Genomic DNA, 410,972 nt, shown 5'->3' with positions numbered 1-410,972 from the left:
AGAACATAAAAATCTAACTCAGCACAGATGCAAGTTTCTTGTTAGTTACTGCAGCATCGCTTATTTCCTAATAGCAGCACTTACAAAGCAGATGCCGGCTGCCTTACAGCGGTGCAGGCTGTCCTACTCTACAGTAACGCTTATAGGCTTGGAGTAGGCAAACATTTTTTTTTAAACAGGGCCCAATTACTGATGCTTATGGGGAGGGGTTCGCCCCTTAGGAGTCCGTGTGAGCAGAGCAGGGGACAGTGCCCCTCTGTCATACAGCGAGAGACCTAAAGCAGCACTATATCCCTAACAAGAATAATTCAAGACAGTTAATGAACAGATCATCATATAATAGGTAAACTTATAATAAATAAATATAGAACTGTTCCAAACACCCATAAAATATTTCAAAACAGACTGAGTAAATAATACCCTCTAATTAAAACAAGGATTCTTAAAAATTTCCCACTCTCCATCCTTGCCAAGTTTTGATTTGCAGAGGCGCTGGAGTGCTCATGGCTTAGCAGACACAGAGGAAGGGGGTGGGTGGTGGTGGTGGCCCCCCATACATGCTCTCCTTTATCTACCCATACTCAGACATGCTTTCTCTCTAACATACATGGTGATCTAGTGATGTTCAGATAGAATGACAGTATATAAAACCTCTCAATAAATAAATACTCTCCTCTCACTCACTTTTCTCCCCTATTGAAGCAGCAGTCTCAATCTTTAGCCCCCACATGGATCCAGCAAAAGCCTTTAAAAGCCTCTCCTACTAACCTACAGCCCTGCCAGCGTGGTAGCGCAGTGCTTCTCCCCCCCCTCCTCTCCTCTCTTATACTATGCTACAGCTTAGAGGGAGATGTCATGGTCAGCCACTAACAACTAGGTCGATGGCATCAGCAAAGCCTGCAATGACAGGCCATTGTTAATGGCATCATTGCAAGGCATCAACAGGCCAGAGATAATGGGGCAAGTTTATTAGGTAGGAGGGCTAGAAAAAGCCTGTTATCCGACCAGGTATTGCGCACCCCTGTCTTAGAGTGTAATTTACAAATCCACTTTCCCTCTTAAAGCAATGCTTTACTCTCAGACGTGGGTTTTTAAAAAATGACCTGCCTTTTACAATATGCTGGTACAACTACATACAGAGGGTCTGACAGCATGTACTTATTTATTTATTTATTTATTTTAAGGTCTCTTTTATACCGACATCCGTTGACACATCGCATCGGTTTACAAAAAACAAAAACATTTGGGCAGAGCCCTTACATATAACAGTGGAACAAGATTAACTTTTGGGCGGGGCCCTTACATATAACCAATAGAGTACATTAAACAGGGGGGTGAAAACTAGCTATAAATATAACTCAATATGAGTAAACCAACTATATACACAGATAGGATACTTCCAGTTGCATAATGAATTGTGGGTAGAGCTTGGAATAACATACTTTGCATTTACAAACTAACATAAGAACATACCACGGTGGGTCAAATCAAGGTCCATCAAGCTCAGCCCAGGTTGCAAGTACTCAGAGTATCCCATAAAGGAGATCTATTTCCTGTTACTCAGTCCCAGCGATAGTGATGGCTTTCCCTAATTTATCTGGCTAATAGAGTCCTTCATTTTTGGTTTAAACCAATTTTCGCCTGTAGATTCCTATATTTTTCCAAAGGTGAAAATTGGTTTAAACATATTTTCACCCCAATTTTATGGGACTTGAAGAGCTTTAATGCAATGTTTCAACAGGTTCTGGAAGCCAGTGCAGGCAGAAGAACTTACTGTATTCAAGCCCCTCTCCCCCCAATGCACTCAAAATATGCATCAACCTTTTCCTGACCACAGCCGCATTCACTTAGAACTGCGCAGATTCAGTTCTTGTGTGACCTCACTTCTGTGTGCCAGCTTCCCCAGTGCACCAAGATTAGGTCACACAAATGAGCCTGCATGGCTCCTCTCATCTCCTATAGGAGAGCCAGCTGCCATCAGCAGAAGGGTCTGGCCTTTGGTTTACCACCGGCAGAGGTGGAGCTGCAACACCAACCAGAGCACAGTTCTGCAGTCACCCACCCACATTTTTATTTATTTATTTAAAGTCAAGTTATTGTCCACATACATCCAAATAGTTCATAGTGGATCACAACATACATAATTAAAATCCTATAACAAAACAGTACAAAAGCAATTAAAAGAAAAAAACCCATCATTTACATAGTAGTCTCCATCAAATTAAATACTTTTTGTGTGTTTTTAGATTTCCTCAAAAGCTAACTTAAACAACCATGTCTTTAAAGCCTTCTGGAAAGTTCTACAGGAAATTGGGCACAGTAATTCCCAATTGTGCTACGTTAAGGGAAGATACCTCCAGAAGATTCTTCTTTCTGGATCTCAGGACATGTATCGGTCTGTAAATTTGTAAGTCAGAATTGAACCAAGGGATGGAGTCATTCTGAAGTAATTTATTTGTAATCATTATTATTTTGTATTGTATTCTAAAATGGATAGAGAGCCAGTGCAAAGATGAAAGTAAGGGCGTTGTATGTTCACGCAATCTAGTTCCTATTAGGAGATGCACAGGTAAGAACAATGCAGATTGTCCAGAACTCATTACATTAGCTGGAAGGCCCATAAATATGGCAATACATTAATCCATACCAGTCAGAATCAATGCCTAGAGCACAGTATAGAAATCATGAGGTTGCAAATGCAGACAAAGAGCTGCATCCAACTGGAAGAACTTCCTGACAGGCTCCACCCATCTCTGGCTCCGCTCAGGGTGCAATGCAAGGTTGCACCTCAGAGCATGGGAACATGAGCATGCTGCCAAAAATGGAGGGAGGAGGAGCCTGGAGACTCCACAGCCTGTAAAGATGTGAAGGGGAGAGCAAGGGGGATTCTTAGCGGAAGGGAGATAAAGGAGGGAGACAAAGAGCAGGAGGAGGGTAGAAGCAAAAGGAAAATGCTGGGGAGAGAGATAAAAGGATCAGGATCACCTGAAGAATCTTTTAAGGGGTGATTATATAGGCGGGGTGGGAGGTAATGGGACAGCGACTTCTGTCCACCAAAAGAAATTCCAATATTCTCCCAGAAAAATGATGAATAATTTTTTCCACTGATTTTCTCCTGTTTGTGTTTTTGTCAAAATAAACCCTAATACATTCCAAGTAAAATAAAAACAAAAACAAAACAAAAATGAAGGACATGTCTCAGTGTGTTATGGACTGTTCCTTCAGGTACTTGTACAAATCTCTTTTAAACCCCGCTATGCTCATCATCTTGATCTCATCCTGTGGCAACAGATGCCACAGCTGGATGGTCGCTAATTGAAAAAGTCCTTTCTACAAGCTGTTTTGAATTTGCTGATGGTTAGTTTCATGGAGTGTCTCCTTGTTTTAGTATTATGTCCTTTATTTACCTATTCCACCCACGATTTTATAAACTTCTACTATGTCCCCTCTCAGCCGTCTCTTTTTCATGCTGAAGAGCCTTAGCCTTTGTAGCCTCTCATACTAGGAGAGAAGTTCCAGCCCCTTTACCATTTTTGTCACCCTCCGTTGCACTGCTATGTCTTTCTTGAGATGGGACGACCAGAACTGCACACAATACTCAAAGTGCAGTCACACCATTGATACAGGAGCAATATGATATTTTCCGTTTTTCAGAATGTGTGTGTATTCCCCCCTACCACCTACAAAAAGTGCACACAGTTGTGCACAGGTAATTTTAGTGCAGTAAATTTTCAAAGGAAAGTACATGTGTAAAGTCTGTGGATTTAAAGTACCGCAGATTTAATACCAGTGTGGCCAGTTACAAAACTCCACCCTTGAATCCTAAACAGGCACTTCCATTCTTTTTTTCAGCACAAAGGTCGATTGAGACGGGCTTTTAAATTAAGCAGGGGCTAAATTCTTGTATTCCACATGGCCACGGAAAGGTTATTGAATAAGTGTTTACAGGTTTTTAAATTAAGCAGGATTTACTATTTATATTCCACACAGGTATGGAAATGTTATCACTGAATTGAGCTGGACAGGTCACACTGGAAGAATTATTTAGTTTCAACCTGAAATGCATACATTTTGTCAATTTCCACCCATAGTTGTGCCCATTGTGATAATTCAGAGGAAGGATTTTCCTGACATTCATTTTTTATTCCTATCCATTTTTCTGTAACACATTTACTTGGACAGTGTGCTATTGGGGGTATTTGCACATATTTTCACTGCCTTCATAGGGATTAATTTACACATACTGAATATTAATCTACCTACAATTCAAACTCAGGTTTCCAAACTAATTTATTGAAAGTTTTCCCATCTCTGGAAAGACACTTTAATACACTATTTCCTAGCGTGGACTCAGGACTAGTGGGTTATGTGGACTCAGGACTAGTGGGTTATGTGCTCTTCTGCTAGCAGATGGGAGACAGAGTCAGATTTCAAAGCTGACGTCACCCTAGATACACCCCTGCAGTGACCTCAGCTCTTCAGTATCTCTCCATCTCCTAGCAGATGCGGACACTATCCCACACACTAGCACAGTGTTAGGAAACTACAGCAAGAAGATAAAATTACCTTAAGAAGAGGAGCCCCACTCTCCTGCGGTGATACCTAAGGGTCCCTCCCCCAGTCGAGAATTCTGGAGGTGATCCCCAGTATCCCTCAGAGGTGAGCCTTGGTCCGGTAGCCAGTAACCCCAGCGTGGACTTAGCCCCTAGGGCGGCTAAAGGCAGCGGGTGCACATCCGAGCATGGCGAAGGTAAAGCCCTCTCCCTCTACAGCTGGAGACCGTCCCAGCACGTGATCAGTAAGCACCGAGACCAGGTAAGAGGAAAACTTTAAATTAAGGTCTCCGGGGCTCAGAGTGCCGTCCTGATTATGAATTTCACCCAGCGAGGTAAAAGGGAGCACCGATCGGGTTGAGCAGCCTTGGTTGGGCTAGGCCCTGGTCCGGGGCAGGGGGTCCGAACATGTGGAGACCCTCGGAGGGCACCATCTTACACATGGGGGCATCTGCACCATCTTCCCTTCTCGTCCGGCGGTACGCGTGGGGCAGGCCGGTCGGTCAATGAGCCCAACTTGTGCGCCTTCAACGTAGACGCGCGCATAACTACACGCACAGCCACACTTACAGCTACATGCACGCATTGTGCTCACGTGCATAACTACATGCACATTGAAGCACATTACCTGTGCGCCTAGACATAGAGGCAATGGCACCGGCATCCAAGCAGCCCAGAAGACACTCTCTTTACACAGCCTGCCACCTCAGAGGCGCACAGCCTGGAGTCCTGCCTGTGTCATCACTGCGAAGAAGCAGAGGGGGGACCAAAGCCTTGTCCCTCACTGTCTGAGGATGGGTCCGGAGCCACTACGTAAGATAACACATCTATGCAACTCCAAAATGGCTTCACCACAAGAGGGCACCTCAGGGACCCCTACTCCAACTCCCCCCTGGGATTAACATGGACCCAGGGACATTCTCCTGGCTAGAATTTTTCCAAGGGCTGCAAGCCTTCGTTCAGGAGCAATCAGCCCCAACTGCAACCCGGGTTCAACCCCTACCGGAAGCACAAGATCCTCCCCCGGCCCTGCTCGGATGCGTCACCTAACCAAGAATTTCCCCGACAGGACCTGGACATCTCAGATGATGATGGTGGCTCCCTGGAAGAAGGAGAAACCCCTCCAGGCCTGGAACTATACAGAACCATGCTTTGCTTCTTCCACAAGGATGAATACCCAGTCCCCGAAGACTCTGGGTATTCCAGGCACGGATCCTATGGTGGAACCAAAGAAGAACCTCATCTTGGTGTCCCTTCGTAAGGCCTCATGCTATTTCCCAATGATGGAAGCCATTCAGGAACTGATTGACCTGGAGTGGGATGCCCCGGAGGCCAGCTTTAAAGGAGGTCGGGCCTTGGAAGCCTTGTACCCTCTGGAACCATCGACCAAGGAACGCCTGCGTTTTCCGAAAGTGGAAGTCATGGTCTGTGATGCCTCAGAGCGAACAACCATTCCCATTGAGGGAGGGGCTGCATTGAAGGATACTCAGGATAGACGATTAGAATCCATCCTTAAGCAGACCTTCGATGCAAAAGCAATGACACTACAGATTGCTTCCTGCTGCACACTGGTGGCACGTTCCTGTTTGCTCTTCGAGAGAGAGGCAAACAACTCAGGAACATATACCGGTGAAACGACTGAAACTGCAGCAGTCTTTCTGACGGACGCAAGCTCAGATCTGGTGTGTACCTCAGCCAGAGGAGTAGCCTCAGTAGTGGCAGCCAGAAGGCAATTATGGTTGCGAAATTGGTCTGCTGACGCGACCTCTAAAGCGAATCTCACAAGGATGCCCTTTAAAGGATCTTCCTTATTCGGAAGCGAATTGGAGAAGTTAACCAGCAAGTGGGATGAATCTCCAGTGCCTCAGGTACCATAGGACAGGGGTAAAAGATCCCAGCGCTCCTCCCCCAGAACTACTAGGGGCAGAGGCTCTCAGCGCTTTCACCCCTACAGGAACTCGCAGTTCCAGGCACCTCGTCCCTCAGGAAGGTCTCAGCCCTTTCTGAACCGACAAACCAAGAGAGGAACAGGCCCGGGGCAGGCTCCAGCCGTACTCCCCAATGAGAATGGGACGACCCATCCACAGGAAGAGGAAATAGGGATCGACTTTCCCTCTTCTATCAATGATGGGTCGAGATTACGTTGGCAAGTGGGTACTAAACATCATTCGAGAAGGTTACTCTCTGGAGTTCCACAGCATCCCTCAGGACAAATTTATGTCATCACCCTGCCACTCCCACACCAAGAGACTGGCAGTGGAAGCCACTCTGACAAGACTACTCAGTCTGAAGGCAATAAATCTGGTTCCTATGCCCCAACAAAATACAGAGCGCTATTCCATCTATTTTATCATCCGCAAGAAAGAAGGATCATTCCGACCCATCTTGGATCTCAAGAACATCAACCGTCATCTGCAGATAATACACTTCCGCATGGAGACTCTTCACTCCGTAATAATGGCAGTACAACCAGGAGAGTTCCTAACCTCCCTGGACCTCTTCAAAGCCTCCCTTCACATTCCAGTCCATCAAGATCACCAGCATTTTCTATGCTTTGCGATACTGGGTCACCATTACCAGTTCCGTGCACTACCCTTCGGCCTAGCAACCGCCCCCAGAACATTTTCCAAAATTATGGTGGTCGTGGTGGCAACACTCAGGAAGGAAGGTATCTTGGTACACCCTTACTTGGACAACTGGCTGATCAGGGCAAAGTCTTCTGAAGAGAGCCGGCAGGTGACCAGCAGAGTCAAGAACCTACCGCAGGATCTCAGTTGGGTCATGAACATGGTCAAGAGCAGTCTGCAGCCCTCTCAGTCTCTAGAGTACCTGGGAGCCTTTTTTGACACTAGGCAGAACAAAGTCTTCCTTCCTCCCCCGAGGAGAAGGAAGCTGATGGAACAATTACGACGATTGATGACAAATGCACACCCCAAGGTATGGGACTGTCTTCAAATCCTCGGGCTCATGGGATCAACCCTGGAAGTCGTTCCGTGGGCAAGGGCTCACATGCGACCAGTCCAGTGCTCCTTACTGTCACGCTGGAACCCACTGTCCCAGGACTACTCAATTCGCCTCCAACTACCAGCAGAGGTACGTTCTCAGCTTCAGTGGTGGCTACAGGAAGACAACATAAGCAGAGGAGTAAGCCTATCCCCACCGAACTGGATCGTACTCACCACGGATGCGAGCCTACGAGGGTGGGGAGCCCACTGTCAGAAACTGACGGCCCAGGGACAATGGAGCAAGGAAGATGCGGGATGGAACATAAACCGCCTGGAAGCTTGAGCAGTCAGACTAGCGTGCCTGCGATTCAGCCACAGACTCAGAGGCAAAGCGATTCGAGTAATGTCAGACAACGCTACAACGGTTGCCTACGTCAACCGCCAGGGAGGAACCAGGAGCCAGCAGGTGTCTCTGGAGATAGACCCTCTCATAGCATGGGCAGAGATAAACCTAACAAGGGATCTCGGCCTCCCACATCGCAGGAAAAGACAACGTCTCAGCAGACTTCCTCAGCAGAGAGAGCCTGGACCTGGGGGAATGGACGCTGTCGACAACAGCCTTCCAACTGATAGTAAATCGCTGGGGCCTCCCAGCCATGGACCTACTGGCCACCTCGGTGCCCAAGTACCCAGGTTCTTCAGCCGCAGATGAGAGCCACAATCCCAAGGGATTGACGCTCTCATCCAGACCTGGCCAGAGGAAAACTTATGCCTTCCCCCCATGGCCACTACTGGGCAAGGTCATCCGCAAGATAGAACACCACAGGAGACTAGTTCTACCAGTGGCCCTGGATTGGCCAAGATGCCCATAGTATGCAGACATGCAAAGGCTCCTTGCAGGGAGCCCTCTGTGCCTACCTCCACACAGGGACCTTCTCCAGCAGGGCCCGATTCTTCATGAAGATCCATCTCTATTCTCTCTTACGGTCTGACCCTTGAGGGACTTGCCTGAAGAAGCACTCGAAGGTTACTCGAAGGCCGTGATTGACACTCTGCTCCACACGCGCAAGTTCTCAACATCTCTGGCATACATACGGATCTGGAGAATGTTCAAAGCTGGTGCGAGGACCGCAGGATACTCCCGCGGACAGCCAAGATCCTCATGATTCTGGAGTTCCTTCAGGACGGTATGAAGAAGGGGTTGTCACAACTCCCTCAAGGTCCAAGTAGCAGCCCTCTCCTGCTTCAGAGCCGAAGTGAACGGAAAACATCTATCAGCTCATCCGGATTTGATCCATTTCCTAAAAGGGATTAAGCAACTTCGGCCACCCCTAAAGTGGCCGGTGCCCCTATGGAACCTCAGTCTGGTATTAGACTTCCTAGTGGGGGCTTCCTTCAGACCAACGTGCGGTCTGTCACTACGCTTCTTAACATTGAAGAAGGTATTCCTGGTGACAATATGTTCAGCTCATCGTATCTCCAAAATACAGGCACTATCCTGTCGGGAACTGTTCCTTAGGTTCACTCCTGGAACCATACAGCTGCGCACCATCCCCTCCTTCCTACCGAAAGTGGTTTCCGAGTTTCATTTGAACCAAGCCATCTCCCTACCATCTCCAGATGAACATAAGGACTCGGAAGACTCGTGCCTTCTTCGCCATCTAAATATTGGCAGACTCCTGGTGCAATACCTAGAAAGATTGGAACTGTTGTGCAAAATGGATTGCTTGTTTGTTCTCCACAGTGGGAAGAATCAAGGAGAAGCAGCCTCGCAGGCGACCATAGCTTGCTGGATCAAGGAGGTAATCAAGGCGGCCTACATAGAGGCAGGAAAGCCCTTACTCCTACAGGTTAAGGCTCATTCTACTAGGGCCCAGGCAGCATCTTGGGCAGAAACCAAGCTGCTGTCTCCCGTCAAGATCTGTTGGGCAGCGATGTGGTCCTCCCTACACACCTTTGTTCAAGCCTGAGAAGACGCAGCCTTCGCAAGGGCAGTACTAAGTGGGCCACGGGCAGCCTCCCGCCCTGTCCGGGAGTAGCTTTTGTACATCCCACTGGGCCTGAGTCCATCTGGCTACACTCTAGGAAATGGAGAAATTATTTATCTGATAATTTCGTTTTCCTTAGTGTAGACAGATGGACTCAGCATCCTGCTCACAGCTGCCCCAGAGAAAGAGAACCTCGGGAAGTGAACCTCGAGATTAAGCAAATGCGGGTAAGCTGTTGCCTACCCCTAGTTCAAGACACCCACAGTTTGTCCGGTGTCGGCGTTAATTGGTTGAGTGCACTGGCGGTCTCCAGTTTTTTTAAATCAGTTGAATCAGTTCAATCAAGTTTAATCAGTTTTAATCAAGTTATTTAAGCAAATATATATCCACAATGGCTTTTCAAAGAGAATACTGAAGAGCTGAGGTCACTGCAGGGGTGTATCTAGAGTGACGTCAGCTTTGAAAGCTGACTCTGTCTCCCATCTGCTAGCAGAAGAGCACATAACCCACTGGTCCTGAGTCCATCTGTTTACACTAAGGAAAACGAAATTATCAGGTAAGTAATTTCTCCATTTAAATGCAAATCACTACTAAAATAACCTTCCTCACTGCTAGCAAAAGAGGGAGCAGACAAAGATCAGCTGGTGAGGGTTGCCTATGTTACCTTTAAAAAGATGCATGGACATGATTTGCAGTCTCTCATCATTCCCAGCAGCAGTGAGCTAGGTGCATCCAATGTGGTTGGATCCTAGAAATTAAGCAGAGTCAGGCCTGACTCGTATCTGGACAGGGGGCTAGCAGGGAAGACAGGGACAAGAGACAGCAATGGAAAAACTACTATAGTATTCTGCCAAGAAAAGGTCATAGGCACCATGATAACCTAACCCTCAACCAAGGTTGCCAACTAATAAAAGTATTCTTTTTTTTTTATAGACACATTTTACCATTGTTATTTTGTACACATTTGTACTGCACCAATTGTACACCTCTTTAGTACAGGAGCTTGAGCCCTCAATAGTGGCTCCCATTACTCATGTTTTTACCAACATGACATTTTACAGATCTGTCATTTTTTTGCTTGTTTGCTTTTTTTGTAAATATAAATACGGATAGTTGGAAACCCTGCCCTCTATACCCCAAAATGTGTAGTAAGAGGACAGGAAAAACCACCAAATGCATGAACTAGTTTTCTCTATGGGCAGTACATACATTTTGTACTGTAAAGCTGCTGCAGAAGTCTATGCAGCCTTTCACCATAGTAAAAGGGTGATGGGGTGGCAGGAGAAGAGATTCACAATGGTAAAAAATTTGATTAAAGATGTTTCAGGTATACCTAATGAAAACATTGAAGCTTCAGTAGATAGATGAAACAATTCTGCAAAGTTCTTTAACCAAAAGATCCACAATTTAACAAAAAGTTTCCCTCAATCTACAGATCAAGCTATAACTTTACAGTGTGTGTCCTGACACCTGAAGAATGCAATGAATGAATTTAAATACCACCATGGTCAGTATTTGAATATACATCAGGACTAGAAGTTCAACAAATATTAAAGAGCTTAAATCCAGCCAACCATCCATTAGATGTGTTACCCATTAATTCATTAAAGTCAATATCTAAATGGTGATACCCTGTATTGCCAAGTTGGTGAACTTATCCTTATCAGAAGGTGAAATTCCTAGCTTATTGAAATGCACATCAATTAAACCAATTTTGAAAGGAAACAATATTGACAGCTTGGCACTAAACAATTATAGGCCAATATCAACTCTACCAGCCATTGCCAAAATAATAGAGAAAGTAATGCACCCACAATTAACAGATCATCTTCATACAAATAACATTATTTCTACCCCAATTTGGCATCTGAAAAAATTAAAGTACTACATCTCTATTATTGGCTTTGACCGACACAGTACTTCGGGGATTTGATGCTGGACAATCATATATACTGGCCTTATTAGATATATCAGCAGCCTTTGATACTCTGGATCATAACATCATGATTCAAAGATGGATAGAAATTGGCTTAACCAGAAAAACCTTAAAATGGTTTAAGTCTTTTCTATCAAATCGGACATATCAAGTGAGAACAGGATGTGCCTCTTCTAGTTCAATAAATATGAATACAGGAGTACCTCAAGGATCATCACTATTGGTAACCCTTTTTAATGTAGCCATGCTTCCACTGTGCCGTTTCCAGGCAGGAATGGGACTATGCTGATGACGTTCAGTCTATAGTCCCAAAAGAAACATCAACTCAACATTTCCTGACGATCTTAGAAGTTTATCTTTCTGCAATACAGCAATACAGCAATTGCTAACACGAAGTTATTTTCTATAAACAAAAGACAGAAATTGTACTAATAAACAAAAATTCCCCCCCCCATATTTTCTGAGGAAGAGGCACATAACCTTGGAATTATAATAGATATCGATTTAACACCGAAGAAACATTTCAAACAAAATAAAAAATGCTTATAATAAACTAAATATATTATAATGACCAAAACCACTACTGAAATATGATGATTTCAGGACTGTCTTACAAACCCTTATATTCACTGAATTTGACTGGGGTAATTCATTACTTGGATTGCCAGCAAATACAACCAGAGGCCTGCAGTTGCTGCAAAATGCCACTGCTAGAGTTCTGTCAGATAATAAATATGCACCAAGAAAACCCAAATGACTGAGCGTTAGCGCTGAAAGTTGTGTGCTGTGGGGAAGGAACCGGTGATGGTCAGTAAAAGGAGAAGAATCCCCTGAAGCAGGCGAGCTGTGCCGCCGAAACATTGCAATGTCGGGAGGGTAGAAGTTTAGCAGTCACACACACATATTGGTTGATAGCACTGCCTGTCAGGCAGTTGATTTGGATATTCACGGGACAAGTTCACACAACGGTGCGGAGAGGTTGTCATGAATTTGGCAAGATAAGTAAAAAATTTTTAAAACGATTAAAAAGTTAAAAATTGGCATATATAATAAAAAGAGTATATTAGTGAAATTGGTAAATGAAGTTACTATTCTAGTGCCATTGCCATCATGAAAGAGGTTGTAGCCCTGTATAGGGCAAGAGCCTAAGCGATTGAGCACGCAGTCTGATACCAATTTCTGAAGGTGAAAAACAAACGGATGAAATGTTAAGACATAATTAATCCTCACATATTGTGTATGTTAGATAATAAATATGACCATATTACACCAGTTCTGAAAGGATTACATTGGTATATTCAGGGTATATTACGAAATATTATGTATATTCCACAATATGATCAACAAAAATAATAGATTTGTTAAGGGCAATGCTGCATTTACATACAACACAATGAAACCTAAGATTGGCCAATAAGGGATTATTACAAATACCTTCACTAAAATCTGCACATTTAAGTGTGGTGAGGGAAAGAGCGATCTCAATTGCTAGGCCGAAACTATGGAAATGGATGCCAGTCAAATTACGTGTCCAGAAGGATATAAAGCTGTTTAAGAGATTTAAAAACATGGCTATTTGGTCTTGCATATGTCGGCTATAATGAAATTTTAATAGCAGTTTTTGATACCTATACATTTTGTAATTATTGCTATTGTAATTAGTTTTTTATTGATGTACTTTTAGTTGTGAACCTCCGTGATTATTTATATTTATATACCGACGTTCTGTAGACAAAGTAAAATGTAACCAAGGCCAGGAAACAGAGCAATGTTTTAAGGGGCAGATTTTCAATGCTTTATGCACGTAGGGGGGGTTACGCGTGCCGGGCCTATTTTAAAAAGGCCCGGCGAAGCACATAAAGCCCCGGGACGCGTGTAAGTCCTGGGGCTTGCAAAATGTGCGGGGCGTGGGCGGTCTGGGGGCGGGGCCATTGCCGCTGTGTTGAAGGATTGCGTGCCGGCAGGCTGCCAGCGAGCACAAAAGGTAGGATAAAACTTTTGGGGCTGTTTAGAGTAGGGCTGGGAGGGGAAGGTTAGGGGAAGGGGTGGGAAGGTCAGGCTCTGGGGAAGGGAACGGGGGAAAGCAACATGGCTCGGCGCGCACAAGGTGCACAATTGTGCACCCCCTTGCGCGCGCCGACCCGATTTTATAACTTGCGCGTGCAAGTTATAAAATCGGGTGTACATGTATGCGCGCTGGGTAGTGCGCGCACTTGTATGCCCGCACGCATGTTATAAAATCTACCCCTAAGTGTTTTCAAAAATGCATGGCCCCTACATCTCCAGAACTGTGTTGAATTTTGCAAAAGTAGATCCCCGGATAGTGGTTCCTGCCTGTAAGCCTATGTATAGCAACATTGTGTGCAACACTTATGTTATTAAACTTCTTTCTCAAATCCTAGAGAATCAGGAACCTGACACTATACCTGTTGCCCACGAATGAGGGAAATAGAAAGGAACACAAGACCTTCCAAATTAGATGTAAAACACTAATAAACCAGGCCAAGAGAGAATTTGAGGAGAGACTTACCAAAGAGGCAAAAGCAAATAATACAAGCTTTTATATATATATATATATATATATATCAAAAAAACCCCCCTTACATTAACAAATGTATGGGAAACAACTAGCACTTATGTAAATTCAAAAAATATTTCAAAATTATTGCACTTTAGCAGTTTCCATCCGCAGAACCTTCGCACCAACATTCCAGCGGGACAATTTCTTAGATTGCGTCGATTATGTGGTAATATCGAAGAATACAAAAAACAGGCGATAAAGATGCGGGATAAGTTCCTAACAAGAGGATACCCCAAAAAAATCATCAGGAAAGCATATAAGAGAGGGCTATATGTAGATCGAACATCTTTACTTCAAACACGACATCGAGGTGATGAGGAAAGATTAGTATGTGTACTACCATACTCCCAACGGACCCATAAGATTCAAGATATTATTTTACAACACTGGCACGTCCTAACGTTACATGAATGTTTACAGGATAAACCTTTGTTTGCTAAAACCAGAGGACGTAATTTACGAGATCTGTTAGTACATTCAGATTTAAGGCAATTAGAAATGGAACAAACCTCGGGTCAGTATAAATGCCAGGGTTGTTCAGTTTGCAAACATGTTATAGTAACACGGATTTTTCAGCATCCGACTTTGCCATACAAGCAAGTTTTGACTAAACGTTTTGATTGTAGCACAGACAGGGTGATATATGTTATTATATGCCCCTGCCAAAAATTATATATTGGTCAAACCAAATTATCAATTCGTACTCGCATTATACAACATAGGAGTTGTATACATACGGGCAAAGTTGATTCACCACTGGTTAAACATTGGCAGGATCAAGGCCACACAGAGGACCAACTAAAATTTTGCATTTTACAACAGCGCCTAAACAGGAGAGGTGGCCATGTTTCCCAGGATCTTAGACAAACGGAACAGAGGTTCATTTATTATTGGCAAACAACAGCTCCAAGGGGACTGAACGTAACAATTGAATGGGAAGCGTTTTTGTAAGATAGGAATAGGGGCAAATCGAAGTTCATTGGTTGATAATGTTGGCTTGAGTAATATATTTGTTGTTTGAAAAGGCAAAAAAATTTTTTACACTTGTGAATAGGCTATGCATTGAGTTTGACTCGGTATTTAAATGGAAGGTTTTACATGGTGGTCATAGTTTATTGACAGGGTGTAGGTATAATTTTTTATATAATCAGGCTGGATGTTAATACCGTGGGTAAGCTTAAGAAGAAGAGCAATAGGAGCTAGCCATAAAGGGTCTGACTGAGGGAGGGGGTTGGGCAGGGGTTGAAATATATGAACGTTCTGCAGAAATGTGGTAGGAGTGTTTTGATTGGATGGGTGTTAGAGTGTAGGAGTGGTTTGGTCACTTTAATGCGGAGAGGAGGAGCATAATAGGATAGTTTGGAGGTATAAGCCCCTTTATAAGACTTTGAGGCGATACGTATGGTGGTTTTAGGTGGGAGTGTTTTGCTCGGATGGATGTTAACGTGTGGGAGTGGTTTGGTTGTTTTAATGTGGAGAGGAGGAGTATAACAGGTTAGTTTGGAGGTATGAGCCGTTTTATGAGACTCGGAGGTGATACGTATGGTGGTTTAAGGTGTGTGCGGATTGGTCGCTTTAAGATTAAGAGGAGGAGTATAAAAGGGCAGGTTAGGTGGTACAAGCCGCAGTGGGAGACGTTGAGGAGATACGCATGGTGGAAAAACTGGAAAAGGTGAGCGTAGTCGCTTTTGTTGTATCATGGTGAGGCTCATTGTAACACAGTGGTTGAGGGTGTTCATTTGGTTCTTGTTTTACATCTAGACTAGAAAATAGCGTGCGAGAAAGTTTGGGCAAGCGTTTGAACATATTCGAGAGGATATATATTGCTCATCGTGCAATTTAAGGAGTAAGATTGAAGTTTTACGGTATGGCGACTCCATTTTTGAAAGCACTGATTATGTGAAAAAGGTATAATCTTATATAAAGTTTCGTATATTGAGGGCAGTGACCCCTCAAAAAGCATGGTTATAAATTTTATGGTCTTTATAGGTGTGGTGAAGGAGGAGGAGATCCAGGAAGTGAAACTCCTGGCTCATACGAAGGGAGTCGGGAGCCAGGCAGTGAAACTCCTGGTTTATACCAAGGGAGTCGGGTTTCTAACAGAGTGAAGAGGTAAAACTACATTGGTTTCAGTATGGGAGTATCTCAAGACTACACCTGACGTAAAATATATTTAATCAATTTTTGTGAGTTTTTGTTAAAACATTGTTCATAGTGAAGGTTTAATACTAAAGATTTTTTTGTTTGAACCAATTTTTAGGATTACACTCATATTCGGGAGTTTTTCATGATAAACAACGGGAGCCATTGAGCTGGAGTGAATTGAGTGTGTTGTGTCTGAGTCCGCTCCTTCAATTTTAGGTAGGAGTGGGACTTAGGATAAGTTTTTATAAATCATAGAGTTGATTTATTACTATTCAGGCACTTTATATTAATATATGCAATGTTTTACATAAGTTAAATTCAATTGGACAACTTTGATAAATTGGGCATAAATATATTTTAGTATGAGTTATGTTTGTTATGTAAAAAAAATTTTTTTTGTTTTCTGTAATACTGTTTTATGTATTGTAGACACGAGGTGGGAGCCATGGGTAACTGTTGATGTTGGGTCTTTAGAAAAAGAGTATTCCCCTGAAGAAGCCAGCAGTGGCGAAACGAGGCCCTTGTCGGGATGGATTAAAGAACTGGATGAATGCAATACACCTAGGATTTATGATTTTTGGAAACATATATGGTTATTATTTAAGATTTATACATGAGGTTCTTGATGTAAGAGGTGTATTCATCAACAAAGACCTAAGTTAACATCAATGGGATTAGGCTGTACAAGGTCCGTTTAGGGTAAGATCGAGGTAAGAAGTAGGTGAGCACTGAGGGATATACTTTAGAGGACTCTATGCTAATTTTAATGTGTATGTACTTTTTGTGACATGTGAAAATTCAATGTGTGTAATGATGATAGGTGATTAACTTATTAAATAAAGTAATGATTCTTTATCAGTAATAAATCATTTTGAAATATTTTTTGAATTTACATAAGTGCTAGTTGTTTCCCATACATTTGTTAATGTAAGGGGGTTTTTTTTTATATATGTTTCTCATAGCACTGGTAGAGACGATATTGCCAATAGTTTTTTGATTGCTCTATATATATATATATATATATATATATATATATATATTAGAAACAAAACACCTGCAGCGGAGTCAGCTGGGCCACAAGATGACAAGGTGATAAGAGGAGCACTCATGGAGGATAAGGCCACAGCAGAAAAGCAAAATTAATTTACTTCAGTCTTTACAGAGGACGACTATGGGGAGATACTCACACTTGAACCCCTTTTTCTAGGTGATGACTCAGGAATCAGATATGAATCTGGAAGAAGTACTTGGGCAAGTTGACAAACTAAATAGTTGAAAATCTCTAGAATCTGATGGCATTCATCCAAGTTCTAAAGAAACATGAAATTGCAGACCAAGTACTGGTAATCTGTAACCTATTTTTCAAATGTGCCTCTACCCAAGGACCGGAGGGTAACATATGTAACCGACATTTTCAAAAAGGGCTTCAGGGGATATCAAGTAATTACAAACCAAATTTTCAAGCAAATACAGGACTTCTCTGAAACCGTGCCTGACCAATTTCAAAAACATCTTCAAACCCTTGTCAACAAGGGGTTTGAGGCAGGAAAGCATGAGATAAGAACAGCTTACAATATCTTCGACACCTCCACTAGAGTGTCTGCAACTGCCATTTCGGCAAGACGCTGGGCCTGGCTCAAGTCTTCTGACCTTCGCCCAGAAGTACAAGACAGGCTCTCTGACCTGCCCTGTATAGGACATAATCTGTTCGGTGAACAGATTCAGCAAATAGTGGCTGAATTAAAGGACCATCATGAGACCCTCAAACAGCTCTCATTGATACCTTCTGACTTTCCTTCTAGACAGCCTTTCAAGAAGGACTCTAAGAAGTCATTCTTCCACCCAAGGAAGTACTATCCTCCACCAACAAGGTCCCGAGTTATGAGGCCTTATCAGAAATCTCAGCCCCGCCAGCCCCGGAAGCAAGAGCCACAAGCAGCTTCCCAGCCGGGGCCTGCTTCAGGTTTTTGATGTTCCCTTGGAGAGCAGCAGCCTGATCCCTCTGCCAGCCATACCAGTGGGAGGTCGATTGTGCCACTTTCACGGCATGTGGCAATAATTCACAACCGACCAATGGGTGCTAGCAATCATTGCTCAGGGTTACCACCTGAACTTTCTTGCTCCCACCGGAATCACCACCTCTACAAGCGTGGAGAGTAACCGACCACTCTGTCCTCCTGGAGCAGGAGGTTTCCCTTCTTCTCCAGTTAAGAGCAATAGAACCCATCCCTCTTTCACAAGGCCTAGGGTTCTATTCCCGGTACTTTCTGATTCCCAAAACATCCGGGGGGCTTCATCCAATTCTGGACCTACGTGCCCTCAACAAGTACCACCAGCGGGAAAAGTTCAAGATGGTAACCCTGGACTTGCTTCTACCTCTTCTACAAAGAGGAGACTGGCTCTGCTCTCTGGATCTCCAGGACGCGTACACCCACATTGCAATAGCTCCAGCTCATCGCAAGTATCTCAGGTTTTTAGTAGGCCCATAGCACTATCAATAGCGAGTGCTTCCATTCGGCCTAGCATCGGCACCACGAGTCTTTACCAAATGTCTTGTGGTTGTCGCAGCCTTTCTCAGGAAAGAAGGTGTTCACGTCTACCCCTATCTAGACGACTGGTTAATCAGGGCCCCAACCCAGCAAGCCGCTCGATCGTCCCTGGATTTGACCCTACACACTCTAATTTCTCTAGGATTTCTCGTCTTGGACACCTTACAGGCAAAAGCCTTTCTACCTCAATAACGAGTGCAAACCCTCGTGTCCCTCGCTCATCAGTTGCAGTCTCAGTATACAGCAACAGCTCGACAATTCCTTGTCCTTCTCGGACACATGGCGTCCTCAGTCCACCTCACACCAATGGCCATGAGAGTCATGCATTGGACTCTGAGGTCACAATGGATTCAAGCGACTCAGCCTCTGTCAACCATTGTCCACATCACCGACGCACTCCGTCTCTCTCACCTTGTGGAAAGATCAGAAGAATCTCCTCCAGGGACTGCCTTTTCACCTGCCAGATCCTCAACTCATTCTCACCACCAACGCTTCCAACCTTGGCTGGGGAGCTCATGTAAACGATCTGCAGTCACAAGGATTTTGGTCTCCAGAGGAAGACCAACACCAGATAAATTTCCTGGAGCTTCGAGCGATGCTATATGCTCTCAGAGCTTTTCAGGATTGCCTATCAAATCACGTCATCCTGATTCAGACGGACAACCAGGTGGCCATGTGGTACATCAACAAGCAGGGAGGCACAGGCTCCTTCCTTCTGTGTCAGGAAGCTGCACAGATTTGAGCTCAAGCGCTCTCCCACTCGATGTACCTCAGGGCCACCTATTTGCCGGGAATGCACAATGTCTTGGTAGACAAACTGAGTCGTCTCTACCAATCGCACGAGTGGTCTCTCAATCCCTCCGTAGTGACCTCTCTTCCAGCAATGGGGTCTCTACCAATCGCACGAGTGGTCTCTCAATCCCTCCGTAGTGACCTCTCTTCCAGCAATGGGGTCATCCCCAAATAGACCTCTTTGCGTCCCCTCAGAACCGCAAGGTGGACAATTACTGCTCCCTCATTCGCAGCGAGCGCTCTCAGCCCAGATATGCATTTTCCCACTCGTGGGCAGCCGGTCTGCTTTATGCATTCCCTCCACTTCCTCTTCTCTCGAAGACTCTCGAGAAGCTCCATTAGGACAAGGGAACCAAGATCCTGATAGCACCTCACTGGCCACGCCAAGTGTGGTTTCCCATACTCCAGGATCTCTCCATCCACAGGCACATTCCCTTGGGAACACACCCGCTTCTGATCACTTAGAACGACGGAGGTCTATGCCATCCCCATCTTCAGGCCTTGTCCCTGACAGCATGGATGTTGAAAGGTTAATTCTTCAACCACTTCACCTTTCAGATTCGGTTTCTCGTGTCCTCATTGCTTCACGGAAGCCTTCCACGAGAAAATCTTATTCCTATAAATGGAAAAGGTATACATCATGGTGTTCTTCGTAATCCCTTGATCCCTTTTCCTGTCCAATCCCAAGATTTTTGGACTATCTCTGGCATTTATCGGAATCAGGTCTAAAGACCTCTTCCATCAGAATGCATATCAGTGCGGTAGCCGCCTTCCATAAAGGTGTCAGGGATGTCCCTATATCAGTACAACCCCTCGTAACACGTTTTCTTAAAGGCTTGTTCCATCTCAAGCCACCTTTACGTCCTCCGTCCCCTTCTTGGGACCTTAATCTGGTTCTCGGGTGGCTCATGAAACCACCATTCGAACCTCTTCACTCCTGTGACCTAAAATATCTCACATGGAAAGTGATTTTCCTTTTGGCTATCACTTCAGCTCGCAGGGTTAGTGAGTTACAGGCCCTAGTTACCTATCCGCCTTACACTAAACTCCTGCAGGACCGGGCGGTACTCCGCACTCACCTTAAGTTTTTACCCAAGGTAGTTTCGGAGTTTCACATTAATCAATCCATCATACTACCTATCTTCTTTCCCAGGCCCCACTCCAACCCAGGGGAACAGGCTCTGCATACCCTTGACTGTAAACAGGCTCTAGCGTTCTACCTAGACCGTACAGTTGCCCACAGGAAGAGCACTCAGTTATTCGTCTCTTTCCATCCTAACAAATTAGGGCAACCTGTGGGTAAGCAGACTCTCTCCTCCTGGTTGGCAGACTGCATATCTTTTTGCTATCAGCAAGCAGGCATTCCTTTCCAAGACCGTGTTAAAGCACACTCTGTAAGGGCCATGGCGACTTCAGTAGCACACCTAAGATCGGTGCCACTTCCTGATATTTGCAGGGCTGCCATCTGGAGTTCTCTCCACACTTTCGCAGCCCACTATTGCCTAGACAAAGCCGGAAGACAAGATTCCATCTTCGGCCAATCTGTCCTGCGTAACCTATTTCCAACATGACGTAGCAACACCCTTCCGCCTGCCCGGTGGGGTTCAGGATGCCCTCTACCAAATTCCACCCCAGTTGTGCCTGTTGCACGCCGTTGGGTACATTTGGTGCATGTTCGGACATCCTCAGCTCGGTACTCACCCATATGTGAGGACTACCATCCTGCTTGTCCTGTGAGAAAGCAAATGTTGCTTACCTGTAACAGGTGTTCTCACAGGACAGCAGGATGTTAGTCCTCACGAAACCCGCCCGCCGCCCCGCGGTGTTGGGTTCGTAACGTTTTATTGTATTTTTTCGGCACTGCCTGTAGCTATCAAATAAGACTGAAGGGGGACCCCTGCTGGCTGCAGGGTTAGTGCCATGCTGGGCATGCCCAGTAGGGACCAGTCAAAGTTCTGGAAACTTTGACAGAAGTTTTCCGTGATTGGGCTCCATCCTGATGATGACACCCATATGTGAGGACTAACATCCTGCTGTCCTGTGAGAACACCTGTTACAGGTAAGCAACATTTGCTGTTTGGTGCATGTTCGGACATCCTCAGCTCGGCACTCACCCATATGTGAGGACTACCATCCTGCTTGTCCTGTGAGAAAGCAAATGTTGTTTACCTGTAACATGTGTTCTCACAGGACAGCAGGATGTTAGTCCTCACGAAACCCGCCCGCCACCCAGTGGTGTTGGGTTCGTAACGTTTTATTTTATTTTATTTTTCGGCACTGCCTGTAGCTTTCAAATAAGACTGAAGGGGGACTGCTGCTGGCTGCAGGGTTAGTGCCGTACTGGGCATGCCCAGAAGAGGCCAGTCAAAGTTCTGGAAACTTTGACAGCAGTTTTCCGTGATTGGGCTCCATCCTGATGATGTCACCCATATGTGAGGACTAACATCCTGCTGTCCTGTGAGAACACCTGTTACAGGTAAGCAACATTTGCTTTACCCTTTGAATTAATATAAGAACATGGGGACATTCCTTGACAATAACAGGTGGTAGATTTAAAACAAACTGGAGGAAATTTTTTTTTCACTCTTTGTACAATTAAGCTGTGGAATTTGCTTCAGGAGGGATGTCACAGCGACAAACGTAGCGGATTTAAAAATGTGTTTGGACAAATTCCTAGAGGAAAAGTCCATAACGCGTTATGAACAGATGACTCTGGGAAATGCAAGAAGAAGCTGGATCTACTTTTTGTGATGGGCCACTGTGGGAGACAGGACACTGAGCTCAGTGGGCTTTGATCTGACCCAACAGGGCACTTATGGTTGTGTGTGTTCCACTTTAGGACTGCAGAGTTACACAACTTTGAAATTTTAGCCCTATATTTCAAATGTGCAGAAAATAGCTTGCACCTGTAAACTGAGTAGATATGGTAATGGGATTCATAGCCCAAGCAAATAAGAGTAATCTGATTTTCTTATGAGTATAATGATTTTTAGCATTAAAGAAGCACTTTGATGAATATTCATGAAAGACATTTTGATTACTTTAATTATTGGAAATAAGAGAGAGGGAAGACTTGATTCACAGAGAAAAGATTCTTATGTGGTTGATTTATTTCAAGTTTTAGGCCTTTCTGAGGGCTCCTTCAGCTTAGAACTGTTAAGCTGTTACACCCAAGGGTCTGACTCTATATTGCCTTTCATATGATATACCTGCCTTGAGTGAATTTCCTAGTCAAGAGCTGGATAAAAAAATCAAAACAAATAAAGTACAGTTAGACTACAGTCTATTACTGAAGTGAGCTAGACACAGCTGCCACTGTTCCTGGGCAGCATTGGGTTTGCGATATGCGAGTGATTTATTGCATACAGTATACTGTAATCTGCCTAGTATGGGTAGACCAACAGAAGAATTTTTAAACAAACAAACATGACTGTGCTTTAGATCAAGAGTTTTCAATTGGGGGTACACATACCCTAGGAGTACTTATAAAGGTCATAGAGGGCATACATAGGTCTTCTCATACTGTCTCCCTTTTCCCTCCATCATTGTGGGAACTGAGTCAATCCTGGGCCTTACTGTAGTGAGGAAGAATGGGCCAGGAACTGAAGCAGTTTACCGTATTTGCTTCCAGGCCCCACTCTTCCTATTTTCCACATGGGAAATAGGGCATAGGCTCCCTTCCTACTCTACTCTTCCACATAGGAAAAGGAACCGATGGTGAGGGAACTTCTGCTGCTCTGTCTTTGCTCAAGAGCTATGGAGCTCATGTACAGTTTTATAGGGTCATTTTCAAATAGCCCACATAAGAAAGTCAGAAAAATGTTCCTAAGTTACATGCATAAGTGCACTTTGAAAATTATCCCACCAATTGTACCCTGCAGAAGTTGCACCTGCTATTTGGTGTGCACTAAGGATGTGAATCGAGCTTCGGACGATTGAAAATATCGTTGATATTTTCAAAATCGTCAGAAATCGGGGGCTCCCCCGAAACGATAGGAAAACCCCACGATATTGATCGTGGGGGTTCTCTTATCGTTTTGGGGGAGGGGAAAAAGGCACACAAAAATAACCCCTAAACCCACCCCGACCCTTTAAAACTAATCCCTTTGCTTCCCCCACCCTCCCGACCCCCCAAAAACATTTTACAGGTACCTGGTGGTCCAGTGGGGGTCCCGGGAGCGATCTCCCGGGACCCCCAGTCTAGGATTGTTCATTGAACAATCCTAGACTGAGTGTGGTATGCTACCCAGGACACTGGTCAAACAATTGTTGCACACTGGATGAAACTAATTTTGCTGAGTTTCATCTTGGAATTTAAAGTGTTCAAGCCCCTGAGGCAGCGGCTGTCAAGCTGCGAAACTTGGCCTGAGTCGGGCATTTCATGAACACATCTCTGTTTTAATAAATATTGAAAAAAGACTGAGGCATCTATTCTGTTTTGTTTTCCAGGGGAGACAAGAATTACCAGCCCCTTCGAGTGTGGGAGGAAGTCACCGTTCACAGTGCGCTTTCAGTAGCTCCTGCTTTGACGTTTGAGCTGTTCCCATCATTGTCACATGGACATTGTGTTAAGAACAAAACTAAAAAGAGCACAAGAGCTATGACAAAAGGGGGTACCACTTTTTTTTTTAAAGGTTGAAAGCCCCTGTGTTTAAATGAATTCCGTGCAATTCCTTGCTGCTTGGAAACAGATGTGGGCTCTGCTGCTGTCGGCAGAATTATAAAGTTAAATGACTGACTTATCAGCAAATGCAGTGAGACAAACAAGTTTTCTATACCATTCCACGTGATGTTACATGGCTGAAGGATTACAACGTTACTTCATCATTAAAAATACTAAAGCTTGGGGGATCATGTGATGTGAGCTGAACGGACGGGTGCCAGTCCTACTCTAATTCGCTTTTCTCAATCCTTTTTTACCATCCAGTTTCCTTTTTTCTGTGAATACTCTGCGTGACCTGTGAGCTAGCCAGCAGTGAATTCTCCCCAGCTAAGACCAAACGCAAAGAGAAGGAGAAGTGTAGGCCAGCAAGTGAGAAAATGGTGGCGAATGCGGGCCGACCACTGCAGGAACAGATGATGTAATTACAGCACTGGAAAATCGTCTCATGGCAGGCAGTGATAATATTGGAGAACGCAAGTCTACAATGATAGAGGTGGGAAACCGTATATCTGTTGCAGAGGGCAGAATATCATTGCTGGAAGAATACACACTTGCATTGCAGAGAAAAGTAGTTGCCTTAGAGAAACAAACAAAAGATTTTAGTGACAAGATGGGTGACCTGGAAAACAGGTTGTGTCGGAACAACTTAAGATTTGTGGGCATCAGCGAAATGGTACAGGATAGAGAATTACTGGACTTGTTAGAACAATGGCTCCCCAGAGAACCTGACCTCCCTGAACTCTTGTGATTGAGAGAGTACACAGAGTGGGAGTGAAACAAAATGATGCAACCAGACCTCGAGTGATTGTAGCAAAATTCTTAAACCTTGCACATAAGCTTCAGAGCTTTCAGGCTTACCGTAAGCATCAAAATCCCTCATCAAGGTAAAAATCTACTTATTTTTCAAGATTTCTCAGCAAACGTAGTGGCTAAACGCAAAGAGTTTCATGCAGTGTGTTCCGACTTGGTTAAAAAAGAAATCCGATCCACGCTTCAATATCCAACTGGTTTGAGGATTTGGAATGCTGGCAAGATGAAGCTATTCGAGTCTGCAGCCGATGCCAAATGACATGAGGAAGCCCTGTCTGGCTCGGCTTCAGACTCTGGAAGAAGCGGCCAGGTTCATTCTTCTTGGTTTTCTCTTAAGAATAGGCCTTAGGGGACAGACAATTAGCTGTGGTGCAGATGATTCTTCTTTTCCCTTCACGGAGGCACCAGGAGAATGCTTTTTGTCCTTTTACTAACTGTACCAGATGATGCTCTATAGTGTATTCCTGGGACACTGATTGGATCAGCTATGTCTGTTTTATGGATGCACACATTTTTCAAAATTTTTGACCCAGATAACAAAATAAAGTGGAGTAACCGGTTTTTCTCTCTTTTAAACATAACTATCATGGATTTGTATTATTTTTGTCTAGCACACTGTGAAGATTCCCAATGTGTTCTTACAGGTATAGTTCCAGGAAGTTATTTGCCCTCATTTTTCAGTTCTTTCTGATCCGGCATGGGGGCATGAAGATTTTGTTCAAAGCTGAGATACCTTTTACTATTTTTGCAGCTCTGGAAGCTTTGGTGATTTCCTAAGGATTGCCATATTGTGTTTGTTTTCACTAGCAGGGACGGGACCTGTACATGTCATTATGAGTCTCTACTCAGAAGTTTCTAAGCCACTTAAGCTTTTGTTGGTGGAAGTTGGAGATGGGGAATTGAAGGGGGCAGAGGTGATTGGGTGATTTACCACAGGGAAAATACGACAGAGATGGGGATTTATTTTTCTTTTATATTATGCCGATGGTCTTTATGTGTGCACTAATAGTGGGGCAAATTGCATTTACCTATGCATTTATCTTTTTTTCATATCATTGCTTGATATGGGACGAATGGTTCTCTTAGGAAATACCAGTTTACTTATCAATTTTATTTCTGTTTTATTATTTAGATGTTACATACCACCACATGGAATGTGATCAGGCCTAGGCATCCCCATAAAACGTGAGAAGGTTCTTAGTCGTTTGAAACATCTGCCTATATGTCTACAAAAGAATATCAGTAGCTGAGGAGACACTGGGTTGCTCAGGCCTTTTCCACAATGAGTACCACAAAAAGTACGGGGGTAGCAATTTTAATTCATAGAAATACTCATTTAAATTGCTTCAATCTAGTATAGACCCAGAGGGCCAGTTTATAATTGTTTTTGAGGAACTTCAAGGTTATAAAGTAACATTAGTCTTCACCTATGCATCCAACTCTTATACTCATTCCTTCTTTGTTACTTTACTGTCTATAATGTAATCTTTAGGGAAGTATCTGATTATTTTTGGAGGAGATCTAAACTGTATTGTTAACCCATTGCTAGATAGAACTCCTGGCTGTAAACATAGGGGGGTGGAGTTCTTATGTTCCAATCTAAAACTTGTAGATGCTTGGTGGGCTCTTAATCTGTCAACTATTGATTTTACTCACCTGGCTAGAGCTCATACTATTAGGACCCATATTGACTATCTGCTGATTTCAGAGGAGGGCTTTTTTTTTTTTTTTTAAGTGAATCGAGTGGAAATAGAAGCCCTACTGATTTCAGATCATTGTCCTATAGTTGGAGAATTGGATCTGAGTTCATCAGATAGTCGGGCAAATGTCTGGGGGATGCCCTTATTTCTGTATCAAGCTTTTGGAGGAAAAATGGAACATTTATGCAGAATGCAAGGCTGAACACAGATCCAGTCCCCTATTATTTTGGGAGACAGTGAAAGCAGTTCATTGCCAGAGGATGTGGTTATGGCAGTTAGTGTAACTGGGTTTAAAAAAGGTTTGAATAAGTTCCTAGAGGAGAAGTCCATAAACGTCTATTAATCAATAAGGAATAGTAGCTTGGGATCTATTTAATGTTTGAGTACTTGCTAAGTACTTGTGAATTGGATTGGCCATTGTTGGAAAGAAGGTTGGGCTTGATAGACCCTTGGTCTGAACCAGTATGTAATTTCTTAGGTTCGTATAAGGCAAGCCAAAGCCTCAATCAGACAGTTAAGGTGACCATGCTGAAAAACTCAGCCTCACTTGCCGGATGGGTCCTGGACTGGTATAGCAGGACTAATGGAAAGGAAACTAACAGGTGAGGAATTTTATTTTTGAAAATCATTTTTATTGAAAATTTTCAGATATTACAGCAATAAACAGCAAACCACACTGAAAGGTTTCACCACTAACTACTCCTCCACTGCCTGAATCTCTTTCCTCTCTCCGTAACATTGTAAATCTAAAGGAACAAAAAGAGTCAAGCCTCAGTAATCTGCGTCTTGGAATCCAATTTGAGATATGTCATCAACTCTTTTGGCAATGAACACACAAAAAGGTTTCCAGATGTTTCGGCTGGCCATCCATTTCTTCTGCAACATCTCCAATAGGGATCTAGATTCCAGCATATATAATTCCAAAATAGCATTAGCCCACATATCAGTAGGGCCCAAAGTGGTTAACCAATGCTTGAGAAGTAATCGCAGCGCAACCAAACACCCCTTTAGGAGAAGAATCGTAGCAAACAAGCTAACTATACTCCTGGGGGAATTTGCGCAAAAAAATTTAAAATTCTGCTCACAAAAACTTAAAATTCTGCAAACTTTATATTGGTCAAAATAACACAATTTACATGACAATCTTTAAGTAATTACATTTTAAATTATTACAGAAAAAAGTTATTACTTAGAGATGCAGAATTTTAAAGATTTTGAGCAGAATTTCCCTAAAAATTCACTAAGTGTCCCTTCCACTTGCTCTCCCTACTCCCCTGGACACTTTGCCCTCTCAGGCCCTAACTCCTCCACCTGCCAGTATCTCTCCCCTCCACCTCTAGGCTCAACCCCTTCCACGCTATTGCCAGTCCCAGAGTTTGACCCCGTTCTCAGTACTGCCCCTCACACAGGCTCCCTCTGTCCCTCCCTCCCTCACACACATGCTCCCCCCCCCTCTCTAGTGCACATACACACAACTTCATACAAGGTCCCTCTCTCTTGCATACACCCCCACACAAGCTCCCCTCCCCCTCCCCCACACCCTTCCCCTCTCCCCTCCCCCTCCTCTCACACATTCACTCTCACCCGAGCCTTCATCTTCGCTGCAAGCGGAGCACACTCCGCGGCACACAGGGGCCTTCATCTTCACGTGCTCTGTTCTTGGCATGCCGGGGTCTCCTCTGCCATTTTCTACACAGAATTTGGCAATTCTGCACAGGGGGGGAATTCTGCGCAAATTTGGGTCCATTTTAAAAAACAGCACGTGCGCAAACATAAGTACACTGGATTTTATAAGATATGGGCATAGCCACGCGTATCTTGTAAAATCCGGGGTCGGCGCACGCAAAGGGGTGCACCTGCCCGTTCCCTCCGAGGCCGCTACGAAATGAAGTGGCCTCGGAGGGAACTTTCCTTCCACCCCCCGCACCTTCCCCTCCCTTACCCACCCCCGGCCCTATCCAAACCCCCTCCTTACCGTTATTGTAAAAGTTACGCCTGCCTCTGGCAGGCTGCTGGCGCACCATTTCCCAACCCGGGGGCTGTTCCGGAGGTCTCGGCTGCGCCCCCGGAACGTTCCCGGGCCAGCACCACGCCCCCCAGAACGCCCCGAACATCACGCCGCCCACCCGACACGCCCCTCTAGCGAAACCCCGGGACTTATGCGGCCTCATAGAATATAAAAATATAAGAAATGCCATACTGGGTCAGACCAAGGGTCCATCAAGCCCAGCATCCTGTTTCCAATAGTGACCAATCCAGGCCATAAGAACCTGGCAAGTACCCAAAAACTAAGTCTATTCCATGTTACCATTGCTAATGGCAGTGGCTATTCTCTAAGGAACTTAATTAATAGCAGGTAATGGACTTCTCCTCCAAGAACTTATCCAATCCTTTTTTAAACACAGCTATACTAACTGCACTAACCACATCCTCTGGCAACAAATTCCAGAGTTTAATTGTGCGTTGAGTAAAAAAGAACTTTCTCCGATTAGTTTTAAATGTGCCCCATGCTAACTTCATGGAGTGCCCCCTAGTCTTTCTACTATCTGAAAGAGTAAATAACCGATTCACATCTACCAGTTCTAGACCTCTCATGAGTTTAAACATCTCTATCATATCCCCCCTCAGCTGTCTCTTCTCCAAGCTGAAAAGTCCTAACCTCTTTAGTCTTTCCTCATAGGGAAGCTGTTCCATTCCCCTTATCATTTTGGTAGCCCTTCTCTGTACCTTCTCCATTGCGATTATATCTTTTTTGAGATGTGGCGAGCAGAATTGTACACAGTATTCAAGGTGTGGTCTCACCATGGAGCGATACAGAGGCATTATGACATTTTCCGTTTTATTCACCATTCCCTTTCTAATAATTCCCAACATTCTGTTTGCTTTTTTGACTGACGCAGCACACTGAACCGACAATTTCAATGTGTTATCCACTATGACGCCTAGATCTCTTTCTTGGGTTGTAGCACCTAATATGGAACCCAACATTGTGTAACTATAGCATGGGTTATTTTTCCCTATATGCATCACCTTGCACTTATCCACATTAAATTTCATCTGCCATTTGGATGCCCAATTTTCCAGTCTTACAAGGTCTTCCTGCAATTTATCACAATCTGCTTGTGATTTAACTACTCTGAACAATTTTGTGTCATCTGCAAATTTGATTATCTCACTTGTCGTATTTCTTTCCAGGAACGACCTCGCCACTTACACAGTGTTATGTAATAAATTAGTATCCAAGGGAACCAAAGGTTTACTCACTGTGAGACTAAATATTCATATTTTGTTCTCCAAAGCTAATTTACTGACTTTTACTCTGCCTTATTTGGTCTATATACTAACCTTTTTTAAACCTACACGCTGAGTGGAAATCACCTTTTTGTGTGTTGTTGAAAAGTTTTTTGAAAAAAATATATTATTTTTAAGTGGTGTTGGTAAGGTTTCATATAACCGTGTAGGCAACCCTGCCTTATTCAAGCATATTATAATCATGAACCAACCAACACCACCTTTGTTTGTGTGTATGCTGTTTAAATTTTTTTTTGTATGATATTGCCTTTAAATTTTCAAAAATTTATTTTTGAGACATCCAGAAAAAGTGTGTATGGACCCACAAGAAGTCTTCTATTTGTTCCTTGGTTTTTTGTAATAACGTGACACCATCACATGTGCACTGTTCGTTGTAAACTACATCCGAATTTATAAACTCACGCTTTGTTTGTGTGAGCGGTGCTCTTTAATAATACTGTAGACTCTTCACATGTTAACATAGTCCCATATCAAAGTCCCAACATGTATATGTTACAGACGGTGCACGTCCTTCCTCAGGGGATGTGCCCACAGATGGTATCTACCCCGCTGTTTATGGTGGAGATGATTTTAAACTGACAGTTAAAATTACTTCCCTTGATAGATGCCAGCGGCATTCCTCCATTGGTCCATCTTCCCAGTGTAATGGAACTTCAAATATTGTAGATGTGTCATGCCAGGTAATGTCTTCTTTGTTGTCCGATCTGGATGTCGACTGAACCTGGGTTCTGAAGACGCTCATTTATACTAGGTACGTTATGCTTCGGTGAGAGCTGTCCATGCCTTTCTTTTTGCATTGTGGGGTACATCAGGGGTGCCCTCTTTTCCCCTTACTTTTTGTCCTAGCTATAGAATCCCTTGCTGAAATACTTAGACGTGACAAAGAGTTCTGGGGCCTTCGCATTGGCAACCATCTGTTAAAAGTGGCAATGTTTGCTGATGACATCCTTTTGTTTGTGGGTCGCCCCCGAGTGAGCATTCTAGCCATAGTTTCAATTTTCTCGCAATTCTACAATGTTGCTGGTTTGCATATTAACTTTTCTAAGTCTGAGGCATTAACCTTAGATCCTCAGCTGCAGGCAACTTGGCCCGGAGATTTTCCCTTTCTGTGGGCCCCTGGAAAACTCAAGTATTTGGAGGTGTGGATACCCAGGGACCTCACTGCCCTTTACACCCTGAATATAGGGGAAATGATCACAAATATAGGAGCCCAGTTGATGGCTTGGCATTCACTTCCTCTGACATTTTTTGGGCGTTGTGCCCTTCTGAAAATGCTTTTGTACAAATTACATATGCTTCCTACTTGGCTAATGTAGACTTACGACGACTACAATCAGCTTTTCAAAAGGTTTTATGGGCCGGAAAGCGGGCACAAATAAAGTACCAGATCCTTAATGTGCTCCAAGGAGGGGGCGGCCTTGGACTGCCAGACTTCCGGCAGTACAGTGTTGCCTTTGTGGGGGTATGGCTTCTCGATTCTTATTCTTACTGCCAGCAGGGCTTGGTTACTAGTATATCTCCTTTATATCGCTTGCAAGCGCGCCCGAAGACACTACAGACCCTAGACATTCCCAAAGTGTTACTCCGTCCCTGCTGGTGTTCTTGGAGGTGGCTCCGACACCAGAGTAATATGGAGGGAGCTTACTCCTTGTTGTTACTGCTAGTAGGCAACAAAGACTTCCTGCCTGGACTCAGCTGTAGTGCCATATTCCATGCCTGGGCTCGTAATAGACTGCCCTTTATTTTTCATCTCTATGAAGAGGACAGCCTAGTGGGACAGGAGTTTGCCTCCATAGCCCAAACATATCGAATACCGACGAAACAATTCTATGTGTACCTGCAAGTATGACATTATCTTAACTCATTTCACTGAACCCAGGAGGTGTTTCAACGAGAATCCTCCTTTGATAAGGGTATATTCGACACCGCTTACTCTCGCAACTCTATCAAGGGCTGGAGTGTCTTGAGCAAGCAATCTGCTACAGCAGACCCCCTGGAAGCACTCACTGCTTACTGGTCGGTGGTATGGACAGAGCCGCTTTTAAAGTCCTATTTACAACTCTGTTTTAAGATTCTGCACTGTCACATCCCAGATCTGGGGCTGCGGGAATTACAATTTCGGATCCTGCACCACACCATCTGCGATGACACTCGTCGATTCAAAATGGGCCATTTTCCATCGCCGCTATGTATCAAATGTGTACGAGAGACCGGCACTATGATTCATCGACTCTTTACTTGCTCCCACCTTGAATCCTTTTGGGCTACAGTACTAGAGTTTATTGCAAGATGCATCAATCGACAGCTCCCGAAGTCAGGTAGACTTCTTATGTCAGGTCTGAGAGGGGTCTTGCACCTTGTCCCGCTTCCCACGACTGTTTTGGAAGACTCGCCATTCTATTAGCTTGCTGGGAGATTTTGACTGAGTGGATTGACCCCCTTGAGTTACCTCAAGTAGCGGCTTGGCATAGACAGATGGCAAACTGCCATGCAGATGGAGTGGTTGGACCATATAAAGAGCTACAGGAAGCCAGATAAGAGATACTGCGAAAGCTGGTCCAAATGTTTTTATCTTTTGCCTGCAGATATACAAACCAGCCTGCTGGCGGTTGGTTATCAGGTGAATTGACTATATTTATTTATTTGTTTGTTTTTCTATACCGACGTTCGATAAAGAATATCACATTGGTTTATATAGTAACTCGAGGGATAATTTGACAACAGTAAGAACAGGGTCCAATTATCTTTACATCGCAACAATTATAAAGTCTTATTAATTTAATGGTGTAATATTAACAATAACGAAGTCTTGTTATCTTAAACAGTATAAAGGAGAAGATTCTGTTCCTGAACTCTGCCTACTCACTATCTCAGTTTCTCTACAGCTCAGCCATCATGGGATCGCTGTTCCAGTGCCTGAGGGACTACAGCCCAGCCGGGCTCTTCCAGCTCACTACTGTCACCTCTGGTGGTTCTCTAAAATAGTTTAATAAAATAACTAGTGTGTGTCTGTCTCCCAACTCTGAGCCTGACCGGTGGTCCCTCTCGGGATCTTCCCCCATGGGCGTGGTCATCTGCCACCAGCCCAAGGATCCTCCCACAATTATCACAAATAATAACACATAGCTTCCTAGATTCTATGCCCAAAACCACAGGAGACTCCAAAATGGCTGCCATCTCTGAAGGCCATGCAGCAGGCTGTGTGTCAGGACCTTCAGAGCACAACATGCCAAAAAAGGAAGCAAGCGGGGAGAGAGTGTTGGAGACTGTCCGTGAGGCGTTCTGTCACCTGGAGCTTCTTCTCATTTGATTACCATCACGTTGCCAGGAGAGGGAGCCTCCCCCTTGTGACAAAGCGAGGTGTGCAGAAGCCGTGTACTAAAGGGGCGTGCCCCTTATCACATTTTTGCAGTTTGATCTCCGATGCTAATTTCTATGGATTTCTTCCTCGATGGTTAAGAAGAGGAAAGGCTCTATTAGGATCTTCCCCTCGGGCTCTTCTCAGCCTTCCTCAACATCTCAGTCCACATTGTAAGTTTTCCAATTTACAAGCCAGGGAGTTTCAGGTAATGAACTTGTACCGGAAGGTTCCTTTTCTTCAGAGGTGTTGACCTCTCTTAGTCCCGATGGACCTAACCCACCAATGATCAGGGGTCCCACCCAGATGGGATTGCTGGACAATGTTTCAGTCCAAGGGGATTCTACTTCATTTGTTCAGAGAGGGGTATCCCCTCAAGGATCTTTAGGCTCCTCTACTCCCTCTAGCCATCCAGTTAAGCCAACTTCAATAATGCTGGATTCCTTGTGGGTTGCCATTACCAAGCTGGACTATGCTGAACTTTGTTGGGAACATGTCTGTGACTATTAGCAATCATTCTCAGAAGCTGCAAGATCAAGCTAAGAAATTGAATATCTTGGAAAAAAGATTTTGTCTGTTTCAGAACATAATATCAATATAATGCGTAACAATTTGGGTTTACTTAGAAAATTAGAAAATTTAGGGAATTTTATTAGAAGATGCAATTTGCGATTGTTGAATTTTCCTAGATGTTCTATTATACCTCCTATGGAAATGCTAGGAAGATTTTTTTTAGGAAATTCTTGGTCTTTCTAAAGAATCCTTTCCTCCTATTATTAAGGCTGTTTACTTACCCTCTCTTTCTTAAAGTCAATGGTGGAGGTCCAGAATGATGAATCATTTAACAGGGTTTTTAAAAAAATTTTTTTAGAAAACGCTGATTTTGTTATTAATGATATCCACATTATTAGTGGAATTTCTTTTCTGATAAACAACTTATTTTGAAACTTTTTTCAATTTAAAAGAGTGCTCTTTCTTTGGTCATAAAGTTTCAATTTTTTGTGATGTTATTAAGAGATACTCAAATGTGTCGTAAAGCTTTTCTTGATAGGAAGCAGAAGATATTAGAACTAGGTGGATCATTCAATTAAAACTTCCTTGTAAATGTAATCTTAAGTATCAAGGCAACAGATATGTTTTTCATGAAATAGCACAGCTGGATAATTTCCTGAGCAATAAGGCAGCCTCCAATATTGGTAGTGGTAATACTTAACCTAATACTCTAGGTCCTTGAAGAAAAAAAAAAGGCATGTCAATGTGATATTTCGTTTTCTTTTTTTAATCCTCTCTCCCCATTTGTGGTCTGATATAATCTTTAGTTTTGTGCTGTTTAATGTAAACTTTTCTTGTAATTTGATTGTGACTAAAGATTCTTTTTTCTGTAACCAAGGTTAATTACTTGGAAGATTTGATTCAAAATTCAATAAAGAAATCATTTAAAAAAAAAAGAAAGCAAGGAGTGAGGCGGGCGCCAGGCCCACCACTGAGCAGTCGCTGATTCCTTTATTCGCACACATGCCAAGCAGACTGGCCCCTTTTTTGATGTGGTCCAGAGGACCCCACAGGCCTTGAAGCACTGAGGACCTCGAGCAGGGCTATACATGTGCCCCTTTCTCTAGCTCTGCAGCTGGGAAGTCTCCCACTGCCCGCACCCCCAGAGGGCTTGACGCACTCATCTCTGGCAGTTCTGCCAATGCAGGCACCCACTTCCTGCTACAGCCCCAGAAGAAAAAACCTGTCAGACTTTTATTTTTTTTTAAGAAACTATAAAGCTGGAATGTGGAAAGAAGGAGGGGGAGTGGTAGAGAGAGAAAGAGAGCGCACTAAGACAGGAAGAGTAGAAAGGAGGAAAGCAGGAAAACTTCCTTGCAGCAGGAATAGAGATTACTTATCTGAATTTTGTCTTTTGCCTGTCTACATTCTCCCCCCCCCCCCAAAATTGCTCCACAGACAGCCTTAACCAACCACTCCCTCAGGAGCTGGGAGCAAAGCCACTGCTGGCTTAGCCAGCAGCCTGGCCCAAGAGGTCTTATCAGCGATCCAACGCAGAGCTGCTGCACCTAGCTCAAGGTCACCATCTGCTGGAGGCAGAAACTACTGAATTCCTGCTGCTAGCAACAGCACCTTAAGTAGTGGCTGTGATGTGTTGTCTGTCTCCATCTGCTGGTAGGGGGAAATATCCCACCTGTAGCAGGACAAGATGGACTTGCCATTTTTGAGCTTTTTCCCCCATTTGTATTATATCCATGTTATGGTAATGTGTTTTTGAGAGTTGATTTCGTAGATAGTCTTTCACTTTGTTTTTGAAAAGTCATTTTCAGTGAACATGCACGCTGCGGTAAATAGGGGTCGGCAGGGGTTCCCCCTCTGCATCAGTAATTGAATGGTTGGGTTTGTTTTAGCCCAATTCTATAGAAAGATTATTAAGAGCAAGATAGTGTAGCTTGTTGATCAGAATGAATGAATTGAAAAATCCTGTCTTCAATATCCTCTAGAACCTTAGTCTTCTGTTGTCTTCATATACTGCATGTACTCTAATACATATTGGTAAATAAATCACCTGCTACAGCTGATTGATGTCCTATGTCTCACTCCAGGTTTGTACCCTGTTATATTCTAACATAGGACAGCAGCATGAAGCAAATCTTCCAAAATATTTAAGAAAATGTGTTTAAAATGTTTAAACGAGCTGTTTGCTTTATTTTATTTATTTATTGGTTTTATATACCATTCAGTATTCTATCACAATGATTCACAAAATATAAAGCATAAGACGAAAGACATTTATAATTTTTTCATTTGTTTCATATCAAACAAGATCAAGTAAAGCAAAATTGCTTACCTTGTAATAGGTGTTATCCCAGGACAGCAGGATGTAGTCCTCACATATGGGTGACGTCACTGACGGAGCCCTACTGCGGGAAAAATTTCTGTCAAAGTTTCTAGAAACTTTTGACTGGCAGCCTGAGGCTACTGAGCATGCCCAGCATGCCATGATATTCTCAGCCACAGGGGTCTCACTCCAGTCTCGTATGTAGCAATAAGCTTTAGCTAAAAATAAAATAATAAAAGATATGAGACCCAACTCCGCGGGGTGGCAGGAGGGTTTCGTGAGGACTACATCCTGCTGTCCTGGGATAACACCTATTACAAAGGTAAGCAATTTTGCTTAATCCCAGGACAAGCAGGATGCTAGTCCTCACATATGGGTGATTAGCAAGTTGGAGGCTGAGTCATTTGGTATTGAGGCAACAATGAAGTATTGTTGTTGAAATGAGTCAGCCGAAGATCACAGCAGGTTGGTTGCAGAAGGAGCTGGGTTTAAACTGGAAACAAGTTCTTTAAGACAGATTGTCCATAGGCTGAATCTTGTCGTCCTTCTTTGTCCAAACAGTAATGAGCTGCAAAGGTGTGGAGAGAACTCCATGTTGCTGCTTTACATATGTCAATGATTGGCACGGAACTATAGTGTGCTACTGAAGTTGACATTGCTCTTACTGAGTGTGCCTTAACTCGCCCTTGGAGAGGAAGGCCTACCTTTTCATAACAAAACTGTATGCAATCTGCTAGCCAATTGGATAGAGTATGTTTACCCACTGCTTTCCCTGGTTTGTTTGGATCATAAGAAACCAAAAGTTGATTGGATTTCCTGTGGACTGAAGTGCAGTTTAAATAAAAGGATAGAGCACGTTTACAGTCCAAGGTATGTAAAAAGCCTGTTCTCCTCGGTGAGAATGGGGCCTTGGGAAGAATGTGGGTAAAACTATGGATTGGTTCAAGTGGAATTCCGTAACTACCTTGGGAAGGAATTTTGGATGTGTGCGGAGAACCACCCTATCATGTAGGAATTTTGTGTAGGGTGCGTACGTGACAAGTGCTTGCAACTCACTAACCCTTCTAGCTGATGTAATGGCTATGAGGAAGATAGTCTTCCACGTGAGAAATTTAAGATTACATGAATCTATGGGTTCGAAAGGAGAACGCATGTGTCTTGTTAATACCAAGTTCAGGTCCCATTCTGTGACTGGTGGCTGAATTGGTGGTTTAAGTTGAGTTAAACCTCTCATAAACCTACTGATAAGAGGTTGTGTGGAGACTGGTGCATCTCTTATTTTGTTATGGTAAGCTGAGATTGCACTTAGATGTACTCTTATAGATGAAGTCTGGAGACCAGATTCTGAAAGATGGTATAAATAGTCCAGTAGAGAAGTAATGGGGCAAGTAAAAGGATCAATATTCTTTTGCCTGCACCAGAAATTGAACCTTCTCCATTTTGGAGAATAGTTCTTTCGTGTGGAAGGTTTACGTGAAGCTATAAGCACTTGAGATACATTGGTTGAAAGACTGAGTGGTTGTAAGATCAAGCTTTCAACATCCATGCTGTCAGTGATAGGGATTGAAGGTTGGGATGGCGCAACCGACCCTGATCCTGAATTATGAGAGTGGGAGCTACTCCCAGGCGAATGGGATCCCTGACTGAAAGGTCTAGAAGTGTGGGAAACCATACTTGTCGAGGCCAATACGGGGCTATGAGTATCATGGTCCCCTTGTCCTGTTGTAGCTTCACCAGGGTTTTGGTTATGAGCGGTATTGGAGGATACGCGTATAGTAGGCCTGAGTTCCAAGGGCGAGCAAAGGCGTCCTTGGCTGGCCGGTTCTTCTGTTTGTGTAGAGAACAAAATTTGTCTACTTTGTGACTCAGATGTGACGCAAAGAGGTCTATTGTCAGTTGTCCCCAACGTTGAAATATCCTGGTCGCTACTGAGGGGTCCAGAGACCACTTGTGTGGTTGGAACTGACGACTGAGTCGGTCTGCTACTACATTGTGACTGCCTGCCAGATAAGTGGCCCAGAGGACAATTGAGTGATTCAGGGCCCAGCTCCAAATCTGTGCAGCTTCCTGACAGAGAAGATACGAGCCCGTACCTCCTTGTTTGTTGATGTACCACATGGCTACTGTGTTGTCTGTTTGGATGAGAACAGTCTTGTTTGAAAGGCAGTCCCTGAACACATGCAGCGCATAACGTATAGCTTGAAGTTCCAGAAAATTGATTTGAAATGTTGCTTCGAGCTTTGTCCAAGTCCCTTGAGTTTGGAGATTGTCTATGTGAGCTCCCCATCCCAAGGTGGATGCATCTGTAGTTAATGTTATCTGTGGGACTGGTTGTTGGAAGGGTAGGCCCTTGCGCAAATTGTCCTTGTTCACCCACCAAAGGAGAGAGGAGCGTTGTTGGTGGGTTACTTGAATTGGATAATGTAGTGGTTGAATGGCTTGAATCCATTGTGATTGCAATGTCCATTGGGTTACTCTCATGGCGAGCCTTGCCATAGGAGTGACATGCACTGTGGAGGCCATGTGGCCTAGTAAGGTTAGAAACTGATGAGCTGTTGCCTGTTTCTTTGAGCGAAGCGAGCTTGCCAACAGGGATAATGTCTCTGCTCGATCCTTGGGTAGAAAGGCTCTTGATAGGATAGTGTCCAAATCTGCACCTATGAATTGAAGTAGGTGTGATGGAGTAAGGTGGGATTTTTGATAATTGATGAGAAAACCCATGGAGTGAAGTAGGGAAATGGTTCAACTGAGAGAGGGGAGAGCTCCCTCTTGAGAGTGACTTCTGATGAGCCAGTCATCTAGATATGGAAAGACATGTACACTTTGCTTGCGTAAGTGTGCTATTACTGCCAGACATTTGGTAAATACTCTGGGGGCAGAGGCAAGTCCGAATGGCAGTACTCTGTACTGGAAATGTTGATGACCCACCATGAAGCGCAGATACTTGCGGTGAGGAGGAAATATGGGAATATGAGCATAAGCGTCTTGAAGATCCAGAGAACAAAGCCAATCCCCTGTTTAAAGAAGTGGAAGCATGGTACCTAGAGATACCATCCTGAACTTTTCTTTTTTCAGAAATTTGTTGAGATTTCTGAGGTCTAAGATTGGACGAAGGCCTCCGGTTTTCTTTGGAATGAGGAAGTAACGTGAATAGAATCCTCTTCCTTTCTGAGACCTGGGCACCAGCTCTACAGCCCTGGTTCTCAGAAGGGTGGATAATTCCATTTGAAGTTGAAGGATGTGATTTTCGCTGAGATGAGAATGATTCGGTGGAAAATCTGTGGGAATCTAGAGGAAATTGAGTTGGTATCCTCGGTGTATTATTGAGAGGTCATCCAGTTGTTGTAAAAGGTGGACAGTCTTCCTCCCAATGGTAGTGCTGGTCGAGGATTGGAGTAAAGGCCTTGTTCTCTGGATATGATCTCAAAATCCAGTGGCAGGTCCGGTTTGCGGAGCTAGTTGGGGCCTAGTTGTTCTTTGTTGCCTCTGCTGTGGTCTTTGCTGGGACCTGGGAGGCCTTGGTCTGGATGTAGGAGGATAATATCTCCTTTGCCTGTAGAATGGACGCCTAGCGTCCCTTCGTGGGGGCCTGCGGCCAGTATGTGTTGGAGGGTCATGTGGAAGGGAGGATAATTGACGCAGAGTTTCTGTGTGTTCATGTAATTGTGAAACTGCGTCTTGTACTCTGGTGCCAAATAAATTATCCCCAAGGCAAGGAAGGTCGACGAGCTTATCCTGTACCTCTGGCCTTAGATCAGAGGCTTTGAGCCAGGCCCATCTTCTGGCACTGATGCCGATGCAGCAACTCTTGAAGCCGTCTCATAGGCATCATAGGCGGCTCGGACCTCATGTTTTCCTGTGTCTAACCCCTTGTTGATGTTGGCTTGTGCCGCCTCTTGATATTGTGTAGGCAGGGATGGCACAAACTCTTCCATTTGTTTCCAGAGGTTACTCTGGTACTGGGTCATGTATAGGTGGTATGCTGAAATTCTGGAGTTCAGCATTGCTCCTTGAAAGATTTTGCAACCCATTTGATCCAGGAATCTGTTATCTTTACCTGGAGGGATTGATGAATGGGTCCTTGTTCTTCTGGACCTCTTCTGTGCAGATTCCACAACCACAGAGTGGTGGGGAAGTTGAGTTTTTTGATATCCTGGTGCGGAATGCACAATATAAGTGGAATTTACTCTTTTGTTCACTGCAGCAACCATGCAGGGATGCTCCCAGATGCGTTGTTGTAGTTGCAAGAGCACCTCATGGATGGGAATTGCGAGATTGTGTTGGGGGGGGGGGGGGGGGGAATCTACAAACTGGAGTATTTCCAGAGTTTGTTGTCCATCATCCTTTTCCGCCTGTAGTTTGAAAGGGATGGAATCTGCCATTTCTTGAACAAAACTTGGAAAAGAAAAATCCTCTGGAGGTGATTGTTTTCTAGCCTGAGGTGGTGAGGGATCAGACACATTCCTCTGATGAGGCATCTGAGGTAGTGTCAGACCAAGTGACATAGCCAGAAGGTTGTGGCTGAGGAGGCGTAGTTGTATGAAGCGGAGGTACACCTGAGGGTCCTGGTAGAGGGTCATCAGGTAAAATATCCTGTACATCCTCCTCCACAGGATTCGATGGCAAGGAAGCTAGTAGTTCCTGGTATCTTTTAGTCAGGATACCATGCAGTGCTGCTTCTGCACTGGGAGCTTCAGAAACTGCTGGTGGATGTTTAGTCATCAAGTGTTTTAATTTGGTCGATGACTTATGTCTCGATGTCGATGCCTTGTGAAGAGAAGGTAAGGTAGGTGCCATCGTATAAACAGACCTCGGCTGTATGTTAGATGGAATGGTCAATGTCGATGTCGAAAGAAAAGAAAACATCGAGACTGGAGTTGTAACCGAAGGTATCAGTGGTATCGAAGATCCTGGCATCGATGGCATCGTCGGAACTTGTGACATCGAGAGAGGTAATGATATTGATGGTTCCGATGACGTCGTCGTCTGAGGAGGCTCCGGCATCGAGGTGTTCACCGGTAGCATTGTTGGCATCAGCGTGACGCCGGCATCGGTGTGGTCACTGGAATCGGCATGCCCGCCGGGACTTGTGCTTGCAAGGCTTCCATCACAATCTGCTTTATTAGAATGGTTAAGTCTTGCGTCAACGGTGGCAACTGGGAATTCGATGTAGATGTCGATATCGACGGTGCAGGCGAGGGAACCGAGGACACGGAGGTTATCGGAGCGTCACTTGATTTGTGGCACTTTATAGTTGGTTCCCCGGGGGGGGGAAGGAAAGGAGACACCAAGGATTGATGATGTCAGTGTTTATGCTTAGGCCTCGATTCCGACACTGACCTAGTCGATGATGTCGATGGAACTGGTGAGGAGGCATCCCCGGATCCCTCGAGGCGCTGTTTTTTCAGAAGGAGTTTCTTCGTGACCCCTGCTGAAGATGATTTCGTTGAAGTAGACTGTGAAGGGACTAATTGGAGGTGGAAAAGCTGTGTCATTTTTTCCTGCTGGAGTTTTCTCCCCTTTAGGGTCATCTCTTGGCATTGGGAGCATGATGAAATTTCATGCTTTTCTCCTAAACAGATCACACATTCAAGATGTGGATCTGTTATTGACATGGTCCGGTTACAGACCGGGCATTTTTTGAAGCCCGAAGCCATGTCTCTATCGTCAGCCGTCGACGAAAAATCTTGAGAAGAAAATGTGAAGTGAAAAAGAAATTTTTTGTCACCGTCCGGTGACAAATGAGAAGTGAGACCCCAAATGGGGAAAATATGAGAAAAAACCAGTGACTTTTTCAGTCAAAACAGTGAGTGAACTCACAGGGCTCCTGTCACCGCGATGCTGAGGGCAGCGCGTAAAAACGAAGACTGGCGTGAGACCCCTGTGGCAGAGAATATCATGGTATGCTGGGCATGCTCAGTAGCCTCAGGCTGCCAGTCAAAAGTTTCTAGAAACTTTGACAGAAGTTTTTCCCGCGATAGGGCTCCGTCAGTGACGTCACCCATATGTGAGGACTAGCATCCCACTTGTCCTGGGATAATACATTTTAAATAGTGCAATAATTTAGTACAATAATTCAGTAAACAATGTAATAGAATAAGATAATTAAAATAAGACTAAAAATATAAAATTAAAATAAAATTAAAAATAAGAGAATAAAATAAGAATACGAGAATTAGACAGGTAAAAGCCTCACTAATATTAATGCTTTCCTCATCAAAGTTTGCTTCCAGTAGTTGTTGAATCTTCTCAATGCCAATAGTTTTGAATCTTCTCAATGTTATGTTATTCTTACTCCTTATTCTGGTTCGCTTTCGTAAACAGCCATGTTTTTAAATCTTTCTTAAAAATGTTTACATTGCTTTGTAATCTGAGTTCAACAGGTAGTGTATTCCATACTTTAGGGCCTGCTATTGATATTGCCCTGGCCCTAACCTCACTTAAAATATGCGGTGCATATTGACAGAATCATTAATAACCCCTTATTTGTTGATCTAAGGTTACGTTGAGGTGTATGTAAGTGGATTGCCGCATTTAACCATTCCGTTTGTTCTCCATATAGGGGTTGATTTTAAAAAGGAGCGCGTGGGCGTACATGTGTGCACGCTACCTGGCGCGCACACATGTACGCCCGATTTTATAACATGCGTGTGCAGGGATAGGTGCAAGGGGGTGCACAATTATGCACCTTGCATGCGTCGAGCCCACTACGAGCCGCACTGCCTTCTCCCGTTCCCTACCCCCCACCCCACCTTCCCTTCCCCTACTTCCCCCACCCTTTCCCCCCCTTTTTTCTTCTTTTTGTTTCTAAACAGCGCGCGCCAGCCAACGGCATGCGATCCCAAGCACAGCAGCAAATGGCCGCTGTGCCTGGAGCCTCTGGCCCCGCCCGCCCCTCCCCCGCCCCTTTTTGCAAGCCCCGGGACTTACACGCGTCCGAGGCTTTATGCTCGTCGCCGGGCCTTTTTAAAATAGGCCCGGCGCGTGTAACCTTTTTAAAATCCGGCCCATATTGTTGTGTGTAAGAGACAAAGTACTTTGTTTTCTCCCTTTACCTAAAATTTCAACTTTTATATGCTTAAATTTCCTCTTAATTTTGACCTACATCAAGTGGCATGAAGTAAAACCTTTAAAAGTCTAACTTCCATTTCATCCTGCTATACCAGTCCAGTCCAAACAGCTGGGTTATGCCCCCCCTACCCCCTACCAGCAGATGGAGGCAGAGAATACTTTGCCTGCATCACTGATAAGGGGACATAACCCACCAGAACTCATGGAAAGAAAATTAATAGGAAACGTTCTCCTTTTTATAGTTGTCAAAGATTTGTACTGTCATTTATTACAGACACGCATGGATTTTTAGACAACCCTTAAAAACTTGGCTATTTTAATCTGGCTGCTTTTAGTGAGGATTTGAAGAGCATATTTACTGACTGTGTTGAAAATGATCTGGAAAATTAACTAAATGCTAATGTGGGCAGTCATTTAGCAACGTGAACATCACTAACTCAAACGTTTCTTTCATTTTTGTTTTAATGTGTGTGTCAAGTTTCTTGCCAGCATTACTTGACAAGTTTATGGGATTGTTATTGATATCACCGTTTTTAGAAATTTCAGAAAGACAGAATAAGTACCAGTAAATGAAATGAAGTTTGAGTTGCAGTCATTTAGGAGTGCATTTCTTGCAGAATAAAAAACGATTTGCTATAAACTGGCTTCATTTTGTGTGTAGTAGTGGCAGCAGTGGATCAGTGCGGAGGACAAGCTGGCTGCTGGGCACAAGGAGAATGCATCGCCTCATCTCCAAGTGCAATCAGTGTGTTATAATTCAACTTTAGCTCATAGATATGCTAAAAAGAGTCCAAGTTGTTCTTTTAGAGAAAGTACAAGGTGCAGATCAGGTAGCAAGCCTCTGGTTTCTTAAATAAATAGCATCAATGCACGTTTTTTTGTTTTTTTTTTAAATCTGAGGTAACAATGACATGATCCTCATGAAGGCAATTAACTCTGCCCACAGAGGTCCAATAAATATTGAATCCAACCAAATTTTACATTATTTCCACTATTATTTCAGTGTTCAGTGAGGTTTGATGACAGAGAATTACTTACCTGATATCAGCTTTCTGCTAACCAGATGGCTACAGTGCCACCAGCAGCTCTTTACCATCTCTCCCCTCCATGTGTATCACTTCCTTCCCAGCATCCAGTCTGAGTGAGGCACCTGACTTCTCCTATTTCTGTAGTGGTACTAGATGCACATTGAGTGATATCCTTTTTCCAGTGGGGGCTTCAGTAAATCAGATATGGACAAGCTGCAGCACTGCACATGTTTAGTAGTGCTGCTTGGACTCCTGGGAAGCAGCATGGAATGTGGATGGCTTTTAAGGCTCCAGAGTATTCCCTTGATCATTTTGACCGTGGGTGGAGAAGAACATAAGGGGGAGGGGAGAGTTCTACCTCAGAGTAAGCGTATCTGTAGCCACTGCCCATGCATCCTTAAATTTATTGAACTACCATGGCACCTGCCTGTTGAATATCAATGCTTCGAGGTTCTTGGCTGGACATCCCAACCTGCCACAGCTAAGGTTAAAGAGTCATTGTTTCAACTTACACTCTCCTGGACATTCTTGCTTAGGCTGCTTGGCCAATATTCGTGAACTGTAGATAGACTGTGAAGATGCTTCACTGCCCATGAGAGGACATTGGCAGTCTCTAGCATGAAACTGGCTCTGCATGCCTCTCCTGGCTTGTTCAGGTGCACCAGGGTCACATAACTGCTCAACTTCACTTGGATATCTTTGAGAAGAGCTGTGGGCATAAGGCCAACAAGACTCTTTAAATAACCCACAAGTTCAGAATGCTCATGTCTAGGGCCATTCTTGCTGGCCGTCATCCATGGAAGTAAGGATCAACTGGCAGACCCTTGTCCAGTGTCACCAGGAATAGGGGTGCCTTGTGCTCTAGAGACAACCTGCATATGATCCAAAGAAGCACAAGGAGGGAGATGTGCTTTTCTAAACCAGCTCTAGACTGGTGCTGGGGAGCAAGTGCCAACTAAACAAAGGGAGGAGAGTGAGAGGAGTTAAGCTCCCAAGACCAGGTCTCACCCCAGAAAGTGGTCCTTGTATTCATCTGGTGCAGTCTGGAGTGAGATGCAGAATGCAGTTTGTTTTCTAAACCCATCTACATTTGTAGAGCTTTTTGAATGAAAGCAATTCCTACTGGTTTGTGGTCTCTGTAATATAGCATTTTCATACATCTTTGATGAGGGATGACAGAGAACCACTGCTGAAATGGAACAGCACCACAACAGAATGAAAGGCACAGCAATATTTCTGAGGTTATACAAGTGGAGCAAATCACTTTCCTAATCCAGACTCCAGGAACTTCATGAAACAGACTCAAACTAAAAAGTGGACTTGGGGAACCCTCAGCTCACAGAACTGTGAAACGTAGGCCTCTCAGGACTGAATGTGAGCTCTCTAAGATCACATTCCAGCTCTGCATTATTTCATCTTTCTTCACTTATAACGTTCCTTCACAGCATTATACAGAATCATGGTGTCTTCAGGGTGTATTTATAAGAAATATCAAGTCAGTTTAAGAACATCAACATTTATTTAACATTATAAAAGAAATGAGATCTGAACATTTGCATTTGAACTATAGTAAGTAGATTTCTTTATACTTACATCAAAAGTGCTCAAGTGTATATTTTATATACACAACGAACACAATTACATTTGTACACTATGTACGGGAATAAAATGCCTGCTTATTGCTGTACACATCTATTCCATGGAATTTTAAGCTCAGTTTTTCAAAATACCTACACCACCTGCCTTTTTTTTTTTTTTTTTTTTTAATTCTTCCAGAAAAAAATCCCATTAACATTTGTGTGTCTGCTGGCAAGTCTGCTGACACCACAACCTGACTGAGAAATAATTAGAGCAGAAATGGGAGAGTTTACTAAGCGGTAATAAAATGGCACATTTTAAATATAAATATATATGTGTTTATATATGTACATATATATTTAGTTTTTACAAATCAAGTGAGAAATAAATTGTAGTGTTTCAAAAAATGTAAAATGTTTTTAGTGAAGATGTGCAAAGGAGGCAGTTCTGAGTGCTTCCATCCTCCTGTCCCCAATACAGAGAACAAACTGCAGACTGATGCGAGTGATCTTGTAGTAAGAAAACATTAAAAATGCAGCGTGAGTAGCTCAGTTCTGACTCTAGGCAGCACCTTAATCTGTGTGTATCGGGATCATGGCAGCAAACAGTTCTCAGAAAAACCAGCTTCCACATTAGTGTGTACCTACAGGTCATTAAAACCATCTCCAAATAAACCTCTTCCAGGAAGCAACAGAATGATGCTCCAGTGCTATGAATTTCATAGATTATAATAGAATGTACAATATCTTCTGACAATTCCATTCATCCAATATTGTTACCCAGTGACCTAAAATGAAACAGAAAAACTGTAAATGCTCAAACACATATTTTATACATCAATTCTTTGCAAAATCTTAAATTAAATATATTCCCATCACAAGGTACTGTAGAAACACTTGCTCCAATTGACCTTTTTGTCTACATAAGAACATGCCTTTTTGTCTACATAAGAACATGCTGGGCTTGATGGACCAAGGGTCCATCAAGCCCAGCATCCTGTTTCCAACAGTGGCCAATCCAGGCCATAAGAACCTGGCAAGTACCCAAACACTAAGACTATTCCATGCTACTGCTAGTAATAGCGGTGGTTATTATCTAAGTTAACTTAATTAATAGCAGGTAATGGACTTCTCCTCCAAGAACTTATCCAATCCTTTTTTAAACACTGCTATACTAACTGCACTAACCACATCCTCTGGCAACAAATTCCAGAGTTTAATTGTGCATTGAGTGAAAAAGAACTTTCTCCGATTAGTTTTAAATGTGCCACATCCTAACTTCATGGAGTGCCCCCTAGTCTATTATCCGAAAGAGTAAAAAAACGATTCACATCTACCCGTTCTAGACCTCTCATGATTTTAAACACCTCTATCATATCCCCCTCAGCTATCTCTTCTCCAAACTGAAAAGTCTAACCTCTTTAGTCTTTCCTCATAGGGGAGCTGTTCCATTCCCTTTATCATTTTGGTAGCCCTTCTCTGTACTTTCTCCATCGCAATTATATCTTTTTTTGAAATGCAGTGACCAGAATTGTACACAATATTCAAGGTGCCATGGAGCGATACAGAGGGATTATGACATTTTCCGTTTTGTTTACCATTCCCTTTCTAATAATTCCTAACGTTTTGTTTGCTTTTTTGACTCCGCAGCACACTGAACCGATGATTTCAATGTGTTATCCACGGTGACGCCTAGATCTCTTTCTTGGGTGGTAGCACCTAATACGGAACCCAACATTGTGTAATTATAGCATGGGTTATTTTTCCCTATATGCATCACCTTGCACTTGTCCACATTAAATTTCATCTGCCATTTAGATGCCCAATTTTCCAGCCTCACAAGGTCTTCCTGCAATTTATCACAATCTGCTTGTGATTTAACTACTCTGAACAATTTTGTATCATCTGCAAATTTGATTACCTCACTCGTCATATTTCTTTCCAGATCATTTATAAATATATTGAAAAGTAAGGGTCCCAATACAGATCGCTGAGGCACTCCACTGCCCACTCCCTTCCACTGAGAAAATTGTCCATTTAATCCTACTCTCTGTTTCCTGTCTTTTAGCCAGTTTGTAATCCACGAAAGGACATCGCCACCTATCCCATGACTTTTTACTTTTCCTAGAAGTCTCTCATGAAGAACTTTGTCAAACGCCTTCTGAAAATCCAAGTACACTACATCTACCGGTTCACCTTTATCCACATGTTTATTAACTCCTTCAAAAAAGTGAAGCGGATTTGTGAGGCAAGACCTGCCTTGGGTAAAACCATGCTGACTTTGTTCCATTAAACCATATCTTTCTATATGTTCTGTGATTTTGATGTTTAGAACACTTTCCACTATTTTTCCTGGCACTGAAGTCAGGCTAACTGGTCTGTAGTTTCCCAGATCTCCCCTGGAGCCCTTTTTAAATATGGGGGTTACATTAGCTGTCCTCCAATCTTCAGGTACAATGGATGATTTTAATGATAGGTTACAAATTTTTACTAATAGGTCTGAAATTTAATTTTTTAGTTCCTTCAGAACTCTGGGGTATATACCATCTGGTCCAGGTGATTTACTACTCTTCAGTTTATCAATCAGGTCTACCACATCTTCTAGGTTCACCGTGATTTGGTTCAGTCCATCTGAATCATTACCCATGAAAACCTTCTTCAGTACGGGTACCTCCCCAACATCCTCTTCAGTAAACACCGAAGAAAAGAAATCATTTAATCTTTCCACGATGGCCTTATCTTCTCTAAGTGCCCCTTTAACCCCTCGATCATCTAACGGTCCAACTGACTCCCTCACAGGCTTTCTGCTTCGGATATATTTTAAAAAGTTTTTACTGTGAGTTTTTGCCTCTATGGCCAACTTCTTTTCAAATTCTCTCTTAGCTTGTTATATCTTCTCCCCTGGATTTTCATTTAGTGACCCCCTAGTTTGCAAAGGTGTAGCTTGTTCACAAGTTCACACCTTTATGTCCCATTCTGTCCGAACAGCCAGTCCATACTCTCAAGGACTGGCTGTAACCTCAAACAAGCTGTTTATGCGTAATCTGTTACTATTGGATGAACAGTCTACATAAAGCAAGTTTGCTTACCGTAAACGGTGTCCTCCATAGACAGCCGGATGAATTATACATGATCTGTAGGTGATGTCATTCAGTGGCACCAAACGAACATCTCTCCAAGATAGTAGAGCTTTGAGCTCCATTGAGCATGTGCAGGAGAGCCTGCATGGCCTTTGCCTCAAGTTCCTCTTCAATCTGTCATAGCTAGTCGACTCTCTAGGGAGGAGGCAGGCATCTTATGTCTTATTCATCCTGCTATATACAGAAAACACCGTTATGGCAAGCAAACCTGCTTTTTCCATTGATAAGCATGGCTGAATTAGCCAGGATATGTGGGGATTCCCAAGCTGAAGGTTGCCGTGGTCTGAAGTTACTCCCGGTCCATGACAGATTGTTCAGGCAGCAATGGGACACAAAGGTGTGACCAAACTGCACCTTTGCAAATGTACTGGAAGGGTAGTGCACTAAGATGAGCAACAGGAGAAGCCAGAGCTCTGAGCCCAGGAAGTTCAACCTAATATGTTATCTGCAAGCCTGCTAAGAGGTAGCAGTGCTGAACATATTCCGGTAACCTGATGAACAATATATGGTAGGCGACTTTGTCAAGTTGGTTAGTGTTGTATATGACCAATAAATGAGAAGTCTGATGACATGACTGAGTTCTTTTCTTACACCAGAAGAACACGCTTTTATAATCTAAGGTATAATTGGGAGTACTGGTCTGCTTTTGGCCCTCTTTTCGCTTTCAGGGATACTTTGCTACAGGTTCTTGCTTTCTCAGCCTTCAGGAGGTCCTTCGCTTCCAAGGTTGCCCTTAGAGTTTTGCTGGTTTCAGGGTCGCTTCTCAGATTTTGCTCCCATCTTATATTTTCCAGCTGATAAATATGCATAAGCTCATGCATAATCATGTGGTGGGTGAAGGGTCTTTGCAGCATTGCAGGTCTTTCCCCCTCTCCCCATTACTTTGGGGGGGGGGGGGGTGGGGAATCCTGCCACATTGCAGGTCTATTTCCCTCTCCCCTACTTCCACACCTGACCAGCATTCACAACCGGAAGGCGTGGACACCTGGTAGAGTGTACGCTCTTATGGAAACAGATGACATGGCTTACCTTGAATCAGTGAAACCCATGTACACAGGCAGCTGGGCGGGATGCTGAGTCCATCTGTCTACACTAAGGATAAGGAGATTATCAGGTAAGTAATCTCAACATTTCCTGGCGTGTAGCCAGATGGACTCAGAACGAATGGGATGTACAAAAGCTTTACTCCCAGCCTGGGCGGGAGGCTGCCTGAGGACCATGTAGTACCGCCCTTGCAAATGCTGTGTCCTCCCTGGCCTGGATATCCAGACGGTAGAACCTGGAGAAGGTATGGAGGGAGGACCATGTCGCCGCTTTACATATTTCTGCAGGCAACAGCATCCTGGATTCTGCCCAGGATGCCACTTGTGCTCTGGTAGAATGAGCCTTGAGCTGTAGAGGTGGAGATTTCCCAGCCTCTACGTAAGCTGCTCGGATAACTTCTTTAATCCAGCGGGCGATGGTGGGCCGCGAGGCCGCTTCACCTTGTTTCTGTCCGCTATGCAGGACGAACAGATGGTCCGTCTTTCGTACTTCTTGTGTCACTTCCAGATATCTGGGCAGTAATCTGCCAATGTCGAGATGGCATAATAAACGCCCTTCTTCAGATTTCTTCAAACCCGCCGTGGTAGGCAAGGATATGGTTTGGTTAAGATGAAACTGTGAAACCACTTTAGGTAGAAAGGAAGGAACCGTCCGAAGATGGATAGCCTCAGGAGTGATTCTGAGAAAGGGATCACGGCAGGACAGTGCTTGTAGCTGTGAGATGCGGCGTGCTGAGCACACCGCCAGCAAGAACACCATCTTCAAGGGTAGAGAACAGAGAGACAGGCCCCGAAGGAAATCCAAAACAAGGTTGAGGTTCCATAAGGGCACAGGCCACTTCAGTGGCAGACGAATATGCTTGACTCCTTTCAGGAAGCGAGAAACATCTGGGTGCTTGGCAATGGTCTTGCCATCCCTCCTGGGACCGTAGCAAGAAAGTGCAGCCACCTGAACCTTGATGGAGCTGAGGGAGAGACCCTTCTGAAGTCTATCTTGCAGGAAATCCAACACAATAGGGATTGTGGTCGCATGTGGATTGGTGCCATGAGTGTCGCACCATGCTTCAAATACTCTCCAGATCCTTACGTAGGTGAGGGATGTGGAAAACTTGCGAGCTTGGAGGAGTGTATCTATCACGGGCTCCGAGTAACCTCTTTTCTTCAGTCTAGCCCTCTCAATGGCCAGACCATAAGAGAGAATTGAGCTGGATCCTCGTGGAGGATGGGACCTTGACGTAGAAGGTCCCTGAGAGGAGGCAGGGGAAGAGGCTCCCCCGCCAGTAGTCTTCTCATGTCCGCGTACCAGGGTCTTCTTGGCCAGTCTGGTGCCACTAGAAGAACTAGGCCCCGGTGTTTCTGAATCTTGTGGATGATGGTGCCCAGCAGAGGCCACGGAGGAAAGGCGTATAGCAGAATCCCTGGAGGCCATGGCTGAACCAGGGCATCGATTCCGTGTGAGAACGGGTCGCACTTGCGGCTGAAGTATCTGGGTACTTGAGCATTGGACTTGTCCGCCAGTAAATCCATGTCCGGAATCCCCCAGTGATCCACAATCATCTGGAAGGCTGTGGGTGACATTAAATTTCATCTGCCATTTCGATGCCCAATTTTCCAGTCTTACAAGGTCTTCCTGCAATTTATCACAATCTGCTTATGATTTAACTACTCTGAACAATTTTGTATCATCTGCAAATTTGATTACCTCACTCGGCATATTTCTTTCCAGATCATTCATAAATATATTGAAAAGTAAGGGTCCCAATACAGATCCCTAAGGCACTCCACTGCCCACTCCCTTCCACAGAGAAAATTGTCCATTTAATCCTACTCTCTGTTTCCTGTCTTTTAGCCAGTTTGCAATCCACAAAAGGACGACACCACCTATCCTATGACTTTTTAGTTTTCCTCGAAGCCTCTCATGAGGAACTTTGTCAAACGCCTTCTGAAAATCTACATCTACCAGTTCACCTTTATCCACATGTTTATTAACTCCTTCAAAAAAGTGAAGCAGATTTGTGAGGCAAGACTTGCCTTGGGTTAAGCCATGCTGACTTTGTTCCATTAAACCATGTCTTTCTATATGTTCTGTGATTTTGATGTTTAGAACACTTTCCACTATTTTTCCCGGCACTGAAGTCAGGTTAACCGGTCTGTAGTTTCCCGGATCGCCCCTGGAGCCTTTTTAAATATTGGGGTTACATTAGCTATCCTCCAGTCTTCAGGTACAATGGATGATTTTAATGATAGGTTACAAATTTTTACTAATGGGTCTGAAATTTCGTTTTTGAGTTCCTTCAGAACTCTGGGGTGTATACCATCTGGTCCAGGTGATTTACTACTCTTCAGTTTGTCAATCAGGTCTACCACATCTCCTAGGTTCACCGTGATTTGATTCAGTCCATCTGAATCGTTACCCATGAAAACCTTCTCCAGTACGGGTACCTCCCCAACATCCTCTTCAGTAAACACTGAAGCAAAGAAATCATTTAATCTTTCCACGATGGCCTTATCTTCTCTAAGTGCCCCTTTAACCCCTTGATCATCTAACGGTCCAACTGACTCCCTCACAGGCTTTCTGCTTCAGATATATTTAAAAAAGTTTTTACTGTGAGTTTTTGCCTCTACAGCCAACTTCTTTTCAAATTCTCTCTTCGCCTGTCTTATCAATGTCTTCCATTTAACTTGCCAACGTTTATGCATTATCCTATTTTCTTCTGTTGGATCCTTCTTCCAATTTTTGCTATGTTATAAAGTTTTGCTATGTTTTGCTATGTATAAAGTTTTTTGACTATTTGTATTTTAGTGGAATAATTTATTTTAGCTATTATTTTATGTTTAACGTTTAAAATTTGTAACTGCTTAGCAATGTTCTTCATAATATGCAGAATATACATTTTAAATAAAGAAAGAAACAGGTAGGCAAGTTATCAAGACAAAGTAAATGAAAGCAAACACCAGTTAATCAATCTATCTAGTTATTTCAATCTACATTGCTAGGATATATGTGTCCTGAGCACCTGCAGGATATTAATTCAATTTCATTTTTGTGGTATTTCTCAATGATCCTGGGTAGGTGAGCATAGAAATTCCCATACTTAATCCAGCTGTTCTCCCCACCAATATTTTACCACTACACTTGTAATAGAAGCAGATACCAACGCTAGTGATGCTATTGATGGGACATTTGCTACCTGGATTGCATAACGTTGGACAGTGCCAAGCCACCACCAACCTGCTAGCATTGACCTGGGTTGGTTTCTATCCAGCTACCCTTTGGCCTCTGGTGTTGCTAGGTGATGTTTCCTTTATCTGCCTCTTGTTTTCTCCTTACATCCTTGCTGATGAAACCTAGTGCCCATCATTCTGCCAGCACTAACCCAGCTGATTTATGAACAATTTTAGAAAGTGTCGAACAGATGTGCCTCTAACTTGCCACTTAGCCACCTGATCTCCAGTTATAAGTAATAAACATCTTACTATACCTATATTTTAGATATTGCAGTGTGATGTATAGAACCTGGAACAGATTGATCATCCTTGACCTCTAATATGTTGCCATCCATGTATGTACTGCCAGGGAGCATCTGAGGAAGTGGACTCTGTCCTTGAAACCTCATGCTTCAAAAACTGGTTAGTCTATAAGGTGCCACCCGACTCCTGTCATGTATGTACTGAGACATCTGTGAGGTGCCACCCGACTCCTGTCATGTATGTACTGAGACATCTGTGAGGTGCCACCCGACTCCTGTCATGTATGTACTGAGACATCTGTGAGGTGCCACCCGACTCCTGTCATGTATGTACTGAGACATCTGTGAGGGTCATTCGTTTCCAATAATTGGGTGTAAAGTACACAAAAACTTTACCTTCATCCACTCTACAATAGGAATTACAAGACTTCCCCATTTAAATGGTGCTGCCCTCTCATGAGGAATCAGCCTTAGCAGTAGCTTCCAATAAATAAGATGAGATCCCAGCTCAGTCATTTCCCAATCAATAACCAGCAAAGGATTATAAAACAGGCAGTGTCTCTCGTTCTCAGACTCCTCACTTACAGGCCGATACAGTACAGTGCGCTCCAGTGGAGCGCACTGTTAACCCGCATTTGGACACGCGCTTTCGATGCGCTAGCTTTACCCCTTACTGAATAAGGGGTAAAGCTAGCGCGTCGAAAGCGCGTGTCCAACCCCTCCCCCCCCGAGACTAACAGCGCCCGCAACATGCAAATGCATGGTGATGGCCCTATTAGTCATTCCCGCGCGATACAGTAAGTAAAATGTGCAGCCAAGTCACACATTTTACTTTAAGAAATTAGTGCCTACCCAAAGGTCGGCGTTAATTTCTGCCAGCGCCGAGGAAGTGCACACAAAAGCAGTAAACACTGCTTTTCTGCGCAGCCTCTGTCTTAATATCATGGCGATATTAAATCGGAGGCCCCAAAAGTTAAAAGTTAAAAAAAAAAAAAAAATGTTAAAATGGGCCCACAGCTCGCGGGTTGAAAACCGGACGCTCAATTTTTTCTGGCATCCGTTTCTGAACCTGTGGCTGTCAGCGGATTTGAGAACTGACGCGGCAAAATTGAGCGTCTGCTGTCAAACTCGCTGACAGCCGCCGCTTCCATCAAAAAAGAGGCGCTAGGGACACGCTAGTGTCTCTAGCGCCTCTTTTTACCGCGGGCCCTAATTTAAATAAATTAAGTTACTGAATCGCGCGCACAGCAGAGTGGCCTGGGCGCTCGTCCACTCAGTTTACTGTATCGGCCCGATATTAAGCTGAGACTAAACCTTTTCAGTCACAGCTTTTTATCTACTTCTCATGCTTGCATTTCCCTGTTTCTTCCTCTGTTCAGACTTTCTTGTGAGATTTGTGGAGAGACTTGTCTCTGGCACCCCTCTCTCAGCCATCTACTTCAATGCTAGCATCATGGGTGAAAGAACAGAATCAAACAAATATAAACTGAGAATACATGGTCTATATGGAGCAGCAGTCTGGGTGAGCCATAGGGGCTCTATCATTGTTTCTATGTAACCAAGATATGGGATTATATAATCAATTAAAAAATACCAATTCAAATTAAATTCTCTGACATTTAATAATTTAATTAAGAAATCACATGGAAGGCCTCCACATATATTTTAGTTTGCTCATTACAGTTTTTATCCAACAAAGGATTTGACAAAATATAATTTAAGAATGTATCAATACCTACATGGGCAATCCTCCGGTGTTTCTCTGCCACTATACACACATGAAATGTGATCCTTCTGTGAGCTGCGGCTGAGTGGCGGGCACTGCAGCTGCCGTCGGACATTCGGGAGGAAACGGAAGACTTTCAACTGCAAATGGCATTTTGAGAAAAATGTGTTAACATTTCAACCATGAGAATAATGCGAGAACATTTAAACAGAATGTAGTGCTAGTGCATCTGAGAGAGTATATCTGCAGCAGTTTATCCAGTAAGCCAATGTCAAGAGGGACCTCAGCTTAAACGGGATGCAGTTTGTCAGGTTTGTGATTCATTACCACTAATTATGTTCAACATGAAAATAAGCTTTTACAGTTTATGAAGGTTAAGTAATTAGAAATATGTTCAGGGCCAAAAATACATGTTTTAAGAAAAATAACATCCAGGCGCTTTAAATCATAATTCCATCAAACTTGTCTACCAGTCTCATGCTTGTTTCCAGCAATACACATTACTAAAGATTGTGTGCACAGATTTACTATTCAATTATTCACTGCCTTTTCTTGTGCAAGATGGTACAAATAAAGAGGGCAATTCGCAAACTGTTCGCATGAGGACAGTCTGCAGCTACTTCACACCCACCGACTTTACACAAACGTTTGCAAACTCTTACTTTGAAACTTGCCACAGGCACAAGGTACCTGCTAACATCTGTTTTGGAAAATATATGTAGATTTAAAAATAAAATCTATACGCACTCTCTCAATCTTGCCCAAAAACAAGTGTCCAGGAATACATTTTTAAATGCAGCTCAAATACAAGTAAAAATGGAAGATGCGCACTTTTAGCCGTATTGAGAGCCATTTTTAGACTGACGTTGAAAATTGCCCTATAAATGTCTGTGAAATGAGGAATGCTTCAGCCACTCAGCAACTCTACCTTAATAATGGTTAACGGACCTTTCCTCCAGGAGCCTGTTCCAAACTGTTTTTAAACGTAGCTACATTAATAGTTTTCACCACATCCTCCAGCAACGAATTCCACATCTTAATTATGCATTGAATAAAAAAATATTTTCTCTTATTAGTTTTAAATGTATCACCTAGTATCTTCATTGTGTGTCCCCTGGTCTTTAACTCTTTGGAACAATAAACAATCAATTTGTTTACTTGTTACATTCCACTGATTTTATAATCCTCTATGATATCCCCCCTCAGCCCTCTCTTCTCCAGGCTGAAGAGTCCTAACCTCTTTAGCCTTTCTTCATAGGGGAATCTTTCCATCTCTTTTTATCATTTTGGTTGTCCTCTGTAAGTTTTCTAATTTTATGTGTGTTTTCTTGTATCCCGCCCTGAATGTAGGAAGGGCAGGTAATAAATATTTTAAAATAAATAAATTCTGCTATATCTTTTTTGAGATTACAATGAGCATTGCTCTATTTGTAATAACATCCTGAGTGTTTTGTAAAAATGCTGACAAATCAGTACACTCAAAGGGAGCTAGCATATCCAAAGCGCCTTCCTCTTCACTCAAGATCTACATATCTGGTATAACAACATTTTAACTCCTTATCTTGAGAAAACTGCAAAACCTCAACCATATATTCCTTAAACAATTCATGAGCTGAAAGCAATCTGGACTTAGGAAAGTTCAACAATCGCAAATTCTTAGATCCTTTACATTTTCCAAGGATTCAAGCTTATTATGTAAAATCAAACTACCTTAAACACTAGACACTGCAGTACTTTGCAGTATGGTAAAGTCCCTCCCCTGTGTTTGAATAGATTCCACTCTGCTCAAGATCAGCTAATTTGGACAAGGCTACAGAAGAAAAACTAAACAACTGAGAATTATTTTGCGCTAGGGAGGATTCAGAGAGTGTGTTACCATTCTCCAGATATCCCCGAGAGTGATGCTAGCCGGTGCAGACAAAGTCTCTCCTACTTCCATCCTCTCCAGATCCCGAGGTGGCGAGACAGCACACGGCACCGCGATTCTGTTCCTAGCAGGATCTGCAAGCAACAAATATTCAGCTTCTTGCACCACAGTCAACTGAGTCAGGGGAGTGGGTCCCCCGCTGTCGTGGTACTTCCTGAGAACTACCCGAAAGTGACTCATGTCAGTCTACTGCATCAGTTCTCAGGCTAACACTACACCCTGAGTCTTTCAACAGGGGCACGGACATGTCAGCAGCTACAGCCATGCTAGAGGGCTCCTTCAGCCCCCAGAGAGCCCCGTGGAGGAGAACACAAACCAGGACTGAGGGAGACTTCTGCCTCATATCCACAGAAACACTTGGGTGCTTCCTCTTCCATCCCATATCCACTGCTTGCAATCAGTTTCTTCTTCAATGCCTCAGTGAACAGGATTTTGAAAACCGATATCTTCTTGAAGTCATCAGCAACCCCTCTCCCTCCACTCGTGGCAGCAGTGGGGAAATCCAGGAGCATCGGGACAAGCACGGTGCTGTCTCTCTACAGCAGCCCCCCCCCTTTTTTTTTTTTTTTTTAACTTTTCCATGGCTTTCACAATGTAGGGGAAGAAACCCTTCAAGCCTTGCACTAAATGCTGGCATCAGATGTCAACCCTTGACTTACATGAGCTCTGCCTCCATTACTTGGGTCTCTCCCGTGACATAAATGCACTGCGTCTCCACAAACACTATCGTATAGAGATTTTAAGCACAAATTCCAGACTTCCTCCCCATTTAAGGGAAGGAGGAGCTCAGAGAACCGTGCCTTTCAGTTTCAGGTTCTTGGCAAAAAAAAAAAGAAAACAAATCTCTGTTGGCACCAAAGATGTCAAGGCATTACCTTTGAAGCCATGAACATCAGATGTCATGGCGCTGAAATGATATCTTCTCGATGCCAAGACTCTACGAATCTTTCACGCCTCCAGTCTTGGTGCCAGAATCAGACACCTGTCATCCTCTACCTTCTGATTACCACCCATTCATTCAAAAGCTATGGTTGGAGTTTGTGCATAAATACTGGCTTGACTGAAGGCCTCAGGCCTACAAGAATATGGACAAGGCAGGTTGGCAGATTTATTTCTTTATTTTGATTTGGATTCTGTCTTTCAGCCACTTCAAAGTGGATTATATTCAGGTACTACAGGTATTTCCCTGTCTCCAGGGGACTCACAATCTAAGTAACATGTGGGCTTACGCCTTATAATGAATTTCCATCCTATTCTTAAAGGCACACTTTCCTGAATTTGAGCTGGTAATTTACCAGTTTCTGCATGAAGCACATAATGTAAATGTAGGCATGATATTAGGGCCTTCTCAATATTCAAACCAACATAACATGAGGTTTCATAGAGCCAATGTCTTATTATCCTTGCTATACTAGCTTTATATTGTATATCCTTAAATCTGGCAAGTCCATGGAGGTGCATGACCGGGCAACTCTCCTGGTAACATGCTCAACGGAAGAAGATCTCAGTGAAGTAATGCAGAGATATCTTAAAAATATCTCAGCTTGCTTCTATGCACAAGAAATCCGGGTCTACCCAGATTTCACACGGGTAACTCAGGAGAGGAGGCAAGAGTTCCTCCTATTGAAATCTCAGATTGCATCCCTTGGGTTTTCTTTTAGTTTAAGGTATCCATGCAAATGTTTGATTTGTTTACAAAATGAGTCTTATATTTTCTTTTTCCAGAACAGTTAAAATCAATCATTAATGCCAGGAATATAGCTACCCTATCTCTTGTAAACATCCAGGTCGAAGATCCTTAAGTTTAAGTTCAAGGAAAAAGCAGAGATCATGTTAATTGCCTGTTTCTAAAAAATAATTTCTTAATATCTCCCTATAATTCTTTTCCCCCTACTCCTGTATTACCTAAAATTGGTGAAAATGTGCATTATAAGTTTATGAGATCAAGATTAATTTGGATTATATGATGTATGCTGTATGTACATTTTCCATTTCTTTCTGGAAGTGATTTTTCTTGCTTATATATTTGTTGAAAATAGAAAAAAAAAAAAATCAAAAAAAAAATCTGGCAAGTCCATTTCTTCTTTACTGCAATGCTTCTCTAGCCACTGAAAAGGGATGTTAATTTTAGCACCATTCTCTACAAATTTAGAAAATCACCTAAAGCTTTTCTTTAAAAGTTATATGGGAAGTAATTGAAGGACAAATAACCAACTAGGAAACAGAACCATATTACATAGATGAATTCTCCTAGCAAGTAAAATGTGATAGAGATTAGTTGGGACCCCTGACTAGGCAGATTTCTTTTACTGCAGAAACACTGGCCATGTTGGCCAAGATGTAAGCAGGAGCACTTTCAATATTTTGAATGTATCTAATATGAATTTGAGTCTACATGTTTTGGATGAGTAATATATATATATATATATATATATATATATATATATATATATATCTATCTATACACATTTTAATCAATTTTTGTGCTATGGGCTGGTTTCAACAATGAAGGTTTTGAATATTTAGTTTCAATACAAGGTTAAGTTTCCGAGATGCTAAATAACATGGATAAGAACATAAGACTTGCCAAGGATCCATCAAGCCCAATATCCCGTTTCCAACAGTAGCCAATCCGAATCACAAGTACCTGGCAGGATCCCAAGGGGAAGACAGATTCTAAGCTGCTTATCCCAGGAATAAGCAGGGGATTTCTGCAACTCCACCTTAATAATTGTTAATGGACTTTTCCTCCAGGAACTTGTCCGAACCTTTCTTAAACACAGCTTTGACCACATCCTCTGGCAATGAATTCCAAAGCTTAATTATGCTTTGAGTAAAAAAAATTCTCTTATTAGTTTTAAATGAATTACCTTCTAACTTCATTGCCCCCCCCCCCCCGGTCTTTGTACTTTTAGAAAGAGTAAACTGTTTACTTGATCCATTCCAATCATTTTATAAGCCTCTATCCTATCTCCCCTCAGCCGTCTCTTCTCCAAGATGAAGAATTCTAACCCCTTTAGTCTTTCCTCATAGGAGAACTGTTCCAGCCCTTTATTATTTTGGTTGTCCTTCTCTGTACCTTTTCTAATTCTGCTATATCTCTTTTGAGATGTGGCGACCAGAACTGCACACGATACTTAAGATAAGGTCGCACCATGGAGCGATACAGAGACATTATGATATTCTCTGTTTTATTCTCCTTTCCTAATAATTCCTAGCTTTCTATTTGCTTTCTTGGCTGCTGCTGCACACTGAGCAGAAGATTTCAACGTCTTAACAACGAAGCCTTGATCCTTTTCCTGAGTGGTGACATTTAAATGTGGAACCTTGCATTGCGTAGCCATAATTTGGGTTACTCTTCCCTAAGGCCTGGATTTTAAAAGGCCCGACCACATGAATAAGTCCCGGGACTTGGAAAAGGGGCGGGGTCTGAGGCTCCCAGCACAGCGGGCATTTGCCGCTGTGCCGGGGGATTGTGTGCCAGCAGGCTGCCGGCACGCGCAGCCTGCGCCTGCCCGGAGACAGGAACAAAAGGTAGGACAAAGGTGGTAGTGGGGGGGGGGGGGGTGTCTAATTTAGGGCTAGGGGGCAGGATGGTTAGGGGAAGGGAGGTTAGTTTAGGGGGTTGGGAAGTTCCCTCTCAGGCTGCTCCGAATTCAGAGCGGCCTGAGAGGGAACAGGGGAAGGCTGTGGGCGTCAGCGTGTGCAAGTCGCACTAATGTGCATCCCCTTGTGTGCGCTGACCCCCGATTTTATAACATGCGCAAGTCAGCATGCGCATGTTATAAAATCGTGCGTCCATGTGTGCACGCTGGGTAGCGGGAATACATGGACACCCGCGCGTACCTTTTTAAAATTTACCCCTATGTGCATCACTTTGCACTTATCCACATTAAGTTTCATTGGAGAAATTACTAACCTGATAATTTTGTTTTCCTTAGTGTAGCCAGGTGGACTCAGGACCAATGGGTATTGTGCTCTTCTTCTAGCAGATGGGAGACTGAGTCAGATTTCAAAGCTGACGTCATCCTGGGTACATATACCCCTGCACTGACCTCACTTCCTCAGTATTGTCTTCGAAAAGCCAATGTGGATATATCTTTGCTTAAATAACTTGCTTAAATTTGATTAAAACTAGACTGGTTCAACTGATTTCCAAACTGGAGACCGGAAGTGCACTCAACCGATTAACGCCAACACCAGATAACTGTGGGTGTCCTGAACTAAGGGTAGGCCGTGGCTTACCCATATTTGTTTAGTCTCGAGGTTTTCCATCCGAGATTCTCCCTTTTCTGGGGCAGTGGGTGGGATCCTGAGTCCATCTGTCTACACTAAGGAAAACAAAATTATCAGGTAAGTAATTTCTCCATTTCCTAGCGTGTAGCCAGATGGACAAGACCAATGGGATGTAGAAACGTTACTCCCGGACGGAGCGGGAAGCTGCCCGTGGCCCACTTAGTACTGCCCTTGCGAAGGCTGTGTCCTCCCGGGCCTGAACATCCAGGCGGTAGAACCTGGAAAAGGTGTGTATGGAGGACCACGTCGCCGCCCGACAGATCTCGGCTGGCGTCAGCAGCCTGGTTTCTGCCCAGGAGGTTGCCTGGGCTCTCGTAGAAGAGCCTTAACCTGTAGGGTTAAGGGTTTGCCTGCCTCTATTTAGGCCGCCTTGATTACTTCTTTGATCCAGTGGGCTATAGTCGCCCGCGAGGCCACTTCCCCTTGTTTCTTCCCGCTGTGAAGAACGAACAGGTGGTCAATGTAGCGCACAGGTTCCGATCTTTCCAGGTATCAGACTAGGAGTCTGCTGAAGTTTAGATGGCGAAGGCGGCGTGAATGTTCTGAGTCCTTATGTTCATCTGGAGATGGTAGTGAGATGGTTTGGTTCACGTGAAACTGGGAAACCGCTTTTGGTAAGAAGGAGGGGATGGTGTGCAGTTGTATAGTTCCAGACATGAACTTGAGGAACGGTTCCCAGGATAGTGCCTGTAGTTCGAAGATGTGACGAGCTGAACATATTGACACCAAGAATGCCGTCTTCAATGTTAAGAGGCATAGTGACAGACCGCAGGTTGGTCTGAAGGAAGCCCCAGCTAGGAAGTCTAATACTAGATTGAGATTCCATAGGGGCACCGGCCATTTTAGGGGTGGTTGGAGCTGTTTAACCCCTTCCAGGAAGCGGGACATGTCTGGATGGGTTGATAGTCTGATGCCATCCAATTCGGCTCTGAAACAGGTCAGAGCGGCAACTTGGACCTTGAGGGAGCTGAGTGAAAACCCTTTCTTCTTCATCCCATCCTGTAGGAACTCCAAAATTATGGGGATTTTGGCTGTCTGCGGGAGAATCCTGCGGTCCTCACACCAGGCTTTGAACACTCTCCAGATTCGTATGTAAGACAGGGATGTGGAGAACTTGTGCGCTCGGAGCAGGGTGTCAATCACGGCCTTTGAGTAACCGCGCTTCTTCAGGCAAGTCCTCTCAAGGGCCAGACCATAAAGAATCGAGACGGATCTTCGTGGAGGATTGGGCCCTGCCGGAGAAGGTCCCTGTGTGGAGGTAGACACAGAGGGGCAGATTTTCAGAGCCCTGCTCGCGTAAATCCGCCCGGTTTTGGGCGGATTTACGCGAGCAGGGCCCTGCGCGCCGGTGAGCCCATTTTACATAGGCTCACCGGCGCGCGCAGAACCCCGGGACTCGCGTAAGTCCCGGGGTTTTCGGAGTGGGCGTGTCGGGGGGCGCCGCCGGAGCGCGCGGCGTTGCGGGGGCGTGTCGGCAGCGTTTTGGGGGCGGGTACGGGGGCGTGGCTACGGCCCGGGGCGGTCCGGGGGCGTGGCCGCGCCCTCCGTACCCGCCCCCAGGTCGCGGCCCGGCGCGCAGGAGGCCTGCTGGCGCGCGGGGATTTACGCCTCCCTCCGGGAGGCGTAAATCCCCCGACAAAGGTAGGATGGGGGTTTAGACAGGGCCGGGCGGGTGGGTTAGGTAGGGGAAGGGAGGGGAAGGTGAGGGGAGGGCAAAGGAAAGTTCCCTTCTAGGCCGCTCCGATTTCGGAGCGGCCTAGGAGGGAATGGGGGTAGGCTGCGCGGCTCGGCGCGCGCAGGCTATACGAAATCGATAGCCTTGCGCGCGCCGATCCAGGATTTTAGCCGATACGCGCGACTACGCGCGTATCTACTAAAATCCAGCGTACTTTTGTTTGCGCCTGGAGCGCAAACAAAAGTAGGCTGTTCGCGCTCGTCTGAAAATCTACCCCAGAGGGTTCCCTGCAAGGAGTCTTCGCATGTCTGTGTACCATGGTTGTCTTGGCCAGTCCGGGGCCCAAGCAGAACTAGTCCCCTGTGATGCGCTATCTTGTGGATGACTCTGCTCAATAGTGGCCACAGAGGGAAGGCGTACAGGTGGTCTTCCTCTGGCCAGGTATGGATGAGGGCATAGATTCCTAGGGATTTTGGCTCTCGTCTGCGGCTGAAGAACCTGGGAACTTGGGCACTGAGACAGATGGACAGTAGATCCGTGGTTGACAGCATCCATTCCCCTGGGTCTAGGCTCTCTCTGCTGAGAGAGTCTGCTGAGACGTTATCTTTTCCCGCGATGTGGGAGGCCGAGATCCCTTGTAGGTTTATTTCCACCCATGCCATGAGGGGGTCTATTTCCAAAGACACCTGCTGAATCTTGGTTCCTCCCTGGCGGTTGATATAAGCAACTGTTGTTGCGTTGTCCGCATTATCCTGATTGATTCTCCACGGAGTCTGTGGCTGAATCGCAGGGCAGGCACGCTAATCTGACTGCTTGTGCTTCCAGGCGATTTATGTTCCATTCCGCCTCTTTCTTGTTCCACTGTCCCTGGGCCGTCAGTTCCTGACAGTGGGCTCCCCACCCTCTCAGGCTCGCATCCGTAGTAAGCAATATCCAGTTCGGTGGGGATAGGCTTACTCCTCTGCTTAGGTGGTCTTCCTGTAGCCACCACTGGAGCTGGGTCCAAACTTCTGCTGGTAGTTGGAGGTGAATTGAGTAGTTCTGTGACAGTGGGTTCCATTGTGACAATAGGGAGCGCTGGAGCGGTCGCATATGGGCCCTTGCCCACGGAACGACCTCCAGGGTTGATGCCATGAGGCAGAGGTCTTGAAGGTAGTCCCATACCTTGGGGCGTGCATTGGTCATCGATTGTGCCATCAGTTTCCTCCTCGGAGGGGGGAGGAAGATTCTGTTCTGTTCGGTGTTGAACCGGGCCCCCAGGTACTCTAGTGACAGAGGGCTATAGACTGCTCTTGCTTGTATTCACGACCCACCTGAGCTTCTGCAGTAGACTCTTGACTCTGCTGGTCACCTGTCGGCTCTCCTCTGGAGATTTCGCCCTGATCAGCCAGTCGTCCAGGGAAGGATGTACCAGGATTCCTTTCTTTCTCAGCGCTGCTGCCACGACCACCATAATTTTGGTGAAGGTCCTGGGGCGGTTGCTAGGCCAAAGGGAAGTGCCTGGAACTGGTAATGGTGGCTCAGTATCGCAAAGCGCAGGAAGCGCTGGTGATCCTGATGGACTGGGATGTGAAGATAGGCTTCGGAGAGGTCCAGGGAGGTTAGGAACTCTCCTGGTTGTACTGCCATTATAACGGAGCGTAGAGTTTCCAGGTGGAAGTGTAGTACTCACAGACAATGGTTGACGTTCTTGAGATCCAGGATGGGCTGGAATGACCCTTGCTTCTTGGGAACGATAAAATAGATGGAATAGCACCCAGTATTTTGCTGGAGCGTGGGTACCGGAGTTATTGACTTCAGACTGAGTAGTCTTGTTAGTATGGTTTCTACTGCCAGTCTCGGAGTGGGAGTGGCAGGGTGATCTCAAATCTGTCTGGAGGGATTCTGCGGAATTCCAGAGAGTTCTTCTCGAATGATGTTTAGGACTCATTTGTCCACGTTATCTCGACCCATCTTTGGTAGAAGAGGGCTAGTCGACCCCCTATGTTTTCTTCCTGTGGATTGATCAGCCTCTTCTCATTGTGGGGCACAGCTGGAGCCTGCCCCTGGTGCTGCTCCTTTCTTGGTCTGTCTGTTCCGAAAGGACTGGGACCTTCCGGATGGGTGAGGTGTCTGGAACTGTGTGTTCCTGTAGGATCTAAAGCACTGCGATCCTTTGCCCTTGGCTCTTCTGGGGGAGGAATGCAGAGATCTTTTATTCCTATCTTCAGGTAGTCTAGGCACTGGAGATTCGCCCCATTTGTTGGCTAACTTCTCCAATTCACTTCCGAATAAGAGAGATCCTTTAAAAGGCATTCTCGTGAGATTTGCTTTAGATGCCACATCCGCAGACCAATTTCATAGCCTTAGTTGTCTTCTGGCTGCCACTACCGAGGCAACGGTAGTGGCAGCCAGAGGAAGGATGCTGCAGGTTCCATCAACTCTCCGATATGAGTTCCGGAGGTGTCAGTCTCTCTCAAGAGGAGCAAATAGGAACGTGCCACCAGTGTGCAGCAGGAAGCAATCTGCAGTGTCATTGCCGTTGCATGAAAGGCCTGCTTAAGGATGGATTCCAATCGTCTGTCCTGCGTGTCCTTCAGTGCCGCTCCTCCCTCAACGGGAATCGTTGTTCGCTTTGAGACGGCACAGACCATAGCGTCCACTTTCAGGAAACACAGGTGTTCCTTGGCCACAGGTTCCAGAGGGTATAGGGCTTCCAATGCCCGCCCCCCTTTGAAGCTGGCCTCCGGGGCACATTCCATTCCAGTTCAATCAGTTCCTGGATGGCTTCCATCGTTGGAAAGTAGCATGAGGGCCTTACGAAGGGACACCAAGATGGGGTTCTTCTTTGGTTCTGCCATAGGGTCTGTGCCCGGAATACCCAGCGTCTTTAGGGGCTGGGAAACAAGGGCAGGTAATTCGTCCTTGTGGGAAAAAAAATGAAGCATGGTTCGGTATGGTTCCATCCCTGGAGGGATTTCTCCTTCCTCCAGGGAGTCACTCATCATCTGAGGTGTCTGGATCTCTGTTAGGGAAGTTCTTGGTTAGGCGAGGCATATCTCGAATGATCCGAGCCGGACCGGGAGGATCTAGAGATCCCGGTAGGGGTTGAGCCTGGTGCGCAGCTGGGGCTGGTTGTGCCTGAACGAAGGCTTTCAGCCCTTTGAAAAATTCCACCCAGGAGAAGGTCCCTGGGTCCATGTTGATCCCAGGGAAAGGTGGAGTAGAGGCCCCAGAGGTGCCCTCCTGAGGGGCGGATGTGCCGGAGATACATAGGTCCGGGGAGCAATTGTCAGTAGTTCCAGACTCTTCTCCCGACAGTAGGGGTCTGGGTTTTGGTTCTCCCTGGGCTTCGCAGTGCTGGCATAGGCAGGACTCTAATTCAGGCTGCGTGGCTCTTATGTGGCAGGTTGTACAAAGGGAGTGACCCTTGGCCTTCTTGGGTGGCGGTACCATCGTTTTCCACGAGTTTGTGCGCTTGGCTGCCCTCAAAAACCAGTTTGTGTGCGTGGTTATGCACCCAGGTGTGCTTAGCTGTGTATGCACGGGGTGTGCTCAGTTGCGCGCACGTCTCAGTTTGTGCACAGCCCTATATTGGGCGTGCGCAAGTTAGGCGCATCGGCCGCCCGGTCTGCCCCGCGCATACCACCGGTCGAGGAGGGAATATGGCGCCGACGACACTGCTCGCAGATTGGCGCCCCCTGATGGTCTCCACTTGTGTGGACCCTTGCACCGGATCGGGGCCTAGCCCAAGCTGGGCTGCTCAACCCGATCGGTGTCCCTTTAAACCTCACTGGAAGAAACGCTCGGTACGGCTATCCGAGCTCTGGAGACTGGAGACCTCAATTAAAAGATTTTTACCTTACCTGGTCTCGGCGTTTACCGGTCGCGTGCCGGGCAGTCTCCATCTGCGGGGGGGAGAGGGGAATACCTTCACCGTCGTGCTCGATTGTGCACCCGCTGCCTTTCATCCATCCTGGGGGTTAAGTCCACGCCGGGAACCAGCTACTGGACCAAGGCTTACCTCTGAGGGATCTCGGAAATCATCTCAGGAATTCTCAACTGGGGGAGGGACCCTTAGGTTTCACCGCAGGAGAGCGGGGCTCGATCTTCTTAAAGGTAAATTTCTTTCTTCTTTGCTGTAAATGTTAACACTATTCTAGTATGTGGTATAGTGTCCGCATCTGCTAGGAGACGGAGAGATACTGAGGAAGTGAGGACAGTGCAGGGATATATGTACCCAGGATAACGTCAGCTTTGAAATCTGACTCTGTCTCCCATCTGCTAGCAGAAGAGCACAATACCCATTGGTCCCGAGTCCATCTGGCTACACGCTAGGAAATTGCCATTTGTATGCTCAGTCTTCCAGTTTTGCAAGGTCTTCCTGCAATTTCTCACAATCCTCTTGTGATTTAACAATTCTGAATAATGTTGTCTCATCAGCAATTTTCATCATTTCCAGGTGATTTATAAATATATTAAAAAGCATTGGTCCCAGAACAGATCCCTGGGCCACTCCACTATTCACTTTCTCCATTTGGAAAATTTACCATTTTATCCTACTCTGTTTTCTATCTTTTAACCAGCTGGCAATCCACAAGAGCACACTGCCACCTATCCCATTACTTTTTAATTTCTTAAGAAGTCTCTCATGAGGGACTTTGTCAAATACTTTCTGGAAATCCAGATATACTATATCAACTCGCTCACCTTTATCCATGTTTATTTATGCCCTCAAAAAAAATGTAGCAAATTTGTGAGGCAAGAATTCCCTTGGCTAAATCCAGGTTGGCATTTTCCCATTAAACTATGCCTATCTATATGTTCACCAATTTTGTTCTTTGATAATTTCTACCATTTTCCCTGGCACAGATGTCAGACTCACTGGTCTGTAGTTTCCTGGATCACCCCTTAATCCCTTTTTAAAAACTGGTGTTACATTGGCAACCCTCCAGTCTTTCAGGCACCATAGACTATGTTAATGATAGTTTACAAATGTCCAATAGCAGGACTGCAATCTCATTTCTCAGTTGTTTCAGTACTATGAAATCTATACCATCTGGTCCAGGTGATTAACTACTCTTTAGTTTGTCAATTTGTCCTTGTACATCTTTGAGGTTCACGGAGATTTGTTTTATATCTTCTGCATCATCACCTTTAAATATCATTTCTGGCATGGGTATATCTCTCTTACATCTTCCTCAATGAACACTGAAGCAAAGAATTCATTTAAGGGTAGATTTTTACAAAATACGAGCATGAGTAGGAACTTTACTTTTCTAGCAAGCCCTGATTTTACATTCACCTAGTCAATACTGGGGTAATTGAAATCACCTATTATTATTGTGCTGCTGATTGCTTCCCTAATTTATTTTAGCATTTCATTATCTGTCTGTTCATTCTGGCCAGGTGGACGGTAATACATCCCACTTTTTATTCTCCTTACCACACTTTTATAAGCCCCTTGTACATAAGTTACTACCTTTTGTATATAAGTTACTACCAATCCTCTTGCTACACCATAGCAAGAGATGTTAGTTGCTTTCTCCACTTTATCTTTCCACTCTGCAAGTTTCCTGTTGCAATTACCTGTTCCCCCCGTTCATTGTATTTTTCCATCTTTTAGTTACAATGTAAACTGGTATGATGTTTGCACATTAATGTTGGTATATAAAAAATTTCAAATAAAATAAAATACTCATCTTTCCAAAAAAAAAAAAAAAAGACTACTGTTAATTCCATCTTACTTACGTCCTTTACAAATTTAGCAAAACGCTGCAGCATGCGTGCTAACAGGTAAAACAAATTGATCACATAATGCCCATTTTCATTTCACTCCACTGGCTACCAATGAAACAATGAATTGAATATAAGGTACTATATGTTTATTACATAAAATCATCCATGGCGAGCAAACTGACTGGTTAAATACAGCGATACGTTTACATGTCCCACAGAGAAACCTTAGATCTGCAGGAAAAGGTCTTCTAACTCTTCCTTCAGTAAGACCTGCTCATCTTAGTGATGTTACAGCAAAAGCCATATCCCCTCGCTGATCCCAAAATCTGGAATCTTCTACCATCATCACTACAAACACAAGTTGATTTAAAATTATTTCAGTCAGCCCTTAAGACCTGGCTATTTATGAGGAAATAGTTCTTTCTGCTCTCTTTGATGTGCCACTATGTATTTTTAATGTTCATTTTTATTCTTTTATTATCTTGCTTTTTTCCCTTGCCACTATGACTTGTTTTCAATTTTAATTTTTGCTATTATGTATCTCTAATTGATTGTAACTTATTTTCATCATGTTTCCTTGCTTGATTTTGATTTTATTTGTAAACTGTTGTGATGGTTCACCCCGAATGACAGCATATAAAACTAATAAATAAAATACATGTTTTTTTGTTTGTATTAACAACCTGCTTAACAAATGATTGGGATAATTTTGAATCTTTATCCTTTTTAGACACCTGATCCACTTTGACATTTATTGCACTCTCTCCACTGGATGCCCTAATTTCCCTGTTCTCTTAGTATCTCTTCAAAGATGCATCATTCTGAACCATACGCTTCTGACAGACTGTCAGTTTTCCCCCATCAAGTTTAAAAGCTATGCCTTCTCATTTTTAAATGATAGTGCCAGCAGTCTTGTTCCCTTCTGGTTAAGGTGGAACTCATCCTTTTGGAAAAGGTCCCCCCTTCCCCAAATCAATGTCCAGTTCCTAACAAACCTAAAACTCTCTTCCCTGTACCACATATTCTCATCCATGCATTGAGAGACTATGGAGCTTCACCTGCCTCCGAGGTTTGTGTATGAGAGAGACAGCATGTGTGTATGAGAGATGCTACCCTGGAGGTTCTGGATTTCTACTTTCTACCTAAAACCCTAAATTTAACTTCCAGAACCTTTCCCTCCTGCCTTTTCCGTGTCATTGGAAGCCACATGAACCAAGGCAGCCAGCTCCTACCCAGTACTATCTAAAATACAATGTATGTGATGCGTGCGGTCCGCCACCTTCGCACCAGGCAGGCAAGTTATCAAGCGATCTTCACGTCCACCAGCCACCCAGCTATCAATCTTCCTAATAACTGGATCAGCAACTCTAATGAAAGTCCCAACCCTTTCCTCCTGGGCAGGTGCTCCTGGAGTTCTATCCTCGGTGTAAGAGGATACTACATCACCTTGAGTGCACTTCCTAGCTACAGGATTGCTTCCTGCCTCATCAAGGTGATGCTCTTCTTCCAGATGACCTTTCTCTTCCAAGGCAGCACAGGGGCTGACAGATTGGAGGTGGGACTTCTCTATTATGTCCTTGAAGGTCTCTTCCATATATCTCCCTGTCTCTTAGTTCCTCCAGAGATCGAACTTGTTCTCTGAAGGCTAGGAGCTCTTTACATCTCGTGCACACATGCAACCTCTTACCAGCTGGGAGATAATCATATATGTGGCACTCAGTGAAAAAGACTGGAAAACCTTCCTCTCATTGCTGGACTACTTTCTGCCCTTAATTTTGTTGATTTGTTATCAAGTTAAAATTTATAAGAGAGAAGGTATATAAAGCTAATCTAAATACTTTTAGTCTATTGCTTTAATATTTGTCTGACATTGACCCTTAAAACACTACAATTGATCATTAATTACCTACCTTAACTCTTGTTTTGAATTAAATGCTTTCTGTTTAAAATCTGTAGTAAATTTATAATAAGGAAGTTTGAGATGCGTGCTTCCGGTCCTCTTATGCTGCAAGGGGTGTGGGGCCTCTGGAAGCTGGGGCTGTGGAACATGAAACTTGGAATCACTCATGGTGACTTCTGGAGTCCTCTCCCGGGGACTGCTGGGATGTCTTAGTATACGTTTTAGGAACTGGTAGATGATTTGATCCATTGTGCACTGAAATAATTCTGTCTGAAGCCCACTGTGGGCAAGAGAAAGTGATTATCTTAAGTACGTTGTTATTGTTCGGTGTGGTTGTGGATCCCTGGGTCATAGTGAGAGCTGACTCAACCCACAGGGAGGAGCCCTGTGGGGACTCACTATGACAGGCTCTAGCCTTAATAGATAGACAACAGTAATAGATTGTATTAATCAAGAACGTAGGTATCTCACTAGATGGGTATGTACTCAGTCTGGAGTGAAGTGGTGCGAAGCTGGTCCTCCTGGTAGTGGTCCGCAGAGTGGGGTATGCCAGGGCAGTCCCTCTGGAGTGGAGACGCTTCTAGATGTGATCCGGTAATGGCCCGCAGCGCGTGTTACACCATGAATCAGTTGGAGGAGAGAGAGAAGCACTCGTAACAGAGGAGCAGAGAAGACTAAGGCACTCACTTGTTAGACATGAGGCAGGCAACAGAGAGCGCTCGGTAGTGGCCCAAGGAACGGGATACACTGGAGGTCTTGACACCAAGGTGGTAGATGATGGTACTCACAGACCGAAGTAGTTGATACCTGTAGAATAGATGGCCCTCCGAGGAGCGGATAGCCAGAGCACACTAGGCCCCCAAGGAGCGGATACCTTACATCCAAACTCAGTAGTCAGCACGAGTACTGCGAAGCGCAGAGAAGATCTCCATAGGAGTGTAATCAGGCAAGACGGAAGTCCTTGCTAACTCGCTGGATGGTAGGAAGCGTAGGGTTTAAATACCTCTTGGTGGGTGACATCAAAGGTGGGAACGCCCCAGAGATTCCCCACTTGATGGGAACAAGAAGGAGGCAGATGCGAGCGCACCCTAGGTAACTCAGTCATCAAGATAGCATCCGGGATCACCCACGCCATCCCAGGGATGCTGGGAAGAGCGGTGTTTGCAGGCTAAGGCTGAAATGTGACTTGAAATCACTGGAGCAGGCAAAAGAGAGGTGAGAAACAGAGGGCACAGCCGTCAGCGACCGATGGCACAACATACGTTTTGATTCCGATTCCAAGTTCCAGGTAACTTCAAATGAATGCACCTTTTCACAAAGTAAAATTGATTTGATTTGAATTGAAGGGATTTGCTTTATTCAATTGTGGCAAGGTAAAGGCATACCAAGTACAAGCAACTTAGACTTCCCTGGCACATCTTCACTCAGCTTCCATTCAGAAAATCAGTAAAGTATCTAAGTGGTCCCCTATCCACTCCTTTGTTAAACATTACTGTCTCAAAGACAACTCTCATAAAGAGGGTTTCTTTGGCCAGGCAGTAATTAAACGCTGTTTAACTAGATGCTTTGATTCTCCCTCCATCCTCATTACTGGGTTGCCATGCTTCTGTTACTTCTCAAACAAGTCAAATATTCCTTACAACCCTTAGCTTTGGAATCCCCACTTGTGTGGTTGAATTAAGTCCTACTTGTCCACAGAGAAAGCAAATTACTTACCTGTAAGAGATGTTCTCTGTGAACAGCAAGACAATTCATCTATACAATCTTACCCTCCTCTCTGAGTGTTGAAGTTTAGTTTGTGGAATGACTGAGGAGACTTGCATGTGTATCATGTTACCGACCTCAACGGCTTGCACTGTGGCCAGATCTCAGTACCTCTTTGTCCCGGCCCCAGTGTGGCAACCTGTGCTCCCCCCTGCGGCTTACCAGCATGGCTCCCAGCATCCTGGCTCTGCTCTGCATCCTACAACTGACTAAGGACATGTCCAGTAATTATCGAGCTTTATAGGGCCTGTAGGAAGGCCTGTGGTGCAGTTTGATGATATAAGCACTTTCTAAGTATCTGAGGAAGTCAGTTCACTTCACACTTGCATAAGCAACATGTCCTGTTATCCGTGAACGCATTTTTGCTTTGACCTGGACTGTTCTGACCTCACTCTGCTTGCCATCTGCCCCGATCTTGGCTTGGTACTCTCCTCACCTGACCTAACCCTTCCCTACCTATCTGCTTTGCTTCATTGGTTCTGTGCACTACCATATTCTGCAAGCTGCCAACTGTGGGAGCCAGATGTGCTTGCAGATCAGGCAGCACCTAATGGTCAAAAGAGTTCACACACCTCAGCCTGTGATAGGCCTGAAGAGCCTGGAGGAGAAGCTGGAGGACTAACCCCATTACAGGGTTATGGCAGCAGCATGGAAAAATCCAAGCATGCTCAGAAAGCTTCTAGGTCTTTCTGAGGTCTGAAAATGCACATCCGCGTAGGCGTCATCAGATGAGGTTATCTACTTATATGGATGAATTGTCTTGCTGTCTATGGAGAACACATGTTACAAGTGAACAGAAGAACATAAGAACTTGCCATACTGGGTCAGACCAAGGGTCCATCAAGCCCAGCATCCTGTTTCCAACAGAGGCCATTCCAGGCCATAAGAACCTGGCAAGTATCCAAAAACAACTTTGCTTTCCCTAGTCTGCTTTATGGGGCTTTTTCAGATCTCTCTTAAATCCCGGTATGCTAGTCGCCTTGACCACCTCCTCTGCAACAGATTCTGCAGCTTGATAGTGCACCTAGTGAAAAAGTGGTTTCTATGATTTGTTTTAAATCTGCTAGCTCTTAGGGGCGGATTTTAAGAGCCCTGCTCGCGTAAATCCGCCCGGATTTACGCAAGCAGGGCCTTGCGAGCCAGCGCGCCTATTTTCCATAGGCCTGCTGGCGCGCGCAGAGCCCCGGGACTCGCGTAAGTCCCGGGGTTTTGAGTCAGGGGCGTGTCGGGGGCGGGGCCGATCGACGCGACGTTTTGGGGGCGGGACGCGGCGTGGCCGCGCCCTCCGGAACTGCCCCCGGGTCGCGTCTCGGCGCACCAGTGGCCCGCTGGCGCGCATGGATTTACGTCTCCCTCCGGGAGGCGTAAATCCATAGACAAAGGTGGGGGGGGGGGTTAGATAGGGCCGGGAGGGTGGGTTAGGTAGAGGAAGGGAGGGGAAGGTGAAGGGAGGGCGAGAGAGAGTTCCCTCCGAGGCCGCTCCGATTTCGGAGCGGCCTCGGAGGGAACAGAGGCAGGCTGCGCGGCTCGGCGCGCGCCGGCTGCCCAAAATCGGCAGCCTTGCGCGCGCCGATCCTGGATTTTAGCGGCTAAGCGCGTATCTACTAAAATCCAGCGCACTTTTGTTTGCGACTGGTGCGCCAACAAAAATACGCGAACGCGCAGTTTTTTAAAATCTACCCCTTAGTTTTCATTGTGCGTGCCCTTGTATTGAGTATTATTTGAAAGGGTAAATAACTGTCCTTTACCAGTTCCACCCAACTCATGATTTTATAAATTTCTATCATGTCTTCTCTCAGCAGTCTCTTTCCCAAATTGAAGAGTCCTAAACTGTGTGGCCTCTCTTCATAGTAGAGCTGTTCCATCCCCTTTATCATTTTTGTTGCCTCTCTCTGCACTTTTTCTAATTCCACTGTCTTTTTTGTTATGTGGCAACCAGAAAAGAAATAATTTGCAAGGTACAATTACCATGGATCGATAGAAGTAATATATTTTCCATTCCTTTTTGGATGATTCCAAACTGTCTATTTGCTTTTTTTTAACCACTGATGCATCCTGAGCCGAGGATTTCAATGTATTGTCCACAAAGACTCCAAGGTTCTTTTCCTAGATGGTGACTCCTAATATGGATTCCAGCATTGTACACCCGTCATTGGGATTATTTTTCCCAATGTGCATCAATTTGTACATTCAATTTCATCTGCCATTCAGATGCCCAGTTTCCTAGTCCTGCAAGGTTCTTCTGAGGCACCGTACAATTTTAACAATTTGGAATTATTGTTTGACATCTGCAAACTTGATCAACTCACACGTTCTTTTTCCACTTAATATGTTAAACAGCATAGGTCCCTGAATAGATCCCTGTGGCACTCCACTAGTGACCTTTTGTCATTTGGGAAACTGACCATTTAGTTCTAACCACTGCTCTTGCCTTTTAACCAGTTACCAATCCACAATAGGAGACAGTCTCCTATCCATGACTTTGTAATTTCCCAAGTTGCCTCTAACAGGGGACTTTGTCAAATGCCTTCTGATAATCCAGGTATATTATGTTGACCGGTTCACCCTTATACCTTTAAAGAATTCTAACAGATTGATAAGGCATGACTTCCCTTTGCTAAAAAATCATGTTGGCTTTTCCCCATTAAGCCATGCCTATCCATTTGCCAGTAATTTTGTTCTTATTATAGTTTCTAACATTTGTCCAGCACAGACATCAGATTTATTGGTCTTCAGTTTTCTGGATCACCTCTTAGACCCTTATTAATATTGTATTGGCTGCCCTCCAGTCTTCACATAGAATGGCAGATTTTATGAATGCTAGGCCATGGGATAATGAAGCCTATAAATATTTCAAATTTAATTAATTAATAATATGGTTCCAGATTACCAGTTACCAATCTGCAGTAGGATACTGCCTTCTATCCCATGACTTTTTAAATCTGCAGTGTCATCTCTCATGGGGACTTTGTCAGACACCTTCTGAAAATCCAAAAATCTCTCTGAAAATTCTTCTTCCCAAGTATCTTTATAGCAGTGCATCCCAGGAGGGAAGAGACCTGTGTTTCACTGCATGATGTTAAAGGCTCCAGTTATTTATTTTAACATGGGGGCGGTAGGTTAATCTATTAATTGATGTGAAGTTTTGCATAAACCATTTAATTGTTGTAAATCATTTGGGACATAATTTTTGGTAAAGTGATTGTGTGGTTTTCTTATCGTTTTCGGAGGGGGGGAGGGAAGGGCACAAAGAAAAAAAACCCCAAACCCACCCCAACCCTTCAATTCTAATTATTTACAATCCCCCACCCTCCCGACCCCCCACAAACTTGCCTAAAGTCCCTGGAGGTCCAGCGGGGGTCCCGGGAACGATGTTCCCCTCTCAGGCCATCAGCTGCCACTAATCAAAATGGCGCCAATGGCCCTTTGCCTTTACCATGTGACAGGGGCTATTGGTGCCTTTGGCTGGCCCCTTTCACATGGTAGGAGCAATGGATGGCCCGTGCCATTTTTTAAGATGGCGCCGGCTGTCCATTGCCCCTACCATGTGACAGGGGCCAGCCAATGGCACCGATAGCCCCTGTCACATGGTAAGGGCAAAGAGCCACCGGAACCATTTTGTTTACTGGCAGCCAACGGCCTGAGAGTGGGATATCGCTCCCGGGACCCCGCTGGACCTCCAGGGACTTTAGGCAAGTTTTTTGGGGGGGGGGGGGCAGGAGGGTGGGGGATTGTAAATAATTAAATCTGAAGGATCGGGGTGTTTTGTTTTATTTTGGATCGGGACAGCCGAAAAAATGGTCAGAACCATGGGAAACAAAATTTCCCGCGGATCTATGAAATGAAACCGGAAATGATTGCCAGTATGATATACATCTCTATCCAGGATGTGAGTGCACTGAACTCAGCTCACTCGAGCTCCAGTAACTCAGAGGGTGTTTCTCACCCTTGATTCCCAATTCTTTCTGCATAACATGTTCATTTATGAGTTTCAATGTAGCATGAATTCCACACTGGAAACTACACGGCACTTCAGGCCTCCACACGCGTGGCACCTTGTTTCCATACCTGTTACTGTTGCGTTCTTTCCTGTGGTCTCTGCAGTTAGCTCATAAGAAAAAAGCAGCTCTTGAGCACCAACTTCTTCACCCTCCAAGCTGTCGTCACATTTGTGGTTCACAATGGTGGGCTCGTCCTGCAAGCTGGTAGAAAAAGATTTACTGCGTTCAGATAATGCATGCTTAATTTTATGTCATTCTGTACTAAAAGTACTGATCTCCATTCTCATGTCTAATGCTGGTTCCAGAGACAGTAATAAAAGGAGACAGCAGATTAAACAGCACATAAAAAGGTCAGATTTAATTTGGTTATTACATAGGAATATCTGCACCTTTCCCATTTATTAAAAATGTCTAAGTCTGCAGTCAGTTGACCTGAACCCCGGGGGCACGAGGGGGGGCTCAAATCCGGAGGAGAAACTAAAAAAAAAAAAAATTTCGCTCTCACCTTTCTCCTGCACATCCGATTCTGCATTTGAGCCTGCTTCCAAGATGGCCAGGCCGTTCCCACGGTTTTCCGGGCTGGGAACGGCCTGGCCACGCGGCGGGGAACTCGCCCCCAGGTCGCTATGGGTGAGGGGACCGATGAGGGACCCTCCCCACCCGGTAGGCACCCTGAAAAGAGGCCTCCGCGGGAAAAACATGTGGCAGGCTCTCCACATGCTTTACAGGCACTGGAGCAGGGCATCAGCGCTGAAGAAAAAAAAAATTGCTAAAAAAGTAAAAACAGCTGAGCTGTGCAGGGCTGAAGTTGGTCAGTGGAGGCAGCGACTGAACTCTGCACGCTGCCGGAGCTGTCCACAGTTCTTAAAAAGTAACAAATACAGCCCTGCTTGTACCCTTTTTATTTTTATACTGCTCAGCTAAGCCAGGGGAAAAACACTCCCTGAGAGGGTCCTGTTTTACAGTGGAGAGCTAGATAATGGGGGAGGGACTGGACCACCAGTATCACACCCCAGATGGACCCCGGGAAAAAGCCCCCCTCCTAGGCTCCCAGCAGAGCAGAGAGACCGAACTGTCTCTGTGAGGAAAAAAAGGGAGAAGACTTTCAAAGTCCTCTTTTTTTTTTTTTTTTTAAAACAAGAATTTAATACTTGCTTGATCCAGACCAAAAGTAAAGAAAATCCCCTCAGGGAAACTAAGGGAAGAAGAAGAAGGGGAACCATAGGTTCAGCTGCCTGCACCTGCTGGAGACAGACAAATACTGAGGGGATGTAGAGTAGGCTCTGTCCTGATATAGGATACCCTCACAGTTTTGGTCTGTCTCCACCTGCTGGACAGGAGGCTCAACCCACGGTCTGGACTGATCCGGGTACGAACAGGGAACTCCATATTACTTAAAAATAAAATGATTCTACATTTGGCTTTCAGCTTTGAAAACTTATTTCATGGGCAAGCTGTAAACTCCCTTGTCAGCTCTTGGATATATGTACGGTATTTCTGTTTCAAATAAGTCGGAGGTGTACATAGATCCCAGGTTATCACTAAAAGCTCAGGTAGACTCAGTTCTCCGGAGCTCGTTCTTTAAAATAAACCTATATCACCTTAAGTACTTTCTCGAACCAGCTAATTTTCATACTGTTCTTCAAGCCTTAGTTTTCTGGCTCATGGCAGATCTTTCCATTAGAACTGTCTCCAAGCCAGTTTTTAACTGAACCCTTGTACATAGTTTTGTTTTACTTATACATACATATTTATATATATACATATATATTTTTGCTTCACAATTCTGTGATTTAGGGCTCGTATTGGTCTTGATCTCTCTCTTTTCCTTGCTAGTTCTTTGTTCCTATGTAATCCCTCCCATCTTCCTGTTCATTGTATTTTCCATACTTTCAGTTCTGCTGTAAACCGATATGATGTCCCCCACTAATATCGGCATAGAAAAGTTAACAAATAAATAAATAAAATTGATTACTAAACTCACTCTATTCTGGTTTTCCCTTATCAGTTCTATGTCCCCTCCAAATAATTCAGAACTCTGCAGCTTGTTTACTGATCGGAGCACACAGAGATCGTTTCATACTTGTCCTTTCGTTGCTACACTGGTTGCCAGCTCATCATCGCATGCAATATAAAACTGCTGTTATTCTTCACACGCCCTCCCCTTGGATTGGATCCACAGCCCTTCACATCTGCTGTGCTCTGCTGGCCAGCGTTTATTAGCCATTCCTCCTCTCTGTAACCAGAATACGCTCTTTTTCCATCTATGGCCTCACATTATGGAATTCTTTACTCAGTCCCCATTTGCCTGACCCAAGCTGGCAAAGAATTTAACACATCCTTAGAAACATCCTTGCTCCCCAAAGCTTTTTCCTCCTCCAGGTGACAACTTTAAATGACAACCCTCAATGTGTCACCCGGCCTTAATCACCAACTGCAATACATTATTATTTTCTCACTGTCTTAGCTATGATCCCTGACCCTGCTCCTTTGGGGTATTTCTATAGCATGTTGGTTCTGATACCTTGTCTGGTCTGGTTTTATATAAATTGTACATGTTTTCTTGTAGGCCGCCCCAAACGTTTTGGAGGGGCAGGTAATAAATATTTTTAAATAAATGAATATTCGCTTAAATACATTTGATGCTATCACCTAACATAACTCCTACTAACAGTGATACAGTCACAAAATGGAAAAATAGACACTGCCACAGGGTGGCAATATAACAGACTAATATAAATTACATTTAATCCATAATAAGGCCAAGATTCTTAACTACTGTAGCTCTCCAAGAATAAAAACAGGTCTGCTTTTTAGAGTAACCAAAAAGTAATATACAAATATATCTACTGAATAGTCATTGTGGACATCCTGAAAACAAGAGCATAAGAACATGCCATACTGGGTCAGACTGAGGGTCCATCAAGCCCAGCATCCTGTTTCCAACAGAGGCAAATCCAGGCCACAAGAACCTGGCAAGAACCCAAACATTAAAAACATCCCATGCTACTATAGCCAGTAACAGCAGTGGCTATTCCTTAAGTCAACCTGGCTAATAGCAATTTATGGACTTCTCCTCCAGGAACTTATCCAAACCTTTTTTAAACCCAGCTACACTAACTGCACTAACCACATCCTCTGGCAACAAATTTCAGAGTTTAATTGTGCGTTGAGTGAAAAAGAATTTTCTCTGCTTTGTTGACAATGTTGACATCAAGAGTCTGAATTGTATCTTCAATGCTACTAAACCAGGTCAGTGTCATGTATATGCTGGTTGCTGACCTTTTGTGGTTGAGCAGCACAGAAAGGATCCTGGTTATGGATGGATCAGGCTGGAATACTGCTTCATTTATTTATTTATTTAAAGTTTTTTCTATACCGGCATTCATGATACAATCACATCATGCCGGTTTACAGATAACAGGGGGTGTGAAAAAAGAAACAGAACATGGAACATGTGCATAGAACCGTAAAAATTACATTACAACAAGGTATATCTAACTTGGGTAATATTACTTTCTTCTCAAAAAATTTTTTGGCAACTTAGCTTTTTTTTTTTTTTTTAACCATCATGCATATTGTACTTGAATCTGGATGTAGTATTTTGTTCCCCTACCCATCCCATATCAGAGAGACTGCAATTCTTTATTTGCATGTATGCGAGTTATAAAGAAAGCCACTCTCGCATGTAAACCAACTCAGTTCTATCAAGAAAGCCTGGTTTATTAACAGATAACGGGATTTATTATGAGTTTTTGGACCCTAAAGAATTTACAGTAAACTGGACTAAACCAACAGCATTAATCAGCAGTTGGCTGCAAGCAAATAAAGCCCCATATCCAAGCTCTGCATGACGGCTTGCTTTATACAGAAATACAAGGGGTTTCAGGTGGTCATTCTTTATAACTAGTGTGTCATTCAGAAATATCACACAAGTCACTGCAGACACTGGTTAGAAATCAGCAAGGCTTTCTAGACAGTGATCTGCTGCCAATTTCTTAGCAAGGGGCTCTCACTGAAAACGGAGCATACAGAATGTAGAGATGGACAAGGAGTAGGATTATATTTCAGTGCTCAGCAAGATTTCTATGCACAAGAGAGGGTCAGAATTTGCTTTGTACAGAAAGATTCCACCTCCAAGGAATCGGTATCTACAGTGACCTCTGATACCACTGTATGTACCAAACCCTACTTCCTCACTACTCTCCTAGACGTCTGCTTCTTCTTCCCACATCATATACATCACCAGTCTGCCATCTCACTGCAGCTTCTCTACTCTACTCAACTCCACACTCCTCCTCAGCCTCTTCTATTCATTGATCTCTTTTCCCCCCTACTTTACTTCCTCTTCGTCGCTTCCTACCCTCACCACCCTCCTTTCCTCTCTTCCTCATGCCAGATAAAAAATTAGCAGGGTACAACAACCAAAGGAGCAGCCTCAGGAAAGGAGCGCAAGATGCAATTCTGTACTGCACTATTCCTCTTCCTACCTCCTCCTCAACCATAGTGGCTCTCACCGTAGTCACCCGCTGATTGCCAATGGGCTGTAAGGGGAAGCAGAAAAGCATTTCTACCTGCCCCCCTCCCCCCAGGGCTGCTCGGAATAAGGGTTTTGCGCAAGTTCCCTATAGCACAGTGGCTCCTAACCTCTAACTTACTCTTATTGACTATTTGGGCAAAGGAAAAGCGTAAACCTAACAGATTGACCTGTGTATCCTTGCGCAGGAAGGATAGACTATATACACAGGCCACGATTGTGGTGTCCCATTAACCCTTTATTCCCACCTTGCTAAATTGCATGCCACATCTGGCACTAGCAATAGGGAGACACGCAGAAGGTTTGGTCTTGTCTGCAGCCGGTGAGTGAATGAAATGTTGCTCCTCACGCATCACTCTCAGCATAGGAACAAAAGCTCTTGGACATTTTACCTGTTGGCAATGGCTGCTTGCATCTTTTCTACCACAAATGGTCGACACTCCGCCTTGTCTTCTGGGCTCTCTTCCTGTGAGATTAATAGCACACATATAATTGATTTCAACAGTTTCTCTGGGTTTGATAGCTATGGAAAACACCAAAATTTATTCTCATAAACATGAGTAGAGGAATCGTAGGTGGTGTTGAAAATAGGCTACATTTTGGTTATGGTACGGGTTGGGGGAAGGTTGAGTTTGAAAAAATATACAAGCGTCAGGTGTTAGCAGGTAAATTGCTAGAATACTTTGATATAAGGTTAATGCAGCATCATCATCATGGTGTCCTAGGTTTGATATAAGGTTAATGCAGCATCATCATCATGATGTCCTAGGTTTGATATAAGGTTAATGCAGCATCATCATCATGGTGTCCTACGTGAAATCTATTCCTGGTTGCCATATCCTGTGTCAGCTGTCAGTTAACCACATGTGTGCTGTGTCTGCTTACTCCAGTCTGGTTTTCTCATTCTGCTACTTTCTCTGGAATATGGAAGTGAGATGCAGCTTGGTGTTGGGGGAGGGGTGAAGTAGGGGAAAGAGGCATACACAGTGCCATAAAATCTACATAAATAGGAAATGTAGGCTACTGCAGTAACTCTTACAAAAATATGAGGGGAATGATCATGAATACATTTACAGAGCAAGGGAATGCCAATATAATTTTGTTCAAGCTGTTTTCTAATCCCAAAGTAGTGACAGATATGCATATTGATGTCATATTACATTGTAAACAAAATCCTAATGAACACATGTATATATATATATATATATATATATATATATACACACACACACACACAAACTCTCTCTCTATATATATATATATTTTTTTTAATGTATCTATATATATATATATATATATAGATATATTTTGTGTGTGTGTGTGTGTATCTATATCTATATATAAACTGTAATAGTATCATGGTGACACACTTCAAAACTAAGAAGCTAGTGATACAGAGCCACTGGACAGTACTGATAGCTTCCAACTGAGGCTGCTCAAAACTTGTGCTCCCAACTGGCTCCATTTTTTCAGGATAGGTTGTTCCTGTCCTGGGGTTTTACCCCCATTAAATACATGGAATTAGTCCTGCTGTTCTTGAGGAAATCAGAACTATTGATCCATGCATGTAAACTGGATCATTCTGCCTTGAAAAAAGAGAGTCAGCTAGCAACCTTATTTAGAAAGCTGCTGAACATTAATGCATGAACAGGAAAGACCTGTGTCTGATGCAGAATTTGGGTTAGTTCACTGGACTGGCTTAGACTGTGCCACACAGAAGTGCATGAGCTGGTTTCACAGAAGACACTGTTTGGTGGAACATGTGTAAGTGGGTGCTTTCTGAGGATGCTTAGGGTAAAAATGCAGAAGTGGGGATTCTCTCGGCATTCTAAGCTACTGCAATAAGCTCGGCGTTGTAGATGATCAGTAAGCTAGAATTAACCAAGCGTTCGTGGCTGGGTTGTCTATAGAAGCCTCTGCTTACAGATAAAGAAATGCTAGGTGCCATGTCTTGCTGCTACTTTTTGATTTTAAAAAGTCTTTTCCCCTTACATTTGCTTTCTAATGGATTGTTTAGATTACAGAGAAGTGTATTAAGCTAGCTTGAAATACAAACAAGCTGCGCATCAGCTTAACATTTTTAGGGAAAGACATTGTGCCTTTTTTCGTGTATCACACGCCTAAGAGGCCTCAATGCATGCAGCTTTCCTCAGTTCAAGCTGCGCCTGCTTCGTTTAGTTTTCCCAGTTATGGTCTCACTGGTTTTGTCTGTCTTGACTAGACTTTAAGCTCTAAGGAGAGCAGAGACCATCTTCTTATGTATCTGTAAATCACTAACAATAAGAATTACATTTTAACTTTCAAACTCTGGAAGTCAAAATAAAAAAATCCCCATTTTTGGAAAGAACTATACTTACTGTACCTGAATGTAACTTGCCTTGAGGTAGCAATGAAAAGCGCAAAGCTGAACACACAAACAAATACAATCCTGGAGGCCTTTATGCATTTTTGAAAGTATTCTTACTTCTCAGCTGAGGTAACTGATGTTCTGGTCACTGCACTATACCAGGGGTGGCCAACTCTGGTCCTCCAGCGCCACAAACAGTTCAAGATACTGTATCCTTAATGACTATAAATGGAGGCAGTGCCAGCTCATCTCTGTCATGCATATTTATTGTGGATTCCCAGTTTGTGGCTCTCAAGGCCTGGAGTTGGCCACCTCTGAGTCAGAATCACCGAGCGCTAAACACATCCTACTGAACACTTCTATCCAGGTTAAGAAAGCTTGTCGGAATTAACAACAAAGTTAAACCAACCTGGGTGGCATCAGCATTGCATTTCTCTGCTGCTGCTGCAGCCTCTCTTAATCGTGTTATTTCTTCTGCAGGAGTTTCGCGATAGTTTTGGTGCAAACTGTTCCTTTGTACAGCATTCTCCAGATCCTTTATATTACTAAACACCTTTTCTTCTCTTTTACGAACCTGTGGAAAAGCCAACTCACTTTTTAACTGAATTTGATTGCTATAAAGATTAGAATACTATGCAAAAATTCAACCAACCATGGCCTATTACACCCGTGGTGTAGCAGGTGTGGATTAACAATTCAGTAAGGCCACAGCCCCAGATCTCCTGTGACAACTCAGGGGTAGACCAGTGGCAAGGCTTAGAAAATTCAATAGTTGTCCTGCAGCACATATATATATATATACATTATGATGGGTATTATATTCCCCTGGTCATTAAAAAGCAGCAAGGGATGGAGAAAGCCCAGGTGTGGTGGGAGAAGGTTGAAAGCTTGTCAGAAGGAGGAAATAGTTCTATTAGAACCAGAAGAAGAGACAGAGGAAGTGGAGGTGGAGGTACTGAGCAGCCCAGAGGTCGAGCTTGAGCCAATGGACCTTGGAGACGAATGGTGGAGACCCCCTCCAGAAGAGGATACACTCAGGGGGTCTGCAGGTCAGGAGCTTTGCTGGATGTGGTTGCAGCCATAGTGAAAGGGGATGTATAAATGCCAGCTGCAGATTACAGTGGGAGTGGCAGAAGGGCCTGGTTCTCCTAAAACTAGGTCCTTAGAGCACAAACCAGTCCTAGGCTGTGGAGGAAGCATCTGCAAGCAGTAGGTATGAGGATTAAGGAAAGAGTTGCTTTATTAATGCACGATTTTGGGACTGTTGTTGTTTGATAAAGTAACCCTATAGAGACCTTAAACTACTGGGACAACTGGGGACTATGTTTGCTTATGCCCAGCTCACCCACTGGGGTGAGGGGGCCCAAATCCATAGCTGTATCACCCTGGAAGGAACAGGGTAAAAGTAAGGCTATTATCCACAATGAGGCCTAGATCCTTTTCCTGGGTGGTGACTCCGAATGTGAAACCTCGTATTGTGTAGCTATCATTTGGGTTGCTCTTCCCTATGTGTATCACTTTGAACTTGTCCACATCAAATGTCATCTGCCATTTGGATGCCCAGTTTTCCAGTCTCGCAAAGTCCTCTTGCAAGTTTTCATAATCTTATGATTTAATAAATTTAAATAATTTTGTATCAGCAGCAAATGTGATCACCTCATTTGTCCTTCCCATTTTTAGATTATTTATGAATATGTTAAAAAGCAGTGGTCCTTGTACAGATCCCTGAGACAATCCACTATTCACCTTTCTTCATGAAGAAAATGGAGCGTTTAGCCCTACTCTGTTTTCTATCTTTTAACCAGTTCTCATTTCACAATAAAACATTGTCTCTTATCTCATGACTTTTTAATTTCCTCAGGAGTCTCTCATGAGAGACTTTGTCAAATGCTTTCTGAAAATCCAGATACACTACATCAATTGGCTTACCTTTATCCAATTTATCCACACCTTCAAATAAATGTGGCAAATTGGTGAGGCTAGACTTCCCCCTTAGCTAAATCCATGTTGACTTTGTCCTATTAATTTTGTTCTTTAGAACAGTTTCAACCAGTTTTCCTGGCACTGATGTCAGACTCACCGGTCAGTAGTTTCCCAGATCACTCTTTTTAAAAACTGACGTTACACTGGCTACCCTACAAACTTCCATAGCTGATTTTATTGAGTTTACAGATTATGAACAAGTGGTCTACAATTTCATTTCTCAGTTCTTTCAGCACTCTGGGATGTATGCCATCTGGTCCACGTGACTTGCTACTCTTTATTTATTTAAAACAATTTCTATTCCGCCTATAACAGATTTTATTTATTTATTTATTTATTTATTAACTTTTATTTACCGACATTCGTGAAACACATCATGCCGGTTTACAAAAAACTCAAAGGAGGAAAGTTACAGTATAACAATAACACAGTAAAACTGATAAATAGGTAAAACAATAGCGTAGTAGAGCAATAGTAGAGGGGAGGGGAGTGGGAAAGGGAGGATACCGGGGAGTGGGAGAGGGGAGGCTAAGGGAAGGGCAAAGGCTGGACAGAAAGGAGTGAAAGAACACAAATAGATTCCCATGCTAAGCAGATTACAACAAATAAAATACATAAAAACATGTTGACAATTTGACCTAGTACATCTTCCAGGTTCACCGAGATTTGTTTTAGGTCCTTTGAATCATTGCCTTTAAATATCACTTCTGGCATGGGTATCTGCTTTACATCTTCACCAGTCAAGACCAAAACAAAGAATTCATTTAATCTCTCTACTATGGCCTTGTCTTCCCTTAGTCGCCTTTTGCCCCTCGATTATCTAATTGGCCAACTTATTCCCTCACAGGCCTTACGTTTCAAATGTACCTGAAAGTTTTTATTATGAGTTTTTGCTTCCACAGCAAGCTTTCTTCAAATTCTTTCAATGCCTTCCTTATCAATGCTTTGCATCTAACTTGCCAGTGGCTTTTTGCTGTTTCCTTCATTTGGATCCTGTTTTCTTCATTTTTGAAAGATGTTCTTTTGGCTACTACAGCCTCTCTTACCTTACCTTTTAACCATGCTAGCATCCATCCACCTTTTTGTAATGCGTGCAATACATCTGGGTCTGGGCTTCCAAGATGGTACTTTTAAACTTCTATGACTGATGTAAACTATTGACCTTTGCAACTGCTCGTTTTGGTTTTTTCCTAACTATTTTTCTCAATCTCATTTTTGAAAGTTAGATGTTATCATAGTAGATTTCCTTAGTATCCTCCCTCCAATTATCAAGTCAACAAATCATTTATTCCACTAAGGATTAGGTCAAAATAGCTGCTCCTCCTTGTCAGTTTTTGTACCAGCTGCTCCATGAAGTAGTCATTTATTTCATCTACAAAACTCTACCTTCTTAGCATGTCCTGATGAGACATTTATCCAGTCAAAATTAGGGTAACTGAAATCACCTATTATTACTGGGTTGCTGATTTTGTTAGCTTCCCTAATTTGTTAGCTTTTCATCTGTCTGTTCATTCTGGCCAGGTGGACTGTAGTACACGCCACTGTTCTTCTCTTATCTGCTCTCCCCAGTTTGTCTTTCTCCATCCCTAACTCCTCTGTAGGCTCTTCTCTCCCTTCATCTCTTCTGTTTGCTCTCTCCTGGGTTTTTTCCTCCTACTTGCCATCAATGATACTCTTACTCTTCCCCAGACTCTTCACCTATACCTCAATCATTTCTCCTTCCCTTCCCTCCCTCTCACCAACCAGCCAGCAGGAGGAAGAGAAATGGCTCTTCAGTCCATGTTCAGCTTTTCTGCTGGCTGGAGTCAGACTCGTGGTTTGGACTGCACAGAACACCATAGTCATGTACAGAGCTCCTGCTTTCCTGCAGAGTTTTCAAGATTCTGCAGCAAGAGTTGTCAAAATTATACAGCAGATTTGTCAAAATCCTGCATATATTTGCAATTTAAATACTCGTTTTTTTTTTTACTTTATACAAATAAAGTCATTTTCTGACTTTTTAAAACTTTTATATTTATTAAATTTTACAATTTTCAAAGTATTCACTTTGTGAAGAAGCATGGCATTGAATATAAAGAGAAAATTACAAAAGGAAATTCACTTAGCAGAAAACAGCCAACACCTTTTAGACTACCATAAGTGTGTGTGTCAAAACAGACTGGGAGGCAGGAGGAGAGCCCAGATCTTCAATGGAACCGAGGTGGATTGACGACTGACATCAGGACTGGTGGAGTCCATTGTGGACCCCTGGCATTGATAAAGGATGGGAACTCCTCGCCGCAGAGTCGCTTTGGGGGCATCATGGCATACACCGTCCCGAGCCCAGCACCAATAGACGATGACTGGTGCCTATGCTTCCTCGGCTTCCCTCGGTGCTCAGCTAGTTTTTCCTTGGTGCAGAGGTTGACGACGAGGAACCTGCAAGAGACTGACATGGGCCGATCCCCAGTGCCCCTATCTGACGATGGCATCAACAGGACCAGCAGCCCCATTGACATCAAAGGCTCGGTATCCACTGGTGTGGCTCCAAAGTCCTTCAGTGCCGATGCCGTCGATGGCTCAGACTCTCTCAACCCGAACAGCTTCTCCATCTTGCCAAGTCGATTGCGACACCCCTTTGGGGACATCTGGTCGCATAAGTGACAACCCCAGATGTCATGCAATGCCCCCAGGCAGAGAATACACACTGTGTGGGTCCGTAACGGACACAGTCCTTGGGCACTGGGGGAAACTTGACGAGGCCATGCTGATACGAAAAAATGGCAGGGAAAAAATGATAGGCAATGACGGCGGGCAACAGACGCCAGCGAGCACCGAGGCACCATCTCCATGGGGGGAATGGAAATGAAAATAAACTTACTGAACTGCTGAAAAACCTGATAAAGGCTAAGGAGAACCGAAGAGGGATCTGAAGAAAACACATGAAAAACCCTCAAATTATCGGTGGATAAGTTTTTGAAGGCAATTTATGTATTTATTTATTTATAACTTTTATATACCGACATTCAAATGAATATCACATCGGTTCACATATAACTGGGGAGCCAAAAACTAGTTGGGAGAAAGGAAGGATAAAGATACAATTAACAGGGATTCGTAAGGAACGGGGAGAGAAAGAGGAACGGTCTAAGGGACCAAGTGAGTGTAATAGGAGGATACAGCAAAACTTAAACAACTTTATATAGATAGCAACTATGTTACATATTATATTTACATAACTGTATGACAGTCAAAGCAGTAGTTTCTGCGGCAACTTGTATTGACAATGGGTAATAGTTATGGATTACCAGAGATGGTTATAGGAAGTTAAGGTGGTAAGAGTTACATAGATAGGGTTAAGGTACCTGGGGGGTGAGGACAGAGACTAGGATGGGGTTAAGTGAATGCTTGTTTGAACAACCAGGTTTTTAACTTTTTTTTAAAGGTATTTGAACAGTGCTCCGAGCGTAGGTCTGGAGGCATCGAGTTCCATAATGAAGGACCTGCGATGGAGAGAGCAATTTCTCGTGTGGAAGTGAGCTGGGTAGATTTGTATGAGGGGGCGGTTAAAGTCCCTAGGTAGGCGGATCTAGTAGGTCTGTTGGGGATATGAAACTGGAGAGAGTCATTAAGCCAGTGGATCTCTTTGTTGTGTAGGGTTTTGTGGATAATAGTTAGGCTTTTATGAAGGATTCTAGCTGGGATAGGAAGCCAGTGGAGGTCTCTGAGGATTGGAGTAATATGGTCTGATCTCCGGGAATTGGTAAGAATTCTAGCTGCTGCATTTTGCAGCATCTGCAGAGGTCTGGTGGTGGACGCAGGCAATCCTAGAAGTAGGGTATTGCAATAGTCGATTTTTGAAAACAATGTGGATTGGAGTACAGTTCGGAAATCGTTATGGTGTAAAAGGGGTCTTAATTTCTTCAAAATGTGTAATTTATAAAAGCAGTCTCTTGTAATATTGGATATGTGTTTTTGGAGATTAAGGTGTTCATCCAAGGTGACAACTAGGTCTCTAACATGTTGTGAGAAAGGGTGAGTCGGGAGAGGAGAAGAGGGAGGGTGGCGGGCAGGAGAGATGAAGAGTAATTCAGTTTTCGAGGAATTAAGGGCGAGGTTAAGGTTGGTGAGAAGGTTATTGATTGAGGATAGGCATTCATCCCATAATTTAAGGGCATTTGTTACAGAGTCAGTAATCGGTAGGAGTATCTGGACATCGTCCGCGTATACATAGTGTGTAAGTCCAAGATCTGCAAGAAGTTGGCATAGAGGTAATACGTAAATATTAAAAAGCGTTGGGGAGAGGGAAGAGCCTTGAGGAACACCATGTGATAACTTGACTGCGTTAGATTCGTGATTGCCTATTTTGACTTTGTAGAAGCGGTTGCCTAAGAAGGAGGATAACCAGTTCAGGGCAGAGCCCGCGATACCGATATCTGAGAGGCGGTTGATAAGGAGATTATGGTTGACAGTATCAAAGGCCGCAGAGATGTCAAGCAGGGCTAGGATGTAAGATTGGCCTTTATCTAACCCTTTGAGGATTGTATCGGTAAGAGATATTAGCAAGGTTTCAGTATTGAAGAATTTTCGGAAGCCGAATTGGGAAGGCAAAAGCAAATTGTGACTATCTAGGTGTTCTATGAGCTGAGCGTTAACTACCCTTTCCATGAGTTTTGCTATGAATGAAAGGTTGGATATCGGTCGGTAGTTGGCTGGGACTGCAGGGTCCAAATTAGGTTTCTTTAAGATGGGTTTGAGAGTGGCTTGTTTCAGTTCATCGGGGACCTTACCTAGGGTGAGGGATCGGTTAATTTCAAAAGAAAAGCCACGAGCTCACTTCACCGCAAGGCGAAAGCTCCACGGAAAAAAAGAGACTGAAGAGGGACCCCACATGGACGCGTGGTATAGGGCATGCTGGGTATGTTCAGTATGCACAGTCAAAATTCCAGAAACTTTGATATAAGTTTCCCATGCTGGGCTCCATCTGATGATGTTACCCATGTGTGAGGACTACCATCCTGCTTGTCCTCGGAGAAAGTACTAAAAAGCTGCTGGGGAAGGAAAGAGTCCTACCCTAGCCGGCTCACTCCATCAGCTCATTTCCCACAGTTCTGCGGGGACTGCAGCCCTTGTCATAGCATCATGACATGCCACATGGTATCATAAGTAGGGACCTTCATTTTTAGTTTTATTTTATTTTGTCCGGGAATTTCAATGTGGAAAAATTACTTCTCCTACTGATTTTTCTCCTGTGTGTTATATCAGTCATTTTTCCACTGACATCTTTTGTTATAACATTGAAATTCCCAAGCAAAACTGAAAACTAAGGTCCCTACACATTGAACTGCAGTACTGGAAGTTACGTATTATTACAAGGAATAGAATAGTGCACTCAAGCTTACAATCCATAGGAGTCATTGCCATAGTACTGGGCAAGAATACATTTTATTTTATAGTAACGAAGGTTGTAGAAAAGCATTTCCAGCATTCCTGTGAGCACTGTGCTAGGAAAACTGTTGCCAGCTGCTAGAAGACTAGAAAGAGATTAAAGTCACCAGTGCTTACCCCTTGTAGCTTCTCTCCAGCCTGATGGAAAGAATAAATACTAGTTTTTGATTTTATACGACCTTCATACCTCTTTATGGACCGGGGTGTTCCACTTTTCTGCTTCCAAAGCCTCTTTCAGTCGCATTATTTCTTGTGCAGGTGTTTCATGATCTTGACTCAAATCATTTTCTCGGACTGCATTCTCCAGTTCTCTAATATTAGTGAACACTTTGTCCTCCTTTCTCCGAATCTGTAGAAAGATATTATATAGCACTTTTTTTGTGTGTTTTATGTTTTTTTTTTATTTTGGCTGTTTGAATTTGTAAACCACATAGAACTTTGGATTTTGCAGTATATAAATACTGTAAATACATAAATATCGCATGGTTTTCTTTCCTGAGGACAAAAAGAAAATCAGCTTATAGGCCATAAGAAAATATTTAGATATTTCTGAAAATGCCATTCAAAAAGCAGTGGCAGTGTGAGCTTTCATATACTGTGTCACGAGTATGCTTTTAACCCTGGCTGGAGATATCTCCTCATTGCTGGAGGGGCTAATTTAACATCCAAGCCTGTGTAACCCTTCTTCTCTCCACTACGGTTGCTAGCAAGAGTGCAGGAATACAGTTAGTAATGTGGACAGCTAGCCAACAAAGTGGTTTGTTCCCACTGGCACACACAGCTGAAATAAAAGGCCATTTCATGTTATAGTTAAGCTAATTTCTCCTATAATAGCTAGCAGGCACACTCTTTATTACATGTTTAATAGCTTTGAAACACTTAACTGCTGTAAAAATCATGTAACTCTTGAAATTTCAGTGAATTTTCAAAAAGTTTTACGTGCATAAATGAACTTTACGTTTGTAAACAGGTTTTTGAAAATTAAGATTTATAATTTTACTCATGTAACTTTTTTGAAAATTCATAAGTGTCTTTAGTTAACCAATTCAAAACAAAAAGGGCCAACCGAAATCCTCTAGAGTCACACAAAACAAAATCAGTGGTATGCCAACAATAAGTGATTTCAGACACTCATAAATGTTATGGCTCTGGTCCAGGTGAAGAATTGGGAAACACCACGCCGGGAGTGATGCAAGGCAACTGAGCAAGGCTGAAACAAGGCTTGGGCAGTTTGGTAAGGCTGGAGCAAGGTTTGGATAGACTAGTGAAGCTAGAGCAAGGCTTGGACATGTTGGTAAGGCTGGTGAAAGGTTTGGATAGACTAGTGAAGCTAGAGAAAGGCTTGGACATGTTGGTAAGGCTGGTGAAAGGCTTGGACTGGAACAGAGTGCAAGCAAGGCTGGAAAAGCATACAGGTAAGACTGAACTGAGGCTTAGACAGGAACAGAGTGCAAGTAAGACTGGGATTAGCTAAGACAAGATAGGACAGGCAAGACAAGGACAATACAAAACATGGAACATAAAACCTGAAGGCAGCAAGACAGGCAGGTCCCAAGGGGCAGGACAAGGAGAGGCCTAGATAGGCCACAGAGCAAGGCTAGGGTCAGAAGGCTCAAGTGCCAGAAAGCAAGGCAAGGCAAGGAAAAGGTCAGAAGGCCTAAAGGCCACAAGACAAGACAAGGTTGAGGTCAGAAGGTCCGGAGGCCATGAGGCAAGATGAGGATAGGCCTGGGTAGGCCGCAAGGCAACGGTGGCTAAGGCAGGGAGCCAAGGGAGACTCGATGCAGAAGGACCTTGGGACTGACAAGACAAAGTTAAGTAGTGCTGAAGTCTGAGTGTGGTGAAGGCAGGAGGGAGGAGCTTGGCCAGCCTGGATGGTATGCCCTCTGAGGTCCCCTGGTGGAGGGGAGGCTGCATAGCAGCTGAAACCATAACAAAAGTTTACTGCAACATTTTTTATTCATTGGTCCCCATTCAAAAAAATCGATTTCTAAATTTTTCTGCAAGTAAAATTTTTTTTTAAAAGCCAGTCACAGAAAAATTCAATTCAGGGGGAACGCTATATCGCAGCCGGACAAGATGGCCACCTGAACGAAGTGCTCCACTCCCACGACCCTCAATTTTGCTATTTTAAGCCTGTAACAGTGAACTATCTCAGCTTACTTAACTTTCTTAGCTATCACAAGCTTCAAAGATGACATCAAAACGGAAAACTAGCGACTTGAAACAGTTTGCATTTAGCAAACATGCTGAAGAGTTACTACCTGACAACGATGAACAGGCCGCTGAAGACAGCGACGTAATACCGGCAGCTAGCACATTTACTGCTTCATCTTCGGCGCTAGAGATGTCGGATCTACCCTCCTGAGCTGAGAGGCTGGTTTCAAGAACTAAGAGCTGATATGTGCCAGCATAAACAAGATCTGCTGGCCTCCATATCTGAAGTGTGAGAGGATATGGCAACATAAATAACCGCGTAGACGAGATCGACAACAGAATGGACAGTCATGATGAGGCTCTACCTGCGCTCCTGTTTCAACATCAACTCACAGTAATATAAAGCAGCTGGCGGATAAACTAGAATACTTCGAGAACTGTACCAGATGCTGCAACTTGCGGATTAGAAGAGTTCCAGAGGACCCAGAATTTGCTGATACAAGTGTGGCTGCTGAAAAGATTTGTCTCTTCCTTCTGGCGCAAAGCTCCATAGATGATTCATCTACAGATGAGCAAGGGCCTGCATCAGTAAAGATAGACAAAGCTCACAGAGCTCTTGGCCCCAGACAGAGCAACATGGCTAGGGATATCGTGATCTGCCTACATAACTTCTCGCTGAAGACACAAATATATGAAGCAGCCAGAAAAAAACAATCTTGGCTCTGGAAGGGGAATTCTGTCTCCATATATCAGTATTTATTAGCACCAAGCACCCTGCAAAAAAGATTTAATTTGAAGGAAGTGACCCGTTCTCTCCATGGGGGACAAATTCACTACAGATAGACTTACCCATTCAGCCTGCAATTTTCCTTAAAGGGCAACACCTATTGGATAAAAACAGTTTAGGAAGTAATAGAAGCTTTTAAGCAAGCTGATCTTCCGGTTCCTTTTGAGGCCCCTAAGATGGCGCCGAACGTGCCCAAGATTATGGTGCCCCCGAGATGGTGCAGAGTTGAGAAAGGAGGCAGATGCCTGCAACGCCAGTCTGGAGAACAACATTCTGTGACATTGGACCAGGGCCGAGGACTCAGATGAACCTTCTATTTTTCATTCTGGTCATAGCTATAGCGAGTCTACTGGTTAAGTTACTTATTTCTACCTAACTGCGAATTCCAATGTCCTTTTCAACAGTTCATGACTACTGTTCATGATATATTGTTAGCTCTGTGTTTTTTCTCTATCTCTTGCAAAACAATGTTAGTGGGTCGGGGGGGGGGGGGGGGAGATGGTGACTCAGCTTTGACTGTCTGTCAATGCCCCATGGGATAGGAGCGACCTGCCTAGGGGATTTGGTAGGTCAGTCTTTACAATTTGGGAATCCCTGGGGAGGGGAACCTTCCACCATAAAGCGATATCTATACGAATATATCTTCATGTTTTTATTGGCAACTCGGCCCCTCTATCATGACTGGAGTGGGTGCATAAAGGCAGGTATAACTCTGGGTCTACTTTACCACCATGGCCACTAGAATTCTATCTTTAAATGTAAAAGGCCTCAACACTTTCCAGAAGCGTCTGCTATTAGCTGTGGAGGCATCTATTCACAAAGCTAGCATTGTGTTCATCCAGGAAACACATTTAAGGAAACGGCATGAATATCTTTAGTCTCTTAAAGGTTTTTCTCATGCTTACCTGGCAGCAAGTTCCAAGGGCTTGAGGTACACAGGGGTGGGCATCCTTATCTCAACACTCTTTGCACATGAAGATCTTTGTCAAGTATTGGATCCTGGTGGCCGCTATATTTTATTAAAACTGAGGGTGGGTAGAGAAATTTTTACATTCCTCAATTTATATACTAACACCGAACAGTCCTCTTTTCTAATGGCTATAGATAAAATATTATTAATGCACGCGGAGGGACTATTAATCATTGGAAGCGATTTTAATGTTACGCGTAACCCCTCTTTGGATAACTCCCACCAACCCAAAGTCAATATTTCAAGTGCTAAATGTTTACTACTCTTCTTGGTGTCACATGGGGATTAGTGGACAGTTGGCGATAGCTTTTTCCTCATTCCCATTCCTTTACTTTCTTCTCTCAAACACATGGGCCATATTCCCATATAGACTATTTCCTTCTAAACAAAATGTTACAAAATAGAGTGTGTAGAACTGATATTGGAATTATTACATGGTTGTACCATGCACCTATTTGGCTGGACGTTATGTTTTATTACCTTGATCCAGGCCTGAAGGTCTGGCGCTTGAATGAAAGCTTGCTGAGAGATGCCACTTTTACAAAATCTTTGGCCGATAGCTTACGGGAATATTTCTAGTTTAACACAACCATCACCAGGAAGTCACATGGGCATGCTCTAAGGGGTTAACGAGGGGTATCTTAATCTCCTTCACCACCTTTAAGAAAAGGGAAACAGAGCTTAAACGCTCGCAATTGCTCTCTAAAATTGGTTTTCTAACTCTCATATGACATCTCAGTCCCCAATGTGCTGCAACACTTATCTATGGCCAGAACAGAATTGAAAGCTTTCGACGACAGCCTGGTTTTACACCAGCTGGATTCCATTAGACAAGAACATTTCGAACATGGAAACCAGGCTAGTCGATATTTAGCTTGGCGCTTAAAGATGAAAAGCTCCCAAAGTTTCATAGCTAAGATCAAAGATACTCATGGGGATGTAGTTACAAAGTCTTCTGAAATCAGACTGTTTTTCCTGATTTTATGAATTCCTTTACACCCAAGACAAAACCATCTTGAATGATACCACAGAGGCTTATCTGGATGAGGTCGCGCTACCTAGATTTAACCTGGAGCAGAGACAATATTTAGATAGCCCAATTAGCCCTTTGGAAGTACTGGATGTCATTAAAAATTTTAAATCAGGAAATGCCCCAGGTTCCAGCGGTTATTATAAGCACCTTTCCCATTTGTTGGTCACTCCTTTAACTGCTATTTTTAACTCCTTAAAGGAGTCTATCGTACATTCCACCAAAAGTATTACAAGGCAATTTATCTCCATTTTTTGAACAACTATTGCTTGCCAAAATTGATTTAAATATGATTTTCCTTGGTGATTTCAACTTTCCTTTCAATGTTAATTCTCATCTTAACAATGGCAACCTGTTTCTTGAAATTCTTGCTTCATTAGGCTGGACTCAACTTATTAATACTCCCACTCACCGTCTTGGAAACACACTTGATCTAATATTTGTGAATAATTCACACTGTGAACTCCCTCTAAATTATCTATTACCAAAGTACCTTGGTCTGATCATTTTTTGATACGTTTTTCTATACTACTTTCCAAGAATTCCTGTGATTCCAAGATTCCCTCTGCTAAAACTTGCCATGGATTTATCAATAGTTCGAAATTCTCTGAAAACCTTCAATCTGTAATATTTATTTATTTATTTTTATTTATTTAAGTTTTTTATATACCAACATTCAAGACGGTAGTCCCATCATGCTGGTTCACAAGAAACAGGGGTGCAATAAACTTTACAATTTGAACAATGGTGCAGAAAAGCAGTTACATGTAACAGGGAATCAATAACTTGGAGTAAGAAGGAAAATGAAGATCAGATAATTATATATATATATATAATAACATTATAAGAGGTGGCTAATAGATCTTTTATGTTCTAATGAGGTTAATGATTTGGATCATTTAGTCTCTAGTTGGCAAAATGCAATTACTGCGATTCTAGAGGATATTGCTCCGCTCAAATCTTTTGTCCCGCACAAAAAGTGTTCTCACCCTTGGATGAATCCGTCTTTATTGTCTCCTCATGCATCTCTTAGAAAGACAAGAGTGTATGTGGTGTAATTCACCCTCAGCTAATTCAGTTTTCATTTTTAGATTAACATTAGCTAAATACCAAGTTGAGACTCTCGAAGCAAAGAAGAATTTTTACTCCAAAAAAATTAAAAAAGTTTAGGCAATAACACTCATGCCTTATTTCAGTTTGCTAAAAATCTTATAAATGCACCTAATTCTACGATTTCACTGACTGACATTCTTTCAGCTAAATCATTTCTCAAATTTTTATCTCTTAAGATTGAACATCTTAGTCTATCATTCTCCAATATCAAGTCTTGGTATTGTGACTCGTCCTCTTTTACACCTGAATCTTGGTCCACATTTGAGGACTCTTCTGCTTGTGAAATATTGGGTATTATTTCAGCGTTGAACAACATAGTCTGTCTGATGGCTAATGTCTCTATAGCACTTTTTAAAGGATGAAAAGACATTATTGCTCCACCAATATCCAAAATTGTTAATATATCAATGCAATTTGGTCATGTTCCTGACTGCCTCAAGAGGGCAGTCATTAAATCTCTTCTTAAGAAATCCAATCTTGATCCATCTGATCCTTCACACTATCGTCCAATTTCATCTTTGACGTTTCTATCTAAATCTAATCTATTGTACACCACCAACTAACCATCTTCATAGAAGAGAATGACATTCTAGACCCTCATCAGTTCAGTTTCAGACATTCAATGAACAGTGAATTACTGTTAGTCTCCCTTGTTGATTCTATTAGAAGAGGTCTTGATTCTGGGCAAAGATTTCTCTTGGTGTCAGACATGTCATCAGCATTTGACACAGTAGATCATGAAATTCTTTCTTTTCGATTATGTGAATGCGGTATTTCTGGAAACGTACTAAAATTGTTTCAGTCTTATTCACACAATCGAATGCAACAAGTTAAGTACAATAATCAACTATCAACACTACATCAACTAAAATCCGGTGTACCACAAGGATCAGCCTTGTCAGCACTTTTATTTAATGTCTATCTTGCTCCAATTACCAAATTACTTGCAACAGTCACTGATGGATATAAAATATATGCAAATGATATTCAGTTTTAAATTAGACTACAATCAACATGAGATAAAACTCTTGAACACCTTCACCTCTGTTTATCTTTAATTAAACAATGGCTTCATCAAAATAAACTCTCCCTCAACAGAGTGAAAACTGAATTTCTTCTTATTCATCGACCGCATTCAAACTTCCCTAGTCAAACTATTGCTTTTGAAAATGCTTTTTTCAACCGACACCCCAAATGTTTAGGTGTTTAGTTGGATCCTGTCTTTTCTTTTTGTCCACATATCAAAATCATTGTAAAGAATGGTTTCCATAAACTTCGTCTTTTGACAGGTTTACACCATCTGCTTCATTTTCATGATTTTCTTACTATCGTATGTGCAATCATTTTTCCCCTCACATCGATTACTGCAATAGTCTTCTTTTAGGTCTTCCATCCAATTCATTATATGCATTGCAGCTTCTACTTAATTCTGCTGCCAGGCTAATTACAGGTACCAAATGCCATGAACATATTTCTCCTACTCTTCAAAAACTAAATTGGCTCCCAATCAGTCAAAGAATTCAGTACAAAACCTGTAAGACAATTTTCAAATTGCTGAGTTCACACTCCTGCCCATGGTCTAATGCACTTCTAAAAATCTATAAACCATCAAGAGAGCTGAGATCTTCCCAACGAGGTTTGCTCGATACTCCATCTGTTTGTCATGCCCGCCTTGCCACTTCACGTGAGTTGGCTTTCTCTATAGCTGCTCCAATTTTCTGGAATACGCTTCCCTTTGATCTTCGGCTAGAAGACTCCTTAAAAAAATTCAGAATGCATTAAAAAAATTATTTGCTGAAATTAGCCTTCCCTTAATGCATTAGACTTCCTGCAATTGTTTGCTGTGATAAAATACAAAAATTAAGTCAACAAAAACGTGTTCTATTTGTATTGTATGTTTTTACTTTGTGAATGGAACACTTGTAAATCGTTTAGAGCAATTTGCGTTAAGCAATTAATAAATTTTAATAAATGAAATGAAAACGAGGGAGGATCTCTTCCGGCACAGTCCAACACGGCGGGCATAACTGTCTTGGCGAATCCAGGTAGAGACCCAGCTTTGTGCGGGTCTTACACGCCAATTTGATTAATCTCAATTTAAAAATATTAGTTCAAATCCTGGCAGTGCGATTAAATAACTTAATGCCCTTACTAGTTCACAATGATCAGGTGAGCCTTATCCCTAAGGAACAAGCGGCTGAAAATGTTCGCAAAATTATAGACCTTATTTGGTGGGTTCATAAAGAGAATTACCAGCTATGTTACTATCGGTCGATGTGGAGAAAGCCTTCGATCTTATTCATTGGCCATTCCTGTTTAAGACCTTAGAGAGAATGCAATTTGGTACTGGCTTTCTCCATTGGCTGGGGAAACTGTATGATAAACAGAGGGCCCGAGTCAAGGTTAATGGTGGCTGTGGTGAAAGCTTCGCCAATGAGCGTGGAACAAGGCAGGGCTGTCCCCTGTCTCCATTGCTATTCACCCTATTCCTAGAACCATTTCCAACTAAGGTCGCCACTCTGCACAAATTAGCGGGGTTCAGATAGGAGATGTCTGCTCCAAGTTGTTCATTATTCGCAGATGACATACTGTTTACTCTTATTAACTCGGCTATATCACTCTCTGGGGTGGTGGACGAACTGTGGTTGTTTGGCTAAGTCTCGGGCTTATGGTAAATTACGATAAATCTGAAATCCTGAACATTAACTTGTCACACTCCACCTTAGCAGACCTACGCCAATGATTTCCCTTTAAATCAGTGAAGCGCACACTTAAGTATCTGGGCATACAGGCACCCTTGGTTAAAGCAATACAGATGGACTTAGTAGATGGTCCAGAGAACATTTTTTGTGATTGGGTCGCGTAGCCCTAATTAAAATGAATGTGCTCCCTCGTTTCCTCTATTTGTTTCTTACCCACTCTATTCATTTCATGACCACTATTTTATGCAAATGGCAAAAGAAAATCTTTGATTTCATATGTAAACGTAGACCCCCTCGAATATCACACTCAGTCTTATTTCAACCAAGAAATCGGGGTGGATTGGGTGTCCCAAACCTGTTGGGGTATTATGCAGCTTCTCAGCTTAAAGCCATTCTGAACATTCACAGTAAACTGAACATTAAACAATGGTCCAAATAGAACAAGCCATGGTGGGGTCGATGCCGTTCCAAGCCCTACCCTGGCAACCTCGAAACATGGAGGGTATTAGGATGCTACCCAAACACACTGTGTGTTACTGTTAAGGCTCCATAGTTGGCAGACTTGCCTCTCGGGGTGGCTTGGTTAGGTCGGGTGGGCTGTCCGGTGTTCCGACGTTGCTGGCGGCTTGCCATGCGCCGGTCGAGTTGCGTTGCGTGAGTGGTGGTGCGCATGCGTGACGTCATCAAGCGCGCGCACACAGGCCAGTTAGTTAGAATTCTGTTACTAGAGTCGCGTGCGCGTATTTGTGGTGCTGATTGGAGAGGGACTCCGGCGGGAGACTAGGGGATTCCTTCGGGCTGCACGTTACATTCTGAGAGCTATTTAAGTGCTCCAATGAAGCCTCCACATTGCCTTGGCAACAGTAACAGTAAATGACTAGCACGGTCTTTTCATGCTCTGCCTGATGGTTTTTTCCTATTTATATTATAGTCTCAGTTGGTTATTTAATTATTTCAATGTTTTAACAATATATTACTGGATTTCTCATATTGACTGTCAGACTTTTAAAGTATATATTCAGTCCAGTAATCAGCTGTTATATGTTCTCTTATGACACTGCTACTTGGATTTCAACTTGTCACGTTATTTGAACTGTGTCTGGCAATCCTGTTCTCAGCTTTGTTCAAGTTTATTGAATACAAGTTTCACAATTTGAACTGTTTCCTGTTATGAACCGCCTTTACAACCTATGCACTTTCCAAATTATCAGATTAAAACGACATAATTTCTTTGTTGGATGGTAGAGCTATGGTATGGGCATCTCCAATTTGGGAACGAGGTGATCCATTACTTGGAGATTTACAGCAGTTTATTAAAAATTTTAAACAAGTGTTTGATGAACCTGCACGGTAATCTACAGCAGCCACTGAAATTCTAAATTTACGACAAGGTCCATGTTCATTAGTTGATTATGTGGTAGAATTTCGTACCTTAGCTTCTGAATTAGGTTGGCGGGAAGACAGTCTGCATAGCATTTATTTAGAAGGGTTGTCTTCTTGAGTCAAAGATGAGCTTTGCAGCTTGAGATCTTCCAGATAATCTTGAAGAATTAATTGACCTTACTGGACGTATAGATCGATGTATTCAACAAAGAGTTCGAGAGACTAAAATAATACGTAGACCAGTGACATTAGCTCCATCTTTCTCTCGTCCTCTGGTTCCATCTTCTGATGTTAATACTAATCGAGCAGAGGAACCTATGCAAATCGGCCATAGTCCACTTTCAACTGAGGAAAGAAGACTTCACCGTACATTAGGATTATGTTTGTATTGTGGAGGTACAGGTCATATGCTAGCTCAGTGCAAGGAGCGACCGGGAAACTTTCAAGTCTAGGAAACTCCGGGGAGCTGATCCTAGGCTGTATGACTCCTGGTCCCCTATTTACAATACCAGTAACTTTAGAATACACTGGTGTTTCTTTTTCAACTTCGGCTTTTGTGGATTCAGGTTCTGGAGGGAATTTTATCTTGGCAAATGTAGTCCGACAATTACAACTACCTATTCAGCTTCATACACTTCCATTGCGGATATCATCTATTCATGGAACTCCTCTACCTGGTCTTATTGAAAATAAAACTGTTCCTTAAATTTTACGCACTGGAGTGTTGCATGAAGAAAAGATTTCTTTCTATGTTTTGAATACATCTATACATCCTATAGTTTTGGGACTACCTTGATTACAGAAACATTCTCCAATCATTTCGTGGGATAAATTACAAATTGCTGCATGGAGTAAAAATTGTTTTAATACTTGTTTGCATAAACAACCCAGACCTTCTACTAATTTACCGGACTGCTTCATACCGAGTATTCCAATATCTACTACTTCCTTGACACTACCTTCACAATATAATGAATATTCAGATGTTTTCTCTAAGGAAAAGGTGGTTTTAGTCCCAGAGCATAGGATTTTTGATTGTGCCATTGATCTTCTTCCTGGTTCTATTCCTCCTCGTGGTAGAGTGTATCCTTACCTGAAACACAAGCTATGTCAAAATATATTAAAGAAAACTTAGATAAAGGATTTATTCATTCTTCGACTTCTCCAGCAGGAGCTGGTTTTTTTCTTTGTCACAAAGAAGGATGGATCTCTTAGACCTTGTATAGACTATTGTGGACTTAATTCTATTACAAGAAGGGATAGATATCCTCTACCATTAATTCCTGAATTGTTGGATCATTTACAAGGAGCTAAAGTCTTTACTAAACTCGATTTAAGAAGAGCTTACAATCTGGTAATTAAACTGGGAGATGAATGGAAAACTGCTTTTAATACTCGTGGACATTATGAATATCTTGTTATGCCATTCGGATTATGTAATGCTCCAGCTGTTTTCCAGAATCTTATGAATGAAGTATTTAGAGACATGTTAAACTTTTCAGTCATAGTTTATTTGGATGATGTTCTAATATATTCTAAGGATCTTTATACTCATCGTCGACAAGTACGACAAGTATTGCAAAGACTTAGAGAAAATCATTTGTATGTAAAGTTAGAAATTATATATCCCAAAAATGACAATGACTCCGTTCAAAAAGACATTTTTCTGTTACAGGGTTTCATATGGACCCTGAGAAAGTCTCGGCCATTTGAGACTGGCCTCAACTCCTTGGAATTAAGGCATTACTACGATTCCTGGGATTTGCCAATTTTTACCAGAATTTTATTCCTCACTACTCTCAAAGAGTAGCACCACTTACAGCTTTGGCTAAAAAAGAGGCCAATGCAAAAGAATGGTCTTCGGAGGCTATTAAAGCTTTTCAAGATTTAAAACAAGCTTTCCTAGTTGATAACTGTTTGCATCATCCAGATCCCACTTGACCATTTGTGGTGGAGATTGATGCCTCTGATTTAGCAGTGGGAGCAGTTCTCAGTCAAGTCTCCAAGTTGGCGGACTTGCCTCTCGGGGTGGCTCGGTTCGGTCGGGCGGGCTGTCCGGTGTTCCGACGTCGCTGGGAGCTTGCCGTGTGCCGGTCGAGTTACGTTGCATGAGTGGTGGTGCGCGCGCATGCGCGACATCATCATGCATGCGCACACAGGCCGGTTAGTTAGAATTCTGTTACTAGAGTCGCGTGCGTGTATTTGTGGTGCTGATTGGAGAGGGACTCCGGCGGGAGACCAGGGGATTCCTTCGGGCTGCACGTCACCATCTGAGAGCTATTTAAGTGCTCCAACAAAGCATCTACATTGCCTTGGCAATAGTAACAGTACACAACTAGTATGGACTTTTCATGCTCTGCCTGACTTGCTTTTTTATTGTTTTTTCCTATTTATATTATAGTTTCAGTTGGTTATTTAGTTATTTCAATGTTTTAGCAATATATTATTGGATTTCTCATATTGACTGTCAGACTTTTAAAGTATATATTCAGTCCAGTAATCAGCTGTTACATGTTCTCTTATGACATTGCTGTTTGGATTTCAACTTGTCATGTTATTTGAACTGTGTCTGGCAATCCTGTTCTCAGCTTTGTTCTTGAAGTTTATCAAATACAAGTTTCACAATTTGAACTGTTTCCTGTTTTGAAACGCCTCTCGGCTATTCAATTTTAAGTTGATCAGCCGATCCAAGGAACCACATTTATAACAGAATTACAGTAAATAACAGTTACCTTTCGACTCTGGGGGCAATGGAAGACCAAACCAGTTGGTACCCATTCTTATTTTTATCTTACCCATTTATTTCATAATACTTCCTTTCTATCCTGTCTGCCACTACAAGCCTTCAGGAACTGGAAATCCCATGGGATATATAAATATGATCATGTGCTCCTCCAAGGGTCTTTTAAATCACTTGCATCTCTTACAGAAACATATGACAGACACAAATTTTTTAGAATATGCCCAGCTCAAGCACTTTGTGACTTCTCAACACAGAGCCTGCTCTATACACCAGGGCAAGTTGCTATTTGAAGTATATTTTAATGAAATGGATACGTTGAAGGGTAAAGTTACCAAACTTTATATTCTATTAACTGAGGGTTGCCCTGTTACTCCCCCACATTGCTTCGCTTGGGAGTCTGATTTGGGCTCAGACTTGACTCAAGAAGATTGGAATACAATATTTGCAAGTTCAAGCAAATGCTCTATTTCTGCATCCTTACAAGAAAATTGCTATAAATTATTGTATAGATGGCATCTTTTACCTGCAAAACTGCATTGCATGTACCCCTTTATCAGTGACTTTGTGCTGGCGTGACTGTGGTGAGACTGGTTCTTTCTTCCACAGCGTGTCAAGATTCTGCCATATTGGAGAGAGGTAGCTGAATGGCTATCCAATTTATTGGGAATGACAGATGTTATTAAAAACAATCAAGAAATAGTACTAACTGAGAAGGCTCGGAACTTAGGAGTAATAATTGACATGGAACTCAGCATGAAGCAACACATATCACAAAAAACTAGAGAAGGATACGCCAAACTAATGGTCCTCAGGAGGCTTAAACCCCTATTAACCCAAGCGCACTTCCGAACAGTCTTACAAGCACTTATATTCTGCAGCACAGACTACTGCAACACTCTATTTCTGGGTCTACCATACTCAACAATAAGACCTCTTCAGATATTACAAAACTTGGCTGCCAGAATACTGACTGGTAAAAACAAAAGGGAACATATCACTCAAACACTGGCCGAATTATACTGGCTGCCAATAGAACAAAGAGCGCAATATAAAACACTATGCACAATTCACAAACTGATTAACGAAGAAAAAGCAGACTGGTTAAACACAGCACTACGCTTACACGTCCCACAAAGAAATCTTAGATCAGCCAACAGAGCTCTACTAACCATCCCCTCAGTCAAGACAGCAAAACGTACCCAAGTTAGAGATAGAGCCCTTTCCTTAGCCGGACCAGCATTATGGAACTCATTGCCACTCGAAACAAGATTACAAAGTGATTTAAAAAGCTTTAAAAAAAAGTTTAAAAACATGGCTTTTCAAAAAAAGCATTCTACAATATGAATGGGGAACAAGAAGTTTAAAGGAATAAGCGAATGTACATCTACACAAAGCTAAAGTCACCCTATTAGCATAATTGTCTATCCATCATTATAGAATAATTTAAGAAACATGCAGTTTAAAGTTCAATTATTGTATGATTTCCTATTAATCATATAAAAGACAAGATCCAGATCTCACATTATATACCTTAGATTATGAAATTGTTACCGTAAATGTTTTGGCACTTTGGTAGTAAGAATTTAACCAAATACATATATGCGTGCCTCCCTGTAAACCGTTGTGATGGTGCAATACTAAACGACGGTATAGAAAAGATTTTAAATAAAATAAATAAATGTTAATAAAGCCCACTGTACTCTTCTCTCTATGCCTCTAAAGGGTGCTTCCAAACATCAGCAACACGTTTGTCAGCAGGTATTTCTTGCTGAACATTATGAATTGGCAATATATTGGAAACAAGCCAAGATACCATCTTTTCAGGGCGTTTTATTACGGTTGACCACCTATTATAGATCGGCTCATTTAACTGCCTTAAGACAAAATCGTATACCCTTGTTCACAAAAGTATGGGAACCTTTTTGCCAGTGGCAACAGAAATGTTAAATTTTCTGTTGAACTTAGTAATGTCATTTCTGTAAATGTCATGGAGATATGTCTTTGTTGAGGGAATGCTAGACTTAGCATGTTACTGCCTCATTATACACATCTGAATAGCCTGCTAGAATTAGCCGCAGCTATATGTCTTGCTCTCCTTTAATATACACCCTGTCTTTTTGTACTCTTGCATTTTTGCTTTTGGATTTTTGTCTTACCAATATACTATATTGCGATTTGGTGGAAACAGGAGAAGGTTGGGAAGGGGGAACAGGGGTGGGAGGTTAGAAGCTCTGTATAACAAAAACTTAAACATTTTGGATGTATTACAATCAAGCTTTGTTTTTCTTTTCAACTTGTTTGTAATCTTGTTTACATTCAATCAAATCTTTGAATATAAAGAAAAAATTCAATTACAAACTAACAGGCCATGCAGGACCTTCATGTGAAAGATATACTATATTCTACAATGAGAGTCATAACAGGATGCTTCCAGAGAATGGTGAATCAAAAACACAGCCAAACTCAACAAGGGCCATGTTTTGATAAATCTGCGTTAGGAGTCAGATTTGAATGCTGCTCATAATGCGGAAATCATTTTAAACTAAGTAACAGCCAGTGGATAAACAGAACTCATCAACTGTTTATAACTGCTGTTCAATCCTATGATCCATCATGATGATGATTCATTATCCTGTGTATCATCACAGAACCTCTCTTGAAGATAAGGTCATCTCCAGTCCTTACATTGTAGACACACCCACAGAGATGATGTCAGGCAAAAATTGAATGAATGTGCTTTGGCACTGATGACATGTCCAACACAATCTTTTATGAGTAGCCCTTAATCACTTACTGTGCTTTTTATTTAACATGTCTGCAATTCACAGACATTTTTGGGCAGATTAACTTTCATAAATGCATATAAAATGATGGCAAAGTCCTCTTAAAAAAAAAAAAGTATCTAAAGAAAAATTAAACAGGAGGGCAGGATTAGCTTTAGAAGTGCTCAATCTGCAGTCTTACGTCCGCAATGGGCTTTAGACAGAATAATTCATGTGCACCAATATATAATCATTTACTGCTCTCCTCAAATTTTCCCTCAGTTCTTTTAGAATTTCTTACTGCATCTCTCCAATAACTACAAGCATCACAAATAATTTTTGAGTGGAAAATACATTTATCTTCTAGTCAAGTATCTGCATAGATGCTCATTCAAGAAAGAAACTCTCGTAGATATCACATTTTGGGACTCCCTGCCTGCCTCAGCGATATGTCAAAACAATCCTCTAAACAAGGTGATCTGCCCAAAAGTTCTCTGTGATTGTTTTGACATATCCCCTGAGGCAGGCAGGGAGTGCCGAAACGCTGCCAGCATCAGTGTGCTATCCATGAGCTTTTCTCTTCTTGCATGAGCTTCTATGCAGTCACTGGACTAGAAGGTAAGTGCATTTTTCCACTCAAAAATTCTTCATGACTTTTGGAGTTACTGGAGTGAGACAACAACATTTTAAAAGAATAGAGGCAATGAATTAGCAGTCAGCGAACAGGAAAGGGACCTGAGAGTCATTAGCTTTGATGACCTTTAAGATGCCAGTTAATGTGACAGGGCAGTTGGGAGAGGTAGCAGCATACATGGCTAAACTAATAAGATCTAGGGTATTAATCTCCATTATATACTGGATTAGCACACATTTTTTTAAACTATGCTAAAATGTAACTCACTTTTGATATAAGTTAATACGCACACTATATGATAGCTTAAAAAAGTCTGCACAGAAAAGTGAGCTAAAAACGGTAGTAAAGTTAAATAGTGTGCTAAACCCTGCAGTACTCTTAACTTCAGTAGGTACAGACTTAGGAGATGTGATAGAAAACACAGTGGCAGAACTGAAATATGCATGGGATGCACCCCAAAAGACCTTTGTGGATGAGGGAGAGAGACGAGCACAGATCACATAAGAGCTGTGACAGCACAACTGAGCAGGCCAAGTGGTCCTTTTCCATGAATATCTTCTGTGTTTCTCTAACACCGCCAATATGAGCCAAGGAGATCTGTGACAGTGCACAAACACGGCAGCTCCTAAAGTGGATATTTATTTATTTACCAAACATTTTACCAGCCTCCCTGCTCATGGATGCAGAGTGATTGCTGCTGCTTAGAGAATGTTCCTGATGCGTACAGCGTTCTTTCAGAACACAGCAGCAGCTCCCTGATTTTAAGGTCTCACCCACTTTATTTCAGTAGACAACTGAAACATGGGAGAAACAAGACAATGTAATATGCAAACATTTGATGGGGTACTTTCTTCAAATGGGTTTGTTTTGTGCATGCCTTGACAGGAATGAATCTCATTTGTAAGGCATGGCATGTTAGGGATGATTCAGTCTCTCAAATTTACTAATGCCCTTCTTATTACTTGCATTGTACCAAAGAGAGCCTCATTCTGGAGGTCAGAGAGTGTAATCTTAACAGGCAACATATCAAGATATGCTTAGAAATTCTTCAAAATCAGACCAGTGGCACTCAATATAATTGGGAGTATTTTTGAATCTTTCTGTCATATTTTCTTCTATCTATCTTCCTGTCGGTGGGAATAGGAATGTCCCAGATTATCAGAAGTTCGTCGTTCTCTTCTATTCTGTTAGGGTTGTGTTCCCAATGTTTGTTTGGTAAGTCAATATTATGTTTACACAGCTTCCAATGAACAAGCTGTGCTATCTTGTTGTGTACAGGCCTTCTGACATCAGCACATCACATCCAGTGACAAGATGTATAACCATTTCCAGTTCTGTTCTGTAGAATCCGCAACCATCTTGTCCTTAGTGCACTATCCTGCGTTGCAATTACCAATCTCTTATATATAGGTTTGAATTCACCTCTATTCAACCACTGCTGTGTCAAATATATAGAAACATAGAAATGACGGCAGAAGACGACCAAATGGCCCATCCAGTCTGCCCAGCAAGTTTCGCACTTTTTTTTTCTCATACTTATGTTACTCTTGGCTCTTAGTAACCTTTTGGTTCTATTTCCCTTCCACCCCCACCATTAATGTAGAGAGCAGTGTTGGAGCTGCATTTAAGTGAAATATCTAGCTTAATTAGTTAGGGGTAGTAACCGCCGCAATGAGAAAGCTACACCCATGCTTATTTGTTTACCCAGATATTGTAATTCAGTCCTTGTTGGTTGTTGTCTGTATATAGATCCACTTTTCTTCATTCCCCCTGCTGTTGAAGCAGAGAGTTATGCTGGATATGCATTGAAAGTGAAGTATCAGACTTTCTCCCCTGCCGTTGAAGCAGAGAGCTATGCTGAATATGCATTGAAAATGTTGATTATGTGGTGGATCAAGATTTGCCACTGTTTAAAACAAGGCAAGTTATGGCATCGAGGCTACAGTACCTGGGACTGTTCCAGTTCTCTGCATAGCTAAAGCCTGGGATTATTTTGCATATGCAATTCCTTCCATTTCCACCCGTGTGTATCTTTAGACATGGAAAATACTGCAAACTAAAAAATGACCTAAGAGATACAGATCAACTGTAATTTGGAGTTGTTGCTGGGAGTTCTTTGCATTTCTCAATTGAGAGAAATTTTTTTGATGCTACAAAACAAGTATTGGATTTATCCAGTGGAAAATGTTAGAAAGGTCAGAGAGACAGAAAGAATTAAATATGACAGAATCAGACTTCCTTAGGGTGCTTTCCATTGAATATTTCTGCCTACATTGGACCTATTTCAAAAATCCAAAAACCTTATCCAGTAGTGAACATTGGTTCGCACACTGTGCCATGCACATATGCGCTGGCAGTATGCTGTAGGATCCTACTCTCCACAACTCTGGTCTGCTAATTAGTGCTGGATCAGGCTCCTAGTGCAAAGGGCTGGTAATTGAAGCATTATGCACTACAGGTGACCTGCTTTAAAGGGACAAAGGTCCATCCTTTTATCAGAGAGAAGCAAGCATTTAGATCTTTTGACGTAACAACCACCCACCCCTCAAGATTACTAGTTGGCTAATACAGAAACCCACACCAAATAGGCTTCTTCTCTCTCCACAGAGCTGTATAAGTGTTTTACTTCTAAAAAGCATGAAGACAGCAAGTAAAGCACATGCAAATGCTATTTTCTGTACAGCTTAAGCTGTGACAATGTGAATGGTTTACCTGTGCCAGCTTAAAAGGGTTGTCCCTGGGAAACAAAGGGCTTTGTGAGGGAGACGGCTCTGAAATACCAAGGAAGTTTAAGTCCTTTTTCTTCTCCTTTAGACAAGCTTGCTGGTGTCTTTTTATTCTTTCCATCTGCTCCTCCACAGTCATGCGAGGTCGGGGACTGTCTGCCAAACACAGCTGTTCCACTGCACTTCTCGGCCTCTCCTACAGTGCATGAGAGAGGAAGGGCAGGAAATCAATGCATAGCAGCAGTCGACCAGTTCCAATACAATGAGCAAACCTGTAGGCACACTGAGGGCCGATTTATGGGGTAGAACATGTGGGTAAACCTGCAGGCTGCATTTATTGTTATACTGCTGGCAGGACTCCACGTCTGTTCTTTTATTACATATGAGACCCAGCAGAGATTACTTACTAGAACTCCAGTGCATGCTTTCAACATGTCATGCTTCAGAGTCTCCATAGCGGGACAGCAGGAGAAAGCTACTTGCTTTCGTCAGTCAGGACAAAGACGATTTTAGTTTAAAATACCTTTGTTAGGTTTATCTTGCTCTTTCTCAAGGTGACATACGATGCTATGGTGGATGATTCGGGTATGGGCGATTTCATCCTAGGAGGTATGCCAACAGGAAAATAAGTACCTAGAGATTTCAAAACATTGATAAAATATTAATTTCACTGAGACAAACTTGTTCTAACTTTTTCAGATGTTGAGGCAAACCTGCAGAACAGCCTCTGTAAGCTTCGTTCACATAGCAAACAAGAAGTGCAGAATACAGCAGACTCCAGCACGTTTACACTCCATGCATTCTTCATTCTACAATGCAGAAACCCTCTAATGCATTCAAGACTCTGCTAAACAAGGTCTCCAGCAAAAGTCCTGAAACTCTCCAGCGCTGTCCTTGGAGAAAATGCACCAGATAATTATTTTATTTGGATTTCACTCACACCTTTTCATTAGTAGCTTAAGCTAAGTTACATTCAGGTACAGTAGGTATTTTTGTGTCCCCAGAGGGTTTGCAATCTAAGGTTGTATCTGAGGCAACAGACAGTGAAGTGACTTGCCCAACGTCACAAGGAGCATCCACAGAATTTGAACCCTAGCGTCCCTGGTTCTCAGCTGTGGCACTAACCACTAGGCTACAGCAACAGGGTTTTCATCAGATTTGTACTAACGGAGCATTGCATATGAAAACATTGACATTAGACTGTGCTGATTTTCTAGTCGATTTTAAAAGTCCTATGCGCACCAGAGCCGGGAGATATGTGTGTGTGACTCAACCCAGCATGCACCGCGCAGATTTTAAAACGTGCGAGTAGGCGCACAAATAAAGTTCAAAAAAAGGGGTGAGCTGAGGCTGTTACCTGAAGTCTGCGTGTATTTACGTGCACAAGCGGCACCAGGGTCTCCTACTGTGTAACTATTTCTGCTATGGACAGCATGCAAGTATTAAAATAAAACAAACTAGTCAGCAGGGTTTTAAGGGTTGGGGCTAATAAGGTGAAAGGGAAGCAAGTTAGCTAGCGGGTTTAGGAAGTCTTTCCTTTACTGGGGCAAATTGGGAATGAACTGGGGAAACAGGTAATTGCATCGGTGCACATATCTACTAAAATCGCCCCCACTTACGTGACTAAGGCAGCATTTTCGCACACATGCACGCGTCAATATAAAATCATGTGCACATGTACACGCGTATAGCCAGTTTTATAACAGGCGCACATATACGCGTATATACGTGTGTATGTTATAAAATCACTGCGTCCATGTGCGCGAGCCAGCAAACATTCGTACGTGTGCGCCCACGCGCGGGTCTTAAAATTCACCTCACAGAGTGCACATAATATGTGTGTTCTACAGCAGCATTTCTCATCTTCTTCTGATGCTAGGGACCTGTTGGCTGACAACCTAAGAGGACTGGTAGAGTTAGGGAGAATGAATTCCCTTCGATGGCTGAAGCATGGGGGTCTTCTCAATGCCTAAAGTGCTGTGGGGGGGAAGCGTAGTTGCTTACCTGTAACAGGTGTTCTCCTAGGACAATTAGGATGTTAGTCCTCACATGTGGGTGACATCATTATTTATTTTATTTATTTATTTTTAATTTTTATATACCGGAATTCCTGTATGCAATACAAATCAATCCGGTTTACAAGTAACGAAAGGTTGCCCTGGTCTGGGAGGTTAGACTGGGGTTTTTTACATAGAACATTGAACAATAACAATCAACCATTGAACATAATTACAAGGAACAGTGAAAGTAACAATAGTATTTAACAAATAAATAATATTATTATAAAATTAACATTATTCGTCTGTGCCAGGCTCCTATGGAGCCTGGCACAGACAACCTTTGTCAAAGTTTCTACAAGATTTGATCAGCAGACTAAGCACGCCCAGCCCGCTACTATCCACTTGTCCACGCGAGGTCCTCCTTCAGTCTCGTAACATAGAAAAATACAAGTGAAAAAAATAGAACAAACCGGAGAAGAACCCTACTTCTTGGGGAGGTGGATGGGATTCCTGAGGACTAACATCCTGTTGTCCTAGGAGAACACCTGTTACAGGTAAGCAACTGCACTTTCTCCTAGGACAAGCAGGATAGTAGTCTTCACATGTGGGCGTATACCAAGCTCCAGACTGCCCCATTCAACTGGAGAGACCAACAGCGGCCGAACAATGTGCCAACAGGCACAACACAACTGTGGCGCTGTACGTAAACAGGGGACGGTATGGGTCCCACAAAAAGCACGAAGCAGGAAGAGTTGGGTTCAGGTCTGGAACAGATTGCGCAGGACAGACTGACCAAAAGCACTGTCCTGATGTCCATCCCTGTCTAGGCAGTAATGAGCCGCAAATGGCCTCTGTTGGAAACAGGATGCTGGGCTTGATGGACCCTTGGTCTGACCCAGGATGGCAATTTCTTATGTTCTTATGTTCTAATGTGTGAAGAGAACTCCAGGTTGCAGTCCAGCAAATTTCGACGATGGGGATTGCACGCAAATGAGCCACCGACGTTGCCATAGCCTGCATAGAGTGAGCCTTTACTCTGCCGAATAGCTGAAGGCCCGCCTGCGCATAGCAGAAGGTGATGCAATCTGCCAGTCAGTTCAACAAGGTCTGTTTACCTATTGCCACTCCCAGCCTGTTGGAGTCAAAAGACATGAAGAGCTGGGTGGACTGTCTGTGGCCCACTGTGCGATCTAAGTAGAAATCTAAGGCTCTTTTACAGTCCAAGGTTTGAAGCGCCCTTTCACTTGGGTGGGAATGAGACCTTGGAAAAAAGGTGGGCAAAACGATAGACTGGTTAAGGTGAAAATCAGTCATGACCTTGGGCAGAAACCTAGGACGTATATGCAAGACCACACAATCGTGGAAGAACTTCATGTACGGTGTGTACGTGACCAGCGCCTGAAGCTTGCTGATCCTATGAGCCGAAGTGATTTTCACCAGGAAGATGATCTTCCAGGTGAGGAACTTCAGTTCGCAGGACTGCAGCGGTTCAAAAGGAAAGCCGTGCTAGGACTACGCTGAAGTCCCAAGACACAAACAGAGGCCACACAGGGGATTTCAGCTGGAGAAGGCCCTGCATGAAACGGCCCACCAAGGGTTGGATCGAAATGGGCGTGTCAGCGACACATCGATGGTACGCGCTGACAGCACTGAGGTGTACCCTGACTGAGCTGGTCTGAAGCCCAGAGTCGGACATATGCCACAGGTAGTCCAACAGCCAGGGAAGGAGGCTTGAGAAAGGATCTAAGTCCTGCCCCGTGCACCAGGTGGAAAACTGTTTCCACTTCAAGCTGTAGGACTTCCTGGTGGAAGGCTTTTGAGACTAGACCAGGACCTGGGAAACAGTCCGAGAACTGCAAAGGCTGGAGGATTACGCGCTCAACATCTAAGCCGTGAGGCTCAGCGCCCCGAGGTTCGGATGGCGCAGAGTGCCCTGATTCTGTGAGATGAGATCGGGCGCCATCCCCCAGCCGGATGGGTGCCCACACTGACAGGTTCTGCAGAAGCGGGAACCAGACCTGTCGAGGCCAAAAAGGCGCCACAAGTATCATGGTTCCTCTGTCCTGCTGGAGCTTTAGCAGCATTCACTAGAGGAGAGGTAGAGGGGGGTATGCATACAGCAGGCCATTCTCTTAGTGAAGGGAGAAGGCATCACAGGCCGGATGGCCATTCTCCGTCACCAGGGAGCAGAACCTGCCCACCTTGTGGTTGTGAGGGGAGGCGAAGAGATCCACATCCGGCATACCCCACTGGTGGAAAAGCTCGGCCACTACCTCCAAGTTGAGGGACCACTTGTGTGGCTGGAAGGACCAGCTTAGGCGGTCCGCCAGCACGTTGAGGTAATCTGGCAGGTAGGTTGCCCGTAGAGACATCCCCTGAGACAGGGCCCAGGTCCACACTTGTTGATGTACCACATCGCAACCTGGTTGTCCGTCTGAATAAGAATTTCTTTGGACAGCTGGTCCCTGAACGCCCACAAGGTGTAACGGATTACCTGAAGCTCCAGAAAGTTAATATGACAGCATGCTGCCAGGTTCTTATGGCCTGGATTGGCCACTGTTGGAAACAGGATGCTGGGCTTGATGGACCCTTGGTCTGACCCAGTATGGCATTTTCTTATGTTCTTATGCTTCGGAGGCAGTCCAGAGGCCCTGCATGTGGAGACTGTTCACATGGGCTCCCCAGCCCCGGGGAGAAGCATCGATGGTAAGGGTCACTTGGGGTGGATTGGGCTGGAAGGGAAGTCCTTTTTCCAGGTTGGAAATATCTTCCCACCAGGACAGAGATGCTCTTAGGGGGTCCGTAATTGTGAATGGAATCTTGAGATCCTGAGATGCCTGCCACTACTGGGACCACAAGGTCCACTGCGCGCTTCTCATGCAGAAGCGAGCCAGAGGAGTCACGTGGACAGAAGTTGCCATGTGGCCCAATAGGCGGAGCAGAAGGTGAGCTGGTACCCTATGACTGTTGTGGACTAGGGTAGCCAGCGAGGCAAGGGCGAGTGCCCAGTCCCTGGGCAGAAAAGCTTTCGCTTGCGCTGTGTTCAGCCTGGTGCCTATGAAGTCCAACTGGAGGGACGGACAGAGATGCGACTTGGGGAAGTTTATAGCAAACCCCACGGCCTGCAGGGTCTGCACTGTCAAGGCTAGAGCATCTAAGGTCCCAGAGCGAGAATCGCTTCTCACTAGCCAGTCAACTAGGTAGGGGAAACACATGGACTGAGCAATGCCTGAGGTAGGCAGCCACCAGCGCCAAGCATTTGGAGAAAACACGGGGGACCGATGCCAGCCCGAAGTGCAGCACTTTGTACTGATAATGTGCTTTCCCCACCATGAAGCAGAGGTACTTCTGGTGGCTGGGGATAATCGCAGTGTGTGCATAAGCCTCCTTGAGCTTGAGGGAGCAGAGCCAGTCTCCTCTTCTGAGGAGCAGGATCAGCGTGCCCAGAGAGACCATCTTCAACTTTGTCTCTTACGACAAACTTGTCTGACGCCCGGAGGTTGAGAATGGAGCATAAGCCGCCATTCCGCTTCGGAATGAGGAAATACCTCGAATAGAACCCTTGGCCCCGCTGAGAGGGAGAGACCAGTTCTACCGTGCCCACTGTAAGAAGGGCGGGGAGTTCTGCTTGAAGAAGGACCAGGTGGGCAGACGAACCCCATGATGGACACAGGTGAAAGATCTCTGGGACATGGCTGAAATGTAGACGGTAACCTTGTCGAACGATAGAGAGGATCCAGCGGTCCGATGTTATCTTTTCCCAGTGACGGGTGAAGCTCACGAGTCTGCCTCCAACTGGGGGATCTGCCACCAGGGCTACAGCCGCATGACTGCTGCTCCCTCGTCACCAGTCAAAAGCCTGTGGCCGGGGCTTGCTGGGGGGCCAGTTGGGGTCTGGGCGAGGACGGACCCAGGAACCGGTGCATGATAGTTGAGCCCGGGCGGCCGGACGATAATACTTCCTCTGCCTGCCTGGAGGATATTTTGGCTGAGAACGGGCCTTCCAAGGCACTAGTGGACAGCTGCTAAAGGGTATCATGATGGTCCTTCAATTGCGCCACTGCATCCCGAACCTTATCCCCGAATAGGTTTTCACTTGTCAGCTAGCCTGTCTTCGACCTCCGGCCGGAGATCAGATGCCCGGAGCAATGCCATCCTTCTGGCGCCGATGCCCACTACGGCTAAGCGGGCTGCTGTCTCAAAAACATCTGAGGTGGAACGCACCTCATGTTTACCCGCATCAAGACCCAATGAGGCAATGGCGGAGAGGGCCTCCTGCTGTTGGTGGGGAAGGCCCTCCGCAAAATCCTGGACTTGTTTCCAGAGATTACAGTTGTACTGTGTTATGTAAAGTTGATAAGCAGCAATGCAGGTCACCAGTATGGTGCCTTGGAAGAAGTTTCTTCCCAGGGTATCCAGCTCCCTATGCTCACGTCCCAGAGGAGCTGAGGCATGGGTACAAGTGCACCGGGCCTTTTTTTTTTTTTTTTTTTTTTTTTTAGAGCGGACTCCACGACCACCGACTGGTGGGGGAGTTGCCTCTTATCAAACCCCACGGCCTCAACACCAAGTAGGTGGCATCGGCCTTCTTTTTAATGGGGGAGAGAGAAATGGAGTGCTCCCACATGTGGAGGAGGAGGTCCTTAAAAATATTGTGGATAGGAACTGCCACAATTTCCTTAGGAGCGTCGATGAACTGGAGCACTTCCCGCATCTTATGACACACGTCCTCCTTGGTAAGGAGCTGAAAGGGGATGGCCTCAGCGATAGCCCTGACAAACCCCGCGAAGGACAGGTCCTCGGTCAACGACTGGCACCGTTCCTCCTTTGGGGAAGGCTCTGAAAGAGGGTCGTCTAAGTACGAGTCCATGGAGTCATCACCCCAGGGGTCATAAGGCCCTTTTCCCCTCGCTGGGACCAACATGCTGTGGGCGAGGTCCATGAGGGGTATAGACCCTGAGTTCCAATCGCTTTAGAGGTCTCAAGGGCATCGTTGGCATCGATGGAACCAGAGGCCGCAGGGATCTGGCAAAGGCTCGGGGAACAGTGGGTGAGGAAACATGGTGCTGGCTGTATCTTCCTTCTCCTCGGACCCAAGAATCCAGATCACTCTGTTGAAGGGCATCGGTGGTCGATGGTGAACCGAAGGCCCCTCAGACACCAGCTTCATTGGAAGGGCGCCCAGAAGGATGTCCAGACACTCCAACAGTGGTGCTAGCATCGATGACAGAGGCTCGGGCTCCGGCATGGGGGCCAGTGGCACTGGCAGCTCAATGCTTTGGAGCGCTTTGAGCACCTCGGACTGCACCCTGCGGTCCAGCTCCTCCTGAAAGTCCGGAAAGACCAGGACTGATGGAGGGGTGATGAGGCATCACTGGCTCTTCCTCAGGCCTCAGAGGTGGCACGGTGCCCTGCACCGATCTCGGTGGGGAACGCCTGGGGATACCGGGAGCATCGGAGGATGGGGCCTCCAATGGCCAGTGCCGCTTCGATGATGGCTCATCAGCCGCTGATGCTGTTCCAGAACCGGAACCATGCGTCGACTGTGACCAGTGTCTATGCTTGCGGGATTCTCCTTAGATAGTGGGGAGACCATGGAGGATCTATCCCCATCCCCCCCGATCCTTCGAAGTACTGGCGAGAGGGACCGCTAGGGGAAGCGAGTTGGACGGTTCCCCGCGATCTCTTGGCGTTGACGAAACCGACGCAGGTGAGAGGGAGTAGACTTCGGGGCCTCGAAAAGTTTCTCCATCTTGCCGAGGCCCGCTCGACACCCTTTGGGATTCATCTGGTCGCACAGATGGCACCCACGGACGTTGTGCAAGGCCCCCAGACAGAGGATGCAAACCTCATGCGGATCTGTGAAGGACATGGTCTGTGGGCACTGGGGGGCACTGACGAAAATCAGTCAACACCATAAAAAACACCCGGCGTGCAGTTGATGACCGGCGGTCACCACAGGGCAAGGAGTCAGTTAGAAAAAAGGGCAAAAATGACCTACTGCATGGAGGAAGCACCAACTGCGAAGGGGGACCAGACAGAAAAACCACTCGAAAATCTCAAGAAAAAACACCACCAACCGTGAGCAACTGCTGCGCGGAAAAGAAGAGACTAAAGGGGGACCTCGCATGGACGCGTGGATAGCGGCAGGCTGGGCATGCTCAGTCTGCTGGTCAAAGCTTCTAGAAACTTTGACAAAAGTTTTCCGTGCCGGGCTCCATCAGATGATGTCACCTACAAGTGAGGGCTACCATCCTGCTTGTCCTAGAAAATAAATGCACTCCCACTTGCTTCAGGAGTCTCCCCAGTCTCCAGCCACCCACTAATGCAAGACTTCCCACACTGTGGGTTGAGACCCCAAACCTTCACCTGGGGTCACAATTGCCTCAAATGGTAGCACTCTTCAGGTAGCAGCATTAGTAATGTAAATCAGCATGGGGCCTGTGAGCCAGCACACACTTACAAGCCTTGCAGTGGCACTGCTATTTATTTTATTTGTTTATTTGTAGGTTTTTTATATACCGACATTCGTGGGAACATCATGCCAGTTTACACTGCAACTGAATAACAAAAGAGTGAAATACAAATAACAGGAGGGGGGAGCGGGAGCGGGAGCAGCGGAGAAAGGAGGAAAAGGAGCAGCAGGAGGAAAGGATAGGGAAGGAGAGAAAATGATAGGAACAATGTAAAATATCTACAAGATTAAAAACAATATTTCATAAGTTTGCGTGGTAAGAGGAAGCCCTGCACAAGGAGGGACAAAGGTCACTGCACTATTCTACAGGCCCCGTGCTGACTTTCATTAATAATGCTGCTGTCCCTTGCAGATCACCATTGGGATTGGGAACAGCCACGAGAAACGGAAGAGAAGTAATTAGCTTGCATGAGCTGGTGGAGATTGCCACTGCTCCACTTCTCACCTACCAGTGAAGCTACTCAAGAGAAAAATGTGCCTGTCATTAGCCTAAAGGAAAGCAGAGTTACTTACCTGCAACAGGTGTTCTCCCAGGACAGTATGATGTTAATCCTCACAGATGGGTGGACATCATCAGATGGAGCCCTGCATGGAATACTTTTGTCAAAGTTTCTAGAAACCTTGACTGGCACACTAAGCATGCCCAGCATGCCACTATCCCTGCAGCCACACGGGGTCCCCCTTCAGTTTCGTTTCAAAGAATAAAGAAACGAGCGAAAAATAAAACAGCAGCAGACAAACCCAACTCCACGGGGTGGCGGGTGGGTCTTGTTGAGGACTAACATCCTGCTGTCCTGGGAGAACATCTGTTGCAGGTAAGCATCTCTGCTTTCTCCCAGGACAAGCAGGATGGTAGTCCTCACAGATAGGTGAATACCAAGCTGCAGGCTGCCCCCGGAGTATACAAGGCCAACAGACACCCAATAATGTGCAACAGGCACAACAACAGGGGTGCTGTTGGCAAGAGTGGGAGGCAGTCTGAACTACATACATGGCCCTAGGTAGGGAGAGTTGGGTTCTCACACTTGGAACAGGTTACAGAGGACTGACTGGCCAAAGAGGCTGTCCTGTCGACCATCCTTGTCTAGACAACAATGGTCCACGAAGGTGTGGTGGGAACTCCATGTCACGGCCTGCAGATTTCAGCAACAGGGACTGCATGGAAGTGGAACACTGACGCTGCCATGGCTCGCACTGAGCGCGCTGTCACTCGGCCTCCGAGCGGAAGGCCCGCTTGCTCATTAGCAGAAAGCGATATAGTCCAACCACCAACTGGACAGAGTCTGCTTGACCACTGCAAACCTAAGTCTATTTTTGTCAAAGGAGATGAAGAGTTGGATGGACCGCCTGTGGGCTGCAGTGCGCTCCTGGTAAAACGCCAGACCTCGTTTGCAGTCCAAGGTGTGCAGAGCCCGCTCACCCTGGTGGGAATGTGGCCTCGGAAAGAAGGTGGGCAGCACAATAAATGATTTAGGTGGAACTCAGTCACCACCTTAGGCAGGAACTTTGAATGCACACCACCACCCTGACATGAAGGAACCTTGTATAAAGTGCCACCAGGGCCTGCAGCTCACTGACTCTGTGAGTGGAAGTAATTGCCACCAGGAAGATAACCTTCCAGGTGAGATGTTTTAACTTGCAGGAGCGCAGAGGCTCAAATTGAGAGCGCATGAGCTGCGCCAAAAGTGGAGTGGAGTGGAGTGGAGGAGTAGCCTAGTGGTTAGAGCAGTGGGCTACGAACCAGGAGACCAGGGTTTAAGTCCTGCTGTCGCTCCTTATGACCTTTACCCTCCATTGCCTCAGGTACAAACTTAGATTGTAAGCCCTCTGGGGATAGGGAAATACCTACAGCACCTGAATGTAATCCACTTTGAAGCACTGAAAAAAAAGTGTGAAAAGCAGAATATAAATATAAATAAATAAATAAAACTATGTTGAGGTCCAAGGCCACAACAGGGGGCTGCAACGGAGACTTCAGTTGGAGTAAGCCTCTCATGAAGCTCCCCACTAAGGGTTGCACCGAGACTGGAGTGTCGCCCACTCCACGGTGGTAGGCACTGATGGCACTCAGGTGGACTCGAATCGAAGCAGTCTGTAATCCCAACTCTGAGAGACATCACTGATAGTCCAGGAGCCAAGGCGTGGGGCAGGTGAAAGGGTCGAGACCCGCAAACCAAACCAAGAACCTCTCCCATTTTAACTGGTAGGACTTCCGGGTGGCAGCCTTAAGAGAAACTACTAGGACTTTTGGAGACATTGTCGGAAAGGTCGAGGGACCGTAACACTAGCCTTTCAACCTCCAGGCCGTGAGGGCCAATGACTGGAGGTTCTGGTGGCGCAGCCCGCCCTGATCTTGAGTGATGAAGTCAGGAGAGGTGCCTAGATATATGGGTTCCTGGACAGACAGGTGGCACAGGATCGGAAAACCAAACCTCTCGTGGCCAATGCAGGGCAATCAGGATTCATGGATCCCCCGTCCTGCTGGAGTTCATGAGAGTCTTGCCTATGAGTGGAATCAGAGGATATGCGTGCAGGACACCCACATTTCAGGATTGGGGCGAAGGTGTCCATGGCTCATTCCCTGTCCTCCCTGTACAGGGAATAGAAGCAACTCACTTTGTGGCTCTGGGGGGACGCAAAGAGATCCACGTCTGGTAGACCCCACTTGCGGAAGATCTTGTCCGCCAAGGAGGAGTTGAGGGACCACTCGTGGGGGTGGAATGTCTGACTGAGGCAGTCTGCCACCACATTCTCCGTCCCTGCCAGGTATACTGCTCTCAGGAGCATGGCTCGTGACAGGGCCCAGGCCCAAATCTGTGCTGCTTCCTGGCAGAGGAGATAGGAACCTGTGTCCCCATTTGTTCACGTACCACATGGCCACTTGGTTGTCTCTCTGTATCAAGACGACCTTGTGGGACAGACGATCCTGGAACGCATAGAGGGCATATTGCATTCCCGAAGTTCTAGGAAATTTATCTGGCATCTCACCTCGGGCTTCGACCACACCCCGTGTGCAGAGGCCGTCGACATGGGCACCCCAGCTGACAGTGGAGGCATCTGTGGTAAGGATCACCTGAGCTGGAGGTGGCTGAAATGGTAGTCCCTTGCTCAGGTTGGCTTCCTATGCCCACTAGGCGAAGAGCTGGAGCGGCTCAGTTATCTGGCCCACTGCAGAGAGTTCCTGAGAGGCTTGGTGCCACTGGGAATGCAGGGTCCACTGTGTCACTCTCATGGCAAGTTGGGCCATTCGGGTGACATGCACTGACGCCGCCATGTGGCCCAGCAGTTGCAACAACAGGTGGGCCAAGGCCGTCTGTCGGCGACGCATGGATCTGGCCAAGCCTGCCAGGGTGGTTATCCGATCGGTGGGGAGGAATGCTCTGGCCACTATGGTGTCCAGGTCTGCTCCGATGAAGCTGAGCCGCTGGAACGGCGTCAGCTGGGATTTTGGGTAATTGATAAGGAACCCCAGCGACTGGAGGACTTTGACCGTCACATGCAGGGACTGGAGGGCTCCCTCCCTCGAGGAACTCCTGATGAGCCAGTCTCCAGATACGGGAACATGTGCACTCCCTTGCGGCGCAGGTGTGCCCCCACTACTGACAACACTTGGTGAAAACTCGAGGTGCGGAGGCAAGGCCGAAGGGCAGAACTCTGTACTGAAAATGCCTCTGGCCCACCACAAAGTGCAGGAATTTCCGATGAGGCACAAATATGGCGATGTGCGCGTAGGCATCCTGCAGATCGAGAGAGCAGAGCCAATCTTCCTGGTGAAGAAGTGGGATTAAGGTGCCCAATGAGACCATTTTGAACCGCACCTGCCTCAGGAACCTGTTCAAGGCTCGAAGGTCAAGGATGGGACAGAGGCCACCTGTTCTTTTTGGAATTAGAAAGTACCTGGAATAGAACCCCTGGCCCTGTTGAGCGCGGTGAACTGGTTCGATGGCTCTGGATCGCAACAGGGACTAGAGTTCTAACTCAAGAGTCGCCGCATGCTCCACGAGGCTCCACCCCAGTGAGGGAGGGGAGTCTGGCGGGATCTGAAGAAGATTTAGGCGGTAGCCCCGTTTTACAATGGTTAAGCCCCATCGGTCGGTGGTGATGGGGGGGGGGTCAGTGGTGATGGGGGTCCAGTGGTCTGCAAACAAGGTTAGCCGGCCCCCAACCGGCGGGCCTGGACTCGAGGACACTTGGGGTTAGGCTGCTGCTCTCTCTGTGCCAGTCAAAAGCCTGCCGCAGGGCAAGGTTGAGGCGCGGGCTGGGCGCGAGGTGCCCGTTGTTGGCTTGGATGGCCTTTCGGGGCAGTTCGAGTTGCACAAGCTCGCGAGGCCAGAGGCTCCGCTGCCTGTAGAAAGGTTTCCTGGGGTCCCTATGCGACGCCCTGCGGGTCACTGAGGAAGGGTCCAAGGTGCTTGTGGGACAATTGACGCAGGGTCTCGTGGTGATCCTTCAGCTGGCCCACTGCATCGCGGACCTTATCCCCGAATAGGTTTCCCCCCCTAATCAGGGGAGGTCAGCCAGCTTCTCCTGGACCTCAGGGCAGAGGTCGGAGGCCTTAAGCCAGGTCCAGCGCTGGGCACTAATGCCAGTTGCCGATACCCTAGCCACCATCTCGAATACATCGTAGGCCTCTCACACTTCATGCTTGCCAGCCTCGTATCCCTTTTGCACAAAAGACTCCAAGCCTTCTTGGAACTGCTGCGGGAGACTTTCAGCGACCTCCTGAACTTGATTCCAGAGGTTGCAGTTGTACTGATTCATGAACAACTGATATGCCGCTATTCAGGCAATGAGCATAGCCCCCTAGAAGAACCTGCGGCCCAGAGCGTCCAAGGCTCTTTGATCTTTTCCTGGAGGGGCAGAGAAGTGGGTACGAGATCTCTTGGCCTTCTTCTGAGCCGACTCTACCACCACGGACTGGTGGGGGAACTGGCTCTTCTGGAAGCCTAGAACATGTTGCACCAAATAAATGGCGTCCATCTATCATGTCACCGGAGCCACGGAGCCTGGGTGTTCCCACAACCAGTGGAGGAGTTTTAGGATGGCAGGTGGGACGTAACCGGGGCCTCCAAGGGGGACTGTGAAGGTTCGGTACCAGACACAGAGTTTGGTGGGGAACACCCTGGGCTCCTGGGTCTGGAGGAGGAGGATGGGGCCTCCTTGCCCCAGGGCCACTTTGGAGGGGGCTCAGCTGGGGCTGGTGCCTCTCCGGTATTGGTGCCAGCACCGTGAGGCGATGACCTTCGGTGCTGGAGTCTGTGTTTTCCTCGGTGCTCAGCCCGGTCTCCTCCGGCACTGAGGAAGATGATCCTGAGGCTTTGGAATGGCCCGACGCCAGTGAGGGGCGATGCCCCCCGCCTTTTTCAGCACGGCGGGGAACCGAGGTTGAGCGTCTGGAGTCAGATTGATCCCCTTAATTCGATGTCCCTGGGACTAGAGTTGGAGCCAATTGTTGGGAACCGAAGTGCTCCATCCTGTTTAGGTGGGTTTGCCTGCTTTTGGGGGTCATCTGAGCACAACTGGGGCACCGACGAACATCCTGGGAAGGCCCCAGGCAGAGGACACAGACATTGTGTGAATCCGTAACGGACATGGTCCTCAGACACTGGGGGCACTTCCGAAAGCCTGTCGCCATTGAAAAATGATGTTGTGCGGTCGGTGGCCAGCGGCCACCGGAGGGCAGATGCTCAGGAACTGACCGCAACAACGCGAAGAAATGTACTTACCGAACGCTGGCGGAACCAATTCGAAGAAGGGGGACCCCAGAGAAGGAAGTACTGTGAAAACATCGAAAATTTTTTCTGTGAACCGCGGGGTAACAGCACCAAGGAAAAAAGGATTCTGAAGGGGGACCCTATGTGGCTGCGGGGATAGTGGCATGCTGGGCATGGCCACTTGGTTGTCCGTCTGTATTCTGTGCTGGGCTCCATCTGATGATGTCACCCATCTGTGAGGACTACCATCCTGCTTGTCCTGGGAAAAAATGGTGTGCTAGTCCTGTCCAGAGGATGATTACAAGATGAGCTTTTTGAAGGGAAGGATGAGGGGCAGGACGAGTTTGAGTGCTGGATAAGGTGAAGAGGGATTGGCTGTGGAGGATGAGAGAAGGGAGAATGACAGAAGATCAACTGGGGGATGTAAGAGGAGGAGGGAGGAATCAGCTGGAGAGGGGAAATGTGAGAGAAGGGTTGGAGAGAAGGGTTGGAGAGGAGGCTGGGAGATGAGAAAGAGGATGAGCGTGAGAAGGATGAGAAGATAGGGTAGGAGGATGAGATGGGGTATGCAGAAAGGGCTGGAGGGGGCAAGGGGGGGAATGGGTTGGGGAGATAAGAGGAGCAGAGGTTGAGAGGGTAGCAACTGGAGTACAGGGAAGACGAGTGATTGTTGGAGGGGGAATGCATCCTTGCTAATTTGTTTTAGTCATCTGCTGGGGTCATGTGACTTTTCAAAAGCTAAAATAGCGTCAACTCGGCAAAATGATTGGGAAGCCATGCCCAGTTTTAATTACAAGACTTATGACAAAGGAGGGGGAAAAACAGGCCTCCTCATTGCAGAGAATAATATAGTTAGGAGCTAAAAATACTTACCCTGATGGTAGTGGGGGGTCCTCAGGGCTGCACAGCCAGCAAACCCTTTATTTTATTTACAAAGCTGCAAGGGAGGAAGTCTGGGGCTCAGCTGAGCCCGACGTTTGGTGCTGGCACTGTGGGACCTGGCTCCCAGGACATTTAGGGCAGAAGAGAAGCAGAGGGGGGCTGTAGCACGGGCCTGCTTCCTCCACACACCAGTGGCTGAGAAACAAAGCTGGTTTTCTCCTTAGTTTTCATCTCAGCCAATCTGTTTCATGCAGTTACAGCTGCCGTTAATGGACTTCCCCATCCTAACCTTCTCTCAAAGAGGATGGCTGCATCCTCTCCCTAATACAGGTCGTGCTGTAACCAAGTTGTTAGAAGAGCTGGCCAGAAATGCACAAATAATGAACTGTACTTTAGCAGATTCAAAATTGATTCTATTATATATACACGGAGCTTTATCTCTGTATCCCCTGCATAATTAAATACTAAATCAGCCGAGACGGGTAACTTGAAATGAATAGGTCTGACAAGGGTTATAAAAAGATATAAAAGGCCAAGCAAGCAGTGATGCAGCGCCATTCTCCCCAGCAGGAGGAGCACAGGCCGGGGCTCTGTCGGGCAGACCCTTTCCGCTAGCACAAATTCTTTCACAGTAGGTGACGACGAGCAGCGCTCAACACTTCAGCTGCAGTAAAAAGCTGTTAAAACAATCTTCTGATTCTTCTTCTAGGCAGAATTAAAAACCGAGCAATCAAAAAGGAGCAGCCGTGGGACTGGTTACTAGCGTTACCTGCAGAAAAACCAGGATAAGGAAATTATTCTGAGTGCTCAATGCTTTTGTCTCAAAGGGCAAAGAACTGCTTGTCAGTACTACACAATTTTTTTTGCAAAACCAAATCCAGCAAACACAGCTGCTACTGTACAGTCTTACACAGGACCACCACCAGAAGGTGGGATACGTCATCGATGCATTTAAAAGCTAAGCCGGTTATAGCTGCCCCCTCCCATATCCTGAGCAGCTTCATCCCTCTGGCTCCCCCAGAAACAGAGCAAATGACACCAATGGGCTCAGTGCTCATATGGAGGGACTGAGCTGAGGTCCACTATGAATCTCATGCAAAATATTCTGCTGAAAGTAGCTGCAAGGTCTTTTCCCTTCAATTGTAACCTCAGCATTCCAGTCTGTAAAAGGCAAGCAGTATCCTCTCAGCCATATAATCCCAGACAACATGCGCCGTTTCATGGCCGATGACTTTCCTACATGCCTTGCACACACACAGCCCAGCAGGTTTCATCTCATGGAAAAGGTTTCTATCTTGTGCATTGTAATTCCTTGCAGGTAATTAGAGTCTGATATCCCGCTTTCGGTCTTCAAGTCTCATCTCCTGTATCTCTTGCTGCAGACCCTACAATGTTTCTCTCTCCTCTTCTCTGCACAACAGGGACATGCAGCCAAACAATTTTCTTTTTCATTTGTTTCCTTTAAGTGTACACTAATCAGAACAAAAAAAACCAGACACAAATGCACATCCCTACTTCAAAATAGTCCTCTAGAGGTTCATAAGACAGCACAGGCTGAGCAGGGTTTGAAACCTGATATTATGTAGTCTAATCACAAAGGTAAGAAGTCTACAAGATATTAATGAGAACAATGAACCTTGGGGGGACTCGGAAAAACACAGGAAAATTCACTGGGTGGGAACGAAACCCTCGCCCAGAAAGGAAACCAACCAGCTCTAAATTAACTCGTAGATTCCTAGCATTAACTAGGGCTACCTACTTCTCCCCCTGAACTCTGCTACTCTAACTGATGTGATATTATTAATAACCATTGTTCCACTGTTATTTATTGTGACATGTTCAGTTCGCCCCTATTGTTTTTGCCCCATTATTTTATTTGTTCTCCCCCCTATTGTTCTACCTTATACGCATTCTCTGTAAAGCTTGTTTAGCTGCACTTTTTGTTCACTGTGAACCAATGAGATGTTCCCAACGTTCATCGGTATATAAAAGCCAATAAATAAATAAATAAGGTCAAATCTAAAACAGGCACCAGAAATGTACTGAGAAAAATCTATTTGGGTAAAGAGATAAGAGTCCAAGAGCCCTTCCCTCGGGCCAGCAAGGACTGATTCCTAGACCTCGGCCTTTCTGAGAGCAAATTCAGCTGAGCCTTATTTTTATTAGGCTTGATATACTACCAAGAGGTTTACACTAAAATGATATCACAGATACATGGAAAACAGCAGCATCCAAAAGCATCAAATCGGATAAAAACCTCCTGCATAGTACCACAGGATCTACAATAATACAAAACAGCACATCCGATAAACAAAGCACCACCAAAATTCACCGTCATCCACCTTTTGAGTGCCTTCCTCAACTTCATATAATGTCCCATCTGGAGCCTTCTGGACATATTTCACATCCACCTTCCTGTTCGTTGGAGATACAAGAGAGGAGGGTCTCACGTTCTCATCTGTGCATCCCTCAAGACTTGCTGGATGGGCACTGCCACTGGGTCCTTAGGAACAGTAACAGGTACATTTTAAAAGCAGCGCCCATGCATACACGTATTGGGCGAGAGAGAGAGAGAGACTGACACTCTTTATAATCTCCCACTGTCAGAGGGGCTCTTTCAGCTCAGGGTGGGCAGTGTTACAAGACCCTTGTGCCCTACGTAGACCAATGTAACACCCTCCCCCCAAGTTGAAAGTGCCCCTCTGACAGTGGGAGATAGAGTGTCAGATTGGCTCTTTAAAAGACCCTCGCTCTCTCTCTCTTTCCCCCGCCCCCGGTGCTCAGGATCCCTCTTCAGGACCAGTAGTAAAGTTACACAGGTAACATGACACGCGTGGCCATGGCCAGCCTTACGCGTGTAAGTCTTGGCCTCACCCCTTTTCTGCCTCCTTATTCTTGATGTGTGCACAGGTGTGTAAGCACGTACGTCCCGGCTTCTTAAAATTTGCGTTGCTTGTGCGCAGCCCACATATGCGTTTTTGGGGCCGTTTTTGCGCAAGCAACTACCTGTAAGGTATCTAAGGAGTCCAGATATAGGTTCCATAGGCTCTCCTCCTACCTTCAATTCAAAGGGAATGACTTTTGCCATTTACTGCACAAAATGTAAAAAGAATATATGCTCTGGAGGAAGTGAGGGATCAGAGGGAAAGCCTGCAGACTGCCCTGATCAGAGAAGTCCCAATAACTACCAGTGGAGGAATCGGAGGTTATGCATCTCTAGTTCCATACAGTGCAGCCCACATCATAAACTGATGATGCTCTGTGCTCTAAAGGCCGCTTCCATTGGCATCATTGATGATGCACCCAAAGCCAATGCATCAGAGCAAAGCTTTCGCCTTGTGGATCCTCTCATCCAATTCCTCCTCAAAGACTACAGATGCCAAAACTGCATGGGTCTCAGGAGGAGGGGGGGGGGGGGGGGGGAGGCCACATCTTTGGTCCCCTGAGATGCGTTGGTAGCAATGGAGAGTGAGCAGCCCTACTGCTGCTGCTGCTTAGGAGAACATAAGAACTTGCCATACTGGGTCAGACCAAGGGTCCATCAAGCCCAGCATCCTGTTTCCAACAGAGGCCAATCCAAGCCATAAGAACCTGGCAAGTACCCAAACACTAAGAAGATCCCATGCTACTGATGCCAATAGTAGCAGAAGCCATTCCCTAAGTCAACTTAATTAATAGCAGGTAATGGACTTCTCCTCCAAGAACTTATCCAAACCTTTTTTAAACCCAGCTACACTAACTGCACTAACCACATCCTCTGGCAACAAATTCCAGAGCTTTATTGTGCGTTGAGTGAAAAAGAATTTTCTCTGATTTGTTTTAAATGAGCTACATGCTAACTTCATGGAATGCTCTCTAGTCCTTCTATTATCTGAAAAAGTAAATAACTGATTCACATCTACCCATTCTAGACCTCTCATGATCTTAAAGACCTCTATCATATCCCCCTCAGCCGTCTCCTTCTCCAAGCTGAACAGCCATTTCCTCATAGGGGAGCTGTTCCATATGACAGATGCCTGTATCTCCCTGCTCCTGGCAACGTACATCGATTAACAATGCTGATACTTCTCGGCCTTCATCTGATACCCAACTTTGTTAGCCTCCAGTGCTGGAACCCAATGCAGCAGAATCCTTTATGCACATCGTGTGAGTGAAGCAAGAACAGTCTCCACTACCATGCCGCCTACTGGTGCAGGATCCAGAGGACAAGCTGATGCTCCGCCAATGTCAAGATGCGCTGTCAGTCTATGATGCAACTCCTGGGCCCGCCAATACCAACGCACATGGGTCGGACTTTTGAGGCAACACTAAAAACACAATTCAGTTGCTCTCTTTGGAGCCTCAGTATTCTGGGAGAGGTGACAAGTGCCACATCCCAGGCAACACATACAAAGGGTAATTTGCAAAGCCATTCCCGTAGGTAAAACAGTGCTATATGTGGGCAAACGTGCGCACATAGGGCCTCCATGCATGGGGTAGATTTACCCTCAGTAAGCAAAGGCACTCCCAAGGGCAGGGTTGGATAGGCTTTGCACTTATTTTCTTCAAAAAAAACTCTACGCACTCAGCTAGAAATGTGCGCAGGTAGTTTTAGTGGGCTAATTCCCTCTGAAAACTGATGCAAGATCTGCAGGTAAAAACTAGTCCCAGATGTAACTTCAGTGGGGGTAATTACAAAAGGATCTGCGATGGACAGCCTGCGAGCGCACTGGGTAAACGTCTTGAAGCCACTGACATTTTTTCTGACAATCCTGAAAAACATACAAAGTGAAATCAAACAATGAGGTTCTCAAAAATGCCCGACCAATGCACACCAAGGCTTAAAGCACCACCTGGACTTGCAGCCACGGAAAACAAAGAAAACTTTTTAAAAGCCATAAGCCTGACTAGGCTTCTTACCATGGTCAGGAATAGCCAAACTACAATGACTGAAAAGCTGAGAACCATCTATTGGGAACCGCAGAGAAGAGAACTGAAGGGGGCCCACGCAATGGTGACCCCGTGGGACATCCTGTGTGTAACCCACTGGTCCATGGAGAACATAGTGCTACATTACAGTGCTGCAACAGCCATGGGGTCAGGAATCTCCTCTATGCTGACCCTCCCAGGTGAGCAGGCCGTAGGTACTAACCTTTAGCTGCGGAGCTCTCTGGGTCTGCAAGAGCCTCCACCTTTTCATCGCCATTAGACTCATCCACCTCTGCCACAGTGGTTAATTCTGGTTCACTCTTGTACAGTCTGTAGTCAGGACCCTGTAAGGGACAAAGGCACAAGTCTGAGAACGGTGCAAGCACCCCAGCAGCACATACAGAACATGAGACAATGTTTTACTCTCCTAAGACTCAAACACCGGAGCCTCTGTAAAGACATTTCTTTGTGTGCCCTCTCACAAAACACAAAGCATCCCCACCCCAAAGGGTGCACTTAAATCCAGGCTGAACCATTTCCCAGGATATTGCTTGCTGGCAAATCCAATTAACAGCTAACATTTGAATGGGCCCTTCCTGCAATACAGACCAGGGTTCCCAGGATCTCCCACAAATTTACAACCCATATTCTGCGGCAGATCTACCCCTGTCTTTTTTTTTCATTGACTATGATAGAATTATGTCATGAACCATCCTTATTTATCTTTCTCAACTTTAATGGTTTTTGTCAATTTATAATGGACAATAGTCAATATATAGTAAATTAAATGACTGCTTTTTAAATTGTGGATTCAAACTCTCAAAGATCCTGGGTGGCTAAAAGTCACTGTAAAAATCATGCTTTGGGGTTAACTTATGTGTGACTGCTCTGTGACTTTCTGGTCATTGGTGCTTTTTAAAAAACAAAATGTACTCCATTCTTGCATAATGAAAGTAAAACGCAAGATGCAGAGGGCTGACAGCACTGAATAAGGAGTAACCTGCCGTCAGCCCCTTCTGTCTTCTGTCATGCTGCTTAAACGCGGCAGTTTTGATCCTATACACATGACATTAGGTTCATCGTCAGCTCTGAAAGGGACCCACTGCTTTTCTCTTTACATGTGGGCACTGCCTCTCTCCTCTTCAGCTCTTAATAGCTTTAGAGGGCTGTGGTGCCCGCTTTGGGTCAGATACTAGGAAGTGTAGGGCAGAAAGAGAACTGACGGCGTCTCCACACTTAATGATATGTTTGAGTCTTTGGAGCACTTTCCTTTATTCACACAGTCTGGATGAAAAAGCAAGCAACTTGAACAAAAATAAATTAAAAAGCTGTACATACAGAGCCAGGAAGAACAAAGCCCAAACTGACCATATAAAACAAAAAGCTGACATGGCATAAAAACAGCCAGATGCATTGTGTGGCACAGTTAGCCACTTACACAGTAAGAGCCATTTCTTGGGTACACATGGCCTATGTGGATCCTCTTCTCTTCAGGCGGATGTACCAGACCTCTGCTATAACATAGCAAGGAGGAGCTGCTATCACTGGACAAAGAGGAGACTGTGGGAGGAGGTCGAGCTGGCACTACTTCCTCTTCCTAAAGATTGCAGAACAGTCATCTTATTTACATAAGATGTATACCCGTCAAGTTCACCCACAGTTTTCCTGCTTTAACAAGCCATCATGCCAAGTGATAGCTACGGTAACTGCTTTTGAATTTTAAATTAACTAGAACTCCCTCCATATTTAAACTACAACTGAATTGTTGTTTTGAGTTTCTGAAAGTGAATTTTGCACAAGTTCCCAGGTAAGAAAATCCCAGCACTCATGGGGCTCAGCCTATCCTGCCATTAGTGGAGGAGCGGGTTCTTGCCATCCCTCAGATGTCCAAGGACTATGCAGCTCTCAATCAGTCTCTCTATTTTCTGATTTCCTCCCCAGCAGGGTCTCTTATCAGAGATCCATCAAGTGCAGCTTATACCATATTTATTTACAAGTGATTATATCCCGCATATCCAGAATGGAGAAATTCTAAATGGCTTACGTCACCTATCCTATTGTCTCTCCCATATTTTATCCCATTTTCAGGTAGTGACCAGCAGTAGGCCAGTCAGTAGACTACAATTCCCTCAAAACTAAAACAACAACAAATACTAAAACAAGAGGACCCTCCATAAAACTAGCCACCAGCAAATTTAAAACAGATCGTAGAAAGCGCATTTTCACTCAGAGCACTATCAGGCTGTGGAATCTGTTGCAGAGGATAGAGTCAAGGTGACGAGCATAGCGGGGTTTCAAAAAGGTTTAAATTTAAGATTTATTAAAATTGTATAAATCGCCATAAATCTATGGAGGAAGCGTCCATAGAACAGCCTTAGCCAGGGAGACTAAACAAAGCTATTGCTCTCCCCGAAGTTGCAGGAATTAGATCTTCATTATGGGATCTGCCAGGTACTTGTGATTCGGATTGGCCACTGTCAGATGGATGTTGGGCTTGATGGACCCTTGGTCTGACCCAGCAGGGCACTTATATTCTTATCTGGTTCACAGTGTTGCCCTGCATCTAGCCACTGCCAATAACAGACAGCTCAGACCTAATCTCCATGGAGATGGTCTTTACAGTGGACAATTGGTTCTTACCTGCTAATTTTCGTTCCTGAAGTACCACGGATCAGTTCAGACGAGTGGGTTTATGCATCCCTACCAGCAGATGGAGGCAGAGAGCAAAACTGAGGCACTGCTACATAACCGAGAGTACCACCTGCAGTCCCTCAGTATTGACCTGTACCCAAGTCAAGATGTCTACCTTAAACCCCAATAAACCTTGGGCAAACAGACTTAAGTTAGAGCCCCCTGCAAACTAGGCCCCTTGATATAACAAAACCTATAACAAACTAAGTACACCTCTCAATAGACTGAGAATATCAGATGCTAGCAAGATCTGCTCAGTTATCACCAGAAGCGAGAAAGTCTTTCAACAGATAGGTATGAGTCCCTAGACTGATCTGTGGTACTTCAGGAATGAAAATTAGCAGGTAAGAACCAATTTTCCTTTCCTGTTCGTACCCCAAATCAGTCCAGATGAGTGGGATGTACCAAAGCCCCTCTATTCTGGGCGGGAACTTGAAAGACCTGTGTGCAATACACTCTCCCCAAACGTCGCCTCTTCTGGAGCCCGCACATCTAAGCAGTAATGTTTGGTAAAAGTGTTAAGAGAAGACCATGTCGCCGCACGACAGATCTCCTGCGGAGAAAGCAGCTGACTCTCTGCCCACGAGGTCACCTGCACCCTTGTGGAATGGCTCTCAACCCCTCCTGCACTGACCTGTCCTTACAGATGTAAGCCAAAACTATCATCTCCTTTAACCATCATGCAATAGTGCCTTGGAAGCCTTATTTCTCTTCTTTGCTCCACTAAATAGAACAGATGATCAGATCTCCGAAAAGCATTAGTCACCTTGAGATACCTCAATAGAATTCTACACACATCCAATAAGTGCAGCTCCCTAGCTATTGGAGCATCGGCTGTCAAGTTTGGAAAGGCCAGAAGCTTGACCACCTGATTAAGATGAAAGGACACCACCTTTGGCAAAAAGGAAGGAACCATACGTAAAGACACCCCATCCTCCGAAAAATGCAGGAAAGGGTCCTTACACAACGTTTGCAGTTCAGATATTTGCCTAGCTGGACAGATGGCCACCAGGAAAACAGACTTCAGGGTCAAATCCTTCAACGATGACCTCTGTATTGGCTCAAAGAGAAGGCCATACAGTGCCCGAAGAACCAAATTCAAATTCCATGCTGGGCAGATCTTCTGCACTAGAGGCCACAGATCTTTCGCCCTTTTAAGAAAACAAGCCATATCTGGATGAGACGCCAGCAGTCTACTCTAAATCCTACCATGCAGAGAGCCCAAGGCTGCTACCTGGACCCGAAGGGAATTATAGGGCAAGCCCTTAGCCAAACCGCTCTGCAAAAAGGCCAGGATCTGTGGGATGTCCACCTTTAAAGGCTGCACCCTGTTCTGCAAACACCAAGATTCGAAAACTCTCCACACTCAGACATAAGCTATTGAAGTGGAAGGCCTCCTGACCTGAAGCAAAGTTGCAATCACAGGCTCCAAATATCCTTTCAAATGGAGTCACCGCCTCTCAAAAGACAAGCCGCAAGACAGATGTGATCTGCCCAGTCTGAAAATACGGGCCCCTGCCATAGCAATCCTGAGATGAGCCAAGCGAATGGGACCATCTACCGCCAGACACAGCAGGCCCACAAACCATAGCTGATGCGGCCACTCGGAAGCCACCAGAATCACCCTGCCTGGATAGAGCTCAATGCGCTGCAGCACTCAACCTATAAGAGGCCATGGAGGAAACACGTACAGCAAAAAATGTGTCGGCCATGACTGAACAAGAGCGCCAATGCCCTACGATCAGATCTCCCGTCTGCAACTGAAAAACCGATCTGCTTTTTCATTTGCTGGAGTCGCCATGAGGTCCATCACCGGTCTGCCCCACCTTGCCTGCAGCAAGGCGAAGGCTTCCGCTGACAACTCCCACTCCTCTGGGTCCAGATGCTGTTTGCTGAGGAAATCCGCCTGTACGTTTTCCACTCCAGCCACATGAGAAGCAGCTATTCTCACCAGATGTTTCTCCGCCCACACGAACAGTTCTTGTGCCTCCAGCACCACCAGACAACTATTCGTACCAGCCTGACAATTGATATACGCCACTATCGTCACCTTGTCTGAGAACTCTCGCATCAACCTGTCCCGGACGAATGGAAGAAACATCAAAAAGGCCTTGCGCACTGCCCTGGTCTCCAGATGGTTGACAGACCAAGTCGCTTCCTCCGGCGACTACAGACCGTGGACTGCTTTTCCCTGGCAAATCGTCCCCCAACCAGAGAGGGTGGCATCAGTGGTCAACTGTACTCAGTCGGGTATTTCCATCAACTTCTTCACCATCTTCGGCAATAGGAAAGCCTTAAGGGGGATCCTAGGACTGGGTTCACTCCCTCACTGTCTGACTCCTACTGAGTGACCTTAATCCCCAGCTCCTCCAGAACCTGGGGGATCAGCAGGCCCAAATCCTCCCTGCAGAACAAGCGAACACCCGAGTATCATTCCCGTCCACCATCAGAATCTCGTCCGGGTCCTGTATAGGATCCCTTCCAGCACTAATAGGATCCTGACCTGGATCCTGTAATGGATCCAGCAATGCACCAGATCCTCCTGTACCTGGTCTGGATCATCCGTCTCAGACATGTCCTCCACCGTGGACCTCTTGAGACCCACAAGCCTCAAGAAACCTTCTGATTCTGCCTTAGGCTTCTTCATCGCCCGGGACTTCCTAGGCAAAAGCCGCTTGATCCCAGCTCCCTTCCTGGCCAAATAGGCCTTATGCATCAAAAGGACAAAATCCGGAAAAAAAGATTCCAGATCCGCGTCCCCCTGCGCCCGTTCCCCTGCACTGCCACCAGCAGGATCTTGTTCTGCAGGAAAAAGCGTGGGAGAGGAGTCCCGAGGCCCTGAAACAGCAGCCTGGCTCCCAGCAGGTGTGCACAAAATGGCTGCCAGTTCCTCAGACTCCTCCTGTGGCCTCCAAAACCTGCCCCACCGAAAACGGGCTCCTACTGCCACTTGCAGCACCTGCGGAGGTCACCACCCCACCAGAGACACATTCCCCACAAAGCGAGGTCGAATTGAGGCGACAGCGCCTTGAGTCACAGCTGCGGCAAGCTTTCCCATGCAGCGCGGGAGGCACCATGCCAGCAAAAAATAGGCCTAAAAATAAACCCTGCCTGCAAGCACTGCAGATGGTGCTGTCCGGGTGCTGAACAAGCCCTGATGCACACGGCAATTCGGCCCCGCTCACCTCGAGCTGCCTCCCGGCAGCAAAAATGAACTCAGCACTTGGAGCACAAGCTAAAGCTGCTCCATCACCTTCTCTCTCTCTCTTTTTTTGTTTTTACAAAAGCAGTTAAAGGGACACACACACAGAAGGGAAAGAAAACCTGAAATACTTCCCTGCTTCAGTGAAGAAGGCTGAGCCCAGGCCGAAGACAGAGACCCAGAGGGGATGAGGGTGCTGAAACCACCAGCTATCACCCCCCCCCCTCCCCGAAAGATAAGGGCCCAGCTATCCCAGGGATCACCAACCCCCCTGCATGCCCTGCAGGTTTACACCTCTACCATCTGGTGAGATAGAGAAATACTGAGGGACTGCTGGTGGCACTCTCCGTTATGTAGCAGTGCCTGAAAGTTTTGTTCTCTGCCTCCATCTGCTGGTAGGGATGCGAAACCCACTTGTCTGGACTGATCCAGGGTGCGAACAGGAACAGCGCCATGCCTAGCCCTTATGTGCAGGAGCCCAGGCTAAGATTTGAGCCCAAGTTTCCTCCTTAGTTATGCAAAGCCAAGTCATTGAACTGTTGGCTGTGGGAAGTCCAAGGCATTCATGTGTACCTGTTGGTAAGTTTATGAAATGAATGCCAAAATGTAATGTTATAATGCTAAGAGTGTCCAAACAAGAACTAAGGTCAGACATGCAATACTGCATTCCACCAGCTGCTGGTGAGACTTGAGGAGAGAAAGATACAAAGCAATTTAAAGATTGTAACTCCACCATCAGGGTGTGAAAATCAGCAATGAACTCAATTAGTATGAAGCACTGGGATTGAAAAGCAGGAGCTTAGAATGCAGAGTTCCAGTGCTGATACTGCTCCTGATCAGGACTGGCTCAAGGGGAACTGGCACCCTGGGTGAAAACTGTTCCCTACCCGTGTCCGTAGCACAGATGAGCAGGCAAGAGCATGCAGAGGGGGCGGGCGGGGCAGGGCAGTTACATGCAGTGAGGCCTTCCTTCCCCAGCATCCACTCCTTGCCTCTTGTCCTCCCCCTCTTAATCCCTGCCACTGCTGCCACAGTGTCTGACCACCCTCATGTCCTCCTGCCCACACACACCACAGGGATCAGTATTACTGCAGCCATTACCACCTCCCCTCCCCTCAAGCTGTGCAGACCCGGCCCTGGCACAAGATTGGTGGTGCTGCTCCTGCCTGGGAGTACCAGCCCTCTAAGTATATTCAAAACTGATCTCATCGTGCACAAGATCAGCCCATGTGGCTAGCATGCATGGGTTGCTGCTGCTGCATAACCTAAGGTATGACGTGCGCAGCCACACACACCACAGGGATCAGTATTACTGCAGCCCCCCTCGTAATATGAAACATGGAGTCAAGCACCCTGCTCACGCTATCCCAAAGCCAGTACTGGTTCTGAGCCCTTTTATTGGACCAAAAATAAGAAGAATGCACAGATCCAAGTGAGCCTGAAAGCTGATAGACATCAACTTCAGGAAACTAGGGAAGCCAGGGTTCAGGTCCTGCTGACAATGTCACCCTCCATCACCTCAGGCCAATGCAGAAAGCTGCTTTCCAACCAGCGCACAGCATTGCCTGAAATCCAGTGCTCATTTTGTGAGCGTGAACTTTACTGCCAATGCAGGAAGAAGTTTTACACTCACAAAATGGGAGTAATACTTAGCGCCCTTGCATGGAAATCCCATGCAAATGAGGACATTAAGCATAACTCCCTGATACAGAGCAGTGTGTTGTGCTAACTCCATTTTCTTAGCACTGGAAACTTAAACTCATCTCTGTCCCGGAGTTAAGTTTCCAGGGCTACTGTGCTGGAACTTAAAAAAAACAAAATCACAACAATTTAAAAAAACTGACCAATACACTTTGCAGATAAGTAAAGACTTATTTGGGTAGGAGGCAGCAGATAATTACTGACTTATCTGGCTATCTGTTGAGGTTTGCTGCTGGCCCTTAGCCAGATAAATCAGTACTTATCTGGCTATCCAGTGCTGGGACTTAGTTGGACACCTACTGCACAATCTGCCTGACAGAGATGCTCCCCCTCCCTTCCCGAGCTAAAACGTGCGTTTGCTGCATGGGACTGAAATCCAGCAAACTCCGTTTTAATGCCCAGATTGCAAGCCCTCTAGGGAAAAGGAAATACCTGAATGTAATCCACTTTGAAGTGTCACAAAAGACAGAATATAATAAATTAAATCAACTCTCTCCTAATAAAGGGTATTGCAATGAGCACGAAATGATGAATTTTCAAAATTCAAGCAATAGTTCTTGCAAGCTGCAATTTGTTTTCCGACACTAAACTGATACATTCTTAAGGTTAAAGCAACTTGATAAAGCACGCACTTTGATTTTCATCAAATCTCTTTGCAAACCTTTCCTGGTACCAAGAGCTGGGCGAGTAATCGGAGGCTGCAGTAAGTCCCATGTAAGCTCTGAACAGGGTGAAATCTAGACAAACCTCTGCACTGTGCTCCAGTCACACCCAGGTTTGTAACGTAGCTTTCCTAACAAGGGGGCCGATGCAATACAGTGCACTCAGCCGAGCCACCGTGTAACCCGCACTGCGACGTGGCACTAATCCGCCCCCTAATACAATAGGGGGATTGGCGCCTATTTAACCCGCGTTGGACGCGGAGCGAATGTAATAGCGCTCATCAATGCAAATGCATGCGAATGAGCCTATTACTCATTCACTCCGCATGCAAAAAAATAAATGTGCGTCTCAGACGCACATTTATCGCTCAGATATTAACTCCTGCCTGGAGCAGTCGTTTATAGCTGAGCACTGGTAAAAGAGGTACAGAAAAGCAGAAAAAACTGCTTTTCTGTACTTTTGTTTAAAGTAAAAAAATAAAAATAAAATTAACTCGGCAGACTGCCAAGTAATGAAGACTGACGCTGAGTTTTGGATATTGCATGGCGCCCCCCTTGCTGACTTTTCAGCGCCCACTTTCCGTGATTTATATTGCATGGGCCCCAATGAGCTTCCAGACTGCTCTTCAGCCATCCTGGGAAGTGTCTGGGACGCTGCACAAGGTCTATTCTTTTCTTCACACTGTAAGCTCCTTGGCGGAGGGATTCTCTCACCCGCTTTTCTCACACATAATGCAGTGACTGAGGTCCAGTTCCAGCTGCTATATGAACAGTGTATACTCTCCTTCTGTAGATACTAATGTAAAATACGATTAAGGATGGCAGAATACAAGTCCTTCACTGCCATCGGGTACGCGTCAGCTTTAGTAAAAAAACAATCACTGAACACAATATTAGCTTGTTTATATTACATTTTTCCCCTTTTGTTCTTATGCCTATTTCTTTTTTTGTCATTACATTTTCAATCAAATTTATCAAGTTTGAGAATAAAAGGTCTGCACAATGGGTTTTTTTTATGCCCGCTATTCAGCTGTCCGTGCTGTATTCATACTTTGCAGGTATTGGCGTGATGCCCGCTATTCAGCTGTGCTGTATTCATGGTTTATAGCTATCGGCGTGATGCCCGCTAGTCAGCTGTCCGTGCTGTATTCATACTTTGCAGGTATTGGCGTGATGCCCGCTATTCAGCTGTGCTGTATTCATGGTTTATAGCTATCGGTGTGATGCCCGCTATTCAGCTGTCCATGCTGTATTCATACTTTGCAGGTATTGGCGTGATGCCCACTATTCAGCTGTCCGTGCTGTATTCATACTTTGCAGATATCTGCGTGATGCCCGCTATTCAGCTGTCCGTGCTGTATTCATACTTTGCAGATATCTGCGTGATGCCCACTATTCAGCTGTCCGTGCTGTATTCATACTTTGCAGATATCGGCGTGATGCCCACTATTCAGCTTGTCTGTGCTGTATTCATACTTTGCAGGTATCGGCGTGAAGCCTGCAGCGGGCTCAAGCTGACCAGCATCAAAACATTGCCTCTCCACCCCCCCCCCCCCCCCCCCCAGTTACATTACATTAATGATAATGGGAGACCTTTAGGAGGAGATTTTTAAAACTAAAAAAATACCTTCAGAAATTACTTGGCAATCAAAGCGAAAGGTAAAGTGAATGATGCATTTTCTTAGTGCTGCTCTGAGGCTGTAACCTGCGAACATCACCAAGTCATGTTCAGGCCGATGCAATACCGCGTGCTGGCCATAGCGCCCAGCTCAACATGCGACTGGATGCAAAACAGGGGATTAGTGCGTCCAAAACGCGGGTCCAATTGCGTACGTAGGTAATAGTGCTCATCACATGTATGAGGCTATTAGTTATTCCCCCCGGTGCCAAAAAAACCGTGTGCCCGACGTGCACATTCTCACTCACCGAGCAGGCAGTAACTTTGGAGGAGCCCAAAAAGGGTTACGAAAAGCAGGAAATACTGCTTTCCTGTATTTCCTCCGACTAAAAAATTAGAAATGCCCCCCACCCCAAAAAGAAGGAAGCCGGCTCAATTAAGAAGCTTCCGTTTTCCTAACCAGCTGACACAGTCACCTCTCCCGGGCGCCCGCTGCTGAGGACGCGCAATTTCCCCTAGAGCAGCGGTTCTCAACCTTTATAGTTCTGCAACCCTTTTAATACAATTCCCCACTATGTGGCGACCCCAACCGTAAAATTATTTTCGTTCATAGGCCTAAGCAACTGTACTGTATATACACCGTATTTTCCGGCGTATAAGACGACCCCCAACTTTTACAGTTAAAATATAGGGTTTGGGATATACTCGCCGTATAAGACGACCCCCAACTTTTACAGTTAAAATATAGAGTTTGGGATATACTCGCCGTATAAGACGACCCCCAACTTTTACAGTTAAAATATAGGGTTTGGGATATACTCGGCGTATAAGACGACCCCCAACTTTTACAGTTAAAATATAGGGTTTGGGATATACTCGGCGTATAAGACGACCCCCAACTTTTACAGTTAAAATATAGGGTTTGGGATATACTCGCCATATAAGACGACCCCCAACTTTTACAGTTAAAATATAGGGTTTGGGATATACTCGCCGTATAAGACGACCCCCAACTTTTACAGTTAAAATATAGAGTTTGGGATATACTCGCCGTATAAGACTACCCCCTCTTCCAACGCATTCCAACATTTACAGCAGGAGGGAGTGACTCCAGGAGTGAGGGCGCACTGCCCGATTGGCCGGTGCTGGGCAAGCCCCTTTTGCCCAGCACCGGCCAATCAGGGAGCGAGGGAGCGCAGAATGAACTTTTTTACTGCATCCGGTGAGGGGAGGGAGTGACTCGAGGAGCGACAAAAAACCCGTATTTCCGATGGTCTCTTAGGCAACCCCTAGCAAATCATCATTCGACCCCCAAAGGGGTCGTGACCCACAGGTTGAGAACCACTGCCTTAGAGCCTCCTTTTTACCAGGGCACCCGGGAGAGGAGGATCGACACGCATTAAGGGAGCAGGCGCTCAATCATGAGCGCCCGTTTAGCCGCGCGCGCTGATAATGCATCGGCCCTGCTCGTCTGCAAGCGAATGCATCACTTGTCTCCTCAGCACGTGTCACCTCACTGGTGCACTGTTCATCCAGTTTCAGTGGCCTTAGTGCCAGATCGGCAAACAAAGGTAGAGTAGTAGAAAAGGTGGGAAGAGGAGAATCTGTGTTTTGTTGTGCTAGGACTGACAGCTGGGAAAGAAGAGCAAACAGTGAGTGCAATGCAGTTAGTGAAGAAAACCTCTTCCGCACTTAAAATCTTACCTCTGGTTTTTGTTTAGCTGAAGAAACAGACATTGATCCTGCGAGACATATTTCAGGGGGAAACAAGAAGAAACGGGTTATTTGATCCTGCCAAGCTGTGCACAACTTGAAATGTCTGCAATGACCAGGGAGGTAGATGACAAGAGGCCATGAGGGTTAAGGTCTGCAAGATTTACAACTGCAACTTCCATTAACATTTCATTCTTGAAAACAGAATCAAAGGTTTCTAATCAAGCAAAAAACCCAAACTACCTTGCAAAAATCAATCACGTTACAAGGTTCATTTTCATCAAATACAAAACACCTTTTACAAGAGGCAGGGCCACCTGGTTGTTCAGATCCCACTGCCACTCCTTGTGACCTTGGGCAAGTCCCTTTACCCTCCAGTGCCTCAGGTGCAAAGCTAGGGCCTGGCTTACTCCCATTCTGTGTCCCTCTGGGGCAGGGAAATACCTGTGGTACCTGAATGTAATCCAGTCATACATTACAAATGTAATCAGTCCCTGATTGCAGAAACCCCCCACTGATGTACCTGTATCCGCTGAACTTCTCTGCTGCTTATGTTTACTCAAACCTTCCATGACATCCTGAATTCTCCAGAGCTCCTTCTGCATCTGGGCTCGCTGGATGCCGGCAGATTCAGACTGCAGAGAGAAAAGCGTTTGAATATCAGCACGACACACAGTAAGAGAGCCATCTACATCACACCAGCTTCAACTGTGCTCCCAGGCATCTACAGGACTGGGGGCAAATACCAGTCAGAAAAAACAACATCAGCACTACGATTTTGTTAAGAGGATGGGAGCTAATTTCTTCCAGACCTATAGAGACTTGCTGTAAAATGACACTTTCACTGGCACATGGAACCACTACAGCTTCTTCTCTTGTCCTTCACACAGTATATCTAGCTGGATTGGGCCTGTATCAATGCTACCATATTTTATTTATTTAAGATAACCTCTCACTGGAAGAACTCTGCATTGTGACACAGAGAAGTCCCCTGGAGGTCCACATTCATACATTATTTGGCTAAGAAAGTTAGCTGGATAAATATATCTGGTTAATTTAGCAGGAACAGGTAATGGCATCGCCATGCTGCTAGATGTCCCCAGGAAACTTAGTGCTAGCAAGGCTAACTTTACACCTGCTGAATAGCAGCGCTAACTTATCTGCCTAACTAAGCTGGATGTGCCCGATTATCCACAGGAGTTGGCCGGATAAGTAACCATGACCCACTCACTACTTCAACGGGTTAACTGCTTAGCAGGTTATCAGCTCATTATCAGCCGAATTGTTCCCCCTGACACAGGACTTGGCGAAACACTAGCTCATGTGGGGTCTTCTGTTGAGAATTGCATGCTGGAGCAAACAGTGTACTTGTCCATTATTTTTACTGTTTTGTTTTTTGATTGCAAAAGAAAAAAAGAAAAAAAATGTTTGTATAATTTGGAGCTGTTTAGGTACATTCTCTTATCTTTGAGAGGACTGGGTCATCTGTGTTAAGACTATTTTAATCTTACTTGGACAATAATTAGTCTCCTGGCTTGCTGACAACCCTTAATTTGATATACATTTATCATTTCCTTCCAATACAGTGCTTTTAAAGTATTTTATTTAAAAGATTTGTATCCTGCACCTATCCAGGCTTCAAGGCAGGAAGCAATAGTTAAATATATCTAAAAATCAAACAATTAAACAAAACTATAACATTTGGAGAGACTGTGTCACTTAGGGATATTTCATAACTGCTTACCAGACTGGTGAAAAAGCCTGCTGGAAGAAAAACGTTTTTAGAGCTTTCTTAAAGCAACAACCCTAGAGGATGAATTAGCCATGGTAAATACCCATCCATTTACCTGGAGAGTCAATAACTGTAGTTTTAAAAATGACCGAGGCGGCTCACGTGGCAACGCCCATGTGGAAATTCCCCGCACATACTCAGTAGAATGGGAGGAGCTAGGAAAGTGGAGTCCATTCTGTGCTGCTGGATGATGTCACCTCACATTACGACTAATTTATTCTGCTCTCTACATATAAACAAATTTGCCTTTTCTTTTTGCAAGAATATTTATTCAACTCAATATCTCATTTTCTGTACGGTAAATCATGGGTGAAACCACTTGCCACACTATTTTTTCACTCAAATTTCACTCACATCTCCCATCATTCATACATCATGAATGATGGGAGGCCCCTCAAAGGTGACTGCACCTCCGGCGCCGCGTGCAGTCACCTTTGATGGGAGGCCCCTCAAAGGTGACTGCACCTCCGGCGCCGCGTGCCGAAGGAGCGCGAAAAAGGGGCCCGCCCCTTTGTGCGCCCCTTCGTGCAGACCCGAAGGAAGACCACCGCAGACAGACCGCACACCCAACGAACCTACATCCTGCATATTTCAGCAAAACTTCCGCTGTCCTATGGGTACACAGGCTTAAGGAAAAGGCATCCCCTACCCGCCATAAAAGGTAACATTGCCACAAACAGGAAAATCTGTTACAATCAGAACGAAGAACCACACTGCTAGGGAAATCAGTACAGCAGAATCTATTTGAAGTATAATATCACTTGAACTCCTGTGTCGCTGTTTCACCCACCCCGATACAACCTCTACTACTTTCTATTATGCTAATGCCCCCTGTTGATATCGCAAATTCAAAAATGAAGAATCTATGCTGTATCTGATAACTCAAATGTGGATGGATAGTCTATGTTATAACTGATTTCTCAAATATAGATAGATAGTCTATGTGATACCTGACATTTCAATTGTAAGAGTGAATAGTCTATGTTAATGTTTTTCATCTCTTCCACCCTCCCTGCAGCAAACAACCCTACCTCCCACATCTATCAACCACCTACTATACTGCAACCCACACACGAATCGGCAACATGGGTTATCAACACATACAACATATTCCCACCATTACACACTACTACACTTCCTATAAAGTGATCCGAGACACCTACCAAAACACACTACACAGATCACTTACACCCGTAATGACCACTCCCTTTACACAACTGTTAGGCTTAATGACCTTCTCTCTCCTACTTCTAAATGCTCAATCTATTGTAAAGAAAACTACCCTACTATATGACATACTTACTGACGAATCCCCTGACATATGTGCCATTACAGAATCCTGGTTAAAGGATACCGACACTGCATTAAACAACCAACTCCCTACAGACCTATATAGCATCTTCTCCATTCCTAGACCCAAAAAGAAAGGGGGTGGACTTCTCCTTGCCGCCAAAAAGAGATTCAACTTCTCTCTCCAATCTACCCTCCCCCCACCCAAATTAGAGATAAGCATCTTTAAATCTAGCTCACTCCAACTCTGCTTAATTTACGCCCCTCCTGGCATCCTAGAAAAGAACCCCTCCCCCCTCATAGAATACATCTCTAAACACATAAACATTGCCAACCCAGCCATCATCCTCGGAGACTTCAATCTCCATGTCGACTGTGACCCCCTATCCCCAGCATGCGAAACCATACTAACAGCTATAAACGCCCTTGGATTCAAACAGATTGTGACTGACCCTACACACAAAGCGGGTCATACCCTTGACCTTATATTCACCAATACCTTAATCCAAGCTGAACACCCCCTCTGTACGCCTATCCCCTGGTCAGATCACTACCGTATCGATACTTGTTGCACTATACAAAACTCCCCCCAATCCTCACAACCCACAAAAACTATCACATTCCGTAAACAGGCTAAAACTGAAGATATCATAGAGGCCCTATCAGAGGAACTACCTAACCTTGACCTCACAGATGCTCACTCCGCCACCTCTTCATGGTTCCAAATCACCACCAACATAGCAGATAGACTTTGCCCCTCTCAAACCAAAACAATCAACCTAGAAAAGAATAACAAAAAACCATGGTATGTAAATGAACTTAAAACCATGAAACATAACCTTCGTAAACTAGAGAAAACCTGGCGAAGGAACCGTCTCCCTACTACACTATCTCAGTTTCGCTCCCAATTAAATGTCTACCGAAAAGCCACAGAAAAAGCAAAGAAAGATTTCTATGCCACAAGAATCCATCAGATCCAGTTCAACCCACAAGCCCTATTCCAATATGTAAACAGCCTCATTACATCACAAGACAGATGCATCCCCAACAATGACGATGAAACAAAATGTGAGAATCTAGCTTCTTATTTCCTTTCTAAAGTGGAAACCATTATGGCACGCTTTACAGCTCATTCTGGTTCCCCGAACTCACCTGCACCAAAAAACAACGCAATAAAATACACTAATCATAGCACACAATCACACCCACACACAAAAAACCCAAGCTACTCTCTATCGAACTTCGAAAACACATCTGCACTTGAAATTGAAACCACACTCAAAAAAATCAAACCTGCCTATCACCCCTCAGATAACCTGCCCACCAAAATACTGCTCTCAAGCCCTGCTACCACAGCCAAACACATCGCAAACATCCTGAACAAATCAATTTCTCTAGGCCAAGTTCCAAAACAACTCAAGCATGCCATTATCAATCCCATTCTCAAAAAACCTAATCTAGATCCTAATGAACTAGCCAATTATCGCCCAGTATCTAACCTCCCTCTCCTCTCCAAAATACTGGAAAGGATAATTAACAAACAACTTACTGAATACATTGAGGAACACAACATACTCTCCACATCCCAATATGGCTTTCGCAAACACCATAGTACAGAAACGTTACTCATCACCCTCTCAGAAGCCATACTTAAAGCCATGGACAACGGACAATCCCACATACTTGCACTATTAGATATCTCTGCGGCGTTTGACACCGTCAACCACCTCACACTCATCAAACGTCTCATGGAAATTGGCATTGCTGGCACAGCCTTACTATGGTTCCAATCATACCTCTGTGACAGAAGCTACAGTGTAAAAATTGGTTGTAACAAATCCAACCCTGTCAAGCTATCTCAAGGAGTACCTCAGGGTTCATCCCTCTCTTCTACACTCTTTAATATATACCTCCTCCCCCTCTGCCATCTCCTCTCTAAACTAGGTATCCAGCACTTCATATATGCCGATGACGTGCAGGTACTAATCCCTATCACTGATTCCATTGAAAATGCAATGATGATCTGGAAATCTGCACTATCTGAGATAAATAAGTTACTCTCCGATAACTTCCTAGCACTCAACACCAACAAAACAGAGATACTTATTCTTTCCCCCCCTAACAACCCCGCAGGCAGTCTCTCCCCTACACTACCCAACTACCCTCCCCCCCCACTCCCTACCACTGCACTACACAGTTACCCTACCACCCCACAAGCCCGCAACCTTGGTATTATGATAGACAACCAATTCAACCTCAAAAAATTCATTTCAGGGACCATAAAAAGCGGATTCTTCAAACTCCACACCTTGAAGAGAATCAAACCTCTCCTTCACACCTCTGACTTCCGCACAGTTCTGCAAGCTATGATCCTATCCAAACTTGATTACTGTAACGCCATCCTCCTAGGATTACCAAAAAGCACTCTACAACCCCTACAGCTATTACAAAATGCTGCCGCACGTATCCTTACAAACACTCACCGTCATGACCACATCACACCCGTCCTTCAATCATTACACTGGCTCCCCGTAGCCTCAAGGATTATATATAAAGTACTCACGCTCATACACAAAGCCATTCATAACCAAGACATGCAATGGTTCCCAGAACATCTCCTGCGCCATACTCCAACAAGACCCACAAGAACACATCACCAGGCCAAACTCCAAATACCCTCTCCTAAACTCATGAAGCATTCCACCTTTAGAGATCGATCCTTCATCATCACAGGAATCGCCCACTGGAACAAAATGCCTTCCCAACTACGCCAGGAACCCTGCCACAAAAACTTTAAACACAACCTTAAAACATGGCTTTTCAAACTAGCATTCCCTGACTAACGAACTATCTCTCACCAAAGATACTTCTTGACCGCCTGACCGATCCCCGACCTCTCCCCTCCTTCCCTACCCCCCACCCCTGTAGGTATACTCCTCCTCCTCCCCTCCCTCCATTACTTTCCCCCCATATACCGTCACTGCCTTATTTAACTCATTTGTTAAAATTAACATGTACATTTGTATATTATTCCTGTATATAATTTATGTTTTGTCCCCTGTTAACCCTCTCCCTGTTAATGTTAATATTGTAAAGCTGGTTGCTAAGTTATGTTATATTGTGAACCGAGGTGATGTTTTGTTTTAAAACGTGCCTCGGTATATAAGAAACCTCAAATAAATAAATAAAAATAAATCATTCTGTAACTCCTCTTTCTTGGCCTACCCTACTCCTCCTTAAAGCCCCTCCAAATGCTACAGAACACTGTAGCCAGAACCCTCTCCAACGCTCATAAATACGACCATATTTCCCCTATACTGAAGGACCTACACTGGCTCCCTATTCCCTCCCGCATCCTCTTTAAATCCCTGACCATTATCCATAAAGCCTTATATTCCCATCACTCCAACTGGCTGGTAGATCTCCTCCAATTTGCCTGCTCGAATCGACCGACAAGGACCACTAACAAAGGGTCCCTCCATGTGCCATCCCTAAAGAAAGCACACCTCACAGCTACAAGGGATCGGGCGCTCTCCATTGCTGGACTTATGCACTGGAACTCACTCCCAACCCACCTCAGACTTGAATCTTGCATCACCAAATTCAGAGCCCAGCTCAAAACCTGGCTATTCAAACAAGCCTTTCCCCAACACCCTTGATGAATATTGAATTGTGATGGATCATGACCTGAATTTGACTATGACCTTGTTCTTATGACATTATAGTTCACTTGTTGTTTGTTCCTATGCTTCTCTGCTCTCCTATTGGTTTTTTGTACCCCCTACCCTTCCCCTGTTACTTGTAATTTCCGTTGCTTTTGTTCCATGTAAATCGAGGTGATGTTTCGACTAACATCGGTATAGAAGACTCTTTAAATAAATAAATAAATAAACAAATCATTCTCACATCCATACACAACTGAGATGATGCCAAGCTCCACTCCTGGCTCCAAGGGACAAGCTCCAAAGAGGGTACCACCCACCTAGTCTCTGGTGCAGACGAGAGCCCATCCCAGCTTAGACGTTTCAATATGTGATGGAGATCCTAAACTCAGCAAATTTAAACGCAACCCAGGTTCTGCAATTCTTAGCAAAGAATATAAATGATATGCTTGTTTGTGGCTTCAGAATGAGCAGTGTATACAAGAAGTGTATACAAGAAGTCCTCAGATTTAAGACACAATTAGTTCCAGAAAACTCTATCTTAAATTGAAACATTTTAAGTCAAAATAAACTGTCCCATAAGCCGATATGTACCAAAAATTTGAAACAAAATACCACTAACTTTGCAGCTGGAGCCATGTTACCTTGAGTTAAGGAAAAACGATAGGGCATGGCTTTTCAGCCAGGCACTCCCTTAAGACCCCATCTTTGGCCCCACTTCCTGAACTGCATTATACACGATAGGGACACAACTGCTTCTTGAAAGTATCCACAAATGGGTTTCCTGTGCTATGTTAATTGCAAATTGTGATTGAGTTGTTCATTTGAAATTCACTGTAATTCGCCTTGAGACCAGCTTTGGGAAAAGGCAGAATATCAAATGTTCAGAAACGAACAACGTCGTAGTCACACTGGGGGATCGGTTCTGGCACCAGGGCCCAAAAAGAAGAGAATTGAAACTAGTACTTTTTTTTTGGCTGAAGAGGAAAATACTGTCAGCTCTTCCTACTGCTGAAACCTCGCACGGCGTCGAGGTCATCCAGATGTGAGATGTTTGGGTTTCACTCTGATCCTGTACTGTACCTGAAGCTCCCCAAGCCGCTCCAGCTGCTCCTGCATGTGGTTTCTCGCCGCCGTGACGTCATATTCCAGCCGATCATACTCCCTCCATGCTCGTTCCACTTCCTAGGTTTTTCCAAGAAAGGTTTCCAGAATTAAATTACAAGGCCAAAGCAAGAATCTCTACAGTCGGCCAACTTGGAGGCTCAGAAGAGTGTTTGCCAAATGCTTTCTTAAAATTTAGAGGCCAGTTTTCCACTAACTGCAAGAGATGTGGGTCCAAATAATCTGTGCTAATTTTCCAAAAGGAAATAGTTGGCTCGTTTATTTTGGGAAAACCAGCATAAAATATGCACACTAAAAGTTCACAGATACTTTGCACCTCCTATTTTATGCAGATTACCAAGGAGGGAAATCTAGTGCCCCCAGTTTTCAACATGTAGTGTTTTCTACCCCCAACCTAAGACCCTAGTAACAGCTCTGATCTCCATACACTTACATTTCTACTCAGACTTCAGCTGCATGCAGTATCCTACACAAATGCACTTTTTTTTTAATCATAAAGCAGATCCAATATGAAAGGTAAGTCAATTTCATAGTCATGAATTCCAAACTCAAAGATACAAGGACAAAGTACCTGTCCATGTTCAAAGTGTGTTAGTAAAATACAGAACAAAAGTATACTGGTATTTTTTATATAACACCCTACTACCGACAAAATTTGTTGGACCTTTCATTCTCGAGTCAGAATTTATAAGCAGACTCGTTTATGATAAAGGGTCACTTTACTTTTTATTTTAGTAACATTTCTATTTAACGCATCTTTTTATGTTTTTCAATTTTTCAACATCAACATATACATCCGCATATACATCAACATTTTCCAAACACGAAAATGCTGATGTATATGCGGATAAATATAAAGCACCTCCCAATTAATATGTTCAAGCAGAAAAGCTGAGGCAACTCACTCAATCACAAATATTTAGTATATTTTATAATACTTATCAGCGAAAGAGAGTCCCGAAAGTCCTGACATGGCCATGTTTCGGACCGAAGTCTGCTTCAGGGGAACTGCTCCGGCCATGTCGGGACTTTCGGGACTCTCTTTCGCTGATAAGTATTATAAAATATACTAAATATTTGTGATCGAGTGAGTTGCCTCAGCTTTTCTGCTTGAACATATTAATTGAGAGGTGCTTTATATTTATCCGCATATACATCAGCATTTTCGTGTTTGGAGTTTTTATGAAAAATTGAAAAACATTAAAAGATGCGTTAAATAGAAATGTTACTAAAATAAAAAGTAAAGTGACCCTTTATCATAAACGAGTCTGCTTATAAATTCCCCGGACCGCCCCCTGACCCCAGGACATGCCCCCGGACACACCCCCTCCCACCCTTTTTATGAAGTCCCGGGACTCACATGCGTCCTGGGGCTTTGCGCGCGCGCGCCGGCAGCCTATGCAAAATAGGCCGCCAGCGCGCGCAGGGCTTTTAAAATCCGGCCCAAAGTGTGTTAGTGCCAGAAAGGCGTCTTGGCCTCCTGTTTTAGGACTTTCTCCTGCTCCATGCACTTTGTGCAAAGCACTGTTTGGTTGGGTTCAGGTGAAATAATGAACGCTCGGATCGTCAAGATTCATTTACCAACTGCCTCAACAAAACCTGTGCTCCTGGCCAAGACTCCCTTCAGGACTTCCCTGTTCAGCACACATTATGCAACTGGCTTTGCTCTAATGAGAAAAGATCCTGTAGAAAGCCCAATTAAGTGATCACAGAAAGAAAAATCCTGAATGAGAATTTAAAAACACAAGCCAAGAGCAAATAACTTACGGCCGTAGCTCGTGACACCTCCCGACATGTGCTGAGTAGCCCGTTCTGTAAATCGTCTCTTTGGAGGACCACATTTTGTATGGCATCTGGATCATCTCCCTTCATTTCTATCTCTTGGCTGGCAGATAGCAAAGCCTGCTCAAGCGTGTACTGGGAGAATAAAAAAGGGACTAATGTTAGAATAATAAGCACAGAAAACAGCAGTTTCATGTAAGAAATGTTCCTTTTCCTACCTTCTCTTTGTGGAGCTGCTGAAGTTTCTCTTCCAAGGCCTGGAGCACTTTGTCCTGTTCACATAACCTGCTGAGCTTTGCCTGTATCAGAAAGGGAAGATGCAGGTGATAAGTATTTGGTATTACAAAGGAACCAAATTCAAACAAGGGCTCTCATGTAATTACACTCATGTTGTACCAAATATACTGGAACCCATATACTAAACTGGATAGAAACGGACTTTCAAGGTATTTATGGGGACCATTAACAGATGGCACTGTTCATCAGGAACACAGCGTAGGCAGCTAAAGAGCGGATCTTCAGCAGAGCCCCTGCTGCAAGTGGCATCTTAACGCAAAAAATGCAAAGCCAGAAGAAAAGCAGTTTTCTGTGACATGGATGTCTAGAAGAAACCTCTCTTACACAACAGGAAGAGAGGTCATAGTACGTGGACTTTTCTCAGATGGCTCTCATTCTAAAATGGACAAAAGCCTTCAAGCTTCATCTATGATCATTTATTTCATCTGTCAAAACCATCCACTTAATCACCATCTTCCCACACCAAAAAAAAAAACCCAGTTAAAAACTGAACACTTACAGTGCGACAAATTCCCTTCCCTCCAGCCAGTCCAGCCGGGGTGGTTGTGTGTGTGGCATGGAGGGGGAAAGGGGTTGGTAAGGGGACTGAGTGTGTGGTGGTCACAGGCCTACACAGGAAAATATTAAAGAAACTGTGTGCTTTATGAAGGGGGCTCCGTGGGGTTAAACTGGAAAGAGGGACTGGAACACAATACACAGAGCTCTTTCCCATGCCCAAGAAATGGAGAGAGATTTTATTAAAGACGTTCACAAAACTGCTCTGAAACTCTAGGTATTATCATTTATTTCATACTCTTCCAGCAGCAGAGCTCAAAGTATACGATAGCAGACTAACACTGCAACACAATGCTATGAACATACGACGACTAGCTAATGCTACTGTTCAAGGTTCGATTTACAATATCAGGAAGTGGGCTGGCAGGTTTTCCCTAGGAGGGCCATTTTACATTATACATTTGCAGACAGATTCAGATTCAAATAACTTTATTCACAAGACAATTATACATGTTAGCAAAGTAATTTAGATATAAAAAGAGAGAGACTAATGACAAAATGAAACATGAAAGGCAAAATGATGCATGTGCATAATGTAAATATATACAGATCTAAATATTAAAAAGAAAATATGCTAAAATTATACAAAAGATACAAATAAGGCTCATAAAAAAAATCAATAAAAATACATTTTAATAATAAAACAGCTAAAAACATACAAATAAAAACCCAACACAGAATAAATTCAATGACCTTTCCTCTTCGTTTTTACAACATATAACACACATGGAACATATACAAAATTATGTGAACTACAATTCAAATTATCCAAAAAATATTTTTAGCAATGACTGGATGAATGAAAAAACTGGTCTACATCATTTGAGGGCAAAGAGAGCATGTCTAGCACTTAAACTGATTCAACAGGATGTTTGATGTATCTTTATCTGCTTCTAGGGCTGACATAATTAATCTGTCCCTAAGGTTACATTCTCTCTGAAATGAAACTATGAAGTCCATTTTTTCAAAACACTTAATGCCCCGAATATGCAAATGTTTTTTATGATTTTTTAACTGTTGCCCTGAACAGAAGGCATGGGGATGACCTGCACAGAGCGGCAGTTACTGCCCTTAACAGAAACATGGGGGTAACCTGCACGGAGTGGCAGTTACTACCCTTAACAGAAGCATGGGGACAACCTGCACGGAGCGGCAGTCACTGCCCTTAACAGAAACATGGGGTAACCTGCACAGAGCGGCAGTTACTACCCTTAACAGAAACATGGGGGTAACCTGCACCGAGCGGCAGTTACTACCCTTAACAGAAACATGGGGATAACCTGCATGGAGCAGCAGTTACTTCCCTTAACAGAAACATGGGGGTAACCTGCACCGAGCGGCAGTTACTACCCTTAACAGAAACATGGGGGTAACCTGCATGGAGCGGCAGTTACTGCCCTTAACAGAAACATGGGGGTAACTTGCACAGAGCGGCAGTTACTTCCCTTAACAGAAACTTGGGGGTAACCTGCACCGAGCGGCAGTTACTACTCTTAACAGAAACATGGGGGTAACCTGCATGGAGCGGCAGTTACTGCCCTTAACAGAAACATGGGGGTAACCTGCACGGAGCGGCAGTTACTACCCTTAACAGAAGCATGGGGACAACCTGCACGGAGCGGCAGTCACTACCCTTAACAGAAACATGGGGATAACCTGCATGGAGTGGCAGTTACTACCCTTAACAGAAACATGGGGGTAACCTGCACGGAGCGGCAGTTACTGCCCTTAACAGAGACATGGGGGTAACCTGCACGGAGCGGCAGTTACTACCCTTAACAGAAACATGGGGGTAACATGCACGGAGCGGCAGTTACTAACCTTAACAGAAACATGGGGGTAACCTGCATGGAGTGGCAGTTACTACCCTTAACAGAAACATGGGGGTAACCTGCACGGAGCGGCAGTTACTGCCCTTAACAGAGACATGGGGGTAACCTGCACGGAGCGGCAGTTACTACCATAAGTAAATTGCCGGGCAAATTGGATGGTCCATTTGGTCTTTACCTGCCATCATTACTACGTTACTGTGTAAAAGTGTAATAAGCACTTCTCACACCCTTGACAACAAAAAAATCATGAAAAAACATTACCATTCATCCAGTCACTGCTAAAAAATATTTTTTGGATAATTATGCTAATTGAAATTAAAATAATGTTGTATATGTTGTTCATTGTCCATGTGACCTGTTATATGTTGGAAAAACGAAGAAGAGTCATTGAATTTATTCTGTGTGTTTTGGTTTATGTTCTGTATGTTTTTACCTGTTATTAAAATGTATTTTTATTTTGTGCCTTACTGTTATTTATAATTTATATTTAGATTTGCATATATTTTGTGTTTTGCATTAGGTTGAACATGTAATGCGCTTAGGATGTTTTTATTATTATAAACTTACTATAAATATTTTAAGTAAAATAAATATTTAAACTTCATGCATGTGTACCACTTTGCCAAAGTAATATACAGAATAATTAAAATAAAAGCACAGGAAAAGAAGTGAAAACTTACAAAATGGTAATAAAGCCAGCAAAGGTAGAAGTTAGAGAAAGTACGGCATGAAGGACTTCTCAGATTTTGGTGCTGGTTGTATTGTTCCTGATCAGATCACATTTCTGTTCTGGGGGTGGGATACCTCATATTTTGCTGCTATAGAGTTTTTTTTCTTGCTCATTCTCCTGTGGGAAGTGTCAGCTCTGGGAAATGAGTGTCTCTGATCTCTGCATTTTGCACAGCTCAGGAGGAAATGCATTTCTTGTTCTCCAGTGTTGCACTGCATACAGAGTTTCCAGTTTAATGTGTGTCTATATCTTTCTATTTATAACCTGTGATCACTTCTCCTGTATTCGGCGAGAGCTTGCCTGTTTTCTGTATATTTATTTATTTATTTAAAGTCTCTTCTATACCGATGTCCGTTCGCACATCGCATCGGTTCACAATAAACATATATATATTTATTTATTTATTTAAAAACTTTTATATACCGGTATTAGTATGCATACATCATACCGGTTTACAATGTAACTTTAAAGGTAGAAATTACAATGAACAGGGAGGGCGAACAAGGAGGAGTATACAAAGAGCAGGAGGTGGAGGAATTAAAGCAATAAATAAAAACTGCAATGGACTATTTACAGGAATATACAAGGCGTAGGCAAGATACTTGCAGAAGTCGGTGTACTTAATCAGGGTAGGCTTGTCGGAAGAGCCATGGAGATGCATATGGCTGAGGTGAAGTTTTCAGCTAATGTGCATTTTCTGTGTAGGGATCTGTAGCAGTCCAGCTTGTTCTTTTCTCCAGTTTGCTCCTTCCAATAGGAGATATATTAGTATTCTAGGGCATATTGCAATATTTGCCTTGCCGTCTCTTCATATGCTGGGTTATAGAAGCCTGAGTTCCAGGTGTTAGTGCTGGAATGATACGGCAGCTTTGCAACAGACGTTGAGTGTTTTTTTTCCAAGGTTCTGTGTTACTTCACAGAGAGTTTGGTAGTTGAGGGAGTTTGTGTCACTGTTATTGAGATTATGGCAGAATTTGAATAATCTTTTTTGCAAGGTGAGTAGTAAGGGGAAGTGTCCTAATTCTGCTCTGCACTCATTACCAGGGACACAGAATGTCGATTTGCAGAACTGGAGGTGTAGCATTTCTTTTGGGGGTTCTGTATAATTTGGGGTTAATGATAGCCCCAGACGTCACCCCATATAAGAGGACTGGTTGAATTATGCTATTAAATAATTTTAATAGTTTTATTGGGGGCTTGTATTTCTCCAGAGGTTTCTTTGTTGCACATAGGGCTCTAAGAGCTTTTTCTTGCAGTGTCTTTACAATTTAAAACTCCCAGATGCGCTTAATCTCAAGCCATGGTATGTATAGTCTAGAGCAGTGATTCTTAACCGGTGTGTCGCGGCTCCCGGTGTCCCACTGCCCCGGTTGTGCTTCCCCATTCCCTGCCCCCACGGGCCAATGGCAAGCTTCCTCCATTCTTCCTGCCCGTGGGCAGGCCAATCTGAAGCCTCCTCCCTTCTACCTGCCAGTGGGAGAAGAAAAAAGGGAGGAAGCTTCTGATTGGCTGGTGAGGCAGGAAAAGGGACAAAGCATAGGTCGGAGGTGGGGGGTTGGGAGGAGTGGCAGTGTGGAAGAGAGGCCACCACAGGAGCTCATCTCTGTGGCGGTGAAGAGGAAACCCGACCCCGAGGAAGCAAGGCCGCCACGGGAGCCCATCCCCGTGGCGGTGAAAAAGAAGTCCCACTGGAGTAAAGCTGCGGCGGAACTGGAGCCCATCCCTGCAGTGAAGGAAGAAGAGGTTTAGCGGTGAGGCCCAGTGCATGCATGTGAGCATGGGATTCTGGGTGTGGGTGTGAATGGGAGCCTGGGTGAGGGCCGGGGTGTGTGGGGGGGTGAGTGAGTGCGAGAGCATGTGTCTGATTGAGAGAGAGACTGGTCAGGGAGGTGATGTGTTTCTGGGTGAGAGAGAGAGACTGGTCAGGAAGATGACTGATGTGTGCGTGAGAGACAAAGACTGGTCATAGAGTCTAATTTGGGGTATTTGTGTGTGAGTGAGTGAGTGACTGGTTGTGGGCCCTAAGAAGAGGATCATGAGGACAGAGCTTCAGCAGCCCTTGCTGATTCTGGTGAGTGCTTTTGGCCTGCAAGACAAAGGAGTAGGAGAGTTGCTGGAGATGGTAAGTAAAACTGGCTTTTTAAGTTTATTTTTCTTGATTAACTGCCATTTTAATTATTGGGTATTATGTAATCTGTTTTGAAATATGTAATTGATATTTGGACAATTTTAAAATAATTATGAGGTTTTAAATTGTTGGATGTTCTGTTCAGCAGCTGTTTTGTAACATTTTTAGTATAGCTTTACAATTATTTCTGTGTGGGGCTCTGTAGCACCTTGGCTTATTCTGTTTGCCCAATAGGAAATGTATTAGTGTTTAGGGCCTGGTTTAATAGTTGTATTTCTTAGGTAGGGTTGTTACTGTTTGAGTGTGTTCCATAATACAGGTGTATCTTTGTGCGGATTAGTTTGTGTGTTTTATTGCAGATCCTGGGACTATGTTAGGTGCTATATTTCACTTTCCATTTCTCCAGGTTCGCACTGCATGCAGAGTGGCTTTTTTGGTTTTCCATTCCAGTTTCTGTCTCCATATTTATAATTTGTGGTCTTTCTGTCCTTGGTGAAGGTCGGCTTTGTGTGTGACTGAGGTGAGGTATTTTACTAGCATGTAAGCATTTGTATCAATCTTATTTGTTGTGTTTTCTCAATAGGACATGCATTAGTGGGAAATTACTGTACTTAGTAGTAAAGGGAGTTTGTTTTGCTTTTACTAAGATGTCACCAGAACATCTTTTTTGTATGGTGAGTTGCATGGGTAATGACCTAGTTCTGTTCTGACCCACTTTCGGGGGGGCGGGGGGGGGGGTTCCCTTGGATGCAGAGTGTATGTTTACATATAGCCCCGTGACAGTCACATGTTCAGGGTGTCACGCATGTGAGAACCATCTGTCAGGTGTGTCCTGGCCGAAAAAAGGTTGAGAACCACTGGTCTAGGGTATGCTCAACTTCTTGTTTATCTCGGAGATTTTTTGGCCTTTTCTGGAAAATCATAATTTTTGTTTTCTGTAGATTTACTTGTATGGCCTATGATTTGCAGTAGGTCTCTAGCAGGCTTAGATTTTCTTGTAGACCTTTCTGTGGTGGGGGAACAGAATGACAAAATCATCTGCATAAGAACACATTTGACATCCGGAGTCATTTTATTTTAGCTCTGGGGCTGGGGAGCTCTCAAGTACTATGCCATCTCCTGGCAGGTCTAGGCATAGATTTTAAAATCTACGCCGATGACATCCATTTCTTTGTTCGTTATAGTACCTCCTGGTCACACACTCTCTCCATTGTAAAACTTTGCATTAACTCTGTTAATATTTGGCTAGCTCACAACCGTCTGAAACTCAACACCTCAAAAATAGATACTGCATTTGTCCACAATCTCACAATCCTCATGTCGACCTCCAACTCATTATACAGTTCTCATTACTACAAAAGCCCAAAACCTTGGAGTCACTCTTGACTCTGCCTTATCCATGACTCACAACATTTCTGCATTGGTAGAAACGTCATTCTTTAAGATTCATTTATTAAAGTACATCAAACCACTATTATACCCTCATGGCTTCTGTTCTGTATTACAAGCCCTTACTCTTACATAGCTTGATTACTGTAATGCCCTATAACTCGGTCTCCCATCTACTGCTATTCATCCCCTACAACTGATACAAAATGCAGCTGCACGTATTTTGGTTGACGCAAAACACCTCGATCAAATAACCCCAGTTCTTTACTCTCTATGCTGGCTTCCCATTTCCTACCGCATTCAATATAAAATCCTTACCATTAGTCACAACCTCCTCTATAAGAATTCCTCGATTTGGTTATGCTCAAGCTTACGTAAATCAGTCAACCTGCCATCGTCGTTCACTAAACAAAAGTATCCTTGAAATACCCTCCGTAAAACTAGCCAGATTAGACAGTGTGCCTTCTTGGTCGCAGGTCCCATACTATGGAACTCCCTCCCTGAGTCTCTAAGGCTTCAATCCAGCTCCAAAGAATTTAAGAAAAAAATAAAGACCTATTAGTGCAGTTTAGCCTTCAATCCATTAGTCCCTGTTCGAGCTTTTTTCTATCCCCCGCTTTGATGTAAGTTCATGTATTTTCTACTTTTATTCGCATGATTTATCTTTGTTTTATGCTGCATTAATTTGCAATGTTTATTTTATTATGAATGCTTTACTGGAACCCACTTCAATATTCTTTTATGAAGCGGTATACACATTTTTAAATACTGGTAAAATAATAAATGTAGATGAAAGTGAGACTCAGACTACAACCCTGTATCAACAGGATCTTCCCATCCATTAATGCCTCAAATAAGTTGCCAGATGTCATGGATGGGCAGAGGATGAATGGTCTTGAAGGGTACCTGGTAAACGGGCCGATACCTGCCATTGGATGTGCGTTTTCCCTTACCCCTTATTCAGTAAGGGGTGGAAAACGCGCGTCCAATCCGCCGAATCTAATAGGGCCATCAACATGCAAATGCATGTTGATGGCCCTATTAGGTATTTGCACGTGATTCAGTAAGTAAAATGTGCAGCCAAGCCGCACATTTTACTTTCAGAAATTAGCGCCTACCCAAAGGTAGACGCTAATTTCGTCGGGCACCGGGAAAGTGCACAGAAAAGCAATAAAAACTGCTTTTCTGTGCACCCTCCGACTTAATATCATGGGGATATTAAGTCGGAGGTCCTGAAGGGTAAAAAAAATAAAATTAAATTAAAAAAATTTTTTGAAGTCGGCCGGAGGCTGTCTGGTCGAAAACCGGACGCTCAATTTTGCCGGCTTCCAGTTTCCGAGCCTGTGGCTGTCAGCGGGCTCGAGAACCAATGCCGGCAAAATTGAGCGTCGGCTGTCAAACCCGCTGACAGCCGCCGCTCCGGGCCAAAAGGAGGCGCTAGGGACGCGTTAGTGTCCCTAGCGCCTCCTTTTGCCCGTTTCTACCGCCGGATCTAATTTAAATATTGAATCGTGTGCACAGGTGAGTGGCCTGTGCGCGCGACGGGAGAGCGGGCGTTTGCCCGTTCTCCCGCGGACTTTACTGAATCGGCCTGAAAGTGAGGTAGTCATCAGCAGGGACTTTGCCCGCTCACCCCCAACCCCCAGAGTACCTGGTAAGATGCAGTGGTCATTTGCAGAACATTTGGGCTATACCCCAAGTTACTACTTTGGGTCAAATGCTGTTGGAAGAATAGATATTGTAGTTGGTGAGGTTTGAAGAAAATTGCTTTGGTCACTTTTAGGACTTGGACTCTGGCATTGAGATTGGAGTCCAGTGAAAACTCTAAGCTCCCAAACTGGTGGCTGAAGGGAAGAGCTAGACCAGAGAGGGTTATCTTTCAGTTTGCCAGTTGTTGATTGTGAAATCCTAGCTGCAGTGCATTCAAGAAGCAGGGAGGGCCCTGCAGTCTACAGGGAAAATGATAAAAGAACCAAAACCTGAGGGAATGAAACTGGAGCTAGCGCTTATAAGTGAGGAGAGTATTTCTGGTAACCACAGGACAGCAGGTTCAGTATTAGAGCACAGCCAATGGTGGTTCATTCAAAGCCAAAGGAGCTGGACAGAAAAACTAACTTTGTTAAGATGGGACCGTATCTCAAGAAGGCATTAACTGGATGGGATAAGATAGGGAAGTAGAAGAGCAGAGATCAAAACGGAAAAAAAGATATTGTAAGAGCAACAAACATTTTTGCTAGAATAAATACAAGTAAGAGGCAAAAAAGGCCACTGTGGTTTTCTATTGAAGTGGTTGGAAAGGTAAGAGGGAAAAAAGACCAGCATTTATGACCTACAAGAGACTGTGGAAAGAGGAAGATAGCCTTTCCAGATATTGCTGCCTAAGAGAAGGTGGGTAAGAAATCAGGAGAGCAAGTCTGCAAAAGGAAGAAAAATAGCTAATACTGTAAAGCAGGGGTAAAGAAATATTAGTAACAAAAGGAAGTACAAACATGGGATTGTAAGACTCAAAGGTGAAGGGGGAATATGTGTGAGGCTGACAAGAATATGTGAAATATTTCTACAGGACCACAGAAAACTGCCACCATAGGAATGGAAGTGAAATAGAGCTCACATCATTTTCAGAAGATAAAACAATGGGGTCAACGGAGGGAGGTTCTGGCAGCTCTGCTTCTTCTGACTCCGGAAGATGTGGCTCTGCTTCACAAAGGGCAAGTAAGGAGTCTGAAAACTACAAACCAATTAGTCTGCTGACCTCACCTAAATGAATGGAGTCACTATTAAAGCAGGCTACTGCGATACCCGGAATCCAGGATCAGGGGCAGCATTTCCATTTATTTATTTATTTACCAGAGATAGGCCTTGTCAGATTAATCTAAGCAATTTCTTTAACTGCGGGATGGGGAGAGTGCTAGATGTAGTGTACTTACATTTCAGCAAGGCTGACTTTTAAATAAAATAAATGCCTTAGGTATGGACCCCAGAGGGAATGCTTGGGTTAAACACAACCAAGGGCAGTAACAGATGGAGCTCACTTTGTGTTACCAGTGTGTGCTGCAGGGATTGATCATTGGTTTGCTTCTGTTCAGTTTTGAAGGCATTGTTGCAGAGGTTTACATTTTTTCAAATACCAAAATCTGCAATAGGGTAGGCACTTTGGAAGGTGTGGAAAATATGAGTAAAGATCTAGTGAAACTTGAAGAATGGTCTAGAGCAAGGATGGAGAGCTCCAGTCCTCGAGAGCCACAAACAGGCCAGGTTTTCAGGATATCCACAATGAACATGCATGAGATATATTTGCATAAAACGGAGGCACTGCATATTCATTGTGGATATCCTGAAAACCTGGCCTGTTTGTGGCACTGAAGGACTGGAGTTCGCCACCCTACTCTAGAGTCTGGCAGCTAACATTTAATGCTAAAAAAAAAAAAGAGCAAGGTCGTGCATTTCAGTTGCAAAACCCCAACCTTCATTACAAGTTGGGATACACTCTTCAAAAGGTTAGATAAGAGGTCATGTGAATAACTGAGCTGGAAAAGCCATTGGGAATAAGTACAAATTCAAAAACCCAATAAATCCACCAAGAGAAAAATCCAACATAACCCACTGTGGATGGCTCAAAGTAGAAAATGACAAGAAATCACTTATTTAACCTTTTAAAGAGCATGTCCCTTTTTGATAATGAAGATGACCATCATTTTCCTATTAAATGATCTTGGATATGGCCTATGATTAAAATCTTGTGCGGCGTCTCTATGAAAGGCATTTTACAGCCTTTAATGTTGTGCCACATTTTATGAATGCCCTTTTATTCCTATATTTAAAGTGCTTTTATATCATTTTCTATTCTGAGTCAACCACAGTGGGTTGTTTTGGATTCTTCTTTTGCTTGATTTATTGGATTTTGTCGATTAATTGTTTAAAAATACCATTTTGAAAGCCCACATAAAATGTATTGCATGCATTAAAAAAAAGATAAAAGGGAGACCAAATGAAAGTGAACATGATTTAATGATGAGATGAAAGAGGCAGTTAAAGCCAAAAGACCTTCACTCGAAAAATGGAAAGCAGACTCAAATGAATAAAACAAATAAGAACATAAGCACTGGCAAGTTAGATGTAATAAAACAGTAAGACAGGCCAAGAGAGAATTTGAGAAGCTTGCCAGAAAGGCAAAAAATAAAAAACTATCAAGTACATTCGAAGCAAAAAGCTTATAAAGGAGTCAACTGCATTGTAATTATTATTATGCATTGTAATTATTTTTCTCTCTGTTCAGTTAAATTTTAAATTTTATCTATGTTTGCCATGTACCATTTGTTCTTAGTTCTATGTATCGCCGTTCAGGCAGTTTCCTGTTCCTTGTAAACCGGTTTGATTTGTATTTAATGCAGGAAGATCGGTATATAAAAACCAAAAATAAATAAATAAATAAATAACTGGATTGCTACATGACGACCGAGTAAAAGGGATGCACAGGGAGTACAAGGAAATAGCAGAAGAGCTGACTGAAATCTTTGCTTTGGCCTTTGAGGAGGATACTGGGAACGCAGCCGCACCTGAAACATTCTTTAATAGGGATAAAACTAATCTCTGTGATCATGGAAAATGTAACAGATCAGATTAACAAACTAAAGATCAATAATTCATCAAGACTGGGTGGCATCCACCCTAGAATCATAAGAACTCAATATGAAACTGCAAACTTGTTACTGGTAACCTGTAACACTTAAAATAACCACAATACCTGAAGGGTGGCCAATGTAACACCAAATTAAAAAAAAAAAAAAAGATTATGGGACGATCCAGGAAACTAGACCAGTGAGCCTGATGGTGATGCCAGACAAAAATGTTGACGTTATTCTTAAAAACAAAATCACTGGTCATATAAACAGAAATGGCTTAATGGGGGAAGAGTCAACGTGGTTTTAGCAAAGGGAAGTCTTGCCTTACACCTTCAAAAAAATCTAAAAGATTGGTAAATAAAAGCAAGCTAGTTGATAGTATGTATTTGGATTTTCAGAAAGCATTTGAAAATGTCACCCAAGGGAGACTCCTCAGGAAATGTAAAAGTCATGGGATAGGAAGCAATGTCGTGTTGTGGATTGGTAACTGGTTAAAAGACAGGACAGAGAGAGTAGGACTAAATGGTCAGTTTCCCAAATGAAGAAAAGTCATTAATGGAGTACCATATGGCTCTGTTTTGGGACCTGTGCTGTTGAACACATTTCTAAATAATCTACAAAAAGGAACAATGAGTGAGATAATAAAATTTGCAGAGGACACTAAATTATTCAAAGTTGTTAAAACAGCAGCGGATTGCAAGGAACTACAGAAGGAGCTTGTGAGACCGGACATCTGAATGGCAGGTGAAATTTAATGCAATGCACATGGGGAAACAATCCAACTACAGGTACACAATGTTGGATTCTGTACTGGGAGTCGGCACCCAGGAAAAGGACCTTGAGTCCTTGTGGACAAGACATTGAAATCCTCAGCTCGGAATGTTAGGAATGGAGAATAAAACAGAATAATATATCGCCTCTATCGATCCATAGTACGACCGTACCTTAAATAGTGTGTGCAGCTGTGGTCACCTCATCTCAAGAGACGCAGTGGAACTAAAAAACTGCAGGGGAGGGGGCAAAGATTATAAAGGGAATGAAATGGCTCCCTATGATGAGAGGCTATGTAGGTTAGGGCTCTTCAGCTTGGAAAAGAGTCGACAGAGGGGACATGATAGAAGTTCATAAAATCACGATTGGGGTGGAACAGCTGAATAAATTATTTATCTGTTCAAATACTAAAACAGGGGACACTCCATGAAACTAATAACCAACAGATTTAAAGCAAATCACAGAAAATACTTTTTCATCATCAGTGCATAAACTGTGCAATCTGTTGCCAGAGGACGTGGTCAAGGTGACGAGCATAGCGGGGTTGAATAGAAGTTCCAACAAGTTCCTGGAGGAAAAGTCCATATAACACATTATTAGCCAGATAGACTAAAGAAAGTTATTGCTATCCTTGGGTGTGAGTAACAGGAAATAGATCTATTTTATGGGATCTGCTGGGTGCTTGTGACCCAGACTGGCCACTGTTGAGAGACAGGATCCTGGGCTCAAATGGTCCTTGGTCTGATCCAGCATGACATTTTTTTATGTTTTTATGTTCTCAGTATACTGCAGGCCCTAATGCAAGAGGTAATGCTGGAGAACCATTTGGCTAGTGATCATAATGAAGTCAAATTTAATATAAACATAAAAAGGAGAATATTAAGTAAAACTACTGCAGCAGCATTCACTTCAAAAAGGGAGACTTTGATAAAGTGAGAAAATTAGTCAGGAAGAAACTAAAAGCAGCAGTTGCAAGGGTTAAAAGTGTGCATGAATCATGGAAATTGTTTAAAAATTACTAATCAAGAGAGGCATATATCATCTCTTACGGGTATATATTAGATTCAAAAGAAAATTTTAACAACCATTAATGTATATAAAAAAAAAAAGACAATTATTTATACAAAATAAAACAGGAAATTTATTAAATACACATTATAAAAATACCATCTTTAAAACTCAGATAAAGCAAAGTTGTCAACCTGCAACAGGTGTTCTCTGTGGATAGGAGGCCAAACCAGCCATACAAGTGGGTGACGACATTGTACGGCGCCAACATGGACCATGGTCTTTCTGAGCATACGCAAGTGTTCTCGTATAGCCCGTTGCACCAGTCTCCTTAGTCTCTTCACTAGCTAAGCTTCAATTATAGGGGATGACAGTGGGATTGCGTAGCTGATTTGTCCTGCTATCCATGGAGAACAATTTACAGGTAAGCAATTTTGCTTTGTTCATGGACAAGCAGGACAAATCCAGCCACCAATATGGGGACTCCCAAGCTGAGGGTTCCAATGAAATATTTTAATTTTTGCTAGAGAGGAATTGCAACCCAATAAAAAGAGGAAGGAGGGCAGATTGAAGCTTTTAATTGAATAGGTTTCTTAAAGCTGTTTGGCCAAAACTATTATCCTTTCAGGAGTCTTCTTCGAGACAGAAGTGTTTGGTAAAAGTATGTATAGAGCATCAAGAAGTTGCTTTGCAGATATCGAACTTAAGCTAAGAGATGAGCAATTGAAGCTGATACTGCTCTGACTTGATAGGGCTTTTTGGCAGGGATTCCAGGATTAGTGTAGCAAGAGGAAATACATTTGAAAGCTATAATGCTTGCTTTTTCACTGGTAAGTCTTGAAATAACTATGGATAATTTGTAAAGGTCTTGGACAGTCCCAAATAAAACAAAGCTCTTCTACAATCTAAAGTGTGAAGAGTCAGTTCAGCTTTATTGGAATGAGGCTTCAGAAAAAAAGGAGGAAATACAATAGATTGTTTGAAATGGAATTGAGAAACAACCTTCAGTAAAAACTTAGGGTAAGTTCTCAAGATTACTCTAATTTTAAAAATGTGTGTGTAGGGAGCATCCTGAAGTTCATTTATTCTGCATGCCGAGGTCACTGCTATTAAAAAATACTACTTTCCAAGATAGAAACTTGAGATGATCTGGTACCAAAAGTCCAAATGGTGAACTCAATTTAGAGAGAACTATGTTGAGGTAGCATTGTGAAGGAGGAACTCTTAAACTGGAGAACAAAGATGGTAGAGACCTCTGATGAATTTAGCTACCATAGGATAGTGAGAAATTAAATAACCTTCCAAGTGATGATGATAGGCAGCAATAGTACTTAGAAGTACCTCGACAGAGTTAGTTTCAATCCTGACAGTAAGAGATTGAAAAGATACTGATGTAGAATGAAAGTAGAGCAGCTTCATGGATCTGCCTGTTCTGGCTAGTGCACCAACTGGAAATTCTTTTCAATTTAAAGTTATAAGCATCTGTTAGAGGGCTTTCTTGCCACTAAAACTACTTCTATCTTCGTGGGACATGACATTGATTACACTACTTGGTTTTCAATATCCATACAGTTAGTGCTAGCAACTGAAAGTTGGGATGAAGAAGTAACTTTTGTATTAGCAACATTGGAAATATTTGAAGATGTATTGATAGTGAAATAGCTTGCCTTTGTAGCCATGAAACCATACCTGATGCCACCACATTGGTGTGATGAGAATCATCTTCCCGTTGCCCTACTTGAAGATGGTCATTGATATGAGAGAGAGGTGGAAATGTATAAAAGTGGTGCCTGTTCCATGGAATGACAAACTTGTCCAATGCTAGAGAATTCAGAGCCGGTCTTTTCAAGCAATACAGTGGAAGCTTGTGGCTCAATGGCTTTGTAAAGAGTCCACCTGTAGCATTACCCAGCACTGGAAAAGAGACAGTGCACCATGCTGGGAAAAAGAGACCACTTGTAATGCTACAGTCAACGTTTTAGGAGTTTGCCAGAGTATTGAACTTTCCCAATTCCATATCCTGCACAGGATTGCAAATATACCTCCTTGTTTGTTTATATAATACATGGCTACTTGACTGACTGTTTGGATTTGAACTTTTGCTCCCTTTGCCCACTTTTCAAAGACAAGGAAAGCTTTGAATATGGCCTTCAGCTCTGAAAGATTTTTCTCTTGGACAGTGCAAGTGCCTTATGAGCACATTGTAATGAGATGGGCACTCCAGCCTTGTGTTGTGGCATCTGTCATTAATATTTATTGTGCTTACAGAGAGTGAAAGTTTTGACCACAAAGATTTGAAGATTAGGCCCACTAATGCAGGGTATGAATGAACAGTTTGGCTATATTTATTCCGAAAGACATTGATTGAGTATGCTGATTCCAATGAGTCTCACATACCACAGGGCTTGCCTCCTGCATAAATGTCCAAGGGGGAATGACACAGACAGTGGCTGCCATTTGTCTAACATTCCTGTGAAGGTCCTGGCTGAGAGCGATGATTGGACAGACAACTTGTGAGCTATATGATTCAGATTTTTCATCCTCTGTAAAGGAAGAAAAGCTTTTTCTTCTGTGGTGTTCAAGAAAGCGCCTAGGAATTCCAACTGACATATTGGCGTTAGAGTTGGAACTTTTGGAAGTTTACTAAGAAACCCACATAGGATGTGGTTTGTTCCACTTCCATAAACGATCTGCTCAATATTTGCCAATTTTCTTGATATAGAAAGACTATTTCCTGACATGTACAACTACTACTGCCAGATATTTGGTAAAATACCCTTGGAGCTGCCAATAGGCCAAACTACAGGACTTAGTACTGATAGTGATCTTTGTTTATTACAAAAGCACAAGTATCTCTGGTGATTCATGTGAATGGCTGTATGTATGTAAATCTAGGGTTGTCAACCAATCCCCAGTTTCTAAATGAAGGATGGTGCCAAGGGAGCTCATCTTGAATTTCTCTCTTTTGAGGAATTTATTAAGACTCCTTAAATCCAGAATGGAACACAGAAAGTATCTGGAAAAGAATCCTTTTCCTCTTTCTGCAAATGGGACTGGCTCTACTGAATGTGACACCAACACTAAGGCAAGTGATTCTCTTAGTATCTGGCTCTGATGTGGAGGACTGACTGGTGGTAGTTCTTGAAAATTTAGGCAAGAACCTTTGAGAACTATTTTTATAACCCAACTGTCCGAAGTGATGAGTGACTACTGACTGTGAAAATGTTGTAGTCTTCGCCCCACTGACAGAGTCTAACAAAGAAAAAGGTAGGCCACTAGTCTGTCAAAACTAAGAACAGACTTTGCTGAGTTATGTCTCTAGGATGGGCTCATTTGTTGTTGCTATTGCGATTGTTGCTATAACTGGGGACATTGACTAATATAAAGGTAATGCGGATATCTTCTGTGGAAGTAGTAACATTGTTTCTGAGAATATTGATGTTAGAATTTCTTATGTGAAGATTGTTCCATAGCTACTGTTAATATTTGCAATGTGGAGAAATTTAACTTCATCTTGAATATCCAATAACAGAGTTCCTGATGTGCCTACTTTTTGGCAAAATACTGAACCATTTGAAACTGATGTGCCGAAATTCTTGATTGTAGCATTGCTGATTGCAAATTCAACTTGCCTACAATATCTAGTAATTTTGCTTTCATTCCCAGAGTTGGCTAGAACAAGTTTGACTTTTTTGCTTTCTTCAGGGTTGTTTCTACTACCACAGAGTCATCAGGAAGCTGGATCTTAAATTTTAAGTCTATTCTCCTAGCCACTGGTGGCGCAGTAAGAGGCAATTGCCAAATTTTTAATTGTAGGTCTTGAAGTGCCTTATATACAGGAATGGCCATAGATTCTTTAGGAGCTTAAACAAACTTCAATGTTCCAGGAAATTTTGTTCACCAGCTTTCTTTCTCCACATTGAACAGCACTGAATCTGCCATCCTCTGAATGAAACTGAGTATGACATCTTCTGGCGGAGTAGTAGTTTTAACAAGCTTGGGAGATGGATCAGACGGTAATTCCAAAGAACCTCTAGAAAACTGAAGTGAATATTTTTCAAAGGATAATGCTAATACCTCATCTGAATCAGAAATTAACACTAGATCTTCTTTTGAAGTTGTTTAATTCCCTCATGATAATGAACATTGAGCTCGGTCCTCCTGAGCTGTTTGAGGTTTCTCATAAGGAGGAATAGGTGACAGACTAATTCAGTGGCAGTTTTCCCAGAATGGGTTACACTGCATGCAACAGAGGAGTTGATAGGATTCATTACAAATAATTATGAACAAATTCTAACCACAACATTTGTACAAAGGGCAGGTTGAGTGTCATAGTTGTAGTAGTAAGATCAGTGGTGTAGAAATAGAAAAAGAATCTGTGGTGATATGTTGTATGTGCACCAAAGCCTTTTGGGTCTGTAATTTTCTGTGCATTTGGATAGCATCAAGGTGAATGGCACAGATGGTTCCCAAGTCATTGGAGCCAATTTGCCAACATCAGACACTGTATTCTTTGGGACCAAAGGAACTCAAGGCAATGTCTTTTGATGCTGATGGTGCAAGAGATCTTTTCCTTTCTTTCCTACGCTTGGCATGAGAAGAGGATGATCTACGATTTCGGTGCTTAGAAGACTAAGACCTTTTTCTTTTATGTACTATCCAAACTTTTTCTCTGTTCGAAGGATAAGAAATATTTTAACTTAAGTTCTCTGCATGAGCGCTCGGGGAGATATTCTTCCAAATGCAGCACAATTAGACATGTCATGTCCAGGCTCCAGACAACACAAACTATGAAGAATCAGGCTGGAAATGTTGTGCCTACATTTGGCACAAAGTTTGAAAGCTTTTTATCTGATCTCGAACTCTTCAACATGATGAAGAAAGTAGACGAGAATAATCTAAACTTTTTTTTTTTTTGAGAAGATGAGAGTAACCAAGAAATATAACTGAAGAAAGTGGAAAAGAAAACCTTAAAAAAAATCATGAAAAAAATATGGTGGCAGGCGAACAGAGAGAACAAGATATTCTTTTGCTTCAGTGGAAGAAAAGGAACTAAGACACCTCTCAAGGCAATTGCATAGAACATCCTCACATGCTCAGAAAGACTTCTAGATCTTTCTGAGCTCTGAAAGAGCATGTTCCATGTTGGTGCCATACGATGTCACCTACTTGTGTGGCTGGATTCCTCATTTGTTTGCAGAAAAACATATTTCACACACTAAAAAAGATCAAAGGAAGATCAAACAACTGCCAGAGGTTATATAATGCTAGGAAATAGGTTAAGGTCAAAAATGGAAAGCAAGATGAAATGAGGAGAATAGGAAATAGTATAATCACTGGCAAGGGAGAGGTAAAACAATAAGGAAGGCCAAAAAAAGAATTTGAGAAGAAGTTTGCTACAGAGGCAAAAAACTATTAAGTATTTTCAAGTAAATCAAAAGCAAAGAGACTGCAATCGAATCAGTTGAACCACTAGAAGACTAGGGGGTGATAAAAGGCACTCAAAAACGACAGTCATCACAGAAAAACTACATTGTTTGCTTCAGTCTTTACTGAAGAACATGACGAGGAGATACCCAATCCGGAATCATTCTTTGAAGGTGACAAGTCAGAGAAATTGAAGCAAATCACTGTTATATTGGAAGATCTAAAGCAAATTGACAGGCTAAATAGCAACAAATCACCAGTAACAGAGGCATTCACCCCCAGAATTCTGAAAGAACTCAAATATGAAACTGCCAGTCTGTTCCTGTAAATCTGGAACCCTATCATTAAAATCTGCCGCTGTACCTGAAGACTGGAGGGCAGCCAATATAACAATCCAGGAAACTGAAGACCAGTATATGCCTGATGTCAGTGTGGGGCAAAATGGTAGAAACTATAGTTAAGAACAAAATTATCGGCAAATGGAGAGGCATGGCTTAATGGGAAAAAGCCAACATGTTTTTTTAGCAAAGGGAAGTCATGCCTTATCAATTTATTAGAATTATTTGAAGATATAAGGGTAACAGGTCGATATAATGTACCTGGATTTTCAGAAGGTATTTAACAAAGTCCCTCATGAGAGACTCCTCAGGAAATTATAAAGTCATGGGATAGGAGGCAGTGTCCTGTTATGGACTGGTAACTGGTTAAAAGACAGGAAACAGAGAGTAGGTTTAAATGGTCCATTTTCCCAATGACGAACAGTGAAGTGCCCTAGAGCAGTGGTTCTCAACCTTTTGTCTGTCAGGACACACCTGACAGATGGCTCTCACATGCGTGACACAATGAACACATGACTAACGGGGCTAAATGTAAACATACACTCTGCATCCACAGGAACCCCAACATTGGGTGCAGAGCAGAACAAGGGCATTCCCTGTACAAGTCACCATACAAAAAAAAGAGATATTCTGATGTCATCTCAGTAACAGCAACACAAACTTCCTCCACCATCAGGTGCAATAGCCCTACTTATGAAAAGACAGCAGTTCACTACCAATGCATATCCCTATTAAGAAAACACAATAAATAAGACTGATACAAATGCCTACATGCTTTTAGTAAAATACCTCACCTTGGTGAGACCATCAAAACCAACCTTCACCAAATACAGAAAGACTGATATTACAAACATGGAGAAAGAAACTGGAATGGAAACCTAAAACGCCACTCTGCATGCAGTGCAAACCTGGAGAAATGAAAACAGAAATATAGCACCTAACATAGTCCCAGGATCTGCAATATAAATGGGCTCTGACCGACGGCCCGCAAATGCGCAGTAGAGTGCGGCTCTGCCCGACGTGCCGCGCATGCGTGGGCGAGAGAGCACGTCGGGCATAGCACGTCAGTCAGAGCAGAGCGGCGCCGGGAGGAAATTGAGCCGTGTGAGGGCTGCAGTGAGGCGCGCGCGAGACAGAGACCCGCAGAGCACGTAGGTCAGAGCTCAATGTGCAGTACAAAGCGGCTCTGACGGACGTGCCGCGCATGCGCCGGCGATAGAGCACGTCGGCCTCATAGTAAAGGAACTAGAAGAAGGAGGATAGTAAGAGAAAGGGGAGGGCCACAGTAGGTGGAGGAGTGGGAGAATAAGGAAGAGAAAGGTGCTGGGCAGGTGAGGCGCAGTGAGTGCAAGGGGAGTGTAATGGAAGAATGAGGGGAGAGACCAGCGGGTGATAGAATGGGAAGGGGCTGCAGGAGAGGACCTGGGGAAGAAAGGAGGAACATTGGGAGAATGAGAGATGAGGAGCAGTGGGAAAGTGAGAGGGGGTTGGGGAGATGGGGCAGCAGGACAGTAAGAGGGGAGGGGAGCTGGAGGCTTGTCTTTAATAATGCAGACAAACTAATCAGCACAAAGTTACACCTGCATCATGGAACACACGCCAACAGTAACAACCCAACCTATGAAATGGCAACACTACAAATATTAAACCAGGCCCTAAACACCAATACACCTCCTTTTAGGAAAACAGAACAAGACAAGGTGCTATAGATCCCTACCAAGAAACTACAAGCTCGCAGAACACCCTTACCTGGTTCTCACATGCAGAACACAGACAGACCCTCACCAAATACAGAATATAGTGACCATAAAGCTAATGTTTTTGGTTTTCCATTGTTGCACTGCATACAGTTTGGCTTCTTGTTATTTCCAGTTCAGTTTTTCTCTGCACATTTCTATTTATACATTCCTCAAAAAATATAAAATAATTGTAAAACTATATTAATAAAGAGAATGTTTCAAAACGATTGAGAGTAACATCCAATAATTAAAAATTCCTAAAAAATCTCCAAACACCAATAAAATATTTCAAACAGCAGACATCACCCATAATACCCAATAATTAATATGATAATCAAGAAAAATGAACTAAAAAAGCCACCTTAACTTACCCTCTCCAGCAACTCTCTTACTCCTTTCCCTTGCAGGTCCAGTAGCACACACCAGAAGTAGTAGTGGCTGCTGAAGCTCTGACCTCACGCTCCTCATCCTTAGGGCCCAGGACCAGTCTCTCAGTCTTTTACACAAACATACACACACACCAGTCACACCCCCACAACCAGTTTCTCTCTCACATACCAGTCATCTCCCCGACCAGTCTCTCACTCTTGCACACATACATCAGTCTCCTCCCTGACCAGTCTCTCACACACACACTCACCTCCCTGACCAGTCTCTCTTTCAATCAAATACACGTGTTCTCTCTCACTTACATATAAGCTCTCAATCACACACATGCTCTCTCTCACACACACACACACAATCTCTCACACGTAAGCTCTCAGCCACACATTCTCTCATTTATGCATATGCTGGCTCGCTCTCAATCTTTCTTCCCCCCACCCTCTCAGAGCACAAATGGGAGCTGCACCACTCTCCTTCTCCAGCCCCTGCGGTCCAAAAAAGAATCCCATCGGCAGTGGGGACTAAAGCTGCTCTCTTCCTCTTGTGGACCATCAGCTGATGTTCTGGTTTTCTCTAGGCCCGCGCTACCACTACTTTTGAATGCAACATGGCCCTTTTTTCTTCCCACGCCCTCACTACACATCACTTCCTCTTCAGAGTCGTGGGGGCAGGAAGAAGAAAAGGCCATGATATACTTGCCAGCTGTTACTGACACTGGTTCCCGTCCTGGCTTGAGGGTGCTGATAGCCCAGGTGGCAACGGCAGCAATAGAAGGATGTCTGCCTCTCTCACTGGGGTGAAAGGAGAGAGAGAAAAGAGCAGGCGGGCCAGCAGGAGTGCACGATACACCTGCCAGTGCTTGGGGACACTGCCCTAGGGATCTGCACTGGGACCACTGTTTAACACATTCATTAGTGTATAGAAAAAGGAGCAATACTTGAGGTAATCCAATTTCCAGATGCCACAGTTGTTCAAAGTAGTTCAAACTGCAGAAAGGGATTGTGAAACTGGAAGGCTGGGCATCTAAATGGCAGATGAAATTTAAAATGAACAAATGCAAAGTGATGCAGATAGGGAAATCTTAAGTATACACAATGCTATATTCCATATCAGGAATTTCCACCCTTGATGTCATTGTGGACAATACGTTAAAATTTTTAGCTCAATGTGCAGTGGCAGCCAAAGGAATAAGAAAACCAAAAAAGGAATATCATAATGCCTCTGTTTCAATGGATGTTGAGGTCACACCTTAAGAAACCACGCCTCAAGAAAAGATGTAGCAGAACTAGAAAAAGTACAGAGAAGGGTAACAAAAATGATCATAGAGCTGCATCAGCCCACTCATGAAGAAAGGCTACACAGCCTGGAGAAGAGATGAGTTAGAGAGGATATGAAATTAATTATAAAATTGTGTGTGTAGGGAACATTTCAAATAGTCGAGATTAGGGAAGACTCCCTACGATGAACAGGGAGCAGATGTAAAACGAATGTAAGGAAGCATTTTTTTCAGTCAATGCATAATTAAGCTATGGAACTTGTTGCCAGAAACTGTGGTGTAAGAGTTGTAAAAAGGTTTGGACAAGTTTCTGGAGGACAGGGCCATGAATAATTATTAGCCAGACTGACTTTGGTTTCTCCATCTCTTAATTTTTGGGAAGAACCTGAAACTGATGTATTAGGATCTGTTAGGTGCTTCCAGGCGACCTGGCTTGGCCACTGTTGGAGACAGGATGCTGGGCTCGATGGACCCTTGGCCTGACCCAGGAGGGCACTTCTTTCGCTTTTCTAGGTCCTGCTGTACCTGAGCTCTCTGATTTGCTATAGTAAAGGAAAAGGAGAATGGAGGACAAAAACCAGCCCAATTCCTAGCCTTGAGAAATCAGCCAAATGTACAGAGCAGCATGACAATTACATGCCAGTGTGCAGTTTCACAGCCAATACAATTTTACCATAGGGTGACTTACCATGCACACTGTTCTACTGAGGCCAGCATCCTCTCTCCAACAGTGGCCAATCCAGACCACCAGGAATTACTCATTCCCAAGGATAAGCGGTAGTTTTCCCCGAGTCTACCTGGCTAATAATTGTTTATGGCCTTTTCATCCAGGAACTTGTCCAAAACCTTTTTAAGGTTACCTAGGCTAGATGCCTTGACCACATTGTCCAGCAGCAAACTCCAAAGTTTGATTGGGTGCTGAGTGACTTGTTTTGAATCTGCTAGCAGTTTGTTTCATGGAGCGTTCCCTAGTCCTATTTGAAAGGGTCAATAGCTGTTCCTTATTTGTCTCTTCCACTCCACTCGTTATATTACAGACCTCTACCATATCCCCTCTCAGTCATCTGAAGAGTCCTAGGCTCTTTTGCCTTTCCTTAAGAGTCGTTCCATCCCCTTTACATTTTTTTTGCCCTTCTCTGCACCTTTTCTAGTTCCACTATATCTTTCTTGAGATGGGACAACCAGGACTGCACACAGTACTCAAAGCATGGTCACTCAATGGATCTATACAAAAGTATTATGATATTCTCAGTATTCTTCTCCATCCCCTTCCAAATAATCCATAACAGTTATAGATTCACAACACAGGTTTCAATCAAAAGTAGTTTTACTGTACAGAGTGCAAAGGAGAATTTCTGGAAACTGCCAGAAACAGCATTCAAATCTCACAGGAGGCCACCATTCATGCATATCATGCCTACTGAAAACCAAGTCATGCCTGATGATAAAGAACGTGTGTCATACTTACATCAATATCTAACTCTTCAGATCTGTATTTGTACAGTGTTCGACACTCCCCTTGTGTCATCTATAGGACAAAAGAAGCACAGTAAGAGAGCCATGAAAATTAAAGCGCAGTTTAGTTTGTTACTCTGAAATCCAATCCCAATTTCATGTTCTGGAACCACAGTTATAACTGGCAATGTCTTGCAAATATACAAATGGGCAATTTCAGGAAACCAGGAAGAAAAAGTGTAACTGCAAATTATGGTAGCATGGGTACAGCCAATAACAGTAATTCTGACCTCAACCAATGGCAGTAGAAAGAATAAACGTCTAGACAGCCTCAGATCTACACCCCCATTCAGTTCACACACCACAATTACCAACTTTACTCCTCTCCCCCTGCATCTCCTCAAATCACTCATCAACTTTCCAGTGTGGAGAAGTTTCATGTCCCCTACCTCCATGCAAAGTTTGATCGAACTAGGTCTTATCCTTGGGGGAAGACACTCCAAAAATTGCCAACTTTGCACTTTTCTTCCAAAAAGTACTCACCAGCTTTCAAAACTGTAAAGGTCTGATGTTTCCCCAATTCAAGATTTTAATTGGGGGGGGGGGGGGGGGGGGAGGACAGTCCCACAAACCACCACACAGGTATTCAGTGCAATTTCTTAAGCCTTTTCCCTGGAGAATCAAAGCTAGTTACAGAAACCGTGGTGGTATGCACACGGGTAAATCTGAATGTAGCTTTACTCAATAAAAGGATCTGAATGGCACATTGCCCACAACCTGCCAGGTGAACATTATACAACTGTAAGAGCCACTGCTACACAGGTCAAGACGTATTTTACAGCTCTCACTACTGCCAAGTTAGTCATCTTTTTAGACACAGAACTGCCTAAATGTTAGCAACAGCGCCAGGAAGCCCATTTGGTCACTTGGCCACACATCAAGCTCATTTTCCTCCTGTCTGGGACCTGTTTTCTTGAATGTATCTATAAGTGTGTTTAGAAACATGTGTGTTTATTTCACGTTTACTTTTTCTTCTGCTTCTTTCCTTTTACAAGCTTCTCAGCATCCAAAGCAATGGCTGTGAAGACGCACCTGTGAGACCTGCCAAGAATATGCAAACTTGCAACCTTCCTGCATCATCCAAGTTCTCTGATGACAGGGAAGGTGCAATATAACATCTCTGGCCAGCTCTAGTTGCTATGCTGACCTCATTTAAAAGGAGTAGAAACTGGGACAAAGGAGGGGCATATTTTCCTCTTCCCAGTGTAGCACATTCTATTGTACTATAAGCCTTCAAATTATATAAGTAGTGTATATTTATTCACACATAAGGTTGACATATGTACAATGCTAAAGCTACATGCAATACATGGAAATACCTGCATAAAAGCACATGATTAGGCCTAGTGTTACTCAGCCTGAAACTCAAAGGCCCATTCAGTTTTTCAGCTCCCTTTGTGTCAATCATACATTAAAACAGGAGGAGACAAAAGGCACCCAGTGGACCTTCAGAAGTGAGGAAATAAGGGGCAGCAGTATTGCAAGAGATAGAGATACCTGGCAGTCTTTATCTGCGGAAAAGTCCTCAGGGAAAGATGAAGACTGGTGTTCAAAGGATAACCCCTCTAATTAAAGTTATGGTGACCCGTCAAAGCAGAGATGCTTACCTGTAACAAGTGTTCTCCGAGGACAGCAGGATGTCAGTCCTCACACATGGATCATCGGATGGAGACCGGCATGGAAAATTTATGTCAACATTTCTAGAACTTTGACTGAGCCTCATTGAGCATACTCAGTGTGCTATTTTACATACATATATACATATATAAAAAGAGAGAGAGAGAGAGAAATATATATATATATATAAATATAGAAATGATGGCAGAAAGGAACCAAATGGTCCATCCAGTCTGCCCAGCAAGCACTCACGCAGGGTCCCCTTCAGTCAAGAGAATAAAATAATAAAGGAGAAGAAATTCCCATAGTGGAAACAATACTCCACGGGTTTCAGGAGTATTGACATCCTGCTGTCCTCAAACAGCTGGTAGATTTAAGCAACTACGCCTTCTCTATGGTCAAGCAGGATGGCATTCCTCACACAAGTGAATCCCTAGCTACAGGTTGCCCTCCAACACAAAAGGGGACCAACAAAACACCAACAAGGTGCCAATGGGCACAACAACCAGTTTTGTTAGTAACGAGGGGGGGGGGAGGGGGGGCAGCCTGAACAAAACCAGGCTCTAGGTGGGGAGAGAGTTGGGTTCAACATCTCAAACAAGTTCCAAAGGACAGATTGGCCAGACCTGCTGTCACGTCGGCCATCCCTATCCAAACAATAATACGATGTGAATGTGTGGTGAGAACTCCACGTTACAGCTCTCTTCTATGGGAACTGCTTGCAAGTGGTTCACCGACGCTACAATGGCTCTAAGAGTGAGCCTTGATATGGCCCCCAAGATGCAATCCCACCTGGGCATAACACAAGGAGATGTAGTCTGCTAGCCAATTAGAAAGTGTCTGTTTGGCAACAGCAATGCCCAACTTATTCCTATCAAAAGGAATAAAACGTTGGGTGGACTGTTTGGGCTTCTGTCTGCTCCAGATAGAAGCCTAAGGCTTTTTTGCAGTCTAAACTGTGCTCATTCACCTTGGTGCAAATGGGGCCTGGGAAACAATATTGGCAGGATGATGGATTGGTTAACATGGAAATCCAACACCACCTTAGGCAGGAACTTAGGATGCGTATATGTAAGACCACCTGTCATGAAAAAACTTAGTGTAAAGTGGATAAGTCTCTAAGACCTGGAGCTCACTGACCCTGCATGCTGAAGTGACTGCCACTAAAAATATGGCCTTCCAGTTCAGGTACTTCGGGTCACAGGAGTGCAGTGGTTCAAAGGGAGCTTTCATCAGCTAAGCTACCATCACGTTGAGGTCCCAAGGCACAGCGGGAGGCCTTAGGGAAGGCTTCAACTTAAGCAGGCTCCATATGAAACGTATATCTATAGGCTGTACAGAGAAGGGTGTACCATCTACTCTAACAAAGTTGGTTTTCAAGACAACTTTCGATAGGTGTAGAAGGTAGTCAAGCAGGTTTTTTGGGGAGCAGGAAAATGGGCCTAGGGCCTTCTGCTCACATCACATGGAACTCCTCCTCCACTTCAGACTGTAGGATTTTCTAGTGGAAGGCTTTCTGGAAGCCACAAGGACCTGAGACACATCTTCCAAGAGATTCAGTGGTTTCAATATTTACCTCTCAACATCCAAGCTGTGAGCAACAGGACCTGGAGGTTGGGAAGCCGCAATCTGACTCAATTCTGTGAGATGAGATCTAGGGAAGTCCCCAGTCTGATCAGTTTCCAAATGGACATCTCCCTGAGGAGTGGAAACTAGACCTGTCTTGGCCAATGAAGGGCTTTGAGAATCATTTGTCCTTGCAAAGCTTCAAGAGAGTCTTCGCTACCAGTGCAGCTGGAGGATACACATACAGGAGACCCTCACCCCAATGTCGGGCAAAGGCATCTAGGCTGGTTTGCTGCATGACCTGTACAGGTTCCAAGGCATCATGAAGAGATCCACATCCGGGCTTCCCCAGAGGCAGAAGATACGATTTGCGACCCTTGGTCCACAGACTATTTGTGGGGTCTGAAGGTGTGACTCAGTCGGTCTGCTATTACATTCTCCATTCCAGCCAGGTACATGGCCCGGAGCACCATCCCATGAGAAAGGGCCCATGACCAGATCTGGACTGCTTCCTGGCACAAGAGGTACCATTTTGGACCTCCCTGCTTAACATACCACATTGCTACTTGTTTGGATCAGGATAATTCTTTGGACAGACTATCTCTGAAAGCCCATAGCACGCACCGGATTGCCTGGAGCTCCAGTAAATTGATTTGATAAAGACATTCCTGGGCAGACCATAGATCCTGAGTGCTGAGCCCATCTACATGACCTCCCCAACCCAGAGTGGATGTTTCCGTGGTTAGGACAATTTGGGTAGGAGAACTTTGGAAGGAGATCCTCTCTTCCAGATTTGAAATTACTCGCCACCAGGACAAAGAGTCCAGGAGAGACGAGATTACTCAGATGCAATCCTAAAGGTTCTGCATGGCCTGCTGCCATTGTGACCTCAGGGTCTATTGGGCCTTTCACATGTGTACATGTGCCAAGGGATTGACATGAACTGTCGCAGCTATATAGCCCAACATTCTCAACATGTGCCAAGCTGACACCTGCTAGCTCTGTTAAATCCATGCTGCAGTGGTTTGTAAGGTTTATCGCCCTTTGTGGAGGAAGAAAGGTCTTGGCCTGAGCCGCATCTAGCAGGGCTCCAATAAAGTCCAATTGAGATGACATGCTGAGATGGGACTTGGGGTAGTTGATGAACACTAGGGACTCCAAACCCAGGATGATCAAGCACATGGATTATCAGCCACTGTCCGAGAAATGCTCTTGACCAGCCAATCGTTCAGATACAGGAAAATGAACTCCCAGTCTGCAAAGGTGCGCCACCGCCATGGCCAGGCATTTTGCAAAGACACCTGAGGCTCATGCAAGCCCAAATGGCTGCATGCGCTTCTGGAAGTGCTGTTTTTCCCCCATGAATTGGAGATACGTCTGGTGACTTGGGAAGATTTGGATATCTGTATACGCATCTTTCAGATCCAGGGAGCACAGCCAGTCACGTTTTTGCAAGATGCCCAGGGAAATCATCTTGAACTTTTCTTTTTTGATGAATTTGTTCTAGGCCCTTAGGTCTAGGATGGGACAGTCCTGATTTCTTTGGTATGAGGAAGCACTGGAAGTAAAATCCCCTGCCCTCTTTGCCCTGGTGGAACAGGTTCAACTGCTCTGGCCATTAAGAAGGAGAAGAGATCCGCTGCTAGTATCTCCTGATGCACTATCGGGCTCTCAAATGGGCTCAGGGGCAATTTGCCGTGACATCCAATAAGTTCAATCAATACCCTTGGCAGAAAATGTACAGAACCTACTGGTCTGAGGTTACACTGGGGATTCTTAAACAAAGGGAGGCCAATGAACCTGACATCCTCAACCTGGAGGAGTCCAAAGATGGTTGGTCTCTGGTGATTCTCTCAGCCGAAGACCTCAATGAAACAGACGGCATTGCTGATGTTGATGGCTCCAAGGTCTCTAGATGCCAATACCTCTGATGCAGATGTATCAGTCTTCTCCAGCCCGAAGAATTGCTCCATCTTGTTGAGCCGGACCTTATGTCTCTTTGGGGCCATTCTGGTGCACCTGTTGGAACCCTGGACGTCATGCGATGCCCTAAGGCAGAGAACATATCTATCATAGAGGTCCATGACAGACATGATCCTCATACACCTGGGGCACTGTTTAAAACTTGAAGTGGACATTTTGTCATGAAATAAAAGGGACGCAAGATCAAAATCGATGGTGGTGGCCGTCAATTGCCAGAGGGCACTGAGCACATTGCTGCCCCAGGGGTATCAACAATAAAAATAAACTTACCTATAAACATCAAAAAACCTATCTAGGATGTAAACTGGTGAACTGGGGGGACACCACATCAAAAAAGAAAGACAGAAAAACAAAGTTAGAAAAAGTAGGCCAAAAAGTTTGGCAAAAGTGAGGCTGCCACCTGACCATGAGACAACACGCTCCGCAGAAAAGAAGACACTGAAGGGGACGCTGCGTGGATGCATAATATAATGCATGCATGAGCATGCTTAATGAGGCTCAGTCAAAGTTCTAGAAACTTTGACATAAGTTTTCCATGCCAGGCTCCATCCAATGTCAACCGTGTGTGAGGACCACTATCATTCTTGTCTTTGGAGAATAGATACTACTGGCATAAATGTAATCACACCTTCCTTGCCTTCTGATCATCGGTCACCACATTTTGCTAGGTCTCTATTGTTTCAAAAGATTTTTCTTATGCATATAAAATCCACTTATCTGAATTAAAGTCTTAATGTCATCTAAGATGTCCTCTCAAACCCCAGCATGGGTCTGTGTTTCATTTGCCAACATTGGGGGTAATAACATCTTATATAATCCAAATATTGTATCTTCTCAGTACTTTACATTCCTAAAATAATTTAAAATAGTTATGAATCATTTGTATAAGAAAGTACAGCAACACATTAGATCTGCAGTGGTTACTCTGTCAGCATCTTGATTATTGTTCGCACCAAAATCTTACAAATGTATTACTAAAGGGCCACCTTATATAATATGAACTTATGAGTATATTTGAAATAAAAATTCAAATAATCATGAACCATTCAATCTCCATGTTCAAACCGTATAGTACTAAGGTGTTCAGATAAAAAAAATCTAGAACTGCTCTCTTAGATTTAAGATATTCTCGATCACCTACTCATGGTGACGGAGCTATATGTTTTCACAATACCCCACCAGATGTCTTGAATTGTAAATAAGGGTTCAATGAATTGAGCTATGAATAAATATATGTCAAGTTGTTGTACACTGGACATCCATAAGAACAGTATAGCAATATACCATAATCACATTGGTAAAAATTGAAAAAAATTAGACCTTTATAAAAAAAAAATTGTCCTCAAAATGGCCAACATTTTCAATTTGTACCAACCTGGTTACGGTATATTGATAACTGTTCTTATGGACATCCAGTGTACAACTTCATATCTTTATTCAATGGCTCAATTCACTGAACCCTCATTTACAGTTCACTACTCCACATGGATCAATACCAAGTTTCTTAACTCGATGTTACACCAGAAATCTACAGAGAAATACCTTATTACACTTTTTCATCCCTGGCACCTACAGTGTAATCTTCCTATTGGAAGATTCCTCAGAGTATGTAGGATCTATTTGGAAAAAAATGTCCTATGAGCCCAAGTTCTTAGTACCAGATTAGCAAAAGGATATCCTTTTTACAGAATGAAGTATGTATATAAGCGATCATTAAATGCAGATAAGAATAAGATAAGCTATGACCCCACAATACTGTGTGCCCTTCACTTCAGTCAGATAGCAACTCAAACTGCAGCTATTATATGGAGGCACTGGGAAATTTTAGGTCTTCATCCAATTTCTTCATACACGAGGAAAGAATTTGTGTGACTACTTAGTGAACTCACACACTCCAGCCAGAACCTCTCGAACAGTCATGTTTCCACTGTTCCCTCTAAGCTGCCCATGTGCATGGCCGTGCACAACATTTTTTTGCAGCCACACACAGCTTTTACTCCCCCCTCCGTGCAGGGATAAACCAAATCCCTGCCTGATCCCAATCAGTGGCATCACACCTCCATACACCTTCTCCCAGGCAGGAGTTGCGTTTATCCAAATGTCATCTCCTGCTGCTGCAGGAGGCCGAAGAGGTTAGGACTCTTCAGCTGACAGAGGTCTATAAAATAATGAGTGGAACGGAACGAGTAAACGTTAATCAGTTGTTTACTCTTTTGAAAGGTACAAAGACTAGGGGACACACAATGGAGTTACTAGTTATACATTTAAAACTAATAAGAGAAAATATTTTTTTTTTACTCACTGCAAAATCAAGCTCTGGAATTGTTGCTAGAGGATATGGTAAAAGCTGTTAGTATAGCTGCGTTTAAAAAAGGTTTGGACAAGGTCCTGGAAAAGTCCATTAACCATTATTAAGGGAGAATTTCAGAAATCCCCGGCTTATTCTTGGGATAAGCAGCTTGGACTCTCTCTACCCCTTGGGATCCTGCCAGCTACTTGTGACCTGGCTTGGCCACTGTTGGAAACAAGATACTGGACTTGATGGACACTTGGTCTGACCCAATATGGCATGTTCTTATGTACCATGAACCAAACCCACAGCAGAAGGAGATGACATTTGAATAAACAGGACTTCTGCTGTCACCCACCCCACCAGGCTGCTGTGGAGTCTGTCCTGATGGCCAAAGAAAGGAAGAGGAAGCAGAGGCTGCCAGCGGACCCCATCCTGCTAGCGGCCAAAGACAGGAGGAGGATATGATGGCTACTAGAGGATCCCATCCTACTGGTGGCTGAAGAGGCCCAGGGTGTGTGTGTGTGTGTATGTGGGTGTGAGTGTGTGTGGGTGGCTGAGACCTGTGTATGTGTCTGCATGTTCTTTCTAATTTGCAGTCCCTTATTCTATATTAGGTAAGGCTCTGTGTGTTCTGCATGTAGTTTTTCTGTAGGGCTTGGTTCTGTTAGCCTTAATAGGTGGTGTATTAGTGTTCTAGGGTGTGGTATAAATTTGCTTTGTTGCTATGGCTGCCATTTGAGCCCTGAAGGGTTTGTGTTACTTCTCAATGTGTTTGGCAGTGAAGAGTTTGCAGTTACTGAGATGAGTGTATGTGTGGAAGAGGAGGAGTGAGTGTGCATGTGCGTGAGAGAGCTGGGAGTGAATGAGAAAAATGAGTGTGTGTGAGAATGAGCATACATGCGTATGAAAGTTTACGAGCGTGAATATGGAAGTGCGTTTGTGTGAACGCTGCTTCAATGTTCCCTCTAAGGAATTAGTTGCTGTGAGCTTAAATTGATAGGCTTTTTACAGCAAAGAAAGTAGTGCTCACAGGGTAATGAAACCAAAAATGTTTGCTCGCACAGGAACACTGCATTTTTCATGTAACAACTGTCAATACTGTATGCAAATTATCACAGGCCAAACTTGGCAAGTACCTGGCGCTAATAAAGTAATTCATTGGAAAGAGAAAACAGATTACCATTCAACTTTTCCAGTGTATTTCATACAATGTCCATGCTCTAAATATGGTCAGAAATAAAAGACAAATTAAAACACATCTGACTGAGCATAAAGGTTGTATTTTGCCAAAAAAAGATCTGCAAGCCCCAACAGCAATTCATTACATCAAATTCAATCATTCTTTTCAAGACCTCTGGTGGGGTATTGTGAAACACACAGCTCCATCACCATGAGGTGATTGAGCTCTTAAATATAACAGTTCTAGATTTTCTTTTATCTGAACACCTTAGAACCATACGGTTTGAACATGGAGATTGAAAGATACATAATTATTTGATTTTTATTTCAAAAATACTCATAAGTTCATATAATATAAAGTGGCACTTTAGTAATAATCTGGTAAGATTTTGCTGCAAACAATAATCAAGATGCTGACAGAGTAATCACTGCAGATCTAATGTGTTGCTTACTTTCTCATTCAAATGAGTCACGACAGTTTTACATTATTTTAGAAATGTAAAGTACCGAGAAGATACAATATTTGGATTATATAAGATATGTTACTACCCCCAATGCTGCAAACAAAACACAGACCTGTGTCGGGGTTTAAGTGGACAACTTGGATGACATCAAGACTTTAATTCAGACAAGTGGATTTCATATACATAAATTCTTTTTGAAGAAGTAGAGCGTGAGCAAAACCTGGTGACCAATGATTACGCAGGTGGCAGGGAAGGCGATTACAAAGAATAAACTCTGTAATTAAAGTTATGGTGATCAGTCATAATTGTAAAGAGCAGACAGACTGGTGAGTTTCCATATTTTTACAGAGCTGGTGATTAAAACTTGAAGTTAAAGCAACAATACAGCCACTAGCTCTCAGTCAGCTTAGCACTGACATGGCTGCCTGTGGGAGAAAGTGTACAAAATGTCAGATCCCCATCAGCATTCACAACGCACCAGGTGTAAGTGCAGAAGTATTTCATGCAAACACGACCATCAACATGGAAAAAAAACAAAACCAAAAAGAGGGAGAGGGCATCAAACCACACAGCTTTGCAATGAAGGCTCAATGAGAAATGAGGCTGAGGGAGGTGAAGCCACATCATGTTTACAGCTCATGTCAATCACAGGTGAGCACACAGCTTGAGGACAGATGATGCTTGCAAATATCAGTTCATCCCCAATGAACGCGGCATAGCCAGAGGTTCAAGGATTATTTTTAAAAAATGTTCGCAACCTACTCAGGGAAAAAGCCCAAAAGGACTGAAGAAAGGAGACGGGTTCTGATGGAATCAGGGAAGTGTGGCCAATGTAAATCGGAAAAAGCTGAGCAATGATCCAAGCTCTACCGCTGCATGATATCTCCCTGCTATGTAAGCGCGCCAGCTCCTCAGCCTTCACTCTCACTTTCTTTTGTTTAACCCAAGCTCATAGGACCTTATTTACCACAAGTCTCCAGTGTTTAATCTATATTCATACTTTATGGCAGGGAAAGGATGACAGATGCCTGACGACAGCAACCCAATTACAGATTCACAATACCGAAAAAGCTTTTGATTTTTATGAAAGAAATGCAATTCTTCAAATCAGATTAACTATCTTTCAATAACTTCAAACCCCAAACGTAAAGGGAAGATGCATGTGCTGGAATTTAACAAATCCAGAAGGACTTATTAAAAACTGGACCGTGCAGCTGGTTTCCATGTACCCTTCCCCATGCTAAAGAGATGCTGCAAACTTTACAGCATGATAACGCACAAGATTGCAACTAAACCCTCTGAAAATGTTCCCACACATGTACGACCGGATGCTCTGACAAATAAAACACCAATCCCGGGGTAAAATATGACTTTATTGCTCAGAAGCTTGGAACCATGCAAGTCATTGCTTCGCACCACAGGGAGTGAGCTGTTTACTCTATCCTAGAAAGCATTTCGGATTCTAGTTAGTCTAATTTGTCTCTCCTGATAACGGACATTAACTGGCTGTAAGCTGTAGGTGGTGGCTAGGCCGAGGTCATGAATTCATTCCATTTGTTGTGGATCTGGGTTTCACTTCTCTAAAGGTGAAATCACACCAAACGCCACTATTGTTAATGCCGAGCTCTCTTCTGACCTGGCTGGTCACTGTCCTTGGCAGTTACTCCTCCCCTCCAAACGTTTCTAATGTGTAAGCAATGCTTTACTATCCGCTTCTGCCTCCAAAATACATCCAGCTACTTGCTGAAGAGAATTTAAAGAGAGACTTACATTCCACACAGATCTCTGCAGAAGTCAGGCTTCAAATGCAGAGATCTATCATTTACTTTTGTACCCAACTTCATTATTTCTTGCACACATCAGTCTGATTTTGTTTCGTGCCATAACAATTTTCTTCATTTCTGACGCACAAGGATAAAAAAATGTGCTCCCTTCCACTCAGGTGCTGCATTCTGAACTCAAAACTAAGGAAAAACGCTCCACAAGATTCTTGTTTGATTACTTTGGAGTTTCTTCATTTGAGGCCATAGATTGCTATGGAATGTATTGTATTTAAGTGTCAAATCCTTAAAAATACTTCATGAAAACAGATACAGGCAGAATTAATTTACTATGCCAATGAATGCATTTGTAAATAAAAGAAATGTACTGAGATTATCAATGCATAAAGAAATGGAAACCAAAAGAGCTTCAACACATGTTTCTCAAATAGGTATGCTTTACATTTTGTCTTGAAAAGAAGTCAACCTCTAGAGGAGTCTTCCAGTTGGCATTATCGGAAAAGAGAGCCAGCCTGCAGGCTAAGGTCAGGAAAGGGCTGGTGACGTCGGACTTGGGCTCTCAAGCTAAATGAATCTGATGTGGTTCAGGATTCCTACGTAGAAAGAGGTTTCAGAAAAAGAGCAGCAATAAAGTAATGTACAGCAATGTCTACAGTTATTTTTCACATCCCGTTCATTACTGGACACCTGCAACAAGCACTCATCATACATTCCCAAAAAATACACTGTTTCATAGTAACATGGTAAAGAGCAAAATACTCCATCCTGTCTACCCAGAAAGCTGTTTAGGGTTGTAACTGCCGCTCCATATAGGTTACCGCATTACTTCATTTCCATCCTCTGACCACTATGGATCCTCTGTGTTTATCCTACTCCCCTGTGAATTCCACTACCCTTCTGGCATTCACCATCTCTTCCAGTTGGGCATTCCAGGCATCTACCATCCATTTTGTTAAGAAATATTTATGGACCTTATTTCTGATTCTACTCTAGTCTTGGATCTACTCCCATTAGTCAGAATTGAATTACTTACTTTCATTTCTGATGGGGGAGCACATCCACTTGGGGTTGATTTGCACAAGAAAGCCTCACTCGTAAATCCAGTTATTCTGGGTATGATCTCAGTCTCTGAAAGTTACTGTCAAGCTCTTCTTAATACCTGTATTGTGCTAAAGGCAGACTCTTTCTGGAGTTCACAGGGTGTAAAATATATACAGGTAGCATATCGAGCTGGGCTTGGAAGTTCTTTTTAATCAAGCCACTGGCACCTAATATAATTGGGACTATTTCTGTATTTTTCCACTACATTTTCTTGCTCTCTGCATCTTTAAAAAAAAAAAAAATCTTGAAGGGAAACTGTTTATCACTAAAAAGAAAGAAAAAAATAACATTTACAATAAAAAATGAAAATATCATATCACCAGAAAGCTATAAGTCCACTAAATAATTAAAGAAGAGCTAAAAGAGCTAAAAGAGAAGTTATGATATTGAGGGATATCCAGCTCTGTATCAGAGATTCCCCGGTCCATTCCGCTACTAAATCATTTTCTCTCTAATTAATAAGGACAATTGGCCAGAACTGAAAAACACATAAGACACATTGGCATAGTCAACATTTGCGCAGAGCCTTCTTTCAAGATAATTCCTTTTGATAAAATAGTTTATCTCCGTTTTTTCTGTGTGGCCTTTGCAACATCCAGAAATATTATGATTTTCAGGTCAAGAAAGGAATTTTTGCAATGCTTGAAAAACAGTCTGAAGAGCCAGTCCCTAACAGCTCCAAAACCAGAGGAACTATCAAGGTGGCAGGTGTAAATGGGGCTTTCCATAAATCCCATATTAGCCAGGATGGTGTCAAACCGGCTCCATTCTACTGAGCATGTGCAGGAGTTCTCCTGTGACTACTGCCTCAGCCTCTCAGCCCAATGTAGAGCTTAGCTTTAGAAAGGTGGTCCACTCTCCAGGGAGGCAGGTGGGCATTAAGCAGGCTAATTCATACTGCTGTCTATGAAGAACTCCCATTTAAAGGTAAGCAGACTTGCTTTCTCCATTGGCATGCAGGACTGAATTAGCCATGAACATAGGGAGTCTCAAGCTGAAGATTGCATATACAGCCTACATTAAAAAAGCAACCCAGCTCTACCAAAGGAGAGTGGAATAAACTGCACAAAACTGCTTGTTCAAAGCTACTGTCACTTCTTGATATACTGTCCAGAAAGTAGTGGAACTTGAAGGTGTACATGGACGACCATGTCATAGCTTTTCGGATGTGTTCAATAGAGATGGCTCCGATATGAGCAATGGAAGCAGTCGTGGTTTTCACTTGATGAGCCTGCATATAGCAATGCAGTCCGCTAGCCAAATCAACAAAGTATATTTAGCACTCCCATTCTTTTGGGATCATAGGAAACAAACAGTTGAGATGCTTGTTGAAGTGGTTGTTTCTTTAGTAGAAAGTTATGGCTCTTTTATAGACCAGTGTATGAAGCTCACTGTGTGCATGTGATTTTGGGAAAAGAAACACTAGCAAGACATTGGGCTGATTGGCATGGTAAACAGAGATGACTAAGTAGAAACTATGGGTAAGTACACAGCATCACTCAACCTATTATGAAAAAAAATGCAAATAAGACAAGTACGAGACTACAACATGTAATTCGCTGAAATTATTGCTACTAATACCACTACTTTCCATAGGGCCGATGCAATACCATGCGTTAGCCACTGCGCACGGTTTAACATGTAATTGGATGTGTGTTTTGGATGCACGTCTATAACCCCTGATCCGATACAGGGAGTAGCGTGTCCAAAATGCATGTCCAAATCACTGTGTAGCTAATACCACTCATCACATGTAAATTCCATGTAGATAAGGCTATTAGCTAAACCCGGCGATTCAAAACATTTTCCGCATGGCCAATGCACCCTTGCAACATGGCAAATTTTACGCCAGCCCAGGGATGATGTAAAGATATGCCACGTTCAAGGGAACATTGAAAAAAAAAAGAAAAATCCCGCTTTTCTATGATTCATCCTAATAGTATCACTGTGATACTAAGTAGGAGGAAACAAATAAAACAGTATTTAATTAAAAAAAATGTTTTTGAAAAATAAATTATGGATGCCCAATACGCACACAAGATACATGGTCCAGGCTATGTATCTTTTGCGTGTCTATGCTGGTAGCGGGAGAAAACAGATGCTCATTGATTGAGCGCACATTTTTCCCTAGAGCCTCCTTTTTAGCGAGACCCCTCAATTAAATATCGAATTGTGCACCTAGGAGAGGTGGCTGGGTGCACATTAGGAAATGGGCGCTCAACATTGAGTGCCCATTTTCTGCACACAGTTATTGCATCAGCCCCCATGTGAGGAACTTCAAGGGAAGAGAGTTCAAAATGGGGGTTCATCAACTGTTCAAGGACAGTGCTGAGATCCCATGGCACTACGGGCTTTGAGATTGGAGGATTCATATACCATAATCCCTTCAGAAACTTAGAAACCAGAGAATGAATGGGTATTGGCTTTTTGTCCATGTGCAGGTAAGTAAGCCACAAACGTACTTAAGCGTACCTTCACAGAAGTCCAAAGTCCTGATGCTGGCAGGGAGAAAAGGTATCAAATAATCTCCTTAGGGTGGCAAGCAGATGGATCTAGAGATGCTGATTGATACCAAGTGAAGAAGTTTTTCAATTTAAAAACATACTTTTTAGTTGATGGTTTTCTTATGGCGATCACAGTATCTTCCACCTCCTTGGGAAGGACCAAGGAGAAATTAACAAATACTTAATCTCCATGCAGTCAGGTTGAGGTGAGATAGATTGGGATGATATAGCCAGCCTCCTTCCTGGGTGAGGCATGATGGCGAGTTTCCTAGCTGAATTGGAGGCTGCACAGATTGCTGGATGAGGTTGGAGAACCACACTTACATGGGCCATGCTGGAGCAATAAGGATCATTTCTACTCAGTCCTGTATCACCTTTTAAACTGTTTTTGCTACCAGTGGTAGTGGTGGGCATGCATACAGTAGATTGGTATCCCATTTTGAGTAGATGGAAGGAAGTGTAAAAGTGGCATTGTGAGACTCAAAGGTGAAGGGGAGGAATATGTAGAGGCTGATAACAAAGAAGCAAAATTGCTTAAATATTTCTGTTTGGGGAGGAAGTGACGTCACCGGAGCGAATGGTCGCAGGAGCTGAGAGCTCCCCATTTAGCCTTTAAAATATTGCTATTTAGCAGGGATCACCGCAACCCATCCTGCCACAAACAAGATTTACCTGCGTCTAGAGAGAAAAGAGAATATGGCCGCGAAGCGAAAAATGGTAGATTTTCGCAACTTTTCTTACCACCGGGGTGGAGAGCAGGAGATGGCCAGAGAAACACAGGCTGAGGAGGCCGCACCCCATGCGGACAGAGCAGACCGCGAATCTGGCGATGAATTTAATATTCAGTCGACCGAAGCACCCACCCGATCCGACTTTAGAGACTGATTTGGGGGTCTGCGCCAAGACCTCAAAAATTATAAGAAAGAAATTTGCGCCATGTTGGAGGATTTCCAAGAGGAACTATCTGGGCTGAATAACCGCGTGGACGAGCTGAAGACTCGGGCGGAGGCGCACGCTGATACCTCCAAACAAATGCAGGATGAGCTGGCAGATCTCCAAGACGAAATCATGGCAATAAAAGCAAAGTTAGCAGATTTGGCGAACCGGGCACAGAGAGGAAATCTGTGTTTCCGTGGCTTTAAAGAAATAGAGGCAAATAATGACTGTGCTGACACTATCAAGAGATTTTGCCTATTTCTGCTGGGGGAGAGCACAAATAATACAGGATCTACCACAATTGATATCAAATTGGATCGTGTACACCGGACCCAAAGGGCAGCGGGTTCCAATTTACCCCGCGATATTCTCGCTTGCTTTCATGACTTTGCCATAAAGGAGAAGACAGCAAATCTGGCTTGGAAGCAGATGCGGTGGTCCTGGGAGGAACAGGAGATTTCTGTGTATGCAGATCTTTCACAGGCAACCTTACAACGCAGGCAAGAGCTCAAAGAGGTGACTGCCTTTCTCAGGAAAGAAAACATTAAATATCGGTGGCTCCATCCGTTTGGTCTGGTATATACATGGGACGGGATTTCATTGCAGATCCATCATGTGGGAGATGCTGTTCTCCTGTTAAAAGATCGAGGTTTCAACCCTACAAGTGCTCCCAAAACACAATCTCAGATCCGTAGAGCACCACAACCACGTTGGCAAAGGGTTGGAGCCCGCAATAGTAGGCTAAAACGCAACTCCGATGCGCAGAAGCAACCTGGGGTGGCTACTTGAATGGAATTTTGGACACCCAGATTTTCTGGTTTTCAGCATTTCGGTGATTCCCTAATAGACATTCATAAGGCACAGGGTCTCTAAGTAATGATGACTATTTTTCTCTTCCTCTAGAAGGGGTGATCTGCAAGGAGGTTGGAGCAGATCCACGGTTTACGTGGGGGAGGGGAAGGGTCAGTTGGGTATACAAGGGTTCACACATCGGTTCTGATACAAGCTGAGTTCCAGATTTATGCAGTTCTGCTTTATGTAGCTAGGGGAGAGTCCGAGGTGATGTTTGACGGGCTGGGAGATCTGCGGGCCCCCTAGTGGGTACATGGTGATGGCATGCTTATTGATACCAGGCAAGTATCCGTTCACAGGGCAGTTGACACTACAGGTACTATTGGAATGCCCTTCTTTTAATATAATGAATGGCCTCATTTAAATTAATTTCCCTTAATGTCAAGGGACTTAACTATCCGTATAAGCGACATATGATTTTTAAGGAAGCGAAGGCTTTACAAGCGGATATCCTTTTCATTCAGGAATCTCACTTGAAGGCTCGCTTCGAGAGTTTATTGAAATCTCATCAGTATCCATTTCAGTATTGGACTCCCAGGGCCAACACAGCGAATTTTACTGGAGTTGGCATTTTAGTCTTCCAAAACCTGGTATTCACATGCCAATCCTGTATGTGCGATCCCCAGGGGTGCTATATAATATTAATTATCTCGGTTGATGGTCTCTTATACACACTGGTGAATATATATGCCCCGAATCAAGAACAGGGCCATTTTCTAGATAGATTAGAACAGATACTTACATTACATGGTCAGGGCACTATTATCATAGGTGGGGACTTCAATCTAGTTAGAAGTCCCAGCCTTGATTCCTCTAAGGACACTGTGTCAACCGCCCCCTCTCACAGGAAAAGATTACAGAAGTTTATGGACCACTGGCACCTTACAGACGTATGGAGAGTGCATAACCCTGCTTCTAGATCTTATACTTTTTACTCGCCGCCCCATGATGCCCACTCGAGAATAGATTATTTCCTAATTGATACCCTATTATCACATGCCATCACTGACCCGGATATTTCCCCAGTGGCGTGGTCAGATCATGCAGCCATCACCATAGACCTCAAGTTTAATTCCTTTGATAGAGGTATGCGGTTCTGGAGGTTAAATAATTCTATGTTGAATGACGAGGGCTATGTCCAAACTGTTAATGATTGTATTCAGGAATTCTTTCATTGTAATGCTACTGGGGAAGTATTGCCATCCACGGTATGGGAAGCCTTTAAAGCTTATATACGGGGAGTATTCATTTCCTGAGCATCTTTTTTAAAAAAGGAGAGGGAGCGGGAAGCTCAGAGATAGGATAGCTACTCTCACGAAAGCTCACCAAGACAATGGTGCTCCCTGTACCCTAATACAACTCACACAAGCAAGGGAAGATCTTATGCGCCTTGAATCTGCCCAGATGGTTCATTCCTTGTCACTAACTAAACAAGACTACTTTGAGGGGGGTAACAAGGCAGGCAGGCAGGCAGGCATTTAGCATGAAAGCTAAAGAAAATTACCTATCAGCACTTAATACCAAAAATTAAAGATACAAAGGGTAATATGCTGACTAATAATACAGATATACGCAATAGATTCCTACAGTTTTATTCTAACCTCTATGCCTCACAACCACACATCACCCAGGGTAAGGTCGAGGAGTTTCTGAGTTCCATCACTTTACCACCGTTGCCAACAGAGGCACAAGCAGTCTTGGAGGCAGAGGTCACGTCTCCTGAAATATTACAGGTGATAAAAACTCTGAAGTCAGGGAAATCGCCTGGTCTCGACGGACTGACCGCCCGATTCTACAAACAGTTTGCCCCATATATAGTAGCACCTCTACAAAAGTTTTATAATTATTTACGGGAAGGAGGTGACCTTGCCCCACACTCCAACTTGGCTGGCATAACCATATTACTGAAGCTGGGTAGAGACCCTACGCTCTGCGGGTCATACAGACCAATTTCCCTTCTCAATTTAGATATTAAAATCCTCGCCAAACTTTTGGCCAATCGCATGAATTCCTTTATCACCTCCCTTGTTCATCAAGATCAAGCAGGTTTTATGCCAGGCCGACTGGCGGGGGATAATGTTCGCAAGTTAATTGACATCATGTGGTTGGCCCATAGAAACAAAACGGAGGCTATACTTCTTTCAATCGATGCTGAGAAGGCTTTCGATATGGTCCATTGGCCTTTCTTGTTTAGTGTCTTAAGAAAAATGGGCTTTGGACCTTTTTTCTGTACATGGTTGGAACGTTTATATTGCGATCCAAAAACACGCCTCAAAATCAATGGGAGATCTTCAGACCATTTTGTAGTGGGCCGGGGAACCAGGCAAGGATGCCCATTATCCCAGCTTCTATTTGCTTTATTTGTCGAGCCCTTGGCCATTGCCATTCGGGATAATAGCCAGGTGTCAGGATTTAGGTTCTCGGATCATCAGCTCAAATTAACATTATTTGCAGATGATATTATGTTTTCTATTACAAGGCCACATACTTCATTGCTTACCATAGAACAAGACATCCAGTGGTTTAGTGCAACCTCTGGGTTTCAAGTCAATTGGGAAAAATCAGAGCTGCTTAATCTTTCCTGTAATGCCACAACTGTTTTGGACTTAAAAGCACATCACCCTTTTCGCTGGGCAACTCACTCTTTGAAATATCTGGGTATCCAGTTGCCAACACACCCAAAAGAACTATTTCAACTCAACCTTCACTAGTTTGCTAGCTCTTTGAGTTAGCAAGGTCTCAAATTCGTTCTTGCCTACGCTACTCTGCCGCTTCCGAGCTGCCGCTGGAAGCTCTCTCTCTGCCCTTCGGGGTAACTGCTAACCTGGGTACCCGCTCCTCGGGGGCCCTCTGCTTTATTTCAGGTGCCTTACAGGGAACAGGTACTCGTTCCTTGAGGGCCTGCTCTCCCTGCCTTAGTGCCTGTACCTTCAACATACCTGGTGGAATCGAATACCAAGAGCAAACACCTAGTGAGTAACTCTCGGTCTATTTCATCCACAGTATCTCCTAGCAGGGAAACCTGCTGTGGAACCTCCTTTCATCATCAAGGAGAGAAGGGCTCCCTCTGCCGAGGTCCCTGAGACTGCAACTACCAGACTGCCTCACTACTGCCACCTCTGGTGGCTCTCCAAGCTGTTTAATAAAGAACTAACTGTTTTGTGCATTACGAGTCTAGCCCAGTGCTGTGACTCCTCACGGGGCTCCTCCCCGTGGGCGTGATCATCTCCCACAACACCCAAGGATCCACCAAAACACACTTAACCATAACAGCAGGGAGTGGCACAGCTGGAGCTGCCATGGTCAACTCCATTGATGCATCAAGGGCTTCAGTGCCATCAAGGTATCCAGTTACAGCTATGCCGTCGATGCTTAAGCATTGGCGCCAGAGAAGGGTTCCCTTTGGTGCAGTCAGCACAGGGATCATCAGAGCTAGTGCAGAGATGAGTCCTTGATGATTCTCAAAATTGTCAACATCGCCAGGACCAGGACGGCTAAGACGACCTTCAGTTTAGAAATGGCAGGCTTCTGCTTATTTAGTGCATTGGAATTTTGCACCAATGGCAACAAGGCCTGCTTTCTGAGTTCTGAAAGAGCTAAAGGGTCAAGACCTGATGCTTTTTTGAGCCACTTAACCCCAATGCTGCAGCCGCAGTTGGGGGAGTAAATGACCTGAAGCCCTGCTTGATTCGCCATACAAAGGATTCATTGATGAACATGAGCTCCAATGTCCCCTTGAACTTGGTCTCTTGTAGGACTGAGTCTTGTGTGTCCTGGAGGACATCCAGCCACAATTTTAACAGTTGGAGGAATTACAATAGGACTCCAAGCATTTATAGCACAGATAGTGTCCATCAGTGATAAGACATTTTCTGCACAAAGATGCAGTCCTTGAAGCCACTGATAGTAGACTTCTTGGGTCTGGGCATCTTTTCTTTTTATTACTTCTTTTGTGTAGCACTGAAAAATACTGTTGAGGGGCTACTGAGAGAGAAAAAGAAGGGAAATACCCCAAATGATTAAGAAAATAAAACTTTGCCAATGACAGAGTGCGAATGTCCGGATAGTAGTGCGGACAAAAAATGACAGAGGGGATCAAGAGGCAGCATTCGTGCAGGCACTCCCACACATGTTTAGTAGACCAAAAGCTCTACTGAGCTGAGAAAGGTGTGTTCATTTGGCACTGATGACATCCCCCACATGTCATGGCTAATTCAGCTTTACTTGTTGACAGAGATTCATACTTTCCCTGGGCAATTCCTAAAAGGCAGTCAAATTTAGGCTATCTAAGATGAGAGTGCCATCTGATTTCCCATCATCTTCTTGAAGGGTGGTAGGTGATAGCCCTTAAACAGGGGAAGCTGTTGGGACAGAATATTTAGAACTTCTTCTAGGTACCTTATGAACATATCCAGAGGATAAGTAATTTTCATACAGGAAAAATTAGTCAGGTGCAGATTCCTGCCCCTAATCTGGTTCTCTAAATTCTCCATCTTGTTCCTAGTATATATACTGTCCTTCATAGCAACGTATGTCCTCCTCTTTCAATTTTGGTTTTCATAGTTTCCCCACAATTACTAAAGTCCATTAGCTGAAGCTCCAGTCAAAAATTGTATCTGTTCTGTCAGGGATTTACTCAGACCTAGAATAACCTTCCAGATTTCTCTAATACAAAGCCTCAGACTTGTTCCTGCTGTTCCACAGGAGGGCATGGATATAACAGGTCCTTTTGTGCTTTAATAAGCACTTATGTTCATTCCCTTCCTAGTTCTCCCAGCATCCCCTGGGATTATCTCCTCTCACTGATCAATGGACTGACTTCCTGGATATTCTCCTGCATGCTCCTCCACCCCCGTGCAGAAACTAGACCTTTTACTTAGTGCTGAAACTTCAAATTTACACAATAGTCCCACAGGATTTGCCGGAAGATCCCTCTGGTCTGGGTTCGAGATGCTCCGTACAAAAGAGGAGGAAGTCTCTTCTCCCCCACACCAACTTCCCACAAAACTCCAATGAAAATAAGAACATAAGATATTCCATACTGGGTCAGACCAAGGGTCTATCAAGCCCAGGATCCTGTTTCCAATAGTGGCCAATCCAGGCTACAAGAACCTGCAGGATCCCAAACATTAAATAAATCTCAAGCTACTATTGCTTATTAATTACCGTCATAGCAGTTATGGGATTTATCCTCTAGGAGCTTATCCAAAACTTTTTTAAACCCAGTTACACAAACTGCTGTAACCACATCCTCTGGCAATGAATTCCAGAGCTTAACTATGCGCTGAGTGAAAAAGAATTTTCTTCAATTTGTTTCAAATTAACTAATTGCTAACTTCATAGAGTGCCTCCTGATCCTTCCATTATCTGAGAGATTTACATTAACTTGTTCAAGTCCTTTCATGATTTTGTAGACTTCAATCATATCCCCTCTCAATTGTCTCTTCTCCAAACTGAACAGCCCTAACCTCTTCAGCCTTTCCTCATAGAGGAGCTGTTCCATTCCCCTTATCATTTTGGTTGCCCTTCTCTGTACCTTCTCCATCGCAACTATATCTTTTTTGAGATGCGGCAACCAGAAATGTACACGCTGGGGTAGATTTTATAATTTTGCGTGAGTGCGTACTTTTGTCCGCACACCAGGCGCGAACAAAAATACGCTGGATTTTATAAGATACGCGCGTAGCCGCGCGTATCTTATAAAATCCAGGGTCGGCGCGCGCAAGGGGGTGCATATTTGTGCAACCTGCGCGCGCCGAGCCTGGTGCGCGCTGCCTGTTCCCTCCAAGGCCGCTCCGAAATCGGAGCGGCCTCGGAGGGAACTTTCTTTCCACCCCCCCCCCCCCGCACCTTCCCCTCCCTTCCCCTACCTAACCCACCCCCCCGACCCTATCTAAACCCCCCCCTACCTTTTGTTGGCAGATCTACGCCTGCTGAAAGCAGACGTAAATCTGCGCATGCCAGCGGGCTGCTGGCGCGCCATCACCCGACCCGGGGGCTGGTCCGGAGGCCTCGACCATGCCCCCGGGCCGGCGCCACACCCCCGGTCCCGCCCCTGACCCCGGACACGCCCCCTCCCCCGCCCCTTTTACGAAGCCCTGGGACTTACGCGCGTCCTGGGGCTGTGCGCGCGCCAGCGGCCTATGCAAAATAGGCGCGCCGGCGCGCAGGGCATTTAAAATCCGGCCCAGTATTCAAGGTGCGGTCTCACCATGGAGCGATACAGAGGCATTATGACATTTTCTGTTTTATTTTCCATTCTCTTCCTAATAATTCCTAATTCTGTTTGCTTTTTTGATCTACACAGCACACTGGAGCTAGTCAAATGCATGAGCATCTGTCAGACCCATTACCTAAGAGACATCAGGGAATGGGGGTAAATCTGCAGTTGCCCTTTCCATTTCTCCATCAAAAATACATTTTAAATACTCAACAGCAATAAGAAATTAAGAGGGTGAGGAGCTGTATTGGGCACATCCTCCTTGATGCCAATATTTTGCCCTGGTCCTGATTGCAGTTTTTGATACCTGAGGATACTCTGTCTTTCCATATAGAATATAAAATAGTCGCTTGGTACGGACACTGCTGCGTGACCTGCTGACCTGCCCTCCAAGCTTTGATTTAAAGAGCGTTACCAATACAATACCCTCTAGTTTGGGGTTTGTTTTTTTTAAACTTTTGCACTTCCTGTAAACTAAAAATGGATCTCAGAACCTCTAATTCTAAGAGCAACAGCAGAACGCAGACTTTGCAAAGGGCCAATGTTAAGACACAGCTGAAAGCACCAATAAGCATTTTAAGGAGAAATGGGGGATGCCCCTTACCCCCTCAGTGAAATGTCTGGAAGTGAAGGTATCATCTGTGCGAAAGCTGGATGCTCTGCCCAGAGTCTGCAGGACAGAAGGAAGTATTTCCCAAGTCATGACCCCATGAACATTGAAGAAAATACCTTCTGGTTTTCTTCAACGTGATTAATACCATTTTTTCAATTTTGAAATTTATGGTTCTAAATGAAATATAACTTCATTCTCAGACTAAATTATAGCCGTACCATCCAATCTTGGGGAAGCTCTGAACCATACTTCATTTCCCTCAAGCTATGAAACAACAACAACAAAAAATCAGCCAAATGTTTCTTCCTGCTACTTCTCACCTCAAAGATATAAATCATTTCAGGTGATAAAAACCCTTGAACCATAAACATTCGCCCCCAAAGCACTTTTAAAATATTTAATATTTTTAAGATTTCTAAACTGCGCTTTCCCCAGTTCTTGAAGATTAACAACACAATCATGATAAAAAAGTAAGGAAGACTAAATAAATAAGCTAACTTCTGAATTACGAAGGGCATAGCGCTACGCATTGGTCAGTACATGTGCCGCACTATTCATTCAGACTGCAATGGCACTGCCAGGGCTCCTGCAGGGATTCAGTAATGACAGGTTAGAAAGGGCGACATTAAGCACATGTTCAGCTTCTCAAACCTTCTGCAGTCGGCCTTGAAGGAAGCCAAATTTTATTTAAGACCAACATATTTGCTCTACTTGCAGAAGGGTCTAGATTAGAACATTTACAGAAAATCTTTTTCAAAACGCATGTCAACCCGTTAAATATTTCCTATGTCATTTTTAATTTTAAATGCCCAGAATGGTTGTTCTGAAAGCTGCAATGTTACATTATCAAGGCACAGCTGACGGCATCTGCACCAGTTCCCAAATACAAAGTAGGACATCAGAGCACCAGGGATTTCCTATTTTGAGCCCAAGATTCAGAGGCATAGTTTTATTGTTTAGGAGATCCTGTGTGAAAACAGACACTAATTCAGGCCATAAGAAATTGCCATGCTGGGTCAGACCAAGGGTCCATCAAGCCCAGCATCCTGTTCCCAACAGAGGCCAAACCAGGCCACAAGAACCTGGCAAGTACCCAAAAACTAAGAAGATCCCTTGCTACTGATGCAATTAATAGCAGTGGCTATTCCCTAAGTAAACTTGATTAATAGCCGTTAATGGACTTCTCCTCCAAGAACTTATCCAATCCTTTTTTTTAACCCAGCTACACTAACTGCACTAACCACATCCTCTGGCAACAAATTCCAGAGCTTTATTGTGCGTTGAGTGAAAAATAATTTTCTCCGATTAGTCTTAAATGTGCTACTTGCCAACTTCATGGAGTGCCCCCTGGTCCTTCTATTATCTGAAAGAGTAAATAACCGAGTCACATCTACTTGCTCAAGATCACATCTCATGATCTTAAAGACCTCTATCATATCCCCCCTCAGCCGTCTCTTATCCAAGCTGAACACCTCAAAGAGGCAATTTATTTATTAGATAATTATGTAGAAATTCAGGAATGGAGTCAGAATTATATATTCTGTAAGTGTGTGTGCTGGGGTTCTTGTCCCCAACCATACACATCTGCAAGATTTGATCAAGGCAAAGCCTCATATGCTTACACAGTATGAGGTTTTAATTTCAGCACTTTTAATATAATGAACCCAGGAATTCTGCACTCATGTGTTTTATATTAGACTTTTTATTTAGCTAATTAGCAGTATTAAGCAGTGTTGCGGAAAAATTCCCCTCGCAGTGCAATGATCCAACCACCATTCCTACTGCATGGGTAGAAAGTGTATACGAATTAAAGGGAAAGCAAGTTTGCTTATCTGTAAACAGGATGAATAAGCCGTAACGTTTGGGTGATGCATCCAGTGGTGCAGACGTGGACCCAGCTACTGGACACGTGGAGCAATTCCCTCGCTCGCACTGCTTCATGAGCCCCTCAATCTCTTCCAGAGTTTTAGTGAGGCAGCTAACAGTCCAAGAAGGCAGACAGGAGTTAAATATGACTAATAGATCCTGCTGTCTATGGAGAACCCTGCTTACACATAAGCAAACTTGCTTTTCTCTGTCGACAAGCAGGAGTGAATTAACCATTATGCGTGGCGAGCCCTAACCTGAGGGTTATATAGTGGAGTTAATACTTAAAGACAATCCAGCCTCCACCAAGTGGACCGTCAACTACTGGACAAACAGGCTATATTAAACTGCTTGTCCAAAGTTATCTTCTCCTTGGTCATGCTATCCAGTGGGCATGAAGACATGAACAGACAATCAAGTAGCAGCTTTGCAAGTGTCTTAAGAATATAAGAAATGCCATGATGGGTTAGGCTAAGGACCTCTAGGAAGAACCCAGCAAATCACAGAGTAGATCCACTTCTTGTTGCCCACTCCTATTAACCAAGTAAGGCTTTCCTCAGCCTTACTTGGTTAATAATTGTTTATGGACTTCTCTTCCAGTAACTTGTCAAAATCTTTTTTTTAAGCTCAGCTATGCTAGAAGCTTTGATTGCATCCTCCAGCAACAATTTCCATAACTTAATTGTATTTTGCATGAAAAAAATACTCAAATGTTTTTAATGATTGATACCTATTAGTTTCATGGAGTGTCCCTTGGTCCTTATACCACTGGCAGACATGGGGAAAAAGCATGCTAAAAAATCATTACTGGCCATTTGGGCAGATGAAGCGGTAAAATCATGCAAAGAGAAACAAGATCAGAGAGAATAGACAAAAGGCTGCATTTTTAGAAAGAAAATATGCTGAAACATGGAAAATTGTGGCCACTGTACAAATACACAAATGTATCGAAGTTATCGTGGCTCTCACCTGATAAGCTTTGACAATGTCTAACTTGTAAGCCAGCCAGCGTATAGCAGTGCACTATACAATCCATTAGCCAACTGGACAGAGTTGGACAACTGTCCTTCTTAATCTATTGGGATCAAGGATATGAACAGTTGAGAAGCTGGATGGCTAGGTTGAATCTTCTTTAGGTACTGTACCAGGGCTCTCTTACTGTCGTCCATTCTCCTTCGTGTGCATGTGATCTTGGAAAGAATGTAGGCTGCTCAATAGGTTGATTAATGTGAAATGCCAAAACTGAAGTCCTGGCCGCGATATCAAAAGCTTCTTACATTTCCTACTATGTGACACAAGTCCACCTGCTCTGGTTCTGATGATTCAGTAAAAAGCTTTAACTTTTGCATATATTTATGTAAATACTACACCATGTAGAGCTGGGTAGGCTGAAATCCAGGCACTCAGCATGGATTCCTGGAAGACCTTTTTTGGATCCTTTACAGAAGGCATGCTAGAGTGATCACAAGTGTGCTCATGTTTCAACGCAGATTCCATCATCACAGGGTGGTGGTGTAGTTGAAGCACCCCAAAATCTGAGTAGGCCTGGACCCTGTACTTTGAGATCTAGCTTCTGGACCACCAAAATGCTTGAAGTCAGTGTCTCTCACATCATTTGCAGATCTTTGAGGAGTCTGCTAGAATTTTAAGGAACTGACGAAGCCCAAAATGTTCTCAGGTTCTTTTCCTTCCTGACACTGATGGACAGCATCTTTGCCAGATTATCCAAAATCCTGGCATAGAAGAAATTCCTCTAGAATGGATGTATGCTTAGGCAAGTCTGGTAGGGGATCCAATGGAATCCATATGAAATCTTCCTCCTCCCCCAACTCCAAAGGTAAGGGAGAAAGAATGGTAAATCTCTGCCTGTCCAAGGGAGAACATTCGGTAAGAACTCAGAATTAACTGATCCCACTTCCTCCCCTTCCAATTTACAAAGGGACTCCTCTACAGGAGAAGAATCCAATACTTTATAGCAAGGACTCACTCCCAAAGCAGAAAACAATCCAGGAGTATCAGCCACGCTTGGAAAAGTCAAAATTAAAAAAGCAAGAAAGCAAGGTAACTAGTGAGACAAATCCTTTTTCAAAGTATTAATGCAAATAACTTTATTGTCAAAAGGCTCCTATTGTTAATTCTTAGACAGTTCAATGATTCGCACATCCTCCGACATGGTTCCGTGTTTCGCCCGTAAGCTGCATCGGGAGGAACGAAGAGCAATACTATAATAAGATAAAAGAGCAAAAGGTGTATGAGATAATGGGGACCCAATAGGGGAGTATAGCCAGAAGAATATCTAAAAGAAGCCAAAGGTACATACTGGAGGAATATCGAGGTAACAGTTACAGGAGCCTTTATAGGGCATCTAAACACAGAGTCTTACAAACACAACTAAAACTGGCTTTCTAGATGAAAAAATTACTGTATCAATCAAACACTAGTCATATGGTCAAAGTGAGCCAGGGGGCTTAGTTGTTGAGCCAGCTGAAGGACATTTGACGAATAGTCTAGAGGACTGAAACTGTCTTAGCTGAAACAGTCACCCAATTGTGTACATTCTCTATTGGAATTTCTTCTAAATTATCTGGCTTGGATAATAAGATGGTCGAGTTAGATAGCCATGATACAGCATTATCTTCTGTGTCTACTTTGCAAACTATGGCATCTGGTGATATTAAAGATAAATTGTTATTGTTGCACAAATGTGATCAAATGGAAAATATGTTAAGAGCTAAAAACGAAGTTTTTGAATTTTCCAAAAACTAAATGGCTATCGCCTATAGAACTTCTGAACAAATATTAGAGGTAGATCCTCCAAGCCCCCCTGGTTCTTTAGCCTGTACTCCCCCCAGCTAACCCAGACCCCTGATATAATTCATAACTCTGGTTCAGAACTTTGGTTCATTCAGCCAGTCCCAAAATCCTCAGCAGGCTGATTCACACTGACACTGTTGAAATATAGTGACTTTCTGACCCTCTCAGACTCAAGAATGTGGAAGATCTGGGAAACTTGTAGGCTCTGCAAAGCCTATAATTAAAGGCCAGGTGGACATCAATGGCAATATTTACAGCATAATACAAGAAAGCTGGGTTCTCTTGACAAGCTTGTGGTTCACAGATGCCTATCTCAACTGCAGGAGCCAGGTGAATGAAAATTACCTGAGGTTACAGCTTTAATTAAAGTCCTGGCACCAGCAACAGAATTCAGGCCTACTGTCTATTCAGAACACAGACCTACTACCTGTTTACACAACACAGAAGATCAAAAGGAGATCAGAAGAAACAAAGTGCATCAAAGCCATGTTGATAAAGGAACTTTTATGGTGGGAAGGTGGTTTCAGGACAGACAGGTTTAGATGGAGAAAAACTCTCAATGGGTGAATGATCCTTTGACAAGCATTTGACAAGCATGTTCTATGTATGTGTTTAACTATAAAAGAAGGATCACTTCCTGCATTCAATGAGATGCTGGTCATTTTGAAAGACAAAGGGCACCCAGTATACAGCATCTCCCAAGAACACTTTTTAATGCCAAATAAAATTTACTTTATACCGTTTACTGAGTCTAAGTGTTCTTGTGTGCCTGGCCCTGTGTACAGAAATTATGTACACCCCTCAAACACTTCACAGATGCATGGAAATCTAACACTTCCTCCACAGCAGAAGTAAATTTGCGCTCAAGTTGCATAGCTACTTGCATGCATATCTCTTGGCCCTGCCCACATTCCGCCTCTATCTTCCCCCAGATGCAAGCTATTCGCCCATCGGTACATGTAGATGGCTTATAAAATCGGGTGAACACACGCATGTAATAGATGTGCATACATCTCCTGATTTTGGCGCATACTTGGCTTTTTAAATTCATCTTTGAGGGTTGCCAGTAAAACAAAGAAAGAACACCATGTCATGGCAGCTGCCTGCTCTGAGGTGTTCCATGCTGGTTATGTTAGCTCCTCTCAAATGGCACTTTGGTCCATGGATGGCACTAGCAGTACCTCCTTCCATGTCACAGCACCAGCAATGGGACTTTTGGGTTTATGCACAAAAGTGCTTCGCTCTGACAATTGATGGTGCCTCAGTATGCAAAGTGTGTTGACTGCATCCTTGACTGTGACGGCATTCTGGTCTGTCCCAGGGTCTGGGGAAAAAAAAATGATGACTTGGTGCCATGAGGCTTTTCTGAGCACAAATGATAATGGGAACTGTGCCAATGAGGCTATCTCCCACCTTGGTATCAGGGAAGGGCCCACTCTGGTGGAGCCCTGCATCGATTTTGCTGATCTTTTCTTCTACTCAGAGGGATGGAGATCTCGCACTTTGAAAGCCGACAGTCGCTCAGCAGCGCATGGTTCGGAGAGATGTATCTTTAAAGGATACTAATGATGCATTAGAATTAGGGCATCCCGACAGTGAGGTTCCAATAATTAGAAAAGTAGTCCAAGTGCCTGTAACTAAAAACTCACCTGAGCTAAAAAATTCTAACTTATCCCTATCAATTAAAAAGCAGAATAAAAATACAATCAAAAAACAAACTTTGAAATGTTTGTATGCTAATGCCAGAAGTCTAAGAAGTAAGATGGGAGAATTAGAATGTATAGCAGTAAATGATGACATAGACTTAATTGGCATCTCAGAGACATGGTGGAAAGAGGATAACCAATGGGACAGTGCTATACCGGGGTACAAATTATATCGCAATGACAGAGAGGAGCAGTCGGGAGGAGGTGTGGCGCTTTATGTCCGGGATGGCATAGAGTCCAACAGGATAAACATCCTGCATGAGACTAAATACAAAATTGAATCTTTATGGGTAGAAATCCCTTGTGTATCAGGGAAGACTACAGTGATAGGGGTATACTACCGTCCACCTGGTCAAGATGGTGAGATGGACAGTGAAATGCTAAGAGAAATTAGGGAAGCTAACCAAATTGGTAGTGCAGTAATAATGGGAGACTTCAATTACCCCAATATAGACTGGGTAAATGTATCATCGGGTCACGCTAGAGAGATAACGTTCCTGGATGGAATAAATGATAGCTTTATGGAGCAATTGGTTCAGGAACCGACGAGAGAGGGAGCAATTTTAGATCTAATTCTCAGTGGAGCACAGGACTTGGTGAGAGAGGTAACGGTGGTGGGGCCGCTTGGCAATAGTGATCATAATATGATCAAATTTGATTTAATGACTGGAAAAGGAACAGTGTGCAAATCCAAGGCTCTCATGCTAAACTTTCAAAAGGGAAACTTTGATAAAATGAGAAAAATTGTTAGAAAAAAACTGAAAGGAGCAGCTACAAAAGTAAAAAATGTCCAAGAGGCATGGTCATTGTTAAAAAATACCATTCTAGAAGCACAGTCCAGATGTATTCCACACATTAAGAAAGGTGGAAAGAAGGCAAAACAATTACCGGCATGGTTAAAAGGGGAGGTGAAAGAAGCTATTTTAGCCAAAAGATCTTCATTCAAAAATTGGAAGAAGGATCCAACAGAAGAAAATAGGATAAAGCATAAACATTGGCAAGTTAAATGTAAGACATTGATAAGAAAGGCTAAGAGAGAATTTGAAAAGAAGTTGGCTGTAGAGGCAAAAACTCACAGTAAAAACTTTTTTAAATATATCCGAAGCAGAAAGCCTGTGAGGGAGTCAGTTGGACCGTTAGATGATCGAGGGGTTAAAGGGGCACTTAGAGAAGATAAGGCCATCGCGGAAAGATTAAATGATTTCTTTGCTTCGGTGTTTACTGAAGAGGATGTTGGGGAGGTACCCGTAATGGAGAAGGTTTTCATGGGTAATGATTCAGATGGACTGAATCAAATCATTGTGAACCTAGAAGATGTGGTAGGCCTGATTGACAAACTGAAGAGTAGTAAATTACCTGGACCGGATGGTATACACCCCAGAGTTCTGAAGGAACTAAAAAATGAAATTTCAGACCTATTAGTAAAAATTTGTAACTTATCATTAAAATCATCCATTGTACCTGAAGACTGGAGGATAGCAAATGTAACCCCAATATTTAAAAAGGGCTCCAGGGGCGATCCGGGAAACTACAGACCGGTTAGCCTGACTTCAGTGCCAGGAAAAATAGTGGAAAGTGTTCTAAACGTCAAAATCACAGAACATATAGAAAGACATGGTTTAATGGAACAAAGTCAGCATGGCTTTACCCAGGGCAAGTCTTGCCTCACAAATCTGCTTCACTTTTTTGAAGGAGTTAATAAACATGTGGATAAAGGTGAACCGGTAGATATAGTATACTTGGATTTTCAGAAGGCGTTTGACAAAGTTCCTCATGAGAGGCTTCTAGGAAAAGTAAAAAGTCATGGGATAGGTGGCGATGTCCTTTCGTGGATTGCAAACTGGCTAAAAGACAGGAAACAGAGAGTAGGATTAAATGGGCAATTTTCTCAGTGGAAGGGAGTGGACAGTGGAGTGCCTCAGGGATCTGTATTGGGACCCTTACTGTTCAATATATTTATAAATGATCTGGAAAGAAATACGACGAGTGAGATAATCAAATTTGCAGATGACACAAAATTGTGCAGAGTAGTTAAATCACAAGCAGATTGTGATAAATTGCAGGAAGACCTTGTGAGACTGGAAAATTGGGCATCCAAATGGCAGATGAAATTTAATGTGGATAAGTGCAAGGTGATGCATATAGGGAAAAATAACCCATGCTATAATTACACGATGTTGGGTTCCATATTAGGTGCTACAACCCAAGAAAGAGATCTAGGTGTCATAGTGGATAACACATTGAAATCGTCGGTTCAGTGTGCTGCGGCAGTCAAAAAAGCAAACAGAATGTTGGGAATTATTAGAAAAGGAATGATGAATAAAACGGAAAATATCAAATTGCCTCTGTATCGCTCCATGGTGAGACCGCACCTTGAATACTGTGTACAATTCTGGTCGCCGCATCTCAAAAAAGATATAATTGCGATGGAGAAGGTACAGAGAAGGGCTACCAAAATGATAAGGGGAATGGAACAACTCCCCTATGAGGAAAGACTAAAGAGGTTAGGACTTTTCAGCTTGGAGAAGAGACGACTGAGGGGGGATATGATAGAGGTGTTTAAAATCATGAGAGGTCTAGAACGGGTAGATGTGAATCGGTTATTTACTCTTTCGAATAGTAGAAGGACTAGGGTACACTCCATGAAGTTAGCATGGGGCACATTTAAAACTGATCGGAGAAAGTTCTTTTTTACTCAACGCACAATTAAACTCTGGAATTTGTTGCCAGAGAATGTGGTTCGTGCAGTTAGTATAGCTGGGTTTAAAAAAGGATTGGATAAGTTCTTGGAGGAGAAGTCCATTACCTGCTATTAAGTTCACTTAGAGAATAGCCACTGCCATTAGCAATGGTTACATGGAATAGACTTAGTTTTTGGGTACTTGCCAGGTTCTTATGGCCTGGATTGGCCACTGTTGGAAACAGGATGCTGGGCTTGATGGACCCTTGGTCTGACCCAGTATGGCATTTTCTTATGTTCTTAGGTGCTCTTCTTAGCATGTCACCCGGCGCCACAGATTCTTGCACTATACTCGACCCCTGACCTGAGATGGAGGAGCTTGACCAAGATTATGGAAATGAGAGAGGAAAGATTTACGTCTTGATTTCCTGTGACGTTTATTCTTGGATGAGGAGCTGCTCCGCTGATCAGGTGTTGCTACATCCAAGGAGATATCTAACCACAGCTGTAGCTGGAGGAATCATGGCCCAGGCTTAGATGGCAAAAGCAGACTAAGTGGACATCTAGTGCCCAGAGAGGCAGTGCTTGAAGCCAAGTGACTGTGGGGCTTTTTGACGGTGGGCTTATCCATACTCAATTTTTTTTTTTTTAAATAAAAGTTCTGTTTGTAGGGCTGCTGAGGAGTGGCAGAAAGCTAGACGCAGAAACAAGGCAGTAAATGTACACTAAGACCAAACCACAAATTTCAACAGAGACTGGGACATATCTATGTGGTAGCTGGGATGAAGACAGACTGAAAGGCTCATGAGGCAGAAGGGCTCATGGGAACTCTTGCACTGAGTTCTGAGAACTGGGTTTGGGTTTGTGTTGGTGCCGTCGGATGATGTCACTCACGTGTGTTTTGGCTATTCATGCCTGTCGATGGAGAAGCAATTTGATTGGCTAGACACCATTTCCTTAGTACTTTTATGAGTAACTTGTGCTCAAGTCCAATGACATGCACAGCACAATGCACATAACAGTTGTCACCTTCCCATCTCTAGGTTTTCTGAATTTCCTTTATAGTTTGGTATATCATTTTCCTATGTTTATCAAACAGATTTAAATGAGCAGGGAACAGGGGAAGTGATGAAACTGCACAAATTTAGAAAAACAAGAGCGTTTCCAAAGAGAAGATGAGAGTTCACAAGGACTTCTTGGCAAAACGTGTCATCTGGGAGATCCTGAGAACAGGACAGAAAAACATACGAGTTACCCTGCTAAATGTCCACTCTGGCCTATATGGATAGGACTGCAAGGGCAGGCACATAATCTCTTTTTCTTGCTTTTAAAAGAACAACAATTTAGATTGAAAAGGTCAACGATGCAGTGAAAAAGCTGGAAAACATGCAATTTGAATTACATATTATAGTTGAGAGGAAGCAGCTGAAAGAGACCTACACTGCTCTGTATAAAAAGATTTTCATTGGCCACACTCATAAAAGTTGTAAATTGTTTCCTAAATCCCATCCTGTTGTGTTTATCGGAATCAAAAGTCTAAAACTAGACATTTCAGAAATATGTTTGCATATTGCATATGAAAGGAACTTCTCCAGCATAAAACATCACTTAAAGTCTATAAAGTAAGTTAAAGTATGAACCCAGGATGAACTCTAAGCTCTTCTTGCATCAAATTCTGTGTGTTATGTTCTAAATGTTGGTACAGATCTTGCAAATATTCATATCCACTGGCATTTTAATAATCTATACCAAAGAACAAGGGTAAATAAAATCACATCATATACATTGCATCATCATTATCATAAAAAATTTTGTTATATCACAATTCCTTTCCACAAATATATTTCTAAGGTGCGCAATACCAGCTATTACTTGTTCCAAATACTTCTAAAATAATCACACAACACTCACATACATCATAAAATGCTCACATTAAAATCCCACTCAACAATATACCTCCCCAAGCTTTTTCAAATACAATGTTTTTTTTCCTTAAACTAAACACCTCATCCACTCAACAATAATCCCAACAAGGACCCTTGTGAGACCCACTTGGGCCTCTTCAGGGGATGTTGTTCAAATGAAGTCAATTCACTTTCAAAGGTCTGGAACAATTAAAAAACTTATCTACAATGTAATCCCAAGAAGGACCCTTGTTTCACTCACTTGGGCTTCTTCAGGGAATGTTGTTCTAAAATTCACAATTTTAAATGCACGCCAACCCTCACGTTTTCACAATGACTTAATCACTCATACTGTGAGACAGATGTTCTCAGCTGCCTTCACCTGACAATTGTTTATTTCAGAAATCCTTCCGCCTGACTCAAGCAAGTCGACTTTCTCAAAACCGCTGCCACTCGATTCCTTTTGAATCACTAACCCAACACACAATCCTCAGCATACTGTTATAATAGATGGCTCCCACGTCCAAATGAAGTCAATTCACCTTCAAAGGTTTGGAACGATTTAAAACACACACCGTTTCCTGCATAACCGGTTCCCAACAATAATATGTCATGCACCTTATTCCTCAGTGTGGTCTCTTAGAAAACAATTCTTCAGCATACAGACTCAATCCTTAACGGAGCCAGACGCCGCTGAAGAGTTGTTTTCTAAGAGACCACACTGAGGAATAAGGTGCATGACATATTATTGTTGGGAACCGGTTATGCATGAAACGGTGTGTGTTTTTAAATCGTTCCAAACCTTTGAAGGTGAATCGACTTCATTTGAACAACATCCCCTGAAGAGGCCCAAGTGGGTGAAACAAGGGTTCTTCTTGGGATTACATTGTAGATAGGTTTGATGGCATTTTGTAGAAAAGTCTGAAGAGGTTCTTTGTTTTAGAAAAAATATAGTGTGTGTTCTTGAAAAAGCTTTTTGGGGGGTATATTGTTGAGTGGATGAGGTTTTTTGTTTAAGAAACAAAAACGTGTGTTTTTGAAAAAGCTTGGGGAGGTAATATTGTTGAGTGGGATTTTAATGTGAGCATGTTATGTGAGTGAATGGGCATGAGTGTTGTGTGTGATTATTTTAGAGGTATTTGGAACAAGTAATAGCTGGTATTGCGCACCTTAGAAATATATTTATGTGGAAAGGAATTGTGCTGTAACAAACATTTTTTTTGATAATAATGATGTAATGTATATGATGTGATTTTATTTACTCCTGTTCTTTGGTATAGATTTTAATAGTATGTTCAGTGGGTTAGGTATACGTTCCTGTCATTTTAATAATCTATGCCATGAAGGTGATGTCTTTTGTAGCCCATCTGGAATACAACAGTGTATGTTATTACTTGTAACAACCTTAGCAATATGGATGCTCTCATGGAACCTGCTTAAAGAACTGGAAACACTAATGAACATTTATTCTTCGACAATGTGCACAGAGGGTGAATACAACTAGATCTGAACGTATGTACTCCTCTGTGTAGGTTAAGAGGTGCTTTATTATGTTTAACTGAGGCTTGCCTAACACAAGGGCTAATAGTTACGTCTCTACATTATAATTCCACTGGCCCTTTTTTTCTTGAGATAAAGTTGATAATAGGCAATACAAAATCTGTTAAAAACAGAAGAGTAAATGAATTTCCTGAAATGAAAATGTTGCCAGAAATAACTACAAAACACTTGACAGCTGGCATGTGCGCCTCCTTTTACAAATCATCCCTACAGCAGACCTTTCAAAATGATCATTCAGAACATTAAACAGTTTAGCTTGCCAACCATGGACGCTGGAGAAGCCATCAAATACTGTGGACCAGAAAATTAAAAAAAAATCTGCAAGGATATGCTAAATACTTCACAACAGAACAATGTCCAGCAAAGCCATGCTGACAGGTGTGCAGCCTAGAGTAAAGCATGAGTGAGCCGTGGATTGGAAAATAAAGAAGTCAATGTCATGAACAGGTCCCAGGAAAAAACCAAAATAAATTAACAAAACAAAACAAAGCTGTCACTGAGGGAACTGCCATGGATGAGACAGACAAATTCATTCACTATCCAAGACCTTACTTGCTGGTACAGTTGGGGCCTGAGCGCGGAGTTCTCAATCATAGTGTGAACCATGGAGATTAAAGGGTCATTCTCTCTCATCTATGTCAAATCAGGAGGAGCATACAGCAAACATCAGTTTACAGCACGGCTAGATTTGAAAGATGACATTCTGTAAATATAATCTCAACTACTGACATTTTCCTTAGCATGCACCAAGTTGTATTCCCCTCCTCCCAACCTCCCCAAGCTCTAAGCTTTTCTGTCTACGCCCCCCCCGTTAAACAGGTAAACACACAAAATGCATGAATATTTCAAACAAAACTGTCATTTCATATCCCAAACATTATTGGAGCCACAAACAAGTGTTTTCCCAGTAAAAGGATTAGAAAGTAACTGCATTGCTTGTATCTGATGCCCTCTGATGTTTCAGCCATATTGTTTGCACCAGAAGTATTCCGTTTCGGGTGCTATGTCCAGAGGTCCGAGTTCTAAGAGCAGACTGCCCACTGGACAATAATTTATCCCATCCTACATTGTATTCTGAGAGCTTCAGGAATGGGCGACAATCCTCTCTCATGCAACAATATGTTACAGGAAAATCCTCCGTCAAGTGAATTCTTAATGGGAAATGCTTTAGTTTTACAAATTTTCACTACCTAAAGGATTATGGGTAAAGGTGATTGGTAGCCATAAGAGCTTCGTATTAATGAAAAAAATGTCTGATATGTCACGGTGAATATTGAGTTTTCAGAATTTGATTGCAGAAGCAGCCACACAATTTCACCATTGGGCTGGCAAATAGTTTGGCGGTAAAAGATGCCTTGAAGTTAAAAAGCACTCAAACATTTCCAACTGGTTCCAGGACCTGCAATTTAATGGGAAGCACCCCCCTCCAACGAATCCATTTAAGGATCTGGATTTGGTTAATGGGTGGAACATCAGAATCCACAGGACAAAGCCAGAGACAAGCAAGCAAATCTCGGACTTCTTAATGCTACCCTAGTCCTACCATTAGCAAATCTGTAAGGAACATTATTATTAGTCTAAGACATTACAGGCCAAACATACTAAGCATTTGCCTATGGAAAAATAGAGAAATTCTTTAGTACATCAACCCTATTAAGAAAAGGGGTCTTATCAAATGCAAAGAAGCAACCCTTTCAACAAGAGTCCACATTTCTAATACAGGCTAATTTTGCTATTCAAAGTATCCCACCTGGGTTTTTTAGCATTCTCTCTACAATAAACAATCCATTATCTCAACATTTTTATACAGCTCTGTGTAATATATTCAAACCATGTCTTACATACATTTCTAGCATAAATCACACAATTACATGTTAGCATAGTTATCAGGTGAAAATCACTTCTATTCTCACCAAGGAGAACAATTTAAATTTTTTTTTTTTTTAACCTTGAGAGAAACTTCACAATCCCTGCTGCAAATGGTATTGCTACCTCACTTTCAGAAAGCAAGATAAGTCTTGGCTGTTCCATATGCTTTTACCCAAGGGATTTGGACAGTTGTCAAAGCTAGCATGGTGAAAATGTCTGTGACTATGGCTGGCCCCTACAGTCCTGGGTGTCACCGTGTAATTGCTAGTATGAACTGGGTCTTTGCTTCCATAAATTAGGCCTGTCCTATTTTCTTTTGTGCTTGTTTGCTCTGTTTTGTAGGCTTTAATGTTCCATGTATGGATTTAGTAATTTTACAGATAGAAATGAGGAATATCAAGCACCATAAATCCATATTCTAGCATTCTAGTGAGCCTTGCTATATCTTTGTGCGGAGTTTCTCAATATATTCTTAATACTTCTTTCAAACACATTCCTTATCTATCAATATGCTTATATGTTCTACATAGAACTTGCATATAGGTTCTGAGGTCTTTTTCCTCCGGGACTAACTATTCAACAAATGCTGGTATATTTAAATTTGGCTTTAATATTTATATGGAAGCTTTTTGTGTTTTTTCACTTTCAGTCTTGAGCCTTACACTTACCTGTCATTTTGATGGAAGCAGTCGGACACGCGCTGGGGGCCTACCGCTGACTCCGCGATTCTTTTGGTAAGCGCGCCGGATGGCGCATCCTGCGGGGGGAGAAGATTTGGTTTTGCCGGCGCGACTGAGCGAGGAAGGTGGGAGTTCCCCTGGCATATCGGGAGGATGTTGAGCGCGTTCTTGCGCTCGTAGCCATGGTCCTGGCTTGGGGAGAGTGTGGGCTGTGTCAGGGCCTGCTCTTTTTCTGCTTCGCGAGGGGTGGGCTGTTGAGAAGGGATTGGGTGGTGTGGCAGAAGAGTCTCAGCAACCCGGGGCTGCCACCTCTGCTGGTCAAACCCAATCACAAAACCACAAATGCAGGTAATACCTAAATGGTGCAATATCAAACCCACATGTACAAAAAGCTTGGGTTCAAGCGCTCCTGGTTACTAAAGCTAAGTGCTCTTTCATGTGGTCATATTTCTACAGCTTACACCATCAAGCGTTGCCTTTCAAGTTGCGTTTAGGATGAAAAATAATTTTGTGCCACTGGCCATAGAACTATATGTTTGACGTTAAGTGGCAGTGAGCTGTTTGGTTCAAATATTTTCAAAGGATGATGTTTTGAAACTTAAAAAAAAAAAAAATTTTTTTGAACATTTTTGATTAAAGAGATAAAAAAATGGATGGACGGGGGCGTTCGTCATTAAAATTAAGAGTTGGGTTAACCTGTATGGGACCTGTGCTCAGGGCCGCCATCAGGGCAGTATTCTTGGGCCTGCAGTATGGGGCCCCAGGATCTACTGCCACATATGGGGGCCCGCAGCCGCCAGGCGGCAGGTGCGCTTGGGGGATGTATTAGTTCATGGCAAAGAGGCCCACTGAGGCTCTCTCCGACAGTCTGTCGCCCAGGGGCCTACTGAAACCTGGAGCCGGCCCTGGGTGCGGGCCCCAGAGAAGGGAGAGAATCAATGCTATGCGTGTCTTTTAGACACACATAGCATTGATTTACAGAGCACCGCAGACAGAGACTCGTCCGCGCGCTCTGTCCTGCCAACGTTCACTGTCTGACGCGGCTGTGACGTCACCGCCGCGTCAGACAGTATGCGCCGGCAAAGCGCGCGGGCCGTCGCTGTCTGCTTGCTAGCTGGAGGCCGAGGAGCCGCGGAGTCCCCGGAGCGCAAAGGGTAAGTAACAAGTTTGTTTTGCCGGTGCATTATCTATTTATTACTGGGGGGACGTCTGGTGCATTATCTATTTATTACTGGGGGGAGCTGGTGTATTATCTATTTATTACTGGGGGGCTGGTGCATTATCTATTTATTAGTGTGAACTAGGCCTAACAAGTCAACCGCTGAATGAATGGCCACATGAGGGAGGGTTTACATTGAATTTTCAGCTTCCGTAATCAAGCACATAATGTGTATGATTGGGAAGGCCCAAAGCATAGTAAGACAGTTTTTTATGTGCGAGAAGCACTTTTTTTCTCTTTTCTTGATTAAATGCATTTTTTTTATTATAAGCAGCAGCTACTAAAATGATTTTGCAACAGACTTTCTTTGTTATATAGAACACAGTTGGAACACGGCCTTATACATAGTAAGCAGTTTATCATAGACCTTGATTACTAGCAAATGTTCATTATTTGTCTCTAGTAAATTCTGATAACCCCAAAGAATGTACCATCACAAATCTGGCTCTCAAAAACGGAAGCAGAAAAGAGAGCGTAAAGAAGAAGAAGACATTTTGGCTGTATGGGGCCTCAAAATTCCTGATGGCGGCCCTGCCTGTGCTCATTTATGAAACGACCACCGCACATCTAAAAAAAGTTTTTCTTGTGCTGAATTTTTAAAAAAATTGTAAAAAGTGATTATAGTTCACATCACTGAATTTGAAAAAAAGAAAATACATAATAAATGTGTTGAACATATGGGTTTGATATTGCACGACCTCTGCCTGTCAGGCAGGGGACCTAGTGTCTCTTTGCAGACTCCTGCGAGGGTTGGGCTTCAGGGGTTTGTGTGGACAGTGCTGCTGATGCGGGACCAGAAGGGTTGAGCAGTTTATGGCCAGAATGGGTGACTTTGCACCACAATGTTGAGGCAATGATGTGGGATTTGGGGGGGGGGGGGGGCTGTCTTTCCTGGTGCTGGATCAACTGCCACGATTGGGGAATGGGGGTTGTGGGTCACAGTGCAAATAGAAGAGGTTTTTGGAACACTTTGGGTCATTATCAGTCTGGTCAGGGGCTTGTTTCTAAGGGAGGCTGCCTTCTCCGGTTGGGGGTAGCTGGGGCAGCCCGGCTGGTTACTGTCCAACTGGTTTTGATATGGGTGTCTTATTTGGCCCCTCCAGTCAGGGTGTGTGGCGGCCTTTGCCTGGTTATCCTTTGGGATGGGGATCCTTTCCTGATGCCTCAAGGGCAACTTGTGGGGGCCTTGGGTTGTCGGGGTTGCTTGGTCTGGCTGCTTCTTTTTCTTCACAGGCTTAGACTGCATGAGAAGCTGCTGATGGCCCATGCAGAAGGCTGGCGGAATGATTCTGTGGTCAGTGACGGCCAATGTTACCTGTCCTTCAATCAGGTCCACGAGGGAGGCTGAACTGTGTGCTGTGTGACAGGGTGAGGTGAGTGGTATCTCAAATGGAGTGGATGAGGGTTTGATGAGGCCTGTCTCGGCTTCTATTGCTGCTGGTTAGTCAGGGGGGCGATAGTCACGGGTGAATTACCTTCCGTTGTTGATAAGTTTGGTGATTCTTCTCTGAGTAAGAGGCATGATAAGTCTAAGCATAGGAAGAAGCATGATAGGTCAAGTTCTTGCTCTTTGTCTTCAAGTTCTTTGCAGGATTCGTCAGCTGGTGGTACAGGGCCTAGCGAAAAAGGGGTTGAAAGAGGGGATCTGGCTTTGGTAACTTTCTCGGAACTATGGGAGGAGGAGGTACCTAGGTCCTTCAGGAAGAAAATCAGGCAGAGGAAGTATATTGATATCTTTCAATTGTTGGAAGGCCAGAGAGGAAGGCAAAAAGAGAAGGGGGGGGGGGGTGTTTTCCTGGGACCCAGAAGAAGGTGGCATGTAGCATTCAAATCACTCAGAATGCTAGTCTAGAGGCATTCGAACCCACATCCGCCATGGAGATCGAAAACATACTAAAAAAAATCAAACCAGCTGCACATCCCTCAGACCCTCTACCAACCAACTTGCTCACCTCCATCCCAAACACCATAGCAAAACCCATTGCTGAAATCATTAATACCTCCTTAGCCCAAGGTACGGTACCCAATCAGTTAAAACTAGCAATTCTTAAACCACTACTGAAAAAACCAAACGCATCACCCACTGACCCAGCAAACTTCAGACCCATTGCGAACTTACCATTGATTTCCAAACTGATGGAAAAAGCTGTCAATAAACAACTTTCCGAATATCTCGAGGAACACAACATTCTCTCTCCTGCACAATATGGTTTTCGGAAATCATTAAGCACAGAGTCCCTACTGCTTTCGCTCACGGATACCTTACTTCTGAATCTGGAGAAAAAACAATCATACCTACTGGTTCTTCTAGATTTATCCTCAGCTTTCGACATGGTAAACCACTCACAACTCTTAGACCAACTATCAAACATAGGAATTAAAGGCACTGCTCTCAGTTGGTTTAAATCATTCCTATCAAACAGGTTCTACAAGGTCAGAATAAACAATAAGGAATCTGAACCCATCCTATCAGACCAAGGCGTACCACAAGGTTCATCTCTCTCACCCACCCTGTTCAACATTTACCTCCTCCCCCTCTGCCATCTGCTATCAAATCTCAAGCTTACGCACTACCTCTATGCAGACGATATCCAGATCCTCATACCCATCACAGAATCTATTCAAAAATCCTGCTCCTTCTGGGAGGATTGTTTACAACCAATTAAACAACTCCTCTCCAACCTTAACTTGATTTTAAACTCCAGCAAAACAGAGATGCTACTTATCTCACAAGACCCACGTATCTACTCACCCAGCCTTTCGCAACCCTCCTCATTAAACATTTATCTCTCCTCAAACGTCAGGGATCTAGGAGCATGGCTTGACAATCAACTTAACTTAAAAAAATTTAAAATACCACCACCAAGGACTGTTTCTATAAACTACAAGTCCTCAAAAAGTTAAAACCACTCCTTCACTTCAATGACTTTCGCCTCGTCCTACAATCCATTATTTTCTCAAAACTCGACTACTGCAACGCAATTCTACTTGGCCTCCCCGCCAACAGTATCAAGCCTCTACAGATGGTACAAAACGCCGCTGCCAGAATCCTAACAAACACCAATAAAAGAGAACATATTTCCCCCATTCTGAGCAACCTCCACTGGCTACCCATCAAACAGAGAATCCATTTTAAAACCCTCACCATTATTCATAAATCAATACACAACATCGCACCTATATCACTCCAAACTCAACTTCGTCCACACCTATCCTCCAGACCCATCAGAAGCGCTTACAAAGGCACACTGTTCGCCCCTCCAGCAACATCATTACTAAGAAAAAGAGCACTCTCAACTGCAGGACCACACCATTGGAACGCTCTCCCCCCAGACCTACGCCTCGAACCCAGTCTACCAGAGTTCAAAAAAAAGTTAAAAACCTGGCTCTTCAGGCAAGCGTTCCAATCTCCAGAATGTAACTAAGCACCTTATCCTGATTGAACTTGGGAATACTCTGTATTATAGTTAATAATATGCAATTCTATGCAAAATTAAATTTCAATTTAATCTTACGTTTAATTTAAGTTCAACATGCTAATTGGCCTAATTTTAAGTTAATTTATGAAAATATTTAAGGATTTATTGTTATTGTTCAATGTTCTTTGTAAAAAAAATGTTCATGTTATGAATGTATTATATGTTATTGTTCAATGTTCTTTGTAAAAAAAACCCGGTCTGACCACCCAGACCAGGGCAATCTTTTCGTTCCATGTAAACCGGACCGATTTGTATTGTATACAGGAATTCCGGTATATAAAAATTAAAAATAAATAAATAAATTCTTAAATGGATTTGGTCCTTCTTCCAGCTAGCTAGCTTAGTGGGTCATCATGATAGTACTCTGTACAGGCCTTTGTTGGCTTATGCTGATGCTATTTTGGTTGCTAGTAAGGAATATAAGGGTTGGTCTTGGCTCAATTATGATGAGTATTTTCATGAACATATGGAAGAGAACAAGTTCATGTCTTGGGGTACACGTAATATCTGCTTATGACTGACACAGATGAACAGTAAGGTCCCTGCTGCTTAGACAGGTAGCATAGGTGGGCGTCCCTTTCGAGGGAGTCCTGCGCCAGCTGGTGTGGTTCGAACTGGAACCGGTCCACTCAACATTTGCTGGCACTTCAATTGATCCACTTGTAACTTCCCGGATTGTAAATTCCAGCATGTGCACTCTAGTTGTAGGGCCGCTCACCCAGTCTCTAAATGTGTCAAGTGATCAGGTGATAGAGCCATTGGGGGAGCTGCAGCGAAGGGTGCTTCCAAGTGTGGGGGGCTGCACTGTTGTCTTGGTTAAAGGTTTATCCAAAGGTGGATGTTGTGCTTATTTAGCTCTGTGGGTTTAAGTTTGGTTTTCAGATTTCTTTTATGGGACTGGTTGGAGTGGGAGGGGAAAGGAATTGTCCTTCTGTATAGAAAATGGCAAATGTGGTTCTGGATAAATCGCGTGGTGAAATTGGGTTGGGACGAATTGCGGGCCCTTTTGTGGAACCGCCTTTTCAAGATAAGGTTTTGTCACTTCTGTCGGTGATCCCAAAAAGGAAGCCTGGAAAATTCCAATTGATACGTAATTTGTCATTTCCTGAGGTAGTTCCATAAATTATTTTATCCATGGGGAGCTTTGTGCAGTGCGATATGCTTCTTTTGGTTTGATGCTTCGCTTGGTTCAGAGCAGTGGTCATGGTGCTCTGATGGCTAAGGTGGATATTGAGTCTGCCTTTCGGCTACTGCCCGTTCATCCAGAGAGTTTACCGCTTTAGAGTTTTTTCTTCACTGATTTGTATTACTTTGACAAATGTATGCCTATTGGGTGTTCATTTCTTGTGTATACTTTGAAGCTTTTAGTACCTTTGTTCATTGGGTTGTGGAAAAGCAGTCTGGGTCATCAAATATTGTTCATTTAGATGATTTTTTTGTTCATGGGCTGGGCTGATTCGACCGCTAGTGCTGATGTGCTGCAATTTTTATATCTATTTATTTATTTATTTTTAGAGATTGCTGCCAGTTTTGTTGTATCTATTGCTGGGGGGGGGGGGGGGGGGGGAGATGGAGGGACCTTGCACACATTTAGTTTTTCTAGGGATTGAGCTTGATTCGATTGATATGATTTTGCGTTTGCCATTTCAGAAGGTTGAAAGTTTGAAGGGAATGGCTGGAAGAGCCCTACACTGTAAAACGTTGATCTTGCAACAGGTACAATCGTTAGTGGGTAGTTTGAATTTTGAGGGTTTTTCTGCGCAGGTTGTCATCTGCGAAGTCTGGTGTGAAGAAGAGGAATCATCGCATTCGGGTTATGCAAAGGATTCGTGACGATTTGATTTGGGATCGATTCTTTGAAAAATTCAATGGTCTTTCGCTTTGGCAATTTAGCGGTGCATTGAACCATGACTTGGAGCTTTATACGTATGCTGCTGGTTCAATTGACTTTGATGCTTATTGTCAGGGATCCTGGTGCACCGCTTCATGCCCGGAAGAATGGAAGTCAGCTGGTACAACAAAAAATATTACTTTTCTGGAGTTAATCCCAATAGTGGTTGCTTTATTTTTGTTGGGTTTGCGTCTCCGTAACAAAAAGGTGGTTTTTTGGTGTCATAACCTAGGTTTGGTTGAGGTTATTAATAAGAGAGCCGCAAAATGCTTACTGGTCTCCGATTTGTTACATGAGTTTGTACTCTGTTGCATGGAGTTGAACGTGACTGCTTGGGCGCGTCATGTTCTGGGGGTAGCTAACGTTTTGGCTGATTCTCTTTCTCATTGCAAGTGGGACCTATTCCAGAAGCTTGCCACGGAGGCGGATCTGTTCTGAGCATTGGCACCTCCTTTCCTATGGAAATTTGGTTCCTGGAAGCACGGAAGCTGATCCGAGCATCTTTAGCCCGTTCTACGTGGACGGGTTATGTGAAAGGAGCTGACAAGGTGGTGTCTTTTCTTGTAACTTTGGGTTGGAGGTGGGGCCCTGTCCCTGATATCTTCTTGTTGCAGTTCATTGAGAAACCGAAGGCTGAGGGAGCTTTGAAGGCTGTGGTTCCTAGACAGCTTTTGGGCTTTTTCTTTATGTGGGTTCATGGATGGGGATTCCCGATGGGACTTTTTTGAAACATCATTTGTTGCTGGGTTGGTCCAGAGAGGCGGTGCGTGAGCCGGATGGGTGATTGCCCATTACTCATAACATTTTGCTGCGGTTATGGGATGTGTTATTAGGTATTTGCGTGTCACAGTATGAATGTTGTCTATTCTGCTTAGCTTTTGTGCTTGCGTTTTTTGGAGCATTTAGGATTAGCGAGCTTGTGGCTAGGGCTACTAATTAGGCGGAGTCTTCGGGTTTATTAACCCAGCATGCGGCTTTGAGTGGCAATTCTCTTATCATTCATATCCCTAAGTCTAAAACTGACCAAGGGGATAAGGGCATGCTGGTTTTGCGTGCGTTTCCAGGGTTATGTACTTGTCCAGTTGTCAATAACATTTCTTTAAGTAGGAATTGGCTGGCGGGTGGCTTGAGATTTCTAGTTCACTCTGATCTTCGGCCTTTGACCAAATATTAATTTGAGATGATGATGTGGTCAGAGTAATCTGCTCTCTGTTTGCATGTGAGTCGATTTGGGACTCATTCATTCAGAACTGGAGCCACTATGTCGACGGCCCTCTCGGGTTTGTCCGGTGGCATGATCCAGAAGACTGAGCAGTGGAAGTCTGATGCCTTTGAAGGGCATGGACTTCCACGCACCTTTTGAAGTGTTTGTTATCACTAATTGTGTTCTCTTTACAGGTTTTGCATGCTGGGGGTGGAGTGCATGGACCGTTGGATATTCATATGTTGTCTGAGCATATATGCAAGCTTGAAAATGTCCTTATGGGGCCCAAATGAATTTGTCTCAGCATGATGAGATTGTCCATTGGTTGGGGTGTAGAGGGATGCATTGGGACTAATTGATTCCTTGCTTGCGTCATGGGTTTGGTCCTGGGGGAATTCTGCACTACAGCAGAGTGCAGAATTTGCTCAGAATTCCCCCCCCCCCACGCAAAATTGCTATTTTCTGTGCAGAATTGCCAAATTCTGTGCAGAAAATGGCAGAGACCCCGGCATACCACGAACAGCACACGCGAAGATGAAGGCCCTGGCGCGCCATTCACGGTGGAGATGGAAAGCCCCCATGTGCCGCGAATGATGTGTGCTCTGCTCACAGAGAAGATGAAGGCCCCGGTGAGAGTGAATGTATGTGTGAGTGAGAGGAGAGGGTGAGAGCAGGGAGAGGGGTATGAGAGTGGGGGGGGGGGGGGGAGGGTGTGAGACCAGGGGTTATGAGAGAGAGCATGGGAAGTGAAAGGTAGGGAGGGGAGGATGCTTGAGTGTGGGTGCCAGAGAGGGAGCCTATATAAGGTGATTGTGAAGGAGTGTGTATGCATGTATGAGAGAGATTGGGAGCTCGTGTGTATGAAAAAGGGATCGTTTGTATGTGAGGGTGCTAGCCTGTGTGAAGGGATTGTGTATGTGTGAGATAGAGCCCGTGTGAAGGGCTGCGAGAGAGAGAGACATAGGTAGCCTGTGTGAGGGTGTATGTGTGAAAGAGAAAGGGAGCTTGTGTGGGTGGGTATGCAAGAGAGAGGGCCCTGTATGAGGGTGTGTGTATGTGCACCAGAGAGAGGGAGCCTGGGTGAGGGGCAGTACTGAGAATGGGGTCAAACTCTGGGACTGGTGATAGATTGGAAGGGGTTGAGCCTAGAGGTGGAAGTGAGAGATACTGGCAGGTGGAGGAATTGGGGCCTGAGAGGGTAAAGTGGCCAGGGGAGTAGAGAGAGAGAGAGAGAGAGAGAGAGAGTGGAAGGGACACTCAGTGAATTTCTAGGGAAATTCTGCTCAAAATATTTAAAATTCTGCATCTTTAAGTAATAACTTTTCTGTATTAATTTAAAATGTAATTACTTAAAGACTGTCATGTAAATTGTGTTATTTTGACCAATATAAAGTTTGCAGAATTTTAAGTTTTTGTGCGCAGAATTTTAAATTTTTTTGCGCAGAATTCCCCCAGGAGTGTGGTTTGAAGCATTTTGGTCAACCGCATGTGTTGATAATACATTTGGGTGGGAATTATTGGGGAAAAATGCTAGGGCCCAAATTCATCAGCATGGTTAGGAAGGATTTAATGTCCATTTCTGTGTTGTCACCTGCTGCTGTAATTTGCTGGTCTGACATAATTCCAAGGCCTAGTGAGATGGACAAGAGAATTTGGCAGCATAGTCGAGCTAAGGCCAATCAGCAGATTGGTTCTTGGTTGGCTATATTGGGGGGGGGGGGGGGGGGGTTGGATCGGGGTTTGTTCCGGGATGATAGGGTTCACTTGTCTTTCATTGGTTTGGATTTGCTCTTGGCTGCATTTCAGGAGGCCTTGAAAGATTTACTCTGTTCGGGATCTTGGCCGTATCTTTGGAGGTCACAGGATAGTTCCTATCTGTGCCTGTGGCAGGTTGCCCGAGCCGGTCGGGGTTCAGCCTTGTGCTGATTGGTTGCTTGACTTGACAGGGGTCAGGTCTGGATCCTCGGTGGGCACAACCGGGTGCACTTGTCCCACGTGTAGCTCCTTGCTGGGCTGTGGCGGGGGTTTGCATGCATGGCTCCTCGCTGGGAGGGTGGCGGGGGTCGTGGGAGTGGTTTGTGCAGTGCTGATAAATTGTCAGGTCGGGTGGCCTGGCAGTGTTCATCTTGCTGGTTGGTGGCGGATGCTCAATGTGTGGGATATTGATTTCCTGCTTCTGTTAGGCTCAGGCACCTGTTTGTTATGTAAATAAGGCTGCGGCCTATTTGATCCCATTTTGGAGTCTGTGTATTTATTACATTTGTTATTGTAAAAGGGCGGATGCTGGGAGAAGTGTTTGTCCTGGCTCCCGACATTATTCCAAGGGCACATGAATGTGAACTGGATTAGGAGTATTAAAAAAACCTAACAGTGCTACTGTTTAGTGCAGTACAACTAGGGACCTTCATTCTCAGTTTTTATTTTATATATCCTGGGAATTTAGCTGTGTTTATTACAACAGTAACGCAAAGGATCAGTAGAAAAACAGCGACATGTCATTTTTCCAGGTGAAAGCATTTTTTGTTATGGTTGTAATAAACAGCTAAATTCCCAGAAAAAACCCAAAATAAAAACTAAAAATGAAGGTCCCTAACTACAACAGCAGGGCAGCTTCCCTGGACGTTTGGGTCAGCAAGGTTGGGCTGCATTTTTAAATTCAAAAAAGAATTTGACAAAAGTTGTTCAGAAATTTATTTTACTAAAAATGCATCAATTTAGAAAAGGAAGAAGAGATTCCATAGGGACGGTGCCGTATGGCTGGGGATGTAGTATTCATGTACTGTACACAAGAATTGCTGGTGTAATTGCTATATTTTAAGAGATGTATAGTAGTCCCACAGACAAAGTTTATATTGTATTTTAGTCCAATGCATAGAAGCGATAGATAAATGTAAATACATAAGTGTTGCGAAAATGAATGCTGAATGAACCATAGAGGGTCAAATCCCTGCTCCCTCACTTCCATGCATATTTCTTTCAGTGTTTTGCCTCTTTCGTGTTTTTCGGGTGAGTTAAGAGATAGACAGGCAGATATTTGATATTGCATGATAGTTACTTATTTCGCTAACATTTTCCTAAATGTGATGATCTGAATCATCAGGTCCCAAACTACTGATCATATATGCCAAAGGATCTGAAGAAAGACAGCCTTTATATCCTGGTATCCTGTCTTAACACAAGCTCATGTGTGACCCGAGTGCAGGAAGCACACGGACTGCTAGGCTGGACTCCTGCAAATTGCCAACTGCTTTTTAACAAGCAAGGTTAAGTGCCGTCTTGCACCTACCACTGCACTTTGTGAACCTGAGCAGGGAAGCCGCCAGCAAACTGAGCTGCATCTCTCATTCAGCAGGGAAATGTAATTTGTTTGCATACTCTATAAATCAGTCTGGTGACACACTGCTCTTTGAATAATAAACATTGGGTCGTACAAATTTTGTAAACCACACTTTCTCTAAATGCCATTCTTCAATTTGAATTGATGGATCGCTGTACGAAGAGGAACACAAATTTGGTAGTTATCTAGCTTGGTATTTGTTACAGGCAGTTAGCTCTGGAAACAGCCAGAGTATGTAACAGGGTAGGAGTCGGGAACTCCATCAGCCTCCCCAGCTCTAACTGGATATTAATTCTTTTTTACAGAGCCATAACATAGAGCTTAAAGGTATTTTAATGTATTGTTTAGTGCACCTCATCGGCCTCCAGACAAGATCCTCTGAAACCATCTGAGAGAAATGTATTAGTAATCTTTGGAAGGGTGGCAAATACTTACAATTAAAAAGGTTGCCCTAACTTCAACGTCCCTTGCTGCCATTCCTCTCCCTCCTTTGGTAACTATCATCAGCAAGGTCATTCACCCCAAAACATGATGGTAGCATATTGCAGGAGGACCTAGGGGTGAACTAAGCCCCTGGGGCATTTCTGTCTTAGACTATTGGTTATAGTGCATCTGATCATCTACCACGAATCACCAAGCTGCAGCCTCATGAGCCTCTCTCTCGTCAGCTCTCCAGCCCCGATTAGCCAGGGCCTTGCTGGCTCAACCGTTTGCAGCTCTGTTCTTGTGTTTCCTGGCTTCTTACTGCCCCAGCTTTTCTTCTTCAGAGCAACTAACACAACATACTGAGCACGCTGCTCACACTGCTTTAAGCTCGGCACTTCTGTGGAAGTGCTGGTCCTGAACGTAACCTATTTCAAGAGCACATTAGTATCATTTAAAAAAAAAAAACGGTCACTTCTGCCATATAATTACAACTACTAAAGACAGGATAGAAAACCATTTCTGGAGTTATACTGCATTTCCACCTTACTCTCTCTCCACTTCCAGGACCTTATTTCAGGTGTTGATATTCAGTGCTACAAGCACTTAAAGCACACAATCATATTTCTCCTTCTCATAACCAATTCTCATTGCGCCTGAAGACGGCAGCTGCCAAATTCATATCACTGGCAGCTGAATGGAATACAAAGGTGACCATGACAATAAGATCTACAATCCAGTCATGTCCACAGGGCATGTGAATGCAGCAGGAGCAGCTTAAGCCCGGAATAACTCATTCAACACCACAAACTTTTCTTTCCTCAACAGGTGGCCTTCACCAAGAACGAAAGCCGCCAGTGCTGGGCACTTTTTATAGTTTACACCATTATGAAAACTACAGTTTGAATTTAGTTTTAGTTAAAAAGAACCACAGGAAACAAGAAAAAAAAGTCACCAGCATGCAAAGACTTTCCATTACAAATACCTTCTTCCAGACACAGTCTAATGCTTAGCTGGGTCCATGCAAACCTGTTTCTATGTTCTTATATTCCACTCCCGCAGGGTGATTCTGGTCCGTGCAGTTTACAACATTAAAAATTCAGAACAATCAAATATAAAAACTTCAATACTTCCAATAAAAACAAATAAATACAACTTAAATACTGCACACCTAAAAAGATTTATATTGCCACTTTCTCAGCCCAACGTATAGCTAAATTATTAAAGTGAAAAAAGATGGAAAACCCTAGCAGAGAAACCTACAGTGAAAAAAGTGCAACACACTTTTACATTCTTCTTGAACTGCAAAATGCCTGCAGACAGCCTGAAAGAGGTTTTTGAAATGGGACGCATCTTTCATGCATAAAACACATCCTGGTCAACAGCACACACAATGCAATTTTACAGTCTTACAAAAAACAAAAGCAGAAAAATCTTCAAATCCCACCTGATGGTCCAGATAAATGAGGTTCCTCTGAAGATGGCGTGAAAGAATCTCATTCTACAAGGCAGCATTAGAGGGCAGAGAGGAAGGAAAGTGCAGAATTCAGGCAGATAACTAAGCAAAGGTCATCAATTGGTTTCTTTGTTTTAACTGTAACACTTTGTTCTCATGCATTCCCCTGTGAACTGAGCTGATCTTTTTTCATATTCTATGCAAGCAAATTCAAAAGGATCCAGTGACCGTATGTACTGGATAAAATATGAAGACAGCAATTTAAGTCATCAGCTTTAAGGTGAAAACCTAATGACAGTTACACAATCTTATAACAGACATGGAACAAAACCAAAATGCACACACACACACACACACACACACAACTAGAAACCCTTTGAAAATAGTTTTAATAAATAAGATTCAGTGTAAGCACGCTGGAAACAGAAACAGAGCAGACTTTATTAAGGATCAACATAATCAGGTTTTATTGTCAAAATTTGGAGATATTCACGGGGATTCATTGTATATAACGAAAAGAACCAGGTCGGTGTATTTCTCAATTTTTCAGATTGCAAGCACCTAGCTGTTCAATTTCAAGACATCAATCTTTATCATCTCAATGTCAACAATTAATCAATCAGGCCATCTACATTCAGTTCAGCTTCTTCTAGTACTGCTGCATGTGACATGACTTGCAATGCATCATGGGAACTAAAAATTCTTGGAAACTCAGCTGCCCTCTTGTCTCCAATTCATTAAGCTTTATTTTCTACTTCATTTTTGTCCAAGGCATCAGAAAATAGTTAAAGCACCCAAGACCTAAAGCAGAAGGCATGGATCATTATAACTATAATTTTTAAATAGCTTTAAAAATACACATGTACATTTTTTAATCTTAAATAAAAGTTTTAAAGATTCCTTAAGGACAGGACATTAGTAGCCTAATAAATCATAGACTTTTTTAAATTAAAAAAGTGTTTATTATTTCAAAGACGTTTCCTGGGTGAACCACTCCCTAACAAATACTGACTTTGATGATCCCTAATTATTATTAAAGCTGGTTTGTGAGAGTTTCCTGCAGTGTGATCTTGCTTTTGCTAATTAATCTACAAACTCATAACATTCAGTTTCTATACATATTTTGTAAAGGATTTGTTTCCTTGGGTAATACCAAATATAATGCAAGATCTATTTCAGTTGACATTTCAAAGGGTTAATAGCAGTGAATCACAAATGATCTACTCGCTGCGCATGCATAATATTTAATGGCTGGAAGTCAATGAAGATGCACTGTCTGGCTGACCTGTGGGCTGCAGGCCTCACGCTTTAGCTGCATGAGCTGGGCCAACGTGTGCTCCCGAATACTGCTCAGCTCAGCTTGCTGCCGTCTCAGCTTGATGAGCAGCAGAGTTAGCTCCTCTGGCTGAAGCCAAAGAGTGCAAAACAAGTCCATTAATTTCTAAACATCCATTTCTTACCAAGGGCACTTGGCACACATTTTCAAGAGAAGTGGGACTTTGGACTACCTTAATTCATGATTTTCCCCCGATTGTAGCCTAATGCAGGGCTCCTTATTCACAGAGAAACCCCATAGTGATATTCTGAAAACCCGACTGCCCAGGGTGGGGATGGGAGATGATGGCATGCAGGACTGGTTGCAGAATTAGCATAAATCACTAGCACCGTTTAATGCTTCTGCCATCGGGCCCTTAGTGAATATTCTAACAGTCAAATCTGCGTGGGGGGGGGGGGGGGGGGAGGTTAAATAATTTTGTGTTCAAGGAAATTGTTTAGTAAATCTATATCTTAATTTACATTCCTCATTACTGGAGAATATGGTAATCTTTCTGCAGGTCCCTGATACCTTTTATTGAACCAACAAGAAAAAGCAAGTTTGCTTACTGTAAACTGTGCTTTCCTCAGATAGCAGAATAAATTAGCTATGATATGTGGGTGACATCCTCTGGCAACACCAGACAGACTCATCTTTCCAAGCTAGTAGAGCTTTGAGCTCTACTGAGCATGTGCAGGAGTTCCCGCATGGGTGTTGTCTTGAGAGAATTCTCAGTCTGTTTCAGAGCTAAACTCTCCAGGGAGGAGGGCAGAATCCTCATGGCTAATTCATACTGTTATCTACAGAAAACACCATTTACAGCAAGCAATTTTGCTTTTTTCATCGATAAGCAGGATGAATTAGCCATGATCTGTGGGGAGTCTCAAGCTGAGGGTTGCAGTGGGACATTACTGAAAGAGGAACCCAGACTTCACTGTGGTGAGTAGATGACTATGAATACATTATGCGTAACTGCTCGTCCAAAGGTACTGTCAGTACTTGATAAACCGTCCAGAGAACAGTGAGACAAAGGTGCACACTGTCTTCTAGAGGAACTTCATGCAAATGGGCCGTGGAGGAGGCCATAGCTCTAACTTTGACTGGATTAGTAAGATCAAGTCCTGTTGAAACATAACAGTGCTGAATGCATTCAGCTATCCAGGTAGACAAAGTACATTTGGAAATGGCTATCCCTAGTCTGTTAGGGTCATATGAGACAAAGTTGAAAAGCCTGTTGATGTGTCTGAATTCTTCTCTTATAACAGGCCAGAGCTCTTTTACAATCCAAGTTGCAAAGATTTTTCTCTTATGAATGTGTGATTGTGAAAAGCAGAGACCACCTTCGGAAGGAACTTCAGATGTGTTTGAAGAACTACTTTAATACGAGAAACTGCATATAAAAGCACGAGCTTGCAGCTCGCCAACTCTGCACACAGAGGTTACAGCAACTAGGAAGACCACTTTCTATATTAGATACTTAGCAACACTGTGTCCAATGGTACAAAGGGTAGCTTCATCAAATGGGCAAAGACTACATTCAAATCACAAAACACAGGAGTCTTCAAATGCCACAGCCCCTTCATGAATTTTGTTATGAAAGGATGTGTTGAAATGGACTTATCCTATGATTACATGATAGGCCACTATGGCATTCAGAGTTGAGTAGCAGCCTAGCGGTTAGAGCAGCAGGCTGCGAACCATGGAAGCAAGGCTTCAAAATCCCAGACACTCCTTGTAACCTTGTGCAAGTCACTTCACACTCCATTGCATGAGGTACAAAAAATAGATTGTGAGCCCTGTGGAGACAGGAAAATACTTACAGAACCTGAAAATCTAAATAAAAGACAAACTAAGGTGCACTCTTACTGAAGATGTAGCCAGTCCTGAGGCTGACAAGAGATACAAATATGATAAGAGGTGCTTTAGGTCGTAAAGAATGTGAAGAAAGGTGCAAAACTGGTCGAGCTTCTGGTTTTGTTCTGTCACAAACCCAAGCCCAAAACTCGAATAGTATGCTGGCTGTGGATTGACAGACACCATTCATGAAGAAGAAACATGCTACTGAGGTGGTCCACTAATGTATTAAATATTCTAGCTAGGTAAGTGGCTTGAATTGTTACTTGATGGTCAATTGCCCAGTGCTGGATTTCCAGTGTCTCTTGACATAGCAGCCAGGACTCCATGCAACCCTGTTTATATAAAACATGGCGACTTGGTTGTCAATTTGAAGTAAGATGCCCTTTCCTCACAGTAGGTGTATGAATGCCCACAGCATATTCTTGATCACCCTCAGTTCAAGAAGGCTGAGCTGAAGAAGATGCTTTATGACAGACTAAGTGCCATGTGTCCAATAGGACTGAGTATGCACCCCCTAGCCCCTGGTGGAGGCATCTGTCACCAAAGTGACTTGGTAAGGAAGAGGTCAAAGGGAGACTCTATCCTGAAGAATGTGACGAAGCAGCCACCAACAGATTGCCTGTATCCTCTTCCAAGAGATGTGAATTACCTTGCTCAGCAATTGGGTGAACTGATTTCATTGGTTGTGTAACCCTACTGCAGCCAACAGCTGTGCAGCCAGATCAGTGGAACAATGTGTATCACTACTATCATGTGGCTGTGGAAAACCAGGACTTGACGGGTCATGGAAGAGTGAGTCAATAGAAGTTTTTGAAATAGAGCTCACTCAAACGGCAGGAACACTCTCTCTTGCAAAGAATCTATCCATGCCCCAATGAATTGGAGTCTTTTTTCCAGAACCAGTTGGATTTTTGGACGTTTATTAGAAATCAGAGGCTCTGTAGAAGTTGGATTGCTGCATGCAGAGCATGTAACACCCTCTCTCAAGAAGATGTCAAAATTAACCAGTTATCCAGATATGGGAACACCTGGATTCCATGTTGTCTCAGGTGGGTTGCCACCACTGCAAGGCACTAGGTGAAGAACCTAAGAGCAACTAACAAGCCAAATGGGAATACCTTATATTGGTAGTGAGCAGAATCCACCTTGAAGTGAAGGTAACACTAGAATGAAAGGTGGCTAGGGATGAGTATGTGCATGCCCTTGAGGTCCAGCGAACACTTCCACTCTTTCTGCTTGATAAAGGGAAGAATGGTGCTGATGGAATTCATTTTGAACTTCTTCCAATGCAGGCAGCCATTCAAGTGTCTCAAATCCAGCATGGGTCCCAATCCTCTTGACCTTCTGGGGATTAGGAAGTAGCAGGAACAGGAGCCATGTTCCATTTATGAGGCCAGGACCTGCTCTATTGCGTGTTTATTTATTTATTTATTTTTAATTTTTATATACCGATGTTCCTGTAAAGAATACATATCTCACCGGTTTACAAGGAACTGAACAGTCGCCTCCAGGGCGGAAATACATTAAAACAGTGTTGTTAAATAAAAGCTTGTATCTCCACTAGAAGTTGAGGCATTTGCGACTAATCTGGAAGGAGAGTTATAAGATACGGGAGAGAAGAATTAAGAAAAATGTAAATTGTATCCATACTGTACAATCTTTAGGACTCGCTTGTACTTTGTGATTTGATGCCACATTCCTCGGAAAGACTGAATTCTACCCCCACTGGGTCGGAGCTCCCCATGAAAGCTAGGATAAAAAACCCTGCATAGATTTGGGTTGACAGCGTTTGGAAGTCTTTGGCTGCTGGCGTTCTCTCTGGCAAAATCTAGCCAGAAATTGTTGGGGATGCGGATTTTGCACTAATAAGGTAGGCAATAATGATGGAAAGAATGGTAAGGACATCTCAGATAGTAAGGTCTCTTGTATGAGCAGAAGGACTGTCTGGATATAGCTAGAGGTTCTGGGGCCTTGGATAAAGACTGAACCTCCACATTCTCTTCTTTAATCTGGGAAACTGTCTTAAGTTTCTCTCTGAAAAAGTTCTCTCTTAAGAAAGGAATGTCTGAAAACTTCCCAGATGCTGCTGACCCAAAGCAAAGTCATGTGTCTGGCTCCACTGAAGGGTACTGATGTTCTTGCAACAATCTAATGACTCAGAATGAAACAGCTCATGGACATCTAGCATAGGTTGCGGGATAAGGGCTCGCTGGTGTCAGAGCAAATGAATGGTTTCAACTTTTGCATGAAGTCATGAATATATTGGACCATGTAAAACTCATGGAACCATGAAACACCTTCTTCCCTAAATTATCAATTATTCTGTGGTTCTTCCCTGGAAGAGAGTTAAAATGAAGTCAAATTTTCTTTGCTTTCATAAGCGCCGATGCCACTATCACTGACTGGAACAGAAGATGAACAATTCCAAATCAGAAGACTTCTGCATCCTATATTTGAGGTCTAGCTTTCTGGCTGCTGTAATTCCAGAAACAGGCATTTCCCACATTTCCATTTGTAGGTATCCAAGATGGCATGCATTCGAAGAGCTACTGGCTCCAATGGGATGTCCAAAGTTTTCAGCAGCCCTATGACCTCAGAGTGAGGATCTTTTTTCTTGTGCACATTAATATTCAGCACGTTACCCAATTTTTCTATAAACTTGGAGTAGGAAAGATCTTGCGGAAGAGAAGTATGATCTAGGGAATCTGGAAGCAGATCAGATCATCCACAAATCTGATCATGTCACTCGTACCCCTTTTCAGATCATTTATAAATATATTAAAAAGCACCAGTCCAAGTACAGATCCCTGAGGCACTCCACTGTTTACCTTTTTCCCCACTGTGAAAACTGAACATTTAATCCTATCCTTTTTGTAAATCTATGTGGAAGAGCTTTTGAAAGAAAGCACCATTAAAGTTAGAGCAGTGATGGAATGCTTCCTGGGTTTTGATTGCATCGTGTCATAAATCGCATGTTTGGAGCTGCAATGAGGAGGAGAATCCAGAGTGCATCAATGATGGACAAAGCAGGTGGATGGGGATTTGGACCCTTCCTCTACTGGGTGCCTCAGTTGAAGAAGGCTAAAATGCATCAGTTGACACCGCTGAAGTATCAATGCATCGGGCACGGAATGCGTCGATGGGCCACACGTCGGAAGCGTTGGTGCTGCCTGCATGATGCACCGTGTGTCAAGGAGCCAGATTTGTTTTGCGCCAATGGGGCAGACATTCCAAGCTTTGACAATGACAATGCATTTCGATGCTTATGCTTCTTCGATGCATGGGGAGGCTCCACTAAATAGTGCCGCTTTGACACATTGCGGTCATTTTCGCTCCAGCCTGCGACTTCCATCTGTGCTGATAGGAGAGGCTTGAAGGAGCTTCGGCTCAACTTCCTACCCAGTAAGGCAAAGGAACTTGCACTCTGGGACAAAGAATTGCTGCAGCTTATCAACTGGCACAGCCCCTCTATTTTTGCTGCTCTGGAGCTCTGAAACAGGAGCACACCCAACCACAGGTCTGGCAATTTGCTTGATCGTGGTCGGGCTCCAAGCAGTGGTAAATTAGTTCGTGTCTGTTGGTTACGGACAGAACTGTACCAGAAAAACAATTTTTGAAGCCACTGACCATGGCTGCCTTCTTTCCCATCATGACTGAGAAGGCAGGAGGAAGGGAAGTTGTTCCAGAAGTGTCTATCCCTTACCTTTGAGGACCCTCTGGTTTTTGTTTTTGTTTTTTTTGTTTTTAGTAGCACTGAAGAAAAAAATGTTAACTAGAGAAGAAAAAATTCTGAGGAGAGACCAAGTACATGTCCATGCTTAGCTTAGACCAAAAAAAAAAAAAAAAAAGACTAAGGAGTTTTTTTGAGGCAACACCTGCACAGGAACTCCCACATATGCTCAGCAGAGCTCAAAAACTTACTAGCTTGGAGAGACAAGTCTGTCTGGTGCCACCAGATGATGTCAGCCACATATAGCTAATTCAGCATGCTTATCAACATAAAATTATTTAAAGACTATTCTGTACATGAGAGTCCCATTTGCAGAAGCATTACTATCCTTTCCAAAAGGTTGTTTGTTGAAAGCTTATGTGAAATACCTTAGGATAATTCTTTGTTCAATAGAAAGGATCATTACATGAAATGGACTCTTTTGTATTAATTTCTTTAAAGAACATTTTAGAAGAGAATTGACTTGACATCTAGATAAAAAGGAAATACTGTATATTGCTGATGAGCTCTTCAGCATCCTTGGTCCATAAATACATTGCAACACACATACCCTATAGACATTATACAAGCAAAGACATGAAAATATATACTGATGTGTGCATGCATCACAGACCCTTTGATCAGTTATTTAAGCACCAAATTATATATTCTACTGCACAAAATCTGAGACTACGTCAATATCTTGATGCAATGTTTTGACCAGTGGATCAAAATCTACTAAGCCTTAATTCCTAAAGTTGTTTGGACTGCAAAGGTGAAGAAAATGAGCTGCAAGAATGTGTCTTTGGGATGAATGGAAGATATCTGCTCACACAGCAGGTGCCAACCTGATAATCATTAACGCAAAGCTTGAGGAGTCTCCGAGTATGAAGAGAAGATGCTCTAGGACCTCTGGGGTCCAGTGTGCTTATTAGATTTCTTTGGTCATTTCTTTGGGCTTGGGTTCAGTAGTTCATTTGCCAGCCCACTGGGAAAGCAATTCTGAGTACAGTACTGGGCAGATGCAGAGACGAGACAGAGGCACACGCACAACCCCAGCTTTCAATCTTCTCAAAGGCAATTTAATTAATACAAGTAAAAACATGTTTACGTGACTGTGCCACTTTCTTCTTTAACATTTCCCTCTGCTTACCTTTCCCCAAATACGGTTGGGCAGTCAATTTCAAATGAAAATGATTTAGTACTGAATACTAAATAAAACTTGTTCCCTGCCTGATAAACTCATACATTGAAATATTCTCCACAATGCAACACACACAAAAGATTTTGGCTACAAGGCCCCCATCTACTGCAGTCCTGTATTCTCCACCAATCTCTGGTGCTCTCTCCACTGCCTTACTAATCCTCTGCCATTACCCCATGCCTGCATGAATTCTGCCCCCATCCTCCTCCCATACATCCACTGCCCTCTCTAGGGGGAAATCTTCTCTTACTAATCCTCTGCCATTACCCCATGCCTGCATGAATTCTGCCCCCATCCTCCTCCCATACATCCACTGCCCTCTCTAGGGGGAAATCTTCTCTTACTAATCCTCTGCCATTACCCCATGCCTGCATGAATTCTGCCCCCATCCTCCTCCCATACATCCACTGCCCTCTCTAGGGGGAAATCTTCTCTTACTAATCCTCTGCCATTACCCCATGCCTGCATGAATTCTGCCCCCAACCTCCTCCCATACATCCACTGCCCTCTCTAGGGTGAAATCTGTTCTTACTAATCCTCTGCCATTACCCCATGCCTGCATGAATTCTGCCCCCATCCTCCTCCCAATCATCCACTGCCCTCTCTAGGGGGAAATCTTCTCTTACTAATCCTCTGCCATTACCCCATGCCTGCATGAATTCTGCCCCCATCCTCCTCCCATACATCCACTGCCCTCTCTAGGGTGAAATCTTCTCTTACTAATCCTCTGCCATTACCCCCATGCCTGCATGAATTCTGCCCCCATCCTCCTCCCATACATCCACTGCCCTCTCTAGGGTGAAATCTGTTCTTACTAATCCTCTGCCATTACCCCATGCCTGCATGAATTCTGCCCCCATCCTCCTCCCATACATCCACTGCCCTCTCTAGGGTGAAATCTGTTCTTACTAACCCTCTGCCATTACCCCATGCCTGCATGAATTCTGCCTTCATCCTCCTCCCATACATCCACTGCCCTCTCTAGGGGGAAATCTTCTCTTACTAATCCTCTGCCATTACCCCATGCCTGCATGAATTCTGCCCCCATCCTCCTCCCATACATCCACTGCCCTCTCTAGGGGGAAATCTGTTCTTACTAATCCTCTGCCATTACCCCATGCCTGCATGAATTCTGCCCCCATCCTCCTCCCATACATCCACTGCCCTCTCTAGGGTGAAATCTTCTCTTACTAATCCTCTGCCATTACCCCATGCCTGCATGAATTCTGCCTTCATCCTCCTCCCATACATCCACTGCCCTCTCTAGGGGGAAATCTTCTCTTACTAATCCTCTGCCATTACCCCATGCCTGCATGAATTCTGCCCCCATCATCCTCCCATACATCCACTGCCCTCTCTAGGGGGAAATCTTCTCTTACTAATCCTCTGCCATTACCCCATGCCTGCATGAATTCTGCCCCCATCATCCTCCCATACATCCACTGCCCTCTCTAGGGGGAAATCTTCTCTTACTAATCCTCTGCCATTACCCCATGCCTGCATGAATTCTGCCCCCATCCTCCTCCCATACATCCACTGCCCTCTCTAGGGTGAAATCTTCTCTTACTAATCCTCTGCCATTACCCCATGCCTGCATGAATTCTGCCTTCATCCTCCTCCCATACATCCACTGCCCTCTCTAGGGGGAAATCTTCTCTTACTAATCCTCTGCCATTACCCCATGCCTGCATGAATTCTGCCCCCATCATCCTCCCATACATCCACTGCCCTTTCTAGCATTTTCTTTTCTCGGGACTGGTGCATGGCAATGCAATTCTATTACTTCCAATATTAAAAGATGACAAGACGGTCATGTGAGGTGTAGGAAAACAAATAGAATATAAAACACACAAACAATTCAACTCCTTTAGGAAAAGCTATTTTTAGTGATACTGCCCAATAACTACATTAGCCGGTCACTGTGAAGCGAGAGCTAATAAGCACGTTTTTATTAATCATTAAAGCACCAAAACCCTCTAACTAGGGGGATTTGTTGCTTTTACAAAATGGATTTTGCTAATTAAAAAATGTAATTTTAAAACTGTAGACATCTGCTACATTAGTTCTGAACAGAACAGGTGTCTGCCCTGGGGAAATGCAATCTAAGAAGGCCAACTTACAGAGTGCTGAAGAAAGCAAAGCACAACACTGCTATCTTACAGGACTCGCATCAAGAACCGCAGTATTGTTCTTAACAATGAAACGCAAAAGTCAGCTGTGGCAGTACTGAAGTACAATGAACCAAAGAAAACTCACTCAGAGATGCAGAGAAACCTAAACTCTTGAAATAAGTAAATAGAAATACCATGTGGGGGCATATAATTTACTGAAAAGATATGCGGTCCTCAAAAGTCAGGAAGTCATGAAAATTAGATTCAGTGACCGCACTGGGAAAAAGCATGGGAAACTAGCGATGGAGCACACATGAGCCAGGAGAGAGAGAAACCTCAAGAAGTCATTCACAATCTTCCTCTGCTGAAAGCAAACAAGGATGAGAAACACCCACAGTTCAGGGGACTGTGCCCTACCTGTGCAAGTTACCTCAAAGCTGAACTACAACAAGGATTAGTTTTACATGAGACAGATCTTCAATTAATCTGCAGTCTAACTACTTAGTGTTTAAATAAATGCAGGCAAAAGAGGCAAACTGTCTGCTTTTATGTCTGATCAAGTTCCACCTTTTGCTGGTGCTAGGACTTCTGCTTTTGTGCTTTTTATATTTGTGCATTTTGATGTCCATTTTATATTTTTATTGCAGCTAGTTCAGAGGTTTATGGGAGAATAAGGTCAGTGTTTTGGGAGATTTTCCCTTCCATCAGTCCATCCCCCTGCACAACCAGCGGGTGGGGAAGGAAGATGAGGCCATGGACCATGGAGTGACAAGGGCCACACTGAAGGCTGTGAGGCAGCAACGTGGGGCGTTACAGGAGCACTGCAAGCAATGTTTTCTGATGCACAGCACTGGAGATGTTTTATCAGTGCTTATAGGTTAAACCTAAACCCATGGAGTGACAAGGGCCAAACTGAAGGCTGTGAGGCAGCAACGTGGGCAGTTACAGGAGCACTGCAAGCAATGTTTTCTGATGCACAGCACTGGAGATGTTTTATCAGTGCTTATAGGTTAAAACCTAAACCCAGGAAGTGACAAGGGCCAAACTGAAGGCTGTGAGGCAGCAACGTGGGGCGTTAAAGGAGCACTGCAAGCAATGTTTTCTGATGCACAGCACTGGAGATGTTTTATCAGTGCTTATAGGTTAAACCTAAACCCATGGAGTGACAAGGACCAAACTGAAGGCTGTGAGGCAGCAACGTGGGGCGTTAAAGGAGCACTGCAAGCAATGTTTTCTGATGCACAGCACTGGAGATGTTTTATCAGTGCTTATAGGTTAAACCTAAACCCATGGAGTGACAAGGACCAAACTGAAGGCTGTGAGGCAGCAACGTGGGGCGTTAAAGGAGCACTGCAAGCAATGTTTTCTGATACACAGCACTGGAGATGTTTTATCAGTGCTTATAGGTTAAACCTAAACCCAGGAAGTGACAAGGACCAAACTGAAGGCTGTGAGGCAGCAACGTGGGCAGTTACAGGAGCACTGCAAGCAATGTTTTCTGATGCACAGCACTGGAGATGTTTAAAACCTAAAACCAGAAGTCCTAATTATAGCACACACTGAGTACCAAACGATTTCTGAGATGAGCACTGGACCACGTGCATTTCTAGAGAGCGGTCCGGCCGTCCCCATAAGAAGAGAAGATTCTGGTGTCGCCCTGTCTTTCCCAAAGCGCCAGTCATTTTCAGCACAGGGAAGCAGCTTCTTGTACACAATAAAACCAGTGTCAAATACAAGCAGCACTCACGGTTTTGCCTTGCAGACTCTGAGGAGAAATGGGCTGTAACGTCAGTCCTGCTGGCATTGACCTTCTGTCAGGCACAAAGGCATGCTAAAGGGAAACAAGATGTTACAGCATCAGCGACAGGCATTCACAAACCAAACAAACACTTTATAAATCACTGAGAGGACAAAACAAGCAAAAGGGCTACGCGGAGCTTCACTGTATCGAAGACGGACTGGACTGAACCAGCGGTGGGGAGAGGACTTGTCAGTGCTGGATTTTTTTTTTCTTTTAATAAACTGCCTCAAAACAATTTCAAGGAAGAGAAATATCATGCAGAAGACAAATACAAAAAATGTTTTTTGTACAGAGACAGTTCTTCTAGTACCATCTATTTAAGAACATAAGACATGCCATACTGGGTCAGAGCAAGGGTCCATCAAGCCCAGCATCCTGTTTCCAACAGTGGCCAATCCAGGCCATAAGAACCTGGCAAGTACCCAAAAACTAAGTCTATTCCATGTAACCATTGCTAATGGCAGTGGCTATTCTCTAAGTGAACTTAATAGCAGGTAATGGACTTCTCCTCCAAGAACTTATCCAATCCTTTTTTAAACACAGCTATACTAACTGCACTAACCACATCCTCTGGCAACAAATTCCAGAGTTTAATTGTGCGTTGAGTAAAAAAGAACTTTCTCCGATTAGTTTTAAATGTGCCCCACGCTAACTTCATGGAGTGCCCCCTAGTCTTTCTATTATCCGAAAGAGTAAATAACCGATTCACATCTACCCGTTCTAGACCTCTCATGATTTTAAACATCTCTATCATATCCCCCCTCAGTTGTCTCTTCTCCAAGCTGAAAAGCCCTAACCTCTTCAGCCTTTCCTCATAGTGGAGCTGTTCCATTCCCCTTATCATTTTGGTAGCCCTTCTCTGTACCTTCTCCATCGCAACTATATCTTTTTTGAGATGCGGCGAGCAGAATTGTACACAGTATTCAAGGTGCGGTCTCACCATGGAGCGATACAGAGGCATTATGACATTTTCCGTTTTATTCACCATTTCCTTTCTAATAATTCCCAACATTCTGTTTGCTTTTTTGACTGCTGCAGCACACTGAACCGACGATTTCAATGTATTATCCACTATGATGCCTAGATCTCTTTCTTGGGTTGTAGCACCTAATATGGAACCTAACATTGTGTAACTATAGCATGGGTTATTTTTCCCTATATGCATCACCTTGCATTTATCCACATTAAATTTTATCTGCCAATTTGGATGCCCAATTTTCCAGTCTCACAAGGTCTTCCTGCAATTTATCACAATCCGCTTGTGATTTAACTACTCTGAATAATTTTGTATCATCTGCAAATTTGATTACCTCACTCATCGTATTCCTTTTCAGATCATTTATAAATATATTGAAAAGTACAGGTCCAAATACAGATCCCTGAGGCACTCCACTACCCACTCCCTTCCTCTGAGAAAATTGTCCATTTAATCCTACTCTCTGTTTCCTGTCTTTTAGCCAGTTTGTAATCCACGAAAGGACATCACCTCCTATCCCATGCCTTTTTAGTTTTCATAGAAGCCTCTCATGATCTCCATTGGATTATTGTATTTATTTTATTTTGTTGTTATTTTGATATATATCATGTCCACTTTATTTCAATTTGTCTGTAAAGCCTGTTGCTGAATTATTGTTTATTGTAAACCGAGGTGATGGTTTTAACGTGCCGCGGTATATATAAAAAAAAATCACTAAATAAATAAATAAGTGAGGAACTTTGTCAAATGCCTTCTGAAAATCCAAGTATACTACATCTACCGGTTCACCTTTATCCACATGTTTATTAACTCCTTCAAAAAAGTGAAGCAGATTTGTGAGGCAAGACTTGCCCTGGGTAAAGCCATGCTGACTTTGTTCCATTAAACCATGTCTTTCTATATGTTCTGTGATTTTGATGTTTAGAACACTTTCCACTATTTTTCCTGGCAATGAAGTCAGAGGGGGAAGCCATGTTTGGCCCGGCATGGAAAACTTGTCAATGTTTCTAAAACTTTGACTGACACACTCAGCATGCCCAGCTTGCCCTATACCATGCATCCACGCGGGATCCCTTCTTCAGTCTTGTAACATAAAATTCCGAAAAATACCCATAACATAGGAGAAGCCCAACTTGGGGGCGGCTGGCAAGTTTTGTGAGAACTAACATTCTGCTATCCTAGGGGAACACCTACTACAGGGAAGCAACTTTGCTTTCTCCTAGGACAAGCAGGATGGTAGTCCTCACACATGGGTGAATCCCTAGCTACATGCTGTCCCCAAAACAAAAGTCCAACAGACACTTAATCACTTTCCAACGGGCACTCAGTGGTGCTGATGGTGAGGGGGAACAACCTAAACCCAAAAAAGGGCCGTAGGCAGGAAGAGTTGGGTTTAAAACAAAGATTCCTGAGGACAGACTGGCCGAATCGACTCATGTCGGCCATCCCTATCCAGGCAATAGTGAGAGGCAAACATGTGGAGGGAGCTCCACGTCAAAGCCTTGCAAGTCTCCTCTATAGGGTCTGCTCTCAAGTGGGCTACTGAAGTAGCCTTGGCTCTGACGGAATGAGCCTTGTCATGACCCCCAAACTATAGTCCTGCTTGCGCATAGCAGAAGGAGATACAATCTGCTATCTAGTTGGACAGGGATTGCTTCCCAACGGCAACTCCTAATCTTTTCTTGTCAAAAGAGATGAAGAGTTGCGTGGATTGTCTATGACCTTCTGTCCGCTCAAGACAGAAGGCTAAAACCCTCTTACAATCCAGACTGTGCAAGGCCCGCTCACCTTTGTGCGAGTGAGGCTTGGGAAAAAAAGGTAGGCATGACAACAGACTGGTTAAGATGGAACTCAGTCATCACCTTGGGCAGGAACTTGGGATGTGTCTAGAGAACCACCCAGTCATGAAAGAACTTCCTGTATGGAGGGTAAGTCATCAATGCCTGAAGCTCACCGACTCTGCACGCTGAAGTGACTGACGCCAAAAAGATGACCTTCCAAGTCAGCAATCTCAGCTCACAGGAGCTCAGCGGCTCGAAGGGATCCTTCATCAGCTGAGCCAACACCACGTTGAGGTCCCACAACACTGCAGGAGGCTTCAGGGGAGGTTTCAACTGAAACAGACCTTGCATGAAGGGTCCCACCAAACGATGTACTGAGATGGGTGAACCATCCACCCCCTGGTGGTAAGCCCCGATCGTGCTCAAATACACCTGGACAGAGTTGGTTTGCAAACCAGCTTCCGAGAGGCAGAAGAGGTAATCAAGAAGTTTGCGAGTGGAGCAGGAAAAAGGATCCAAGCCACGCTGCTCATACCAGAGAGGGTTTCCCATCAGGACAAGGAGTCCCAAAGAGATGAAGAAACCTGGATGTTCTGAGTGGCCTCACGCCACTGAGATCTGAGTAAATGAAGGCCTGCGCATATATAAAAGGGAGTAACATGGACGGTAGTGGCTATGTGCCCCAACAACCTCAACATTTGTTTTGCAGAGACCCGCTGGCACCGCTGCACTGCCCCTGCAAGCAATGCCAAGGTTAATGCCCTGCTGTGGGGTAGAAAGGCCTTCACCTGCATCATATCCAGCAGGGCTCCAATGAAGTCCAGCTGGGTCGACGGGTGCAGATGACACTTCGGGTATTTGATGACAAACCTTAATGACTCCAGCACTTGGACTGTTAGGCACAGGGAGCACATCACTCCTGACTGGATGGTGCTTTTTACCAGCCAATTGTCAGGTAGGGGATAACTTGCACCTCTAAGCTGTGCAGGTGTGCCCTCTCCACTGCCAGGCACTTGGTAAAGACCTGTGGTGCAGAGGCCAGACTGAACAGCAACACACGCTATTGGAAGTGGCGTCCGCCCACCACAAAGTAGAGATACTTTCTGTGACCCCAAAAGATCTCGATGGGGGTACAGGTGTCTTTCAAATCATATATATATGTAATTACATATATGTAATTACATATATATATGTAAATATATATATATATATACATATATATGTAAATATATATATATGTAAATATATATGTAATTAAAAAAATATATATGTAATTACATATATATATGTAATTATCTGGTTTTCCTTTTCCTTTTTTCCTTCTTACTCCAAGTTCAATTTCCCCTGTTACATGTAACTGCTTTTTCCGCACAATTGTTCAAGTTTAAGCTTATTTTACACTCCTGTTTCATGTGAACCAGCATGATGGGACTATTGTCTTGAATGTTGGTATATTAAAAACTTAAATAAATAAATAAATAAATAAATAAATAAATAAAATCAATCAAATCAAATCAAGGGAGTAGAGCCAGTCCCCTGTTTGTAAAAGGGGAATCAAGGGGCCCACAGCAAGACTATCTTGAACTTTTCCTTCTTTAGAAACCTGTTCAAGGCCCTTAGGTCCAGGATGGGGCAGAGACCCCTGTTTTTCTTTTGAATCAGAAAACACCAGGAGTAGAAACCCCATCCCCATTGCCCTGGTGAGTTAGGCTCGACCGCTCTGGACATTACTAGGATGGAAAGCTCGGTCAAGAGGATCTCCTGGTATGCCAATGGCCCCCAAAAGGGATTCGAAGGATAATCTGGTGGAAAACCCAACAGATTCAACCTGTATCCCCGCCATACGATGGACAGAACCCACTGGTCCGATGTGATTGCTGGCCAATGACCCGCAAAGAATCGAAGCTGACCTCTGACCAGGGGATCCCCCTGCACGGGGATGGGCGGTGGCTCTTGCTGCCCCCTTTCCAGTCAAAATCCCATAGCGGGGCCTGCCTGGGGTACTGACTGAGGTTTGGGGTCTTGCTGTTGCCTGGAGCGGCCCCAAGAGCTCACCCTCTGCTGACTGGAGCGAGACGCCTGCAGGTAATACTTCCGCTGATGACAGAAGAAACAGTGAGGCCCTTGCCGTGTCGACTTCCTGGCCGAAGATGGAAGATCCGAGGTACTAGCGGACAGATGCTGGAGGATCTCATAATGGTCACACAACTGAGCCACCACATCCCTCACCTTATCGCCAAGAAGATTATCGCCTGTACATGGCAAGTCAGCTAGCCTCTCCTGCGCCTCTGGCCAAAGGTCTGAGGCCCAGAGCCAAGACATGGACGGGCGCCAATCCCGGCTCCCTCAACTCTAGCTGCCATCTCGAATACATCATAGGTGGAATGCACCTCATGCTTATTGCACTCAAGGCCCTGATGCACGACCGGCAGTAACGCCTCCTGCTGTTGATGGGGCATACGGTCGGCCACCTCTTGAACCTGCTTCCAGAGGGTACGGGAGTACTGGGTCATGTAAAGCTGGTAGGAGGCGATCTGGTCAATCAGCATGGTGCCATGAAAAACCTTCCTACCTAGTGCATCCATTGCCCTGTGGTATCTTCCAGAAGGAGTCGAGGCGGGGGTCCAGGAGAGCTTAGCATTTTTGAGCGTGGAATCAACCACCTCCAACTGGTGGGGGAGCTTCTGCTTTTCAAACCCAGTGACTGTCAGGCGGCACCGTGAGGGGGGTGCTCCCTAAAGCACAGGAGCAGTTCTTTAAAAATATCATGGATAGGAACAGCCACCACCTCTTTCAGAGCACCCACAAACTGGAGGACCTCCAGCATCTTGTGCAGAGCATCCGCAGTCAATTAGCTGGAACGGTATGATTTCTGCCATGGCCCGGACAAACCCTGCAAAGTTAAGTCTTCAGGTGGGGTCCGTTGACGCTCCTCCAGGAAAGATGGGTCAGAGGGAAGGCCCTCGGAAATCTCCGATGAAGAATCAGAGGTGTCATCCCCCAGGGGTCATAAGGAGCATCCTCCTCACCAAAAGGAATTGGAAAGGAAACCCTGGGGAAGCCTTGAGGCTTGGGCACAGACAGCCCTGATGGCTCCGTAGGCAGCGCTAATAGGGCTGGCCAGACAGCAGGAGACACCAACCCCAAAGGGTTTTCCTCAACCAAGGAGCCAAGGACGAGGACGGCATCAAGTTGAGGAAGCACCAGTGTCCTGTGAGGCATCAATGGTCCCTGGGGCACCGGAGCTAGCTGGGCCAGGAGGATGCAGTGAAGAATGTCGAGGAACTCCAACAATGACTCCCAGCAGGGAGGTTATGGCCACCTGAGCTTGTGCACGCATCAGTTCAATGCCCCGCAGGGCATAATCCACCACCAATTGCACCCTGTGCTCCAGCTCCTCCTCAAAGACCACCAATGTCAGGACTGGCAGAGCGAGATGAGGGGTGCCCCCGATACTCCTCGGAACCTTGAAGGAAATCATCACCCGACACTGGAATCGGTGGGGACCAACTCAGAGCCCCGGCATCAATGGAGGTCAAAGCGTCCTTGGTTCGGGGGAGCTTCAAGGGCATCGCAGTAAGAACCGGTGCCAACCCAAGCCCAGCTTCATGCTCCGATGGGGACTGATGTCGATGCTTTTTTCGGTTTTACGCGGTGCTTGGCCCAGTCTTTCCCCAGTGCCGAGGTGAAAGGTGAGGATCTGAAGGTACTTGACCGAGAAGAGACTGAAGAGGACTGATCCCCCGCGCCTCTTGAGGCACTGGTGGAAGGCCGGATGGTAAGGGATTGACACCCATCGGTTCCCTATGATCCTTCGTAGTCAAAGAAACCAATGATGACATTGAAGGCTCAAACCACTTTGGCCCAAAAATCTTCTCCATCTTGTCCAGGCGGGCTTGCCAGCCCATGGGAGTCATCTGATCGCACAGACTACACCCACGAATGACGTAGGATGCCCCCAGGCAGATGATGCACACCTCGTGTAGATCTGTAATGGACTTAGTCCGATGGCACCAGGGGCACTAAACAAAAACCTGACGACGCCATGGAAAAAAGAATTCAGCAAACGTCGATGGCCTGCGGGCACCAAAAGACACTGCTACCGGGAACCAACTGCAAAAAGGAACCTACTGTGCCACTGACCTGACTAAAGGCAGGGGAACTGAAAGGGACCTGGCACAGGACCAGGCAAAAACTAGCCCAAAATGGAGTTTTCGAGATAAACAGAGCACAAGCTCCAAGACTGCGAGACAACAGCTCCATGGAAAAAAAAAAGAGACTGAAGAGTGACTCCGCGTGGATGTGGGGTACAGGGCACACTGGGCATGCTCAGTGTGCCAGTCAAAGTTCTAGAATCTTTGACAGACGTCTTCCATGTCGGGCTCCATCTGATGACGTCCATGTGTGAGGACTACCATTCTGCTTGTCCTAGGAGAATGATGATGCCTGCTGCACTCCAAAGCCTGCATCCTTAGGGAACAATGTCCATGTCTCCCACAGCTCCGAAGAAATGGTGCTGCAACTAGGAGCTCCTTACATGGCTTTACTAGGCATTCCCACAGTCCACATAGCTTGGTACTGCCAGTGCCTTTCTCCTGGGGCATGCCCCATCCTCCAAAGCAGCCCAAAACATATGGCTGTACTGCAGCCTTTTTCTGCGTCTTTGATCCAAGCAGCACTAAAACCAGTAAGGCATAATGCAGCCAAACAATGGTGGCCTTGCACTGGGATGCCCCACTCACACTGCTCTGACATGCTGCCACTTGCACTTCCAACTTCAAGTATCCAAGCTAGTGGTAGCAGTGGAATGTGCTCCCGTCACTGCAGGCCAGATCAAACTCATAAGAACATAAGACATGCCATACTGGATCAGACCATGGGTCCATCAAGCCCAGGTTCTTGTCTCCAACAGTGGCCAATCCAAATCATAAGTTACCTGGCAAGTACCCAAACATTAAATAGATCCCATGATACTATTGCCAGCAACAAGCAGTGGCTATTCCCTAGTAATAGAGTTTACAGACTTCTCCTCCAGGAGCTTAACTAAACCTTTTTTAAATCCTGTTATGCTAGCTGCTTTAATGACTTCCTCTGACAATGAATTCCAGAGCTTAACTATGCATTGAGTGAAAAAGGAATTTCTCTGATTTGTTTTAAATGTGCTACTTGCCAACTTCAAGGAGTTCCCTTTAGTCCTTGTATTATCCAAAAAAGAGTAAATAACAGATTCACATTTATCAGTTCCAGTCTTTTCATGATTTTGTAGACCTCTATCATATCCCCCCTCAGCCATCTCTTCTCCAAGCTGAACAGCCCTAACCTCTTTAGCCTTTCCTCATGGGGAGCAGTTCATGTCTTTATCAGTTTGGTCGCCCTTCTCTATACTTTCACCAATGCAACTATATGTTTTTTAAGATGTGGCGACCAAAAATGTACACAGTATTCAAGGTGTGGTCTCACCATGGAGTGATACAGAGGCATTATGACATTTTCCGTTTTATTCACCATTCCCTTCCTAATAATTCCCAACATTCTGTTTGCTTTTTTGACTGCTGCAACACATTGACGATTTCAATGTGTTATCCACTATGATGCCTAGATCTTTTTCCTGGGTGGTAGCTCCTAATAAGGAACCTAATATCGTGTAACTACAGCAAGGATTATTTTTCCTTATATGCATCACTTTGCACTTGTCCACATTAAATTTCATCTGCCATTTGGATGCCCAATCTTCCAGTCTCACAAGGTCCTCCTGTAATTTATCACAATCCGCATGCGATTTAACTACTCTGAACAATTTTATGTCATCTGCAAATTTGATCACCTCACTCATTGTACCTCTTTCCAGATCATTTATAAATATATTAAAAAGCGCCAGCCAAGTACAGATCCCTGAGGCACTCCACTGTTTACCTTTTTCCACTGAGAAAATTGACCATTTAATCCTACTCTCTGTTTCCTGTCCTATAACCAGTTTGTAATCCACGAAAGGACATCTCCTCCTATCCCATGACTTTTTAATTTTCTTAGAAGCCTCTCATGAGGGACTGTCAAATGCCTTCTGAAAATCCAAATACATTAAATCATGTTTTTAATCTATATGCTCTGTGATTTTAATCTTATAATAGTTTCCACAATTTTTCCTGGCACTGAAGTCGGGCTCACTGGTCTATAGTTACCCGGATCGCCCCTGGAGCCATTTTTAATTATCGGAGTTACATTGGCTACCTTCCAGTCTTCAGGTACAACGGATGATTTTAATGATAAGTTACAAATTACTTGTAATAGGTCCAAAATTTCATTTTTGGTTTCTTTCAGAGCCCTGGGGTGTATACCATTTGGTCCAGGTGATTTGCTACTCTTCAATATGTCAGTCTGGCCTACTCCATCTTCCAGGTTTCTGTGATTTGGGTTAGTTCATCTGAACCATCACCCTTGAAAAGTGCCCCCAAAATGGGTACTTCCCCAACATCTTCATCATTAAACACGGAAGCAAAGAATTAATTTAGTCTTTCCGCAATGGCCTTATCTTACCTAAGTGCCCCTTTAACCCCTCCATCACCTAATGATCCAACAGACTCCCTCGCAGGCTTCCTGCTTTGGATATATTTTTAAAATGTTTTATTATGAGTTTTTGCCTCTATGGCCAATTTCTTTTCAAATTCTCTCTTAGTCTGTCTTATCAACATTTTACATTTAATTTGTCAATGCTTTTACTTTTTCCTGTTTTCTTCAGATGGATCCTTCTTTCAATTTTGAAGGAAGATCTTTTGGCTAAAATAGCCTTTTACCTCACCGTTTAACCATACCAGCAATCATTTGGCCTCCTGCCGTCACTGCTATGGGCCAGATCAAACTTCTCCTGCCATTGCTGTCAGGGGTCAGATGAAATTCAGGCATCAGGGGCTTGGGCTTAGTTTTGGGACCCCTGTCATAAGGCTGGAAGAGAAGTCTCCCCTTGAGATGGAGCCAGGCAGGGTCACTCCCACCTCCCATGGCATCTCCAGGACCTTTGTTCACTCTGTAAAACAGCATGGGGGAGTGTGTGTCTTACATGCACCCTGTGCTCACAGCAACAATAGAGCCACTGTACCTTTCTATAAGAGACTTTAAAGAATAACGTGGGGAACGGGGCTTCACGAGTATCATACCTTGGTAAGGTGAGGTCTGTGTCTTCGATCAATGGTGACGTCTCGCAGCACCGGCGACGACACTTCTGACCTGTAAGCCCGATGAGGAGAGTAACCTTGGAAGGCAGCTATGGAGCCATGGGATGGGGAGGAGGGAATGGGGTGCAGCACCTGATCGGAGATGTTAATCATAGTTTTAGGGCTGTTCAAGGAACTGTGCCTGCTAAGCGTGGTCTGCTTGTGATAGAACTGCCGCTGTTGCCACTCGTAGAGCTGCCACATGGTGTCATCACGGACCGACCTCCGCTTTTCATCCACTGTGACGCCCAGAGGAGCCATGGAGCCCGTGGTACTGCACAGGCTGTCCGGCCTGGGCTTCAGATTCCGGGGCAGGGTTCGGTAGCCTTCTGGGTAGCGGGGAACCACCTGCGCTCGGTGGCTGGGCATGTTTCTGGGGAGTGTCTGGTACGCTGTGACACTACAAACAAGAAAAGAGAAGGGGATTTCATTTCCACATTATATATGCATGCTGCTACATGTTTCTTACTATAGTTTCTAATTTTATAAATATACAATTCCTAACCAGGGTTTTCAATACTACTTCAACGTTAACTGCATGGCACATCCCATGGGAACAGCTGGGCTCTTCGCTAGTACAAAGCAAAAGTGAAACTTACTAATTACCTGGGCAGCAAGGCGGCTTTTCCTATACCATTAACAGGCGGCAGATCTAATGCCTATTGTCCTGAGCTGCTGACATTCACCCTTATACTGAGAATGCAGACTCGCCAGCTGAACACCTGTGAAATTAGCCCCTTGGATCCTGCATGTCCTCAGCTGCGATTACCCGAGTCAAAAAATCCCAGCTCTAGAAGAGAGAGCGATAAAAAGCACCAAGCTGGAGAGGTAATCAAATCATCATCAGCTCAATGCTTCGGAGCCAGTGAAAAAAGCAAGATACCAGCCAAGGCACCGGGGGATTAGGGAGGAGCCAGGGAGGTCTATTTTAAATGGAGTTGCTTTAAAAAGAAAAAAAATAAAGACAAATGTTAATGTTAATTATGTAGGTGCTTTATAGTCACTCCAATCATTGCTATTTTTGTGTGAAATGCCCCAAAATATAAGAACATAGGAATCGACGGTATATAAAGACCAAAATGGTCCATCGAGTCTGCCCAGCAAGCTTTCAGTTAAGGGAAGTAGCAACTGTGTTGTTAGAGCAAGGGTTATTCAGACTAACCTACGTGCGCCAGAGCTGCACAACCTGACACCTCTCACGTTAGCAGCAAATGTATTCTGCTTACATTCAGGTACTGGAGGGGTTTCCCTGCCCTCAGAGGACTCGCAATTGAAGTTTGTACCTGAGGAAACGGAGGGTGAGGTGATTTGTCCAAGGTTACAAGGAGCAGCGGTGGGATTTGAAGCCTGGTTCGTAGCCCGCTGCTCTAACCACTAGGGTAAGTCCTCCACTGCTCACAGCTCACCTGGCTCCCCCATCCCCTCAGCACCCAAAATCACCCCAATAGACTACACCAATCAAAACAGACAATCTCACCCACACAATAAAAACACAAACTCCTCCCTATTGAACTTCGAAAATACATCAGCACTAGAAATTGAAACCACTCTCAAAAAAATCAAACCAGCCTATCATCCATCAGACAACCTGCCCACCAAAATACTACTCACATGCCCTGCTACTACAGCCAAACACATCGCTAACATTCTGAACAAATCCATTACCCTAGGCCAAGTCCCAAAGCAACTCAAGCATGCCATTATCAAACCCACTCTCAAAAAACCTAATTTGGATCCCAATAACTAGCCAACTATCGCCCTGTATCAAACCTCCCCTTCCTCTCCAAAATACTGGAAAAGATTATCAACAAACAACTCACGAATACATTGATGAACACAACATACTCTCCACATCCCAATATGGTTTTCGCAAACACCATAGCACAGAAACGCTACTCATCACCCTCTCAGAATCTATACTTAAAGCCATGGACAACGGACAATCCCACATACTTGCACTGTTAGATATCTCTGCGGCTTTCGACACTGTCAACCACCTCACACTCATCAAACGCCTCATGGAAATTGGCATTGCTGGCACAGCCCTACTATGGTTCCAATCATACCTTAGTGACAGAAGCTACAGTGTAAAAATTGGTTGTAACAAATCCAACCCTGTCAAACTTCTCAAGGAGTACCACAGGTTCATCCCTCTCTTCAACCCTCTTTAATATATACCTCCTCCCCCTCTGCCATCTCCTCTCCAAACTGGGCATCCAGCACTTTATATATGCTGACGACGTGCAGATACTCATCCCTATCAATGATTCCATTGAAATGCAATGAAGATCTGGAACTCTGCTCTATCTGAGATAATAAATTACTCTCCGATAATTTCCTAGCACTCAATACTAACAAAACAGAGCTACTCATTCTTCTCCCCTAACAACCCTTCACGCAGTCTCTCCCCCACCCCCACTACCCAGTTGCCCTCCTACCCTACTAGTCCGCAACCTTGGCATGATAGATACCAATTTAACCTCAAAAAATTCATTTCAGCCACTATAAAAAGCGGATTCTTCAAACTCCACACCTGAAGAGAATCAAACCTCTGCTCCCACCTCTGACTTCCGCACAGTACTGCAAGCGATGATCCTGTCCAAAATTGATTATTGCAACGCTATCCTCCTAGGCTTACCAAAAAGTACGCTACAACCCCTACAGTTATTACAAAATGCTGCTGCACGCATCCTCACCAATACTCACCGTCATGACCACATTACTCCCGTCCTTCAATCATTACATTGGCTCCCCGTAACTTTCAGGATAGTATATAAAGTACTCACGCTCATACACAAAGCCATTCATAACCATGACATGCAATGGTTCCCTGAACATCTCCTGCTTCACACTCCGACTAGGCCCACAAGAACGCCTCACCAGGCCAAACTCCAGACCCCTCTCCTAAGCTCATGAAGCACCTACTTTCAGAGAGCGATCATTCATTATTGCAGGAACCACCCACTGGAATAAAATGCCTTCCCAACTACGCCTTGAACCCTGCCACAAAAAATTCAAGCACAATCTTAAAACATGGCTGTTCAAACTAGCGTACCCTGACTAACGAACTGACTCTCACCATAGATGCGACAAAATCCTCCATTCCGACCCTCGCCCTTTCTACTTTCTCCCTCCACCCCTGTGGATATACCCATCTTCCTCCCCTTCCCTTATTACTATCCCCTGCCAATCTACTCTAATTGCTCTGATTTAATTCAATTATTTGAACTAATATGTACATATGTATATAATTCGCGTATCATATTCTCCTACCATTGTTAACCCTCTCCCTGTTAAAAAATGATAATATTGTAAAGCTTGTTGCTAAGTTATGTTACAATGTGAACCGAGGTGATGTTTTGCAAACGTGCCTCGTATATAAAAAACCCTTAAATAAATAAATAAATAAATAAATAATAAAGGATGAATCTGTAAACTACTCTTCAGAACACAATACCAATCACAAGGATAACTGCTGTACACGCAATACATTAATTTATTTACACTCAAGAATTCTCTCTCTAACACAATGTTCCCCACTGGGTGCAGCTCTTGGACAATGCCCATTCACCCTCTCTTCATGTTTCTTTTTTTTCTTTTTTTTAAATTTATGCTCCACCTTTCGTGACATTACAAAGCAGATCACCTTCAGGTACTCTATTTTCCCTATCCCCAGAGGGCTCACAATCTAGCAGGCTGATGCAATAGATTACATTTGGCAGAGTGCGCAGTTTAAACCACACTTATGCACAAACTTTACTGCCGATGCACAAAAACGTGCATTTAACACCCTCATATGGAATCCCATGTTAATGAAAGCATTAGCTATTACTCCGCAGTGCAGAGAGCTGCCTTGGCTTACCTCTTGCTCTCTTATGGGTGGAGCGCACTGTTAGTCCGTGTTTGGATACGTGTTTTCGATGCGCTAGCTTTACCCCTTATACAGTAAGGGGTAATAGCGCATCGAAAACGTGCGTCCAACCCCCCCCCCCCCCCCCCCCCGAAAGTAATAGGGCCATCAACATGCAGATGCATGTTGATGGCCCTATTAGTTATTTCCACGCGATACAGAAAGTAACGCCTGCCGGGGAAGTGTACAGAAAAGCAGAAAAAACAGCTTTTCTGTACACCTTCCGACTTAATATCATAGCGATATTAAGTCAGAGGCCTCAAAATTTAAAAAAAAATCAAAAATTAAAAAAAAAAAAAAAAATTGAAATCGGCCGGTGGCCTGCGGGTCGGAAGACGGATGCTCAATTATGACAGCGTCCATTTTCCGAACCCGTAGCTGTCAGCGGGCTCGAGAACTGACGCCGGCAAAATTGAGCGTCGGCTGTCAAACCCGCTGACAGCCACCGCTGTCAAAAAGGAGGCTAGTGTGCCTAGCGCCTCTTTTACCGTGGTCCCTCATTTGCATGCGGGCAGATACTAAATCGCGCGCACAGGAAAGTGGCCTGTGCGCGTGTCGGGAGAGCGGGAGCTCGCCCGCTCTCCCGCACCTTTTCCTGTATCGGCCCGTTAGTGCTGAACATTTTATTCCTAGGTCGAGGTGGAATAAAGTTTCCTGGGATAAGGTTTGTCTATGGATGGAAGTTGGAGTTCAATGGCGGGATCTGTACTTGGTATTTGAAAAGCAGGAAACATGCTTAATGCACAAAAAGCATGCTTTCCATGCATAAAACGATGTGCAGAAAAAATGCTTCGTACATGCATGAATCATACTTTATATGTGGAAAACATACTCCGTGCACATAAATCATGTTTTCCTGTGCACACATTTTTTTTTTAACTCCTGATACATTAGCATGTTATGAGCTGGTGTGTTAGGAAAGTGTGTTGCTGAATTTCAGTGCATAGTTTTAATGCTCAGCTTTTTGCATTGCACCAGAGGAAATGGTGGCTGACGTGGGATTTGAAGCCTGGCTTCCCTAGTTCGCAGCCTGCTGATGTAATCCACTAGGCTACTGCTCTCCTCTTTCTTTCTTGATTTCCACAGATCTGTTTTTATTGTCTTATGTGCTATGTAAACTCTGGTGTAGATTGGTTGGGGCAAATTGATCCAGCTTTCAACGGTGCCACTTGGTCCTAAGGCCATCGTAGAACTTAAACTATGGACTGATTCTTCAGAGAACTTTTCTAGTTTCCTCTGGTCTTCCAGGCTTGCTTCTGTGCTGGTGAGCACCCCGACAGGTTAGGCAGCTTGGCGCATTGGCTGGAAAGGAGCCTGACACCTTAGGCCCCAAAAGTTCTTCTAGTGCCTTACTGTAGCACTTTTTCACCATCAAGGAGCAATTTGGCAGACTTTTTTGAATCCGCTAATTTGAAATGCACCTTATGCTCAAATCTTACATGAAAAACTTCTCTAAATTCAAAAAAAGGTCATAACTTTTAATATGCTTGGAAATGACATTTTTTCTTTAACATCCTAATATATCAGGATAGCTCAGCAACGTCACAGATGAACCTGTCCCTCAGCACCAACATGTCCCGTGTATCTTGCATCAGTTCTGATACTAAAAACAGTAAGAAGCAATGATTTAAAAAAATAAAAAAAAATAGTCCATGGGTTTTTAAATCCGCTCCCAATTAAAAACAATTATTGTAGCTTTATTGGCTGAATGTAAATTGCACACATTTGTAGTTCAAGTTTTAAGAACCTAATTATCCGGCACAATGGCGCAATTCCTTACTACTGAGCAAACATGATGCTATTTAGCTGTCAAGTGAGGCGGTTCCCGAAGCAATGATTAAAATTTAAGTTGATGAAGCTGCCAGAACATGCTGAGAGCACAAGTGCGCCAGAAAGAGTACTTGACCTTGAGCTTCTCTGATTACCAATTACTGTGCAGAGAGCGACAGCAGGAAGAAAAGCATCGCATGTGAACCACAAAGGCTTGTCACCGGCAAGCCAGGCTGAGAGAGGAACCCGGAGAAAAGGGACACGTTCCCATCACCATCCTGCTACTTCACTGGAAATCACAATCTTACTCAACAGTAAATGTCTGCAATATCACCCACTAAGCATCTTGCACAAAGGGCACCATCGCTGGAGAGAAAGGTCCTTGGATAACAATGTGGTAAGGCAGTGGGGGCTGATGTAGCAAGCTGCGGCACACACCTGCCGCAGGTTTTCGCGTGTGGTATTACGCACGTTTTTCTGCGCTAATCTTGCGTGTGTATGTAATAATGCGGTCAGCACAGGAACAACGCGCGCACAAATCCGCTCAAACAGCCACAGCTGGTTTAGCGCGAGTCCATACTGACGCCTTGAAAGGAGGCAATGAACTATTCACAGGTAGTGCAGAAAGCTGTATCAGGGCAGGAGTTAAGTGTGAGCGCCTGTCTGGAGGTTGCAGAGGGGAACAGACATGCCAGGCACACTAAAGACGTTTTGCAGCCCCTTACACATCTCTGCTGTAGCACCCGCCATTGTAGGTCCCACTCCCGGACCCCTAACTCACCACAGTCTTAAAGGCTTTCAACCGAGAATCGGTCGCGGGTCACCACATTAGTGTGGGTTTACAGGCGGTTTATTGCTCTTCAGCGTACATTTTAACTTATACAACTGTGTGCCTTTTCTGCACGTCTCATTTGCATGCCGTCCCCTTATCACCTCCTGCAGAGCTGCCTGCTAAGAAAAATACACGCGGACAACGGGCCTCATTACATTGGCCCCAGTGTGTCTATAGTCTTCCAACTCCAACTAACTGAGGGCACTTGGATCCTTTTTCACACAATTCTACTGCTAAAACAAATTTAGTAATGTGATGATGGCTGCAAGGTGAGTGACGAGACAGAATATGATAAAGACGTTTGAATCCTTCCAAGGTATCAACAATGCACAGGAGGAAGGCTCTCAACAGAAAGGAGGCTCTGGAGCAAGGGGGTCCCGGGATGAAGGTGGCGGATGCACGGAACACGTCCCCGTGGAGGTGGTGGAGACAGGGACGGTATCTGAATTGAAGAAAGCACGGGGGATCTCGGAGGGACTGCAGTGCTGAGACGCTGGTGTCGATGGGCAGACTAGGAGAGCCATCTCGCCGTATTCTGCCCTCATGTTTCTGTTTCTAGGATTTGAACCTCATTCTCAAATATCACAGCTGGCTCAGGAGCATGGCGCCAGCCCCAGCCATGTTACATTTGTTCTCTTAATGAGGGCATTTCCTGAACCCGGAATAATTACCTCTACCTGCATTTTACCCTCTGCCCATCAGCATACGACAACTGCAAAATGGAAGTCCACAGTTGCAAAATAAAGCAATGTTCGCTATGCTCAGCTGCTTTTCTCTTTTAATTCCCATAATCCATCTATATTAATGCAGCTCTCGAGGACTTTATCATCCTGGTGCTCAGCGCTGATCTGCAGGTCCCTCATTCACGGAGCTCCAGAGCTAGAGAGGATATTGTAACCCACACTACAACAGGCTTAGCCAAGCTATGTCCCGGGGGCCAGAGAGGGCCCTGCCAGCTGTCTCTCGCTCTGCTAATCTCACGGTGCTCAGAGGCAGGAGGAAGAGCAGCCACCAGGGCTCACCTCCTCCTCTCCCGAAAGAAAGAGCAGGCCAAATGCAGGAGAGAGAAACGGCACTTCCCGGGAAGCAGGAGGAGAGATTCTCTGGCGAGCAGCCGGGGACCCTGGGTAAATGCAGGAGAGAGCAACGGCACTTCCCGGGAAGCAGGAGGAGAGATTCTCTGGCGAGCAGCTGGGGACCCTGGGTAAATGCAGGAGGGAGCAACGGCACTTCCCGGGAAGCAGGAGGAGAGATTCTCTGGCGAAGCAGCTGGGACCCTGGGTAAATGCAGGAGGCAGCAATGGCACTTCCCGGGAAGCAGGAGGAGAGATTCTCTGGCGAGCAGCCGGGGACCCTGGGTAAATGCAGGAGGGAGCAACGGCACTTCCCGGGAAGCAGGAGGAGAGATTCTCTGGCGAGCAGCCGGGGACCCTGGGTAAATGCAGGAGGGTGCTACGGCACTTCCCGGGAAGCAGGAGGAGAGATTCTCTGGCGAGCAGCTGGGACCCTGGGTAAATGCAGGAGGGTGCAACGGCACTTCCCGGGAAGCAGGAGGAGAGATTCTCTGGCGAGCAGCCGGGGACCCTGGGTAAATGCAGGAGGGAGCAACGGCACTTCCCGGGAAGCAGGAGGAGAGATTCTCTGACGAGCAGCTGGGACCCTGGGTAAATGCAGGAGGGAGCAACGGCACTTCCCGGGAAGCAGGAGGAGAGATTCTCTGGCGAGCAGCTGAGGACCCTGGGTAAATGCAGGAGGGAGCAATGGCACTTCCCGGGAAGCAGGAGGAGAGATTCTCTGGCGAGCAGCCGGGGACCCTGGGTAAATGCAGGAGGGAGCAACGGCACTTCCCAGGAAGCAGGAGGAGAGATTCTCTGGCGAGCAGCTGGGACCCTGGGTAAATGCAGGAGGGAGCAACGGCACTTCCCGGGAAGCAGGAGGAGAGATTCTCTGGCGAGCAGCTGGGACCCTGGGTAAATGCAGGAGGGTGCAACGGCACTTCCCGGGAAGCAGGAGGAGAGATTCTCTGGCGAGCAGCTGGGGACCCTGGGTAAATGCAGGAGGAGAGCAACGGCACTTCCCGGGAAGCAGGAGGAGAGATTCTCTGGCGAGCAGCTGGGACCCTGGGTAAATGCAGGAGGGTGCAACGGCACTTCCCGGGAAGCAGGAGGAGAGATTTCTCCTGCGAGCAGCCGGAGACCCTGGGTAAATGCAGGAGGGTGCAACAGCACTTCCCGGGAAGCAGGAGGAGAGATTCTCCTGCGAGCAGCTGGAGACCCTGGGTAAATGCAGGAGGGAGCAACGGCATTTCCCGGGAAGCAGGAGGAGAGATTCTCTGGCGAGCAGCTGGAGACCCTGGGTAAATGCAGGAGGGAGCAACGGCATTTCCCGGGAAGCAGGAGGAGAGATTCTCTGGCGAGCAGCCGGGGACCCTGGGTAAATGCAGGAGGGAGCAACGGCACTTCCCGGGAAGCAGGAGGAAAGATTCTCTGGCGAGCAGCTGGGACCCTGGGTAAATGCAGGAGGGAGCAACGGCACTTCCCGGGAAGCAGGACGAGAGAAGCCGAGAGTAAGCTGCTGGGGACCCTGGGTAAACTAGGGCATGAGGGCATATTGGGGATCCTGAGCATTTGGAGAATTGTGTGTATTAGGGCCTGAAAGCCTTTAAGGAATGGGTGGAGGTGTGCACTCTCCCTCCAATACTTCCCCTATCCCTCTCCTCTCACACCCTTCCCCCAACCTCTCATCATCTTTCCTCCCCTTCTACCACCCCTCTCTGTCTCCCTCCTCTCCCCTCCTGGGCTGGAAGAATCCTGGAAGCCAGGGCACCTTGGGGCCTAAAATTCAGAAAAGCGAAAAATAGAGAGAAATAACCCGACTGATGCTTAGGTTCTGGTCCGATCTGGCCCTGGCCTGGTGGCAGGATCCCACAGATTTGGCTGCTCTAGCTGCTAGTTCCTCTTTTCCCCAGCATTACGCCAATTTGTTCCTGCTATCTCTTTTGTGAGGTCTGATTTTCTCGGTCACTTTTGGGGAATGCGTACCTCTCATTCTGCACAGTGCAAGAGGACGTGCCGTTCTCTATTTCCCCCCAAGCCCACCTCCCCGCTTCCTCCTCTCTCTGTTTCTGTGGATAACACAATCATCCCGGTCCCATCAGCCCGTAATCTTGCAGTCCTCTGACTCCTCTCTCCTGCTAATCTGTGCCATTTCTTTCTTTATAGCATAGCCAAAATCCATCCCTTCCCTTCTGAGCACACAGAACCCTTTCCTCTCTCATCAACTCCTGCTTACACTATTACACCCTGCTCCTCACAGGTCTCCCAGTGATCCATCTCTCTCCCTACAATCTGTCCTAAATTCAGCTGCATGACTTATCTTTCACCAAAGTCACTGCACCCCATACCAGAACCCTTTCCTCTCTCTCATCTCCTCCTGCTTACACTATTACATCCTGCTCCTCACAGGTCTCCCAGTGATCCATCTCTCTCCCTACAATCTGTCCTAAATTCAGCTGCATGACTTATTTTTCACCAAAGTCACTGCACCCATACCAGAACCCTTTCCTCTCTCTCATCTCCTCCTCTTACACTATTACATCCTGCTCCTCACAGGTCTCCCAGTGATCCATCTCTCTCCCTACAATCTGTCCTAAATTCAGCTGCACGACTTATCTTTCCCCAAAGTCACTGCACCCATACCAGAACCCTTTCCTCTCTCTCATCTCCTCCCTCTTACACTATTACATCCTGCTCCTCACAGGTCTCCCAGTGATCCATCTCTCTCCCTACAATCTGTCCTAAATTCAGCTGCACGACTTATCTTTCACCAAAGTCACTGCACCCATACCAGAACCCTTTCCTCTCTCTCATCTCCTCCTCTTACACTATTACACCCTGCTCCTCACAGGTCTCCCAGTGATCCATCTCTCTCCCTGCAATCTGTCCTAAATTCAGCTGCATGACTTATCTTTCACCAAGTCACTGCACCCATACCAGAACCCTTTCCTCTCTCTCATCTCCCCTCTTACACTATTACACCCTGCTCCTCACAGGTCTCCCAGTGATCCATCTCTCTCCCTGCAATCTGTCCTAAATTCAGCTGCATGACTTATCTTTCACCAAAGTCACTACACCCATACCAGAGCCCTTTCCTCTCTCTCATCTCCTCCTGCTTACACTATTACATCCTGCTCCTCACAGGTCTCCCAGTGACCCATCTCTCTCCCTGCAATCTGTCCTAAATTCAGCTGCATGACTTATCTTTCACCAAAGTCACTGCACCCATACCAGAACCCTTTCCCCTCTCTCATCTCCTCCTCTTACACTATTACACCCTGCTCCTCACAGGTCTCCCAGTGATCCATCTCTCTCCCTGCAATCTGTCCCTAAATTCAGCTGCACGACTTATCTTTCACCCAAAGTCACTGCACCCATACCAGAACCCTTTCCTCTCTCTCATCTCCTCCCTCTTACACTATTACACCCTGCTCCTCACAGGTCTCCCAGTGATCCATCTCTCTCCCTGCAATCTGTCCTAAATTCAGCTGCATGACTTATCTTTCACCAAAGTCACTGCATCCATACCAGAACCCTTTCCTCTCTCTCATCTCCTCCTCTTACACTATTACATCCTGCTCCTCACAGGTCTCCCAGTGATCCATCTCTCTCCCTGCAATCTGTCCTAAATTCAGCTGCACGACTTATCTTTCACCAAAGTCACTGCACCCATACCAGAACCCTTTCCTCTCTCTCATCTCCTCCTCTTACACTATTACATCCCTGCTCCTCACAGGTCTCCCAGTGATCCATCTCTCTCCCCTACAATCTGTCCTAAATTCAGCTGCATGACTTATCTTTCACCAAAGTCACTGCATCCATACCAGAACCCTTTCCTCTCTCTCATCTCCTCCTCTTACACTATTACACCCTGCTCCTCACAGGTCTCCCAGTGATCCATCTCTCTCCCCTACAATCTGTCCTAAATTCAGCTGCATGACTTATCTTTCACCAAAGTCACTGCACCCATACCAGAACCCTTTCCTCTCTCTCATCTCCTCCCTCTTACACTATTACATCCTGCTCCTCACTGGTCTCCCAGTGATCCATCTCTCTCCACTACAATCTGTGCTAAATTCAGCTGCGTGAGTTATCTTTCACCAAAGTCACTGCACCCATAGCAGAACCCTTTCCACTCTCTCATCTCCTCCTGCTTACACTATTACAACCTGCTCCTCACAGGTCTCCCAGTGATCCATCTCTCTCCCTACAATCTGTCCTAAATTCAGCTGCATGACTTATCTTTCACCAAAGTCACTGCACCCATACCAGAACCCTTTCCTCTCTCTCATCTCCTCCTCTTACACTATTACATCCTGCTCCTCACAGGTCTCCCAGTGATCCATCTCTCTCCCTGCAATCTGTCCTAAATTCAGCTGCATGACTTATCTTTCACCAAAGTCACTGCACCCATACCAGAACCCTTTCCTCTCTCTCATCTCCTCCTCTTACACTATTACATCCTGCTCCTCACAGGTCTCCCAGTGATCCATCTCTCTCCCTGCAATCTCTCCTAAATTCAGCTGCATGACTTATCTTTCACCAAAGTCACTGCACCCATACCAGAACCCTTTCCTCTCTCTCATCTCCTCCTCTTACACTATTACATCCTGCTCCTCACAGGTCTCCCAGTGATCCATCTCTCTCCCTGCAATCTCTCCTAAATTCAGCTGCATGACTTATCTATCACCAAAGTCACTACACCCATACCAGAACCCTTTCCTCTCTCTCATCTCCTCCCGCTTACAGTATTACACCCTGTTCCTCACAGGTCTCCCAGTGATCCATCTCTCTCCCTGCAATCTGTCCTAAATTCAGCTGCACGACTTATCTTTCACCAAAGTCACTGCACCCATACCAGAACCCTTTCCACTCTCTCATCTCCTCCTGCTTACACTATTACATCCTGCTCCTCACAGGTCTCCCAGTGATCCATTTCTCTCCCTGCAATCTGTCCTAAATTCAGCTGCACGACTTATCTTTCACCAAAGTCACTGCACCCATACCAGAACCCTTTCCTCTCTCTCATCTCCTCCTGCTTACACTATTACACCCTGCTCCTCACAGGTCTCCCAGTGATCCATCTCTCTCCCTGCAATCTGTCCTAAATTCAGCTGCATGACTTATCTTTCACCAAAGTCACTGCACCCATACCAGAACCCTTTCCCTCTCTCTCATCTCCTCCTGCTTACACTATTACACCCTGCTCCTCACAGGTCTCCCAGTGATCCATCTCTCTCCCTGCAATCTGTCCTAAATTCAGCTGCGTGACTTATCTTTCACCAAAGTCACTGCACCCATACCAGAACCCTTTCCTCTCTCTCATCTCTTCCTGCTTACACTATTACACCCTGCTCCTCACAGGTCTCCCAGTGATCCATCTCTCTCCCTGCAATCTGCCCTAAATTCAGCTGCACGACTTATCTTTCACCAAAGTCACTGCACCCATACCAGAACCCTTTCCTCTCTCTCATCTCCTCCCGCTTACAGTATTACACCCTGTTCCTCACAGGTCTCCCAGTGATCCATCTCTCTCCCTGCAATCTGTCCTAAATTCAGCTGCATGACTTATCTTTCACCAAAGTCACTGCACCCATACCAGAACCCTTTCCTCTCTCTCATCTCCTCCTGCTTACACTATTACACCCTGCTCCTCACTGGTCTCCCAGTGATCCATCTCTCTCCCTGCAATCTGTCCTAAATTCAGCTGCATGACTTATCTTTCACCAAAGTCACTGCACCCATACCAGAACCCTTTCCTCTCTCTCATCTCCTCCTCTTACACTATTACACCCTGCTCCTCACAGGTCTCCCAGTGATCCATCTCTCTCCCTGCAATCTGTCCTAAATTCAGCTGCATGACTTATCTTTCACCAAAGTCACTGCACCCATACCAGAACCCTTTCCTCTCTCTCATGTCCTCCTGCTTACACTATTACATCCTGCTCCTCACAGGTCTCCCAGTGATCCACCTCTCTCCCTGCAATCTGTCCTAAATTCAGCTGCACGACTTATCTTTCCCCAAAGTCACTGCACCCATACCAGAACCCTTTCCTCTCTCTCATCTCCTCCCTCTTACACTATTACATCCTGCTCCTCAAAGGTCTCCCAGTGATCCATCTCTCTCCCTGCAATCTGTCCTAAATTCAGCTGCATGACTTATCTTTCACCAAAGTCACTGCACCCATACCAGAACCCTTTCCTCTCTCTCATCTCCTCCTGCTTACACTATTACATCCTGCTCCTCACAGGTCTCCCAGTGATCCATCTCTCTCCCTGCAATCTGTCCTAAATTCAGCTGCGTGACTTATCTTTCCCCAAAGTCACTGCACCCATACCAGAACCCTTTCCTCTCTCTCATCTCCTCCTGCTTACACTATTACACCCTGCTCCTCACAGGTCTCCCATGATCCATCTCTCTCCCTGCAATCTGTCCTAAATTCAGCTGCATGACTTATCTTTCACCAAAGTCACTGCACCCATACCAGAACCCTTTCCTCTCTCTCATCTCCTCCTCTTACACTATTACATCCTGCTCCTCACAGGTCTCCCATGATCCATCTCTCTCCCTGCAATCTGTCCTAAATTCAGCTGCATGACTTATCTTTCACCAAAGTCACTGCACCCATACCAGAACCCTTTCCTCTCTCTCATCTCCTCCTGCTTACACTATTACATCCTGCTCCTCACAGGTCTCCCAGTGATCCATCTCTCTCCCTGCAATCTGTCCTAAATTCAGCTGCATGACTTATCTTTCACCAAAGTCACTGCACCCATACCAGAACCCTTTCCTCTCTCTCATCTCCTCCTGCTTACACTATTACATCCTGCTCCTCACAGGTCTCCCAGTGATCCATCTCTCTCCCTGCAATCTCTCCTAAATTCAGCTGCACGACTTATCTTTCACCAAAGTCACTGCACCCATACCAGAACCCTTTCCTCTCTCTCATCTCCTCCTCTTACACTATTACACCCTGCTCCTCACAGGTCTCCCAGTGATCCATCTCTCTCCCTGCAATCTGTCCTAAATTCAGCTGCACGACTTATCTTTCACCAAAGTCACTGCACCCATACCAGAACCCTTTCCTCTCTCTCATCTCCCCCTGCTTACACTATTACATCCTGCTCCTCACAGGTCTCCCAGTGATCCATCTCTCTCCCTGCAATCTGTCCTAAATTCAGCTGCACGACTTATCTTTCCCCAAAGTCACTGCACCCATACCAGAACCCTTTCCTCTCTCTCATCTCCCCCTCTTACACTATTACATCCTGCTCCTCACAGGTCTCCCAGTGATCCATCTCTCTCCCTGCAATCTGTCCTAAATTCAGCTGCATGACTTATCTTTCACCAAAGTCACTGCACCCATACCAGAACCCTTTCCTCTCTCTCATCTCCTCCTCTTACACTATTACATCCTGCTCCTCACAGGTCTCCCAGTGATCCATCTCTCTCCACGCAATCTGTCCTAAATTCAGCTGCACGACTTATCTTTCACCAAAGTCACTGCACCCATACCAGAACCCTTTCCTCTCTCTCATCTCCTCCTCTTACACTATTACATCCTGCTCCTCACAGGTCTCCCAGTGATCCATCTCTCTCCCTGCAATCTGTCCTAAATTCAGCTGCACGACTTATCTTTCACCAAAGTCACTGCACCCATACCAGAACCCTTTCCACTCTCTCATCTCCTCCTCTTACACTATTACATCCTGCTCCTCACAGGTCTCCCAGTGATCCATCTCTCTCCCTGCAATCTGTCCTAAATTCAGCTGCAGGACTTATCTTTCACCAAAGTCACTACACCCATACCAGAACCCTTTCCTCTCTCTCATCTCCTCCCTCTTACACTATTACATCCTGCTCCTCACAGGTCTCCCAGTGATCCATCTCTCTCCCTGCAATCTGTCCTAAATTCAGCTGCATGACTTATCTTTCACCAAAGTCACTGCACCCATACCAGAACCCTTTCCTCTCTCTCATCTCCTCCTGCTTACACTATTACATCCTGCTCCTCACAGCTCTCCCAGTGATCCATCTCTCTCCCTGCAATCTGTCCTAAATTCAGCTGCATGACTTATCTTTCACCAAAGTCACTGCACCCATACCAGAACCCTTTCCTCTCTCTCATCTCCTCCCTCTTACACTATTACACCCTGCTCCTCACAGGTCTCCCAGTGATCCATCTCTCTCCCTGCAATCTGTCCTAAATTCAGCTGCATGACTTATCTTTCACCAAAGTCACTGCACCCATACCAGAACCCTTTCCTCTCTCTCATCTCCTCCTGCTTACACTATTACATCCTGCTCCTCACAGGTCTCCCAGTGATCCATCTCTCTCCCTACAATCTGTCCTAAATTCAGCTGCACGACTTATCTTTCACCAAAGTCACTGCACCCATACCAGAACCCTTTCCTCTCTCTCATCTCCCCCTCTTACACTATTACATCCTGCTCCTCACAGGTCTCCCAGTGATCCATCTCTCTCCCTGCAATCTGTCCTAAATTCAGCTGCATGACTTATCTTTCACCAAAGTCACTGCACCCATACCAGAACCCTTTCCTCTCTCTCATCTCCTCCTCTTACACTATTACACCCTGCTCCTCACAGGTCTCCCAGTGATCCATCTCTCTCCCCTACAATCTGTCCTAAATTCAGCTGCATGACTTATCTTTCACCAAAGTCACTGCACCCATACCAGAACCCTTTCCTCTCTCTCATCTCCTCCCTCTTACACTATTACATCCTGCTCCTCACAGGTCTCCCAGTGATCCATCTCTCTCCCTGCAATCTGTCCTAAATTCAGCTGCATGACTTATCTTTCACCAAAGTCACTGCACCCATACCAGAACCCTTTCCTCTCTCTCATCTCCTCCTCTTACACTATTACATCCTGCTCCTCACAGGTCTCCCAGTGATCCATCTCTCTCCCTGCAATCTGTCCTAAATTCAGCTGCATGACTTATCTTTCACCAAAGTCACTGCACCCATACCAGAACCCTTTCCTCTCTCTCATCTCCTCCTCTTACACTATTACACCCTGCTCCTCACAGGTCTCCCAGTGATCCATCTCTCTCCCTGCAATCTGTCCTAAATTCAGCTGCATGACTTATCTTTCACCAAAGTCACTGCACCCATACCAGAACCCTTTCCACTCTCTCATCTCCTCCTCTTACACTATTACATCCTGCTCCTCACAGGTCTCCCATGATCCATCTCTCTCCCCTACAATCTGTCCTAAATTCAGCTGCATGACTTATCTTTCACCAAAGTCACTGCACCCATACCAGAACCCTTTCCTCTCTCTCATCTCCTCCTCTTACACTATTACATCCTGCTCCTCACAGGTCTCCCAGTGATCCATCTCTCTCCCTGCAATCTGTCCTAAATTCAGCTGCATGACTTATCTTTCACCAAAGTCACTGCACCCATACCAGAAACCCTTTCCTCTCTCTCATCTCCTCCTCTTACACTATTACATCCTGCTCCTCACAGGTCTCCCAGTGATCCATCTCTCTCCCTGCAATCTGTCCTAAATTCAGCTGCACGACTTATCTTTCACCAAAGTCACTGCACCCATACCAGAACCCTTTCCTCTCTCTCATCTCCTCCTCTTACACTATTACACCCTGCTCCTCACAGGTCTCCCAGTGATCCATCTCTCTCCCTGCAATCTGTCCTAAATTCAGCTGCACGACTTATCTTTCACCAAAGTCACTGCACCCATACCAGAACCCTTTCCTCTCTCTGATCTCCTCCCTCTTACACTATTACATCCTGCTCCTCACAGGTCTCCCATGATCCATCTCTCTCCCTGCAATCTGTCCTAAATTCAGCTGCACGACTTATCTTTCACCAAAGTCACTGCACCCATACCAGAACCCTTTCCTCTCTCTCATCTCCTCCTCTTACACTATTACATCCTGCTCCTCACAGGTCTCTCAGTGATCCATCTCTCTCCCTGCAATCTGTCCTAAATTCAGCTGCATGACTTATCTTTCACCAAAGTCACTGCACCCATACCAGAACCCTTTCCTCTCTCTCATCTCCCCCTCTTACACTATTACATCCTGCTCCCCACAGGTCTCCCAGTGATCCATCTCTCTCCCCTACAATCTGTCCTAAATTCAGCTGCACGACTTATCTTTCACCAAATTCACTGCACCCATACCAGAACCCTTTCCTCTCTCTCATCTCCTCCTGCTTACACTATTACATCCTGCTCCTCCCAGGTCTCCCAGTGATCCATCTCTCTCCCTACAATCTGTCCTAAATTCAGCTGCATGACTTATCTTCCACCAAAGTCTCTACGCTCACATAACCCCTCTTCTGTCACTGCATTGGCTCCCCCTCCACATACAGTTCAAGATCTTCTCTCACCTACAAATGCCTTCACCCTGTAGCACCTCACTACCTTACCTCTCTCTACACCCCTCCTCGTGCACTCCGCTCATCACATAAGTCACTCCTATCTGTGTTGTTCTTCTCTACTGCCAATTCCAGACTCCGTGCTTTCCACCCGGCTGCACTGTGTACATGGCATAGTCTTCCTGAACTGGTGCGTCATGCTCCCTCTCTTGCTGTGTTTAAATCACATCTAAACACCCACCTCTTTGAAACTTCTTTTAAATCTTTTGCCTGATTATCTGCTTTTAGTCTTGACTAACTTTCTTTTCTTTTAACAAAGTCTCTTGTCCTGTATGTTTATCTTATTAGACTATAAACTCTATTGAGCTTGGACTGTCTTTTTGTAAGTTTGTATAGATCCATGTATGTCGTGTATCGCTATAGAAATGTTAAGGAGCAGTAACAGTAGCAATAGCAGCAGTAATAGTAGCAGCAGTAGTAATAGCAGTAGTAGCAGCAGCAGCAGTAGTAGTAGTAGTAGCAGTAGTAGTAGCAGCAGCAGTAGTAGTAGCAGTAGTAGTACATACAGAATCAGGCTTCTTTGGATTTCCAGGTCAGTTTGTGTCAGCATTTTTCTAGTACCTGGTAAGTTTTTGGTGCGAGAGGTTCTGGGATCTGAGGCATTCCGGCTTGTTCTGTTTTCCCAAACCTTTATCTGCTGTTATGTTCTACATTGCTCCCAGTAGATGGTGTGTTGTGTTGCTGGGCCTGGTGCAATATTTGCGGTGCTGCCGTTTCATCAGTAGGGTCACTGCTGTTTGAGTTTGGGGTGTCAGTGCAGTGACATCAGAAGGAGGCTCTAGGGGTGCGCAGTTGTCTCTAGCGCCTCCTTTTTAGCGCAACTCCTCATTTAAATACGGTATCGCGCGCCCAGGAGAGGTGGCTCAGCGCGCGTTTTCCGACCTGAAAGAGTTTGGTCACTACTCTCCAGCCAAGACTGGAAGAAGGGCGTCTTCGAATCCGTGCACTACGCTGGCCAGCAAGTAGAAGAGGATTTCCTTCCGTACGGCTTCCATGACCCCAGAGATGACCACCTGCAAGGCACTGCCAGCAGGAGGAAGCACTTGCTTGCTCACAGGGTCCTGGACCTCTTGCCCCGCTCTGCCTCACCACGTTCCTTTCTTGAGCTCTGGTCATCCCAGCTTTCTGCCTCTCAGCACATTACTGCAGAGCGCCCTCGGGATCTCGTCCTGGCATTTCTTTGGTCGGCTATTTCAGGGATCCACCTTCCCATCTGAGCCTTGTTTTGTTTGTCAAGGCCACCATGGCATTTGCAGCATATGCCCTCAGGTCTGTGACATTTTTCCTCTTTTTCATGTAATAATGAGGCCGGGCATTCATGGGAAAACCTGGCAAGCACTCAAACCTGTTGTCAATGGATGCTGCAAACACAAAAACCTCAACCAAGTTCTCATTTTAATAGAAAGATTATTCCAAACTCTAAATGATGAAGCAGAATATTGGAAATCATAAGTTACTTTAACAGGAGAAGCAGTAGTGACACACTGCGGGCTTTAAATAATGAATATAAATAGCCCTACTGATTAAAAATTCAAACATTTAGATCTTTATATAGAGAAAATGCACATTGGAGTTTGTGCTTCATCCGTCCCCATCTCCTCTTCTTTCCAGTGCTCAGATGAATAAAACCCCACATCCAGCATCTGCGGGCTCCAACCTGACTTTTATTTTTCCTCAAAATCTTTCTTAGAAAAAGATTTAAATCAAAACAGCTACACAATTGTACAGTCATCGCTCTGAAGTTTCAGCCCGAGCTGATTCCATCCCTCTGTGTCGATCGCTAGATATACAGGGCTTGGGTTTTGCTAGTTTATTTAACGTTATTTATTAAGTGATGATGTTTAAGTATTGTTAGCAGTGTTAAGTGATGCTCAGACCCAGCCCAGCTCCTGGGCCCTGCTCTCAGCACCTCACAGGAACAGGAGGTGCAGTCTGAGAACGCGTGCAGTCATGCATGTCTCGCCTTCCTAGTTACAGCATGAAACCTGGCGTGCAGGGCATGGATAGGAGCAGACATTACCCACAGCGCCGGCTCGCTCTGGGTACCGGGAGCAGCAGACTTCTCCCTTCTCCTGCACTCCTGGAGGCACAGCTAGCCAGTCGCTTTGCAGGACTGCTGCAATTAGTGTGCATGCGATAGATTTGCCTATTCATTATGGATATCCTGACTGGTTAGCTGAGCTTCCAGGAGAGGGTGGGGAGCCAGTCCTGCATTTCTCCCTTCATGTTCAAGACTTTGCTGGCTCTTCTTCTGGCCATGAGGCCTCTCCTTCTCCACACTGCCTGCTGCATGCATGTGGGTGTGCCGCACATTTTGGCTGATGTAGGTATGTGAAACCCTTCATATACAGACACACACGAGGACATATATATACATACTACATACCTATGAGGACGCACAGGTTTATTTCCCAATGCAAAAATTAAAAAACCCCTCCCTAATTAAAAAAAAAAAGAATCTATATTAAGAAAAAAGATAGGAGAGTTAGAAATAAAACTGAAAGAGCAGGTAAGAAATGGATTTTGTGAAGAATGCCAGGAACTCACCAGGCTCGTGTCTCCTCCTCCTGTTCCTTTTCTCTCTGACCTCTAATCCACTGCTCCAGCTGCAGCATGGAGTCCGTCCTCTGCACGCCCCGGCTGAAGTCTGCCTGTTGAGAGAGGCTTCTCTTGGGATCTGCCAGCTGCCCGTCAGGGCTTTTGCTCTCAGGCCCATTGATGTGAGCGAGCCTGTACTGTCCTGCTGGTGCTGTGCTGGCTGCTAAGCCCTCCTGCTCAGAGCTAGAAAGATGCAGTTTTACACTGTTAATTTTGGTTAAGGGCCTGTCCTGTCCATCCTTCTGAAAGCCGTATTTTTCAGCTTCCAGCGCTTTCTTCTCTTCGTCTTTGCTCACGTCCTTGTTTTTTTGGTTATTCTGTATATCTGGTTTAATGAGTACCTTGTGGTTCGAGACATTATTAACTTCCTGGAGTGGCACGTTTTCACACGTCATCTTCTCCAGTCTACAAACAGAAAACAGCAGATTACAGAATACTCTGGCCCATAACTAAATTAAACTTATTCTATTCTGATAGTTTCCAGGCATCTGAAGAAGCAGTTTGCACAGGCTCATAATTTACCCCTAAACTGTTGGATATACATTTACTTAAACAGGATCACCACTTCCATTTCACCCCACAAGCAGCAGAAACAGTTTCCAGCCTTGCCCTCTCGGACAACAAAGAGTGACTGATGAGGGAGCCGAGTAGTCCCCGCTGTGTACTGGGCCAGTCCTTCAGAGGAGGACAAGGATCAGCCAAAGAGCCTCGTCCTGCCTAAGAAAGGAGCGCGACTTTACAACGCACATGCACACAGGCCAAGCTGTCCTACGCCACTACTTCTCCACCTGCTATTCCTAAGTCCTCTTTAGCGGTGCTGCATGTTCCTATGTAGACATGGCCAGCAGCACCAGGACCCGTGTCTCCCACACCAGAGCAGTGACCATCAGAAGGGCCGGGGGAGGCCACAAACGCTTAATGGACCGAATTACAGGAACAGGGACTTTGGTAAAATGGGGGAGTCTCGCAGGGCTGGGAGGAACTGGGAGAACAGAGGGCTAAGCTAAAAAAAAAGATAGAAAGAGCACCAGATCTTTGTGTTAGGAAAATAAATGAAGTAAGAAAAGAAAAAGCAACCAGCAAGAAGGTGGCTGGGGAAAAAGGGCAAAAGGATGAGCAGAGAAAACGTGGAAGCATCAGAGAAGAGAGGCGGGAACTGAGTCAGGGAAGAGGAAGGCGTTAACAAGTAAAGCCAGGGACAGGCAGCCAAAGAAAGGAAGAGGAAAAATGAGGAGAGAGAAGAAAAAAAAGCAGAAATGCTAAAGAAATGCGTCTGGGAAAGAACCATTTACCCAGAACCGTGAGAGCAGAAAGACCATCCTGCCCGTCCAGCCAATTACCCCAGCTCTACAGCGCCTAAAACGCATTCAGAGATATTCAGACCCTGTCCTCCCCTCCCCCACCAAAGATGAGTCCATCCTCGGGCCGTGACCTCCTTTCCATTTAAAAAGACTCACTTCCTCTGTCATATCTCGCCTTTCCTCTAGAGCAGTGGTTCCCGACCTTTCTTCTATCAGGAAACACCTGCGAGATGACGCTCACATGCATGACACACTGAACACGCGACCATCATGGGACTGGATATAAGCATATGGTCTGCATCCACTGGTGCACAGCAGAACGAACCATACAACTCACCATACAAAATAGATATTCTGATTCTGCTGTCATCTTAACAGTATTACAAACGTCCTCCGTTACCAGGCGTATTGTAAAATAATACAAACGAACTCTATCAAGCCTGCCACACTGCGGCAGCAGCAGTAACTCCAGGAAATGAAACAGCAATAGTCCTACCCAGGAAAAGGCAGCAGTTCACCAGCAGTGCAATATAATATTGAGAAAATACAACAAATAAGGCGGATACAAATCCCCACATGTTAGCAAAGAACCTCATCTCAGTCACATACACACAGACAGACCTGCCTTCACCCAATATAGAATAAAAGACCCCAAATTACAAATGTGCAAACAAAACCTGGACTGGAAACAACCCCAAGACCACCTTCAGCATGCAGTGCAAAACTGGAGACCAGAAACAAAAATATATCCTCCTCCACTAAGCAAAGTTCACAGAGAGAAGAAATGCATATTCTCAAAACTGACATAGTATGGCCCTTGTACCCAGTCACTCCCCTCCATGCCCCCATCACTTCTCAAAACTACTCAATCATCCCTTCACATGCTCATGTAGCAGATTAATGGCCCAATCTACCATCAGCCCTTCTACATCAAATTTAGTACCCAAAGATACCCAATCTTGTACAAATTGAAGTAAACAAGAGATATTATAAAGCTGCAAACCAGATACTGCTAAACCATCCATTTTCTCGTCACCCCCTCAAAATGACAAAGCTCAACCGTGCTCTTCTATTTTGCCAGATGAATGCTGATATCATTGACTTACAACTTTGAACATCAAATCTTTTAATCCACAAAGGCACCATCTGCAAACCATAAAAGAGCTCGGGCAAAACCGCCATTTTAACTAACACATCAGAACCAGAAGCAGCAGAAACACCCAACGGCTCAGTAGAGCTTTAATGTTATCCAAAATAGGAAAAAGTTCAGAGACTTAGTTCCACTGTATGCACCAGTTGAATACCCAAATAAAGCATAGGATGTGTCACCCAAAGGAAAGAAAATGGTCTATTATTCCATTGATCCTTAAAAGACTTATCCAAGAGAAATGTCTCATTTACCGTACATAATTTTCAGTCCTGGATTACTCACAAACAGTAACCTGTCATCTGCAAATCAACTCAATCCGACTATTTTCCTTCCAATCGAAAAACAGGCAAATCATGGAGCTAACAACTAAGGGTTCCAAGGAAGGAACAAATAGTAAGGGGGACCTCTACCCAAAACAAACTCTTAGGTAACTTTCCATTAACCAATAATTGTGCCATAGAAACATAGAAATGACGGCAGAAGAAGACCAAACGGCCCATCCAGTCTGCCCAGCAAGCTACGCACATTTCTTTTCTCATACTGATCTGTTTCTCTTGGCTCTTAGTAACCTTTCGATTCTATTTCCCTTCCACCCCCACCATTAATGCAGAGAGCAGTGTTGGAACTGCATCTAGGTGAAAGATTTAGCTGTTACAGGGAGGCGTGGTTATATGGGTCCTCCCCTGGGAATTTTGTGTTCTGACTCCATCTGCTGGACATGGACCATAACCCACCTTCTGGAATGATCCTGGTACGTACAGGGAATGGAAACATTATGTCTTTACATTACTATGTAAGACTCCCTCCTTATAAAACAACAAGAACGTTATTTACCTCGGCTTCCTTCAGCCCAGGATGAATCGGGGCCCCTTATGCTGAAAGTTGGAAAAAGCAAATCCCTTTAAAAATGCAAAGAGCAACCAAAAATGATGCCCTCCCCACCTTACTTCCTGGGTCACCTCTTCCCTGCTCCCTGCCAGGCTCAGACCTGAATGTCGGGGCGCAGTCCCTGCCTGCCCTCGTGCCGCTGCTTTCAGTGATGCCCTCCCCACCTTACTTCCTGGGTCACCTCTTCCCTGCTCCCTGCCAGGCTCAGACCTGAATGTCGGGGCGCAGTCCCTGCCTGCCCTCGTGCCGCTGCTTTCAGTGATGCCCTCCCCACCTTACTTCCTGGGTCACCTCTTCCCTGCTCCCTGCCAGGCTCAGACCTGAATGTCGGGGCGCAGTCCCTGCCTGCCCTCGTGCCGCTGCTTTCCACGATGCCCTCCCCACCTTACTTCCTGGGTCACCTCTTCCCTGCTCCCTGCCAGGCTCAGACCTGAATGTCGGGGCGCAGTCCCTGCCTGCCCTCGTGCCGCTGCTTTCAGTGATGCCCTCCCCACCTCACTTCCTGGGTCACCTCTTCCCTGCTCCCTGCCAGGCTCAGACCTGAATGTCGGGGCGCAGTCCCTGCCTGCCCTCGTGCCACTGCTTTCCACGATGCCCTCCCCACCTTACTTCCTGGGTCACCTCTTCCCTGCTCCCTGCCAGGCTCAGACCTGAATGTCGGGGCGCAGTCCCTGCCTGCCCTCGTGCCGCTGCTTTCAGTGATGCCCTCCCCACCTCACTTCCTGGGTCACCTCTTCCCTGCTCCCTGCCAGGCTCAGACCTGAATGTCGGGGCGCAGTCCCTGCCTGCCCTCGTGCCGCTGCTTTCAGTGATGCCCTCCCCACCTTACTTCCTGGGTCACCTCTTCCCTGCTCCCTGCCAGGCTCAGACCTGAATGTCGGGGCGCAGTCCCAGCCTGCCCTCGTGCCGCTGCTTTCAGTGATGCCCTCCCCACCTTACTTCCTGGGTCACCTCTTCCCTGCTCCCTGCCAGGCTCAGACCTGAATGTCGGGGCGCAGTCCCTGCCTGCCCTCGTGCCGCTGCTTTCCACGATGCCCTCCCCACCTTACTTCCTGGGTCACCTCTTCCCTGCTCCCTGCCAGGCTCAGACCTGAATGTCGGGGCGCAGTCCCTGCCTGCCCTCGTGCCGCTGCTTTCAGTGATGCCCTCCCCACCTCACTTCCTGGGTCACCTCTTCCCTGCTCCCTGCCAGGCTCAGACCTGAATGTCGGGGCGCAGTCCCTGCCTGCCCTCGTGCCGCTGCTTTCAGTGATGCCCTCCCCACCTTACTTCCTGGGTCACCTCTTCCCTGCTCCCTGCCAGGCTCAGACCTGAATGTCGGGGCGCAGTCCCTGCCTGCCCTCGTGCCACTGCTTTCAGTGATGCCCTCCCCACCTCACTTCCTGGGTCACCTCTTCCCTGCTCCCTGCCAGGCTCAGACCTGAATGTCGGGGCGCAGTCCCTGCCTGCCCTCGTGCCACTGCTTTCAGTGATGCCCTCCCCACCTTACTTCCTGGGTCACCTCTTCCCTGCTCCCTGCCAGGCTCAGACCTGAATGTCGGGGCGCAGTCCCTGCCTGCCCTCGTGCCACTGCTTTCAGTGATGCCCTCCCCACCTTACTTCCTGGGTCACCTCTTCCCTGCTCCCTGCCAGGCTCAGACCTGAATGTCGGGGCGCAGTCCCTGCCTGCCCTCGTGCCGCTGCTTTCAGCGATGCCCTCCCCACCTAACTTCCTGGGTCACCTCTTCCCTGCTCCCTGCCAGGCTCAGACCTGAATGTCGGGGCGCAGTCCCAGCCTGCCCTCGTGCCGCTGCTTTCAGTGATGCCCTCCCCACCTTACTTCCTGGGTCACCTCTTCCCTGCTCCCTGCCAGGCTCAGACCTGAATGTCGGGGCGCAGTCCCTGCCTGCCCTCGTGCCGCTGCTTTCAGTGATGCCCTCCCCACCTTACTTCCTGGGTCACCTCTTCCCTGCTCCCTGCCAGGCTCAGACCTGAATGTCGGGGCGCAGTCCCTGCCTGCCCTCGTGCCGCTGCTTTCAGTGATGCCCTCCCCACCTTACTTCCTGGGTCACCTCTTCCCTGCTCCCTGCCAGGCTCAGACCTGAATGTCGGGGCGCAGTCCCTGCCTGCCCTCGTGCCGCTGCTTTCCGCGATGCCCTCCCCACCTTACTTCCTGGGTCACCTCTTCCCTGCTCCCTGCCAGGCTCAGACCTGAATGTCGGGGCGCAGTCCCTGCCTGCCCTCGTGCCACTGCTTTCAGTGATGCCCTCCCCACCTTACTTCCTGGGTCACCTCTTCCCTGCTCCCTGCCAGGCTCAGACCTGAATGTCGGGGCGCAGTCCCTGCCTGCCCTCGTGCCACTGCTTTCAGCGATGCCCTCCCCACCTTACTTCCTGGGTCACCTCTTCCCTGCTCCCTGCCAGGCTCAGACCTGAATGTCGGGGCGCAGTCCCTGCCTGCCCTCGTGCCGCTGCTTTCAGCGATGCCCTCCCCACCTTACTTCCTGGGTCACCTCTTCCCTGCTCCCTGCCAGGCTCAGACCTGAATGTCGGGGCGCAGTCCCTGCCTGCCCTCGTGCCGCTGCTTTCAGTGATGCCCTCCCCACCTTACTTCCTGGGTCACCTCTTCCCTGCTCCCTGCCAGGCTCAGACCTGAATGTCGGGACGCAGTCCCTGCCTGCCCTCGTGCCGCTGCTTTCAGCGATGCCCTCCCCACCTTACTTCCTGGGTCACCTCTTCCCTGCTCCCTGCCAGGCTCAGACCTGAATGTCGGGGCGCAGTCCCTGCCTGCCCTCGTGCCGCTGCTTTCCACGATGCCCTCCCCACCTTACTTCCTGGGTCACCTCTTCCCTGCTCCCTGCCAGGCTCAGACCTGAATGTCGGGGCGCAGTCCCTGCCTGCCCTCGTGCCGCTGCTTTCAGTGATGCCCTCCCCACCTTACTTCCTGGGTCACCTCTTCCCTGCTCCCTGCCAGGCTCAGACCTGAATGTCGGGGCGCAGTCCCTGCCTGCCCTCGTGCCGCTGCTTTCCACGATGCCCTCCCCACCTTACTTCCGGGTCACCTCTTCCCTGCTCCCTGCCAGGCTCAGACCTGAATGTCGGGGCGCAGTCCCTGCCTGCCCTCGTGCCGCTGCTTTCAGTGATGCCCTCCCCACCTCACTTCCTGGGTCACCTCTTCCCTGCTCCCTGCCAGGCTCAGACCTGAATGTCGGGGCGCAGTCCCTGCCTGCCCTCGTGCCGCTGCTTTCAGTGATGCCCTCCCCACCTTACTTCCTGGGTCACCTCTTCCCTGCTCCCTGCCAGGCTCAGACCTGAATGTCGGGGCGCAGTCCCTGCCTGCCCTCGTGCCGCTGCTTTCAGTGATGCCCTCCCCACCTTACTTCCTGGGTCACCTCTTCCCTGCTCCCTGCCAGGCTCAGACCTGAATGTCGGGGCGCAGTCCCTGCCTGCCCTCGTGCCGCTGCTTTCCACGATGCCCTCCCCACCTTACTTCCTGGGTCACCTCTTCCCTGCTCCCTGCCAGGCTCAGACCTGAATGTCGGGGCGCAGTCCCTGCCTGCCCTCGTGCCGCTGCTTTCCACGATGCCCTCCCCACCTTACTTCCTGGGTCACCTCTTCCCTGCTCCCTGCCAGGCTCAGACCTGAATGTCGGGGCGCAGTCCCTGCCTGCCCTCGTGCCGCTGCTTTCAGCGATGCCCTCCCCACCTTACTTCCTGGGTCACCTCTTCCCTGCTCCCTGCCAGGCTCAGACCTGAATGTCGGGGCGCAGTCCCTGCCTGCCCTCGTGCCGCTGCTTTCAGTGATGCCCTCCCCACCTTACTTCCTGGGTCACCTCTTCCCTGCTCCCTGCCAGGCTCAGACCTGAATGTCGGGGCGCAGTCCCAGCCTGCCCTCGTGCCGCTGCTTTCAATGATACCTTCCTTCCTTACAAAGAACCTTTACAGTTCACCTTCTGCTCTCGGCTTTCAGGCCGTGTCCGAATCACCATGGTTAACTGACATCCAAGCAAATTTTGCAGCTAGAAAAACATCGGTAACCTTTTTTTGTTTTTGCAGTGCTTGAAAAATGTAAATGTTATGGAAAATACTTGTGGCTTCCCTAAGGTTGGAGAAAATAGAATATCTGCAAACACAGCAGTATTACCACACAATGATCCCTCTCCAAACCAAGCAGTGAGTGCTGTGTTCACATCGATCAAACTAAGAGGGGAATTTATTCCAATTATTTCTAATAATACATCTGAGTCCCAAGAACCTGAGGGCTGAGTACAAACAGATGTACTACGATATTTCATACACTTAAAGCAAAAGTACTATCCAAAACTCTTTTTTCAGGCAATTCCGTTGGCTCTTAAAACAAGTATTTATATTTATTAAAATTTGTTGAGCAGCTTGTGCCTAGGCCCTAAGCAATATATATATATAACATACATAATTGATTAAAAAAATTCAAACTTAAAGACATCTTTTCCATTTCCATTTATATTTTATTTTATGGCCAATATTAGTGCTCAAAGATTTTTAAAGCTCCTGCCTTAGCAGCCTTTCACCATTATGAATCTAAGTATAAATTGACAACGATTCTCACCAGAGCCCCACAAAGACATGACAGTGAGAACTCAACACAAACAGAGGGCATGTCTGTATCAAATAGCACAAGACAAAACAATACAGAGACAAAGGGACTAGTAGAACAAAGAAAGAGAACAAGTTGATATTTGGTGGAGTCCAGTCTGCACTGCTGCTTTCAACACACAGCCTGGTTCATCCGGGCATTTCATAAAAACTGTGCAAAAGGGAATGTGGGGTAAGGGGCACTCATGCAATATAAAATGGCATGGAAAAAATGTGTGCCAAAATGCAGACTGTTCTATTTTGTTGCTAACTTGCACGTTTATTTAAAGCAAGGAAGAGGGAGGCAGTCCACAGTTGGAAGACAACTGTTTAACACAAAACACCAATATACTGAAAACCTCATCGTCAATACAAGAGCCAATGGCAGTGAAGCGAGCAATAAGTAATGAGTGATGTAAAGTGTATAGGTTGTTGAATTATTCTCTGAATTTGCTGTAATGCTGACTTTAAAAATGTAGGAATATGAAGTCTATAAATCCACTGTCAAGTTGACCAAGAATATGTACGAACATGAATAAGAACAGATATCTGCTGTGGTTTTCACCCAGATTATGAACGCTGGCTCTGAATGTGATTGTTAAAGAAGAATATGAACGATGATTTTGTAAACCATTGTGATCTTATTATTGGAACAAAGATATTTAAAATGCCTAAATAAATAAGACAACATGTGAATTCCTCATGACTTCCAACTATGGACTGCCTCCATCTTCACTGCTTTAAATAAACGTGCAAGTTAGCAACAAAATAGAACAGTCTGCATTTTGCCACACATTTTTTCCATGCAATTTTATATTGCATGTGTGTGTCCCTTACTCCACATTCCCTTTTGCGCAATTTTTATGAAATTTCCTTGCCATTTCATAAGAATTGCCATGTTGGGTCAAACCAGGGCTGGACAGACATGTGGGCTGTCAGGCAGACTAGTAGAGCAGAGGTTGCTTACATGTAACAGGTGTTCTCCAACAGGTAAGCAACTGCTTTCTTCAAGGACAAGCAGGATGTAGTCCTCACACATGGGTGAATACCTAGTTACAGGCTGCTCCCCAAACAAAGAAAAGTACCAAAGGGCACAACAACAATGTTATGTTGGTAACAAGAGGTGGGCAGCCTGAACAGAAAGAACAGGTCCTAGGCAGGAACAGAGTTGGGTTCTAAACCTCAAACAAGTTCCAAAGGACAGATTGGGCAAATCTGCTGTGTCCACCATCTCTATCCAAACAGTAATACCTTGACGTGACCCCCAAGATGCATAACAGGAGATGCAGTCTGCTAGCCAACTGGAAAACATCTGCTTTACAATGGCAATCCACAACCTGCTCTGACCAAAAGAAATAAAAAGTTGGGTGGACTGTCTATGGGCTTCTGTCTGGCTCTCGTTAGAAGGCTAAAGTCCTTTTGCAGTCCAAAGTGTGTAGAGCTCGTTTGCCATGGTGCAAGTGGGGACTGGAAAAAAATGTTGGCAGGACAATGGACTAGTTAAAATGGAAATTAGACAACATCATAGGCAAGAATTTAGGGTGCAGGCACAAGATCACCCTATTGTGAAAACATTTAGTGTAAGGTGGATAAGTCACTAAGACCTGGAGTTCAATGACCCTGTCTGAAGTGACTGCCACCAAAAACAAGACCTTCCAGGTTAGATACTTCAGGTCACAGGAGCGCAGCAGCTCAAAAGGAGCTTTCATCAGTTGAGTCAACAGCATGTTGAGGTCCCAGGACACAGCAAGAGACCTTGTAGAGGCTTCAACTGAAGCAGCCCCCACATGAAACGTTCAACTATAGGCTGTATAGAGATGGGCTTACCCTCTGCACCATGATGATTTGCGCCAATTGCACTTAGATGAATCCAGAGTTTGTCTTGAGATCAGATTTAGAGAAGTGTAGAAGGAATTCAGGTAGTAGTTGTATAGAGCAGGAGAAAGGATCTAGAACCTTTTGCTCACACAACATGGAAAACCTCCTCTTCAGTCCATAAGACTTTCTGGTGGAAGGCTTTCTAGAAGCCTCTAGGATACAAGACACATCGCCCGAGAGATTGAGAGGTTGCAGGATCAACCTCAACATCCAAGCAGTGAGCGACAGGGCCTGAAGGTTGGGATGGCATAAACTGCCCTGATCCTGGGAGATGAGATCTGGGGACGTCCCAGTGGAAACTAGACCTGCCTCGGCTAATGGGGGGCTATGAAAATCATCGTCCCTTTGTCCTCTTTGAGCCTCAAAGTCTTCACTGCCAGTGGAATTGGAGGATATGCGTACAGGAGAACCTGGCCCCAGTAAAGGGCAAATGAGACTGAGACTGGCTTACTGTGTCCTGTACATGGAGCAGAAATGAGGAACCTTCCTGTTCCAAGGAGCTGTGAACAGATCCAACTACCGGCTTCCCCAGAGACAGAAGATTTGATTCGCTACCCTTTGGTCCAGAGACTATTCATGGGATCTGAAGAAGCGACTCAGTCTGTTCTCCAATCCGGCCAGATAAGTGGCTCTGAGAACCATCCCATGAGAGAGGGTCCAGGCCCATATCTGGACTGCCTCTTGACACAGGAGATAAGAAATCGTACCTTCCTGCTTGTTGACACATAATATAATCACCACCTGGTTGTCCATCTGGATCAATACATTTTTGTTGGACAGCCAATCTCTGAAAAACCACAGAGCATATTGGATCATCTGGAGCTCCAGAAAGTTCACTTGGCACAGACATTCCTGGGCAGACCAGAGCCCCTGGGTGCTGAGCCCATCTACATGTGCTCTCCAGCCCTGGGTGGATGCATCCATGGTTAGGACAATTTGAACCTAAGGACCAGGACAAGGCCTCACAGAGGGACGGATACAGTTTTGCAGATCCTGTGAGGAATGAAGCCACTGAGATCATAAGATCTTTTGGGTGCTTTGCTTATGCATGCTTGCCCAGGGAGTAATGTGTACTGTGCTGGACACATGGCCCAACAGCCTCAACATGTATCAAGCTTATACCTGCTGGCTCCATTGAGTCTCCACCGCGATGGACATCAAGGTGATGGCCCATTGCTGCGGCAAGAAGATCTTTGCCTGAACAGTGTCTAGTAGGACTCCTATGAAGTCCAATTGAAGTGATAGGCTGAGATGGAACTTGGGGTAGTTGATTTATTTATTTATTATTTATTTTTGGTTTTTTATATACCGATCTTCTTGCATCGGATGCAAATCAAACCGGTTTACAGTGAAACAATTCAACTTGCCTAAGAGCATTACAAGGAACAAAGAACATGGAACAAATAAGAGTGCTTGAGAGCAATACATAAAAAAATGAGGAACAATTTAAAACAATTACATAAAATTTAAACAATTTAAATAATGCATAGAAACGAGGAACATTTAAACATTTAGAAACCATTGATAACAGTTCTTATACTGAATTTGAGTAAATGTGCCATTAATGTTAAAATGAAATCAGACGAAAGATTGTCTGGATTGAGAAGGAATACTGAGACGGTAGAATGAGGGCAGACACGTGGGATGGAGGATAGGAAGGAGGGGTGAAATAGAAAAGTAAGGTGTAAGATGGGAGGAATTAGGGGTGAATTAATAACATATAGAACCAATCATAGTTGTGGTGGGTAGTACATAGTTGATGACTCCAACACCCGAATGGTCAAGTGCTATGGTGCTCTTGACCAACCAATCATCCAAATAGGGGAAAACATGGACTCCCAGCATGCAAAGGTGCGCTGCCACCATAGCCAGACATTTGGTAAAGAGCTGCAGGGCTGACGCTAGCCCAAACAGCAGAGTGTGGTACTGGAAGTGCTGTTTCCCCACAAATTTAGAATTTGTGAATTCTAAAATAACCTTTACCACCCCCCCTGTAGTCACTCCGGTACCGTGGTCCGACCATTTCCTCATTAATGCTACCCTTGAAACCAAAATCCCCACTTCTACCGCACAAAAACACCGTAAAACTATCTCCTTCCGTAAACACTGTAGTACGGAAGAGCTCACCATAGCTTTCGACAAAATATCTAATAACATCGATCTCTCCAACCCAGACAGTGCACTCCACTCCTGGAACAATCTTACAACGACCATAGCCAACGAACTATGCCCCATCATCCACAAAGAAATACCCCTAGTACAATTTGAGAAAAGAAAACCATGGTTCTCCACCAATTTAAAAACAATTAAACAAGACCTAAGGGCTAAAGAACGCGCCTGGCGCAAACAACCATCCACTACACTCAAAGCCACTTACAACAACACCTTGCACGCATACAGTCATGCGATTACCCAGGCCAAACGTGATTTCCACGCAGCAAAAATCCATGACTACCAATTCAATGCAAACGCTTTATTCACATACGTCTCGGAGCTCACCAACTCTAATACACCTACTCTCAACGAAACTATCTCCAACAAAAGATGCGAAGAACTAGCTCGCTACTTCAAGAACAAAATAGACAAAATCCTACTTCGCTTCCCTGACAACACCACCCTCCTCGCCCCCCTTCCCAATGACAAAAATGACAAAAAGATTACCCTTAGAACATTTGACCTCACTACCAACATGGAAGTAGAAGCCATCCTAAAAAAGATGAAACCTGCCACACACTCCTCAGACACCATTCCCTCAAAAACCCTCCTCTCCATTACCCCCGCCATCACCAAACCTATTAAGGACCTAATCAACTGCTCCATCACCGCAGGCAGCGTCCCAGACCCATTCAAACTGGCCATAGTCAAGCCCCTCCTTAAGAAACCCACCCTCGACCCCACAGACCCTGCCAACTACCGCCCGATTTCCAATCTTCCTTTCTTATCCAAGGTCCTAGAGAGGGTAATCAACAAACAACTGACTGACTTTTTAGAAGACCACAACATCCTCCACCCGCTACAGTTCGGTTTCCGTAAAGCCCGAAGTACCGAAACCTTACTACTGGCCATGACAGACACCATACTCAAAGGTATGGACCATGGAAACTCGTACCTACTCGCCCTACTAGACATCTCAGCTGCCTATGATACAGTCAACCATCAAATACTAATGACCCGCCTAGCAGAAATAGGTATCGCCGGCACAGCCCTCTCATGGCTTTCCTCCTACCTAACACACAGGGAATACCTAGTAAAAATCGACAAGTACGAATCCTCACACATACCCATCACGCAAGGTGTCCCCCAAGGCTCATCACTATCCTCCACCCTCTTTAATATTTATCTCCTACCCCTATGCCACCTCCTCTCCGACCTAGGCCTGAAATTCTTCCTATATGCAGACGACGTGCAGATCCTCATCCCGTTTCAAGGGTCCATAAGCGAACCTTTGCAACGCTGGGAATCCTGCCTCGCCTCCATAAGCGACTTGCTATCTGAACTCCACCTAGCCCTAAATACTTCAAAAACAGAACTACTCGTTATCTCTAATCAGCCTGAACGTTTCTCTCTCCCCACTCGACAAAACACTCCCCAGAAGACAACCACAGCCCCCTCTCAGCCCCAGTCTGTAAGAGACCTAGGCGTCTTCATAGATCAGCACCTAAGTTTTAAACCCCACATCAAAGCTCTCCTAAAGGGAGGCTTCTATAAGCTAAACATCCTAAAAAAACTCAAACCCCTCCTCCACACACACGATTTCCGCACAGTCATACAGACCACTATGCTCACGAAACTAGATTATTGTAACTCCCTGCTACTTGGACTCCCTGCCACCTCCATCAAACCCCTTCAGATCCTACAAAATTCCATGGCGAGAATCATAACCAGTACGCGTAAAAGGGACCACATCACCCCTATCCTAAAGGACCTACATTGGCTGCCCATTTCCTTCCGCTCACAATACAAAACCCTCACCATCCTTCACAACTCCCTACATAAACATAATCACACCTGGCTCGATGAAATGCCCTGTTTCCGCGCCTCTGACCGCCCCACAAGAACAACCCAGACAGGTACTCTCCACACCCCGTCCCTCAAATCAGCACATTCAACTCACACCAGAGGAAGAGCTTTCTCCATCGCTGGCCCCACCCTCTGGAACGCCCTCCCCACCTTCCTACGCCAAGAGTCATCCCTCCACACTTTCAAGAAAGGAGTCAAGACATGGCTCTTCCGACAGGCCTACCCCGACACTAACCAAACTTAACTTCTCCTCCCAACTCCACCCGCCCGACTTTTCACTCCTGCCACCACTCCTCTCAGTTTCCCCCTGCCCTTTCATCCACCCTTTACTCCCTTCGCCCAACCCATCCCCTTCTTCTCTAGCCACCCTCGATCCCTGGGCCACCCGGCCTCCACCCTCTCCCCTGTACTCCTCCCTCCCCCTACACCCATAGTTTCCCATTAATTAAGTTATATCCTAGTGAATACCGCCGCCCAATCAATACGGCCGGATGTCCAATACTTCCTTAGTACTACTTAAGTTAATAGTACCTGTACATTTTCCCACTGTACATAGTCTCCCTCTATTCTATTTTATCTTTGTTTATATATTCATCTAGATATGCTCTTTCCCCTCCCGCTCCCCAGCCCCTCTTTCCCATTCCCCCCTATCCTCCTTCCCTCCCTACGGCCTTCCTCCCCCTTTTGTTATTGCTCCATTTTGGTTCATTTTGTATTTCTGACTCCTGTTTCTGCTATCAATGTTATTTTGTTATCTTGTTATATTATATTATTATATTGTTTATATTGTTTTATTGTATTTCCCGCCTGAGTTCTTTGTAAACCGGCATGATGTGTTTCACGAATGTCGGTAAATAAAAGTTAATAAATAAATAAATAAATAAATAAATAAACAAATTGGAGATATTCCTGGTGGCTGGGGAAGATCTCAGTGTGAGTGTATTTGTCCTTCAGATTGAGAGAGCATAGCCAGACCCTTTTTGCAGAAAGGGGATCAAGGTGCCCTTGGAAACCATCTTGAATTTCTCTTTTTAGAAACTTGCTCAAGGCCCTTAGGTCTAAGATAGGATGAAGTCTCCCTGTTTCCTTTGGACTCAGGAAGTACCGGGAGTCGAATCCCCACCCTCACTGCTTTGGTGGAACCAGCTCAACCTCTCTGGCCATTAAGAGGGAGGAAAGTTCTGCTAAGAATACTTCTTAATGTGCTATAGGTCCCCAAAATGGACTTGGAGGGCAATTTGATGGGGTACTCAATAGGTTTAATTTGTACCCTTCTGTGGACAATGGTGATGACCCGCTGGTCCGAGGTTATACTGGAACTACGGTTTGTGTAGAAATGTAGCCTGCCCCCAAATGGAAGGTTCATTGCCATGGTTATAGTAGACCTGGCTACGCTCTCTTTGAACCAGTCAAAACCCCATCCCAGGAGTTGACTGAGGCTATGGCTGGGGCTTCGGGGCCCTCTGTTGCCTTGGACGGCTATGAAGGGCCTATTGTTGCTGACGGGGCCAAGGTGGCAGAGGATAGTATCTCCTTAGATGGAAGAAAGTCTTCCTGTGGCCAGACCTTGAAGGCCTCCTGGATGACAATGAGTCCTGAGTACCAACGGAGTGGCCCGAATTTGGGCCACTGCATCCTTCACTTTATCACCGAAGAGATTCTCTCCTGTGCACAGCACATCAGCGAATCACTCCTGTACCTCCTGATGGAGATCAGAGGCCCACAGCATGTGAGTCTGCAGGCACCGATCCCTGCTGCAGAGGCCCTCAATGCCATCTCAAAAATACCATAGGTCGTGAGGACCTGGTGTTTCCCACACTCCAAACCCTTGTGCACCAGCAACTGGAGAGTATCCTGCTGAGGCAGCTGCTCAGCCACCTCCTACACCTGCTTCAGGATGTCCACATATACTGTCTCATGTAGAGTTGGTAGGCCATTATGTAGACAATAAGCATAGCACCCTGAAGCGTCTTCCTCCCAACAGCATCCATGGCCCTCTGATCCTTCCCAGAGGATGCCAAGGAATGAGTCCGAGTGCACTTTCCTTTTTGAGAGCAGATTAGACCATAATTGATTGGTGCAGCAGCTGTTGCTTGTCAAATACTAGAGCTTTCTGGACAAGATATATTGTGTCTGTCTTCCTATTAACAGGATGCACTGAGAAGGGGAGTTCCCACATCATCAGTAACTCCAAAAGGATTTTATGCACTGGGATCACCATTATCTTCTTAGAAGACTCCACGTACTGGAGAATATCCAGCATCTTGTGCCAGGTATCCTCCTCAGTCTGCAATTGAAATGGGATGACTTCAGCCATCAAACTGACAAACCTGCAAAGGAGAGATATTCTGGAAGAGACTTCCTTCTGTCATCAGAAGACGTGTCTGAAGGAGGCCATCCGATGCATTGGAATCCACACCATCTAAGAGTTATTCCCCCCAGGGATCATAAGGGCCCTCGTCCTCACTGTCATAGGCAGGGGACAGGTCCCAGGGGCTCAGTCTCTGGCCCTCGGTATGAGAATAGACTTGACTGACTGTGGTGACCCAGACCCAGAGGCCACTGCTGTTACCAGGGGAGCTTCCTGGTCTGAGGAACCAGGGATGACTACCAGATCAGCCAGTGGCTGCCCTGATGCCCCGTCAGGTGTCGATGCCACATCAGGTACCAACACCCACAAAGGTGTCAGTAGCACTCCAATGAGTGCATGCAAGGATTTGAGCAACGGCTCAAGGAGGGATGGTGCTGGCCCGGTGCCATTGGTGCTCAGATGCCAATACCCTGCAACATCATCTTCACTGTTAGCAGCACATGCTTCTCCAGTTCCTCCTCAAAGATTGCCGATGCCAAGACTGATTGGGATTCAGAAGGCATAACCAAATCCTATTTGGAACCAAGGGGAGGATCAGTGCAGACATCGGGACCAGTAGGACCATGACGAACCCTTGGGATCCACTTCAGAGGCATCACAGCCTGGCACCGTGCATCAACGGGGACCGATGCAGATGCATCTTCTGCGTCCCTTGATGCTCAGATCGGTCCTTTTCCTGGTGCTGAGGCTGATGACGAACCCAATGTCTTCGACCTGATGAGGTGGCTGATGGCCTGTCTCCAGCGTCCTTAGAAGCCTTCGGCGTCGACAGAACCAACGGTCCCAATGATGTGAATAGCTCGGTGGCCAATGGTGCGGCTCTAAGGTCCCTCGATGTTGATAACTCTGATGCTAATAGATCAGTCTTGCCCAGCCCAAAGAGCCATTACATCTGGTCAAGGTGAGCTCAGCATCCCTTTGGGGTATTTGGGCACACCTGCTACAACCCCAGATATCATGCAACACCCTCAGGGATGCAATATCGATATCAATGGCGGCGGCTGATAACCAGCAAGTACCGAGTGCATTGCCACCCTGGGGGATCAACCAAGAAAGGAAACTTACTGAAGCAATAAGGGAAGAAACATGGGGTTCCAAGTGTCTCTTTTGCAGAGTTTTATGGTTGGCATCTCAGAAGTGCATGTAAATATAATATAATGTAAGTGATATATTCAGACAAACAGAGAAAAACGGCAGAATAAGCTTCCGAAGAAGCCTTAAACAAAAAGAGGCTAAACATTTGCCGCGAGACACTGGGCTCCACGGACAAGAGACTGAGAGGACCCTGCGTGGATGCACGGTATATTGCATGCCAGAGCATGTCAGTCAAAGTCCTAGAAACTTTGACATAGGTTTTCCGTGCCGGGCTCCATCCAATGTCACCCATGTGTGAGGACTGCCATCCTGCTTGTCCTCGGAGAATTCAGCAACTCCCCATGTAATTTGGTGCTCCCACATGACCAGTGCAACAGTATTAAGTGCCCTAGGTGAACCTTATAGCCTTGGACACACATTTGGCCTTCTCCATTCAAACAGTTAATTATGCATTTATAACAGATTTTACATGAAAAAATGAACAAAGTACAGTCTTCTGAGGTAAAAGTATCACTTGCATTATATTATTGTTGCATGCACTTCGGTGGTGCCAACCAGAAAACCCCGCAAAAGAGACACTTGGAACTTATATGGTAGGAGGCCTATTGTAACACGTGGTGGTTGTGTGCTTGACTTTCAGAAACCCATAAGCAAACAATTACAATTATAATATAATAAACATCCTATAACAAAACAGTATTAACTGCAAGCACTCAAACAGTATCAACTTTACCTATGAAAAGACAACACTGAAAAAATATTAGCCCCTAAAACACCAATATACATCCTTTTATTTATTTATTTATTTATTTATTTTTATATACCGATGTTCCTGTATAATATACATATCACACCGGTTTACAAGGAACTAAAACTGTCGCCTCGGGGGCAGAGTACACTGAAACGTAATAACAGTAAATAACTTAAAGATACATAGATTTTAGGAGAATTCCTCACCTCACTCACACATGTAGAACATAAACAGACCCTCACCAGATACAGAACTGAGCAACCATAAAGTATAAATAGAAACATACAAGCAAAAACTGAACTGGAAACCACAACAAGGGATTCTCTATGTAGCGCAATAATGGAAAAACAACCATCATTCCACAAATAAAAAAATAAAACAAAGAAATAAATATAAAAAAATACATAACCCTAATAGTAAAAAGATACTAATAAAAAGAAGATTTCAAAAAGAACTGATGAACAGAAGATCCAATAATTAAAATATACAATTTCTAAATTTTCTAAACACCAATAAAATATTTTGAAATAGCAGACACCAAACACCACCCAAAAAATAAAACTAATAAGGATAAAAAAAAGTCATGCTCTCCATACCTGGGAACTTTTGATTTCCAGTTACTCTAAATGCAAAGGCCAAACTGAAAGGTCAATCTGGAGATCTATACCTAACTGAATGCCCAGACAGTCCAACATGTGATTTCTTGAAATAAGGATGGATCCTCCTAGCAATACTATTCCACCCGCATCAAGGTTTACCCACTGAGATGTTTCAAGGTCCCAGATGCTCTCAAACCAGAGTCCTGTTTATGCTCTGCCTGTCAGACAGCCACTAAGTAGAAGGATCAAGAGCCCAACCTATAATCACAATGAGGCCTAGAATATTAGAAGACTCTTGGGTTTGACCAAGAAAATGTGTTCTGTTAAATCTACCCAGTTTCTGTAGATCTTGATCATCAATACAACAAAGACTAAATCAGCTGAAATTAACACTAAACACAAAAAAAAAAAAAAAAGAAATTGTATGGTTGAGGAGTAATTCCACAATAATCACACCGCCAATCCTAAACCTAGAAAATGTGAACATTACTCCCTCAGATCAGGTACAAGACCTAGGAATGCAGACTGATGAAAATTTGTCAATGAAAAAACAAACAAGCAAACTAATTAAAACAGGATACGCCAAAGCTTGGAATATTACATCGACTGAAACATCTACTAATACACGACTTCCGCACTGTTCTACAATCGCTAATATTTTCTAACAGATTACTGCAGCTCCCTGATATTAGGCCTATCCTCTGGACTCAGAAAACCTTTACAACTGCTACAAAACGCCTCAGCCAGGCTGCTACTAGGGAGAAGGAAATTTGACTATATCACCCCCTCGCTGATAGCACTGCACTGGCTTCCTGTACAATCCAGAATCCACTATAAAGTACTGACTAATTTTTAATATCATCAACATTAACCCATGCCTGTTAGGAGTGCCTGTGCAACCCTACACACCGCAGAGCCCAAAGATTGCTAAAAATGCACCACCACGGAGCACCCGCTCAATACAAATAAGAAACAGCGTGTTTTCCATAGTGGCCCCCAAGTTATGGAACTCGCTCCCAGAGCCGCTACGACTGATAGAAAGAAAGAGTTTCAAACGGGAACTGAAAAGATGGATCTTTCGAAAAGCCTATAATCTAACATGAAGGCCAATAAACTGATAACATCACTATCAGACCCCTAAACAATATTAGTGAATTGAGCAAAAAGAACTGAATGATGTAAAGTGTAAACGTCTACCTCACGAGCATGGCACCCAGGACAATGAAATGAAATAGCACCTTAAGTAACGCATACCTGATTATGTTGTGTTGACCTGGAATTAGTATTTACAATTGTAAGAAACTAGATAATGCATGAATATGACCGACTATGTATAAACTGTATTAAACCCAGAACATGAATGCTGACCCTGAAACCGAACGATAACTTTGTAAACCATTGTGATCTTATTTTGGGACGACGGTATATAAACCACCTAAATAAAATAAATAAATAAATGTAAGGGGTGGAGGGCGTTTAACTTGAGGATGAGACCTGAAGCGAAACTCCCAGGCTCTAGGAGGGACCAGGTATCACTTGGCCTGCTCCTTGAAGGAACTCATACCCCTAATCCTTTCCCCCCAACTAAATCATCAATTGAGAAGTCCTTTCTATATTTACAGTTACACTGACCCAGAAATATGCTTTGAAGAAGGAGCTCCCAAGATAGTCCCCAGACATGCACAGCCCATCTGCTCAACATGATGCAAAGCTCTTGCATCATAAATGACAGAGGCCAGTGGTACCTTTTAGACTAACCAGTTTATTGAGGCATGACCTTTTGAGGACTAGCGTCCTTGAAAGCAGGCATCTGATGAAGTGGACTCTGGTCCTCGAAAGCTGGTTAATTTATATAAAGTGCCATCTGCCTCTGTCATCTTTGAAAAGCTCTGCATGGGCCACTGACCTGAGAGATATTCTAGGCCAGCAGTTGCCCTGCCCAGGCTCACTCAGAAAGTTTGCAGCAGAACTCCAACATCCGCTTAACCTCTTCATCCCAGGCCTCCCCCTCTGCACCAGTACGGCAACGCGTGTCACATTCCTTCCCCAATGGAAATGAGCAGAATGCGCAGAAGCAGAGCCTCAGAGGACGTAACCCTGAGAGTCCTGACAAGCACACAGATGTACTTTGTACTAGCTCTTTTTTTCTTTAGTTAAACCGGTCTATCCTACCCCCTTCCACGAAAATAAACAGGGAATTCCTGTATTTCAGAGTCCTGTACTGGTGACGCCACAAAAGTAAAGTCAGAGATCCAAGATACCCAGAGGTAAAGGAGGATGTCTGGTACCAGGAAAGAGCCCAGGGCCAGGTGTCCTTCCGTGGCACTGACTGTAAAGGAAATGAGCAGTCTCCATCGGTTTTACCTTTTAGCAGGTTCTGTCTGCACAAGAGCTGCGTCCGTCATGACTTTTATCCACAATTCCATTTCCTTGGCTGTATCTGTGCAGAAATAATAGGTCCGCATGTTGGGATGGGTTGCCTGATTGGAAATGACAGGGTCATTGTAACAAAATTACAAGATTCTGCAAGAGAGAAAAAAACGGATGGAGGAGGATAAGAGTTCATTTTTAGAGAGTCACTTTTGTGTTTGCAGTGCTAAGACCAGAAGAGGTGAGGACAAAGCCTCCATTGAAGCCGGTGACAGTGAGGGGCTTTACTCTCCCAATAAAGACCAGTAAGGGAGCGATTGCTGCTCACCAGTTCCCTGTGACAGTCTGTTAGCTAAAGATTAGAAGCACCATGCTCCCAGATTTCGGAGCCCAGGAAAACCCAAGAGCATGCAAAGTTGCACAGCACAGCACGTGCTGTCAATGCAATCATTTGGTCAGCTCAGCGCTAGCTGTCTTGCAATGCAGTTTGCATCTTATAAGGGGGGCCTGTCCTGAACGCACTGGGCTTCCTATGCTTTATTTCTATTGCTGGAACAAGATCCATGACTGCACTGAAACGACTGCAAGGTTTGGCATTCGCCTTTTCTTAGTTTAAAAAAAAAAAAAGTAAACTTAAGATGAACTTGATTTCCTGCTGAGACAGCACTTCTCATAGCCAAAACGACGAGCAAAACCAGGAAAGAGGTTACAGGAGGACAGGGCCCTCCTGCACAGAGAGAATGTGAAACAAGGAAAGCATCGTTTGCCGTCTGAATCGGGGCAACTTGGCCAACCTTTAAGAATAGAAATGTAGGAAATGTGATGGCAGATACTGAGCTCCAGGCACATTTAGTGCAGACCCTACCTGACAGCCACTTTTACAGGATTCTCTGGGCTTCTCCATCACCAATACTTTCTTCTCTTTCAGTATTTCTAGTTCGTGCCAGACTCCTTTCTGCTGTGCACGCCCTTCCTCTTCTCTTCCTGTCACATACTACAGGCCCTCGCTTCCCCCTTGGTCTCAATTCTCCTTTTAGCAGCTAATTTTCTCTTAGGTTTGTGCCTTTTCTCCACCTTTCCTGCTTGCCTCACCTCCTGCAGACATTTTCCCTGTCCTCTGGGATCCCTGGTAAGCTTTTTGCTTTTACATTTTGCGGCTTTCAAAACCATACAAAGCTGATCTTCCTCCTCCTTTTACTTAACAATAACATGCGAAAAGAAAGAGCATCACTGACCCGAAATGAAACAAAGCCACACAAAAAGGGACACCAAAGTCTTATCCAAAGACACGATTAAATGAGTTGGAGTAAGACTTCCAGATCAGTGATTTCAGTTACTGCCCCGAGGAAGTCTTACCACCATGTTGGGCTTCATGGATTGTTAGGACGACTACAATGTGACCGGGTCGGGCGTAGCGATTAAATGAGTGTGGCGTAAGACTTCCAGATCAGTGATTTCAGTTACTACCCCGAGGAAGTCTTACCACCATGTTGGGCTTCATGGATTGTTAGGACGACTATGTTGTGACCGGGTCGGGCGTAGCGATTAAATGAGTGTGGAGTAAGACTTCCAGATCAGTGATTTCAGTTACTGCCCAGAGGAAATCTTACCACCATGTTGGGCTTAGGCTTCATGGATTGTTAGCATGACTACAATGTGACCGGGTCGGGCGTAGCGATTAAATGAGTGTGGAGTAAGACTTCCAGATAAGTGATTTCAGTTACTGCCCAGAGGAAGTCTTACCACCATGTTGGGCTTAGGCTTCATGGATTGTTAGGACGACTACGATGTGACTGGGTCGGGCGTAGCGATTAAATGGGTGTGGAGTAAGACTTCCAGATAAGTGATTTCAGTTACTGCCCCGAGGAAGTCTTACCACCATGTTGAGCTTGGGCTTCATGGATTGTTAGCATGACTACAATGTGACCGGGTCGGGCGTAGCGATTAAATGAGTGTGGAGTAAGACTTCCAGATCAGTGATTTCAGTTACTGCCCAGAGGAAGTCTTACCACCATGTTGGGCTTAGGCTTCATGGATTGTTAGCATGACTACAATGTGACCGGGTCGGGCGTAGCGATTAAATGAGTGTGGAGTAAGACTTCCAGATAAGTGATTTCAGTTACTACCTCGAGGAAGTCTTACCACCATGTTAGGCTTCATGGATTGTTAGGACGACTACGATGTGACTGGGTCGGGTGTAGCGATTAAATGAGTGTGGAGTAAGACTTCCAGATCAGTGATTTCAGTTACTACCCAGAGGAAGTCTTACCACCATGTTGGGCTTCATGGATTGTTAGGACGACTACAAAGTGACTGGGTCGGGCATAGAGATTAAATGAGTGTGGAGTAAGACTTCCAGATAAGTGATTGCCCCATCTAAGTCTTACCACCATGTTGGGCTTAGGCTTTATGGATTGTTAGGATGACTACGATGTGACTGGGTCGGGTGTAGCGATTAAATGAGTGTGGAGTAAGACTTCCAGATCAGTGATTTCAGTTACTGCCCAGAGGAAGTCTTACCCCCATGTTGGGCTTAGGCTTCATGGATTGTTAGCATGACTACAATGTGACCGGGTCGGGCGTAGCGATTAAATGAGTGTGGAGTAAGACTTCCAGATCAGTGATTTCAGTTACTGCCCCGAGGAAGTCTTACCACCATGTTGGGCTTCGTGATTCTTAGCATGACTACGATGTGACTGGGTCGGGCATTGTGATTAACATCACACGAGTATCCTTCAGCATTTGCAGATGTGAATTTGAAGTGTTCATGTTTTCTATTTTGGATTTTAACTGCAGGCACACTGAAAAAATATAAATACAAGGAAAATGACAGAGTGGAGCGGGTGACCCTTTGCAAGAAAAAAGGGCGCATTGACAGCTTGCTGATACCTCATCCACACTCATTTAATGCGTCCGTGGATTAGACTTTGGTGTTATTGTCCCTTTTTTGTGTGGATCCCTTTTTAAGGTCACCCATTGTTCTTCCAAGCCATCTGGATTCTCCTCATTCCAGGGCCCGAGAATCTATCAACTTTTGTGATCCTGCCAAGTAATTGTGACCTGAATTGGCCACTGTTGGAAATAGGGTACTGGGCTTGGAGGACCTTTGGTCTGATGCAGTAAGGCAATTACGTTCTTCTGAAATACTTCTGTTACTGTTCTTATACTGAACTACACCATCCAAAGATCACCCATTATAAGAAAAACTAACTATTTGCAAGTGATAAATGCAGTATCACCCGCTAAAGTTTGGTTTCTATCACTAACTACTTCCTTACCCTCTAACTGTAGTTACAGCTGAGATGCGCCAAATGACATTTGGAAGACACAAGTCTTGCACCAGCCCCTTAGCTAGTGTGGTTTGTATGACTATCATAGCAATGGCAATGGCAAGGGCTAACAGGCCACACAAACAACCTAACAATGAATAGGCTAGCAACTATGCTTTCTGTACAAAGAGTCATACAGCAGGCAGCCACAAAGGGCTCTGAACCTGCATATCTGCTGAGCACACATTTCTGTGATCTCCCAGGACACTATAACTGAATTTATACTTACCAGTCTACCGCAACTGTGATGTAAGTCAACAGACAGCCATACGCAGCTCAGAAAACCAGAAAAAGAAACAATATTTTAGAATGATAAAATGTCTACCATTATTCTCCTAATAAAAACTATTCCATACAATTACTGGTGATCAGCAAGCACATTTCTGTTCCTAAAAAACATGTTTAGTAAACACAGTTTAAACTGCATCATTTAAATACAAAGAAATTGAATTACAAGACTCAGTTACATGTAGCAGGGATGCCGACATGTTTTTATTTGAAATTTACAATTCTTCCGGAACACGACAGCTTCCAAAGCAAAGCAGCATCCTTATTTATTCATGTACAAACCCTGAACCGTTCCCATCCCCTCCCCGAGTCCAAACTAACCTCGCAAAATCAGAACCCACCATCAGGAACATTTTTAATAATCATTTATTACATTTTTGCTCTAATGTTGTGCGTCACTTAATGGAAAACCTAACTACCTAACCAAAATCAGAATTTTGTATTTTGATTTATGAACAAAGTTTGGGTTCAGTCCCGTAGACTCTAGCTCTGAGCAGGAGTCGTGTCTCTGCGCCTTTCTGCTAATCCCTTCATTAATAAGGGTTGGAAGTGCTTGTGCACATGGATTTTACACACTAAATTTCTTGCTGCATTGAGCATAAAGCCCAGTGAATCTCATTACATCTGGGCCTTAGGGACATCTCCGAATCCCAATAAAAGTAACCCACTTTGCAAAGAAGTAACTATTTTTCATCACAATCATAATTAAAGGAATATTATCAAAGCTGTCAGACAAAGGGCCCTGGGAAATCCCAGCTTTGAATTTTACCTTCAGTCTGCAAAGAATTTAGCCTGCACGTTATTGATTTAATTACTTGTTTTTCGGTTATCACTAAAGCTGCACAAAGCAACCTGGTAAACCCAGAAAGCCAAAAGGACGCCTTGGGGTGATGTCAATGTGCATTATAAGAAGTACCAGGAGCGGTAGTAAGTGACCTGCACTAGCGTGCAGCGCACCACAGGAAGTAGAAGCTTTAATAGCCATCCTGGGGCTCTGCACTGCACACATCTGGAATACGTTTTCAAAGGCTTTGCACGGGAGTGGACTCTCTGCATCCGTACAGCTGGAATGTGTGTGCGCGCATTCAAGAGAGGCTCTGGGGGCCGTGGCTGGAAGCTCCACACCTACATTTGATTATTAATATCGCAGGTCCATAGTAGGAGGCATTGCTGCTAACTCATGCACCTTACACCGTCGCGCAACACTGCTTCAGTGTAGGCACATTAAAGTTACCTGCCCAACTGAGAATGTACCTTGGGCCAGAAAGTCAAGCTGACCCAATATGCTATGGTTCCACATCTCTAGCATGCAAACAGATCTCTCTCTACTAATGAATATTCAACAGGCTGCAGTCCTCCTGCAAGGGTAAAGTATAAACTACTACAGTGCGCACACATACCAACGTCAGCAAACACTGAAGCATCAGGGCTAGCTAAGTTGCTCAAATTATCTACTTCCCTGTTTCATGGCTCTGTCCTACTGATCTGATTCTTATATATATTTTAAATAAAAGTGCTTGCTTTTGCCCCATTTTTTTTTTTTTGTCTTCTCTCTGTGGTCTCTTCCTGCCTTTTCTCTTCTTTTCACACTGCTGATACAATCAGTGAGGCGGGACTTTGATATACAGACAGCCCCAAGGTGCACGTGGTTAGGTTGGAGGAGCCAACAAACTCTAAACAGATTTTGCCTGAGAGATGGAATAAAACCAACCAAGGATGCTGTGATAAAACTGGAGGGGGCCAGACTCAAGAGTAACGTAATGAAGCATTTGTTCACAGAAAGGAAGATGAATGCATGGAGCAACTGCCCAGGGAAGTGGTAGAGTCAAGAACATTAAAACAAAAAAACCCCCCTCAAAAGCATGAGGTAGGGCGCAGGATCCTAGAGGCGAACAAGCACGAATGAAGCCAGAGAGCCAGTAACCTGCACAGAACGATCAGGAGAGGAGCGTGGACAGATGAAATGGGCCTCCTCGTTATAGGCAGTCATCGTCTGTTCCTACAGAGAGAAGAATGGGTCTTCTCTTCCTGTGATTTGAAGTGCTTGAAAGGCAGAATAGAAAGCAAACAGAAATGCAGTCATGGTCTCTGTTTCCTAAGAAGAGCGCTGGTGAAGGATAGAGGGAGGCAAGGCTGTGACCCCCGCACACCCGAGAGCACCTCTGACCACCATTCTGAGAGCTCGCAGAGCTGCCTTACACAAACAGCCATACGCCCTACCTTAAATGCATATTTGCGGTTAATGTGGTCCTCTTGGTTGGCAGGGATATGTGGAAACTAGGGAGAAGAATGCTTCCCAGTATGCCCTCTTCTTTTTTTCATCTAAAAAAATAGAGAAAATGTGGTTAGACTAAAGCATTTTTGCACCCAAGATACTGCAGATTTCATCAAAGGTGCAAGGCACAGGGTCTGATTGTGTGTACCAGCACTAGAGAAGAGGCGTTTGCTTTAGAGTACCTACTGATTGTTAACTTATTGAGAGAGCTCTGGCAGATTGAGAAATTCACCAACATCAAGCAACACCATGCCTGATGTGAACTGCTCAGCCTCCTAGTTAAAAGAAGACACACGAGGAAGAGGGGAAGATAGCCAGTGCTGTGCAACGCTTGGTGAGAGGGCCTCCATTTGTTATGCTCGATACTTACATGCTAATTTTGTTCCTGCTTTCGGCTCGATGCTTTAGGAAAATGCTGAGGAATAAAGTGAAACTATATCTGCAGTCTTCGGAGGACCCCCATCACTGGTCCAGTGGACAATTTTGTATCTCTGGAACAGGCAAGCAGGGGTGTGCACATTAACTCCTGAAGACTGGTGCAAGTGGGTGCTCTCCCTCCTTTGCTGGTCTGACCTAATTCCATCATTTCATCTCTAGGAAAAGCTCTCTGTCCTGAGAGGCAGATACAAGAGAGAGCGAGCTAGGCTTTGGAGATCTTCACTTTCTCATCTCAGTAATTGCTGGTAAACTTGGTGCCTTGGCTGGGGATGGAGCAGCTGTAACCTAGCTCCCTGGAGGAAGTGCTATCTTCATCTTACGTTTTGCTCGCTGCTGGTCAGACTCACGATTCCAGAGTCTTGGGTTGCAGGAAATCCAAGCACATGTTCTCCTGATCCAAAGGTCAGTACTAGTCCCACTCAGACCATGAAAAGCCATTTTGGACCTAAAGTTTCTCCCTCAGATGCTGGGGTTCTTAGAGATTGAAGTGAACTTGCATCAACAAGTAGCGATTGAGACAGCATATGCAAGAACTGTGAGAATGTTAGAGTGTTTCACCATTCAAAGCATTGTGCTACATCTAGAAAGCTGGACGTGTTTGAAAGGCAGAAAATACTGTAAATAGATTAGATTTAGTTTTGGACTGTGTCTGGCAATATAAATAATTTAACCTGACCTCAAATTGCAGATGACAACTTATACCTTGTAAAAACATTGTCAGACAAATTAAAATATCACAAGAAACAAGAAAAGAAAGCTCTTGAGGACTGGAGTTGGCCACCCGTATTCCAGGGCATCCTTCCATACAGGGACTGCATGTATAAGACAGTTCACTAGTTTCCTCTTATTAACATGAAGAGCATTTTCTCAATATCCCAGTACTGCAGATGGAGATATCTAAAGCAACAGCATTAATCTTAGTCGCCATCTCCAACCAAAGTTATTAACTTCAGGGCAAACCCCACCATAAATGTAGATGGAGTGAGAGAAAACTTGGTAAAGAAATTAGGGAATCCCTATGTCTGGTGTAATTAATTCAAATGCAACAAAGAGAAAAAACACCGAATGCCAGAGTAACCTACATTCATTCTCACCAAATTCTATCTATAGGTCTACATTCCATTTATTAAAGACCGAGGACTTCCGAACGTGAATTCCCATCCACTATGCTCTTTAGCATATATCACTGAAATAATTTTACCATATACTGAATTAGCAAAGCAATATTTTCATCTCACTGGGTCCAGAAAAAAAGACAAATTCTGACTCAGTTTTGACTAATGCCCTACTCAACTTAAGTAATGCAAAGGAGGGCATCAGCTTGAGGAGGCAGGAAGAATCCTGCAGCTAGGACCTACCCTCAAGGTGATGTGGTATCCCCTCGCACAGAGGATAGGTCTCCAGGGGCACGAGCCCAGGTAGGAAGGGTTAGGACGGTCGTTAGAGTTCCTGATTCAGTTATTAGGAATATTGATAGCTGGTGGATGAGAGGATTGCTTGGTAACTTGCCTGCCTGGTACGAAGGTGGTGGACCTCACACATCACAGAGATAGGATTTTAGACAGTGCTGGTGAGGAGCCGGCTGCCTTGGTACATGTGGGGACCGATAACTGAGAAAAGTGCAGGAGGGAGGTTCTGGAAGCTAAATTTAGGTAGAAAGCTGAAGTCCAGAACCTCCAGGGTAGCATTCTCTGAAATGCTTCCCATTCCACATGCAGGACCCCAGAGGCAGGCAGAGCTCCGGAGTCTCAATGCGTGGATGAGACGATGGTGCAGGGAAGAGGGTTTTACATCTGTTAGAAACTGGGCATCATTTTGGGGAAGGGATGGGCGCCACCTAACCAGAGTAGCACCAGACTGCTGGCACTAACATTTAAGAAGGAGATGGAGCAGCTTTTAAAACTAGATGATGGGGAAAAGCCGATAGTCGCTCAGAAGCGCATGGTTCAGAATGATATCTCTTTGAAGGACACTACGAGAACAGAGAAATGCCAAAGGGGATCAGGTGTCTATTTATTTATTTAAAAACTTTTCTATACCGTCGTTAAGTTAAATAACCATCACAACGGTTTACAGAAGGGCACGATAATGAAAAATGGGTGGTATATCTAACAAATTAATCATGTGCCATCGTAGTACGGTAACAATTTAACATAATAAACTAATTGTGTAAGTTAAGCCTGTGTGTTAGGAACATATTAGGCGGTTTGTTTGAACGTTAATTTGCTTTGTAGGTTACAAGTAATAACTTTTAGCTGGGTGCGTCCTTATACATCAACTATTTTTCTCTCCTTCTCCATATCTTTATAAAAAGCTTGTTTAAAAAGCCAGGTTTTCAGATTAGTTTTGAATATTTTCAAATTTCTCTGCAGAAAGATTCCAAATTACCCCTGTCAACTGATGAGCAGGTTGTTAATACAAACAAGAAACATCCTTTAAAATGTCTAAATACAATGCTAGAAGTCTAAAAAAATCACATGGGAGAGTTAAAGTGCATAGCACTGGATGAAGAGGTAGATATAATTGGCATCTCAGAGACCTGGTGGAAGGAAGATAACCAATGGGACACTGATACCAGGGTACAAATTATATATGAAAGAGGGCATTGAGTCAAACAGGATAAAAGTTTTGCAGGAAACAAAATGCAATGTTGAAATTTTATGGATAGAAATTCCATGTGAAAAAGGGAACAAAACAGTAGTGGGTGTGTATTACCGTTCACCTGGCCAGAATAAGCTAACAGACAATGAAACGCTAAAAGAAATTAGGGAAGGTAACAATATCAGCAGCACAGTAATAACGGGAGATTCAATTACCTGAGTGTTGACTGAATGAATGTTACATCAGGACATGCTAGAGAAGTAAAGTTCCTAGATTTATTTATTTATTTATTTATTTTTGGTTTTTATATACCGATCTTCCTACATTAGATGCAAATCAAACCGGTTTACATAGAACAAGAAGAAACTTGCTAAAGGCATTACATAAAACAATGAACAATATGCAACATTAATAACATTGTCAAGAGAGTCAACTAATTATACAAAATTGAATTAAATGGTAATCAAAGTGAACATTTGATGTCCTTGTGTTGAACTTAGATAGGTTGAGAGTAACTGAAGATTCTTCCAGGGAACCTGAAAAAAGAAGGAGACTAAAAACAAAGCAAACCAAAAAAAAAAAAAAGAGAAATAAGCAGAGAGGTGTAGCTAAAGAAGGAGGTTATGCTATGAGCTAACAAGAAGGTTCTGGAAAAGCAAGCTTGAATAACCACGTTTTAAGTTTCTTCTTAAACGAGATAGGGCAAGTCTCTTGTCGGAGTTCTGGAGGGAGAGAGTTCCAGTTAGAAGGACCTGCAATAGAAAAGGCCCTTTTTCTTAGAGTTGTTTTAGCTTGAGGGATGAAGAGGGTCCCTAGGTATGCTTTTCTCAAGGGTCTAGTGGAATGATTATGACGAATTTGGAAAGTAAGATCTAGAGGGGAAAGATTGAGTAGGTTTTTATGTGTGATGGTAAGTACTTTATAGATGATTCTATATTTATATAGATGAGATCTATGACTGCTTCATGGAGCAGCTGGTACAAGAACCAATAAGAGGGTAAAGTATTTTAGACCCAGTCCTTAGTGGAACACAGGATTTGGTGTGAGAGGTAACAGTTTGGAGTCACTTGGCAAAGTGATCACAATTTTATCAAATTTGACTTAACTGGAGGGAGCGCAAATAAGAAATCTAATACGACCGCATTTAAATTTCAAAAAGGTGACTGATAAAATGAGGAAAATGGTTAGGAAAAACCTGAAAGGAGCAACTGCAAAGTTTAAGAGTTTAGTGTAGGCATGGATGTTGTTTAAAAATATCATCTTAGAAGCCCAGAACAGATGTATTCCACACATTAGAAAAGGTGGAAAAGAAGCCTAAACGACTACCCAGCATGGTTGAAAAGTGAGGTCAGAGAGGTTATAATAACTAAAAGAACAGCTTTCAAGAAATGGAAAAAGGATCCAAATGAAGAAAACAGCATAACAACTGGCAACTCAGATGCAAAGCACTGATAAGGAAGGCAAAAAAAGAATTTGAAAAGAAGCTTGCCATGAAAGCAAAAACTCATAATAAAAATGTTTTCAGGTATATTAGAAGTAAAAAGCCTAAGAGGAGTCAGTTGGACCATTAGATGATCAAGGGGTAAAAGGAGCACTTAGGTTTGACAAAGCCATAGCAGAGAGACTAAATGAATAATTTGCTTCGGTATTCACCAAGGAAGATTTGGGAAATAAACTCATGCCAGAAATGATATTCAAAGGTGATGATTCCAAATCTCAGTGAACCTCGAAGATGTACTAGGGGGAATTGGCAAAATAAAGAGCAGAAAATGACCTGGACCAGATGGTATACATTCCAGAGTGGTGAAAGAACTGAGAAATTACAAATTTCCAATAGCAGGTCTGAAATTTCAAACTATCAATAACATCATCTATGGTACCTGAAGACTGGTGGGTTGCCAATTGTAATGCCAATTTTTAAAAGCTATCAATGGTAGAAACTATCAAAGAACAAAATTGCTGAACATATACACCATTGTTTTAGTTTATGTTTACGATGCACCCTTGTTTTATGTGAACCAGCATGATGGGACTGCGTTCTCGAATGCCGGTATATAAAAACCCGAAATAAATAAATAAATAAATAAATATAGATAGGCATAGTTTACTGGGACAAAGCCAACATGGATTTAGCCAAGGGAAGTCTTGCCTCACAAATTTGCTACACTTTTTTGAGAGCGCAAACATGTGGATAAAAGTGAGCCAGTTACTATAGTGTATCTGGATTTCCAGAAAGCATTTGACAAAGTCCCTCATGAGAGACTTCTTAGGAAATTAAAAAGTCAAAGGTTAGGGGGCAGTGTCCTATTGTGGATTGGAAACTGGTTAAAAGATAGAAAACAAAGCAGGGCTAAATTAAATTTTCCCAATAGAAAAAGGTGAGTAGTGGAGTGGCCCAGGGATCTGTTCTGGGACCGATGCTTTAATATATTTATAAGTGACCTGAAAATGGGAACAACAACAAGTGAGGTGATCAAAAATGCCAATGACACAAAATTACTCAAAGCTGTCAAATCACAAGAGGATTGTGAGAAATTGCAAGAGGATCTTATAAAACTGGGAGACTGGGCATGCAAATGGCAAATGAAATTTAATGTGGAAAAGGGAAGAGAAACCCAAATTATAGCTATACAATGCAAGGTTCCACATCAGAAGTCACCATTCAGGAAAAAGATCTAGGTGTCATCATTGAAAATACGTTGAAATCCTCTGCTCAGAGAGCAGCAGCAGCCAAGAAAGCAAATAGATTGCTAGGGATTATTAGGAAGGGAATGGAGAATACAACAGAGAATATCATAATGCATCTGTATGACCTTATCTTGGGTTTTGTGTGCAGTTCTGGTCACCACATCTCAAGAAAGATAGAGCAGAATTAAAAGTAAAAAGACCAGGGGACACACAATGGAGTTAATGGTAAATACATTTAAAACTAATAAGAGAATATTTTTTTACTCAACGCATAATTAAGCTCTGGAATTTGTTGCCAGAGGCCTTTTTCTGCCGTCATTTCTATGTTTAAGTCCAAACTCCTAATTATGCGCTATCATGGGATTTCTTCTCATATGCAAATGAAGATAAAGATGTAAACACGTACACCCTAGAAGAAAAGGCAAGCTAGGGGAGATATGAGAGAGGCATTTAAATACCTCAGAGGTATCAATGCACAGGAGAAGGGTCTCTCAACAGAACGGAGAGACTGTAAGGTGAAAGGGGACAGACACAGGAGTATGTCTTTACAGAGGTTTTTATACCACCTATAGCTTCCTACAGCAGAAAAAACGTGCTGACCGGTGAACAATCAAACACACTAAGTAACCTAAGAAAGAATTTCTTTTCAGAGAGAGTGGTGGATACATGGAACAAGGACAGTATCTGAATTCAAGCAACCATGGGATTTATTTATTTATTTTTTATTTATTTAAATTTCTATACCGATATTAGTGGGAACATCATATCGGTTTACAGCAAAACAATGAACATAAGGAAAGATTGTTACATGAAACAGGGAGTTGGGGAGGGAATGATAGGAACTGAGAAAGAAGATTGAAAGTATAGGAATCAGGCTACTCTGTAACAGATTATAGCCAAACAAATTAACATTGAGTATACAATTTGAAGTAACATGAAGAACTATGTACAACGGGTGTAAGGAGGGTTTGCGTGGAAGGTTCGGGTATGTTTGTTAGGGGGCACTCCATGAAGTTAGCAAGTAACACATTTAAGACTAATCGGAGAAAATTCTTTTTCACTCAACGCACAATAAAGCTCTGGAATTTGTTGCCAGAGGATGTGGTTAGTGCAGTTAGTGTAGCTGGGTTCAAAAAAGGTTTGGATAAGTTCTTGGAGGAGAAGTCCATTAACGGCTATTAATCAATTATACTTAGGGAATGGCCACTGCTATTAATTGCATCAGTAGCATGGGTTCTTCTTAGTGTTTGGGTAATTGCCAGGTTCTTGTGGCCTGGTTTGGCCTCTGTTGGAAACAGGATGCTGGGCTTGATGGACCCTTGGTCTGACCCAGCATGGCAATTTCTTATGTTCTTATTGTTGATAGGCTTGTTTGAAGAGCCAGGTTTTCAAGTTGGCTCTGAATTTTGAGGTGCAGGTCTCAAGCCTGAGGTTAGGGGGTAGAGAATTCCAGAGCGTGGGTCCAGCAATGGATAGGGCTCGCTCCCTTGTGGAAGTAAGGTGTGCTCTTTTTAGTGAGGGTACGTGGAGGGTTCCATTACTGGAGGCTCTGGTGGATTTTTTGGATTGTACCGGGCAGAATGGATCAACGAGCCAGTTTGAGTTGTGTGAGAGTATAGCTTTGTGTGTCAGTGTTAGGGTTTTGTATACACAGAGGAGCTCAGAGTAGAGCTGAGCACTTGTGTAGATGGACAGACTCAACAGGTTGTATGGTCTTTTTTCTCTGTTTCTAGGAAATGTACTGCTAAATAAACCCCTTCTTCCAGTAACATGCAGATTGCCTCATTCTCTCAGACATGCCAACTATGCTGCTCAATAAAAAGCTTTCACATTAGGTCTGGATGAACAAAGTCCGTCTATTCTAACAGAAGGGCACTTATTACCCCACACAAAACTAGATATTTCACAACTAAGATAGGAACACGTTTTAAGTGATATTACACAAGACCTACTGAAAATATTTATAACTTAAAGGAAATTTTATTTAAACATTTATATACCGTCATTCCATGTATAGAGCACACGGTTTACAAAGTGGACATTCATAGTTATAAATTCAGCAAATAGCAGAAACAAAAACGATTAAAAAAGTGTTTGTAGTCATCTGTAGTTATTAATTCCCATCTAAGGCGGTTTCTTGGATCTATGGAATTAGGATAGTACAAAAGGCCTGGGAGTATGTGTAATGGTAGTTTTTCACATCTAAGTCCTGTGGGTTGTTTTGAGAGTCTTGGGTTCTCTCAGTTGATTTATTCTTTGTGATGCAATTATCTTTTGTCCTTCATGTCTTTGTGGCTTTGTATATTCTGTGTTTTTAAGTTAAATTATAAGTATTTATGAACAGCCTAGTTCATTTTTAAATTTCTTTTTATCTGGGAGGTTAAGTAATGTCTCAAGAAGAGGATCCATAGAGCTTTGGACCCTCTATGGAGCATAACTCTCTCTCTTATGTGTGTCAGGTGTGCTCTCCGTATTGTTGGATTCTTATTTATCAATTGCCCCGCTTCCCCCTCCCCGGTTTCATTGTATTTTCCTTCTTTTTGTTATAATGTAAACCGATATGATGTGTATTTTAAATGTCGGTATAGAAAAGCTGTTAAATACATAAATAAATAAATTATGTAGTAGTCCCTTTATTTTGGGATCTTAGTGTTCATTGAGGGGTTGTATGGCTGTAGTCTCACTCCTAACAGTCCGGTGGTATTGGAATAAAAGATGGTAAATATCACTTTATAGGAGATTCTGGATTGTACTGGTAACCAATGCAATGGCCATCAGGAAGGGGTGTAATGAGATCATATTTCTTAGATCCTATTAATAGTCTTGCTGCAGCGTTCTGAAGTAGTTTGTAATGGTTTTAGGTGACTTGCTGGGAGACCTAGAAGTAAGGAGTTACAGTAAGTCTAGGTTTGTAACACTGTATGAAAGCTCACAGCAGTTAATAGTGGTTTCAGTCTTTGTAGTATATGTAGTTTTTTTAATTTTATTTTATTAGTTAAGATTTTTATACCGGTATTCAGCCAAGCCGTCTTAATCAGTTTCCTAACATGCATTTTATTGTTAGGTTCTCATCTAGCTGTACACTTAGATCCCGTACTTGATTTGAGAGATTAATTTGAAAGTTGCTAAGGCAGCTGGGTTTAACTATTGATGAGCTTCTACTTAGCCAGATTTATTCCAGTCTTTAAGGTTTAGTGTCAGTTTAAGTTGAGAAAGTTATTGCATTGCTTTCATGAATTTGGATATTATCGCTGCTGTATTTTCAAATCATCCTGCAGAATGGAATGTACAATTGTAGGTAGTCTGCATACAAGAAGAATTGAATTTCTAAATGTGTCAGTAATTTACACAGTAGGAGCATGTATATATTGCATAGTGTTGCTGAGAGGGCTAGGCCTTGAGGGACACATGTATCATATGGGAAGATGTCAGATATCTGGTTGCCCAGTGTTTTACTTGAAATGTTTCTGTTAGAGAGAAATAATGAGAACCATTTGCTAACTGTACCGCTGATCCAGATGTTTCTCAGCTGATACATAATAGATTATGATCAACCATGTCAAAGGCTGCTAAGTCAATTAGCACTAGGCAATAATATTCGTCTGAATTGAGCCCTCGTAAAAACAGAGTCTGTTAATCAGAGGAGTAATGTCCTCCATTGAGTGATGTTTCCTAAATCTGAATTGATTTGGGTTATAGGATATTGTGATCTTACAAATGATATTCAAGTTGGGATAACACTGCTTTCTCAAGAACATTTCCTAGGACGGTAAGATAGATATAGGATGCTAATTATCCTATTGTCTGTTCAACCAGACATTTTTTTAGGATCAGTTTTATCATGCTTGTTTTAAACCTTGAGGTATGATTCCTTCTGATAGAGAATGGTTAATCAGGATGTGACTGCTGGAGTAATGAGGAACAGAATAGAGAGAACAGAAAATACTTTATTGATTGCAATCATAAAGTATTTTCGAAGGATCTTCGGCTACTCTCTATTCTGTTCCTCACGGCTTTCCTAGACCGCCTTCCTCTCTGTTTTTTGGGCCCACTGCTGGAGTAATAACTTGGTGTACGTGTTTTAATGACCTGGCCAGTATAGGGTCACATGGGTAAGTACCAGGTTTATTTTATTAAATGTTTGACTAATTTTATTTTTTATATTCTGTCAAAATGTGGACCATTTAACTGTATTCTTTGAGGCCTTCAGGTGCTTTTGTTGGGGAATAGATCGTGAATTGTTTTTTCAGCTTATCGATTTTGTCTAAGAGTGCGGTGGCATATTCATTGCAAGAGGCCTTTGTGAAGTTGTACTTTCTTGATATGTAAGATGTTGGGTCTTTAATTAGATGTTTAACTGACTCGAAGAGAAGCTCAGAATTAAAAATCGCCCCATGAATCTGTTTAGCATAGTAATCTTTTTTAGCTTTATTGGTTAGTGTTCAGTATTTTGTGAGGCAAGATTTGCATTTTCCCTAGGGATTCAGTAGAATGACATTTCCGCCATTTGTTTCTCTAGTTTCCTAAGGTTCGGTTTTTGTGATTCTTAGTTCATCATTCTACAAAAGGGGAAAACAGACAGTCACTCACTAGTGCATGGTTCAGAGAAATGTATCCTTGAAGGATACTAATGAAACAGGAGAGTTAGGGCATCCCAACAGAGAGGTTCCAATAAAAGAAAACGTAGCCCATGTGCCTATATGTAAAAAATCACCAAAGCTAATGATTTCCAAATTATCCCTAATAACTGAAAAGCAGGTTATTAATACAAACAAAAACCACACTTTGAAATGTCTGTATGCCAATGCCAGAAGTCTAAGAAGTAAGATGGGAGAGTTAGAGTGTATAGCAGTAAATTATGAGATTGACGTAATTGGGATCACAGAGACTTGGTGGAAGGAGGATAACCAATGGGACAATGCTATATCAGGGTACAAATTATATCGCAATGATAGGGAGGATCAACTTGGTGGGGGTGTGGCACTTTATGTCCGGGAGGGGTATAGAATCCAACAGGAAAGAGATCATACAAGAGACTAAATGCTCAGTAGAATCTATATGGATAGAAATCCCAGTGTGTGTTGGGTAAGAGTATAGTGATAGGAGTATACTACCATCCACCTGGACAAAATGGTCAGGCAGACGATGAAATGCTTAGAGAAATCAGGGAAGCTAAACCAATTTGGCAGTGCAATAATAATGGGAGATTCAATTACCCCAATATTGACTGGGTAAATGTAACATCAGGACTTGCTAGAGACATAAAGTTCCTGGATGTAATAAATGACTGCTTCATGGAGCAATTGGTTCAGGAACCAAGAGAGGGAGATATTTTAGATTTAATTCTTAGTGGAACACAGGATTTTGTGAGAAAGGTAACAGTGGTGGGGCACTTAGCAATAGTAACCATAACATGATCAAATATAAACGAATAACTGGAAGGGGGACAATAAGTAAATTTGCAGCTCTAACACTAAACTTTCAAAAGGGAAACTTTGATAAAATGAGGAAAATAGTTAGAAAAAAAAAACCTGAAAGGTGCAGCTACAAAGGTTAAGTGTTCAACAAGCATGGACATTGTTTAAAAATACAATCCTAGAGGCGCAGTCCAGATGTTCATGCAGGCTTTTCCTAACTCCAATATTATTTAACTCCTAACAATCAACACACATCACCATCAATATCACTATTAGCTACCTCTTACAATGTAATTATAGTAATTAGCTGGTTTTCCTTTCCTTTTTCCCTTCTCACTCCAAGTTCTATTTTTCCTTGTTACATGTAACTGCTTTTCCGCCACTATTGTTCAAGTTTAAGTTTATTTTGCACTCCTGTTTCATGTGAACCAGCATGATGGGACTTTTGTCTTGAATGTTGGTATATAAAAAACTTAAATAAATAAATAAATAAATGTATTCCACACATTAAGAAAGGGGAAGAAATACAAACGATTACCATCATGTTTAAAAGGTGAGGTGAAAGAGGCTATTTTAGCAAAAAAAAATCCTTCAAAAATTGGAAGAAGGATCCATCTGAAGAAAATAAGATAAAAAAAAAAAGCATTGTCAAGTTAAGTGTAAAACATTGATAAGACAGGCGAAGAGAGAATTTGAAATGAAGTATGGCCATAGAGGCAAAAACTCATAATAAAAACTTTTTAAAATATATCCAAAGCAAGAAACCTGTGAGGGAGTCGGTTGGACCATTAGATGACTGAGGGGTTAAAGGGGCTCTTAGGGAAGATAAGGCCATTGCAGAAGACTAAATGAATTATTTGCTTTCGTGTTTTACTAATGAGGATGTTGGGGGAGATACCAGTTCCGGAGATGGTTTTCAAGGGTGATGAGTCAGACGAACTAAACCAAATCACTGTGAACTGGGAAGATATAGTAGGCCAGATTGACAAACTAAAGAGTGGCAAATCTCCTGGACCGGATGGTATGCATCCTAGGGTACTGAAGGAACTCAAAAATGAAATTTCTGATATATTAATTAAAATGTGTAACCTATCATTAAAATCATCCATTGTACCTGAAGACTGAAGGGTGGCCAATGTAACCCCAATATTTAAAAAGGGCTCCAGGGGTGATCCGGGTAACTATAGACCAGTGAGCCTTACTTCAGTGCCGGGAAAAATAGTGGAAATTATTCTAAAGATCAAAATCATAGAGCATATAGAAAGACATGTTTTAATGGAACACAGTCAACATGGATTTACCCAAGGGAAGTCTTGCCTAACAATCTGCTTCATTTTTTGAAGGGGTTAATAAACATGTGGATAAAGGTGAACTGTAGATGTAGTGTATTTGGATTTTCAGAAGGCATTTGACAAAGTCCCTCATGAGAGGCTTCTAAGAAAACTAAAATGTCATGGGGATAGGAGGCGATGTCCTTTCGTGGATTAAAAACTGGTTAAAAGACAGGAAACAAGAGTAGGATTAAATGGTCAATTTTCTCAGTGGAAAAGGGTAAACAGTGGAGTGCCTCAGGGATCTGTACTTGGACTGGTGCTTTTCAATATAAATGATCTGGAAAGGAATACGAGTGAGATTATCAAATTTGCGGATGATACACAATTATTCAGAGTAGTTAAATCACAAGCGGATTGTGATACATTACAGGAGGACCTTGCAAGACTGGAAGATTGGGCATCCAAATGGCAGATGAAATTTAATGTGGACAAATGCAAGGTTTTGCACATTCGGAAAAATAACCCTTGCTGTAGTTACACAATGTTAGGTTCCATATTAGGAGCTACCACCCAGGAAAAAGATCTAGGCATCATAGTGGATAATACTTTAAAATAGTCGGCTCAGTGTGCTGCAGCAGTCAAAAAACCAACAGAATGTTAGGAATATTAGGAAGGGAATGGTTAAATAAACGGAAAGTGTCATAATGCTTCTGTATCGCTCCATGTGAGACCGCACCTTGAATACTGTGTACAATTCTGGTTTGCCGCATCTCAAAAAAGATATAATTGCGATGGAGAAGGTACAGAGAAGGCAACCAAAATGATAAAGGGTGGATGGAACAGCTCCCCTATGAGGAAGGCTGAAGAGGTTAGGGCTGTTCAGCTTGGAGAAGAGACGGCTAAGGGGGGATATGATAGAGGTCTTTAAGATCATGAGAGGTCCTGAACGAGTAGATGTGAATTGGTTATTTACACTTTCGGATAATAGAAGGACTAGAGGGCACTCCATGAAGTTAGCAAGTAACACATTTAAAACTAATCGGAGAAAATTCTTTTTCACTCAATGCACAATTAAACTCTGGAATTTGTTGCCAGAGGATGTGGTTAGTGCAGTTAGTATAGCTGTGTTTAAAAAAGGATTGGATAAGTTCTTGGAGGAGAAGTCCATTACCTGCTATTAATTAAGTTGACTTAGAGAATAGCCACTGCTATTACTAGCAACGGTAACATGGAATAGACGTAGTGTTTGGGTACTTGTCAGGTTCTTATGACCTGGATTGGCCTCTGTTGGAAACAGGATGCTGGGCTTGATGGACCCTTGGTCTGACCCAGTATGGCATTTTCTTATGTTCTAATAAGCAGAAATCTCAGGTTGGTCAGCATGTACATTCTATCAGGCCGCGGCTTTAATTCATGTCCAGCTTATGGGGCTTAAGGGCAGAAGCTCAGAGATCAGAACCCAATCCAGGATTTCCCTTGGCAGGAGATAGAACATTCTTGGACCTGCGAGAGGGAAGTAGCTAAGGAGAAACACAATAAATACACTTCCCACACACACTTGGTTTTGGCACGTGTAAGCTCCATGGAGCAGGGACTGTCTGTAGTAGCGCTTTAAAGAATAGTAGGGAAATCTCAGTTTCAGGGCAGCACTGGCAGCTTATTCAGATCCATTCTTTCAGCTATGCCACAAAGTGCATTACCCACAAAAGGGACTTCTCAGTTGCAGGATCCATTATCTGGAATGCAGTCCCAGAAAATAAATATGCTTACTAGCATGCAACAAGTATTAACAACTTACGTATTTAAAATTGCATTTCAAGATAGATAAAATACTGTAATGATCTTATTTTTATATAATTTTTACATTTTGTTTAACTTTGTTTTATTGTTTTTATTTCCTTTTGTCTAATGTAAATGTTTTAAATATGTCTTCTGATTTGTATGTCAATTTGTACTCCACTATGAACTATGAGGAATATGAGTCTCTAAATAAATAAATAAAATTAATTTGCATATCCTGACCATTCTAATTATTGATTTCTAACAAATCTATCAGCTAAAATCTTCACCTGAACGTACAGCCACTAGTCACTTCTGCAGTATCTTGCCCCACCTATGCGAGTACAATTCACTGCTTTTCTGCAGATCACACAAATGTACTCACAGCCGCTAATCTCTTCAGGAAGTTTTAGGATGATGGCAATTTCCATTTTCCCATTTCTGATATTGTGGATTTGCCCTGTGCAACATGGATTGCAATCATTTTTGTGGACATGCTCTTCAAGCTTTGCAATGTTTTATGCAAACCACTGCAATAGGAATAACTATTTCCATCTACTCGTATGGGGCAAGCTTGAGAAGGTTTTCTATGGGTAAATGGCCTCCCCACAGCAGTGTAAGGTGGAGCCCCTAAAACAGGACAAGAGATTTCATCCACATGGTATCGGCCCAGCACCAGATCTTCCCAGGGAGTTTGCCTTTGGAAATGAGCTGGCAGGGCCTGCAGGTACCAATGTACCCCCTGCGACTGAACGTAGCACGCAACTGGGGCCAAAAGAGCAGAAAGCTATTCTGAGCTTCTTCCAGTGATGCTCATTTGTCTTCCTCGGATCACTCTTCCCCCGCCAGCTGGAACTGAGACCTAATACTAAACCATCAACTGATCATCTCAGAAACGGTCATAAAATATACAAGCAGGAAGCAGAGGAATGCTTTTTCTATTAGAAATGATGTGTTCGTCATAGTAAAAGTGACAAGAGTCATGACAGCAGGATGAAAACTCAGAAAGAATATTGAGGATAAACTGCCTTCACTTTGAGCAGCTCCACTCATATTGTCAGCACCTTGAAAAAACAATAGGGCTATGTACTCAAAGAAATGCTCTTCAGGTCAATGGACAGCTGAGAACTCCTAGCACCACGTGTGTTAAAAATATATCAAAGGCATGTAAATCGAAGCACCTCAGAAAGAGCACACATTACAAAAAGAAAGGTAGGGGAAAAAACCATGCAAGCAGCTCACAGTGGCGGATAACCACAGAAAAAGAGCATAAACCATGGCTTTCCGTGACAACGGCAGCAAAATTACAGCCCTGTGAAGACTAGTAATGAATCTTCCGAGAAAAGTCAAACACAAGCAAAGCACATCAGCTACCCACAAGCACTGCGTCCAATGGCTCCACCACTCAAATTACAGCCTCCATGAAGAGAGAAATTCGGCCAGGGCTGCTTTTCCAGCACTATGTCATCTTTCGGTTGGAGAATAAAATCCATCAGTAATTCAAACCTTTCCAAACTAATCAAAGTTTGAAAACTAGAGTGCCAGCACCTCTTCATTGGGAAAAACTCTAAATTCCATTACTGGCTTTTAACTTCACCACTCAGAAAGTTATTGCAATAACACAAAGCAATGAGGGTTTGCAGAGATTTCCTGTCCACGCTGGCAAATGGGAACTCTAGAGAATGGACATGAGCTCTTCCACAATGGCTATTTTAGCTCCATTTCTTCAAGGACAGAATTCATGAGCCGCCAGGTTGCAGTAATAAATAGATGTCCTAGCGGAAACGCAGGCACTTACAAAGCAGACTGTCTGGCAGGCTATGCAAGGGACCTAGGCGGCCACATGCTCAGACAACGGTCAGGCTAGTATTGGGGTTCAAGGTATATATTTATGTGCATAATATCCAAATTTTGCTTCCTCGAGATTGGAATAATCCCAATTTCCTGAAGCCATCTGACTTAAGTAAGGAAAAAGGAGGGACAGGAATAGCTTAAAACTGAACAAAGTTATAATAGATCATGTGGGTGGGTGCTCAGTCTCCAGCAGAAAAGTTTACTCCTTCCTATTATTTTTCTTTCTAAAGAGATGCTCTTATACTTTACACTCAGAAGTAAAAAGAGTCTGAGGGTGATATAAGACTCATCTCTTTTACTGGCATCTCCCAAGGGGGGGATGGGCTTTTTTTTTTTGAGACCCAATAATCTACATCTTTTAATGCCAGCAGTTATCTAAGTAAACCTAGATTATTTTAATTCAATCTCTGTCAGCCTCCCGAAAAATACAGCTGGAGGTAGGATGGTGGTGTCTCGCCTCTTTCGCTCTCCGAATTAGCTGTTCCCCACTGGGGTATCCACACGCAGGAGTGAAGGAGCACCGGGCTACAAACTAGGGAAGCCAGGGGTCAAGTCCCACGGCCGCTCGTCATTTTGGGCAATACATTTCAGCTTCCATTTTGTTTTTAATGTCAAACTGTGAATGTCATTCTGTAAATTGCTTAGAAATGTTGAAAGGCGATACATAAATGCTAAATAAATTTCACCCTCCGTTGCCTCAGGTGCCCTCTGGGAACACGGAAATACCTCCAGTACCTGAAGGTAATGTGCTTTGAAGTGTCAGAAAGTGGAATATTTAAAAAAAAATACAATTTAGATTACTAGGTCTATTCTTTCATGTCTTCATAGTTGAGGGCCTGTCTACCTTATAGAAAAATACTGTCAGATGTCAGCCTTCCAGCCACTGCAGTCAAATAATGAATCTTGCTGTCCCCTCTATTAAAGCACTGCAGAGAGTTAAAATCAGGATAAGGGCATTTCTGGAGCAGTTACCACTTTTGCAATCTGCAGGCAAGTCAGAATTCTATTCCTTTTCTTCACAATTTAAAAGCCTGGAGGGTTCATATTCAGAAGCATTTAGCCAGATAACTCAGATGTTATCCTGCTAAATGAACATTTAGGGAATTATCCGGCTAAGTTCTAACTGGGTAACTTTTTATCCAGCTAAATCTGCTTGGCCTGTACACCTGTCCTAAAGTTAGCTGGATAGATTCAGCGGTGCAGCTAAGTTAGCTGAGTCGCACAGTGGCTGAATATAAGTTATCCAGCTAACTCTGCTTGGCCTGTACACCTGTCCTAAAGTTAGCTGGATAGATTCAGCGGTTGCAGCTAAGTTAGCTGAGTCGCACAGTGGCTGAATATTCGTTATCCAGCTAACTCTGCTTGGCCTGTACACCTGTCCTAAAGTTAGCTGGATAGATTCAGCGGTGCAGCTAAGTTAGCTGAGTCGCACAGAGGCTGAATATAAGTTATCCAGCTAAATCTGCTTGGCCTGTACATCTGTCCTAAAGTTAGCTGGATAGATTCAGCGGTGCAGCTAAGTTAGCTGAGTCGCACAGTGGCTGAATATACGTTATCCAGCTAACTCTGGTTGGCCTGTACACCTGTCCTAAAGTTAGCTGGATAGATTCAGCGGTGCAGCTAAGTTAGCTGAGTCGCACAGTGGCTGAATATAAGTTATCCAGCTAACTCTGATTGGCCTGTACACCTGTCCTAAAGTTAGCTGGATAAATTCAGCGGTGCAGCTAAGTTAGCTGAGTCGCACAGTGGCTGAATATAAGTTATCCAGCTAACTCTGGTTGGCCTGTACACCTGTCCTAAAGTTAGCTGGATAGATTCAGCGGTGCAGCTAAGTTAGCTGAGTCGCACAGTGGCTGAATATATGTTATCCAGCTAACTCTGCTTGGCCTGTACACCTGTCCTAAAGTTAGCTGGATAGATTCAGCGGTGCAGCTAAGTTAGCTGAGTCGCACAAGGGCTGAATATAAGTTATCCAGCTAAATCTGCTTGGCCTGTACACCTGTCCTAAAGTTAGCTGGATAGATTCAGCGGTGCAGCTAAGTTAGCTGAGTCGCACAAGGGCTGAATATACGTTATCCAGCTAACTCTGGTTGGCCTGTACACCTGTCCTAAAGTTAGCTGGATAGATTCAGTATTGCAGCTAAGTTAGCTGAGTCGCACAAGGGCTGAATATACGTTATCCAGCTAACTCTGGTTGGCCTGTACACCTGTCCTAAAGTTAGCTGGATATATTCAGTGGTGCAGCTAAGTTAGCTGAGTCGCACAAGGGCTGAATATACGTTATCCAGCTAACTCTGCTTGGCCTGTACACCTGTCCTAAAGTTAGCTGGATATATTCAGTGGTGCAGCTAAGTTAGCTGAGTCGCACAGTGGCTGAATATAAGTTATCCAGCTAACTCTGGTTGGCCTGTACACCTGTCCTAAAGTTAGCTGGATAGATTCAGCTGTGCAGCTAAGTTAGCTGAGTCGCACAGTGGCTGAATATAAGTTATCCAGCTAACTCTGCTTGGCCTGTACACCTGTCCTAAAGTTAGCTGGATAGATTCAGCGGTGCAGCTAAGTTAGCTGAGTCGCACAGTGGCTGAATATAAGTTATCCAGCTAACTCTGCTTGGCCTGTACACCTGTCCTAAAGTTAGCTGGATAGATTCAGCGGTGCAGCTAAGTTAGCTGAGTCGCACAAGGGCTGAATATACGTTATCCAGCTAACTCTGGTTGGCCTGTACACCTGTCCTAAAGTTAGCTGGATAGATTCAGTATTGCAGCTAAGTTAGCTGAGTCGCACAGTGGCTGAATATAAGTTATCCAGCTAACTCTGGTTGGCCTGTACACCTGTCCTAAAGTTAGCTGGAGAGATTCAGCGGTGCAGCTAAGTTAGCTGAGTCGCACAGTGGCTGAATATACGTTATCCAGCTAACTCTGGTTGGCCTGTACACCTGTCCTAAAGTTAGCTGGATATATTCAGCGGTGCAGCTAAGTTAGCTGAGTCGCACAGTGGCTGAATATACGTTATCCAGCTAACTCTGGTTGGCCTGTTCACCTGTCCTAAAGTTAGCTGGATAGATTCAGCGGTGCAGCTAAGTTAGCTGAGTCGCACAGTGGCTGAATATACGTTATCCAGCTAACTCTGCTTGGCCTGTACACCTGTCCTAAAGTTAGCTGGATAGATTCAGCGGTGCAGCTAAGTTAGCTGAGTCGCACAGTGGCTGAATATACGTTATCCAGCTAACTCTGCTTGGCCTGTACACCTGTCCTAAAGTTAGCTGGATAGATTCAGCGGTGCAGCTAAGTTAGCTGAGTCGCACAGTGGCTGAATATACGTTATCCAGCTAACTCTGCTTGGCCTGTACACCTGTCCTAAAGTTAGCTGGATAGATTCAGCGGTGCAGCTAAGTTAGCTGAGTCGCACAGTGGCTGAATATAAGTTATCCAGCTAACTCTGGTTGGCCTGTACACCTGTCCTAAAGTTAGCTGGATAGATTCAGCGGTGCAGCTAAGTTAGCTGAGTCGCACAAGGGCTGAATATACGTTATCCAGCTAACTCTGCTTGGCCTGTACACCTGTCCTAAAGTTAGCTGGATAGATTCAGTGGTGCAGCTAAGTTAGCTGAGTCGCACAGTGGCTGAAGATAAGTTATCCAGCTAACTCTGGTTGGCCTGTACACCTGTCCTAAAGTTAGCTGGATAGATTCAGCGGTGCAGCTAAGTTAGCTGAGTCGCACAGTGGCTGAATATAAGTTATCCAGCTAACTCTGGTTGGCCTGTACACCTGTCCTAAAGTTAGTTGGATAGATTCAGCGGTGCAGCTAAGTTAGCTGAGTCGCACAGTGGCTGAATATAAGTTATCCAGCTAACTCTGGTTGGCCTGTACACCTGTCCTAAAGTTAGCTGGATAGATTCAGCGGTGCAGCTAAGTTAGCTGAGTCGCACAGTGGCTGAATATACGTTATCCAGCTAACTCTGGTTGGCCTGTACACCTGTCCTAAAGTTAGCTGGATAGATTCAGCGGTGCAGCTAAGTTAGCTGAGTCGCACAGTGGCTGAATATACGTTATCCAGCTAACTCTGGTTGGCCTGTTCACCTGTCCTAAAGTTAGCTGGATAGATTCAGCGGTGCAGCTAAGTTAGCTGAGTCGCACAGTGGCTGAATATACGTTATCCAGCTAACTCTGCTTGGCCTGTACACCTGTCCTAAAGTTAGCTGGATAGATTCAGCGGTGCAGCTAAGTTAGCTGAGTTGCACAGTGGCTGAATATACGTTATCCAGCTAACTCTGCTTGGCCTGTACACCTGTCCTAAAGTTAGCTGGATAGATTCAGCGGTGCAGCTAAGTTAGCTGAGTCGCACAGTGGCTGAATATACGTTATCCAGCTAACTCTGCTTGGCCTGTACACCTGTCCTAAAGTTAGCTGGATAGATTCAGCGGTGCAGCTAAGTTAGCTGAGTCGCACAGTGGCTGAATATAAGTTATCCAGCTAACTCTGGTTGGCCTGTACACCTGTCCTAAGTTAGCTGGATAGATTCAGCGGTGCAGCTAAGTTAGCTGAGTCGCACAAGGGCTGAATATACGTTATCCAGCTAACTCTGCTTGGCCTGTACACCTGTCCTAAAGTTAGCTGGATAGATTCAGTGGTGCAGCTAAGTTAGCTGAGTCGCACAGTGGCTGAAGATAAGTTATCCAGCTAACTCTGGTTGGCCTGTACACCTGTCCTAAAGTTAGCTGGATAGATTCAGCGGTGCAGCTAAGTTAGCTGAGTCGCACAGTGGCTGAATATAAGTTATCCAGCTAACTCTGGTTGGCCTGTACACCTGTCCTAAAGTTAGTTGGATAGATTCAGCGGTGCAGCTAAGTTAGCTGAGTCGCACAGTGGCTGAATATAAGTTATCCAGCTAACTCTGGTTGGCCTGTACACCTGTCCTAAAGTTAGCTGGATAGATTCAGCGGTGCAGCTAAGTTAGCTGAGTCGCACAGTGGCTGAATATAAGTTATCCAGCTAACTCTGGTTGGCCTCTACACCTGTCCTAAAGTTAGCTGGATAGATTCAGCGGTGCAGCTAAGTTAGCTGAGTCGCACAGTGGCTGAATATACGTTATCCAGCTAACTCTGGTTGGCCTGTACACCTGTCCTAAAGTTAGCTGGATAGATTCAGCGGTGCAGCTAAGTTAGCTGAGTCGCACAGTGGCTGAATATACGTTATCCAGCTAACTCTGATTGGCCTGTACACCTGTCCTAAAGTTAGCTGGATAGATTCAGCGGTGCAGCTAAGTTAGCTGAGTCGCACAGTGGCTGAATATAAGTTATCCAGCTAACTCTGTTTGGCCTGTACACCTGTCCTAAAGTTAGCTGGATAGATTCAGCGGTGCAGCTAAGTTAGCTGAGTCGCACAGTGGCTGAATATACGTTATCCAGCTAACTCTGGTTGGCCTGTACACCTGTCCTAAAGTTAGCTGGATATATTCAGTGGTGCAGCTAAGTTAGCTGAGTCGCACAGAGGCAGAATATACGTTATCCAGCTAACTCTGCTTGGCCTGTACACCTGTCCTAAAGTTAGCTGGATAGATTCAGCGGTGCAGCTAAGTTAGCTGAGTCGCACAGTGGCTGAATATAAGTTATCCAGCTAACTCTGGTTGGCCTGTACACCTGTCCTAAAGTTAGCTGGATAGATTCAGCGGTGCAGCTAAGTTAGCTGAGTCGCACAGTGGCTGAATATAAGTTATCCAGCTAACTCTGGTTGGCCTGTACACCTGTCCTAAAGTTAGCTGGATAAATTCAGCGGTGCAGCTAAGTTAGCTGAGTCGCACAAGGGCTGAATATAAGTTATTCAGCTAACTCTGGTTGGCCTGTACACCTGTCCTAAAGTTAGCTGGATAGATTCAGCGCTGCAGCTAAGTTAGCTGAGTCGCACAGTGGCTGAATATAAGTTATCCAGCTAACTCTGGTTGGCCTGTACACCTGTCCTAAAGTTAGCTGGATATATTCAGCGGTGCAGCTAAGTTAGCTGAGTCGCACAGTGGCTGAATATATGTTATCCAGCTAACTCTGGTTGGCCTGTACACCTGTACCAGAGTTAGCTGGATAGATTCAGCGGTGCAGCTAAGTTAGCTGAGTCACACAGTGGCTGAATATATGTTATCCAGCTAACTCTGGTTGGCCTGTACACCTGTACCAGAGTTAGCTGGATAGATTCAGCGGTGCAGCTAAGTTAGCTGAGTCGCACAGTGGCTGAATATATGTTATCCAGCTAACTCTGGTTGGCCTGTACACCTGTCCTAAAGTTAGCTGGATAGATTCAGCGGTGCAGCTAAGTTAGCTGAGTCGCACAGTGGCTGAATATACGTTATCCAGCTAACTCTGGTTGGCCTGTACACCTGTACCAGAGTTAGCTGGATATATTCAGTGGTGCAGCTAAGTTAGCTGAGTCGCACAAGGGCTGAATATGGACCTCTAGGTTCTTTGATCAGTCTTCGCATTTTTAGGCTGTTCGTACTAACCAGGTCAGCTTTTGGGAATGTTAATGGCTAGGCAAAAGAGCTAGGTTTAGTGTCACTGCAATTTAATAACCTGGTTATTTGATCAGTTTAGCTTTCTTTTAGGATCATCATAACAACCAGGTGCAATTTGGAAATATTAGTACCCAGACAAGGGGGCAGGGTGTTTTGATATGGATATGGAGTCACAGTCATAACAGATTTTGCCTGTTCTTCCTTGGTATTTTATTGCTAACATTTTAATGTTACTGTGACTTGGCTCACAATATTGATTGTTTATACATTGTTATATTGGTGGTGGGGGGGGGTTAAAGATATTTGTGATGCGTTGAAAATATGTAAATTTATGTACACAAAATCTTTTTATCACACATATTGGAATCCATCTTGAATTAATGATTGTAGGAAATATTAGAATATATTCATTTTGAAATTTAATTATGTGATTAACCAATTATTTTTCCATCTCCAATCTCTCCCCAGTGCATGCATCAGTTACTAATGAGGATGTTGGGGAGATACCAGTTCCGGAGATGGTTTTCAGGGGTGATGTGTGACGAACTGAACGAAATCACTGTGAACCTGGAAGATGTAGTAGGCCAGATTGACAAACTAAAGAGTAGCAAATCAACTGGACCGGATGGTATGCATCCTAGGGTACTGAAGGAACTCAAAAATGAAATTCCTGATCTATTAGTTAAAATTTGTAACCTATCATTAAAATCATCCATTGTACCTGAAGACTGGAGGGTGGCCAATGTAACTCCAATATTTAAAAAAGGCTCCAGGGGCGATCCGGGAAACTATAGATCAGTGAGCCTGACTTCAGTGCCGGGAAAAATAGTGGAAACTATTCTCAAGATCAAAATCGTAGAGCATATAGAAAGAAATCGTTTAATGGAACACAGTCAACATGGATTTATCCAAGGGAAGTCTTGCCTAACAAATCTGCTTCATTTTTTTGAAGGGGTTAATAAACATGTGGATAAAGGTGAACCAGTAGATGTAGTGTATTTGGATTTTCAGAAAGCGTTTGACAAAGTCCCTCATGAGAGGCTTCTAAGAAAACTAAAAAGTCATGGGATAGGAGGCGATTCCTTTCGTGGATTACAAACTGGTTAAAAGACAGGAGACAGAGAGTAGGATTAAATGGTCAATTTTCTCAGTGGAAAAGGGTAAAAGTGGAGTACCTCAGGGATCTGTATTGGGACCCTTACTGTTCAATATATTTATAAATGATCTGGAAAGGAATACAACGAGTGAGGTCATCAAATTTGCGGATGATACAAAATTATTCAGAGTAGTTAAATCACAAGCGGATTGTGATACATTACAGGAGGACCTTGTGAGACTGGAAGATTGGGCATCCAAATGGCAGATGAAATTTAATGTGGATAAGTGCAAGGTGATGCATATAGGGAAAAATAATCTTTGCTGTAGTTACACGATGTTAGGTTCCATATTAGGAGCTACCACCCAGGAAAAAGATCTAGGTGTCATAGTGGATAACACATTGAAATCGTCGGCTCAGTGTGCTGCAGCAGTCAAAAAAGCAAATAGAATGTTAGGAATTATTAGGAAGGGAATGGTTAATAAAACGGAAAATGTCATAATGCCTCTGTATCGCTCCATGGTGAGACCGCACCTTGAATACTGTGTACAATTCTGGTTGCTGCATCTCAGAAAAGATATAGTTGTGATGGAGAAGGTACAGAGAAGGGCTACCAAAATGATAAAGGGGATGGAACAGCTCCCCTATGAGGAAAGGCTGAGGAGGTTAGGGCTGTTCAGCTTGGAGAAGAGATGGCTGAGGGGGGATATGATAGAGGTCTTTAAGATCATGAGAGGTCTTGAATGAGTAGATGTGAACTGGTTATTTACACTTTCGAATAATTGAAGGACTAGGGGGCAATTCCATGAAATTAGCAAGTAGCACATTTAAGACTAATCGGAGAAAATTCTTTTTCACTCAACGCACAATAAAGCTCTGGAATTTGTTGCCAGAGGATGTGGTTAGTGCAGTTAGTGTAGCTGGGTTCAAAAAAGGTTTGGATAAGTTCTTGGAAGAGAAGTCCATTAATGGCTATTAATCAAGTTTACTTAGGGAATAGCCACAGCTATTAATTGCATCAGTAGCATGGGATCTTCTTGGTGTTTGGGTAATTGCCAGGTTCTTGTGGCTTGGTTTTGGCCACTGTTGGAAACAGGATGCTGGGCTTGATGGACCCTTGGTCTGACCCAGCATGGCAAGTTCTTATGTTCTTATATAACCCTACTCTGCGGATGAACTAAGGGCAGTGAGTTCTACACTTTTTTTCACAGATTCATGTGCTCCACGTGTGAAACCCAGGAAATTTCGTTACAAACCCCAAGGTGCCCCAACATGAAGCATTTGGATGGCAGCATTTTCCATTTCCCTTCTTGCTGTGGTAAAGATCGATAGGAACCTTAACCTCTAATTCTGTAGGAAGGGCACAGAGGTGAGATTCTCCCTCACTTCTGCGGAAAGCAGCAGCCCATGTAATTAAAATACCCCACTGGTTTATGCAACAATTAGTCAAAGAAACCACTTCAATCAAGCCTCTGCCTGCAGGGAGGTTCACATCAGTAAAATACAAGGAGAGAGTAACTACCCGAGTCTTATCTGTGGCAAGCAGCAGACCTTACTAGTCAAAGATACAGCATTTTGCCTCTTCAAGAAGAGAGTTTAACCTTTTGAAAGGCAGCGGTTTTCCTGCCTCAAGTGCTGCTGAAACTGCATGGAAAGAGGGGAAATCAGGCCACACACCGATGAAGAACCCAAGATACCGGCTGAGGAAGAGGCCCTCAGCCACTTTATCTAGTTTGCTTTCAATTCATTTATTTTTGGAGAGCTTAACACAATATTCCTTTTACATCGTCAGCAAGAAAAAAACAGCCCACATTATTGGTGGTTGGTAGCATAGGTGTAAAACAATAAAACATTCATGCTTATATACAGAAGAGGAATGGCAGGCTGCGTAAGAGGATGTAAAGCGCACATGCTCAGACCCACGCTAATCTGAGTGCTGCAAGATAGGAGTAGCAGCGCGGCACACTCACCTCGATAGTAAAGAGACACAGGTCAGAGAGCAAAACCAGCGCTTCTTCCAGAGCTTCATACCGGAGCTATCCTGCAGGGGAAACAGAAAGGGATAAAGCAGGATCCTCCTGGCATAACAGAGACTAAGAGCAAAACGTGCATGACAGTGAGGGGCTCCTGCATTATACAGTGAGGGGCTGGATTCTCTCCTTTCCGGCAAGTCGAGTGAGCGCACAGACTTCACTGCCGCTTCAGCTTACAGATGGATTTCCAACACAACAGCCTTCAACGCATTGGAATTCATGCAACACTTGAAATCCAGCAGGACCCAAATGGGTTTCAGAATTATTGTAGCCCACCTCTGGGGCGGCCGCACTGGCCACACATTGCAGGACCCTGCACGTGATGGGAGGGAGGAAACGGTCACAGGGCAGCACACCAAGGGACTTACTGTGTGAGAGGAGGTGAGAAAAAAAAACTGCCTGAACCTGGAGACAGCGCACAAGGCAACGGCATTTACAGGGAAGCGTGAAGGAATAAGGCCTCTGGAGCAGGAAGCCTTCCTGAACTGCCAGGCAGCAGAGCAAGCGGGGAATCTGCGCTCGCCGCATTATCCAAACCCAGGTTCTGCTTAGAGCTAAGAAACTAAACCCCAAGAAGGTCTAATCCCCCAAAGCACTGAGGACCAATTAAGTTCAATATTGAAAGCAAGTTCTCAGCAGACCGCCATGGTCTTTAATTTAGCCACCGGCCTGCACAGTCTTCCTTTGGGCTCCAGTTTCTCAGCAGGAAGTGCCACCGCTTCCTCTCTGCTTTTTCTTGATGAAATGTACGTTTCTTCCTTGCATGCTCATTAGCTCAGCGTAGCTGAAGAGGTTTAAGACTGCATCAGACTTGCATAGCGCCAGCATCTGCACCACTACAGGTCGCTGGCTAGCGGGATGCAGCGCCGCCTCATCAAATACTACTACACTACCTTTCCAGAAGTTTTGAAAACCACAGAAAAGCCCTGATCAGATCGTGAGGGTATCTGCCAGTTTCCATCGGTCTCTCAAGAGCTCACAGATCCTTCTTTAACTTCTTCTCGCCAAGCAGCTGCCTGAATGACTCCAGAGGTGTCAAAAAGGCAATGGGAAGAAAGGAACAGAAAAGTAACGTATTCCACCATCTTTCCATTCTTTCCCCACAGTAGCACGCTTTACTGCGCAGCACCACACGTTAATGAGCCGGCGAAAGCTCTGAAGTGTACGCAACTGCTTTCATGAGGTCACGCAAACAACTTAAGGATGTTTTCTGTCTCTTACATGCAACAGCCCACCAATAACCATGAATCATCCTGCACAGATTAGAGTACCTGTTTGTACAGCCAGCTCCGTCTCATCACAGGGGCATTGGGATTCCTCTTTATTGAGTTGGATCGCTTGCCAAAATTATGAATTTTCTTCGAAGTCCGCGACGTCTACATAATGTGAAAGATATACAGCATTAACGCCTCATGCATGCCAGCAAAAACGTGATCAGAGCTGCTCCATCTAAAACAAATCTAATTGTAGCATATCAGTTTGCAGACTGGAGAGAAGGCAGGGCCATGTTCACTACACTTTTCTCCTCAGACAGAAGGGGAGAAAAACCTTAGTAAAATCCGGCCTTAAGTCTATTGAATTAAGCTCAATTATTTTTATCATCTCTCCTTCTTACTAATGCAGCAATGCTAGCAACAGTTTTTTAAGATACTTCAGTCTACAAATACCTCACGATTTTAATTGCTGACAAGTCATTAGTACTCAAAGTGCCTAAGTCAACAGAACGTATTCAACACACTGCACGTGACGCAGTCCAAGCCGAGTCTAATGCTGGAACAGTAACTGTATATAAAGCTAGAGTGATTTTCTATCCAGCAGTAAGGCATAAAGCGTCCTCTGTAGGTTGCTTATTGTGCTATCAATTCAGGGATCAATAAAACATTTGATACCATATGCTGTGTCTGTATTGATCAAAACTAACTTACATGAGAAAAGAGTACAGCTTTGTGTGATGCTCATCAGCAAAATGCTGTTAGATGGGAACATATCAGTTCTTTACAAATTTCTTATAAACCCTCTACATCCTATGCAGGACGTCAGCGGTAGAAATGACAAGCAACAATACAAATCCAGTATCAATTATAATTAGTAGTAAGTCACATGTATATTTACTGAGCAGCCATATTTGGAAGAAAGTCAGAAATTACATCACACACACTGGCATCCGATTGGTTCATATGTGATATGATAATCAATACGGAGCAATCAGAATCAATGTGAAACTCTTAATACAGGTCTTCCCAAACCGGACCTCATGACACTATAGCCAGTTAAGGCTTTCCGGCTCTTCACAACGAACCTGCATGAGATCAGTTTGCGTATGTTGGAGACCTAGTGCCTACAAATTTATCTCCTGCATATTCACTCTGGATATCCAGAAACCAGAATGGTTGTGGGGTCAATAGGGAAAGTCTTAGGAAGCCCTGCACTAACATCAATGATCTCAGGGACTCCAGGAAATTGCTGGCAAGAAGGTTTAGAGAATTTCAAAAATGACAACTCAATAGTAACATTTCTAATTGATATTGGGGGCAAGTATTAATGCTTGCTGTGTACACTTGTGCATCATTGTTTACTTAAAAATTGTATTTAAAAAGTATTTCTATAGCACTACTCAAACCATCATAGCGGTTTACAAGAATAGCATACATATTAAAAATTAGTGTAACAATAAAAGAAACACAAAAATCATATCTTTCGGGGGGTACAGAAAACGCACATCTGCTACAGAGTAATTCAATATGCTTTCTCTATAGGACAAACTATTCTCTGAATAAGCAGGTCTGTTGTCCTGGCTCTGTGCTCCGAGGTGTTCTGGTAAGCTATGCCAAAGGGCTGGACCAGCTTTCCCTCACTTCACCCATGTGCGCATGGGGTGTGTCAACATGAGGTCTAGAACCTACCCATGGGGTATTTCTAGTGTTTCATGTGCCCTAACCAGGAGCCAGTGCAGATCAGCAAGTACCGAGTGACCTGTACCTGAGAGCAGTCTGGCCGCAGACTTCTGCAAGATTGGGAAGGGAACGCCCAACAGTAATGAATTACAGTAATCTGTCCCCGCGAAAATTAAAGATTGCAAAACTGGTCTGAAATCTGCCATGCACAGGAGAGGTTTTAAATGTTTTAACATGCAAAGTTTCATATATCCAGTACGTATTAATGCTTTTGATATGAGTTTTCATGGAAAGATGTGTTTGTAGAACAACCCCAGATCACAAGCTGTGCATTTTAGGGGTATAATATGCTTCCCAAATTCAAATCTGGTATCATCTGGTATATTCTTAGTCCGGGACAATATAATGATCTCAGACGTTGGAATGTTTAATGATAGATGTTATGAAACATCCATTTGTCAATGGCAGCTAAAAATATTTTAAGAAAGTTCAATATATTAGTTATGCAATCCTATTGGTATACAGAACTGAATGGCATCAGCAATAATGAAAAAGCTGAGGCCTAGTCCATGCAAGAGGCATGCACTTTTGTAAACTATAATCCAGCCCTGTCTTCCCAGTGTCTACTTCAGTTCCTGCTGGACTTCTTCTTATTGAAAACTCTTAGACTTCCTTCAGCTTCACAGAGCAGTGGACCATGAACCAGGACAGCCAGGGTTCAAATCCCACTGCAATTCTTGTGACTATGAGCAAGTCACTTCACCCTCCATTGCCTCAGGTACAAACTAGCAATTGGCTGCGCGTCTATTTCCCCTTATACAGTAAGGGGTTTAGCGCATCGAAAACGCACGGCCAACCCTCCCGAAAACTAACCACATGCAAATGCAAGGTGATAAGGCTATTAGTTAGTCCCTGGGTTACTGAAAGTAAAATGTGTGGCCAAGCTGCACATTTTACGCTCAGAAATTAACGCCTACCCAAGGGCATACATTAATTTCTGAGCAAACCAGTAAAGTGTACAGAAAAGCAGAAAATACTGCTTTTCTGTAGACCGTCCAACTTAATATCATAGCGATATTAAGTCAGAGGAACCAAAACTTAAAAAAGAAAGTAAAAAAAAAAAATCTGCCCACCGGTCAGCGGTTAGGAAAACGGACGCTTAATTTTACCGGCGTCCATTTTCCTAACCCGTGGCTGGTTGGGTTGGTAAAATAGAGCGTCAGTTGTCAGATCCACTGACAGCCACTTCTACCACTAATAAGGAGGCACTAGGGACGCATTATTGTCCCTAGTGCCTCCTCATTATTGCACCGCCTCATTTAAATACAGAATCGCGTGCCTGGGCGTGCATCGGGAGAGCGGGCGCTCAACACGGAACGCCCACTCTCCTGCGATTCGGCCTGTTAAATTGTAAGCCTCTTGGGTTAGGGAATTATCTGCCATACCTGAATGTAATGTGCTCTGAAAAGCCAAAAAGCAGAATAAAAAAAATCAAATCACCAAGAAACAGAAGACAGCAAGTTACCAACTCCTTAAGTGTCACAGGTTAAAGCTGATGGGCAATGTGTGGCCAAACAATCATATCAAGTGTAATTAATCTTCCCTTTCCCTACTTTCCAGCAGATGAGCATGGGGCCACCACAATCGACTTAAGGTAAAGTGCAAAAGGGAAGCTTTTAATGTGACAAAGCTCCTGGCCACCCTCTGAATGCTCCTTCCCCTCACAGAGCTCATGAAAGTCCAAAGTGACCCAACCAGGCTGTCCAGTTGAGATTCATCCACCCCTCTCCTCCATGTTCTGATTCCCTATCCACTGCCCAATGCATGGCCTCTGCCACCTCTGCTAGAAGGCCATTTCAGGCCTTGCCATTTTCAACTTTTCTCCTTCAGCCAATCTCCCAGGCCCCCTATGTCTTACCACCAAGTCTGTAATAATCCTAAGACACCAAGGTTACTGAGAAAGATGTAAAAAAATGTAGCCTTTCCCTCCTCCCTAGTCACTCCATGCCTATTTGGGAACGATGCATTCGTACCACTGCTCTGTGCAGGTTACCTCAGTCCATGCATGTTACCTTAGTACTTCATTACCATCCTTTGGTTACTAAGGATCTTCTGGGTTTATCCCACAAGTGTTTGTTTCTACTACCTTTCTCCGGGAGGGTATTCCAGCTCCAAGGGAGTAGACGCAGATTCATCATCAGGAAATATTTTTTATGGGAAGGGTGGAAAGTACCCGAGAAGCACTGTATCGTAGATGTTCCAGAAGCTCAATACCTTGAAATAGGAAGACTAAAAGGAGAGTCCTTACACAACCTGACCTCACACTAATTTGTGCGGCAGGGAGGGGTCTACAGCAATCCTATTATCAGAAGCTGGTCTTACAGTAAATACAGTCATAGCTTTCAGGTTCTAAATTATCTAATAACTTCCAGCATGGCAGACCAAAAAAAAAAACAAAACCACCCCAAGGTTGTTGAAGAATATGTCGTGTCAATAAATGAGACGTGCTCTCAAAACGTCTCCAGAGTAGGTGAGAGCTTTGACGTGCTGTCACATCTTGCCGGCAGCGAGGACAAACCCCATCTATCTTCTGCACAGCGTAACTCCAAACAGCTTGATGCACATAATGCAGGAATTCTTAATGTTCAGAAGGACTTCTTGGTTCCACTTTATCCTAAACAATTGCCAGAATAAGCAATTTTTAACATAATCACAACAGCTTCTTAGTTAATTTGCTAAGGTGATCAAAGCTGGCCAAGAATCTTTGTGTGAAAGCTAAAATCTGGGTCTAGCAATGAAAGCAAAAACCTGCAAATCCCCACATACTAAAAGGTACAGCCATAAGCAGAGCAGAAATGATCTCTTCTAATCAAAAGCTTTAAATTATGGACTGCGACAGGCCTGCATGGTCAGAGGAACCTCTCTAGTCTCCACTTAATCCGTGTACAGATTTATATTTTGCTGCCAGACACGTTCAGATTTCTGATTGCATAAAACTATCGCTCGTGTACAGTAGGGCAAAGACTCTTTCAAATCCGGCCTCTTATTGGCGTATGACTGCCTCGGGGGTCACGCAAAGAAAGGCTCCCCCCTCAGGCACTCCTAGGTCAAGTTCAGAGGTGAGGGAAAGAAAAGGAGAAATTCATTCTTACATACACAAACAGGAAACCTCAAATATATCGCACACAGAAACAAGGGGGAATCCTTCCAATGTGTTTCCCTGTTAAGCTTCCTCAGCGGAGAAAAGCCCAACCAATCCACTCACTGCAAAATATCAAATTCTGGGCGAAAGAAGTCATTTAATGCTAGAAAAAGTGCAACCAGCAAATCCTTCTCGCTGCAACGAAATATTCTCCTCATCCTGCAACCATGGGACTGACATCCAAGACTGGGGAAAGCATCCTTCAATACATCTGCCTTTACAAAAAAATCTCACACAATGCCAAACATCTTTTAAAGAGGAATCAGCCACGGTTGTGTCAAGTATTCTGAGCAGCTTGATCAGACAACTATATAGAAACATAGAAACACAGAAATGACAGCAGAAGACGACCAAACGGCCCAACCAGTCTGCCCAGCAAGCTTTTGCACTTTTTTTTTCTCTCACATACTTATCTGTTTCTCTTGGCTCTTAGTAACCTTTTTTATTCTATTTCCCTTCCACCCCCGCCATTAATGTAGAGAGCAGTGTTGGAACTGCATCTAAGTGAAATAGCTTAATTTAGTTAGGGGTATTAACCACCGCAATAAGCAAGCTACACCCATGCTTATCTGTTTATCCAGACTATGTAATTCAGTCCTTGTTGGTTGTTGCCTGAATATAGATCCACGTTTCTTCATTCCCCACTGCCGTTGAAGCAGAGAGCTATGCTGGATATGCGTGAAGTATCAGTTTTTCTTCTCCCCTGCCGTTGAAGCAGAGAGCTATGCTGGATATGCATTGAAAGTGAAGTATCGGGCTTATTTGGTTTGGGGTAGTAGCCGCCGTAACAAGCAAGCTACTCCCTGCTTTTTTGTGAATGCAAATCCTTTTTCCCACATTTCCTCATTGAAGTTGAAGTTTAGAGCAGTGTTGGAGTCACATTAACCGTGTCTATGTTTATTGAATAAGGGTATTATCTCCAGGTAGTAGCTGTCGTTCCCGTGAGCCACCCACTCTTCATTCACATCCTCTATGAAGCCTGACACAATAGACTCATTCCACATTACTCGATCTAAAATAAAAACGTTTATCCAAAATCATCATACTAATCTATCATTTATTATCTATCATGTATTATCTTAGTCATGTTCTCCAAGCACACATTGTTCTTTTATCCTAGTTATGTTCTCCAAGTTACTCTCACCCTTGTTCTTTGTAAGACATATTCTGTCATTTTGCTATTTGTTGTAATGTAAACCGGAATGATAAGTAACTCTGTTTGAACTTCGGTATAAAAAAAGTTATAAATAAATAAAATAAATCATTAAATAAAACAAATGTACACAAAAACACACATTTACCCTCCAAAAGAATATGCCATGCTGGGTCAGATCGAGGGTCCATCAAGCCCAGTATCCTGTTTCCAACAGAGGCCAAACCAGGCCACAAGAACCTGGCAGAATCCAAAGTGGTAGAGAGATCCCATGCTACTAATACCATTAACAGTGGCTATTCCCTAAGTCAACTTGATTAATAGTAGTTAATGGCCTTCTCCTCCAGGAACGTATCCAATCCTTTTTTAAACCCAGCTACACTAACTGCACTAACCACATCTTCTGGCAACAAATTCCAGAGTTTAATTGTGCATTGAGTAAAAAAGAACTTTCTCCAATTAGTTTTAAATGTGCCCCATGCTAACTTCATGGAGTGCCCCCTAGTCCTTCTATTATTCGAAAGAGTAAATAACCGATTCACATCTACCCGTTCTAGACCTCTCATGATTTTAAACACCTCTATCATATCCCCCCCCTCAGCCGTCTCTTCTCCAAGCTGAACAGCCCTAACCTCTTCAGCCTTTCCTCATAGGGGAGCTGTTCCATTCCCCTTATTTTGGTAGCCCTTCTCTGTACCTTCTCCATCGCAATTATATCTTTTTTGAGATGCGACGACCAGAATTGTACACAGTATTCAGGGTGCGGTCTCACCATGGAGCGATACAGAGGCAATTGTGAACTGAATTTCTCTGTTTACTTTTAAATGTGCTACTTGCTAATTTCATGGAGTGTCCCCTCGTCCTTCTATTATCCGAAAGAGTAAATAACCGATTCACATCTACCCGTTCTAGACCTCTCATGATTTTAAACATCTCTATCATATCCCCCCCTCAGCCGTCTCTTCTCCAAGCTGAACAGCCCTAACCTCTTCAGCCTTTCCTCATAGAGGAGCTGTTCCATCCCCTTTATCATTTTGGTCGCCCTTCTCTGTACCTTCTCCATCACAACTATATCTTTTTTGAGATGCGACGACCAGAATTGTACAAAGTATTCAAGGTATGACATCCTCAGTTTTATTAACTATTCCCTTCCTAATAATTCCCAACATTCTGTTTGCTTTTTTGACTGCCGCAGCACACTGAGCCGACGATTTCAATGTGTTATCCACTATGACACCTAGATCTCTTTCTTGGGTGGGGGCTCCTAACATAAAACCTAACATCTCCATATTAATTCAAATGTGTGAGCAACTCATGGGAAGATGCCATTATTCTAAAAAGATGAGATGATTCCTACCTCCAATCAAAACCACTTACATATAGAAAAATAAAAAGGTACCATTCACATGATACCCACTCCCAATAAAAAGTTCCGTAACGTTCTCTTTATCTAATATTTATTTATTTATTTATAATTTTTATATACCGATGTTCCTGTAAAGAATACATATCGCACCGGTTTACAAGGAACTGAACAGTCGCCTCCAGGGCGGAAATACATAAAAATACATTAATAGGGGGAATGCCATAAAAAATCATTAAAAAAAAATCACAAAAAGCCTGAGCAAAGCACCTTCTTGTTTAAACCCCCCATTCCAAAACCACCAAAACATCCTCAACTGAAGTGAGCAACATAAACCCTCTCGGGCTTCTGAATACTCGTCAAAACGGGCTCTTCTGAGGTCTCAGCATCTTCCTCTATTGCTCCCTCAGAAATTGTTTGCATCTACAAGGACTGGAAAATAAAGAAAAGCTTTTCTTCATGAGCTGCCTCCCCCTTCATGAAAACTCGCCACGTCCCCCAACTCTCCCCCCCCCCCCCGCACTGGAGCAATCACTGACTTACAGGATCGAGAACCCGCCGCGCCCCCATCTCTCCCCCCCCCACTGGTGACATCACTGACTTACAGGATCGAGAACCCACCACGCCCCCATCTCTCCCCCCCCCCACTGGTGACATAACTGACTTACAGGATCGAGAACCCGCCACGCCCCCCATCTCTCCCCCCCCCCACTGGTGACATCACTGACTTACAGGATCGAGAACCCGCCACGCCCCCATCTCTCCCCCCCCCCCCCCCCCACTGGTGACATCACTGACTTACAGGATCGAGAACCCGCCACGCCCCCATCTCTCCCCCCCCCCCGCACTGGAGCAATCACTGACTTACAGGATCGAGAACCCGCCACGCCCCCCTCTCTCCCCCCCCCCCCACTGGCGCAATCACTGACTTACAGGATCGAGAATCCGCCACGCCCCCATCTCTCCCCCCCCCCCACTGGCGCAATCACTGACTTACAGGATCGAGAACCCGCCACGCCCCCCTCTCTCCCCCCCCCCCACTGGTGACATCACTGACTTACAGGATCGAGAACCCGCCACGCCCCCATCTCTCCCCCCCCACTGGTGACATCACTGACTTACAGGATCGAGAACCCGCCACGCCCCCATCTCTCCCCCCCCCCACTGGTGACATCACTGATTACAGGATCGAGAACCCGCCACGCCCCCCTCTCTCCCCCCCCCCCCCCCCCGCACTGGAGCAATCACTGACTTACAGGATCGAGAACCCGCCATGCCCCCATCTCTCCCCCCCCCCCCACTGGCGCAATCACTGACTTACAGGATCGAGAACCCGCCACGCCCCCATCTCTCCCCCCCCACTGGCGCAATCACTGACTTACAGGATCGAGAACCCGCCACGCCCCCATCTCTCCCCCCCCCCACTGGCGCAATCACTGACTTACAGGATCGAGAAACCCGCCACGCCCCCATCTCTCCCCCCCCCCACTGGTGACATCACTGACTTACAGGATCGAGAACCCGCCACGCACCCCATCTCTCCCCCCCCCCGCACTGGAGCAATCACTGACTTACAGGATCGAGAACCCGCCACGCCCCCATCTCTCCCCCCCCCCACTGGCGCAATCACTGACTTACAGGATCGAGAACCCGCCACGCCCCCATCTCTCCCCCCCCCACTGGCGCAATCACTGACTTACAGGATCGAGAACCCGCCACGCCCCCATCTCTCCCCCCCCCCCCACTGGCGCAATCACTGACTTACAGGATCGAGAACCCGCCACGCCCCCATCTCTCCCCCCCCCACTGGTGACATCACTGACTTACAGGATTACTTTCCTATCAGGGCTGCTGCCCCGGGAAAGCAGAATCCCAGGATAGGACTAAGGCCTACGCCGCCTGTTGCAGAACATCCTACAAGGTGCGAGGAAACGATAACAGGCTGCAGTGAGAGGAGAACATCAATATAAAACCCAGCAGCTAATGCGAGCGCGGAGGAACGGGACCCTAGGGTGGAGGGCCAGGCCCCAACTGCACTAACCCTTCCTTCCCAGGGTGTGTGAGAGACGTTTCCCCCTCTCCGCTGCCTGAAGCACTGCTGAGCACCACTGAGCCTCCCGAAAGGAACCGCCGTTCTGTGCAGAAATCAATTAGCAAGGCAGATACCAACCCAGGCTCCTCTCCTGTCTTGTTTTTCTTTTTGAGGAGGTCCAGCCAGAGAAGGAAAGGGGAACGGAATGAAAAAGGACAATACCGAAAGAAATGTGGAAGCTTTGGGAGGCCCCCCCTGGTGTAAGGCCACGAGGCTTTCCCCGCAAACCTGCCTGACCAGATAACAAAACATTGCTGACAGCAAGATCCCGGCCTGAAATATCCCAGCATGGGTCACCTGTGCAAGGTGCAACAACTGCACTGCTCCACTGCAGGGAAATAAAATATTCAGGACAAAGCCCCTACTAATATAACAGATGCAGTCACCTGTCTTTTACTACATTAACGTGCCAAGCGTTTCACCATGCGCACCTTTCCATGGACCACATGTATTATCTTATAATAAAATCCCATGCACCCACCACCAATGAAATCTTAGCGCTAGTTCTGCCAGGATGAGAATCTTATTATATAATAAGAAATGAGAGAAGACGATGTGTTTACAACGCTGGCTGCCGTTTGCATCTTTATTCTGACAGTTGTGATGACAGCTGAAATCCTGGGAGGCCGCGCTGAGCTCACTGTGGGAAAGCACTAACACATGCACAATGGCAGTGTTTGACAGAGAGAGGCATACGATGTCCTGAGATCACTGTAAGAAAGCACAGCAGCGCTGCACACAGTCAGGCAGTGTGTGTACAGCCTCGACTGCATATCTCACACCCCACAGCACTGCTGCACACAGCGAAGTACAGGGTGTGCGTTCAGAGAGCACTGCAGGAAGACACTTCCATGTGTCACATACATGCACACACACAGCACTCATAAGAACATAAGAAATTGCCATGCTAGGTTAGACCAAGGGTCCATTGAGCCCAGCATCCTGTTTCCAACAGAGGCCAATCCAGGCCACAAGAACCTGGCAATTAATCAAATACTAAGAAGAACCCATGCTACTGATGCAATTAATAGCAGTGGCTATTCCCTAAGGGGTAGATTTTAAAAGAAGCGCGATCAGCCTACTTTTGCTTGCGCATCAGACTCAAGCAAAAGTACGCTGGATTTTAGTAGATACGCGCGGAGCCGCGCGTATCCACTAAAATCCTGGATTGGCGCGCGCAAGGCTATCGATTTTGTATAGCGGCAGCGCGCCGAGCCGCGCTGCCTCCCCCCGTTCCCTCCAAGGCCGCTCCGAAATCGGAGCGGCCTCGGAGGGAACTTTCCTTTGCCCTCCCCTCACCTTACCCTCCCTTCCCCTACCTAACCCACCCACCCGGCCCTGTCTACACCCCCCCCTTACCTTTGTCGGGGGATTTACGCCTCCCGGAGGGAGACGTAAATCCCCGCGCGCCAGCGGGCCTGCTGCGCGCCGGGCCGCAACCTGGGGGCGGGTACGGAGGGCGCGGCCACGCCCCCGGGCCGTAGCCACGCCCCGTACCCGCCCCCAAAACGCTGCCGACACGCCCCCGCAACGCCGCGTGCTCCGGCCCCGCCCCCGACACGCCCCCCTCCGAGAACCCCGGGACGTACGCGAGTCCCGGGGCTCTGCGCGCGCCGGGAGGCCTATGTAAAATAGGCTTCCCGGCGCACAGGGCCCTGCTCGCGTAAATCCGCCCGGTTTTGGGCGGATTTACGCGAGCAGGGCTCTGAAAATCCGCCCCTAAGTATAATTGATTAATAGCCGTTAATGGACTTCTCCTCCAAGAACTTATCCAAACCTTTTTTGAACCCAGCAACACTAATTACACTAACCACATCCTCTGGCAACAAATTCCAGAGCTTTATTGTGCGTTGAGTGAAAAAGAATTTTCTCCAATTAGTCTTAAATGTGCTACTTGCTAACTTCATGGATGCCCCCTAGTCCTTCTATTATTCGAAAGTGTAAATAACCGAGTCACATCTACTCGTTCAAGACCTCTCATGATCTTAAAGACCTCTATCATATCCCCCCTCAACCGTCTCTTCTCCAAGCTGAACAGCCCTAACCTCTTCAGCCTTTCCTCATAGGGGAGCTGTTCCATCCCCTTTATCATTTTGGTTGCCCTTCTCTGTACATTCTCCACTGCAACTATATCTTTTTTGAGATGCGGCGACCAGAACTGTACACAGTATTCAAGGTGCGGTCTCACCATGGAGCGATACAGAGGCATTATGACATTTTCCGTTCTATTAACCATTCCCTTCCTAATAATTCCTAACATTCTATTTGCTTTTTTGACTGCTGCAGCACACTGAGCCAACGATTTTAAAGTATTATCCACTATGATACCTAGATCTTTTTCCTGGGTGGTAGCTCCTAATATGGAACCTAACATCGTGTAACTACAGCAAGGGTTATTTTTTCCTATATGCAACACCTTGCACTTGTCCACATTTAATTTCATCTGCCATTTGGATGCCCAATCTTCCAGTCTTGCAAGGTCCTCCTGTAATGTATCACAGTCTGCTTGTGATTTAACTACTCTGAATAATTTTGTATCATCCGCAAATTTGATAGCCTCCCTGACCGTATTCCTTTCCAGATCATTTATATATATATTGAAAAGCACCGGTCCAAGTACAGATCCCTGAGGCACTCCACTGTTTACCCTTTTCCACTGAGAAAATTGCCCATTTAATCCTACTCTCTGTTTCCTGTCTTTTAACCAGTTTGTAATCCACAAAAGGACATCACATCCTATCCTATGACATTTTACTTTTCTTAGAAGCTTCTCATGAGGGTCTTTGTCAAACAAACGCCTTCTGAAAATCCAAATACACTACATCTACCGGTTCACCTTTATCCACATGTTTTAACCCCTTCAAAAAAATGAAGCAGATTTGTGAGGCAAGACTTTCCTTGGGTAAATCCATGCTCTGTTCCATTAAATCATGTCTTTCTATAAGCTCTACGATTTTGATCTTGAGAATAGTTTCCACTATTTTTCCTGGCACTGAAGTCAGGCTCACTGGTCTTTAGTTACCCGGATCGCCCCTGGAGTCCTTTTTAAATATTGGGGTTACACATTGGCCACCCTCCAGGCTTCAGGTACAATGGATGATTTTAATGATAGGTTACAAATTTTAACTAATAGATCATAAATTTCATTTTTTAGTTCCTTCAGAACCCTAGGATGCATACCATCCAGTCCAGGTTATATGCTACTCTTTAGTTTGTTAATCTGGCCTACTACATCTTCCAGGTTGACAGTGATTTCGTTCAGTTCGTCTGACTCATCACCCCTGAAAACTATCTCCGGAACTGGTATCTCCCCAACATCCTCATTAGTAAACACGCAAGCAAAGAATTCATTTAGTCTTTCTGCAATGGCCTTATCTTCCCTAAGAGCCCCTTTAACCCCTCGGTCATCTAATGGTCCAACCGACTCCCTCACAGGTTTCTTGCTTCGGATATATTTTAAAAGGTTTTTATGTGAGTTTTTGCTTCTATGGCCAATTTCATTTCAAATTCTCTCTTCTCCTGTCTTATCAATGTTTTACACTTACCTTGACAATGCTTATGTTTTATCCTATTTTCTTCAGATGGATCCTTCTTCCAATTTTTGAAGGATTTTTTTTTTAGCTAAAATAGCCTCTTTCACCTCACCTTTTAACCATGAAGGTAATCGTTTTGCCTTCCTTCCACCTTTCTTAATGTATGGAATACATTTGGACAGCGCGTCTAAGATTGTATTTTTAAACAATGTCCATGCCCGTTCGACACTTAACCTTTGCAGCTGCACCTTTCAGTTTTTATCAAAGTTTCCCTTTTGAAACTTTAGTGTTAGAGCTGCAGATTTACTTATTGTCCCCTTTCCAGTTATTAGTTTAAATTTGATCATGTTATGATCACTGTTGCCAAGTGGCCCCACCACCGTTACCTCTCTCACCAAATCCTGCGTTCCACTAAGAATTAAATCTAAAATAGCTCCCTCTCTTGTAGGTTCCTGAACCAATTGCTCCATGAAGCAGTCATTTATTACATCCAGGAACTTTATGTCTCTAGCAAGTCCTGATGTTACATTTACCCAGTCAATATTGGGGTAATTGAAATCTCCCATTATTATTGCACTGCCAAATTGGTTTGCTTCCCTGATTTCTCCTAGCATTTCATCATCTATCTGACCATTTTGTCCAGGTGGACGGTAGTATACTCCTATCACTATACTCTTACCCAACACACATGGGATTTCTATCCATATAGATTCTACTGAGCATTTACTCTCTTGTATGATCTTTATCCTGTTGGACTCTATACTCTCCCGGACATAAAGTGCCACACCCCCACCAATTTGATCCTCCCTATCATTGCGATATAATTTGTACCCTGATATAGCACTGTCCCATTGGTTATCCTCCTTCCACCAGGTCTCTGTGATGCCAATTACGTCAATCTCATAATTTACTGCTATACACTCTAACTCTCCCATCTTACTTCTTACACTTCTGGCATTGGCATACAGACATTTCAAAGTGTGTTTTTTGTTTGTATTAACAACCTGCTTTTCAGTTATTAGGGATAATTTGGAAATCTTTAGCTCAGGTGATTTTTTACATATAGGCAAATGGACTACGTTTGCTTTTATTGGAACCTCTCTATTGGGATGCCCAGTCTGTGGGAGGCACAGTGTGTACAGAGATCACTACAGGAACACACTCCCATATGTCGCATACATGTACATACAGCACTCCTGCACAGAGCAAAGCACAGTATGTACAGAGATCACAGTAGGAAAACACTACCATGTTTCACATACATGTACATACAGCACTCCTGCACAGAGCAAGGCACAGTGTGTACAGAGATCACAGCAGGAACACACTACCATGTTTCACATACAAGACCCACTCAGGAGTTCTGCACGGAGCAAGGCACAGTGTGTACAGAGATCACAGCAGGAACACACTACCATGTTTCACATACAAGACCCACTCAGGAATTCTGCACGGAGCAAGGCACAGTGTGTACAGAGATCACAGCAGGAACACACTCCCATGTTTCACATACATGTACATACAGCACTCCTGCACAGAGCAAGGCACAGTATGTACAGAGATCACAGCAGGAAAACACTACCATGTTTCAGATACATGACCCACTCAGGAGTTCTGCACAGAGCAAAGCACAGTGTGTACAGAGATCACAGCAGGAACACACTACCATGTTTCACATACATGACCCACTCTGCAGTTCTGCACAGAGCAAAGCACAGTATGTACAGAGATCACAGCAGGAACACACTACCATGTTTCACATACCTGACCCACTCTGCAGTTCTGCACAGAGCAAGGCACAGTGTGTACAGAGATCACAGCAGGAACACACTACCATGTTTCACATACATGACCCACTCAGGAGTTCTGCACAGAGCAAAGCACAGTGTGTACAGAGATCACAGCAGGAACACACTACCATGTTTCACATACATGACCCACTCAGGAGTTCTGCACGGAGCAAGGCACAGTGTGTACAGAGATCACAGCAGGAACACACTACCATGTTTCACATACATGACCCACTCAGGAGTTCTGCACAGGGCAAAGCACAGTGTGTACAGAGATCACAGCAGGAACACACTACCATGTTTCACATACATGACCCACTCAGGAGTTCTGCACGGAGCAAGGCACAGTGCGTACAGAGATCACAGCAGGAACACACTACCATGCTTCACATACATGACCCACTCAGGAGTTCTGCACGGAGCAAAGCACAGTGTGTACAGAGATCACAGCAGGAACACATTATCATGTTTCACATACATGACCCACTCAGCAGTTCTGCATGGAGCAAGGCACAGTGTGTACAGAGATCACAGCAGGAACACACTACCATGTTTCACATACATGACCCACTCAGCAGTTCTGCACGGAGCAAGGCACAGTGTGTACAGAGATCACAGCAGGAACACACTACCATGTTTCACATACATGACCCACTCAGCAGTTCTGCACGGAGCAAGATAGTCCGTGTACAGAGATCACAGCAGGAACACACTACCATGTTTCACATACATGACCCACTCAGCAGTTCTACACGGAGCAAGATAGTCCGTGTACAGAGATCACAGCAGGAAAATGCTCCACATCTCACACACATTAGTGCTGCTGGAATATGGTTAGAGTTTATATTTTATAAGTGGAGTCCTGTGGGCTCCAGAATTGTGATTTTGATTCAAGTTTTGATAATCTAGATAAATGAGCATTTCTAGATCAAGTATACAAAACCTAGATTTGTTTACTTCCTGCCATTAGCTCCCCTCCCTGAAGTATTTATTATGAATACAGAAAGCAACAGACACAGTCATTTCATCCCTTGCCCACCCCCCTCTCCTCCCTCCTGCCCCCGCCCTGGTCCCCTTATATACCGCTAGTGCTTTTGCTCCCCTAAGATCTCCTTACATTACTTGTTCATACAGTTTCTTGTTCCTTGTAAAGCCCGTTGCTAGTTTTATTCTTTGTAAACCGACGAGATGTTCCCAACATACGTCGCTATATAAATGCTATTAAATAAAATAAATCTAAACACACATTAGCTGAGACAAAGTACAGTGGTGTTAACCTATGTTCACTTTAATCTTCTACGACTGTTTCAGAAATGCATCTCATAGTATGGAAACCCGTGCCAGGATCATGAGTGAGAACAAGAGGCGTCTTCCCTGGGGTGAAAGCAGCTGCACTGACGCTGCCAGCTTCATTCCCTAAGTACAAGCAGCCCAGCAAGGACCCACGACAAAGTGACAATGTATTCTGGTATGGATAAACCTGATCAGCAGTGCCACGCTTTTTTAAACTTACCGCTGTACTATCTAGAACAGCGCCGGCTTTTGGAAAAAAAAAAAATATATATATATGTCTGCCCTCTTTTCTGTATGAGACTTACCCTGCCCACGGGACTGGGTGGATGCATGGCATACTCCGATGCTGGGGCTTCATTTATCAGGCTCCTGGCTCGCTCGCTCTTTTCCTGAGATGCCATGGTTGCGGCAGTCCTGAAAACAAAATATATCGTAGTACTAGATCCTGCCACGCATGCAGGACAGGCAGTAACGAGAAAAAAATCAAGCGTGCAGTGGCATTAGCTGCCAAAAAGCAAGCAACTTAATATATTACAAAGAGGAAATGCCCTCAGCATTGCTCTCCCAGCACGAAGTCACCTGCTCCCTGCCCCAATACTAACTCAGTCGTACATGTCTTCCATCAAAATCCACACCACATAAAGAAACCCCTCTTTTCAGCTCACTACATTGGGTCCCTATCCTTTCCTGTTTTTCTTACTCATCTTACTCAGCCTAAAATCCCACCTTTCTGAGATTGCATTTAAACTTCCCTGATAAATGAAGCTGCTGTTTGTCTGTCTTGAACAGGCTTAAGCTCCATGGAGTAAGTAAGGACTCTGACTTGTGCAATTCTGGAGCACTGCGTACATCTAGCAGCACCACAGCAATCCTGCAGTGGTAGCAAGCAGTCATCAACCAGCTCTGTAACATGGTACCAACGCATGCAGAAAGGAGCCCGAGCAGCACAACACGTCTGATGAGAAGATTAAGTCTTACTGTTCATTCACAACGAATATGCAGTTATCTTGAGAGGGTTGTCCGGTGACAGGGTGCTTGCACGTCACTTTCCGCTCATTATGACTGCAAAGAGAAAGAAAAATGCTCTCATGAACAATCCGTTCTCACATTTTAAAATACAGCAACATACATGTTGCACGCACAAAGTGCAGACAGATGCCAACGTGGCACACACAAAATGAGGAGTCATAAATGCCAAGCCCCCCCCCCCCCCCCCCAGGGAGAAAGTGCAAGTGCATTTCCACATCATTGTGGCGCGATATCAAGTAAAGCCAGCTAGCGATTCGTTTCAGCGCTGACTGTTAACCTGGAGCCCGATTCTCAGTACTGTGCACGCACTGCGGCTCCTCCCTTCTCGGGGAGATCTGAGGTCTGACTCAGAGTTGTGTCAAGGAGAGCCCTGCATCTCAGGGATAATCTGGAACCTCAGTTCTTTTTCGGAGAGTGGAGGGACGGGAACTCTTCCTCCTCATTTTCTTCCCCTCTCCTTTGGGCAACTGGCTGGGTAACCGATTCCCCTGGATAACCAAGAGCTGAAAGCTAAAGTCACTTTGCCACTGTAAATGGAAAACCATCTTCAAATCTTACACATGTCCACGGTCAGATTACAAAATGTAATACGTGCCAGAATAAGGAGAGGCAGGGGGAAGGTGGCATCAAACATTTACACTGCCTAATGTCCAAAATAAAGTAACTACAAGAGTTAAAGAGCCCATGCCACTTCTATTTAAGGAATCCTTGGTCGACTATCTGACATCATTGTACTCTTGGACAAAGTAAGTTCTTTGCACGAGAACTTGAGAATTTCCCTGCTGGATCAGACCAAGGTCCATCGAGCCCAGCATCCTGCCTCCATCAGTGGCCAAGGAGCCAACACCTTGGCGTGCAAGGAAGTGATTCTGCAGCTAGGACTTGCACTCCAAATGATGCTTTGTCCTCTTGCACCGAGGATGTATCTCCAGGGGTCTGGGACCAGGAGGGAAGAGTTATGACGGCCATTTTAGTAGGTGATTCAATCATTAGAAAGCAGAGGATCACTGATAACGTGCCTGCCTAGTGCACAGGCAGCCACCTAGATAAGATTTTAGAAAGTGCTGGGGAGGAGCCAGCTGTTGAGGTAGATATGGATACCAATGATAAAGAAAGATGCAGGGAGGAGATTCTGGTAGGAAACTGAAATCCAGAACTTCCAGGGTTGCATCCTCAGAAATGCTCCCTGTTCCACGTGCAGGGCCCAAGAGGCAGGCAAAGATCCAGGGTATCAATGTGTGAATAAGATAACGACAGTGGGAATAAGGTTTTAAGTTTGATAGAAATTGGGGAACATTCTGGGGAAGGTATAGAGGAGGGCGACCAAAATGAAAGGGGATGGAATGGCTCCCCTATGAGGAAAGACGAAAGAGGTTAGGACTGTTCAGCTTGGAGAAGAGACAGCTAAGGGGGGATATGACAGAGGTCTATAAAATCATGAGTGAAGTGAAATGGTAAATGTGAACAGGTTGTTTTTCCGGAAGTACAAAGACTAGGGAACATTCATTGAAGATATTAACAGGCTGATGCAATATCGGCATGGGAAAAACAGGAGCTCCCAACACACCCAGATCGACCTCTCCAGGGCGCTCGACTTAATATTTAAATCAGCTGCAGCGGTAAAAAGGAGGAGCAAGGGGAAATTGTGTGCCTTGTTAATTGAGCGTCCCTTTTCCTAACCGCCAAACTTTTTTTTAAAATTACTTTTTTTTTTTTTTTAAAAGGTTGTCCTTTTTGTTCCTTTGACTTAATATCACCACAATATTAAGTCAGAAGTACAGAAAAGCAGTATTTTCTGCTTTTCTGTACACTTCTTTTGGGCTGCTCAAAAATTAACGCCTGCTATGGGCAGGCGTTAATTTCTGAGGATAAAAATATGCACATTGGGTGCACTTTTTTTTTCTGTATCTGGGGTGAATAGCTAATGTATTTGCATGTGATGAACCCGATTAGCTTCACGGGGGTTGCATGTGCGTTTTGGACACTCTAATCCCCTTATAGCATAAGGGGTTGTGGACACACATCCAAAAATTGCATCCAACCACGGGCTAACCAGTGCACATGGCTAAGTGAACTGTATTGCATTGGCCTGTAAGTTGTATATTTGAAACTAGCAAGAGAAAATATTTTGCTCAATGCATAATTAAACCCTGGAATTTGTTGCTGGATGAGATTAAAGCTATTAGTATAGCTGGGTTTAAAAAAGATTTGGACAAGTTTCTGAAGGATGATTTATATTCAGACAACAACCAAGGACTGAATTACATAGCCTGGGTAAACAAATAAGCATGGGGGTATCTTTCTTGTTACGGCGGTTACTATCCCGAATCAATTAAGCCTGATACTTCACCTTGAATACATATCCAGCATAGCTCTCTGCTTCAATGGCGGGGGGGGGGGGGGGGATGAAGAAAAGCGGATTTATATTCAAACAACAACCAACAAGGACTGAATTGCACAGGCTGGGTAAACAAATAAGCGTGGGAGTAGCTTGCTTATTGCGGCGGTTACTACCCCTAACCAATTAAGCTAGATACTTCACTTAGATGCAGCTCCAGCACTGCTCTCTACATTAATGGTGGGGGTGGAAGGGAAATAGAACCACAAGGTTACTAAGGGCCAAGAGTAACAGATAAATATGAGAAAAAAAACAAGTGTGAAAGCTTGCTGGGCAGACTGGATGGGCCGTTTGGTCTTCTTCTGCCGTGGTTTCTATGGAAGCTGAGAAGTTCTGCAAGGTCTGAGTTCTATCGCATCTCTGTCCTGAAAGACTGTCAGAGCTGGGACAGCTTCTTCCCAACTTCTAGCATCTGGTGAGTTTAATTTTCCTTCTCCACTGTTACGTGCCAGACAGAACTGGAGGCACACGCCATTTGATCCTCAGCACTAGCTGTCCCTCTGCTCACTTAAGCACATTCTAGCTTTACAGTCTCTGCAGTAATTGATACAGCAAAGCCAATCACTGCTGCAATTAAACTCCTAGATAGGGCCATCACCAACCCTGAGCCAAGTCTGAAATGGCAACACGCTGTAATGTCAAAAGGCTTAGCAGCCTCCTATCAAATCTACCAGGCAGCTCCAAAACCTTGAGCAGTATCTCCACATCCAACTGGGAAGAGGCACTCCCCCAGGAAGAAAGATCCAGCTGCCGTCCCAACTACCAGGGACAGGTTTCACGGATTCTCTCTCCAGGGATGTACTGAATGAAGATTTGTTTCAATCGAGTCAGCAAATAAAAGCAGAAGAACCCTAACAAGTAAATGCTGTACAAAATTCCTTCCCTTCTATCTCCACCATGGCCTAAACCTTACAGACTGAAGAACTTTCCTCTGAAAATAAAACCAACCGTTACTAAATAAAAAAAACATGGATGAATTTGATGTTGCCTTTCTATGTCTTGATTTGCCCAGATGTGGTCTGTGGTAGTAGACATTCCTCCAGATCTAACATTGGATTACATAGATAACACTGGATTACATAGATAACATTTTTGGAAGTACTATCTGAATCCCTCCTCCTCTTGATACAGTATCCTGTTATCGGATCCTGCCATTCCATACCCTCCATCGTTGTGGCACACATGTCACAATGTGTGCCACAATTCAGATTGTACTTCCAAAAATGTTATCTATGTAATCCAATGTTCATGTCCAAAAAACTACGTTGGTAGGACTTCAAGACCTAGTAGGACTAGGTTGATTGAACACAGATCTAAACTGAAGACCAAAACTCTGGAAGCTCCAATAGTTGATCATTGTGTTAAATATGAACATCGGTTCGAACAACTGAAATGGACAATCATAGACATGGTAGAAATTAATCCACGAGGGGGAGACCAGAAAAGAAGTTTAAATTACAGTGAACAACATTGGATTTTTAAGTTGAACACGGTAGTCCCGAGCGGACTGAATGAGGAGATAGAGTGGGCAACTCTGCTGTAAACCTTTTGTGAATTGGGGCAAATGTTCAAGCCAATAGTGAAAGAAAAGAAAAAAATGACGCAAGACGTACCATCTCCCATTGGTTGATAGACGATCTGCTGACCAATTTAAAAAGAAAGACTCGGAAGCGAGCCGGTAGAAGAACGCCATTATCCAGAGCTTGGTAGCCTGAGAGTGAGGAAGGATGCGAATCAACAGAAGAACGCCATTACTCAGAGTTTGGGAACCTGAGAGCGAGGAATGGAGAACAAATGCGCACTCCCCTGATGAAGAAAAGGAGGACTTTTCGAAGCACGGCTGTGTTGGGAGCATACGGGAGATAAGTTTTTGTGACTCATATATATTCAATTGGCATTTGGGAGCATATAAGATATAAGTTTTAGCGATTTGCAATATTTAACTGGCGTTTGAGGAGAATATTCTGTCAAGTTTAAGTGATATTAGATCCTCATATATATATCTAATCCTTCAAGTCACAGTAAAAGTTCATTTGAGAATCATATAAGATCCAAGCTTTTCAGATTAAGAGAATATCTAATTGTATCCAATGAATTAGTGAAGAAAAAGTTTCAACGAATAAAGAAGCACTTGGGTTAAACAAAGTAACCATAGATAAAAGAAAAAAAAGATCACCAGATAATAGTGAACAACATCAACAGACAATTGGAACAAGAGCGAAGAATACCTTAGCTTGAATTTTATAAAAAAGTAAGGATTAATAGAGTTAAAAATTTCTAAAAACTTTTGGAGACATTTTTTGGTGAACTTGGGGATATGGATAAGAGGACAGATTGATTTGCACATAATCACATTTTTAAAATTTCAAAAAAAAGTTGAATAAAAAAAAGCGAGTGGGAGGGTGGTAAGTTGAGGATTATAATACAACAATTGAAGCAAGGCCATGGAGGCATGCGTCAAAATATATGAAACTTACCCCATTCCGCAACAAATTATTTTTACAAAAAATCATTCTTTAATAAATTGTTGTTTTATAAAACACACAATAGGGTGAGATTAAGTTTGGGGCACAAGAGATTAGATTTTCTGGTCTCATCTGGGCGGAGATTAAGACGTGCCAGAAGTTACTGTCATTCTAGACAGCAGTGGCACATAAAAGGTGGGAACTGACGAGCAAATTGCAGCTGTGCAAATGTCTTCGATAGAGATGGCTCTTAGGTGAGCTACTGAGGCAGTACTGGCTCTCCCCTGAAAAGCCTAGACAGTCTGATCTGAAGATCAGCCAGAGCACAGAAATGCACAATACAGTCTGCTAGCAATTAGACAACCTTCATTTGGCAATCTGTTTGGATCCTAGGAGATGAAAAGTTGATGAGCCCTGCTTGACTCAGCACAGAGGGGGACAAGAAGCCCCAATCTGAGAAAAAAGTTCAGTTTTCTTAGATCCTAAAGGGGTGGAATCCACACTTTTATTTTTTAGTAGCACAGAGCGTTGTTTCAGGGGTTACCAGGGCAATCGAAAAAGATAGCAAGTAAAAACATCAAAAGGCAGAAAGGAGAGAGAGAGAGAATACTTCTGTGCCAAAAGGAGTGAGAAACTCAAGAGGCAGCAAGCACGTGCAGGAACTCATAAGAACATAAGAACATGCCATACTGGGTCAGACCAAGGGTCCATCAAGCCCAGCATCCTGTTTCCAACAGTGGCCAATCCAGGCCATAAGAACCTGGCAAGTACCCAAAAACTAAGTCTATTCCATGTTACCGTTGCTAGTAATAGTGGTGGTTATTATCTAAGTCAACTTAATTAATAGCAGGTAATGGACTTCTCCTCCAAGAACTTATCCAATCCTTTTTTAAACACAGCTATACTAACTGCACTAATCACATCCTCTGGCAACAAATTCCAGAGTTTAATTGTGCGTTGAGTAAAAAAGAACTTTCTCCGATTAGTTTTAAATGTGCCACATCCTAACTTCATGGAGTGCCCCCTAGTCTTTCTACTATCCGAAAGAGTAAATAACCGATTCACATCTACCCGTTCTAGACCTCTCATGATTTTAAACACCTCTATCATATCCCTCCTCAGCCAAGCTGAAAAGTCCTAACCTCTTTAGTCTTTCCTCATAGGGGAGCTGTTCCATTCCCTTTATCATTTTGGTTGCCCTTCTCTGTACCTTCTCCATCGCAATTATATCTTTTTTGTGATGCGGCGACCAGAATTGTACACAGTATTCAAGGTGTGGTCTCACCATGGAGCGATACAGAGGCATTATGACATTTTCCGTTTTCTTCACCATTCCCTTTCTAATAATTCCCAACATTGTTTGCTTTTTTGACTGCTGCAGCACACTGAACCAACGATTTCAATGTGTTATCCACTATGACGCCTAGATCTCTTTCTTGGGTTGTAGCACCTAATATGGAACCCAACATCGTGTAATTATAGCATGGGTTATTTTTCCCTATATGCAGCACCTTGCACTTGTCCACATTAAATTTCATCTGTCATTTTGATGCCCAATTTTCCAGCCTCACAAAGTCTTCCTGCAATTTATCACAATCTGCTTGTGATTTAACTACTCTGAATAATTTTGTATCATCTGCAAATTTGATTACCTCACTTGTCGTATTTCTTTCCAGATCATTTATAAATATATGCTCAGTGTAGTAAACTCTTTAATGAATTCGCAGATCTGGTGACAACACCCATGTGGCGTGGCGTGGCGTGGCATGGCTAATTCAGCCCTGTGGACCATGCAGAAATATGGGTGAATATGTAAGTTGTAGGTAAACGTTTTCACTGGACCAGCACTTTGAAGAAGTAAGCTCCCTTCATCATATCAGTGAAGAAACAGTGCAGACATGCTGGGTTTAAATAGTCAAGGTTTGCTAAGTATAAAGTTGTATATGTCAGAAAGCTGCAGGTTTCATTAAGGTTACAGCTCAGTAAATAAAGAGGGGATATTTGACACTAAAACGTTATACTTTTGAGGGGCCAATGTCTGAAAATAGACCTTCACAGAGAAGCACAAATGGGAACGTTTTATACCAATGTGGTTCCTAGTTGGCTATCTGTGGTCTCCTGTGAAATGCGCTGACAACGCTCTAAATAGGTACATATATTGGGTTAGTCCCATTAAAAAGTCTCACCAACAGCTTGCTTGTTTGTTGATCTTGTTCCTACAAACCCAGCAGCCTCAATATTTTGCTCTCAAGTACATAGAATGGAATTTTTCCCCCAATGCCCAAAGAATGTAGAGGGCCGGGTGCTGAAGCGCCAGGCGCTGCAGTGACTGTGGGATGTTTCCCACTGGTGTACATATTGCACTGACCAAAAGTCCAAAGAATTAGCTGACACAAACTGGCAAGGGCTTGTGTATGTAGAGAAATTACTTCATCAGGACTGAATGTCCTAAACTGCAGAATGAACAGGCAGAGAATTAAAAACTGAAGTTAGAAACAATGATCACATTCACAAATTCAAAGATAAAAGGAAGCAGAACATCACAATATCAGCAACACTCAAAAAGCAGGAAAAAAAAAAAAGCCACACTGCAATGACTGCCGCTTACAGACTCACATTTTCTTGCTCTTTTTGTGCATTATTATTTTGTCTAGATTGGGCTAGACCCAGATTATGTATTTAGATTTGGTGAGAAGGCTGATTCTGTAGGTTAATCTATAAAGAAGGAATAGAACCACCATCTATATTGGTGTAATACACAGACCTCCATTGCAGGCGGAAGAAACGGAGAGAGATTTAAGGAAGGATATTCACAAAGTTGCTATGAAAGGGAAGGTGCTATTGCTAGAGGATTTCAATCTCCCGGATCTTGATTGGGACTGCGGTGACTTCTAGAAGCAGGGAGCTCCTGGATTCTCTGCAGGGAGAACTGTTCTGTCAACTGGAACAGATCGCACATGTTTTAGTTAATTTTATTTTTTATTATTTTTAATCACATCAGTGTGATATGTTTTATGTTTAATAAGGGAGGAGGAATAGCCTAGTGACCTTGGGCAAGTCACTTTACCCTCCATTGCCTCAGATTGTAAGCCCTCTGGGGATAGGGAAATACTTAAGGTACCCGAATGTAAACCGATGTGGTATCTCAGATCGAATGTCGGGATATAAAAAATAATAAATAAAATAAATATAAACCCATTGTGTCTCTCAAAGACCATAACCATGAGGAAACCCTTTTTAATATATATAAAAAAAAAAAGATTTTTTTTAAATTAGTATCAGTCTCCAGGCTCTTGCCCGCAATGGGCTTCAACCAGTATCGTGTAGAAGCCCTCAGATGTTGCGTCATTTACTCTTTCCCACATAATATTTTTTTATATAAACTTATTTTTCACATTTTTACCCAACTGTACTTTTGTGATTCCACTTCACCAATGATAAAAATAAAGTGATCTTAATTTCTCTTCATTCCAACATTTCGAATAAATCATGAAACTCGATTTTTCTTTGAAATCTTTCTCGCTGCGGTGCTCCCACTACTTTGTGCCCGACATTGCCAATGTTTCGGCGTGGCGCCCAGCCTTCTTCAGGGGACTCGATTTATTATTTTTCTTATCCGGCCTCCCTCGGCTCTTCGACGAACGCCTAAACAAATCGAATGCATCTTCATTACGGCTGTCCTGAAAACCTGGCCTGTTTGCAGCTTCTGAGGACAGAGCTGGCCACCCCTGGGGTCTATACCTTCCTTAAGTGCCACACATTCCAATGCTTCAGTCAGGCATTCACATATAGAGACATTTTAAAGTAGGTTTATTTGCATTTCTATTTTTATATGTAACCACAACCTGCTTATTATCAGAGGATACAGTCTGGAGTCATTTTTATCTGCGTGCTCGCTATTTAAATACATTTGGGCATTTTCAGCTTAACACTTCTCTATTAGGACATTCTAACTTGCTTGGCTTGCTAGTATCCTTTGAAGATACCTCTCCCCTCTGAGGTAGGTTCTAGTTTAAAAGCTGCCTTATCTCCTCTTTGAAAGTTTATGCCAGCAGCCAGGTCCACTCTGCTGAAGTTGGATGCATGGAATAGCTCCCCAGTGAAGACAAGGATGGTATCAATTAAAAAAAGAATGGGACAAGCACAGGGATCTCAGGTGGTGGTAAGGGTGCAGAGCCAAACAGTTGTGTGGATAGGAAGACTAGACAAGCAAGTGTTTCTCTATCCTGTTTCTATGAGAGATGCCCTTCCTTCTCCCTCCATGGGAGAGAGTCCGAGCTCCAATATTAAGGAATCCGAGATGGTTTGCAAAGAAGAGACCTAAAATAATCCCTGAAATCTTTTCCTAGTAGCAGATATTTGGTACCTCTTGGCGTTAACGTTTTAACGTCTAGAACACTGGCAGGAACTGATTGCCAGCTGATCCATCGCCTCTATCCACAGACGTGTACTGAAATTATCAGCCTTGTTTGAATTCAAGACACAAATTTGACTCTGAAAAACTTAAGAAAAAACACTGTCTCCTCTTTGCCTAGTCTTAACTTTGTTTCTAAGAAATGAAAAGTATGTTTATAATTTAATTTTGCAGAAGAGTATACACATATATTGGACATATGGTAACCGTAACAACTGGTAATACTGTTCAACAATTTCAAAGGCATGCTAACTCAGCCAGTTTTCTGTGGTAACCCTCACGTCCTGGCACAACCGTGTGACCAGCAGTCCCCACTGCAGCGGCCAGCTGTATGCCACCATCAATAACCTTACTTCCTGTTGTGCAGAGAGCTCTCTAAAAAGAACAGCAACACTGGGAGGCCTGTTATTAGCCATGACAAAGGCTGGTTTCTAGCGGAAGAAAATTGCTTGGGTCAGAAGCAATGCAGCTTTTAACTTCTATTTTGCCTCCAAGCTCTTAAAGCAGATCCAAGAAACCTAAGCTTGGATACATTTGGGAATGGTGCAGTTTTAAGTCTGAGGACTTCCCCCTGCACAGGACTGTGTGCAACCTTGAGCAAGTTACTCTCTCGGAAACAGCTACATTTCTCTTCACTGTCCTGAGCAAGCAATTTTTCATAGCTTGGTCTAGGATTTAAGCAACAGATATGAAACCAGCACAGTTTTCTCCAACTGTTATTCACAACTCTCTGTGCCCTTGCAATTACAACCAGACATGCAAAAACCCTGGGCCCCAGCGTCATCTCGTAACATTCACTTACGTACTCTGTGCATTTTTATTTTTACTTTTACGATACTAGGACACTGGCAAGCAGTAGAACCTGTAGTGCGGGAATGCTGAACGTCACCCAGAAAGTTAGGTCAGGCCGAGATGGCAGAAGGGAGGCTCCTCAGTCACAACCAGCTTAAAGGAAAGGAAGAGTCCATCTCAGCCCATGACTCGCCAACCAGCACGGGGAGCTTCAGAACAAGAGAGGGGCTCAAGTGCATATACCCAAACGCAGCTTTTCTTAATGGGGTTTTTTTTTATTAAACCAAACATTCCCCAACTAAGATCACAAACAACTCACTGATAAAAAGGCTGGAGACGGACTTCAGGTTATGCTGTCTTCGAGGAGGTTGCTGCTCATTTGTGCTCCTGCTCAGATTCATACAATAATTCTATCCTTGGAGGGTTTTTACCGGTAAAGCTCCCAGATGTCACATTCTAAAGGTTCTTGTAAGATGGCCGACCCATAAGACGCCACGGAGAAGTTCTCTCTGCGATTTGAATTACCTGGAGAATTTGGCTACTTGCAGGATGCCACATACAAAGCGTAAGGTGAGATTCAAGAATAATTTGCCTGGAAAAGAGAAAGGCATCCAGCAAACCAAAATAGAGAGCTTCTTTGAATCCACCCCGAAGACGCCAGAAGCGAGGGTCGCTGCGGGAAAGAACTAGGAGCTCGGTTTTCTCTCAATGAACAGAGATGATATCGCTAAGCCCGGGGGCCCCAGAGATGCCATCACCGCCTTGAGGTCAGACTGGGGTTGAATTGGACGACAACACACTCCCCGAAGATGAAGAGGAGGGAGATGGCATCCCCAGGTCTAGACGGAGAAAGAGCGATCGAGGTAGGTGAGAGAACTCCGGTAGGAGGAATTACATCCACACCTCGGCCCCCTACAGCTGTGCCGGCAGGAAACTTGATTAAAAACATGAACTGTACTTAACCAACCATAAACACTGAACTCACATAAGATTCTAGGTACCCCAAGTTAGGGACTGGATGAACCCTTACCAGTAATCCCTTGGGACCCAGAGCCCCACAGGAGGACTATTGACACACTCATGTGGCAGCCGAGGGCAGGAAGCTGAGACCATCTGTCTACACTAAGGAAAATGAAGTTATCAGGCAAGTAATTTCTCCATTTCCTAGCGTGTAGACAGATGGACTCAGGACCAGTGGGATGTACCAAAGGTATTCCCCAACAGGGTGGGAGGCTGCCCGCAGTCCAGTCAACACTGCACATGCAAAGGCTGCATCCTCCCGGACCTCCACAACCAGATGATAAAACCTGGAAAAAGTGTGTAAAGAGAACCATGTCATAGCTCAGCAGATATCGACAGGACACAACAAAATTTCATCCGCCCATGACACTGCCTGAGCCCTAATGGAATGAGCCCTAACTTGAGTAGGCAACAGCTTTCCAGCATCTACATAAGTGGCTGTGACCATCTCCTTAATCCAATGAGCTGTGGTAGTCCGCGAAGCTGCAGCGCCCTGCTTACACCACCCCCCTCCCCACCCCACAATGGAGAACAGAAAGTTCTGTCTTTCAAAAAGACTCAGAGACCTCCAGATACCGCACGACAAGACACTTAACATTCAAGGAGCACAAAAGGCAAAACTCCTCCGCATCCCTGACCTTATCCAGGGATGGCAAGGAGATTCAAATGGAAATCTGAGACTACCTTGGGCAAGAAGGATGGAACAGTATGCAACTGTAATGCCCCTGGAGTCACCAGAAGGAACGGCTCCCAGCTCAGAAATACAACGCGCAGAACATATAGCCACCAGGAACACAGTCTTCAAAGTCAACAACCATAAGGAAAGGCTATGTAGTGTTCGGAACGTAGGGCCCGCCAAAACGTCCAGCAGCAAATTAAGACTCCATAATGGAACCAGTAACCTCAAGGGAGGTCTAAGGTGCTTCACTCCCTTCAAAAAACAGGCCACATCAGTATGAGACAAGGAAACACCATTCACCAGGCCTCTGAAACAGACAAGATCTGCAATCTGCACCTTCAAGGAATTAAAGGCCAAGCCTTTATTCAATCCATCCTGCACAAATCCAGAATGAGAGGGATCTTAATTGAATGAGGAAGAACACCCCGCTCCTCACACTAGGCCTCAAAAGCTCTCCAAACCTGCACATAAGCCAAGGAAGTGGGGAATTTGCGAGCGCGGAATAAGGTGGCAATCACAGTAGAGGAATAACCACGCTTTTTAACAGGTGAGCCCTCTCAAGGGCCAAACCGTTAAGACAGAATTGAGTCAGATCCTTATGAAGAACTGGTCCCTGCTGAAGCAGATCCAGCAGATCCATGTGCGGCAGAAGACGAAGGGTAGCCTCCACCAGGAGTCATCGCAAATTGCATTCCACAGACGCCTGGGCCAGTCCAGTGCCACCAGGAGTACTAGCCCCCTGTGGCCTTTGATCTTGCGAATTATCTTGCCCAGCAAGGGCCATGGAGGAAAGGCATAAAGCAATCTGTCTTCCAGCCAGACTGGTACGAGAGCATCTATTCCTAGGGACCATGGATCTCTCCTGCAACTGTAGAAGTGAGGAACCTTCGCATTTCAAGAAGTCGCCAGCAGGTCTAGGAATGGAAGGCCCCAGTGTTCGACAATCAGCTGAAATGCCTCAGCTGACAACACCCACTCTCCTGGGTCCAGACTATTTCTGCTGAGACAGCCTGCTCTTACATTGTCTTTTCCTGCAATGTGTGAGGGCGAGATAATCTGCAGATGACCTTCCACCCATTCCATCAGCTGCTCTATTTCCTGTGACACTTGCTGGCTCTTGGTTCCACCCTTGCGATTGTTATAGGCCACCGTCGTCGCAATGTCCAACATCATGCGAACCACTTGATTTAGCAGCCTGTGACTGAACTGCAAGCATGCCAGCCATACTGCCCGGGCCTCCAGGCGATTGATGTTCCAGCGGGACTCTTCGGCATTCCAGCACCCCTGGGCCATTAACTCCAGATGCCTTGTGATGGCAAGGGTCCCAGAATTGTCTGGGGATGTCACCGCAGGGAGAGGAAGGAAAGCTAGATGTTAGCCTCCCCTGTCCCTTTAGAATTTCAAGGCACTGAAGTTTTGGAAAATGATTTTCCTGATGGCCAGTTAATCATTAACCTAGTATTTGGATCATAAATTAGATTTTATGTTTAACCAGTAAGCTGGTATCTGATACATATTCACCTTCATGGTTAAAATAAATTACATGTGAAATTTGTGTGTAAATTCTTTTCCACTGTGACTCTTCTCTCTTTGCTCTATTAAAAGGGTCCCCACACGGGACATTTTAACTCACCAAGATGGCCGGGGTTGGAGTGTGGGGGGGAGATATTCTTTATGAAACAATTAACTGTACAGTGAATCAGATGGGATCACTGTTTCAGAGACTTGGCGTACAATTATTTTCAATAACAAAACTCAAAAATGTATAAAGCCAGAAACATATATTTAAAACCTATTACAGTAGCTCTCCGGCCCCTTGAAATTGGACTACATTCTCATTATTATGGAGGCTTTACGTTACTGAGACAGCAGCTTTCTGAGGTAAACTGCCACCCACTGACAGCACCAAACATTAGTCACCCACTGCAGCTCCTTTTTATGCATACAGAGCAGAATTATTAATGTGTTTTGCTAATTTTGAACTATTAAAAAAGCCTTCTTTAAACCTTTTCCTTATGCAGGAATTTAGGCACCCACACCAGGATCTGGCTCCAGATGAGTGTTTAATTTAGAAGATTCACAACGGCTCACCTTACATCAGAACAAATGCCCGCTGCAGTACTAACTAGCACCCCGATACTGTTCAGGTACACAATATTAAGTCACCTTACATCAGAACGAATGCCCGCTGCTGTACTAACTAGCAGCCCGATACTGCTCAGGTACACAATATTAAGTCACCTTACATCAAAACAAATGCCCGCTGCTGTACTAACTAGCACCCCGATACTGCTCAGGTACACAATATTAAGTCACCTTACATCAGAATGAATGCCCGCTGCTGTACTAACTAGCACCCCGATACTGCTCAGGTACACAATATTAAGTCACCTTACATCAGAATGAATGCCCGCTGCTGTACTAACTAGCACCCCGATACTGCTCAGGTACACAATATTAAGTCGCATTACATCAGAATGAATGCCCGCTGCTGTACTAACTAGCACCCCGATACTGCTCAGGTACACAATATTAAGTCACCTTACATCAGAACGAATGCCCGCTGCTGTACTAACTAGCACCCCGATACTGCTCAGGTACACAATATTAAGTCACCTTACATCAGAACGAATGCCCGCTGCTGTACTAACTTAGCACCCCGATACTGCTCAGGTACACAATATTAAGTCACCTTACATCAGAACGAATGCCCGCTGCTGTACTAACTAGCACCCCGATACTGCTCAGGTACACAATATTAAGTCACCTTACATCAGAATGAATGCCCGCTGCTGTACTAACTAGCACCCCGATACTGCACACGTACACAATATTAAGTCACGTTACATCAGAAGGAAGACCTGCTGCAGTACTAACTAGCACCCTGAAATTGCACAGGGATATTACATTAAGTCATGTTACATCAGAAGGAATACCTGATTCAGGACTAACCAGCACCCCGATACTTCACAGGGATATTACATTACGTCACGTTACATCAGAAGGAATACCTGATTCAGGACTAACCAGCACCCCGATACTTCTCAGGGATATTACATTAAGTCACGTTACATCAGAAGGAATACCTGATTCAGGACTAACCAGCACCCCGATACTTCTCAGGGATATTACATTAAGTCACGTTACAGTTACATCAGAAGGAATACCTGATTCAGGACTAACCAGCACCCCGATACTTCTCAGGGATATTACATTAAGTCACGTTACATCAGAAGGAATACCTGATTCAGGACTAACCAGCACCCCGATACTTCTCAGGGATATTACATTAAGTCACGTTACATCAGAAGGAATACCTGATTCAGGACTAACCAGCACCCCGATACTTCTCAGGGATATTACATTAAGTCACGTTACATCAGAAGGAATACCTGATTCAGGACTAACCAGCACCCCGATACTTCTCAGGGATATTACATTAAGTCACGTTACATCAGAAGGAATACCTGATTCAGGACTAACCAGCACCCCGATACTTCTCAGGGATATTACATTAAGTCACGTTACATCAGAAGGAATACCTGATTCAGGACTAACCAGCACCCCGATACTTCTCAGGGATATTACATTAAGTCACGTTACATCAGAAGGAATACCTGATTCAGGACTAACCAGCAGCCCGATACTTCTCAGGGAATACTACAGTAAGTCACATTCATTCCAGGACAAAGGAGCAAAAAGCCAGTCCGAGGGATTTGCGTCCGTCTGACAGACTGCGTTTGGTGCTTTTTGTGTTATTTTCAAAACAAAATGAAAGGAAAAGAAACCTGGTTTCATTTTAGAGTACACTGAATAGTTTAAACATACACTAAAACAAAATGAAAAGAAGAGATCAAGTGAACCATAAAACAAAAGCCAATCCCCCTCCGTGCCACGCAGGGTGCATCATCAATCAGTCTTCTCCACTCATTTTCTCAGCATCAACGCAGGGCTTGTTCTGTTTTTAGATGGAGGAAGCCTGGAGAGTGGCGAGATCTTTTTATTTTCACCCATGAAAAGGGATTTCAGGGAGGAATATGTATTTCGACTGTAAGCGCTCCCAGGTGCTTTTGTACAGTGCCGCGTGCACTATAAAACTGATAAGAAGTAGATTCAGACACTTTTACAATCGGGGTGGAAAACTCCCAGGTGCCAGGGTGCCCAGGGAGCCTAAAATGTCACCTGCCACAAGCCTGGGCAACCTGGCACCAGCTGCAGGCAGCCAAGGAAAAAGCCAGAGCTTGAAAGAGCACAAAACAGAAGAGAGAAAAAACTGCTCTTCTTTTCTGTTTCCTAAATAAAATGCCCATCTCCCAGCTCACAACTTACAGCACTGACTCCCGATGCAGCAAGGCACGGTCAGCAGGGCGCTCCCATCGCGCGTGCACGTCCGACTCCCGAAGCAACAAGGCACGGTCAGCAGGGCGCTCACATCGCGCGTGCACGTCCGACTCCCGAAGCAACAAGGCACGGTCAGCAGGGCGCTCACATCGCGCGTGCACGTCCGAATCCCGATGCAACAAGGCACGGTCAGCAGGGCGCTCCCATCGCGCGTGCACGTCCGACTCCCGATGCAACAAGGCACGGTCAGCAGGGCGCTCCCATCGCGCGTGCACGTCCGACTCCCGGTGCAACAAGGCACGGTCAGCAGGGCGCTCCCATCGCGCGTGCACGTCCGACTCCCGGTGCAACAAGGCACGGTCAGCAGGGCGCTCCCATCGCGCGTGCACGTCCGACTCCCGATGCAACAAGGCACGGTCAGCAGGGCGCTCCCATCGCGCGTGCACGTCCGACTCCCGATGCAACAAGGCACGGTCAGCAGGGCGCTCCCATCGCGCGTGCACGGTCAGCAGGGCGCTCACATCGCGCGTGCACGTCCGACTCCCGAAGCAACAAGGCACGGTCAGCAGGGCGCTCCCATCGCGCGTGCACGTCCGACTCCCGATGCAACAAGGCACGGTCAGCAGGGCGCTCACATCGCGTGTGCACGTCTGACTCCCGATGCAACAAGGCACGGTCAGCAGGGTGCTCCCATCGCGCGTGCACGGTCAGCAGAGCGCTCACATCGCGCGGGCACGTCCGACTCCCGATGCAACAAGGCACGGTCAGCAGGGCGCTCACATCGCGCGTGCACTGTCAGCAGAGCGCTCACATCGCGCGTGCACGTCCGACTCCCGATGCAACAAGGCACGGTCAGCAGGGCGCTCCCATCGCGCGTGCACGTCCGACTCCCGATGCAACAAGGCACGGTCAGCAGGGCGCTCCCATCGCGCGTGCACGTCCGACTCCCGATGCAACAAGGCACGGTCAGCAGGGCGCTCACATCGCGCGTGCACGTCCGACTCCCGATGCAACAAGGCACGGTCAGCAGGGCGCTCCCATCGCGCGTGCACGTCCGACTCCCGAAGCAACAAGGCACGGTCAGCAGGGCGCTCACATCGCGCGTGCACGGTCAGCAGGGCGCTCCCATCGCGCGTGCACGTCCGACTCCCGATGCAACAAGGCACGGTCAGCAGGGCGCTCCCATCGCGCGTGCACGTCCGACTCCCGGTGCAAAAAGGCACGGTCAGCAGGGCGCTCCCATCGCGCGTGCACGTCCGACTCCCGGTGCAACAAGGCACGGTCAGCAGGGCGCTCCCATCGCGCGTGCACGTCCGACTCCCGATGCAACAAGGCACGGTCAGCAGGGCGCTCCCATCGCGCGTGCACGTCCGACTCCCGATGCAACAAGGCACGGTCAGTAGGGCGCTCCCATCGCGCGTGCACGGTCAGCAGGGCGCTCCCATCGCGCGTGCACGGTCAGCAGGGCGCTCCCATCGCGCGTGCACGGTCAGCAGGGCGCTCCCATCGCGCGTGCACGTCCGACTCCCGAAGCAACAAGGCACGGTCAGCAGGGCGCTCACATCGCGCGTGCACGTCCGACTCCCGATGCAACAAGGCACGGTCAGCAGGGTGCTCCCATCGCGCGTGCACGGTCAGCAGAGCGCTCACATCGCGCGGGCACGTCCGACTCCCGATGCAACAAGGCACGGTCAGCAGGGCGCTCACATCGCGCGTGCACGTCCGACTCCCGATGCAACAAGGCACGGTCAGCAGGGCGCTCACATCGCGCGTGCACGGTCAGCAGAGCGCTCACATCACGCATGCACGTCCAACTCCCGATGCAACAAGGCACGGTCAGCAGGGCGCTCCCATCGCGCGTGCACGTCCGACTCCCGATGCAACAAGGCACGGTCAGCAGGGCGCTCCCATCGCGCGTGCACGTCCGACTCCCGATGCAACAAGGCACGGTCAGCAGGGCGCTCCCATCGCGCGTGCACGTCCGACTCCCGATGCAACAAGGCACGGTCAGCAGGGCGCTCCCATCGCGCGTGCACGTCCGACTCCCGATGCAACAAGGCACGGTCAGCAGGGCGCTCCCATCGCGCGTGCACGTCCGACTCCCGATGCAACAAGGCACGGTCAGCAGGGCGCTCCCATCGCGCGTGCACGTCCGACTCCCGATGCAACAAGGCACGGTCAGCAGGGCGCTCACATCGCGCGTGCACGTCCGACTCCCGATGCAACAAGGCACGGTCAGCAGGGCGCTCACATCGCGCGTGCACGGTCAGCAGAGCGCTCACATCGCACGTGCACGTCCGACTCCCGATGCAACAAGGCACGGTCAGCAGGGTGCTCCCATCGCGCGTGCACGGTCAGCAGAGCGCTCACATCGCGCGTGCACGACTCCCCACGCAGTAAGGAACTGCACTCGAAAAATGTGCGTGAAAAAAACCCGTGCATCCTGCTTAGCGCCCTCGCGTGGAAATCCCGTGCTAACCAGGGCATTAACTACTACCCCCGCCACACCAATGCAGAGCGGTGCGCGCTGGCTTAGCTCAGGTTCTCTTAGCGCTGGAAATTTTAGTCCTGGTCAGAGGAGGAGTAAAGTTTCTAGGGCTAAAATCTGAAGCTTAAATTCCAACCCTGGGACCTGTAACTGGGATTTTTGTGCTGAAAACACAAAGCACATTTTCCACGCATACGCACAAAAAAATGCTGTCTGCGCTAAAAGTCTTTTTGTGAATATATAAAGGTTACGCACACAAATCATCAGGCCGATGCAATAAAGTGCGTTCAGCTGAGCGTACGGTGTTCACATTTTGCTCCCGATGCAGGAAGGAGTTTACCTGCACAGCTCAGCGCTCTCACATGGAAATGGCATGCTAATGAGGGCATTAAACCTTCTCTTCCAGCGCAGAGAGCTGAGCGCACATCTCAACGCTAGAAACCTTACGCCTGTTCAGAGGTGGAGAAAAGCTTCGAACACTGGGGCTCCCCCACTTCCCGCGAGCACAGGCAGTGGCAGCGCGACGGTCCGTTTATTTTTGAAGGCAAGCTCCGGCTAGACGTCTGGATAAATTAGGGGCACAACAAAACGCACCTTTTATACTTTTCCTCCTCCCACCCAAAGTTAAAATGTGAGTTTAGCCTGAGCTGAATGCACATTTTAACCCCCGATGCACGAGCACAGCATCCATCGGGGGTTAAAAAGGTAACCTGTGTGTTAAAAGTGTGCTCCGACATTCAGCCCAGAGGCTCTTAATGCACAGGTTACTGCATCAGCTCACCTGTGTTTCAGCCATTAAATTCTTTTATGTGCACAAAAGATGAGTTCTGTGCACATAAATCACAGCTAAGAGACTCCCCCCGCTCCCTGACGGCATATTTTATCCCGGGTTTGTGTGCACGTTTTATATACACACTCCCAAGACATCAGCCTTACTGCATCGGGAGTTTAAACTTTTTTTTTTTTTTTTTTACCTGTGCACAGTTGTAACCCAGGTTATTGAACCCGGTCTCCCAGTGAGGCAGGAAAAGCAGAAGCTTCCTAATGCCCTGGGGGGTGGGAGGGACGGACGGACTTATGAGCTGAATCCTCCCCGCCCCCCCCCCCCCCCAGCAATACAGTGCACGGCTGCCGCCAGCCACGATTCCTGCGCTCACCTGACATGCCCTACAGAGAGGGTGCAGAGCACGAACTGGTACGTGGGAAATATACAACTACTGGCCAAGAAGAAACTGTAACCCTCATATATTCTACAAACTGAGGGGCTGTAAGAAGATTTTATACTTCCATGTTATTACACGCTCATTTTCAACAGTGTGGTGCATCCCATGACGGCGCAGGGATGAACATCAGGATGCTCATACTATGCAAAATTAACTTGATTATTTATTTATTGAAGGGGTTTTTTTATACCGGCATTCATGAAGCGCTCACATCATGTCGGTTTACATAAAAAACAGGGGTGCAATGAATACAACAAAGAACATAGATAAACGTGATGAAGAGATGCAGTTACAATTAACAAGGGTTATTGAACTGGGGTGGAGGAAATAAAGAGAGATAGAAGAAGTTAATTATATACAGGTATACAATAAATACATTATACAATATATATAGCTGCTTTGTAGGATATTTTGCTCAAATGCATGCAAAGGTCCAAGCTATTCATTGCGCAAATCCTAAAAAGCAGATGTTTGTGGCACTTGAGGCCCGGAGTTTGCCATCCCTGACGCAGTCTCTCTCAATGCGAAGGCGGGAATATCAACGCGCAGTTATTACTGGGCCAAAATCTCTTTCTGTTCCGTTCAGAAGGCTCAATGTGAGGTCCAGACTGGTTTCACACACACTTGCAACCTCTTCTTCCCTAAACGGTTGAAGCTCCTCATGACCACTCAAGGTGGACTCCAAAACCCCAGGCTCAAAATTAAGTTTTGTCAGGCAAGCGTCTGCTAAAAGCCAGGGACTACGGATGAGCTCCCGAAAGACTGGCAGGCCCAAAGCCAGACCACTGGCACTCAGCCACCGCTGGCTGCTCCTCCCTCAACCACACTGTCTTTCCTGGGTTTGAGCCTGGGGTCCTCCCCAAACCCTTCCACACAATATGCACTCGTCCTGTTTTCCTTTAGCTTGGAAACTGCTGAAAGCCAAACTCTGGTCTCGCATGCGGCGAATCAGTCTGTAGTCAGCAAGTAACAGATACATCTGGCTGCACTGCACAAGTACAACACACCACAATGCCTTTCTATTAAAAGCTTAAAAACAGTTAAAATATGATACAAAATTAAAGAGCTACAGAAAAAAAAATACAAGCGAAGAGAGCCAAGAAAATTCAGCCAGAAGCAAATTCCTGAACATAGCGCTTCCAGTCAAAGCTCACAGAATACATTGCTGCTTAAATAGCTGTGATTTAATGCTGCGGTTATTCAAATAAACCAACATTTTAATAAAGCCTGTATACTTTGTCCCACAGCCTCCCAGCACTCTTAAAAAACATTTTGGCTTGAATTAATGTGAAATGAGCTGTCTCAGCTGTTTTAGGACCCTGAGCATGGAGGAGAGGGGGGAGGCACTGCTGGCAGATCTGTCTCTCTCCATTTCCAGGCCTGCCACGGGGACGGGGGCTAATGAACCTCCTGGCTGGTGACTTCCATGTCACATCTCTCATCTTTGCACCGGGTAGATGGCAAGGTAATGGCCTTGTGTTGCTACACAGGAGACAGTTTGCCTCCTTCCATTACTTGTGCTGGTTTGGGTCACAGCATTTTGCAGAAATTACGGAGGCTGGAGGGGAGGCAGCAGATACTTGGTTCACTCTGCAGGTGATCTCTTATGGTAATAAGAGGGCGCTGATGGTTTCCACCCACTTCCTCTGCGCCCCTGGCCTTGAGTGCATCCCCTTCTCTGCTTGTAGCTTCTGCTCCCGCTGGACAGGAGACAAAACGTGAGTCCATGCTGCAGCACCGGTTTGTTACATGATTTTTTATTAAATTCATTTTACAGCACGTCTGGCCTAATGGGCGCATATGGCTGCCAAAAGATCTTCTCATCAGAGCAGTTTCTTCCTGGGACAGTATAATTTAACATTTATCAATACTTTAAAATAAGTCCTGGGAGCCCAAGCAATGGCATATTGTGACCTGTGACAATTAGCATCATATTTCCTTGTCATGCTGCTGGTCAGAGTTACAGAAACATTAAGCATATACCAAAGGTACAGCAGCAAGAAAAGCAGTGCTTAGACGCAACGCAATCAATTTCCATCAGTTTTACTTCTAATTCACCCCCAGGCTACAGAGCCAGTCATTTCAGTGCCCTGCTCCTCCCTGCCACTCACCAGCACAGGCGCAGCATAAATCATATTTTATGCAACTAAACCAATTGCTGTGAAAATGTTTTGAAGAACAGTAAACGGCCACAGCAGCAGGACATGGGCACAGACACGGAGATTTATCACCTTCTTGGGCTAAACCATAAAGCAACAAATCTTTATGTTAAGAAAGAAAGGAAAAGTAAGAAGAGAGAGAGTGGCATTAAGCACAGATGTGACCAGCACAGGAGACAGAGTGAGAAAGGGAAGCGTGGAAGACGAGGTCGCTGGAGAGGCAGGAGCGTCAGACAGAGGTGAGAGGAGCAGGACTGCCAATTCAGTGTTCCCCAAAGACAGGAGAGGTGAAAGGGAGCGCATGGTACTGGGGTAGATACAACACCGGGGAGCTGGCAAACTTGAGCATGGACAAAATCGTGGGCCGGTGGGCTATATCCTAAGACATCAGGCTCTGGCCTCTGTTTCCGCAGCAGTGAAGCCTCTTGAATGCACGGGCTTGCAGGACGTGAGGCAGCAGGGTTTTACCAGAGGGAGATCCACTCACAGGAAGCAGAGATGAGGGAAAAGGGAGAACATGGTGAGTGGAGGCCCTCGGGGGCCTACCCTAGGGTCAGGAAGCACTTGAAGGCTCTTCTCAGGCTGTTTTTGTAAATTCGTAACGAAACAGTGGAGGCTTTTTTTTTTTTTTTGCAGTTGCTCTGTTCCTGAGTTTAAGTCCAATCTGTTCTGTGCAGATGTTCTGTAACTGACCGTATGATTTGTCATTGCTGTAGTTTATAATGTTTTAGCTTTTCTGTTTTATTATGTATGTATTTTATTTTTACTATTATATATGCATATTTGTGAGCCGCTTAGGACCTTGGATTCAGATGGACAAATATTTTAAATAAAAATATCTTGAGGGTTAGGAGGAAAAGTTTGCCTTTTTGTCGGTGATGCTAAGATGTTTTGCTTATTCTGACTGAAAGCTAGTCAAGAAATGTATTCATTTAGTCCCATAGAAAGGTATCACCTTAAATATCTGGGGGGGGGGGGGGGGTTCAATTTATCAATCGCATTACTTTAAAAAAATCCCAATGCAATTAACATAAATAAACAAAATAAAGAGATTTTACAAGCAATAATAAAGCTAGCTAAGATAAAATACTCAGCAGTGAATCGTGCACCTCTGTATCCAGCACCGGCACTAGTGTCTTGTTAACCTTTCTTCCGGTGCTGAGATCTACAATAGACTGGGCTCACCCGAGGGGGCAAACAGTGAGAATCAATCTATGAAAGCCTGGGAAGTGCTTGCTTACTTAGCAGCTCAGTTTCAATATAAAAAGAATACAAATTTCAGTATCTGGGATGCAGAAATTCGGGTGACAAACCGATGCTCACAGAGCAGGCAACAGATTTCAGAGTAAAGGTGGCGCGGGAGCATAGAGAGCCCTACCAGTAGGATAAAAACCAGAAGTGATTATAGTGGTGAGCCTATTCCTGGAGGCTGTACCTCCAGAAGGATAGACAGGTGGACCCAGTCCAGAGAACGGCTACAACATGAGATTAGACTTAAGAACCTAAATGTGCATATCCCTCAAGCAGAAAAGAGGAGATGTGTGCGACAGAAATTCAAACACCTGAAGGGGATCAATACTGCACAAAAAGTAAACCGTTTTGAATGGAAAGGGAGGTCCAGCTCATGACAACAACATGGTCCAAGTGAACCGACTCAGGAACAATGGCAGAAAATGCTCACAGAAAGGCTGGAGGATGCAGGGAATGCTCTCCTAGAGCAGGTGGTGGAGGCTGAAGCAGAAACGGAGGTACAGAGATCATTTATTGCCAAGTGAAGAGATCAGCACCACCAGACTGGAGGAGCAGCAGCAGGATACAAAGCAGAGAAGCCAGGGTTCTAATCCCGCTTCTCCCACTGATGCTCCTTGTGATTGTAGGCAAGATACTTCATCCCCCATCGCTTGCGATAATAGAATCAGCTAGCCCTGGGCCTGTCTGGCAGGATGGAAATACGTTGCAGTGCTAACGCAGGTTACTGTGAGACTCTTCTGTCCAGCAGGCTGAGAGAGATAGGGTTCCAGCCAGAAAGCTCACCGGGACCTAGAAGGCTGGATGTTTAGTTACCACAAATCTTTGTGGTTTAACATCGGAAAGACGTATTAACTAAAGGACCTTGTATGCTCATCTGTTCAAGAGAGTACAGAAAAGAGGAGGATGATGACAAAAGCTGTTCTGGACAAGGAAGGATATCCTACAGGTGGCCACATTGTGGCTGCAACTAGATTAGATCCTCACAGTGTGGACAGGAATAATGTCGCAGACTGGATGGGCCAATTAGTAGACAACAGCAAGAAAAGACCATGATACTATGGGCTCTTAAATAAATTATGATTTTAATAAAAGATAGGTTCTGCATCCCTGAGGGATCACATTTTTTTTTTTAATTACTTTGAGTCAAATTTCCTGAGAACAAATCATTTCATTGTACCTTTAGCAAAACTGGAGGGTGGCCAATGTAACCCCAATATTTAAAAAGGGCTCCAGGGGTAATCCAGGAAACTATAGACCAGTGAGCCTGACTTCAGTGCTGGGAAAAATAGTGGAAACTATTCCCAAGATCAAAATCACAGAGCATATAGAAAGACATGATTTAATGGGACACAGTCAACATGGATTTACCCAAGGGAAGTCTTGCCTCACAAATCTGCTTCATTTTTTGGAAGGGGTTAATAAACATGTGGATAAAGGTGAACCGGTAGATGTAGTGTATTTGGATTTTCAGAAGGCGTTTAACAAAGTCCCTCATGAGAGGCTTCTAAGAAAACTAAAAAGTCATGGGATAGGAGGCGATGTCCTTTCGTGGATTACAAACTGTTTAAAAGACAGGAAACAGAGAGTAGGATTAAATGGTCAATTTTCTCAGTGGAAAAATGTAAACAGTGGAGTGCCTCAGGGATCTGTGCTTGGACCGGTGCTTTTCAATATATTTATAAATGATCTGGAAAGGAATACGACGAATGAGGTTATCAAATTTGTGGACGATACAAAATTATTCAGTGTAGTTAAATCACAAGCGGATTGTGATACATTACAGGAGGACCTTGCGAGACTGGAAGATTGGGCATCCAAAAGGCAGATGAAATTTAATGTGGACAAGTGCAAGGTGATGCATATAGGGAAAAATAACCCTTGCTGTAGTTACACAATGTTGGGTTCCATATTAGGTGCTACCACCCAGGAAAAAGATCTAGGCATCATAGTGGATAATACTTTAAAATCGCCACCTCAGTGTGCTGCGGCAGTCAAAAAAGCAAACAGAATGTTAGCAATTAAGAACATAAGAACATAAGAAAATGCCATACTGGGTCAGACCAAGGGTCCATCAAGCCCAGCATCCTGTTTCCAACAGTGGCCAATCCAGGCCATAAGAACCTGGCAAGTACCCAAAAACTAAGTCTATTCCATGTAACCATTGCTAATGGCAGTGGCTATTCTCTAAGTGAACTTAATAGCTGGTAATGGACTTCTCTTCCAAGAACTTATCCAATCCTTTTTTAAACACAGCTATACTAACTGCACGAACCACATTCTCTGGCAACAAATTCCAGAGTTTAATTGTGCGTTGAGTAAAAAAGAACTTTCTCCGATTAGTTTTAAATGTGCCCCATGCTAACTTCATGGAGTGCCCCCTAGTCTTTCTACTATCCGAAAGAGTAAATAACCGATTCACATCTACCCGTTCTAGACCTCTCATGATTTTAAACACCTCTATCATATCCCCCCTCAGTCGTCTCTTCTCCAAGCTGAAAAGTCCTAACCTCTTTAGTCTTTCCTCATAGGGGAGCTGTTCCATTCCCCTTATCATTTTGGTTGCCCTTCTCTGTACCTTCTCCATCACAATTATATCTTTTTTGAGATGCGGTGACCAGAATTGTACACAGTATTCAAGGTGCGGTCTCACCATGGAGCGATACAGAGGCATTATGACATTTTCCGTTTTATTCACCATTCCTTTTCTAATAATTCCCAACATTCTGTTTGCTTTTTTGACTGCCGCAGCACACTGCACAGACGATTTCAGTGTGTTATCCACTATGACACCTAGATCTCTTTCTTGGGTTGTAGCACCTAATATGGAACCCAACATTGTGTAATTATAGCACGGGTTATTTTTCCCTATATGCATGGTGAATAAAACGGAAAATGTCATAATGCCTCTGTATCGCTCCATGGTGAGACCGCACCTTGAATACTGTGTACAATTCAGGTCGCCGCATCTCAAAAAAGATATTGTTGCGATGGAGAAGGTACAGAGAAGGGCAACCAAAATGATAAAGGGGATGGAACAGCTCTCCTATGAGGAAAGGCTGAAGAGGTTAGGACTGTTCAGCTTGGAGAAGAGACGGCTGAGGGGGGATATGATAGAGGTCTTTAAGATCATGAGAGGTCTTGAATGAGTAGATGTGAATCTGTTATTTACACTTTCGGATAATAGAAGAGCTAGGGGGCACCCCATGAAGTTAGCAAGTAGCACATTTAAAACTAATCAGAGAAATTATTTTTCACTCAACGCACAATTAAGCACTGGAATTTGTTGGTTAGTGCAGTTAGTGTAACTGGGTTTAAAAAAGATTTGGATACGTTCCTGGAGGAGAAGTCCATTACCTGCTATTAATCAAGCTGACTTAGGGAATAGCCATTGCTATTAATGGAATCAGTAGCATGGGATCTACTTTGGGTACTTGTCAGGTACTTGTAGCTTGGATTGGCCACTGTTGGAAACAGGATGCTGGGCTTGATGGATACTTGGTCTGACCTAGTATGGCAACTTCTTGTGTTCTTAGAATTTCTGTTCTCTAAGGAACCTTTGTAGCTCAGCCAGATTTTATTTAAGATGTCTTAATAGGACTCCCATAGCACTGGTGCTATCTGGGTAGGTTTGGTTTTCATGTTAAACTGACCCTAGGGGAGAGAAGACAGTGAAGGTTGCAGGATTGGAAGCAATGTCCTATTGTGGATTGGTATCTGGATAAAAGAAAGTAAACAGAGGGGAGGACTAAATGGAGAAAGGCTAATGGAGTGTCCTGGGGGTCTATACTGGGACCTGTGCTATTTAGCATATTCATAAATTATCTGGATAAAGGAACAATGCGTGATCAAATTTGCAGATGTCACAAAATTGTTTAGAGTTGTTAAAAGAGCAGCAGATTGTAAAGAACTGCAGAAGGACCTTGTGAGACTAGGAGAATGGGCATCTAAATGGCAGATGCAATTTAATGTGCACAAGTACAAAGTAATGTGAGCTGAAAACAAGGCTCTTCAAAAATGCATAACCTACCTTAAACCCATCAGAATGTAGAGAGCTCCAATAGCAAGGACAGGAGATTCTGACTGAAGCATGAGGAATACATTCAGCGAGAGAATGGAAGAATCTCAACACAACATACTAATATGTGAAATGTCTTATATTTTCCTTGATGTCCTAGTTCTTTAGTTAATGTGCATGTTAATATATCTTAATGCCTGTTTATGAATACTAACGCTGGAACCTGTCACTATTTGCTGATTTATAGCCATGAATGTTATTTTTGTAAAGAGATGTGATCTTTACATGGGGCGACAGTATATAAAATGTCTAAATAAAATAATGCATGTATGTAAAAATAATCCCAACCACAGGTTCACCATGCTGGGTTTCATGTTAGGAGTCACCACCCAGGAAAAGGACCTCAGAGTCCTTGTGGATAATACAAGGCTCAGTGTGCTAGGAATTATTAGGAACGGAAGAGAGACAAAAAACTGAGCACTTTGGCTCTAGTGGGGTATAAATGTTTAAACAATAAGTAAATAAATATAATGCCCTTGTATCGATCCATGATGTAACCGCATCTTGAGTATTGCCTGCAGGTCTGGTCGCCTCATCTCGAAAAAGACACAGCAGCCATGGAAAAGATACAGAGACGGGCGACAAAAATGATAGAGAGGATGGGAAAAAGCAAGTTTGCTTACCGTAAACTATGTTTTCCATAGACAGCAGATGAATTAGCCATGCTGTCTGGGTACGTCCTCCGTGCCACTAAGTGGCGGAGCTCTCTAAGTCTAGTAAAGTCTTTCAGCTAGGTGCTCCCTCTTGTATCTTCCTGGGTTTGCCTGAGGCTCCTCAGTCAGTATCAAAGCAAGTAGTATGCAATGCTAGAACTGTCCGGGTAGGCGGGTGGGTCAGCATGGCTAATTCATCTGCTATCTACAGAAAACACCGTTTACGGTAAGCAAACTTGCTCTTTTCACGTAGATAAGCAGCTGAATTAGCCATGCTGTCTGGGAGTCCCCAGCTGATGTATTGAGCATTTGATGTGAGCGTAGTATGATTATTTTGCTCAATACAGGATGTATTGGCGGACAGTTCCTATGAAGGCATTTTATGTGAGGAACATGTGCTCTTCTATAGGATACTCCATCCCATGAGTGCATCATCCGCAATTTGTTTGTCCAAATAGTAATGGGATGTGAACGTATGTAGCGATGACTATGTTGCCACTTTATAGATGTCAATGAGAGGTACCTCATGGAGGTGGGCAACTGAAGTAGCCATTGCACGCACTTCATGTGCCTTTGGTGTTGCAGATAGCTTTTGTGAACGCTTTTGATAGCAGAACTGTATACAGTTTGATATCCAAGTAGCTAAAGTTCCTTTTGTCACTGGACATCCTTGTGCGTTCGGGTTGAAAAATAGTTGTGAGGGTCTGTTGGGTGAATGGGTACGTTGTTTGTAATAGGCAAGCGCACACTTACAGTTTAGAGAGTAGAGTTTTCTCTCGTTGTTTGCATGAGGTTTTGGATGGAAGGTGGGTAAGGTTAATATGAAAACTGGAAATTACCTTTGGCAGAAAATTGGGGTGAATGTGTAAGGTCATTTTGTCATGATGAAATTGGAGATAAGGCGGGTAGTGAACTAAGGCTTGAAGCTCACTAATCCGGTCTTGCTGATGTTAGAGCAGTGAGGAAAAGCACCTTCCATGAAAGGTATTGTAGGTGACACGTATTTAATGGTTTAAATGGTGGTAGCATCAATTGTTCAAGGACTATATTAATATCCAAGGCACCGGGGGTTTCTTTATTGGTGGACGTAGGTGTAACACTCCTTTCATGAACCTGGATACAAGAGAATGACATGAAATGGGTTCTCCGTTCAGGGGTCTATGGTAAGCTGCTATAGCACTTAGGTGTACTCTGAGTGAGGACATAGCGAGGCCTTCACTGTAGAGAAGATGGAGGTAGGAGAGAAGGCTTTCTGGTGGACAGGTAAGTGGGTCCATACCAGTTGTTGAGCACCAGGAAGTGTAGTGTGACCACTTTCTTTGGTAGTTGAGTCTGGTAGAAGGTTTTCTCGAGGACAGTAGTATGTCTTGAAGAGAAGGAGACATGTTTAAGTTCCGGTACACAAGCCTTTCAATCTCCATGCCATGAGGTGGAGGGAGGAGTGAAGAGGATGCAGTAGTGATCCGTTGTCCTGGGTAAGAAGTTGAGGGCTATTGCCCAGGGGAATTGGGTTGTGTATTGACAGTTGTATGAGGTAGCTGTACCATGGGCATCGTGGCCATGCTGGCATGATTAGGATCAGATCTGCGACATCTTTGATGCATCTCTGGATCGTGCGAGAGATGAGTGGTATCAGAGGGAATGTATACAGTAAATTGTGAGACCAACTTATGAGGAAAGCGTCTGGAGCTAGTCTGAGTAAGCTCTGGTAAACCGAGCAAAAGTTGTCCACTTTCCTGTTGCTTTCTGTCGCAAAATGGTTGATGGAAGGAACGCCCCAAATGGAGAATATGTGCTGTGCGACCTCTTGATGTAGTTCCCATTCATGGGGAGGAAATATTCTGCTGAGTTTGTCTGCTCTGGAATTGCTGATTCCGGGCAGATAAGTTGCTTGGAAAGACATGGATCTGTGGTGAGCCCACTCCAGTATCTGAACTGCTTCCTTGCAGAGGTTCCAAGAACCAGACCCTCCTTCTTTGTTTATGTAGAACATTGTAACCTGTTTGTCTGTGTGAATCACTCTTTTTTCCCCGAAGGGAGTTTTCGAAGGCTCGAAGGGCATTTCTGACCGCTCTGAGTTCCAGAAAATGTATGTGTAGTTTGCGTTCATATGTGGTCCATAGACCCTGTGTTTGTAGCTGGTCTAGGTGAGCTCCCCATCCCTTGGGAGATGCATCGGTGGTATTATTTGATGTCGAAGGGGTCATAGAGGTGAACCTGCTAGTAGCGTCGAAGGGAGTAGCCACCACTGCAAGTCTTTCTTTATGCTGTTGGTTAAGGAGATGGGAGTGGACAATGGATGGAGAAATTGGATCCATTGGTTTTTTAGACCCCATTGTAGGTGACACATTTATTTATTTAAAGACTTTTTTATACCAGTATTAGTGGGGACATCATGGGCCTGGGGAGGATCTGATAGAAGCCTCCGAAGGAGCATAAGAGCCAGATGGTCTTGACTTTAATTCTTGAAGTTTGGCACACGTTGACACTGCACTCGTGGGGACATGCGTCCACAGCCCGCACAATTTGCCTGGTCATGAAGTGGACCCAAGCATATATAGCAAGAAATGTGGCCATCGGTGGCCGACATCTTACCGCAGGCACAAAATTTGAATCCTGGACGAGGCATGTCAGTGGATGTTGTCCTAACTATTTTAAAACTTTTTTTTCCTCACAGAAACTGTTTCTCTCAGGAGAGAAAAGCTCTGCATGCTAACAGTCATGCAGAAAAAAACTGACTGAGGAGCCTCAGGCAAACCCAGGAAGATACAAGAGGGAGAGCCTAGCTGAAAGACTTTACTAGAGTTAGGGCCGGATTTTAAGAGGTATGCGCGAGTGTAGATTTGTGTGCGCAACCCGGCGTGCACAAATCTACGCCCGATTTTATAACATGCGCGCGCAGCCGCGCGCATGTTATAAAATCCAGGGTCAGTGCGCACAAGGGGTAGTGTGCCGAGCTCTAGAGGAGCCCCGATGGCTTTCCCTGTTCCCTCTCGAGGCCGATCCGAAATCAGAGCGGCCTTGGAGGGAACTTTCCTTCCGGCCCCCCCCCCACCTTCCCCTCCCTTCCCCTACCTAACCCGTCCCCCAGCACTACCTAAACTCTCCCCCCCCACTAACCTTTGTTCCATAGGTTGCGCCTGCCTCTGGGCAGGCGTAGGTTGCGCGCACCGACCGACTGCCAGCACGCGATCCCCCAGCACGGCCGCTGTGCTGGAGGCCTCAGTCCTGCCCACACCCCCAGACCGCCCCTTTTTTCAAGCCCCGGGACATGCACGCGTCGCCGGGCCTATGCAAAATAGGCACATCATGCGCAGGAGCGGGTACTCGCAGTTACGCGCATAACCCTTTTAAGCTCCGCCACCTAGTGGCACGGAAGACGTACCCAGACAGCATGGCTAATTCAGCTGCTTATCTACATGAAAATCTTCCTTACAGAGAAAGGCTAAATAGATTAGGGCTCTTTAGCTTGCAGAAGAGATGACAGAGCAGATATGATTGAAATTTATAAAATATTGTGTAGAGTAGAGCGGATAAATAGGGAACAGTTATTTACCCTTTCAAAAAACTCGGACTAGGGCAGGGATGGGCAATTCTAGTCTTCGAGAGTCACAAACCAGTCGGGTTTTCAGGATATCCCTAATGAATACGCATGAGAGAGATTTGCATGCTTTGTGGCTCTCGAAGACCAGAACTGCCCACCCCTAGACTAAGGTATGCTCCATGAAACTAGCAATCAGCAGACTTAAAACAAATCATAGGAAGTATTTTATTTTCACTCTGTGCACAGTCAAGCTATGGAATTTGTTGCCAGAGGATGTGGTCAAGAGAGCTAACATAGTGAGGTTCAAAAGAGGATTGGATAAGTCCCTGAAGGAAGTGTCCATATACTGTTATTAGCCAGGTAGACCTGGGAAAGCCAGAGCTTATCACTGAGAGTGAGATACAGGAAACAGATCAACTGTTGGGGATCTGACGGGTACTTGTGACCCAGAATGGCCACTGAGAGTCAAAATGCTAGGCTCGATGAAAACAGTCTGATCCAGTATGGCATTTATGTTCTTAAGGCAACAGTGTTTTGAGTGGCTGCAAGCATGCTAGAAATGTTGACAACTGTCTTGCTCTTGCTGTAGATACATCCATTGCCAGAAATGTATATCATCCCAGAACAAAAAGACATATAGGCCATACACACTGAATTTGACAATCAGAGGTACCTTGGTTAACATTTATTTATTTATTGCTTTATGCTGAGAAGATATGCAAAGACAAACAGAAGAGCCCTTTAATAATAATCCTGTTTGGCTAGGGCAAACCTGAAATAAGAACATAAGAATATGCCATACTGGGTCAGACCAAGGGTCCATCAAGCCCAGCATCCTGTTTCCAACAGAGGCCAATCCAGGCCATAAGAACCTGGCAAGTACCCAAAAACTAAGTCTATTCCATGTTACCGTTGCTAGTAATAGCAGTGGTTATTATCTAAGTCAACTTAATTAATAGCAGGTAATGGACTTCTCCTTTCTGATAATACAGGACAAGTATGACGTACAGGCACTCGTTCTGGACAAACACAGCACAGAGTCTCCTGGTCCAGACTACTTCAGTCGGAGAATAACAGAATTGCATCCTGAAGTTCTGAACCCGCACAGACCTGCTCAGGTTCTGCAGTTCTAGAATGGGCCTGAATCCAGACTTCATGACCTCAAAGTCGTTAGAATTAAGCCATCTAGTTCTGCAGGAAAGGGAGTGCGCTATGGTCCACTTTCAGAATGGGGCAGTACCCGCCACATGAACTCCTTCCTCATGCAACACCAGCAGAAGACTAAGGCAACATCATGTCTGAAGCTACTGGCCTCAGTTATCCTGCTTGGGCAGTAGTGCCCACGTGTCCTGAGTAGTGGGGAGTGTAATAGAAGAGACGTATAGGCTACATTGAAATTACACAAATACTTAGCACTGCTTCTCAAAACACTACATGGTCATTAGTGCAGCTCCAGCTGTCCAGCAAGGGGCTGAAGCCGACCTCTGTTAACCAGTGTCCTGACCGACAACATACACCCATGGGCATGCTAAAGATGCAGAGCTGCAATCTGCATCAGCTTCTTTCACCTTCCTTCCTGTCCGGTGCCATTTTCTTTGGCACTCTCAATCCCACGCTTGAAATATTCCTAAGCATCTCAATGCAGTTTGGCAGGCGTGGGATAACTGCACAAGGAGGCTCACATAAGTATCAAGGCATGTTATCTACACCTCTCATTTAACTTTGTAGCAGATTTAACACTATCACTCGCCTGTAAAAACATACAATGTAGATATAAAACACAAAGATCATCTGACTGGAAAGGACTGTGACACTTCTCTTCCTGGTTATCTAGCCATGCTACTGGGCTTTCAGCACTTCACATTACACAAGCACCAAACTATTTCTCTGCCAGTTCAATTACTTTAATGCCAGCAACGTTGCAACAAAAGACAAAACCCTTTCTTTACAAAAAGTCATCCTGGCATCACAATACAGTCAATTAGAACAAATGAGAAAAGCATGAACAAAAGATTGTTTAAAGGGAAACTATCAACTTTCCATCTATCCAAAAATAATATTTTTCCATTTCATTCATCAAGACCTGGCTTTGTAAGGTAACTGCCAAGCTCACCAATTGTTTCCTCGATGTATTTTCCATCTCTGCTCACTCAATCCCCGTCCTCCAACTAAAGCTCAAATGCACCTTTTTCTTATTCTTAAGAGAAGAGTAAGGGCCATAAACTCCTCCTCACATTTTCCCATTTTACTGAACATTACTTGGTCCCAGCCAGGCTCCACGAGTCTCCTCCTCTTCCTCACTATTGGACTCTCCCAGCGGTTATGAAACCCAACAAGGTGAAAGCTAAGGGCACATCTCACTTCACCTGCCCCTTTCTTGAATGTAACATGGAGAAGAGGAGGTTTTCACTAAATTTGTGGAAAATCTGAACGATTCTGCTGTGAAAGTGGAATACGTCCCATGTCCAGGTGAATATCTAGAGAAAAAAAACACTATGTGGATGGGCCTGGAGATCTTTATTTGCTATGATATTCTAGGTTTCCATGGCTTTCACCTTATGGCTTAATTTAAAGCAGTATTTTTACTAGAATAACCCTCCAGTGACCACAGCTGCTCTAACAAGGAAACCTTAGATCACGTGTGACTGCCCTGCCTTCAAAGCTCACGTCTGCTCAGGTTCCTGCTTAAAACCTTTCTATACTCTGAACATGCTGCTCACTGTGAAAACAAAAGCCAAAGATGTGAATGGGTTTTCTGAAGTTGATGTTAAACAATCAGCTGCCATAATTTTACACAACTATTCCACTGCTTTAAATATGACAGTATGGGACATGATTCACAAAACGTGCGAGTAAGCCCACCCAACCCAGGCTTCACTCTCACATGCCCATATCGAAGGACTCTGTGGCTTGTGCCATGGGACCTTGTCCATGCACAAATATTCCTTGGCTTTCAGACAAAGAAAGATAATATAACAAAGTGCAGAAATACAACGCAAGATATTCTCAGATAAGAAGTAGATGCCAGACGGGACACAGAGTAGGAAGCAAGATGCAAGCAAGCGATAAAAAGTTATGAGAAGGCCTAGCCCAAGGAGTTATCAATATAATAAATGACATTGAAGAATGAATGAGGAGTTAACAAGCATGGAGGGGCTAAGCAGAAGGAGATACCACATGCTATCAACACAAAACAGAAAGCAAGATTACTTTCAGCATCAAACTGCTGTCACAAATGAAATTAATTTTAAATACAGATAAAACTGAAATAATACTGTTAGAAAGAAAGCGATCTCAAGTTAATATCCCAGAATTTAAGTTTGAGAACTCCACCTTAACCCCATCATTATTTGCAAGAGATCTGGGAGTGATAATAGATTCTGAATTGAACATGAAAAAACACATTGCAACGAAATTAAAAGATGGTTATTTTAAATTATTAACGTTAAGAAGATTGAAACCAGTACTAGAACCTTCTGATTTTAGATCCGTTCTTCAAGCTCTTCTTTTTGCTAATTTGGATTACTGTAACGCTCTGTTACTTGGCCTGCCCCAATCTACAATCAGACCACTCCAGGTTTTTCAGAATACAGCTGCTCGTCTTCAGTCAGGAAAAAAGAGGTTTGATCATATCACCCCAACACTGATCGCATTACATTGGTTACCGATGCATTCTAGAATATTTTATAAAGCTGTCTGTATAGTACATAACATTATCTATGGAGAAAAAACAGAATGGTTAAATGCAGCACTGCGATTACACACCCCGCAGAGAAATTTAAGATCGGCCAATAAAGCTCTGTTACCAATCCCTACAATCAAGTCAGAGAGAGGGCCCTATCTATCGCAGGCTCAAAACTTTGGAATTCACTCCCAGTCCAACTAAGAATGCAGCAAGATAAAAGTAAATTCAAAACGGACCTTAAAACATGGTTATTTAACGCGGCATACAACGATATGGAGAAATAGCCAGATGCTTAGTTTTACACCATCTCTGGGGACCTTAAGTCTATCTTGAAACTATAGATTTATATTTTAAAATGTTATTTGTTTAATATGTATAGTTTTATTCTGTCTTTTAGTAATTTTATCTTTTAAGCTATTTCTCTAAGCTAGTAATTTTAATTTATTTTATTTATAAACGGTTGTAACTTTCTTATTATGTTTTTATTGTAATGTAAACCGTCATGAAGGCTACCGCTGAGATGACGGTATATAAATAAAATAAACCTTAAACCAAACCATATAGCATGAAGGAAAGCAAACAATCCCACTCAACAGCCTCTCTGTCCATACTTGAAAACAGATGGACCAACAAAGCAGGAAGGAAGGCTGTTTAAGAAAGCCGTGAGGGCAACAAAGTAGATTAGAAGCCAAGAAATGTCCGATTAGAAACTTTCATTTATGGCGACGTATTCCTTTTTAGGCGAGCCCGACTCAGGTAGAGTTTCGCCCCCAAACTGGGGCTGCCTCAGGGGCTGGATGTAGTCAATCATAAAGAGTATGTAAGTTCAGTCTCATACAACAGATTGATTCAGATGGTTCTTATGTAACTTAGGAGTTCTTATGTAACTTAGGAGTTACCACCCAGGAAAAAGATCTAGGCATCATAGTGGATAACACATTGAAATCGTCGGTTCAGTGTGCTGCGGCAGTCAAAAAAGCAAACAGAATGTTAGGAATTATTAGGAAGGGAATGGTGAATAAAACGGAAAATGTCATAATGCCTCTGTATCGCTCCATGGTGAGACCGCACCTTGAATACTGTGTACAATTCTGGTCACCGCATCTCAAAAAAGATATAATTGTGATGGAGAAGGTACAGAGAAGGGCGACCAAAATGATAAGGTGCATTGCGTCCTTATGAAGTAAGGCTAAAAAAGTTAGGGCCATTCAGTTTGGAGAAGAGACGACAGAGGTGGGATATGACAGAAGTCTACAAAATCATGAAAGGGACTTGAACAAGTTCATGTAAATCGGTTATTTACTCTCTCAGATAATAGAAGGATCAGGGGGCACTCCATGAGGTTAGCAAGTAGCTCATTTAAAACAAATTGAAGAAAATTCTGTTTCACTCAGCGCATAGTTAAGCTCTGGAATTCATTGCCAGAGGATGTGGTTACAGCAGTTAGTGTAACTGGGTTTAAAAAAGGTTTGGATAAGTTCCTAGAGGATAAATCCATAAACTGCTATTACGGTAATTAATAAGCAACAGTAGTTTGTGATCTATCTAATGTTTGGGTAATTATTACCAGGTTCTGGTGTCCTGGTTTTGGCCTCTGTTGGAAACAGGATGCTGGGCTTATTGGACCCTTGGTCTGAACCAGTATGGCATGTTCTTATGTTCTTATCCTGCTGTACTGCCACGGTATATGCCGTCTCCATACTTGAAAACAGGCCAGTTTTGACTCTTATCTGGAGGAAATGAATTAAGCAATAAAACGGCCAGTGACCCAGGAAATCTGCGCAGTAGAAATAAGAGGAAAACTCTGGAACTTTACAAAGCATTTGACTGAGGTGTTCTGATATGGTCAAGAATATCATTGTACTTACAAAAGGTAGAGCAGAGGTGCTTACCTGTATAAGGTGTTTTCCTAGGATAGCAGGATGTTAGTCCTCACAGATGAGTGACATCAGATGGCGCCCGGCACAGAAAACTTTTGTCTAGAAACTTTGATTGGCACACTCAGCAACCCAGCATGCCACTATCTACCCGTCCACGTACGGTCCCTCTTCAGTCTCGTAACACAGAATTCATGAGTAAAACACAACTCCGCGGGATGGCGAGCGGGTTTCCTGAGGACTAACATCCTGCTGTCCTAGGAGAACACTTGTTCCAGGTAAGCAACTCTGCTTTCTCTTAGGACAAGCAGGATGGTAGTCCTCACATGCGGGTCAATAATAAGCTACAGGCTGCTCCTGGATACAATATTGACCAACAGCCCCTAACTGGGTGCTAACGGGCACACGAAACTTCAGTGCTGTTGGTAACAGAGGGAGGCAGCCTGAACCCTAACAATGGGCCCTAGGTAGGGAGAGTTGGGTTTAAGGCTGGAAGAGATTACAGGAAGACCTCGTGAGACTGAAAAATTGGGTATCCAAATGACAGATGAAATTTAATGTGGATAAGTGCAAGGTGATGCATATAGGGAAAAACAACCCATGCTATAATTACACAGACACCGATGGTGAACGCCTGGGACTCCCAGATTTCATAGAGGCCGAGGCCTCCTCTCCACAGGGTTGCTTTGGTGCCAACATAGCAGATGCCGGTGCTGCATCTGACCCGGTGCCATGTTAGGATGGCTACTGGTGCCGATGTTTGCAGGACTTCCCTCAGTGCTCGGCCCAGTCTTTCCCCAGCGTCAAGGAAAACGAAGATCCCGAAGTCTTGGAATGCGAGAACACCAGAGATGGCCTATCTCCGGCCCCGAGAGAGAGAGAGAGAGAGGGTCCCGATGGAGGAATAAAGATGGACGGCGTATCTAGCGGCTCCCTGCAGCCTCCTGGTGTCAATGCCCCTGATGCTGGGTCAGACTTTGAACCCAAAAAGCTTTTCCATCTTATCCAGCCAGGTGTGACGGCCTTTGGGTGTCATTTGATCGCAGAGCGTGCACCCCCAGACGTCGTGCAATGCCCCCAGGCAGAGGATATAAACCTCATGAGGATCAGTGATAGATATGCTCCATGGGCACTTGGGGCAGTGTTGAAAACCAGATGCCACCATGAAAACAGCCGGCGAGCGGTCGATTGCCGACAGCCACCAAGAAGAGACACACCAGGAATAGACCGCAACAAAGGGAAAAAATTTCAACCTACCGTGCCACAGGAAGGACACTGACCTGTGGAAGAGTGACCCAGTGCAGAGACCGTGGAAAAACGATGGAAAGATTTTGAAAAAAAATGAATGACAGAGCAGAGCTCCACTACCACGAGGCAAACCCTCCGCGGAAAGAGAGACTGAAAAGGGACCCCACGTTGCCACACAGATAGTGGCACGACGTCACCAACATGTGAGGACTACCATCCTGCTTGTCCTAGGAGAACAGGGAAGGAGCTAGAGGTTTATTTATTGTATAAAACAATTTCTCATCAAATAAGGCCTGCTAGGCAAGGATCATCAAGATTCAAGCAAGATGTTAGAGGAAGAGAGCTCAGGATAAGGAAAGGAAATGTGTAAAAGTGGATTTATACAAAAAATGTGATACAGAGGAAAACTGTCCGACAATTTTACCAGGACCAGGAAGGAATTTCCTTGAAATGTTTGCACTGCTTTATTTACTGCCAACTTGAGGTAGTGTGTGCCCTTGATATACAGCGTCTAAGCACTAGAAACAGTATCAAACCACCTACCCCACTAAAACAATTCGTTCTTATTCTGTTGACTGCTGAGGGAACTGAAAAAAAGATGATACAAGTTTATTTGTACTCTGATCAAAGTACAAAGTTATATTTTCTCAGCTTAAAAAATTTATCTCTGTCTTGGTTCTTAAGTTATGATTTGTACAATTCGATCAAAGCCACTTGCAAAAGCAGTGGACGGGCCATGTAATTCCAGCTGCTAAGAGCCTCGTACTACAAGCCTGAGTCAACAAACGCGTTTCTGAAAGGGCTTGAACGTTTGCCTCAGGAACAAATGACAGCTATTTTAGAAAATCGGATATGTTCTGGAAAAGGACTACAGACAAGTTTGTATTCGTTCTTCATTCTCCTCTTTCCAATCAATGGAATACAGAGGAGACTCACAAATGAAAAAAAAGGAATAAAACTTGCATCAAAAAAAGTGAGGAGACTTAAGGAGAGCGCAAACACACATCCTTTTGTACGAGTGGAAGAGGCCTGTGTGATGGCAGATGCACAGGATCCCCATGGACACAAAGACTTTCCTGCTCTTTTCCATCTCGGTGCCGGTCAGATGTCACCCACTCAGTGGTCGATTATTGTTCTGCTACTCCACAAAGAAAGAGGCTTCCCAAAACTGCCGTTTCCAACAAAGTCCTGCTACTTGAATCATGGACATTTTGCAAATCTAATATATTGTTGAACCTTGAAAACTAGATTAAAACCAAACTTGTACACAGCATGCATCCATTGCTCTCCACACTTACACCAAGCATGACACTGTGAGCAGGTAGGTACAACTCATGAGCCAGTGTAACTCGTACACAGCAGGCATCCATTGCTCTCCACACTTACACCAAGCATGACACTGTGAGCAGGTAGGTAAACTCATGAGCCAGTGTAACTCGTACACAGCATGCATCCATTGCTCTCCACACTTCCACCAAGCATGACACTGTGAGCAGGTAGGTACAACTCATGAGCCAGTGTAACTCGTACACAGCAGGCATCCATTGCTCTCCACACTTACACCAAGCATGACACTGTGAGCAGGTAGGTAAACTCATGAGCCAGTGTAACTCGTACACAGCAGGCATCCATTGCTCTCCACACTTCCACCAAGCATGACACTGTGAGCAGGTAGGTAAACTCATGAGCCAGTGTAACTCGTACACAGCAGGCATCCATTGCTCTCCACACTTACACCAAGCATGACACTGTGAGCAGGTAGGTACAACTCATGAGCCAGTGTAACTCGTACACAGCAGGCATCCATTGCTCTCCACACTTACACCAAGCATGACACTGTGAGCAGGTAGGTACAACTCATGAGCCAGTGTAACTCGTACACAGCATGCATCCATTGCTCTCCACACTTCCACCAAGCATGACACTGTGAGCAGGTAGGTAAACTCATGAGCCGGTGTAACTCGTACACAGCAGGCATCCATTGCTCTCCACACTTACACCAAGCATGACACTGTGAGCAGGTAGGTACAACTCATGAGCCAGTGTAACTCGTACACAGCAGGCATCCATTGCTCTCCACACTTCCACCAAGCATGACACTGTGAGCAGGTAGGTAAACTCATGAGCCAGTGTAACTCATACACAGCAGGCATCCATTGCTCTCCACACTTACACCAAGCATGACACTGTGAGCAGGTAGGTAAACTCATGAGCCGGTGTAACTCGTACACAGCAGGCATCCATTGCTCTCCACACTTACACCAAGCATGACACTGTGAGCAGGTAGGTACAACTCATGAGCCAGTGTAACTCGTACACAGCAGGCATCCATTGCTCTCCACACTTCCACCAAGCATGACACTGTGAGCAGGTAGGTAAACTCATGAGCCAGTGTAACTCATACACAGCAGGCATCCATTGCTCTCCACACTTCCACCAAGCATGACACTGTGAGCAGGTAGGTAAACTCATGAGCCAGTGTAACTCGTACACAGCAGGCATCCATTGCTCTCCACACTTCCACCAAGCATGACACTGTGAGCAGGTAGGTAAACTCATGAGCCAGTGTAACTCGTACACAGCATGCATCCATTGCTCTCCACACTTACACCAAGCACGACACTGTGAGCAGGTAGGTAAACTCATGAGCCAGTGTAACTCGTACACAGCATGCATCCGTTGCTCGCCACACTTACACCAAGCACGACACTGTGAGCAGGTAGGTAAACTCATGAGCCGGTGTAACTCGTACACAGCATGCATCCATTGCTCTCCACACTTACACCAAGCATGACACTGTGAGCAGGTAGGTACAACTCATGAGCCAGTGTAACTTGATCATTTGATTTGAGATGACTGAGCCCCACACCCTTTTGCCATGGAGATCAGCCAGGAGGCATGCGATGGGGCAATCACAATTCAAGAATACCACACACATTTTGCAAGCTTGTGAGTAGTGTTCTTGAAGGCTGTGTGTTATAATAACAGGATATGAAGATTATAAGGCGCCACTCTAGAAAAACTCAATGAGATGTAATTATTTTTCTCTAATGACAATCTTCTGTCAGACCTCTTTTGGAGACCTTTAATAGATTTGATTTAATAGGTCAGCTTAATCACCAGGAAAATATTCATCTCATTACAGAGTTAGAAGTCACACCTATCATTCCATACATCTGCCAAGTTTATACCTATCCCAGCTATTGAAATAAGGAAGAAAAACAAAGCAATCCAAGCCTCCTAATCTAATGGCTATTTTGCCACTCATTTTGCGCATTAATGAATCTTTACAATACTAAAGACGACAGACATCCCGGTTCTCTTTCTGTATCTATCTGATGAAGAGTAACAGAAGTTCTAGAACGAGGGGTCATGAGATGAGATGAGGATGAAAGGGAGCAGACTCAGGAGTAATCTTAGCAAATATTTCTTTACAGAGAGGATGGTGGACGTATGGAACGGCCTCCCAGTGGAATTGCTGGGATAAATACAGGGGATCTCTAAGTGATGAGAATTACAAAGCTAAATTAATTGGACGGATGGGCCATGTGGTCTTTTTCTACCATCATACTTATATATGTTCTATAAGTAGCAAGCCAAAGCCAGCTATTAATTCTGGTTCTGGAAAGCAGCATCGCAAGTAAAACACACAGAGCCTGGTCCTACTCAAACACTTCTGAAACCATTCACATCGGCACCAGTTGGACTTCATGCTGCCCTCGGTCTTTGCTTAAAAAAAACCCAAAACCAATTAGTATTTACCAAGAAGTGTTTCATATGCAACTGGAATGTCAGAAAGATGAAGGTGGTATTAGGACCTTCCTATCAGAATATATCCATGACTCATCCCCACCTCCTACAAAAGGCATAAATACCTTCCAAGGTTTCAACATAGCTTCCAAGGCTTTCTGCAGATTTTAAATTGACAGACAGCCGACAGCAAACTAGTTCTACACACCATGCCATCACCGGCTGTACCTTCTCCTTTGAGAGAGGTACTTTGTATTCACTTGCATACTGTGTGCTGTGCTTCTGTCAGGGATCAACACTTTACAAGGGCCACAATGTGACCCATTAGCCCTCATGGTAGTCTTGTTAGATAAAATGTGGAAGCCCGCAAGCATCTGTCACCAGTACCCTTAGGGACTCCATGCAGAGGATGTGTGACAAAATTAAAGAATTCTCCTAACCTTTAACTTGTTTGCAATCGCTATTTTAACTGATAAATCACTGCAAATCCCAAGTCAACCCATGACATCCGCCACCCAGTCACCTAGGAGAGTCCTAAACCATAAAAGACATGAAAAACAGGGAGCGGTTACTGTAAAATACATATTTCAGCATGCCCTGTGATCTTTTGTTTCCACCAGGAGCATGGCACGTCCCCTTAGAATAATCTCTGCCGAGTTAGCATACATGCCGCTTTCTCTAACAATGCACCAAAAGGAGAATAAAGTAGAAACTCAACCAAAGCATGCACTAACAATTAGGCAATACTTACACTTTAAACAAATCTCCGAACACCTTACCCCAGAGCTTAAATCACCAGTGATTGCACGGACCAAATCAGAAACAGACAGGAAACCAGTGCAGAAAAGTACATTCCACTCTTTCATTTGATAACCATCCACTATGTAGTCTGCTACAGAAGGCAGAACACAATTACGAAATGAAATTAAAACGATCACGGCAAACCTAGAATGTAGAAAGCACGTTACAGGTTTAAATCACTCACGGTTTTCACAGTTGTGTATAAGCACAGAGCTGCTCGTACCATTAAAACTTCAGTCTTTAGAGGGACGGCTTTAGTGACAAGACAAAGAGAAGCACTGGCGAGCTGCATGGAAACCTGACCCCAGACTGGGAGTAGCACCACGTCCCCATGAGACGGCAAGCGTGCCCTTAATACTGCACAGAGTCTGCTCCCTCTCCAGTTCTGGGAACTCCTACCCACCCTTTCAAAAAGGTTAAATAAAAACAAAAAACAATGCATTTCTGGGTGGTTGTTTTGTTTTTTATTTCTGTGCCTTATTCAGGCAGCAGAAATCGACGGCTTCCGGGCCTGCATTTTACAAGTTACACTTATGGGGGGTGACTCAGCCAAGGAGTTCAAAGCACGTTACAGCGAACAGCAAGTTTTACACCACGTAGGACATAGTCAGGGCCCACGGGCTCCTACGATTCTGCGGCTGAGGTAAGGGCCACAAGGTTTGACCCTTGCCACAGAACACTGCCACAGGAGACGCTGCTCCAAAGAGAATCGGCGGCGGTGGGAGAGCGCGTGCAGACCCCACTGATCTCCTCAGCACGCACACCCCCGCCCATCTCCTCCTCAGCACGCAGACCCCCACTCATCTCCTCAGCACGCAGACCCCCAACGACCTCCTCAGCACGCAGACCCCCACCCATCTCCTCCTCAGCACGCAGACCCCCCACTCATCTCCTCAGCACGCAGACCCCCAACGACCTCCTCAGCACGCAGACCCCCACCCATCTCCTCCTCAGCACGCAGACCCCCGCCCATCTCCTCAGCACGCAGACCCCCACCCATCTCCTCAGCACGCAGACCCCCAACGACCTCCTCAGCACGCAGACCCCCACCCATCTCCTCAGCACGCAGACCCCCAACGACCTCCTCAGCACGCAGACCCCCGCCCATCTCCTCAGCACGCAGACCCCCACCGATGATCTCAGCACGCAGACCCCCACCCATCTCCTCCTCAGCACGCAGATCCCCACCGATGTCCTCAGCACGCAGACCCCCACCCATCTCCTCCTCAGCACGCAGATCCCCACCCATCTCCTCAGCACGCAGACCCCAACGACCTCCTCAGCACGCAGACCCCCACCCATCACCTCCTCAGCACGCAGACCCCCACCCATCTCCTCCTCAGCACGCAGACCCCCAATGACCTCCTCAGCACGCAGACCCCCACCGATGATCTCAGCACGCAGACCCCCACCCATCTCCTCAGCACGCAGACCCCCAACGACCTCCTCAGCACGCAGACCCCCGCCCATCTCCTCAGCACGCAGACCCCCACCCATCTCCTCAGCACGCAGACCCCCAACGACCTCCTCAGCACGCAGACCCCCGCCCATCTCCTCAGCACGCAGACCCCCAACGACCTCCTCAGCACGCAGACCCCCGCCCATCTCCTCAGCACGCAGACCCCCAACGACCTCCTCAGCACGCAGACCCCCACCCATCTCCTCAGCACGCAGACCCCCAACGACCTCCTCAGCACGCAGACCCCCGCCCATCTCCTCAGCACGCAGACCCCCACCGATGATCTCAGCACGCAGACCCCCACCCATCTCCTCCTCAGCACGCAGATCCCCACCGATGTCCTCAGCACGCAGACTCCCACCGATCTCCTCAGCACGCAGACCCCTGCTGATCTCCTCAGCACGCAGACCCCCGCCGATCTCCTCAGTCACTCGCCTGACCTAGGAATAGGAGGACAGTGGTGGCCTTGCAGTGCCTCGCGCCTCAGACTCCTCCTCTGCCGGGTCTGAGTCTCACTTTCATCCATGCGACTCGCAGCCATCAGCGAAGGAGAAGCTGCTGCCAGCCTCGGGGATGAGTGAGGGGACGGCAGGGAGCGAAGAAGAGTGAGAGGGAGCTCAGAGGTTCAGCAAAGGATAGTGGAGAGGGGGGAGTCACAAAATGAGCAAAGGAAGGGAGGAAAGGAGAGTGAGCGAGGGTATCAAGGGAGGAGTGAGCGAGCCACGGTGAGAGGAGGAGAAGTGGGGGGAGTGAAGAAAGGAGAAGGAGGGGATAACCCTGGGTGCAAGTGGAATGAGATGGAGATGGTACAGGATGTGGAGGGGGATGAGGGAGTGATCCCAGCTCCATCCCCTTTTCTTTGCTCGTCCCAGCCATCCCCCTCCTCAACCACCTCTTATCCCTCTACCCCTCCTGCCTAAGGTCCATCTCCATTTGCCTCCTCTGAGTTCCCCCTTCAGTTCCCAGATCCCTTCCTCTCCAGCCCCAATCACCAAGATCCCTTTTCCTCTAGGGACCAAATAAAATAACTGGACACAGAAGTATCAGAAAACAACTTCTTAAAGGAAATTTAAAAATGACCTTTAAATTGCAAATACATGCAAAATATTGCAGATTTGCCACCTAACTGCTGCAGAATTGTGAGAATTTTCCGCAGGTAATTCTGCCGCAGGAAACCTGGGGGCCCCCCTCTGGCTCTAGTTAGGGAGACATAAGAAGTAGCAAAGAGTCGCCCGAAAATCCTACCAGGCTGCCGCTTACAAAACCATCCAGCAAGCAGACGCCGTGGAGAGAAGGAAGCAAAACAGGTCAAACTGAGAAGAAATGTAAGGGTAGGGTTTATCTGTAGTATCCCTGGGATGCAGGCACAGAGAAAGCAAGGGAAAGCCTCCCTCCCACGCCAGCGCGGCGAGCAGCCGGGGAGAAAAAGGAAGGCTTTTTCCCTCTGTTTCAAGGCATCGCTGTCAGACTGCATCCAGGGCCTGGGCTGCAGTGTGACTGATGTCTGATCAGCAGGTACCCTCTGGCTGGCTCGGACTCGGATGCTAAACGCATCCTTAAATTAAAATAATTCCAGAAAGTACCCAAGGCCTGGAAATGCAGGGCCCTCCAGGTTGGATTTTTTTTTTTTTTGTATTCACGTCTGCTCCAGGTGCTCCATGTAGCAACTCTTCCATGAAGAAAGACCTCCCCGTGTTACTCCTGTGCCCTACCTGCCTCCTACCATGAACCTCTCCTTCTAGAATCTCCTATTAAAAATGAAAAGTGCTTTCTCAGCAGCGTTTGCAACTTCCATGTATGTGAAATGTCTATCGAATTCCCCATTTCCTCCAGGTACAAATCTGCACCGTCCTGGCAGTCCCTCTGGGGACGCGACCTTCATGCCAGACAGTCTCCAACTATTTCCAGGCCATCTCACAGGACAGGTAACAGGTTTTACTCAAGAAAGTGCCATGAATTCCTGCATCACCTCTGCCCGTGAGCTGAACCAATTTCAGCAGGCTTAGCGGCAGGGTGGGGAAAGGCATGTTCAGCCTTCCTGAATTGGAGCCTGTGAAATTCAGGGATGAGCCACACGAGCCGAGTTAATCAGAATATATCTTTTTGCACTATGAGAAAGAAGCAAAGCTGTTAGAGCTTTGTGGCACATCGGAGTTTATTTAGACAAGAGAATGCCAGGGGGGTCTCCCCCTTTGCAAGAGCAGTAAAACAGCACTGCTTTTATAAAGAAGGAAATACTGAGCTGAAAGCGGCCAAGCAGCTCACCTCACACAGAAACAGGAAGCGTAGAGAGCTGGACGAGAGCCCCAGAAACTCAAACTAGCTAACACAAAACAGTCCAGCAGAGTTTCCAAAGGAAGCCGCAGGCTGGGTACAGGCAGCTATTATACACGAGTCAGTCTCGCAGACCCGAAACCCGGGAAAATGTATCTGTTCACATACAAGGAATGCTCTTCAATTAGATCCACGGAGGAAGAGCCTGGCGGCAAAGAATGGCGAATCGACGCTGCCACATCCTCGGGTGCTGTATGGCAAAATTTAAAAAAACGTCACGGCAAAGCAGATCCCTCATATAAACATTAAAATGGAAAAAAAAAAAGAATGGAAAAAGCCGCGGCACAGCGTGAACCAATTTCCTGAGCATCTTCAGAGTGACAGAGCCGCTGAAAATCTCAAGGAGCAAGTCAGCGAGCAGCAGCAGAAAGGCAGCACTGGAGAGTTAATGGGACGGTGCATCACCCAATGAGTGATAAGTGCCTGAAAAGCAAGCTCAGGTAGTGCTGCCTGCCTCCAGACGCGCGCCCACAGCTAATTTACTAATTCCAGTTTTATTTCCTATTAGAAAGTGGTGTTTACTCCGGACTCCTGCAAGTTCATTTTGTAAACCTGAAACTGCCCAGCTGTGCTAATCACAGCCCAACGAGCGCGGTGCACGTAATAACGGAGCTGGAGGCTGCCATCCAACATTCGGCGGCATTCGCTCACCTTTTCCAGGATGGGGGGGGGTTCAGCTGCTGTTCAATCTCCCAGGCCCCGGAGGAGGGGAGGCTGGAGAGTTAGGGGACAGAAAGGGGAAGGTGGCAGGAATGTCTCAGCAAGGCCACTACGTTCAGGGCAATCTTATCAGGAGCACTCGGTCACTGGCTCACAAGCTCTGGTTAATGGAGAGTGCTACCTGAGAGGAAGGCGGGCTCGGGAAAACCGAGACTTGGATTTTACCCATCGGCCTTATAAAGCAAAGGCGCATAAGGGCGCTTTCCTCAGATTATTTCATTCATGCAGGTTCTGTTTGCTGCACTCGAGACGTCAGTAAATCAGACCCGATTTAAAGCAGCGCACTCCCCACAGGGCTATAATTTTCATTTTTCTGACTTCTGTAAGTTGTATCGCTGACACCCAGGTCGGCTGTTTTTGTGCAGAAACGCCACGCCCGTGCCCTCTCTGCCCTTTCCAGGGCTCCACGTCCTAACTCTGATGAGCAAGCTGCTGAAGGCAGGAGCACACATTTATTCAAGTTAGTTTGCTTTTCCACAGGAACTGCCCCAATCAGACCTGCACTGCCTGGGGCAGCCCGAGGATCCCCGTTTCAGCCCTCCGGGCTCTCAGTAGTACTGGTCCTGTGGCCGAGCAGTAAGCAGGTCCTGCTAATCCCCATCTCCCTCCCAGCACCTCCTAGGAACGCCAGGAGGCTCCGTGCCACAATGCAAGCGAATCTGAGAGGCAGAGCAGCCTCCACTTACCCTGGATATACTGCCCCGGAGGAGAGTTTAACTTTCTTCTAAAGGATAACTGTTTACTTAACAAAAAAAAACCCCCATCGTGAGTCTGAAACAGAAAATTATAGGCTATTAACCAGGCTTTTTAACTCCTATTTAGAGAATGCAACACATTGATTTGCCAAGCTTGCTTACACAACACACAAGCAAGTATAATTTCATTCCACCCTCATTGTGCTTCTGCAGTTCCTTCCAGCTGATGGTACTGTGTGCCAGAAGAGATCTGATCAGTGCCATAAATACTGTGCAGGAGATACTGTGCTCAGACGGAGAAGCCAACCCAGCCAGCCATGGGGAGAGTGACAGGGTGGCCTGCTCTGTTCACCAGCAACACAGCTCAGACCGGACAAACTTTAATTATTCACATTCCTCATTTACGAGAAGCACTCGTTTCCTTTTCTGACACATGAGGCAAGTGCGCAAGTTAAAGTTTCCTGGAAAAAAGTTTACGTTTGGATAAAACAGCCATTAAAAATATATGTGTAGGTTTTCACTGCATAGCTGAAGCTTCTCTCCCAGTTACATGTCCAATATCAGGAAGCACACACATTGGTCTCTTCCTCAACATTTCCCACTTGCCTCCAGAGTCCAACAAGAAGTCTTATTTTATTTAAAAAATTTCTAACCCACACACATCGCTGCAGTATCTTTATCAAGCATAGCTTCCCAGTGCCACGCTCGTAAAGAGGCAATGAGGGAAGGCATCCACTCTCACCCTCCCAGTGCCGCTCCCGTAAAGAGCCAATGAGGGAGCGCGTCCACTCTCACCCTGCCAGTGCCGCTCCCATAAAGAGCCAATGAGGGAACGCATCCACTCTCACCCTCCCAGTGCCGCTCCCATAAAGAGCCAATGAGGGAGCGCGTCCACTCTCACCCTGCCAGTGCCGCTCCCATAAAGAGCCAATGAGGGAACACGTCCACTCTCACCCTCCCAGTGCCGCTCTCGTAAAGACCCAATGAGGGAACGCATCCACTCTCACCCTCCCAGTGCCGCTCTCGTAAAAAGCCAATAAGGGAACGCGTCCGCTCTCACCCTGCCAGTGCCGCTCTCGTAAAGAGCCAATGAGGGAACGCGTCCACTCTTACCCTCCCAGTGCCGCTCCCGTAAAGAACCAATTAGGATCGCGTCCACTCTCACCCTGCCAGTGCCGCTCTCATAAAGAGCCAATGAGGGAGCACGTCCACTCTCACCCTGCCAGTGCCACTCTCGTAAAGAACCAATAAGGGAACGCGTCCACTCTCACCCTCCCAGTGCCGCTCTCGTAAAGAGCCAATGAGGGAAGGCGTCCACTCTCACCCTCCCAGTGCCGCTCTCATAAAGAACCAATGAGGATCTTATCCAATCTCACCCTCCCAGCGCCGCTGTCATAAAGAACCAATGAGGGAACGCATCCACTCTCACCCTCCCACTGCTGCTCCCATAAAGAACCAATGAGGGATTACATCCACTCTCACCCTCCCAGTATGAAATCTTGTAAAGCACCAATACAGGGATTGGGCCCTCATCTCCAGAAGCCTTGCTTTCCTGAGATCAGAAAAGGGCTTTGAGCAGGCGACCTACATTCATATCGAAGTGTTGCTGCCTCTCCACACCAAGCAATTTTACTTACTGGATCTTACAAGAGAGAAAAGGACAAGGACAGAAAAATGTAGTGCAGGGGTTTTTTTTGTGTTTTTTTAAATACCCCTGAAACCAAATGTGCATTGAGCAGGGCTCCCAGTGCCATGGCTAAAGTTATGATAGTTTTAAATATGTGCAATTTAAAGATATGGTTTTATGTTATGATGTATTGTTTTGTTTTGTATGTATTTTAGTGATGCTTGATGTTGAATATTGTTCTTAATGTGCACGTGGTGATCCGATTAGTATAATAAATTTCACTATAAGCAGATAATAAATACAATAAATAGTTCCTTTCTTCTGAGAAATCTGACATGCGAGAATGTCTTCATTACATTGTTTTTCCATTTACATTACTGGCTTTCAATCATATCACCTTCATCCTCTATGAGCACAGCAGCTCCTTGGGTGGCCCCTGCTAACAGCCCCAAGCAGTTGCACTAGGTGGTAGCAGATAACAGTAGAGGCCATTCTTCACACCAATGCCTCAACATGGTGTCGACAGTGACATGCTAGAAAGCATAAGAGCGTGCCATACTGGATCAGACCAAGGGTCCATCAAGCCCAGCATCCTGTTTCCAACAGAGGCCAATCCAGGCCATAAGAACCTGGCAAGTACCCAAACACTAAGTCTATTCCATGTTACCATTGCTAGTAATAGCAGTGGTTATTATCCAAGTCAACTTAATTAATAGCAGGTAATGGACTTCTCCTCCAAGAACTCCAAGGAACCCTACGTACCCAATCCATCAAATCTTTTAAACTCTCCTCCACTATAAGCAGATCTTTTTCTCTCGCCGGCCCTTCCGCATGGAACTCCTTGCCTCACGACATACGCATGGAGACCTACACTCCCAAATTCAAGAAAAAACTGAAAACCTGGCTCTTCCAGCAAGCCTACCCCATGACACTGCCCACCTCATAAAACTCCCCTGTAATCTATTCTTCGTTCTACGATTAAGAATGCTCTATGACTAGGAATGCCTTATGACCACCGATTTATGCCTGTATATTGTTACTCATGTTCATAGTTCTTTATCTATCTATTTATTGATTTATTAATTTGCGTTGCCTTTCAGTATTATCTACTCTCCCTGTTAATTGTTTTTCTATCGGTTATATGTAAGGGCTCCGCCCAAAAGTTTTTGTTTTTTGTAAACCGATGCGATGTGTGAACGGCTATCGGTATAGAAGAGACTTTAAATAAATAAAATAAATAAATAAACTTATCCAATCCTTTTTTAAACACAGCTACACTAACTGCACTAACCACATCCTCTGGCAACAAATTCCAGAGTTTAATTGTGCATTGAGTGAAGAAGAACTTTCTCCGATTAGTTTTCAATGTGCCACACGCTAACTTCATGGAGTGCCCCCTAGTCTTTCTACTATCCGAAAGAGTAAATAACCGATTCACATCTACCCGTTCTAGACCTCTCATGATTTTAAACACCTCTATCATATCATGTCGGAATATATCCGAGAAAACCTGCAGAAAGGCTTCATCCGGCCCTCCAAGTCTCCAGCCAGGGACAGCTTCTTTTTTGTGAGCAAATAGGATGGCAGTCTTCGGCCATGCATCGATTACCGTGGCCTGAACGCCATCACGGTGAAAGACTGTTACCCACTCCCTCTTTGACTGACTCCAAGGAGCTAAGATTTTTTCTAAATTAGACCTTTGGGGGCCTACAATCTAGTCCAGATTAAGAAAGGGGATGAGTGGAAGACAGCATGTGGCCTTTTGGATGATTTGTTAAATCAAGGTCCTAGCACTTGGGGGAAATAAATTTATTTTTGGGCCAGGTTTCCATCAAATGCTCAAAGTAATTTATTGGATCAATCAATGATTGGGAACAGCTATAAAAACATCAAACATTCATACAATGTAAAGCAAAAGTCAAATTCCAATATAGATATAGTATTAAAACAAGAGATAATTCAGAGAAACATATACAATTAAGATGGTCAAACTATCATAAGATAGAAAAGACTATACCATGCTAAAACTTTACATTCAATCATTTCCTGGTTAAATTACACATTTTAAGCACAACTTTTCATCAATTGCCTTCATTTCTGTAAGTTGAGCTTCCTTTGGAAGACTACGCTGCAGTTTCAGAGATAAATAGGTGACAGTCCTATTTAATGCCCAGCTTTAGCACAGAACAAATTGTTACCTTAAGTAGACAGAAGTTGATTATTCAGTTCTTTACATGTTTACATCATTTACATTTGGCCTAACTGGTAAGCAGTGTAAATCTCTCAATATTGGTGAATTAGGATCCCTAAAATTTGCTCCACTTTATCTTGCCATCAAATTTTCACTTCCTGTAGCCTCTCTCTACTCTTCATGAGCAGGAAGAGATCCAAGTTTAAGTTAATTAATGCATGAATCAGAGATAAGCAAATGCACTTTTCACATTTCTGCTTATCTGGGCATCCAAAGTGGAGTTAATGAGCGCACCTAAACTACCTATTATTGTTTAATTAGCGCTACCTCTTCCTAGAGACCTTAATCTCTCTGGACAAAATTTCCAGCTGCTATACAAATGAACAAATTATTTTCTAAGCTGAATATGTGTAATAGCATCACCATGGCAAAAAGAACATTATACAAAAGAAAAAAAAAACATGGTTGAGACCACTGCCATTCTGGAAAATGGATAATCCCAGATAATGGGAGTCCCCACAGAGAAACAGTTACCATACAAAGTGCAACTGGTTATCCAGCAAACAAAGGGTGAACATGGACATGATACAGAGAGTGATAGCTGTGTATCTGGTGGGAGGGACCGGATGATAAATTCCCTCCTGGACGAGATTTTCAGAGCCTGGTCACTTTTACAGCCCTCACTGCCACACTAGCAGTGCTGGACCTATCACTGCCAGAACAGCTGGAAAGGAACAGTACTCTGGGTCTGCCACGACGGCCGATGTGAGCAAAGCACGATGAGGCTGAGATGCCGAGTTAGGACATCAATGCAATGCACACATTTGGGATAACAGGTTTCTGAACAACATCCATGGCCCAGGGGACTGCTAATTTTTCCAAATACTGGAAGTTTTTGAATGACGAGTCTTTTGATTAACAGGTGCTCTGCAGTAACAACAAAAGTCCACCTAACAGAGCAAAGGCAGTGTGACACTGCATGCCAGACAGAAACGTTGCTGAATCTGAAGTTCCCTCCGCTCAGGACCCATTCTTGGCCCAGCTTTAATGGGACTGCCGAGCGCGAGACTCTATACCAGCAGCTGCGGACTCGGAGTCCAACTCCTTGTCCTCGCTTCGTGCACCGTACACTCCTCGTCGGGCTGGCTCAATGTGAAAAACATCTCAGACAAGACCCAACCCGGCAATTTCTGAGCCAGTGCCAGCAGGCTGAATTAGGAGTCCATATCACCATACGTTCCAGCTAGAAGGGCCTTCTTAGGAAGGCAACGTTCACTTCTGGAGCGTACCTCGCTATGTGCACGCGGCTCTCTGCTCCTGACGGCGGGAGGAGAATGCACCATCAGTCTTAAAACAATCACTCTGAACCTTCAGTTACCAAAGGAGACAGACTCTGAAAACCTCGTGGTTTTCAAACTGCCCTTTTTCTTCCTTGTTGTAATCTGGCACAAGGTTACTACAGGCATACAATCCCCGCAGTGACTTGGGATGTTTCACACTTGATACCTACCCCCCTCCAAGATAACAGCCACAACCTTCTCCTACCAAACACGGGCATCTAGATATCATATTCAGAAACAGCCCTTCCACTGTGCTCTCTCCAAAAATGCAGCTACTCCCACGATGTCCCTCTCATCCTTCCTCCCCCAAATAAACCTGAGCAGAAATATAAAGCTGAATAATTGCAAAGGGTTTTGGTAGTGATGCTTTAATAGGGCAGCAGAGTGTTATACTGCTTCCTGCAGGAGGATGGGCCCAGCTCTGATCTGGACGCCAAGATAAAAGCCTAAACTGCCCTCAAAATCCCCAGCCTGCTTTCTTTGCAACAACCTAAAAAGAGCAGTTTAAGCATGCCTCTCTTTCCAGTTTCATTTCCAAGACTAATCCTCTGCAAATAACCCAACACAGCAAAGTTAATATCTCATTCTGGCTCCGCAGCTAACTGATGCCCTGTGCAGGTCTGGCACACTGTAAAGGTTTGTAATCTGCCAAGAAAGAAGCCATGGACACAATCCAGGGCTAATTCATAACGGAACAAGATTCGGGGGCAGATGCAACGGATTGGTTCTGAAAAATCTTCCATAACAAGACAAAGAAAGCGCTGTGAGGCTAAGTACTTAAAGGGCTGGTTTTCCTCTGCTCATTCTGCTTGCCATCCACTGTCAAGGTCAGAGGTTAATAGCCGACCTTCTGGAGTTACAGAGAGAAAAGATTCAATGTAGAGACAATATTACTCATTTCAGAGCCGTAAACAAGGGTGTGGAAAAGACATTTCCCTTGGAAGTACCCTCTAGTATTTCATAATGGCTTTAAAGTGGGTCAGTGTGGTTTAAGAGAGGCTGCAGCTGCCCATGCATGTGTCTCGGAAGCAGGAAACGATCTCCATGGATAACATCAATTCCAAGCATCCAAAAGGCTGGCAGATAACATGAACCTGAAATGCGTAACTGCGCAGAAATACAGTCTTTACTGCACAGAGGAAGGAGCCCAGGTCCTTTTCAAAGGAGGTGGGCTACAAACTTTAGTGATTTTGGCCTGAGGTAGGTTCTAGGCAATGATGTAATTCAAACGTTGCTTACCTGTAAAAGGTGTTCTCCAAGGACAGCAGGATATTAGTCCTCACATGTAGGAGAGGTCATCCAGAGAAGCCCAAGTCAGTGCAAGCAGCGCACGCTCCGTCCGTCATCGCACGACTCCCCTCAGTTCACTATTCACCTATAGTGGTATAAACCAACTCCCAAGGCATGGATGGGGACTGTGAGGACTGATATCCTGCTGTCAGTGCAAGCAGTGCACGCTCCGTCCGTCGTCGCACGGCTCCCCTCAGTTCACTATTCACCTATAGTGGTATAAACCAACTCCCAGGGGCATGGATGGGGTCTGTGAGGACTGATATCCTGCTGTCAGTGCAAACAGTGCACGCTCCGTCCGTCCTTCGTCGCACGGCTCCCCTCAGTTCACTATTCACCTATAGTGGTATAAACCAACTCCCAGGGGCATGGATGGGGTCTGTGAGGATTGATATCCTGCTGTCAGTGCAAGCAGTGCACGCTCCGTCCGTCGTCGCACGGCTCCCCTCAGTTCACCATTCACCTATAGCAGTATTAACCAACTCCCAGGGGCATGGATGGGGTCTGTGAGGACTGATATCCTGCTGTCAGTGCAAACAGTGCACGCTCCGTCCGTCGTCGCACAGCTCCCCTCAGTTCACCATTCACCTATAGCAGTATTAACCAACTCCCAGGGGCATGGATGGGGTCTGTGAGGACTGATATCCTGCTGTCAGTGCAAGCAGTGCACGCTCCGTCCGTCGTCGCACGGCTCCCCTCAGTTCACCATTCACCTATAGCAGTATTAACCAACTCCCAGGGGCATGGATGGGGTCTGTGAGGACTGATATCCTGCTGTCAGTGCAAGCAGTGCACACTCCATCCGTCGTCGCACGGCTCCCCTCAGTTCACCATTCACCTATAGCAGTATAAACCAACTCCCAGGGGCATGGATGGGGTCTGTGAGGACTGATATCCTGCTGTCAGTGCAAACAGTGCACGCTCCGTCCGTCGTCGCACAGCTCCCCTCAGTTCACTATTCACCTATAGTGGTATAAACCAACTCCCAGGGGCATGGATGGGGTCTGTGAGGACTGATATCCTGCTGTCAGTGCAAGCAGTGCACGCTCCATCCGTCGTCGCATGGCTCCCCTCAGTTCACCATTCACCTATAGCAGTATAAACCAACTCCCAGGGGCATGGATGGGGTCTGTGAGGACTGATATCCTGCTGTCAGTGCAAGCAGTGCACGCTCCGTCCGTCGTCGCACGGCTCCCCCTCAGTTCACCATTCACCTATAGCAGTATAAACCAACTCCCAGGGGCATGGATGGGGTCTGTGAGGACTGATATCCTGCTGTCAGTGCAAACAGTGCACGCTCCGTCCGTCGTCGCACAGCTCCCCTCAGTTCACTATTCACCTATAGTGGTATAAACCAACTCCCAGGGGCATGGATGGGGTCTGTGAGGACTGATATCCTGCTGTCAGTGCAAGCAGTGCACGCTCCATCCGTCGTCACACGGCTCCCCTCAGTTCACCATTCACCTATAGCAGTATAAACCAACTCCCAGGGGCATGGATGGGGTCTGTGAGGACTGATATCCTGCTGTCAGTGCAAGCAGTGCACGCTCCGTCCGTCGTCGCACGGCTCCCCTCAGTTCACCATTCACCTATAGCAGTATAAACCAACTCCCAGGGGCATGGATGGGGTCTGTGAGGACTGATATCCTGCTGTCAGTGCAAACAGTGCACGCTCCGTCCGTCGTCGCACGGCTCCCCTCAGTTCACTATTCACCTATAGTGGTATAAACCAACTCCCAGGGGCATGGATGGGGTCTGTGAGGACTGATATCCTGCTGTCAGTGCAAACAGTGCACGCTCCGTCCGTCGTCGCACGGCTCCCCTCAGTTCACCATTCACCTATAGCAGTATAAACCAACTCCCAGGGGCATGGATGGGGTCTGTGAGGACTGATATCCTGCTGTTAGTGCAAGCAGTGCACGCTCCGTCCGTCGTCGTACGGCTCCCCTCAGTTCACTATTCACCTATAGTGGTATAAACCAACTCCCAGGGGCAAGGATGGGGTCTGTGAGGACTGATATCCTGCTGTCAGTGCAAACAGTGCACGCTCCATCCGTCGTCGTACGGCTCCCCTCAGTTCACTATTCACCTATAGTGGTATAAACCAACTCCCAGGGGCAAGGATGGGGTCTGTGAGGACTGATATCCTGCTGTCCTGGAAGAACAGTCCGTATAGGTAAACAACTTTTCCTTTCTTCAGTTCAGTACTCAAACTGTGGAATTTGTTGCCAGAGGACGGAGTAAGAGCAGAACTCTGTTCCTGTTACCAATCTACAATAGGACATTGTCTCCTACCCCATGACTCACTAATTTCCTGATAAACCTCTCACCAGGAACTTTGTCAAAAGCCTTTTGAAAATCCACACATAATACCACATCTAGGAACTTTCACTTTTGGTTATTTTATTTTTCCCCAGGATTATGTGACTTTCATTCCCCCTTTCAGACGTTTCAGAACGGATAACATTCAGGCACTGTAGGTATTTACAAGTGGGCCCAGACATGGGAGGGGCCGCTGCCACCTCGCCCCCCAGCCAGGTCTCTGACCCAAGGAGGGGAATGGGTAGGGAGGTCGGAGAAAGGGAAGTGGTGAGAAGGGAAAGGGAGTCTAGGAGAGAGAATAAAGGCAAAAAATGTACAAGAAATTCAGTAATCAAAACATTACAACATAAAGAGGAGAAAACAAAAACAAAGAGAACAATAGGAATTAGTGAAAATAGCAAATGCACCTAAGCGCCTGTCGGGTAGGGTGGGATGGAGGTTTCTCAGCCCTTGAACATTTTGGCTGGCACCTGAGTTTTCTGAAGCGATGTTCCACCCCTTGTTTCTCTGTGGCCTGTCTGGGTGTGAAGTGCACGAGTCTGTATTCACCTGGTGTGCTATGGTCTGTCTCTGCCGTTCTGTGTTACAATTGCTGGCTCACGGGATAGCGCTGCGAGCCAGCGCGCTCACCCCGACCCTCTCAGCCACGGCTCGGATGCCACCCTCTTTCGCCTGGTCCACCTCCCTTTAGGCTCACGCTTGCGCCCCCAACTTCACTACCTAAAGGTCCCGCCGCAGGAATCAGCCGCAGTGCCCCCGACTGACGTCGTCATCTCCTCCAGCCCTTATAAGGGCTTCACAGTCTTCCAGACCATGCTTCAGCAAGGGGTCACCCGCATCCCTGCAGCCGGGGGTTGCTGCGTCAAGTTCCTGATCCTTTATTCCAGTTCCTGCCTTGTCTCTTCTGGCCCAGCCTGCCTCATCCTCTCTGTCCTCTGGTATCTGTCCTTCCGGTGTTCTCCACACCTGCTCTCAGACTGACCACCGCATCTGACCTTCACCTGAACATAGAAACATAGAAATGACGGCAGAAAAGGACCAAATGGTCCATCCAGTCTGCCCAGCAAGCTTGTGGTAGCATCAAAAGTGCCAGGCTTAATGGTTAAGGGTAGTAACAGCCGCAGCAGCAAGTTACTCCCACTCCTGTTTTCCCAGTCCTTAGAATTTAGTGTCCTCGTTGGCTGCCGAGTCCGATTCCCCCCCCCATTAAAGCAAGGAGTAATATTGGAGCAGAGAGAATACTGGAGTTGCATCAACAGCAGGAAGGCTTCTTGGTCAAGGGCAGCAACCGCCCCACAGCAAGTTACCCCCGTGCACTTCCCTGTTCATTGCCATCCTTTAGTCCCTAGGGATCCACAGTGTTTATCCCACGCCCCTTTGACATCTTTCACTGTTTTTGTCTTCACTCTCTCTTCCAGAAGGGCGTTCCAGGCATCCACCACCCTTTTCATGAAGAGATATTTCCTGATGTTAGTTCCAAGTCTTCCTCTCTGGAGTTTCATTTCGTGACTCCTAGTTCTACTGATTTCTTTCCAACGGAGGTGGTTTGTTACCGATTGTGCATCATTAAATCCTTTCAGGTATCTGAAGGTCTGTACCATCTCTCCCCTGCACCTCCTCTCCCTCCAGGGAAAACATTTATATTCCTTCAACCTCTCCTTATGAGTCATTTGATGGAGACCCCACCCCACCATTTTTGTTGCCCTTCTCTGCACTGCCTCCACCCTGTCTCTGTACCTTTTGAGATACGATCTCCAGAACTGAACACAATACTCCAGGCGAGGCCTCACCAAGGGGATTAGCACCTCCTTTTTCTTACTCGATATTCCTCTCTCTATGCAACCCAGCATTCTTCTCTAGCCATCGCCTTGTGACATTGCTTCGCCATCTTCATTATCAACCCAAGGTCCCTCTCTTGCTCCGGGCACAGCAGCCCTTTCCCCCCCATCAAATACATCTCTTTCGCATTACCACACCCCAGATGCATGACTCTGCACATTTTGGCATTGAATTTCAGCTGCCATGTCTTCGACCACCGTTCAAACTTTCTTAATTCACATCTCATTCTGTCTACTCCTTCAGGCATGTCCACTTTGTTGCAAATCTTAGTAACATCCGCAAAAAGACAAACTTTACCTTCTATCCCTTCTGCAATGTCGCTCACAAAGATATTGAAAAGAACCGGTCCCAACACTGATCCTTGTGGCACTCCACTTAACACCGCTCTCTCTTCAGAGTAGGTTCCATTTACCGTCACAAGCTGCCTTCTATCCGTCAACCAGTTTGGAATCCACTCTAACACCTTTGTGCTCATTCCCAAGCTTCTCATTTTATTCATAAGTCTCCTGTGTGGAACCATATCAAAAGCTTTGCTGAAATTCAAGTAGATCACATCAAGCGCTCTTCCTCAATCCAATTCTTTAGTCAACCAATCAAAAAAATCAGATTTGTCTGACAGGAGCTTCCCCTGGTGAATCCATGCTGCCTTGGGTCAAGCAACCCACTGGTTGCTTGACTCACAAAGCGGGGAGTAGCTGGCTTGTTACGGCGGTTACTACCCCAAACCAAATGTGCCTGATACTTCACTTTCGATGCACATCCAGCATGGCTCTCTGCTTCAACGGCATGGGAGAAGACTTATACGTCATGCATATCCAGCATAGCTCCCTGCTTCAACGGCAGGGGAGAAGAAAAACAACCAATAAGGGCTAATGACATAGTCTGGGTAAAACAGGTGGGCATGGGTGCAGCTTGCTTGTTGCGGCGGCTACTACCCCTAACGAATCGGGCTAGATGTTTCGCTTGGATGCAGCTCCATCACTGCTCTCTGCATTGGGGGTGGGGGTGGAAGGGAAATAGAACCAAGAGCTAGGAGAAACAGATAAGTATGAGAGAAGATATGTGTGGGGCTTGCTGGGCAGACTGGATGGGCCATTTGGTCTTCTTCTGCCGTCATTTCTATGTTTCTATGATTATAGATAGTTCACTATCCTTTCCTTCAGAAGAGTCTCCATTAATTTTCCCACCAAGGTGAGGCTAACCGGCCTGTAGTTTCCAGCCTCCTCTCTGTTCCCACTCTTGTGAACCGGGACAACCACCGCTCTTCTCCAATCTTGCGGCACCATTCCTGTTTCCAGGTATCTATTGAACAGATCACACAGCGGACCCGCTAGCACATCTCTGAGCTCCCTCAGTATCCTGGGATGAACCTCATCAGGCCACAATGGCTTTATCCACTTTGTTTTCCTAGCTCTTCCCATACATTCTTCTTCTGTAAACAGAGTTTCATCTACTCTACTTCCCTCCAATGTCTTGTTGATTAGTGATGGTCCCTCTCCAGGATCTTCTTTAGTGAACACCAAACTGAAGTAATTGTTTAATATTTCTGCCTTTTCTTTGTCTCACTCCACACATTGATCCTTGTCACCTTTCAATTTCACTGTACTACTATGGAGCTTTCTTCTTTCTCTGATGTATCTGAAAAATGTTTTGTACCCTCGCTTTACCTCTTTGGCAATCCTTTCTTCTGCCTGACTTTTTTTCTTTCTTGATTGCTTTCTTTGTCTCCCTCAGTTTCACCAGAGATTCTTGTGTTCCTCTTTTTGGGATCCTTTATATTTCTTGAACACTATTCTTTTTACTTTTATTTTATCAGCCACCTCCTTTAAGAACCAGATCGGTTTCTTAATTATCTTGCTTTTGTTTACTTTTCTAACATATAGATTAGTTGCCTTAGTAATTGCTTCTTTTAGTTTGGCCCACTATTGTTCCACCTCTCTCATTTTCTCTCAATCTTCTGCTTCCAGATACTTCCCCATTTCCACAAAGTCTGTATTTTTGAAGTTCAAAACTCAGGTCTTCATGTGACTTCTCCATATCCTATTTGCAATATCAAACCATACTGTTTGATGATCATTAGTGCTAAGGTGGGCGCCCACCTGGTCATTAGAGACATTATCCCCGTTAGTGAGCACTAAGTTAAGTATCACATCCTCCCTCGTGGGTTCCATTATCATTTGTTTGAACAGAGCCCCTTGCAGGGCATCCACTATCTCTCTACTTCTGGTAGATTCTGCAGAAGGGATCTTCCAGTCTACATCCGGCAGATTAAAATCTCCAACAATCAATACTTCTCCCTTCTTTCCCACCTTTATAATGTCTTCAACCAGGTTTGTCTAATTCTTCCATTTGAGTCGGAGGCCTGTAAACCACTCGAGTAAAAATGGTTGCACCATCATCTTTTTTTTTTTTCAGGACAGCCCATAACGCTTCTTCTCTACCCCATCTTCCTTGCAGTTCAGTTGCTTGGATATTGTTTTTTACATAAAGAGCTACTCTCCCTTTTCTGTCCTCTCTGCCCCTCTTTAACAAGTTATAGCCCGGTATGGCCGTATCCCAATCATGAGAATCCATGAACCATGTCCGCATAGCAGCAACAACATCCAAGTCCACCTCCACTATTAGGGCTTGCAGGTCTGGGATTTTATTGCCCAGACTACGAGCATTTGTCCTCATAGCTTTCCAGGTTTTGTTTTTCAGGTTTCTGCTTCTCTTGGACTTGTTTTGTGCTTTATTCGGCTGACCTCTGTTATCCCCTGCACCCATTTCCTTTGTATTTATATTTGGGGGTGATGTTCCAATGTCCTTCTGCCACCCCAGTCATCTAGTTTAAATGTCTTATGGCATATGATCTGAATTTATCTTAGGATCCTATTTCCTGCCACAGACAGATATAAGCCCTTCTTTAACATAAAGCCTTTTTCTACTCCATAAATGGCCCCAGCCTCTAATATATCCAAAACTTTCTTCCTTACACCAGGATTTGAGCCATGCATTGAAGTTATGTATATTACTTAGCCTTTCCTTCCCCTTTCCATGAACAGATAATACTTCTGAAAAGGCAATTGTCTTCGCCATGGGTCTAATCTGTTTCGCCAGAGACTGGAAATCTCTGTGTACCACTTGGATGCTGTTTCTAGCAAGGTCTTTTGTTCACAGATGGATGATGATATCAACATCAGAGTCCTTGCTTTCTTCTTTGATTGCACTGACTATTTGAATAGCATTTCTACTTGCAGATGATCCCAGAAAGCTTTTAACTATAGTGTTTCACTCAAAGAGAGCTCCCATGTTAGTGCCTCTGAGTCACCCAGCAAAATGAGCTTTTTCTTATGGTTATTGATTGTATTATGGAGTTTCTGCGCACATTGGGTTTCTTCTTTCTTTTCAGATACCACTTCGGTCTCCATTGCTAGAGTTTCTTCATTATTTAATACAGAGAAGGTATTTTGTACTTGTGTCTCTGCATCACAGGTCTTACTCTATCAGATCCCTCTGTATTCCATTTGTTCTTGGGTTCCTGTGCGCTCTGTGTAGGTTGGGGAGGGGACATGTGGGCTGTATACTTGAGAAGAATGGGTGTTTTGGGTCACAGGTCTTATCCTACCTGAGCCCACTGTATACCACTTTTTCTGGGTTTTTGAGTTCTCTGTGGTAACGGGGAAAAGATTCCTGAGTGCTGTAGATTTTGTGAATATACCTTGCTGGTTACTAATACTTTTTTTTATTGCAGCTAATTCAGCTTTAAGGTGAGCCAACTCTTTTTTCATGGAAGAGAGTTCTGAACAAATAGGGCAAGCCCTAAGCTTCCAGATGATTTGCCTCAAGATAAAAGCTCCACAATTGTTACATTGGATAATCTTCATTTTGTTCAATTGATTTGACGGAGAACACTTAAGGAATTGTCTAGTTACCAAATTATCTTGTTTTCAGTTACGTATCCCTTCTGGGCCGTTCTTAAACCTTAAGTATCTGCTATTGAATTGGAGCAGGCCCTCCCCCAGACAAACTGAAAATCTAAGTACACCACTTTTGCACTGCTGAAAAGCTCAATATTAAATATTCTACACTACAGTGCTGACCTATGGCTAAATGTTACGATTTCAAGGAATTCTCAAATATTTAGCTGAAGTTCTTGTGTTCAAGTAGAGGCAGCCTACAATGGCACAAAGATTATTCACTGCATTTATTTTTGCAGATGGATAATTTGCCTTTAGTGATCCCTGGTTCAGGGTGCCATTGTTCTGACCACTAGGCTACTACTCAACTCCCTGACTATTCTCAACTGCCACTTGCCTCTAATCTCAGCCTGAATCAAGACCATCCTCTCCTGCCACCTACCTCTGACTTTAGCCTTGACCACGACCATCCTCGTTTGCTGCCTACTTCTGACTCCAGCCATGATCGGGACTTTTCACATTATTATCCTCCACAAAACACACCTAAGTCCTGATGGCCCCCAGAACCTGAGGGCTCAACCTAAGAAGAAAGGGGCTGTATATATGAAGCCCTAGGGCAGTCTCATACCAGCCTAGTCCTGCCAGTTGTCGGGCAGGACCTGCAGAGCTCCCCACAGCAACAAGGGTCCATGAACAGTTTCCATGCACAACTGTCAAGCCTCTTTCAATGGAAAGGAGGCTCTAGAATAGGGGGTCATGGGAGAAGGGTGAAAGGGTAGTGAATGTACGGAATGGCCTCCCAGTGGAGGTGAACACAAAAATGGTATCTGAATTCAAGACAGCATGGGATAAATGCAAGCGATCTCCGAGGGACTGATGGAAATTGTAAGGGCTTAATTAGTTGAATTGAGTGGATAGACCGAATCGAAAGACCATATGATCGTCTTCTTCTGCTGTCATGTTTGTTTCTATAATGTACAATCTTTTCTGATAATTTGGAAAAAGGTAAACAGTTGAGTACCTCAGGGATCTATACTAGGAACAGTGCTTTTTAATATATTTATAAATGATTTGGAAAGAGGTACGATGAGTAACGATCAAGTATGCAGATGACAATCATTCAGCATAGTTAAGTCACGAGTAGATTGTGATAAATTACAGGAGGACCTTGTGAGGCTGGAAGATTAGTCACCTAAATGGCAGATGAAAATTAAAGTGGACAAGTGCAAGGTGATGCATATAGGGAAAAATAAACCATGCTGTAGCTACATGATGTTAGCTTCCAATTTAGGAGTTACCATCCAGGAAAAAGATCTGGGTGTTATAGTTGATATCCCATTGAAATAGTCAGCTCAGTGTGCTGTGGTGGTCATAAAAAGCAAACAATGTTAGGAATTATTAGGTATGGAATGGAAAAAAAAAATGGAGGATGTCAATGACTATATCACTCAATGGTTAGACTGCACCTTGAATACTGTTTGCAATTCTGGTCACCACATCTCAAGAAAGATATAGTTGCACTGGAGAAAGTGCAGAGAAGGGCAACCAAAATGATAAAGGGCAAGGAAAGGCTCCTGCTATGAGGAAAGTCTAAAGAGGTTAGGGTTGTTCAGCTTGGGGAAGAGATGGCTGAGGGGGGGATATGATAGAGGTCTACTAAATCATGAAAGGGCTTGAAGAGGTAAATGTGAAATGGTTATTTATTCTTTCAAATAACACAAGGACTAGGGGGCACTCCATGAAGTTAGCAAGTTGCACATTTAAAACAAACTGGAGAAAATTATTTTAGCACAATTAAGTTCTGGAATTTGTTGCCAGTGCAGTTAGTGTAGCTGGGTTTAAAAAAGGTTTGGATAAGTTGCTGGAGAAGTCCATAAACTGCTATTAAATCAAAAGAGAATAGCCACTGCTTGTTGCTGGCATTAGTAGCAAGGGATCTGTTTAATGCTTGGGTACTTGCCAGGTACTTGTGACTTGTATTGGTCACTGTTGGAGTCAGGATACTGGGCTTGATGGACCCATGGTCTGATCCAGTATGGAATATCTTATGTCCTTAATGACATTAAAAACCAGAACTAGAACCTTAAATTGAATTTAAAAGGCAACTGGAAGCCAGTGGAGATTGTAAACTGGGAGAAATATGCTCCCAAATACCATCATCCGTCAGATGGCAAAGTTCCAAAGGGTTCTAAGAAAATATTGGGAGGAGTCCTAGATAGACTGAATTATAATAATTAATGCAGCTTAGCAATTGTATAACAGTCCTAAAATTGGCTGATGACAAGATATATCACAACCACCGAGCACATCGTAGCCTATAAAAGGTTATTCTTATCACGGCATTACTTAACTCTTAAGGGAGAGGCCCAAATCAAACAAAACCAAGATGCCCCGATATGCAACTGAGCACAACCTGAAGTCTGTCCGTGCTTCTTCCTGCCAGGCATCTCCCTTCGATATCTCCAGTAAAAAATACAGTGTATTCTCTCATTTCCTCCTAAACCTTTCTTCCGAGCTATGGAACATTTCCATCACATCCCCTGTTCCTTCTTTCCTCTGAAGCCTTTCATTTTAGAGTTTAGGTTGCAAGCCCTCGGCCTTCGGGCTACACTTTTCTAGATTTTTAGGGACACATGTCCTTACAGATGGTACAGGGCTCCTGAAAACCTGCCTTGGAAGAAGTCTCCGCCTAGGAAATGACCCCTTTACCATGTTTCCATGGGGAGCCGTGACTCAGCTCGCGTGCTAGGATTGAAGCTGGGGGCAAGGAATGGGAGGTTACATTCCCAGTACCACAGAGGAGACTGGACAGGGGCGGATTCACAGAGCTGCCGACAAAGACCGATTTCTGATACTCGTGAGCGGTGCCAACATGCCACCACAAGAGCTACAATTACTCAATAATTCAGCTTGCAAGCTTAAAAAGCTATCATTACGATCACCTCTCAAGTTCTGATTTTTTTTTTTTATTTTATTCCCGAAAAGATTTGCATTTGAAGTTTATGAAAGTTCTTCCTTAGCTGCGCCCAAAGTGAAACCATGCTACTACGCCTCATTCGGATATCACGGGGTGCTGAAAAGCATGAATACAGCACGGACAGTTGAAGAGCAGATCTTCAGAGCCCCATGCAGGCATCACAGTGATATATGTAAAGCATGACTACAGCACAGACAGCTGGAGGGACTCAGAGGAAAGAGGCCTTTTAAGAACAGGAGATATATAAACTTAAATTATTCTCCTCAAAACATGTAAAAATAGAGTATAAAATACATTGCAAAAAAAAAAAAAAAAACCCACGACCTAGAAATAAGAGTAAAAGAAAATGGAGAGCCAAGAATCAGGAGAGCTGATACCGTGATGTCAGGCCTGCAGCTTTAACAGAGGATGGAAAAGGTGTTGCCTTAAGACTGAACAATGCAGAACAATGCATGAAAAAGCACATGCTTTCCCCGTCATTAAATCCATGGGTGACCCACTTAGCTCAGGCTGGTGATGTGACAGCTCAGCGCAGCAGCAGAAATCCATTCTCAGCGGTGTGACTGCACTCTGCCACCCGCTTCTCTTCCACACCGCAGGTCAGAAGACGACACCCACCGGGAGGACACCACGAACAGTGCGCCAGCAACGTGCGGGAACGCAGGCCACCAGCCAAGCCGCCAGCTCAGCTAGCAGGCTCCTCAGTCTAATAGTTTTGTCAAGTTTTTTTTTACCTTTTCTTACATTCATTACCAGAACATCAACCATCTGAAGACCAACGGGTCCAGTTACACCTCCAAGTGTCCCTACTGTGCACGCTCGGGTACCCCTGCAGACCGAACGAAGAACAGGCTCTGCTCCCAATGCACTACGAAGAGATCAGTTACCTATATCCTTGCACAATACAAAGCTGGGAGGAAAAACCACAAGGAACTCTGGGAGGAATCATTCAAATCTTACATCAGCTCTGGGTCTGCTCATTAAGGCTTTAGCACAGAAAGTCCCAACTGCAGATGAAACTGAAGGCAGGAATGGTCACGGCCACCACCACCACCGATGGCAAAGTCCTGATCTCTCTCTTCCCCACTGCCCTGCCCTAAGCCCTCTGGCGTATCTGCTGCTGCCTCCTCCTCCTCCACCTGAAGTAGAAAGTGCATGAGCTCCATGGCCTCCCCCCATGCTTCTAATTTCAGACGGCAGCGGCAGGAAGTAAGGAACGCTGCTCCTCCAACTCTGGGGGGGATAGAGGGGAAAGGGACGTGGTGATGCCGGAAGGGTGGGAGGGAGCGGGGAGAGAGGGCAGGGGATGCTGTGTCATGAGAAAGTGAACCTAGGGCTGAGTATCTTACTTCTCCGCCAAATAACTATGAGCTGGTCACTTCCAGCACAAATCAGAGACTGTTGTGCCCTGTGAGAGAACGTGCCTGTATGTACATAAAATATAGGCATATTTTATATATGTGTGTGCGTCCTGTTAAAGAGCAAATACAGACATCTATCTTCCTCACTCAGAAACCATCTCTCTACACACACACACACACACACACACACACACACGTCCTGTACATTTATAAGTAACTATGAGCTGGTCACTTCCAGCACAAATCAGAGACTGTTGTGCCCTGTGAGAGAACGTGCATGTATGTACATAAAATATAGGCATATTTTATATATGTGTGTGTGCGTCCTGTTAAAGAGCAAATACAGACATCTATCTTCCTCACTCAGAAACCATCTCTCTACACACACACACACACACACACACACGTCCTGTACATTTATAAGTAACTATGAGCTGGTCACTTCCAGCACAAATCAGAGACTGTTGTGCCCTGTGAGAGAACGTGCCTGTATGTACATAAAATATAGGCATATTTTATATATGTGTGTGTGCGTCCTGTTAAAGAGCAAATACAGACATCTATCTTCCTCACTCAGAAACCATCTCTCTCTACACACACACACACACGTCCTGTACATTTATAAGTAACTATGAGCTGGTCACTTCCAGCACAAATCAGAGACTGTTGTGCCCTGTGAGAGAACGTGCCTGTATGTACATAAAATATAGGCATATTTTATATATGTGTGTGTGAGTCCTGTTAAAGAGCAAATACAGACATCTATCTTCCTCACTCAGAAACCATCTCTCTACACACACACACACACACACACACACACGTCCTGTACATTTATAAGTAACTATGAGCTGGTCACTTCCAGCACAAATCAGAGACTGTTGTGCCCTGTGAGAGAACGTGCCTGTATGTACATAAAATATAGGCATATTTTATATATGTGTGTGTGCGTCCTGTTAAAGAGCAAATACAGACATCTATCTTCCTCACTCAGAAACCATCTCTCTCTACACACACACACACACGTCCTGTACATTTATAAGTAACTATGAGCTGGTCACTTCCAGCACAAATCAGAGACTGTTGTGCCCTGTGAGAGAACGTGCCTGTATGTACATAAAATATAGGCATATTTTATATATGTGTGTGTGCGTCCTGTTAAAGAGCAAATACAGACATCTATCTTCCTCACTCAGAAACCATCTCTCTACACACACACACACACGTCCTGTACATTTATAAGTAACTATGAGCTGGTCACTTCCAGCACAAATCAGAGACTGTTGTGCCCTGTGAGAGAACGTGCCTGTATGTACATAAAATATAGGCATATTTTATATATGTGTGTGTGTGCGTCCTGTTAAAGAGCAAATACAGACATCTATCTTCCTCACTCAGAAACCATCTCTCTACACACACACACACACACACACACACGTCCTGTACATTTATAAGTAACTATGAGCTGGTCACTTCCAGCACAAATCAGAGACTGTTGTGCCCTGTGAGAGAACGTGCCTGTATGTACATAAAATATAGGCATATTTTATATATGTGTGTGTGCGTCCTGTTAAAGAGCAAATACAGACATCTATCTTCCTCACTCAGAAACCATCTCTCTCTACACACACACACACACGTCCTGTACATTTATAAGTAACTATGAGCTGGTCACTTCCAGCACAAATCAGAGACTGTTGTGCCCTGTGAGAGAACGTGCCTGTATGTACATAAAATATAGGCATATTTTATATATGTGTGTGTGCGTCCTGTTAAAGAGCAAATACAGACATCTATCTTCCTCACTCAGAAACCATCTCTCTCTACACACACGTCCTGTACATTTATAAGTAACTATGAGCTGGTCACTTCCAGCACAAATCAGAGACTGTTGTGCCCTGTGAGAGAACGTGCCTGTATGTACATAAAATATAGGCATATTTTATATATATGTGTGCGTCCTGTTAAAGAGCAAATACAGACATCTATCTTCCTCACTCAGAAACCATCTCTCTACACACACACACACACACACACACACGTCCTGTACATTTATAAGTAACTATGAGCTGGTCACTTCCAGCACAAATCAGAGACTGTTGTGCCCTGTGAGAGAACGTGCATGTATGTACATAAAATACAGGCATATTTTATATATGTGTGTGTGCGTCCTGTTAAAGAGCAAATACAGACATCTATCTTCCTCACTCAGAAACCATCTCTCTCTACACACACACACACACACACACACGTCCTGTACATTTATAAGTAACTATGAGCTGGTCACTTCCAGCACAAATCAGAGACTGTTGTGCCCTGTGAGAGAACGTGCCTGTATGTACATAAAATATAGGCATATTTTATATATGTGTGTGTGCGTCCTGTTAAAGAGCAAATACAGACATCTATCTTCCTCACTCAGAAACCATCTCTCTCTACACACACGTCCTGTACATTTATAAGTAACTATGAGCTGGTCACTTCCAGCACAAATCAGAGACTGTTGTGCCCTGTGAGAGAACGTGCCTGTATGTACATAAAATATAGGCATATTTTATATATATGTGTGCGTCCTGTTAAAGAGCAAATACAGACATCTATCTTCCTCACTCAGAAACCATCTCTCTACACACACACACACACACACACACACACGTCCTGTACATTTATAAGTAACTATGAGCTGGTCACTTCCAGCACAAATCAGAGACTGTTGTGCCCTGTGAGAGAACGTGCATGTATGTACATAAAATACAGGCATATTTTATATATGTGTGTGTGCGTCCTGTTAAAGAGCAAATACAGACATCTATCTTCCTCACTCAGAAACCATCTCTCTACACACACACACACACACACACGTCCTGTACATTTATAAGTAACTATGAGCTGGTCACTTCCAGCACAAATCAGAGACTGTTGTGCCCTGTGAGAGAACGTGCATGTATGTACATAAAATACAGGCATATTTTATATATGTGTGTGTGCGTCCTGTTAAAGAGCAAATACAGACATCTATCTTCCTCACTCAGAAACCATCTCTCTACACACACACACACACACACACACGTCCTGTACATTTATAAGTAACTATGAGCTGGTCACTTCCAGCACAAATCAGAGACTGTTGTGCCCTGTGAGAGAACGTGCATGTATGTACATAAAATACAGGCATATTTTATATATGTGTGTGTGCGTCCTGTTAAAGAGCAAATACAGACATCTATCTTCCTCACTCAGAAACCATCTCTCTACACACACACACACACGTCCTGTACATTTATAAGTAACTATGAGCTGGTCACTTCCAGCACAAATCAGAGACTGTTGTGCCCTGTGAGAGAACGTGCATGTATGTACATAAAATACAGGCATATTTTATATATGTGTGTGCGTCCTGTTAAAGAGCAAATACAGACATCTATCTTCCTCACTCAGAAACCATCTCTCTACACACACACACACACACGTCCTGTACATTTATAAGTAACTATGAGCTGGTCACTTCCAGCACAAATCAGAGACTGTTGTGCCCTGTGAGAGAACGTGCATGTATGTACATAAAATATAGGCATATTTTATATATGTGTGTGCGTCCTGTTAAAGAGCAAATACAGACATCTATCTTCCTCACTCAGAAACCATCTCTCTACACACACACACACACACACGTCCTGTAAATTTATAAGAGACCTGAAGGTGACTGAAAAATTACTGCAAGGCATTTGAATGAGTTACTAGTTGGGGATGGAGTTTAGGCACCAGAACAGGATCCACGCTGCCTAAACAGCAAGTCCAGCTGCAATGCCCATCCCGAGCTCACGTGATGCCACCAGCAGCGAGCTGTGCCCATAGGAATCCTCGTACCACACAGGGTGGCACCGGGTATTCACAGTGCAGGTCCGGCTCATTCCATCCCCCTCCTGCACTCAGATTCCTGCTGGCCTTTGCTTTTTATTTTCTTTCCTATCATGCAAATAATATAACCCAATTAAGAGCTTATTAATCCATCTGTCTGTATCTTCTTTATGAAGAGAAACCTATAAATGCAAATGATGGTAAGTTACCAACTGACCCATGTACATCACATGACAGCTGAGGACCAAGGCACGGATGGCAGAAAGGGCATTTTTGAAACCGGCAGCAGCATGGTTGTAATTTTCTAGTGAGAAAATGCAAGTTCCTGATGCTAAGTGTGTACAGAAATTCATAGCAGTAAAATACTGCACAGTATGCACTTATCAATGGCACAGATCTCTCAAATTCTGCTGAAGGACTCCTTAATGCTGCTATATAATGTAGCATCAAGGGGTTAACCAGGATACAAGCTGAACTTATCAC

At 44.5% G+C, this 410,972-nt stretch overlaps 2 protein-coding genes and 1 long non-coding RNA gene across 8 annotated transcripts in view; 1 reads left to right on the top strand and 2 right to left on the bottom strand.

The window, feature by feature from the left end:
- The first annotated feature begins 15,863 nt into the window (after positions 1-15,863).
- LOC115089591 lies at positions 15,864-16,965 on the top strand. The gene is made up of 4 exons (XR_003856183.1): positions 15,864-15,911; positions 15,993-16,115; positions 16,264-16,364; positions 16,578-16,965. It is a non-coding gene; the product is annotated as an uncharacterized LOC115089591 (long non-coding RNA).
- A 29,043-nt stretch (positions 16,966-46,008) lies between these two features.
- On the bottom strand, positions 46,009-295,737 carry LOC115089239 (pleckstrin homology domain-containing family A member 5-like). Of its 6 annotated transcripts, none has more exons than XM_029597341.1 (23): positions 295,633-295,737; positions 289,790-289,905; positions 268,731-269,186; positions 248,133-248,589; positions 238,171-238,254; positions 227,513-227,632; positions 226,219-226,272; positions 174,984-175,043; positions 151,238-151,318; positions 151,005-151,154; positions 149,196-149,297; positions 141,892-142,003; positions 141,360-141,397; positions 131,220-131,378; positions 130,005-130,125; positions 110,326-110,435; positions 109,789-109,998; positions 90,983-91,144; positions 83,795-83,959; positions 81,431-81,504; positions 76,569-76,702; positions 55,230-55,360; positions 46,009-46,629 (listed from the first exon to the last, which is right to left on the bottom strand). In XM_029597341.1, the coding sequence occupies exons 2-22, from the start codon at positions 289,888-289,890 to the stop codon at positions 55,263-55,265; spliced, it is 3,048 nt and encodes a 1,015-aa protein (XP_029453201.1). In that variant the 5' UTR covers positions 289,891-289,905; positions 295,633-295,737; the 3' UTR covers positions 46,009-46,629; positions 55,230-55,262. The 6 variants fall into 6 exon arrangements, with proteins under 6 accessions (XP_029453201.1, XP_029453202.1, XP_029453203.1 ...); XM_029597342.1 differs by lacking the exon at positions 295,633-295,737 and adding an exon at positions 293,354-295,599 and having other exon boundaries at positions 55,234-55,360; XM_029597343.1 differs by lacking the exon at positions 295,633-295,737 and adding an exon at positions 293,354-295,599 and having other exon boundaries at positions 55,234-55,360; positions 289,790-289,865.
- A 25,564-nt stretch (positions 295,738-321,301) lies between these two features.
- The window catches only part of LOC115089241 (pleckstrin homology domain-containing family A member 5-like), a 293,269-nt gene continuing 203,598 nt past the window's right edge, over positions 321,302-410,972 (bottom strand). Inside the window, exons 4-7 of the mRNA XM_029597347.1 lie at positions 339,667-339,750; positions 338,994-339,102; positions 322,640-322,744; positions 321,302-321,376 (exon numbers count right to left, since the gene is read on the bottom strand). Coding sequence (XP_029453207.1) covers positions 321,302-321,376; positions 322,640-322,744; positions 338,994-339,102; positions 339,667-339,750 — 373 coding nt within the window. The remainder of the gene's footprint in view (positions 321,377-322,639; positions 322,745-338,993; positions 339,103-339,666; positions 339,751-410,972) is intronic.

Source organism: Rhinatrema bivittatum, chromosome 4 (genome assembly GCF_901001135.1).
Source record: "Rhinatrema bivittatum chromosome 4, aRhiBiv1.1, whole genome shotgun sequence".
NCBI lineage: Eukaryota > Metazoa > Chordata > Amphibia > Gymnophiona > Rhinatrematidae > Rhinatrema > Rhinatrema bivittatum.
Note: the sequence above shows the minus strand (reverse complement) of the source record. Positions and strands in the feature narration are given on the sequence as shown.

Bases quoted from the DNA above. Each gene is read 5' to 3' on its own strand.
- LOC115089239 (XM_029597341.1), bottom strand. From the start codon at position 289,890: ATGCGGACCTATTATTTCTGCACAGATACAGCCAAGGAAATGGAATTG. The intron at 110,436-130,004 runs GTTAGTACCTAC...TGAAATCTCTAG, and splicing joins AGAGAGCTCCGCAGCTAAAG to GTACTTATTTTCCTGTTGGC. The intron at 55,361-76,568 runs GTATGGAAACAA...TGCCATTTGCAG, and splicing joins AAAGAACGCAACAGTAACAG to TTGAAAGTCTTCCGTTTCCT.